Here is a 519,912-nt window from a genome sequence, read left to right as displayed (position 1 = left end):
GGAGCCTTCTCAGGGCTCCCTCTGTTTTGGAAACATGTAAGGGTCAAGGAGGCAACGGCGGCGACCTGGGCAGTAGGTTTCTCCTCTCTCCTCCTGTGGGGATCAGGCTCAAAGACCTGGTCTGGGGCGACGGCGGGTTCAGGTGTGGAGGGAATGCCCTCTCCATCCTCAAAGGGTCCCGTTGAAGGACAGTAAGTCCCGGGAAGGTGCTAGGGCTAGAAAGGAGATAAATCAGGCAGAACAGAACAGCTAATTAGAAGCCCTAGTCCACACCCTAACAACTTTTCCATTTCTTCTTTGGGAGTGTGTATGCTTAAAAAAAAAAGAGTTTATTTTTATAAAATTATGTTCCACACTCCCTGCCTCTGTATAGCTTTTCCAACTCAGTGCCAGTCAATTCATCTTACTTCACTGCTTATATACAGAGTTTGAACCGTTTACAATAGCTCTTATTCATACTTTTAAAGATTGCTTTTAATTTTTTTTCTTAAATGTTATTGTGATCCATCTTCTGGACTGGACTGGAAATTGCCTTAGTCAAGAGCAACTGTCTGCCCCATGGTTGGCACCATCCTCAGGGTGAGTGTTTTATGTTCTGTTTCCTCACAACCCCAGGAGTGTGTGAGCAGCGGGCACCCACACTGGGTGATGGCCTATGTAGAGTTTTATGAGTGTTCAGGTAGAGATTCTTGATAGTTTTTTTCTGTTTCTCTATCGAGATGAAGCATCTTAGGGAAACAGCTTGGTTTAAGAGCTCTCCTTCCAGAATAGAGAAAAAGAGGATGTAAATGCTTTGTCCTTTATGGTTCCCAAGAATTGGAGAATGAATATAAAAATGATACACATGAGATGCAAATTGCTTGTATAGTTAGATAACATAAGTGTGTAGATATTCAACTCGCCATTAATAGAAGGAGCCCAGATAACCACAAATCATCACTAAGCCATCACAACTCTAGTGAACTTTCCATTAGCCCAGATGGGGTGTGTGTGTGTTGTGTGTGTGTGTTTTGTGTGTGTGTGTGTGTGTGTGTGTGTGCTTAACCACAGTTACAATGCAGCAGGGACTCAAGGACTTGGAATGTGTTTACCCCTTTGGCAGCAGCTGGTTAGGGCTGATTGCCAGAAGGGGCCAAGTCTTGGGGACTGGGCCTCCTGTGGGGGACAGCCAAGATGTTTTAATCCAAGTCACAGAGGGCCCAGACGCCTGCTTTTTGGTCACTGTCAGGTTGCCCTCCTGAGCTTTATACCCATTGCCACATCTTTCCCCTTCCTCATATCAGAGTTCCATTAGCAGGGTAAGTTCTGCTCTGTAGTCGACATTGCAAATTGGCTTCCAAAAGCCTTCTTCCTTGCCTTCCTCAAGTGAAAAACTGCAAGTCTACAATATTTACCATCCCAGACTCCCTTGTAGCTGGGGATAGCTATAAAACCCAGTTCTGGCCAGACAAGGTTGTCAAGCAAAAGGCAGGAATCAGCTGCCACAAAACTCTTTAAGAAAAAGTCAGATTTAGATGGCATCCCCTTCAACACCTCAACACTCCTTATTCATTCTTCTTCCATTTCTTCTCTCTTAGAACATGGATATGATGCCTGGAGATTCAGCAGAGATCTTGCAGCCTTGAGAACAAAAGCCACTCACTTAAGGATGGTAGAACAGGAACGCAGAGAAAGCTGAGGTGATGCCCTGGCTGGTGTGGCTCAGTGGATGGAGCACCAGACTGTGAACCAAAGGGTCGTGGGTTTGATTCCCAGTCAGGGCACATGCCTGGGTTATGGGCCAGGTCCCCCAGTAGAGGGCATATACTGATGTTTCTCTCCCTCTCTTTCTCCTTCCCTTCCCCTCTCTCTAAAGATAAATAATCTTTTTATAAAAGAAAGTAAAAGCTGAGGTCCTAGGTGACATCTGTTAGTGGCTATACCTTCCTCTTCTTGTTAAGTGAGAAAAATAAACTCCTATGTGTTTAAGTTATTATAGTTGAGTCTTCTATTGTTTACAGCCAAATATAATCTTACTTGATACACTTCCATCAATTCACCAAAATATAAATTGGGATAATTCCTGAGCATTAGCTTATAGGTGTGTTGCAATGATATTTTATATGCCTTGCATGGGCATAATTCTTCATAGTTGTTGAAGATTATTCACATATGTCTTCTCTGAACCTCACAACTTTGGGAGAATTGCATATGCCAGATCTCATCAAGGTTCTGCTCCAGATCACAATCAGAGGACCCTAACCTAGTTCCTCTGATTCCAACCTTGTATATTTTCTTCAACATCTTTAATCACACAGCAAAAAAAAGGCCAATAAAGAACATTTATTCCCCTAAATTAGCGTGAATTCTACTTAACTAGCCAAGATGAAGCAGATTGCAAGTAAATTCTGGAAGTGCAAAGTGCCACAGTCTATTTGGAAACTAAGTTCAGTTCACTGTCTTCTTGAATCCCCCTCTCCTTGCAGCTCCCCCTTGACATCCTACCTTGAATCCCTGCACTTGCTCTTTCTAAGGTTACTGGTCCTTCAGATGAATCCCACCCAGTGGGTGGCAAGTATTAAATATATGGGATCTATTTTTAACTATTTTTGAAAAATAAAAGGATGCAGCAAGTTTTTTTAGCATAAGAGAGTTTTTATAACTGACTAATTTTTAGTACCAGGAGCTTTGGTGTGACTACCCTCCCTTGGAAATCACACCACAAGCCAACCTAATTGTCCCTGTCATAAGGAAATGAAGTGGAATTAAGAAAAGTCAGCAACAGCAGACCAAATAGAACTGAAGAGGCTGGTGTAATGAGAATATCCTCATTACCTCCTTATAATATCCTCATTAATTCATTCCAGGAAAAGTGAGAGAAAGGAAGGATTTAAAGTTGAGGCCAGATAGGGGTGAGACTTAGAGGTGGTGGGTGGGGAGCACGAGAAAGACAAGAACGGAAATGCAGCTGTACCACAGAATCATCTGGGGCTGGAGGAGGGGCGTCTCCACCCCTGTGCAGGTGAGCTCACTCAGTTTCTGTTGGAGAGAGGGATGGGCAAAGCTCATTAAATGTGTGGACCTCAGTGCTAAGAGACTGTTTTTGAAGCTGGTGAGCCCTAAAGGGTTCCTGAAGTGTGTGGACTTCTTCTAAGATCATCTGATTCACCTCCTTATGTCAACTCTATCACACACCAAACCCTAATGTAGGGGTAGGGGCATCTCCTATTCTACATCTTTCTTCACCTGTCAGTCGCCTGCATGTTCCAGGAATATTTCCTAGACATAGACTGTGTGCAGCACACTGCTCATCTGGAAAATTGAACCTGTGTACTGAGGGGTCCTCGACTACTTCACCAAGCTTGTCCTGGCTTCCAAAGCTAACCACATACATCCAAGGCATAGCCTATTCATGGAGAGAAGTAGCTTCACAAAGGTCCCTCCTTACTCACTTCCCAGGAGTGCAGCTCCCAGACATCACGGACCTTGGGAGCACTCAGTGAAGACCTTCTGAGGGGTAGATGAGAATCCCATGGTATGCCATCTAATCACTATGAGGGTCTCCATGAATAATGTATTTTCCCTGTTTTACTAACACAGGCCATAGAAGATGATAAAGAGAACTCATGTTAAATCCCCAGTTTTGTCCCTCACTGTGCAACCTCCACATGGGAGGTAACTTTCTGAAGCTTAGTGTTTGTGATGGTTAATTTGATGTATCAAGTTGGCTCATATGGTGCTCAGATATTTGGTCAAACATTTTTCTGGATGTTTCTGTGAGGGTGTTTTTTTGGATGAGATTAACATTTAAATTGGTGAGCCTCCATAATGTGGGTAGGCCTCACCCAATCAGTCAATGACCTTAATAGAACAAATGCTCCAGGATTCTGCCAGCAGATGGTCTTCAGACGTGACCTATAAGCCTTCTCAGTCACCAGCCTGCTCTCCTACCCCTTCAGGTTTTGGACTCAACCAAGCCTCCACAACTGCATGAGCCAATACTTTGAAACAAACCTCTATCTATCTACACACACGCACACACACCCTGCTGGCTCTGTTTCTTTGGCGAACCGTGACTAATACAGAGTTCCTCATCAATAACATGGGATGAAGATTGTTCCATCCTAAAAGATGGTTGAAAAGGTCAAGTGAGTCAACACAGATTGAAAGTCTCTGCCTCAGTGAGTTCCTCTGAGACTGGGGAGGAAGGGGAACATTCAGAATTGAGGTCTCTCATCTTACTACTTAGCCTGTCAGGATCAACATACATGCCCCAGGCTCTCCTTAAGGATGTTCTAAACTTTGTATCAAGCATTCTGTCAGTTTCTTGAAGGCAGAAGCAGCTTCTTGTGAGCTGAAGCCAGTTCAGTACAGACATCTCACCCAGGAGGTGTTTTGATCATGGGCCCGATCCTGCTTCTCTCACTTATAGTAACAGATGTGATCTCCATGGCTTAGAGCAGCCCTCCTCAACCTCTGTTGTCTGACAGTAACTTCCAAGGACACAGCTAAAGAGAGAAAAAAGTCCAGAGCTACCACAAATCCTTCCTGGGAGGGAACTATTAGTAGGATATGACATGCTCAAAAATGTCTCGGGTCCTTGCTGTGGTGTGGTGTAGTGGAGAGGCCTCAGAACACAGCCTCCAAAATGCCTGGTTTCTAATCTCAGCTTTGGTCTTACCACTGAGCAAGAGCATCATTTGACTTCTCTGAATAATGCAGATTAATAGGAGGATCCACCCCATGGTGCCAAAGTGAGAATTAAATTATAGAATGTTGGTACCTTACAGATGGCCGTTCTTCTCATATGCCTTTTCCGCTCTTTGCTCTTTCGAATGTCCACACAGCACCTCCGTTAACTAAGTTAATAGTAAGAATGAGCATCGCTTTCGTGTACAATTCACCAGGTTCCTGGCATCCAGTTCTCTAAATATCATTGCCTGGAGTTAAGAAACCTCCCCTGGCTCAGACATGACCACACCAAATAGGCAGCAATTGGAAAATTGCCCCCATGAAGGCCATCTCCTTCTGAGTCTCAGGACTTGTTTTTGAGAAGCCTTCTCAGGTTGTTTGCAGTGGCTTGGAGGGTCGGCTCTGCTGCCTCATCTACGTCAAAACCCTAAGTGTTTAACCACAAGACACACAATCCTGGGACATTGTGGCGGCAGCCCTCTACCCCCACAGCAAGTCAGGCCACGTGTGTGTCTAATCCGGTATGTCCCTCCCCCCAGGGGCGGGCAGTAAGACCTGCACCTGGCCAGATGTGGGATGGAATGTCACACAGTGTGAAGAGTGCTTGAGTGGGTGGGAAAGGGGGTGGAATTCCTTCCTGACCACCCGCCCCCCTACAATGTGTGATCAGAGCCTAAGGTCCCCAGGCTGAGGAAGAACGTGCCCGCTATTAGCCACAGCTGCTGATGTTATTTCTGGAGCCACAGTTCTTGCACAGTCATGACTGCATACAAACTCCCATTATAGTCCCATTTCCAGAAGCTCAAAACCCTTTGAAAAATAATGCTCAGGGGCAAGTGCCCCAGTCAGCTTCAGGGTGAAATTCTATTTTGAAATGTTTCACAGAAAGAAATCTTCCCAACTAATCTGCATTGAGGGTGAGGATGAGTAAATCACACACACACTTTTCTCCATTGAAAATAATTTGAGACTCCTTACAATCTTCAGGTGTGTGTGAGCCTGGGCTGGCATACATGTGTATGTGCGGCTGGGTAGGGACTTGTGGAAGACTAAGGTACGGGACTTCAGTAGAAGCATGACACATTTCATCATTTGGTGGTTTTGTCTTTTAAAGGAAAAATTCTTTAAAATAGTAAAGTGATGTTAGGAATCTGTTCTTAATTACCACTCAGTAACTTGACAATCTGTCTTTTCCCATTCATTTTTTTTTGGAAAGTTCTCAGCAACTCATCTCTTTAGCTATGTGCACACAATCACACACATCGACATAAAGAAAGAGAAAACCCACCCTTGTTGCTCTTGGAAAGAGCACAGGATATTTGCACACTTAATGAATCCTCCTGCAGATATTAATAAGCACAGGTTTCCATATACTGGGGAGTTTCATAAACACCCAACAGACTCATTTGATTGCTACATATATGTGATGTAAAAATTTTTGGGAGTTTTTTTGGGGGGAGTTATTTTTATTTAAAAAAAAAAGAAGCAGCAACAGCAAAGAAACTTTCCTCTAATACTATTTTTCATTCATTCCTACTAAGTCCTGGACACTGTAGTAAGCCCTAGAAATGCAAAGATGAATAAAATGGGATTACTATCAATAAGGAACTCAGTCCAGTGCAGGGACTATGCAATCAAGCGCTACTACATTCAGGTTAAAGAAGTAAAAGCACATGAAACTTTAAAAATTGCTGTGGTTAGGAGGAGGTGAAAGGCAGTAACATGTTGCCTACCTTAGGGGAGCACTCTGGATGAGGAGGAAAATACCTTCTCTTTCCATAGGTACTTTCTGGCCAATATTTCCAAAATGTGTTCTGTAGAATGCTAATCTCTTAAAAGGGCTTGTCAAAAAGGTAAGAAGAGTGTTCTTCATGGTCAAATGAGTTTGATAAAAGCTGTGTGTTCTACACACACACACACACACACACACACCCCTTGGACCTTCACAGTGCCTATTAATATTAGCATATTAAAGGTTCTGAGAAGGCTCACAGCAAAACAGATCTGCCTAACTTTGCTTAGCACATTTATTTCCTTATAGGACCCATTTTTCACATAACATCTATGAACATCCCGTAATTTTAAGAAACATTGTTTAGTCTAAAGGGGACCAGAGAAGTCTCTAAAAATAAACACAAGTGTAATGGGATGCTGAATTGGAATTTTTAATGAGGCAGCAAAGATACAATAGATAAGAAATTCTGAAATAATGTTTCAGAGTGAGAAGCAGATTTTCAAGAGGAAATATCTGGGAACTGGTTTCATGCTTCTAAAAAACCTCATTCTATAAAAAGAATTAGAAGTGTGGAAGTTGAGAAAGAATGTTACGAGGAGGATTTCTCTGAGAGACCTGCAGCAAAATTCCTTCTTCTCATGCATACAGTAAGAACAGCTTAAGGGTGTTGACTCAAGGACCTCACTAAATTCTCCCCAAAGCTGGGAGTGTGGACAGTGTCAGACTCCAGCCTAGAAATCAAGAGGGCAACAGACAGATGGTGAATTAATTTTGTGGTGGATCAAAGGAGAGTAGCTGCTTTATTGAGAAGGCTGGCACTCCCTGAGCTTGCTAGGACAGGGATTAATACATGTTTCCTGAGGACCATATGTGGGCCACATGGGAAAGAAAGTGAGCCAGCAGTGATTTTAGATTGTATCAAAGAGGACTACCTGGAAGAATCATGGGACCATGATACTGAAAAGAATTTGTGGGAGTTGGTGTGGAGTGGGCCACTGGAAAACCAAACTCAGTTGGGGAGAAGCAGCTGAAGGAAGAGAATGCACAGCCCACATCAGGGAAGTCGTGTGTGGAGGGGCCCAGCTGAACGTTCTCTGAAGAACTTATGAAAGGACTCAGAGAAGAGAGTCTGATGTATGCAAAGCCACTTTACAACTGAACTGGTCAAGCAAAAATTTCTCTGTGGAAGAAAGAACTTTCAACAATGGCTGAATAGGAAGATCTGTAAAACTTCTACCCCCAAAGCAATGAAGAATCTTGGTAAAACTGGAAAAAAAAAACCCCACTTCAGCATTCTGGAAAACAAACAAAGTCATATAACAATGTCAGAAGTATTTATACCTTTAAAAAAGTTGATGAATTTAAGGTAAGAATAGCAGGAATCTTTGGTGTTCCAACTTGAGGCTGTATGAAATCATTGACTGATCACTACACTATAAAAGCACAATGTTGAATTCAAAAAGAGCCAAGCTTATTAATAAAAGTAAGAATACTCAAAACAGAGCTGAGCTGAGACACCAGTGTCCCTATACTGCAGGCTTCACAGAGTTAGTCATGGTAAGTTACAAAACAAACAATGTGAACAACAACAACAACAATCTTGGGGGGTGGGCAGGGAATCAGAATCCAGTTGTTCAAAAGGATTATCCAGAATGTCCTGTTTTCACACACAAAAAATTATAAGGCAGACAACCTAACCATGAAGTGTAACTCATATGCAATATAAAAAGCAGTCAGTGGAAACTGTTTGAGTGTCTTCAAATACTAGAGTCAGCAAGCAAAGACTTAAAAGCAGCTACTATAAATACGTTTACCAATGTCAACCCAATATATTCAATAAAATGAATTTAAAAAGTTAATCTCACAAAACTAAAGGAATGTTTAAAGAACTGAAGAAATCAAGGCTTAAAGAATTAAAGAAAAGAGTGACATAAATGAATGAACAAATAGAGATTCTCAATTAGGACACAGAAATTATATTTTTTTAAAGAACCAAATAAAAACTCTGATGCTGAAAAATACAACTGAAATGAAAAGTTCACTAGAGGAACTCAGTATCAGATGCAGGATGGAAGAAGAATCAGTGAACCTAAGGATAAATCAATAGAAATTACCAATCTGAAGAAGAGAGAAGAAACAAAATGAAGATAAGTGAACAGCTCCTCGGAGACCTGCAGAACAACATCGACTGTGCCCGTATTCATCAAACGGGGGTCCCAGGGAAGAAGAGATAAAAGAACAGAAAATAACATTTGAAGATACAGTGGCATAACATTTCCAAAATCTGATAAAAGCCTTTAATCTACTCACCCAAGAGGCACAAAAAGTTCTAGGTGGAATACACGCAAAGAAATTCACACCTAGACATGAAGTCTAGCTAACTCTTAAAAACTAAAACAAAGAGAAATCTTGGAAGAAGGGGGAAAAGTGACTAGTTACACACAGGAAGTATCCATATGAAAACAGCTGGCTCCTTGTCTGAACCAGTGGAGGCCAGAAGACAGGAGAATGGCATATTCAAAGATCTGAAAGAAAAACATTGTTAACCAACAATTCTAAATCCAGCAAACTATTCTTCAAGAGTTTAGGCAAAAATAACCTTCAAACATGGTTAAAATAAACAAAACTGTACTTCTTAAAAATGTATTTAGCCCTGACCAGGTGGCTCCGTTGGCCTGAGCATCGAACCTTGTGCCAAAAGGTTGTAGGCTCCATTCCCACCCAGGGCACATGTGGGAAGCAACCAGTCAATGTTTCTCTCACATCGATGTCTGCCTGCCTGCCTGTCTGTCTGTCTCTCCCCACTCCTTCCTCTCTCTTTGAAATTAATGAATATATCCTCGGGTTAAAAAAAGTATTTGACACACAAAAAGCAGTTGAAGAAGAGCAGAAAACATTAAGAAAAAATAACAAAGTAGTAAATGCAAATTCAACCATAAAGTAAACACATTAAATGTAAATGGCCTAACAAACCAATCAAAAAGCAGAGATTATCAGACTGAATTTAAAAAGCCAGGAATCAACTATATGTTGTCTGCAAGAAAAATACTGTATCATTTAAAAACACAAACAGGGTAAAAGTAAAAGTTTGGAAAAAGTACAAGTAGTATAAATATTGTACAAACAGCATTTATAAGAGAACTGGAGTGGGTATGTTAACATCAGACAATATAGATTTCAAAACCAGAAATATTAGAGATGAAGAAAAATATTTCATAATAATAACATTGTCAATACATCAGGAAAATATAGCAAATAACAGAGCCTCAAAATTCATTAAAAAGTGACAGAATTGAATGGAAAAATACAAAATTTAATAAAAAGATTTGGAAATTTAACATCCTACTCTCAGCAATTTATTAAATCACTAGAGAGTAAATCAGAAGGACATAAGAGAGAATAACTCTATCAGCCAACATGACTTAACCAACATTGTGTGTGTGTGTGTGTGTGAGTGTGTACCAAAGTCTATTTTTTCTGATACTATAGTTTAACTCTTTCATAGCCAGATACCATACATGTATGATTTCAGTCTTTTGAAATTTACTAAGGTTTATTTTATGGCCTACTATATTGTCTTTCCTGAAGAATATTTCAAGTGTGCTTTAAAATCATATGTATTCTCCAGTGAATGGGTAGCCATTTTGTCATTAGGAAATATCTCCCTTGTCTCTAATACTACTTCTAATCTAGCAAGTGTGGAACATTCTCCTTAAAACACTATATGATATAAAATCATAAAACAAGTTTAAATAAACTGAAAAGAATTGAAGTCATACAAAGTAGGACAGCTGACTGCAAGGGACTTAAAACATTAAAATTATAAAACAACAACAACAAATCTATGAAATTCCCAAATATTTGGAAATTAAACAACCTCCTTTTAAATGTTCTTTGATTGGAAGACTTAATATGGTTAAGATGGCATTTGTTTGCTTGTTTGTTTTTTGCAAAGAAATAAATTGGTGAGCTTATATTAAAATTTACACAAAGGAACTAGAATAACAAAAAAAATGAAAATGAAGAACAAGGCTGGAGAATTCATACTACCCAATTTCAAAGTTGACTGTAAAGCTACAATAATCAAGACAGTGTGGTGTTGGCATAAGAATGGACATACAGAATCTACATATAAAATACACTACAGGCCAACTGGACAGAATTGAAAGTGCAGAAATAGAGCCTTTAATTTCTGTACAATTTATTTTCATCCACTCAATGCAGAAAGGATAGATTTTTCAACAAATGGTGTTAAACTATAAAATTTCTAGAATAAAAATAGATTAACTTGGGTCAATCCAAGAGTTCTTACTCATGACACTAACAACACAATTCATAAAAGAAAAAAGTGACAAATTGCCTTTGTCAAAATTTTAAAATTTTCCATCAAAAGACACTTTGGAAATGAAAAGAAAATAAAAAGACAAGCCATATATGGGGAAATACTTGCAAATTATATACTTGATAAAGGACTCATATTCAAAATTTAAAGAATTCTCACTAATGAATAAGAAAACAAACAATTCAATGAAAAGTGAGCAAAGGATTTTTTAAATTTTATTTTTCAATTACATTTTGCATTCAACACCTTTTTGTATTAGCTTCAGGTGTACAGCAGAGAGATTACATTCATATAGGTTACAAAGTGTCTCCTTTGATAACTCAAGTACCCACCTGGCACCACAGACAGTTACTACAATGTTATTTACTATATTCCCTGTGCTGTACTGCACATCCCATGACTGTTTTTGTAACTACCAACTAGTACTTCTTAACCCCTTCACCTTTTTTCACACCATCTACCAACACCCCTTCCCTCTGGCCTCCATCAGTTCCTTCTCTGTATCTATAATTTTGTTTCTACTTCGTTTGCTCATTTACTTTGTTCTTTAGAGTTCATGTATAAGTGATATCACATGGTATTTGTCTTTCTCTATCTGTCTTATTTTACTTAGCATAATGCCCTCTAGATCCATCTATGCTGTCACAAATAGTGAGATCTCATTCTTTTTATGGCCAAGTAATATTCCATTGCACAGGGTTTGGCAGAAGTAACACCTGCATGAGTGTGGTTAATAGGATCACATATAAGTGTAATAATTTATAGTTTTAATTTGAACATTTCACCTAAAATGGCATATGGTGTGCTTGAGTGTGATATTGCTATGTTACAGAATTACATGCTTGTCATTTTGTAATAACAGATTTTGTAATAAAAAGGGGGGCTTTATTTGTGCTGGACCCTGTATATACATACACCATTTTTATTCACTTGCCAATGAAAACTGGGTGAAAGATTTGAATACACATAAAGAAATACTCAATATCATCAGTCATTAGGGAAATAGGAATTAATGAAATAGATACCTCTACACATCTACTAGAGCAGATGGCCAGAATCAAAAAGACAGACAACAATTATTATTGGTGAGGATACATTGCTGATGGGAATGTAAAATGTGACAGCTCCTTTGGAAAACAGTTTGGGTGTTTCTTTAAAAATTAAACATAAGCACACCGTTAGCTGCAGAAATTCCTTTTCTAGGAATAAACCCAAGAGAAATAAAAATATATATCCACAGAAAGACATGTATGTGAATTTTTATAACAACATTGTTCATAATAACCAAACACTAGAAACAATCCAAACATTCATCAACTGGTGAATGGATAAATAAAACATTATATAGCCATATGATAGAATAGTATTTAGCAATAAAAAGGAACAGATTTCTGATTCATGCCACAATATGAACAAACAACAAAAACTTTGTGTTAAGTAAAAGAATCTAAACACAAAACAGCACATAGTATAGTGTTCCATTTATAGGAAATATCCAGAAAAGGCAAATTTATAAAGACAGAAAGCAGACTGGTGGTTGCCTTGCACTAGGGGAGGAATAGGACTAACTGCAAATGGGCTCAAGAGAACTTTTTGGGTTAATGGAAATGTTCTGAAAGAATTACATTTATGATGATTGCATGACCCTTTAAATCTATGAAAATTATTGAATTATACATTTCCAATTGGTGAATTTTGTGGACATAAATTATGATACGCAAAACTGTTTAGAAAAACAAAGTAACTTTCCTGCCTCTTTCCTTCCTCCCAACTTCAAATCTGGGGCAAGGATGAGAGCCAGGGAGAGTGAGGCCAGGAAGAGAGAAGGATGCTAACCACATCCTTTCCCCAAAGGCAGGCAGTTAGACTGCAGCCAGTTTAGCTGGAGTGGAGGATGAGGGCCAGAGAAGAAGGGAGCGTTACTCCAAATATAAATTGATGTGCTAATTAACATACAGGATTTAAACCTACTCTACGTTTTACAACCTAACATGCTTGTAGAACTTTGTATCGCCTACCAATGAACAGAAAAGTCACAGGGCCCGAGATTTTGTCTAGTAGCAGGGAAAAGGGTAGCAGGAGACAAAGGTCAAGTTGATTTCATAATCACCCCCCATGACAACTAATTTCTTAGTGTCTGGTGACACCAAGATAAGAAACAGAGCAACAAAGACAAATTGGGAAATATAACAAAGTGTAGAGTCAAAGTGTTTGGAGAGCAGAAGAATTTTGAACTCAGAATCATTTAGACTTGGCTTGGAGTCCTGTTTTGGCTATTTAATAGTTGGGTGATTTTGGGAATGTCCCTTAACCTATCTGATTTCAAATTAATCATCTTCAAAGTAACAATAGTAATATCTACCTCAAGGGGTTACTCTAAGAATTAAGTGGAGTAATGAACAAAAAAGAACTTTGAGAGAGGACATATCAGTTCAGATGTATCAGTCAGGGTTCACTCAGGGAAGATGAGCCACTATGAGCAATAGGAGTGATAGGAAATAAGGGATTTTTTAAGGGATGAGACCTAGCATTGAGGCTGGTGCTGCAATCTTTCTAAGACTGTCACTTCCGTATCTCATGTTGAACGCAAAGTCACCAGAGCTAGAAGTTGTGAAGGGAAGATGGATGGGAAGTGGGGAGACTGAGGTTTAGCTGGAACCTGGAACGGCAGACCAGACCGTGTCTCTCTCTCATCACCGCTGCTGCTGATGACCCTATGGCCTGCAGAATGAGCTGGTACCTTTGCCACACAACTTCATATATACCTGGTCCAAGATTCAGAGATGGAAGGATATCTGGTGGGAGCTGGTAGACTGTGTCCAGTGTCCATCTCTTATCAATAGCATGAATCAGCAGATCAGTTACAACATGCATGAGTTTCAACAGTGCCCGCTGTACAACACCCTTCAGAGCATAACAAAGTAACTATATAGCTTCACTTCTGCCTTTAAAATCTTATGAATATTTCTCTTGTGGCCATCCTTGACCTGAACAAGGCAGAAAAGAGAATTCTGGAAACAGTTTCAGCTTAGCTAAGTGGATAGAATATAGTGTACCACAGCCCATCCATGAAAACTTGACATCACAGACATTTCTTTCAGTCATATTTAACATCCAAAAAAAGACACAACAGCAAGATCACGCCTTGCCTCACATGATGCAACAATCTCATGTACCACCAAAAACAGTAATCTACTCAGTAAAAGAGAAAACAAAATTCTTTAGTCCATCTTTGGGCAATGTTCATTCCTCTTCCTACTGAGTCATACTCATCTGGTGATATCTTGTAGATTAACTGCTAAGATATAAAGTTCACTACTATAACACATCTTATTTTTGATGTTAAAGAAATGGCAAAGGAAAAGAAGAAAAATCAGTCAATATGGTCCTAGCAAAATAAGGAAGAAATAATCATAACTATTATAGTTCTCATTTCTGCAACTGGTCATATTGTTATGGTTTGTACTTATAACTACCTTCTTCTTCTATTCCCTTTGCCCTCGATACTCATCTTTAGGTGATTATGATTTCTTACCTAATGAAGATGATCCAACTTTTACCCCTCAATCGCTTGGACTGCTAGCAGGCCCGCCTGCTCTAGATTGCTGTAGTTTATCTTTGATTTTTATCACTGCACATTGGAGGACTAACAGATGGCTTCGGGAATCTCCTAAATTCCAGATATACTAGAATATTTCTCCTCACCTTCATTGTATAACAGCAAACAATTTTCCCTTGATAAAATCACCTACACTGATACAGTAGTCCTTCCTTCTTTGTCTATTTATTCCCTAGCACAAAGAACCCAGAGAGGTCAGGAAGAAGTTCCAACTTCTAGTTTAATGGAATCATTGCTGTGGTGGATGGATTTCTTCTTCGAAAACAATGCTCTTTAGACAAGAAGATCCCAAAATACAGGGACACTAGTGGAAATAGTGAGAGAAGGCACTCCCACTTCCACTCCTTGATTGGAGAGCCCATGAATCCTGACTGTGAAGGAAGGTGCACCATATCTTCATCACTGATTAAGAAAGAGCACATGCCTCATTCTGTAGGACATTGCCCCAGCTCTGCAAGGTATTACCACACAACTGGTATCATGACCATATCTCCTAAAGGCCATTCCACAGTTTTAGCAGGTCAGCTGCTTCAGAGTGATGAAAAACATGATAAGATCAGGAAAAATCCAAGAGCATGAGCTCATTACTATACTTCATTGGATGTAAAATGAGTTCTGTGGTCGGAAGCAACACTGTATTGAATACCATGAGGCTGAATAAGGCATTCTGTACATCCACATATAGTGGTTTTGACGGAAGCATTGTAAGCAGGCAAATCTATATTCAAAGAAAGTATCTGAAAGCAGCCTACTATAATCGACCTGACACCATGTGGCTGGCTGATTTCTCATTCTTCCCCCCAAATGGTGTACTATCAAGGGCTCTTCATTGGTCTCTATTAGTGACATATTGGGCACTCAGCAGTGGCTGTAGCCAGATCAGCCTCAGTGCGTGGAAGTCTATGTCCCTGAGCCCATGCATAACCTCCATTCCTGTCACTGTAGCCACTTTGTTCACAAGCCAGTTGGTCAAGGAAAGGTGGCTAGGAAGATAGGCTGTCTCATATCCAGAATGAGTCACCATGTCTACCAAATTATTAAGCCCTTCCTCTGCTGAGGTCACTCTTTGTTGATCAGAGATACAAATATCTTTATATTATGTGTCCATTCAGAGAAATCTGTTTTTATACCACTTCCCTAGAACTCCTTGTTACCAATTTTCCAAGTCCTTGACTACCCAGTCAAACCATTAGCTATTATGCATGAATCAGTGTAGATCCCAACATTTGGCTATCTCTTCTTCCTGGCAAGATGAACAATTCCATTCATTGGAAGGATGTCCATTCACCATTGTCTTTCACAGACACTGTGGAGTGAGGCTATGGTTTTATAGCCATTCATTTTTCAGGTTGTGTCAGTATCTCACAGATAATCATCTAAATCATGTCTGAATCTTTTTTTCTTAAGTCACCTGGTCATACAAAACTCACACGCAGTCACAGATGCAGTTTAAGCAATGTGGCAGAGACAGAACTGGATATATAATTTGTGGAGACCAGAGAAAAATGAAAATCAAGGGCCCCTTGCTCAAAAATTAAGGATTTCAAGACAGTGACAGCATAGGATTAAACCAAATGCATATCTCGTCTGAACATGGGCCATGGAAGGATGTCCATGAGTATGGGCCGTGACATTTGAACTAACTGTTCATGGAATTTACTTGTGCTTTAGGGCAGGAGTCCCCAACCTCAGGCCATAGGCCAGTACCAGTCCAGGCCTGTTAGGAACCAGGCCACACAGCAGAGGTGAACTTGAATGTAATGTGCCGTGATCATCCTGAAACCATCACCCACTCCCTGGCCCATGGAAAAATTATTTTTCACAAAACCAGTCTCTGGTGCCAGAAAGTTGGGACCACTGCTTTAAGGCTTGTTTGAGCCCAATTTTATGTACATCACTTTCACTTGATGATGGATGAGGCATGCATGCCTAGCTTTATATATTTTTAAAAGACTTTATTGATTTATTTTTAGAGAGAGGGGTAGGGAAGGAGAGAGGGAAAGAAACATCAATGTATGGTTGCCTCTCACACACCCCCTACTGGACACCTGGTCCTCAACCCAGGCATGTGCCCTGACTGGGAATCGATCCAGCAACCTTTTGGTTCACAGGCCAGCACTCCATCCACTGAGCCACACCAGCTAGGGCTAACTTTATATTTTAATGTTTCAGATACCTGACACCTAGTTCATAATGGGGCCGCTCAAGTCACATGGTAACTTGGTGGCCCATGGTCACAGGTATCTAGCTTCTACTAAGGCCTGGGAGCAAGTCAAAGCTGTTTCTCAAAGGAAAATAATTATTAATATAGGATGGCATATCTGCTCAAAATGTTGATGGTCTTTGCTGTGATTCACTGACTAGGGCCTGCAAAAGGCTTCACACAAACATCTCAGTCTGCCACAGACACTTCATGTACCACTGCATGTGCTGGGTCAGACAGCCCACATGGCAAGGCACTTTCCATAGCAGCTTGAATCTGTTGAGGAGCCCTCTCTCATTCTGGGTCCCATTCAAAACTGTGCAGGCAGGAGTTAAGAAATCATACAAGCTATAGTCATTCAACATGGGCCACAAATGTGTCCACAAAGTGGAACAGACCAGAATGTATGAATAGATCCATTGATTCCATCATTATTACAGAAAAATCGCTCCTGGGGCATGGTCTGTTGGGGTTTGGTGAGTAGCACTAGATTTCTTTTTTTTTTTAAAGATTTTATTTATTTATTTTTAGAGAGGGAAGGGAAGGAGATAGAGAGAGAGAGAGAGAGAAACATCAATGTGCGGTTGCTGGGGGTTATGGCCTGCAACCCAGGAATGTACCCTGGCTGGGAATCGAACCTGGGACACTTTGGTTCCCAGCCCACACTCAATCCACTGAGCTATGCCAGCCAGGGCTTAGCACTAGATTTCTTGAACAGAAACGTTAAGGTGTTAAAAACCTAGAAGTCCATCTAGTATGGTGGTTAAGACTGAGGGCTCTGGAGTTAGACAATCCCAATACCTGCAAGAACACCAAGACCCAAATCTAAGCCCCAATCACTTTCAATCTGTATGAGTTTGGGCAAGTCACTTACAAGGATCAAATGGGTTGCATGTGTGAAGCGCAGGGCCGAGGCACAGGCTGAGGACTCAACAAGTGGTTTGTTTTTCTTGCAAATGAACAGAATTAAGAAGTCACTGACTTAGGTAGTTAGAGATCATGGGTGGGGCTCATGGGAGAAATGCCAATTAAACATGGAGGTTGGATTGCCTGTGCCTCTGACTGGAGGTATAAGGGAGAGGAGTGAAGCTAGGATGTGTTCAAGTTAAAGCTCTGCCATGACAAGCTGTGAGGCCTTGGGCAAGTCCTTCCCCATCTCTGGGCCTGTTTCCTCAGATGTGAAACAGTAGAATGATCTCCATGATGCTCTGGTTTCTCTCATCTCTGACAGTCCCTGTGTGGTAATTCCTAACTGCCGTGAGATTTGTGTGCTGGTAGCTGTGAGAGCCAACCCATGACCCCAGCAGAGAGCGTCAGCTAGGTCCCTGCAGCTTTTTGCCCCAGAAGCGGGTCCAGCAAAGACCAACAAGAGGTTTTCAATATTTATTAAAGCTCTGGCAATGGCTCCCACCTATAAAACTGAACTATTTTAAGCTCCGGCTATTTTTTTTTCTTTTAAGAGTGGGTGGATTTAAGACAAACAGACTAATTAGGTATATGCTAGCCTTGCCACAAAAGCAAAAACAGTCAGATTTCCCAACACAACCCCAAACTGGGGCTTGGACTCTGGAGGGTTAGAAGGGAAGCCCAGTGGTCACTTCATTTCTCACACCCAGGGGTCTTGGCCTTCTAACCAACTGGTCTCTCACTAGGCCTAGTAAGGGGAGCTTCTGTGAGGGTCTCCCCTCTGGGGGAAGGCATGGGGAAGAATGAGATTCCCTCCTTCTACTCTCAGGCCCCCAAGTTAAAAACAAAGACACCACAAACACTTAAGCAATTAGAGAATAATTTAAAACACATGTGTACTCGAGTCCATACCGAGCAAAGTGGGCTTGGCTTAATGTGCATTGTGGCCGAGTCTTCCTAGTGCTGTATCTGTCACTGGGGTAAAGCGACTACTTTTTGTACCAACACATCCAGAATTCTGGTGAAACCTTCCCCCCACACAAGCCCATGCAGGCCTCCCATTACTTTGTTTGCTGTTCCAAAGCAACCTCTAGCCCAGTGGAGCTTCCCTTGAATGTAAATGCCCTGTATATCAATTAAATAAGATTTGGCTGCATATAGCAAAAAATTCAAAATAACAGTAGCATAAATGAAGTTATTCTTGTTCAGTAAAAGTAGCCTTGAGGTGGGGAGTCCAAGGCTGGGCTGTAAAAATAATGTGATGATGTACCCTAGGGTAGCCAAGAATGAAGCTGTGCTGGTGGACCTTCCAGGGACGTGACTCTGACCTTGAACTTTTCCCAGGCCAGCAAAGAGGGTATCTCACCCAACCTGCCTATTGTCTGAATCTTAGGGGTATATTATTTTGTATTCATTTATCCTACAAAGTATTTGCTGAACAGTTAGGTACTATCCTAGGTGTCAGGGCACAGTGTGACTAACCCAATTGTGTTCACACTCTTGTGAAGCTCACAATGAAGTGGGGAGGACAGATGAGACAAATCAAATGAAAGATGTGGCTAATGGTATGTAGAAAACAGCCAGGATACTGTTTGGAGAAGAGCAGAGAGAAGTACTTAATATAGGGTGGTTTGGGACATGGGTAGAATTCTACAAAACTGGTAAAGAAGAGACCTCCATGGAACAGGTCTTCAGGCCAGCCAGGATTCTCAAAGAACAGATAGATTCAAGAACAAATGGCGTATTTCATCCTTTCTTAAGGCTGAGTAGTATTCCATTGTATATATGTTCCACATCTTTATCCAATCATCTAGTGAAGTACACTCAGTTCTGTCCATACCTTGACCACCATAAATAGTGCTGTAATGAACATAGGGTGCATATGAGTATGTCTTTGTGAATAAACATTTTCAAATTTTTCGAGTAGAAACCCAGAAGAGGGATTGGTGAATCACATGGTGACTCTATTCTTAATTTTTTGAGGAGCCTCCATACTGTTTTCCATACTGGCTGTTCCAGTTTACATTCCCACCAGCAGCGAATGAAGGTTCCTTTTTCTCCACAGTCTCTCTAACATTTGTTATTACTTTTCTTGTTGATAAAAGCCATTCTAACAGCTGTGAGGTGGTATGTCATGGGTAGATCTTGAGAATAGCATGCTAAGCAAAATAAGTCAGACAGAAAAAGTCAAGAAACACATGATTTCACTCATATGTGGGATATAAAACTAAAAGCAACAAATAAATAAATAAGAAAAACAAACAAACAAACAAAAACTCATAGCCACAGACAACAGTATAGTGGTTACCAGAAGGAAGGGAGTAGGGTGGGGGGAGGGTAAAGGAGGTCAAATGGGTGGTGACACAAGGTGATTTGAATTTGGGTGGCGGGCACGCAGTGAAATATACAGATGATGCATCACAGAATTATACACTTGAAACATATTTAATTTTATTAACCAATGCCACCCCAGTAAATTTAATTTAGAAAAAAATAGATAGAAATGATGGCAGATCTTTTGAACACAGCGGCTGCTGAGTAAGCAATAGTAGCCAGCTACACCACACCGCGACCTGGGTAGAGCTGGGAGAACTCACACTGCACCCTGGCCTCACACAGGGCTGTGCCAGTGCTGCATCGTTCTGTTAAACCTGTTTGGTAGAAATGATGAGGCCCATTTAACACAACAGAGACTCACTCAGGGCAGCTGTAGTGACTGGCCTTACTTCAGATAAAGCAGTAAGAAAGAGGCAAAGCTGGAATTTGAACTCAGATCCTTAAGATTCAAGTCCAGGCCCTTTGTACACACAGCTATTCAACACCTAAGAAGAGACTGGTCTTTTGAAGCATCCATTTGGGTTAGGGAGAGCAGGATACTGCCCTGAAAAGCTCAGCATTGATTGGTGCCACGGAGAGCTGACACTCTGACAAGGGCCACAGCGACCAGCCAGCCTAAAGCATCATGTTACACTTTCCAGACCTAAGTGCTTTACAGACTAAACAGCACAATTTACAGTCAGCTCTGGGATAATGACATCTCCCCTTCCAGTTCTGCTCCATTCCAAGGGATTCCAGTATTTTCCTTAGAGACATTAGACAGAGGCCTTCAAGACTGAGGCTCTTTGGGCTCAAAGGAAACCATTGTGAAGGACCCTGAGAAGGGGCCTGTCGGGAGGAAGAGGGACTAAGTGCTATTGCAGGCTTCAGCACAACCGGAGGCTGCCCGAGATAAACCCAGAGCTCCTCTGGAGAGGACATGATGACACAGAGGTCATTCAAAATCCGACAAATTAACTGCCTTGTGCTCATTCAAGTTTTTAAGTAATTAAATAATTCAAACCCAGGTAGACAGTTTTAATCCTTAAAAATAGCTTGCTTCATAAATCACCCACAGTAAACTATTTCTATTTCCCACTAACTCTCCCTTTTTAGTAGAAAGAAGCTATTTTTAGATTTAAAATAAGTTCTTTCAGACAACTCAGATTATCTTTCCGTGTCATTGCTTTATAAAATAAAACCTGAAATTCACAAAATGTTCTTTAGTTTTTCTACAGTATCATCTTCATCCATTTCTAGGCCATGCCCTTTTGTTTATAACCAGAAGGCCAAATTTGACGAACACTGTGACCTTATGGGTAGAGACACCAGTGTGAGAATTCTTGTCATTCCTATGCATGTGTGCACTGAGAATGTGAGAGAAAACGTGCAAAGTCACTGTCAGCCAGCTTCCTAGTTCCCTTTATTCCTCTCATTTTCTTTCTAACTTCCCTTTGAAGCTAAGGAAAAATGCATATATATTGGATAAAATTGGGGGAGAATAAATAAGAATATGGGTTAAAGCTAAGCTAGTACCGTATTCATGGACTCATGGAGTTTTCATCAATTGCTCAGTACTCTATTAGTGTTAGACATGTAACTATCACCAGCCTAATAATCGGTCCAGATGACAGTCACTCAGGGGTGAGGGCCAGGCCTCTGTCCCCTTTATTGTTATTCTCGAGTGTCTCTCAGGCACCTTCCCATTGGTGTCGGAAGTGCTGAGTCCATAATTGTGCACCTTTGTTTTATCACGCTTCTAGGCATTTCCAAAGGTCTGCATTGGCAACCACCAGCAGACTGCAATATGAATGAGTAGAAGATGAACTTAGGGGGCTGTCAGACCTGCCTTCAAATATATTCGCCATGCCTTAGTAGCTGTGTGATTATCATCATCCAGTTACCTGACCTTTCTGTGCTTTGATTTTCTCCTTGGCAAATGGGAATGGCAAGAATGATGACAATGTAATGCATGTGAGGCACAGCGCATGGCACAAAAAATACTAACTACTACTGTTATTAGTATTGTCATTATAATTTATTGTTATTATCAATATTAACAGCCCTAGAATGGATAGCACTGATGTATGTTGTTTAAAGAAAATGGATTTCATTTTTAAAATTTTTCATTTATAATTGATGTTCGATATTATTTTGTATTGGTTTCAACTGCACAACATAGTGGTTAGGTAATCACATATTTTATAAAGTATCCCCCCTCAATATTTCTAGTACCTACCTGGCACCATACATAGTTATTACAATATTATTGACTATATTCCCTATGCTGTACTTTATATCCCTGTGACTATTTTGTAACTACCAATTTGTATTTCTTAATCCCTTCACCTTTTTCACCCAACTCCCATCCCCCTTTCCCCTGGCAACCACCAGTCTGCTCTTTGTATCTGTGATTCCGTTTCATTTTTGTTTGTTCATTTATTTTTTCTATTAGATTCCACATATAAGTAAAATGGTGTGGTATTTGTCTTTCTCTGTCTTATTTCACTGAGCATAATACCCTCCAGTTCCATCCATGCTGTCGTATAAGATTTCATTCTTTTCTATAGCCAAGTAATATTTAAAGATGAATTTCTCCACTTGACAAAATCACACACACATAAATCATGAATATATTTTGTACCACTCCATCTGATAAATCTAAACAATACATAAACTCATGCATATGGATGAGAAACCCTATAAACTGGACAATGAAAAGGAGCAGTGGTAAGAACAATCCTAAGTGGCAGATAGTACTCAATAACTCGGTATGTGCAAGACCCACTATGTGAACAGACCCAGGGCATTCCTTGCTGGTCTCTACAGCAGGATTAAGTGTGGCAGTGGTAATGGCAAGGCAATGACGAGGATGGGCTGGGCTCCACGCCAGCCTCTTACCCTCTGCCTCAGCAAGACTGGTCCTTATAGTACAGACATCAGCCCCTAACTGAGGAGGCAGAAATGTAGGATCTGCAAGTCAGAATCTGAGTGGACAGTTACAAACCAGAGAGACTGGGCCTGGTCATGCCAGAGAAGTCAAGCGGGAGAGAAGAACCTATGAAGGGACGCTGGAATTTAGCAATGTCATCAGTCCCAGATGCTTCCCTGGGATCCCTTTTTACCCTTTCTCTGCTCATCCCCTACTTTTGCAGGGTGGGGTTTCTATCTCCTACACCTGCAAGTCACCTTTGGTGGCTTGTTTTCAGGTACTGGAGTCACATTCCCCCCTCTGACAAAGAGCAAAGGAGCTGGGAGGCTCTCGAGAGGCCCCCTCTGCACTCCCAAAGGCCTTTAACCTGTGACTATGGTGTAGGAAGCATAACATCCAGGTCATTTGCCTGGGGCTGTGGCCATTCACAGGCAGAAGGTCCTGTCCAGAGGGCTCCGCAGAATTAGGCTGAATCCTTCCCCCAGTACATTTTTGTCCAAGTGTCCTTGTTTGTCTTCTTCCCATTCAACTGTCCAATGGGCATCCCCATGAGCAATTTCTTAATACATTACTTGTACAATATATAAAAGAACTTTGCTCCTGGGATTTGATCCCTTCCAGATGAACCAGGACTCCTTCTAAGTTTGCAGCTTTCTAATTTTGATCCTGATTCTATACCATCTTCAAACTCACAGTGACACATGATGTTTTGGGGCTGACAGAGCCCTCTCCCAAGGAGTCAGACAAGTCTCCTGATTGCAGGACAGGAGGTGGAGCCTTGGCAGGGTAAAGCAGTGGTTTCCAGCCTCACTAGCAAGTCCCCTTTTAGCGCTCTTTCTGTGATGAGTAGTTCAGTTTTGACTGTAATTCTACATCCAATAAATGGATATAATCTCTTGGGCACTGGGTGTCCTGAATGGCCCCATAGCTTGGTTTGTCATGTCACTCTGAACTCCTCAGCAAGGGGACTCAGTCTGAATCCAGGACCCCCACTGAAGCCCCTGGAGGACAAACCCCTGTTGAGTTCCCCACCAGCCCTCCCTGCTGATACGACATTTAGAGAAGACAGGTGAGGAGGCCAGGCAAGTTTTTATCCTTTACTCTCCCTGGTCTCTCATCCATGTGTAGGTTGATGAGCAGAGAACCCAAGCTTGGGAAAGATGACAGAAGCCACGAGCTCCGAATTCAGGGGCAAAGCAGATATTGTACCTCTCAGAAACATAAGCAAGGGTGAGGAATTGGGTAGAATGTGCACTGGGAGAGAAGAAACAGCATGTGGCCCCAACAAACAAATCTGATGCCTTTAAAAAGTCCCAGACAGTCCTAAGATGCCATCAGTAGCAGTTAATACTTATGAACAGGATGTAGTAGCATCATTACATTCTGAGTTAATATAATTCTAGCCATAGTCAAAGAAACCTGTTCATTAGCCAACATGTGCAGTCTTATTACTAAACGTATAAGCTAGCTTTTTTTGTTGTTTAGCTTCCTTGAAACACTGAAAAAAAACTCATCACTTTTGATGGACCCTTATAGCCTGGAAAGCCTAGGCAAGGAAACACGAGGGCAGTCCTTCCCAAGGTCATTGCCATCATTGATGATGTCCCGGATGGAGGGCTTAGGAGCAATTACAAATGGATAAGGTTGGCCACACTGATTTCTTGCCCAAATATGGGCTACCATGAGGGTGATGGGTATACCTAAAGTTGGTCTTTGGAGATCAGGGTCAGACAACCTTCTCTAGGTGGCTAAAGCCCCTGGTGGTTTTCCAACAGTTTGGAGGGGCAGAAGGTGGACTACACACCAGCATCTGAAATAATGCAGTCTCCCTTGTGACTCGGGGCTCACGCAGTGGGACTAGGGCACTCCGCAACTGGCCACCTACAGGTCTGCTTTGATGTTTTTCTCTGTAAAAAGGAGACAAATAAACATGGGCAAACCTGCTTTGTGCAAGCTAAGAAGCTTACTCCCCCTAACATTATAGCAGGCAAGTGTCCTCTCCTTGTGTGTCCCAACGTCCATACATGGCACTCCTATGGACATTGAGCTTTTAGCATCCTGGGTGTCTGCAGTCCCCAGACAGCAGACTGGAGCTGGATGATTTGTGGCAGGGATGTTCGGCTGCAACACAATGGCACCCCTCCATGGTTCAGTGTTTGTTCCTTTTCATCTTGCCCCTAACTTTATATGGGATTCTGCGTGTAAGGCCAAAGTTAGAGTGCCAGCCAGCACACAATGTATCCATGGGGAAATCATTATTTTTGTGTGTTTCAAGCACTTGAGTGAACAATCTTTAAATTATTTCTCTGGAAATTGGTCTGGCTTAAATGTGTTTATCCCTCTGCTTTTGTTAGTCCTTGTTGGCATTCACTGGGCATTAGTAACAGATGAGCACAGTCATAGTAAGGTATTTAGCTCTTTGAAGAGCCATAGTTGCTTCCACATTTGCAGCCTAGATAAAATCAACAAGAACTGGGGAAGGATGCCCAGTTTTACCAGAGGTAAAGAACTCACGAAGGAGAAGCTGAGGCTGTATCTCTTGTGTGTGTGTACACACACAGATACCTCCCCCCTTTCTTTCTGAAATGTGATAGATCTTACAGGCATCCTAAACCAGCAATGTAATAATAAGGGACTAAAAAGTGAAAAATTATATCCACAAACATACAACAAAAGTAGTGTGGAAATTCTGGGCTGGCCTTGTCTGATCTCCTGTGTGATTCTGACTAAGTCGCTTTTGTTCTCTAAACAGTAGAAAATTTGGACCAGAGCCAAGAGCCCTCCCAGTTTTATTTTCCAGGGTCCCAAAGTATAAGAGTTAATTGGGAAAAAAATTCCCAGACTAGTCAAACAGAGGGGCTCTTTCAGACTCGGAAGGCACATTGTGAGGACATGCGGCAGGAGCAGGTGATGTGCCATCACAGTTAATGGTGTGGGTTCCAGGGTTCCACAGCAGAGGTTCAAATCCAGACTCTGCTACTTTCTAGCTATGCAACCATGAGTCAGTTCTTAACTTATTTGTGCCTTTATTTCCTTATCTGTAAATTGAGGTTGATAATAATAATAGCTACCTCAGAGGGCCGGAGGGAGAAATAAATAATGTGTATAGGGTATTTAGAACTGTACCTGTGCACATGGTAAGTGCTCAGCAGATACTTTTTATATATCTCTCTCCATGCATTCCTGTGTGTATGTATACATTTATACATATATCACTCCAGAAGTCAGAAAGTCTGTCAATGAGGGTGGCAGAGACTGCCAGGTGCCTTTCATCCTTAGGAAAAAATAAAAACAAAACAAAACCCTTGCCCAAGATGCCAAGATCCTGAGATCAGCAAGCTGATTCCAGAGCCTACACTGGAGGGTAGATGTTCTATGAGGTCAGGAAAGTTGTAAGTTGAAGCACGAAGGACCAACTGGTTTGGTGTATGTGCTCCAGAAAGCACAGAAGTTTCTAGAGCCGTGGGGCAGAAATGTACCTGGATCCAGAGGGCTTAGGAAGGGCACTCCAGGGTAGGGTGGAAGGTGGATTCAAGCAGTGGGCCAAGGCTGCAATGGGGAGGCTGATGGTGAGTTGTACAATCTTCCATTGAGATGAGGGAGACGTGAGCTAAGTCTGAGATAGAAGATTTATGAATGAGGGTGGCATCTGGGCACCGAAGGATTCTGAATTCAGGATCCCAGGATCCTCATTCAGAAGATTCTGAATTCTCCCTCTTGGGAGTATTGGGAAGAGTCATGCCATTGACCAAGATGGTAAACAGTGGAAAAGCATTTCTGAAGAAGAGAAAATGGTAAGCTCAGTTTTGGGTATTAAATTTGTGGTGCCTGTGAGGCTCCCAGGGGTTCATATTCAGTGGTTGTTAAAATTGGAGTCTGTTGCTTAGGAAAGCATTCCAAGCTGGATGTAGAAATCAGGATGCAGGGAGGGCAATCTTGATTAAGGTGGAGATTGAAGCTTAGGGAGGGATGCCACAGCTGAGTGTGGCCTCACGAAGCAGGAACAGAGGCATGGTGAGGACCCAGCTGACGTAGGTTCCGCTCTTCTCCCAGCTCAGCCAACATGGCGCGTGACAACACAGGGGAGTAAATCAGCTCCCAGATCTTCACAGTGTCCTGGTACCCTCTGTGGTTTTCTCTGAACCAAGCCTGGGGCCTGCCATCTAGTGCCCTGGCTCTCTTTCAAAGCCTTGCTAGTCCTGGGCTGGAATACTATTACCAACCACTGACCACGCTGCCCGGCCCTCCCTCTGATCTCTGTCCACAGCGGGTAGCCTCCCTCAGCTGAGATCTCATTTCCAGAGGAAAGTAAGGCTCCTTCAGAAAGACCAGACTCTGGGGGGACACTTTGCTTTGATCTCCCAACCATACGAGAGGCTCCATTGAGCAGCTCATATACTTAGCCAGGTGTGCCCAATGGCATCTGAAATGCCAGGCCAGAGAGGCAGCCCCCTTACCTGCCTTGGCCTCTGAGCACCTGTCAGCTTGATATCTGCAAGGACACTTTTTAGCAAAGAAGCTTAATACAACTGATGTTTTTATATTCAACCCAATCCCCCTTATCTCCATTTCTGTCCCATTACCTATCATCTTATAACTCAAGAATGGTAGGGAATAAACAGGGTGGAGGGTGATGAGCAGAGGTATGGAAAGCACTGTTAAAAATACGGAAGATTTATTTCAAGTTGGACTTTTAGCTGGGAGAGGCCTGGAACTGTTAAAGCCTATACTGAGTTCCAACAGGCGAGACTGATTTTTCTCAGGCTACACAGTTGTCTGGTCTGAGAGGATGAGTTTTCCTCCTCCATGGGAGTACGGGAGCAGCGGAATTCTAGCAGCGACTTCACAATCCACAGAGGTCTGTAAAGAGGCTTTGTGTTCTGGAAATATTATTTATCAGACAGGGTTGAGATGTAGTTTTAATGGAAGGCAAAAGAAGGGTATTCTTCTAGCCCCAGCAATGCATACCCAACAAGAAAATGAAAGATCCCTAAATTCTGGGGGGAAATTCGTTGGTGTGGCAGCGTGGTGCAACATCTCATGCCTGGGCTTTGGTGCCAGAGGGACCTGCTTCATCCCAGCTTCAACACACGCCAACTGGGTGGCCCTGCTTGGGGAAAATAACCACACTAGCCCTGGTTTTCTCATCTATAAATTAGGGGTGATAAGGGTCATAGTGAATTTGCAGGGTTATTTTACCCACTAGAGAAATTATGTGTAAAGCAATCCACACAGAGTGGGCACTCAACTTTTTAAAAGTTGGGTTGGGTTTTCCTTTTAGTTCTGTTTTTCTGAGCACATAATAAAGCCCCAAAGCACTTAGCCCTGGTTTCTATTACAGTTGAAAATGCATTCAGATCAGACTGGGAATGAGTGCAGATTCTCAGGGGTAAAAACAAACTCCATTGTCTGCTTGTTTATAATTAGTGACATATTACCCATTATGGCTAGGACTGGCTGTGACTGGTGAGGAAAACAAAAGCCCTGTGAAGTGTCTAGTTTGTGCTCTGGTTTAAAGCTGCAGAGTTTTGATGGCACCAACATCCAAGGCTTATTGTAATGGAAGCACAGTCCAGGTCCCAGTGAAAATGCACAATACCCAAAGGACCCTGGGGAATATAAATGAGGGGGCATTTCACTTTAAAGTAAAATTAAAGTTAATCCTTTATCTTCTCATCAAGGCTCCAATCTTACGCAGTTTGCTTCTATAAAGCACAGCCTTAATTCCCTCTATTGGACCAGGAGCAGATTTTTAAAACTCTCTTGTATTGGGAGCCTCTCAAAACCAGGGCAAGGATGTCTCTGTGAACTCAGGGGAGCAAGGACACAGGGCAGTATTTCATGGTTAAGTGCATGTGGCAAATGAAAAAGACCCACTACCCACAGGCCTGTCCTGAGCAGCATGGATCCATTCACACACCCTCTTATCTGGACCAGCACCAGAACTCTGTGTGGGAGATGGCTTCCGGGACTGGGCATGTCCTTCATGAGCGGTAGGAATGACACTTTGCACACTGGACCCAGACATCCTGTTCTTCTACTTGGTGTCGTGACCTGCCTAGCTGATCTTGATACGTAGGTCTCTGAGCAGCTGAGTTCCTAGGAATGTTTTGAGGAGCTAGATGTCATATCTTTCTGATCTTTGTTCTCATCCTGTTTCAAAAGGACCTCAGATATCCTGGAGATAAGAGCAGCAACATTCTGTTATATTGTAGACCTCACACGTAAACTTTCCAGATGGTGTTAAAATTCCCCCATCAGTTAATGTCTGCTGGGCTATATGAGACACGTGGCTTATATACGCTGATGAAACCTATTACACTGTGTATTTCAAGAACATATTATGACCACTTAGCAAATATCTGGAGGAGTTTCATTAGGGCTTTCAAATAGAACAGGGTGTGTCACTCAGGGTGCCAGCAGGGAAGGCAGCTGCTCCAAGGGGTAACTGAGGAGACAACTGGTGTGGTGTGGTCAGAGTTCAGAGAGCAACAAGGAAAGGTACAGCACCCAAAGACGAGCAGCAAAGAAAAGTCATACCACCTGCATTCATTTCCCACTGCTGTCATAACAAATACCACAAATCTACTGGTTTAAAATGACATCAATTTATCATCTCACAGTTGTATAGGTCAGAAGTCTGGTGACAGTGTGATTTAGCTGGGTCCTCTACTTAGTCACAAGGCTGAGAAACTTGACTCCTAAGGTCAAGGTTCTTTTCAGAAGGCTCTGTGGATGAACTTCCTTCCATGCTCATGTGGGTCATTGGCACAACCCAGTTCATTGCTGTGGGACTGAGATTTGTTTCCTCACTGACAGTTAGCTGAAGGCTTCTAGAGCCTCTCTCTGGTCCCTACACCTCAAAACCAGCAGTAAATCTTTCTCACACTTGGAATCTCTCTGATTTATTCTACTGCAACATCTATCTTACTCCAGTCAGACAAATTTCTCTGCTTGTAAGGGTTCATGTGATTAGGTTGGGCCCACTTGGATAATCCAGGATAATCTCCCTATCTTAAGAGGACTACAACTGTAATCATGTGATGTAACCTATTCACAGGTTCCAGGGATTCGAGTGTGTCATCTTTGGGGGACCGTTCTGCCCACCATACCACACCGAGGACTGAAAGGACTAAAGGAGGCATTGTTGTCGGAATGCAGCAAAAGCTGTCAGTCACCCTGGTAGAAGGTGACCTGTAGGGGCTGTGGCCATAAGTAGAGAAAGCAGCTATTGCCAAGCTGCACTGGCAGGGAAGTGGTAGGGAGTAAACACTGGGACTTTCTCTGCTTCTTCTTCCAATAAGCCGGCCATGGCCTTCTACTGCCTGAGCCCAAGTGTCATTTTGAGGGTGAGGGAGCCCAGCTGATGGAGTCCATAGAGTTCAGTCACTCAGAGCACAGATGAGCAGATAAGGGCAGGAGTGGAGTCTCCAGGAGCATAAGAGGACTAGAGCATATGAGGGTTATCAAGTGAATCTAAGCTGTATTCCCCTTAGGACCCAGACATGTCTAGCAGACCTAGAAGAATAAATAACAGGGCAGTCCAACAGGACACTAACTGAATGGGAAACTTGACTCCTGAGAAAGAACACATCCCAAGGGAGAGATAAATAGAGGTAGGGAAGTTGACTTCAGTACAAGAGGCTAATAAACCAAAGGGGGCCTGATGTTAAGATTAGCACATTAACTATCACTCAGACTAAACTCTGACCCATTCCACTGGGCCCAAATCCAAGACTTTGGCCATGAGGACTCTGATAAAGAACAAGTAAAGATATAAAGCATCCTCTCCATGAACCAGTGAGAGTGAGGAGCAGAGCATGGCAGTGGTAGCCAGGATTGCTGGTGGGAGCTGGAGTTTGGAAGCCTTGTATTAACTACAAAGGTGCTTCAAGAGTCCATGTCAGGGACCTTGCCCAAACATTCTGCTGCATCTGAACTCAGGAAGCCATCAGGGCCAAAGCTGCCACTGCTGCCTTTTGAACTGCACAGGAGGGGAGGAAGGTAGTGCATGCAAAGGGTCAAATCAAGAGAATTTGCTGGGACACCAGGAAACTGAAATTTCTGCAGGGAGCTGGTTTGGGGAGTGGGGGCAGAGGGATGAGAGAAATACTCTTCTGTGTCTGTTATGATTATAGCCTGGGAAATGGGGCATTATATATAACAAGGAGTGGAGTAAGTCTGTGTGTTTGTCAAGGTTCCAGCAGGAGATAGGCCGTCACATTCAAACTGGATTAAGGAAGGCCAGTTTAATGAAGGGGCTACTTCCCAAGGCGCAAGTGGGAGAAAGAACCCACAAAAGCTTGTGCTGCATCCTGAGGCTGGCTGCAGCGGGGAGCTGTTACAATTACTAGGCCTGAAAGGATGGAGGGAGAGAATGGTCACCAGAAAGCAGAGGCAGAGTGAGTTGCAGACTTCGATAGAGGGAGGCAGCTACCAGGTACTGTAGGAACTGGGGTGGCGGGGAAGAATCTCCTGACTTCCCTTTCTTTGAGTCTCCCAATGCTGGTGCCCCCACATTGGGCAAATCCAAAGTCAGCTTCCCTGAGCACAGAGAATGATGGAAGGGGATAGGGAATGGATCGGGAAGAGGTATCCACAGCAGTCACTAGACAGAAACATACTCTACTATCAGCTGCCTGGCACTCTATAGCCTGCCTACCTAATGCATGAGATAAACTCAACAAGGTTTGGTCTATTAGAAATCTCACTCCACTGGTCTTGAGAAATGGGTCACAAAAATACACATTCACTCTGATATATTCAGCATTACCACCATGGAGTTTTCTTACATTTTGGTGACCTTCTTAGCATAACTCAATTTAAGTATCTGGTTGCCAGAATTCAAGGCAATTGAAAGTATTAAAAGGCAGTGTCAAGTCAATGCATTGAGTGCAAAGTGTCATGTAGTCCCTGAACTGTGCTTGAATTTGCCAGTGAAAGATCAGGTCTGATATTTCATGTGCAGTAGGAGGTTCACTCGACCCAAATCAGTGCAATGAAGTAAGAAGCCTCTAAATGGTTCCCTAGTGACCTGAGCTAATCAGATTTCACCAAATGCTTAACCAGGCTGTGGAAAAGAGTTTACATATGAGGGACTCTGGCTTATTGCATCTACATTTGATCTCCTTCTCCTTTGAACAACATATTTCCCACAGGGTGACTGTTTAAAACTCTGACCATTTAATTTGGGTGAACAACAAAACAGTTTTTTATAAAGGAAAAACTCAACTTTGTATGTTTTCCTCCAGATCCCCTGACTTTCTGAGATTATGTATTTTGCTGTTGGGGAGCTTTTTCCTCCTCAGTTATACAATAAACTCTTTGTTGTTCAGCATTCTATTAACCACAATCCTCTAGTAACCGGCACATCTGTAAATCTCCAGTACAATAATTGTTGTTCATAATCATGACCCTGGGGCTCTGCATGGTCTCAAATGCCTTCCAAGCCATCAAAGAGAATGCTCTAAAATGAGTTTGCATTCCCAGGACACCCATCAACTAACCACAAAGGGCAGGAGTCCAGATAAGTGCTAGGTAGAAGAAGAAATAAAGTCGGGATTTCAAAAATTTGTCACAGGTAATTCACTGTGTATGGATAATAAAAATCTACACTATGTCTGTTAGAGCTTCCCCCTCTCATGACCTTCTTCATGGTCAACATAGACACAACTCAAATATCTGTGCATGATTTTCAGAAGTTCATGGCTGCAAAAGCAGATGTCAATGTACCCAGTTAAATCACTTCTGTTTGTGCTGAATTTGTATTATTTACTGACAAATTAGAAGCAGTTAAAAAGCTTTTAAAATCTGAAAGTTCGGAGCTTAGGAGTGGGTGAGACAAACTCTCCCTTTGGCTGCTACTACATTTGATCCCTATCTGCTGACCACACAGCAGCAAGCTCCTAGGACATTTCCAGGCCTCAGGATGGATAACACCAAGCAGCACTTGGAACGTTCCCCTCCCTCCAAGAAAATCTCTTTATTAGTCACAGCCACATAAACAAGTAAAAGCTTAGAAAGAAACGAAGAAGACAAAACAAAAAAAATTAAAGTTGGGAGAGGCAATTTCCTGAGCAGACTGAACAGAACTTCCTCCTAAATGCAAGCTCTCTTTTTAAATGTAGCATTGCAGAGTATGTTTCTACAACACCAGGTGAGTTTCACGCTGGAGGATATGTCCGGTTCAACGACCATCAAAGACTGGATTTCACAGACAATGTATGACTGACTGACTGGCATGTGGGGAAACATCAGTTGGATTAAGGAAGAATAAAATGTGATTCTATATATAGTCAGCAGAAACATCTCTTCATGTCATGATTTCCACATGTGGAGATAAACCAGTCCCTGGAAGGAAGTTTTCAAATGGTACCAGTACAATATTATTTCTATTAAAAAAATTATGCCCTTTCTTGATTCTCCACTTAACATTACACAAAAGCTATGGTGAGAATATGCATGTTCCCAATGATGGCCTTTTTTAGTATATGATCTAAGGAGTATATTTTCTATAAGCATCATATTTCCTACAATTTAGCATCACACTTGACTCTGAACTTAGTAGAAGACTAGAGCCTATCTTGGGATCTCACAGTCCCCACATCTTCCAAAGTCCACATTTTCCACCCAAATACCCTACATCACCCAATTGTCTAGTGTTTCTAACTGGGATGCTGCTGACATGTGGAATGGAATAATTATCCCCAAGTGTGTTGGGCATTGGGATGTTTAGCATCTCTGGCCCCTGCCCACTGAATGCCAGGAGCACTCCCAGCACCACCAGCAGTCTTTAGCATGACCACATTTACAAGGACTCCCTGGGAGGGCATGTCTATCTCCCTGATGAAAACCACTGGCTACCCCATGTGAAGGTTCCAAAGCACTGACAACATTGATGGGGAAGCCACCTGCAACCAGGATAGCACCAGGTGGCTGACTGTGGTTTCATGGCCCCATCATCTTTGGACTACTTGTCCTCTGCTCTTTACCTAAAGCCATGAGCTTACTGAGTCATCGATGATACAAAGACGATATAAAAAGGCCTTGTTTTTCTATAGACATTTAACTTTTAAAATAAGCCCATGGGAAGTCTGATTCATGTTAGTATAGTTTCCCTAGTTCCCTTTTCTCCTATACCCTGAGATTACTCAGGATCAACATCTTATTTTACTATCTCTGAACTTCTACCTGAAATTTGGCACCAAACTGCTTCAGCTTTAACACACTTCCCACACTGGCTCTGCCTCCAGACAGGGTTCTCCCCTGCCTCACCGGAGTTTACACTCTTCCCCAGAGTCATCCCCTGGCAGCCCCACCTTCTCAGACTGTGGTAGAGACTCCCGAAAAAGGAATGCCACCAGTTCTTTTCCTCATTGTATACGCATGTTACTCCATCAAGATGAGGGATCTAGTTCTCTTCTCTCTTCCCTTTGAATCTCGGCTGGCCTTATGTGCTGCTTTAACCAATAAAATGTGACAAAAATGATGAGTAGTAATTTCTGAGACCTAGTGAAACCAGCTGCTACACTAGAAGTTGCAGCACCCTGAGACCACCATGCTGTTAGGAAGCCCAAGCTAACCTCACAGAAAGGGAATGAGGGGCAGCATCGAGTCAGCAGACCTGTGACACAGCCTTGCTAGAACTGCCAGTTCAGCCATCAGTTGAATGTTACTGAATATGCTCAGCTATTACCACATGGAGGAGGAAACTCCTCAAATGAGTCCAAAACTATGAAAAATAATAAAATTGTTGTTGTCTTAAGCTACTAAGTTTGGGAATACCTTGTTCTGTAGCAATAAATGAACAAAACACAGGTCTAAGCCTATGGCTAAAAATCTCTTTCTACTGGGCTGGATTTGGGCCTGTGTTTTAAATGTATTAATGTAGGCAGGACTCTCTTAAACAGCTTGCCACCTCCTCCTAGGGAAGGACAAGAGGCTTTGCCATGGCACTAACCCTCATCCATGGGTACTTCTTAACCCCTTTTTTGGGTAGGATTCCACTTACTGGCTACATTTTGTTAAAAAAAAAAGAAGGTTCTCCCTATCAACCTATGTATAGCCTCTTCTTTTTGTACAAAGGACATAAGAATCAGCTGTGGCAAAGCTTCCTAGGAACAGGGCATCCCACTGTTGTGGGTGTTACTCCATCCTGGTTTTAATCTAAAAGATGCAATTTTTCTTCAAGGGATGTCTTGGCAACCACATCCAGACTTCCATTCTATTTCTCTAGAAATCATTTTTCCCTGAAGGAAAGGACTCATGAGAAAATAAATCAATCATACAATTTGTATGATTTGTTTCACCTTTTTACATGAGTTGCTTATCTAGCAAATTTTTAGAATATCTTAGCATTTTCATTCTCAGTGCCAAAAAGTTTTTGTTACATCTCTATTTTTAGGTTTTATTAGCTTGCAGGAGTTCACCATCACACTTGAAATATGGCAAAAAGGTTGTGAACTGCTTGTTACTATCTTTGCATAATCCTGCCTTTCACCTCACGAGAGCTTTCAAGTACTGTCCAATCTATTTGGAGGAACTAACTTTCTCATTAAGTTTAGAAATCTGGAAGAAGTAAATTTTGATTTGTAATCTCTGTTACATAACCTTACCCCACAGCAAATCCTTTGTAAACCAGAATGGAAAGAACCATTCTAAATTAGGCACCATTTTGGCAACTACTTTAAGAACTGTTCTAATTTTGAAAAAATAAAATAAAATTTATACCAACTAGTTTATACATTCCTTTGAAATTTGGACACTTCAAAATCCCAAACATACTAGCCTGTTTAAAAAGATGATTTTACTAATGAGTGCTGTGTTGATGATGTTACTCACCACACTGTTCCAAAGTTCACTTCGGAAACTTGGAAAACACTTTGATGACATGTTTAAAGAGTCCATATGTGCTCAACATGAAGGCAGAGGGCAAGAATTCAAAATTATGTTGATGAAACCCAAGCTAGAGTTTGGGGAAAGACCTGGGGTCGTTGAGCAGAGATAGGTTTCTATCAGCGTTTTACACCTCTGAAGCCGCAATACCACTCCCAGACTATAGGGGTAAGCGACGACGCAATACATGAGTAAGGAGTGAAAAGTCCCACGCACCACCAAGACACCCAAAGTAAAGATGCAGTATTTGAGTTAGAGATTTGGCTGTTTGGGGAACCTTTTAGGTCTCGCAACTTACCCTCACAAGGATACAGCGGGACTTATCCAGGCTCTGTGGATGGGCTAGCTTAGTGAGCTAAAATAGCACCGGTAAAACAAGGTGGAACACGGGTTTCTTCAGCCCCTACCAGATGCCAGAGCATACACATACATCATCTCAGTTAAGCCTCACAATAGCCCAGAGAGCTAGTAAACATTCAGAAATGAAGAAAACAGAAGCTCAAAAGAGCTTAAATAATTTGATCAAGTTCATTCAGCCCTCTAATGAGATACCCTGGGATCTGAACCCTGATCTGATGACTCTTTTCTGTATACATCAGAGCCTCCCTGAAGCCAAGGTCAAAGGCTGTTACCTTGTCTCTACACCAACCACAGATCCAACTCCTGCTGCTGGCAGAGAGCTGCCAGATGCATGCCCTGGGTGGTGGAGATTAAACAGGAGAATGTGATGGGTAAGGAAAAACTTATCTAGCTATGTGCAGATGGTGGGTCTTGCCTACTTCTATGTCCTAACCCTACCCCTGCCAAACATGCTCTCTCCATCTGGACATGGCATACTACCTAGCTGTGCTCATGATCTTTGTTCAATTCTCTCACTAATAAGCATGGCGGTAATGACGATTATGATAGCAATAACAACAACAATAAAACAGAGTTAAAATAGAATGAGCAATTGGCTACATGACAGTGTTTTACACACTCTAAAACTGTGAACACTTTGGGTGCTCATAGCAGCCTTTGGGGGAAGCACTATTAATTATCTCATTTTACAGGTGAAAAAATTAAGGCACAGAAATGTTATGGAACTTGTCCAACATTATGCAGCCTACAAATGTCAGAATTGAAAATCAAACTGATTTTCAGGCTGGCTTTAGTACCTGTGTTCTTAAGCCCTCTATCAGAACTTCTCAAACACCATTAAGAACTGCTTGCAGCACTGTTAAACAAACTCTTTCCAGTGCCTTTCTCCATGGAGCAGGGGTGTCAAACTCATTTTCACTGGGGGCCACATCAGCCTCACGGTTGCCTTCAAAGGGCCAAAATAATTTTAGGACTGTATGAATGTAACTACTCCTTCACTGTTAAGGAGTTGAAATTACACTCAGCCCTTTGAAGGCAACCACGAGGCTGATGTGGCCCCCGCTGAAAATGAGTTTGCACCCCTGCCATAGAGTCTAGTCTAGAAAGTTTGTGTTGTGACCCAGATCCCTGTAACTTTTTACAGAGCCTTGCAATATTACTATTGTTACTTTTTGAGCTATAGTCTATTCTACACATGGAAACAGGCTTGGCTTCTTTTTCTTTTTCTTTTTAATCCTCACCCGAGGACACATTTATTGACTTTTTAGAGAGAAACATTAATTGGTTGCCTCCCTCAGGGGCTTAAACACAGAATTTTTTTTTCTTTTTTGGTGTATAGGGTGATGCTACAAACAATTGAGCAATTCTGCCAGGGTTCCACAATATTCTCATAATGATAAACCCTTCACTTACCTGTGCTGTCTCTCACTGCTGAAGAACACCCTGTAGCACCACATTTGAGCACTGTCAGAAGCATCATTTTGGCAAAAGGAAGAGTGAGTTTATTTATGGGCATAGGGAGAATAACTCCCCATGAAGGAAAAATAATTTTTTTGTTCTTTCTTTCTTCTATACCTACAACTCAAAAGGAGGTGGTGGGGGTGTAGATGGAGGTAAGACCTGAATTTCCCTCAGGGTTTCTGTTCTTTCTACTCATGCAAGGCTTCTTTGGCACATTGTTATGGCCTCTGTAATACTGCAGATTGATTTTCCTAATGCTACCTTGAGCAAAAAGGAGGAATCTTGGATGAGGCAAAGGAAGCCCTTGTTCTCTCCATAGTCATGATATTTGGAAATAGAAGGCACAGCTCACTGACAACTGAAGAGTCAGCAAGATTGAAGGGTCTAAATCAAGAATTCCCTAACTTGTTGTGACAGTCTAGGTCCTCTGAGAGGCAGATGCCAGACTAGGGTTATAGTGCAAGAGATTTATTGGGAAAAACACCCACAAGGAGAGTGGAAAGGGAAACAGGAGAAGGCTAGGAGAGCCTTCAGTTGTGATGTAGGTTTCACACTGGTGAAAGGAAAGAGGTTAAGGAGGAATATGGTTGGAAGCTTCAGGCCCCAGCAGAGTCCTGAGAAAGCCTTGGAAGGCTAATCAGGAGTTTCCAAACACAGGTTACCTGTTTAGAAGAGACTTGCACTGTGCAGGATGGCTCAGCCCTGGTCCTTCCACCATGCTCAGTCATTGTCCAGGGGCAGCTCAGAGTAAATGTGGCTGTCGTATGAGTGCTGAGGTGGACCAACAGCTGTGACAGCTAGTGGCTCTCAGTCAGCAATGCTCTCTGCAGTAGGTTCTTTGGGAGGAGACCTGAGGGGTACCCTTTCGTTGCTGTCCCATGTGCATGGCTAAGAAATTTGTGTTTAATCCTGAAAGTAAAAATCATTTTAGGACATGAGATGTAGAGATATAGAGACTAGTCAGTCGACTACTAAAAAAAATTCAGCCAAGAATGGAAAAGAACTGAATTAAGGAAGTGGCTGGAAGGGAAACATGAGCCAGAATCAAAAGAGCTAAGAAGCTGAAAATGTTAGCTCTTCAAAAGCCACTATTAAGCAAATGAAAAGGAAAGTCACAGACTAGGTGAAAATATTTGCAAAACATATAGCTGATAAAGGATTTGTATCTGAAAAATATAAAAAAAAACTTCTACAGCTCTGAATAAGAGTCAAACAACTCAATAAAAAAGAGCAAATGATATTAGTAGATATCTCACCAAAGAAGATAAGTAGATGGCAAAGATCATGAAAAGATGCTTAATGTTATTAGTCATTAAATAAATGCAAATTAAGTGATAATGACATGCCCTCCTGCTCTATTCTAATAAAATGGCTTCTATTAAAAGATAGACAGTATCGAGTGTTGATAAGGACGCAAAAAAGAAAAAAAAAATCCCAAAACTTAAATACCCTGCTGGTGGGAATGTAAAATAGAAACTAATTTGCAAAACACTTTGTCAGTTTCTTAAAAAGTTAAACATACATTTATCATATAAACGAGCAATTCCGGTTCTGGGCATCTGCCCCAAAGAAACAAAGACTTATACCCACACAAAGATTTACATGTATTAGTCATAATAGTCAATAGTAACCCAAATGTCCATAAATAAGCAAAATGTGGTATATCTGTGCGATGGAATGCTATGAACTATGCAAAGGAACAACCTATTGATACAGGCAGCAATGTGGGTAAATCTCAAAAACATCATGATAAATAAAAAAAGCCAGACTACAAAGACTTCATATTGTATGATTCCATTTATATGAAACTTCTAGAAAAGACAAAACTGTAGAACCAGATAAGTGGTTGCTTGGGGCCGGGTGGGAGTGCAAAGTGGCACAAGGGAACTTTTTGGTATAACAGAAAGGTTTTAAAAGCAGATTGTGATGTTGGTTTCACAACTATATACAACTGTTAAGACACATTGAGTAACAAATTTAAAGTGACTAAATTTTACAAAATGTGAATTAAATCGCAAAAAAGATGTTAAGAAATAAGAAGAACTAAGGAGGCAAATGGATGGGATATGGCAACTGACTATATCTCTGTAGAGTAGGGTTGAAGGAAATATTAAGAATGATGCCAAGAATTCTGGCAACAGTCCAGTAGGGGGGAAATGTTATAAAACAATATTTGGAATATGAGGAAGAACAGATATGGAGTTTGGCTTTAAACATGTTAATACTGAGCTGGCTGTTGAACACTCAAGTGGAGATTCCCACTCAGGAGTGGGAAAGGGTAGTCCAGATGTCATGAAAGGGATAGAAGTTGGAGAGTGACTTGAGAATCATGCGCTTTTAGGAGGTAGCTGAAACTGTAAGAATGGCTGAGATCAATGTGCACTGTGAGGGCTCCTAGTTCAGTTGAAATAAGTTTTTAAATTATTAGGAATTGGCCCATGAAGGTCATCTTTCCCGGAGAGTATTTCCTCATTTGTGTGGTGATAGGAGGGGATTTCCCTGTGTTTCATATATTTTTCCAATAGCTTAAGATCTTAGAAACACTATTTCTGAATATCAGACCTATTGTGTAGAAGTAATTTAATCAACTCTGTATTTTCAAACATTTATCTTTTGTCACATGACTGAAAGCTAAATTATAGCTAAATAATATCTGAGAATCTACCATATGAATAAAATGTGCTAAACACTCTTAGGATTACAAGGGAATTTAAACTCAGAAGCTGATTTCAAGGGAATTTAAACTCAGAAGTTTACAATCTGGTTCTATAGGGTCTATATTTTTTCAGCATATGAGTTCTGGGGTGGGTAGGGAATGGAAAAGCAACTAGGAATCAATCCATTGTCCTCTTAGGTTAAGGAAAAGTCTCCAAGGATCTGTTGGATTGTTTGTCTCTGTAATAAGCCCTTGACTAGAAATAGATTTGAAGAAGTTGTTCAGGCAAAAGGGCTTCCATTTTGTTTCAAAAAACCTAGTTCTTGTGGGCTTCTTTTTAAAGTTTGCATTGGTCACTTTATTTGAAGTGAATTTTATCCTGATTTTCCAAGAGGACGGGTAAGCATTATTTTTTGAAGCCATTAATTGTTGTGCAATTCCTTGTAAAGATGAGTATGTTCCAAACAATCAAGAAATGAGGCACACCCCTTGGCCATTAAGCTGGGGTTGGGGCTCATAAGTGCTTCAACCAACAGAATATGGTAGGAAAAATGCTAAGTGACTTCCCAGCTAGGCTGTAAGAGTTTCAGTCTATCTATCTATCTATATACACACATGCATACAGGCTTTATTAAATTACCTTTACATAAACACACACAAATTTGAATATATATATGCATATACATATATATATATATAAATATATAAAATTGTCTCTCTCTGAAAGTGTTACCTCTAGAGGAAGATAGCATTATAAACTGTGAGAAAGCTCATACTAGCCTATGGAGAACTGCCCGAGACTCTGAGCTAATGATCAGCATCAATAGTCAGACATGTACATGAAGAGTGAAGGAGCCTTTGGATAATCATGTGATTCCTATCCCCAGCTTCAAGTCTTCCAGCTGAGGCTCCAGACATTGTGAAGTGAGACCAGCTTGGCTCACTCTACCCTTTCTGAAATCCTGACCCATAGAATCCATGAGCAAAATAAATGATTGTTTTATGCCACTAAGTCTTGGATGATTTTTTACACATGCATAGTATCTAGAACACCTTTTTTTTTCATTTCCCATCTTTCTTCTCTTAGTCCTCTAGGAAAAGAGGTTAATATAGAATGGTGCTGAAGATGTCAAAGAGGATGTGATAAAATTAATGGTGTTATACTTTTTGATACTTTTGTTGTATATATTTTCCTGCTTCCTTCCCCCCGCTGCCCCCCGCATAAAGCAATAGTTACGAAAGTGTATCCTGGAGAAATACTGCTTGTGCTAGAATCCTAGCCTTACCCCTTACTGGTTGTGGGGTCATGGACACAAGTTATTTAACCCATTTGTGCCTCAACTTTCTCAACTATATAAAATAGGGATAATAATCATATTTATCAAAGAGTGTTGCTCAATAAGCAAATACATGTTAAGGTCTTAGAACAAGGCCTGGCACATAGTAAGTACTCATTAAAATATTAGCTATTACCATTTTAGGTCTAAGAAACTTCATTTTCCCTGGCTGGCATAGCTCAGTGGATTGAGCATGGGCTGCGAACCAAAGTGTGGTGGGTTTGATTCCCAGTCAGGGTACATGCATGGGTTGCAGACCATTACCCCCAGCAACTGCACATTGATATTTCTCTCTCTCTCTATCTCCATCTCCATCTCCCTCCCTTCCCTCTCTAAAAATAAATTTTAAAAATCTTAAAAAAAAAGAATCACCATGTTAATTAAAAAAAAGAAACTTCATTTTATCTTTTATGATTTATGTTTATTGCACAAACATACTCCAAAATAAATAACAGGATATTTAAACACACACAATTCCAATACCCTACATTTTAATTCATTTTTTATGTTTTGTTCAAAACCACATCTACACACATAATTTTTAAAGTTATAATCATTGTAAAGATACAGGAGAACAGAAATAAATATTTAGAGTCCAATCTTGAAAAGATTAATTATTGTAACCCAGGCAACTACCACAAAAGGTGGAACTATTCCCATCTTATAGCTGAAGAAACTACCATGCCTGCAGAATATTATACAGTTACTAAAATTATAAGGAGACTCAGTTAACATTATGTGTATAATATAATATAAAGGAAAAGAGTAGGATATAAGACTCTAGGCATTAGAATTATTAGAAATGGACCACAAAGTAATTATGTTTAATGTAGTCAATGACCTAAAAAGACAAACTGAAAATTACAGCATCGACTAGAAGCCAGAAAAAATGACTCAGCATATTTGAAAAAAATCAAATAAAAATTCTAGAATTAAAAATGTAATAACCAAATTAAGTGACTTAATAGCATAGGTTTAATAGCAACTGAAGAGAGACTTAGAGAATTAGAAGACTAGTCAAAAATATTAAAGATGAAGCATGGAGAACAAACAGCAAACAAGCAAAAACTGTAGAAAACACAGAATGAAGATACAGGGAATATGGTGTTTATAATGAGGAATTTTAGGATATTTAATTGGATTTTTAAAAGTGACAGAAAAATAATAAGAAGAAATATTTGAAGATTGAGGGGTGAAATTTTTCCAGAAGTGATGAACACCATCAATGGAAGTTGCATGCTCCAGTTTAAGAACCATAAAAAGTCAAAAACAAGATTAAAAAAAGGAAATTTATACCTGGGTGCATTAGAGGAAAGTGGCTAAAGGACACCTAAGATAGAAAATATCTTAAAAGCAGTCACAGAAAAAGAGATTACCTTTAAATGAATCAAAATTACACTGACAGCTGACTTCTCAGCAGCACAATGGGAGCTAGAAACCAGTGGATTGATGTCTTTGATGTGCTGAAAAAAATCTATAACTGATAACTGCTAACCTAGAATTCCTCACTGGAAAAAAAAAATTCTTCAGGAAGGACATTTTCTTTCAAACACTGAGATAGTTCAGTACTAATTGATCACAGTGAAAGACTTTCTAAAGGTTGTCTATAAGTAGAAAAAAATCTTAAATCTCAAAATAAATCATCTGGATGGTCAAGATAAATTGTAAGTATTTTTAAAAACTATCTGAACTTTGTGGTTTTTTTAAGAAAAGAAGAAAATAGAATTTTTACCATGTATCATTTTGGTACCTTTTTAATGTATTGCTGATTTAATAAACCTACATAGAATATATTTATCTTAGTATACTCTTAATATTAATAACTAGATTAAAAGACATTTACCTCAAAATTGTTGTGGTCAGAAAATAGAACAGGGAATAATAAGTTCCTTTCAGGAATTTCAAGGGAGGTACTAAATTAACATTATTTCATCCATAATGATAAACACATATTTATGTTTCTTGACAATGGAGATCAGGCTATGGAGAAAAAGCAAAACTAACCAGCAGAATGCAAGGAAATAAATGCTTGTTATCCTACATACTATCTTTTCATTTAGATTCCACTTAAGCCAGGACAGTTCAGTGTGGCCCATGTTGTCCTACACTGTACAAACACTCATACTGATTAACTATAAAGAATTAAGCAGTTAGAAGGTACTCAAAGATACAGGAATTATGTCTCTATTATGCCTGAGAAGCTTGAACATATCCACTGACATAGTGTTCACTGCTCTCTGTTCTATTACTTGACATTCCCAGTTGTTTGAAAGCTTTGTAACTGAGCCCAAATTTCCTCCCTATGACTTACTCTTATTTGTCTAGTTCCACTCTTTCCCTGGCAACACAGAACAGGCATGCTCCCTCTTCCTAATGGCAGACCACCAAATATTAAAAGACAACTGTAATGTCCCCCTTTCATGTTTGTTCTTGTAGGCTAAACATCTCTTATGCAATTAAGCCTTGTCAAATCTGCCTGTGTTTGACTAATCAGAAGAGAAACAATCTGATTCAGGGATAATGGAATGGTGTGATGAGAAGCAGAAAAAGTCAAGGCACACAAGGGGAGGTGAGCTTTGAGAAGGTGAGCTGAGCCAACACATGCTTTATGAGGTTAAGTATGGCTTTCATGGTGATTATTTTTTTTAAATGAAGGACTTTATATGATGCATTAAAAATAGGGTATTTGGCCTTATTTTAAAGAGACAAATCTGGGGCTTAAGGTGGCCTAGAAACTTTCTGTTGAGAAGATGATGTCATCTGATTCTGAGACATTCTTGGTAAAAGGAATATCAATTAATGTCCTTAGATTTTTAAAAACCACGCCATAATAAAAGGTTTCAAATAAAACTATCCAGCTCATCCTGAGTACAGGAAATACATTGTGAAGGTTGGCCAACCCTTATAACATAACTGCAAAATACATCCACATTTGTGGAGCAAGTAATGCCAGAAATTATGTTCTTTTGGGGATAAAAGTAAAACAAGGGACAGCTTGCTATTCCATGCTGATACTCACCGAGCATCGCAAAGGACACTTTAACAACAGCTAATGATCAGGGTCTGTTAATATCATTGGGAAAATGCTGAATTTTAGTGGCTCTTTCTATTGTCTAGAAATTTGGCTTCTATATCTTGGAACCTGTGCCATCACTCATTTATGAATCATAAAATCTTGATAGAGGCTTCAGTTGTTGGGATCTAGCACTTGTGAGGATAATTAAGACATGACAGCCTTTACATTCTATTATTTTATACAGACTGATGCTACTAAATCAATACACAGAAATACTGCTCGAAGCACATTCTTGAAGAATGGGCTAGGCTGCAAAAAAATCCATGAGATGATCATAGCTGCCTGATTCATGGCTGCAACTATGTACTTGTTCATCCTAGTGAATAACAGTTTGTGCTGGGCTTGGGGCTGATTTTATTGCCCGTGGGAAACATGACTGGAGATTGGTAAGCATGTTAGTCTGCTATGACGGTGATAATGCTATGCAGCAAAAACTCAGTGGCTTATGAACAACAAGCATTTTATATTTCTTACTCACTGTTCTGTGGACTGGTTCTCCTTCAGGCTGCACGTTGACTAGTTTAGGTTCAGGCTCCAGATCAGATTTGAGTCAACTCTATGTGTTTTATTCTGGGCCCAAACTGAAGGGATGGGAACTAGCTGAGCCATGCTCTTTTATGGTGATCACAGGAGTACAATAAGGCAAGCCAAGCCATGAAAGCATACGTAAAACTCTGCTCATGTCATTTTCACTACATTCCACTGGCCAGGCACATGTCAATAATGTGGACTCTGGGAAGAAGTAAACTCCTCCCACTGTCCCATTGTCCTGTGGGTGGGGTGGAGGGCAGTGAATGAAGAGTTCAAATGAATAATTCAGTCTTCCAGAGTAAGTATTCATGTGTGCGTGTGTGTGTTTGTAAAGGCTGACCTAAATAACTGCTATTTTTATTAAAAGATAGTATTTTAGGCTAAAGTATCACAGTGCTACATTAAATGAACCCATAAACACTAAATTGACAACAGTGAGAAAGTCACTAATTCTAAATCCAAGAAAGTAAAGATGCTTCCAACTCTGTGTGAAGGTGTCATAGTGATGGGGTGACAGGGATGCCTTGGGCCTCAAATGCAATGGACTTGGCAGAGAAGCCGCACTGCCATTCTTGCTGATTCAGGTCAGGACAAATACAATCCAGCTTCTTGACAGTGCCAGCAGGGTGAAAAGGGATGTGTTGGTTGCCAGCAAAAGTGCACTTAAAAAAATGGCCAAATGAAATATAAAAAAGTGAGAGTTGGGGTAAAGTGTCTAAGTGTGTTTATGGAAAGACCTATCCATTTCTAAGTGATGTAATGGAAAATCCATCTTCGGTCTACCCAAGTCAAGGACATTCTATAAACTGAATAATGTGACAGTTGTGACAAACTGTAAAGCCACTAACCAAAATCTCCTGCCTCTGGGAGAAGGGTAGCTGGAATTTCTGAGTAAGTAAAATTATGGCTTAAAGCTCTAGGGAGAGTCAATAACTCTGAAATATTTCAGAGCCTATAGGTGTTTGTGTGTGTGTGCATGCATGTATGTATATAAATGAATGGATCCATATATACAGATGGACACACATACTGTCTGTTGATTTTGCCAACCAGTACTTACTTGTCAGAGGAAGGATGACATATTTCAGTATCTGTGCTTTTTATTCTTTTTTAAAACTCTTTACAGTCAGCTTATCTGAAAAATTTAAGCCAATTCAATTCAAATTTGCCAAGCCTCAAAGATTCTCACTAGAATTATAACCTTGATGTAAGAAATTGGAGCATCTTTAGGTTTGCAGTGGTTGAAGTGAGGTGGGGAGCAATAAAGTAAAGGCAAATTGTCTTCCAAAGCCATGCAGTTCACTGCAGTATACCTCATACCTAATACAAAAACTGTTTTATAGTGTATGGTAATGTATCATAGGTCTGTATGTAAGATTATTAGTGTAAAGCTATAAAACCTTTAGGAAAAAACACAGGAGAAAAATATTCATGACCTTGGATTAGACCATGACATAGCATCAAAAGCATGAGCCATTAAAAATTGACAAATTAGACTTCATCAAAATTTTAAAAACTTTTGTTTTATAAAAGATGGTTCAGAGAATGAAAAGGTAAGCTGCAGACTTGGAGAAAACGTCTACAAATTATATATCACATATATGATAATAATAAATACTAGTTAAAAAGTGGACAAAAGGTTTTCCCTTCACCAAAGAAAATTCAGATTATAAATAAGCCCAGGAAGAGATGCACAACAGCATCTGTCTCTAAGAAAATGAAAATTATAACCACATGAAATACAAGTACTTATTAAATAGCCAAAAAGCTTTTCAGAACTGTCAGTGCCAAGTACTGATGAGGATACAGAGCAGGTAGAATTCTCAAATACTGGTGGTTGGATTGCAAAATGGTATAGTCCCTTCAGAAACTAGTTTTGTGGTTCTTATAAATGCTATCTAGCACTAACCATGTAGCCCAGCAATCTTACTACTAAGCGTTAACCCTAGAGAAATGAAGACGTAATGCCCTGCAGTGGGTGGACAAATGCACTGTGGTGATCCAATCCATAGAGGACTACTCAGCTATACCAAAGAACACACTACTGACATGTGCAACCGAGTCGATGGCTCCCCAGTGCAGTGCACAGAGAGGAAGCAGCCGGAACCAAAGGTTACACTTTGTATGATTCCATTTATGACATTTAGGCAAAGGCAGAACTATAGGGATGGAAAATATATCAGTTAGCTGTCAGGGGTGCAAAGTGAGGAGATTATCTGAAGACAAATGGGCAGCTTGAGGGAGTTTTGGGAGGGGGCATAGAATTGTTCTACGTCCCAATTATGGTGATGGTTATATAGTTCTATGCATTTGTCAAAATTCACAGCCCTGTACTTTTTAAAATGTAAATTTTACTGTACATTAGTTTAAAAATAAATTTTAGGAATTTAATTCAATGAACATTTAATGTTTGAGTATTATGTGCCAGGCACTCTGCTAAGGTAGAACAGGATATGAAAAGTCAAGTTCCGGCATTCGAGTGAACTTACAACATCTGATAGGAAGACTTTAGGCTAGGGTAGAGAATGTACATTTTCAATGAAAACTGTACTAGAGAGCTGTTTATATAAAGAGCTTTAAGTGAATATATACAGGGGCAACGGGTTCAAAGACAGGAGAGTGGAGATATCACTTTGTAAATGTGATGAGAAATGAAAGCGTGTGGAATTTAAGATGGACTTTAAAAGATGAGAACGATGTAGTAGCAGCCTTGGGGGATGGGAGGAAAGAGATGCCCAGTCAGGAGGAAGCACAAAGAGCACGGGTGCAGTGTGTGAGCACGTTGTGTGGGGCAAGAGGGAAGCTGAATTCGGTTTGGAGAAAAAGCAGAAAAGGGTAGGAGCTAATTTGTGGAGTGTCTCGGTAAGACGGTCTTCATTTAATAGACAATGAGAAGCCATCAAAACCATTTCAGTAGGGCTTGACTTTAGGACAGAATTTCCCGAACTTATTTGACCACGGGGCACTTAAAAAACTATATGACTGTATAGCTGGATACCAACATGTTACTCAGGAAAGGTAATGTTTGATTTAGCAACTGAGCCATAAAAATAAGTTGTATGGTACAGATGTTTAGTATATAAAAAATTGAATGTTATCAAAACTCACATTGACACTGTAAAACATGATGCAGACATAGACCAGGGATTATCAATCAAGTAGATGAGGTAAGGGGATGGTTGGTTGGTAAAGGTGGTCCAAGCAGCTATGCAAAGATTAGATGTCATTTGTTCCTATAGCAGATGAATTTCATATGGTTTCCTATGACTGTACAATCTCATATGGTTTCCTATGACTGTACAAGACTACATTATTATTCAGAGGTAGAGCTGTTGGTGGTGACAAAAATGGCACCAGGTGTTATACCAGTGGGATCAGACCGGACCTCTGTTCAGCAACCTTGGTACTTGAGTTCTGGCTAAGAAAGAATTCAGAGCCAAGACAAACTATAGGACAAAGTTTATTTAGAAAGTTAAAGAGGTAGAAAAATGAGCTGTAGAAGAAATGGACTCAGGAAACAAGTTACAGAGGCAAAAGAAGGACCCTTGGAGCTTAGGAGAGAGAGGGAGGCAAGGAAAAGGAGCCTCGGTGGGGAGGGGGAGAAAGGCGTGGGTTGTGCTCTGGAAGGGAGAGCTTGCTGTGTCCTTTGTCCTAACAGCTTCGAAGGGTGGAGATTTTAGGGGAGGTGGAGGGAATCTCAAAAGAATATTTGTCAGCTTTCCAGATGTGTCATTTCAGGGTAGTGGTCTCCACTGATTTGTCAGTGATGGTGATGGGACAGCGGGTGGTGGGGGCGAGCTCATTAGTCAATGCAGCTGGTCCTGAGGGCAGCCATAGCCTTGCTTGTCTGGTTTTGCTGCTTTTCTGGGCTTGGAGCTGAAACACAGCTAAGGACTAGATGTATTTGATGTAGGCCAGAACCTTACTGTCCTGGGGCTTAAGGCTTAAGGGCCATTCTCTAGCTCTCTTTCTTGTTCCTCCACTAAGGGTGTGTAACCCTTATTGTGAGGGACAGAACTTGCCAGGTGGAGAAAAGGTTGGGGGAGTGTCCAAGCCACCTGACCAGAGATATTCTAAGGGAGGGAAGGTTACCCTGGGGGCAAGGTCCTTGTTTCTCCAGTTTTGCTCATTGCTAGCTTCCCACCCCCACCCCACCCCCACAAGGCTTTCCAACCTTCTGCACCTGGCCCGTTGTCCTTGCTCTGCTCTTGTCTGTCTGACTGCCTACCACAGATCCTGTTACTTAGAGGTAGATAATTATGTAAGACTTAAAACTATACAAATGTGTTTGGTAAATTTGCTAATGCACATGTTTTTTTTTAAATAATATTTAAAAGAAAACCATTAATAGTGCTTACTGTAGAAGATGCTGGTGACCGTTTCACATGTCCCCAGTCCATTCCAGTTGTCACTGCAGCTCTAATGGGCATTCCTGTGCATGCCACCATGTTGTACCTCAGGCATCTGCGCTTCTCTCAAACCCATTGGCTCTCTCTGAAAGTCAGGGCACTGGCACACCAGGTAGGCTGGAAGTGCTAGGGAAAGGGATATTTACACCCCCAGGAATATCCCCCAAATATCGAGGACAGAGAGTTGTTGGATAAATACTCTTACCTTCCTCACCCCTCACCAGTCAGGAGGACAAGGCTGAGCTGTGTTATGTACTCTTTCAGAAGGTCCTTAGTGGGATTGTGCCTCAGTTTTTCACTATGATAACCCACCCATATAGCACCTGCCATTGTTTTTCTGTCCCTCTCCCTGTCCTGAGGTCACTTCCCAAATAAACTCCTTACCTGCAAATTCTTGTCTCGGTGTCTGTTTGGGAAGAAGGCAAGCTAAGACAACACTGACTTCTCTCACCCCATGGGCATCCTTTCACTCAACAAATATATTACCTTTCATTAAATCCGTGTTTATTAAGAAGTTACTACGTACATGGGCTGCGAATCTGATGGTTAGTAAGTAGAGTCTGTCATAAGTAATAATGACAAAGTGAAGTAAGTATACAATTGGGGTGTGCAGGGTGCTGAGGTCCTGAGTAGCTCAGGCTCTGTTTGTAGTTTGAGATGAGCAGGGGAGTTTTCTCAGAGAAAGTGATATTTTGCCTGGATCTGAACAATGAGCAAGAGCTGGGAAAAGAGAAAGTGCATCTGGCTATGTAGTAGAAAACATTTCTTTGGTGTTTGGGGGGGAATAAAAATCATAAGAAAAAAGGAAGAACCGTTGACTGAAGTGCCAAAGACACTTTGTCAGTCATCTGAACAAACCTGTTTTAACAGAAAACAAAAGAAGGTGGATAACCACTTAATTGGCCATTTGTAAATGGTGCATTCTTTTTAAATTAAAAACAAGTTCATTCCTAGATTTATTCAATGCTTCCCAGACGTCCTAGATGAAACTCCCTAATTTAACAATAGGCTGCTTTGCTTCTGCATTTATCACTGTTTCTGTTATCTTCCATTGACACAAATGTAAATGCGCTCTCTTTATCACCCTGGGAAATTTGTAACCATCTTTTTGTTGCTGAGGAAAGAGCATTCAGAAATTGAAACAGTGATGCTGTATTTGTTTCTAACTCATTTTCTCCTTCAGTATCTACTCAGTCTGTGAGTTATCTGTATTCTCTTGGGTGAGAGGAGAAAGTAATTTTCACTATCGAAATAAGAACCTCATATACAAATTTAAACTGTAAGAGTTTTATTTTATTGATATATATTTTTTGCAACGAGTTAGGGATCCACTCATTCATCAGGCATGTGAAAATCTGTGGTATGTGTCTAAAACTTTTTAGTCACTGGGAATACAGAGGAAACAGTCAAAGCCCTTAAATAATCCCTGGGCTTGAGGAGGGGACAGACACATACAGGTAACATTGACAGGACAATGTTACAAAGGGACATACAACATGTAGCTGCACAAAGGGCCATTCACTTTGCCTATCAGAGAGGGGGATGATGGTCTTCACAGTGCAGGTGACATTGGAGCTGGATCTTGAAAGGTGGGTTGAGTTTTCCTAATGTACAAGGTGGGAAGCAGCACTGGAAACAGAAGGAAAAGTGCAAAGGCCTGGAGACACAAATACACAGCAAGTTTGGGAGCTGCAGGAAATGAGTGCCTGGAGTACAGAGGCAGGGAAGGAGGGGCTGAGGATGTGATGAGGGCTATGAAATTGAAGTAAAAACAGTTTGGGACCAGGTTATGGAGGCTCTTTGGACTCTGTATCATTTGTAACAAGGAAGGATTCAAGGTTTTCAAACAAGGAGTGACGTGAATTTCCATTGATAATCTGGTAGCAGGTGTAGAAGATGGAATAAAGGGAAGGACAAGATTATAGGCAAGAAAAGCAGGCAGGAGATCCTTGCTAGGTCTGGCAAGAGACTTTGCTACGACTGTGCAAGGCCTGACAGATTCATGGTATTCGGGCAGATGGAGAATATTCATGGAGCTGTTGGGATGTCTGGCATGCTTTCATTCTCTGCTGGGCGAGCCACACATGCTGCAAGTTGCTTGTCTCTCTGCATGGCACACTGCATGTCACCTGTCCCCTTGCATGGCACCTCTCATGGCCCTTGCTCCCCAGCATGGCACCCAGCAAGGAGTCCCTACCCACTTAAGTACTAGAGGCAAACAAAGCTGGAAGGGTGCCAACAGATCTGCTACCGAGCTTCTCACTATGCATGCAACCCCACTTCACGTTACGGGAACAGTTTATTGGACCCAGTCTCAAAACTATGAGAACACTACTTATCAGGTCCATTCAAGGCTATGGGACCCTTGCTTCCCTTAGTTACCCAGACACCTGGGTGAGGAAGCCAGACTGCCTCCACTTACCCTACAGAGATTAAAAGCCACACTAAAGCAGTAAGTATTGAGACAGGACTTGATGGTAAAGAGACAACGTATATTTAGGAGGCAAGATGATCAAGACTTAGAAACTGCATAAAGCTACCTAAGAGAGGAAGAGCAAGGGTTACATTTGAAGTCAAGCCTGCGCAACTGGATTCATCAGCATTTTTTACCAAGTTGTGCAGACAAAAGGTATCTCTGTGGAGGTACCAAGTTCCAACAGGTTCTGTGGAGTGTGGGAGGCAATAGCCAGACTGTGGAGGTTGAGCAGTGAATGGGAGAGGAGGAAGTAGAGATCTAGATAGAAGAGGCTACTGAATAGTAGCCTAGCCTTCAGGCTGGGTAAGGTGTGGTTGGATTTTGTGGCAATAATAATGCATTAGATAAGGGAACTCTGCTTTGTGAGCCATTTTCTTTCATGTCTTAAGTTATACTCTCTGTTGGTAAGCAGTTTTTATAATTCTGAAATATGCGAAGAAATACATTAAAGTAAACACCCAGGGGAGATAGGGCAGGGTGGGTAATTTACTTAGAAGAGAGGCTATTTTTAACTCAGCCCATCCCTTGCTTCATTGGGATGTTGGTGAAATACTCAGGTTGTTTATGAGGAGCCTGTGTATAAATATACGAACAGTCATATTTTCCATTCAAAACTGGAGGCTTCACCAGCCTTTCCTCTGTGCCACGGCACTGTCATTTGGTTCGTGTGCTACACTCTGTAATCCTGAGACAGCCTGGGCTGTAATTCCATATGGCTGGCCACCAGTTTCCAGCCATGAATGACTTTGATGTTGCTGTCAGGGGAGCCCCAGGAGGGCTGCAGGAAGAGAGTCAGACAAAGCAGGAGGAAAGGGGCCTCTGCCTCTCAGCCAGAAAGGGGATGAACCCCAAAGAGAGCTCAGTATGATGTCCAAAGTCTGCAGCCACCATCTGATGAGAAAAGGGAGGGAGCACAAGTTTACCAAACCCAGCAATTCCCACTGAGATCCTATAAACCCAAGTGCTAGTAAAGTTTTATGAATTCCACTCCGCTGTGTGTGCAGAGATGGTTATGTTAATGAAATTATGCTTTAAATTAGCCGAACATATTCTCAAAGGAAAATTCTTCACTGAAATTATATATTACAGATTCCATGGTACCCTTGCTCTGCAATTTAACAGCATGTTGTTATTATTTAGCATTTAATGAGTACCAGAAAATGCTCTGTGTATTCTCCACTTGATTTAGAAACAATGAAATAAGTATAAGGGGTTCCCTCTGGTACTGACCATGCATAAGACTGATGGACGGAACCTCGGATGACAAGGGGATCTCCAGGAAAACATCCACCACAGCAAATATCTTCTTTCTTTGTCCTTTTAATTCCTTTCCATAAAGTCTTCAACTGGGGACACTAGGAAATTATGCCTGATGTCTTAGCCATGATCCCCAAACATTTCATGAGATCGTATTGTGAAAGAGAGTAGTTTTCATGAGAGTGCAGGGACAGTTCACACCAGCTGAATTTTGCTCTATTCATATTGCCATTTACCAACAAGCAGCAAAATTCTTGTTACTGGTCTTGTTTCTCCAAGTAAGGTATTAGTAGAAGACCCCAATCAAATGTTTTCTGTCCTGTTCATGAGGGCCTACCCTTCCCGTCTAAATACTCTGGCTCATCTGATCACTGGGAGGGAGGTATGTCATAACAAAAGATTTTAGAATGAATGATCACAAATCACCCACAACCCCGGATAAAGTGGGGGAAGGGGGAGTTTACTGAAATTAGTTAATTTTATGTACATATCTTGTAATATCAAAATTACCAGCCCATAAAATTTTAACTGGCCTCATTTCAGACTTACCCAAAAAATGATGCCTTTTATAGTTGTAGTACCAACAGCTACAGAGATAGTCGGAAACTAACACTAGAATTTCAATTTTTCTTGAAAAACATACAAACAGAAACCAGCTAACTTGCTTATAGACTAATTCATTTCAGGCACAGCTTAATTTCTTACAGATTTGAGGCCTCTAAGCCCTGACTAATTTGCCTGGTGCAATTATATGTTATTTTGGCAACTGCAGAACTCAAGAGTGTTTTTAAACAATTTAAAGGCATCTTAATTCCCATATTTAAGTAAGTAGATAAGGTGCAAATATTAATACTGAATATACTCATATATCCAGTTGTGGAAAAGACACTGTAACTTGGAGATTTACTCTCAAAATTTACTTATACCTATTAGGGCCATCTGTTTGAGATTTAGGTAAACCTGTCAGACATTGGGCCTGGGAATTCCTAAAGTTGGCTATACCAGGAACAGACACAGAGGTTGTAAACTGGGGGCCCACAAATGTGCTTTATTTAGACAATCTTGTGCTTTAACATTTTGAAGAGAATGTTTTCAATTAGGGGTACATGGTCTTCAGTTCAAAGTGACAGCTCTTCTATTGTCACATACCTGTCTGCTAGACCTATTTACACCATCAGTCTGGGCCCAGGAGATATTTGAGTTTGCAGTCCCCGGTATGTCTTATTCACATACATGTCATAGTTTCTGCTCCTTAGGTGATGTTTACAATCAAAAGAATCTAGTCCAGAGGTCAGAACCCTTTGTCTATGGAGCATTTTCTATTCACCAGACACCACAGTAAAGATCTTTTAAAAATTATTTATTTTAGAGAGAGAAATATGAATTTATTGTTTCACATACGTATGCATTCCTTGGTTGCTTTTTGTATGTGCCCTAACCAGGGATCAAATCTAAAACCTTGGTGTACTGGGGCAATGTCCTAACCAACTGAGCTACCCAGCCAGCACAGTAAATGTTTACATGCATGTGCCACATAACCTCCATGGCAACTCCATAAGGTGGCTGTTGTTGTCATCATCCATCCCATTTCTTGGATGAGACAACTGAGACTAAAAAACATAAATTATTGGCTTAGGGTTCTGCCCTTAGGTGTGATAGAAGAAAGATTTGAACCTACAAGTCCTGACTGGTGTGGCTCAGTTGGTTGGGCATGTTCCACAAGGCAAAAGGTCACCTATTCAATTCCTGGTCAGGGCACATGCCTGGGTTGTGGGTTCAGTCTCTGGTTAGGGTGCATTTGAGAGGCAACTAGTTGATGTTTCTCTCTCACATTGATGTTTCTCTCCTTTCTCCCTCCCTTCTCTTCTACCTAAAAATAAATAAATACAAGCTTTTTTAAAAATTTGAACCTTCAAATCTTTCTTATCAATGCATTTGATCACATGACTGGGAGCTCAAGATAGGATGTGTAGAGTTTGACATTTTAGGCCCATAGGTGTCCTTCCTTAGCTTCACAACACTCCTCCTCTCAAAGGCCACTGGCAAGCAGCCTGGACCTCATGGTTCAACACAGAAAGTGATCTTCTGTGAATACCCTTGGTTCCCTTGCCTCTTCCATTGCACCCTCTTGGTATAATACCAACTATCCATCTGGGGCAAACATATATTATCTTCTCTCTTTCCTGTACCTTCAACCTCCCCTTCTTTATTTGCTTTACCCCCTTAGATATGAACAAAAGACCCTTTCTTACCCTGTGTTCCTGAAGCTCTCACACTCTGCTTTGTTTCTTAACAAACTTTCACCACCCAGATTCTGGGAAAGTAGCCTGTCTTGGCTGCCTCTACTCCTTAACCTCCTATTGACTCCTCAGCCTCCTGAAATCTGACTTCTGATCCCATCACTCCACTGAAGCTGCTGTCTAGGTTGCCAATGACTTCCTAGTTGTTAAATTGGATGGACATTTTCAGCACATCCTCTTTAGTATCCACATGGTTGAAAACTTCTCAAAATCTTCTCTTCCCTCAACTTCCATGATACAACACCCCCTTTTCTCCCTCAGACTTCTCCAGGTGCTCCTTTGGGCCTCTTTGCAGCCCCTCTCCCATCTTCAAGCAGCAGTGCTAGGATCTCAGCCTCAGTCCTCCTGAGTGGCTACCACATCTGGGTTTTCAGACATAGCTGAAATGACTAGTTGAAGTACCACAGGTACCTGAAATTTAACACGCACCAAACTTTCCCTTATTTCCCCCTTTCCCATTCTAATCTATTTCACCTGTCCAGGTAAATACCTGCATCATACACTCAATAGCCCAATTTTATTTTTCCAGCTTTCTTGAGATACAATTGAAAAAATATATCTTGAGATACAATTGAAAAATGAATTGTGTATACTTAAAGTGTATAATGTGATGCTTTAATATACACATATTTTATAAAGTATTTACTAGAAGGAGGTTGATTAATACATCCTTCACATCATCATTTTTTATTTTTTTTATTTGTGGTGAAATACTTAAGATGTAGTTTCTTAGCAAATTTCAAGTATACATATAGTGTAATGAACTATAGCCAGAATGTCCTCAGAACTTATTCACTCACAACTGAAATTCTATACCCTTTCACCAACATCTCCCTATTTCCCCCACCCCCTAGGCCCTGGCAAATCACCATCTTACTCTGTTTTTACTGTATGTATTTAGATTGTACATATAAGTGATATCATACAGTATTTGTCTTTCTTTGTATGGCTTATTTTCACTTAGCATAATGCCCTCCAGTTTTATTGATTTTATTTTAAATTGCAGTGTTTTCCTTCTTATGGCTGAATCACATTCCATTGTGTGTATAGGAACACTGAGGTTGCCTCATTCCTGAAGGGAATGGGGTCAGTAGCAAAGAGATGCCAGGACTCCCATGGTCACTGCAGTAGTCACAACGGCCAAGATATGAAGACAGCCAAATTGTGCAATCTTGAGTCTTTTCTTCCTGACCACCAAGTAATGAAGCCTTTAAAGTCTATTTCATGAATGCCTGGTTCTCTCTTTTCCTCAATCCCCGTTACTCCATCCCTGTTCATACTCCATCCTCCATTTTTTCACCCTTTTTATAATAGCATGATGTACATGCATTGTAATTCAACCCTTTGAGTTTTGATGAATGTATAAAGTTTTGATGAATGTCATGTAACCATAATTACAATCAAAGTATGAAAGAGTTCCATTACTCCCTGCCCACCCCCGCAAAACCTCTCCCATGCCTATTTGTAGTCAACCCCTTTCACTACACCCAACTCCTGGCAACCACTGATCTGTTTTCTGTCACAATGGTTTTGCTTTATCTAGAATGTCATATAAGTGGAATTATAATATATGTAACTTTGAATTCAGCAACTTTCACTTAGTATAATAAATCTGAGATTCAATTACGTTGTTGCAGGTATCAACAGTCCATTTCTTTTAGTTGTGTGGATGTTCCAGATTGTTTATCCATTCACCAGCTGAAGAGCAGTTACTTTGCTTCCAGTTTTGGGTGATTGTGAAGAAAACCACAATAATCATTTGTGTGTTTACATTTCATTTCACTTGGGTAAACACCTAAAAGCGGAAATGCTGGGTCTAATGGTAAGTATATGTGTTGCTCTGTATATAAGAAACTATGGAACTGTTTTTAAAAGTGACTGGGCCATCTTGCATTCTCTCCAGCCAAGTCTGAGGGAGTTCCAGATGCTAGCTGTTGGTATTGCCAGTTTTATTTTCTTATTTTTAGCTATTCTAAGAAATGTGTTGTAGTATCTTATTGTGGTTTTAATTTGCATTTCATTAATGATTCATTATATTAAGTATCTTTTCATGTACTTTTTACCATCTATATAGTGGGAAGTGTGTGTTCAAATGCTTGCTCACCTTCATTTTTAGAAAACAAATTGGATAGTTTGCTTTCGTATCTCCTATTGAATTTTAAGAGTTTTCAGGTGTTCTGGATGCAAACCCTTTATCAAATAAGTGTTTTGCAAAAATGTCCTCCCAGTTCATGGCTAGTATTTTCATGCTCTAACAGTTTCTTTCTAAAAAAAACATTTTTATTTTGAGGTAATTGGAAATTCACGTGCAGTTTTAAGAAATAATACAGAGAGATCTTGCATGCCCTTCCTCTAGGTCCTCTAATCATACCATTGTGCATATAACTATGGTACAAGGTCACAATCAGGGAGTGGACACTGATACAATTCATCCATCTTATTCAATCTTACTCAGCTTTCACCAGTTTTATGTGCATTGTACATGTGTCCTTTGTTCTGTGTAGTTCTGTGACCACTACCATGGTCAAGATACAGAGCAGTCCATCACAAGGATCCTTTTATAGCCACAGCCACCTCACCCCCTCCCTGCCTCCCTAACCCCTGGCAACCACTAATCTGCTCTCCATCTCTATAATTTTGTCATTTCAAGAATGTTATAAAAATGGAATCATACAGCATTTGAGTTTGGCTTCTTTCACTCAGCATAATTCTCTGAAAATTCACCCAAGTTATTATATGTATCAGTAGTTTCCTCATTTTTATTGCTGAATAGTATTCCACAGTTTATTCATTCTTTGGTTGAAGGACATCTGTGTTCCTTCTAGTTTGGAGCTGTTATGAATAAGGCTGCTCTGAACACTTATGCACAGGTTTTGTGTGAACACAAGTTTTCATTTTTGTGAGATAAATGTCCATGAGCATAACTGCTGTATCTTACTATAATTGAATCTTCAGTTTTGTAAAAAATTGCAAAACTGTTTTTTAGAGTTGCTGTACTATTAGTTGTGACACATTTTACATTATGCATTCACACCCTTAATGTGTAAATGATTCAGGTTCTCTATATCTTTGTCAATATCTGGTTTTGTCACTATTTTTTACTTTTGTCATTCTGATAGGTGTGTAGTGATATCTCATTGTGGTTTTAATGTGTATTTCCCTGGTAGATAATGATGTTGAACATCTTTTCATGTTTAAACAGTGTCTTTTGAAGTGCTTGTCATTTTATATATTTTTTCCAGTTTTATTGAGCTATAATTGACATATAAGTTTAAGGTGTATAATGTGATAATTTGATACATGTATATATTGTGAAGTGATTATCACTATTAGGTTACTTAACACCTCCATCACACATACTTTTTCTGTGTGTGACAAAAATGTTTAAAGATTCAGTCTCTCAGCAACTTTCAAGTATGTAATACATCATCATCATGTTGTAAATTAGATCCTCAGAATTCATTCCTCTTAGAAACGAGAGTTTGTACCATTTGAGCCCTACCTTCCCATTTCTCCCACCCAGTCCCTGGCAACCACCATTCTACTTTCTGTTCTGACTTCCACTTTTTCAGATTCCACGTGTAAGTGAGATCACACAGTATTTGTCTTTACTTGTATAACTTATTTCACTTAGCTTAATGCCTTCTAGTTTCATCTATGTTATTGCAAATGGCAGGATCTCCTTTTTTATGGCAGAATTACATTCCATTTTAAATTAAATGCATTTAACATTTTCTAATGTCTATTGGATGTCACTTTAGTATGAGCTCGATGGTTTTTACACAAAGAGAAAAGGTACTTTCTGTCTTGCAAGAATATGAATATCAGTCCCATTTATATTTCACATGCAGTACAGGAACCATGTTGTCAGTAGACACACTCAGTGTCATCTGTTCTAGCTATATATGGTTAACTCCATTACATATACATATATAACTCCATTGCCAATGTAGAACATAAAATATATAATATATATCACATTTTCTTTACCCATTCATCCATCAGTGGACACTACATTGGTCTATATCTTAGCTAATGCTGCAATAAATATGCAAATATCTCCTAGGCATCCTGATTTCAGTTCTTTCAGATATAGATCCAGGAGTGGGATTACTGAATACTATGGCAGTTCTATATTTAACTCTTTGAGAAACTTCCATATAGTTTTCCACAGTGGCTGCATCAACTTACATTCCCAGCAACCATGTGCAAGGGAGCTCCTTCTTTCCTGATGTGACTATTGAATGGGAAACAGCCCAGCCTTTCTCCAGTCTTGCCTGTCCCAGTACAGAGGTAGATGAGGTACCCTTCACAGAAGCCCTTGCTTACCTCAACATAAAAACAACTTCTTTTAACCCTCACCTGAGGATATATTTATTGCTTTTAGAGAGAGGGAGAGACAGAGAAACACCGACGTGAAACAGAAAAACATCAATCTGTCGCCTCCTGTATGCATTCTGACGAGGGACAGAACACTTAACCCAGGTGTACGCCGCAACCAGGGATCGGGCCCTCAACATTTTGGCATACAGATGAGATTCCAACCAATTGAGCCACTTGATCAAGGGCAACCCGGACATAACTCTAATTTCCTATTGCAAATCTGTATGCTTCATCAGATCCTAATCTCCAAGCGGCCAGAGACAGTTTTACTCAGTTCAGGATCCCAAACCAGCCCATTACTGTCACAGATTAAGTGCCATTTCTTCAATGAATGAATACTAAAAAACAGAATGGCCTCAGTGCTATAAAGAGGTGCTGGCACAGAGGAACAATGGATTAAGGAACAGGGAAAGGTATGATGATTGTCACCCCATTAAGCACCCTCCCGGCCAGCTCTGGGGCTAAGACCGTGGCCTCAGACCAGTTCACACACAAGGCCTCTACCACGCGCATGCGCAGCACTCTGCACTCCGCTGGCCTCAACCCACTCCTCAGTCCCTCCTTCGGGGCCGCCCCAATCTATCAGCAACCAATTAGTGAGAGGAGGAGGTCCTGGTTGGCGCATTGCTCCTTGGGTAGAGTCCCTAGTTACTGTTGCTAAGGGTGCCGCTCGCTGGAGGTGGTGGGAGTCTGAAGTTTTGGGAACCTGGGCCTGAGAGGTGAAGGGTCAGTACAAAGCCTGGGAAGAGATGGTGAAGCAGACGATCCAGATTTTCGCCAGGGTGAAGCCCACTGTCCGGAAGCATCCACAAGGGGTACGGGTCGGAGCGGGGAGGGTGTAGGAGCCTCAGGGCCTCCCGGCTGGGGGACGGCGGCACGCGAGGGGCTGGGCATGGCTTAGGGGTTTGGGCTTCCGGCGCCTGAAGCCTCCCGGATCCAGCACTCTCTGTCGGAGGAACCCCCTACAGCTGCGCAAACACCAGCGTACTGGTGTGAGGACTCGGACAGACACTCGGGCACTTCCACTTAGCACAGCTCTGTGGGTACAGACATACCCTGAACCTGGGCACGCCTGTTCACGCAGGGGCAGATGCGCGTGCTCTCCAGTGTCTGTACACTCACATAAATTGTGCCTCAACTACGCGCCCCTATTGCCCCTTTCTGGGAAACGTTCACGCATCTCTGCACACACATACACTTAAACTTATGTTTCCCACACTGGGCAAAAAGTGCAAGCAAGAGATGCACCTTCATATATATTTGAGATATTACAGATAATAGATTCAAATACAGATAAACAGAGCATATGCACTGTGGCTGTGCACATAGTGGGCCCTTAGAATGTGTTGACTATATTTTCATTTTGCAACAGAAACATGAGCGTTGACATAATACTAATTGCGCATGTAACTAGGTATTTAGGCATCCTAAACAAAGAATTTGCATGTACTCTTTATTCAGAAAACAGTAGCTGAGAGCACTTACTAGGTTCTTTCTCTAGTATGCTAAACTCAGAAGTGTACAAAGATTAAGACATTGCCCTTGCTCTGAGCAGAGATAACCTTGAATGCTTCTTAAATGTTTTAAAACAGTTTTCAGCCTTTGGAAAGGGGTATAGTCAATCTTACCACTTATGTGCTTTGTCTACATCTTCCTGGTTCATGAGAACTCTGCAAGGTTAGTGTTATTTTCCTCATTTTATAGATGAGGAAACTGAGTCTCAGATAGGGGGAGTAATGTGGCCAAGCCATCCACCTTGTGAGTGACAGAACCCTGATTATAATGTAGGATTTTTTTATTCCAAAGCCCTTAGATCTTCAGACAAAAAATTTTGCCTCCCCAAGTGAGGATTTAGGCAAGAGCAATCTGAGTCATATTAATCAGTGCCTGGAATGGGTATATTATTAATATTTTATCTTTATCCCATATCTGTACTTCTATATTATATACATATATAAATGTAACATCATAGCATGTCATAGTTTAGCATTTGCCTCATACAATTTATGTATTTAAAACAAGGAGAACATAGCATCTTTGTCATCACTCTTTTTTACTCATGGAATGCATTGGGAAGATGCATGAGAAGACTCCAAAGAAAATATTGGCTCTTTTTTAAAAAATAAAGCAGTGTAGAAAGGAGCCATGGGTATAATCCCAATTTCTCTCCTCTTACATTTCCTTAGAAGAACGTTTTTAAAAGTGCATCATATGTAAAAAGTACATGTAATGTCTCCTCCCCTCCCCCTCAGATTCTTGGTAAAAATGCTAAATTTATTGACAGAGACTCAGCAGTCAGAAGCAGGTGCCTGGATATGGTAATGTGAGAGGACAAAGGCAGGACTGGGGGTGGGCTGATGGAGAGTCTGATTAAATATTGAACTGTCTCTTTTCTTAAAATGCAATGTTTTATATTTTAATATGCCTTCTTTTGCATTTCTTTGGAGGGATTCTGTGGAGTACATTGTTGGTGCTCTAGGAAGTATTTTTAGGTGTCATACTGTATCTTTATAATGTCAGATTTCTTACTGAGATGGAACATTATGACACACACACACACACACACACACACACACACACACGAGAATGCAGATGAACAAATTCCTGCTCTCCCTTAGAAATCCCACTTCCGGCACCCTATCTTTTTGCCCTCAAAGGATTGTCTGATTGTTTCTCAAGCTGGAAATGCAACTTGTAGCTTTAAGTGGTATGAAGTTTTCTTTTGTTTCTTCTTCATTTTATGGCTCCACTACTTCATTAATCTAATTTCTTAAGGCACTATAAGTTAAATTATAGTAACATAGAGATGATAAATCAGAAAATATGTAAGATGAACCTTTGATAATGGCAGGGTTTTTCATTTGTACAGTGCTTTGTATATTTCAAAATATTTTCATATTCATCTTTTCATTAGATGTAATTATCTTCTTTTATTTTTAAGTATTTTTATTGATTATGCTATTACAGTTTTCCCAATTTTCCCCCTTTATCGCCTCTCTACCCTGCCCCCGCCGAGCCTTCCACATTCCCCCCACACTTAGCTCATGTCCATGGGTTGTACATATAGGTTCTTTGAGTCCTGTGTTTCCTATACCATTTTTATCTCTCCCTGTCTATTTTATGCCTACTAATTATGCTTCTTCTCTGTACCTTTTCCCCCCTGTTCCTCCCCGCCCCCCACCCTGCCACTGAACTCCCTCTGTGTGATGTCCATTTCTCTGATTCTGTTCTGTTCTGGTTGTTTGCTTAGTTTTTGTTTTTGTTGTTTTTCTTTTTTTTAGATTCATTTGTTGATAGTTGTGAGTTTGTTGTCATTTTACTGTTCATATTTTTTATCTTCTTTTTCTTAGATAAGTCCCTTTAATGTTTCATATAATAATGGCTTGGTGATGATGAACTCCTTTAACTTAACCTTATCTGGGAAGCACTTTATCTGCCCTTCCCATTCTAAAGGAAAGCTTTTCTGGATAGAGTAATCTTGGGTGTAGGTCCTTGCCTTTCATGATTGCGAATACTTCTTTCCAGCCCCTTCTTGCCTGCAAGGTCTCTTTTGAGAAATCAGCTGATATTCTAATGGAAGCTACTTTGTAGGTAACTGTCTCCTTTTCTCTTGCTGCTTTTAGGATTTTCTCTTTGTGTTTAATCTTGGGTATATGCCTTAATGATGTGCCTTGGTGTGTTCCTCTTTGGGTCCAACTTTTTGGGGACTCTCTGGGCTTCCTGGACTTCCTAGAAATCTATTTCTTTTACCAGATCAGGGAAGTTTTCCTTCATTATTTGCTCAAATAAGTTTTCAATTTGTTCTGTGAGCATTTCGATTACCAGGGCTTTACATTCTCCATCAGATAGGTTGGCAATCTCCTCATCGCTTAGTTCTGAGGTTTTGCTCTGTTCTTTCATTTGTGCCATATTTATTTATCTCTGAGCACCTCATAAATTGTAAGGGGAGGGGCCTTAGGTATTCACCAGGGCAAGGCAACCCTTCTGTGGGGGAGGGGCGAGAGAGGGAACAACGCAGCTTGCCTGCTCCTCTCTAGTGCACTTTTCAACTCTTGTGTCAGACTGGGAGAAACTCCCACCAGGGTAACCTCAGTCTTAGCCCACAGTCCCTCTGAGTCTCAGTTTTCCCCTTTGGCCAGCTGCTCCCTTGTAGCCTGCTGACCTCAGCAGCTAGCCCTGCCCCTCAGCCCCCTCGCTTGGATTTTCTGAGTCTGCCTGTGGGGTCTGCCTGACCAGTCTGGTTGATTTTTTCTTTAATTCCTTGGGTGTTGGAGTTCCATGCAGTTAGATTTTCTGGTGCTTTTGGTTATTTATTGATTTGAGATTGGTCATTACCCTTGTTTTGGTTGTTCCAGGAAGTGAAGTGTTTCTACCTATGCCTCCATCTTGGCCAGAACTTCCTTGAAAATGTCTTCAAGTCTTAAAAAAACTACTGTATTTCAAATACTTTGTGACTAAGGTTACAAAGACAATCTATTAGAGTAAACAAGTTTTCTGGTTATAAGGGACTTTTCCTAATGCCTCAAAGAATGGCTTAATGATAGTGGTGGATGTTGCTATTTCACTCTAGTAGATAGTCCTTTTTGTCTTCTAAGCACTGAGTGTTATGGGCTTTTACTGCCGTTTTTTATTGTTGTTTTCATTGTGTGGCAACCCTCCTGTGTATTTCATGTCTAACCCCCCCCCCCCCCCCACCGCTTTACTCACCTGTCTGGGCATTAACCCTTTGTTTTTCAATGTAGTGCCCTACAGGATACAATTTTTTAACGTCTCTTGAGAAAACCTAGCTAGAAATCCTTGGACCTGATGCCATGACTTTCTACAAATAATTTTATTTCACACAGATTCTTTACATTTTAAATGAGAGTGTTCAATAAAAGTCTGCTTAGGAAAATTATTCAAATTTTCTGGAGATTTGGGTAGGCTATCGCTTGTTTAAGAATATGAACCCCCCCCCGCCCCCAGTGAAACATCTAATGGATCTTAAACAGTAAGTATTGCCTGTTAGAAATAATTTTATTTCCTGGTGAAAGACAAGAAGTCTTTCTTAAAAACCTTTAAATCTAATGACTAACATTTTTTATGGTGCATTACAAAATGCTTCCATTTCCATGACATCATTTGATCCCCACAGCATTCTTGTGAGGGAGGCAATTCTGTTTTCCTCATTTTATGTATAAGGGACTAAGATTCTGAATGTGGTGGCTGGTCACACATCTGGTAAATTAAGATCATCATTGGACCCAGATCTTTGGACTCAAAATCTTATTCTTTTCTTTATTCCACATGATCTCTTTATATAGGCTTGACTGTTGATTTTTCTGGCCAATAAATAAAGGAGTACATAACCAAGAAGATAGTCACAAAATATTACGGTTGTAAGGGAGTTGGTTAAGAGCCTTCATGTTCATATCAGCCTAGAGAGGTTAAGTGATTTTTCCCCAGGTCATTTGCTAATTAGTGGCTGAGCTGAGAGTAGAACCTTGAAGATGACAACAAAGACATGAAATACTTGTGTCTTTTGAAACCACATATCTTTTGTCAACTGCCTGACTATGTCTCATGAAAACCTGGGCTTCTTTGAACATAAGTTGAGTTAGAGCATACTCTTGAGTTCCTTCAGAAGTCTCAGATGTAGTCCTTTTATCTTCTTGTCTAGCATTTTGTAAATGCTCAGAAATGCTTGTTGTTTGTAGTAAAATGTTAATTTCTAGAATATAATTCCAAAGCAATATTTAGAAAATATATTGCTTTCAGGGTTATTAGTTTCTTAACGACAGAGATATTCAAATATTCAAATTGAATATTAAATGTTCAAAGATGATCTGATAGAGCAGGGGTGTCAAACTCATTTTAACCGGGGGCCACATCAGCCTCTTGGTTGCCTTCAAAGGGCCGAATGTAATTTTAGGACCATGTAAATGTAACTACTCCTTAACAGTTAAGCGAGAGCTCAGCGCTGCTGCCAGGTAGAAACAAGGTGCCAGGCTGGATAAAACAAGGTGGAGGGCCAGATTTGGCCTGTGGGCCTTGTGTTGGCCACCTGTGTGACAGAGCATTCATTTAGTTTTTTTTTTTTTTACCTCTTTTACAGTTCCAGGTATTTGTTTGAGTCTGCACACAGTTCAAAGAGGAAAATTACCCAAATTATACTATATTTTGACTTTTTATCTTAAAAGTTTACTTTTTTATAAAATTACAATGCACATCATAATATGGTCATACTTCAAGCCAGAAATTTAGCATTTTATACTCATTTGTTATTTTCATATTTGCAGATTTATTCCATAGATGAAAGTGAAAAATCATTACCAAGCTTGGAAATTATCGTACCTCATGATTTGGCAGATGGGTTTGTGAATAATAAGCGAGAAAGCTACAAATTTAAGTAAGTTTATCTTCCTCCTTCTTTATTTCTGTTTTACTGTTGAACTAACTCCTACTGCACTCATATATACTGCGAAGTCCTTAGCTCCATTTTTTGGGAAGAATGTAGCGCAGCTCTCCATTTCACCTGGCAGGTAGATAATTCAAGTTCCCTTTCACTGCTGTGCCCAAAGTTGCAAAGAGGGTATATTTCTGTATCCACTATGATATCCCAAGATCCCGGCTTTTCTTTTTTTTTTTAAATTGTTGTTCAAGTACAGCTGTCTCCATTTGTCACCCCACCACAGCCCCCTGTTCCATCCATCCCTGCCTCCCATCCTCACACCTACCCCCTTTGGCTTTGTCCATGTTGCTTTATACATGTTGCTTGATGGACCTTCCCCTATTTTCCCCTATTATCCTTCTCCCTCCTCCTCTCTGGTAACTGTCAGTCTGTTCTTTATTTCAATGTCTCCAGTTATATTTTGCTTGCTTGTTTGTTTTGTTGATTTGGTTCCACTTATACATCAGTGTTATTCTTTTCCTAATTGGCCCACTACAGTTTAGCAAGTTCAATGTGTGACCAAATTTTATTAAAAATAGGAACTTAAGGCACAGTCTGTATCCTGTATAGGCGAGCCTTCTTTATAACATAATTAGTGTAGAGACCTCAATGCACATATGAATACTCTATAACTGTACTCCAATGTAGCAACCACCAGCCACATGTAGCTCTTAAGCACTTGAAATGTAGCTAGTCCAAATTGAGAGGTTCTGTAAGTATAAAATATATCAAGGATTTATGAAAGCTTAGTATGAAAAAAATGTAAAATATCTCGAGAATATTTTCATATTCTACATTAAAATGATAAAATTTTTAATATATTATGTTAACACAATTAATTTCACCTGTTTCTTTTTACTTGTTTAAAAAATGTGGCTACTAGGAAGTTTTATTTAAATAACATATACACTCACGCTTCTGGATCGCATTACATTTCCTTTGGACAGTGCTGACCTGTGTGGTTCAGGAGCACAGCGCCCAGCGGCCACCCTGGACTCTCATCAGGCCTGCAGACCAGACACTCTGCCAGCAGCCAGGCCTTGACTTGTGCGATGATGGCTGTTTCATTCGGTCTTTGTTCTCCAGTTTCAGATTATGTGATTGCCTTTAATCCTTACTGTTGATTTTTGGAGAAGTTTGAGCCCAAGTTAAATCCATATTTGATCTGCGGCTCATACTTACGTGGTGATTTCTGGGTTCTGCTGAAGGAATCCCAACTGCTTTCTTGCATTTCTGTCTAGGCTGTGTGACGTAGTTCTTATTTTGAAACTATTTCTGCCCTTGCCCTTTGGATAAAACTGCCCTGGATATTTATTTTTTATGATTTTCTCTCTCTCTCTCATATTTATTTGCTCTTATTTGATTGTCTCATAAAGTTCTCTTTGGTCTTCAGAACTCTACCCTTTGTCTCTCCTCCCACCTCACCCCATCTTCTCGTGTCCCCTTTTACACTAAGTACAAGCCGGATTGGAGCACTTGCTCACACAGTGAGGTGGTCCTCACCTTGTCTTTTTGGCTCCCCATTGCCTTTTGTTTTGTCTTTTAAGGAGCAGCCTTATAATAAATGACTTAGCTTTTCTGAAGGGGGCATTCTCCCACTGATGTAAGTGTACTACAGACCTTAGTATCTGTACGACTTCATGACAGCTGGCCTGGAACATACTCTGTAAGCCACATTTTGCTAAAACATTTTCTTCAGCACAATTCTGTTTGATTATTAAGAAAAAAATTGACCTTGTCTGTGTGTATGGACCCTTTCCAAAGTATTCTGTATGTCACATAGATACAGAGTGCATTTAAGTATAAGCTTATTGGGAAAGTGCTGTTTGCTTATTTCTAAATTTCTTAATCATTCTTTCTAATCTCTGAATTAGAAACATTGGTTTGGTATTTTAAATAAGGAAATTAATAAAATATTTAACATACATACATATGTTAATATTTAAGCATTTTAAGGCTGTTTTCTCCCCCCAAAATTTGTGTAATCAATAAATATTTATTGACCATTCACCATGTGCCACTTTAATGGCTTGGAATACAGCAGGGGGTGCAGCAAAGCCCTGCTCTTACACTGCTTACATTTAGTGGGAGGAGATGCACAAGCAGGTCAATAAGTAAAATGTGTGTCAGAAAGTGTTAACTGCTGTGGAGCAAAATAAGGCAGGGAAGGGGACCAAGGTGTGCTGGGTGAAGGGCAGCAAAGGGGAGGGAAGCTGCAGTATTTCACAGGACAGGCAGGGAAGGTGTACAAGAGAGTGACATCTGAACAAAACTTGAAGGAGGTAAGGAAGCCAGACAAATATGTGAGGGATGGGAATTCCAGGCTGAGAATATAGCAAGAGCTAAGTGCCTGAGATGGGACAATGCCTGGCTTGTCTGGAGATAGGAGATCTGTGTGGCTTGAGGCGAGTAAGCAAGGGGGAGAGGGAAAGAAGGTTAAAGGGGCAGCAGAGTAGCTGGATCATATGGAGCTTTTTCCCAAAGTGCTCTGGAAGGCAATAGAGGATTTTTATCAGAAGAATGAAATAATCTCACTTATGTTTGAGCAGGATCACTCTTGCTAACATGTAGCAAATAGACTGTAAGGGAGTAAAAAAGACCAAACAAGATATTCTGATGGCTTGGGTTGGGGTAGTAGCGAGTGGAAATGTTGAAAAATAGTTGGATTCTGCATGTATTTTAAAGGTCAGAGATGACAGAGTTTGCTGATGGGTTGGATATAGTGTGTAATGGAAAGAGAGGAGTCAAGGATGCCCTAAGGGCTTTGGACTGAACTTTTAGAAGGATGGAGTTGTCATTTACTGGGATGAGAAAGACCGGGTTGAACAGTTTTGGGGTGGGAAGAGATCAGCCTATGTTGGATTTGAAATGGAGTTTAGAAAAAGCTTACACAACCTCCAGATAAATGAAAGGACCTTCTAGGAAACAGGAAACCTAAGTCATGTCTCAAGGTGCATTATTGGTTTGCTCCAGGGCCATAAGTAAATTGCTTTATCTTCCGGGAATAAAACAACTTTTTCCTCTGTAAAAGATTAGACCCAACTTGTGAAACCCTATGATTTTATATTTCTCTTCAAAGATGTTCAGAAAATAGCGGACCAAATGCCTTTAATGCCTTTCCAGATTACTATGCAACTATTACTATATAAAATTAAATATTTGGGGATAATGATATTTGATATCTAATGCTATTGTATGGTTTATTGAAACCCTTGTCAATACTTTGGTTTACATGGTGATAGATGTAATTCTTATTGCTTAAGGAAGTGGGGCTGAGAATGGCTATTGATTCACTCAGCCATCATCAACCTGGTAAAGAATCAAAGCAGCCTTATTGTCATCCTCAACAACACACTGGGTCTGCGTTCAGATATCACAGTAATCAGGGCTCTGAGGAGCACTTGAGCAGCCACGTCCCCTGTGTTATGTCCATGTTCATGTCTGAAGCTCCAGTGCACTTACAGGGTTTGGGGAATGTTTGGGTGAATGTTGTGAATGTTGTTGTCTAAGACACAGTCTTGGCTGCTAAACGACCAGGTAGCCAGAGTGCCTTACAATCTACCTTTATATACGGTTTCATTATTTGCTTCTTCAAAAGGGAGATTGATAAGCCAAAGGGATCTTTTGAAGTTAACTTTGATTAAAGGCAATGAATGCTAATCTATTGTATATTTCTAGCCCAGCTCCAGATATCCTTCCAAACATCTCAGTAGTGAAAACAGCCCTACATTTCGTGTAGTCCCTACATTAATCAGAGATGCACCCAATTCACTTGTGTTAGGCAGGCACATGAACCGAAAGTTCCCAAGTCACTCTGAAAGCTGCTCGTGTTCGTTTTAAATGTTTTGCTTTAAAGCATTCCCCTCCCTCTCCAAGTTTTTATTTTGAAGACTGTTCAGTATGCCATAAATGTGGAAAATAATGCAATCAACTCTCCTATACTCTATGTGGGAGATTCACCAATATTTAACATTTCACCCTAGATACTACATTCTCTCTCTCTCTCCCCTCCACTATTATGTTTTTTGAAGGAAATGCTTGTGAGTAGCAACTTACCACATTGTAAAAGAATAGGCCGTGTGTCCCCAAGCATTCCACTGTGCTTAAAGATCCTGCACTAAGCTAGTCAGAGTACCACTGCACGGAAGAATGAACTTGATACCATCCCACCTCCCCAGGCCCCTAGCCTTGCCAATCTGATAAAGAGTTCTCTTTGCAGGACAGATCTATTTTAATTTGCTTTTTGACTTTTGACTCATGATCAACAAAGCGAAATACACTTCTCTGAAAATTAAGTGTCTAATACTAGGATGTAGTACCTAATTAATGGAAAATAAACTTTAGTTCAGAATTTTAAAACCAAGTTCAATGATCATACATTTCACAGCTGCGTTCTTTTCTTACAGGTCAGACATCAGAAGTTCTTTGGCTGTTTACATCCTGTTCTTGGATTTCCATTTCATGCACTTATCTAGATTTGAATTTGATGCCAATTGCAGACACTGTCCCTCTTGAGAGCTAAAAAACACACAGTTTATTATTTGTTTCAAAGCTGCTGCAGTTTTTCAGAGGGATTTATTGTGCAGATCTTGTCAAAGCAATAGTGTTTGCCCACCATTTGTGTATAGGGGTACAAGAGCACAGTGTGGTTGGGACTACAGGACAAACATTGTGTTAGGTTAGGTAAGCCCAGTGATGTAAATATGGGGTGATTTACAAAGCTGTCAGGAAAAAATGTTAATCCAATAGTGTTTGAAGGCTCAGCTTTAAAATAATTACTGTTTCTACATTTGCAGTTTTCAAAGGATTTTTGATCAAGATGCAAACCAAGAGACCCTTTTTGAAAACATTGCCAAACCAGTTGCTGAGAGGTAGGATTTCCTATATTTTGTTTAGTGGGTTAGTGGTTTTTCTTCTTGTCTTCAGTTCTCAGATAATTATGGTGATGAGCATATCAATTATATACTCAGGATACAGGATGTGTAATGATGATCACAGTAATACCTTTTATTCATCTGGCTATTTGTTTTAGATTTAGATTCTGAGCCTTAAGACAAGCCAATGTGATAGACAGAATAGCTATTGTTACTCCTGTTTTGAAAGATACATAAATCTGTTCAGCTTTGATGGCTAGTGCTGGCAGAATCCCAGGTGGTTTTCTGGCTGTTAAGCCCGTGGTCATTCCTCAGTACAGTATTTCAAACATAGGGTTGGATGGATGTACAACTAGGTATGGGTGGCACCTGGGAGGCCTAATAACGGTTGATCCAGCTCCATCTCAATGTAATAACTATATTTCAAATCTTAGCCCTTAGCTCCTCAGACCCTTTTGTTTCTGTGTATCCAGAAAGTTTCGGTCTGATGACTATGAGAACTAAAGTCACATGATAATACTGAATAAAGCAGGACGCCATTTTATTCCTATGTATCAGCGGAGCCTCCTTGGGACTAGACTCAAGTCCTTTGATATGTACACTTTCCTCTCTCTTGTAGGGAACCTGCTACTTAATAAGATTGCTTTCCAATCCTGAAATCATTTGGGTGACTTCTGTGACCTAATAATCCCCAGATATAGCTATCTTGATGATTAAAATGAAAACTATACCTGCTAAATAAACTCACTTTTCAAGTCCATTAATCAGTAAACCCTTTCCCAGGAGCATTGTTGGAAGCACATTGCCACATTTTTGTCTCACAAATTCCTGTTTTATAAATCCTATTCATACCAAGCCCTTCTCTTTTGTTTCTGGCCTTATTATTGCGATATAATTGGCATATAACATTGTATAAGTTGAAGGTGTACAACATTTTGACTCGATATGTTTATAAATTGCAAAATGGTTATCACCATAATATTAGCTGCCACCTCCATCTCATCGTATCATTACCAGTTCTGTGGCAAGGACATTTAAGATCTGCTCTCTTGACAACGTTCAAGTCTGTGGTACAATAGTATTAGCTATAACCACCATGCTATACATTAGATCCCCAGACTTTTGAATTAAGCCCTTCTCCTTTAATGTGTCTTTCTTCACAGTGGGTAAAATGCAACCGAGTAGGTGTCCGCTGTCTTACATATAGTTGTAATCCAGTAACATTGGATTGTGACTAAAGACATAGAATTCTATTCAGTATAGATTTCTAGGTCTTTAGATTAAATTCATATCTCCTAGACTGTCATGCATTTCTAAAAATCTCCTTTTCTAAGTAATCTTTTGGGTGATGCCATTTTTCAGATGATTGATCTCGTGTTTATTTTGAAACTTCCTAAAATCATCTGAGAGGGAACTTTTGTTTCTGTTTCATGGATGTCTGGTCTTTCCTCCTGTTGCTGACTGCCTCTGCCGGCTTGAGCCACTTCACCCTCCAGCTCTTGCTGTGCCCTCTGTCTGTAGTTCTCTTCCTTCAGGGATCAGCATAGCTGCTTCCTCAGCTCCTGGAGGTCTTTGCTCACATCGCCTTCTCAGTAAGACCTCCCTTTGTCACCCATTGAAACTGCACCTCCTGTCACCCTTCCCGGGTTTTTTTCAGCACTTGCCCCTGTCTGACATACTGTAGAGTTTAATTACTTACTAGTTTTTTTGTCTGTCACCCTTCCACTAGAACAAAAGCTTCATAAAGGCTGGAGGTTTGTTTTGTTCACTGACTCACAAAGGCCCCCAACCCAGTGACGACAGGATTTTAGAAGTAGCAGGTGAGAACATCTTGTTCCAGGCTGCCCCATTTGGTCCCAGTGAATCATATCTTTCATCAGTAGGAAACATTCCTCTTTGTCCCTTTTGAAACTTTTCTCCTTGTCTTTCATTTTTCCTGAAACTATTGTTGCTTATTTTTGTTTTCTATTAGCCTTTATGTGGTTTATCTTTTTTGATTTCTTAATTCAACTACCCTGGGACATTTTGTTTCTAAGTGTAGGTGTGATAAATAAAATATAGCTGGCTCTTGCCTTTTTAAACAAACTCAGGGTGCCTGCTCTTTAATTGGTTACTGCCCCTGTTATTCATATTTATTGTGATTACTGTAATGGTGTTTGCAGGTACTCCTTCTGCCTTAACCTGTGTTTCCATGTGCCATACCCTGTTTTTTCCCTTCTCGCCATTTATTGGCTTGTGCTCTTTGTTGTCTGCTGGTGCTTTGCATCTTCTCCCAAGGTGGACACTGTACTTAAGTACATCTCTGTAGTATAAATTCAGATGTATAAACTTGTTTGTGTTTTTCTCAATATCTAAATTTTCTCTCTGTCTATTTCTCCTTGTCTCAGTGACCTAAGCACACTTTCACTTTGACCTTCCTACTCCCCTACCACTTCAGATGTTGAAATCAACTGATAGTTTCATTCTGGACTGCTGTCACTCATTTTTACTATCAGCATTTATTTAAATCTGTCTCTTTTCTCATCATTGTTTCTGATACACATGCCTATTTCTTGGATCCCTTTTTAGTTTTGTTGGTAACCATCCTCAAATAATTTGTTAGTGAGAATTTGAGTTTGGGGAGCTTTCTGAAGCCTTTCATTTTCCTTTATAGTCAAATGACATTTTGGGTATGGAATTCTAGGTTACAAGTTCCTTTCTCTGAAACCTGAAGATACTGCTCCATTTTCTCTTTGCATGCAGGGCTGCTGAGTAGACATCATTATCAGTCTGGATCTCCTTTCTTTTTAGGAAATACCTGTTTTTACTTTCTGTATGTTTTGAGGATTTTATTTTCTTTTTACTTGCTTTTATGAAATTTCATGTCAGTGAGTCTAGGTATGGTTATTTTCTCATGCATTTTATCATTCAGCCAATTCAACCTGAAAACTTTTCTTTTCAAGCTCCAGGGTTGTCACATTGATCATTATTTTGATAATTAAAAGATAATTTTTTCCCTTCAACATAACTATTCTTTGTTTCTGGAACTTTTAGTTCCAGAACTGCCAGTTCTGTCCTTCAAATATAACTGCCCGCTCACAGCTTCAATCTCTCTGTTTTCAGGTTCTGAGTTCCAGAAGAATTTATTGGCTCAGCCTTTGAACACGATAATTTGCTTCTTAGCCATGTCCATGTGCATTCCCTTATGCCTACCTCCTAAATTTTTAATTCTTACAATTTTACTTTTTTATTTGTAAGAAATGAAGAGCAGTCTGTTCTTGTTATGAATGTGACACCCTCTCTTTTCCCTCTAAGGCAGGGGTGTCAAAGTCATTTTCACCAGGGGCCACATCAGCCTCATGGTTGCCTTCAAAGGGCTGAAATAATTTTAGGACTGTATAAATGTAACTACTCCTTAACAGTTAAGGAGTTGAAATTACATTTGGCCCTTTGAAGGCAACCACAAAGCTGATGTAGCCCCCAGTGAAAATGAGTTTGACACTCCTGCTCTAAGGACAAGTGTGATCTCCGTTTCAAATATTGGCTCATTTTCCTATATACTTTTTCTTTATGTGTGTGTTCTACTGTTGAGTTTGGTGCTTTGCTCTCTTGGTGCAGATTTTCCTCAGAGAGTTGGCGATTCTCGATGGTGGCGCTTTCTGTCATTTGAGAGGGCCATTGTCTGTTTGAGAACACGGTTTCTGTTCACTGTGGTTCACCCTAGTGCCTGTGGGGAAGGAATGGCACGGGCTGTCTGGAAGGGTATACCCCGAGCTTATGTGCTGGGTGTGAGAGCCCTCTTTCCTCCTGAGTGTTGCTCACCACCAAGGTCTCTGGTCACTGTCACTAATCCAGGCTTCTGCTCTGCAGAAAGGTGTGCTGCAGCAGTGGGTATTCAGATGAGGCAGAGTCTTGTTTTCCTTCCATTCAGCTCTGAAGGAGAGGGTTGTTGAGCAGATTAATTTGCTAAATTAAGGACCTGGGGTGGGGGGAATCACTATCTTCATTGACTTTAAATATGTTATCTACAGAATGTTCATACTTTATGCAAACTTGAATTGTGTGACTTCGAAGTGGTAGGCTTAAGACACCGATAAAATCTCATTTATACACAATATTTAAAGAAAGATTTATCCTATAACTGTGTACTCATGCTTCTACCAAGTCTGTTTAAAAAATTTTAGCGCCAAGTGGAATAAACTAATTCTGGCCCCAGCCCTGTCACTGACTATGTGATTTTGCATCAGACCTGTCATTGCTGAATCAATTGTTGCTTCTGAGGAAGGGGATGCTAGGAATACCAAGTTTGTAAGTTTCATCTGAGGATGAAAATAAACAATGCATCTGAAGGTACTTTGTGAACTTCAATGCCCTATTCAATGTAAGGAATGAAAAACTAGAAATCTTCATTCCTTTTGCCACTTTAAAATATGCTCATTGACTTCTGGCTGCAGCCTAAGCTGAAGTAGATATGCTTTCCTCTGTTCCTCTCATTAAGTATAGCTAAAAATATTGTATATATAATACAATATTATATATAAAACATAAAAAGGCTCTGAAAGGTGGAGACAATAAGGTAGACTAGCCAGGGAACTTGGGACCTGAGGAACAGTATGGAACATGGCAGAGAGTTCCCGTTTTTTAGTTTTTGTTTTTCTTACATACTTCAGGATGGATGCTGGAGAAACTGACAGCCCAGAAAAACCAATAGGCTGAGACGCAAGTGCCAGGAAAGTCTGCCCTCTACAGCCAGAGGGCTAGGAAGGGGCAGCCTAGCAAAACAGAAACTTTTTATTTTATTTAAAAAAATTAATGGATTTTATTTTTTAGAGCAGTTAAAGGTTTACAGAAAAAATTGAGTACAGAGAGTTCCCATATCCTCGCTCCCTGCTTCTGTTTCCCCTATTAGTATCATGCATTAGTATGGTACATGTGTTGAAATTGATAAACCAACATTGATACACTATTATTTTCTGAAGTCCATAGTTACATAAGGGTTCACTCTTTGGGTTGTATAATTCTATGAGTTTTTCTTTTTTTTATGGTTAACTTTATGTCTCTTTAAAAAAAATTTAATTGTTGTTCAAGTACAGTTGTCTCCATTTTTCCCCCACTGCTCCCCCCACCCCCCTACAGCCATTCCTGCTCCCTACACTTGATCCTACCCCTCTTTGGCTTTGTCCATGTGTCCTTTCCTGAAAACCTTTCCCTCTTTCCCCCGCATTATCCCCTCTCACCTCCCCTCTGGTTACTGTCAATTTGCTCTTTATTTCAATGTCTCTGGTTATAATTTGCTTGCTTGTTTGTTATGATTAGGTTCTACTTACAGGTGAGATCATTTAGTATTTGTTTTTCACTGCCTGGCTTATTTTGCTTAGCATAATGCTCTCCAGATCCATCCATGCTCTCGCAAAGGGTAGGAGCTCCTTTCTTTCTGCTGTGTAGTATTCCATTGTGTAAATATACCATAGTTTTTTGATCCACTCATTTACTAATGAGCACTTAGGTTGCTTTCAGCACTTGGCTATTGTAAATTGTGCTGCTATGAACATTGGGGTGCATAGGATCTTTTGAATTAGAGTTTTAGGGTTCTCTGGGTATAATCCCGACAGTGGAATTGCTGAGTCAAAAGGCAGTTCCATTTTTAGTTTTCTGAGGAAATTCCATACTGTTTTCCACAGTGACTATACCAGTCTGCATTCCTACCAACAGTGCACTAGGGATCCCTTTTCTCCATATCCTCTCCAGCACTTGTTGTTTGTTGAGTTGTTCATGATGGCCATTCTCACCAGTATGAAATGGTATCTCATTGTGTTTTTTTAGATACCAGTTGTGCTGCTTCATGCAAATGCTATGGAGAGACCCACAGCCCCACCCTCACCCCCAAACCCGTCAGCCAAGGCCAGGCTGTACCCAACCCCCTACTACCAGGGTGGTATCAGAGAAGGTAAAAACTCCCTCCCCTGCCCCCAAGTTGTCAGTACTAGGCACAGGGGGATCCTGAAGTCACCACCATCCTGTGGTGGTGTCAGTGAAGAGCAACACCATATCATTCCCTCTCCTTTCTAGGGAGATGTGAGTTGAGCCCTAAAAGGGAAGCTGAACTCTCAGCTTCATCTGTAGCAATGAGGCCCCTCCACTGGTGTTGAGAAAGGCTGATGGGGAGCCTGGATCTTCACCTTACCTGGCAGGAGTGAGGTGGCACTGCTGTTCCCACACTACTGTAGTATCAGAGGAGGCCTGCTAAAACAGAAGAATTAAGCATGATTTAGAACCTTCTACTACCTAAACTATCCAGGAGACAAATAAAAACCATGCATCATATGTGAAATATCAAGAACCAGGAAAATGTCCACTTGCATAGGAAGAAACAATCCACAGATGCCATTACATAGAAGCACAGGCCTTAGAATGATCTGACAAGGATTTTAAAGTAGCCATTATAAGTATGCTTCAGTAAGCAATTATAAACATAATTGAAACAAATGAAAAGATATAAAGTCTCAGCAAACAAACAAAAAAACATATAAAGAAATACCAAATGGGAATTTCAGAACTGAAAACTACAATAACTGAAAAAAAAAATTGGTGGGATGCGGAGGTCAGAGGAAAGAATCAACAAATTTGAAGATGTAATGATAGAAATTGCCCAGTATGGACAACAGAAAGAAAACAGTCTGAAAAAGAAAAAAAAGGATCAGACCCTCAGGGACCAGTGAGAACTATAGTAAAAGGTCTAACGTTCATGTCATCAGAGTCCCAGAGGAGAGGAGAGGAAAGGAGAGGAGAGAGAGTAGGTTTGAAAAGTTTTTAAAAAAAATAATTGTTGAAGATTGCCTAAATTTGGCTAAAGGCATATAAGCAGTGCTTTAAGAAGCAGAATAAGCTCAAAAGAAATCCACTCCAAGACAAATCATAGTCAAATTATAGAAAACTAAAGCAAAGAAATAATCTGAGAGCAGTGAGGGAGAAATGATACCTATTGAGAAAAGTGATTTGAATTACAGTGGCTTTCTTATCAGAAATCATGGAGTCTAGAAGAAAGTAACAGAATAATCTCAGGTGCTGAAAGAAAAGGCCTGTCAGCCCAGAATCCTGTACTCAATGTAATTATCCTTCAGAATAAAGGGAAAGTAAAGACAGTTGCAGACAAAGGGGAACTAAAAGAATTAATCACCAACATACCTCCTCTAAAAGAAGGTATAAAGAAAGTTCTTGAAGAGAAATGAAGAAAGAATGAAGCTTGAGACATGAGAAAAGGAGAAAGAACAATAGAATGGGCAAAATATGCATTAATAAAATAAATTTTCCTTTTCTTGAGTTAAAAAAATTGTGTTTGACAATCAAAGCAAAAATTAAAGCTTTGTCTGAGGACAATTATATATGGGGGAGGGGAAAAGGTCTTAAAGGGAAGCAAGGTTTCTATTCTTCATTCAAACTGGTCAGATGTCGACATCATTAGATCTCTGTGGTGACAATGCGATGAAGGTTACTCAGATTTACACTTGTGACAACATGACATAGAGCTCTACACACATGCTCTACTGATGTCAGTTCCCTGGTTTGGGTGACATGCCAACCTTGTGTAAGATGTAGCCATGGGAGAAACCGGTGCAGGCTGCACAGAACCACTCTGTTCTGTCTTCGTAACTTCCTGTACGTGTATAATTATTTCCAAATAAAACAGTAATATTCCCAGATGTGAGGCTTTAGTATCATTTGTTCTGTGATGTTCTTCCAGTCAGCAAATTATATAATCTAAATCATTAGACTAGAACTTCTCCCCCATGAGACTCAATAAAGTATTCCCATTTGACATTCACCAAAACATGCCTGGCAGTAAATGCTTTATTTTTCTCAAAGTTGGCTTTCAAGCAGAAAACACTGGTCACAACCGAATCATACAAAAACCCATTGACTCCCACCAACCTGTTCGGCTTCCGGCTACAACTTCGTTTCATCAGATGCACTGTTTATAAACACACACCAGTACTCAGCTCTACTTCCTGCTACACTGAATTTCCTGATAATGTTACACTTATGGCTTTTGTGATTTTACTAACTTGTAAGTTTAACACGTTTTAAATTACATTTTCAACTGAAAAACACGAGTTTGTGGTTAAAAACATGAAAAACTATCAGCTTCAAACCATGAAATTACACAAGATGATGACCCTGAGGTGCTCTACCAATGTCTTAAAAAAGAAGAGGATAATTTGGCCTCTCTACCTTCAGCTAGTGAGTTTGGAGACAGCAATGGCAGTCCATCTAATAAGCATAGATGGTACTAACAATGCACATTTAAAATACGGATCTTATTATTGCTAGTAAACAAATGAGTGTAGTTCTAGATGTGTCTTCTTAAGAATGACCAATCAAGAAATTGTGGTGGTGACAACTACAAGTTAAAAGCTATTTGCAATTTATTTGATGAAATACCTCAAAAAAATGGCTCGAGAGTTGTGTGAAGCAATTTGTGGAGACTGAGTTCTCTGACAGAGTGTATACACGTGGTGAAAATCTCTGGGTCAATGGTAAGATAAAAAGCATTGCTTGAATTGGAAAGATCAGAGATGCTCTCACACAGTGATGTGACTCTTTAGCTGTAAGGTACTTGTCTTCGTCTGGCGCCCCTTCAAGCAGACTCCAAAGCTAGGATTCTAGTGAAAGTAATTTATTTGTTAGGTGAGCCCAGGAAGTGCTAGTAGCGGAGTAAGGATGTGCAACAGGGGAGATACTATCAGGTACATTAAAGAACAGGTGACCACTGTGGGCGCTCAATCCCACCGGTATTCTCTGGAGGACTGAGAGGAACATGCCTCAGAGCTGTCCTACCAACGGGGCAAAGAAGCTCCTTTGTATTTAACCAACCCTGTTCCTTATGGGTCCAAGGGTGCTTCCAGGGTGCTTCCCTGTTCCAGGATGTTAACCTCGTGGCATGTCCACCCTCACTGGTGTATGAGTTAAACAAGAACTTGTAGGTGGGTTAAGTGTGAGGGCAGAGAGCCACAGACCCTTGCAGTAAGATGCCATCAGTGTGAACAGGCACAGGGAATCTCAAGTAGATGGTGCAGGAGCAAACTAACTTCTGCTATAACACCTCCACCTTTCTCCCAGTTGTAGTTTTGAAACTTCTGGGCTTCTCTCATCAGCAATTACCCTGATGACAAAGCAGATTAAAACAAAATCCGAAAGAAAAACAAAAGCCAATAATGTTGAATCTACATATTTATGAAAGGTTGGGTTCTCAGAACACTGTGGTACTGGAATAAAGAAGAGAAATTATGTGCACATTGAGTATGATGAGAGCTCTCCCCATTTCCCCCCAATACTCTGAAATTCACATACTCAGTATCATTTTGCCCATTAATTCTGAAGGACAATAGAAAACTTCCCTCATTCATACATAATTAAAAAACATTATTTTTTATATTGCCATTTCTCAAACACATCACGTGTGTTCCTAACTCAGGGCCTTTGCACTTGGTGTTCCCTCTGCCTAGAACCCTCTTCTCCCAGGTTTGCCCATGGCGTCCGTTTTTCTTTATAGCATGTATCACCAAATAATATCCTGTACACAGTATTTGCTTGTTAAATTTGTTCATTGTCTGCCTCTGTACACTCAAGTGTAAACTCCATGAAGACAAGGACTCTATTTTTGTTTGCTACTGTATCTCCAGCTCCTAGAGCAGTGTTGAGTGTATACTGGATACTCAGAGCATTAGGGTACAAAATAAAGGATTAATTTTTAGGAGCTGTAGCCTTCTCATTCTTGCTGAAGGCATTAGTGATGGGCTTTATTGCATGAACTATTTTTTGGACAGGGGTCTTTTCACTGAATCTAAAACAACACAATAGATAGCTGCCTTTTTGTCTAGTCTAGTGGTTCTCAAAGTGTGGTCCCTGGACCAGCACCATCGACATCACCTGGGAACTTGGTAGAAATGCAGATTCACAGGCCTCACCCAGACCTGCTGAATCAGAGCAACCTGTGCTTAACAAGCCCTGCGGTTGATTCTGATGCACACTGAAGGCTGAGATTCATGGAGCCAGGTGTAACACTCACACAGGTACTCATTGTGGCCTCTGTCTTTAATGATATCTTTCTCAGAGATCTGAGATGCACTTTAAACAACTTTATAATTTTGAAATTGATGTTTGTTTATAATTTACACTCCACTCCTGTCTAAAATCAGTTGAGGCACCTTATTATAATTTCAGGGGAGTCTTCCTGGGCATGAGGCCTGTGCAGTAGCACAGGGCTGCATGTTCAGAAGGGCACCCCTCTTATCTTCATACTTTATTGTTGACATGGACAAAATGATTCAAAAGAACTGCTTATTTCTGATGCATGCTTCAGCTCCCAACTTTAGTACTTAATAGCTGTGTGGCTTTGGACAAATTACTTAATCTGTGTTTCAGTTTTTTACCTGTAAATTAAGAAAATGATACTTTATAGCTACTTCATTTGCCACGATGATCAAATGAACTGCACATGAAAAAACACAAGTCCCGGTACATAGTATGTGCTCAGTAAGTATCAGCTATCATCTGTTTGGGGTCCCCACCAACATTTTTTATAGAAAAAGATTTTTCAGTCCAATTCAAGGTTTTACCAAGGTATGAATGTTTTTCTTTACGGATTTTTCCCTCTTCACTCGTTTTAGATTTGGTTTCTCCTGAGGCACAAGTTTGCAATTTTATCATACATCTTTATTTCAGGACTTGAGATGCATTCACAGATAATCTAAAATATTTATAGTTATTATCATTCACCTTAATATTCTCCAAAAGAATGAATCTATAAGACAGAAAATAAAATGCAAAGACTTCTGTAAAATCCTTCCTACACAAATGTGTAATGACTGAGTACAACTAGCACAATTTTTACTGTAATTATTTGAATTACAATTGAATGTGGTAAAAAGCAGAACCATGCATAGAATGTTGTTTACATTGTTGGGGAAATATAGCAGTAAATGTATCTAGTGCTTTATCACTCGCAGGCCTGCATATTTTCCTCATTTGAAAGTCGCTTTACTTGGAGTAGAGCTCTTTTAGTAGAATTTCTGAAATTGTCAGTGAACTGGCCTTTCCTTTTATGCTCGGCCAAATGTTTTTGGTCACATTTTTAGTGTACTTTTTGCTAAGTAACCCAAGCAAATTTACTTATCGTTATTTGATAACACTAAGAATATACTTCATTTTATGTAGAGCTTTGTCAATCTCATTGAACTTTCACATGTATTGTCTCAATTTTTATAACAACCCTATGGGAAGGTAGGTATTATCATTCCCATTTTAGATGAGGAGGCAGGGCTCCGAGCATTTAATTGACTTCTTCAGGGCACGCCGGAATTAGGTTGCAGAGCTGAGACTGGAATAGATCTTCCTTTCATAGGCCTTTGATCCTTAAACTGCCATATCACACGACTGCATTTACATATTTTATTTCATTTTATTGTAGTCGCCCTTTGCTAAGTTCACCAATGATGTCATGTCACTGAATCAGTGGGCATTTTTCTGTCCTCATCCTATCTGACCTTTCAGCAGCATTCTGTGGTGTGAACCCTTTCTTCCTGGCCATCACAGATAGGCCAGCGTGGGAGGCTGTTTCGTCTCACCCAGTGTTGGGGGCTGCGGCATGAAGGTGAGAGGCAACCGCCCTTTTACTTCCTACCTTCTGGATTTTTTTTCTCCAGATGTTCATGATTTCCGTATGGTACTTAGCTGCCACACCCTCTTCCCAGTGTTCTGTCAAATTTTCATGTGCTCTAAATGACATTTCTTCTTTTAGTCCATAAAATGTCTTCATACAATGTAACTTTTCTCAGAGGAAAGCAGTTAAGTTGAACTTTATTCATCACTCATTCAGCTAACATTTATTGAGTGCTAGCTATATGTCAGGCACTACAAGTAAGTCTTAATTTTCTTAGATGGAGTTTTGTTATAAAAAAGATCCTTTGTTACCAAAATTAGGCCAAGATGGAATTCAGGCGCTGAACTTCTTACACTGAAATGGAAGAAACTAAGCTGTGTGTTAGAAGACATTTTGCGGAAGGGTTCAGTTATGCCATTTCCAGGCCTGCCTTCCTCACAGATTCTGATAAAGGCAAACTGTCTTGCCTACAGTTTCCAGTGCGAGTGGGAGTGACCCCAGGGAACTCTGTTGTTACCCTGTGGCATTGTGTCCTACAGCCACAGCTAAGATGATCAGAAGAAGGGATCTGAATCAAGGGTAGTAATGCAAAGGCTGCCCATGACCTAGGAGGTAGATCTTGGGCTAACAGTGTTGCCCAGGTAGGAATGAGGTGGGACCACTAGAGTCTCACTCTTGGCAGTGTGAACCCGGAAACTTGGACCAAAGCTGGCAGCTGGCAGTGGGAGCAGAAACTGAAAGACTGTCAGATGGGGAAGGAGAGCTGGAGAGATCACTGCAGACAACAAGGGACCATAGTTATGAATCAGCAGAGGTGATGACTTCGACAAGGATAGACGAGCAGGAGGTCCTGCAAGCCCAGGCCTGGTGGGAACCCTGTTTCCACGTGCTCTCATGTGCTTACAGTTACCTTCCATCCCTCTGTCTTTGTTCATTACAGCCAAATGCATCAAATAAATCAGGGGCACTGTATACATAAGTAGACTCGGTCTACTTTGTTAATGTTGTTCTGAATAAAGATTTAGAAATTAGTTTTTTCCCTGCAGTTTTATGGAGATGTTATTGGCAAATAAAAAGGGTATACAGTTAGGTTGTACAGAGTGATTTTATTTAGAAATTACTTTTGAGTGAATAGAATGTCCAAAAAGCAGAATGACTCTTGTGTAAATCAAGTTTGATGTTCAAATCAGGGGAATTTATTGGGTCTAGTTCTCTAGTGTGAAATATAAAGCCTATAATCTTCACTGGTGATTGCAAGTGAAGCATATCATGTCACTTCCCTGCTCCGACCCCTTCAGTGGCTCCCTATTTCATTCGGAGGAGCCCAGCTATTTATGATAGCCTAGAAGCACCTCCAGCTTCACAGACCTGTGCTGGGCCCTACTCAGGGCCCTGCACTGAAACAGGGCCCACGCTTGCTTTAATTCTCTGCTGTTGCTGTCTTCATATTGATAATTTTATCTTTGAGCTTGTATTTTGTAAGTGAAATTTACTGACTCCAAGGAGCATATTCCTGAGGAGAGGAGATCCCTGCAGCAGCAGCGTGCACGAGTGGCTGGGGTCCAGCGGCAGTTTGCAGACACGCGGCTCAGGCAGAGAAGGCAGCGACCGCGCAACAGGGTTTGGTCAACAGGGTTTGGTCAGCTGCGTGCTGCACACCTGGGGACAGTCCAGGGCACCTGGGAACCCCAAGGGGCAGGCACATGGGTACCCAGTTAGGTGGTGGTGACCAGGGCAGCATCAGCAGAAGGGCAGCATGCCCATGAGAGAGAGCAGGAGCTTCCTAAGGGGACAGCACCAGGACGTCATGTGAGCCGGGCTGTCCCATGGGTTCCCAGAAGTGGTCCCAGAGTGGCTTCTGTTAACTTCAGCCTGAGCACCTGAACAGGAACTGCTGGCGCTTGGGCAGCAAACTACCAGTAAATAATCACATAATAATAGCAGACATATGGACATGGCAATAAAGTATAGCAGACAGTTGTTGGAATTCTTAAAAGAGCTTAGAGTTTTCAATAGCTCTTATTTATAGCAAGTTTTGAAAATTGCTGCAACATCGAAAGCAAATTATCCACAAGCTTAGGAATAGAAATTAAATTTAAAGATCGCATTCAACAGAAAAGGACACTATTTTCATAGAAAGCTTTAGGAGTTTCCCATTAATGTGGAAGACAATTTTAAAATTAATTTTTTCTTGTAATCATAGAGTGTCAGAATGCATAAACAGGTGTTTTGAATTGCATACAAATCATGAAGCTACTTTCATTTTCTTGTTCAACCTCCACAAGTTACCAGAGATGTCAGAGGAAATGTTAAAATGCATTGTATATATTTGCATATAAAATTAAATGCAAACCCACAAGAAGCTGATTCGCGCAAAGTTATATCTTTTTCGAGAAATTGTTTTGCAAGATTTGTCAGCTTATACATACTACAATTTACATCTTGAAATAATTCACCAGCGACTTCTCTCAGTGTGGTCATAGACTATGAAATAGTTTTAGCAGCTCCCACAACAGTGGTGTCAGCAGAAAGACCTTTCTCAAAATTAGAGATTATCAAAAAATTTTTGTGATCTTGTATTTGCCAAGAGCCTTCAATTATATTGGTTAAAAATGAAGCTGCTAAATATATACATTTTGGTGATCTCATAAATGAATATGTAGAAAAGCAAGTGAGAAAAATGGTATGATCAACCAAGATAACGTACTAATAAAATACTTCGTGTTATATAAAATGGTAACACCAACATATTTTTTGCTATTTGAAAAGTTTTCATTACTTGTGTAATACTGTTAATTCTCTAATTATATATAATATATATATTATTATATTATATATATTATATATATATTATATATTATAAGTAATCCCTGTATTATAAATACTAAAATAATTCAAAGGGAAAAAAACTTTTATATTTTAGTACCTTTGACAGCACTTTTCCTCTATTTGGACAAGGGGACCTGAAAATAATGTGACTACTCCCATCATAAAGGCCCTCCATGCTGTGCCTCCCCCTTGTGAACAAAGCAGCCCTGCCCTTGTAGGTTTTGTGGGTCCCCCCGCAATATTCTTCCCTTTGCTCACTCTGCTTCGGCTTCAACACTTGGAACTCTTCAGCCTCAGGGCTTTTATCTTGGCTGTTTTTTTCCTGCCTGGCATGCTCTCTCCCATGTACCCACATAGCTCACACTGCCATCTCTCCAGAGTCTTTGCTGAAAGACTTTGTCACGTTAATGAGCTCCCTGATCACCCAGTTAAACCTGCAGTAGGTCCCTCTTCCTGCTACTGACCCTATAACCTTCCTCTGAATTTTCTATTTACTCTCACAGTACTTATCACCTTTTGGCTGCAATTTTTAAAATATATTTTATTGATTATGCTATTACAGTTGTCCCATTTCTTTTCTCTGCTTTATTTCTCTCTGCCCAGCACCCCCACTATAGCATGCCCCCGCCCTTAGTTCATGTCCATGGGTCATACATGTTTTTTGGCTCCTCCATTTTCTATGCTATTCTTAACCCCCCATGTCTATTTTGTACCTACCACTTATGCTTCTTATTTCCTGTACCTTTTCTCCTATTCTCCCCCCTCCGCCTCCCTGCTGATAACCCTCCATGTGATCTCCATTTCAGTGATTCTGTTCCTGTTCTAGTTGTTTGCTTGGTTTGTTTTTGTTTTTAGGTTCAGTTGTTGGTAGTTGTGAGTTTTTTTTTTGTCATTTTATGTTAATATTTTTGATCATCTTCTTTTTCTTAGATAACTCCCTTTAATATTTCATATAATAAGGGCTTAGTGATGATGAACTTCTTTAACCTTACCTTATCTGGGAAGCACTTTATCTGCCCTTCCATTCTAAATGATAACTTTGCTGGGTAGAGTAATCTTGGATGGAGGTCCTTGCCTTTCATGACCTTGAATACTTCTTTCCAGCCCCTTCTTTGCTTTTAAGGTTTCTTTTGAGAAATTAGCTGCTAGTCTTATGGGGAACTCCTTTGTAGGTAACTGTCTCCTTTTCTCTTGCTGTTTTTCAGATTCCTTATCTTTAATATTGGATAATGTAATTATGATGTGCCTTAGTATGTGCTTCCTTGGTCCAACTTTTTTTTTTTAATGTACCACATCTGTTGTACATGATCTGTCTCCTCTGCTAAAACATCAGCCTCATGGGGACAAGAACCTGTTCTGTTCACTGATGATTCCCAAGCACCTGTAATGGTGCTGGCACATAGTAGATGCCCAGTGAATATTTGTGGAGTGAATGAAGTCTGAAACTACTAGATAAACATGCAGTTGCTATGTGCAAGCCACAGTTATTCACATAACTGCAGTGTCTTATTCTCTGTTGTGTAGTAAGCAAATTAGATTCTTGACTCCTCAAATTGTTTATAGCTAATGCTTTTGTATTTCCATCTACTTTAATTAATGAAATTCCCATTACAGAGCCATACACTCAATGCATTCTAATGAAATCATGTTTACCTATAATTGTTGCATATTTAGAGCCTGAAAAGACTTTCAGAACACTAAAAACTTTGTTATAAAAGCCCAAACAGCTGAAATAAAAGAAAGCCCCAGTGACTGAATTCTTTCTTTACTTGTTAAGGATATTTATTTCCTATGAGACCCTGTTTTGTCTCAATCTAAATGATAAGATAATGGTAAGTGCACTATGTTTTCACTTAGGAGTGTCTGTATTTTCATTCTGGATTTAGGTACACGGCCAATTGTGTTAGGAGTTATTTATATTCATAGACAAAATATTCTTCATCCATAGCTCTGTAGAGATTCAAATGTATATTTACTGGCTAGGATCTTTGAAAATCAATATTCCTTTTACTTCTGATTTAATTTTGATCATTTTATCATGATAACACCAAATTTTCATCTTACTACATTTCTACAATTTCTACAAATTAGGATGTTTCTACATTTTCTACAATTAGGATGTTTCCTTTTTTAAAGAAATGTTGACTTGTGCTGCATGCTACTTTAAACAAATGAAACTGCTTCTTTAATGGGAGAAATTGTTTCTGAAAGTTGCTGTGTTATCTCTGTTTCTGGTAGAGTGTTTATATCAAGACAATAAAATTTGGATTCCAGGGAAGCCACCAGAATAATGAAACACTTAAGTAACACTCTGTTTTCTAAGTGTTGATATTACATAAAATGTGATTACCTTCTTTAAATGTAATTAAAGGATGAAAATCATGGCAACAGTCTCATATGAGATGAAGGCATGGTCCCAAAATTTTTTCAGTTTTCATGTGATATTAATATTACATGACTAAAATTATAAGAGTGATATGAATCAAAATTTTAGGGTACTAAGAAGATACTAAGACAAATACTAAAAAGTTGTTACTGCTGTAGTTTCCCAATTTACAATATTTTATTTTACCATGTTAACCAACCTAACTAGTCACATGGAAAAATGACCAGTCAAATATTAGTCTCCAGGATTTTCTCAATGACAAGAGGTAGCAACCTCTTGAGGTGTCAGTTCAAAGAAAAATGAATTTACTGGCTTATGTTACTAGGAAGTCTAGCAATGTGTGGATTTCTGTCTCAGTTTCCTCCATGTGCCTGGCACCTCCAAGTTCACAAGCTTGCAGAACCAGGACCGTATCTTCCCTATGAGCTTAAGTAGAATATCCATGTGAGGACTGTGGAGTCACATGCCCATCCCCAAACTAATCACTATTTCTAGAGGTTGGAGTATGCTCTTTACCTAGGTACTCGCAACCTGTTTGATAGCCCCACCTGTATTACCTGGAGATGGGGAGAGGTTCTGCCAAAGGACAAGATGTTGGTGATACCAGAAAAAGAGGGGTAAGAAAGCAAACTGGACAGATAAACCTCTGCCTAGAGTTACTAGGCAAAGTAAACAAAGCAAAATCAATTTGAAGATAATGATATAAATATATCTTTGGGGTGGAGATATATCTATATACAACCCTGGTGTGTATGTGGGGGTGTGTGTGTATCCACCATATATATCTATATATGTAGATATATCTCCCCCCCAAAGATACAACCTTGTGTGTGTGTATAGATATAGATGATATAGATATAGATAGATCTCCACCCCGAATATATATTTTTCATTGCTTTTACAGAGGGAGGGAGGGAGAGAAAAACATCTGTGTGAGAGAGAAACATCAATAGGTTGCCTCCCTTATGTGCCTGGACCAGGGGTTGAACCCACAACCTAGGTATGTGCCCTGACCAGGAATCAAACCCAGAACCTGTCAGTTACATGATGACACTCTAACCAACTGAGCCACACTGGCCAGGGTCCGATGAGATATGTAAGAGTTGAAAACTTTCAGGGGTCACTACAGAAATTAAAGGATAAGAATGGGGCTTGTTCCCATTTTGACTGTGTCCTTCTGTGGTATCCAATAATTAACCCATCTGTTTAACAATGGGAAGTTTACAGATGTCACTATATTTGAGGTTGTTTGTAGTAATATATTAAATAAAGAAGAACTAATATATATTAGTTTTCTACTATGTGTTAGGCCATAGACACTGAGATATTTTACATACGTACATTAGTTGTGTCAATGAGGCGTTAAAGATAACAAGCATTTATTATCTCACATAAAAGAAACCTGGAAGTAGGCAATCCAAGGCCGCATTGGTAGCTCCGTGGCCACTGGGGACCCAGGTTCCTTTGCTCTCGTTGTTCCATTCTTCCCACATCATGTTGTGGTACAACACAGCTGCTTGAATTTCAGCCCAAAGATGCTCTTCCTAGGCAGCAGGAGAGAGTAGGAGTGGGTTGCAGCTATTCCTTTTTAGAGAATTACTGACAGTCTCACACAAAATTTCCATCTAGATCTCAGTAACATGGCCACACTGAGCCATAAGTGAGGCAGGGATGTGTACAGGACACCCTGTTTTATTGCACTTTGCTGTGTTGCATGTCAGATATTGTGGGGAGTTTTGTTTGTTGCATAATGAAGGCAGGACTCTCCACCACAGAAGGATTATAATTCACTTCATTACGATACTGTCTTCATAGCCATGGTCTGGAATCAGACTCACAATATCTTTGAGGTATGCCTGCTATTCTTTTAGTTGGGTGCCCAAATAAAATTTGGGGTTTGGTTATTAAGTAAGAGGGTGAGAATGACTAGAGACAACCAGGAGTGTCTACCTATAATTTATCTCCTAAGACATACAACAAACATTGTTCACTGAGCTTGAATATCATGCTTCTCAAGTTAGGAAAGTCTTACTATCTCTGGATTTGTGCTAGTGTTGCCCTTGAGCACTCCCTTCCTACTCTTGCCTGAGTCCTCAGATATGCTGTAAGGTGTTTCCTGGGGCATCTTCTCAGAGTCCTGGCACGTACTGACTTCTGCAGGGCACATGCGTGCATTGATCTGGGCAGTAAGTCTCTGCACTAATTCTACATGTGGCCACTGCTTCTCACACCATTCCTGTTACTCCCGCCCTTCTTCCCTAAATGAAGAGATGAGAGTTGTTTATGATGGATGAAAGGCTGCTTCATTTCTGCCCTAACAGCTGGTATCTTGTGTGTCACTTCTAAAAGTAAGGCTTGGATATATTAAATACTGTATTATTTTCTCTCATCAAAAAAATATTGAGTATTGCCTTGGCCGGCGTGGCTCAGTTGGTTAGGCATCATTTCACTGGGTGAAAGGTCACTGTTGGACTACCCGGTCGGGGCACATGCCTGGGCTGCGGGTTCAGTCTTTGGTCCGGGCATACAAGTAGCAGCCAATCGATGTTTTTCTCCCTCACTTTCTCCCCTTCTTCGCCCTTCTCTAAAAATAAATAAATAAAATCTTTAAAAAGTATTGAGTATAACTTCTGTTTCACCTCACACATTGCAAATCCTGTAAGGAGCAATAAGAGAACAACAGGGTTGTATATTAAGTAGCTTCAAGTAAATTTATTAAAGTGTGGGTCTGGTAAAAATAGTTCTCCTTAGAGGTTACTTGGCAAAATAAGTAATGAGCAGCAGTTCAGAAATATCTCAGTGATAAAACCATCATTCTTCTTTGTTAGACATATAAAAATACAGAATATATTTTATTTGAAATGTAAACATGTTCAACTATGTTTAAGGCCTCACTGTGATGAGTCATATATCAAAATTTTAGCATACTGAAAAAGTTGTTTGGCAGTTTACCTCATGTTTTCAACCTCTCCAAGATTAGAAGTGTGGACAAAAATGTGAGTGTGAAACTTCCTCAATAAAATTCTTCGTGAGCATAATTCTGAGTGATTTATTACAGTCACCTTAAACCAAACCATAGGGCAGTGTGTCTCTGTATGGCCATCATGTTTGAAAAGAATGGCAATGGTTACTTTGGGGAAGTTAGTGGTTTTAAAAAATTGAGCATAGAAAGACTTCTTTTCTTTAGTTTTAAGTTTGGGTTTCCCTTGACTAAAATCCACCACTCAGACTTTTATCTCCAGCTCAGCCTACCTCTCACAGAAGTTCATCTCCTGTTTCATTTCCAGCGAGGGTGGTCAGATTTAGCAAATGAAAACACAGGACAACAGGTAAATTTGGATTTCCGGTCAACAACGAATACATTTTTACTATAAATATGTCCCAAATGTTGCATAAGTCATGCTTATCCTAGAAAGTATTCATTATTTAGCTGAAATTCAAATTTAACTGTATTTTATCTGGCAAGCTTCCTTGCTGCCCAGCCCTCCTTGCTATTGTCTTGCCTGTTTACAGGGTGGGGCAAAAGTAGGTTTACAGTTGTGAGTACATGAAACATTGAGTTTACTCTTGTATTATTATTTATTAGTTATTGTATTGTTTTCCATATGAACAACTGTAAACCTACTTTTGCCGCCCCCCTCTATATTTTCTTCATTTAGGTTCACATCTGCGTCAGCTGATTTCTTCTGTCCCTGCGATTCCCTCTGCCTGTGGCCCTTTCCCTCTGGATGGTGTTCCCTTCTCACGTTATTGGTTTATCAGCTAAAGGCATTTCACTCCTGATCTGTTTGCAGCCCGGCAATGTTTATGCTTGAAACTTGGAAGTTGTTTGAGCCATCTTTTACCTGTATTCCCTGTATTTTGTCCTGCCCATTCTTCCTTCACAGTATGTTTTTCCCTGCCTTCTTCCTCCTCTTTCCTTCCCTCTCACTGTCTCTTTCCTGAGTGACCCTGTCTGTCCGTTCCCCCACACTAGCCTCAGTTTAGGTCTGTGCCCCTAGGGGCTTCCTGCTGACCTGCCCTCCTGCCTTTCTAGCTGGCCTCCTGCTCTAGGCTCTTGCTACTGCAGACGTTTTTATACTCCTGGTTAGTCATTTTAAACTATTGCACCAAATTTTGTTCCTTCCCAGCTGAAAACTTTCAACGTTTTACCATCATTTGCAGAATGAAGTATAAGCCCCTTATTCGAGGCCTCACGTGCAAAGCTTTCCAGAATTGGCCTCTGCCTAGTTCTCTAGTCTCAGTTACCTTATATCAGTGATTTTCAACTGGTGTGCCACAAGAATTTTTAAAACAGGCAGTACCTTACTGTTTAGTCAGGGGCACTGGCCTCTTTCTTCCTTAGACTGTCAAAAAATAACAACAGCCAACACAACAATAGCCATTGGCTGTGTATGAATCAAACTTATACCTATTTTTTGTCAGATTGGAAAAAAATTATAATTTTCAGTGTGCCACAGAATTTTAGTAATTAGTTGATGTGTGCCATGAGATGAAAAATGTTGGAAAGCACTGCCTTCTATCAGGTGTATTACTCTTTCGGACTCACTCACCTTTTCAGTAGTACACTCTGGGGTGTACTATTGAAAACCCCCTTAGAGATGTTTTAAATTATGTAATCATTCGCCATGTAGATTAAAAGGAAGTATTATCTTAGTTCATATCACTGTAGTAGTAAATATTACATTATAAAGTTTATCCTAATAAATATGTATATAAATACAAAGAAATGTTTAATTTTTCCCATTTACCAAATGGCACACACTTTCTTGTACTTTGAATTAATTAGGTAATAAAAACATGATTTGTTAACAAAATTTAAAAAGGTATCATGTTGTATTTGGCTTGGTGACCAGATGCACAGGGCATGTTTGTTACTGTCGGACTGTGTAACAGCAGCGTTCCATGACCTGATGTTTGTTAATTCTTGCATTTTGTGCTTTAAAATCCACTTTCTCATAATTCTAAACATTTTTATACCTTTTACAGCATATTTCTAAATGATGAGATAAGACAGTAGGTTTCATATTATTGTTTCCACATATTTTCTACAGTGATTATATTTCAGAATTAGATAGTCTTTATTCACAATAAATAAAAATCCAGATTATTTACAGCCCTGCACTTCTTCCTCATGACTCTCGGTGTGTCTGTTGTAGGAGGCCAAGGCTCTGGAGGGTGTCCCAGGTGTGTCCCCTACCACACTGCTCTTTTTGGGCTTGGCTAGGTCACAAAATACTGTAGCAGCTTTTTGAGGGGCTGAGAAAGACTACGGCTGGTAGTCTTGTGACTCTTTTCTGTGATGCCTCTTTTCTCCTGGGTCATAATAAATTTAATAAATAATAAGTTTCCTGGTCCCCAGTCTATACTTATCAAGATGAAAATAGGGCCTATTAATGTTGCATTGCAGTCTTCTGAGTTAATCATCACAATTGGTACCGATCGGATGACATAATTTGTAGGCGAAACTTAAAATTGTCAGATGATTTCAGTACATCATTTCCTGTCTTTCCTTTTCTACCTATTCTTTGCCCTGGCAGGTTGACCTATGAGCTCATCAGTCTGCTTCCTGCCCTCTGGCTTCTGAGTAGGTTCAGCCAACAGAAAGCCCCAGTAGGAGATCAGAAAGGAAGGGAAAATGAGGTCAGATTATTCCCCCCCCCAACCAGCTTTCTTCCTGCAAGGTCACCTTGGATTGGCAGTTTTCTTCATTCTGAAGATCAATTATTTCTCAAGGCAGCCTAATCTTTATAATAATGCTATCCCCTTCTGAACTCCAGTAGCCTTTCTTTCACGCTGTACTTTCAGGCCAAGAGGTGGTAACAGATCCGCTAAGACTATTCTTGTGGCTCCCCTATGTGTCCCACCTTTTTGTAAAAATTTCCCCAATGAATGGAGTGTCCCATCTATTTCCTGTTTGGATCCTCACTGACGCAGTGCTTTCCATGGAGTGAGTACTTTAATCCCTTCAACAATGCTATGAAGTAAGTACAAATAGTATCCTCATTCGAAGGAAAAGGTAAGGAAAGCACAGAAACACTACGTGACCGGCAAAGATCGCAGGGCTAACATGTGATAGAGCCAGGACTCGCCTGCCTCCAGGCTACATGACCTTAAGTGTCTGCTATTCCCAAGTATGCTGATATGAATGATAATAGTGTTCCACCATTGTTTTCGGAATGTTTGCAGAACAAAATATATTAAACTTAATTACGTTGACAGATAAGGTTGATCAAATTATTACCAGTGCCCTCTCCCCTGTAGCATTTTCATCTTAATACTTCAAAAGATAGCAGTCTTTTTACTTTACCCGGGAAAGATTGAAAGAATGATATTCTTTTGTGCTAAGGAATAAGAAACTCAAAATTTACTTATTATCCTCCGCTCTGTTAAAAAACTTTGCCAACCATTAAGTATTTGCTTAAAAATATGAACTCTTCAAAGGTTTGAATTTAGCTTCTTTCTGTTCTTAAGAGCCTGACATTAGCTGTTGGTATTCATTTCTCACAATGACCTAGTTTTTGCATCATTTTGGTCCTGTCAGTTTGTTCCCAGAACTGATGTAGTCATCATTTTGTTGTCTTCTCTGTGTTGGGAGACGTCCTCTGCCCTGCCCCCTGTATCCACCACTCATTCTTCATTGTTCATTGTTCTCCGTATTCTTCTGGGGTGTGACCTGTCACATTTTCCATCCCCTTGGCCTTGTGTTGTGCGCTGCCTTTGACTGCAGCTGCAGTATGTTGATTCTGGACTGTGGGTGCCCCTGGTTGCTATAATATGCTGCTTCTGGATGACTTATTTGGCAGTTACATTTTTTTCCAACATAGCAGCTTCCCAATGTGTAGCTTCTTTTATTCATGCTAAAATACTGAAAATAAAGAAACAGCCCTGTTACAGTTCCTATGGGATCCTTGGATCATTAAAACTTCATGGAGTGATAGTCTGTAATTATTCTGGTCTCAGGTATACACAAATCTTAAAAATGCACTTGCTTTTTAGGAACTCAAAGAAGAAAAAACATACATTTATGATTCAGGTGTTCTTGTTGTTAAAAATAGTACATTTGAATGAGTGGCTGTTTATACTTTGGGTTTTGGGTGGTTGTTCTGTAGTGAAGGTATTGTTCTTGACAAATTTGCTTCCCAGTCATTTTTTCTAACGTGGGCAGTCAGGTCATGGGAGAGGGCCAGAGCTTCTTGGCAGTTCCCTCTTCTTGTTGCCAGGAACCCCGCACGATATTACCGTGGGCTTAAACAGCCAAACTAGGGAATTTGACCAGAAATTCAAATCTGTGAGCACAAGCAATCATTTATATTTTCTCAAACTACTTACCTTAGTGTTTTATTCTAGATTTATTCTGAAGTAAACTGTAGCTTTAAAATTATAAGAAAGCTGCTTACTAAAATGTTTTAATTTTATCATGTGATTGGTGAAAATAGCATCTTTTTGGTCAAATGTTTTTGCATGAAGAGAGAATATTTTAAGTGCATTTTCAAAGATCTGCTCAAATAACTAGGAAAATCTGGTTGCACCTACTTTTTAGGACAGATTTCCAAAAAGAGTAATATGGTGGTATTTTTTTTACCAGAAACTTCCATTTTATGTACATTTGAGATCTAGACAGATTAAATCAAATATGAGTTATTCCATTTTCCTGGCAAAGAATTAAGGAGATGACACGTGGAGTTATTTTGTTTATGTTCATCAAAAGGCTCTTTCATCTGCCATCCAAATAAGGGATATTTAAGTACAGCAATGTTTTAAAAATCTACCCCTCATTAAGAAAAAGAAAATCTCAAAGAATTGTCATTGATCAACTAAAACAAAAATAAACTTAAATAGCAGGTTTATGCATTATATTCTTTGTTTTAATGTCTGTGAGTTTAATTTGCAACAGAGGAAGAATAAGTACAGAGATTGCCCAAACTGAGAAGGAAAACAGAAGTAAAAGTTTTTCTAGGGGTTTGAAATGTTGAAGGAACTCCAGCCATTCAACCACTGCAACCACCTTCAGTATTATCTGTTCACAACTGCGGTGGTCCACTTGGGGTTGGATCCGGCACGAGAAATACTCTGTATCTTTCCACTTCCTCCCGTGTCATGTCATACACTTAACAAAACCCCTTGTCTCGTTAAACCTAATCACCCTGCTACTCCATACTTACACTCAGTCCACTGAATATTGCTAGAGAAAAACATTAATTGTGTTGATTGATCTCACTATAAACTCATGCCCACTTATCTCAAATGGGCACTCATTATAGCTTTAGTCCTAATACACTTTCTTGGTATGTTTGCTTTCTCATTCTCAGAGATGACTGTTTCTCAATTTAATTCTCAAATGAACTGCATTCCTTTCTATTTCTCTTACTCTCAGCTGTTTCATATTTCACTGAATAAATTGACCCAATCAGACAAGTACTGCCCCATTCTCTCACCATCAAACCTGCCAGCCTGCATCTGTTCCTAACTCTGTGGCTGGCGTCCTGTTACGATGCTCAGAGCTCCACTGTCCCTGCCAAAGGCCAGCCCTCCACTTGTTTACTGAGGCCTTCTTCTCTTGCTTTCTCAAGTATATTGCACTTGGAATTTTCTTCTTTCTGCACCTTCATTGATTTTTAGAATCTATGGGGTCTTTCTCATCAGTGCATTTTAGTATCTTCTACTTTAAAACAAAACTGATGCCTATGATTTACCCTTCCAGCTATTTCCCATTTCTGTCCTTCCTTTTCCCAGGAAAACTACCTGAAGACAGTTGTCTGTCCTCTTTTCTGTACTTTCATGTCCTACTAATCCCTTGACCCTCTGCAGTTGGACTTCTGTTTGCTCTACCCACCCTGAGACTGCTCTTGTTAAGGTCATTAGTGACCTCCATTTTGTCAAAAACTATGGCCACATGCCCATACTTGTGTTGCTTGATATTTGAAAGGCATTTGGCGGGGCTAACTTTATCTTCTTCTTTGAAACATTGTTTTAGTACTGATTTTCATAATGTCACACTGTGGTGCCTTTGCAGGTGTCCCACCTAGTTCTCCCTTCATGTGATTTGGCTACAGAGTGAGAGCCTTCATCTACCATACTCTTAGATCCAACACAGTGGACACAGCCCAGGTTTTCTCACAGTATTAATCGACATTGACTTAGAGTGACGGGGGTACTAGAACTGGGACATTCTTTCACTACATGGGATTTTTCTAATAGACACATTGGATCAGAAAGTGCCCATTGGCCAACCAGGGTCTCTCTAGAACCAAGCTGTGGCTTGAAGCTCTTCCCATCCAATCCTTCCATCCCTCTTTTTTTCCCCACAGATGTCAGACATGTATAATGTCTGACACTCTCTTTATCTATACCTGCTCCCTCCTCTTTTTATATCTCTTGTATATCTAATCCCATTTTGGTGTCATCTTCCCAGAGGACCCAGATGGGCTCCCACACTTTCCTATTCCCTTACTCATTTGGCAGTTCTTGTCTCCAATGCCTCCTCTTCTCCATAAACTCTTAACACTCATAGCTTCTTCATCCTTGGACCAATTCTTCTTGATGCCTTTGGGTTGTCATTCAGTCCCATGGCCCTAAATACAATCTTTGTGTCATTGACTAGCAAATCTGTACCTCCAGCTCTAATTTCTCCCCAGAATTCCAAAGTTCTATATCTAATCATGTTCTTGACATCTCCACTTGGTTATTTAATGGTCATATAAAAGATAACATATTTCAGGGAACTATTGGTCCTCATCCAAATCTGGCCTCCTTCAGTTGGCTCCTTATCTCAGTAAATGGCTGTAGTCATCCTTGATGGCTCTCTTCCTCATCTCCCATTAGCAGGTATTACAGATTAAACTCTAAAGTATGCAACAGATTGATTCACTTTTCTTCTTCACTATTACCACCCTAATCAGTGTTGTAGCAACCCTCCGATCCATTGTTCTGTTGCCCACTCATAGTCCATTCTCCACTCAGTAGCCAAAGTGAACTTTTAAAAATGTAAATCAGATCCAGTCATTCCCTTGTTTACAGTACTCCACAATGTTTTTGTTGAACTGAATAAAACCCAGATTCCCTTATGTTGTCTGTAAAACTCTATCAGAGGTGTCCAGCCTGGGGTCCACAGGCTGCATGAGACCCAGGATGGCTATGAATGCTGCCCAACACAAAATTGTAAATTTACTTAAAACATTATCAGAGTTTTTTTGTGTTTACATGTTGAAATGTATTTAATATGTGCCCCAAGACAACTCTTCTTCTTCCAATGTAGCCTAGAGATGCCAAAAGGTTGGACACCCCTGCACACGATTGGTCTCTCCTGGACCCTCAGACCTACCTTTTCCTTCCCCTTGCCCCCACCACAGTAGCCTTCTTTCTCTTCCTAGGACAAGCCAAGGTTGTTCTTGCCTTTGGGCCCAATTATCTAGGTGTTGTTCCTCCTTGTCACTCAGATCTTAGCTTAAATATTACCTCTTCAGGGAGGCCTTCTCTGACCTCCCAGTCTAAATAATGTATATAGTTACTTTCTAGCTCATCACCCTATTTTCATTTTCTTCATAGCACTTACAATTTCTGATCTTTTTCTTTTTTTACTTACTGTCTGTTTCCCTCACCTAGAATATAAGCTCCACGAGAACAGGATCCTTTTGGTCTTGTTCACTGCTGCATTCCCCGCACTTCAGTGAGGGCCTGGTATGTAGTAAGCTTTCATAAGTATCTGTGGAATGAGTGAATTGACAGAACTTCATTTTTTCACCTCCACAAACATATTTGGTTCTCTGAAAGAAAAAGTAGTGAATTTTTCTAACGCTATACTTCTGAACTTAGAACTTTCATTATATTCATCATTTCCCCAAAATGTAATTTTCCTTGAATAAATATAATGCCAATAGTGTTAAAATCTCATTATCGTGGGTTCCATAGGGCCTGCCATTGGCTCTGTTACAGTGGAATTTCTCACAAAGTCAGAGATTGAATTTCCAGTCTCCAAAACGTGGGGATAAATCAGCCGATTTCTCTGTTTCTCTCTGGAATTGTGAAGAGAAAAACTCTGACTCTGAAATGGCAAGTGAGTGAGATCTAGGTAAGCTGCCCGCCTTGTGCAGATGGAATGTTCACTTTGGGTTCTGTGCTTGTTTCTTACTGAATGATTTGAGTATTGGAGGAAGAAGTAGTTGAGGAAGAGAGAAAAATGTAGAGGCAATTACTATTTGGTGACTAGAAAAGTTCCTAGATTAAACAGTGTTCTCTCCTACTTTCTGTAACATGAAAGGGTCATGATCAGGTGCTATTTTTACACATGAGAATATACATGAACAAGGGCCAGAAGATGAAATAAGATAAAACAGAACACAGTTCCCGTTATGAAGTATTTGGTGCTGACAACTTGTTGTAAACAGAACAGTGGAAGTTTTTTGTTTTTGTTTTTAATTGTATATTCTGAAATGTGGAAACAGCTTTGTTATATTAGAAGTTCTTTCTTTCATTGTAATGGTAATTGTGTTCAAATCAGACCATCAAATTTATGTTTTAATGGCTCAAATGTTATGAGCCATATAAATGCTATGTTATATAAAAATGTCTTGAGTTTTTAAAGTCATTTATTAAGAACTTTTTCTGGCTCTCTCAGACAGAAATATTTATGCCCTCTCCTTTGTACCCGTAATACTCAACACATGGCCCTTATCATTTTGTAATGGTATTTGTCTGTCTATATCCTGTACATACTAAGCACAAGGACTGCATTTCATTCATCTTTGCATTTCCTACTGTGCTGCCCATTAAACTCCCCACCTTACCTAATATAATGGTGCTTGGAAAAAGGGGGCTTATGGGATGGTAGTGTCTATTTCTACAGCTACTTTCTTACCTATGTCATCCACTACATCTTATTCTGCTCTTTTTAGCCAAGCTCCTTGCTTAATGGCCAGTTGTTTCTCAGCTTTGTCAAGCTATCAAAGTAGAGTAGGATATTGCCTTCTCCCCAGTCTGTTACATTGCCTTCTCCTGTAGTTCATAGATTGTTTTCATTGATAAGCCCATCTTATTTTCCTCCACAATGAGTATAATCTGCCCATTAAAAAATCACCTGACCTACTTCCTTTCTACAGTTTTATGTATGTCTCAGTGGATTCTGCATTGGTGGTGTCTTATTTATCTTTCTGAACTGTAGGTTGTTGGAAGGCCAGTCTAAACCACTCAGTGCATACTCATTGAAAGCACCAGGACAAGTACAGTGGGAGATACTGACAAATAGTAGGGAACTGATAGTTTGCTTGGGGAATTAGAACTCATTCTGTTTGCTTTATTTGAGATGCCAGAACTTGTAAGGTATAATATTGAGTCGTTAATAGCTTTCATGCATGAAAAGAATGCATGCCATGTGATATCTATGCGCTGATGTAAAACATCTTAGGTTCAGTAACAGGCAGTCTGGATGATATTCCAGGCAGATGGAATGACATATTCAAAAGCCTAAGAGAATTTAAGAAAAAGCCAAAGGATCTAGAAGCTTGTAGGACAGACGACTCTTCTGTTAGTTTTTCTCCCATCCTCCTTGTCCTCTCCCCACCATTACCCTTCCCAGACACCCCTGCTATAAGGTAAACATCAGTGAAGACAATACCTCCCTACTGCTTCCCTTAAAATGATGTAAGGTAAATAAATTAATTGAGCTCTCTAAAGAGGGATGGTGAGATATCATAAATTTGTAAATGTAAATTCATGCATAGTACACACAGCACAACTGGGCACTGTATAGACCAATTAAATGATGGCTCCCTTTTGTCCTGATTGTTTTTATAACAGTAGAACTATAATTGTATATACAGACCAATGTTTTGGCCAAGTCTGTCTTTACAAAGATGTTAATTGTAAATTTAGCCCATTATATTGTTTCAGCATGTGCTTTGTTATTTATTTTTTCCTTCTAGAATACTGTTTTCATTTGTTTGTTGAATTCCCCTCCCCTCCCCATCATGGTGACTGTTGGAGGAAAACATTGCTCCCTGGCAGAGGGTGCTGGGCCTCACATGATTTCTTTCTTCTAAATTTATTCCATTGTAAAGACTCCAAAATGTTGCATTGAAAAACTCTAAAATGTTAGAGAAACTTAAATAGTTTTAGTTCTTTAAAAATTTAGCCCTTTGCTCATCTTTCAAACAGAACAGTGCTCTGACATGTCTGAGGTTTAGAAAAATTTGGCTCCAGTTGATGAGGGGGGTCTAATATAGGTCTTTGTTGCTGAGCGAAATTCAGTGGTTTTGGCTCATGAGAATTTGTGCAAAATTGTTGGTTCGTTTGATTTGGTTCCCTTTGGACTACACCCATGAAGTTTTCTTTGGGTTTAGCTTGGTGATCCCCACCCCACACCAGACTCAAAGTGGAACACAGTGGGAACATTGAGGTTTATACCTCAAGCTATAACTCATCCTAGAGCTACCCAGTTTTGAAAGAAAAAGGAAGGAGCCTCAGTTTAAAATCTTTGAATGAAATATTTATTGAAACTAAACCATCTTGAAGTTAGTTTCCATCTTAGAGGTCATTTGACCAAACTCTCCACCTGATGTGTGATCCGAAGGATCAATTTCAGAATGTTTAAATTCTTTCAATAACTAATTAACTTCCATGCAGGATTCCATATTTGTCCTTTGGTTCAAGCTTGTTGACTTTGTGGTCCAAGTGTGCTATATTTGTATGATTCATTTTTCTTTTTGATCTATCAGGAACCAAGGGAGGTGTATAAAAACTTCCAGATGTGTATATTTTTACTTGTAATTCTGTCGATTTTTGCCTTGTATATTTGGAGGTGATAGTATTTGATCAGAATTGCTTCATATTTCTGAGAATCTTTCCTTTTCTGATATACAGTGACTGACTTTATCTGTAACAGTTCTTTATATCCTAAAGTTCATAAAAAAACCTTATCTAAGCCCATGTTGGAAGCCCACAACACACATAGAGAATATTACCACAGGGTCTGAGCCAGAACACAGTAATCAAACACTGATATAACCCACAGCAAAAAGTGTGAATGTATACACTAAGTGACATGTATTTTCCACCTTTTTACTTTCAAACTTTCCATGTTCTTATGGCTTAGTTGTATCTCTTTGTAATGAAATATTAATTACTTTCACTTTTTTATTCAAGTTTTAGTCAGTTTAGTGGTTACTGATATTTGCAGTTATCTCTGTCATATTTACATTCTATTTATTCTTTTTTTTTCTGTCTTTTTTTCTCTCCCCTCCCCTTTTACTACATTCTATTTTGCTAACCAACTTTTAAAAATTTATACTGCTTAGCCCTGGCTGGCATAGCTCAGTGGATTGAGCGCGGGCTGCGAACCAAAGTATCGCAGGTTTGATTCCCAGTCAGGGTACATGCCTGGGTTGCAGGCCATGACCCCCAGCAACCGCACATTGATGTTTCTCTCTCTCTCTTTCTCCCTCCCTTCCCTCTCTAAAAAATAAATAAATAAAATCTTTTGAAAAAAATTTATACTGCTTATCTGGAAGTTTTACATTCTCTTTTCTTTTAGTGGTTATCATTAATAATGTATAAGCATACTTGAATTCATAGAGTCTAAAATTAATTAATATTTCTAATCTCCTGATTTATATGATTAATTTTAATAACATTTCTCCCATTTTATCTTATTATTGTTAAATGTTTTAACTATACCTTGTTTTAATATGATATAAATTATCATTATTATTGTTATTTTATTTTAAAAAAATCAGTGAATTCCCTGACTGGTGTGGCTCAGTTGGTTGGATGTTGTCTCACAAAGCAAAAGGTTGCCAGTTTGATTCCCGGTCAGGGTGTTATAGAACAGAACCAAGGGTGGGGGTGGGGTATGATATACTATTACCAAAAGGAACCCCCACTAGGTTCTGTATGCCTGCCACCAGAGGAAAGACGTCCCTCAATGCCAGAGATTTGTGAAAAGGAAAGGAAATGTTTATTTAAATGTTTAAATGTTTATTTAAAGCTATATAGACTTAAAGTAGTGACCCAATATCTTCATTAAAATAGTAAAGTCTTTTAGGATACCCACAGATGCACACAGTCCTTTCTTCTCCCTTTGTCCTAATCTGGGGTACCGTACTGCAGGAAAAGAAGTAGAAGTCCGTGATTCAGGCTCCCGGCACCATCAGCTGTGTTGCCACCAAGATCTCCAGTTAATCCAAAGCCATGTGGTACCTTCTCATGGCCCACCTGCAAGAGTCCTTTCACCCCTTTTCTTCCAGGCAAAGTCTCTCCTGCTTCCTAAGCCATGTGGCAAAAGGGAAGCACCCCAAAGCCACGTGGTCCCCACTCTGCGAAAGCTGCATGGTTCTCCCTCGCCAAAGCTGTGGGGGTCCCCACTCTGCCAAAGCCGCATGGTTCTCCCTCGAATGGCTGCTGAGTCTGGGTTTAAACCCCTGCGTCAGTCTTCCTCTGCAGCCCCATTTCCGACTCCTCCTACAGTCAGTTACACCTGCCAGCATTCCTGTATCCTTCCATCTTTACTGGGCTGCCATAGTTAGTCTGGGCAGGCATGGCCCATGGCATGGAGCCAATCATCTCCAAGCTCTCACGCAGGCACTATAACCAGGGGGAGCTACTCCCCAGTTACATCTTGGGTGGAAGTCGCTTCCATCTCCCTGGCTCAAAGCATGGCCACAGCTATTTAACATATCCATGCAACCAGTTAAAGGTTATGGATATGTTAAATGACCATGCCAGAGGTTAGTTGCAAAGCTGTTGCTATGCAAAACAGCTTTCAATGGCCCTGTTCCATGGGTCTCTTCCCCCAACTCAAACCTGTTGGGGGGAGGGGGGAGGACATCCTATATATTTTTCTAATGGTTCCTGGACACCTTGAGTTTTGGGGCCCCATTCCAAATCCCTATTTGCCCCCTGCCTTGGCTGCACCCTGTTACAAGGGCACATGCTTAGGTTGCAACTTCAGGATATGTGACAGAGGTATCTGATCAATATTTCTCTCTCACAATGATTTTTCTCTCCCCCTTTCCCTCTCCCTTCCCCATTCTCTCTAAACAAATAAATAAATAAATCAGTGAATGTGTGAATTGTCCCATATTTTTTTCAGTTTCTTTGCTCAATGTCCTTTTTCACTTCTTTCTGGTTTTAATTTTCCTCTTCCTGAAGTATATCCTTTGGTAGCTCTTTCAGAGAGTGTCCTTCAAATGTTAACTATCCGTATTTATTTCATTTGATTTATATATTTGTTGAATTTTGAATTCCTGGTTGACAGTTATGTTTTCTCAATATTTTGAAGCTATCATCCTATCATCTTTTAATTCTTGCTTTTGAGAAATCTGCTTTAGTCTAATTGGTGCCCCCCCCCCCCCGCCAATTTCTCGTACTCTTTTCAAGAGTTTTACTTTGCGTATTATGTCTTGTGGTTTCACAATGATATGTTTCCATGTGGATTTATTTGTATTTCTCCTTCTTAGGACTCATTGTGCTTCCTAAATCTGAGGACTCACATCTGTCTTCAGTTCTGGAAAATTCTCTGCTATTTTTTCATTGAAGAATTTTTCTTTTTCATTCTCTTTAATGCCTTGCTTTTTTTTAATCTTCACCTAAGGATACATGTAATGAATTTAGAGAGAGATGAAGGGAGAGAGCAAGAGTGAGAGATAGAGGAACATCAATCAGTTGCCTCCTGTATGTGCCCTGACCAGGGATCAAACTCACAACCTAGGCACATGCCCTGACCAGGAATTGAACCAGCAGCCTTTTAGTGTATGAGATGATGTGCCTACCTACAGAGCCACCTGGCCGGGCTTTAATGCCTCCTTTTATAACTCGTATTAAGCATACATTTTCCTTTTTGTTCTGTGCTATTTTTTAGGCTTATAAAATATATATTTTAATCTTTATATTGCTCTTTATTGCATCTTGGGTAATATTCTCAGATATATTATCTAATTTACTAGTCACTTCTTCCCTTATGGCTAACCTGTTTAGCTCTTACATGGACTTTTTAAAATTTTAATAATTGTATCTTCATTTTCATAATTTTATTTGGTCATTTTTCTATCTGTTCTTGCTTTTCATAGTGTCTTGCTATTTATTACTTATTTTAAGTATTTAGTAATTTTAAACACATGTGCTGTACGATCTTTATGTCAAAAGTTCTTGTGGGTCTAGACCTGTTGTTTGTTACACTTGCTGACTCTTGGTGGATTGTATCCTTGTGGGTTTCATTGGTTTGGATTGTGAGGTTATTTCAGTGGGGTTTTGGTTGTTGCAGTCTTATACTAAAGTGTTAAGGGCATGCCACTATAGACTAGGTTTATTTTTGCTTCTGCCTGCTGTCCCAGAGCTATCATCAGCTTCAAAATACTTTTTATATTAATTTCAGTGATTGAGAAATGCAGACCAGTTGGGTAGTGTAAATTTATACCTTAGTTATGCACATGGGTAGATCAATGGTTACTAATGCTGAAGGAAAACCTTTTCTTTTTCCACCCATTGTTCAGGCAAAAACAGGTGGACTTCATTGTCACTTCCCATGCCAATAGGTATATATGAAATTTGTTTTATTTGGTTTTTGGTCCCAGGTTTATATAGGGATCTTTATTTCCAACTACCTATTATATATTGGTCTAAACCCCAGTTATTGATACTAGAATTCTTTTCCTACCCCCAATACTCCCAGGTGGTTGCCCCAGCATTAGCTCATGCATTTTTTATTTTTTATTTTTTTCATTTTTTTGGATCTCTAGGTATTTTTTCTAACATTTTTTTGTTTTGTTTTGCAGATTTAGCTAGGTACTTAAAGGGTATACATTATATTCTGTCCAGAGTCTTTAAGTAAATTTTAGAAGAAGAGATTTCAAGTTTTGTGGCCAGCCAAAAGTGGAAGAATTAGAAGTCTCAGTCATTATATATTTCCCTGTTCTGTACTGACGCAACTGGTTTGTCTGCTGTTACTATTGAGGTGCAGGACCATTTATTGACTTCTGTTACATTTTTGTTACTCCTGCCCTTAAATTTGGTGCTCATTCTAGCTTTTGTTTTTCCCTGACTCAGTTATCTAGTAGGTTCGTTTTATCTCTCAAAGCTGAGTCATTCATTAATTTGATGTACATATGATCTTAATTTTTCACAAGTGTTTGGTAACAATATTAAAACAAAGCAATCCATTTCAACTTTTAAAACACTAATTTGAAAGAATATATGCACCTCTATGTTCATTGCAACATTGTTTACATTAGCCAGTATGTGGAAGAAACCCCAGTGCCCATCAATAGATGAGTAGATAACACTCTGTTACACATATACGATGGAATATTACTTGGCCATAAAAAAGAATGAAATCTTACCATTTGCAAGAGCATGGATGGACCTAGAGTGTTATGCTAAATGAAAAGAGTCAGACAGGGAAAGACAAATGCAATGTGATTTCACATATATATGGGGGTATCTAAAGAACAAAATAAATGGGCAAACAAAACAGAAACAGGCTCATAGATGCAGAGAACAAACTGATGTTTGCCAGAAGGGAGGGGTTTGGTGGGACGGGGTGAAAAAGGTGAAGAGGTTAAGAGTACAAATTGGCAGTTATAAAGTAGTTGCAGGGATATAAAGTATAGCATAGGGAATATAGTCAGTAATATTGTGATAACTATGTATGATGCCAGGTGGGTACTGGGACTATTTGGGGAAATACTTTGTAAAGTATATGATTGTCTAACCACTATGCTATTTACCTAAAACCAATAAAAAAGAATATTGAATGTAAGTTACAATTGAAAATTAAATTTTTTTTATTGTTGTTCAAGTACAGTTGCCTCCATTTTCCCCTCACCATTCCCCCCCACCACACCCACCTCCGCCTCCCACCCTTGATTCTACCCACTTTGGCTTTGTCCATGTGTCCTTTATACGTGTTCCTTGATGGACCTTCCCCTATTGTCCCCCATTATCCCTCTCCCCACTCTGGTTACTGTCAGTTAGTTCTTTATTTCAGTGTGTCTGTTTATATTTTGCTTGCTTGTTTGTTTTGTTGATTAAGAAGTCACAGTCACATCGCCCAGGGATAAGCCAATAAAAGTCTCTCTGTTGGTGGACGTTGATCAGAACTCTTTGAAATTACCTACAAATGTACCCCACTCTGTTATTTATTTCAGCTTACCTTTCAACATTTTCCCACTCAGTCCAATTTATTTCCACCACTGTTTCTTAAAGTACCTACTATGTGCTGTTGTGTGTAGCGTGTGCACCAGAGACTGAAATAACAATAGGCCACAGTGCTTTCTCTCAGAATGCTCATAGCCTGGCAGGTAAGCAAATAAACCAGTCATATGATTATTTCTCCCTGCATTTTGCTCAGGATCAGCTTCTATCTGACTGATCTGTTTCATGGCATTCACCCTCTTTCCTTCATTTGCTATGCCATAGAGATATCAGTTAAATTTATACAGTCCATTTCTGGGAAAGCTTCACAAGGCTAATTTCTATTTCTCTTCTCTCTCTAGTCTTTTTTGAATAAATTCATTTAGGTATTTTATATTCCTAAATTTGCAAAGTATCTTTATATCGGTAAAGAATGCTAAAAATATTGAATATTCAATATTACTACGTTACTTTCAGATATTCTTTTCCTTTTTTTGTTTATCTATGCTATTTATCCCCTTAGTTGGAAATCTTTTTCAAAATTTTCTCTTCTCCAAACTTTCCCAGAAATGCAGTACATTATAGATACCTGACATCAATTTGATCTTTTTTTGACACAGCCCCTTGTGTTGACTTGTTTACCCAGGGTGTCTTACTTGGTCCAAGACTTTAGTTCTTTTTTTTTTTTTTGCTGGTGTTTGAAAATTTTTTAGGCAAGCTAATGATTCAACCACATTTACAGTGAAGGAGCTTACTTTAGTTAAGAAATAAGTTTTTATCTGGACTAGAAATTTTGTATTTTATCTTTATGCTTTTCTCCCCATAATTCCAACTAATATTCATTAATCAGGAAGTCCTGTCAGTATTTCATCTTCAAAGTATTTCATATCTGCCCCCAATGTTTTATTTCCCCAGTTAGTGCCCTAGTCCACACCCTTATCCTTTTAAAAAAAAAGATTTTATTTATTTATTTTTAGATAGAGGGGAAGGTGGGGAGAAAGAGAGGGAGAGAAATACAAATGTGTGGTTGCCTCTCACTTGGCCCCCTACTGGGGACCTGGCCTGCAACCCAGGCATGTGCCCTGACTGGGAATTGATCCAGCAACCCTTTGGTTCACAGCCTGTGCTGAACCACACCCATAATCCACCGAGCCACACCAGCCAGGGCGCACACCCTTATCCTTTCTCAGCTAGTAATTGGATAACTTCCTAAATATTTTCCATTTTTGCTGACTTTAATCTTAGTCTTAGGCTTTTCATATTGTGATTTATGATCTAGTATGTAAAAAATCAATTTACTTGTTAATAGACATTTTTAATAATATAAAGTAGAAGAGATTGACATTATTAGAGTTTATGGCTGTAAGAAGGGTGTATTTTTCATAGAATTTCTGTTTTTAAAAAATATATACATATATACTTATCATCTGTAACAGAAGATAGTAATTGTAGGGGTATTTGTCCTTCGGAGAGGTGTCTGTCTAGCATTTGAATGCTTTTCCTATGTTAGAGAACTCTGTATCACATTAATCTTGGTAGGAAGCCTGTCTTGCACTAAAGAAGCTAAGAGAAAGCCCAAATTTTGCTTTCCCGGCATCCTGTGCAGCTAGGTTTCTGGCTTGTGACCTAGGCTTGCTTAATCAGATTCCTGGGATGTTGAACTGAGACTGACAGAGGCAGGGCAAGTGAGTACCTGGGCTGGTGGTGGAGGCAATGCCCATGACACCAGCAGTTGGATTTTGAGGCGGCAGAGACTGACAGCCTCGGCATTGGCATACAGTGGTAGCAATGGGATCCTCATTTGAATGGTTCTGGGCATGGTTGGGGCATGGTTCTGGCTGCCCAGCTTCTTTTTTCTCTTGCCAATTTTCTGTCTCTGGTACTCTAAACTTGAAGATTTTGTGAGCTACTCCTTTTCCATTCAATCAATTTCTTTTCTAGTTGCTATGGCCTGAATTGTATCTCCTCCAAATTCATATGTTGAAACTCCAACACCCACCCACCTCCAAATAGGACTGTATATGGACCTAGGGTTGTTAGGAGGTAATTAAGGTTAAATGAGGTCATAAGAGTGGGGCAGTAATCCAACAGGGCTATAGTCTTATTTAAAAAAAAAAAGGAAAAAGAGATCGTTCTCTCAGCCATGTGAGGACAGAGGGAGAAGGCAGCTGTCTGAAAGCCAGAAAGAGTTCTCACCAGAAACTGAACCCTGCCAGACCTTGATCTTGGACTTTCCAGCCTCCAGAACCATAAGAAATAAATTTCTGTTGTCTTATCCACCCAGTCTATGGTACTTTATAATGGCAGCCTAAACTAACAAATGCAGATATTGGTACCAAGAAGTGGGGGATGGCAAAATGCTTTCATGGAGAGAGTGAGGCAGAGCCCCATGGCCTTCTCAGTGTCACTGTGGAGCGGGGACTTTGTCACCTCGCTGAGCCTGGGGCAGCTTTTTCTACCAAAGGACCCTTTCCAAGTGACTTCCAGGAGAGCGGGCTATCTGCTTTTCACTTACTTCTGCCTGGGCTACTTAAAAAGGCAATTTTAAAGGAAGAGAAGCAAGCAGCATGTAATTTGCTGTCACTGGCCACATTTCCACAAGTCCGAGTGTGCTGGAGTCCAGACCCCAGCCAGCACCTGTCACCTCTGTGCTGGTCCAGCCTCCAGCTGGACTACAGGCTCCATGCTGTGATGTCAAAGGTGCCAGCACACCCTCAAACATGTCTATTCTATTCCTGGAAAATGTACCTCTGAACATCTTATTTGAGGTACAAAGCCTAGTGCCCTGCATGACAGAGATCAGTCAAGCAGCAGGGAAAAATGATAGTTTATTATTACAATTAAAGTTTAAGTAGCTGATTGTAAATGAGTAGTAACATTTTTGAAAGAAAATAAACTGAGAATGGACCTGTGTGAAATGTGGAAAATATTTTAAAGCAAAGGAAATGATTCACCGCCTCAAAGATGTGGCACTTACATGAATTATGCAGGTCAGTTTTTAAGTTCTGTGGCCAGCCTCTATGTCTTGGATAAGTCCTTATGTGCGTGCTTTGCATCATGCTCACAGATTATTTAATATTAGTATTCAGAGACAAAGGAACCCCTTGGAATGCTTTTAGCCATTCTCTCTAAGAATCAGAGTGGTGGTGGGGGAATAGTATGACTTGTGGAGTAGAGTTTTGTTTACATAATGAATGCTTTGTAAAGTAATTAAAAAGTGACCTTTGAAATGTTTGACTTGGTTTGTTTTATTAGATTTTCTCATTTATTTTTTTTTCCTTTGGTCTGTTTTTGCAGCTTCTCATAACATCTAAGTCAATGCTTGAAGAGAATATATTTCATCCTTTATTTCATAAATCAAATGTATAGGTGTTAAGTAAAAATAAATAAATTATTTTTAAGAATAAATTTATTCAAATTATTTTCTAGCAATTAACTAAAATAAGGGTTTTATGGCGTAAAGTTGCTCAATATTTAATCTTAGGAATAAATGCTTCAATGCTTTTTATAATTTTAGATATTTTTCCAGATAAATATCATTTTAAGTAGATGCCATTTAAGTACTAAAAGGGAACTTAAATATGTATTCACAAGGTTGTATTGTAACATTGAAATTAATGATAAATATTTCTTAAAATTACAATGGAGGGGGTTTTGAGTTGCATTTGCAGTTCTTATTTGAGGAATTTATAGAATAATTAATGAAATTTTGAGGACCTGATGAGGCAGAGCAGAAGCATTCAGGGAGGGTTACCATGAGGTGCCCTGGAGTTCTGAGTACAAAAATGCTGTGCAACAATTCAACTTGAGGAGAAGGGAAATGATAGTTTCATGAGGAAATGAGCTTCTTATCACAGGAAGTATTCAAGCAAAGGCTGAATGACCTATTATATCAGGGGTTTTGATAGGTCCTGGGTTTCTGGGTCTGGTGTTCCTAGGGAGATACTTCCTAGGGAGAGACTTCCGCAGGCTCCTTGGGCTCTAGGACAAAAAGTTCTAACTAGTTCAGTTTGTCATGATTGTGTACCTTTCGTTAGATGAGTCAGTGTTTGGACTCATCCTGTGATCACTCTTCTTTTGAAAACAACCAGTAAATAAATTGCTCTGCTTTTCTGATTCCCTAAGCCAAAAGTAAGTCACACAGGGGAGAAAGAATTAATTCATTTTGAAAGGCATACGCAAAGGTTTCTCTAACTTGCTACTTACACTTTAACTCAGGCTAGAGAAGGGGAAACGTAAACAGGTTGTTGCTGTTTCTTTCCTCTAGGTCTCCCGTGCTTGTAATTGAACCTTGCTCATAGGCAGCTCATGTTCCTTCTTCACCTACTGAATTCATCACCAAAGAAGTTTCATATGCTTTTGTGTAGTCAGCTATCATGAAAAACACTATATTTTGGGTCCACAGGACCCTGATTTATTTAGAAATACCATGAGAAGATCTGTAATGACAGTTGCTTATACATGCAACCATCTGCCAGTGAGAAGGGAAGGGTAGGTAAAGAGTTTAAGACTTTTTAGTCTCAGAATCAAGGCTGCCATCATGTGGGGAAATTAGAGGTAATTGTCATGCCATTGTCTAAGGCTGGGTAATATTTCCAGAGATGGTGATTCTCAGGATAACCAACTTTCTATTTCTTCTTTCCCAGCCTTCTGTCTCCTAGCCCCAAAATGCCAAAATTGAACTCTCTGATCTGCTCCTCCTCATCCTGACAATCCTCTAAAGTCCTTCCATTCTCTGTCTCCTTCCCCTGCTTTATTATTTTTCTTTATAGCAGCTATTACCACATGATATTATATTATATACATTTATTTTACATTTTAAATCGGTGTTAATTCAGATTACAATTCTTTCCACTAGAGTGTAAGCCTTGTGTGGATGGGGACCTGCCTGTACTGGTCACCACGGTGTCCTAGCACATATTAGGTGCTAGGAACAAGTTTTTCAACATTTTTATTGGCTCATTTATGTGCTTTAGTGTCAAACAGTGTCCATAGAATTAACTTCGAATGTTTGCTTAAATCTGCACTTTCTCACCTATGGGAGTGTTTGTGTTTCCCCTCATCCACTCTCTTGCTGTCGTTGTAAAAGATTCTTCTCAGTCTATACCTTTAGGAGAAGCCAAACCTCAGAACTTAAAAATAAATAAATAAAAGGCAACTACTTCCTCAGACTTGCCTGTTTTTTTACTTACTACTCCTTATAATCACTTCCCTTCCCAGCTCATGTCTGAGAAGGGACTGTCTACTCTGCTACCTGGGCCCCATTTCCTCCAAAATGCTCTGCACTTTTATTGGTGCTGTATTCAAGTTTCATAAATTCCTCTAATCAGCACACTTTTTCCCTAAAGCTTTTCAGTTAACTCTAAAAGTGCCTACATGTGCTCATCCTGACCTTTTTTGAGAGTCCAACACCTTGCGACTGGCCTGGCTTCTGCTTTGGCTATAGTAACATATAGGAGATCTTCCTGTGGGAGCCTGAGGCTGGCTAGCGTGCTGCCTGACTCTGGAGTGCACCACCCCCCTCCCTGCTTCTTCTCTTCCTGTAATCCACCTCCAGTCACCAGCCAAGGAACAAACCCTGACAGACCCACACTTAAACAGGGCTTGTTGTCCACGGTATCCCTTGGCATTCCTATTCCAAAAGTTAAATTTCTTGAAATCTGCCCATACACTACAACAAAGGTTTTTCATTGGTGTTGATAGGACTGTCGCACTGATTTGATCTTCAGAATGATACCAGGTCGAAGTTGAAGAAATTGCTCCAGTGGATTCCAGCCCAAAGCCATGCAAGCCAGTATTCATTTTTGACTGCCTGCTGTGTGCAGACATAGTTTCAGGCTCTAAAGACACCAGGGTAAACATAGCAGAGAAAGTCCCTGCTTTCAGGTTGAGTATTTTATTGTCCAAGGGGAATTTTTACAAGCACTTCCTCCATTTAATTGGGTTTTAAATTAATATTTAATATATTAAGGCTATGCATTCAGAAACCTGTTTCAATCTACAAATCTTATGATTCTATTTTTAAATCTAGTCACTATTACATAAAAGTAAGAATAGTCTCTTTCATTTATTATTTTATTAACATTTGGTTAATTAAAGTTTAAGAGTTAAAATTTCTCTAAAAAAATTAATTCTGATTCCAATTTAGGTAATTCAGTTTGAAACCTCATTTACATATTTAATGTATCTGATTTCTCAAACACCTCAACTGCCCCGTTGGGGCATACTTGGAAACCTGACAAGAAAATCATTCTAAGCACTTAAGAAAATAGTAACTAAACATATACATGTAGTAAGCAACTTAAAAAAATAAGCAACTTAATAATAATAATCAAACATATGTGTAGTATTTCCAAATTTAAATCAAATATGCTTTTAAAAAATGTATTGTTCAGTTACAGTTGTTTTGCCTTTTTCTCCATTGCTCAGCCCTACCCTGCACCCACCACACAGTCCCCCTCATTGTCCATGCCCATGAGTTCAGAGTTCTCTGTCCATGTTCCTTTGCTTACCCCTTCCCCTTCTTGCCCCCATTATTCCCTCCCCCCTCCCCTCTAGTTCAACTGAGCTACCTGGCCAGGGCAATCAGAGAAATTTTACAAAGGAATAAAAATAAATTCAAATCAAGGGGGCTAGTGTGGCAATGGAATCAGAAAAGTCTTTATGAAGATGGTAGAAGTGAATCTCGATGAAGAATTGAGCCTACCCATTTAAAAAATTATTATTGGATCTTCTGTCAATACACAATTGCAGTGAGAATAGCTTTTGAAATAGCAGCCTTTGATGTGTCTTTTCAGACTGATTGTGAATGATAGTCACTGTGTGCGGGTTCCTGTGTACACCAGCCTTTCGGTGTGATTGATTCCATAGTGCAGTAATTGAAGTGCGAGTAAAACCAATCTGGATTTCGCAGCTCTCACCTAGAGCAGCAGAGCAATGAATATGTAAGCGCCAGCTTTTTGTGTGAAGCACTGCAAAGTGCTTTCATAGGATTTACAGGGAATGGAAAGGAAACTATTACTTTCTTTAGAAAAACCTGATGTGTAATTATGGAATCACGCATAATGGCTTTGTTGACCAGAATAACTTTATTTTAACTTTTCACTTATTTGGAAAGAAAATGGGAGCTTCTGGATCATATTAATATATTCAGACAATGTTATTATCTCAAGTTAACTTTTACTATTTTGGAGTTGCTGTAAAGTTCTTTGACTAGGGGCACAGTGCTGAGTATGTTTAGACTGATGACATTCATATCACCCAATAGAATAAACTGAATACTGGGGCTCTGTAGCTTAAAAGTATTTGGCTCTTTAACACCTGTTTTAGATGACCTGGAAAAAAAGTGCAAGATTTGTGCTGCTGAAGCAAAGTGTCATTGACAAAATTGTGTGAGCAATTTATACATCTGAAATTAGCACTTTGCACTGCAAAGCCTACATGGAGACATTGACAACACAGCCGGATGACTTTCATCCAATGTCCTTAACCTGATTTGATGATACCCTCAGTGATTGGGCAACACCTTTTGTCTTGGACTTCTCATCCTAGTATAGACTGAGTTGTATACTCCATGTGTTCTGGCGTAGCCCATGAATTGTACTTATTTATATTATATTGTATCTAGAACAGTGCTGTAGAAGAGGGGGAATCATCAATGTTGGAATAAATGCATGAAGGAATGGATAAATGAAGGGATAAATAATTGCCCTTCAACAAATTCTTGATTGGCTATTTCAGTGAAACATTTTACACTGCATAGAATGGATAAATTCAGTATGGCTAGGTAGGCCCGTTTTTCACATGACTTAATTTAATCCATTTCTCTAAGGCTAAGTAAATCATACAAAACATAATGTTCCCAACTAAGATCATTGCATGGTTGAACTGATCGATCCTGACTTGATCAGCCATGAATATGGTGAAAAAACCAGTCTGATTACTCACTGACCAGTGAAGTGCATGTGTAGAGAACTGGTCTTCTTTTGTGATCTGCTGCTTTGCTAGTCTTCAACCTGTAGTCACATTTAACAAAAGAAACTCAGATTAATGAGATGATACTCCAAAGACTGTAACAAAATAGGACATGAATTTTCTGTGTGTAGCATTTTCTTGGCCCAGATATTCTTAAGTAACTGTTGGAAAATTGCTGTAAAATACATAGAGAATCAGTCCTATTGTGTGAGCTTTACGCTGCAGTATTACCTCCAGGTTAGGGGACCACATGTTAAAGTCACACTGGGGCCAGTTTTCCGGTTTAAATTTCAGCACAAAGGATTTACTGGAGATATTGGGAAGATTTCTTGACAGAGCGATTTAATACTAGAATGAGTTATTAGGAGCAATTGTGGATTCTCTTGGCAGGCTCTAAATACAGTCTAATTTCTCTTCTGTCCAGGATAGTTCGGGTGGGCCTACCTGAGAGCAGAAGGACAAGCCAGGCAGCTCTTTCTAGCCCAGAGTTTTTGTATTTTGTTATAACTCAAAATTAAGCCCCAGTGCTTAAACGATTTGGTAGTTCTTTCTCGTGTATTCAAATAAGAGCCACACACCATGTTGGAGTTTTATGCTGTAGCTTGGCTGACTGCCCCCTGTGTGAAGACCCTCATTATTGAGTTTTGTTTTCATTCACTCTAAACTTTTCCCCTTGGGTGGAAATATGTGTGCTTGGCCTCAGCTCATAGGGAAATTATTTAATGTATAACTCTGAACTTAATATTGCTGAGTTAAGTAGTAGTAGAACAAAATAAGCTTTTTTCCCCTCATTTGTGAAACAAATTATGCTTTTCAAGAGAGGTGGGTGCTTATTTCCAAGTTGACAGAATTCTTTCTAAAATTTCTGCATAAAAAGAGTTTTAGGAGAAAATAAAATAATAAATAGAATTGAAAAGATGTATGACTGTTAAGTATACCTTTTTTTTATTCTCCCAACCACTTACAGAATTTTCAAGATACTTAGTGAGATCATGTACTTCTTTTCTTTTGGAAATAAGTACTTTCTATATTTTTTCAATTTTTATTAAAAATATACTGAAAATTCATAGTAATTTTTAATGCAGCATGAAGTTGTTCTTTTTTTTTAAAGATTTTATTTATTTATTTATTTATTTATTTATTTATTAGAGAGGGAAGGGAGGGAGAAAGAGAGAGAGAAACATCAATGTGTGGTTGCTGGGGGCCATGGCCTGCAACCCAGGCATGTGCCCTGACTGGGAATCAAACCTGCGATGCTTTGGTTCACAGCCTGCACTCAATCCACTGAGCTATGCCAGCCAGGGCATGAAGTTGTTCTTAATACAGTATGAATATTTAACTTTAAACCACCTGAATGTTTAAATAAAATAGCCTCCCTTCCAACTCCCTTCTACATGTATCTATTATGTGTATGGAAAACATCAAATTAGTGTTAGTTCTTTGAAAATAAAGGTAGACATTGTAAGCAAGGTGAGAATGTGGACTGTTTATATATGTGTCTTTTCTGTGTTCTAGCTCAATGTTTAACATTTTAGTACCTTAACCTAACACATGTAGAAAATATAAAGTGGGTACATTAAAGTTGTTACGAGGGCTATAACTTCTTAGTTTCCTGTATGTTTAAACTTGAAACCTTCATGTTGCATTAATGGAATTTTGTGTTTTATATGTACACATACAAGTCTGCTCAACAGATGCTAAAAATGCCATAGTGAAACTAAAAAAACTAAAAATGATCTATAAATGTGATTATAGGGTTTAGGCATCTTGTTAAGCTAATTGTTTTTTTGGGTTTTTTTTTTTTGACGAAGCTGGTATAGCTGATTGGCCTTTAATATGTGAGCAGAATGTTTTTATGTGCCAAAGAGCATCCTTAAGTCTTATTTAAGCACAGGTTGTCTTAACTTTATAGACTGCTGAATAACTATGCAAAGAAAATATTTGTATACTTATCACTTATTACCATAAAATTTATTTATTATTTTCAAATAGAATTAAAAATATATCAGCTACAAGACAAAAAAACCCTTAAAATCCTTAACGTTAAATGTAGAGAAAACTTGCCTGTGGCATTGCACAACCCTTATAAGTTTGTGAGACAAACAATTCTGTAGTTGTGTCCACACCATTTGTTAAAATGCAGGACAAAGAGAATTCTACTCTGTCCTTGGGGATTCAGTTCAGCCATGCCGATTATGCTATTATTTTTAGATAATGAGCAGAATTCTGTAGAATTCTCCTACAAGTAGAAGCAATAATTGATTCATTCAACCATCCTTCCTTTCCCTCTCTCCAAACTCCTCTTCCTTTACTCCATATGTTTCATCAAATGTCTATAGACTGCTAATTACACTGCTCGAGGTTTAGGAGACACTGAATTAAGACAGAATTTCTGTCTGTAAGGGGAACACAGTTGTATGGGTCAAATAGACAGAAAATGAGTCCCTCATCCACCTACCACCTCATTGATGCAGTGGTAGGTGGATGAGTGCGAGAGGGACACAGAAGAAGAGCCTTGGTCCTTTCTTGCCATAGCAGTGGGAAGGTGAGAGTGATCTGGGAGGGCAGGGGGAGTCAGAAAAAACTGTAAAGAGTAGGTAGTAATGGAGCTGAGTCTGAGACTTGGAGCACAGGTGTTATACAAGCAACTACATATGAGGGAAGAACAAATTTGGTTGGGCAGATGGTTGGAGAGTGAGGTCTGTGAGTGGTGGAGTGACTTGGCCTTCCACATAGAACTTAAATTCAAGTATAGATGACTGTGTGGGAAACCTATTGAGAATGACAGACAGGACAAATAGCTAGAGAATGGGTAATGTGGAGATAATTGGAAATGACACAGGAAAAGTATTCCAGGTTCTGAAAAGCCTCATATGGCCTACAGAGAAAACTGGATCGTACCCTAAAAGGAATCAGAAGTTGCCAAGTAATTTAAATCAAAGTGGCAGCCCAGTTATTCGTGTTAAAGAAAAATCATCCTGGTGGCAATGTAGAGGGAGGATGAATTGGAGGGACATGAGACTCTTTAGGATGGCATCACTGTAATGTGAGGTCCTCAGAGGCAAAGGCTGTCTAGGGTCTAGGCAAATAGCACAAATAAGCGAAATGGGCCCCAAGTTCAGAAATTTGAGAACTTGGACTTAAGGCCCATGTAAATAAAAGGAGCAGTCACCACTTGGCCCCAGCCAGTTGTTGCTATTTGGGAAAGCAAAGACAACCTTCCCCACCGCCCCCCACACACAGACATGCACCCTGTTGCACAGTCATTATTTACTTTCGGCTTGCAGGTGGGTGTCAGATGTTTTTAAAAACATGAACAGGTCAACATGAGACCGACCAAACAAAATAAATCTTCGGGCCAGATACAACCTAAGCCAATGTACCACTGGAGTGTGTTCTTTTGAACACTGATCTTTGAAAAATGAGTTCTGTGGTCAAATAAATTAGAAGAATTGGAACTTGAAAAAACTGATTTTAAAATTCACAAAGAAAAGAAATGTGCAAGCATAGCCAGGACAATTTTGTAGAAGAACAAAGATGTGAAGTATTGCCCTGTCAGATATGAAACCATATTGTGAATCAATGATAATTAAAATAGTGTGGTATTGGTACAGGAATAGGAAGATAAATTAATAGGATAGAATGGATATTTCAGAAAAAGTCTTATTTACAGGGAGGGGCAAAAGTAGGTTTATTGTTGTGAGTATCTGAAACACAGAGTTTATTCTTTTATTAGTATTTATGAATTATTATATTATTTTCCACATGAACAACTGTAAACCTAGTTTTGCCCTACCCTGTGTAAATGAAAATTTAGTTTATGATAAAGGTATTATTTTAAATGAGTTGAGGAATGATGGGTCATTTAATAAGTGGTGCTGGGAAAATCAGCTGTCAACTTAGCAAAAGCAAAGCTAGATTCTAACCCATGCCATTAACAAAAAATAAACATATGATGAATTAAATAACTAATTATTTTAAAAAGCCATAAATAGAGGGAAAGGGAAAACATGTTTATGATTGTTGGAAATAGAAGGCCCTCTTAATCACACAAAATGCAAAACAACAAATGTGACTTGATCGAAAAAGTTTGGACAACAAAAGCTATCATAAATACCATTAAAACATGAGCTACTATGTGGAAGAAAATATTCAACCTGTGACAGGATTAATATTTATAAAAGGGAAATAACTCCTACCAATTAATAAGAAAAAGACAAACAATCTGTTACAAAATTAGTCAAAGGACATGAACAGACTGTTCCTTGAAGAGAAAATATAATTAATGAATAAACATATAAAATTATGTTTAATATGGCTATGAAATATTAATATGAAAGTATACTTAATCACATTGTGATCAGATAAATGAAAGTTAGAAATATGAGAGGCATCTTTCCCTTATTAAATTGGAAAAATAAAATTTTGGTAACATTAAGTAAGAGTCTAGTAAAGCAGGAACGCTTCCATTATAAGTATGAATAAGCTACTGTGAAATACTATTCAGACTTAGAGTATAAAAGGATGAAATGGATCTCCGTATGTGATAAGATATATTGTTGAATGGACAGAACAAATTGCCCAACAGTACACAGAGCATTAAACCAGTTATTTAAAAAGAGTAGAAGACATACAGCAAGGCTATGTGTAAAAAAGCCTGCAAGTATTCACGGAAAAGGGATAACAGTGATTAACTGTGGTGAAAGTTTGAGGATGGGGGAGGGGAATTATATTCAAGGGGGACTTTCGTGTAATTAATTGACATGAAATTTTTTAAAATTTAACAAGAGCATATTCTTGCATTTATGAATTACTCGTATAATCAAAAATAAATAAAAATGTTTACAACAATAGGAGAAAGTTGAGCCTGCACCTACTTATTTTCTAAGGAGGAACTGATGAATAGAAAGAAAGGGTTAAAAATAAAAGGGAGGGGTTATTGGTGGGGAAGGTTCCTAGGGAGGTAGGAGAGAATACAATCTACAATTTAGGTAGACAAGATTGCTTTGGATAGGAGAAGGACCAATCTTCTAGTACCAGAGAAGAGGAGGAAGTGATGAGGCAGAGGAAATGGATTTATACATGTGGGAATGGAGTTTGGGAGTAGAGAGAAGAGATGAGGAGTTTCTTGTATGATAACTTCTATTTTCGTTTTTAAGTAACAGCTTGTCCCCCACCCCACCCTCGAGTGCTGTTATCCTCACTGTAGGTATCAGTGAATGTGACTGACGTGACCTGTTCACCTCAAGCACATTTAATATTATTAATCTCCTTACAAGTGGGCTCCTACCTCTTATTAATGCCGCATATGCTCCCACAAGTCTTGCAGTGCTACCCTGAAAACAACAAGGTCATAATAATGGGCCACACCAATGAACCAGTTCCTATTGTTTGAAAGAAGATGCTTTCAAATAGCTGGTTTTCATTCTAGTGTATCCCATTTTGTACTCCAGAGCTTTTCTGTTTCCTGTGCACTCAGGGGACCAAGTTGTAACTTTCTTCGCAAGAAGTCTATGAAACCAACCCCCTCCCACCCCCGCCCCCATACTGGCATTCTCTGGAATTTCTTCTTTTGAAGCCTCAGTCCTCTGTTGTTACTTTAACAGTCAGCAAACTGTGAAGTTGGAGCAGTGATTCTGCCCTTCCCTCTCCTTCAGATTTTAGGAGCCTTCCAGCAGCCCGAATTTACCTGTGGTGTCAAATGTGTTTAGTCACTCATTACACGTTGCACTCCCCCTGTGATCCTTGGATTCCAGATGTGGAATTAAGGAGAGTTTTTAGATAGGAGGCACCAGAGGAAATTTAAGCAAGTATCTGAGTCCTTTATTTCGCTGCTCTACGTCTGCCTTTCCTAGAGACAGTACCAAGCCCCTGGTACTTCCCCCTTTTGATGGCTGTCCTAAGGAGGAAAACTCTAAAAAATATTAGCTATTTTTTTCTGTTTTCTGTGTTATTAACCTTATAACTAACATGCTGATGTTAAAGACACCTCTTTTGCTTCTCTCTCAATGGATGATAGATATGTTTTTTGTTGTTAATTTTCTCTCCTAGCTTTAACCATCCCAGTTAGTAGTAAGTTGTTATTCTCCAGTGCTTAGCAGGACTTTAGTATATAATTAATGAGAATCAAGATACCCCAGATGAAAGGACTATAAATGTGCACTGCATTTACCCCTGTAAGATGCTCACTACACACAGTGTGAGCAATAAAGCTATGGTTTTAAGAGAAAACAAATGAAAAGTATTGGAGCAGGTAACTTAATTGTATATAGCTTAGTGTGTTGTATTAATCTTAACCTTTTTATTCTGATTAGCCTCACTTTTTAAAGTATATTTTATTGATTATGCTATTACAGTTGTCCCATTTTTTTCTCCCCTTTATTCCCCCTCTATGCTGTACCTCCCCTCCCACCAGCATTCTCCTCCCCTAGTTCTTTGGCTTTTCCATTTCCCATACTATTCTCAATGTATCCTCTCTATTTTGTACTTAACCATTTATGCTCCTTATTCCTTGTACCTTTTCCCCCATTCTCCCCCCACTCCCTCCCCACTGATAACCCCCCATGTGATCTCCATTTCTGTGATTCTGTTCCTGTTATATTGTTTGCTTAGTTTGTTTTTGCTTTTGTTTTAGGTTGAGTTGTTGGTAGTTGTGAGTTTGTTGTTATTTTACTGTTCATATTTTTTAACATCTTTTTCTTAGATAAGCCCATTTAACATTTCATATAATAAGGGCTTGGTGATGATGAACTCCTTTAACTTGACCTTATCTGGGAAGCACTTTATCTGCCCTTCCATTCTAAATGAAAGCTTTGCTGGATAGAGTAATCTTGGATGTAGGTCCTTGCCTTTCATGATTGTGAATACTTCTTTCCAGCCCCTTCTTGCCTGCAAGGTTTCTTTTGAGAAATCAGCTGCTAGTTTTATGGGAACTCCTTTGTAGGTAACTGTCTCCTTTTCTCTTGCTGCTTTTAAAATTCTGTCCTTATCTTTTATTTTGGGTAATGTAATTATGATGTGTCTCAATTGATGTGTCATAAATAAATATTTAAATAAATATTTAACAGTATATCATTCTAATGAACACAGTGGATTATTAACTTTTAAAAAAGATCGTCAGGTTCATTTTATAACTTAATTAGGTAGTAGAAAAATGTATTTGGAACCAGATAAACCTGGACTCTAGTCTTATCACTTAATAAATGTGACCTTGATTTAGCTAACTTTTGTAAAGCTTAGTTTTTTTATCTGAAGAAATTCTTTAGAGGATGAAGGAGGAGGAATAACTTGAGAGGAAAAATAATAGAATCAGTTTTGATGAAAATGAGATTGAGGTGCATCAGAAAAATGTAGATATGCAAATTTGGATTGACTGCTTTAAGACCAGAGTCATTTAGTTTATCAAGACCATATTGTAAGGAGCACTTTGTAAAGATGGTATTTCATCTATACTATCTATGAACTAATAGTAGGATAGTTTTCTCAAAAAGTTTTGTGAACACTGTTTCCCCCTGCTCTCCTCATTAACTCTCCATAGAGTGCCCTGCTTGCGTGCCCTTCTGGTGACAACTAGTCACTGCTTGGCCACCACCCTCTGTATAAGCCCTTCAGCGATTCCCCATGGCCTGCGGGATAACCTTAACATTATTCAGCTCAACAGTCAGCTGAATAATGATATGACTCATACATTTTCTTCTCCTTTCTCCTCATTCCTTTATGAGCGATGCGAATCAAGTCACATCTTTCTGCTTCAGACTCTCAGCTCTTGAATCTCATTAAACCACTGTGTATCCATGATACAACTAAAGCCAAAGTGAAGAATGATTAGTAACTTCATGAGATGTATTTATAACTTACCTTTCTGTTCCAAAGGGCAATTCCCCTCCTTGGTTATTGTCCATTGAAATCAAAGTGTGATTGATTCTCAAGAATGTGAAAAATGTTTTCCATTTCATACAAAATTAAAATTGTTAGAAGGTCTTATTTTGCAAATATACTTGAGACTGGAAGTATAAAGAGAAAGGCTTGTAACTCAAATATAAACTAGAGCTCCATGTGGTCTAGTCTGTGTACATTGTCACTTTTGAAGGTACACAAAGGTCAGGGTGTATTCAGGCTCTCAGTGAAATGCAAGGGGTAGAGGAGTGCATTTTTAATGTGTTGCAAACATCTTTCCTTGCTGCTTCTCTCAGCATCCTCCACACCATGGCAACTCCCTGCTGCTCTCCCTGCCACCCTGGAGTTCTCTATTCCCCTCTCTCAAACCTTTCACAAAATTCCTTCCCACAGGGTAAGCCCTTTAGTCCCCACTTCTTAGCCTGGATTCCTGGATTTCTGCTTCCACCTACTCAGCTGGCTGGAGGGCCCAGAGCTCCATTCTGCCTTGCAAGGGAAAGGATCAAAGCCCCAGGGAAATACAGTTTTCTCACTTTGCCTTTTTCTAATGAGAACTCCTTGGAGAGGACTTTGTATAAATTCTCTCTCTCTCCACAAGAAACATTTATAACTCTGCTTTTTTTTTATAATAGATTAACATACAAATTAGAAAAATATATAGGCATAATATATATGTACATCCTCATACACTTAAAATATTTATCTTGCTAATTATTTTGTTTTACCTTGCAATGCTGGGCTTCTAATGTAATGCAACTGATGCTTTAAGGATGTGGTTGATCAGTATACTGATGGAGAACTCAGTGTTACAATGTTAGGGAAAATCATTTTCTGTTTTCTTTTGTTTCCCTAGAAAAGAAACACAAAGTAATAAGTTCAACTTTTATGCAAGATTGTGCCCAAGTAAATTTCTATAGATGATGAATTTTTCCATACTAGTGTATAAAATATTTGTTGTTTCATTTTAGTTGCCACCTTAGATGGTCATCTGAAAATGATTATGTATTTAATGAATCTAACTGTTTATTCTCAAAGGTCACAGAAAAATGTCTGTCAGAAATGCTATAGTAAATGCATCTTTCACAATGTAAATAATATAAAAATGTAGGCTTCATATTGTAATATAGTATACTGGACTTCAAACTGAAACATATTTCAGAACTGGATTGTGTTCAGAAGAGGTCATTTTCTTCTATTGAAGTTTCATACATTTCTGTTTTGTTTCCAGATTTAAGCTGCTTATTATTAATACTAAGACAAAATGTTTTCTTCAGGAATTTGGGAAATAATAAACAGCCTCATTCAGAGAGTCTGTGGCCTGGATTTGGTCCATGAGTTTATGGATATGAAGCTGTTTAGTGTGCGTAAGATCTCGAGGATCCTTCTGAGAGAGTGTTTGAATTGTGTGCCCTGCGATGTGTTTGCCTCGTGCAAAGTTTGCTTGGAAGTAGTTGAGACAACACTGGGAACAATCCCTGAGAATTTCAGAGCAGCAAAGAACCCCACAAGGTCCTTCTTCTCAGCCCCCACATCCAAGGAGGAGAATTTACACACCATTCAAGACAGGCGGTTGCTGATCTGGTTTTTGTGACACATCCAAGCGTGGGAGTCCTGATTGTGCCCAAGTGACTATTTGAGAAGAAAGCTCAACATTCTTGTTTTCTATCATATTTTAAAACATAAGAAATGTGAGCAATGATTGGGAGAGAGAGTCTGTTTCTTGGGTGGTTGTTGGTGTGAGGATGTTGCCTATGACATTTCAAAATCTGAAAGATTTCTCTATGTCTATACTTAGTTTACCTTTTAAAATCATAGTGTTATTCTTTTAGCATTTATCTGAGTTACTTTGTACCAGGGGTTTCAAAACTCAAAAGTGCATGGAGGGCAGGCAGCTAAACTGAAGTGAGCCAACGAGGGCAGTAGGGACTGGTGGTATCTGTGCCTGAACCGGGGAACACGGGTCCCAGGAGCCGAGAGCAATCAGATTAAACTGAGAACAAGAGAGAAAGAAAAGACACTGCTGGCCAAACAAAATGTTCTGCTGGCTGTGCTTGGCCTGTGGGCCTTTTGTTTGTGATCTGTGTCCAATAACCAGTGTGCTCACAGGTGCTTACAAAAGCTTTTAGTGATGATCCCAAATGTATCAATTACCACTTAATCCACATTTGCAGTTTAATTTTTCTGACACAAGCCTCTTTTAGATGTGTAGGTTGTTTTTAATCTTAGATATTCTGGCCTTGGGCATTTCTTTCCAAAAAATAGCTAACGATTTCATTTAGGTCAACTAAGGTTAGCTTTGTAACCTACTTTATTTCTCTATCAGGACTTACAGCTAGATCAGTTGGAATACAAGTGAAGCTGCAAAAGATCTTAGAATGACTTTGCCAGAACATGCTTTTAGAGGGGATGGTATCTAAACCAGGGGAACTAAACTCAAATGGTTTTAAACAGGAATGCCATGTCACACACCTCCAGGGGCCATGACTCACTGTAGCCTGCATGAATGGCAGAGGGCTGTGTGGCTCTGGGGGAATGGTGGCATTTACATGGACTATACCACAACTGCCACTCCATCACTGTACGGTGATGCAGCCATGCCTTCAAGGCAGTTTACATACCTTTGGGAAGCAACAACATCTAAGACAATAGGGAGTGCTGGAGATTGTGGCAGACTGAAGAACAGATGTCCACACAAAGGCATTCACATTTAGATAAGTTTAAACATCCCTGTAGGCAAATTCATTGCCAGCTCGTGACCTCTGGTCTATACCAAGGTATAAAAGATGTTTTTCAGATTACTGTAAAAACTTTACATTAGTTAGGACTCTTTTGGTTACATACAACAGAATCCTAACTTAAAGAAAGGAAAGGATTTCTTGCCTCACGGAACTGGGTTAGTTCAGAGAATTGAAGGCAGTGCAGTAAAAAATCAGAGTCTTTGTTAGTTGAACTAGGAACCTGTCATAACCAATATTCCTTCTCCGCCCATCTGATCCCTGCTTGGCCCTACTTCCTTGTTCCAAAGGGCAGCGGCATGGCCCCTGGTGGCCACAGCTCATGAATCCCAGCAAAAAAGAGCTTTTTCCTTCTCAAAAGCTATACAATAAGGAAAAGCTTTTTCCTTATTTGTTCTACTTGAGGCATGTCACCAGTCTCTTGGAATAGTAGTTGTTCTAGATGGGGCATAGATTGGAGGGTCCATGGTGGAATGAGGTTTGTGATTGGTCAGGCCTGAGTCACGTGTCCATATACCTGCCTATTCCTCACAACCTTGAAGAATGGTGGGAGTGGGGGTGAGGCAAGGGCTGGTTTCACCATAAGAACAAGAACTAAGAAAGTTGCTGGGCAAATATATTATTGGAGAATATCTTCCTCTATTTAGTAGGTTGTCTTTTTTTGTTGTTGTTGATGGTAAAAAAACATTTTAGTTTAATGAAGTCCCATTTGTTTATTTTTCTGTTGTTTCTCTTGCCTTAAGAGATAGATTTAAAGATACTGTTTAGAGAGTTTACTTTCTGTATTTTTTCTAGGAATTTTATTTGAGTGTAACATTTAAGTCTTAATTCATTTTAAGTTTATTCTTTAATGTGGTATTAAGAAAGTGGTTGTTTCATTTTTTTTGCATGTATCTTATCTGTCCAATTTACCTGACACCATTTATTGAATAGACTGTCTTTACCCCATTGTATATTTTTTCTCCTTTGTCAAATATTAGTTGACCGTATAATAATGGGTTTATTTCTGTGTTCTTTATTCAGTTCCAACAATTTATGTATCTGTTTTTATACCAGTACCAGGCTGTTCAGTACTATAGCCTTGTAGTAGAGTTTGATTCCAGGTAGTTTGATATCTCCTACTTGATCTCTTAAAAGTTATGTATGTACGTATGTATGTATTTATCTTATAGTACAGCTGTCTCCATTTTCCCACCACCACTTTCCCCCGCACTCCTACCCTCACCTCCCACCCTCAATCCTGCCTCCCTTTGGTTAATGTCAAAAATTTATAAAGTTCTCATAAAACTCAACATCAAAAAAACCAAACAATCTGATTGAAAATGAACAGAGGACCTGAATAGACTCCAAAGAAGACCTAAATATCTTCTCCAAAGAAGATATACAAATAGCTAATAGACATATCAAATAATACTCAGCATCACTAATCATCAGAGAGATGTAAATTAAAACAACAATGAGATATCACCTCACACCTGTCAGAATGGCTATCATTAATCCACAAACAACAAGTGTTGGTGAGGATGTGGAGAAATGGAATCCCTCAAGCACTATTGGCAAGAATGCAGTTGCTATGAAAAAATATATGGAGGTCTCTCAAAAAATTAAAAATGGAACTGTCTTATGACCCAGTGATTCCACTTTTGGATATTTATCTGAAGAAATCCAAAGCACTAATTTGAAAGAATATACACACTCCAATACTCATTGCTACATAATTTTCAATAGTCAAGATTTGAAGCAACCCAAGTATCCATCAATAGACAAGTGCATAAAAAATGGTACATATGTACAATGGAATATTACTCCATCATAAAAAAAGAATGAAATCTCACCATTTGTGACAGCATAGATGTATCTAGAGGGTATTATGCTAAGTGAAACAAATCAGACAGAGAAAGACAAATACCACATGATTTCACTTATATGTGAAATGTAAACAAATAAAATAGAAACAAACTCATAAAAATTAGACTGATGGTTGCCAGAGGGGAGAGAGGTTGAGGGGCTAGGTGAAAAAGGTACAAATTTGTAGTCACAAAATAGTCACAGGAATGAAAAGGTACAGTACAGTATAGATAATATAGTCAATACTATCATAATAACTACATACAGTGCCAGGTAGGTAGTAGAAGTATAGGGGGGACCACTTTGTAAATTATATGATTTTCTAACCTCTACACTGTACATCTGAAACTAATACAAAATGTTGAATGTAAACTGTAATTAAAAAATAAGAAATTGGATGAGAGGAGAAAAAAAAAGAAAGTTGCTAGATAGAAAAACATACCTCTCTAACTCTAGTGCGCTCTCAAGTTCCCCAAAAGGATGGGTCCCCTCATGTTTTTTCTCCTTCCTTCTTTATAGCAGAAGGGAATGCTCCATAACCAAAATTTGCTTAAAATTTTATAAATTGCATACTCATTTGGCTTAACAGATTGGAAAGTTAATTTTATATGTGTCAAAACTGAGTTATGTTGTATTAATGATGACTTACTATTGTTCTGGGTCCAAATTTCTCTTAAAAATTTAGGCTGCTGAATTATGCATTCAGAAATATTCTGAAAGTGAAACAATTAGGAGTCTACTTACCATATTCTCTATCAAAGATGATGGGCAATATCAAAGAGCTGCTTGAGACTGCATCTGAGGGACTTTATTCTAGGGAAAGGAATGCAGTGGACAGAAATGAACTGTTATGAGAATCAAAAACAGGCCAAAAAGTGAACTTCAGCTACTCAAGCTCTTAGAACTGTGTGAAAGTCAAGCTGGAGAAACAGAGTAACCATATATTTAAAATACAGGCCTTAATTTTGATAATTCTGTTCCAGGTTAGTTTTGTTGACATGAAGCAAAGATTTTTAGTGAAGTTAAACATAAAATCATTTATTTTATTTTTTATTTTTTTTGTTTATTGATTTTAGAGAGAGAAAGAGGGAAAGGAAGGGGGAGAGAGAGATTGATTTGTTCCACTTATTTATGTCTTCATTCATTAATTCTTATATTGCCCTGACCAGAGATTGAACCTGCAACCTTCACATGTTAGGATAACTCTCTAACCAACTGAGTTATCTGGCCAGGGCTATAATATAATTTCTATCAGCTTAAAAATTCTGGTTTTAGTATTAATTATTTGCTTTATTTGTGTTTTCTGAGTGAACTAATTTCTTTTTTTTTTTCAGTGCACAGTTTTCAAAAAATATAAACATGTATTTTCCTGAAATTCTTAATTTTTCTAAGACTAAACTACATGGTCTTTCAAGATGCCACCTCACCTGCCCCTGTTTTCTCAAAAATGAAGGCAGCCCCACGGGGGTTCTCTGACTCTAGGGATCAAATAGCCATTGGGGCATCCTGCGGATTTCTGTTTCCCAGAAATACCTGAGAAGGGATCCTTCTGTTGGACAAAAACTAGTTAGAAGATCTCTAATTATACCAATTTTAAAATCCATGATCTTACTACTTTGTTGTTTTTTTCAACTATGTTGTGTCTTCATATTTGAGGGGCTATAATATCATTTGTTTGGTTCAGTGAACTAAATTACCATCACAATAATAATTTTTGTTGGTTACTTTCATGTATAATTGTATAAAAAGATTCTTAAAACCTTCTTATCTAGGTAGATAAAATGAAGTCTCATTTTATACAGATACTTCCCAACTGCCTTCTACTTGGGACCTAGTTAAACAAGTAAACATTCATAACAGTTAAGAACTAAATGGTTTTTATTTTTTCTAACATGTAAATGTGATGTGTGTGAAGTAATACTTCAGTTTATAATCTCCAAGAGGGTAGAAGCTTTATTTTTGTTTTATTCATGAGAATATTAAAAGATAAGAAATGACAAAATATCTTAGCTTTATAATTTAAATTTATAAAGAAAACGCATTTTGCAAAAGGAAGATTTCTGCACTGCAGATGTCATCTGATCAAACTTTGGATTTATAAAGCATTGATTTATTTACATATCAGAACTGTCTCTGCCTGTGATTAGTTAGGCAGCCACCTGAATTTTTGATTTTAGGAAACTTGGAAATATTTCTCACCTAAAATGTCTATCCTGTTGTTTATTGCTGAAGTTTATCATTATTTTTCATTCCTTGTTTTTTTAAATTTAAATTATTTTATTGTTCAATTACAGTTATCCGTATTTTCTCCCCACCTCCTCCACACCCACCTCCCTCCCTTTTTTCCACCCTCCCCCTTGGTTTTGTCCATGTGTCCTTTATAGTAGTTTCTGAAAACCTTCTCCTCACTGTCCTCTTCCCCCTCGCCTCTAGCTATTATTAGATTTTTCTTAATTTCAATGACTCTGGTTATGTTTTGTTTGCTTTTTTCTTTTGACTATGTTCCAGTTAAAGGTGAGATCATATGGTATTTGTCCCTCACTGCCTGGCTTATTTCAGTTAGCATAATGCTCTCCAGTTCCATCCATGCTGTCGAAAAGGGTATAAGCTCCTTTCTCTCTGCTCGTAGAATTCCACTGTGTAAATGTGCCATAGTTTTTTGATCCACTCATTTGCTGATGGGCATCTTGGTTGCTTCCAGCACTTGGCTATTGTAAATTGTGCTGCTATGAACACTGAAGTGCATAGGTTCTTTTGGATTGGTGTTTCAGGGCTCTTTGGGTATAATCCCAGCAGTGGAATTGCCAGGTCAAAAGGCAGTTCCATTTTTAGTTTTCTGAGGAAATTCCACACTGCTTTCCACAGTGGTTGCACCAGTCTGCATTCCCACCAGCAGTGCACTACTGTTCCCTGTTGTCTGCATCCTCTCCAACACTTGTTGTTGATTTGTTTATATTGGCCATTCTCACCAGTGTGAGGTGGTATCTCATTGTGGTTTTAATTTGCATCTCTCTAATGGCTAGTGATGCTGAGGATCTTTTCATGTGTCTCTAGGCCTTCTGTGTGTCCTCTTTGGAGAAGTGTCTGTTAAAGTCTTTTGCCCATTTTTTTTATTGTTTTTTTGGTCTTCCTGGAGTGAGTTGTGTGAGTTTTTTTATATATTTTGAAGATCAAACCCTTGTCCGAGGTATCATTGGCAAATATGTTTTCCCATACTGTTGGCTCTCTTCATTGTAATGCTATTTTCTTTGGTCATGCAGAAGCCTTTTAATTTGATGAGGTCCCATTTGTTTATTCTTTCCTTTATGTCTCTTGCTTTAGGGGACATATCCATGAAGATGTTGCTCTGTGGAATGTCTGAGATTTTCCTGCCAATGTTTTCCTCTAGGACTTTTATGGTGTTACGACTTATATTTAAGTCTTATCCACCTTGAATTTATATTTTTGTATGGTGTAAGTTGGTGATCAAGTTTCATTTTTTTTGCATGCAGCTGTCCAGATATCCCAACACCATTTGTTGAAGAGGCTATTTTTGCTCCATTTTATGCTTCTTCCCTCTTTGTCAAATATTAATTGACTATAGAGACTTGGGTTTATTTCTGGGCTCTCTGTTCTATTCCATTGGCCTATGTGTCTGTTTTTATGCCAATACCAGACTGTTTTGATTACACTGGCCTTGTAAAACAGTTTAATATCAAGTATGGTGATCCCTCCTGCTTTGTTCTTCTTTCTCAAAATTGCTTCAGCTATCCAGGGTCTTTTTAGTTCCATGTAAATTTTTGCAATGTTCTATGTCTGTGAAATATGTCTTGAGTACTTTAATAGGGATTGCATTGAATCTATAAATTGCTTTGGGTAGTATGGACATTTTGATGATGTTAATTCTTCCAATCCATGAACATGGTACATGCTTCCATTTGTTTGTGTTTCCCTTGATTCCTTTCTTCAGTGTTGTATAGTTTTCTGAGTACAGATCTTTTACCTCCTTGGTTAGGTTTATTCCTAGGTACTTTATTTTTCTTGTTGCTATGTCAAGTGGGATTTTTTTCCAGATTTCTGTTTCTGATGCTTAATTGTTGGTGTATAAAAATGCCTTTGATTTCTGAGTATTGACTTTGTAACTGCCTGTTTTTGCCAAATTTATTTATTACGTCGAATAGTTTTTTGGTGGAGTCCGTAGGATTTTCTATGTATACTATCATGTCATCTGTAAACAGTAAACATTCCTTTCCAATTTGGATGACTTTTATTTCTTTTTCTTGTCTGACTGCTGTGGCTAGTACTTCCAGTACTATGTGAATAGGAGTGGTGAAAGTGAGCATCCTTGTCTTGTTCCTGATCTTAGTGGTGAAATTCTAAGTTTTTGTCCATTGAGTATGATGTTGGCTGTAGGTCTCTCATATATGGCCTTTATTATGTTGAGCTATGCTCCCTCTATTCCTACTTTGCTGAGTGTTTTTCATCATAAATGGGTGCTCTACCTTACCAAATGCTTTTTTTCTGCATCTATTGATATGATCATGTGATTTTTGTCTTTCATTTTGTTTGTGTGGTGTATTATGTTTATTGATTTGCGAATATTGTACCATCCTTGCATCCCTGGGATGAATCCCACTTGGTCATGGTGTATGATCTTATTAATGTATTGCTGGATGAGGTTTGCCAATATTTTGTTGAGGATTTTAGCATCTATGTTCATCAGCAATATTGGCCTGAAGTATTCTTTCTTTGTTATGTCTCTATCTGGTTTGGGGATTAGGATGATGTTAGCTTCATAAAAAAAGATTGGTAGTCTTCCATCTTCTTGAATTTTTTGAAATAATCTGTGGAGGATGGGGGTTAGCTCTCCCTTAAATGCTTTGTAAAATTCTCCTGTGAAACTGTCTGGTCAAGGGCTTTTGTGTGTAGAAACTTTTCAATTACTGTTTCAATTTCATCAGGTGTTATTGGTCTGTTCAGGCTTTCTGCTTCTTCTTCATTGAGCTTTGGTAGATTATATTTTTCTAGAAATTTTTCCATTTCACCTAGGTTTTCAAATTTCTTGCCATATAGTTCTTGGTAGTAATTTCTTACAATCCTTTGTGTTTCTGCAGTATCAGTTGTAATCTCTCCTCTTTCATTTCTGACTGTGTTTATTTGGGTCCTCTCTCTTTTTTCCTTGATGATTCTGCTTAAAGGCTTGTCTATTTTGTTTATCTTTTCAAAGAACCTGCTCCTGGATTCATTGATCCTTAGAATTGTGCTTTTAGTCTCTGTCATTTAATTCTGCTCTAATCGTGGTTATTTCCTTCCTTCTGCTTGCTCTGGGCTGTCTTTCTTGTTGTTCCTCAAGTTCTTGTAGATGTAGGGTTAGGTTGTTTGTTTGAAATGTTTCTGTCTTTTTTAGGTAAGCCTATATTGCTATGAACTTCCCTCTCAGGACTGCCTTCTCTGTATACCATAAGTTTTGGATTGTTCTGAGTTCATTTTCGTTCATTTCCAGAAACTTTTTGATTTCTTCACTAATCTCATTCTTCTAACAGCTTCACTAGATATTATTTACATATCAAAAATTTTACTTTGAAATATACAATTTAATAATTTTTAGTATAAATGTGCAACCATCAATCCACATTATCTAATTTTAGAATATTTCATCACCCTGTTCCACATCCATTACCAGTACTCCCCATTTCTCCTTATTCTCAGCCTCTGGTACCACTAATCTACTTTCTGATTTTATGAATTTGCTTGTAGTAGAATATACCGTGACCTTTTGTGACTGTCTTCTTTTCCTTAACCTAATGTTTTCAAGGTTTATCTATATTGGTAACATGTATCAATACTTTCTTCCTTTTTATGGCCAAATAGTATCTCATGGTATGGTCATATTTTGTTTATCCATTCATCAGTTGGTGGACATTTGGGTTGTTTTCAGTTTTTGGTCATTATGATTAATGCTACTTTGAACATTCATTATAAATTTTTGTATGGACATATGTTTTCTACTTTGAACATTCATTATAAATTTTTGTATGGACATATGTTTTCTATTTTGCTGGATGTATACCTAGAAGTTAAATTTCTAGGTCATATGGTAACTCTATGTTTACATTTTGAGAAATCACAAAACTGTCAAAGCATCTACACCATTTTATATTACCTCCAGCAATGTATAAGGGTTCTAATTTCTCTACGTCCTCATCAACACTGGGTATGTTGAAGTTTACTGATTTTTTTCCTAGTGAAAAGTTTTTCCTTTACCAACTTAAATTTGCTCTTGTGGTGAATTTTTTATTTTGATTATTTTACTTCTCAACTCCAGAATGTGTGGTTCTTTGAAATAAGTTGCATTTTTATTAATATTTTTCCCTGTAAGATATCATTCTCATACTTTCTTTTGGTACTTTGAATATGCATTGCTTTTGTCCTCTGAATAGATTAGATTTATAATAGCTAATTTAAACCCTTCATATAATAAGCCAAAATTTGGACTTCCTTAAGGACTGTTTCTGTTAAACACTTTATTTCCTATGTATGGCAAATTCTTTCCTGTTTCTTTCTGCCTCATTTTTTTGGTGTTGGAAAACTGGGCATTTTAAGTAACATAGTATGACAGCTTTGGAAATCAGATTCCCATCCTTTCCAGAGTTTGTTTTTGTTATTGTTCTTGCTGTTTGTTTGTTAAGTGAATTTTCTGGACTCATTTTATGAAGTCTGTATTCTTCATTGTGTACAGCCTCTGAAATCCTTGCTCAGGTAGCATAGTGCTCAGCTAATGATTAGACAGGAATTTCCTTAAATGCCTTGAGCAAATCAGTCTCTAGCTCTTTGATGAAGGGCTTTCTGTGTGCACTGGGAGCTTATAACTCTGCCTTAGCATTCACTTCCTGCTTGTGTAGAGCCTCAAGGTCAGCCAGAGGTGAGATATAATGACTTTCTCAGGTGTTTCTTGGGCATGCAAAACACCTGCACATGTATGTGCCTTTCTAGAGTCCTAGGAATATTTATTAACTTTTCAAACCCTGTTATACACGTTGTTTCACAGATTTTTATTGTTAGATTTATTCACCTTTTTGTTTGCCTTGCTGATATTTCAGCCTAAAGCAACTGTGACATTAAACAATCATTATGATTTTTTTTTTCAAAAAACACAGTAAGGACAGGACTTTTTGTACTATTTGTAGTGAATTCTGAGTCAGGACAAACAAAGACAAGTACTGTGAGTGAGGCTTTTCCTGGCAGCTGCCAGACAGATTAGAGAAGTACAATTCTTTGTGCTTTTGGGGAACCTCCAAGCATGTAATGCCCCATCCAGTAATTGCTAGTCTCTTTGGTTACAAAGATGTTGTTTTTCAAGGCTACCACAGGGCTATGGAGAAAGCAATGGAAATGGTGAAGGTAAAATGCCATAAATCTCACTGTTCTTACTGAGATTCAGCCATTTTTTCTGAGTACTCTTTGGATTCCTGTTACCCTTTGGATAATTCCAGGGTTCTTAACAATTTGATTTTACAGTTTTTCCTTTGTGGTTATTCTTATGGAGGAGAGAATTTTCAGAGGTCCTTAATCCACCATTTTTTTCCCTATTTTTAGTTAGTATCTTCCCTTAGGACAGATGATACTAGAAGCATATGAAATTGCCCACTTCCCAATGGAGAGGGTGCAGAAGATTAAGATGGAATAAGGGGCTCTAGAAAAAAGGAACTGGAGACAAATTTGGCCCATTTACATTAATTACTTGTTATATTACAGTAACAAATAGCCATAGAGTATACACAGGTGTTCTATAGATCCTTCTTATTTTACACAGCACTCTGTGAAGTTTTACCATCTGGGTTTCTATCCCACAGCAGATGCAGGCAAAAAGAGCACACCTTAGAGGCAGGATGCAGGCCATGAGAAAGAAGATTTAATTTTAAAATGTAGACATAACAATCAGCAGGTAACAGTATAGCACACAATAGTATTCACTTTTCATAGGCTTAGCTAGCTCAAGATGAAAGGCTAACTTGTGCTCTGAATTCTTTGCTTTTTAAGACACAGAATGCTTAAATATTTTAGGAAGTTTTCTATTAAAAATGTTTAAAGTTTAACACTTGAAGGTATGGGCTTCATTTACCTAGAGATGTTATGGCCAAGAAATACCATATATCCAAATTTTATTGCTAATGGGACACTGTTATATCATTGTGGCAAATTCCATTGAGCAGATTCTTAATTATTCATCTAAATATACCATAGTAGTTCCAACACCGAATATCTTCACACAGAGAACAATTATTAAGCCTCTCAATGTGGAAAGTTGAACCACATAGGAGTAATACCTTTTTGGTCACTCCCTATACTAAGTCCTTTAAATTTTTCTGAAAAGAGTTCTTCATGTTGAAACAAAAGGATAATAACTAGTAACAAAAGATATATGAAAAATATAAAAATACCAGTAAACGTAAGTATATAGTCAAATTCCAAATACTCTAATGCTATGATATGGTGATGTGTTAATCACTTAACTCTAGTATAAAGGTTTAAGGACAAAGGTATTAAACATAACTCTAGTTACAATTATTTATTAATAAATATACAATATAAAGAGAGATTAAACTGTGATATCAAAAATATAAAACATGGGATGAAGGGTAAATGGTACAGTTTTTGCATGTGATCAAAGTTGTTATCATCTTAAAATACACTGTTCTACCTATAGGACACTTTATATAAGCCTTGTGGTAAACACAAAACAAAACCAATATTAGATACACAAAAGATAAAGAGAAGGAATCAAAGAATACTGCAGGGGAAAAGCATCAGTTCACAAAGAAAGACAGCAAAAGAGGACAAAGGAACACATAAACTATAAAATAGCCAGAAAACAATGAAATAAGAAGGCATTAGTAAGTCCTTACCTATCAATAGTTGCTTTAAATGTAAATGGGTTAAATTCTCTAATCACAAGGCAAAGAGTGACTGAATGAATTAGAAGACAAGAGCCAAGTATAGGCTGCCTATAAGAAACTCACTTCAGCTTCAAGGACACACATAGACTGAAAGTGAAGGGATAGGAAAAAGCATTTCATGCAAAAACAAACCAAAAGAAAGCAAGAGTAGCTATACTTATATCAGACAAAATAGACTTTAAGCCAAAAACTGTAACAGACAAAGAAGGTTATTGGATAATGATAAAAAGTCAATTCATCATGTGGGTGTAACAATTGTAAATATATATGCATCCAACATAGGGAGCACTTAAATATAGTAAGCAGATACTAACAGTTCTAAAGAGAGAAAGGGATGAAAATATAACAATAGTAGTGGAATTCAATATTCCACTTTCAACATTGGATAGATCATCCACACAGAAAATCAATGAGGAAACATTAGATGTGAACTGTGCCTTAGAATAAATTTATTTAACAGATACAGAACATTCCACCCATCAGCAGCAGCATATACATTCTTCTCAAGCAGAAATGGAACATTCTCCAGTATAAATCATATGTTAGATTACAAAACAAACTTGAGCAAATTTAGTAACATTAAGCCAAACCAAATATTTTTTAATAGCCACAATGGTATGAAACTAGAAATCAGTAACAGGAGGAAAACCAAAAAAAATCACAAATATATTGAAATTAAACAGCACATTCTTTAAAAAACCAACGGACCAAGAAAGAAGTCAAAAAGGAAATAAAAATATACCTTGAAACAAATAAAAGTGGAAATACAACATACCAAAACTTATGAAATTCAACAAAAGCAGTTCTAGGATGGAAGTATATAGCTATAAATGCCTACATTAAGAAAAACAAAGCTCACAAATAATCTAAATCTATACCTTGCAAAACTAGAAAAACAGACTAAACCCAAAGTTAGATGAACAAATGAAATGACAAAGATCAGAGTAGAAATAAACAAAATAGTGACCAGAAAAACTATAAAAAGATCAATGAAATTCAGCTGTTTATTTTGAAACAAAAATAAACAAAATTGACAAAGCTGTAGCTCAACTAAGAGACAAGACTCAAATAAATGAAGTTATAACTGAAAGAAGAGACATTACAATTGACACACAGAAATACAAAGGGTTATAAGAGACTATGAACATTATATGCCAAAAAGTTGGATAACCCATAGAAATGGATAAATTCCTAGAAACATGGAACTTACCAAGTTGAATTGTGAACACTGAAGACTGAATTATGAAGAAACAGAAAATTTGAACGGAACAATAACAAATAAGGAGATTGAATCTGTAATAAAAAACCTCCCAATCAAGAAAAGTCCAAGACCAGGTGGTTTCACTGGTGAATTCTACCAAACATTTAAAAACTAATGCTATTCTTTCTCAAAGTCTTCTAAAAAAAATGAAGATGAGGGAACACTCCCAAACTCATTTTATGAGGTCATTATTACCATGATACCAAAGCCAAGTCCGGACACTACAAGAAGAAGGAGGATGGGGAAGGGGGAGGGGAAAACTACAGACTTATGTCTCTGCATATAGATGTAAGAATACTCAACAAAACATTGAATACTAGCAAACTGAACTCAACAGCACATTAAAAGTACCATATACTGTGATCAAGTGGGATTTATCCATAGAATGTAAGGATGATTCAACATATACATATCGATAAATGTGATACACTACATTAATTAAATGGAAAATAAAAACCATGTGATATTTCAATAGGTGCAGAAAAAGAATTTGACAAAATTAAACATGTTTTGTAATAAAAATACTCAACAAACTGAGTATAGAAGGAACATACCTCATTATAACAAAGGCCATATATGACAAACCTATAGCTAGCATTATATTCAATGGTGAAATGTTAAAGATTTTTCCTGCTAAGATCAGGAACAAGGCAAGGGTAACCTCTCACCACTCCTGTTTATATAGTACTGGAAGTCATAGCCAGAGCAGTTAGGCAAGAAATAGAAATAAAAGGCTTCCAATTAGAGGCCAAGAAGTAAAATTGTCTGTTTGCAGATGATTCAGTCTTAAATGGAGAAAATCCTAAAGACTCCACCCAAAACTGTTAGAACTAATCAATAAATTCAGCAAAGGTTTCAAGATACAAAATCAGCATACAAAAATCAGTTGTGTTTCTATACACTAATAATAAAATACCTGAAGAAGAAAATTGTTATTTTTCACTTACAACAGCATCAAAAACAATAAAATACTTAGGAATAAATTTAACCAAGGTGGTGAAATATCTGTACATTAAAAATTATAAAACATGAAAGGAATTGAAGGAGACAAATAAATTGAAAATTATTCCATGTTTGTGGATTGGAAGAGATTATATTGTTAAAATATCCATACTACCTAAAGATGGCATCTGTAGATTCAATGCATTCACTATCAAAATTCCAAAGGCATTTTTCATAGATATAGAAAAAATTCTAAAATTCATATGGAACCACAAAAGACCCTAAACAACCAAAACAATCCTGAGAAAGAAGAACAAAGCTGGAGGCATTTCTGGCTTCAAACTATGTTACAAATCTATGGTAACCAAAATGATATGGTGCTGATATAAAAACAGACACAGGGACTAATGGAACAGAATCAAGAGCCCAGAAGTAAACACATGCACACACAACAAATATTTGACATGTTAGCCAAGAATGCTTAAAGGAGAAAGGTTTATTCTCTTCAGTAAATGGTTCTGGGAAATCTGGATATTCGCATGCAAAAAAAAAAATAAAATTGGACTCCTATCTTTTTTTTTTTAAGATTTTATTTATTTATTTTTAGAGAGGGAAGGGAGGGAGAAAGAGAGAGAGAGAGAGAAACATCAATGTGCAGTTGCTGTGGCCTGCAACCCAGGATTGTGGCCTGACTGGGAATCGAACCTGGGACACTTTGGTTCACAGCCCGCGCTCAATCCAATGAGCTACGCCAGCCAGGCTGGACTTCTATCTTATACCATTCACTGAAATTAACTCAAAATAGATTAAAGACTTAATGTAAGACCCAAGACTAAAATTTCTAGAAAATCACAGGGAAAAAGCTTCTTGACATTGATCTTTTTAAAAAAAAGTTATATATTGATTTCAGATGTACAGCTCAGTGGTTAGACAATCATATACTTTACATATCATCCCCCTTGATATTTCCAGACCCCAATTTGCACCACACATAGTTATCACAATATTATGGATGATATTTCCTATGTTTTACTTACTCCCCGATGACTGTTTTGTAACTAGCAATTTGTGCTTGTTAGTTCCTCAACCTCTTTCACCCCAAACTCCCTCCCCTCTGGCAACCACCAGTAGTCTCTGTATCTATGAATCTGTTTCTTTTTATTAAATTATATTTTATTGATTATGCTATTATAGTTGTCCTGATTCCCCCTACCCCTTTGCTCCACTCCACCCAGAAACCCCACTTTCTCAAATAATACCCTCATCATTGTTCATGTCCATAAGACATGTGTATAAGTTCTTTGGCTACTCCATTTCCTGTACTGTATGGTTATTCTGAAATTACTTATTTGTAGTTCTTAATCCCCTCACCTCTTCACCCATTCATCTCCACCCCCTCTCATCTGGAAACCATCAAAACACTCTCTGTATCCATGATTCTGTCTTTTTTCCTCTTGTTTGCTCAGTTTGTGTTTTGGATTCCATTGTTGATAGATTTGTATTTTTTGCCATTTTATTGTTCATAGTTTTGATCTTCTTTTTCTTAAATAAATCCCTGTAACATTTCATGTAATAATGGTTTGGTGTTGATGCACTCCTTTAGTTTTTTCTTGTCTGGGAAGCTCTTTATCTGCCCTTGGATTCTAAATTATATCTTTGGTGGGTGGAGCAATCTTGGCTATAGGTCACTGCTTTCCATGACTTTGCATATTTCTTGTCAATCCCTTCTAGCCTGCAAAGTTTCTTTTGGGAAATCAACTGACATTCCTATGGGAACTCCTGTAGGTAACTAACTTCTATTCTCTTGCTGCTTTTAATATTCTCATCTTTAATCTTTGGCATTTTAATTATGATGTATCTTGGAGTGGACTTCTTTGCATCCACATTGTATGGGACTCTCTGTGCTTCCTGGACTTGCATGCCTTTTTGAAGTTGTCCCAGAGGCCACTTATACTATCCTCATTTTGTTGGATACTTTTTCTTCTTGTTGTTATGATTGGTTGTTGTTGTTGTTGTTTTTGCTTCTTTATGTCTCATGTATTTGATTTGAATCTTGGCCTCATCCACTCTACTCTTGTTTCCCTGTAAATTGTTCTTTATTTCAATTAGTGTATCCTCCATTTCTGCCTGGATCGTTTTTACCTGTTGAGGTCCTCGCTAAGTTCCTTGAGCATCCTTATAACTAGTGTCCTGAATTTGCATCTGATACATTGTTTATCTCCATTTCAGTGAGCTCTTTTTCTGGAGTTTTGATTTGTTTTTTCATTTGGGCCATGTTTCTTTGTCTACCTATTCTGACAGCCTCCCTGTGTTTGTTTCTATGTGTTAGGCAAAGCTGCTTTGACTCTGTGTCTTGGTAGTGTAGCCTAATGTAGTAGGCGTCCTGTAGGATCCAGAGGCACAGCCTCCTTATCACCCAAGCTGGGTAGTTGAGGTGTGCCCTTCATGTGGGTTTATTACACCCTCCTCTTGTAGTTGAGCCTTGGTTGCTGTTGACAGATCAATAGGGGGGAATTACCCAGGCCAGTCAGCTGCAAGGACTGGCTATAGCCACCGACCACTAACCTCTACCCTCTGTGGAGTATCAGCTGTGCAGGAGCAGGGTTGTGGTGCTCTGATGTAATCTGTAGCTGTCCATTGGGTGTACCTACCCTGGGGTTTCCTGGCTTATTCAGACCAAGGTCAGCCCCCACCTGTGTTTTGGTCCCGGGTGACCTGTCTCAGCTATAAAGCATTCTGAGGTGGCAGCTACTTGTGCTGGTCTTGGAGATTCCCGGGTGAAGCCAAACTGTGAATCTAACTAAGATGGTTGCTGCTAGGGCTAGGCCTGGGACTCACTGAAGCCAGCTGTTGCTTGTTTGGTAAGATTTAGGAAGTTATGAAGCCTGAGCCAAGACCAGCCATTCATATGGAAAAGCAGCTTGGGTTGTCTCATAAGTTTGGTGGGGCTGAGCCTCTGGGGATCTCAAGGCCGGTCAGACAGTGTTAGTCAGGTTGTTGGAGTCTCAGATATGGCACCAGCCTACTGGCTCTGTGGGAGTAGTATTTAGCAAAGGCGGAGATGGCCTCTGCTTGCCTTGATACCAGACACTTCAGCTTCTCCCTGTATAGCACTGGTGACTTTCAGGCTGCTACCCCTGTGCTGGAGCTCAGAGGGAGTGAGTATGAGTAGGTGAGTCCATGTGTGGGTTCTTTAAGAGGAACTGCTTGGGGCTCCAGCAGTTTCTGCCACTGATACAATCCTTACTGGCTTTCACAGCCAGAAGTAGTGGGGATTTATCTTCCTAGCATTGGAATTCTGGGCTGGGGTGCCTGGTGTGGGGCTGGGACTCCTTACTCTTGAGAAATCCCTCCTGAAATTTTATTCACCACACGTGGGTGTGGGACCAGCCCATAACATGTCTGTGCCCCTCCTACCAGTCTGGATAGATATGATTTCTTTAATTCCTTAGTTGTCAGACTTCCACTGAACCTGATTTCTGTCAGTTCTGAGTGATGATTGCTCTATATTTTAGTTGTAATTTTGATGTGGTTGTGTGAAGAGGTGAGCCATGTTTGCCTATGCTACCATCTTGACCTGGAAGTTTGTGAATCTGTTTCAGTTTTGTTTGTTCATTTATTTTGTTCTTTAGAGTCCACATGTAAGTGAAATCATATGGTATTTATTTTTTTCTGACTGACTTATTTGTATAAGTGGAATCATATGGTATTTATTTTTTTCTGACTGACTTATTTTGCTGAGCATAATACCCTCTAGGTCCTTCCATGCTATAGCAATGGTAAGGTTTCATTCTTTTTTATGACCTGGTAATATTCCATTATATATATCTACCACAGCTTTTTATTCATTTGTCTATTGCTAGGCACTTTGGTTGCTTTTATAGCTTGATTATTGTAAATAACATTGTAAATGAGCATAGGAATATATCTTCTTGGGCATGGGAAACAAAAGGAAAACAAATTGGATTGCATCAAACTAAAAAGGTTTTACACAGCAAAGGAAACCATAAAAAAAAACCCTGAAGGTACAACCTACTAAATGGGAGAAGATATTCATCAATGATAATCTAATAAGAGCTTAATATCTAAAATTTATAAAGAAGTCATGCTACTTAACAGCAAAAAGCCAAACAATCCAATATAAGAATGGGCAGAAGATCTGAATGGACACTTCTCTGGAGAGGACATACAGAAGGTCAATAGACATAGAAAGATACTCAACATCACTAAATGCCACAGACAGGCAAATTAAAACCACAATGAGATATTAGAATGATTATCATCAATAAATCTACAAATGACAAGTGTTGGCTAGAATATGGAAAAAAGGGAACCCCTTAGTGCACTGTTGGTGGGAATGCTGATTGGTGCAGCCACTATGGAAAACAGTATGGAGTTTCCTCAAAAGATTAAAAATAGACCTGCTTTATGACCCAATGATTCCACTTCTGGTGATTTATCCAAAGAAACACAAACCACTAATTCAACATCAGTCTTGATAACAACTTTTTTGGATCTGAAACCAAAAGCTCATGTAACCAATGCAAAAATCAACAAATAGGACTGCATCGAATTCTACTGATAGCAAAAAAAGCAATCAACAAAATGAAAAGCAACTTATTTTCAAGCTATCAGTAAGAAGTTAATATCTAAAATATATCAAAACTCAATATTGTTAATATAGCAAAAATTTTTAAAAGCAAAACAATTTTAAATGGGCAGAAGACTTAAATAGGAATTTTTCCAAAGATGATGACAAATGGGCAAGGTACATGAAAAGGTGTTCAACATCTTTAATCATCAGGGAAATGCAATTCAAAACCTCAATGAGGTATCTCCTTATACCTGTTAGGATAGCTGATATCAAAAAGACAAGAGATTACAAGTGCTGTAGAGGTTGTGAAGTGAAGGGAATCTCTGTGCACTGTGGGTGGGAGTATACATTGCTGCATCTACTATGGAAAACAGTATGGGGTTTGCTTAAAAAGTTAAAAATAAAACAACTATATGATTCAGTAATGTCATTGCTGAGTATATATATCTGACGGAAGTGAAATCACTCCCTCAAGGAGATATTGGCACTCCCATGTTCATTGCAGCGTGATTCACAATAGCCAAAACATGGGAAAACCTAGGTATCCATTGATGGATGAATGGATAAAGAAGATTGATGTAGATCCCAGCTCCTGGGGTCCGAGGTGTTATAGATGAGATACACGACAAATTCACATGGACTACCGAGTCCTGTGGAGGAAAAGGGATGTCATGACTTCTCTCTCAAGAGGAGAAAAAGCCTCAGAGCGCCTTGGCCACCCTCTCAAGAGGAGAGTGCCCCACCCTTGCCTTGCCAAACTTTTATTGGGTTCAATTTGCACAGGAATAAACTTCATCAGTCATTGTCAGGCAGAAATGATTGAACAAAAGATAGCATTCAAAGAACTCTTAGGGCTTATTCTGAGTCAGGGTCAGATAGTTAAAGGGCCCTAAAACTTTAGGGAACAAACTCACTTCCTGCTTGGTCCCTTATTATTTAAATTGAGGGTATTAGCAAAGTAGGTTTCACAGAATTTTATGCATTTTTTCTTAAGCCTGATCACCCTAGGCAACCCGCCCTTTCCAGCACAGGGCGGCACCCACCTCCAGCATTGTTTCAGGCTTAAGTCATTGTTTCAGGCTTAAGTCAGGCAGGGGAACTAAGGCAGTCAAGAGATTAGGAGACTTGCAGACAGAATGAGGACTCAGGCTATGTCAAAGTCGAGGGGCAAGGGTCCATCACCCCCTTTTTCTATAGCCCCCCAAGTTTTTCCCTGGGGCCCCCCTATGCCTGTGTCTGTGTTAGGTCGTCCCTCCCTTGAGGAATCATTGGCTAACTGATCGAGCATTAGGGGCCAGGCAGGGTGAAGTAAAAGGAAAAGAGGCAGCACCCTGCCAGGGAGATAAGCTTTGTCTCCTTAGTGGCTTATGGTCTGAAGGTCACTCACTCAGCCTTAGCCATGGAGGGGCTACAGCTTCTGAAACGAGGCAGGGTGGTTCCCAACAGAAGATGTGTACACACACACACACCCAAGACTATAATGCAGCCATGAAAAAGGAGGAAATCCTGCCTTTTGCGACAACTTGGATGTCCTTGAGAGCTTGATGCTAAGTGAACTAAGCCAGACAGAGAAAGACAAATACCATATGTTTTTGTATGTGCAATCTAAAAAACCTAACTCATGAAAATAAAAACTAAAATGGCTTTTGCCAGGGACTGTGGGTAGGGAATATTGGGAGGTATTGGCCAAAGGGTCCAAACTTCCAGTTATAAGATGAGTACATTCTGGGGATCTAATGGACAGCATGGTTACTATAGTTAACAATAGTGTATTATACAGGGTCCAGCACAAATAAAGCCCCCTTTTTATTGCAAAAGCTTTTATCATAAAACCATAAACATGTAATTCTGTAACAGAACAACATCCCATTCAAACACCATATGACATTTTAGGTGAAATGTTCAAATTAAAACTATAAATTATTACTCCCATAGTATTACCCTACCAACCACACTCTAGCAGGTGTTACTTCTGCCGGACCCTGTATGTACATAAGTTGTTAAGGGAATATACCTTAAATGTTATTACCACAAAAGAAATAGTACTGCATTTTTCAGATTATAAGATGTACCCCTCCACCCCCCAATTTGGGAGGAACAATGGTTGTGTTTTTTTTGTTCTTTGTACACAAATATTCATAGCAGTTTTATTCACAGTAGTCAAAATCTGAAAACAGCCCAGGTGTTCATCACTTGGTAAATGGATAAAGTGTGGTATATCCATGCATAGGGGATACTTCTCAGTAATATAAAGGAATGAATTACTGATAATGAACATGGGCAAATCTCAAAATACTGAGGGAAGGAAGCATACACAAAAGAGTACGTACTCTATGATTTCATCTTTATGACGTTTTAGAGCAATGAAACTGATCTATATGGAGGGAGAAGCAGTCATAATAGTGTTTGTCTCTGGGAAAATGATGTGGAGGATTGACTGGAATGTGGCTTGAGGAAATTTTTTGGAGGGATGTTCATGTTGTACAACTTGACAAGGGTTCGGATTGCTTAGGTGTATACATATGTCCACATTTAGTCAAGGGTCCACTAAATATTTCTACATTGTATTGTATGGGAATAATGATCGTTAATGCTGCTGTTGAGTTCTGTTTACATTTACATTGGTGAAATATTATGTTATTTATGTTAATAAATACATTACCACATTTTTTGCTTCAAAAATTTGTTTTCTATTTTTCTCCTCTAAAACCTAGGTGCATCTTATGGTCTGAAAAATATGGTAATTATGTGAGGCAATAGACATGCTAATGAATGTTATTGTGGCATCATTTTACAACATATACATGTATCAAATTATCACATGGTACATTTTAAACTTGCATATGTTGTATGTCAGTTATATCTTAGTAAAGCTGAAAAGAAGAAGGCATTATATAAAAACCAAGGACACTTTAACAAAGTCTGTAATAATGTGCCAATATCAGCTCATTAGTTGTGACAAATGTACAATAGGGGAAAATAGGGAACTCTGGGTGTGGTGTACATATGCTCTTTGTACTATCTTTGCAAAGTTCTGTAAATATAAAACTACTCTAAAATTTAAAAATCTAATTATTTGAAAGGAAAAATTTAAGGTGTCTGGTCCCCATTTTTTTGCAGGTGCTTTCTTAGAGAAAAAGACCAATGAATGTGCTGATGTTCCTGGATAAAAAGTAAATCTGGCTAGATACTCACATAGAGAAAATTTTCTATAGATATCTTTTCATTAGTAGTGAGTCACGTTGCTATTTTAATATAAGCCATTTAATACAAATGCAATGATCTGTTTGGATGTTAAAAGTGTGCCATTTCTCTGTGTAGCATCCTGGCAGGCTACAATGGCACCGTCTTTGCATATGGGCAGACGGGCAGCGGTAAGACATTCACCATCACGGGTGGGGCAGAGCGCTACAGGGACAGAGGCATCATCCCAAGGACACTGTCGTACATTTTTGAGCAACTGCAAAAGGTATGGAAGTACAAGTTCACTTTTTATTTGATGTATTCAGCAGAAATTTACTGTGAGCAAAAAATTTATGGTGTCATTATATTGTATCTAAATGGAAAAGGATTATTGTGCAGTAATTCTGGCCTTCACATTTAAGGGAAGTTTGGGATTTTGCTGAAGAAGTAGAAATTAAGAAGGTACTTCTCATTAAGGGGATGCTGTTTCAGCAAAGGCTCAAAGGGAGTTCCTTCTGAATACACATGGAGGTTAAAAGAACAGACAACACATTTTCCATATCTTACATTCTCCATTAAGAAACTAAAGAATGCCCTCTTGCCAAAACAGACATTTATTTTACCTGCTAAAGCACTGAAAAGGATAATGTGATTGTTCCTTCATCACACTTTAAAAAGAAACCCACAGGAATTTACCAGAGTAAAAATCCTATTGCAGTTAATATTACTATAAGGACAAATTCCCTATCTATATTTTATGCATCATAAAACAATAGGCATTATGGCTCCAAGTGTCTATTGTTTCATCAGTATTTAATACAACATATAATACAACTAACATTGTAGGGATCCTTACTTCCATTTTATATTTGGGGAACTAAGTCGCAGATTAATATCTTTTTCTGGGTTCTTGTAAGTAGCTGATCTGGAGGTCCATTCCAGGTAGGTGTGACACCAAACTCTGTGCTTTTCATCACTCTGTACACTTCCCCATATCCCAGGCTGAATTTGTTTTGTTGGTTGTATTTAACAGATTCTCTACAATGAGCCATTTCTCTGGGTTTCCATTCTCTCCTCTGTGAAAGTGGAGATTGAATCGTAGGACTAGAGGATCTCTAGCATCCCTAGTAGTTCCAACAATTGCTTAGTTGCACAAATTCTATATGACAAACGTCCTAACTAGGTCAGTGTAACAGTCATTCCAAAATTTCTCAACTGTATGCTGTTTGCATTTTAAGTTGCAACAATAAGAAGAAATTGCTGAGATCTGCATAATTCTAATTTCCATCCATAAAGTAGCAATTACCCATTAGTTCAGCTCATCTCTCACTAACTCAAACATTCCAACTCTGCATGCCAGAAAATTTGGAACAGAGAGTTGAGTATAGTACATATGTTGGATTCAAATTCCTTCTTTTCATTTACTCATTTATTTCTGACATTAGCTGTTTTGTTTATTCCCCTCAGATTTCACAAACTGGGGACGCATTTGTAATGGCTTTCATTGTTGTGGCCTAATGTGCAAGTGCGTTGTCTTGGAAAGGTCACTGAAGGTGGTTTATGCCAACCTGCTTCTGCTCACAGCATGGGGACTTGGGACAGTTTCTTAAAGGTTCAGGCTTGTAGAGTTGCTCTGAGAGCTGAGTGTACAGTATTTAAGGATGTCCAGTTCTTGGCACATAGTAGATGCTCAATACATGAAAGTTATTACTACAGCTGTGTATAGCAGGTCCTTGAATAACATACTTTCATCCCAAGTCTTGTTAAAATGTTGATGAGATGCTGTAGGAACTTAACTCTTGTTTATATCAATTAGCTTATGGTAAAATATACATTGTTTCTCTTAAAGCCACTGACCACATTGGGAATGTTAAGTAAGGACTTACTGTACTGTTTGTGCACATGGAGAAAAGATCCATGACCAATTTCAAAGAACCCTTTGAAACTCAGAACAAAGCCAATCCCCTTGATAAAGTTAAACAGAATAAACAAATCCTTTCCTAACAGAAAATATATTTGTCTTTTAAAAAATTTTTGTCTCTATTTACCAAAACATGAGTACACTGCTAAAAATCTACACGTCTCCCAAGTACCTACCATGTGTTGGATTCATTGTTTTCTGTGTTTGTCATTGACATTACTCTAAACCCCATTTTATCCTGAACGATCCTGAGTTTGGAGAGAGGCCATCAGACTGATTTACAGCCAGGACAACTCTTTGTAAATAGACAGTTTCCATGATAGGGAACAAGACATTCATTGTGATCAAACTGAACTATGGCAAAACAAGGCAGAGGCAACTTGAAGTGCGTCATAAAGTTTGTCCACAGTGTAGAGCCAAAAAAATGCAGACAGGTACTCAGCTGTCCCCAGCTGATTGCTTTAGAGAGCTACATGGTGCTCTGTGGAATTCTTAAATAAAATATTTGACTTATGCAAAGTATTTATTTCAAGATAAACAAGAGCCAGTACATATTGGGTCCTAAAATGCCTGTGAGTATGATAGGAGCACATTTTCAGTGATGTTAAAAGAAGAAAATTGAGTGCATTTATTTTAGAAATCACTGCCCATTATTTTTGAGTATTATGAGGTTCAAACTTGTTTTGGGGCAGAAGAAAAGACTGTCTACAGAGAACATGTGTGTTACATTACAGTCTGGCAGTCCTAAACACTAAAAAAAGAGTAATAAGGAAAGGTAGCTTGCCACATAGCTCAGCGAATTTCCTTCCAATGAAAGCCTAGAAAATGCAGAAGTGGAGGAGCCAAAGGCATTATCCTTATCATCTTGGGGCCAGGGCCTGACATTTCTGTTTTTGTGACTTCTTCTAACTTCTGGAAGAAGAGGGTTTCTCCACTGCAAGTGGACATACAAGTTGACTGTTCATTTTCCTTTCTTTTTATATTCACACACAGAATTCTTCATTTAAAGGCTTTTAAACATATAAAAATAGTAACAACAGGAATAATTATAACAGCAGTAACAATTTATTGGTGACTATTACGGACCACACATTTTTGGTAGGATTTTAAATACAAGTTCTATCTCTCTGTCACAACAGATCCACAAGATAAAGGTTATTCTCCCTCATTTTCATGGTTAAAAGACTGAGGATAGGAGTGCAGGATCACTCAGTGACAGATGGCAGATCCAGAATTTAAATCCAGTTTTTTGTCTGATGCTAAGATGAGCTCAGAAGTATATGCTAAAACTGCAAAACCTCAAACCACAATCTATGGAATATTTCAGATATGCTCAGATAAGTTTTAGGAATACGTTGTTTTAAACAGGATCTCGGGATGTTGCTGTGGCTTTTAATGTGCTCTGTGGATCTTCCAGAGAGGAACAGTACATACAGGGCCGGGCAAAAGTAGGTTTACAGTTGTTCACATGAAAATAATTCAATAATTAATAAATAATAGCACAGGAATAAAACTGTTTTGCATACTCACGACTGTAAACCTACTTTTGCTTCACTTGTATGTGTTCACCATGGGTCAGTTTTTCCAAGAATATTTCATGGAGTATTTTAGGAAGCACTGCACTAGCCTGAAGGCCACACAAAGTCTGTCTAGTACGTATGGTCTCTGATACCTGCACTGAGCCAAACTTCAACCCAAAGAATTATGTTGAAATGGTGCCTTTACTAAACTGGGATACTAATTTAACTAGCTGATAGATCATTTGCAGGATAAGCAGCCAGAGACAACCACATTGATAGAATTTCCAGCAGTTAGTTGGAAGAAATATGTTTAGTAGAGATTCAGTCCACAGTAGAACACTAGAACATGAAATTTTAGAGCTATAGCTTGAGCATTTTACTATAGTCATGTGCTGGCTGAGAGTTGCTTGAATTTTTCATGTATTATTTTAATTTAATGAAATGCTAGTATCTTTATTTGAATAGTTTGAGCCATTTCAGGATGAGAGAACTATATTAATTTTAACCTGAAGAATGTGTAGGAATTCATTGTCCAGCTTCCTTAATTTAATGGATATGGAAACTGAGTCCTGACATAGCAGGGGCTCATAGCTAGTTGGGCTAGGATTCCACCTTTGGGTTTGCATCCTCCCCACCTCTGTGGTTTGGTTCTCTCTCTCCTTGAATGACACCTGTTAAATGGAGTGTCTTAGATATGGATGTGATTTAACAGGAAATTGATCTTAAGCAAATCCACTCTGTAAGTATTCACTCTGATAACCTGCTGACCAATTCTTGCCACAAGACACAAATATATTCTCCTCTTAGGAAAAACAAGATAATATCTGCTTAATATTTGGGGAGGAATAAGAAGGGAGTAGTACTGTGTGATATTTTCTATTAAAAACAGAACTTGGGATTTCCTCAAGAGCTGAAAAAATTCCGTTTTATTCCACTCCAGGGAGAATGTTGTTTTTTTGTTTGTTTGTTTTTTTTTGCTTTTTTTTTCCGTTGACAGAACTAAGACCAGAACCGTAGAACCAGTTCCCATTGACATTTTATCCTAAATTTACTGACACCTATGTCATTGCACTTCAGCAGTGACTCACAGAAAATACTTGTCTAATCAATAGCTGAATACCCCTGGTTTGCCACTTGGGCCAGAAAAATTAACCAGGTAAGGTATAGGCAGTGACCTGGTGATGTCGGAGCTTACGAATACTCGATCAGCTATATAGCTACACCATTTCTGTCCCTTGGAGTTCACTTTACATTATCTAATTATTGTCCATTACCTATTTATGTCATTAGAAAATTTAAATATTAGAAAAGTTTAAAAATGTGATTAAAGATGGAAACTTTTTTGCTACTGAAATTTTTAAACCAAAGAAATAATTCTTTGTTCTTTTATGAATAGACTTTTCACAGAATATAAGTTTATTTTGTCTTAGTAAACTATTTTTTTGGTCTAGGAAGTAAAAAAAAATGGTGTTATACATTTTTGCAACCAAGTCAGCTCATTGTAAGTATATTGACTTTTTACATATAATGTGGAACCAATACAAAGTAACACACTGAAGTTGCTTATAATGATGGGTATTGGCCATTAAGAAAGAAAGAAGGAGGAAGGAAGGAAGGAAGGAAGGAAGGAAGGAAGGAAGGAAAGAAGGGAGGGAAGGAGGGAAGGAAGGGAGGGAAGAAGGGAGGAAGGAAAAGCATTGGGCATATGGTAGCTGGCCACTTAAAAGTGTTACAAGTCAAAAATGTAAGCCATACAAAGTGAGAGAGGAAAAGAGAGAAACTGAGGAAACTAAAATGATAAATGTGTTCATCTTCTTCTGAGCTGAATTGTTATTTATAGCTATTAAATAATGTCTCTCCCTTTTCCAAATCAGGACAGCAGCAAGATATATACAACACACATTTCTTATTTGGAAATCTACAATGAATGTGGTTATGATCTATTGGATCCAAGACACGAAGCCTCCAGTTTGGAAGACTTGCCGTGAGTAGCAGAACAACAGAGGCGGGGGTAGGGGGCGGATTACTTTCAGATGTTTCCTTCAATCGTTTTCTCTGAAACTTCGCATGTTTCTAGTCTCAATTATAATGAACAAATCCTGGGTAACAAAATCATTTAGTAATATAACGGATACTTTTTCACTAGTGATAGGAACTAAAATTGCTTAAAACTAAATTCTTGGGAGAGTCTCTTTTGGAGTTGGCTCAGGAGAGAGCAGCGGCTGTCCTCGGAGTGTGGGCGCAGAGAGGACCGGTGGGATGGGACAGTGCTACTGTACTCTGGCCACATGAAGCCATTTTACTCCTCTAATTGGGGCCTTTCTCTGAAGAAGGTACTCAAATTAGGGTTCAAGCAGCAATAAGAGAATCTGAAAGAGAGAAAATAAAACTTTATGTTTTCCCCAAATCCTTCTCTGCTATTATTGGGATTAACAGTGACAATCATTTGGTCACAATTGGCACTGATTGTTTCAAGACCAAACTATAAATAGAATCTTCAGAGCTTATCTAATAATGGAATTAGTTAGCCTGCCAACATTTGTGTAACATTACTCACTGCTGGTTTGACTATCTGCCTAAATTAGACACATGTTAATTGGTAACAATGCATGTACACATACTTTGTCCAGACATCTTCATATATCAGAAGACACCAGAACCATGAAAACACATTTCAATATTCTTTTTATTAAATACTCTAAAACAATTAAAATATATATTAACCTTCTACCAAAAAGATCAACAACCATGTTTCATTTGTAAAGAAAATAAGAAATAATAAAGAAAATAAGTTATACTTTTTATACCATCTTTATATGTATTCTTCTATTAATGTTAATCGAATTTTTAAAATTTATTTATTTATTTATTGAGAGAGAGGAAGAAAGGGAGAAAGAGAGGGAGAAAAACACTGATGTGAGTGAGAAACATCACATAAATCAGTTGCCTCTTGTACACACCTCACTAGGGACCAAACATACAACCCAAGCATGTGCCCTGACCAGGAATCGAACTGGCAATGATTCACTTTGCAGAATGACATCCAACCAACTAAGCCATACCAGTCAGGGCTGATTGAATGTTTTTACATGTTATCTCTTTTATGCTTACAGTATTCATTGGAAAAAGTTTAAAAAGAAGACGATTGTTGGTACTCTAAATAACTTGTATAATAATTAAGAGAAAGGAAAAGTTACTTACTGTATGGAAGAAACTGTCCTTAAAAAAACTGGAGAATTATGTTTACAAAAAGGTAAACATTTGCAATCACTACTAAAAGAAAACCCCACTATATTACAAAAAAATTCTGTAATCCAGTGTTTGTTAATTATACTTGAGACTAGAAAGCGTGGTTTCACACACTGAATAAGCCTAATAGAATGCCTGTAGGTGAAGGTGGATCTCTGGGAGCTTTGAGACTTTAGCTGATCCTCCCTTGGACCTGGTAAAAGCCAGTCTTGGTGCACAGCTTGGTTATTTCTGAACACATCCAGACCCAGCAGAGGAAGCCACAGACTGTAGATCACTGGAATTTCCAAACAGGTTTCCCAGAGCCAGTCACAGGCAATGTTTGACATTGTACTACACCAGAGTCCCTCCCAAGAGGCCCAGAGCCAACACTCTCAGTGGCCAGCTTCAGACAACATCAGAGCAGGATCCAAGGAGCTTCACAAGCAGCATTTCCAAAGGGAGATGTCAGCAGGCACCAAACCCTGCTGAAGTGAATTTTTCATGCGATCAACACCTGCATAGTGGCTTGCACATCATGGTCAATGTTGAGCCTCACAGTCAATGAGCCTGAGAGTTGATCCCATGCATGAGTGGCCCAATAGCAATCAAGAGTCAATTACAACAGGATGGCTCACATAACCTATACAAAGAACATTCCTCAAGCGCCCAGCTCAGATGATTAAAGAGACTGCACCACTGAACTTCACAGGGCACCTACTGTATAAGGCCACCCCACAAGGACTGGAAACCATAGCAGATCTATCTACTGCATAGAAAGAAACACAAAGATACAGCTAAAATGGGGAGACAAAGAAACAGGTCCCTAATGAAAGAACAGAAGAACTCTCCAGAAACAGAATTAAATGAAGTGGGGACAAGCAATTTATCAGATATAGAGTTCAAAATAATAGTTAAAAGGATGCTCAACAGCATGAAAAATGACATAGAAACTATAAGAAAGAACCAGTCAGAAGTGAAGAATACCATATCTGAAATGAAGAATAAATACGGTGGAAGGAATAAACAGTAGTTTGAATGAAGCAAAGGATTCAGTCAGCAATTTTAAAGACAAGGTAGCAAAAAAGCATCCAATCAGAGCAGCAAAAAAGAATTTTAAAAAATTTTAACAGTTTAAGGGCCTTTCGGGACAACATGAATGATAACAACATCCGCATCATAGGCATGCCAGAAGGACAAGGGAGAGAGCAAGGGAATGAGAGCCTATTTGAAGAAATAATGATGAAAAACTTCCCTCACCTGGTGAAGAAAAAAGACACATCATAATTAAAATGCCAAGGTTAAAGACAAAGAAAAAATATAAAATCCTCAAGAGAAGGTTAGTTATCTATAAGGGAGCTCCCATAACACAAAGCTGATTTCTCAACAGAAATATTTCAGCCCAGAAGGCATTGGCATGAAATATCCAAAGTGAAAAAATACAAGGAACTTTTTGATGCATTGCTGTATTTGGTTTGGTAATATTTTGTTGACGATTTTAGCATCTATGTTTATCAGGGATATTGACCTATAATTTTCTTTTTTTGTAGTGTCTTTATCTGGTTTTGGAATTAGGATAATGCTGGCCTCATGAAAAATGAGCTTTGGAGCCTTCCCTCCTCTTGAATTTTTTGGAAACTTTGAGAAGGAGAGGTGTTATTTCTTCCCAGAATGTTTGGTAAAATTCATCTGTGAAGCTATCCAGTCTAGGGTTTTTGTTTGTTGTGGGGGGTGTGGGGGGCACATGGGTGTGTGTGGGGTTTGATCACTGCTTCAGTTTCACTAGGTGTAATCTGTCTATTCAGATTCTCTGATTCTTCCTGATTTAGTTTTTGAAGAGTGTATGTTTCTATGAATTTATGTATTTTATCCAGGTTGTCCAGTTTGTTGGCATATACTTGTTCATAATATTTTCTTAACACTCCTTGTATTTCTTTGGTGTCAGCTGTTATTTCTACTTTTCATTTCTGATTTTATTTATTTAGGTCTTCTCTTTTTCTTGATGAGTCTGCTTAAAGGTTTGTCAATCTTGTTAACCAGCTCCTGTACTCATTGATCTTTTGTATTGTTTTTTAGGCTCTTTTTTGTTTATTTCTGCTCTGATCTGTATTATTTCCTCCCTTCTACTCATTTTGGGCTTTTTTGTTGTAAATTTTCAAGTTCCTTTAAGCGTAAAGTTATATTTGACTTTTCTTGTTTTGTCTTGTGGAGGAAAACAAGTCCTGTGGAGGAAAAGGGACAGCATGGCTTTTCTCTCAAGGGCAGCAAAAGTCGCAGCCCTTGTCATGACCTTTGCCTTTATTGGGTTTCTCGGCATATTACAGGACACTAAATGGTAATGGAAAAAATACAATAAAAAATTAAAGAACCTGGAGGGAAAAAAAAAAAAGAAGGAAAAAAAGCAAGAACCTACAACTGAAAATAGTTTACCCAGCAAGGCTATCATTTAGAATTGAAGGAGAAATAAAGAACTTCCCAGACAAGGAAAGGCTAAAGGAGTTCATCACCACCGAACCAGTATTACAAGCCCATTCCTCTCACCCCCACCTCTGGCAACCACTAATCTGTACTCTGTATCTATGAGAATTTATAATGCAAAGAGGGAACCTTAATGTAATCTATGAACCTTTACTTAATAAAACAATAATAACAAAGAAATAAATTATTGATACATTTAACAACTTAGATGAATCTTCAGGGAATTATGCTGAATGAAATATTATTTATGTAATATTTTTAAAAGGAAAAATTATAGAAATAGATAAAAGGTTAGTGGTGGAAAGAATTAAGGAGGGAAGTGGGAATGGCTGTACCAGTGAGGGATCCTTGTGGTGATGGACTGTTGTAAATCTTGACTGTGGCTGTGGGTACACAAAACTGTGACAGAAACACAGGTACACACACACAAGTACAAGCAAAACTGAAACATCTTAATAAATCAGTGGATTGTATTGATGCCATTGTCCTGGGTATGATTTTTTAATATAGTTTTACCAGGAGTTACCATTGAGAGAAACTGGGGTACATGGGATCTCTCTACATTTTATATCTTACAGCTGCACATGAATGTACAATTATCATAAAATAAACAGTTTAATTAAAGGTAATAATCAATATATTTATATAGAACATATATGTACATACACACTTATTTGTATTAAGCCTATTCTGTATTTAGTAATTTAAGTGAAAATAGTACTTCTATTTTGAAAGCCCTTTATATCATATGCTATAAAAAGAATATAGTTGGAATCTAAGTATGCCTCATGAAGTAAAACAGTATAACTGCTGGTCTCAACTGTAGGCAAAATAGTTACTTTGGTTTAATTTTAGTATTCCTAAATAGGGACACATATTCCATTTACATTTCCAAAGTTGGTCATGGTTATTATTGTTTAAAAAAAAGTCAGTAAACGTCAGTATCTAGTATTGAAATCTTGGCTGTTTTGTGTTTTTAAAATATCTGTCATCAAAGGAAAAAATGTTGAAATATTTAAAATTTAACTCACTATCTGTATAAAATGCTGCAAAAGTGCTGCTGGAGTTACCAAAAAATTAATGCATAGCCTTTGCCCTCATGGTTGTAGTGTGGTCATATGGAAACATTCGTTTACTCAGTAAACCTTTGTTGAGATCCAACGTGTGCCCCTCACATAGTGCTAGGCACTGAGTTTGCTAACATAGTCTTCACTTTCCTAGAACCCACTGAGTGGGTAAAATTCATACAAAACAGATAAGGTGAAATATGAAAAACATCAAAAGAGAGGCACCAAGATTGAGAAGTGCTTAAAGGAGAAAGAAATCACATCAGGTCATGTGATCAGGAAAAGAATCATAGAGAAGATGATATGAAGTAGCTCTTGCAGGGAAGCATGGGACTTGGGGCACCGGGGTGTGGCATTCACATGGAAACACTAGCAGGGATGTTGAAGAGCATGCAGCCTCATCTGTGACAGTTAATAGGCCTATTTGATTGGAAGGGAGTAGGTGAGAACAGTAAGACTGAAAAAATGAGTGCGAGGTTTTGACAGTCAAGGTGTAGACCTTGGGGATTCTTATTCAACAGCATAGCATAATTGGAACTGCTTTTAGGAATAAAAATCAGTCAGTGGTGTGTAGGACTGGAGTAAATGGGAGTGAGAGAGACCCCAGCACATTGTGGGAAGTTGGCAGGGTCATTTAGGTGGCAATGGGAGGGAGGGAGTAAAAAGGAGGGGCAAAATTAATAATCCAGTTAATTGAAATTTAACTTTGTATAAGAATCTCCTGGAATGGTTGTTAAAATGTAGATTCCTGGCCTTCACTTGCAGAAAATTCAAATATGAAATATGTTTGAATAAGGTTCGCAAGTGATTCTATCACTGGTGGTTTGCCTTAATCCCTTCCCTCATCCACCCAGGGAAAGTTTTTCTTGAAGATACTAGGAAAATCTCTCAAAGAGGGAAATGGGCGCCCATCATATGCTAGTCTTTTTGCTAGGGACCTTACATACATTACCTCATTTAAGGAAGTAGGTATCATAATCCATGTTTTATATGTGATTAAAATAAGGTTCTTGTTGATTGTGTGATATTCCCCCAGGAGTCCATGTCTGCCTAAATATAGACCATGATATCAACCTCAGTCTATCAAACATCAGAGCTGGGGATGGTGGTGCTCTTGCCAGAAAGACCCATGTTGTGTCCTGGCATTCCATTTGAGCTCTGAGCAGACTGTTGTTTCCTGGGCTTCTTCAGTCCTCTGGAGCCTCTTCTTTGGGCCAAAGCTTTGAGTCCATTTCAGCTCTCTGTTGCATGTCAGCCACTCTGCAAGGCTCTGGGAGTACCCATTCCTGCCCTCACAGGGCTCTAATCTAGTAGAATGGACTGATAAACTGATCATTTCAATCTTACACAATAAGCAGTAAGATGCCCTGGATCCCCTAAAGGAAGAATAAGGGAGGACATTAATTTCAACCTGGGAGTTCAGAGACAGCTGGAGAAAAACTCTATATTATGGTCTCCATTGTCAGCTGGGACCGTAGCCTGCTAAGCAAGGCCTTTGTGTGTCCAATCCCTTTTCTCCATTCCTCACAATAATTATATCAAATGTCTGACTCTTTAGTCAGGTACCACCTGCCCTAATATTCTTTGAAACCAATTATATCCTTAGCTCAGAGAGAATGTGGAAACAGTGAAACATGAATTTCTTCACCTTCCTGCCTCACATCCTATTCCCCCTCACCCGCTTTCCTCTAATCTCAGGAACAGGGATATCCAACCTTTTGGCCTCTCTTGGCCACACTGGTGAAAAGAAGAGTTGTCTTGGGTCACACATTAAATACACAAACACAAACAAAGATAAAAAATCTCATGTTGTAAGTAAATTTACTATTTTATGTGGAGCCACATTCATAGCCACCCTGGGCCACATGCAACCCGTGGGCTGCAAATTGTACACCCCTGCAAGCCCACCCTTCTACTTATGCTCTGGACCCTTCTTGCATCAGTCCTAAACTTTCTTTGTTTGGCCTAGACATTTTCTGATTAAAATTTTTGAAGTTAGTTTCTTTAGACTCTAAAGTTTAGATGAAGGATGCATCCTTTACTTCTTATTCCTACTTATTGCATTACACTTTATATTTGTGTTATTTTTCTGGCCCCACTGGGCATTTGAAGAGATTTCCTGGCCTATCGATCTCAAAGTTACAACTAACTCCAGTCTTTTCTTCAACTGAGTAAGTTACTAACATAACTAAGATGTAACCTCTTTAGAAGCTAGGGTGCAGGATTATTTGAACAAGTGACTGGTGACAAGTGATGGTAAGTTGCATACCATGTCCATCATGGATTGGCTGGAGACTTATTCCTAGAAAAATGGAATGTTGCCAATGACCATGGCAGAGGAAATACAGTACCTTCATCCTGAAAACAATACAGTTCTACCCCAAACCTATCCCACTAGAATAATTAACAAGGCAGAAGCTAGCATCCCCTTCTCTGAATGGACAATTAAAATAAATCTTTCTCAGTATCAGAAGTGTCTTAGATAGGAGGTTTACTCGGCTACCATAACAACATGCCATAGACTGGGTGGGTAAACAACAGACACTTATTTCTCACAGTTCTGGAGACTGGGAACTCCATACTCAAGCTGCTGGCAGACTTGGCTCTTGGAGGCAGCTCCTTCCCTAATTTGCAGATGGCTGACTTTTTGCTGTGTCCTCACATGGCTGAGAGAAAAGAGCTCTGATCACCCTCTGTTTTTCTGAGGACGCTAATCCAGTTATGAGAGCCCCACCCTCATGTCCTTATCAAAACCTAAACACCTCCCAAAGGTCCTGCCTCCAAATACCAACACATTGGGGATTAGGGCTTCAGCATATGAATTTTGGGGGCACAAACATTCTGCGCATAGCATGGGTGTTAGTTTTCACCAACAATTGCCTAATATGTGATGTGTATAAACATCACATATTAACACATGTGTATGTGTTATTCTGGTACTACATCTTTTTTTTTTTTTTTTTTGCAATCTGCTCCAAATTTTGAGTATATAAAGGAAAACTATGGGATTATATAAAGAGTTTTGAATAATTTAGGCTTGTGGTATCCTTAAAAGAATACACAGTTTGGGTCCTGGCTAATGTGGCTCACTGGATTGAGCACAGGCCTGTGAAGCAAGGGGTTGCTGCTTTGATTCCCAGTCAGGGCACATGCCTGGGTTGCAGGCCAGGTCATTGGTGGGGGATGTGCAAGAGGCAACCACACATTGCTGTTTCTCTCCTTCTCTTTCTCTCTCCCTTCCCCTCTAAAAATAAATAAATGAAATCTTTAAGAGAAAAAAAAGAATACATAGTTTAGAAACACATCTAACTATTGTAGCTCAACTATAGAGAAAGAATTTATTACAACCTTTAAGAAGTGTCAACATCATATATACCAAGCATTTATGATATTGCAAGGATCTCAGCTCTTTTAAGGGCATTATAAAGAATTCAGACCGTATTCCATCTTTAATCAACTTATCCTTCAGTTTTAAAATATAACATACTTGCAGAACACCTCAAGAGACTTCTGCAAAACTCAACTGCTTTCAACTAACAATGTGTGTACATGCAAAAAAGACTTACAAATGCTTTAAGTCTTGTGAGCAGAGCTCACATTAACCAATTTTTTTCTGTCATAGTCCAGCCCAGTCCTCTCACACCAGTGTTTCTGCTCCCATGACCCTAAGTGGTTTCCTGATTTTACTGGTGTATGCCAAGACCAGAATTCTGACTGAGCTAACAGCAGTGCTGAGCCAGCCTAGAGTGAGGATGTATATATATAGGGAAGAGACCTCAGAATGAAATCTAGGTGACGAAAGGGAAAGGTCACATCAGATAGGGAGAGGGATCTTCTGGACCAGGAGATGAGGATCACAAGTAGAACATAAATATCCCCTGGTCTGAAACTTGCACAGCAGTTAGTCTATGTATCACAGCAGTTAGTCTATTTAGCCAATTATAATTGACCTTGTGTTTTCAGATTGAGTTCTAGGATAGTCAGAAACATTTGACAAAATCCAGGCAGAGATCTGACTGATACTATGCAGGCTGGCTGACTACCCATTATCTTTCAGTACATATCTAACTCAGTTTAAGAAGCAAGACCTAGGAATAGGCCAGTTAGAAGAAATAATGGCAAAGTAGATGTCACTTACAGTAGCAAAAGAAAGTAAAGTACTCAGGAAACATTCAGGGACTTTGTGAAGACAATAATACATTTTTTGGTAAAAGATAAAAGATTTGAAGATCTTGTTCTAAATGAGAGATGTGAATACCTTGAAGAGGTCAGTTCTTCCCTTATTAATGTTGAGGTTCAGTGAAATTACGAGTGAAGTCTTTAAGATTTTTTAAAACATTGATATGTTTCTTATTTGTTTTATTGATTAGGTTCCACTTATAGGTGAAATCATATGGTATTTGTCTTTCACCAGAGACAATGAAATAAAGAACGAGTTGACAGTAATCAGAGGGCAGTGGGGAGGGGGTAACAGGGAAAGAAAGGGAAAAAGTCATCAGAGAATGTGTATAAAGAGCCCATAGACAAAGCCAAAGCGGGGAAGGGTTGAGGGTGGGAGGTGGGGGTGAGTGGGCTGGAGGAAAGTGATGGTGGGAAATGGAGACAACTGTACTTGAGCAATTAAAAGATTGTTACATAGAAAAATAAATAAATAAAACTTAATGGTGGGGAAAAAATCATTGATATGATTCCAGAGTTTATCTGAGAGGATAAACAACCAAGAAGAGGAATGAAATGTCTGAAAATAGAAAAATGAGGGAGGATTTGTGGCACCATATATTCAAATTAGGTTAAAAACTCTAATAACAAAATCATGTTATACCATTTCAATATTAGACAATGAAGAAGAAAGAATAAATAAACCAGAATGAGATCCTATGCCATATCATTTTTCAATATAGAGGAAAATGTTTTTAGTCAATGTTATTGAACATTTTTTGTTAGTAAATTAACTAATAGTTGCTTGAAAAGCTGTCCAACTTACAGCAACTTAACCAACTAGTCTGTCCTTCTCCCTCCCCCACTTCCACATACAGTAAAGATTCTCGAGTTTGGAGCCAGGGCTGGGCCTGCTGCACACCCTGCAGGATGATTTCAGGGCTCTACTGTTCTGCTCAACCCTTCTTACCAGATGGCTTTAGTCTTTATGCAGAATAGTTATCCTGTCTTCACTATTCCATCCATATTTCTGGAAGAAAAAAGGAGGAAGGATAAAAGCATGTGTTGTCTGTGACCTAACACTGACAAGAATTAGCACATGGCCAGCCCTAGTAGCAAGGGAGTCTGGGGATGTCTATTATCTTAAAGTAATTCCCTGAGCAAAATCCCATGCAAGTCCAGGAAGCACAGAGAGTCCCAAGCAAGATGGATGCAAAAAGGACCGCACCAAGACACACCACAATTAAAATCCAAAAGGTTAAAAACAGAGAGGGAATCTTAAAAGCAGCAAGAGAGAAGCAGATAATTACCTACAAAGAGTTCCCAAAGACTGTCAGTTTATTTCTCCAAACTTTGCAGGCTAGTAGGGACTGGTGAGAAGTATTCAAAGTGATGAAAAGCAACCTAGATTACTCTATCTAGCAAAGCTATCATTTAGAATGGAAGGGCAGATAAAGTGCTTCCCAGGCAATGTAAAGCTAAAGGAGTTCACCATCACCAAGCTTTTATATGAAATGTTAAAAGGACTTACTTAAGAAAAAGAAGATCAAGACTATGAACATTAAAATGGCAATAAATACATATCTATGAAGAATTGAATCTCAAAAACAAATTAAGCAACCAAGCAGAACAGAGACAGAATCCTAGATGTGGAGAACATTGGGAAGATGGCAAGTGGGGAGGGGACCTCAGGGAATGGGGGAAAAGGTGAAGGGGTTAAGTATAAACTGGTAGTTACAGAACAGGCAGGGGGATGTTAAGAACAAATATAAGAAATGGAGTTGCCAAAGAATTTATATGCATGGCCCTTGGACATGAACAAGAGAGAGTGGATCAAAGGAGGGAGTAGGGGGTGCTGGGTGGAGGCAGGCGAAGGGGGAAAAATTGGGACAACTGTAATAGCATAATCAATACAATAAAATATAAAATACACACAGATTTTAAAGGTTTGGTTAAAAATAAAAGCAAACTCTCAATAATTTTTATATTGTCTATATGTGAAATAATATTTCTATTATATTGGAATAAATATAATATATAATTAAAATTTTAAAAATCAGGGCCTAATATTTAGGGAGTAAGGAAGGGCAGATGCCATATAGTCAATCTGCACTGTAAACCACACAGTTATTTAGGGGAAAACTCCATGTAGGTACCACATTTCCTTTCCTGTACCGGTACCCTGAATAATAGAAGAAAATATATTCTCTTTAATTATATATATAGTTAATGTATATAACTATACATTATATATAATATAATGATATATTTTATCATCACATATTAATGATAATATAATAACAAGTACATTTATATTTTTACCACCAATCTGCACAAAATGTTTAAGAAAATTACTTTAAGGAATACATTGATGTATCATCATATTCTTTGTGGTGGGACTGTTTATTATTTTTAATTCTTTCAATGTTTAAAAATTTTTCAAATTTTTCACAAGAAGCATATATTATTTTTGTAGTTGGAAAAATAAACACTATATCAAATGAAAATAAATAAAAGTAAATAAACAGAACTTGTAAAATGCAGTAGTGTAAACTTAGAGGTATATAAAGCTCTCTACCTGGCAAAGGAAATGCTAAGGCTTTCCAAAATTTTAAACCCATTTCCTCTAGATCTATTTATACAATTTCCCCAAATGTGGGAAACTTGAGTATATAATTTGTGATACTACAATAATAAAATGTGAATAAGAATGAAAATATCAGTGAAAATAGGGGAAAATAATTTTTTTGTTACAAATGTTGGTAGCTCTGAAGAAGATAAATTCCAGTATATGGGTCTATAGTCACTATATGAAATTAGGCCAAACAAGATATTTTATTAAATGATGGATTATGTGTGATCCTAGAGCAGCGGAAGGATTTTGATATGGCTAACTGTAATTGGAATTAGCAAAGAGTGCTAATATAAGAGGAAAATAACAGGCGCAGGTTTTAAAATCTACAGTATTCACTTTTGGGAAATCATGCAAATGGTAATTGTGTGTAGGCAGTAGTTAAGTGTCTGATAAGCCAGTCACAGGAATTTGCAAGCCTTTGTATGTTTGTGACTGCAAAGTCATTTTGTTTGGGAACGGGGAAATTTTGGTTAGTTTAGTATAATGCAGGAAAGTGAACTTAACAAGTTATTGACAATTCAAAAATTGTGAGAGTATTTGGTCCTGACCACTGTGGCTTGGTTGAGCATTGTCCCATAAAGAAAATAGTTGCCAGTTTGATTCCCAGTTAGAGCACATGCCTGGGTTGTGGGCTTGTCCTAGTCTGGGGCCCTTGTAAGAGGCAACCAAATAATGTTTCTCTCCCCCCTCAATGTTTCTCTTCCTCTCTTTTCCTCTCTCTAAAAATAAATAAATAAAATATTGTAAAAAATATATTTGGATATAATTCTGTTAAAAAATAGCATGAGTATTTCACATATATGCTAAATCTCAATGAAATAATTAAGCAACAGTAACCAATGCATAAGTAAATACAACTATTTGTGAGAAAAGTGTTGGTTTCCTACACATTAACTGTACCTAGTATGGCTCTGTCTCTGCCTACTATAGATAATTCTTGTTTTGGTTTTGCATATCCATGGTAGTGGCCAAAAGCTTCTAGTTCTCTGTCTTGAGTGTTTTTGGAGATGTCTGTTTTCCTAACGCATGAAAGTATAAGCACAGTTAGAAGCAGAAGCTTCTGGAAAGTATGAAGATGTTTCCACCTCAACACCAGGCACCGTTGAGTTTTGTAGGATACAATACAGTAAATGAATTAATCCCATGCTCATTTCAAATTTTCTCCTTTTCAGACATGGAATAAACCACATACAAATAATTTTTTTAGAGTAGTTTTAGTTTCACAACAAAATTATTGGAAGGTACAGAGATTTTCCCCAAACCACCTGCCCTCCCGTGTGCAGAGCCTTACCCATTATCAACATTACTCACCAGAGTGATACATTTGTTCCCTAGAATGAGCCTTCATTAAGGTATCAAAATCTCCTCAAGTCCATAGTTCACCTTCAGTTTTACTCTTGGTGTACACATTCTTTGGGTTTGGACAAACGTGTAGTGACATATATCCATCATGATAATATCATACAGAGTATTTTTACTGCCCTAGAAGTCCTCTTTGCTCTGCCTAGTTATCTATCGCCTTACCTCAACTGTCTTCATAGTTTTGCCTTTCCCAGAAGGTCATGTAGTTAGAATCATACAGTATGTAGCCTTTTCAGTTTGGCTTCATTCACTTAATAGTATCTGTGTTTTTTTCATGGCTTAATAGTTTATTTCTTTTTAATGTTGAATAATATTCTATTGTCTGGATGTACCAAATTTAGTTATTCATTTACCTACTGAGGGACATCTTGGTTCTTCCAAGTTTTTAAAATTATGAATAAAGCTACTATAAACATCAATGTGCAGATTTTGTGTGAACATAATTTTCAACCCTTTTAGGTAAATACCAAGCAGCACAGTGCTGGGTCACATGGTAAGCAGTATGTTAGTTTTGTGAATAGTAGCCAAGCTGTCTTCCAAAGTGGCTGTGCCATCTTGTGTTCTCACCAGCAACGTATGAGAGTTCCTGCCGTTTCACATCCTCACTAGTTTGATGTTGGTGTTTCAGAGTTTGCCTGCTTCAATAGGTATGCAGTGGTATCTCGCTGTTATTTTAATGACATGTGATTCAGAGCATTTTTTATATGCTTATTTGTCATCTGTATATCTTCTTTGGTGAGGTGTCTCTTCACATCTTTTCCTTATTTCTTAATTGGGTTATTTGTTTTTGTATTGTTGAATTTTAAGGGTTCTTTGTATATTTGAGATAACAGTCCTTTATCAGGTGTGTCTTTTACAAATGTTTTGTCCCACTCTGTGGCTTATCTCCTAATTTCATATTGTATTTTGCAGAACCAAAGTTTTTAATTTTAATGAAAGTTAGTTTATCAATTATTTCTTTCAAGGATCATGTCTTTGGTGTTGTACCTAAAGAGGTATCACCATACCCAAGGTCATCTAGGTTTTTCTCTGTTATCTTGTAGGATTTTGATAGTTTTGCACTTTACATTTACAAATGGGATCCATTTTGGTTCATTTTTATAAAAAGTATAATATAGATTCATCTATTGGCTTGTGGATGTCCAGTTGTTCCAGCATCATTTGTTGAAAAGACTGTCTTAGCTTCATCATATTGCCTTTGCCCCATTGTAAAAGATCAGCTGACAGTATTTATGTGGGTCCATTTCTGGGCTCTCTATGCTGTGCCATTGATCTATGTGCGTCTTCTTTTCCCCCTGTTCCTTCTAGTTTTTTTCTTTTTATAAAAAATTATGTTTTATTGATTGTGCTATTGCAGTTCTCCCATTTTTCCCCTTTCTCCCCCTCTATCATGCATCCACCCTCCCTCCAGTACTCCCGTGCACCTTAGTTTGTATCCATGGGTCCTACATACAAGTTCTTTGGCTTGTCATTGTCCTATACTATTCTTAATGCCCCCTGTGTGTTTTGTACCTACCAATTATGCTTCTTATTCCCTGTATCTTTTCTCCCATTCTCCCCACTCCCACTCCCTGCTGATAACCCTCCATGTGATCTCCATTTCTGTGATTCTGTTCCTGTTCTAGTTATTTGCTTAGTTTGTTTTTGTTTTTTAAGTTCAGTTGTTGATAGTTGTGAGTTTGCTGTCATTTTACTGTTCATATTTTTAATCATTTTTTTTCTTAGATCAGTCCCTTTAACATTTCATATAATTAGGGCTTGGTGATGATGAACTCCTTTAACTTGACCTTATCTGGGAGGCACTTTATCTGCCTTCCCATTCTAAATGGTAGCATTGCTGGATAAAGTAATCTTGGATGTAGATCCTTGCCTTTCATGACTTGGAATACTTCTTTCCAGCCGCTTCTTGCTTGCAAGACTTCTTTTGAGAAATCAGCTGCTAGTCTGATGGGAACTCCTTTGTAGGTAACTGTCTCCTTTTCTCTTGCTGAGTTTAAAATTCTCTCTTTATCTTTAACCTTGGGTAATTTAATTATGATGTGCCTTGGCGTGTGCTTCCTTGGGTCCAACATCTTTGGGACTCTCTGAGCTTCCTGGACTTCCAGGAAGTCTATTTCCTTTGCCATTTTGGGCAAGTTCTACTTCATTATGTTATCAAATAAGTTTTCAATTTCTTGCTCTTGCTCTTCTTCTGGCACCCCTATCATTTGGATGTTGGAACATTTAAAGTTGTCCTGGAGGTTTCTAAGCCTCTCCTAATTTTTTTTTGAATTGTTGTTTCTTTATTCTGTTCCAGTGAATGTTTATTTCTTTCTTCTGTTTCAAATTGTTGATTTGAGTCCCAGTTTCCTTACCTTCACTATGGTTCCCTGTATATTTTCTTTATTTCATAGCCTTCACTTCTTCCTGTATTTTGTATCTGTACTGAATCATTTCTGTGAGCATCCTTATTATCAGTGCTCTGAACTCTGCATCTGAGAGGTTGTCTCTCTTCTTATCACTTAGTTCTTTTTCTGGAGTTTTGATCTGTTCTTTCATTTGGGCCATTTTTCTTTGTCTTGGCACATTTGTTACATTGTAAGGGGCAGAGCCTTAGGTTTGCCAGGGCAGGGCAACCCACTTTACTGAGTTGTGGGAGAGGGGTCAAAGAGGGAACAATAATACTTGCTTGGCTCTAGGCCAGCTTTCAGTCACTTCTTCTGCTACCCACAAGTGAATGGGGCTTTTCTGGTGCTGATTCCTGGGTGGTAGGTTTGTGTACATTCTAGGACTCTGTGGGTCTTTCCAACAGACTTGCCCATGAGACTGGGAGTTTCTCTCACTGCCACAACCCCTACAGATTTTTATAGCCAGAGGTTTTGAGGCTTTCCTTGCTGGTGCTGAACCCTTGGTTGTGTAGTCTGTCTCACTTCCCAGTTATTCCTTCTGGTTTATCCACATGCAAATGTGAGCCTGCCCAGTCCACTAGCTGCTACCTTGCTGCATGTCCTCTCTGCCCTGGCTGCCCATCTCCACCCCTCCTACCAGTATGGATGAATGTTTCTCCTTTAACTTCTTGGTTGTCAGACTTCCATACAATCTGACAGTTCTTGATTTTTTGGGGCAGTTCTGATTGTTTTTTTGTTTTTAAATTGGTTGTTGTCCTTCTTTTTTTTTGTATGAGGAAGCAAAGATCATCTACCTATGCTTCCATCATGGCTGGAAGTCCCCTGATATATGTAAGTCTTAAAGTTGGTAGTGTCAGTCCTCCAGTTTTTTTCTCCTTCGATGTTTATTTGCTATTCTGCATCTTTTGTCTCTCCATATACACTCTAGAACTATTTTGTCAATATCCACAAAATAACTTACTTGGATTTTGATTGGGATTGCATTGAATCTATATATCAAGTTAAGAAGAAGTTGCATATGGACAATATTGAGTTTTCCTATCCATAAACATGGAATATCTCTTCATTTATTTAGTTCTTCTTTGATTTCTTTGATCAGAGTTTTGTAGTTTTCTTTATATAGATCTTGTGCTTATTTTGTTAGATGTATACCTAATTATTTCATTTTGTTGAGTGCTAATGTAAGTGGTATTTTGTTTTTCAATTTTAGTTACCACCTGGTCATTGCTAGTATATAGGAGAACAATTGTCTTTTGTATTTTAATCTTGTATTCCATAATACTGCCCTAATCACTAGTTCAGGAGCTTTTGTTAAAAAAATCTTCTGGATTTTCTTTATAAATGATTATGTCATCTGTCAACAAAGACAGTTTTATTTCTTGGGCCATTTTTCTTTGTCTTGGCACTTTGTCTTGGCACAAAAAAGTTATTTCCTTTTTTGCATCATTGCATCAGTAAAACCTTCCAGTTGAAAAGCAGTGTTGAGAAAGGACATCCCAGCCTTACATCTGATTTTAGTAGGAATGCTTTGAGCGCCTCTCAATTTGGTGTGATGTTAGCTGTAGGTTCTTATAGTAATCTTATCAAGTTGAGAATGTTCCTCTCTATTCCTAGTTCACTGAAAGTTTTTATCATAAATGGGCATCAAATTTTGTCAAATGAGTATTCTGCATTAATTGATATGGCCATGTAAGTTTTCTCTTTTAGTATCTTGATATGATTGATTATATAATTGATTTTTGAATGTTAAACTAGCTTTGTATACCTAGAATAAATTCCATTTGGTAATGGTGTATAATTCTTTTTATATATTATTGAATTGGATTTGCTAATACTTTGTTAAGGATTTTTGCATCTATGTTCATGAGAAATATTGGTCTATAATTTTCTTGTAACGTCTTTGTCTATTTTGGTATTAAGATAATGCTAGCTTTATAGAATGGGTTAGAAAATGTTACTTTTGCTTCTATCCTCTAAAAGAGATTGTAGAGAATTAGTATATTTTTTTCTTGAATTTTTGCTAGAGAGCCTGGCATTTTTAGTAGGTTAAATTAAGCAACTTAATTTCTAAAATGTCTTGTGCGATTATATTCTTCATTATCCATAAAAGGATATAATGCTAGATAAAATTATAAAGAAAAATATGACTTCAAGCTACTAGAAGGAGTTTTCAAAATATTTCAATAGTGGTTAAGTAGCAAAAATATCCATTACTGTTAGCTTGTTCTGTCTAGGTTAAGACCATTACAAAAATGTATTGTAAGTTCATAAAACTTTCTCAAATGATGTGATTCAAGTCTTTGTAATTTATAACAAAGGAAATCTTTTAGATTTTTAAAGTCAATATAAAGAAAATCTGCCTTTGAAATTGTTTAAATGCAGGAAGGAGGCTGCCCATACATATTTCTCCTAAAAATGTACATCTCTTTTTCCAAATCTTCACTATCAAGAACTTCTGAGAATGTATGTTGGGCTGAAACATAAAAAGAGGTTGAAAACCACTGAACTAGAGAATATTCTCTTTATTGAAATATAGTGAAACTGTGTTTACAACACATGAAACACATCTAGTTACTTAGAAGAGCCTGGTGGCTCCCCTCACATTTTCATGAGGCCTGCCTGCTGTTGCTGTCGCTCTGAGTCAAGGTACCTAGACAGGGCCACCTCTAGTCTGTATGGCAGCTTCATATGAATTCTTAAAAGGTACCCCTGCCATTTGTTGGAAATCTGTTGTAATATGCTGGTATTGTTAGGAGACACTTTATTCTGACAGATATTTGTGATAATAAATATACAAACTCATGTTAATTGCACCCTCTTGGACATGGTACCACTGTGTGCAGTACATTGCCTGCACAATCACATGGGGCATTTGCAAGTAGGAAAAAAAAAGAAATCACCATGGCAACATTTGTCTCTAACATGAAAATGAGAAAGCAGATTCATTGCAGTAACTCCTGGAAAGTTCCCGTTCAGCAAATTGGTGGTGCTGGAGTGTTGCGGAGGTGGAGCGTGGGGTGGGGAGGGCTTCCATTATTGAGAATAAGAGCTTGGCAATTGCTTTTTATATGTCTTCCAGTCAGTTAGAAAGAGCCTGCAAATTCCAAATACTTAGCTAAATGGAAAAGATTCTCTGTTTACAGAGAAAACACAAAGCTTGCTTCTTCCCCATCATTAAGCAGACCGAGTATACTTAGCAGAACTTTTCCACTTAGATGTCCAAGTTAAGGCTATCAGTGACTTTTGCTTGAAATCTAAACATTTTAGAAACATTTTGTAGGAAAAATGATTCACAGGAGCTTTCAAAAAATCAAACAAATAGTTTGGGGGTTTCCATCTTGGAATTAGGATGTTTATTTAAGAAAGCCTAATAAAGCCCTCTTTCAAGCCCTTGAAAATTATAGTCAGAATCAAGTGGCAACTAAGGATTCAGGAAATAGCTATCGATTTGTGAGAGAGAGAAGGAAAGAAAGGGTGGGGAACAGAAGCAACTTGAGGAGAAATTTTTGCTAATCATTCCTGTTTCCTCCAACTTTGAAAGAGCATTCCACCAGCAGCGGTTTAAAGCATTCTCGCTCCCAGATTAGCCCACCTAGGCAAAAGGTAGTCCCCAGGGCATGACTCAGGCTGAGCTTTTCTGAGCAAAGGCACCAGAGTGGGTGGGGCTGACACACTGGCTGCAAGCCTTAGTGAAAAGGGATTTTTCTCTCTTTTTTTTCTTTTTCTTTTTTAATCATTGTTCAAGTACAGTTTTCTCTTGAAAAGGGATTTTTCAATGAGGGTAGGCAGGGCAATAAGGGAAAGTTCAAAGCCTCCTGCCCAAGTGATTGGGCAGAAATCAGGAAATAATCTAAGAAGAGCTGGTGAGGGAGATCCTGACTAGAGAGAGAAATCTGTGCTGCAGAAGAATCCATATGGATGCCAGCAATGCAGCCTTTTAGAGTGTGCCCAGAGATGAGCCCTAAGGAGGGAGATGGCCACGAAAGAAACTAAACTAATTTGGACACCAACCTGCCTTTATATATACTTTCAAAACCTCCATGGTCAAGAAATCAGAAAACAGTGAGAGAAAGGTAGTATCAGAAGAGCCAGAGAAATGCGTAGTGATGTGTTATGAGAGATAACTGGGGGCATGTGCTGATTTATTTTGATCACAGTGACAAAGCTGGACAAGCACCTGGAAGTGAATATGGAAGTATAATAGTTCTGAAGTAGCCACATGAGAGATCAAAGACTCTGAACAATTTAGAAGAAAAAAGTAACTTAGCCAAATGCCACTGATGACATTTCACAGACACTTTCTACCTTATGCTCCTAATTATTCTATATAAATATAATCCTAAATCCTTTTAGGTTGTCTAATAAGCAAACACTCTTAAAATTCCATAGTTGCTTGTTTTCTATTTCAGTGAAATAATGGTAAGAGATATACCTATGATGTGTCCTTACTATCACTTAGATAGACTCAGCAATGATATAAACCACATGGAAGTTTAGGCAGACCCATAATCCGCAGTTGAACTTTAGTTATTGTTGTAGTTAATGGGTGGCTTAGTTAGTCCATCAGCTGCATGATCAGGGAGGTAGGAAAGGAACTTCCCACGAAGGACAGGCAATTAAAATGTGACCTTGCTTGTTGGATGTGACTCAAGAGTGACTTCACCGACAACCCAGAAGATAAGTAACTTTACTCTTTGGGCATGAGGTGGAGCTGGGTAGAAAGTATAGATGAAGAAACCAGAAACCTCCCCATATGTGTACCTTGAGGAGTTATGAAAGATGAAGCCAGTGGCTCTCAACCTTGGCTGCACGTGAGGGTCACCTGGAGCTTTTTACAAATTCTAATACCCATACCACACCTCAGGCCAATCGAAGGAGAATTGCTTAGGTTGGGACCTGGCACCAGTGTGTCTTGTTTTATTTAAGTTCCTCAGGTTGTTCCTCTGTGTAGCCAAGATGAGAACACCTGGATTAAATGAGACACTTGGAGGTGTCTGGCATGTGCCCAATGAGTGTGACTATCCTCTTTAATCGTTTCCTGCTACCTACCTCTCCCTTTTCTGAACTTACACAGGGTAGTATTGTATCGGTTTTGGTTTTACCACATGTGTCAGAGGTGACTTTGCCTCAGAGATGGGAAATTCTGTTTGTCTTCATGTTGAAAAAGACAGAACTCTCTTCGCACTTTAGGTGTACTGTCTCATCACTGATTTCATACCTCTCTCCTTCCTTCCAATATTACTTATCCTCTGCACCTTCAGGCCCCAGAAACTGGATTTAGGAAGATTTCTAACTTCTGTGTCCCTAGAAGTTGAATTTAGCCACATCTTCTTGAGCACTTCAGAAGGATCAGGGTGAAAATAAAGTTTAATGAATAAAGGAGGTTCCTAAAAATAGAACACAATTCATCCATTTCAGTTAAAAATGCCATCATGTTTTCTAAGCATTTTTGAACTCTTTAGCATTTTTAATAAGCTTACTTATGAGTCTTGTTGAAAAATAAATAAAATACACTTGTTTTCATTAAGGAAAGAGATCTTTTTCCATCTTAGTTGGTATTGTTGAAGGAGACAAAAAGGAGTCTAAAACTTGGCAAAGGAATACATTATTAGTGACATATTGGTCACAGATGTGCTGGTAGAGCTACATTTTCTTCCTGTGATTTGTATTTTAAGCATCCTCAAATTACATATGAAAGTCCAGATAACTTCCTTACAAAAGGGAAGAGAAAAATTATGGTATTTGCAAAATTTTAATTTTTAAGGTATTCTAGGTGTGTTCTTATTAATAGGTGACAAATGTTTATTTGCAAACTATACTCTAGAGACATAGTTCTAGATGATGACAATCTGTATTATTATCATCAATTATTATCATTAATTTTGAGTGTGTTAAGCAAGTGCAGATACCTGGAAATATTTTTGTTTGTTTGTTTTATATTTAAATTACTTTATTGTTGTTCAATTACAGTTATCCGTATTTTCTCCCCAACCCTCCCCTCCACCCTCTCCAAACCCACCTCCCTCCCTTGCTTCCACGCTCCCCCTTGGTTTTGTCCATTTGTCCTTTATAGTAGTTCCGAAAAACCCTTCTCCCCACTGTCCCCTCCCCCACCCCCTCTCACTATTGTTAGATTGTTCTTAATTTCAATGACTCTGGTTATATTTTGTTTGCTTTTTTTCTTTTGTTGATTATGTTCCAGTTAAAGGTGATATTTTAGCAATACTTTTAAATTACAAGATTTACTTCTAACAATTCTTAAGAAAGTCAGGAAGTCAAAAACTCAAGAAGCAAACAGGAATTCTCTCTAAAAACTTTATTGCCTGAGTCTGTAGGCCTTTGAAGCACGGTATGAGGAGTTTGGCCAAGCTGTGTTCAATTGCAAAAAGTGCTAAAAGGACTTTAAGGAGAGTATGGACAACCCAGCTCTGGGAACAGGGTTAGGATTCACCTGGGAGGAAATGGCGTTGGCACCAGGATACCGTTAAGGCAGTTGTAATAGATGAACATAATTCTAGCTCCAAGGCCCTAATTGTAAGGATGTGATGGAAGGAAAAGGGATATTATAAAAGAAAAAGGATCAAGAAACATATATGATGGACATAAAAATAATAATGACAACTAAAACTTTTATAAGACTTCTTGAGAACTTTTTTACTCATGTTGATAAGAAAACTAGACAAGTAATGACTCCTAGTGGGGTGGAGGAGTCTTTGATTTTCATAATGTTTAAATTGATAAGTTAACCAATTTCAAATGTCATGTTAAATTGAAATTGATATGAAATCGAATAAAAGTGGGAAAGTAGGCAAAAAAAAATTAGTGCACTACCCATGCAAGAAATTGAATTATGACACAGAAAAGACAATATGGCCAAGTAGGTAGAAGGTTATCTATTTGCACTTTTAACTAGGTAATAATATGCATTTTAAGATGATTTAGTGATCTGATGATTGCAAAGGCAGATGGCTTTAAATCAGGAGTTTGTGATGCTCTTCGCAGCCCCAAGGCTCTCTGATGCACTGTCAAGGTGATGTCAGTGTGTGATGCTAGTGGAGCACTGTCTGCTCTCTTGTGTGTTACCTGATTTTATAAGTTCAAGACATCATACTATACAGTTTTTTAAAAAATAAGCTTATAAAAAAGACAAGTTATTTTCATTCTCAAAGTACCCTGTTTTTGTTTTTTCCCATTTCCTCAGGAAAGTGACAATATTGGAGGACCCTGATCAGAACATTCACTTGAAAAACCTGTCTCTTCATCAGGCAACCACGGAGGAAGAAGCTCTGAATCTGCTTTTCTTAGGAGACACCAACAGAATGATTGCAGAGGTAGTCAACTTTTCTCTGCAAGCTGTTTTCATGTATTAGAAGGTACAATAGAATTTGGGGGACAGCAACAACCTTAGAAATGATCTTGCCTGAATCTCATGTTCCATATTAGAAATCTAGATGCAGAGGAGTAAGGAGACTTTCCCAAGGTCAGCCAGCTAGTTAATGAGCAGGAACTAAAATCTAGACTCTAAAATATGGAAAAAAAATCTATTTTTCAATTTCACACAAATTGGTTTGCAGTTAATGAATGAGAACTCATTAAGGGTCTTAATTATAGGAATTTCTGCATAAGTTTTGAAATTTAAAAATACAGAATCATTTTTCCTAATCTCAGATTATCCATGTATGGCATTTGTTTACATACCCATATAATTTCATGTATTCAGTGCATTATTAATTAGAAGGCATGTGGAACACTGCACAGAATACAGGAAGTGCTTGCTCTGTGCATTGGCCACTGTTGCTGGCAGATCTGGGAACACTGCCACAGTGTGTAATATGAGTATGTTTCAGTGCAGTATTTGGGACATACTTGTACTATTTGTTGTCAATCTGCCATTCAAAGCAAGGCACCTGTATTTCATCTGGGAATCCAAGGCAGGAGCCAGGATTAACCCCACTTGTTCAGGGGACCCTAACCTCAACCCATTACTGACTAGAGATGGAGGGTCAGGAAGCTCTCATCCAGTGACACAGCGGTGATGGGAACAGAGGGGTGAGGGTGGCTGCAGGGGCATGGGAATAGTTCCCCAAACATGCCACTCCCTGTTAGCCCTGGCAGCTTCCTTTGTAAACCGTGCTCCCAGATTGTCTGTGTCTGATAGCAAGTGGTAGGTGAGGATAATAAGCTGGGAGGATGAGCATTCTGAGAAAGTCTATCAACTGACCTTTTTTCCTGTCCCATCTCCACTCACTGGGACACAGCACCTCAGATACAAGATAAACAAATGGAAACCAAATTCAGATACTGAAAATACAGTGTTGATACCTGTTTTTGTGTTGGGCCCTTACTTTTGTTGGTGGTGGGGGTGTTGTTTTTTTACAGTACTGCATCAGTATAAACTGAGCTTATGTGCCACGTATAATATGGACTTATGGACTCAAATTATTATTTTCATTTCAGAAGAGTTTTACATAGTTTTTAATTTCAGAATATCTTGTCTAGCTTTACAAAAAATTGCATTTGTGTTTTGCTTCAACATTTTGCCCACGTGGCCATTTGTGATACTCTTATTTGTCACAATAATTAAAGACTAAGGAATAAAGGCAGTTTAAGAATTAAGGCATATAATGATGAAAGATTTAGCATGCCCCATTAAAAATCCTGATTCTGTCTTGACCGGTGTGGCTTAGTTTGTGGGGCATCACCTTGCAAAGCAAAAGGTCACCGGTTTGATTCCTGGTTGGGGTACATGGCTGGGTTGTGGATTTGGTCCCAGATCAGGTCACAGAGGCAACCAATTGATGTTTCCCTCCTTTCCTTTCTCCCTCCCTTTCCCTCTCTCTAGAAATAAATAAAATATTTTTTAAAAATCCATACACAGTTTAACAAACAGCAAACCATGAGATACAGAACATAAATGGATCCTGCCCACCAGTGAAATATGAAAAAGAGAATAAATGCTATTGGAAAAGAAAAAGGAGAAGCATGTTCCTACCTCAGTGCTAACCTTTCTCCAGAAGCGACTCATCCTAAGATAAATCTAGGCCTTGTCCTCACAATTACATTCCCTCATCCGTAGTGAGTTACTGAGGGCTCTTGGCCCTTATTTACCATGACCTCCATTAGCTCAGAAGCTTGGCCAGTTGCTATCTAGTTTGTTAACTTTAGCTGACTACATCTTTTCAACCTATTGTAAAGTTTTGAGGACCTCAAATTTTCTTGTTCAAGCTTATCTGTCATGTTCTACCACCTTACAAAATCCCAACTATTCTCCCTGTTACTTACTGATGAGTACCTAATGATATTATTCTAAATAACCTAAAACCTGAAGAACTACAATTCAAATAGTGCCGGTGTGCATTTTTTTAATTAACTCATTTTTCCAGTGTAAAGCCTAATTTTTAAAAACCAAATCTAATAGGTTTTGGATGTTTGTACACTTGCTTTTATATCTTCTTTGGTAATAATAGCTATTGTGTTGTTCTGAGAACCTTTTCAATAGACTTGATGCTGTGGTAGACACTATATATGAATATATTATTTCTGATTCTTATTTTATAGGGGAAACTGAGGCTCAAAGTGTTGGAATACTTGTCCAACACCCCACAACTAGCAGGTGGCGGAGCCAGGATTCAGCTCCAAGTCTGGCTGATTCAGAAACTCATGTTCTTTCCTTATGCCACATTTCACAAGTACAGCAATCAAACTGACATATGTCCAGTTTTTCAAGTGAGGATATATTTTTGAATCATTTAAAAAGTACAGTGAATATTTAGCACTTTGGTTTATCTCTTGAATTCATTGAAAGCAAATACATAAAAATACAAATGAAAAATAACTGTCAATCTCTGGATATGCTTTATTATTCAGAGTCCCTAAAAAATAGCATGTTTTAGATTACAGCCTAGCTGTCAGAATGTAATTTGTCAGTGCAGAGCGAGCTTACCAGGAGAAAAAGAATACAGTATACATTTTTTTTTCAAAATTCACACAGAGAAATCCAGAAGTTGTCATAGTAACCAGAAAACACTTGCAAAACAAAGCCTGAATATGTGGGACAGGAGAGGAGAGCTCTTTCCTTTCATGTCCCCTCAAAGCCAGCATTTTAAGGAACAGTTATCAAGTTCAGCTTCATCTTCTTGCTTATTCAGAACTCTTGAATAATTTCTGTAATCCTACCAATGTTTTCAATAAAAACTGATTATATCTTTAGGGTAATTTTTTTTGAAGTTGAATTGCTGTGCCAAAGAGAATAAATATGTTAAAAGGTGACCCCCGTGTGACCCAGTGTCAAAATCTCCCAGTAGCAACTATTACTTGATACTTTTTAAAAAAGATTTTATTTATTTATTTTTAGAGAGGGAAGGGAGGAAGATAGAGAGAAAGAAAGAGAAAGATCAATGTGCAGTTGCTGGGGGCCATGGCCTGCAACCCAGGCATGTACCCTGACTGGGAATCGAACCTGGGACACTTTGGTTCATAGCCCATGCTCAATCCACTGAGCTATGCTAGCCAGGGCTGATACTTTTTGTCTTATAGTTAAATGTTTCTGTGAATTAGTTGAGTCTAACTGAGCAAAACATTCTTCATTTGCTTGTCAGGCCCTGCAGAGTTCCATAGCTGGGACCATTTGCTCCATCCTGCCTATAATCTAAGCAATCTGTCCCCAAGTATGGCCAGAGGGTAACTTGCAACTGAGTGCCCTGTTGTAGTCAAAAGACACAGTTTGGGGGATACAATTTCTGAACTCTGGATTCAGAATCTCTGCAGTTGAGCCCAGGAATAGACATTTTAGCATCTAAATGTGCTCAGGCTAAAGTTGGGGGCAATTTAGATTTTTTCCCTTGAGAAGCTGGTTGAAACCCACTCCCAGAAAAGTATGTGAGCAGGTCTGTATTCTGTACCCTTGCCAACACCACTGTATTGGAAAATTCTGCCAATTTGGTAGGAAAAAATATATATACACACACACACACACACATATATATAGTTTTAGTTTGTGTTTTTGATGACCATATTCTTTTATATCTTTATTTACCATTTGTATTTGTGGTTTTGTTTACGTCTTCTATTTGTTTTTCACTGGGAGTGTTAGAGTAGGTCTGGTCGTGTTGTTGACTCCATGTAGGCACCCCTGGATCACTGCTCCCACAAAAGGAGCCTGATGCTTGCTAGGGACTCGGTAAATAATTGTTGAATGCATGAACATTAAAGACAATAACTTTGGTCTTTGTCATATGTTTAGGAAATACTTTTCTCATAATATAATTTTTTAGTTTTCTTTTTTTAATATAGTCAAATCAGTCTGTTTTATGGTTTCTGCTTTGGATAGCATGCTTAGAAATGCAATAGTTCACTGTTGAATGATTCCACTTATTAGAAAGTGTTTTATTATTTTGAATTGAAATTTGATGCTCGGTTGCAACCACCCATTGTTCCCATTTTGGCCTGCGACATGGGAAGGGATGGTCCTCTTCAGGTTGGAGTAAATCTTACCAGAAATTTCTGGAGCATGGAGACTTTTCCTGAACCTTGAAGTAAAATAAAACTGTTCTAAATGAACAAAATCAAGGTTAATTTTGAATCTTCCCTCTAGAAGTAGCCTCCATTGATAAAAGTGCCATTTAAATACCCATTTTAAGGAGTAATAATGTTCAAAGTGAATCATGAGACTAACAGGAGCCTCTTATATAAGCTGATGTGGGGAAGAGAATAGTGTCCTGGGTCCTTTCCACCAAAACTTCACAGTAGTGTCTGTTAAGGGCTAAACTGTGTCTTCTCTTCCCTTCCCCCAGTTCATATGTTGAAGTCCTAACTCCTGTGCTTCAGAATATGACCTTATTGAGAGGTGGGGTCTTACAGAGGTAATCGAGTTAAAATGAGGTCATTAGGGTGAGCTCTAAACAACACGGCTTGTGTCCTTATGAAGTGGGGAAGTTTAGAGATAGACACACACACAGGGAGAATGCCATGTGAACATGAAGAGATCATCTCTGCGGACAGAGGCCTGGAACAGAAAGTTTTCTCACAGTCCTCAGAAGGAAGAACCAATCCTGCCAGCACCTCCGTTTTGTACCTCTAGTCTTCAGAACTGTGAGATAATAAGTTTTAGTTGTTTAAGCCACCTAGTTTGTTGTATTTGGTTATGGCACCCCTACCAAATTAACACGGTGTCCAAATAACCTAGGATATAATTCCTTATATAAAAGGTACCTGGTAGAGGTCTTGACCCTGATTAATTCAGGAGCAATAATATGCTGTATCTAATAGTATGCAATATTTGCTATTAAAATGCTTGGAGGAGAACTTTGATGAGAAAAGAATATTCTGTGCCAATATTGGGAAAGCCCAGGGTCCCTTGGTAGTTGTCTTGCTTTTTTCCCACATGGCTTCCTTCCCCACTTGAGCCATCCGGTGAGTTCCTCCAGGCAGTTCCATGTCCACTCTGTGCCTTCCTCACCATCACCACACATCCCTGTCAGGTCGTGGTGAAGAGCACAAGCTTCCAACAGACTTTCCGTTCTACTGCTGCTCCTCCCCTTCCAGGTGTATGTCCTTGGGTATGTGACCTAACTGGTCTAAACTAACCTAACTGCTCTAAACTGCACTTTCTAACCTATAAAATGGGCATAATAACAACTACCTTCTAGGATTATAATAAGAATTAAATTAAATAACATTTGCAAAGACTCTATAGTTCTTAGCTAGCAACTCTTTAAGGACAAGACTTTTAACTGGTTCATCTCTACTCTCTTTGTACCCGGAAGTGATGTGGCCAGTCATTAATTAATTGTTTTATTGAATTGATAGAAGAGGAAGACCTGATGATTTCAGGTGATAAGACCTGATATTTCAGTACCAGAATCAAAAGTGTGTGATTACAGAGCACATGACAGGTGACTTTGACTTTTAAAAACATTGTGAGACTCCAGACCTTTTGGAAAAGTTTATTCTCCAAATAATCAACCTACCAATAGTGTTTATGGGATTTAGAAATTATATTTCCAGGAACTATTTCAGGCCTTTTTACATAATTCTTTTCTTGAAATAAAAAACATACTAGATATATTTGAGTTGTGTTGATGTGCAGTATAAGCTCTCAGACTTTGCTCATTGTCAAACTTTTGGAGTGAGTTGTCTGACCTTGCAGACATGTAAAGACAGTTGGGAGACAGAATGTGAGTGGAGTTAGTAGGTTTATGCCAGCCACAGGAATAGCTGCCATTGGATGTGTTGTCCAAAGGCATAAGGGTAATACAGGAAGGAAAGAATATCTTCACTATTAGGTTGTGTTTGTTAACAACACTAAGCCACAATCTTCTTGTGTGGTGTGTGTGTGAAACAAGAGGCTTTAGGTTGTAATTAATGTTCCTGAATCATACTCCACTATACCATTAGAGGGACATTGACTAACACATACTGACAGATTTTTGTTTGAAAGATACATTAGTTGTAAATAAATTAGCAAGTTTATTTCAAGATTTATAAGCCTGGGAAGAGCAAAATGAAAATATTTTTGGCCCCTCTCTTGTTATATATAATACAAATATCATCTCATTATTAGGTCCCAATATGGTGTGAGAAACCTTAGCAAATGACATGTTAACAATTATAACTTCTTCATCTTATCTACTGCATATCCTTACCAGAAGGAAAAGAACTTAAATTTTGAGCACATACTATAGTCCAGGCATTTCTTTTTCTTATATATTAAAAATGAGAAATATACATTTTAAAATAGTGATTCTGTGTTATGACATACTTTTCAGTCTGCTCTCATATAGTCCAATTTGCAGTGCTGTGTGAACCATGAGTTCTGAGATCTAAAACATTTATGAAAATAAGTGAAGTGGCGTGGTGCAGTCATTGGAAGGTTAAAATGCACCTACCCTATATACATGATTAGAGAAACATAATCTTGGCTGTAAAAATTTAGCTCTAGAGTTTCTTTTGATCTTTAAAATTTTCATTTGTAATTAAACATAGCAGAAGAAAGTAAGCTTCACTCTGTATTATTGAAATTCACCAACAACAGCAACAGAATGTGAAAAATAGAGGGGCAATAAAAGCTATCTTCAGTGAAACAAGAAAATAGCCATAACCTCAAACCATCAGAAAACCTGGCAAATACTATGAGATTTGAATTGTGGTGAGGAGGGTGCTAAGAGCCAACATACATATTCTTCAACCTCAGGCAGGATACAGTTTCCCCTTTAAGAAAGGGTCACAATTCTCAAGTGCAAATCTGATGATCTTATGGTTAAAGTGATGATATCTAAGAACATAGGCAAGTATGGGAGAGCAGCATTATACAGATATTTATTCTACACTATAAAAGGTGCCTGCAAAGAAGAAATGTTAAAGACAGGCCCTTTTTGTGGTCAGTGGTCTAGACTCATTGCTAAGAAAAGATGGCCTATGTGAGTAGGGTTCAGTGAGTCTGTGACTTAAGAGGTTTTACCATCCCATACCTCTTAGTGCAAAAATTGAGGAAAGCTTATGCTGTAAAGGCTAAGGACATAGCAGATAGGAAACATATTCTGGACACAGAGAACTATAATTGAACAACAATAAAAAATACACTCAATACCATCAAAAATTTTTTAAAAATAAATGTATTCTGGACATAAACTTAATTTGAATATTTTCTAACCCATCTGCAGACTACTCTTTAAAAAACTGAAAAGGCTCAAATTCAAGATAAAATTTATTGAACTTATTAGATTTCAAAGCTGAAGAAAGAGTCTCACAGAGATCAAGTCAGAAAATGTAAGCCAACTATGAGTGAAGATGAAAGAAATTGTTCCCAGACTTTTCCACAGTAACATTCAGTGACAGAAGACAATGAAACCAATTCTGAAGCAAGAATATTGTATCCCTACAATTTTTTACACAGCAGAATTATCAATTTGTCCTAAAAATGCAAAAACATAAAATATTCTTAAGCATGTATAAATTCAGAGAGAAAATGAACACAGGGATTCTTTTAAAAAATTGCTTGACAATGCAGTCTAACCAACAGAAAGGCAAACCAAAATAAAGAGCTCAAGAACTGAAAAACATTACAGAAGGATTGGTAAGATAGATTGGTGGGATTTGTGAGAAACATAGAATTTTAGAATTTATTTTAATGTAGACATAAAAATGAACAATTGTGTAATGTAAATATTATAAACTTTAAAAATGTAAAAGTAAATAATAAACCTAACAAAAATTTAGAGTTAGAAAGGAGAGGATGAAGTAGTATTATAAGTAAGCTAATTTTCTTATATTTCAAAGCAAGAAATGGATACTGTATAACTATTATATGTCAACATAATGACCCAAGTCCCTTAATGTTTTCTATGAGAATTTCTTTCTATAAAAAAATACTTAGTATTTTTTATTTTATTCTTTTAATTGAATTCCTTGGGGGAGACACCAATTAACAAAAGTATACAGGTTTCAGGTGCACAATTCTATAACATATCATCTGTACACTGCATTGTGTCTTCACCATCTCAACTCAAGCCTCCGTCCATTGCCATTTATTCCCCCATATCCTCCTCCACCTCTCTCCGTGGCAGTCACCACACTGTTGTTGGTGTCCATGTATGAGTATTTCCTAATTCTAAAGAGATACTTTTAGAAAAAAGATATATATATATATATCTTTTTAAATCATTTTTTATTGTTATTCTATTACAGTTGTCCCAATTTTCCCCCCTTACCCTCCTCTGCTCATCCCTGCCCCCACTCCCACAGTCAATTCCCATACTATTACCCATGTCCATGGCCATTCATACATGTTCTTTGTCTAGTTTAACCATGAGGGACAAAGACATTTATTTAAAGCTCACTAATTTCCTCTATTTCATTTGTGTTTTTTCTGTTAAATTCAAATAAAATTTCATTTAATAATTTCAAAATGTACAATGTGCTTTTGTTTTGGTAATAAAAGTACTTCTGATTTTCTATTTTTATGTATGTATAAAGAAATGTCTAAACAATTTTTTATCAAACTTTACCATTGTTATTTTGATTGGGAGATCTCTACTTTCATTTTTGCTCCTTTTTGTGTTGTTTGGATTTTTAAAATAATGAGTGTGGGAAAGATTACCAGTGCACATGTTTCCTTGAAGAGAGTTCATGTGACATGCTCTAGCCAATGAAGTGTGACTGAATATGAGATGTTATTTTGTTTTGAGGCTTTTTTTCATTGTTGTTCAAGTACAGTTGTCTCCATTTCCTGCCACCACTTTTCCCCGCCCCACCCACCTGCACCTCCCACTCTCAATCCTACCCCCTTTTGGCTTTGTCCATGAGTCCTTTATAAATGTCTTTGATGTCCCTTTCCCTTCTTTCCCTCATTATCCCCTTCCCTCAACCCTTCCCCTCTGGTTATAGTTACTTTGTTCTTTATTTCAATGTCTCTGCTTATATTTTGCTTGCTTGTTTGTTTTGTTGATTGGGTTCCACTTATAGGTGAGATTATATGGTATTTCTTTTTGAAATAAGCCACCTGGCTTATTTCACGTAACATAATGCTCTCCAATTCCATCCATGCTGTTGCAAAGGGTAGGAGATCCTTCTTTCTGCTGCATAGTATTCCATTGTGTAAATGTACCACTGTTTTTTGATCCACTCATTTACTGATGGGTACTAAGGCTACTTCCAGCACTTGACCATTGTAAATTGTGCTGCTATGAACATTGGGGTGCATAGGTTCTTTTAAATTGGTGTTTTAGGATTCTTACATTATAATCCAAGCAGTGGGACTGCCAGGTCAAAAGGCAGTTCCGTTTTTTGTTTTCTGAGGAAATTTCATACTGTTTTCCATAGAGGCTGCACCAGTCTGCATTCCCGCCAATAGTGCACTAGGGTTCCATCCTCGTTAGCATTTGTTGTTTGTCAATTTGGTTATGATGGCCATTCTGACCAGTGAGAAGTGGTATCTCATTATGGTTTTAATCCGCATCTCTCTGATGGCTAGTGATGCTGAGCATCCTTTCATAAGTATCGCTGGGCCCTCTGTATGTCCTCCTTAGAGAAATGTCTGTTCAGGTCCTTTTTCCATTTTTTAATTGGATCATTTGTCTTCTTGGAGTGGAGTCATGTGAGTTCTTTATATATTTTGGAGATCTGAGGTTCTATTCTTGATCTCTTTCCCTTTTGTGCCAAAACCTGAAGCTTTATTTTGAGACGGTAGCCTCACAAGTTGGCAGCTCCTCCCCGAGCCTTGCTAATTTAATGTCAAGTAGATGGAGCAGAACTTCCATTAAACTATATTGGACAAGTAATGCGAGCAAGATAGAAACCTTTGATTTTAAGCCTCCGAGATTCTAGTGCTATTTGTTAATTTGCTACCAAAGTGTAATTTGGTCTGTGTTAATTAATATAATGTGCATGTATCATTTACAATAATGCATTATTCCTCATAAAATTCAAATGTAGCATGGCCTTTTAGTAAGAAAACAATGTTTATGTTAATGTTACATATTCATCTGTTTTTCAAATGGGTTTGGAGCAATTTACAATATTAAAACACATAAATCTGGACCTTGAGAACTTGTTTGGAGGTTCTAGCAGGAGAGCGCAGCTACTCATATACCCTTGACCACAGACTGGTCCTCTCCTCTTGTTGGGCAGGTCATCCTTCTTGACTGAGCATGCAGCTTGAGGAGGAACACACATGAATCAGTGAGGAAGAAAGGGTCACCTGCCTAGCCAGCCAGATCAGCCAAATCAACCCTGGCAATCAATGGGGTGACATGTCATAGCCAGATTATCCTCACATCCTAAAACATAAATCTGGACGAAATGTTAAAGATAACAAATTCTTAAAAAGGTAAGCGTGATTTAAAATAAGGTAAGATATAATAGACAATTGGAATGAGTTAATTTTTGCCATTAAGGACAAATTTTAGCTCTGATTCTTTGGGAAGGCAAGTAAAAACAAGGGAAACATTTAGGCATTTTGAGTTATGTAATTTAAAGCAACTTACAGGTGTTGAACTGCAGGAAAAAGATATACTAGCATCTTGTGAGACTAAATGGATAGTGTCTTATCTGTGACTTTAAATAAATATAAAAGCAAGACTTCCAGCCAAGATGGAAGCATAGATAGATATGTTTTCCTTCCTCACATAACCAAAAGAAAGACAACAACAAACTTAAAAACCAAAAACTGCCAGAAAATTGAACTGTATGGAAGTGTGACAACCAAAGAGCTAAAGAAGAAACATTCATCCAGACCAGTAGGAAGGGTGGACATGGGCAGCTGGGGCAGAGAGGATGTTCAGCAAAGCAGCCACTGCAGGACTGGGTGGGTGAGGCAGCAGCTTGGCAAATCAGGCATTTCTACATTTGTGTTTGGTAAATGGGGAGGAACAATTGGGGAGCAAGATAGACAACACAAGTCAGGGTTCTAGTGCAGGAAACTAAAGCCTCAAAACCTCTGGGTGTGAAAAACCTGTGGGGGTTATGGCAGTGGGGGAAACTCCCAGCATCACAGGAAAGTTCATTGGAGAGACTCATGGGGTCCTAGAATGCACACAAACCCACTCATCTGGGAATCAGCACCAGAAGGGCCCAATTTGCTTGTGGGTAGCAGGGGAAGTGACTGAAAACTGAGCAAGAGCCAAGCAAATGGCAATGTTCCCTCTCTGATCCCTCACTCACTTACAGCAACACAGCCCAGTGACGTGGGTTACCCCTCCCTGGTGAATACCTAAAACCCTGCCCCTTACAATATAATAGGTGCATCAAGACAAAGAAATATGGCCCAAGTGAAAGAACAGATCAAAACTCCAAAAACAGAGCTAAGGGACAAGGAGATAGCCAGCCTATCAGATGCAGAGTTCAAAACACTGGAAATTAGGATGCTCACAGAAATGGTTAAGTATGGTTGCAAAATAGAGGAAGAAGTGAAGGCTATGCATAGTAAAATAAAGCAAAACATACAGTGAACCAACAGTGAAGGGAAGGAAACCGGGACTCAAATCAACAATTTGGAACAAAAGGAAGAAATAAATATTCACCTGGAACAGAATGAAGAAACAAGAATTCAATAAAAAGGAGGAGAGGCTTAGGAAATTACAGGACAACTTTAAATGTTTCAACATCTGAATTATAGGGGTACCAGAAGGAGAAGAGGAAGAGCAACAAGTGTAAAATTTATTTCAACAAATAATAAAGGAGAACTTTATTATGAATCTGGCAAAGGAAATAGATTTCTGGGAAGTCCAGGAAGCTCACAGAGTCCCAAAGAAGATGGACCCAAGGAGGAACACACCAAGGCACATCATAATTACATTACCCAAGACTAAAGATAAGGAGAGAATCCTAGAAGCAGCAAGAGAAAAGGAGACAGTTAACTACAAAGAAGTTCCCATAAGACTAGCAGCTGATTTCTCAAAAGAGACCTTGCAGGTAAGAAGAGACTGGAAGGAAGTATTTTCAGTCATGAAAGGCAAGGACCTACATCCAAGGTGACTCTATCCAGCAAAGCTTTCATTTAGAATGGAAGGGCAGATAAAGTGCTTCCCAGAAAAGATCAAGTTAAAGGAGTTCATCATCACCAAGCCCTTATTATATGAAATGTTAAAGGGACTGATCTAAGTAAAAGAATAAGATCAAAACTATGAACAGTAGAATGACAACAAACTCACAACTATCAACAACTCAACCTAAAAAAAAACAACAACATACAAACAAAAAAAGTAAGTGAACAACTAGAACAGGAATAGAATCACAGAAATAGAGATCACATGGAGGGTTATCAGCAGAGAGGTTGGAGGGGGTATAATGGGGTAAAAGTCACAGGGAATAAGAAGCATAAATGGCAGGTACAAAATATACAGGGAGAGGTTAAGAATAGTATGGGAAATGGAGAAGTCAAAGAACTTATATGCATGACCCATGGACACGAGCTAATGGCAGGGGGGCATGCTGGTGGGAGGGGGTGTGCAAGGCAGAGGGGAATGAAGGGGAGAAAAGGAATAGGACAACTAATAGCATAATCAATAATATGTATTTTAAAAATTTTAAAATTACCAAAGCTTTATACTTCTGTCAGTCTTGTATAATATCTGTAAGCATATATTAGATATAGTATATTTAATTGAGTGTATTAGTCATGATCCAACCAGGAAAGTAAGTCACTGTGTTTAAAACACAAAAATTAACACAGATTGTTTTGTCTCATGGGTGTTGGAAAAATCTGAGAAGTCAAGTGGGATGCTGATACAACTTAGAGGTTATCAACAACAGGAAGCCACTGCATCAGGCTGGTCTCAACCAGCAGGAGGGGAAGGGAAAAGCAGAGTATTTCTCCCCCTCCCTATCTTCCCAGTTGGGTGCCAGCTAAAAGCAATCTTAGAGAAATGCTGCCTTTGGACTCAGCATCACTGGGGTGTAGAGAAAAGGGAAGGAATGGATCAGACAACAAAGGCCTCAGACAGGCCCCTGAGTAAATCAATTCATTAAGAAACTGAGAACTCAGATCAATTGCTTTTGGCCTATCTTACAAATCAGGAATACACATGGGGGAAACTGGCAGGAAATTGATTTTGGCTATAGTTTTAAGCACAGAAGCTATTTTTCTAGTATTTCTTGCTGATAGATATTTTCATTTCTTGGCAGGCTGACTTTTGTATCTATTCCTTGTATTGGTTTCATGCTAGGAGAGAGGAGACAGGGGTCTTATTAGCCACCAAAAACATTCAACAAGTAATTTGATCATGTTTCGAGTATACCATTGCCATCTTGCCAGTTCTAACAACAAGGGATCTTTGTGGTCATAGATAGAACTGTGAATCTTCAAAATGTGGAGAAAATACTACTGGGCTATAAAACAGAGTGAAATATTATACCTAATACCAGACATCTATGCTTCTAGAGTTCTTCCTTCAGCATCTTTGAGGGACATCGTCCTCAAATCCATGCCTGTTGCTGATCTTAATGTCCAAACTCAAAGATTGCATTGAGAACTATTACAATCACTGTAACAGAATGAACTTCCTTCATGAGAATAATTTTTTTGAAAATGTATACTTAAGGAAGTCACGGTAGCCGAGTGGTTAAGGCGTTGGACTCGAAAATGTATACTTGAGCCTTGGCTGTCTGGCTCAGTTGGTTGGATCATTATCCTGTACCCCAAAAGGTTGCAAGTTTGATTACCAGTCAGGGCACATCATAACTAGGTTGTGGGTTTGATCCCTGGTCAGGCACCTATGGAAGGCAACCAATCAGTGTTTCTTTCTCACATTGATATTTTTCTCTCTCTCTCTCTCTCAAATCAATAAATATATCCTTCTCTAGTGAGGATTGTTTTTTTAAAGTATACCTGATCTCTGCTTGGTGTGTTACCACTATCCATTCCTTATTGTCTATACACAGGATAGTAGAGGGTATTTTCAGTTTACCTGTTATCTGAACGTAATTAGTATGTATAAAAAAGGGGGGAGGTGGTTCCTTAAAGAAAGTTTAAGTAAACTGCTATAAATTCTTGAGAAGATTATTAGAATTTTTTTGCCCCATAATAGTGTTGTTCCAGTTATGTGGATAATTAGACTTGGAAATTGTCAAGCCAGACTTAAGAAAGAAAAAAAAAGTTAAACTCAATTTAAGAAAGGACAAATAGATATGCTAGATGAATGAGTTATTTACTCCCATTGGGGACTAAATTTAGCTATGACTGTTCTGTACTCAAGTAAAAATAGAGGGGAGAATATTTGGGGTTATAGAGTTTCTGCTGTTCAGAGACCAAATCTTCACCCTGATGATATGATGACATCTGGTTTAAAGATGACAAACAGGGATGATAATTGAACATAACTCTGATTAAATATATGGATAAAATTCCTTTTCAATTTGCTATATGTGCCAATTTTAGCATACTTAGATTTTTTTAATATAAATGCATTTGACTTTGATTTGCCAAATCCTACAGGAATGACCCATAGGGAAGCAATGTTCTGAATTCTGACACCAACAGAAGAAGAGCCATCACTAATTCTGACATTGAGTTTTCCTAAAATTATTGTCAGGACATAAAAATCAAAAATCTATCAAATTGTCTCCAGACTTGTTGGGAGGGATATAGTATAATAAAACATAGTGGTATTTTCTTACTTAAAAAGTGAATCATAATTGCTAGAACATTCTTATGATACATTTCACATTGCTCCAAAGCATACTTTTAAAATTTTAAACACTATTAGTGTACCTAGTCTATTTTTTTTCTTTTACAAAACTACTTTGACAATATGCTGGACCTAGAAATCCTGCAACTAGGGAAAATGATTTTGATTGCTTTGAGAAAAATCAGAAAGGAAAATGAGCAGTTCAAAATCATTAATTTCAACAGAGGTTTATCTAATTGGGGATATTTTGCTGCTAGACAGAATGTTCTGAAACAATTTCAAAAAAAGATCAAAGCAGGTGTTTATAGGGTAACAGGCTAAACCACCAGGTTTGGTCAGGCCTCACTGTTCCAGGCTGAGTCAGAGAACATTAAGAGCATGTTGAGGGGTGGGGGGCAACTCCTTAGCCAGTCCATTTACTGTGGGAAGAACTAGATTTGGAATTATTTATCCAGTGGAGAGAGGGTTAGGTAATCCTTAGTTCAGGGTGAGTTTTAGCCTGAAAGGGTAGGATATTAGCCTAGAAAAGTCATGGAGGTTAGTATTTTCAGTCTTTGATTCACACAGAGCAAAGGAGCAGAAGAACATATCAGTTAGGATATCTAGGTTAGAGAGTGTTATTAAAAAGGAGAATTGTAGTGGAAGGCTGAATTCTGGATGCTCTGGCTGCTGCTGCTGGTCTTAGTAGGTTTGCTTTAAAGAGTCTCAAGCATATACATTATATATTCCTGTCAGTCTAAGATTTTCTTAACCTAACCTATTCTAGATTAGTAGAAATTCCTGTGGAGATATTTTACTCCAAAATAGCAGAGTGATTTAATAAAAAAAAAGACTTTGGTGCATAAGAATAGAGTTTAAGGTAAAGATATGGTAAGAATAAATGTTTAAAGAATTCTATATATGACATATATATATAAAGAGATTATTTAATCACTGAAGGTTGTATTAAGTATAATCATTTTTTAAGTACTTTGTAGTGGGTTTTTTTTTAAGATTTTATTTATTTATTTTTAGAGAGGGGAAGGGAGGGAGAAAGAGAGAGAGAGAATCAGTGTGTGGTTGCCTCTCACATGGCCCCCACTGGGGATCTGGCCTGCAACCCAGGCATGTACCCTGACTGGGAATCGAACCTGCGGTGCTTTGGTTTGCAGCCCGCACTCAATCCATTTAGCTACACCAGCCAGGGCTAGTATAATCATTTTTGAAGTTATTTAAAATATGTGAGATTAAAATAGAAAAAATTAATGCTATAAAAATATGAGTAAACTATATAAACACAAAAACCATATTTTAGTTATCAATTCTTGCCTCTAAAATCAAAATTTTCAGTCTTGAAGATGACCACAACACATACAAACACCATCATGAACACCATACAACCATCATGAAATATTTTAAAAAGTGAAAATTTTAATTTTCAGGGAATTCTTGTTGATTTGCAGATAGGAATATGCATAACAAAATCATAAACATGAGGATTGGTTGTTGTACATTTGCAGAACCCAAAAGTGAAGAAAAACAAACAGCCTTTAGCAAATGTTTATCAGTTATACCCCAATTCTTATTGTTACATTGTTTCTTTTCAAAATTCAAATTTCTACTGAGCCTAGGAGTATTTTCTGCTCAGTAGAAAATGATTTTTCTCCAATGAAATCTCAGATTTTTTACCATAGAAATAGCTTCTGAGAGGGGTAGCCCAGCCAGTGCATCAGTGCCTTGAAGGGCTGTGGGAGAAGGGGCTTTAGCCCTCAATACAGGCATGTGGTGTTTCCTCAGTTTAATGCTATATTATGTAAAGTGCTTTGCAAGGGTGGCTTCAAGGACCACTCTACAAGCACATTGCTGCTCCAAGCCTCTTCTATATAGACAGTTTGAAGCTTCCATTGTCTGAGAGGGTCATTATTGCGTCACCTCTTATAATCTGCACCACTCTTTATGTTGCACAAAATGGGCTTGTTTGTAGTACAATGGATCAAATCATCATACCTCACTACCAACTGTAACAAATTGTCTGTTACAATGTCATTTTAAAAAAATGATGGACATTTAACTGCTGGCCAAGATGGAGGTATAGGTAGACATACTTTTCTTCCTCACACAACCAAAAGAAGGACAACAACAAATTAAAAAACAAAAAAACAGAACTGCCAGAAAAATCAAACTATATGGAAGTCTGACAACCAAGGAGTTAAAGAAGAAACATTCATCCAGACTGGTAGGAGGGGTGGACACAGGAAACCAGGGAGGAGACGATGTGTACCAAGGCAGCAGACTCGGGACAGCAGACTAGGCCAGGCGAGGCAGTGGCTGGCAGACCAGGCTGTCCCATGTGGATATGGGACATGTGGATATGGATAAGCCAGGAGGAACAATGGGGGAGCAAGACAGACAACACAACCCAGGATTCCAGTGCAGGAAACTAAAGCCTCAAAACCTCTAGGTGTAAAAACCTGTGGGCGTTACAGCAGCAAGAGAAACTCCCAGCCTCACAGGAGGGTTTCTTGGAAAGACCCATAGGGTCATTGAATGCACACAAGCCCACCCACCTGGAAATCAGCACCAGAAGGGTCTAATTTGCTTGTGGGTAGTGGAGGAAGTTACTGAAAGCAGGGCAAGAGCTGAGTAAGTGGCATTGTTCCCTTTCTGACTCCTCCCCCAGTTATAGCTCCACAAAGCAGCAACATGGGTTGCTCCACTATGGGGAATACCTAAGGCTCTCCCCTTACAACATAATAGGTGTGGTGAGACAAAGAAATATGGCCCAAGTGAAAGAACAGATCAAAACTCCAAAAATAGAACTGAGCAACGAAGAGATAGCCAACCTATCAGGTGCAGAGTTCAAAACATTGGAAATTAGGATGCTCACAGAAATGATTGAGTATGGACACAAAATAGAGGAAGAAGTGAAGGCTATGCAAAGTGAAATAAAGCAAAACATACAGTGAACCAACAGTGAAGGGAAGGAAACCGGGACTCAAATCAACAATTTGGAACAAAAGGAAGAAATAAATATTCACCTGGAACAGAATGAAGAACAAGATTTCAATAAAAAGGAGGAGAGGCTTAGGAAATTACAGGACAACTTGAAGTGTTCTGAATCATGGGAGTGCCAGAAGGAGAAGAGGAAAAGCCAGAAATTGAAAACTTATTTGGAAAAGTAATGAAGGAGAACTTCCCCAATCTGTCAAAGGAAATAGCCTCCCAGGAAGTCCAGGAAGCTCACAGAGTCCCAAAGAAATTGGACCCAAGGAAGCACACACCAAGGCACATCATAATTAAGTTACCCAAGATTAAAGATAAGGAGAGAATCCTAGAAGCAGCAAGAGAAAAGGAGACAGTTAACTACAAAGAAGTTCCCATAAGACTAGCAGCTGATTTCTCAAAAGAAGTCTTGCAAGCAAGAAGGGGCTGGAAAGAAGTATTTGCAGTCATGAAAGGCAAGCCTACATCCAAGATTGCTCTATCCAGCAAAGCTATTATTTAGAATGGAAGGGCAGATAAGTACTTCCCAAAAAAGGTCAAGTTAAAGGAGTTCACCATCACCAAGCCCTTACTATATGAAATGTTAAAGGGACTGATCTAAGTAAAAGAATAAGATCAAAATTATGAACAGTAAAATGACAACAAACTCACAACTCTCAGCAACTCAACCTAAAACAAACAAACAAAAAAACCTAAGCAAACAAGTAAAAGAGGTACAGAATCATAGAAATGGAAATCACATGGAGGGTTATCAGTGAAGGAGGGAGAATGGGATAAAAGTTACAGGGAATAAGAAGCATAAATAGTAGGTACAAAATAGACAGGGGTAGTTAAGAATAGGAAATGGAGAAGCCAAAGAACTTGTATGTATGACACATGGATTGAACTAAGGAGAGGGCAATGCTGGTGGGAGGGGTGGTGCGGCGGGGGGAAAGCTGATGAAGGGAGAAAAAAATAGGATAACTGTAATAGTGTAATTAATAAAATACACTTTTAAAAATGATGGACATTTAAAATCTATTTGGAACAATCCATTCTTTGGATTTTTTTCCAGATTTTGGATATCAAATGGCCTTTTTTTTTTTTAATTTACTATTCTGTTTTTAAATATTTTTATTTTTTATTGCTTTCAGGTACAGTTGTCTCCCATTTCTCCCCCACTGGTCTCCCCCACCTCACCATCTCCTATCTCCCACCCTCAATCCTACCCCCTTTGGTTTATTCATAGGTCTTTTATACATGTTCCTTGACGACCCTTCAGCTGAAGGGTCAGATGGCCTTTTTGAACACAGTGTCAACATCAATGAGAATAATCCAAGGGAATTTGTGAAAATAAATAAATTTCGAGTAGGATTATTTTCAGAGGAGAAAAAGGGCATACTTTTCCAATAAGAAATACTAGGCACTATTTGGCCAGAAAGAGGACATTTTATGCAAAAGAATAGAGGACAGTAGTTAGAAAGGTCTGGGGTTAGGAACAAAGGAGAATTGTAGCTCAAGATAAATGGAGAGACTTGACTCAATCTGGCTGTTTCAAAAAATTCTAATTTTTAGACTCCATTGTATTACATTCTATACACTTAGAGAGTCTACAGATGTAATCTCCAAATTACTTGGAGATTTTTAGAAATTATGAGACATGTCATGGAGAGTCCAAAAAACTAGAAATGAGTGACAGTCAACAATTTAATAAATATTTTTGAAAATGTTATGTTGTGTTATGGTTACAGTGATGAGTAAGACACAGTTTCTGCTCTCAAGGAGTTCAGAGCCTGGGTGGAAGGAAGAAAGTGGAGGACCTGTGAAGAGGAGGTAACCTCCAGGTGGACCTTCAGTGAGATATACAACTTTGTGTACTGGACATGAGGAAGAGGAAAAACTAACTTTCATTGACCACAGACTGCAGATATGATAAATCTGTAAGAAACCCAATGAGCCTGGAGATGTTTAGAATTCTACTCCCAAGTAAAAGTCATCTATTCTCAACTTTCCAAAAGAGAAAACATATTTGGAAAAGAATAAGTTAATATTTTTGATACCAAGCCCTAAGAAAAAGATCTGAAAAAAGATTATTAAGTTATGTCCAATAAATAATTAGGAAAGAGTCAGCATTGATTCATCTTAAACTAATTTCATTTACTTTTTTGATAGGGTTATAAAAATTCATAGATTAAATGAATTCATTTTATTTCATAAAGTCTTCTAAAATATCCTCCAGGATATGAAGACAAATTGAAGGTCTATGAAAGTACTTGGATTAAAGACAATTTGAAAATACTCATAACTGTTAACTGACAGAGTAGAGAGTTGTGGCATCTTCAGGGAATGTTGTTCTGCCCTACTTGATGTCTTCCACATCATTTGGGTGAGGATATACAAGATATTTTCATCCGCAGATAGCACAAAATTGAATGAAAAATCAAGATCTGGAATGATCTCAACAGACTGTAATGTTGGGGTACAAATCTAATAAATAGAAGTCATCAGATAAATGTGTGTATGTTTTCCATAGAAATACCATAGCTTGGGTAAAAGGCTGGAGGAAATATGGTAGAACACTTTATGTGCTATTTATTTCTGCTGGTGACATGCAGATTCCAGTGTTTTCTGCTGTGGTTATGATCCCATTGAAAGAATACATTCAATTCAGAGTATGAAAGGGCCACATTTAAAAAAGAGTGTGATAAACAGTTACGTAAAACACAGTTGAAGAAAGTAGAGATATTTAGTCTTAGGGAGCATGTCAGTTTATTTCAAGGATATAGATAGGGTTGACATAATCAAATACGTCTTTTAAAAGCAGTAATCTGTCTGCAAGGTGGAGAGCAATTGAAGGAGACAAGAGTAAAGATGGGAATACTAGTAAGAGATTGTAGTAATCCAGGTGAGAGGTAAAGGAATAGGAATAGTACAGATTTTATATCCATTTGTGGGATAGAGATTGTGGAGTGCAATGAGGTTGCTTTGGGAAAATACTAGGTTCAAGATGTCGGTAAGGCAAGATATTAAGGCATTTTCATGACCGTTATCTGTCAGGTGCTTAGACATTCTTATCTGGCGTATAGAAAAATTGTATTTGGGAATAAGGATACAGGAGGTATCTAAATAGAGTAAGTATCAACAGTGATGGACATCTGACCTTTTCAGATCATGGACCACTTCAACACTAAGTAACTCAATTGCTATTTTGTACAATTTTTTTGCAGCAAAGCAAGTATCATTATGGCATTACAAAGATATGAAAACCAACATTACTTTGTGTAAATTTGCTTAAAATTTCAACACTAGTAAGTGATGGAACTAGACTTAAAATTATAGCTGGCATACAATATTGTATTTATTTCAGGTGTACAGCATAGTGATTCAACATTTATATACTTTACAAAGTGATCACTATAAGTCTAGTAACCATCAATCACCATTGATATAATTGACTATGTTCCTTAGGCTGTACATTACATACCTGTGGCTTATTTTACAACTGAAAATTTGTACTACTTAATCCTCTTCTCTTTTGGGGCCCATCCTCCCTCCCCTCTGGCAATCTATCGGTTTGTTCCTCTTTTATTTTATTCATTTGTTTTGTGTTTTAGATTACACATATAAGTAAAATCATAGAGTATTTGTTTTTCTTTGTCTTATTTCAGTTAACATAATACACTCCAGTTTCATCCATGTTGTCCCAAATGACAAAATTTTATTTTTCATGTCTGAATAGTATTTCAATTTTTATATATAATTAGATAAAGAAAATGTGGTTATATATACCACATTTTCAGATGGTAGATAGATGATAGGTCGATGATAGATAGATAGATAGATAGATAAAGGATATACCACACTTTCTTTATCCGTTTGTCTGTTGATGAACACTTAGGTTACCTTTGTATCTTGGCTATTGTAAACAGTAAAAATCAAAACCACAATGAGGTATCTCTTCACACTTGTCAGAATGGCTATTATCAACCATACAATGAAAAACAAGTGTTGGTGAGGATGTAAAGAAGACCAAATCCTCATACTCTGTTGGATTATAAACTAGGACAATCACTATGGAAAATAGTATTGAGATTCCTCAAAAAAATTAAGTAGAACTAGCATATAACCCAGCAATTCCACTTCTGGGTATTTATCTGAAGAAGCCAAAAACACTAATTCAAAAAGATACATGCACCTCCATGTTCACTGCACATTCTAAGATTTTTAGTGTGTGATTTTTAACTATACTAGAGTGCATATCTGATGAGAATTAGAGCAATGGAAGGAAGAGTTCCACCAGGGAAAGAAATATGATGACCATAGCTTGCAACATTTCTAATTTAGGGACTGGAGAGGAAAGGGTACAGTAAAGGAAAAGGAGACAGGAAAAGTACCAGGAGGGTTGGACTCTGGAAACCAGGGAGCAGTCAGGGAGTGGAGAGCTTCCAGAATGAGGGAATAGCTAGCATTCTTAAGTTTTACCAGGAGGATCTGTATGCTCAGTGCTGAGAACAGATCACTTTCTTTACAACTCATTTGCCTTTTTCTCATCATTTACTCTAATTTTGCATGTTTTGTCTTCAGCTCCTAAGCTAGATTTTAAATTCCTTGAGGGCAAGGCCCATGTCTTATTTTCCTTCTACTCTCTGTACTGCCTGACACAGAGCTGTATACATAGACTGATATGAAATGTGAAAGTTCTCTGCATGGGGATGATTAATCATCACTAGAAATTTTCCAAAGGCACAGTCTCTAGTGCCAAGAGCACATTTGTTTAAAATGTGCACTTAAATTTGAATGAATCTGCCTAAATGGTGCCATCTGTTCTTAGGCAGTTTCAGAAATGTTTTAATACAATTTTACCTTTAAAAGGACAAACATAGGGGCATGCCTATGAGACATAAAGATGTCCTTAAATAAACACAGAGCAGACACCCGCACATTCAATCACACTTAAACAGCTACACTTAAAGAATGTTTTCTGAGGTTTAAGAAAATTCTAGCTAAGAGGACACCAACTACTACTTCATGCAGAAAATATTTATGAGAAGTTACAAAATTGTAGGCATGGACTCCTATAGCATATTATGGCATTTTAATTACAGACTCCAGAAATATAATTTAATTGATGTAAATCTCTCATTCCTTTGAAATGGGTACACTTTTCCAATATTCACTAATGACCTATAGTTTACTGTGATTTCAGGATATCAGTTTAGAAGCTGAAGACAGCTGTTGGGGATAGTCTCTATGGTTTTCATTTATGTCGATTGTCAACTTGACTTTTATTACAGTACTGTAGGATTTATTGTTGTGTGAAAGTAACAGTGAAATGAAACCCATGTTTAAGTTCTGCAAATAACTTACAGTCACGTCCAAAACACCTCAACTTAGGTTCTAAATTTGAGTTTGCGGTTTTACATGCACAGTTATTTTCTGATCCACTTTAGCATGCAAAATCACACACTGGCTAGGTTGGATATAGTTATAGCGGCAACAAGTAATGGATCACATTTTCAGCTTATTTAACTCACTAGCTACATCATCATTACCAAAACTATGCCAGTATTTTGACATCTGTATATTTTGCTCATTGGTGTAAGTCAATAATGGTTAATATCAATAATTTCTAGGATTTCTGGTTGAAATAGCATCCAAGTATGTTAACCTATCTGTGTATGTGTGCACCCATATGGAGAGTCTTTGGTTAAGTTCCATTTCACAAAAGGGGAACTCTGAATACATTTAGTCATATAAACATTCATTTGAAATATTTTATATAATTTTTATTTTTAGATGTTTTTGGATATCAGAATTTACTTCCAATAATTTTTAAATAAAAGAAATAGGGAGTTGAAGTCTCCTTGTTGGCTTTTCACTTCCATTCCACAAAGAGGCAACCACTGTCATTAACTTGCCATATACTTCCAGGCCATATTTTTATTATTAACAGCCTAAGTTATATCACTATGAATAAATATTTTTAGATCATATATTACATTTTTAACTATGTAAGTTCTATTATAGTGTTTATTTCATTTTTTAGCTTGTTATTTTTCCTCAGCCTTGTATTTTAGAAATCAGTCTAGGTTAATCTGTCCAGAAGTTGCTTCATTTTAATGCCTCTATAGTTTGATTTATCCCAGTTTATTTATCTTTTGCACAAGAGATGTCCATTCAGGTTGTAAACCTTACACCAATTTCTTGCTATCCCAAACAATGTTTCAGTGAACGATCTCTCTCTCTCTCTCTCCCTCTCTCTGACTACCTCTCCCCCTTCTCCTCCCCGTCTCTCTCTCCTGATGTACCTGTCTGAGATTTCTCTCTAGGAAATATACCTAGTAATCTATTACTGGGTTGTACATTATAGGCATTTGCAATTTTATCAAATATTATCCAATTGTTTCAGAAAAAGGTTTTTAATTTATGTCCCCACCTGCAGCATGTAAAAGTTCCTATTTCTTTATATTCTTACAGACACTTTTGTTAAACTTTATTTTTAAACTTTTTTTTCCAGTACAATGGATATGAATAAAAGAGTTTATTGTTATGGCTCTAATAATCTGGCCTCATTGTTTGTGAGTTTAAACATTTTTTTCTAAGTACTTATTGACTGTTTTCAGTTTTACTCTTGATTGGTTGCCTGTTCATATTTTTTGCTCATTTTTTTTCTGAGTTATTTGTCTTTTTCTTATTGATTTGTGAGTGTTCTTTATTTTAAGTACTAATCTTTTGTCAGCCATATGTATTGTAAATATCTTCTCCTAATCTTTAAACTTGGTGGTAGATTTTTTTAAATATATGTTATTGATTATGCTGTTACAGTTGTCCCATTTCCTCCTTTCACTCCCTTCCACCCCGTATACCCTCTTCCATCCACATTCCCCCTTTTAGTTCATGTCCATGGGTCATACATGTAAGTTCTTTGGCTTCTACATTTCCCATGCTATTCTTACTCTCCCCCTGTCTATTTTCTACCTACCATCTATGCTACTTATTCTCTGTACCTTTCCCTCCTCTCTCCTCCTTCCACTCCCCTGTTGCTAACCCTCCATGTGACCTCTATTTCTGTGGTTCTGTTCCTGTTCTAGTTGTTTGTTTAGTTTGTTTTTGTTTTTGTTTTAGGTGTGGTTAATAATTGTGAGTTTGCTGTCATTTTACTGTACATGTTTTTTTATCTTCTTTTTCTTAGATAAGTCCCTTTAACATTTCATATAATAAGGGCTTGGTAATGATGAACTCCTTGAACTTGACCTTATCTGAGAAGCACCTTGTCTGCCCTTCTATTCTAAATGAAAGCTTTGCTGGATAGAGCAATCTTGGATGTAGGTCCTTGCCTTTCATGACTTGGAGTACTTCTTTCCAGCCCCTTCTTGCCTGCAAGGTCTCTTTTGAGATATCAGACTGTCTTTTGAGAAAGACAGTCTGATGGTAACTCCTTTGTAGGTAACTGTCTCCTTATCCCTTGCTGCTTCTGGGATTCTCTCCTTCAATTTAATCTTGGCTAAGATAATTATGATGTGCCTTGGTGTGTTCCTCCTTGGGTCCATCTTCATTGGGATTCTCTGAGCTTCCTGGACTTCCTGGAAGTCTATTTCCTTTGCCAGATTGGTGAAGTTCTCCTTTATTATTTGTTCAAATAAGTTTTCCACTTGTTGCTCTTCCTCTTCCCCTTCTGGTACCCCTATAATTTGGATGTTGGGACATTTAAAGATTTCCTGGAGGTTCCTAAGCCTCTCCTCATTTTTTTTGAATTCTTGTTTCTTCCTTCTTTTCTGATTGGATGTTTCTTTCTTCCTTCTGGTCCAGTCCATTGTTTTGAATCCCAGCTTTCTTCCTATCACTATTGATTCCCTATGCATTTTCCTTTATTTTACTTCATGTAGCCTTCATTTTTTCATATAATTTGCAACCAAATTCAACCAATTCTGTGGACATCCTGATCACCAGTGTTTTGAACTGTGCATCTGATAGGTTGGCTACCTCTTCGTTGCTTAGCTGTATCTTTTCTGGAGCTTTTATCTGGTCTTTTGTTTGGGTCATTTTTTTTTTGTCTTGTCACACCTGTTATATAGTGAGGGGCAGAGCCTTAGGTGTTCACCAGGGTGGGGCAACCCACGTTGCTGGGTTGTCATGCTGCTTGTGGGAGAGGGGTCCAAGAGGGAACTGGCGCTTGCTCAGCTCTCTTCCAGATTTCAGTCCATTCTGCCACTTTCCCCAAGCAAATTGGGCCCTTCTGGTGCTGATTTCTATGTAGGTGGGCTTGTGTACATTCTAGGACCCCATGGGTCTCTCCTACAAACTCTCCTGTGAGGCTGGGAGTCTTTTCCAGCACCTCAAAACCCACAGGTGTTTTCAGGCTTTATTTCCCCGAGCTGGAGCCCTGGGTTGTGCCATCTGTCTCACTCCCCAGTGTCGCCTGGTTTATCTGTGCATGAATGTGGGACCTCCTGGTCTGCCAGCCACCTTGCACACTGAGCCCCTCCACAATCTACCACCTCGCTGGGTTCGCCCACTGCCACCCCATGCCTGGGATCTTCCAGCTACCACCTGTGCACCCAGGGTTTGGCAGTCACTGCTTTTTATTGCCACAACCCCTCTCCACCCAATGGTCCGACCCTACCCCTCCTACTGGTCTGGATGAATGTGTCTATTTTAACTCCTTGGTTGTCAGACTTCCATACAGTTCAATTTTCTGTCAGTTCTGGTTGTTTTTTTTGTTTGTTTGTTTCTAATTTGTTGTTGTCCTTATTTTGGTTGTGCAAGGAGGCACAGTGTGTCTGCCTATGCCTCCATCTTGGCAAGAAGTCTGTGGTAGATTTTTATCATACAAAAGTTCTTTAATTTTGGATTGTTAGGTCAAATATTTTAAATCAATTTATTTTTGTATCTTATGTCTTATCACAAAACATCCATTACTACTTTGGGTTGATTACAGTATGCTACCGTGTTTACTAATATAAATGTTAAAGTTGTATTATTTTATCCCTAAGCCTTTAACATGTTTTTGAATTTATTTGTATGTACAGCGTGAGGAAGCTATCTAAATTTATACTTTGCTAGATGGATAGCCAGTTATTCCAGCACCATTTATTGATTAGCTATTTTTTCTCCACTGTGGTATGATGTTACCTGTATCCTACAGAATTCCTAAATGACCTCCTTACCTGTTCCTGCACCAGTACCACTCTGTTTTAACTATGATGACATCATGATACACTTTGATATGTAGCAGGGCAAGTCCCCTTCCCTAATTCTTCTTTCATATAATTGGTTGTTTTTATTTCTCAATATTTGCTCTTCTGTCTGATTTTTAGAATCAATTTATTTCTTCTGTTCCAGAAACAAAACCTGTGGTCCTTTTATTTCAACTGCATTGAATATGTAGGTTAATATAGAGACATTAACATGTATATTAGTTTTATTTCTCACCCATGAAATAGTATTTTAATCCCTAGCATGCTATTTATTCAGGTTTTCTTTTTGTATCTTTAATGCAATTTTATCTTTTTCCTTACAAATTACACATTTTGATAGGATCATTTCCTTATTATCTCATCATCTTTGCTGCCATTATGGTAATGTTTACTGATTAATTGTTGCTGGATTATTACCAGCAACTTGATTGATTTCATGTTTTGATCTTGCATCCAGCAACCCTGCTATACTTTTTAGTTTTTAACAGTTTGTATATGCTTTTGCATTTTCTATGTATACCACCATATTTTCTGCTTATAATGACACTTTATCTCTTTTTTCCCTATCACTGTGTTTTGTATTTATTTTTCTTGTTTGTTACTTTGGTGGGGACCACTGGTTCAGTGTCAGGTAATAGCAGTGATGCTGGGCATTCTTGTCTATGGGTTGTGATTACAATTGTGTAATGAATTCTTTCAATGTGTCTGTTCTCACTGCTTTCCCATAATAGCCAGATTAAGCATCTCAACATAGCAAGCCAAGGTTTAAGTATGAATTGTGGTCATATAATGAAATAAAATTATCATACTGGTAAGAGGACCCAAACTTTGCCTCATTCAGACTCTTTTCTTACTTTCTAAATTAACCCATTCACATCTGTTACCAAGCATTCAAGATGTGATATAGTAAAACAATTCATTTAAAGGATCTCAGCTATAAGTATTTGGGTATTGTGGTGGTTGTTGTTTCTCCATGGACAAGGTTGGCTTCATGGGAAATGTCTTATCAGAAATATAAATTTATATCTGTTGATATTTTCCAAAATATCTTTTTTGTAGACTCCCATGAACCAAGCTTCAACTCGTTCCCATTGCATTTTCACTATTCATTTATCAAGCAAAGAACCAGGATCTGCAACTGTCCGACATGCCAAACTTCATTTGGTGGACCTGGCTGGTTCAGAGCGAGTTGCAAAAACTGGAGTAGGGGGCCAGCTTCTCACAGAGGCCAAGTACATCAACTTGTCACTGCATTACTTAGAACAGGTAAAATGGGCACAATGGGATGTAACAATACCTACCGTTTGTTGACCTTGTATTTTGTATCTGGCATTCTCCTAGCATTTTTGTTCTGTTTTGCTCCTTTTCTTCTTTCATTATGGTAAAATAACATAAACTTTACCATTTTAATAATTTTAAATGTACAATTCAGTGGCATAAAGTACATTGAAAATGTTGTGCAATCATTACCACCATTTATTTCCAGAACTTTTTTCTTTTTAATCATTTTATATTAACGTTTGAATACAGTTGTCTCCATTTTCCCATCACCGCTTTTCCCCATCCCACCATCCCCCAACTCCCACCCTCAATCCTACCCGCCTTTGGCTATTTCCAGAACTTTTTCATCATCCCAAACAGAGACTCTGTCTCCATCAAACAGTAACTCCCTATTTCTTTGTACTCCTGTCCCTTGGTAACTTTTATTCTACTTTCTGCCTCTTTGAATTAGCCTATCCTAGAAATTCATGTAAGGGGAATCACATATATAATATGTCATTTGTGTTTGATTTATTTCACCTAGCATGTTTTCAAGGTTTATCTGTCTTGTAGTGTGTATCTGAATTTTATTCTGTTTTAAAGCTGAACACCACTCCACTGTACATATATACCACATTTTGTTTATCCATTCATCTATCAATGGACACTTACTTGGGGTGTTTCCACCTTTTGATTAATGCTGCTATGCATATTGGTATAGCTGCTAGCATGTTGTATGTGCCATTTTATTTAAACCTCACAAGAGTCCTACACTGTAGGTGTGAGTTATTATCCCCATCTTATAGACTTGAAAACTCGGGTCTTCCCAAAACCTTCCCAAGTTACACAACTAGTGGTGAGATGAGGACTTGAACCTAGAATTGCTTGGCTTTAAAGCCTGTGCTTTATTTCACGAGGCATCATCGTTGTTGTAGTAAGATTAGTAGTGGATGTGAATGTAGGTTTAAATGGCCTCCCATGGCTTATTTCTTCATGCTCGTAGGTTAGCTATGGGAAAAAAATTTAGAGATGAGCATTACCTTTTCCATTTCTGGTGACTTCACCTAGGTGGTAATTTTGACTCTGCAATGGTTCCCTTTGCCTTAACTCCCCTCCAGGCTCCTGCCCAAGCATGCTCCAGTCCACCCCCATGTGTGCTCGCTTTTTAATTTATGAATTTGACTTTGAGGGCAGAGAAAGTTTATCTGAATTTAGCAAAATAAATCTTCCAGAAAAAAAATTCTCATTTCTAAAATGAGTGAATTGAGTGAGATGGTTTCTCACATTCCTTTCAGCTCAAGTCTCAAGTGCTGAGACTTGAATATTAAAGATAGAAATACTTCCAAATTCTAAAAAGAAGAGAACCAGGATCAAAAACTGGAGTGGAGAAATACAGAGTAGGTTGGCAAGGCAGAGGACCTGTTAATGAATGTTGGAGGCTAAAAGATTTGAGAAAAATAAAAACACCTTTTTAAAAACTGCCTAATAACCTTTTGAGACTGTTGTTGTTTTGGTGTTAAATCCTTTGTAATCGTCAAGTTGGCTGAAAAAGAAGATGAGAGAAAAGCTAAGGGAGCTTTGTCTGAACAAGTTGTACATAGTCAGACTGTGACCCAATGAATCCCAGTAATGCAGTGCCCAGAGAAGGTCTGCATGGCATTCAAATCATTTTAGTGACTCTAACAAGAGTCAGCATTCCTGAGCTCTTTCTTGCTCAAATAATTCATACTACTTATACTTAACAGAGCTTTTTACTCAATAGGACACTTACAAAACATTGATATGAAAACATAATGGACTGACTATATTCAAAATGCTTTATTTCAAAGAAATGTACCTACTTGTTTCAGATGGTAGCACTGTTTTAATTCATATTATGTCCATCTGTTCATACAAAATAACATCCATCAGTTGAATCAGAATTTCCATCCATTGTAATTACTCAAGAGAAATGTGCTGCCCCTAACCCTTTCTTTTCCTTTATTTTGCATGATCTTTGCAAGCTGCTACTTGTCATTAAAACTCCTTCTCTCCTCACATATCTTCTCTACAAAATCCTTATAACATCAGCCTCATGGGGGAAGTGGCATTTGATTTTCTGTATAACTGATTCATTTATTTAACAAATATTTGTAAGGAGCGATAATGTGCTGCTATTCATGCTTGCCCTAGAGCATAGTGGTGAGCAAACAGTTGCAGTTCTTGCCCCAAAGGCCTCATGGTCCAGTGGAGGGACACATACATTGAATAGGTAAAATGAAGTAATCACTTGTAATCCAGGGAGAGCTATGCATAGAAAGTACAAGGAGTAAAGATGCCTTGTAATGGGGGACTTAGACTGAGGAAGGGTGGTCATGGAGGTCTTCACAGGGCTGACAGTAGGCAGACACCTGAAGAATGAGTAGGAGTGAGCCAGGCAAGGATGGGGTTACAGCATGTCAGACACTGGGAACTGGGAGCCTGTCAGCCCTTAGCTCCAGTCCAGGGGGATGGATTCACCCAAGGTCACACTGATATTTACATATCATTGACCTTTGGGTGTCTGACTGTAATTTATCTATTTCATATTCACTCACTGCATCACTCTAGTTGTTAACTACTTACACTGATATATAAGAGTCTTCACAGAGGTCATAGCACAAAATAATGGAGGGAGGAGGAGGAGATTAGCAGGAGAGGAAAGAAGAACATAAATATAGAAAACTATAGTATGTGGACGTGGACACATGGGGTTGAGTACATCAAGGAGCAGCTGCCAGGGGGAAAGTAGGTGGATAGTAGAGAATTTTTTTTATTTCACACCAAAAGAGATAAGAGAGAGAGACCAAAGAGTCCATAGGAATGAGAATAATAAAAAGAGTAGGCAGATACTGTTAATGAAATAACAATTTGAAGACTTTCATAATCAAATTTTCTTTGTGTGCCTAATAAAACTGGAAGTGTAACACAAATTAGTTTAACTATGTTCATTCAAACAAGAGAAAAGAGCCTTAGGTTTTTCAGGGAGTTCTGGCCAAGATGGAGGCATAGATAGAAACCCCTCACTTCCTCACACAACCAAAAGGAGGATAACAACCAATTTAAAATCAGTAAAGAACCAGCCCTGGCTGGCATAGCTCAGTGGATTGAGCGCAGGCTGTGAACCAAAGTGTCGCAGGTTCGATTCCCAGTCAGGGTACATGCCTGGGTTGCAGGCCATGACCCCCAGCAACTGCACATTGATGTCTGTCTGTCTGTCTGTCTGTCTCTCCCCTGCCCTTCCCTCTCTGAAAATATATAAATAAAAATTCTAATTAAAAAATAATTAAAATCAGTAAAGAACCAGAAGTGCCAGAAAATCAAACAGCATGGAACTCCAACAACCAAAGAATTAAGGAAACGGTCAACCAGAACAACCAGACCCATAAAGTGATGAATGGAGAGAACCCGCAGCAAGGTTGTGGACTGTGTGGGTGAGGCTGATCGAATGAGAAACAGACTCAAAACTGACTGTGGACTATAGCAGGGTTAGCTCGGTGGGAGAAACTCTCAGCCTTACACGAGAGTTCATTGGAAAGTCGGGTAGAGCTGAGCAGGCAAGCTGCATTGTTCTCCCTCTGGCCCCTCCCCAACAGGCAGCACCACAGTGCAGCAAAGAGGGTTGTCCTGCCCTGGTGAATACTTAAGGCCTCACCCCCCTTACAACTTAATAGGTACCCCAAGACAAAGAATAGGGTCCAAATGAAAGAACAGAGCAAAACTTCAGAAAGAGAGCTAAGTGATAAGGAAATAGCCAGCCTGTCTGATGGAGAATTTAAAGCCCTGGTAATCAAAATGCTCCACAGAACTGATTGAGCTTGGTTGGAAAATGAAAGAACAAATGAAAGATACCCAAAATGAAATAAAGCAAAATATTCAGGGAACCAACAGTGACAGGAAGGAAACCAGGACTCACATCAACAATTTGGAACAAAAGGAAGAAATAAACATCCAACGAGAACAGAATGAAGAAACGAGAACTCAAAAAAATGAAGAGAGACTTAGGAACTTCTGGGACAACTTGAAATGTTCCAATATCTGAATTATGGGGGTTCCAGAAGGAGAAGAACAACAGCAAGAAATTGAAAACTTATTTAAACAAATAATGAAGGAAAACTTCCCCAATCTGGCAAAAGAAATAGACTTCCAGGAAGTCCAGGAAGCCGAGAGAGTCCAAGAGAAGTTGGACGCAAAGAATACACCAAGGCACATCATTACCTTGTGGCACAATTACATTACCTAAGGTAGAATTACATTACCTTAGATTAAAAATAAAGAGAATCTTAAAAGCAGCAAGAGGAGAGGAGACAGTTACCTACAAAGGAGTTCCCATAAGGCTATCAGCTGATTTCTCAAAAGAAATCTTGAAGGCAAGAAGGGGCTGGAAAGAAGTATTTGCAGTCATGAAAGGCAAGGGCCTACATCCAAGATTGCTCTATTCAGGAAAGCTATCATTTAGAATGGAAGAGCACATAAAGTGCTTCCCAGAAAAGGCCAGGTTAAAGGAGTTCATCATCACCAAGCCCTTATTATATGAAATGTTAATGGTACTTATCTAAGAAAAAGAACAAGATCCAAATTATGAACAGTAAAATGACAGCAAACTCACAACTATCAACAAATGAACCTAAAAAAGAGAAAACAATGAAAACAAGAACTAAGCAAATGACTAGAAGAAGAACAGAATCACAGAAATGGACATCACATGGAGGGTTATCAGTGGTGAGGGGAAGGGAGGAATGGGGGAAAAAGGTACAGGGAAGAAGCATAATTGGCAGTCGTAAAATAGATGGGGAGAGGTCAAAAACAGTACAGGAAACAGAGAACTCAAAGAACTTATATATACAGCCCATGGATATGAACTATGGTGGGAGGAATGCTAGAGGGTTGGGGGATGCAGGGTAGAGGGAGGATAAAGGGGGTAAAATTGGGAAAACTGTAACAGCATAATCAATAAAATATACTTTAAAAAACTATCTTCATTCATTTGACAAATTGTGATTGAGTATCCACTGGGTGCTACGAGTGGTTAGGCAATGGAGATAAATATATGATTGAGAAATAGTCTGTGCTGTCATATTGTCTAGTGAAAGAACAAATCATATAAGCAGATTCTCACAATACAGGAAGATAAATGCCATAATAACAATTCATGTGTCAGTAAATTATTACATTCTCTCTGTCTCAGTTTCACTATGTAAGATAGAGATGGATTAGGCAATAAACATTTTGGCAACCTTTATTACATTAATTAGCTCACATTGGTGATAGAAATTCTGTGCAGAATTGCAACTGCCCTTCTGGCCATAGTTGCAGGACTTTTCACCTGCTTGCAGGGCACAGACTTTCTGAGATGAATGCACCTTGCTGTGCTCTTAAGTAAATAACGTTCTGTTTGCCAGGGTATTGTTGGTTTTGGAATTCTCTTTGTGTACACAGTACTTTTTTTCCAAAAAGTCTCCTCAAAAACATTTTAAGCCACAATAACAGGGTACACCTCAGTCCAGAAATCAAGTCCATGCAGGGAAAAGGATCCATGCATGCTTATTCTAACCATGAGCTTCCCGAGTGCTCCTGGTGTGACCACCGTCTCCACCAGCCCAAACATGCAGTGAGAAACCACTGCGAACAGGGAGTGTTTTCTGCCTCTACAGACACCTGAATCGGGGTCACTTCAGCCAGCTATCCAACATGAGTGGGCTTCCAGAGTTTCAGTTTCCACTTGGCTTCCACTGAATGTTTTGTGCTCAGAATTAAAAGTGATAGTGCTAGTACTTGCTGTGACCCCTCCAAATCTTTTCAGTTTTCAGAGGATAATTGTCCATGTACTTCTGATCTCTTTAAAGTAAATCTCTTTAATTCATTCAATAGTAAACCAAATTATTGATTTTTGGTCATGGTTTCTAGGTTCTTGGAGATATTATTAAGTATAATGTGCAGTTTCACTTCTTGTCACTTCAGAAAGAATGCCTTCAGGAACATACTGTTACATTTACACATGAAATGCAAAATGGAAGTAAACTTTAAAAAAAAATCCAGATTGTATGACCACCTCCTTACCCTGTGCCATTCAGATCCACTGGTTCCTGCTCAATTTAGAGAGCCCATAGCAGCCCCTCCCTCTGCCTCTTCCCAGACACCGGCCATTTCTGGGTGCTTCTGAGGATCTGTATATGGGCTGACTATGGCACTCCCAAGCTCTTCAGCATTGGGAAGGTACCTGCTCCGAGTCCTCTTCTGAAGAAGTGGCCTAGGCCTGGGTGTCTATGGCTAAAACAAGTCTCCAAAAGGATCACAAAGTCCATAGCCTTCAGACCCTACCACAGCTCAGTGCTTCTGTTTTACTAAGAACAATGCCACAAATGCTCTCTGTTGATCTCTAAAACATTTCTGTGAGGTAGGCAGGCTTCTTCACCCTGCCTTTACAGGTGGGGATTTTACAGGTGAGGAAACTGAGGCAGATACATGTAAAAGATTCATATAAGTTCACACAAGTGGGGAAGCTGGATTCTGACTGTAAATCTTGAGTTCTTTCTCTTCTTCTGAACTGGCTTCATTTCCTCCATTTTTCTAATTCATAATCCCACTGCAAGTTTTAATTCTTTCCTTTAACAATTTTAGAATCCTTTCTGGGAAGGACAGTGGGGTTGCCTCCATACCACTCATTCCAGGGAGTAGTGGCCAGGAGCCCATCCCAGCCCCAGGAACCACCCTGATGAGGCTAAGCCACTTGGAGCCTGACTTTGTCCTGGTTGGTTCATGGATGGGCCCATGACCCAAATTGGTCTCTAGAGAAGCTCGGAGTTTTGTTTAATGGTTAGAAAAGAAAGGCCCCTTCCCACCTCAGTTATGAATAAGGAAGCCTGTAGCATGAGGGCATTTGGCAGCAATCCTATGGACGTGAGGAGAGGCAGACTTCTACCACCTGAAAGACAGAGGAGAGATATGGGCCTAAATTAACTCTTTGGTGATAGTACTGAGCCAATAAATTTTTCTTATGATTAAAGAAAACTTGGGTTATATTTTCTGTTACTGCAACCAAAGACAAGTTAACTAACACACCATTCCGTGTCAACAGGAAGTTCAATAAGTGTATTCTCCTTTATATTATCTTAGTTGTCAATAAAGCTGTTGAATAGAAGAGATATCAATATCATTTCTTAGAGCAGAGAAAAACAGTAACATTTGTTTTATGAAACAACTTCAAAGTACTTAGAACATTGTTAGAGATTTAACTGATGATTCATAAACAGGAATGCCAACCTCTCTGCACATGTCAGACCTGCCTTGCCTCTTTCCGATACTTCATTGTCCTCTTGGCTCTGAGGGTCTGAAGCACTTAACACCCCATGCTGCAACCGTGCCACTCAGGCTCCAGTCTGTTACATTCCCCACTTCTTTTCCAATTACACCGAATCAGTACTCTCAAGTCTCATTCCATACTAATGACCCTCGTACTGTCTTCCCAGGTGAAGCTAATTAATCTACTCATTTATCTATTCAGATTCATTTAACCAAATCTGTTGAGCACATGTTGTGTTAGTCAGATTTCTTAGTTGCAAACTGGAAAATCCGCTCTAACTAATTTAAGCAGCATAGAGTTTATTAAATATAAAGAACCTCAAGAAAAGTTAGGAAACTGAGCTTGGATACTGCCCATCTGGGAGCAGAGCAACCAGCAGACACGTCTGACCACACCATGGAAGTGCTCTGCAGAGACTGCAGTTATCCCCACTTGGCACTTAGACATTAAATCCTAGATTCCAGAAACTTCCCTGCAGCTGCCTCAGGAAAACCAGATGCCTTTGTTACCACACTGTCTATAAATCTGGTCTTCTCATGGCAATCACCTCTCTTCACTCACCTCCAAATCCCACACAGGGGTGTCTGCTTGATGGAGCTATGTCTCATGCAAAACCTGAGTTATAAGAGAAACTAGGAAATGTAGTTCTATAGGAAGTAGTTTTATACAAGTAAAACTGGAATGGGGGATGTAATGAGAGCTGAGTGAGATGATTTGGTTTCTGCCACATGTGCTAGGTGCTGGGCACTGTTCTAGGCAGTGGGGATAGAGCAGTGAAAAAGAAAAATGAAGTCCCTGGTCTTGTGGAGAAAAAAGTCCAGTGGGGAGGCAGATACTAACAAGATAATAAATAAAATTTCAGATAATGATAAGAACTGGAAGAAAAATTGAATGGAGTGACAGCTTGGAGTTAAGGGGTGTTGCTTTTCATAGGGGGCCCAAGGGGAATGCTTGTAAAGAGACAGAGTTTGAGCAAAGATTCAAATGATGAGGAGCAGGAGGCCCTATGAAAATCACTCGAGGTAAAAGGAACAATGAGTTTCAAGGCTGTGGTGTGGGGTGAGCCTGGCACAGCTAGAGTGCTGTGAGCAATGAAAGTGACAGGAGATGAGGTCAGGTAGGAGGATGGATCAGATCACACAGGAGTTGGGTCATGATATTGAGTGTATTGAGAAGGTTGTAAGCAAGGTAGTCATTTGATGTAACTTCCATTTTATAAAGATCTCTCTGGTTGCTGTGTGGAAAGTAGACCGTGGGAGGGCAAAAGAGGGAGCCAGGAGGTGGATTCAAAGACTTATGCAGCTCCCCAAGGAAAGGATGATGGAGGTTTGAATGGGAATGATGGCAGAAAGGTGGGCAAAAGTGGTCCAGTTCTGGGTATGATTTGTAGTTAACCTAATAGAAAATTGCTCTGGATTGGAATTTGGAGATGAGGGGAAATAAGGAATGGTGCCTAAAATTTTGGACTGAGCCAGTAGATGGGTCAAGTCTGGGAAAGAATAAGGCTTAGGGGTAGAGGGGAGAGAAAGTCAAGAATAGACATCCAAGCTGTAGAGTTGCCACAGGGATAAACTCAGGGAAGAGGTTGAGGCTGATGGCATAAACTGGGGAGATATCAGGATACAGATGTATCTAAAGCCAGGGGATTGGGTAAGTTTGCACATGGAGAGAGAGCAGATAACAAAGAGCAGAGGACAGAGCCCTGCACACTGCAATATTTACAGTTTGGGAAGAAGAAAAGAAAGCATTCATTAACTAGTTTTTTCTTTTTATTCTTTTTAAAATATATTTTATTGATTATGCTATCATGGTTTTTCTAATTTTTTTCTCCCCTTTATTCCCCTCCACCCTACACCCCCCTCCCACCAGCATTCCCCCACCTTATTTCATGTCCATGGGTTGTACATATAAGTTCTTTGTCTTCTCCATTTCCCATACTGTTCTTACCCTCCCCCATTTATTTTATACCTACCATTTATGCTTCTTATTCCCTGTACCTTTTCCCCCATTCTTCCCACTCGCACTCTCTGCTGATAATCCTCCATGTGATCTCCATTTCTGTGATTCTGTTCCTGTTCTAGTTTGTTTGCATAGTTTGTTTTTGTTTTTTAGGTTCATTTGATGGTTGTGAGTTTGTTGTCATTTTACTGTTAATATTTTTGATCATCTTCTTTTTCTTAGATAAGTCCTTTTAATATTTCATATAATTAGGGTTTGGTGATGATGAACTCCTTTAACTTGACCTTATCTGGGAAGCACTTTATCTGCCCTCCCATTCCAAATGATAGCTTAACTAGTTTTTGAAGAAAGATGAAAACCACAGAGGTGTGGTGTCCTGATTACTAAGTGAATACTGTTTCTAAAGGAGGCAGTGAGTACCTGTGTTAAATGCTTTCTCGATGCAGAAGTCTAGTAAGATGGCAGTCACTGCTTTTGGTTCAATGGGGATTGCTGATGACCTTGCAGAGAGCCACCTGGGCTTAGTGCTATTGTGGGCATGCAAGATGGGAATGATCCAGGGGATGGAGAAAAACTGATTAGAGGAGAGAGAGATTCATTGTAGGAGCAAAATAGGTGAGAGAAGAAGAGGATGGAGGGCTGGCCTTAGACAGGAGAACGGTAGTAACTGGAGGAAGGGTAGAATGTGGATTTAGTGGCAGGGCGTGAGCTAGTTCTGGTCAGGCTGCTTATATTGAGTAAGAAGGGTGTGTGGCCATCAGCTCAGACCGAAGGCACAGATAGGAGTCTGGATAGAGGTTTGAAGCCCAAGGGTATGGTATGATTGCCTCATTTATGAGAGTGGAAACATGATTCTTGAGAGAAATACCACAGGATTTCTGGTTTGTAGTGAAATCTGTGGTCATGAATTTCAAGCAAGACCAGGGTGTAAATTGTATACTACTCAAAAGAGCCCTCAAAAATAATACTCCCATCTGGTTTTGTAAACAAAAGGAGTAGAAGTTCTGATAATGGGAATTACACACCTGGAAGAAGGAAAAAGTAGAATAACGGCAGGTTTTGACAGTATTTTCAAGAGCTGGGATGTTGTGGTACCCTGAAGTCACATCTGTGGATGACTTATTCCTGATGCTTTGCAATGGGCATCCTAGCACTTCCCAGGGAAACCATGAATCTCTGGTGGGTCTTTCTGGGGACAATGCATACCAGACTTTCATTCATCTACCATCCATCCATCTAGTACATTCTTAGGTATCTGAGACACTCAGGAGTAAGATGAGCAAGGCTTAGTGAAACCAACACAAATTAGCCCTATTGCTTAAATGATAGCAAACGTGTACACTGCACTTATTACGGGCTAGGCACTACTCAGAGTAATTTGAAAATTTTAACTCTTTTAATCTTCCCCACTACCTTTGAGGTAGGTATATTTTTCCCCTATACTACAGATGAGGAGAGAGAAGCAGAGATATTGAATGAAACTACCCTAGTGAGACTAGAACTTGGACCTGGACAGTCTGGCACCAGAATCTGGGGTCTCCACCACTAACCCCTACTGCCTTCTTTTTTCCAATGAATCTATAAGTTTTATTTTGTAAAAATTACTCAGAAACATGTATACACTCCAGTAAGATATTAGTACTATATTGAATATTACATTTTGATCACCAATTAGAGAATTCTCTTTCATGAATAGTTGCATTTTATAAAACCGAGATTTTTATAATTCTAGAGGCAAGTGTAATTTCTTTATCAAGTATCTGACTATTTCAAGTATCAAGGGCTTTAAGCACAGATCTGCTAGAAATGTAGTAATTGAAAGTAAATGACCAATGAAGAGAGACAGCTTCTAATAACTCGATATGTAGTTTTGTTGTTAAACTGATTTAATTTTAATTTGCTTACAGGTTTAAGTGAATTGGTTGGAGGAGAATTTTATTAGTTTAAAATTATAATTTCTAAGTCTTAAAAAATACCCTTTTGTTAATTTAAAATTTTTACTTCTCTGGTTAAGGCTACTTGAGATATAAAAGGTATCAAAATAACACCGATCTGCTTCTTTTACCTTGAAGATGAGACTGAGTTTGGTAGGATTTTTCAAATCTGGCATGATTTCCTCTCAAGTCTTTATATGAATTTTCCAATGGCTACAAACAGAATACTAATGTATCCCATTTTGTACAAGTTACATCATCTGTCCAGAAATTGCAGGGATCATCTTGGTATATATTTCCTACATTTACTTCATTCCATTTTCACCATTACTGCACTGAATATTGTTAAGATATTTATTCCCTTCAGTATTTCTATTGTAGTTGCCCCTCAGTTGTTGGACATACATTTTCTGCAAAGCTGATAACATTATTTTTCTGCCTCACCTCAGGTTATCATTGCCCTTTCAGAAAAACACCGTTCCCACATTCCATACAGGAACTCCATGATGACCAGTATCCTAAGAGACAGTCTGGGCGGGAACTGCATGACAACCATGATTGCAACACTCTCTCTAGAGAAAAGGAATATTGACGTACGTTGGTTCTTCTTTCTGGAGCTCTCAGTCTGAGTTTTAACATTAGTCTGTGTAATAGAGTTGAGGGTCCTGGGTGGGTTTCCATCTTTTCAGCTGGGTTAGAGTATGCCTTCAGGTTAGAATATACCCTCCAGAATTCACACCTTTGGGTCATTCATCAGCATTGTAACTACCCATCTGAGAACTGATTTCACATATACAGGATGGTTTAAAGAAGCCCCATACACAAATTTCAGAGCACCTCCTAATCTGGTTACCTTGAGCCAGAGACATGAGAGAAAAGACCCATCAGCGTCTCCTGCTCTATTTTTCTCTGGCTTACTAAAATACCTTGGAGACATTTCCAAGGTGTGTTCCTCAACATGTCTCTGGGCACAATACTGAGGATGCTTTGGCAGGGTCTGGCTACTGAATGAGTTGACCCTGAGTTGCTTTATGATGTTTCATGCATTTCAGTTTAATATTTGAGATCTAGATTTTCTCTGAAAGAGGAAATGGCAGGGGACCTCTCCAAACAAGGTCAAGCTCCAGGTGCACTGTATTGTGCCTTGAAAGCCTCTCTTTTTGGTCTGTCACACATATTTCATTTGTAGTCTTTCATGTTTATGGATTAGGTTATCTGCTCTGATTATGATTTGCATATACAGTTCTGCTTTAACAATCAATAGTTGAGAAACACACACCAGTTGCCATTTAGGATCTCAGGGTCTCCTGTACCTTTGGCACTGATCATTTTACTAAACCCAAGCCACATTTTAATAAAAATAATGTTCCAGAGCAAAACTCCCTAATCTAGAAGCACGTTTCCTCATTGTGTTTTATACATGTCACTCTTTGGATATGCATCTTTTTCCTGTGAACAAAAATTTTTTGTCTCTCTGTGCTGTAACGTTTTAAGGCATTATTTGTTTTCTTAGGAGTCTATATCTACCTGCAGATTTGCACAGCGGGTGGCACTCATAAAGAATGAAGCTGTTCTTAATGAAGAAATTGACCCCAGATTGGTAAGTAAACTTTAACTGACTGTGTTAAAAATCAGAGTACTATAGTAAAGATTAGCTAAACTCTGGAAGCACTTGCTTCCCCTAATCAGGCAATGTTCTAAGTCCTGGGGACATATTAACTCATTTAATTCTCACAGTAGCCTCATGAGCAGATGCCATCTCTATCTCCATTTTACAGATGAGAAAACTGAGGCACAGAAATATTAAATAATTTATTCAGAGTCCCAGTGCTACTAAGTAGCAGAGCCAGGGTGCAGACACAGTTTGACTCAGGGTTCGTGCCCTTACCTGCAACCCCCCCATTACTCCACTAGCAAGGTGTATGGTGAGTCCTGAGGATGTATATGGTGGGATCACACACAGTTACATCTGTGTGCAGGTCATAGCCTTTCAAAGCACTTAACTTTCTGGAGACAATAATAACAGACCATCTTTTGGAAAGCTGTAGAAAAAAAGAAGTCCTAGTGTTTATTAAATAGAACCATATTTTAGATAACTGTTCTGTTATTTTTCTAGAGATTTTTAAAAATTAACAGTGGTTTGATCCATGAAAAACTGGTCAAGCTTCTAGTTTCATGAAAATGAACTGTGCTTTATCAAAGTGCTTTTTTAAGCAAAAATGTTTGCAAGTTACATGATTCAGCTACTCATTATAAATGCAGATATTTTCCTTATTCTCTATTTTGTTAGTCTTACATAAATGAAATGCAAAGTGGAATCAACTCATGCCAACACAAAAAAGGCTGAAATAAAATTTTCAATTTTGTAAAACTCCAAAATTAAGATTATATTACTTTGCAAGTCACTCAGCTTTCCTTTTTTCCTTTAATTTTTCTAGAAAACAAGCTGGTGGAAGCTCAGTAGAATGCATTGTAAAAAATGATGAGAAATCTTATCAAGAGTGTTTTATTTACAAAGTTCTCAAGTTCCAAAAGAAAAATCTCAAATTCACTGTTACCCATATTAACTACTTCCTCTTGATTGTTTGCCCTTCTTCCCCTGAAATCATTCTATTGAAGGGTAGAGGAGAAGGAGGAAAAAGAAATAATGGAGCTATGTTTTGTCCTGCTCTCCTCGGGGAGCTGGAGCTCCCCTGATGGAATTCTCTTCAGAAGAAACCAATGAGTGAGGCAGGATATGTTTCCAGTACAGGCCCTGGTCAGATACAGCATCACACCGGCCCCCACTGGAAAAAGGAAACAAAATTCAAAGGAATTGTGTCAAGTGGAATTGAATTCCTAGGATGAATTCTTCTGCTGTCCCAACCCTGCCAACTGCCCTGTAACTTTACTGTGCAGAAGGAGAAAGACATTAATGGGGGTATTATGAGCTGGAAGCCAGAAATTAGTTTATAATTAAAGGAAAATAAATATTAGACATTGGGACTTTTTTCTTTAAATTTGTCTTGAGAGACTTTTCTTTGAAGAAACGTGAGGAATTTGAAGAAAGGTAAACATTATCATGTGTTTGATGCAGGTCAGTCAGATATTTAAAGAAAAAAAAAGAAAGTGGGAGTCAAAAGCTAATAGCTTATAATTGAACAAATGCTGAGGTCTTCCTGGTGCAGAACAAACTGGTAATTGACACGTGTGGTTTCCTGGTCCCTTTTATAATCGCTTCAAAAACTGACATTGCTGTTCATTATTCTATGTACAGAGCATTTCTGAAGAACAAGTGACAACTGAAAATTTGTTCTCAAAACCACCCAAAGTACAACTTGAGTGGGATTTCCTATGTCTTACTCTCAAAATTTAATGGCAAATATGAACCAGCCCTGTAAGATTGGACTTGCTTCCTTTATAAGTATTAGTGCCTCAGAGAGACAAGATGATAAAATAACTGTGAACAAATATGAAGGACCCATGGATGTGGACAACAGGATGGGGTTTGACTATGGAAGTGGGGCGTGGGCTGGCTGGAGGGAGTTGATGGGGGAAATAATTGGAACAACTGTAATGCATAAACAATACAACATAAAAAATAAAATAATAAAGATACATATAGGTAGCATCCACAAAACAAAACAAAAAGTCTGTGTACAGGCCAGATTCTGTGGTCACTGGGCATGTGCCAACATCTCCTCAGGATGGCTCTCATTCCAAAATTCCTGCAGTAATTTGAGGGAAAGTGTGACTGGGATAATTTCAAAATCATGAAAAGTTAGCTTAGTTGTAAGATTTCTCTTCAGTAAAACAGAAGGTAATTTGTTTGTTGGATTTGACATTAGAAGTGTCAGTAGAAGCAGAAAACATGGCATTGAGATTAATTTAGTAGAGGGAGGGTAAAAATGAATGATTCACATAGTTCTGTCCAAGCATTTTCACTCTGCATAGCTTGATGATTCTAAGAATATTTTTGAAAAGAAGCAACAACCAAAACCAACTCAATTCTGCACATTTAAATGAAATTCTACAAGTACTGACATGCTCAAAATATTTATATTACCTTCTTTGGAAATTCTGGCCCTGTTTATATGGTACAGATAATATGAGACTCACCTGTATAAAATTTAACGAGCATCTTTTGAAATGTATGTCTGAGGCTAGAGGAAGTAAGAGAATTTCCCAGAGCCAGGAAGCAAAGCTGAGGCTGCAGTTGTCATGGAAAGGAAGGATGAAGAGGGTTTTAATAAAGGCGTAGAAGTCAAAGCCCTTGGAAGGTGTTTGATGAACCTAAGACATCTCTTCTCTCCCCAGTAAAACCAGTGAAAAGTTGCACCTGAAAGGAAGAAATCTGTTTCCTGGCTTAGGGAGATGCTAAGGAAATGTTTCAGCCTTAGCCTAGACTCAAGGTAGAATAAAACATTGTTTCTCTGAAAATTTGAAATCCTAAAGCTCTGCCTCACATGAGTTTGAAGTTCAAATTTGCATGATTTTCTTAGTCAGGGAACCCCAAGCCAAGAATTTGGAAAATGAATATTTAAGTAAATAAAAAAAATAGAAATACAGCAACTAAAAAGCATAAAAAAGTAAAAACAGAAAGCCAAAGCAAAGATAGAGTTGAGAGAAACAAGAAAACCTGAAGTTTATTTTTTAAAGATTAATAAAATGAACAAACTTCTGGAAAATCTAATGAAAAAAATCCATAAAGAAGGCACAAATTGATATAACAAATATTTGAAATACTGAGGGATTTAACTATAGGTACATTAAATATATTAAAATAATAAAGTATTTTGAATGACTTTATGGTATAAATTTGAAAACTTAAACAAAATGAGCAACATCCTAGAAAAACATAACACTGAAACTAAATCAAGAAAAATTTAAAAATATTAATAGATCTACAACTAATAAATAAATTGACTCAATAGTAACAAGCTACTGGAAAGAGGGAAAGGGAGAAGAAGAGAGGGAGGGAAGGAACAGACTCAGTGGTTTTTTTTTATGTTTACTGAATATTGAAGAAAAAATAAAAATTGGATTTCATCTACTAATTTTATTTTAGGAACTTTGAATTATGGTTGATCATATGATCATTAATATAATATGTGGTATCCTTAGAAAAGAAATGAATGTATAGTAAAAGAAAAATAACCATGAGAAAAATACCAACTAAAAACACCAAATTTAGGGAATTTTAAAGGAAAATTCATTTAGGGAAAGCTACACAGGGGCAAGGGCTTTAAAAAAGTCTATAATGTTTTATTTCTTTTCTTTTCAGTCATAATTTATTACTTTTATTTTTTTTATTGTTATTCAAGTACAGTTGTCTCCATTTTCACACTGCCATGCCCCCATGCCACACTCATCCCCTCCTCCCACCTTGAACTTGCCCCCTTGGCTTTGTCCATGTGTCCTTTATATGTTCATCCATGGCCCTTCCCCTATATTCCCCCATTATTCTTCTCCCCCCTTCTCTCTGGTTACTGTCAGTTATTCTTTTATTTCAATGTCTCTGTTTATTTCTTAAGCTAAGTAATGGGTACATCAGTGTTCACTTAAGAGATTTCAGTTATGTCAGTTGGTGTGCAAGGTGTTCTTATACCATTTTGTATCTCTGAAGTAGTTCATACTAACAAAACAACATACTTACAAAACTTAAGGTGATTCATCACATTTAGAGTTTAAAAGATAAAAATTATGTGATCACATCAGATGCAGAAAAAAATATTTAATAACTTTAAACATTCATACATAGTTTGGAAGACTCATCAAACTTTGAATATTGAACATTCTTTTTTTGTAATTTTTAAAAATTATTTTATTGTTGTTCAGTTACAGTTGTCTACATTTTCTCCCCACCACTCCCCACCATCCTAGCCAATCCCACCTCCCTCATCTGCTTCCATCCCCGCCCTGCTTGGTTTTGTCCATGTGTCCTTTATACTTGTTCCTGAAAACCCTTCTCCCCATTATCTCCCCTCTCACTTCCTCTCTGGTTACTGACAGATTGTTCTGAATTTCAATATCTCTTTGCTTGCTTTTTTCTTTTGTTGATTACGTTTCAGTTAAAGGTGAGATCATAATGGTATTTGTCCCTCACCGCCTGGCTTACTTTATTTAAGCATAATGCTCTCCAGTTCCATCCATGCTGTTGCAAAGGGTAGGAACTCCTTCTTTCTCTCTGCTGCATAGTATTCCATTGTGTAAATGTATCATAGATTTTCAATCCACTTACTTGCTTATGGGCACTTAGCTTGCTTCCAGCACTTGGCTATTATAAATTGTGCTGCTATGAACATTGGGGTGCATAGGTTCTTTTGGATTGCTGTTTCAGGGCTCTTAGGATATAATCCCAGCAGTGGAATTGCTGGGTCAAAAGGCAGTTCCATTTTTAGTTTTCTGAGGAAATTCCATATTGTTTTCCACAGTGGCTACATCAATCTGCATTCCCACCAACAATGCACTAGGGTTGCCTTTTCTCCACATCCTCTCCATCACTTGTTTGTTGATTTGTTTATGACAGCCATTTTCACCAGTGTGAAGTGGTATCACATTGTGGTTTTAATTTGCATCTCTCTGATGGCTAGTGATGCCAAGCATCCTTTCATATGTGTCTGGGCCCTCTGTATGTCCTCCTTGGAGAAGTGTCTGTTCAAATCCTTTGCCAATTTTTTAACTGAGTTTTTAATCTTCCTGGAGTACCTCACATGAGTTCTTTATATGTTTTGGAGATCAAATCCTTGTCCGAGGTGTCACTGGCAAATATGTTTTCCCATATAGTTGGTTCTCTTTTCATTTGAATGCTGTTTTCTTTAGCCATGCAGATGCTTTTTAATTTGATGAGGTCCCATTTGTTTATTCTTTTCTTTATGTCCCTTGCTTTAGGAGACATATCAGTGAAGATATTGCTGCCTGGAATATCTGAGATTTTCTTCCCTATGTTCTCCTCTAGAGCTTTTATGGTGTCGTGACTTATACCTAAATCTTTTATCCACCTTGAATTTATTTTTGTGTATGGTGTAAGTTGGTTGTCAAGTTTCATTTTTCTGCATGTAGCTGTCCAGATCTCCCAACACCATTTGTTGGACTATTTTTACTCCACTTTATGCTTCTGCCCCCTTGTAGAATATTAACTGACTATAGAGACTTGGGTTGATTTCTGGGCTTTCTGTTCTGTTCCATTCATCTATATGTCTATTCTTCTGCCTGTACCAGACTGTTTTCATTACCGTGGCTTTGTAATATAGTTTCATATCAGGTATTGTGACCCCTCCTGCTTTGTTCTTCTTTCTCAAAACTGCTGCAGCTACTCAGGGTCATTTATGGTTCCACATAAATTTTTGAAATGTTTGTTCTATATCTGTGAAATATGTCATTGGTACTTTAATAGGGATTGCATTGAATCTATAAATTGCTGTGGGTAGTATGGACATTTTGATGTTGTTAATTCTTCCAATCTATGAGCATGGTACATGCTTCCATTTGTTTATGTCTTCCTTCATTTCTTTCTTCAGTGTTGAGTAGTTTTCTGAGTACAGGTCTTTTACCTGCTTGGTTAGGTTTATTCCTAGGTACTTTATTTTTCTTGTTGCTATATCAAATGGGATTTTTTTCCTGACTTCTGCTTCTGATATTTCACTGTTGGTATACAAAAAAGGCCTTTGGTTTCTGAATACTGACTTTGTATCCTGCTATTTTGCCAAATTCACTTACTAGTTTGAGCAGTTTTTTTGGTGGAGTCTATAGGATTTTCTATGTACACTATCATATCATCTGCAAACAATGACAGTTTTGCTTCCTCCTGTCCAATTTGGATGCCTTTTATTTCTTTTTCTAGTCTGAGTGCTGTGGCTAGAACTTCCAATACTATGTTGAATAGGAGTGGTGAAAGTGGGCATCCTTGTCTTGTTCTTGATCTTAGTGGTAAAGCTCTAAGATTTTGCCCATTGAGAATGATGTTGGCTGTAGGTCTCTCATATATGGACTTTATTATGTTGAGCTATGCTCCTTCTATTCCTACTTTGCTGAGTGTTTTTATCATAAATGGGTGCTGTACCTTATCAAATGCTTTTTCCACATCTATTGCTATGATCATGTGATTTTTGTCTCTCCTTTTGTTTAAGTGATGTATTATGTTTATTGATTTGTGAATTATTGTACCATCCTTGCATCCCTGGGATGAATCCCACCTGATCATGGTGTATGATCTGTTTAACATATTGTTGGATGAGGTTTGCCAATATCTTATTGAGGATTTTAGCATCTATGTTCATCAGCAATATTGGCCTGAAGTTTTCTTTCTTTGTTATGTCTTTATCTGGTTTGGGGATTAGGATGATGCTGGCTTTATAAAAAGAGATTGGGAGTCTTCCATCTTCTTGGATTTTTTGGAATAATCTGTGAAGAATAGATATTAGCTCATCCTTAAATGCTTAAAATTCTCCTGTGAAACTGCCTGGTCCAGGGTTTTTGTGCGTTGGGAGCTTTTTGATTATTGTTTTAATTTCATCAGGTGTTATTGGTCTGTTCAGGCTTTCTGCTCCTTCTTTATTGAGTTTTGGAAGATTATATTTTTCTAGAAATTTGTCCATTTCATCTAGGTTTTCAAATTTCTTGGCAAATAGTTCTTCATAGTAATTTCTTACAGTACTTTGTATTTCTATAGTATCAGTTGTAATCTCTCCTCTTTCGATTCTGATTTCATTTATTTGGTTCTGCTCTCCTTTTTTCTTGATGAGTCTGCTTAAAGACTTGTTGATTTCATTTATCTTTTCAAAGAACCAACTCCTGGATTTATTGATCCTTAGAATTGTGCTTTTACTCTCTATGTCATTTAACTCTGCTCTGATCTTGGTTATTTCCTTCCTTATAACTGCCTTGGGCTGTCTTGATTATTGTTCCTCAAGTTCTTATAAATGTAGGGTCCAATCATTTATTTGAAATATTTCAGTCTTTTTTAGATAGGCCTGTATCACTATGAACTTCTCTCTCAGGACTGCTGAATAGTGAACTTTCTTAAAGTGATTAAGGGTATCAATCAAATATTACAGCAACCATATTAAAAGTGGCTTGTTAGAGGGAATAAGACAAGCGTTCCTTTTTTTTCTTTCTTTTACGTATTTACTCATCTGGACATAAAATTTAAATAGAAAGATCTAACCCTGGCTGGCGTAGCTCAGTGGATTGAGCGTGGGCTGTAAACCAAAGCATTGCAGGTTCAATTCCCAGTCAGGGCACATGCCTGGGTTGCAGGCCACGGCCCCCAGCAACCACACATTGATGTTTTTGTTTTGTTTTTTTAAGATTTTATTTATTTATTTTTAGAGAGGGAAGGGAGGGAGATAGAGAGAGAAAGAGAGAAAAACATCAATGTGCGGTTGCTGGGGGTTATAACCTGCAACCCAGGCATGTACCCTGGCTGGGAATCAAACCTGCGACACTTTGGTTCACAGCCTGTGCTCAATCCACTGAGCTATGCCAGCCAGAGCTACATTGATGTTTCTCTCTCTCTTTCTCCCTCCCTTCCCTCTGTAAAAATAAATAAATAAAATCTTAAAAAAAGAAACTGAGTCCTTAAAAAAAAAAGAAAGATCTAAATTTCAAGAGTTACATGAAATAAAATGAAACAAAATATTATAAACCAAGCACTATTTATTCTTTATTTTTCATATCATTCTGAAACACTTGGAAGTCTTAGCTAGGACAGAGGCAATTTTTAAGAAATGAATGAGTATTTGAAAAAGAACAAGCTCTGTCATTACTTGCACACAATTTGGTTGCTGATATAGAACATTCAAGAGAGCATTTAATGATAAACAGACCAAAATAATGTTCAGAAAATTATTTGGTGCATAACCCATATATAAAATGAATCATTTTCCTATAAATTAAAATCCAACAATTAGAAAATGCAATTTTACAATAATTGCATTTATAATAGCAAGGCTTAAAAAAATTCTAGGAAAAAATGTAATTAAAGACAAGATATTTATAGAGAAAACTATAAATCTTTATGAAAAGAATCAGTGGAAAACCATACCATGTCTATGGGTATGATGATTCAGCATCATAAATTTGATGCCTTACTACATTTATTTTATTTATTTTAATCAAATTTATTTTTCTGTTAAAATGTGAGGAGAGCCTTTGGCAGAATTTTATAAGCTGGGTCTAAAATTTATATGAAAGAGGAAATGACCAAGAATAGCCAAGTCTGTTATGGAAAAGAACAAGATGGAAGTGTCTTGTTCTATCTAGATGCCAAAATGCTTTAAGCTGATTAAAACAGAGTGGCAAGCTATACATATAATCAAGTAGAGAAATGTTTTTAGCCAATAGCCCAGAAAAAGATGCATTTATATGTGAAAACACGTTATATAACAGCAAAACTATCATGGTTAGCTGTATAAAAATTAATTAAATTAGATCCAGATCTCATACTTTATACAAGATAAAATCAACCTAAAAGTGAAAGCAAAGCTTTAAAACTTTTATAGGAACATATATGAAAATGTTCCTATGGTTTTAGGTAAAATAGATTTTCTTTAAGGAGACATAGGAATACAACTCATAAGGGAAGAAGTTGATAATAAAATTATGTTGAAATTTAAAACTTTCATTTACCACAAAGAACACTACAAAATGAAAAATATGACATAGATTGGGAGAAAGTGTGTGAATTGAACAAAAGTAATACACTGTTCACATCTAGACTATGTAAAGAAGCCTGCAAATGAATAAAGAGAAGCAGAAACAACCCAATTGAATCTGAGCAAGAATGTAAATAAATAATTCACAGAAGAGCAGACCAAAACAGCCCACGTATATAAAGACAATCAACTTCTCTAATAATCATGAAAATGCAGATTAGACCCAATTGAGATACCATTTTACACCTACCTGATTGACAGAATTAAAGTATCTGTCTGTGCTATATACATAGTGACAAAAATGTGGAAAAAGTGAACATGTATACACAGCTGATGAGAATGGAAATTTTTACAATTCTGAAGAAAAATTTAACAACATATTGTGTAGGACTTCCAGCCAAGATGGAGTCCTAGGTAAACACACTTTGCCTCCTCACACACCAAAAGAAGGACAACATATAAAAAAAAAATCCAGCACTGCCAGAAAATTTAACTGTATGGAAGTCTGACAACCAAGGAATTGAAGAAACATTCATCCAGACCAGTAGGATGGGTGGAGATGGGCAGCTGATTTGGAGAGGACTCTTGGAAAGGGGGTGACTGGCAGAGTTGTCCAAGTGGTGGCTGGTGGAGTGGGTGGTTTTGCAGGCAGATAAACTGGGAGGAACAACTGGGGAGCAAGACAGACCAAGCAACCCAGGGTTCCAGTGTGGGGAAATAAAGTCTCAAAAGCTCTGACTATAACACCTGTAGGGATTGTGGTGGTGGGAGAAACTCCCAGAATCACAGGAGAGTCCATTGGAGAGACTCACAGGGTCCTAGAATGTACACAAAACCACCCACCCTGGAACCAGCACCAGATGGGCCCAATTTGCTTGTGGGTAGTGGAGGGAGTGACTGAAAGCTGGCAGAGAGCTGAGCAAGCAGCATTTTTCCATCTCAGAGCCCTCCCTCACATACAGCAACACAACACCGCAACATGGGTTACCCTGCCTTGGTAAATACCTAAGGCTTCACCCCTTACTATGTAACAGGCATGCTGAGACAAAAATATATGGCCCAAATGAAAGAACAGATCAAAGCTCCAAAAATAAAACTAATTGATGAAGAGATAGCCAACCTCTCAGATGCACAGTTCAAAACACTGGTAATCAGGATGCTTACAAAATTGGTTGAGTATGGTCACAAAATAGAGGAAAATGTGAAGGCTATGCAAAGTGAAATAAAGGAAAATGCACAGGGAACCACTAGTGACAGGAAGGAAACCAGGACTTGGATTAATGGTTTGGACCAGAAGGAAGAAATAAACATTCAACCAGAACAGAATGAAGAATTCAAAAAAAGAGGACAGGCTTAGAAACCTCCAGGACAACTTTAAACATTTCAACATCTGAATCATAGGGGTACCAGAAGGAGAAGAGCAAGAGCAAGAAATTGAAAACTTATTTGATAACATAATGAAGCAGAACTTCCCCAATCTGGCAAAGGAAATAGACTTCCAGGAAGTCCAGGAAGCTCACAGAATCCCAAAGATGTTGGACTCAAGGAAGCACACACCAAAGCATGTCATAATTAAATTACCTAAGGTTAAAGATAAAGAGAATTTTAAACTCAGCAAGAGAAAAGGAGACAGTTACCTACAAAGGAGTTCCCATCAGACTAGTAGCTGATTTCTCAAAAGAAGGGGCTGGAAAGAAGTATTTGCAGTCATGAAAGGCAAGGACCTACATCCAAGACTGCTCTATCCAGCAAAGCTATCATTTAGAATGGAAGGGCAGATAAAGTGCTTCCCAAATAAGGTCAAGTTAAAGGAGTTCATCACTACCAAGCCCTTATAAGAAATATTAAAGGGACTTATCTGAGAAAAAGAAGATCAAAAATACAAACAGTAAAATGACAATAAACTCACAACTACGAACCAAACCTAAAACAAAAACAAAAGCAAAAACAAACTAAGCAAACAATTAGAACATGAACAGAAATCATAGAACTGGAGATCACATAGCGGGTTATCAGTAGGGAAGGGCAGGGGGAGGGGGAGAAATAGGTACAGGGAATCAGAATCATAACTGGTAGGTACAAAATAGATAGGGGGAAGTTAAGAATAGTATAGGAAATAGAGAATCCAAAGAACTTATATGTATGACCCAAGGACATGAACTAAGGGCAGGGTGCATGCTGTAGGGAGCTGGAGTACAGGGCAGAGGGGAATAAAGGGGAGAAAAAATGGGAGAACTGCAATAGCATTATCAAAAAATATTAAAAAAAAACAATATATTGTGTAATAAAGGGAAGATATGATACTCTACTATCACACAATTCTTGGTGTGCACTATGGGGGTCACATATGTGCCCAGAGACTGTAGCAGCAATGGTAAAAATCCTAAATGTCCATCAACAGGAAACATGGATAACTAAACTGCGATCTATTTCCTTACTTAAGTAATATATATATAATCTCTCTCAAAATTAATGAACTAGAGTGACATTAAGCAGTATAAATCAATATAAAGAAACCTGGGCCTGGATTGAGTGCAGGCCTGCAAAGCAAAGGGTCACTGGTTTGACTCCCAGTCAGGGCACATGCCTGGGCTGCAGGGCAAGTCCCCAGTTGGGGGCACATGAGAGGCAACCACACTTTGGGGAAAAAAAGCTGCAATTACATGTTCTTATAAAAGGCAGTGTTGGTGCAGTGATAACATTTCCATAACATTTAAGACATAGAAAATGATACCATACATTATTTACAGTATATCCATACATATGGAGTAATATCTGAAAACATGGGGAAATGCTCCCCAGCATACTCAGTTTAGTGATCACCTCAGGAAGGACAGAAGGAGAATAGGAATAAGGAGTTCCAGTTTTGTCAGTAATGTTTTATTTGTTAGAAAGAATTCTAAAACTATTTTAACAAAATGTTAAGATTTAACAGTGCTTGGTAGTGGGTATGAAAGTGCCTTTTACATCATTCTCTGTAGATTTCTGCATCCTCAAAATAGTTCATAATTTGACGATATATGACCCTGGTCAGATGTCTCACCAAAAGGTATCAGGTTCAATTCCCTGTCAGGGCACATCCCTAGATTGCAGGTTCGATCTCCGTTCAGTTACCTAAGGGTATATGTGAGGCAATTGATCAATGTCTCTCTCTCTCCCTGCTATCTCTGTCTCCCTTCCTCCATCCCTCCTTCTCTCTCTAAAATCTATAAACATATCCTTGGATGAGGATTTTTTTAAAAAACGAAAGAAAAATTTGTGTTCTCTGTCACCAAGTTCCCTTTAATGAGGAGCTGACATTTACTCTCTGCCTCACCATTTTTAGATGATTATACGCCTACAAAAGGAAATCCAGGAGCTGAAGGATGAACTGGCCATTGTCACTGGGGAGAAGAAGACAGAGGCACTCACAGAAGCAGAGCTGCTTCAGTAAGCATGCAGACTTTTTTTTTCTTTTTCTTTAACAGTATAAGGTTGTGTTAACTTCTTTGTTGGCCCTAATGTTATGAATTCACCTCAAAGCACGAAGGTCTCCCGGGACAGTCTGAAATTGCATGGAGGCGCCAGTTAAGAGTGGCAGCTTTCCATGAAAAGCTGGATAAGGCTGGTAGTGTTTTTGTCAACCAAGCTTTGAGGAAGTAGGGAACAGAGCATTGAGGATGGGAATGCCCTTCTTGTGCCAACTAAAGAAAAGGGGTTGTGTAATAGTCATGCAGTTTTAAAACACAGCTACCAAACACTCTCATGCTGTGGACCTCAGATCTGAAAGGAAGTCAAGAATCTCTTTTTGTATTAAACAACATCTTGCTGCAAGCACCAATATATCCCCTGCCAAAGTAAGCTCTTTCCTTTAATAAATAGGTGGCCAATATATTACAGTTCAAACACTTGAAATGGGAATGAAACCAGGTATTCAGGGCTTTATATGAGGGCAGATCATTCAGAGCCTTCAGATGTGTGGCCATATGGCACATCAGTGGCATGATATGGCTCCCATTTTCTCTCTAATCATGGGGGTCTTTCTTGTTGTTTCTGTGCTGCTTAGGAAGAGTTGGTGGAGTGATAACAATGGATGAGGCTTGGAAGGCAGTGGTAGTTTCTATTTCCAAATAAGAACTACAGCTACACAAGATCTTTCTAAATGTCTATTGCCATTTCACCTAACCCTCTCTCAGCATAGAAAATGGTAAATAACAGAGATAATAAAAATATTTTCTTTGAACTATTTCATGGCTGCCCCTGGAGGTAAGTCTAAAGGAAGTTTTCTGTTATACACTAAGCTTCTACTCCTCTAGATAGCATTTCCTAATTTTAGAAGAGTGTGTTTAATAATATGATAGACCCTTAAGGCTTTCCTCACAAAACTGCTTTGTGGCTATATGCAACTATAAGCTGAACTATAGTGCCAAAATTGATATTTTTAAAATTTCATGTTACTTCTTGAAATAAGTTGAGGTACCTTACTTACTGAGAATTTTTTCACTATGGTCCTCCTGTCACTTCAAAGAAAGGAATTACCAATTATTATCTTTGAAGGTGTCACCTTAGAAATTTGATTTTCATGTCGTGGTCCTGCCAGGAAGATAAAATCATTCTAAACCTTTCCAAAAAAAGGAATTTAATTTACTGCACTGCAGTATACAGCGATCAGGAGAGGCAGTAGCTGCCATGGCCCAGGAACAGGGGATGAGGTGCAAGGTTGTGAGAGCAAAGCCTGAGTGGAGCTGATATGCAGGAGCTGGACCACAATGAATGTTGTCACCAGTGAAAGCAGGGCCACTGAGGAGCCCCAGGTGCTGGGAAAGGCATCATCCTAGTGGGAAGCCCTACCTTCTCCCTCTTCTCCCCCTCCAGCCCCTTCCCCAGTGCCTCCCATGGGCTGAACTACCCAGAAGCCAGCTGTTAAAGAGGTCAGGGAATGGAGTTTCCAAGGACAAAAAGGGAAATGACCAACATATCAAATAAGTACCAGTGCTTTCCTTAATTCCTGTGTGTCCTGCATGTGACTCAGGAGGCTCAGTTCAAGGGTAAAATTCTGAAGTCAAATTAAGTAAATATGCACTGCAGGTTGCCTCAGCTCCACCAAATATGGAGAATTATAGAGCTGATATAAAAAAGCATCCAGTGCTCACTTTGGCAGCACATACACTAAAATTAGAATGACACAGAGAAGATTCACATGGCCCCCGTGAAAGAATGACACGCAAATTTGTGAAGTGTTCCATATTTTTGACCAATCTGGAATTACAACTAAATTGTGGAGAAATCACCCAGAACAAACAACTGTACAGTAGCGAGAGAGGAGCCTTATAACCTTGGATAGGCAGAAGAATTATCTTTAGCACTAACTGACTGGTGGAGAGTGTGGTGGAGACTTGAGAAGGCTGGATGGGCCCCCACAGGTGGCAACACCAGAGGGATAATTAAGCAACTGGTTGGATCCCCCTGAGAAGTGTGAGGTCTAAACCCTTAGCTTGGATTCCCAGCCTAGAGCACCAGAGCCCAAAAACTACACAGATAACAACTGACGGTGAAAAGCAGCAGGGTTGCTCTCTGCCAGAGATGGAGAGCTGGAGACATAAAAAGCTGTTTAAGAGCCAATGCACAAATTTTTATTTGCAGCCACTTACCCAGGGCTCCAGCAAAGGTGAGGGCAGGGTGTGCTGGAGATGCCTGAGGAGAAACTAGGGACAAGAGCTTTGGGTAGAAAGCTGAGAGAGTAGACACCAGGATCCCAATGTTGAGTCATCCCCCATACTACAGCAGCCATCCTGCTCAGGCAGATCACTCCCCTCCGAGCAGCAGCAGGCTGAAGAGAAACAATAGCCCCAATACCAGGAGAGAGTCTTTCCTGCCCTATGGGGCTTAAGCCTGACTGCTAGATGTTGAGTGACTAGATTAACAACTGAAGGAGAAAGCCACAGACAGTAGGTCCCTGGCAGTCTTGGAGCAGGCTACCTAAGGTCAGACTGGTCAACATCTGACTTCACCAGAGATGGATACAGAAAGAAAAAAGCAGTGGCAAATACTAGAGGCTACCAAGACAAAATCCACTGTGATCTTCTCCATGATTAGCAATATTTTCTTTCCTGCAGAGCTTTTTAACATTCATTTCTTTTCCATCAAGATTGTGCATATTGTTACTAGATTTTATATTATAGTTTATTTCTCCCCTTTCTTATAATAGTTTAATGTTTTTACCATGTTATTAATACTGTTCATTTGCTGTTAATAGTGGTATTGTGGTACTTTTTTGTGGATGTGGGGTGGTATTTTTGTGGATGTGGGTTTGTTCCCTAGGCTTTGTGATTTTGTTCTGGCAGCACTTGCACAACAGCATGCAAGACATGGTGGGCAGAATGACCCTCAGTCAACCAGCTGGAGGGATTGTTGTTGGGTCATTATGTTTATGTCAAAGAATGACCCAACAAAAATCAAAACCCAGTTACATCCGGAGAGCCAACATAAATGGCATAAAGGGAATCCCAAGTGCATCAAGTTCAGGAGATCAAGTACATTGCATGACGGAATCTCACAAGTCTCCTACCTTAGAAGTTCACACCACAAACTCAGGGAGTCAAAACAGATCAACTTAAGAAACAGAGGCAACCAAGAAGAGTCTCACAAATAATGGGAAGACGAAGAAACAACCCTCAATTGAAAGGGAAGGAAGAATCCTCAGAAAGAGTGCTAAGTGAAATACAGGCAAGTCAGGTACTGAGATACTGAGTATCTCAGATACTGAGATCAAAACAATGGTTATAAGGAAGCTCAATGAGCTCAATGAGAATTACCAAAAACTACAGGGAAGCTACAAGGAACTTACTGCAAATTATACCTACATGAAAAAGTACATGGAAATAATCAACAAGAGCCAAGAGGAAATAAAGGATACAATTTCTGAACTGAAGAGCACAGTAGAAGGAATCAAAAGCAACCTAGATGAAGCAGAAGACCAGATCAGTGAGCTGGAGGACAAGGTAGAAAAAAACTCCCAGAAAGAGCAATAAAAGGAAAAAAAGACTCAGAAAGAACAAAGAGGTGTTAAGGGAACTGCAGGACAACATGAAACAAAATAATATCCATATAATAGGGATACCAGAAGAAGAGGAACAGGGATAGAAAACCTGTTTGAAAAGGTAATGATAGAAAACTTCCCTAATTTTATGAGAGAAAAAGTCACACAAATCCAAGAAGCAGAGAGGGTCCCAATCAAGAGGAACCCAAAGAGGCCCACTCCAAGACACATCATAATTAAAATGGCAAAATTCAAAGATAAAGAGAGACTCTTAAAGGCAACAAGGGAGAAACGGGAAGTAACATACAAGGGAGCACCAATTAGGCTAGCAGCTGGCTTCTTAACAGAAACACTACAAGCCAGAAGGAAATGGCAAGAAATATTCCAAGTAATGAAAAGCAAAGGACTACAACCAAGTCCCCTCTATTCAGCAAGGCTCTCAATTAAAATGGAAGGTGAAATAAGGAATTTCTCAGACAAAAGAAGACTGAAAGATACATCTCTACCAAAATAGCACTGCAAAATATGCTAAAGGAACTGCTTTAAGAAAAGGAAGAAAAAGAATGATAGAGACAGAGAGGAATACAGGTGCAAAGGGAGTAAAATGGCAAGGAATAAGTACCTGTCAATAACCACCTTAAATGTAAATGGATTAAGTGCTCCACCTAAAAGACACAGCTGAATGGATATGAAAACATGACCCCCACATATGCTGCCTACAAGAGACCCACCTCAGAACAAAAGACCTAAACACACTGAAAGAGAAGGGTTGGAAAAAAATATTCCAAGCAAATGAACAGGGAAAAAAAGCTGGGGTAGCAATACTTATATTAAAAAAATATAGACCTCAAAACATGGCCATAAAAAGAGACAGAGAAGGACATTTTGTAATAATACTTAAGAGAAGAATTCATCAAAAATACATAAACCTTATAAACATATATGCACTCAACATAGGAGCACCCAAATATCTAAGGAAAATCTTGGAGGACTTCAAGAAAGATATAAACAGCAACACACTTATACTAGGGGATTTTACCACCCCACTGTCAAAAATGGATAGATCTTCCAAACAGTATATCAACAAAGATATTGTGTCATTGAACAATGCCCTAGATCAAATGGACTTAACTGATATATAGAGAGAACCCTTCATCCCAAATAAGCAAAATACACATTTTTTTCAAATGTACATGGAACATTTTCAAAGATAGACCACATGATAGGACATGAAACAAGCCTCAATAAATTCGAGAAAATTGAAATCATATCAAGCATTTTCTCAGACCAGAAGGGCCTGAAACAAGAAACCAACCTCAAGGAAAAAAAATTTAAAAACACTAAAATTTGTGGAGTTTGAATACCATGCTATTAAACAATGAATGGGTTAAGAATGAGATCAAAGAAGAAATAAAAAAATTTCTGGAAACAAATGAAAATGAACTCATAACAGTACAAAACTTATGAGACACAACAAAGGCAGTCCTGAGAAGGAAGTTCAGAGCAATACAGGCCTACCTATAAAGGATAGAAACATTTCAAATAAACAACCTAATTGTACATCTACAAGAACTGGAGGAACAACCACAAACAAAGCCCAGAGCGAGCAGAAGGAAGAAAATAACCTAGATCAGAGCACAATTTAATGACATACAGACTAAAAGAACAATGTTAAGGATCAATAAATCCAGAAGCTCGTTCTTTGAAAATATAAACAAAATGAACAAGCCTTTAAGCAGAATCATAAAGAAAAAAAAGAAAAGAAAAAAAGAGAGAGGACCCAAATAAACAAAATCAGAAATGAAAGAGGAGAGATTACAACTGATACTATAGAAATACAAAGAATTGTAAGAAATTACTATGAATGACTATATGCCAAGAAATTTGAAAGCCTGGGTGAAATAGACACATTTCTAGAATCACATGATCATACCAAAAGATATAAAAAAAGCATTTGATAAGGTATAGCACCCATTTATGATAAAAACACTCAGCAAAGTGGGAGTAGAAGGAGCATATCTTAATATAATAAAGGTCATATACAAGAAACCTAGAGCCAACATCATACTCAATGGTTAAAAACTAAAAGCTTTCCCACTAAGATCAGGAACAAGACAAGAATCTCCACTTTCACTAATTTTATTCAAGAGAGTATTGAAAGTCCTAGACACCACAATCAAACAAGAAAAAGAACTAAAAGGCACCCAAATTGGAAAAGAGGAAGCAAAACTGTCATTGTTTGCAGATGACATAGAAAGTCCACATAGAAAGTGACATAGAAAGTGACATTGATTGTGTACATAGATAATCCTATAGACTCCACCAAAAAAACTGCTCAAACTAGTAAGTGAATTTGGCAAAACAGCAGGATACAAAGTCAGTATTCAGAAACCAAAGGCCTTTTTTGTATACCAACAGTGAAATATCAGAAACAGAAATCAAGAAAAAAAATCCCATTTGATATAGCAACAAGAAAAATAAAAATCCCATTTGATATAGCAACAAGATATAGGTACCTAGTAATAAACCTAACTAAGCAGGTAAAAGACCTGTACTCAGAAAACTACTCAACACTGAAGAAAGAAATGAAGGAAGACATAAACAAATGGAAGCATGTACCATGCTCATAGATTGGAAGAATTAACAACATCAAAATGTCCATACTACCCACAGCAATTTATAGATTCAATGCAATCCCTATTAAAGTACCAATGACATATTTCACAGATATAGAACAAACATTTCAAAAATTTATGTGGAACCATAAATGACCCTGAGTAGCTGCAGCAGTTTTGAAAAAGAAGAACAAAGCAGGAGAGATCACAATACTGGATATGAAACTATATTACAAAACCATGGTAATGAAAATGGTCTGGTACTGGCAGAAGAATAGACATATAGATGAATGGAACAGAACAGAAAGCCCAGAAATCAACCCAAGTCTCTATGGTCACGTAATATTCTACAAAGAGGGCAGAAGCATAAAATGGAGTAAAAATAGTCTCTTCAACAAATGGTATTGGGCAATCTGGACAGCTACATGCAAAGAAAGGAAACTTGACCACCAACTTACACCATATACAAAAGTAAACTTAAGATGGATAAAACACTTAAATATAAGTCGTGACACAGTAAAAGCTCTAGAGGAGAATATAGGGAAGAAAATCTCAGGTATTCCAAGCAGCAATATTTTCACTGATATGTCCCCTAGAGCAAGGGACATAAAAGAAAGAATAAACAAATGGGACTTCATCAAAATAAAAAGCATCTGTAAGGCTAAAGAAAATATCAGCAAAATGAAAAGATAACCAACTATATGGGAAAACATATTTGCCAATGATACCTCGGACAAAGGTTTGATCTCCAAAATATGTAAAGAACTCACATGAGTCCCCACCAGGAAGACAAACAATCCAATTAAAAAATGGGCAAAGGACCTGAACAGACACTTCTCCAAGGACATACAGAGGTCCCAGAGATATATGAAAGAATGTTCAGCATCACTTGCCATCAGAGAGATGCAAATTAAAATCATAATGAAATACCACTTCACATGGTTGAGAATGGCCATCATAAACAAATCAACAAACAACAAGTGCTGGCAAGGTTGTAGAGAAAAGGGAACCCTAGTGCACTGTTGGTGGGAATGCAGACTGGAGCAGCCACTGTGGAAAACAGTATGGAATTTCCTCAGAAAACAAAAAATGGAACTGCCTTTTGATCCAGCAATTCCACTGCTAAGATTATACCCTAAGAATCGTGAAACACCAACTCGAAAGAACTTATGCACTCCGGTGTTCACAGCAGCACAATTTACAATAGCTCAATGCTGGAAGCAACATAAGTGCCCATCAGTAAATGAATGGATCAAAAAATATGGTATATTTAGACACTGGGATACTACACAACAGAAAAAAAGAAGGAGCTCCTACCTTTTGAGATAGCATGGATGAAACTGGAGAGCATTATGCTAAGTGAAAGAAGCCAGTTGGTGAAAGACAAATACCATTATGATCTCACCTATAAGTGGAACCTAATCAACAAACCAAACAAACAAACAAGCAAAATATAAGCAGAGACATTGAAATAAAGAATAAACTGAGAGTGCCCAGAGGGGAGAGGGGAGGGAGATAATGTGAGAAAGAAGGGGAGGGGTTGTCAAGGAACTTGTATAAAGGATGCATGGTCAAAGCCAAAGGTGGGTAGTATCAAGGGTGGGAGGTGAGGTTGGGCGGGGAGAGGGGAGTGGTAGGGGGAAAATGGAGACAACTGTACCTGAACAGCTACAAAAAAAAAACCTCTCACAGACTATACTTTCATACATAAAAAATTATATAAGAAACAATAATGAGCAAATTTTATTATATTTTCTTAATATACTTAATATTGTATTATATTTACATTATATCTTTTACTAACCTGTTATTTATACATAAACATATTTTCATTTAAAAATTATTGAGAACAATCACATGCCATTCAAGGGAGTTTGGGGGTAGAATTAGCAGAGAAAATTGTGGCAACAGATTTAGAATACTGAAGAACTCTTAGATTATATATTGCTTTCCTTTGATCCACAGGTAACACATATACAAACAGAGTCTACATACAATCTATGGGGCTGCCATTAGTTTTGAGGGACAATTTCATTCATTCATTCATTCATTCATTCAACATTTGCTGTTCACATAGTATTCACAAAAATCTACTCTAGGCCCTGAAAGGAACACAAGGATGAACAAAACCTGGACCCCAGTCACAATTTAATGGCAGTGACTGCCACAAGCACAAGTAATTATGATGCAGTGTATAGTGTTATGAAATTCAGATATAAATAAAACATGAGATTGCAGAGATAGTAATGATTAATTTCAAGCTCAGAAACCATGTAAAATTAGTTCTTGTGCTAGTAAGTAAACTTCAACAATTCCCCATGAAATGACTTTTCTCCTGTCAAGACAACTATATAGCGTTACATTTATTAATGATTTCTAGTCAGCAGTTAGGGAAATGGCACACACTACATCCACCCCTCCTCGGCAAAGCACAGGCCTTTCCAGCAATCAGTAACTTTGGTGCTTGTTCAAACTGGCAGTGAGCATTATTCAGATAATGTGGTTTTTTTTGTTACGGTGTTTGTTATATTGTTGCAGTTATGTTTTGCCATAATTACCAAGACTGAATGTTGGTGCAACTTAAAATTCATCAAATTTATCATCTAGAAGTAAAAGAGATAAATTAAAATCTGCCCCTAATGTGGCAGTGCTATTTCATATCATTAGACTGTGCTTCTCTGTCGTCCAGGGCTGCAGCACATGCACTCAGGAATGTGAATCGGCTTCAGTCCTCGCGTCGCATCCAGACCTGCCCTGGGTTAGGGTGGGAGGAGGTTAGTGGTGTTGAAGAGAGGAAGGGTCTATGGCATGGCAGGACATAGGGCAGAGACGTTTGATCTCTGGTCTCCTTCTCTGTCCTCTTGATTCCCGAGCTTATGCTGACTGGCATGGCATGAGAACATTCCTGTCAGGCACTCTGTGAAGGATGTCAGAAAGCAAATATTTAAGGTATAATGTATTCTGTTCTGTATGCACTGGACAGTTTAGAGCTGTTGGTTAATACCTAGCCCTATCAAATATTTTCTAACCATTTCCCAACATTTCAGTTCTTAATGTAAATATATGTTCAATTGATTTGGATGCTTCATTTGAAGATTTCAGATGTCAGCCTCCAGTTATTATAATACTTTTAGTTTACATCTCTTTTTATTTGGCTGTGTAAATTTGAAAAGAGACAGCTGGATGAAGGCTGCATAGCTAAGTTAATACTTATGTAGAATTTCTTGGGTGAATATTTGATTCTGATTGATTCTCTAAACACATAACCTCTTTCTTCCTCTAATAAAAAAAAAGAAAAATCCTTTAGATTAGGGGTGTCAAGCTTATTTTCACCTGGGGCCACATCAGCCTAGAGGTTGCCTTCAAAGGGCTGAGTATAACTTTAGGACTGTATAAATATAACTACCCTTAACAGTTAAACAAGAGCTTGGTGCTGCTTCTGGGTATAAACAAGGTGCTGGGCTGGATAAAGCAAGGTGGAGGGCCAGAATCAGCCCAAGGGACTTGTGTTTGCCACCTGTGCTTTAGATGTCTGACTAGGATGGAAGCAGTATATCCTGGCCCAAGTCTAAATGAGTAGAATATTTGCAATGTAACAACAGTATATTTCTGAGGTGGAATCTAATTTGATTTCCTGGACTGAAATTCACCCAAACTGAACTTCCAAACTTCTGCATCCTTTTCTTTTTTCCCACCAGCTTTATTGCAAAGGGGACCCCTGAAAAAATGAAATTGCCTTCTGGAGGGCGGGCCCCTTGTAGTACAGCCTTCCCCTGCTAGGTGAGTGTTCTAGGTACCCATCTGTATCAGTGTGCCATCAGGCATTGTTGTAAGAGACTGCATTTGGCTCTAGTGAATTTTTTTTTTGAAGACTCTTTCAATGGATTTGCCCATTTCATGATGGGTGATTTACCAGTACACCTGCCACACCATGCTGAATGTTCAGCAGTTTTTGACCAAAAACAGCATGACCCCTATGCCCCACCCTCCCTATTTACCTGATCTCACCCAAGAGACTTTTTTTCTTTCCCCTATGAAAAAAGTCCTCAAAGGGAAACATTTTGTCAATGTGAAAGAAGTAAAACAACAAATGGCGGAAGCACTAAAAGGCATCTAACTCTACGAGTTCAAAAACTGTTTTGAGCAGTAGAAAAAAGTCTCAATAGGTATATTACATCAAATGGAGAGTACGTTGAAGATGATTAAAGTTTAAACATGTAAGAATAAATATATAATTTTTTAAGATTTTATTTATTTTTAGAGAGGGAAGGGAGGGAGAAACAGAGAGAGAGAGAGAGAGAGAGAGAGACATCAATGTGCGGTTGCTGGGGGCCGTGGCCTGCAACCCAGGCATGTGCCCTGACTGGGAATCGAACCTGCGATACTTTGGTTCACAGGCTGTGCTCAATCCACTGAGCTATACCATCCAGGGCAGAATAAATATATAATTTTTATAAATAAATTCTGTTTTTCTGGGTCCCCACTTATATAATTGACATAAAACATTGTGTTAATTTTAAGGTATACAATGTGATTATTTAATAGTATAGATATACAGTGGATTGATTACCACAATAAACTTAGTTAACACATTCATCACTTCACATAGTTGCTTTTGTCCGTGTGTCTGTGTGTTGTGAGAACACTTAAGATCTACTCTCTTAGCATCTGCAAGTATATAATACAGGACTATTAATTATAGACAGCAGGCTGTGCATTAGATCCCTAGAAAGTACTCACCTTGTAACTGGGAGTTTGGACCCTTTTGCTTACATCTTCCTATTTCCTTCAACACCTAGCCTCTTACAACCATCAATCCAATCTCTGTTTCTGAGTTCAACTTTCTTATTTTACACATGTAAGTGGGGTCAAGCAGTATTTGCCACTCTTTGCCTTATTTCTCTTAAATTTTGCAAACAAATTAATCCTTCAGCCTGAATTTTTTGAGCACCTACTAGATGCTAATTATTTTAATAGGTGCTTTAGGGGATTCAGAAATATAAGATACATGAAGTTGCATTTTTGTTCCAAAAAGTTACAATTTTATTGGTAAGTAATATATATACACAACACACACATTTACACCCACATATATATGTATATATAACACAAAGAATAAGAGAATATATTAGTGGAAAGAAAAAATGGACAGTGAGAATTATAACACCTTACTTAGAGTTCTAATTCTACTCATATTAGTTTTTAATGGCTCTGCAGACTTGTTTCCTTATATGTGTAAACTAAGAGAATTATACTAAATACTATCTGTACACTCTTTGCACTCTGTGTTTTTAAATGGAATATCAAGGCCCTGACTAGGTTGCTCAGTTGGTTGGAGCATCATCTCAATACACCAGGGTTGCAGGTCTGATCCCCAGTCAGGACGCACACAAGAATCAACCAATGAATGCATAAATAAGTGGAACAGCAGATTGCTGTCTCTCTTTCTCTCTCAAATTAATAAATAATTTAAAAAATAAAGTCTAATATCAGTTTGTTATACACAGTTCAATACATTGTTTACTCATTATCTATATATAATACTGAAAAACTAAATCATGATGTAGAAACTCAGATGGGGGAAGTCATGGCAGATACCACCCACTGAGCAAGCTAAAAGCCTTAAAGGATATCAAAAAGGAGAAGGTAGCATTATAAGATGAAGGGGACCACGGAAACAGTGGTGCTGAGAGGGAATGAGCACAGTGTGAGGAAGTGAGGGGTGGGGGGCCAATAGCAAGAAACCAGTGTGGGGCTTGCACAGAAGAGGCACTAACTATCAAGGATCTGGACTGAAATTAGCCTCTGGCAGGAGTCTGGGGTTCTTTTGGGAGTATTGAAGAATAGGATTAGATAGATAAATGGTGACTTTATGATGGATTCTGGACTTCACAGATAGAGGAGCTACTACTTTATTTACTGTAACTGGGAAGCACTGTCATTTAAGAGCATTGCAATTCATTCATTCATTCAGTAATGTTTACTGTGCTCTTTATGCTAGGCACTATTCTCAGTGCTAGAATATAGGAATGAACACAACAAAGTCCTTGCCCTCATGGAACTGTATTCTAGTGGGGAGGAGATAATACACAAGATCAATAACTAAAATACAGAGCATTTCAGAGAGCAGGAAGTACAAAGAGAAACTTAAACTAGGAGTTTCAATTTTAATGGGGTGACTGTGAAAGACTTTACATGATAAAGATTTATATGGCTGTTACAATGAATAGAATCAACAGGACTGAGAAGTCAGAAATGAATTACAATGGGGTTCAGAGTGATGATGAAGGAAAAGACAGTAAACAATGAGTGGAAGAGGCAAATGTCAGAGAATTTGTTGAGGAAGAATCAATAGAAGTGATGGCCACAAATATAAAAGATATATAGGAAGGAGAATAGTAAAAGCTCAAGACTTAAAACATGTTATCAGGGAATGAAAAACTTGGGAAAAGAAGTTGATTGAAAATAAGAAATGTTCAATTCTTAATGTAATAAAGGAGTATATGATGTACAGGTTGAATTCTCAAACTTTTAATGGAAGGTTGAGACTGAAGATTTAAATTTTGAAGCAATATATTGAGTTGATATAATACTGAGGTGAAAACCAAAAGTCAGCTCAGAAATTCTGTGATCTGATTTGAAGTAGGTAGTAATCCGGATCCACAGAAACACATCTCCCTTATTCATACTTGCTGCAGAAGCCTGCTGACTGAATTTATACTTAGCCACATCATCCCAATTCCCTCCCTTTGTGTCTACTTATATATGCATAATCAAATATTCAATTTATTGAATATTTTCCAACAGGGCAAAAAATCTTTTAAAAGGATAACAAGGGAATATTATGAATGACTTATGACAATATATGTGGTAACTTAGATAAATTTGACAGATTTTTAGAAGACACAAACTACTAAAATTCTCAAGGGAAATAAAGAATCTGAATAGTCCTATATCTACATATGTAAATGAATTTGTAGTAAAAGTCCTCCAACAAAGAAAACTCAGGCCATAACATCACAGAAACCCTGCCAAACATTTAAGGCATAAACAACACCAATTCAATACAAACTTTTTCAGAAAACAGAGAAGGAGGGAACAATTCCCAGCTCATTTTACAAGGCCAGTATTGTCCTGGTATCAAAAGCAAACACATACAAGAAAAGAAAACTACAGACTAACATCACCTATAAATAAAAATATTTAACAAAATACTTGCAAATAAAGTCCAACAAATATAAAAAAGATAATAAATAATGGGAATTATCCCAGGAATGCAAGACAAGTTTACCATTCAAAAATAAATCAGGGTAATTCACCATATCAATAAGCTAAACAGCAACAACAATAAAAATCCATTTGATTATCTCTGTAGATTTAGACAAAATATGTAGCAAAATTCAACTTATACTCGTGGTCAAAAGTCTCAGTGAAACAGGAATGGAAGGGAACTTATACAACCTAATGAAGTACCGTATGTCCTCATTATATATATAAAATAAACAGTGAAAGAAAGAATTCTTTTTCCCTAAAATTGGAAACAAGTGTGTTCTTTTTTATCACTTCTATTCATTACCACACTAAGGGATCCAGTCAATGCAATAATGAATATAATTAATTAACTAATGAATTAAAATAAATAAAAGATATGAAGAATCAGAAAGGAACTAATAAAACTATCTTTATTCACAGACAACATGATTGTCTATGTAGAAAACACCAAAGAATCTAGTTTAAAAAGGCTAATGGAACTAATAAAAGAGCTTAACAAAGTTGTAGGATACAAAGTCAATATATAAGCTCAACTGTGCTTCTATATATACTAACACTGAACAATTAGAAATAGAAATAAAATGCCAGCATCATTACAATAGCATCAAAAAACATAAAACACTTATAGATAACTCTAACAAAATATATGCAAGATTTGTATGCTGAAAAAATGTAAAACATTGATGAAAAATCAAAGAACACTTAAATAGTGATATAGCATGTTTATGGATTGGGCTATTCAAAACTAAAATATAAGTTCTCCCAAGATTGATCTATAGATTAAATGTAGTCCCAATCAAAATTCCAGCAGGCGTGTGTGTGTGTGTGTGTGTGTTTGGAAATTGACAAGCAGCTCTTGAAATTCACAGAAATAGGAAGGACCTAGAATAGGTAAAACAACTTGGACAAGAATAAGAACCCATACCTTATACCGCATACATTTATTTAAAATGAATCTCAGACCTAAATGTATAACCTAAAGTGTAAAACTTCAAAAGAAAAGACAGGAGAAAACCTTTGTGACTTTGAATTAGACAAAAATTCTCTAGGACATAAAAAGCACAAACCATAAAAGAAAAAAATTTAAACTGGACTTCATCAAAATTTAAAGTATCTGCACTCTGAAAAATACTGTTAAGAATATATATGTCCCCAAGCTGGGTAAGGCTGCACCTGGTTTGCTGATGCTGGTCTCATATCAGCCAGGAACAAGGTAACTCCTTGTGTATCCCAGCTTAGCTTTGGTCTGTGCGCATGCCTGATTCATGCCCTAGCTAGACACATGGCAAAAAGAAAAGGAAAGGAAAGAATGTATAAATAATGCAGACTTAAAAACCATTTTCAAAATATATATCTGACAAAGATTTATATCCAGAATATTGTTTAAATGATCACAATTTAATAAGAAGACAAACAGTACTATGGACCAAATATTATGCTCGACATTATATCAGAAGATATTCAGAGAGCAAGGGAGGACATGAAAGCTCAATGTCATTAGTCACTAGAGAAATCAAATTACAACCTTAATGAGATAATATATACAATTATTAGTGTAGCTTTTTAAAACTAACAATAGCAAGTGTTGGTGAGGTTGAAAAACTGAAACTCTGATACATTGCTGGTAGGGATGTGACATGGCATATCCCTTGGGGAAAGCTATTTGGCAGTTTCTGATAGCATTAAATGTAACACCATAAACCCAGCAATCCCATTACTGCGTACCTATGTATGAGAAATGAAGACATGCCCACACAAAGACTTCTACACAAATATTTACAACAGCTTCACTCATAGTCTCCCATAACTGGGAACAGCCTAAACCAGTGAGTGTCTAAGTGAATTTTGGTTTAGCTAAACAATGTAATCTTACTTAGCTATAAAAATCGAGTGAACTATTGATACATTTGACAACTTTGAATGAATCTCAGAAGCATTATGATAAGTAACAGAAGCCAGCAGACACAGGAGGCTATGTAGTATGATTCCTCTAGTGTGGCATTGTGTAGAAGGCATAACTATAGGACTAGAAATCAGATTAGTGGTTGCCTAGGGGCTGGTGGGGGAGGGAATTGATTACGATGGAGCAAGAGGGAATTGTTTAGGGTGATTGAAATATTCTGTATGTTGATTTTAGTAGCAGTTATAAAACCACACATTTTGTCAAGACTCATAGTAATACACATCTAGAAAGGGTGAATTGAAAATTTTACTCTGTAAATTTAACCTCAACTAACCTAAATTTTAAAAACTATATTATAAAAGATAATATAAAGTTAAAAGACCAGTAAATAAACAAAGCCAAATAAATCAAAACTGTACAGTGAAGAATTTTCATTTTGCTGTATTTAGTTTAAAATAGCAACTTATCTTTGACTACAAGCCCTTCAGTGCACACAAACACATCTTTTTATAATGAATTACTACATGCACAAGTTAGAACTTGCTGATTCCTGCTCTGCCACCAAACTTACATACCAACCTGCATCTGTACCCACCCTCTCCTTCCTTCCCTGCACAGTGGAGAGGGTGTCCTGTCTCCTGTTTAGAGCTGATCTCACCAGCTGTACTCTCAATCCCAGTCCCTTCTGCCATCTCAGGAACCTCAGCTATCCTTCTGTTCAATTTCTCCCTCTTTACTGGACTCTTAATAGTATTTGAATGAGCTCATTTTTCCCCATATTTAAAACCAAAATATTCCCTCTTGACCCAATCTCCCCTACTAGCGACTGCTCACTTTCCTCTCCTTTAAGCCCAACTACTCCAAGAAGCTGCTTTCACTCACTCCTCAGCGCACTCCAGTCTGGCTTTGCTGCGTCACACTGAAGTGTTGTTACAGTTACCAATGACCTCCATGTTGATAAATGTAATGGGCTTATTTCAGTCCTCATCTTTCTTGACTTTTCAGCAGCATTCAGAGTTATTAACCACCCCTGTTCATTGAAATATTCTCCTCTCTTTTCTTCCCATCTCATACTGCTGCTTGGCCCCCTGGGCCAGATCCCCCTCCTTTGTGTTGGCATGTCTCAAGGCACTGTCCTAGCACCTCCTCTTCTTTTACTCTCTACTTTTCCCTGCGATCTCATCAACCCTTCATTTCAGTTGCCCTCCAAATGCTGATTACACATACCCACTTTCTAATCCATATTTTTTCTCTGAATGCCATATTCATTGATCACATCACCTACCTCACAGCTGACACCAAACTCAAAATTCCCCAAATTAGAGTCTTCTCTACCTTTCTCCAGACTTGGTCTCTGCCTCTGAATGCCCATCAGTCAATGTTTCTACAAGTCCTATAGTTGCCTGGGCTAGAAACTTTGAAGTTACCTCTGTTTCTATCTTTTTTCTTATGCCCTAGATCCAATCCACTTAGAAGTTCTGTTTACTCTGTTTTCAAAACATGTCCTGAACCGAGCTACTTCACCATGCCTCTGCTGTTGTTACCCTCATCCAAACTTCAGTCATTTTCTTCCCACCACTAAAATGGTGGAATAATAGGTTTCCCGGAACCCACTTTGCTCCCCTCTGAGCCATTTTCTGTGCAGCCAGAGTATTTCTTTTTTTAAGTGTAAATTTTATCATTTCACTGTTTCCTTGAAACTCTTCAGAAACTTCTAACTTCCCATTATTTTAGTGAAAAAACCAGAATCCTTTATATGGCCTATAAGTGTCTGCCTGATTGGGTCCTTTTCTGTGTTTTCAGCCATATTTTGCATTCTTTTCCCCTTTGCCCCTTCAACAAGACTGGCCTTTCAGTGCCTTAAATGATTTATGCTGTCTCATCGTGGGGCCTTTGCACATGCAATTGCTTCTAGTTTCTGAGTAGGATAACTTGTGTGTGCACAGGGGCACACACACACACCTTGTTTTGTTCTACACATCCTTCAAACCTCAGTTTAAATTGTTTTTCCTCAAAGACATCTTCTCCAATCTGCAGCCTTAACTATATCATGACTACACTACACATTATTATGTTTTCTGTACTTTTTCTTCAAAGCACTTAGCTCTGTTTATAATCATGTCCCTGTGGTATTGTTTGTTATCTGTGTCCCCCACTATGCTAAAAGGCCTGTGTCTACTTAAGTGAATGTCACAGCACCTTTATTTGCATCATTTTCTGGCACATAATCAAAGAAGAGCAGCGAATATTAACACAGAAAAAGATTATACGTGTTACATGAGAACCCCACAGTGAAAGACTTGAGAGCTATTCGACTGGCTCATGAGTGTGTAATCACACAATTTAAGATACTAAGCTATAGAAATCCATCTAAGCAGGCAGGTGGTACCTTAAGCAAATGATGCCCTAGTGTGTTGCCCATTTTACTGAATGGGAAAAGGTTCCTGTAGCCACTGGGGGCACCAGCCAAGGCAGCCTTCACTCATGCTCTTTAGGGTCCTCAAGTCACCGTTTTTTCCACTCAAGGCTCCTGTTGGGGAATAACACCCTCCTTCCAGGTTGAAACAGCTGGGAAAGGTGGGGGCTGTGCTAGATTTGACCCTCAGGCCCTTAATCCATTTTCAAAACAGAAGGTAGGACTTCACTTTCCATCCTTGGGGCTTTGCTTTATATTGGGACTTCTTTGGATATTATTACCTAATGAGATTTCTTTTTTTTATTTATAAAGTTAAATATTCAAGACAAAATATAGTTGTAATATAAAACCAAACATTATTTTTTATTATATTTTATTTATTATTATATTACAGTTGTCCCAATTTTCCTCCTTTGTCCCCCTCCACCCAGCACTCCCCTACTCCTTTAGACAATTCCCTCACCTTTGTTCATGTCCATGGGTCATACATATTAGTTCTTTGGCTACTCCATTTCCTACATTGTACTCTACACCCCCATGCCTGTTCTGTAACTACCTATTTGTGCTTCTTAATCCCCTCACCTCTTCACCCATTTCCCCAATCCCCCTCCCATCTGGCAACTATGAAATCTCTCTCCATGTCTATGATTCTGCCTCTGTTCTTCTTGTTACCTTAGTTTGTTTTTTTTATTCAATTGTTAATAGATATGTATTTATTGCCATTTTATTGTTCATAGTATTGATCTCTTTTTTTCTTAAATAAGTCCCTTTAATATTTCATATAATAATGGTTTGATGATGATGAACTCCTTTAGTTTTTCCTTGTCTGAGAAGCTCTTTATCTGCTCTTGGATTCTAAATGATGCTTTTGCTGGGTAGAGCAGTCTTGGCTATAGGTCACTGACTTTTATGTCCTTGAGCATTTTTGCCAAGCCCTTCCAGCCTGCAAACTTTCTTCTGAGAAATCAGCAGAGTATTATGGGAACTCCCCTGTAGGTAACTAACTGCTTTTCTCTTGAAGCTTTTAAGATTCTCTCTTTATCTTTAAACTTTAGCATTTAATTATGATGTGTCTAGGAGTAGGCCTCTTTGTATCCATCTTGTTTGGGACTCTGTGCTTCCTGGACTTGCATGTCCTTCACCAAATTAGGGAAGTTTCCTTTTCCTATTTTTCAGATCGATTTCCAGTTTCTTGCTCTTTCTCTTCTTCTGTCATCCCTATTATGCAAATGCTAGACCTCTTGAAGTTCTTCTGGAGGCCGCTTATACTATCTTCTCTTTTTGGGGGGACTCTTTTTTCTTCCTTTTGTTCTGCAGAGTTGTTTTATGCTTCCTTGTGTTCCAAATCTGATTTGACTCTCCACTTCATCGACTCTACTGTTGTTATCCTGTATATTGTTCCTTATTTCAATTAGTGTATCCTCCATTTCTGAGTAGATCTTTTTTTATGCCATTGAGGTCCTTATTAAGTTCCTTGAGCATCCTTACAACCAGTGTTTTGAACTCTGCATCTGTTTAATTGCTTATCTCCATTTTGTTTATTTCTTTTTCTGGAGTTTTGATCTGTTCTTTCATTTGGGCCATGTTCCTTTGCCTACTTATTTTGGCAGCCTCCCTGTGTTTGTTTCCATGTACTAAGTAGAGCTTCTATGACTCCCTGTCTTGGTAGCATGGCCTAATGTAATAGGTGTCCTGTAGAGTTCAGTGGCACAGCCTCCCCTATCACCCAAGCTGCTTACTTGAGGTGTATCCTCATGTAAGTTGAGTACACCCTCCTCTTATTTGAGCTTTTATTGCTGTTGGCAGGTCAATGGGAGGGATTTACCCAGGCCGGTCAGCTGCAAGAACTGGCTGTGACCACTGATCACCAACCTCTGCCCTCTGTGGAGGATCAGCTGTGCAGGAGCAGGACAGTGGTGCTCCAGTGTGGTCTGTAGCTGTCCACTGGGTTCACAGACTTTGAGGTTTCCCAGGTGATGTTGACCAAGGTCAGCCCCCACCTCTGTTCTACCTGGGGTCACCTTGCATAAGCTACAAAGCAATCTGCAGATGGCTACTACTTATCTGGGCATGGAGATTTCCAGGCAAAGCCAAGCTGTGAATCTAGGCCAGCTGCTGCTAGTGCTGAGCCTGGGGCCACTTAGCAAGAGGTACAAGGGCTAGGGGCTCACTAAAGCTGGCTGTTGTTTGTTTGAGACAATTTACTAAGTTGTGAAGCATGAGCCAAAACAAACCATTCATTTGGAAAAGCCACTGTTGACAGCTTGGGTGGGATGAAGACTCAGGGCATCCCCAGGGTGAGGCCAATGCTGTTAGCCAGGTTGATGTAGTGTCAGATATGGCACCTACTTGCCGGCTCTGTGGGGAGAGGGTTCAGAAAAAGAACAATGGCCTCTGTCCACCTTTCTGTCTGGGAGAAAGCTGTCCCCCAACTCTCACCTTGATGCCAGATACTTCCAGTCCTTCCTATATGCCACTGTTGCCTTTCAAACTACCACCTCAGTGCTGGAGCTAAGATGGAGTGAGTGTGGGTTCTTTAAGTGGAAATGCTTGAGACTCCAGAAGGTTTTTTTCACCAACTCAATCCCCAGTGGTTTGTGCAGCCAGAAATTGTGGGGACTTATCTTCCTGGCACTGGAACCCTGGGCTGAGGGCACCTGGAATAGGGCTGGGACTTCTTGCTCTCAAGGTAACCCTCCTGAATTTTCATCCACCACATGTGGGTGTGGGACCAGCTTGTTCCATGTCTCTGCCCCTTCTCCCAATCCAGATGGATGTGGTTTCTTTAATTCCATAGTTCATGGACGTCCATCAACTTGATTTTTGACAGTTCTGAGTGATGGTTGTTCAGTTGTAATTTTGATGTGTTTGTCTGAGGAGGTGAGCCATGTTTACCTATGCTGCCATCTTGACTGATAGTCCACATTGTGTTTTCAAACTAACAAATACAGAATTTATTTCGAAAGGCCATATATCTCTACTAATAAAAGTTTCATTGACTTTCAAACTTTTATTTAAATGCAAATAAATACACTAAAGGAAGAGTCATTTTTCTAACAAATAAGTCTCAGTTTGGGATAAAACTAATTTATTATAGGTTTATTAATTTTTGCTACTGAAAAGCTCTGATTGAATACTAATAATACTATGTCAGGTACTGAGTTGGGAGCCAGGGAGCCAGGGAGCCCAGAGACACACCAGAGGGCCCACAACAGCCTAGCAGTGGAGATGGCATAGCAGACAGCCAGATATGATGCTGTTTGTGCTCAGCTGCCATGATATGCATGGCTCAAGATGGGGAAGGGAGTATTTTGCAAAGGGCAGGGGCACAGGGAGGGAAGACTGTATAGAGGAAGTGACTTAAAGAAAATCATCAGGGTTTTCATCCTTTTAAAGTAAGCATTTTCGTCACATTTAACTTTCAGTTCAAATTTTTTTATTAGAGTACTCTAATAAAAGTTTAATTGAGTTCAGTTTCTCAATATGTTTGAACTGGATTAGAACCATGAAATAAATTTCAACTACCGGTATAGTGGCTCTCTTGGACCTAAAATTTGATAGCTTCTTCCCAAAAGTATGGGACAGAATAATTAAAATCAAGATTGTCACATATAATTTGAGATAGACCATCACCCTCAGTCTATTTTAGAAATGAAATTAAGCCAAAAAACAAATAAATAAGTACCCTACAATATTTGAGTGAATATTGTCTTAGTGAGAATTAGATGGCAAAACAGTGTTTTAGGGAGAGTTTCTTGTTAGTACTTAATTTTGGATCAATAATGCTTTATCCTTTTCATATTCAGTTTATCGCCACTGGCGTCCAAAGTGGTTTTATTTGTCAAACTATTATTAAAAACATGTTTCAAAATTATGCCTTACGATGTATAAGTTCTGTGACATGATGAATTCTGCTGATTGTTACCTGGGAGCATCTTGCACGGTGGACTCAAAGAAGAATAAATTTTAGGAAACCAGCCTCCACAAGGATGAAAGATAGGAGCAGATATAAAGATAGAGATAGAGACAGAGATAAGAGATATAGGTAGAGAGATGTAGGAGTGTAGAGCGAGAGACAGAGAGAGAGGAATATGGGGGGGGGGGAGAGAATGAATGGAAGAGAGACACACATGCAGGAGTCTGAACAACTTCTTGTTCACTCAACTGAAGTATGAGTGAACTCTGTCCTACACAGATTTCTTATTATAAAATGAAAAATTTCAAGAACGTTGGGCCTCACCCTGACCAGCATTGCTCAGTTGGTTGGGTGTCATCCTGCAAAGTGAAAAGTTTGGTTCAGTGGAACTTCAAAGTGGAACTGCTGGTTCAGTTCCTGGTCAGGGCGCAAGCCTGAGTTGCAGGCTTGGTCCCTCACTGGGGCACATAGGAGAGACAACTGATCAATGTTTCTCTTATGTTGATGTTTCTCTCCTTCTTTTTCTTCTCCCCTTCCTTTTTCTCTAAAAATAAATAAGTATAATCTTTAAAAACAAACAAAGAACATTAGGCCTAATTTCTTGTCATTATGGATGAAACTGTCCCAGAGACTATGATATTGACTATCTCCTCACTGTCCAGAACCTCTTCCATGACCTGCAAAGGCCCCAGGTGGCCCCTGGCAACCTCTGGGGGCTCATTCCATCCCACACTTAGCCTTCACTTCCCTGATTTCTTCCATCCCTCCCCCGAAAAGTCTTTATTACTCAAATGTTGCATTATCAGGAAGACCTCCGCAGGCCACCTTCTCTAAAATACACCTTCCCACATCACCCTTATGTCCTTTATGTTGAGTTAATTTTTTCATAGCAGCAACATTGTATTTAATTCCTTATATATCCTACTTTCTCTCTCTACTTCACAAAAGAGTTAAGGACTGGGAATTTATCTGTGATATTTTTCATTATGTCTCTGTCACCTAGAAAAGTGCCTGGCTCATGGTAGATCCTCATTGAATGAATCAGTGAACCCCCTGCCAGGGCCTCATTTTCCTCTCTGGCTTCTTTCATGAGCCATTTATTTTTCATCTCTAGGACCTTAACTCAGATCTGCCCCAGGGTTTTCAGTATCAACAAGATTCCTCAAAACCAGTCTGTTGATAGAAAGCACTTCCAGACATTTAGATTCAGTGCACACTAGTCTGCTATCCACTGTGTGCTATGCCTTACGGATTTCATCTATGAATGAGAATGACTGAGGAATTACCTGAAATATTAAGAATTTTGCCCACAAGTCCTTTCTGAACTACGTCCAGAGTCACTGAGATCAATCAAAGAAAATTTGAATGGACTGAGAGTCAAGAAACTCTAATCTTGACTCTCCTACTTTAAGAAGATGAATTATCTTTTTTAAAAATTTTATTTATTTATTCTTAGAGGGGAAGCAGGGAGAAAGAGAAAGAGAGAAACATTGACATGTGAGAGAAACATTAATCAGTTGCCTCTTTCACACAGTCCAATGGGGGACTGAATCTGCAACCCAGGTATGTGCCATGATGGGGAATTGAACCAGCAACCTTTCACTTCACAGGACAATACCCAACCAACTGAGACATACCAGTCAGGGTGGAGATGCATTATCTTTTTTTTTTTTAGTCCTTATTGTATTCTTTTTCCATTACCATTTAGTCCCATTATACTTGCCTCCCCCCAGTAATCACTACACCATTGTCCATGTCCGAGTCCTTTTTCCTTTTTGCTCAATCACTTTACCCAGTAAACACCCCCTAACAGTGGTTATCCTGCTTTTTATCTATGAGTCTGTCCCCATTTTCCTTGTTCAGTTTGTTGTTTAGATTCCACATATGAGTGAAATCATATATTTGTCTCTCTCTGACTGGTTTATTTCACTTAGCATAATGTTCCCAGGTCCAGCCACACTGTCCCAAAGGGCAAAATGTTCTTCTTTTTTACAGCTGGATAGTATTCCATCATGTAAATGTCCCACTGTTGTTTTATCCACTCATCTACTGATGGACACTTGAGCTATTTCCACATCTTGGCAATTGTAAATAATGCTGTAATGAATATAGGGATGCTTATACATTCTTTCAAATTAGTGTTTTGGGTTCCTTCAGATATATTCCCAGAAGTGGGACTGCTGGGTCAAAAGGCACATCCACTTTTAATTTTATGAGATATCTCCACACTGCTTTCCACAGTGACTGCACCAATCTGCACTCCCACCAACAGTGCAAAAGGCTTCCTTTTCTCCATGTCCTCACCAGCACTTGTTGTTTGTTGATTTATTGATGATGGTCATTCTGACAGGTGTGAGATGATATCTCATTGTGGCTTTAATTTGTATTTCTCTGATGATTATTGAAATTGAGCATCTTTTCATATGTCTATTGGCCCTCTGTATGTCCTTCTTGGAGAAGTGTCTGTTCAAATCCTTTGCCCATTTTTTAGTTGGATTGTTTGTCTTCCTCAAGTGGAGTCATGTGAGTTCTTTATATATTTTGAAGATCAAATCCTTGTCTGAGGTGTCATTGGCAAATATGTTTTCCCAGATAGGTGGTTCTCTTTTCATTTTAATGCTGTTTTCTTTAGCCATACAGGTGCTTTCTAATTTGATGAGGTTCCATTTGTTTATTCTTTCCTTAATGTCCCTTGCTCTAGGGGATATATCGGTGAAGATATTGCTGTGTGGAATGTCTGAGATGTTCCTGCTGATGTTTTCCTCTAGGACTTTTAAGGTGTCGCAACTTATATTTAAGTCTTTTACCCACCTTGAATTTATTTTTGTGTATGCTACAAGTTGGTGATTGAGTTTCATTGTTTTGCATGTAGCTCTCCAGATCTCCCAACACCATTTGTTGAAGAGGCTATTTTTACTCTATTTTATGCTTCTGCCCTCTTTGTCAAATATTAATTGACCATAGAAACTTGGGTTGATTTCTGGGCTCTCTGTTCTGTTCCATTGGTCCATGTGCCTGCTCTTATGCCAATACCAGGCTGTTTTCATTATAGTGGCCTTATAGTACAGTTTGATATCAGGTATTGTGATCCTTCCTGCTTTGCTCTTCTTTCTCAAAATTGCTGCAGCTATTCAGAGCCATTTATGGTTTCATATAAATTTCTGAAATGTCTGCTGTATATCTGTAAAATATGTCATTGGTACTTTAATAGGGATTGCATTGAATCTATAAATTGCTGTGGGTAGTATGGACATTTTGATAATGTTAATTCTTCTAATCCATGAACATGGTACATGCTTCCATTTGTTTGTGTCTTCCTTAATTTCTTTCTTCAGTATTGAGTAGTTTTCTGAGTATAGATCTTTTACCTCCTTAGTTAAGTTTATTTCTAGGTACTTTACTTTTCTTGTTTCTATATAAAATGGGATTTGTTTTTCTCATTTCTGTTTCTGATATTTCATTGTTGGTGTAAAAAAAATGCCTTTGATTCAGTCAGGGGTTTTGAGGCTTTATTTCCCTGCACTGGAACCCTGGGTTGCATGGTCTGTCTGGCCCCCTAGTTGTTCCTCCCTCTTTATCCGCACCCAAATATAGGACTGCTGGCTCCACCAGTCGCTGCTTTGCCTTGTCTGCCAGGCACTGCCTCATGATCCACCAGCTGAAGTACACCCCATTCTGCCAGCCACCTCCTTGCCCTGATTTCTCTCCACCCCAGCTGCCCGTCTCCACCCCTCCTACTGGTCTGGATGAATGTTTCTTCTTTAACTCCTTGGTTGTCAGATTTCTATACAGTTGGATTTTCTGGCAGTTCTGGTTGTTTTTTGGCTTTTAAATTTGTTGTTGTCCTTCTTATTGGCTGTGCGAGAAGGCACAGTGTATCTACCTATGCCTCTATCTTGGCTGGTAAGGGAGTGAATCGTGTTTTAATGTCTTGTTTTAGAATATACTCACAGTAACACACTCATGCACTAAGAGTACTGAAAGGCAAAGCCATGAAAATGTTATTGGAATCAGAAGTAGGTTTTTTTTGTTTTGGTGGGTTTTGTTTTGTTTTGTTTATTTTGTTCTTTTAGTTTTTTTGATCTAGTTGTATTTTCTAATATTTCTACAGAAAATGAAAGGTTATGTGTAAATGAAAGACAACCCATTGAATAGGAGAACATATTTGCCAAAGGCATAGCTGATAAGGGGTTAATATCCAAAATTTATAAAGAACTTATAAAACTCAACATTAAAAAAACAATTAAAAAATGGGCAAAGGACCTGAATAGACACTTCTCTAAAGATGACATACCAATGGTCAATAGACATATGAAAAAATGCTCAATGTCACTAATCATCAGAGTAATGCATATTAAAACCACAATTGGATATCACATCACACCTGTCAGAATGGCTACCATCAATAAATCAACAAACAAGTACTGGTGAGGATGTGGAGAAAGGGGAACCTTTTTGAACTGTTGGTGGGAATGCAGACCGATGCAGCCACTATGGGAAGCAATATGGAGTTTCCTCAGAAAAACTGAAGATGAAATGTCTTGTGAACCAGTAATTCTACTTCTGGGAATATATCCAAAGAAACTCAAAACACTTATTCAAGAGAATATGTGCACCCCTATGTTTATTGTAGCATTATTTATAATCACCAAGGTATGGAAATAGCCCAAGTGCCCATTAGTAGATGAATGAATAAAAAAGCTGTTGTATGTTTACATACCACAGTAGTATGGAATACTACTTAGCCATAAAAAAGAAGAAGATCTTACCTTTTGAGACAGCATTGATGGACCTGGAGAGTATTATGCTAACTAAAATAAGTCAGAGAAAGACAGGTACCATATGATTTCACTTATATGTAGAGTATAATGAACAAAATAAATTAACAAACAAAATAGAAACTGGTTCATAGATACAGAGGAGAGATTGACAGCTTTCAGAGGGGAGGAGGGTCATGGGGCCGAGTGGAAAAGGTGAAGGCAGTAAGCAAAGAAAAGAAAAACTCATAGACACAGACAACAGTATGATGATTACCAGAGGGAAAGAGGAATGGAGAGAGATAGGAGAGGGTAATAGGGAGATAAATGGTGATGGAGGGAGACTTGACTTGGGGTGGTGAACACAATACGATATACAGATAATGTATTATAGAATTGTACACCTAAATCCTACATAATTTAATTAACCAATGTGACTCCAATAAATTCAATAAAAACTTTTTCAAAGTTATATCTAAACAAATTAAAGTCACTTGCTGATTTTACACCTCAAAGTGGCAAAATAAAATTGTTTCACTTAATTAATGAACAACAGAAAAAATGCCCTTCTATTTTAACTCTATTTTTATAATAAATTTCATAGCTGAATTAAAAACAAACGTTCTCTCCTGGCATATAGCAAATTATTTTACAACACACATAGTTGGTTCTAAGATTTAACTGATCTGCCACTGGACTTTTAACTTTATTTTTATAGTTAATAGTTGTATTATTTTATATATATGGGCTCTAAGATTGTGTACTATTAATCAGCTGCTTCAGAGTGGTGTTTTTCTTATACAGTTGACATAAGACTGTATACCTAAATGGATAAATAAAACCAAAACTATAAATTTCCAGAATAGAATGTCCATGAAATGCTTCCAAATTGGAGTTGTTTGCTTTGCATCTTACTGTCTACTTCCTTAACCATAACAGACCTCCACATACTCCCTAAGTAAGAAAAATTTGCTGACACCTCCAAGATATTTGGAAATTCAAAGATAAAGTAGCAGCCTCAATCATTAAAGAGAACTGATACATAAAGTTTATATTTTATTCAAAATAAACTTATAAATTTAAACAAAATTTTTGTTAATATATGTATGTATGTTTACATCCCATAATAGACCCAAGTTATAAGTAATACATACTCGATGTGAAAATTCTAAAATACACAAACATAAAGGAGAAAACAATATGTATATGTGCATGTCCATATCTGAGTGCATGAGATATATACCAGAAGTAAAAGACACATTTTGCTTGAATGACATTGACGAAGCCTTTATCCCCTACATGACTTCACAAGAGGCTTACAGATGTTTATATCCATCATGAAGCTGTAGACTGCAAGCTCTTGTTCTCTTTTCCACCCGTTCTCCAGGATGCCTGCCTGGTGGGATTCTCTGCATCTCTCTGTGGAAGTTTGACATAGACATTCCATTTTAATACCTTAATACTTCTTTCAGGTACTTCCCAAGTTGTTTTTATTTTGAACTCTCCATTTTTTCTTTCAAATGCTTGACATGTCAACAAAACCTTCTGTTTTCCATTTGCTGAATTTATCATTTCAACATCTGTAAACAGTGTACTAAAAATACACAAACATAAGATTGTTAATGAACATCCTAAAATCTTAAAAATGGACAAGATCAATTGAGTTGAAATTTTTCATTATTACTGAAAAGGAGTTTGTTTGATTACTTGTTTTTTATGGGAGAGGAGGTAAGTTATTAAATGAACTTAGAAACTAGCCTTTGGGAAAACTTCTCATTTATCTTACTTGCTTACAAATCTGTGGGCTAAAGAGAGTTCAGAGAGACCAGTTTGTCTTAGCTTTATCCCCCGAGGCTTGGGAGTAGAGATGTTGAGATTTGTCCTTCTATGTCATTCCTTGCTGCAGCTGGGGACTGAAAAATCAGATCCGTCTTGGGGCTTTTATTCTCAGTCCTTGAATACCATCGAGCACTTCTTTTTTTTTTTAATTGTTGTTCAAGTACAGCTCTCTGCCTTTTACTTCCATCCCAGCCTACCCCCCAAGCCCTCCCATCTCTCTCCTGTTTCCACCCTGCCCCTTATATTTTTTCCATGTATCCTTTATACCTGTTCTGTAAACCTTTCCCCTTTTCCCCTGAACAAAGGCTCACCAAAATAAAATGCAAGATGCCTCAGGCAGGCACCCATTTCCTCCTCAGGCTGCCCTGGTGCACAGGAGCCCTTCCTGCCAGCATTCCCAAGCTCTCTGGGAGAAGCGCTGCTTTCCCGCCCACCTTTACATCCAGGCAGGAAGGCAGTCATCCCCAAGACAACCCTGCCCTGCTGCTAGCCTACAAACAGCCTGCCTTAGTGCAAGCCACCTGCCTCTGAGAAGCGGAGCTCCGTGATGACTCAGGACGGGATATTTTATACTCTCTATCTCAGAGTAATCTTCATTCTCCTAGCCCAATTTTCCTAGTGGCTTTCTCTCTGTTTATTATTAACTGAGCATACCAATGACGACTTTTGCCACAACCTCCAAAATTTGTCATCATTAATGTCAAGGTAGCTTCTGCCTGACATATAAATTCTTCAGCTTACTAGAAAAATCAGATTTCTCCTTGTTCATAAGCCCACCTCCTACTATCAGTGCTTTTCAACTGCTTTCCTCATCAATGTGCTTTCCAGATCAGTCGACTAGCAGGTGCTGGACAGAACACAGTGCAGAATTTTGACTTTTCTAGCTAATCTGAAACCCCTAATTAAAATTTACACACTTCCCCTTCTTCCTACATCTCCTTCTTTCTTGTTCTCTTTACATATAAATTTGGAGGAAGAGAACATCCATCAAAAAATGAAAATTGCTCATTATTGGACAGATGCAAATTAAAATGAGATGTGATTTTTTCCCAATCTTACTGATAAGAATGAGAAGGATGACGACAGCCTGTGCTGGTGAGCTCTTGTACTGCAGACAGAGTAGACAGGGCCAGTCAGGGGTAGTAGGCAGGGAAGCATGGTCTTGAGATCTGAGCAAATCCCATGTATAACTTTTAGCTTATACTCCTTGCTGACCAATTTTGAAAACCATACAAACTTCTTAAATGGCTTTGGTTTTTGGCTCAGGAATTTAACTTCTACAAATTTGTCCATAAGGACACAAAGATGTACATATGAAGATAGTTATCATACTACTTACAATACAGAACCAGATTATGATATATTCATTCAGTGGAATATAATGCAGCAAATGTCAATGTCAATGAAAACCTATATATATGATATTGACCTGGGAACATTTCCAAACTATATATTTTGTTACTTTTGTAACAAAAAAGCATTTATATGTATGCATATATGAACACATATGTATATATGCTTACAAACAAACCTAAAAGAATAAACATAAAAAATCCACAGTATTATCTTGGGTTTCCAGAATTGGAGTAACTTTTTTATTCTGTATTTTCTAAACTTTTTGCATGTATAATGCAACATTATATTATCAGACAAAATAAAAATATTTTAAAATCTGTTAAAGATGCAATAAGTTAACTCATATTTGATTATATACTGAGTTATAATCAAATCACTCAGCAAACATGTAGTAATAATTGTAATAAAAATAAATGCTATTTATTAAACATTTACCAATAGGCATTGCATTATATTTTTATATATGTAGTCTAGTAAAACATTCCACAGTAACTTCATGAGGCAAATAAGATTCAGCTAGCAAGATGAGATGCAGAGCCAGAATTTGAATTCTGTTTTGTCTGTCTTCAGAGCTACTCTTTTCTGGCCCTTGAGCCACAACGATGTGAGGTTTACAGTGATGACTTAACCTGAATCCTGCTTCTAAGGAGTTTGCAGGGCAAATGGAAGCAATGTTCTGCATTGGTTGATTTTTCTGTCTTTTTCATTATCCAAAACTAAGGTCTATATGGAACTCTGGATTTCCTTCACCATTGTTCATTCACTCTGACGATGATGCCGTATAGAAAGGGTCTTTGGAACGTCTGATAAGAGACAAGGAAAGGACTTGTGGGGAAATGTATTCCCCTTTCCAGCCTAAGGGACTAGCTTCTGAATAGGACAGGGAATAGGGCCGTAAAGTAAACATCCACCCACTGCCGCTGGCTCATTTTTGGTGTGTTCGAAATATATTAACCAGTGCTTGTTTCATATGAGACAGTTTATGTGGAAGTAACCACAGCTGATAAAACTCAAGAGTTCATGCCAATAATGAAATTCTTCATAGTTCAAGTAATCATGGGGCCACTAACCTATGAGGTAGAAAGAAACATAGGGACAGATCCTAATTATTCTTTTTTTAAAAAAGATTTTATTTATTTATTTTTAGAGAGGGAAGGGAGGGAGCAGGGGAGAGAGAGAGCGAGAGAGAGAAACATCAGTGTGCAGTTGCTGGGGGTTATGGCCTGCAACCCAGGAATGTATCCTGGCTGGGAATCGAACCTGGGACACTTTGGTTCCCAGCCCGTGCTCAACCCACTGAGCTACGGCAGCCAGAGCCTAATTATTCTTATTAGCCACCATTTGGGTCAAATAACTAACTTGTCTAAAGTTCATTCCTTCATCCTTCATTGTTATCAGCCAAAGAAGAGCAGAAATGTATAGGATTTTTTGTTTGTTTCAGTCACTATTGCTGGTTTCACAGAAACATGTTCTTACATGGCTTCTGTTGAATAGGTCACACAACTCTAAGCTCAGATGGCTGGGGATCACCTCATGCCAACCTCGTAATCACAGGAGAGTACTTACTCTTTGGGGACTCTTACGTGACCCCATCCTTCCCATGGCTTCCCCAGGGACCTGTCCAGGTGCTGAGCAGAACCTTCCTCTTGGCTGAGCTGGGCTTTGAACCTGCTGAGTATGTCTTCCTCACAGAGTTAGGAAGTTTGCACAGTGTTTGTTTCTAAAATATTGCTATTTGATATTTAGGTCCTTGAATTCTCAGTATTCTTTTACTTAAAAAATCACTCTATGGCTTAAACTCACTTTTGTAAATATTCCTTGCAAATGATATATAGGTTTATAATAACTTACTATGTAGATCTAGGTTTAGCTATGGATCCTCCCCTATGATTTCTTTGGATTCTGACTTAGGCCTTTTTTCTTTCATGATTCTGGTTCTGCCTTGTCTCCTGATTCCAGTGAGCTGCCCCTCTGCACCCACACTTGCCATGCTTTCTGATTTGAATGCTGATCCCTATTTTTGCTATAAAGGCAACTTATCTTCTCCATCCCTGAGTGCCCCCATCAAACTTTTAATATGCAGAAACTTCCCACTGCAGTTACACAACCTCAAGAATGTGTGTAGTAGTATTTTCATTGCTTCAGCTATTTCTATTCCTGTTTGCTACTGCTCAGATCTGTTCAAAGTCAGGAAATTTGAGAGGGTCTGACTTGAATCAGAAAATGCATAGGCAGTGACTTCTGCAAAATGCCCCTAAAACGGCTGCCTCCCTCAGTCACATAAAGCCTATGTCCTCGGCCCACAGCAGGGACATTAAACAAAATGAGGTGCTTGCTACTGGGATGGTGGGGTGGGGTTATAAAGATAAATTAGTGACATTTTGGCTTTAGTGAGTTTCAATCTTGTAAGAGAGACACATGCATGAATATTTATACCATAATGTTAATTCACACCACTTGAAGAGGAGAGGCCCATGTAATCGGACAATGTTTTTAAAAAATTGACAGATTATCTGCTAACCTTCTGAATTCACATCTCTTGGATCCTAGTTATACTTACCCCAGCTTCTAATAATGGCTGCTATAAAGCAGTAACCTAAGCATTGTGAATTAAATATCCCAGAGGCCATTAATGGCTAATGTTCTCTCTCTTATTTTATAAAAATCAGATCTCTGAAATCATTCATGAGATATAATTCACTACAGATGAGGTTTCTCCACTTCAGTACAAAGTGTTTTTGGTCCTGACACTACATTTTGAAGATATTAAAACTAAAACTAAAAGCATGGTCTACAGCTTGTGTTAATTATACTGGAGTAGTTTATGGAAGCATTTGAGTTCTTAAGACATAGTTATCTAATATGATTAAAAAAGCCTGTGTCCATATCGTGGCTGTCTCTGTACTTTAATGATTATTTTACTCTCCTAAAGTTTAAATGCTTTGGGTTCTAATGGGCAAAATGGATGAATATCTAAAGCAGACTAACAGAGATGAGGAATGAATGGCAATTCCATGAATTGGGGCATGGTTGATGCATTGGATTCTTTTGACCTCCACAGTGCTTCCATCAGAAGTCCAAGTACTCGATTCTCAGCTAGAGGCTTGAGTGTGAAAACGTACATATACTCTTTTATTCTTCCAGTTATTTAATGCTTTCTCAACGTTAATGCTTTTGGCTTTGTGGGGCAGGGACCAGCTCCAGGGAATTGTTTTACAAGAAGGAATGTGACCCTTTATCACAACCAGGAATATTCATATTTCTTGCTTTCCCCAATAACCGTTTCACAGGAAAAGTTTGCGTATACCTGGAGCTAGACATTTTTAAAGACTTCCTGAAACAAATGTTTGTTCTAATTACAATTTTATATGGTTAATGCCACATGAAAAAAACTCCCAGTGTGCAAATGTGCACTTATGGAAATAATAAATCACAGCAATGTCTAACACCAGGTTCCTGATAGCTTGCTCAGAGGATGGATAAACAAATGCAGCAATAGCCACTAACCACTGTAATCAGGACCATAAAATAAGTAATTAGATCATATCAACAAATCAAACCCGTCTGGAAGCAATGGAGTAACAGCTTTGCCTTTTAACTGGATTTTATTTCAAGGCCCTAATATCAAATGAGGTGCATCTTCTCCCAGAGATCTATTGTCAAGGAAAGTAACTTGAATGGTTATAATTAAGTTTTAGAGTTTTATCGATTTTTAACATGTAGACATGAGAGTTGTAAGATTTTCATAATATTTTATTTTACAAGCAATTCATGTTCATTGTGGAAAAGTGAAAGGATGGCTAAAGAAAAAAAATCACTTGTAATTCCAACACTCAGAGATAACATTATTTGACTGTACTCTTTCAAAGTTTTCAGTGAATACATATAAATATGTATTTTAAGAAAAATGACTCATACTGTACTTTCTGTTTTCTAACCTGCATTTTTTATTCAGATTTTCACATCTCATATCAATATATATGTACATCTCCAAACAGAGGCTCTGTGTTGTCCAGCATAGATTTGGGGGGATTTGGAGGCCATTCGCCCCTCAAAAGATATACACAATATTTGCGTTACATGTGTATATGCATTTTTTTTTTCAGGAAAAATGCACTGAGACTTTTATTGAATTTACTTTAACTTTTATTGATGAATTTAGGAAGAGACTACAGTCTGTATCTTTCTCAGAATAAGCCTCCCAGTGTATTCTTTTCCTCTTTGTTCCTGTTCTAAATTTGTACTTTTCTTTATATAGGTCCTGCATCATTGTTTTAATAATATAGTGGTCATTTTAAAAACATTTAATTTATTAAGGTTCCAATATTTCTTATTGTGATTTTATTGCATCTTAGGGTCTCTGTCTTCACCTTGTAAATCCATCTTTAATTTAATATAGAACTTGATGATATTGTATGATTAAATTTACATAAATTTGCTTTAGGTTTAATATTATACATACATGGTTCCAACACCTTTATATTACTTTTTGTAAGATAGAATAAAGTAAGTTATTTATGAAATGGGAACATACCCAGAAGGGTTTACTTTGTATTTTTATATACCAGATCTTTTGAAATCTCTCTTTTAAAACTGTTATAAGTTTTCTGTCTAATTAAATATATATATGTATACATTGAACTCAATATACGTGTGTGTATGTATATATTTTCCCACATTTTTGTATATAAACCAAGTTCCTTAGAATTTTTTGCTAATGGAATAAGCTGAGAAACGTTTATCTCTAAAGTTGAATGTTCCCTACAAATATAATCTCGTACAAGTCAAAATTACAGAAAAAGAATTCGGAGAGTGGGTGCAAAGGATGGGTAAAGGTTTTACTACTCCAAATTAATGAAGCAAAGTCTATAGTTGGGAAACTTTAACCATGGAGATGTATAACTGTGGTAGAGCCCATTCCATTTCTAACTGGCCCTATTTCTCCAAATTTCCCAATAAATTTTTTTTCCATAAGTATGCTCTGATTTTATCTACCTGTGGTCTACCTTCCTCTTCTCTCCTCTCACCACCTACCCCATCCCTCCTCCCCTTTTGCCTTCTTCTGCTCCCCAGACTTGATCTGATCCCTATCCTCAATGTTCTTCTTAGAGAGGTTCTCTTGGTAGTTTCTCCACATTCTAATCCAGTTCTTTCTTCCCACTCCTTTCTCTGGGAATCTGCCTCTCGTTTGCACTCTCCTGTAAGCTTCAATCCAGTCTAACTCCTCTCATAGCTCTTTTCTGTCTCTGCCATACTGACAGGAAGCCTTTTCTGTCTGCTGGACTATCTGTTTCTGTTGACTGTCATTGCTGCCTTCCTGAATGTGACTTGTCCATTAGATTTCCCTGCCACCACCTGTCCTGTTCACCAACAAGCTTCCCTGCCCTGTCCTACTATACCATCCTTGTCTTCCCTGTAAGTCAGTTTTTTCCTTATTATGGAATTAGGTCAATGAGTATTCATGTTTACATTAAACACAAATAACATAGTGTGACGAGCAAGGAGCTCAAAAGATACATGTAGAATTTAAAGAGGGAATTATTAATATTCATGGATTGATTAATTTATATGATTCTCATCTCTTATTTTCATTTGTTCTAAACCACTAAGACTTTCTGTGTCTAGTGAAGTTAAAATGTTCAATCATATCAAGATGTATACACCTTTAAGTAAATTGGATATATGACTATCTGGATTGACAAAATCAGGATTAATTTTTATAACTTTTTGCAAGTCTTCATCATTACATTATAAAAGAGCTTTTAAAAATATGCCCTTATAACTTTAAAGTTGCTTTAGTTTATTTAAAAATTATTTCAAAATAGGTTTTATATTTCCATAAACTGAAGTACATGGCCTCAAATGCATTCCCTCTAAGTAAGCAAATCTTCACCATTGAAGAGACAAACCTGTTTAGACTTGGATTTGGATTTTTCACATTTGCTATTTCAAAACACTGTATCAAGCAGTTGTGCAACTCTGCATTTGAGGTACCACATAACCATGCTTTGTGGGGGTAAAGGAAATATGCATTACTAAGATAAATCTTGAAGGGAAACTGTAGGAATTTCCTCTACATCACCAAAACCATAACTTTCTGGCCTCCTCCTGATATTAAAAAGAGCTCATTCCAACAAAGTGGCTGACATTGAACTCAATTCCTTGCACGTGAGGGACCATGTCTTTCACTTACTGGTTAGAGCTAGGGGAGCATATAATGTATATAATACTTGTCACAGACCAGAGATTTCTAAAAGAAAAAATCTTGAAGTAACTAACTACCTTTACACCAGTTGGGAATCATTCTTTCAGCAGAATCCAACAAAAAACAAACATGAAACTAATGACCCTGAAAAATATTTGTGTCATTTCCTTTGGTCGTAGTTCTGTTGGCACAATCTCAACCTTTGGTTTTTTGTGTCCCATGGATTATAGTTAATCATAAATTGTGAATTTATTGTTCTTATCTGAACTTTCCTTTTGTAAGTTACATGCTATCCCAACACTGTATGTTTTAAATGTTCATACCCTGTAAAAGAAGCCCATCGTGTTAGCAGTCAAAATAAGGCCTTCCTTTGCCCTTCCACCATTGGGTCTCAAGAATGCCCATTATTGTATCCTATTAATCTTTTCTTTGAGATTTCTTTTCTTTCATGTCTTTTCTTCAGACATGAAATTTATTTGTTGATCCTGTTGACCTTATTGTTTGTATCATTACTTGTTTATAAAAATGTGCAGGAAGGTTCTGAACTGAAAAATATAAATTTAGTGTATCAGGGATTATGACAAAGTGAGAGACATTTTTGGAATTGAGCGGCACTGTGTGGAGAGAGTGGGGCTTCCTGATCCAAAAGACCTGGTTTTAAATCTCTGTGTTTTAGTTCCCTAACTTTGTAATAATATGCAAATTACTTAACTTCTCTGAGGTTTCCTGTTGTCACCTATAGAGAGAAAATAATGTATAGGTTTATTGTGCAGATGAATAACAAAATACATGTGAGAGTGCCTAATGTGTAATGGATGTTCAATAAGAGTAATGATGAAATAATTGGGAGAAGGCAGTTATTGGAAACCTGACTGTGATGTTCTCTTTAATTATTTTTCCACTTAAATAAAAAAAAAAACAACATGTGAAATCATTAGCACAGTGGCCAAGACATAGCTGACTATCCAAGGATGTTAGTTACTCTTCATTTAACATTTAGAGTTACTTATTTGTTTGGTTTCCAGGACTGAAAAATACATATATGTTCTTGCATTCAACAATAGGTGGCCTTGTAATGCTTCTCAAAGATGAATCAGTGTGAACACAGATCACCAAGCACTGCTGTTTAAATGCAGATTCAGCAGGTCTGGGTGGGGCCTAAATTCTGGTCCAGTAGGTCAGAGAGGGAGCCTGCGATTTTGTTTCTAGGAGGCTCCCAGGTAAGGCCTATTAGGCACCCTGTTCACACATTAATGCCTTTGAATAGCAAGGCATTAATGGGCCAGGTAGTAAGTGCCTTCCCTTTGTTCCTTGTGTTATCTTATTTCATACAGCTTAAAGAGTTTAGAGATGATATTATTTTGCACATTTTGCAGATGAGAAATTTGTAACCTATATTGGGTGGTAAATTACTTAATAATTGAGATTATTCAACCTAATAATTCAGCCACCTGTCTTCTCTACCCTGATCAGTTTTTAAAATTTTGTATTTCTCATTCTTCCTATTTAATGATCATATTCCAGGACATTTAAGAATTATCAAGTTTTCTGTTACATCTTTATCTCTGTATATCTTTATCATGGTTATATCTTTATCCAGCTCTTTTTGAGAACTTGGCTCATGTTAATGTGTAATTATAGTTTGTTATTGTCCCCATTGTTTAACCCTGTCAAGGACAGCCCATCCTGGATGGAATCATATTTTATGGCTAAATGATTGGTAGATGTCAGGCAGATTTTGATACTTCTTGGTATAGTTGATAGCAGTTAAGTTCTTAAATCAGAACTCCTTCTTCACTCTTTGGAATGAGTTGCCTACTCCAGCCCCAGAACCATGAGAAGCCGGATACACTAAGGACCATCTACTCAGAGATACCAGGCACTTCCATGATTCTACCACAAAACAGCCCTGCCCCGCCAGCTGGGGTATTTTTTATCCAACTTACATTCTAGCTCCAGACCAGAGGACAAGGCCCCATTACTTTTCTCTGCCTAGCCTGTTTTTAGCAAATTCCCTGGGGTAATCCTGTACTATGGGACACATCTGTGATTCTGTCCCCTGGTTGCAAGGGCATGCTCCACCCTAACTCCCCAGGGCACACCTCCATATTTGTCCCAGTGGGTAGGAAGCAGCTTGGGCTTCCATGCCCCAGTTAAGGCACACTATTTCATACTGACATACTGTTCCCCTGTTTTCTAACTTTCCCACAATCAGTACCAGAGAGATATGGCTTCTAGCCCATTTTTAGAAGCTAATGCTGACAGGAACATGTTTTTAAAATATTTTTAGAAACAAAGATTATTTCAGAATAATGAAAACATAATCACATTCAATGTATAAACAGTGAAGTTAATTTAATAAACAGTTAAATGTAACATAATCACAAAAATATTATGAAAGAGCAAGTTCAGCTTGGATCACTAGTGTCTCTTTTCACAGGGAGATAATAAATGTTCTCCAGCCAAAGGCAACTGGGCAAAAGGCTCAGGATTGTTACTCTTCCTCCTTCCCTCCCTTCCTTCCTTCCTTCTCTCCTTCCTTTCTCCCTTCCTCCCTTCCTTCCTCCCTTCTTTATCTCTTCCTTTCTGTCATTTTGGGTGTTACACAGTACTTGCAGATTCACTGTAAAGGGATTCATTGTCAACCTATCATAATATAGTATAAGTATTTTTAATGTCAGTAAATATACATATACCTCTCTCTTCACCACCATTTTAAATAGTTACTTAACTCAGTACATAACTATGCCATAATTCATTTAACTAATTTCCTAATGTGGAACACTCTGATTCATTTCTAACATCTTTTACTGTTATAAATCATGCTGGTCAACGGCCTTGTTAAGATCCAAGCAACTGCTACTTAGTTATTTCCTGCTTTTCTAGTTACCTATTTACCTCCTCAAAAAATCCTAGTAGGTATGGAATACACTTTTATAAACACGATATGATATCTAAACAAATTTAATAACTTTGCTATAATATGATATAGTGCTTAAAAACTTGGATTTGAAAGCCAGTCTACCTGAGTTTGAATCCAGCTCTGCCATTTGCTAGCTATGTGAACTTCAGTGAGATATTTAACCTCTGTGTACTTCTGTTTCTTGACCCATGATACGAGGATAGTAATAGTAATTATCTCTTGTACTTGTGAGGATTAAAGAAATGATGTATTCAAAAGCACAGAACAGTATCTAGCATTTAGTGCTTGCTCAAATAATATTTAGCTAACATTAGTGATAATAAACTTGCTTTTCCTTTTTATTCACAGTGTTAAATGTAAATTCCATAAAAATATGGCTGCAGACAAAACTTCACTTTTGGGCAAAAAAATATTTGGAGCAGAAAAAAAAAGTACAGAGGTCTCAAGGGAGTAAAGCACATGTTCGGAAATATGGCCAATTCTTAAGATGTGGCCAGGTGTCAAATCTATAGTACAATGGAGCAGCTGAGCTGGGCTACACAGAGTCAGTGTGGTCGAGATAGGTGTAGTCACAAAACATGCCCCAGTCACACCCCATCAGCCACATTATGTGTTTAGTCATGTGTAGATTACCTGTGATCTTTCCTGTCCATATGAACTAGAACAGGGTGGTATACATTTGTTTTTACTTCTCTTGTAGGGCTCTTGTCTCTTCCTTCTTTTTTCTTAGTGAAAAGAGAGAAAAAGTCAAGTTTCTTGTTTACTTGGGCTTTTCCTACAGAACAGCCTTTATTGTACTCACTTGACCTCCTTGGATAGCCTGTTCTGCAAACAGTTCTTCTCCATCCCGCAGGGTTCTGGCAGCCAGAGACCCCTCGGTGGGAGCAGCAACGGGGTATGAGCTCAGAAGCTATTTCTGGAGATAGGAAAATACAGGGAATTTGGGGTCAATCGTTCACTCTTAACCACTAGAGAAGAGTATCGGAAATATCTAAATTAGGCAATTTTTTTTTACACTTTAATTATTAGATCAAGTATTGGTTGATAAGAAAATAAATTCAAGAATACATCCATGTACAAAGGAAAGACCAGGCATTTTTCTTGACTAAATAGGCCTGTGGTCTCAAGCACTGACAAAAAATTTCTTGTCAAAGGCCTGATTTTTATTCTTAGTTTTGTAGCAGACTCGTCAAATCCAAGAAATGGTAAAACAACACAGCTCTTTCATTAGGAAGAAGTTTTTCTTTGGACCATGTCCCTGGTCCTCCTTGTATCCTATATCATTACTTTGTGAGACAGGAGCCTGGATGGAATAGCCAGAGCCCAAGGCAGCTGAATGACCTGCCAGTCAGCAGACCTGTATCTATAGTGCTTTCTTGTGAACTAGGATTCCACTTGAGCCCTCCTTCATGGAATGTTTCCTAGAATATCTACTTTATGATCAAACTTTACAGAAGAAATTATTTTCTAAAGAAAAAGCAAGAAGGAAGAATTGATCAACTGCTGTTTCTAACCTAATATTGTCTGTGGGAAACTTTATGGACATTGGAAACCACAAAATACTTTTACTCCAAAAAATGGATATATCCTAGAACTAATGGTGATTTTCAAAGTTCTAGAATGTTTTCCAAGTGTTCAGGAAAAATGCAAGTCGATAAACATTTTTGAAACCTTGTTAAGAGGGAATTGTAGCTCCAGGCTTCCTCGTGGCTTACAGAGAAAAGTGTCAGCTACAAATATGTCACCTTGATATCCATCATAAGAGGATGAATAGACCAAACCATGGAATATTATGTAGCCATGAAAAATGAAATACCTCTATTGTGTATGTACTGACATGGAATAATTTGTTATAAATTGTTTAGAAAAGTAATGATGCAGAACACTACTCATAATGTGATTTAATTTTTGTAAAAACAAAAAAACAAAATCTATAAACATATGGATATTGACATCTGCTTCATTAAGAGCTAAAAAAACGTATTTCAACTGTTATCAGTACATTCTCCAAGGTATCAAGAGTGAATAAAGAAGATGGAATGCTCTGGCTGGTGTGACTCAGTGGATTAAGCGCGACCCTGCAAACTGAAAGGTCACTGGCTCATTTCCTAGTCCAGCACATGCCTGGGTTGCAGGCCAGGTCCCCAGCTAGGGGCATGCAAGAGGCAACCAATCAACATCTCTCACACTAGTGTTTCTCTCCCTCTCATTCTCCCTCCCTTCCCCTCTCTCTAAAAATAAGTAAATAAAATTTTTTAAAAGAAGATGGGAATGATGACAGGGGAGGGGGAAGAAAGAAATGTTAACTTTTTAATTTTTCCACATCTGTATTTGTATTTTTCATAAGCCATGTATTTTATAATATTTTACCTAAAACATATAAAAATCTTTGTATCAAAAAAAATCTCTATGTGTGTGGTGGTTTGAAGTTCTGTTCTATAAAGAAACACGCTGTCAATTGGCAAGTAGTACAGATGACAAGTACCCTTCTACCTGAAAAAAACTGCTTAAAATAACCATTTAAATTGCTGCACACTTGTAAACATTGGCTATTACATGTCATAGATTATAGGAAGGGGTAAAAGTAAAATCCAAAGCTGCTATAAGATGGAAATTATCATGTCTTGTTTGAATGGGCTGATAGTAACAGTGAAAGGGACGTGTATACAATTTAGAAAGATGCTGAAAGTATGTAAATATTTTCATAATAATGTGAGAAAGATATGCTGCTGCCCTGTTACGATATTTAGCATCTTAGATACTGATTGTCATCCTTACACCTTCCTTATGAAGAGTTTCATCTCAACAGAGAGGGAAATGATTTCCATGGACATGAATCCATTAACTAATTAACACATTTGTATTGAGAATCTAATGTGTACAGTGCTGTACATACTGGGTGGGGGAGAGGGAATACAAAATGGGTAGCTAATGGGGTAGCTGAGGTGGTACACAGACTGTAGAACACAGCGCGGATTGTAGTAAGCACACGCAAAGCTAAAATCTAAAGTAGGACTTCTGAATACAGTAGTTGGATGGTCCCTCCAAAGGGAGGTGTTTTGTTTTCTGTTTTGTTTTGTTTTAGAGTAGGAAAAACATGAACATCATTGTAAGTAAAGGGGAAAGAGTCAGTATGGAGAGGTGATAAGGAGGAAATTAATCAGGTAACCCTGGTAGAGGCCTGAAAAGGGCCCAAAGCGAGATGTTGGTCATGAAAAGGAGGATAGATATTATGCAAAATATGTGAAGAAGGAAGGGACCCTGAGTGGTGAGACACTCTGAAATGAAGGGAAAGGAAACCAAAGGAGCCCACTTCTGCCAGCTTTGACATTCTTATCTTAGTCTAGTGAGAAGTCACATTGTTGACAGGGAGTAAAGGGGTGGTGGGTAAGTTTGAGAGCTGCAGGAAGATTTGGAATAGCCACTGTGAAGAATATAAGTCAACCAGAAATAGTGGAAAGGGTTGTGCAGCATCATTGAGGTTATTGCTGCTGCTAAGTAGCATGAGTTTAATGAAACTAATAAACTTTTCCATTACTTTCTCTAGCAAGGTTGCATGCAGGTAGGCACAGGGGCATAGAAACTCAGCTTAGCCAGAATGCATGTTTTGTAGAAATCAAATAATTCTTATACTGAAAGCTGTATATGAAAATTCACTGGAAATTAATTGCATAATTTCAGATTTTGCTTTGTCGATTTGTTTCTTTCCCCTTAATATTTAGAGTCAAATCATTCAGATAACTGTATTTTCATAAAGAAGTAAGAATAATTTTCTGTACTTCAAATGTTAACCAAGCAAATAATGCTGTTAGAATTTAAGTTCCTAGCTCATAGTTGCTTCTCATATATTATGTATTTTTAGGCTGGAAAAACTAATAACATCCTTTTTGGAAGACCAGGATCCAGAGAGCAGACTAGAGGTTGGCGCCGATATGCGTAAAATTCATCACTGTTTCCATTATTTAAAGGTAAATGTGAGCATTTCCTCTAGTAGAAGCCATCATCTGCTATGTTCAAACTGCAATAAAGTGTTCCTAGTTGACGAACTCTTAAAAAGTTAGGACTCGTCTTCACACAGCCAGAACAGGATGATCTTCGAACCAAGGCTGTGATTGTCATCGAATTTCTTCAGAGCTTGTCTGTTACTTGCCAATGAATAAGCTCAGACCATAGACTTCCGATTCTTTTGCCAGGAATCTCTACCTTCTACACAGAATAATTCCATGTTCAAAAACCATTTATGTTCAAGCTAAATCAAGAGAATTTTTTCTTTTTTTTTCTAGTAGTTTTAATGTATCCATATAAATCTCAGTTTTTCTCCACCTTCCTTTTGTGATAACGTAGTGGGACTATCATTAACCTTTACTTCTGCCTCACTTATAATGTGGCACATTTCTTTAAGATAGTGCACATGTGTTGTGAGTCTGCTATGGGGCAGGCATAGGGAAGGCAAAGTTGAATAAGTAAGTCATGGAGAAGACATACGTAAGGAATAATCACACTACATGCTAAGTGTTATTTTAAAAAGTGGTTTGGGGTTATGGAGAGAGTGAAAGAAATTCAAGAGGAGATAATGTTTGAGCAGGCATTTCCCAGTTTGGAGAAGAAGAGGTCAGATAGTGGAGAGGAGAAGGAGGATGGAGAGGAAGATGTGCCAAGCAAAGGGACCTGCGTTGTGCAGACAAGGGAGGCAGGAAAGGACATGTATGTCTGACATGTGCGAGCCATTGTGAAAGGTGGAAAGAGTTGAGGAAACAAATTGGAATAGAAGCACGGACACTAGCTCTTATTCCATTTTCCAGAAACTACTGAATGACAAGAAGATTTATGGAAAGAGCACAGTGTCCTCCGAAATCAAAGATCAGGACTCCCAAGAACCATTACAAGAGGAAGAATATAAAAAGCTACGAGATATTCTACAGCAGAGAGATAATGAAATCAGTATCCTTTCTGAGGCAATAAAAAAAAAAATCTCCCTCTACCGGGGAGTGGGAACACTTAGATGTCTTCCCATGGCTACATCACCTCGCTCCCCACCCTGCTTCCAGTTCACATCGCTTCTTTCTGTTTAAAAGTGAAATGTCTCTTCAGGAAACAAAATGTAGCAGCTAGTGAAAAATGAAGTTGCTAAAAAAGGAGAAAATTTAGCCAGATATAGTTGCTATAATGTTTCAGATATATGTGTGTATATATGTGTGTGTGTGGAGAGAGAGAGACTAAAAATCACAGTCTATTGAAAAGTATGGGCCTTTTTACGCCATCTTTTAACATTAAATTTTTAAAAGTGTTCTTGGACTTCTCTGCAGTGCTCTGTTTTAGTCCTGAGACAGTAAGTTAACTGGTTATCTTTAGCGAGCTGACCGGACACCAGGCTGACCGCAGCCTCACCATGGCCCAGAATTTGTGGCTGTGTGTGGGTGAAACTCAAATGATGGCTGAAAAATGACAAATGGTATTTATCTTATGAAGTGCAGAGATTGATTTAAATGTAACTTTTTATTTAAAAGCCAGATCTACTGCTTTGGATTCCACTCACAAATGTTACCAAATTTGGAAGTGAGTACAGATGAGCATTCGTGATAGAACTCTCTCAGGCTCTAGGAGGTGGTGTATTTTGGGTGCTGAACGTGGTGGCCGCCCGTGGGAGTTGCCTGCAGTGACGGGCCAGGTGGTTAATTCTAAAGAGCCCTTGGTGGTTGAGTTAGACCTCTGGTCTCCCCCACATGTCTTCAGTATTGTTTCTTATTTTATCTTTCAAGCGTCTTATGAAAGATTTGACATTTTCATTACATTTGCAGATTTAAACATACACAAGAAATTATTTTGGTCTGTTCTTTATGAACACATATTTGGCTCATTTTTTTAATTACTAAAAGGCATTTTAGCTTTAGTTTTTGTGCAAAATGCATAAAAATAACCTACATGAAGGGAATCTGGTAACAAAAAGGTAAAAAAAAACAAAAACAAAAAACCAAATATGAGGTAGGCACACTGCCTGATTAACTTCAGTCTCTACTTTTAGTCAAGTATTAGTAGACCCTCTATGTCTGATTCCAATGAATTTTAGCTGCTTTACCATCCAGCAACAATAGGTTCAGCTGCGAAGGACACACCCATACAAGCCCTTGTTTAGGGGAGCTGCCACAGGTGTTGTAACCTTGCATTCCTTTTCCTCTCTCCTCCCCTCTCCATCCACAGGATGGTTCCAGCCTAGACCTCAATCCTGGCCCAGCCCCAGTCTGAGCTCTGTTGCTTTTCCTGAGCCTGATCCTAATTGAGGATCTTTTCCCCTAAATACTCCTACCAACTTCTTAATCCCCTTCTGGGCTTATGAATGTCTGTACATAGAGGAGGGATAAAGTGAGGTATGACAGGGAGAGAGAGACATACATCATTTCCTTCTTCACTGGCAAATCCAGGTACTGCTGTCCATGGGGGGCTACACTAGATTCTTTCCTGACTGAATAACTCGAGCAGGGCCCCGTCCTTCTGAGACTCATATTCAAAGTGATGGTGTGTAAGAGGTATGGGGCAAAGAACGCTGAACTTAAAGTTTGCACCCAGATTGACATCCTAGCTCCCTAGGCATTGCTTCACAATGATTCAATGAAGCAGTTGCCTCCTCTTCAGGAGGAGAAGCACAGACCTGCCCTGACAACCCCAGAGTGTCAAGCAAAGCCCCTGAGATCATCCCCTGGAAGTACTGTGAGCACTCTGCAGTACTACAGAATGCAGTATGTGACTGTAGACAACTGTAGACAATGGATAAGTCAGAGGAAGGAAAAACAGCAGCTAAGATTTATTCATCAATGAGTTTATACTTATCAAGGGCTAATAACCAAGAAATGTTCCTGAAATTGCATAGTTTTTCACAGTTGGGTTGGAGGATATTTTATATATATATATATATATATATATATATATATATATATATATATATTTTTTTTTTTTTTTGTAGAAGCAAGACTGGACTAAGTAGAGCCAAGAAGGCCAAGACTATGACAGGCAGAATAAGGAAGATATGATGTAACAGGGGAAAAGAAAGTGATAATACTGAAGTAAACAAAAGATTGTAATGCTACCAAAATGAAAGTGGACAACATTGAATATTTGTTCTGGAAAGAGAGTGAAAATGATGTCATTTTAGTGACTTTATCAGTTTGAGTGCAGTTCAGACACCCTCTTCTGAAAACATATAACAGAGTGTCACTTAGTACGCCCCTCAGAGCTTGACACAAAGGAAGCCCCAAGTTAAACAGAGTGGGACGGGGAAGAACACAAGGAAAGATGAGAAAAAGGAAGGAAGCAAAGAAGATAGATTTGTATTGTGATCTTTATAAAATATGAATCAGAACACGTAGTTTGTATGATTAAAATGTTCCAGTGGCTTCCCATTAAACTGAGAATACAATTCGGACTCTTCACTCCAAATTCTGAGGCCTTGCATAATCATACTGTTAAACATCCTACAACACAGGAAAGCTACCACAACAAAGAATTGTACAGCCCTAAATATCAGTGGTGCTGAAGCTGAAATTTCCTGTGTTAGAAGAACAACAAAACAGTCACTATGACCAAAGTCTATGGGACAGGGGTATGAGAGATGGAGTCAGAGTGGTAGGTGGGGGCATGATTACGCAAGGCCTCAGAATTTGGAGTGAGGAGTCCGAATTTCAGGGGACAATGGGAAGGGTTCATGGGAACAAATTTAAAAGACATATGGACAAAAACTAGGGGGAGGGTGGTAATGGGAGGGAAGTGAGGAGGGTTGGGAGGGTGGGCTGGACTGGGAGTAAAAGGGAGAAAACTGTACTTGAACAATGATTAAAATAAAATTTAAAAAGAAAAACAGTATCTGTGGCCTCTACCCACTACATTTCTGTAACAGCACCTACCCCCATTCCATATGTAATAACCAAAAATACCTCTAGACCTGGCCAAATGTCCCCTGGGGGGTAAAATGGCCTCTGCTTGGGAGGCACTGCCAAGCCCACTGCTTAGGGTTTTAGCCCTACCCATGTCCTCTGCTCAGGTACTCTTCTTCTGCCTGATTCCTTTTGTCATTTGGATATCAGCATAAATGTCACTCTTAAAAAGGATAGCACCCAGTGTACAGTAGCCATTCATTTGCTCTTGACATTTTAAAAATAAGCTATCTGGCACTTTCATGCTCTAACATTGGTGTGTGTGCACATGCATGCACATGTGTGTGACCTGATTTTCTCCTGTAGGAAACTTGCTTCATGAGATGCTGCCTTTTCACCTTTCTATTCCTGATTTGGAATACTGCCTAGCACACAGTACAAGCTCCAGGAGACATCACTGGGTAGGTAAATGAAAGCGTGTTGCCACCGCAGTGTATGAACCAATCAAAGTGAGTGATGTTGCTGTTGATAATCAGGTGACCGCGAAGAGGAGTGGAAGATGTGGGCAGATCCCTGTTCTTCTCTGTTGGGCCAATGCCTAGACTCCACAGATGGTTTGAACACCTTTGGTGGGTACAAGGTTTTTTTAAGGTAAAGGATAAAGGCCTCACTGGGATTGCAAAGTGAAAACTGATATTATTCCAGAAATTGAAAAGTTTGAGTCAAAGCTGAGGCGGAAGATGGAAGCCAAACGATTTCCATATTACTTGCCCAAGAATAAGTGTAACTGGTTGCTTCCTCTCTTTTCTGAGTATCAGTCTCCTCTCCTGTACTTTCCTCATATTTTCTCAAACTCCTACATGAACAAAGCCACTTCTAGGGATGGAAAGATCTTGAATGCATTATACTTCAAATGCAGTTAGAGTTCTAACATTCTCAAGGGGGATTATAGTTTTTTGTTGTAGTGACAGCAGAAATCCCTTAGAGTTCTAGGCATCCCAAACCCGAAAGAACGGTGAAGGAGAGTGGAATGGAATGATTTTATCACATATCATCAGTACCCATAGTATATCTAAATGGCTACAAAAGATGCATTTTAAAGTGATAATCTAACAAATAATTTACCTGTTTTGAATTCAGTTTTAGACCCAGAATTAGATATTGTAACCAAAGTCTCTTTGAAGGCTTTTGGAATGTGTTCTAACTAAGATGGGGTGCTCTGGCCACCTGGATTGGCTTGGCCCATCTGCCAGCTGGGCCGGTTCTGCTTCTCTCTCTCCACTCCTGAGCCTCCTGGATTAAACTCTTATTTACTCACTGATATATACATAGCTCCATTGCCTACTGCTACTCAGTGTTCATTTTATTTTTATAAACCTTTCATAAAAATTTTAAGGCTTAATTGGTTTAAATTCAGAACAGTTTAAAGACCTTTGGATTTGCTATCTTTTCCTATAAGGGCGCCATGTTGAAAGACCAATAGCCTCCTATCCTGTCCATGACTCTGTCTGTGACTCCAGGAAATGGGAGACTTTCTTTAATCGGTTTTTACCATGTGACAAATAGAAAATATTATTGGGAATATTCATCTTATTTGAAACACTCGTGTTTTGATCATTATAATCTAGCATGAGTCATGAAATCCTTAAGTCAAGTCTCAGATATTCTGGTCAATATGTTAAAGAAGGAAAAGAAGAAAGCTCAGGATGCTCTCCACTTATCTATCATGGATAGAAATGAGTGCAGACACGCACAGAGCTCACCCTTTCCTCCTGGGAACCTGGAAGGTCCAAGGCCGTTGCTGTCCTCAACTCCCACACAGGTCCAGGACTCCACCACTTTAGAGCACCGATCCAGCTTAGTCCAGAGAAAAACAGGTCAGTGATACTTTTTTATAAGTGTAGATTATATAACCTTAAGTAGAAAACATAGACTATCATAAATTATACATCAATATAAAAAATAAAAAATGTAAACAGTTATAATCTTATCATTGTATTATCATTTTTATTATTACTAATATTTCTTGAGGCCTTGTAGTTGAGGCAGCAGCTACAGAAGACCCCAAGTAAAGTTTATCCATCCTCAAAAAAAATTCTAGTATTCCTCATTCTCCATAATGGAATTTATCATAGCAGTTTTTAGTTTTAAATGTGCAAGAATGTAGGCTCTATCCATTTATTTTTAGAATTTTTACCATAAGTATCAAATAAATTAAATATCAGTTTTCAAAATTTAAGACTAAACTAAGAAAACAATGTCTGAATTGCCACAGTGTTCAGAGGCAGAAATGGATGGATCCAGGGCAACAGTATAAAAGTTAACTTTTGAGAAAGGAACAAAGACTTTCCTTTGACGTAGGAGGGAAAGAATAAGGACAGATGTTGCACGGCTGATGTGATGACACAGTGCTTATTTCTGAATTTGAATAAACTATCTGCAGCTACATAACTTAAAAATATTATCCCAGCCTGCTGAGAAGGGCAATAAACAAGCAAAACTTAGTCAGACAGTCTCAGAGGGCTGCACCCACTCACAGGCTCCTTCCCCATTTGTAGCTTTAGAGTGTGTCAGTAGCACAGCTACAGGCCCAGGCCAGAGGCCCAGGTGGATTTGTGTACTTTTCTTTTTCTAGCAGACCAGCCAGGCACAACATGCAGGGATGTGACTGATGCCTTTCTCTTAAAGACACGGAAGAATCTGAACCATGGGATGTACTAGGACAAAGGGGTGAAAAGCTTCTGATTTGGCAACATGGGTTGAAATTTTCTGTATAAACATTGATTGGGATGGGTGAGCTGACATGCATGATTTTCTAAAAGATAGCTTCAGAGTAATTAGAGAATTGCAGTCATTAAGAAAAGTATGTTTTAGTTAATACAGATGAGATTAAGAAGCTTGGATATAGAGTTTGTGATATTATATCCCTTTATCTCTTATAATTTTCAGGTATGCAGGATTAGAATTTGATATCTGTGTACTTTGCATGCTCCCCACCTGAAGTCTAGTTTCCTTCCATTACCATATATTTGACCCCTCTTTATCTTTTAATTCCAAATCTTCTTGCTGTTAATATTTTTTTAGTAACAGCATAGGATAAACTCAAAATCACAGGAAACCAAAAATGCTGTTTTTACCATTTATCATGGTGGCTGTAGACAGGGGAAAGTGATTATTCCTCTCTGTGATTGTGTTCTGTATGGCATTCTTGTAGTCTATTATGGGTAACAGCTGGTTGGAAAAGTAGGAGCCCCTCTGGATTGCTGGATTCATTAGTTATTAGTTTGTTCATTCAACATCTATTTATTGAGTACATACTTCTAGGTATCGTACTACTACTACTTATTATTATTATTTATTATTATTATTATAGCAGCTAAAGCTTACATAACCCTTATATAAGGTACTATTCAAAGTTCTCCACTTGAATTTACTAATCTAATCCTTACCCCATAAGTTCTTGTTTTATCCCATATTACAAATGAGGATGTACATGGAAAACACAATCTCTGACCTCAGAGCACATACAGACTGACAGAGAATAGAGCCTTGAACAGTTCATTACAAATTACACCTCTGTACTATGGAGGGAGCACATGCCAGGGAACCCTACCTCAAGTTAAGACCAGAAAGATGTAGAAAGGGGCATGGGGTGGGAGTGTGGCTGGAATGAATATTGCAAGCAGAACAATGACTTACATGGCTTTCTGGGCATCTGTGTTACAAAGAAGCATTTTAGGAAGCAAAAAGCCAGGTGTTTGGGGTTTGGGGCGTGAGAGGCTGAGAAGAATAGACTGGCAGAGGACACAAATTTTGCATATCTAGTTAGAGGCCATTATAGTATTGTAGTCCAGGTCAAATGGTGGGGATGTCAAGAGAGAGGTAGGGTATTAGAAGCCTTTAGGAGATAGAACAAACAGGACTTGGCTACTCAAGGCTGTGATAGGGGGTGGGGGATAAGAGTGAGGATTGGCCCCAGGCCTTTGGGCGGCTGGTGAGACTGTTCTTGGAGGTAAAGAACAGGGCCTCCCTGGCCCTGTGACAATTGGCATCATTGGCTATAGAGAACATAGCACTGGCATCTCTGCTAAAATGAAAGGTCACAATGAGTACCCACATTAGAACCCAGGCTCATGAGAGAACAAACTCAGTTTACTGGCCTTTTCCAAAGATGCACACCATGTGCCCAAGCAGAAATGGCCTTGGACATCACTGCCCATCCCCTTGCTGTGTGCCAGACCTTCTCTATTCCTATTTTCTCCTGCCCACATCATCTCTATTCTCATAATTATTTTTCCCCACAGCATCTCATAATCTCTCTGCTAACTCATAATTTTAGTCAACTTTTAGTAACTCTTTCCCTCCCTTGATATTGTTATCAAGAAAGAGTATAGTTTTGTTTAGAGAATGAATTAAGTTTACTTGAATAGAAAATCACTGAAAAAATAATGGAAATTGTTTGTAAAGTCCAAGTACATATGAAGTAAAAGAGTTTTGGAGAAAAGCCTTACAGTTGAAAGGATTTTTGAATTGTTTCAACTGTCATTAGATACAGTTCTAGCAATAACTTTTTAAATAGGTGCAGGCTCACAAATGGATTGATAGTGATCTAAGCATTTGGAGGAGGGATTGATGAGGGATTGATTTTATTTTTTTGGCAAAACTACAGATAGGATGAAAATTGCTGTGGAGGGATCAATGCTGCAAAGCAACAGGTAATAGGATAGCTTGTTACAACAGTTAAGATCCTAGGATCTGATTAGGCTTTTATTATTGCATTATTTTATATACAAGAAGCTTGTATACTCTAAACCAAATATAAAAAATTAAGAAACATGTTGTTTTGAATGTGTTTCTGCCTTATGTAGGGGTTGTCCTTTTCTATCCACCATCCCTGGGGCTCTCTTTAATGTAGAAAGCAAGTGTATTTGACTGTCTTCTACTCTGCGACTTGTGAAACTGTCTCCACTTTTAGCTGACCCCCCTTCTCCTCTTTAGTCCCCCTTTATGCTGAAAATGACTCCTTTCAAATTTCTCGTGTTGAAAGAACATGAAACCAAATTCATGGTTCACTAGAGAATCCCACAGAGTCATTGTGCAAGTAGCCCGCCAAAGCAGAGGAAGGTTAAAATAAAGGCTTTGGGGTTTTTGTTGTTGTCTTGGAGGTTAAATGTCTGTTTTGGTTTTATTGAAATAATAGGAGGGACTGTTAAGCTCCGCAGTTTGAAAAGAGTCATAATGTTCTCTTTAAAATAGCAGGAGTTTTATAGTTTGGGTTGTTTTTTGGGGGGGGGGTAGATTTTTTAGTTTGTTGTTGTTGTTTTGTTTTTTGTTTGTTTGGATTATTTTTTCTGTTCCAGTTCTCTGACTGTAAGTTCCAAGTAGGTACCTGGAGCCAGTCAGTGTTTCATATCCCCTGACAACCTACCACACCCATTAACTGCCGGGGATGCTCACAAAACCCACTCATCACAGGGGACATCATTGGCATTTTAAAAGGTGAACTGAAAGCCAGAGCCACAGCTCCAGGCTCCTTTCTCTCACTCCATGAGAATCTATTAAATCTCCATGATGTTCATAGAGGGTCCAAGGGTACGTGTTGTGGGGGGTGCCGAGGCAAACAGAGAAATGGCCTCTGACTCCGGGTGCTTAAATTTAAGTAAAGGAGGTTGGCTTTGTATCCAAAGAGCAGAAAATAAAATAATGAGTGCTATAGGCAGGAACTAGAAGAAATGCTATAAGAATTCAAATGAGAAGAGAAGAATTTTAAGAAGTAAATTTGGAAAAGCATTACTGAGCAAGTGACAAGGAAGTTAGGTCTCACAGGATTGGTTGAATTGGTTATTCAAAGATGGAGCAAAGAACATTCTAAACATTCCAGGTTTAAAGAATATTATGAACGAATATTATGAATAAGGCAAGGAAAAGCATATATAGTTGGCAAGGCTATTTGTTTAGCTGGGGCCTTGGAGAAATACAGGAAGTCAGAAGAAATGAGGCTACAAAAATGAGTGGAAATTGTCAGGATGGTTGCTTCAGGGAATGGGAGTTGAGGGATAGATGGGAACTTTCCCTTTTAACTTTCTATGCTTTCATATTGTTTTAATTTCTTACATTTCTTTATTGAATAAGTAGGGACACATTATGAAAACCCTTGAATACCAGGCCAGGGAATTTTCTTCATTTGGTTGCAAAGAAACCACCAAAGCAGAAAGGGCATGGTGAGAGTTGTGCTCTGTGGAGGTGTTTGTGGAAAAAATCTTTAGGGCATATTGGAGATGAGTAAATGGCTTAGGAAATATCATAATAGTACAAGTTGGGAATGATGGAAACAGAAAAGGCTAGAAGTGTGAAGAGCTGTGCTGGACGGAACCCGGAGCAGTCCTTCATGGCAAAAGGCCAACTCTGTTTCTATTCCTCGTTCCTGGCTATCTGAGCGCTTCCGGCACTGAGGGTGCAGCTGAGGCACAGGCAGGAGAACAGGAGCTGCTGCTTCTCTGGGACACTGCTTTAAACCTGGAGTCGATTCCTTATGTTTGCCTTGCTCTTGCTCCAAGGATTGCTCTCTAGAACAAAGCTACTATTACAAAGGCATAATATACCCAATCCTCCACAAAGTTGAAAAGAAAAGTTCAAAGAGCACTTGATGGGGGCAAAATTAACCCATAAAACAACCAGAGAAAAAGACGAGAAATTAGACTTTCTAACATCCTTTCCAGTTTGCTTTGTGTTAGGCTTCATCTCTCATGATCAGTCTTACCCTCTTTTTTTGGAACTGACCACACTCTTCATCTTTGCATTTTCCCATAAATGCAATTAAAGAAGTAGTCAGTAAATGGATCATTGCCTTCTCTCTGGCACCATGGCCAGTCCCACTTCTGAAGAGCACAGTACTGACCAGTTAATTATCGAAGGTTTGCTCTAAGTGTTCCCTCTTTACATCCCTTCTATTTAAAGTGTCTGCAAATTAGATGAAACAAATAAATGATGAGAGACAGACAGAGAATGAGAGGACAGGCCTCTGTTTTTAAAATCAAGGCTCGTACTCATTTCTAAATGTTTGTTTTATTTGCTAATCTTTGTGATTCCAACAAGGTCTTTAAACCTAAAAAGTAAGCAAACAAAAAGAAGTCAAAGTGTTTTCTAAGGGAAAGTGGCATGGCCTCAGATGGGACTCAACTTCTGACACTTAGATTCAGCAGACACCCATGAGCACCTATGTGCCCTACCTGTCTCACATAGAAGTCACCATCAATGAGCACCTCAGAAATTTTTAACGCAGTGAGGGAGATAAGTAAATTGATAAAGCCATCTTTCAGTATAACGAATGCTCAAGAAAAAGGGCCTGAATAGTTGAAGGTTCCTGAAAAACCATAGTCCAGTCAGCCATCCATTCTGTACTTTTGGAGAAAACAGTATGGTCAGGAAGGGGAACACAGATTCCAATTTGGGGAGGATTCAAAGAATTAAAGGTATCAAAGAGGCAGAAAGTACTTGGTGAAGTGGATATCTATTTCCTATGGACATTATAGTTGTGTATTGAAATTGGTGGTTTATATAGATAAAGGGAAACCATGAACCTGGAACTCAAGTGCTCAGTGAAATGACTTAGAAAAAAAGATCTGTTGATGACAGTGAAGAGGAAATGGAAGAGGAAGACTTAGCCAGATAGAATGAGCCTAGAAAGGTAAAAGGTTTGCATGTATGTGCTGTATGCTTGTGTGTTTATTTTCATCAACATGAACAAGTATTGTTCTAGAATCACAGAAGAAAACAGGTAAGATACAAGCCAACATCCCAGTTTCCCCGCCCTGTTGTAGGAGAATCATATTCTGGGATAATGCCATTTTTCTCACCTTATCCTGAAGTTTGGCATAAAAGGCTGTATTTTTATATAGTTGTATCCAAAAAGTATATTGGATATTGTCTGCTCAAGCAAATTCATGCTTCAAATAAGAGTGATACCCTCAAACCAGAAATTGCTGAGAGTAGGCACTCAGGTCTGGTAGAGCACCCTAACCAAACAATTGTGGAAGACCAACAGCCCAAAGCAACTTACTTGTATACAATAGAACAGAAAAGTTAATGATGGTCCTGGGAATGGGGTCCTATCTTTTGGCCCTGGGATAAAGGATCATCAATACAAACATTGTTGTCAGAACACAGGTAACTTTCATTTTAGTAAACACTGCATTCAAAAATTAATTCTTCAGTTGATTATTTTTAGGCTCAGGTTTTATTTTCACATGTAAAGATATTTTGGGTTCCCTAGGAAGCAGTCTGAGCTACATATATATGAGGAAGGACCCTTGGGACCAACGCCTGTGAAGTGAGAGCAGGAGCTGGCTGGCAGAGGGGAAGCTGAGCTGTGCTGCAGTCCTGTCAAGAGCTTCAGGGGCTCTGGAGCTGAGCGGGTTTTCAGAACCCTCCCTAGTGGAAGCAAGGGGACAGGCCGTTCTACCTTCATGATGTTCAGTCATTGGATATGGGCCTACCTCTGGCAGGAAGCATGGCTGTAAACGGGGGATATTTTTTTCAACTAAGAAAACCCTGAAATAGGAAAACCCTGAAGGCTATCTGTTAATGTACTTCCAACAACTGGAGGAATGTTTTTTCTTTTCTTCTTTTTTTTTACCTTAAATTTTATTTCTCTCACTCTCACCATGCACCTCTGTCAATCACCAGTCTGTTCTCTGTATCTATCAGCTTGTTTTTTTTTTTTTAGAATCCATGTATGAAAGATAGTATATGGTATTTGTCTTCTTCTGTCTGACTTATTTTACTTAGAATAATACCCTTAAGGTCCGTTCACATTGTTACAAATGGCAATATTCTATTCTTTTTATGGCTGAGTAATATTCCATTGTGTCTGTGTATATCATAATTTCTTTACCCATTCATTCATCAGTGGGCACTTAGGTTGTTTCCATGTTTTGGCCATTGTAATTTTATTGTAAATAATGCTGCAATGAACACAGGGGTGCAGATATCCTTCTGAGTTAGTGTTTTTGTTTTCTTTAGATAAATACCTGTAAGTGGAACTGCTAAATCATATGATAGTTCTATTTTCAACTTTTTTGGGGGAACATTTATACCATTTTCCACATTGGCTGCGGCATTTACATTTCTACCATCAGTGCACAAGAGTTCCTTTTTGTTTACATCCTCACTAACACTTCTTATTATCCTCACCAACACCAGAAGTGTTCTTTACATCCTCAGCAGAAGTGTTGATGAGGATGGAAAGAATAACAGCCATTCTGACAGAAGTGAGGCAATACCTCACTATGGATTTAATTTGTATTTGTCTGACGATTAGTGATGTTGAACATCTTTTCATATGTCTGTTATCCATGTGTATGTTTTCTTTGGAAAATGTCCATTCAGATCGTCTGCCCATTCTTAAATTGGTTTGTTTGTTTGTTTTTTTGTTATTGAGTTGTATGAGTTATTTATGTATTTTGGTTATAGTTCCTCAGATATATGATTTGAAAACATTTTCTTCCATTTAATAGGTTGCCTTTTCATTTCATTGATGGCTTTCTCTGCTGTGCAGAAGCTTTTTCATTTGATGTAGTCCCACTTGTTTATTTTTAATTTTATTGTCTTTGCTTTTGGTGTCAGATTCAACAAACCACTGCCAAGACCTATGTCTTGGAGATTACTGCTTATCTTTTCTTCTAGGAGTTTCTTGATTTCAGGTCATATGTTCAAGTGTTTAAATTCATTTTGAGTTAGTTTTTATGTATGGTATAAAACAGTAGTTGAGATTTATTTATTTTGATGTGACTGCCCAGTGTTTCCAACGCCATTTTATTGAAAGACCACCCTTTCCTGCATTGTATATTCTTGGCTCCTTTACTGTAAAGTAATTGACCATGTATGCATGGATTTATTTCTGGCCTCTCAGTTCTGTTCCATTCTATATTAGATCTATATATTTAATTTCAGTGCCAATGTCATACTTTTTTAAATATAGTTTTTTTAAACATGAGCATTGCTATTTTATTTTTTTAAGATTTTATTTCTTTATTTTTAGAGAGGGAAGGGAGGGAGAAAGAGAGAGAGAGAGAGAAACATCAATGTGTGGTTGCTGGGGGCCGTGGCCTGCAACCCAGGTATGTGGCCTGACTGGGAATTGAACCTGTGACACTTAAATATAGTTTGAAATCAAGAAATGGGATGCTTTCAGATTTGTCCCTTTTTCTCAAGATTTCTTTGACTATTTGGGTTTTTTCTTTTGATTCCATAAAAGTTTTAGGATTATTTTATTTCTTTGAAAAATGCTATTGGAATTTTGATAGGGATTACATTGAATCTAAGATCGCTTTGGGTAATATGGCAGTATAACAACATTGATTCTTCTAATACATGAAATATCTTTTCATTTATTGTGTCTTTTTCTTTTTTTAAAAGATTTATTTATTTATTTTTAGAGAGGGGAGGGAGGGGGAAAGAGACAGAGAAAGAGAAACATCAATGTGCAGTTGCTGGGGGCCGTGGCCTGCAGCCCAGGCATGTGCCCTGACTGGGAATCAAACCTGCGATACTTTGGTTCACAACCCAAGCTCAACCCACTGAGCTATGCCAGCCAGGTATTTGTGTCTTTTTCCATTTCTTTCATTAATGTAGAAATATATAGACTTTTACCTCCTTGGTTAAATTTATTCCTCCTTATGTTATTCTTGAAGTACTTGATTCTTGAAGGGGTATCTAGATGGCATATCCCCCACAACATCCAAAATACCAATGTAGTCCTAATTTAACTGAATTATTTAGCTTTATTGCCCATAATGTAATTCTATAGTAAAATGACTCATAAAGCTGAATAAATAAAGGAATTGTGTAGTCACTACTTTTAGCATTATTTTCATGACAAAATATATTCTGCATTCCTGCTTGAGATGCCAAAAACACATGCCCTCTCACTCTGGCAGCAGAGAAAGCAGAGAAACAGCAGGCCCTCTCTCTCTCTATCTCATACACACAAACACAGATACATGTGCATACATGGACACGTGCACATACACATGCAGAGTCTTCTCCAGACTTGGGCAATGAGATATTACTCTTTCACCAATTATATGTTTAACCTCTAGAACATGTGAAGCACTGTGCCATTCTAGATGAGATAGAGAATGTAAACATTCTATAACAGAGGCTCTGGGAAACATGAAGCTCTATCGTTAGCTACAAAAGCAGTGGCTACTATTAATTCATTTAATAAACATTGTGCTAAGTGTTGTAAATTAAAAGGTGGATGAGACCCAGTACCTGTAGAGGGTTTACAGTCTGGAAGAAGATCCATGATGAACATGCAGAGAGGATATCACAAGACATGGAAGAGGAATGGTCAACTTTCCCTGGGTAGGTTTAGGAAAACCTGGATGGAAGAGGTGGTACTTAAACAAAACCTTCAAAGCACAATCACATCTATGGTTGGCAGAATGAATAGAAGAGGGAAGAAAAGGACAGAGCACTGTGGCCTAGGAAACATCTCAAACAAAAGCATGGACTTGTAGAACACGTGGTGTTTGTGAGGTTTCACGCATTTGGTTTGGATGGATTGTAGGGCTTGTGTGGATACAATGGTGTTTAGCAAGAAATAAAGCTGAAGGGAGATCAGCTCGTGAAAAGCTTAAAAGCCATGCTTTCAAATTTAGAACTTTATTTTCTTGGCAGTGGGGAGCCATTATGGCTTTGTAATTGGAGAGTAACATGGTCAGATTTCTGTTAAAGTAAGATCACTGAGAGCAACATGCTGATAAATCGGAAACTGGAAGGAAGGTAAGCAGGCTTTTGTCATAGCACTCGAGGTAAGAAATTATCAGGGCCTGAATCAAACCAGCCACAGTAGGGATTGAGAAGAGAAGAAAAACTTAGGGTACACATAGGAAGGAGAACTGGTTTGCAGCTGATTAGAATGGAGGTGAGATGAACAATCTAGAATGATTCCCAGCTGTCTGAGTGGATATGGTGCCATTTACCATGGCAGTGAATATGTAAAGAGGAACAGGTTTGGAGGGAGAGTTTATTGGTTTAATTATAGATATGTTGAGAATGAGTATGAGAGGATAACATCTAAGCTAATAAATATATAGCTTTAGTGCTCAAGGCAAGAAGTTAATTAGATATAGGACATGGACTTATAGCCATGAGAGTGGATAAGGTGGCTGAAAGAGGTAGGTAACAAGGATAAAGACGGGAAAAAAGGGCCAATGGGTGAACACTTAGGATCCCCAGTATTAATGAGTAGCCTGAAGCAGAAGAACCAGTAAAGAATAGGACAGGCAATAGAGAAAGTTGAGAGAGGGTGACATCTCAGAAACCAGGCTAGAGATTGAGTTTCAAGGGGATGGGTGTGGTTAATAGTATTGAATGTTGCAAAAATAGTCAAGTTAGATGAGGACTACAAAGGCTATTGGATTTGGATGGTTAGCGATCACCAACCTTTACCCAAGCAACTTCAAAGAGTGTGGAGGCAGAGAGCTCACTGTACCAGATTGAAGAGTAGGAGTAAGGAAATGAGCCAGGAATGGTAACACAGATCATTGGAAGTTAAGGAATTTTGAGGGTAGGCTTGTTAAGTGGAGTTTCTCTGTGGATGTTGAAATCATTCAGGATATTGGCAGGAAATAGATTGGAAAAGAAAACTGTTAGCCAGGAAGGAGCCCAAGTCTACTGGCAATACCTGAGAAGTCGGGGGAGGTTGTTCGCTCATTGGACGAGCATATAACAAGTATCCTTAAATTTCAGCATCAGAGAGCATGGGTAGTGGGACTAAATAGCACAAATCTCAAAGGACAAAGATTTTTGGCCTTGACGTTAAAAAGTAGTGATTTTGAAATGGTACTGGTGAGTCAGAAGGCAACTGTTTCTGGCCCTTCTGGTGTTCACATTGTAGCAGAATGAACATCCTCCACTTGAGAGGGCTCCAGAAGAGGCAGTTTGTCCTTGAGGGGAAGTCAGATTTCTGTGAGAAGAAAGAGCTGCAGGGGGTGTTCCCTGGAAATCTTGAGCATGTGGCAGGGTTTAATAAGCAATGGAATGCAGGGTCCAGAGAGTAGAGCAGGACAGGTTCTGTGGGAGGCCAGCAGTGCTGGAGGAGTGGGTGGGATGAGACCAAGGTAAGGCAAGGAGGTCAAGAATAATATGCGAGGTGACAGTTGCCTGGTAAGAAAGATGACAAATAAAAGTCCTGGTGAGATTGATTATTCTGGGGCTGTGGCCTGGTAAGTGTAGCAGACTCCAGCTCTTACTGCTTTTTACATGGGATTCTTCTGAGGATTTTCTTTGAAGTGCACTCACCCTGGAATGTAGCTGGGGGAGAGCAGCCTCTGGAGTGCTGCTCTCCCAGTGAAATCACAGGGCATGTGATGTTAGGGTGAATGTATAGCATGGAAATGTTTGGAAAGGCTTTGGAGGATCTCTCTCAGTTAGCATTCTTCCCACATCATGTGAGGCATTGGTGTATGGCCCCACCTGCTCTGCTGTTGATGAGTCCTAGTGGATTCCAGCAGCAGCAGCAGCTGCTGCTGCTCCTTGAGGACTGGGGGCATCGATCTGGGGGCTGTTCTTGCATCAGTAGCAGTAATTTTGTGGCTTTGTAGAAATGAGTCATTCCTAAGCCTGATATTTATAAATTTAGTATTGTATTTCCTAAATTGCAAGCCCCTAAGTATGTCTTCACTGTTCGGTGGCCTCCTCAGAGCCCCCTCTGGAGGTAACACAGAGACACTAAAGCAGGAGAAATAGAATTGAATCACGTAGATGCTTTTTCTGGTCTGTTTTATTTGGGTCAAGCACGGAGCTGAGAATCCTTAAAGCTTCTATCTGACAATTTTAGCTGTTACTTCCCGCAGCCATAATATAATCAGACTTCACCCTGCAATGAGAGGCAATAATTGCAGTAGCTGCATCATTTGCCTTCACCCTGGAGTGTGAGAATTCCATCAGAACTGCCTTGTTCAAATATGATTTTCTGGGATTTATACCAACAAAGATGAAAATGGTTTCTGTCAGTGTGTTCAGTAGGAAATGTATTTTGGGAACATGATAGACGAACCCTGACTTTCATTGTAGCAGAAGACATGATCTTTGTAAAACATCTATCAACTGCTCTGACAACGCAAGCCAGAATTTCCCACTGTGTTCCCACTACAGTTAGGCTTAGCTGGTCTTCATGTTTATGATTATGTTCTTAATATTTACTGCAGTCAGTGCATATGTTGAGGGAGGAGACGCCAGTGTGACAAAAAAGGTCACCTTGGAAGCAATGCACCTTTCTCCACTGTACACAAGTGAGGCTGGATTTTTATTAGAACCTCAGTCATTGTTTGACAAGCCCTTTGTCTCCCATTGCTCTGCCTTGCAGCCTCCCCCAGCCAGAAGGCTTTGCTCAGAAATGTCACTTCCCCGGCTTCCTGCCTTTCAGGCTGATCTCTGTCTTCATCTCATTCCCTCATTTCTTGTTATGTTTCTGAGAATCTGTTAATTTGCTTTTGGTTATTCTGCTTCATTTTAGTGAACAGAGATTTCTTGGGAATCCTGCAGCACCCCATTTTCTGACATCTTGAACCTCATTAAGCTGTGATGTACTGAGCAATGTCCTGAAAATCAGAAAAGAAGGATGCCTTCTGGCTGCTACTACCAGACTTAGAAATAAAAACAGAGGATAGATACTAGGGTCAATTTTTTAAATTATATTTTATTGATTATACTATTACAGATGTCCCAATATTTCCCCCTTTTCCCCTCTCCACCCAGCACTCCCACTACCTCACCCAATCCCCACACCACTGGTCATGTCCATGGGTCATGCATATAAGTTCTTTGGCTTCTCCATTTCCTATACTGTAATTTATATCCCCGTAGCTATTCTGTAACTACCTATTTGTACTTCTCTCTTTATCTTTAACATTTGGCATTTTGATTATGATGTGTCTTGGAGTGGGCATCTTTGCATCCATCTTATTTAGGACTCTCTGTGCTTCCTGGACTCCCATGTCTATTTCCTTCACCACATTAGGGAATTTTTCTTTCACTATTTTTTCGAATAGATGTCCAATTTCTTGCTCTTTCTCTTCTTCTTCTGGTACCCCTATCATGGGAATATTGGACCTCTTAAACTTGTCCCAGAGGCTGTTTACATTAGCCTAGCTTTTTTGGATTCTTTTTTCTTCCTTTTGTTCCTCAAAGTTGTTTTATGCTTCCTTATTTTCCAAATCATTGATTTGATTCTCAGCTTCATCCACTCTACTGTTACTACTCTGTATATTATTCTTTATTTCAATTAGTGTATCCTCCATTTCTGACTGGATCTTTTTTATGCTGATGAGGTCCTCATTAAGTTCCTTGAGCATGCTTATAATCAGTGTTTTGGACTCTGCAACTATTTGATTGTTTATCTCCATTTTGTTCACTTCTTTTTCTGGAGTTTTGATCTGTTCTTTCATCTGGGTCATGTTCCTTTGCCTACTTATTTTGGCAGCCTCTCCTTTTTTGTTTCTATGTACTAAGTAGAGCTGCTATGACTTCTGTTCTTGATAGCATGGCCTAATGTAATAGGTGTCCTGTAGGGTTCAGTGGCACAGCCTCCTCTATCACCCAAGCTGAGTATTTGAAGTTCACCCTTTGGTGGGCTGAGTACACCCTCCCCTTGTAGTTGAGCCTTGATTGCTGTTGGCAAGTCAATGGGAGGGATTTACCCAGGCCAGTCAGCTGCAAGGACTGGCTGTGACCACTGACCACCAGCCTCTGCCCTCTGTGGAAAATCATCTGTGCAAGGGGTGCATGTTGTTCCAACGTGATCTGTAGCTGCCTGCTGGGTGTGTAGGCTCTGGGGTTTCCCAGGTGGTACAGGCCAAGGTCAGCCCCCACCTGTGTTCTGCCCAGGGCCACCCTCCATGAGCTATAAAGCAGTCTGAGGTGGCTGCTACTTATCTGGGCTTAGAGATTTCCAGGCGAAGCCAAGGTATAAATTTAGGCTGGTTGTTGCTAGTGGTGGGCCTGGGACTACTTAGCAAGAGGTTTGGGGGCCAGTGGCTTACTGAGGCTGGCTATTGCTTGTATGATAGGATTTAGGGAGTTGAGAAGCATGAGCCAAGACCAGCCATTCATATGGAAAAGTCATGGTTAACAGTTTGGATGGGCCCATAATTTGGGTGGAACAGAGTCTCAGAGGATCTCCAGGGAAGGGCAAACGTTAGCCAGGTTGATGGAGTCTCAGATATGGCACCCACCTGCTGGCTCTGTGGCTGTGATGGGGGAAGGGTCAGAAAAGGAAAAATGGCCTCTGTCCACCTTTCTGTTGGGGAGAAAGCTGTTCCCCAGCTCCTGTCTTGATGCCAGACACTTCAATTTCTCCCTGTATGCCACTGGTGCCTTTCAAGCTTCTACCCTTGTGCTAGAGCTCAGAGGGATTGAGTCTGAGTAAGTCCATGTGTGACTTCTTTAAGAAACTCCTGAAATTTCTTCCACTGACTCAATCCATGCTGGCTTTTACAGCCATAAGTTTTGGGAACTTATCTTCCTGGCACTGAAACCCTGGTCTGGGCGCCCTGGTATGGGGCTGGGACTCCTTGCTCCCACGATACCCCTCCTGAATTTTTATCCACCCTATGTGGATGTGAGACCAGCCCATTTCACATCTCTGCCCCTCCTACCAGTCTGGATGGATGTGGTTTCTTTAATTCACTAGTTGTCAAGCTTCCATTCAACTCAATTTCTGACAGTTCTGAGTGATTGTTGTTCTGTATTTTAGTTGTAATTTTGATGTGGTTGTGCAAGGAGGTGAGCCATATTTACCTATGCCACCATCTTAACTGGAAGTCCTCGGGTCAATTTGAATTGAAGATAAACAACAAATTTTATTTTTTTAGTATAACTAGATCCCATTCAATATTTGGTACATACTTACACCAAAACGTTATTCATTATTCATCTGAACTTCAAATTTAACTTGGAAGTCTTGTATCTTATCTGACAACACTCCCCCAGGCCCTTTTGTTTGCTGTGATGTTTCCTTGGTATGGGGATTTTACGTAGACTGTAAGGAACTTCTCCAGAAGAGGAATAAGCAGGCCTAGTATGGTTTTTGGTGTGCAGGACTGCTTCAGGGATCTCTTGTGGGGGTTTGGAGGTGCAGGAGGTGTTGGGGAGGAGTGAAGTAGGGAGGGAAGTGGAGTTGATCTTCATCTGAGCACAAAACACAGAAGCTTTCTATCCTTTGTCCTTCATCTATTTCTCCCTAGGCTAGTGGAATTCCAGGTTTCTGGTCCAGGGTGGGGGTGGAATGGACATTGTTATATGTCCAGGTTTCTGCTCCAGGGTGGGGCTGTTATAGTACATAGCATTTCTCAGACTTTTGTCTGAGGATGCCTGTCTACACCTTACAGGATGCTGTGTTGTGCAGAACACTGTTTGGGAAAACACCCTGTGCACTGTTCCTCATGAACATGTTTTTGCTGCACATAGAGTTCACCCGGTACCACTGAATTCAGCCATTTATTCCCCAGATTCATTATCAGTGCCCAGTACTGACTCCAGTCAAGGTACAATAAACTCCATATCTGTTGTGAGTGTGTTCCTAGAGCCCAGTCATTTGTATATGGTTGCTTATGGAAATAAGTTTTATTGCCAATACTTTTATTAATAATGTGGCTTATTTCTTTGGAAATTTTTCAGATGACCGGAAATACTGGGTACCTAGCTAGCATCCTCTCCTCCTGCTGACACACAAAAATAGAATTATTATATGCACTGCTTTCTTCCATTGAAGTGCTCTCCATTCTAACTTTACTAGTCACATAATCAGGAGGGCCTAGGGATGTTTATGAAGGCAGCCAGATGTAGAAGCTTCCAGAGCTCAGTTTTGTACATGTTTCCATATGCCTTAGTGAAGCTGACATATATAACAAGGATATTAACATTTAACATTGAGGTTTCTCCGTCTTCAATGTATTATGAAAATCAACTCAAGGCTACCCTGAATTTTTAGATGATGGGGTTACCTTCTCCAGTTGTGTGGTTGAGATGTGTTTGCATATCTCTTTTTAGGGGCTTTATTTCTCTAGAAACTCAACATTTACTATTTGGATGGTTTGATTGACATTTTGCAGTATATGTATGACCTTACCCACAAGAATTTAATAGGAGTCAGACAATGGTCCTTCCAAGAAGTGTCATGTAGCAGTTGGCACATCCTTCAAATCTTATTACAAACAGTGACCGAATTGAGGTGTAAGCACCATCTGGACTTTGAATGCATCCATGGTATCATTTCCTTAGAGCAGAAATTTATATTAGTGATACAAACTAATGCCTGACATATTCTTTTTATAAGACTATAGTATAGTACTTCATATTTCAAGTCCCAGGTTACTCAATCATTCTCCTATATTACAGTAAAATCTCAGTGAGATTTATCACCTTAGTATTTTGCAGTCCACTGATATAAGAAAGAGCAATGGAGACTTTTTTAACTATTAGTCTGCAGTGCTCATCTCTTAACTTAGATAATGAAGTGACTCTAACTCATTTCCATCAATCATAGCTATGCAAATATATGTGTATATACATATACTTTCATGCACATAGCATACTCACATGATATACAAGTGCACACAGCACACACACACACGACCCTTTCATTTTTTTCATGCTTTTGTAGTACATCCTGTCCTATTCTAGTCTTCTTAGTCTGTAATAAGTTAAACAAATATCCTGCCATACTTACTGTCCAGAACTATCTAGATGGTTAATTTACTGACTCATAAGTTAAATTTCAATTTTTCCCATTCCATTAAGTCTGGCAGTTGTTGGATTGCTATCCACTAGCATTTCTCTTGCCCTTTATGATCTCAATGAATTCTTTTGACCCAATTTATTCCTAAACACAAACAAGATCAGAACAGCATTTGGTATGTATGTGATAGTGGAAAAGTCATGCTCTGCCTAATGTGGGGATTTTTGTGAATTTTATCACCGAGCCTCAAGGCAGTTTATTGATAAGGGCTTACTGGGAGATACACAGGATTTACTAGTCCATTGCTCTCACCAAAATCATCAAGTTCTGTTAAACTGATTGTGTTAGCTTAGATATACAAGGGAAAGGCTCCTTAAGAAAATATTAAGCGGAAGTAAAAACGTAATAGGTTACTATATTCATTTCATACCTTCATTGCTCATTACCCCTTCTACTTTAATTACATACTCTGTGTAAAATAATCAATTCTTGCCATTACCAAACAGAACCCACAGGATCTTGTTATTCTCAGACTTATTGCTTTGATATTAAATTAACCATTTTCATGGAACAGTTTTGTTTGACAGAAGATTGACTCTGGGGTTTAAAACCCTGTCTTTCACCAAGTACAGGTTGCAGATGGTATCAGACATCCAGAAAGATGAACTCCCTTCCACCTGTGTTGTTCATTGTCACACACCAAATCTGCCAAAGTTAAGGTGCAAGGTGGTCAGCTGACCCCTGCTACAGCCTGGATTCTCAATATAACTCTTCCTCCTTTCCACTGGTTCCTGATCCCACAGTAAAGACCTCTGGTGGGGGCTAGGGATGCTCTACCCAAAACATCTGCCTTCTTCCCTAAGCTTGAAATTGCCTCAGTTTCAGTTTCATTTGGGTAAATGAAACTTAAAAAGCTTAAGCTCTAGAAATATACATCATTCTACCTCAGTGCATTTCACTTAATCAAGTCCTTTCTTAGCTAAAATTAAACAGAGGTAATTTGAGGCAAAGACACATGGGTGGGGTACTACACTGTCTGAAGCCTGTTTTCTAGAAGCCTGGAGAGCAGGCCCAATGCAGTGGGAGAGTGGGCACGTGAGGGAGAAATGAGAGGGACACTGGCTCCTCAGAATTGCTGCGGCTCTTACCTTTCTTCCCTCCAGTACTCACTCCACATCAGGGACAGTGTCATCTGACTGGGCATTAATTCTTGGAGTGACAGAGGTCAGGAAAGAGCAGGAAAGGGGTCAGGAAACCACCTAGAGTCAGCTGGCTTCCTAGTACCTGATGCAGAAATCAGGACAGTCTACTGTCAGGACAGACCTCAAATTAGCTGTGCACAGCATATGGAAGGAGTGTTTAAGATTATCTTGCATTGCATGTGGCCACACATCCACATAGCTTAGTAAGAATGATACCATAAAACTTTTAATTTTTAATTTTACAAGTAATACTTGCACATATTTTTGTTCTAAAAAACAAAAACCTCACAAATAACACCAAGTTTCCTTTGACAACCTACCCCAATTTTCCAATCCCACCTCCCCAGTTAGAACTGTGTATAGATTATTTGTTTTACTTTCCTTTTTATATACATATGTATATATGTGTTTATATACTTACATATTTGTATATGTGTATATATTTGCATATAAATAATATATAATTCAAAACATAAATATTTATTTTCTAATATATAATGTATTTTACATATTGCATAATGTAATATATAATGTATAATATAATTAAAATATATAGGTAATATAAATATATTTATTATATATAAATACATATTTTCTTTATATATATAGCAAATCCATAGAAAATATATAACATTATTTTACGTGACTATATTTGTATATTCAGCAAAGTTTAAGTGCCTGCTGTAGACTGGGTCTGTTCTAGGTGCTGGCAGTTGAATTCAGAATAAAACAAAGATCCTTGCCATTATGAAACTTACATTGTAGTAAATGTTACCATTCTGAAAATTTTTGCACTCAATAATATGTCTTGGAGGCTTATCCATTTTCATACATCTAGACCAACCTCAGTCACTTTAAATGATGCATAAACGTGGTTATATCACAGGCGATTTAGACATTCACATACTGATGGAATTATTGTCATGAAATTTTCACCAGCATCTAGTCTGCTGGATATCCTCCACAGTTTGCTGGCAGTGGAAGGGGTCCCCTTTCTTCCCCCTCTGTGTTGGGAGACATAAAGTAATAGTACCTCCTCCATCACTTTATGGTAATTTTGTCAGGTGTATTCTGTGTTGTCAGACCAGAAGTGCAATGTGAGAGATATATTTCAGAGTGTTGGTAAGAAAAGATTTCATTTTCGACTTAGGATAATACATCAGAGCTTTAACAATGAGAATCAAAATTAGAACAGGCAAGGCAGCAGCTGGAGGACTGGGTAGTCACACTGGGTTTGCATGCAGATAACAGGGGAAGAATAATGGGGAAGTGAGACAGACCACACAACCCAGGATTCTGGTGCAGGGAAATAAAGCCTCAAGACCTCTGGCTGTAAAAATCTGTGGGTGTTGCAGTAACTGGAAAAACTCCCAGCCTCACAGGAGAGTTTGCTGGGGAGAACCATAGTGTCATAAAACATACACAAACCCACTCACCCAGGAATGAGCACCAGAAGGGCCCAATTTGCTTGTGGGAAGTGGGGGAAGTGACTGAAAGCCGGCCAAGAGCTGAGCATTGTTCCCTTGCAGACCCCTCTCCCATACACAATGACACAATGTAGAGATGTGGGTTGCCCCACCCTGGTGAATACCTAAGGCTGTAACCCTTACAACATAACAACTGCACCCGGACAAAGAAATATGGCCCAAATGAAAGAACAGATCAAAGTTCCAAAAATAGAACTAAGTGATGAAGAGATAGCCAAACTATGAGATGCAGAGTTCAAAACACTGGTAACCAGGATGCTCACATAAATGGTTGAGTATGGTTACAAAATGGAGGAAGAAGTGAAGGCTATGCAAAGTAAAATGAAGAGAAATTTACAGGGAACCAACAGTAAAGGGAAGGAAACTGGGACTTCAATCAATGATTTGGAGCAGAAGGAAGAAATAAACATTCAACCAGAACAGAATGAAGAAATAAGAATTCAAAAAAAATGAGGAGAGGCTTAGGAACCTCCAGGACAACTTTAAACATTCCAACATCCAAATCATAGAGATGCCAGAAGGAGAAGAGGAAGAGCAAGAAATTGAAAACTTACCTGAAAACATAATGAAAAAGAACTTCCCCAATCTGGCAAAGGAAATAGACTTCCAGGAAGTCCAGGAAGCTCAGAGAGTCCCAAAGAAGTTGGATCCAAGACAGCACACACCAAGGCACGTCATAATTAAATTGCCCAAGATTGAAGATAAGAAGAGAATCTTAATAGCAGCAAGAGAAAAGGAGACAGTTACCTACAAAGGAGTTCTCATAAGACGAGCAGCTGATTTCTCCAAAGAAATCTTGCAGGCAAGAAGGGGCTGGAAAGAAGTATTCACAGTCATGAAAGGCAAGGACCTACATCCAGGATTACTCTATCCAGCAAAGCTATCATTTAGAATGGAGGGGCAGATAAAGTGCTTCCTAGAATAGGTCAAATTAAAGGAGTTCATCATCACCAAGTCTTTATTATATGAAATGTTAAAGGGACTTATCTAAGAAAAAGAAGATGATCAAAAATATGAACAGTAAAATGGCAACAAAATCACAACTATCAACAACTGAACCTAAAAATAACAAGAACTAAGCAAACAACTAGAACAGGAACAGAATCCTAGAAATGGAGATCACATGGAGGGTTATCAGCAGGGAGGGAGGTGGGGAGAGTAGAGTAAAGATACAGGGAATAAGAAGCATAAATGGTAGGTACAAAATAGAGGGAGGTTAAGAATAGTATAGGAAATAGAGAAGCCAAAGAATTTATATATACCTCCCATGGACATGAACTTGGGGGGGATGTGGGTGGGAGGGGGTACAGGGCAGAGGGGAATAAAGGGGAGAAAGTGGGATAACTGTAATAGCATAATCAATAAAATGTGTCATTTTTTAAAGAATCAAATTTAGAGTGGTGATCAGGAGAGTAGACATGGGAGAGAATCTCAGGAAACTTGTGAAGGGATAGCACATGCCCGGACCACAAGAGCAGATGAATGTGATCACAACAGAGAGGCCATGGGCCTGGTTTAGCTGAGTCCAGATCAATGACTGGGGGAAGGTATATTTTGGTGTTAAATTCCCTTTCTTCCTCTTCCAACATGGTTCCCATTCATGACATCACCTACTTCTCTTGTTAAATCTTCCTTCATTCCTGTCTCTAGGCATTCAGGTTTGATAAAGACATGAAAAAGCTCCTCTGTCCGAATAATCGGAATGAAACTTGTAAGAGCCTCCAGTATAGAATGAAACCCAGTCCTCATAATTGAAATATTTTCCTTACCTTATTCCGATCCACATGAATTTAACGTGTGTTATATATAAAAGTTTTTTCATGCAGCTAAAAAATTTAATAGGTTTCATAGTTCTCTCTTTCCAGTTGAGGTTTTAGAGCGTTTATTTCATTATAGATCTGTTTCATCACAACTTATAGAAACATTCTTTAAGCTTTTCTTTGGTTTGTTCACTTTAATCATCAGTGCAAACAGTGCTGACTTTTCTGTCATTAATCAAGTTTCAGTGTTCAAATTAGTACTGTGTTATTTTCCATTTTTCCATCCATTCATTTAACCCAAAAACCGAATAGTAAGGGAAACCATCAAGTCTTGAGTTTAGATAATTATTTGAGAAACTTCACTCAAGTAATTTCATAAGTAAGATAATCAGATGTGTTTCATTACATCTTTTTTTCTATGTAATATTTTATATAGTTTCTATATGTAGTTATTAGCAAGAAAAATATTGGTGGACTTAATTAAAGTTCTAATGATTTCATTTCTTGGTATTCCAGGATTATTCTAAGGAATGCAAAAATTAAATCTTATACACATTATGTTTGTGTACATATGTAATTAATAGGCACTCAGTAAACATATTTGCATTCCTTCCCCACTTTGTGCCCTTCATGAAGGTTTTTCTGACTCAGTCTCTCATGGCATTCTCTCTGCTTAAGTGCTAATGCTAGATGGAGGTGACATGGTTGGTCAGCAGCAAGAAGGAAAGGACAGGGATTTGCTCCTCATTTGAGCCATTTAATTTCCCAAGGAAAGAGAAAAACAACAACAAAATTTTTGAAAAAAAAAAGTGCCAACTTTTACATGGTGCACCCCTAGATCTAGACTAAAGAGCCCTTTTGTAAATGCCACTGATGGGGAGGACCCTGGTTTGTGTGGCCTGAAGCTTATATAGTTTGGGGAGTTCTCTTTAAGAAAAAGAACACAAAATTATTAATTCACAATTAGAAATAAATAAATATTTATGAAATAATGAGAAAAAACTTGATGGCACATTACAAATTTTAAAAAGCTAAAAAACAAAATCCATATAAATACAATATTTAATTAACATACTTCTATAACACATTTTCTCTACATTTTTCACTGCATAATCTTTGCTAACTGCTTTATAGAACCATTTTATAATATCATCTTCCATAGAGAGAATAGAAAGATTCAGTTCTCCTCCTGACTCAATTTTCCTTCTAAGCATGGTTAGCTGAAACTTGTTTATATTATTAGTAGTTTAGAAAAGATTCTTTCAGATTTACAACTCATCATTTTCACATCATGTAAATTGTTAGAATTGTAAAAAGTGGAAAAATTCCAGCATGTTCTTTTGTATATGAGCTGTCCGATTTGGAGGAATTTTCTGCCTCTACAGACCCACTTAAAACTTATTTCTATTCCAGTGCCAAAATCTTCCAACACTGGGTGACATGGGGCATGTTCATATCATAGTATAACCTCTAGACCTATATACCTCTATGCCGCAATGTTGGGTGAGATGGCACAGTGAGTGAAAAATGGGTTGCTGGAGACTATTGCCACACCAGGACCACTGGCAATAATTTAAGCATAAACAAAAGCAACCAAGGACCATGCAATTATATTACCCTAAAACCAGATTAAATGTTCTCCTTAGATCCCAAAATGCCAGTGGTCACTCCTGCATTTTCCTGCAAGTACTGCACTTCCTGCAGTACTTCCAACTGCAGGAAGATCCGGTGGTCTTAACCGATTGCAATAAAATATCTGACTTTTAAAATTTTTACAACATCTCATAGTCATGTGCCATGTCACTAAGATCCTCTCGGGGTCCATCCAGGTGAGCAGCCCTAAAGTCTGGGCTTCATTCATTTCATGGAAACAATGCCTGAAGATATTGTGGATCATGGAGAACAGGGATGGAGAGTATAAGTGATCAGCCTGCAAGTACCTGCTGTTTGTGTACCCTGGGCAGGTTCAGGCCCAGAGAGGAGAAGGGAGGGAAAAAGAGAGGGAGTGAAATGTCGATCAGCTCTCTCGTATGTGCCCCAACCTTACCCCTGCTGGCATTGATCCCACAACTCTAGGCATGCGTCCTGACTGGGAATCAAACTGGCCCCACCAACTGGGCCACACTGGTCAGGGCTTTTTTATTATTATTATTAATTTTAGAGAGAAGGGAAGGGAGAGGAGAAACATCGATTTGTGGGAATCTGGTAGGGAGGAAGAAGAGGAAGCCTGATGCAGATGCCACAGGCAATAGGGAAAACAAATCTAGCTGCAGGTTGACTAACACCCCCAAAAAGGCAGCCAGATTACTTGCTGTAAGATTGCAATGTTGTGGTAAACTCAGGAACACCAGCAGGAAGCCAGCTGTTGCAGTACGGAAGAAAGAACATGAGTTGTAGAGGCATAAATACCTTGACTACAATCTTCATGTATATGCTCTCAGTAGCTCTGTGACCCTGGGCACGTTACTTAACCTCTCTGAGCCCCACTTCCCTTATCTGTATAAAATTGGAAATGATACCTGCTTTTTTGGTTTGTTGAAAAAATTACTGGGAAACAAAAACATAGAAATATGCCTGGCACATAGTACCAAATTTTAGTGGACTTCCTTCCAGGAGGCAAGCAAAACTCAAAGTTAGGATGGATATATTCCTGCAGATCTTCAGAGTCAGTCAGTTTGCAAGAAGATCCTAGCCTGTGGTTACAGGTACAAGAAATAGAAGCTAGTCCTCTGGTTAAAAGGACCTGCAGGGTCCAAGATGGATGTCAAGGTCTCAGCCAAGGTCATTGAAGCTCAGGATGGGCCTGCATTCTGGCAGGGTAAGAAGAGAAGCCGGGGAAAAATGCTTTCACATAACCCCTTCTGCATGGAGTGAGGAAGGGGAAGACAGATACCAGACCTCCCAGGCTCACCGCCAGGAACATCAGAACACTGGCGTGATGTGGCAGATCTTGCCCCAGAGCTCAGCAGCTGAGACTGGTAACATGCAACTTGCCATGGCCAAGACAGACACAGGCTACAGGTGGGAGGCTGCAGAGAACCCAGATCCTACAGGGCTGAAAAAAAATGAACCAGCAAATTCCAGAAAATCTACAAAGCCCTCCCTTTTATATGGTTCAACAGCATCATAAGCAAATGATCAAAGGCTGGCAATTAAAACATATGCAAAATCCTATAGTAGAGGGTCAAAAAAGAATCATAGGGCTAAAGAAAAGAATACAATATTTAAAATAATATTGTTTCTAACCACCACCACATTTTTTATCTTTCTGTAGAGATGACAGATTCTTCTCTTTATTTCTGATTCTTTACACTAGCTACTTTTTTAGTGGTAGTAGCCTCTGGAACCCATCCATCCCGCTAATCCATTGGTTGCCTAGCTCTAATGCACATAGAAATCACTTGTAGGATTTTGCAAGTGGGTCCTGGCACACTGCATTGCTAACATTTAGCACATATCTTGTAAGACTCTGCTCCGGTTTTTGCTAGAACTCTCCCAATTCTTGCCTTTCTTCCAGAATTTTGTTTCTGATGGTCCCCAAGTCTAGGCTGCTGGGAACTAAGGTATTAAACAAATGGCCTTCTCATCCCTGACATACTAGAGTTCATACTTTGAGCACAGCACAGCCAAGAGCTGATCTCCCACATGCATCCCACTCTGCCTTTCCCCAACTAAAGCCACCCCAGATGTCATGCCCCATCCCCAGCACAAATCCGCTCGTCACCCCGCCTCTCCCTATGTGAAGTAATAACAATACTAGCCACTGGTCATCCTTCTCCCCATGCACCCACAGTATGTAGCAGTTCCTCCGTCCTTTGTTTTGAGAAGTAATTTACATATCTAGTTCCTGAAGTAAATCATAAGCTTTTACAGGAGAAATTGAAACCATTTTTTCTATATGCTGCTTATAAGCACCCTCCTTGAGGCTCTCTAAGGGATGTTGAAGAGGCTAGAAGTGAAGGTTCTTTTGAAAGAAAGTGACTTTCTTACTGCAGGCCTAAGAGGGAAAGGAAGAGGTGCTTACCCACCTTCTCAATTCATACTTTTTCATCCCAGCAGGAAACAGAGATGGCATGCTCTGCTGGAAAATTTAAAGAGATTTTTAAGAAAGGAACTATTTATAGAGGTGTGTGCAGGCATCAAGGGAACCAATAGGGGCTGTTGGAAAACTGTGTCCCACTTAGCAGTAAACCAGAAATGCCAGGCCCCAGCAGTGGGGACACAGCTCCTGGTGACCTGAGCCTTCTGCCTCCCCAGCCTTGAGCTTATCATTTTGCCATTTCTCATCTGCATGCTTTTGCTCATGATTTTGCCTCTTGTAATGATCTTTCTGGTTCTCTTTTATTTAAAAAAGAAAATCTGGCCAACTGATTTTCATCCTACAAGGTTCTAGTTGTGTCACCACCTCCAGGAAGTCTTCCTGTACCTCCAGGCTCAGTTAGGTTTAGGTCTCCATTACACTTAGGCACCCAATTCCAACCATCTGGCTAAGGGCCTCTCTCCCATGGTACTTCAGTCTCCCCCAGGGCAGGGTCTCAGCTCACAATGCCTAGCACACTTGGTTGAGTTCTTTTGTCTTCCAATCCTTTGTTCTTTCTGCATATTCTCCATATCACAGTCTCTCTAAGTGATTACTCATTATTTCCAGAGCTTTTATCAACTGTTTATTTTTTTGATTAACATTTCTTTTTACCATCTATACATTTCCTTTCCTGTGTGCTCACAGGAAAGGGCAGAGGGCTTGAATATGCCATGCCAGTCTTTCTTATCTGCAGGGAAGTCCACGTTCACAAGTGTGCTAGTTAATTTTCCCTTACCAAGTATTTTTAAATAATTGTTAAAATACAGTTAGAACCAACACCTTACCATCCCCTCTCCTTCTGTAATTTTGTTTAAAGGTACTTGTTGTAATATTGACTCTAGAATAGGCATCAGCAAACTATGGCCACAGCCCATGGCCCTCAGCCTCCCATTTTTCTGAATAAAGTTTGAGTGCAAGGCAGTCACCCTCATTGGTTTACAGGTTGTCCTTTCCCACGGCAACTGATGGTGTAGATGCCACAGAGACATGTGGCCCACAAAGGGAAAGATTTACTATCTAGCCCCTTACAAAAAAGCTTGCAGACCCTGCTCTAGAAGAAATTGTGAAGCAGTCACATTTATCTGTGGCAAGCCCTCATTGTCCTGTCCCTCTCTTTACTTTCTAAATGGCCAAGTCTCCCCACCCTCAACTCTGTGTCCCTCACAGGAGAATGTTCACCCCACTGGAATTATTGTATTAGCTGCTGTTCAGAGAGGCATTTTGGAGGAAGATGAGGGAACTGTGTGGGGCAGTGAGGTCTGTGGCTCAGTGGCATCAGAATCATCTAAGAAGCTTTTTGAAAACATAGACTGTGCGGGCAGAGCCCAGGAGCTGGAGGAGCTGGAGAGGGGAGGCCCTGGTCTCTGTTCAGGCCAGTGTTCCCCAACATGCCAAATCCTAAGCTCTATGAGGGCAGTGAGTGAGCGTGAACCCCACTGTGAGCAAACTGCATTTTCATAAGTTACGATTCTGACATGCCTTGAAGTTTGAAAACCACAGAATTGTCCTCTGTGTAAGACATCCTAGAGTTCTAGTTTATAGGATAGAAGCTTCCTTTAAATATGAACAACCAAGAATGAGTTTTCAATATGACTAATTTGACTCTCTAGTCCCCAACCATTTATGGTCTCTTAGAAGTTCACCTGCAGAATGTGGAGAGGAGAACAGGGTCTTGAGCTGCATAGTAAAGAGGACGGGCAGAAGGCATCTGTAAGATCATTATGGAAAAGTTAGGAAACATGAATTTGGCACAGGGTTGGGGGGATGACAGGACAATGAAGGGTTGTCAAAGGTGAGGTCAGCATGGCTTTTTCTGGAGGTCAGGCCTCATAAGGCCCCATGGAAGCAATACCTATGGTTAAAATCTCTCAGTTTTAATGCAAGGAACAAGTTTTGTTCTGAGTCTGTCTGAGACTGGTGGTCAGAAACCCTGAACACTGTGCTTTGTGCCAGAATTGACTGACTGGTAAACAGATCAAACAATCAGACCCTTCCTCTCCACCCAGACCCGTCTGCCGGGGCAGTTCAAAATGAGGTCTGGTGAGCCCAAGCAAGGGGTCTGTCAGAAGCCTGTGATTTTTAAGGTCTTCCTCAGACTTGGCTAAGACAATGGGCTTGAACGGCATTAGCCTCCCTATTTGACAACTATACCAATTTTCATGCTGACAGGTCTGTTTTTCTTGGATCTGGAAAGTCATCTTTGAGTAAGGAATGGCAGGTAGCAGCATAACTCTAGTTTAGCACATTAGCCCCACAATGCTGGGTGTTTACATTGGCCCAGATCCTGATGCTGATATTTTGGCAGCCTGGCTCCTGTCACTGAGGAACTTACCGAGATTGCAAAAGGGAGTCGATGTAGAATGAGCAGCTTTCCATTTTTAGTGTAGTCCAGCTGCTGCCCCAGGAGGAGCTGGGTGTGGCCACGTGACCTCTGCATTCAGCCTGCCTTGTTAAGCAGTTTGGAGAAAACTCCAGTTTGCAATCTTTGTGACCCTAGAAATTATTTTAACTTGGTGATGGGTTTGTAAATCTGGTACAAGAGTTAGCCTTTTTAAGTAATTTGATTAAATACTATAAATCAAAGTAGAATTCCTAAATTGGCCAATTTTCTGATGGCTCTTTATTAAGAATCTACCATTGTTAAGTGGCTTCTGTTGAGTTTAGACATTGAGCATAATAGGTAGTTTCTCTGTAAATAAGATTTTCACATAAAAATAGGTTAACTTACCCTATGACCATCTCAGATTTGAGAATGCAGGGCTCACTTTAATCTAAACTTCATTCCCTCAATTGTATTTGAGCAGGAAGAATGGTGTGGGGACCTGGACTCTGACATTTACAAGAAAGGAGGAAATTTATTAACCCTCAGACAGTTACTGTGAGTCTTAAATATGTCTACATATAGACACATTTATGTATATATATATTTATGTATGTATGCTTATAGACATATATATTTATATAGACATATATATAGTGCTTAAAATTACAGCTGAGCAGAGTAAGTACTCAAGGAATGTTAGGAGGACTATCACTATTACTTATTATGGGAGGCAGTTGAGCCATCTGAGTACACATGCTGAAATATGGAAGGCTCTGCCTTCCCTTTTGACTTCCATCAGCCCTGTGGTCATTTGGCAAATGAAGTGTGATGTGACAGCAAAATCTGAGAGACTTTTGGGTAGAACTCCTTCAGTAGATGGTAGATATTAAAGCCCAAAAATAATGGATTGCAGTTTGTATGGGATTTGAGGAAGTAGAGCAGACAGCTTAAGGGTTTTAAATTGACAGAAAGAAGAAAAATGGACTGGCATCTTGAGGGGAAGGGTGAATCACAGAAATAATTTGTGATTGAGAGATTTCTGCAGGTCTGACTCAAGTTTTCCCAGACCACTGCAGCTTGAGATGAAATAGCCCTCACATTTGGCTCTCACTCCTACCTCCTATTCTGGGGCCCTCGGCCCCCTGAGAGTATCCCCTTGCACTAATTTTAAGAGTCCGCAGACAGCACTTCACATTTGCTCACAACTGAGGTTTCTCAGCCCAGATCATGGCAGCTGTTTGCCTCCTCTCCTGCTGCGGCTTCCTCAGTGCTGTCTGCTGCCCCAGCCAGGCGAGGATGCCCCACCTTCATCCTCTGATGTCAGCATCCACAAGACCGGTGCCATTGCCGTGCCAGTGCTGTCCACACTGCTTCTTTTTTTTTTAATTGTATCCATCATTATTTTCCAGCTTACTTGAGGTGTATATAATTGACAAATAAAAATTATACATATTCAAGGTATACAACATGATTTTTTGACATATGTGCACATTGTCAAATGATTACCACAATCAAACTGATTAACATATCCATCACTTTACATACTTTTGTGTGTGTGTGGTGAGAACATTTACGATTTACTCTTAGCAAATTTCAAAAATTCAATACAGTATTATTAACTATAGGTACCATGCTATGCATAAGATCTCCAGAATTTATTCTGAAAAAGTTATAAAAATAAGGGTTGGTCAAAGAGTTCAAAATTCCAGTCACGCAGGATGAATCGGTTCTAAAGATCTAACATACAGCATGGGGACCATGGTTAATAACACTGTATTGCCCTGGCCCCTGGCAATCACTATTCTATTCTCTGCTTCTTTGAGTTTGACACTTTTAGATTCCTCATGTAAGTAAGATAATGATGTATTTGTCTTTCTGTGCCTGCACTATTTCATTTAACATAATGCCTTCTAGGTTCCTCAATGTGTAAATGACAGGGTTTACTTTTTAAAGGCCGAATAATATTTTATTGTATATGTACCACATTTTCTTTTTATTGAATTTATTGGGATGACACTGGTTAACAAAATTGTACAGGTCTCAGGTACACAATTCTACAACACATCATCTGTATACTGTATTGTATGTTCACCACCCCAAGTCAAGTCTTTGGCCATCACCATTTATCCCCTGTCTACCCTCTTTCTCCTCCCTCCACTCACCCCCTCGACAGCTGTCATCTGTTCATCCGTTGATGGACACTTGTGTTGTATCCAAATCTTAGCTATTGTAAATGATGCTGTAATGAATATGGAAGTGCAGACATCTCTTCAAAATACTACTGATTTCATTTCCTTTGGATATATACTCAAGAGAGAAGTTGCTGGATTATATATGGTTCTATTTTTTTTTTAAAGAAAACTCTTTTGGAACCTAATCAACAAAACAAAAAAAGAAAACAAAATATAACCAGAGACATTGACATCAAGGACAAACTGACAGTAACCAGAGGGGAGAGGGAGGCCAACAAAGGGGGAAAGAAGGGGAAGGGTCACCAAGGAACATGTATAAAAGGCCTGTTGACAAAGCCAAAGGAGGGAAGGATTGAGGGTTGGAGGTGGGGGTGCATGGAGTGAGGGAAGGTGGTGGTGGGAAAATGGAGACAACTATACTTGAACAACTAATAAAAAGAAAAAAGAGAGAGAAAACTCTTTTAGTAATGGTTGTGCCTCCATTGCTTCTTGAGGTTCTATCTTCATTGCTCTCTAGCCTCTGGTGTGGCCTCTTGGTTCTGTGAAAGGGCAAGTTCTGGGTATGACTGCCATCACTGTTGATATCTTGGGATCTTAGACATTTTAATGGCACCAATATTGTTTAACATTTACATCAATGAAAGATCCAGAACACTACTAGCTTACCAAAATTGCAGATTCATATCACATCTCAATTTTACAAACATTTATTGAATGCAAAACAGCAGATACTGTGAAAACTTCTGGCAATAAAAAGATGAATCATAAACAAAATGCATTAAAAGACTATCCAATTAAAAAGCATTCTATGGGTTAAGACAAACAAAATTAAGTGGGATAGAAGTAAATGTAAAGTTCTACTCTTAGTATTAAAAAGTCAACATCATAAAAGGCATTCAGACTGGAAGAGAAAAAGTAAAACACTGTCTTTATTCACAGATGACATGATCTGGTGTATAGATAATTCTAAGGAATCCACTAAAAAACTATTAGAACTAACAGAAGAGTTCATCAGTTTGTAAGGTACAAGATTAATACGTAAAAGTCTATTATATTTCTAAACATTTTGCTATAACAATTTGAAAATAAAAATATGAAAATTCCATTTATAACACTATCAAAAAATAAAATATTTAGGAATAAATTTAATAAAGAAAGTACAAAACTTATGATTTGAAAACTATAAAACATTATTGAAAGAAGTTAAAGAACATCTGAATAAATAGAAAGATAACCCATGTTCATGGATCAGAAGACTTAAAATTAATAAGATGTTGATGCTTCCCAAATTGATCTACAGAGGCAATGCTGTTGGCTTCTTTGTAGAAAGTACAAGCTTATCCTAAAACTTATATGAAAATTCAAAGGACCCCAATAGCCAAAATGTCCTTGGAAAAGGAAAAGTTAGAGGACTCACCACTTTCTAAATCCAAAGCAACAGTAATCAAGACAGTATAATAATGGTATAAAGACAGACATATAGACCAGTGGAACAGAATTGAAAGTCCAGAAATAAAGCTACACATCTGTGGTTGACTGGTTTTCAAAAAAGGTGCCAAGACCATTCGGTGGGGAAAGAATGGTCTTTTCAGCAGTGGCAGTATGAAAGCAGGATACCCACATTCAAAAGAATTAAGTTGAACCTCAGCCTCATACCATATGCAAAAAATAGCTCAAAATAGATTGATGAGCTAAACTTACAAATTCTAAGAAAAACACACAGGGGTAAATATCCATGGCATTGGATTTGGCAATGGTTTTGTGTATATGACACTTAAAACATAAGCAACAAAAAATAGATAAATTGAACTTCACCAACATTCAAAACTTTTGTACTTCAAAGAATACCACCAAGCAAGTGCAAAGACAACCTACAAAATGGGAGAAAAGTATTTGAAAATTAAAACATCTGATAAGGGTCTGGTATCCAGAATGTATAAAGAATACTTATAACTCAACAACAAAAAGTGAAATAGCCCCGTTTAAAAATGGGCAATGGATTTAAATAAAAATTTCTCCAAAGTTATACACAAATGACCAATAGGTATATGAAAAGATACTCAATCTCATTAGTCATCATGAAAAAGCAAATCAAAACCACAAGATACCACTTCACACTCACAGTGGTAGCTAGGTCAAAGAGTCAAGTGTTGGAGAGGATGTAGAGGAACTGGAACTCACGTACTGCTGGTAGGAAAGTAAAATGGTGCAGTCTCTTGGGAAACAGCCTGGCAGTTCCTCCAAAATTAAACATAGACTTAAGGCCCAGCAGCCCCACTCCTAGGTACAAATCCAAGAGAATTGAAAGCATATGTGTAGACAAAAACTTGTATATGAATATTCATGGCAGCATTCTGTACAATAGCTAAAAGGTAGAAACAGCTTAAATGTCCACCAGTTGATGAATGTATAAACAAGATGTGATATATCCATTTGATGGAGTATTATTTTTTAAAAGATGTTATTTATTTATTTTTACAGAGAGGGGAAGGGAGGGAGAAAGAGAGGGAGAGAACATCCATGCAAGAGGAACATCTATCTTTTGCCTCTTACTCTCCCCAAGCTGGGGACCTGGCCTGCAACCCAGGCATGTGCCATGACTGGGAATCAAACTGGTGACCTTTGGGTTCACAGGCCAATATTTAGTCCACTGAACCAGACCAGCCAGGGCATGATGGAATTTTATTCAGCCCCCAAATGGAATGAAGCACTGGCACATGCTATAACATGGATGAGCCTGGAAAACATAATGCTTAGTAAAAAATGCCCATCACACAAAAAATTTGATTCTATTTAAGTGACATGTCTAAATAGACAAGTCTATGGATACAGAAAGTATAGTAGTGGTCACTTAGGGCCTGAGATGGGGAGACTGGGAGGTAATAACTAAAGCATACAGGGTTTCTTTTTGGCACAGTGAAAATATTCCAAAATTGATTGTGGGGACAGTTGCACAACTTTGTGAATATACCAAAAACTTTTAAATTATATACTTCATGTAAATAAAATTTAAAATTTAGGCTATGTGAATTATCTCAATAAAGCTCTTTCAAACAAAAACAAAGAAAATGGCAAAAGTAGGGTAGTGGGAGAGGAAGCTCCCTGTGTAGAAGGGCCAGGGATCTCGATGACTGCTAGCTCTGGGTGAGTCAGCAGGAGCAGTGTTGGCTGCCAGCAAAGCCCATGGGATGCCAGGCAGATGGAGAGAGGCAGTGTCCAGAACACAGCAGTTGTGACAGTCTCACCTATTGGATTGCCTTGGCCATTTGGATGGCCTCTGAAATGACAGATTCAATTTGAACACCCCAGTCTTGAAGGTTGTTAATGAACATCCCCACAAGAGGGAGCTCAGGGGGACAAGTGGTGAACCTGCCTTCACAGGTCTTAACAGTGTGGAAGGCAGGCAGACTAAAAAGGAATGAATGATAGAAACTATGGTAATAATTACAGGAGAAGTATGTGTACAGAGAATATTTAACACAGGAAAGGAAAACCAGGGAGAAATATATTGGCACAAGTAAAAGGGTGAGACTTGCTCTATATCAATTCAGTTCAAAAAATGTGGAGCACTTCCCAAATGGAAGATGCCATCCATAAAATAGAGTCATGAAAAAAAAAAAATCCATGAACAAGGTGTTGTTTTCTGATCTGAAAGTTTAAGAGATGCTAAGTAATCCATCTTCCCCTTTAAGAGTCATATGGTGCATTGGTTTATTGATGGTCTAGGAAAACCCCCATACAACTGTTTGTTTTGTTTAACCTGTCATTTTTAAGGCTTGTTTTATCTCTGCACTGCTCCACTCTTTTACATATGTAAGACCTTTAACAGGGCAAAGATTCACTCACTGTTCCTTACAGCATACTGCAGGAAATGCTGATACAAGGCACCAAGGTGGCCACTGAGGAAACACATACAAAGTGTAAAAATGTTGGCCACTTTGCCTGCCCTCAGAAAACTTACATCCAGCTCCAGCTGGGAGAACAGGGAGCTGCTGAATAAGGGTTCACACTCCAGGAGCCCTCCTGCATCCTTGTTTATACCAAGTGCTTCCTCTTCCACTCAATATAGGGGCTGTTGCTCTCTTGCTGCCACAAATTACTAAGCTGTGTGTTCTCCCTGTTCTAGCTTCACTTTGGTATAGAGACATGCAGAGCAGAGCCCAGACCAAGTCCTCTCAGTTATCCCTTCATTCGTGTCTTCAAAGACCCAGGATCTGGAAACTGTTTTAATTACAGTGATTTGTCCCTTCCGTGGCTATTTGGGAATGCAGTTATCTCATCTACTGAAAATGTTGGTGACTAGTTGGAATTGGAGTGACCACCAACATGGGGTGTGGAGACACTGATGCAGATTTTTTTCCACCTTTATTTCCTTTCCCGAAATAACTTTGGCAGCTCTACAGCCTCTGATGTCCCCATCTCCACTTCCCCAAGAAACTCCCCTGCTGTGAAAAGTGTTTGCAAGTTAGTCAGAGATGACCCTGGCAATGACCCTGCCTGTTTAGAAAAGTTTCTGTGGATTCCCCAGTCCAAATAGTCTATCCTGTCATTTTTGTCTATAAAGTCATGAGGCATTCCTTGTAGGTTTTAGCTATTTGCCATTACTTATAATCATACACCTCACCATTCATTCATCTTGATTTTTTTTCTACAAAAAGGACCAAGGAATAAGAAAATATTGTAACACTTTTTATTTCCATAAATAAAATACCCCATTCTTTTACATCTGAATATTAGACTTTCTTTCAAAAATTTAGAATTCTAAAAACATTAATTTGTTATCAAATTTAACATATGCTTTTGCTCAAATGATGTAGTTCTGCATATTTCTTTTACAAAAATACTGTTTCAAGTGTCTTCCCCTTCTCTTGTGCTCCAAAATGTCTGTGATTATTTAACCTACAAAAAGCCATAATACTTTCTTATTTGATACTGTTAATTTCTTTTAATTTATCAGTTATTTCATTGTAAAGCTTTTATTTTAGAAACTTCTTAAGAAAGTGGCTCTATATACTTCTTAGTATGTAAACATCCAAGATGTAAAATGAACAATATTCCCAGGACTTAGTCAATTGAATCTTATACTCAAAGGGTAATATTATATTCTCACAAGTGCAGGATTATATACCAGGGACTGCCCAGCATCACTCACGAGATATCATCCTTACCTTCTACGTTATGTAACTATCAAGTCAATAATAAACACTAAACAAGAAAGCAGGAAGGAAGGGAGAATCTACATTCCCCACTGACAGCCCCTAATGGATTAAAGAGGAAGTGGTTTCTTTACTGAGATTTTTCCAAAGATATCAAGAAAGTTCTTAATGTTCTTGGAAACAGAGAATATTCCTCACGTAGGGAGTTGTGCAACACAGGTTTGGCGCCAGCAGTGGGGAAAATTTTGATTAAAGATGCCAGGATCTCACCAAGATGTGTTTAGAAAGAAACCAGAAGAAGATTCTGGGAGGAGCTCCAGGTTGAGCTCCATTTTGCTAAGCAGCAGTGATGGGTTTTGGGAAAGGCCAGGGAATATACCAAAGCAGCTGGTAAGAAAAGTTGCTGTAAAATTTTGAATTAATGCAGTTTGCACATTTAAAGTTGGCCAAATGAGAAAGAAGAATGTTCTGCTTAGAAAGTAGCCTGGCTGATGTAGCTCAGTGGATTGAGTGTGGGCTGCGAATCAAGGAGTCACTGGTTCGATCCCTAGTCAGGGCACATGCCTGGGTTGCAGGCCAGGTCCCCAGTGGGGGCCACGTGAGAGGCAACTACACGTTGATGTTTCTCTCCCTGTCTTTCTTCCTTCCTTCTCCTCTCTCTAAAAATAAATAAATAAAACTCTTTTTTAAAAAAGAAAGAAAATAGCCAATTTACTTAGTTTCTGGTTATCTATGGTAAGATGGTATACAAGCCATCTGGCATAAATAATCCAAAACCACAGACAACAGGATATCAAAGACATCTAACATCTCTGCTCATCAAACTTTTTCTAGAACTATATACTAAAAAAGAAGGTATTCAGTAGATTGGCTTGAATGCCTGTTTACTTCCTGATTCTGGTTAACATCATCTAGTCAGTATGAAAGGAATCCAGAGAAGGAAAGAATCTAAGACATGCCTTACAAATAGCAGGCTCTCAGAAAAGCTTGTCCAATGACATAATGGAATGACAGGAGAAATTTCTAGCCTTCGCTCTGTCATTAATTACATGACCTTGGGCAAGTCACTTAACCACTTTATGGTAAATCATGCCACTGACAAATAAAACCTCAAAGTTCTCATCTATAAAATGAAGGGGTTGAACTATTGGACTTCTGAGGGCCTTTCCAGCTCTAAAATTACAGAATATATAAGATTTATCTTCCATAAGTAGGTTCTGAGTCATTCACAAGAGAAAGTGATGGAACTACGACTTCTGCAGTGAGAGGTATATCCCCTAGGTTCTGGAAAAGGAGAAGGAGGGACACCAAGCTTTCATCACCTTTTTTTTCATCATCAGGAACATGAAAGCAGTCATCTTCATGATGGAAGTAAGACCTAAGTTAATGGCTTAGATGTCAAGGAGAAAAAGAAGTCAAGACACTAAACATGCCAGTTTCTGTGCTCTGAGGTATAATTTTTCCTATAAAAATCAAGAACCTGAAGAAAGCATTAGGCTCAAGGTCTAGGCTCTAAATCAGGTCCTGGTGTACTTCCTTGGGTAGTTCTCTGTGAGCACCGTATATCCCCAAGTCACCTGCCCCAACACAGATAACATACAATGGATATGTTAACTTAATATCAAACTCAGATAACTGTTAGATGATCCCACTCAGAAAAGGAGAGAATGGGAGGCACTTGGCAAGCACTGAGTTATAGCAATTATAAAATCTATCCAGGCACAAAGCTCCAGGTCCTTCATGGGAACCCAACCTACTTCCTGGCAGTTGTTTTCTATGGCTTTGCCTTTTCCCTTGGGTCCAGTCTCTGGAGTATCCATTTCTTTCCATGCAAAGTGGCCCACATTTGCAACTGAGTAACTTCTCAGCTTACTTCCTACTCACAAAAGGTTGAGGGTCCAATGGCTCTTTTGTATTGTGCACTATCTCTGTACCCTTCAGCCCAAACTGATACAATTTCCTTAAACACTTTATGGGCTGCCTGCATATCAATTTATAATCTACTCCATTAGACAAAACTCACACCCATGACTTTCTTTAAGGTAAGTCCTTCTCTACCTCTGTAAGCATCTGAGAGCCACACCCTTATGATTCTTAGATGTTCTTTTATCTGTCTGAAAGGATCAAAGAGTTCTTTATGGGGTCTTAACAAAGCATCTTAACACCCAACCTTGGATGTCATCTTTCCCAGGAAGCCATTTCTTAATTCAAGAACCCTTTGTTAGCTGAAAAGGGTTCAACCAGCAAAGGCTATAGCCTTTAAAATTTCTGTACTCTTAAAAATTTCTGCAAACTGAGAAGCTTGTTTCGTAATTCATCTTTCTCCTCTCATTTAATATGGGCAGGTAGGAGACACCAGGCAGCACATTAACACTCTTCCTGGAAATCTTCTTACCTAAATCATTGAGTTCTTTAGGAACAATTTATATTTTCTTTTTTTTTCTTTTTGTTTAAAGATTTTATTTATTTATTTTTAGAGAGGGAAGGGAGGGAGAAAGAGAGAGAGAGAGAAACATCAATGTGCGGTTGCTGGGGGTCATGGCCTGCAACCCAGGTGTGTACCCTGACTGGGAATCAAACCTGCAACACTTTGGTTTGCAGCCCACGCTCAATCCACTGAACTACGCCAGCCAGGGTAGGAATAATTTATATTTTCTACATTATTGCTGGTGATAAGTTTGCTAAACTTTTCTCTACTATATAACAAGAGTCTCCTTTACTTCACCTCAAATAATATTTCTTTCACTTTTCCTTAAGCCATCACCAATAGCCTCTGGAGCCTTCAGCTAACCCTCTCTTTAAAACTCTGTAGGCTTTCACTAACAGACTCCTCAAGTCCCTTCTAGCTTCCTACCACTGTCTAGTCCCAAGGCCAATACCACACGTTATAGGTTTTTGTTGATGAGATACCCCTATTCCAGGTACCAAAGTTATCAAAATCTACTGGTTAGCTATAGCCAAGTAACAGATCACTCCAAACTTAGTGGCTTAAAATAATAATCATTTTGCTATGGCTCACAATTTCTCTGGATCAGGAGTTTGGAAGGGGTTGGCTTGGTAGATCTGGTTTGGGGTCTCTCAAATGGTAGCTGGTGCTGCAGCATTGGGGAGAGGGATGCTGGAGAAGTTGGGAGCTATAAAGGCATCTCTTCTCATGTCTCAGGACCTGTCCATGTGGTCTCTGTCATAGCTTTCTCACAACATGCCAGACCCCAACATATAAGCAGCCAGATTGCTTATTTACCAACTACAGTCTTTAAGAACAAGTATTCTAGCTAAGAAACCAGAAGCTGCATTGTCTTTTATGATTTAGCCCCAGGAACCATCCAGAATTACTTCTGTCTATTCTCTTGGTTACAAATGAGTCATGAGTCCACCCAGATTCAAGGAGAAAGAAATTAGTCTTCCACCTCTTGATGGTGAAAGGACAAAATTCTAGATGCATGTGTGGGATGGGGTATATCATTGTGGCCAGCTTTGGAAAATACAATTTACCACACTTAGTGTGTAGACTGTCATGAGAGTCAGGGATGGTGAATGTAAGGTGCCCAGCATCCAGCCTGACATTCATGTAGTAGCTGCAAAATAAAGTATGTTATTATTACTCATGCTATCATTACTTGTATAGTACAGTGTGGTTTTTTCCTAAGGGTTGTCACAATCTTCTCAGATAAAGTACTATTTTAACTTCTGTTATTCCCCATTTATAATTTTATCATCACCTTTAATTGCTAGTAGAACATTTTTACAGATAATTTGGTATGTCATAAAATCACAGACTACTAGAGCTAAAGACATCTTATTTAGCCTGTCAACCAACCATTTTATTTTTAGTTACAAATCTGAAGCTTAGTACAGCAAGGTCATTTGCTGTGAACACAAAGTCAGGCAACTTATTGGTAACAGACAACAGGCTCAAAAAACACTTGTTTGGACTCCCAAATCTGTACTCCCCCCACCCCAATAGCATTCCCACTTCTTTCATCAAGGAAGATGTGATAACTCACTTTTCACCCTTTGATATAAAAGTGTATTCACATCATCCAGAGCCTTCTGCTGCAGGGGTCAGAGCGTTTCCTTGGAACAGATGATGTTCCTGTGGACACATTGCAGGGTTAGCGAGAGGCGTGGACACTGCAGAACACAGAGCTGGAGCCTCTCCAAAGGAGAAAACAATGAAGCACTTGCCCTCTCCCCCAGCATCTCTCATCTGAGACAAGAACCCTGATCGCCCAACAATCATTTTCACTTCTAGTGCTTTATTAATATCTTTGCAAAGATACAATGAGCCAAATTTGTCCTTTGAACATGCACATTTAACTTCCACCTGACTTAGCAAGAACTTTTCCATATATCCAAGGGTGAAACTGGGCCAGAGGATAAGAAGAACAACACTGTCACAGGTTGACTACATCACCAGTAGTTCACTTCTGAATGTGATTTTTGCCGTCTGCGCCATTCCCTGGACTCTGTGCACTGCTCTAAGACTTCATTTTCCTTTTTGAAATGACTGGCAGTATAAATTCATAGTGCCTCTGGGTTTGCATTATATCGTGTTGTAAGGCTTGGTTTGTTCATTGATGAGAGCTTTACCCTTCTATCCCCTTCTTCTGTGGCCTTCCCTGGCAGGTCTGTTTTCCTTTTGTTTTTATCAAGCCAGCCACAGGGGAAACACTTCACCCCGCAAAGGTGTTGCCGTTCCTGTCACAGTCCTCGACCCTCTCTGATCTTCAGATTTCCTGTTTGAGATTTTTGCCCAAGTGTGAGTACTCTTCATTTTCTATCCTGGCAACAAGTCAGAAATAAATAATCTAAGGTTCTTTTTAGTGGTAACAATTACGTGGCTCTGTGCAGACCTCACTTCCAGCTGAGATATCTCTCAAGTCCATTTTTAAACTAACGGATGTATTCAGTGAGCACCAATTTGTGTGATTTGGGACAAAAACAATTTGGAAAATTGTCAGTAGCCTTCCTTAGGAAAAGCTGATCCTCAAGAAGGAAAAAAAAAAAAAGAAATCCCACAAAAGGAATTCAAACAGTCAAAGGTAGTTTTGAAAACAAAGATTTTATATAAAATTTTAAAAAATGGAAGATACTTTAAAATCTATTTCTAAAGCTGTCTTCACTTTAATTCTGATAGAGATATGGAAGGTAAGCATTCAGTCACTTGGGCTTTCAAAGCCGGCAGCCAATGCTAAACTTGAGGGTTGTTCTATGTGTGTGTGTTTTCTGGAAAATGTACTCCTTTCTGTGTGTCACAGTCAAAATGTTCAAAGACCACTATTCTGGTTAACACAACATAACTGCCTAACAAACTGTCCCAAAACTCAGTGGTGAGAAGCAACAACTGTTTTATCATAGCTCATTCCTTTGTGAATCAGGAATTTAGGTAGGGGTCAGCTCCATGTGACATTAAATCTCCAATGACAGTCAGCTGGGCAGGGCTGACAGTTCAAGGTGACTCATCTACCTGGTGCCTGAGAAGGGACAGCTGGAAACCTGAACCCTGCTGACCCTGTCTCTCTCCATATAGTCTTGGGCCTCGTTACTTGGCCTTGCCCACAGTGTAGTCAGACTACTTCCTTAAAAGCTCAAGGCTACCAGAGGAAAGAAATGGAAATTGCTTGCCTGAAAAGCGAGGCCCAGACTGGTATATTGTTACTTCTGTCTTACCTTATTGCTGAAATTAGCTTCAGGCCAATCTAGGCTTAAGGGGAGAATACAGAGTCCACCCGCTGATGGCAGGAATGTTCAAGTGTTTGTGGTCATCTTGAATATGCCACAAGCAGTGTTCTGTAGTGCCTGGCATGGACTCCAGGCCAGAGTACCTGGATTCAAATCCCACTTCCTAACAGTACATTCCCAGGCAAGTTACTTAATTTCTCTGTGCCTGTTTTCTCATGTGCAAAAGAGGAATAATATATGCCATCTCCCTCATAGGATAGTTTTTAGGATTCAATGACTTACAAAATATAAAGCACTTAGACCTTCCTGGGCCCAGAATAAGTGCTATCTCTTTTCTTTACCATTCTTTGTGTTTTGGCATATTCTTTCTAAAAATGTGTTAATCCCCTTGTTCAGCCTAGATATCAGAGGCTTGCCCCTGGTGCTCCTCCGACAGACTTGAGGGGTCAACAATCCTTTTGCGACAGTGCTACTCTGCCCACTGATTACCAGTGAGAGAGAGGGTCAAAATCTCCCTCTAGGAAGTGGAATGTGGGTAGTGCTTTCTCAAGCCTTTCACTTGAGAATCACTAAAGGTTAGGTTGTATCAGTCCACCGCTATGGGCCAAACTCTGTTCAAAGTGCTTGGGATCAGAGTCTGGTTAAGACACAGGACCCCAGCCTTCAAGGGACTCGTATTGAATGGAATGGGACAGTAAACAGGTGAGCAAAGACATCATAAGTGTTATTTGATCTTGAGCCCTTATGTGCTGAGGAGGACTGAGTGAGGTGGATGACTTTAGACAAAGCTTCAGGAACGATCTCTTTGATGAGGAGATGTGAGCATTTTCACATTTCATCATATCTTGATTAAATTTCTAGAGCTTTCCTTTCATCCAGTCTGTCTATGAAATAGTTTTGCAGGTGGTTAATCTCATATACTATATGTAGACTGCATTAGTGTCCCTGTCAGAATGTCCCCAGGGTTCCAGTCCTGGGGGCACCACTGCAGGTCCCTTTGCACTAACTAGGCTTGCTGGTGTGACAATGGACAAGTTGCTTAATATCACTAAGGTTTAATTTCCCCACCTATAAAATGGAGAAATTTCCAGGACAAAGGCAGAGCCCTGGGGAGGGTGGTGACAGTTAATTTCCAGGCAGAGGGAAGCTGAGAAAGGGAGTGGTCAGAGTGGAGAGAAGATGCCAGTGAAGGGCCCAGAGGGCACATCCTGCAGACTTGGTAAGAGTGGCTGCCCTGGAGAGGCCGACACCAGGTGGAGGAGGGGCAGAGATGATGACAGTCACAAGCACAGGCTGACCACCTGAGGTGGCCTGGCCTGTGCATGAGGAAGTAGTAATACCTTTATATATAAAGGCCCAGTCCTTACCATAGGTGATGCAGCTTAGTGCAGAGAAAATTCACAACGAGATTCACAGAACAAGTGGCTCTCAGTAACTGCTTAACTTCAGTAATACTGACCAATTTGCACATATATGTGGGACTCCTGAAATCCATTAATTCTATCAGTCAATCAACATGGACCTTCTCTTGACCAGTCAAGAGACTGGTCCCAGGTTCCAGGTCCTCAATGTGGCATTGGCCTGTCTACGTTTTTCTCTTCTCCTGCTGCTGCATCTCCCACCAGTTTCTTTCCCTGGACTTCCTTTGCAGGAGTCCACTCCATACCCTCCTCCACCTCCTGCCTTGCTGTTTATTCAAGCAGACTATTCACTCCTGGCCCTGCCTTCCCACAGTGCTTTTGTGATCCTTTATCAGACCATGCCTTTCATTTTTACTGAACCACAATCTTGAATGTGAGAATTAATTTATTCAGCATAGGAAGCCTCTACTTTCAGTCTTACACCAGGTACCAGCTGCTCAATAAATATCTCTGGATCTAATTATTTATTACGCATCTGTGTAGACTAGACTCTATAAACAAAAGAAGTAAGTTGAAAATGTGGTCCTACAACATAGGAGGGGAGATGAGGTAGAAATGCACAGATGCACATGTAGAGTAGTGTGCAATGAGCATAAAATAAATGTTAGCAGCAGCAATTACTTTTAAATCACTTTTGAAAGTGTTCTCCGGGCTCCAACCCTCATCTTCATTACACTTGTCACACATTACTGAAGTCATCTGTTTACATGTGTGTAGGGCCCCCCACACACAGTGACTTGAAGAACACAGAGTATGACTGATTCATTTGTTTTTTATCCCTGGTTTCTGGCCCTCAGTTCACAATTCAATAAGTATTTTTTGGAATAAATAGAACAGGTAGTCACAGAGAAATGTCACTTTTCTTTAATAAAAATGAGTTTATTTTGTCTTATAATTAACAAAATAATTTTAAGCATATTTTATGATACACTATTACAGTTGTCCCATTTTGTTCTCCCCTTTATCCCTCTCAACCCTATTCTCCCCTTCCCTCCAGCATTCCTCCCTTAGTTCATGCCCATGGGTCATACATGCAAGTTCTTTGGCCTCTCCATTTCCTATGCTATTCTTAACCTACCCCTATTTTGTACCTACCAGTTATGCCTCTTATTCTCTGTACCTTTCCCCCATCTTCCACTCCTCCCCACTAATAATGCTCCACATGATCTCCATTTTTGTGATTCTGTTCCTGTTCTAGTTGTTTGCTTAGTTTGTTTTATTTTTATCTTTTTTAGGATCAGTTGTGAGTTTGTTGTCATTTTAGTGTTCATAGTTTTGATCTTCATTTTCTTAGGTAAGTCCCTTTAACATTTCAAGTAATAAGGGCTTAGTGGTGATGAACTCCTTTAACTCGACCTTATCTGGGAAGCACTTTATCTGCCCTTCCATTCTAAATGATAGTTTTGCTGGATAGAGTAATCTTGGTCCTTGCGTTTCATGTATTAGTATACTTCTTCCCAGCCCCTTCTTGCCTGCAAAGTTTCTTTTGAGAAATCAGCTGATAGTTTTATGAGAACTCCTTTGTAGGTAACTATTTCCTTTTCTCTTGCTGCTTTTAAGATTCTCTCCTTATCTTTAATCTTGGGTAATATAATTATGATGTGTCTTGGTGCATTCCTCTTTGGCTCCAACTTCTTTGGGATTCTCTGTGCTTCCTGGACTTGTATATATATTTCCTTCACCAGATTGGGGAAGTTTTCTTTCATTGTTTTTTTCAAGTAAGTGTTCAATTTCTTGCTCTTTCTCTTTTCCTTCTGTCATTCCTATGATTTGGATGTTGGAACGTTTAAAGTTGTCCCTGAGGTTCCTCAGTCTCTCCTCACTTTTTTGAATTCTTGTTTCTTCATTATTTTCTGGTTGAATATTTATTTCTTCCTTCTGTTTCAAGTCATTGACTTGAATCCCGGTTTCCTTCCCTTCACTGTTGGTTCCCTGTATATTTTTCTTTATTTCACTTTGTATAACCTTCACTTCTTCCTTTATTTTGCATCTGTAGTCAGCCATTTTTGTGAGCAACCTGATTACCAGTGTTTTGAACTCTTCATCTGATAGGTTGGCTATCTCCTCATTGTTTAGTTCTTTTTCTGGAGTTTCGATCTATTCTTTTGTTTGAGCCATATTTGTTTGTCTTGGTGTACCTTTTATGTTGTAAGGGGTAGAGCTTTAGGTATTCACCAGGGCAGGGCAACCTACTTCACTGAGTTTTGTGGCTGTATGTGGGGGAGGGGTTGGAGAGGGAACAATGCTGCTTGCTCAGCTCTTGCCTGCTTTCAGTCACTTCCCCTGTTACCCATAAGCAAATTGTACCCTCCTGGTGCTGATTCCTGCGTCGGAGGGTTTGTGTACGTTCTTGGACCTTGTGGGCCCCTCCAATAGACTCTTCTTTAGGACTGGCAGTTTCTTTTGGTGATGCAACCCCCACAGATTTTTACAGCCAGAGGTTTTGAAACTTTCTTTTTCTAGCCCTGGAACCCTAGGTTGCGTGGTCTCTTGCTCCCCAGTTGTTCCTCCCAGTTTATCAACACACAAATATAGGACCACCTAGTCTGCCAGGAGTTGCCTTGACAGATGTCCTCTCTGCCCCAACTGCCCATCTCTGTCCCTCCTACTTGTCTGGATGAATGTTTCTTCTTTAACTCCTTGGTTGTTGGATTTCCATACAGATGGATTTTCTGACAGTTCTGGTTGTTTTTTGTTTTTAAATCGGTTGTTATCCTTCTTTTGGTTGTGCGAGGAAGCAAAGTGTTTCTACCTACGCTGCCATCTTGGCCAGGAGCCTTAGCCCAAAATATCACTTTTAGATACTTTGTCTTCCATCAGAGCCTGTCTTGTTTCATTTATTGATTCTGAAATGCTATTAGAATTTTTCACTTTTTCCCTTTTTTCTTTGGGCTGACATCTTAGATATACAGTAACAGTCCTTGAGATTTTCCTCTGGGTCCTGGACAAAGGCCTCAAAGAGCAGCAAAACATTGAAGTACTCATGCCCTTATGTTAGGGTCCAAGCTTAGATCTCTTTCAGATGCTTCAGATGCACTAGTTTAAACCCTGTCCTGTATCTATGGATTTCAAATTGTTATTGTGAGTGAAAGATTGTCTTTTGAAGTGTGAGCAGAGAAAACTTGGCATGTCAGACAAAGGTGCACCCCAGTGTGATGACTCATAATGTGATGTGACAGGTGGGACATCTTTAAAAATCACTACTTCCTCATAAACCCAGCTTCGGGAATCAAATGTGGAACTGGGCAGGGGTTGTGTGTGGCAGAGATGGAGAAAGGAGCATCAGGAAAACAGCAGGTGGTGGGGGGATCCTGATGCAAACAAGAAAGGTCTTGGGCACTATTAATTCTGGGTTATTCACTCAGTTTGTGTGCTAGCCAAATATTTTCTGCTTGCTTCTCCTTCAGACTGCCTATGCTTTACCTGTTTGATCCCCTTTTCTTTCTTCCCCAGAAGGATAAACAGAAAGTCAGAGAGAAAGGAAAAAATATCTCAATTTGGTTGACTATTTTATGAGAAACGCAGTTTCTTTTGCAGAGGAGCATAGGGAAGGGCTGGAAGAAAAAGACTGTTATCTAAAAATCAAGGTTTTAGATCATTTGTTATTTTGATTAACCTTACGTTTTCATTTACCTAAAAAAAAAAGAAAGAAAGAAAAGAAAAGAAATTCAGAAAGCAATGGAGAAACCAAGGGAGGGAGAGAAGAGACCTAATTTGGTACAGAGACCCTGACCAAGCAACAAGCCATTTTTTTTCTCCAGGGGTCAGCTTCCTTAACTGTAATATAGGAGTGAGAGGACAAATCTACAAAAACTGTGCCCCCCACCCCCGCCACTGTGAGCCACAAGGGACTTCTATAATGGACTGTGATGCTCTCTTCCAATGAATCCAACCTGGCTTCAAAATCCATCTCAGCAGGACTCCAAGGAATCACTACTAGTAGATAGAAGGGAGTCAGCACTCAGGCTGAAACCTGCTGGTGGCTCCCAGCACTAGCTCTAAAGACTGGTTTGGAGCTGGTATGATTAAGTGGTTTTCATAGAACTATCTAGTAAATCAGGAGAGACAAAATAAGGCCCCAGTATGTGGCTTTGTCAGGCTCCTTTCAGCTTCATTTCTCCTCAGATTCCACCCAGAAATCAGCTCTGGTGTCTGTGCAGACTGTCATTAGCTGGAGTTTCAGGCCTGGGCTCCCTTGTTTTTCTGTTGTTTCTGTGTGTTCCCACATGAAAATAGCATAGCCCACAAACATAGCATGTTTGATTGCCTGCCTGTTAGTTGTATGAATTTTATGGAATTCCAGTCTCTGGCAGCATATTTGCCAGCTGTTTGCTTTATTCTGTCTTCAGTCAAAGAGAAGCCACTGTTAGATGAGCAAAGGGTGAGAGCAATTGTCAGTAAGACACTCCATGGTGCACTGGTACCTCAAAGGCCTTTCCTAACAGCTCTGCTCTAGCTAACCTGTGGCCCCAAAAGAAAAGCCTACCCCAAAAGGGGAAGCACAAAGTCCTCCACCTGCTCATGAAGTTCCCCCTTCCTCATGAGAGAATGAGAGCTGAGCCCAGCCCAGAACATAAGCTCCCATCTAGCCAGGGACTGGTCAGGAGCCGTGGCCCCACTGAGGAGCAGGGAGACAGAAAGCCTCCAGGAAAAGGAGGAGGCAGACCTGAAACTCAGGTTAGAACCCTGCTTCCATACCCTGTATGTTGTAAAACAATTTCATCAAATAGTGTCAGGGATCTAAGAAAATAATGTGAATGGGGACCCTCCTTGATATTTTTAATAGTTCTGTTGATGGAGATTACCGTATTTTTCAGACCGTAAGATGCACCTAGGTTTTAGAGGAGGAAAATAGGGGGAAAATTTTTGAAGCAGTAAAATATTTCATAACATAAATAACATAATATTTCACCAATGTAAATATAAACATAACTCAACAGCAGCATTAACAACCATTATTCCTCCCAAATTTGAGGGGAGAAAAGTACGTCTTATAGTCTGAAAAATATGGTAACTGCTTAAAATGAGAGCACTTGGAAAATTGGGTTACCTGCAAACTCTCCATCACTGGTTCTTTTCTGTTGTTACTTTGTGGGTGGAGGGATGTTTGTTTGAATGACAGGTCAAGAAGAAACAACTCTAACATATGTTCAGCATTTAACGGTCTAGTTCATTCACCTGTGTTCATTTTGTCACTTCCTCCCCAGAGCACATGTATATGTTATTTCCATATTCACTACCCACCCATTTCATAGGTGAGGAGGAGCCAGGAGAAGTTGAATGACTTGCCCAAAATCACACAATGCTTGAAAAGAGGCCAGAGCTTTGATCAATTCTTTGAATCCCAAACTGGTGCCCTTTCAGAGATTTGTTTCTTAACTCATTGCAAAATTAGTTTATAAATTATGGAATTCGGGCATTGAAAAGTGCAAGGGAAGAAATATTACTTCCACATTCATCAACAGAACCATTATAAAACTGTTTTGTGATCATGTGAAGTCACAGCAGTTGTCCTGGATCCAAACTTGGGGATAAATGAGCATCAGTACCTCTGGTGATTTCCCAGTGACTATGCCACCAGGCAATGGGTGCACTGTAAGGCAGCTCAACTGAAGTTAGGGTTGGAACCACTCTTTAAAATTTGCCACATACTCAGAGATAAGCTTGTCCTGTCAAAATTCACAAACCACATATAACAACACACAGCTCTAACCAAGCACTCACTTAGTCCCACCGCGTGCCCACAGTTCCCAGAGGAGCCGTGAGACCAAAAAAGAGGAGAAGCCAGCAGACCACAGCCCTTTCACGGGAAGAACTGACAGTCCAGCTCACATTGTTATGCTTCTGTGATCAGTTTTCACCCCCATGGAATAGGCAAGACTCTGGCTTTATAAAATATAAAGTTTGTAAGATGTACTTCATTATGCAAATAAAGAAGGGAAATTTTTCAGGTGCTTACTATGTGCCAGTTACCTTAGTTACTGGACAGCTGCAATCAAAGAGAATTCTTAACTATGAAAGAAATTTGCTTTAAGACTTTGTTAACCCCAAAATGGGTAATATCTTTATTAACTATTTTACCTACTTAGAATTACCTACTATACATTATGGCTTATATATAACCAAAGATTTTAAAATATTTCAAACTCTTAAAAATAACTGTCTTTAAACATTCTCATGTCAAAGATCCCCTCCTTCAGTTGTTACCTGTTTTCAGATATTAGCTTTTCTGTAGAGTCACACAGAAACACTATGAAACCTTTTAGGAAATATACATCTATTTTATTTCCAGGATTGGATTTTCCAAAGGCCAAATAAAGAACAGAAGTGGGTGATATTATCATGATTCCTGTATCAAAACTCAAATGAATTTTCCACCAAGAAAAACTGTTTATTGAAAAGGATGCGTCTTAAGTTTTCTATCATACTTGGGTTACCAAATTAATCAGTGAAGCTCTTGAGCAAAGGAAAAACTACAGCTACAAGTCAAGTTAGAGATAAATATATCTAGTGTTCTAACCCTGATTTCTATTATATCTTTGACCCATACATCAAGCAGAGTCATTTATCCTATACTACCAGGGAATGAAGATTTTTCAGAAAAGAAAATTTTGCAAAAAACTGAACTTTATCTCTTTTTTATTTTAAATAATTTTTATTAATATCATTCTAGAAATCAATTGTAAAGAGAATACAACATTATACAAAGTTTAGTCTCTTCCTGATATTTAGGGCCCTATGTCTTAAACTCAGTATCATCAAGTAAGCAGTGGTAGGTCTGGAGAACTCAAGGCAACTGAATGAACATGCAGCTGGTCTTCCTAGATTGTCTATTAAATTGGAGAATGTGTAAGGGAAGTGTGAACTTCAGGGATCTTTAAAGGTTTTGTCACACACACAACGAAATTATCAAAATCTTATTTTTCTACATGTCAATTTGTATCCTTTTCATTTTTTGTGAATGTTTAGAAAGTACCATTTTTATGCTCAGTAAGTGATTGGAAAATGTGCAACATACTTATTATTGGAGATTCTGGGGACATTGGCACTGCAGTTGCATGAAAACAAAAGCTGCCTGATGAGTTTATCAGAGACGGTGTGAATCACTGTGGCCTACTTGGCAAGGACTCACCTACAGAAGCAGAAAGCCTGGAATGTTCGATTTCTCAGCAAGGCCAAGAAAGCCCAGGCAGCTACTTTTTAAAGCTAGAGTGTCAGTTTAGAACATGTATGTGCATGTGTGTGCATGTTACTTGTTATTTTTGCTTTTCGCTTTGCATTATGAAAAAGCCCTACACAGCAGTTTGATTTCCTACTGCGTTTGAGACCAACCATAGATTTTGTTTATATCATGGGTCTATGTTTAGTGTCTCAATAATACAAAAGGCAAAAATACCAACAATTAATCTTTTGGGGTCATTTATCATTTACCATTTTTAGGGTAGCAATTTTTGAACTATATTGTTACCTAGGTCCTGAAAGTTTCTGGTTAGAGGGGGAAAAAACGCCTTCATTTAAAAAGAGAAGAAGCCCGTCATGAAAACTGAGCAGGGACAGACAGGGAGAGGGAGGACAGACAAACTGCAGGGTCCTGGGGACCAAGAGAACAGAATTCGGGATTAGTTGATAGTTTCAAATAAGGTTAAGGACTACAGAGAGACTACTGCAGGGTTTCTGGTCCCACAATTAAAACGTTTGCAAGTCACCACTCTGCCTGTCCTAACAATAGTAAAAAGATAAACAAACTGAAAAACACAACTCTTCTTAGATCCATGAAAGAAGTGAGGTCACAAGGCAAACCACTGCCTCCAAAATTAAAGAGACCAACAAGCAAATACAGAGAACCATAACTTAACTGAAGCAGAAACCCACAGGAACCAGTGGTAGGGAAACCCGAAGTGTGATTGATGAATTGCTTGAGGTTCAGTGCAGCCAACTCTGAGAGTTAAGAGCTCCAAGGAGTTTTTATGGGGGGGGCACACTTTTGTGAGTTTTATTTCCAAGTGCTCTACCATATTCTTACAGTAAATATCAGAGAAAAATCCCCTGATGTATCTGGCAATGGGAGGGGAAAAGGGATGTTTGGAAACATACCTGATCACTCTGTTCCTCTTAACAAGGTCTGTCCTCAGGAGAAACTGTATAACCAGAACCTAACCTGCTGGGGTTTCATCAGAGCCCCACTGCCCTGGGTGAAGGAAAATACCCAACCCAGCCCCTTCTAGCCTTCCATGTGGGAAAAGTGAAATACCCCACTCGAGTCCACTCTAGCCATCCTGTCCCCCATAAGGGATGGGCAGAGGCAGGAAATGAGAAGTATGTGTGAAGGTCACAGTCCAAAGGCAGAGGCTCACTAAAAAACTGAGATCTAATCACAGTAGTACAGAGTGTTTTCCCTCTCCCTACAACTTACCACCACATTACTAAAGGCCTAATTATAGCAGTTCTTTCTACCCAGTTCATTATGCCTAGCTATCAAGAAAAAAATTACAATACATACAAAAAAAAAAAAAGGTTTGAAGAGACAGACCAAAACTAGACACAGATATTGCAGGGATATTGGAATATCAAATCAGGAATTTGAAACAGCTATGATGAATACACTGAAGGCGCTCATAGATAAAGTAGACATCATTCAAGAAGAAATGGGCAATGTAAGCAGATAAATGGAAATTCTAAAACTGAAAAGTGAAAGAAATAGAACAGAATACCCAAGAAGAGTAAGACAGGTTACAAATGGTGTAACATATGTGTAACAGGAATACCAGAATGAGAAAAGAGAAAGGAACACAGAAATTATTTGAAACAGTAATGACTCAGAATCGCCCACAAAGTAGTGTCAGACACCAAACCACAGATCCTAGAAGCTCAGAAGAAAAAGAAACAAACAAGTAAAACCTAGAAATTAATAAGTTAAAACAATGTTGCAGGATGCAGAGTTAACATACAAAAAGTCAATATCTTTCCTATATGCCACACATAAACAAATACAATTTTAAATTAAAAACATAATACCACAATGAGGGAATTCTGGCCAAGATGGAGGCAAAGGTAGAAACCCTTTGCTTCCTAGCAGAACCAAAAGGAGGATAACAATCTGTCTAAAATCAATAAACAACCAGAAGCACCAGAAAAATCAAACTGCATGGAGCTGTGACAACCAAGGAATTAAAGAAAAAGTCAACCAGAGCAACCAGACTGGTAAGGTGGCAGACTGCACAGGCTTGCTCAGAAAAACCACAGTTAAGCAGCAGACTTTAGGGGTGGGGCTGGCTGCAGTGAGGCGGCGTAGGAGAAGCTGATTTAAGGGAAAACAGAGACTCAGAGTTGACTGTGGACTACGGCAGTTGCAGCAGTGGGAGAAACTCCCAGCCTCACATGATAGTCCATTGGAAAATGCACTAGAGACAAGCAGGCAAGCTGCATTGTTCCCTGTCTGGCCCCTCCCCCACAGTGCAGCAAAGAGGGTTGCCCTGCCCTGCTGAATACCTAAGACCATGCCCCCTTACAATTTCTGGCCCAAATGAAAGAACAGAGCAAAACCTCAGAAAGAGAATTAAGTGAGGAGGAGATAGCCAACCTATCTAATGGAGAATTTAAGCCCTGGTAATCAAAATGCTCACAGATCTGATTAAGCTTGGTCAAAAAAAATGAAAAAACAAATGAAAGATAGCCAAAATGAAATGAAGCAAAATATTCAGGGAACCAACAGTGACATGAAGGAAACCAGGACTCAAAGCAATGATTTGGAACAAAAGGAAAAAATAAACATCCAACTGGTACAGAATGAAGAAACAAGAATTCAAAAAAGTGAAGAGAGACTAACAAAACTCTGGGACAACCTGAAATGTTCCAATATCTGAATTATAGGGGTGCAAGAAGGAAAAGAGCAAGCACAAGAAATTGAAAACTTATTTGAACAAATAATGAAGGAAAACTTCCCCAATCTGGTGAAGAAAATAGACTTCCAGGAAGTTCAGGAAGCCCAGAGAGTCCCAAAGAAGTTGGACCCAAAGAAGAACACACCAAGGCACATCATCATTAAGTTACCCAACATTAAAGATAAAGAGAGAATCCTAAAAGAAGCAAGAGGAAAGGAGATAGTTATCTACAAAGGAGTGCCCATAAGACTATCAGCCAATTTCTCAAAAGAAACCTTGCAGGCAAGAAGGGGCTGGAAAGAAGTATTTGAAGTCATGAAAGGCAAGAACCTACATCTAAGATTACTCTATCCAGCAAAGCTATCATTTAGAATGGAAGGGCAGATAAAGTGCTTCCCAAATAAGGTCAAGTTAAAGGAGTTCATCACCACCAAGCCATTATTATATGAAATGTTAAAGCGAATTTTCTAAGAAAGAGAAGATCAAAAATATGAACAGTAAAATGAGAACAAACTCACAACTATCAACATATGAACCTAAAAGAAAAGAAAAACAACAAAAACTAAAACTAAAGAAACTAGAACAGGAACAGAATCAGAGAAATGGACATCACATGAAGGGATTGCAGTGGGGAGGGGGAAGGGAGGAATTGGGGGGAGGTACAGGGACATAATTAGTAGGCATAAAATAGGAGCGATAAAAAAATGGTATAGGAAGCAGAGAACTCAAAGAACTTATCCATACAACCCATGAACATGAACTAAGAGGGGGATGCTGGAGGGTTGGGGTAGCAGGGTAGAGGAGGGATAAAGGAGAAAAATTGTGAAAACTGTAACAGCGTAATCAATACAAATACTTAAAAAAATAAATTGGGGCCATTCAAAAAAATAAATAAATAAAAAATAAAAACACAATATCATTAGCATCCAAAACTATGATACACTTAAAAATCTAACAAAATATAAGATTTTTATGAGGAAGGCTACAAAACTCTCATGAAATAAATAGAACTAAAAAAATGAAAAGGTATTTCATGTACATGGATAGGAAGACTCAACATTGTACAGATGTCAGTACTTCCAAAATTGATCTACAGATTCAATGCAATACCTATCAAAATCCAAAAAACTTATTTTGTGTATGTAGTTAAACTAAAGTTTATATTGAGAGGCAAAAGACCAAGAATAGTCAACACAATATTGAAGAAGAACAAAGCTCAAAGACTGACACTACTCAACGTCAAGACTTACTTCAAGAGCTACAGTAATCAAGACAGTGTAGTATTGGTGAAAGAATAAACAAATAGATTAATGAAAAAGAATAGGAAACTCAGAAACAAACTTGTATAAATAGAGTCAATTGATGTTTGACAAAGGAGGAAAGACAATACAATGGGGAAAAGATAGTCTTTTCAACAAATGGTGCTAAAACAATTGGACATACATATGTGAGAAAATGATATCTAGACAGAAATCTTACACTCTTCACAAAAATTAACTCAAAATGGATCACAGACCTAAATGTAAAAGACAAAACTATAAAACTCCTAGAAGATAACATAGAAGAAAATCCAGTGACCTAGGGTTTGATGATGGCTTCTTAGGTACAACAGAGCTGATAAACTAGACTTCTAAAATTAAAAACTTCTGCCCTCTAAAATACACTGTCAAGAATATAAAAAGAGAAGCCACAGACTAGGAGAAAATATTTGTGACGACACACTTGATAAAAGACTGTTATTCAAAATATACAAAGAATTAAAACTTAACAATTAGGAAGCAAATAACCCAATTAAAAAATGGACCAAAAGCTTCCAGTCAAGATTGTGTTGTAGGTAAACATGCTATTCACATTCTCCCACAATTACGTCAAAATGACAGTGAAACCACAGAACAACCATTACTCAAAACTGCCTGAAATCTAGCTAGACAGAAGTCCTATGACTAAGGATAGAAAAAGGAAACCACATTGAGACTGGTAGGAGTGGAGATGTGGAATGGACTGGTCCCACACCTGTGTGTGGTGGATAAAAATTGGGAGAGTCACCCCTGAGCAGCAAGGGGTCCCAGCCCCACACCAGGCCCTCTCGCACAGGGTTCCAGTGCCACAAAGAGAAGTACCCATAACTTCTGGCTGTAAAAATCAGTGGTAGTTGTGTCTGAATGAGACAAAGGGTTCTAAAGTCCCAGGCATTCCTCTTAAAGGGCCCATGCATGGACTCACTTCCTCTGTGCTCCAGCACTGGGGCAGCAGCTCAAAAGACACCAAAGACATACAGCTTCAAGGTGAGGGCTATCAGCTTTCTCCCAGACAGAAGTGCTGGCAGAGGCCATTTTTCCTTTTCTGAGCCATCCCCCCCCACCAACCCAACAGAGCCATTAGGCAGGCACCATACCAACCTGGATAACAGTGTTCCCCTGCCCTGGTGATTCCCTGAGGTCCCCATTCAACCTGTTTCCAGCAATTATACATACAAATGGCCTGTCTTGGCTCAGGCTTCAGACTTTCTTAAAATCTCTCAAACAAGCAGCATCATTGTGCCCCATATCTCTCACTAACTGGCTCCAGGCCCAGAATTAATGGCAGCTGGTCATTAATGGGAAGCTGTTTCACAGCTCAGCCTTTCCTGGGAATCTCCAGGCCCAGTACAGGTGACAGCCATCTGTAGATTACTTTGGAGCTGATGCCAGGTGACCCTGGGCAGGACATAAGTAGTGACTAACCTTGTCCTGCACATCCTGGGTGGCCCAGAGCTGGCACAGTCAGTGGACAGCTTCATAACACATCGAAGTACCACCCAACCACCTCCACCAGCAACACAGTTAAGGGGTAGACTCAGTGGGCATCAGAGCCCCACTGAAGTCCTGCTCCATGGGACTGGCTCCTGCACAGCTGATCCTCCACAATGGTTGCAGCCAGTCCTTTCAGCCAATCAGCCTGGGGGTAAATCCCTCCCGTTGGTTTGTCAATAGCAATTAAGCTTCAACTATAACAAGAGGGTGCACACAGCCCACATGGGGTGCTGGAGTAGGAGATTACCTGGAATTCCAAGCTTGGGGATTGTGGAGGCTGTGCCACTGAGCCCTACAGGGCATCTACTATATTAGACCACACTACCAAGCTCAGGACACATAGTAGCTCTACCTAATATATAGCAACAAACACAGAGAGGCTGCCAAAATGAGGGGACAAAGAAACATGTTCCAAATGAAAGAACAGAACAAAGCTCAGAAGAAGAACTCAATAAAATGGAGACAAGCAATGTACTGGATGCAAAGTTCAAAATGCTGGTTATTTCTCAAAATGTTTGAGAAATTGTCCCAAGAAGGCTTTGGGACAATTTCAGGTATGCCAACATTTGCAACATGGGGGTGCCAGAAAGAGAAGAGAGAGCAAGGAATTAGAAAGCTATGTGGAAAATGATGGAGAAATAATTTCCCTAATCTGGTGAAGGAAATAGATATCAAGTTCAAGAAGCACAAAGAATCCCAAACAAGATGAATCCAAAGAGGTCTGCACTAAGGCACATCATAATTAAAATGCCAAAAATTAAAGACAATAAGAAACCTTAAAAGCAGAAAGAAAAAAGCAGCTAGTTACCTACAAGGGAGCTCCCATAAAACTGTCAGATGTTTTCTCAACACAAACTTCGCAGGGCAGATGGGATTGGCAAAAAAAATATTCAAAGCGTTAATAGGAAAGAACCCACAAGCAAGATTATTTTAACCCAGCAAAGCTATCATTTAGAATCAAAAGACATAAAAAGAGCTTCCCAGATGAGAAAAAGCTAAAGAAATTTATCCTAACCAAAACAGTGTTACATGAAATGTCAAGGGGTGAAGAAGAAGAAAGGAAGAAGACAAAGGAGGAGAAGGAAAGGAAGAGGTAAAAGAGGAGGAGGAAGAAGAGGAGGAAGGAGGAGGAGAAGAGGAAGAGGAGGAAGAAGAATAAGGAGGAGGAGAAGGGGAGGAGGAGGAGGAAGAAGAAGAGGAAGAAGGAGAAGGAGGAGAAGAAGAACACCACAATGGCAATGAATAGATATCTATTAACAATTAAATCTAAAAAAAAAAAAACAAAGTAAGCAAACAACCAAACAGAAACAGACTCACAGATACAAAGAGCATTTTGATTGTTGCCAGATGGGAGGAGGATTGGGGGATAAGTGAAAAAGATAAAGGGACTAAGAAGTACAAATTGGTAGATACAGAATAGTCATCAGGATGTAAAGTACAGCATAGGGAATATAGTCAGTAATATTGTAATAACTATATATGTGTCAAATGGGTACTGGGTTTATTGGGATGATCACTTTGTAAGTTATATAACTATCACTGGGTTGTACACCTGAAACTAAGATAATATTGTGTGTCAACTGTAATTAAAAATAAAATGGGCTAAAGACCTTAATAGACATCTCACCAAAGAATATATGCAGGTGGCAAATAAATATCTAAAAAGATGTGTCATATCACATGTCATCAGGGAAACAAAAGTTAAAAAAGTGAGATAACTACACATCTTGAATGGCCAAACTTCAGAACACTGACAGCACTGAATGCTGGGAAGGATTTGGAACAACAGAAACTCTTTTTCATTGCTGGTGGAAATGCAAAATGGAACAGCGACTTTAGAAAACAGTTTGACAGTTTCTTGCAAAACTAAACATACTCTTACCATAGGATCTAGCAATTACACACCTTGATTTTTAGCCAAAAGACTTAACAAACTATGTGTACAAAACACCTGCATAGAGATGTTTGTAGCAGCTTTATTTATAATTTCCAAAACTTTGAAGCAACTAAGATGTCCTTCAGAAAGTGAATGGATAAATAAACAGTGGTACATCCAGACAATGGAATATTAATCAGGGCTAAAAAGAAATGAACTATTAAGTCATGCAAATACACGAAATAACTTTAAACACATATTATTAATTAAAAGAAGCCAGTCTTAAAATGTTATATACTATATAATTCTAACCATATAACATTCTGGAAATGGCAAAACTATAGTAACAGTAAAAAGCTGAGTGGTTACCAGGGGTTGTGTGAAGGGAAAAAAAAATCAGGCAGAAGACCAGAGGATTTTTTACAGTAGTGAAATTACTCTGCAGGATACCATAATGGTAGATACACATCATTATACATTTGTCCAAACTCATAGAATGTACAACACCAAGAGTGAACCCTAATGTAAATTATGGACTTTGGGTGATAATGATGTGTCAATGTAGATCCAGCAATTGTAATAAATGTGTCACTTTGGTGGGGGATGTTGATAATGAAGAAGGTTATGCATGTGTGGGGGTAGGGAGCATATGGGAAATCTCAGTACCTTCTGCTCAGTTTTTCTGTAAGCCCAAAACTGCTCTAAAAATAAAGTCTATTTAAAAAGAGAAAGAGAGAGAGAGACTGTTGGGTGTGGCAATAAGGAAGTGGTGGGTGACCTCAGAGGAGCAATTTCAATGAGGTGCTGAGTATAGAAACCAGACTGCAGTGGAATGAGGTGTGAAGAGTAGTTGAGGAAAGGGAGCCAGGGAACACTGACAGCATTTCCAGGAGTTTGCTTGTGAAGGAGAAGAAGGTGCAAGTTAATAGTGCATTGGAAGTGTTGGGTCCAGGGAGGGATTTGTCGCTACTTGCATTAGCATACAGTGCTCTCAGACATCAAGTCTAAGTGCTTCATGTGCTAGGTTTTCTTGGCTTCAGGATACAGTTGGAATTCCTGTGTGTGTCAGAAATATCAGTGGCTTCACTTAAAAATGGGGAAAGAAGAAGTCCATGTAGTTGTAATTACTCCACTCTATGATGTCCTGATGTTTGTTCATTCCTCAGAAAGCCTACACGTATATCCTCTCAATTTAGATGTTCAGCAAGTAGCTCTATTGAGACCAAGGTAAATATATAGGGAAAACTCCCTTTCCTAGAGTCAAAGTAGTTCCACTGGGAGGAATACAAGGACTTGAATTATTTAGACATATTCTGCCTTAAGCTGGGTCTCAGATGTGTTGGGAGAGGATGTTTCCTACTCTCTTACTATATCCTGATAGCATTCAGGGTCAGGGCACCTGAGAGTCTCTGGATAGCCTGCAGCCATCACACGTATGCATTTACTGAACACATGTGGCTTCATTAATTGAGGATCTATACAGTGGTAAGGAGAACCCAAGACATGGAGTTCCCAGCTCTGGCCATGTGGCCAGTGTCCTTGCCCAGTAAGAGTACAGTAAATCCATGTGCATAGCTGGCACAGAGAACAGACAGAGCTCAATGTCACAACCAGACAAAAAAGTCTTGAGGAGTCTAGGTGTAGGCCACAGAAGCATAATGGAAAGAAAGGTCAGGGAGTCCACGAAGAGGAAGCAAAAATAGATGGTCATCAAACACAGCTACTCTGTTCACAGCAGAGCCTTCCCTAGCAAGAGGTGGGTCTGTGTGCTGGACAGACTGTCTCAAGGAGGAAACATGGAGACCATAAAGATGCCAAGGGAAAAGACAAATGGGAGAAAAGGAAATGAAAACAGAAGAGAGAGTGTCACATTTCTTTTGGCATTTAAAACACTTCCAGATTGCATCCTGAAATCTCTCTGGACCAAGAAATGCAGACTTCTGGCAAACTCGAGGCCTTACCTTTGGCATCCCTGGTGTTGTAATATCAAATCACAGTTCGATGTTAAGTTTTATTATTCAACAGGAATTAAAAGGTCAAAGAGGAAAAGAGCTCTGTGGTGTTCCATTAAAGGAAAAATCTGATCATCTTAAAGCAATATGATCTAGAAGGAGCCAGTGTGAAAAAGGAGAGTACATAAAGAAATACAGGTAGTTAGTGCCTGTTACTCCCTTGGAAGTACATGTGCCTGCTGGGAAGGGTCTTCATGGGTGAAGTTCACACTTCTCTCCAAATGTTTCACTTAAGGGGAATAGTGGGAACATCTGTTAGTAGATGATTACCCACAAAGGTAAAGAAAAAAACCCAAAATATTATTTCTTTTTCCTTCCCCCAAAGCTGTTGCTTTCCAAACCTGACCCTGTAAATGCATATCTTCCACATGACCTGGGGAGCATGCAAAGGGATCACTCCTAACCATACCCCTGGGTGTCACAGGTGTCATCTTTAGATCATCTCCAGGACAGTCATCTGGGGGACTCCAGACTGAAGTACCTGGGGACAAGTTGACTAGGATACACTATTGGATGATCTGCTATGACCAATCTAGATGCTCCTCTAGAGAAGTCTGTGCCCTCCTGTATCACTGGCAGGAAGTGCCAGGCAGGCTTTGGGAGGTACTCAGTGACATCATACCTCTTGTACAGCTCAGCCACCTGTCAGAGTGCGAGTTTCTGTTACTGTCTTGGCCCTTTTTCTATATAAAATTGCTGTTAGATCTCTGAATTTTGAACCTCACACCCTAAAGTTCCCTCCTCTGCCTCCTTAGCTGCCCCTCCCTTATCCTTGATACCCCAGCTCCTGGCCCTTCCCTACTCTCTGCTCTATAATTCCCCTTGGCTTTTTCTACCACCAGTCTATTCAGGGAACATACTTGGTATGATTTTAATCCTTGAATTTATGGAGGCTTATTTTATGGTGTAAAATATAGTCTGTCCTGAAGAATGTTACACTTGAGAAGAATGTGTATTTTGGTTTAGATAGAGTATAATTATTCTATAGATGTCTGTTAGGTCCAGTTGATATATAGTGTAGTTCAAGTCTTCTGTGTCCTTGTTCATCTTCTCCTTATTTGTTCTATCCATTTTTGAATGTGACATATTAAAATCTTCAAATATTATTGTTGAGTTGTCTGTTTCTCTCTTCAGTTCTGTCAGAATTTGTTTCACCTTGCCTGGAGCTCTGTTTTTAGTTGTGTACATGTAATTGTTATAGCTTCCTGAAGGATTAATCCTTCTATCATTATAAAATGAACCCCTTTATCTCTACTAACATTTATTGTTTTAAATGTTAAGTCTATTTTGTCTCATATTAGTATAGCCACTTTCACTTCCTTTTTTAATTTTTACTTGTTCTTTATTATTATTTTTTATTGTTGTTCTAGTACAATTGTCTCCATTTTCCCCCCACCACTCCCACACACCTCAGCCATCCCCGCCTCCTGCCCTTAATACTACCCTCCTTTGGTTTTGTCCATGTGTCCCTTATACATGTCCCTTGATGACCCTTCTCCCTTTTCCCACTATTATCCCATCCCACCTCCCCTCTGGTTACTGTCAGTTTGTTCTTAATTTATATGTCTCTGCTTATATTTTGCTTGCTTGCTTGTTTGGCTGATTAGGTTCCACTTATGGGTGAGACCATATGTTATTTCTCTTTCACTGCCTGGCTTATTTCACTTAGCATAATGCTCTCCAGATCCAGCCATGCTGTCGCAAAGAGTAGGAGCTCCTTCTTTCTTTCTGCTGCAGAGTATTCCATTGTGTAAATGTACTGTGGGGTTTTTTATTTACTTTTATTTTTATTTTTATTTTATTTTAATCGATGTTCAAGTATAGTTTTCTGTCCTTTACTCCCATCCCAGCCCACCCACCCATCCCTCCCCACCTCCCTCCCATTTCCACCCCCCCTAGTTTTTGTCCATATGTGCTTTATACTTGTTCCTGCAAACCCTTCCCCTTTTCCCCTGAAATTCCCTCCCCTCTCCCCTCTGGGCACTGTACTGTAGTTTTTTGATCCACTCATTTACTGATGGGCTCTTAGGTTGCTTCCAGCACTTGGCTATTGTAAATTGTGCTGCTATGAACATTGGGGTGCATAGGTTCTTTTGAACTGGTGTTTCAGGGTTCTTAGGGTATATTCCCAACAGTGGAATCACGGGGTCAAAAGTCAGTTTCATTTTGAATTTTTGAGGAAATTCCACACTGTTTTCCACAATGGCTGCACTAGTCTGCATTACCACCAACAGCCCTTTTCTCCACAACTTCACCAACACTTGTTGTTTGTTGATTTGTTTATGATGGCCATTCTCACCAGTGGTCTTAATTTGCATCTTTCTGATGGCTGGTGATGCTGAACATCCTTTCAGATGTCTCTGTTTCGTCTGTCCTCTTTAAAGAAGTGTCTGTTCAGGTCCTTTGCCCATTTTTAATTGGGTTGTTTGTCTTCCTGGAGTGGAGTCATGTGAGTTCTTGATATATTTTGGAGATCAAACTCTTGTCTGAGGTGTCATTGGCAAATATATTTTCCCATATGGTTGGTCCCCTTTTCATTTTGCTGATATTTTCTTGAGCTGTGCAGCATTTTATTTTGAAGTCCCATTTGTTTATTCTCTCCTTCATGTCCCTTGCTCTAGGGGACATATCAGTGAAAATATTGCTGCTTAGAATATCTGAGATTTTCCTCCCTAAGTTCTCTTCTAGGACTCTTATGGTATTACAACTTATATTTCCATCTTTTATACATCTTGAATTTATTTTTGTATGGTGTACATTGGTGGTTTAGTTTCTTTTCTTTTTTTTTTTTTAATGCATGTAGCTGTCCATATCTCCCAACACAATTTGTGGAAGAGGCTATTTTTACTCCATTTTATGCTTCTTCCCTCTTTGTTGAATATTAATTGACTATAGAGACTCAGGTTTATTTCTGGGCTCTCTATTCTGTCCCACTGATATCTGTGCCTGTTCTTATTGCCAGTACCAGACTATTTTGATTACTGTGGCCTTGTAATGTAGTTTGATGTCAGGTACTGTTATCCCTCCTACTTTGTTCTTCTTTTTCAAAATTACTATGGCCATTTGGGATCATTTATGGTTCCATATAAATTTTTGAAATGTTTGTTCTATATCTGTGAAATATATCATTGGTATTTTACTAGGGATTGCATTGAATCTATAAATTGCTTTGGGTAGTATGGACATTTTGATAATGTTAATTCTTCCAATCCATGAACACGGTATTTGCTTCCATTTATTTGTGTCTTCCTTAATTTCTTTCTTCGGTGTTGTGTAGTTTTCTGAGTATAGGTCTTTTACATACATATCAGTTATACATCATATGTAAAATAAATATATATATATCAGTTAATTCCATTTAATCTAGGGCATTGTAAAATGCCTCAATATCCTCATTGATATCTTGTTGGAAGATCTATCCATTGTTAACAGTGGGGGGTTAGTATAAGTGTTTTGCTGTCTATATCTTCTTGAAGTCCTCCAAGATTTTCCTTATATATTTGGGTGCTCCTATGTTGAGTGCATATATGTTTATAATGTTTATGTCTTCTTTATGGCTTCTTCCCTTGAGTATTATGAACTTTCCTTCTTTGTGTCTTTTTATGGACTTTGTTTTGAAGTCTATTTTGTTTGATATAAGTATTGCTACCTCGGCTTTTTTCCCTGTCCATTTGCTTAGAATATTTTTTTCCAACCCTTCACTTTCAGTCTGTGTAAGTCTTTTGTTCTAAGGTGGGTATCTTGTAGGCAGCAAATGTGCAAGTCGTGTTTTCTTATCCATTCAGCTACCCTATGTCTTTTAAGTGGAGCATTTAATCCATTTACATTTAAGGTTGTTATTCCTTGCCATTTAACTCCCTTCATACCTGTATTTCTCTCTATCTCTCCCACTCTTTTCCTTCCTTTTCTTAAAGCAGTCCCTTTAGCATATCTTGTAGTGTGGGTTTGGAGGAGGTGTATTCTTTGAGCCTTCTTTTCTTTGGGAAACTCCTTACTTTGCCTTCCATTTTAATTGAGAGCCTTGCTGGGTATAGTAGTCTCAGTTGCAGGCCTTTGCTTTTCATTAATTAGAATATTACTTGCCATTCCCTTCTGGCATGGAGCATTTTAATTGAGAAGTCAGCTGCTAGCCTTATTAGGGCTCCCTTGTATGTTACTTCCTGTTTCTCCCTTTCCTGCCTTTAAGACTCTCTCTTTGTCTTGGAATTTTGACATTTTAATGTATCTTGGAGTGGGCCTCTGTGGATTCCTCTTGTTTGGGACCCTCTCTACTTCTTGGATTTGTGCAACTTTTTCTCTCATCAAATTAGGGATGTTTTTCATCATTACTTTTTCAAACAGGTTTTCTATCCCTTGTTCCTCCTTTCTCCTTCTGGTATCCCTATTATATGGATATTATTCTGTTTCATGTTGTCCTGCAGTTCCCTTAATACCTCTTTGTTCTTTCTAAGTCTTTTTTTCCTTTTATTGCTCTTTCTGGGAGTTTTTTTCTACCTTGTCCTCTAGCTCACTGATCTGATCCTCTGCTTCATCTAGGTTGATTTTGATTCCTTCTACTGTGCTCTTCAGTTCAGAAATTGTATTCTTTATTTCCTCTTGGCTCTTGTTGACTGTTTCTAAGTCCTTTTTCATGTGGTTGTAATTCACAGTAAGTTCCTTGTAGCTTCCCTGTAGCTTTTGGTAATTCTCACTGAGCTTATTGAGCTTCCTTATAACCATTGTTTTGAACTCAGTATCTGATAGCTGACTTACCTATATTTCATTTGGCACTCTTTCTGAGGATTTTTCCTTCCCTTTCAATTGAGGGTTGTTTCTTCGTCTTCCTATTATTTGTGAGACTCTTCTTGTTTGCCTGTGTTTCTTAAGTTGATCTGTTTTGATTCCCTGAGTTTGTGGTGTGAACTTCTAAGGTAGGATACTTGTGAGATTCTGTCATGCAGTGTTCTTGATCTCCTGAACTTGATGCTCTTGGGATTCCTTTATGCCATTTATGTTGGCTCTCTGGATGTAACTGGGTTTTGATTGTTGTTAGGTCATTATTCCATGGGTCCTTCCCTCCAGTTGGTTGACTGAGGGTCCCTTGGCCCACCACATCTTGTGTTCTTTTGTGCAGATCCTGCCATGACAAAACCACAAAGCCCAGGGAAAAACCCACATCCACAAAAATATCTTTCCCCCTTCCCACAATCCTACTATCAACAGCAAATGAACCAGTAGTAATAAGGGTGTAAAGAGATTAAGACTATTATAAGAAAGAAGAGAAACAAACTATAATATAAAATCTAGTAACATATATGCACAAGTTTGATGGAAAAGAAATGAGTGTTTAAAAGCTCTGCAGGAAGAAAATACTGCAAATCATGGAGGAGACCACAGTGGATTTCTTCTTGGTAGCCTCTAGTATTTACCACTGTTTTTCCTTTCTAGATCTGCCTCTGGTGATGTCAGATGTTGACCCCATGTGACCTTAGGCTAGCTGCTCAAGGACTGCCAGGGATGTACTGTCTGTGGCTGTCTCCTTCTGTTGTTAATCTAGTCACTCTGCACCCCATAGGGCAGGTTTAAGCCCCATAGGGCAGGGCAGAATCACTCCTGGGGGTTGGAGCTATTGTTTCCCTTCAGGCTGCTACTCAGAGGGGAATAGTCTACCTGAGCAAGATGGTTGCTGCCATAGGTTGATGACTCAGCACCAGGATCCCTGAGACTACTCTCATCATTCTCCCCAAAGCTTCCATCCTCAGTCTCTTCTCAGGCATCTCCAGCCCACTGTGCCCCCACCTTTGCTGGAGCCCTGGGTAAGTGGCTACAAATGAAAATTTTTGTGTTGACCCTTTAAACAGGTCTTTGCATCTCCAACCATCTCTCTCTGGCAGAGAGCAACCCTGCCACTTTTTGCCACTGGTTGTTATTTGTGTACTTTTGGGGCTCTGAAGCTCTAGTCTGGGGGGGGCAGCTAAGGGTTTAGACCCCACACTTCTCAGGGTGAGCCAACCAGCCACTTAATTATCCCTCCAGTGCTGCCACCTGTGGGAGCCCAGTCAGCCCTCTGGAGTCTTCACTGCACTCCTTACCAGGCAGTTACTGCTGAAGCTGATTCTTCTGTCTGTCCAAGGTCATAAGGCTTCTGTCTTGATATTGTTCAGCTGTTTATTCTCAGTGCTTTCTCCACAATTTAGTTGTAATTCCAGATGGGTCTTGAGAGAAGGTTAGTGTGGCTTCCATTCACTCCTCCACCATTTTGCCTCTGCAATTCAAGCAATCTAACATCCCCTTTAGCTTTCTTATGGTTTCTGTTCACATAATGTAACTTTTATATCCTTTTACGTTCAACCTGTTTGTATATAAACCTCTATATTCAACCTTTGAATATAAAGTGTGCCCCCAATAGCTATACTCAGTTCTTGTTCTTTTTATCCCATTTGATAACATCTGCTTTTTGTTTAGATTCATTAATCCACTCACATTTAATGTTATTATTGCTTTAGTTGAATTTATATCTGCCATGTTACTTTTTGTTTACTAAGTATCATGTGTTTTTCCTTCCTCTCTTCTTCTTTAACTGCTTTATTTTGAATAAAGTGAATATTTTGTAGTCTAGCATTTCAATTCATTTAATGATTATTCATTCATTCATTCATTCACTCATTTTATAGAGAGAGGAGAAGGTAGGGAGAAAAGGAGGGAGAGAATATCAATTGGTTGTCTATCCTATGCACCCCAGTGAGAGGTCGAACTTGCAACCAGGCATGTGCCCTGGCCAGAAATCAAACCACTGACCTTTCACTTTGTGGAATGATGCCCAACCAACTGAGCCACATCAGTCAGTACTCTTTAATGAATGTTTTTTACTATTTATTTGTGAGTCATTTTCTTATTGGTTATTTGGGCTTAAAATATGCATTTTAACTTCATCAGAATCTACTTCAGATATAGATTAATTAATCCCAGTGAGATGTAAAAATGTTAATTCTATATAGTTCTATTTATCTTTCCTTTTGTACTATTATTGATATACATATTACATCTTTATATGTTACAAACCCAACAAGACACTGTTATAATTACTCCTTTATATAATTTTATCTATTAAAGGAACTGAGAGACGAAAGGCAAGGAACAGTGCCTTTATAGAGTTTATTATATTTATGATTTATCATTTCTGGTTCTCTTCACTTATTCCTTGAATTCAAGTTACTATCTGGTATAAGTTTTTAATTTCCTTACTTCAATATAGCTTTGCCCCCACCCACCTTCTTTGTGGTGTTATTGTAAACTATATTAAATTTCCACATGTTGGAAGCCACACAATACAATTATATACACATTGTTTTATACAAATGCCTTCAAAATCAGTTCAAAGAAAAAATATATGATATAATGTCTATAATTACCTTCATCATTGCATTTACTGGTAGTCTTTGTTTTCTCATATGGATTTGAATATCTGGAGTCACTTGTGTTTGGCCTAAAGAAATTTCTTCAGTATTTCTTGTAAGGTAGATCTAGCAATGAATTCTCTCCACTTTTGTTTCAGGATGTCTTTATTTTACCTTAATTTTTGAAAAATTGTTTTGCTGGATATAAGTTCTTTATTGATAGCTGTTTTTTTCTTTCAGGACTGACTATATAATCCCACTGCCTTCCGGACTCCACAATTTCTGAGGAGAAGTCAGCTTTTAATCTAACTGGGATTCCCTTGTACATGACAAGTCATTCTTCTCTTCCGGGTTTCAATGTTTTCTGTCTTCAGCTTTCATTTTGATTATGATGTAGCTGGGTGTGGTTCTCACTTTTTGGATGTCTAGGTTAATGTTTTAATGTTTTTCATCAAATTTGGTGAGTTTAAGGAATTATTTCCTTAAACATTTTTAATGCTCTTCTCTCTCTCTTCTCTTATCTAGTACTTCCAGTCCTTGTAAGTTGGTGTGGTTAATGGTATCCACATTTCTCTGGCACTCTATTCATTTTTTTCTCTTTTTAATTATATTTTATTGATTATGCTATTACAGTTGTCCTGATTTTTCCTCCTTTGACTCCCTTCCACCCAGCGCCCCTGCCTCCCTCAGGCAGTTCCCCCCATCATTGCTCATGTCCATGGGTCATGCATACAAATTCTTTGACTACCCCATTTCCTATATTGTACTTTACATCCCTGTGGCTATTCTGTAACTACCTATTTGTGCTTCTTAATCCCCTCACCTTTTCACCCATTGCCTCACATCCCCTCTTACCTGGCACCATCAAAACACTCTCTGTACCCATGTTTCTGTCACTGTTCTTTTTGTTTGCTTCATTTGTTATTTAGATTCAATTGTTGATAGATTTGTGTTTTTTTAACATTTTATTATTCATAGTTTTGATCCGCTTCTTTTTCTTAAATAAATCCCTTTAACATTTCATATAATAATAATTTGGTGATGATGAACTCCTTTAGGTTTTTCCTGTCTAGGAAGCTCTTTATCTGCCCTTTGATTCTAAATGATATCTTTGCTGGGTAGACCAATCTTGGCTGTAAGTCCCTGAGTTTCATGACTTTGAATATTTCTTGCAAATTCCTTCTAGCCTGCAAAGTTTCTTTTGAGAAGTCAGCTGACAGTCTTATGGGAAATCCCCTGTAGGTAACTAACTTCCTTTCTCTTGCTGTTTTTTAAGATCCTCTCTTTATTTTTAACTTTTGGCATTTTAATTATGATGTTTCTTGCAGTGGGCCTCTTGGCATCCATCTTGTTTGGGACTCTCTGTGCTTCCTGGACTTGCATGTCTATTTACTTCACCAAATGAGGAAGTTTTCTTTCATTATTTTTTCAGATAGATTTCCACTTTCTTGCTCTTTCTCTTCTCCTTCTGGCATCCCTATGATGCAAATGTTGGACCTCTTAAAGTTGTCCCAGAGGCTGTTTATACTATCCTCATTTGGGGGGACTCTTTTTTCTTCTTGTTGTTCTGATTGGTTGTTTTTTGCTTCCTTATGTTCCATATGATTGATTTGATTCTTGTCTTCATCCACTCTGCTGTTTTTTCCCTGTAAATTGTTTTTTATTTCATTTTGTTATCCTTTGTGTCTGACTGGATCTTTTTTATGCTGCTGAGGTCCTTTCTAAGTTCCTTGAGCATCCTTATAACCAGTGTTTTGAACTCTGCATCTGATAGGTTGCTTACCTCCATTTTACTTAGGTCTTTTCTGGAGTTTCGATCTGTTCTTTCATTCAGACCATGTTTCTTTGTCTCCTCATTTTGGCAACCTCCCTGTGTTTTTTCCATGTATTAGGTAGAGCTGCTTCGACTCTGTCTTGGTAGTGTGGCCTAATGTAGTACGTGTCCCTTAGGGTCCAGTGGCACAGCCTCTGTTATTACCCTAGCTGGGTATTCAAGGTGTGCCCTTTGTGTGGGCTGAGTACACCCTCCTCTTGTAGTTGAGCCTTGGTTGCTGTTGGTAGATCAATGGGAGGAAATTATCCAGGCCAGTCAGCTGCAAGGATTGGCTGTGACCACTTACCATCAACCTCCTTCCTCCATGGAGGATCAGCTGTGCAGGTACATGGTGGTGTTGCTCCCACGTGGTATGTAGCTCTCCATTGGGTGTTCCTGCCCTGGGGTTTCCCATGTGAAGCAGGCCAAGGTCAGCCCCCACCTGTGTTTTTTCCAGGACCACCTTGACTAAGCTATTAAGCAATCTGAGATGGCTGCTATTTGTGCTGAGCTTAGAAATTCCCAGGCAAAGCTAAGCTGTGAGTCTAGGCTGGCTGCTGCTAGTACTAGGCGTGGGGCTTACTGAGGCCAGCTGTTGCTTATTTGATAGCATTCAGGAAATTGTGAAGTACTAGCCAAGACCAACCATTCATATGGAAAAGCAGCTTAGGTGAGCCTATAAGTTGGGGGGGGTGGAGTTTTTGGGAATTCCAAGACAGGTCAAACAGTGTTAGTCAGGTTGATGGAGTCTCAGATATGGCACCAGCCTTGCTGGGTCTGTGGGAGGCACCACTTGCTGGGTCTGTGGGAGGAAGGTTTAGAAAAGGAACATTGGCCTCTGGTTGCCTTGATACCAGACACTTCAGTTCCTCCCTGTATGCCACTAAGTGCCTCTCAAGCTCCTACCTGGTGCTGGAGCTCAGAGGGAGAGATTCTGAGTAGATGAGTCCATGTGTGGGTTCTTTAAGAGGAACTGCTTGGAGCTCCAGAAGTTTTTTTCACCAATGCAATCCTTGCTGGTTTTTGCAGCCAGAAGTTGTGAGGACTTATCTTCCTGGCACTGGAATCCCTGGCTGTGGGCCTGGTGTGGGTCTGGGACTCCTTGCTCCAGAGATATCACTTCCTAATCACAACCATGTATGATTGAGGGAAGAGCCTGTTCCACATCCACACCCATCCTACCAGTCTGGATGGATGTGGTTTCTTTAATTCCATAGTTGTCAGACTTCCATTCAACCTGATTTCTGTCAGTTCCAAGTGATGGTTGTTCTATATTTTAGTTGTAATTTTGATGTGGTTGTGCAAAGAGGCAAGCCATGTCTGTGTATGACACCATCTTTACCAGAAGTCCTCATTTTATTCTTCATCCTTATTTCTCTATGTTCTTCAGACTGATAGTCTCTAATGATCTACTAATTCTTTCTTCTGTCAGTTCAGATTGGCTGTTGAGATCCTCTAGTGAATCTTTTTGTTTTGGTCCTTGTGCTTTCCCTTCCTTTAATACTTAAAGCATGGATTCCTTTGGCTCTCTGAACATATTTATAATAGCTGGTTTGAAATCTTTGTTTCCTAAGCTGACATTTATACCTTCTAATAGGCAGTTTCTATTTACTTTTTTTCTGTGTATGGATCACACTTCCATGTTTATTGCATTTCGTGTAATTCTTTGTTTAAAATTGGACATGTAGGTAACATATTGCAGCAACTGTGGAGACTGATCCCTGTCACCCACCCCCAGGGTCTGTTGTTATTTGTTTGTTTATTTGGTTATTAACTTGGCTGGACTATCTCAGAGAAGTCTATTTCCCTGCAGTGTGCAGCCTCTGATGATACTCTCCAGAAGGCACAATCCTGGCTATGGGCAGTTACCCTGGAATGACAGTGGTTTTAGCAGGCCTTTCTTTCACTGTTTTCCTGATCTCTCTGTTAAGCTTTCTGCCTCTGTTAGCATCACATCTAGCTGTTAGCCTCCACTTATTGACAGCTGACTGCTCTATTGTTTGTAACATTGCTGAGCATAAAGTGCTCCGTAGTTTGGTGCAGTTAAATTCAGCCCTATTGCAGGTGTCCTCTTTGAGGCCAGTCTTCGAGACTGTTCAAACCTCAGGAAGGCTCTTATTAGCTGTCTCTTTGTTAAACTTCTAACTGGCTTATTAAACTTAAGCTAGTTTAGTTGTTGCCTTCATGGAGCTACCAGTCTCCTCAGAATTGCTTTCTACCCAAATCTCCATTGCTTCAGTAGCACCCTTAGATGTGAACTTCTCCATGGTTTCTGTTCAAAATAAAGTCTATTCCCTGGAGGAAAACTATGAAGCTCTCTTTGTTATGCCTTCCTTGTCTGAGCCAAACCTCTGAGGTGCTCTGGAACTGAGGATGGGGACCATGGTCTTCTTGAAGTGATGCTCTAGCTTAATGAGCAAGGTTCTAGCCAGGAGCAGTAACCTTTTCCCTTTTTTTCCTGGCCTCTCCCAGCATGGAGCCATCACTTTATGAGCACACTGGAGCAAAGGCAATTAGGATAAAGACAGTTAGGCTTGGGCTGCAACACTTGGGGTAGAGCCTCTGCTTTAAAAGTAGAGATTGAGTGGAGCAAGGGAGCCCCGATCTCTCATTTGCAACACAGAGCTGGGGATCCTAAGAAATGCCAGCAGCCTACCATGCCTAGGAAGACACCATAACCCCTGACTGAAAGCTATGGGAAAAGGGAGCCTTGTATTCTAATCTGCATTCAACCAAAGTATAGCTACTATCACTAATTTGTTGGGAGATGAGGTGTGAATGAGTCCTGGCTCAAATGCTGAAAACTCTAACTATTCTTACAAAGATTTGGCAGAATTTTTTGAATAAATATTTTCTCATTTTCTCTGTGCCCATAGGGTAATTTCCAGAGATTTTAATTTTAAAAAAAATTCACTAGCTATGGTTGTTTTGCTGGTGAGAGGGCCCTCGAGCTCCTCACACCACCATTTTGGAAATACCAACTCCTTTATCTTTGATTTTTAGCTTAGGGACCCTTGCTCTATGTTCTTCCGGAAGATCCAGAAGAGTTTGGATACCCAGGGATTTTTTGGAAGGAAGACAGGGAGGGTGGCAGGCTGATCTAATTGTCACACCAAACAGTTTATTAGAAAAACTTCCTCTACCAGCATATTTATGTATTCAGCAAACGTGAATGAGCACCATGCATATATGAGGGTCTGTGCTAGTCCTGGAGTACAAAGTCCTGAGGTCAGGAGCTCACAGAGAAGTCAGAAATCAGAAGTCAGAGATCAAAGTAAAGGAGCCCTTCCCATGTAATGTAGCAGGGTATGAGAAAGGCATGTGGGGAGGGCTGTGCCACAGACAAGAGGGAGTGACATTCTTCCTAGAGGAATTAAGGAGGCTTCAGGGGCAGCAACATCTCAGCTGCCTCTTGAAATAAATTTGTCCTACAGAGGTGATAGAGAAGAACATTTGAGGAATGGATACTAGTGTGGTCAGAGAAAACAGAAGCATGCAAATGCACAATATGTATGAATTGCTTAGAGGACTTTGGGTGTTTGAGTGACATTACAACACAAGATGCACTGTATGGTGGGGAACAGCAGAAGAAAAGAGTTAGGTTGGGACCCCATTGTTAAACTCATAAAGTTTGGAAAGGATACTGTGAACGTAAACACGAGGGAAACTCAAAGTGTTTAAGCCTCAGAGAAAAACAATCAGATTTATTTTAGAAAGCTACTCCTGACAAGCATAAAGAGAGACTTGCAATTGAGTCAGAGAGACACGTTAAGAAGGTATAAGGTGCATGTGTTTAGGCATGACATGATGAGGGTTTGAACCAAGGAAGGCAGTGATGATGGGGATGAAGAAAAGGAGAGTAGGAGAGCTCCACATGAGACAAAATCAAAAGGTCTTTGTGACCAATAAAATACCAGTGATTGGGAAGGAGTTACAGATGATTTAGAGGTTTCACATTTGGCAACTTCTTCAGTTACTACTGTTGTCTCTTGATGATAACATCATTGTTTTGATTTTTGCAGACAAGAATACTTGTGCAAAATTCTTCATTTACCAAAGCTGTGTCTGTGTCTCACCCTGTGGTAACATCTGACCTTCCTCCTTGTCCTCCCTTGATGACTTCATGGCCTATTATGCTGGCACCCATAGAACACAGCTGACTCCTCCAGGGCGCCTGCATACCTAGGGCATGACATCCCTGCCCACCTAGAGAAGAAGCAAGGCCAGTCCATGGCCTGTTCTGGAAAATGAGAACTACACCACCATCTGGTGATACTAGAAATATTTAGAAAAGTGAGCTACTAAGAAAGCAATCCTGACCAGTTAGAGTTCACAAATACATCGTAAAGTTGCTAATTGCCATCCAAATTTTTGCTCAAGTGTCTTAACAAGCACAGAACCTGGTTTTCACATGGCTTTCTTTTGCCATAAACTTGGACAGTCATGCAGTCAGGACCAAAGTTTGTTGTCTAACAAGAGTAAAATGATCGATTTAGAAAAGCAGTTTTTGAGAGGCCTTTAATCCATCCTAAGTGTACCACTGTGATGAAATCAAGAAGCTGTAACATCTCCCTCAAGCAGAAGACCAGACTTGTGAGCCCAAGCCCAGCTCCAGTGATTGGTGCTGTAAACAGCCCACCAGGTCTGGCTGAGCCCCTCAGCCCATCGGCATCCAACCTGGGTCAAAGCAAGCTGCTAAGTGATGGCCTGACTGGGCTGAGGAGGAGACTAGTGGCTGTTCTGTATTCCAGACTCTGCTTTTAACCAAGTGCTTACAATTTTCAATTATAAAAGAATAGCTGTGTGAGATAAAGGAACATTAGATGCAAAAGGAGGAATGCTTCACTGAGTTAGTGCACAAGTTTATACTTAACACACCAGCTAATCGAAAGCAAATATTGGATTTCATTGAGATCATTTTTTCCAAAAGGAATGTAAGCCTCCCATATATACAGAGGTTCCCTCATCCTCTAGATACTCAGCAACCAAAATAAATGTTTTCAGTTAGCCTGGAAATGCAGGTGGTATCCAAATGCCTGATAGTCTATCTTGTTAATCAAAGCTGGCCAACATGAACTACTCCCTGCTGTTCATTCCTGAGAACAAGAGCAGTCCTACCTCATACCCTCTGCCTTCCCAAGATAACCATACCTCATAAAGCGCAATGGAGGTTCCAGAAGTGGCCTGCAGCCCACTAGCTTCACTCTTCCTTCTTCTGGCCAACTGCAGGCCCCTGCCACTCTGTCAGACTCTACACACATGGTAGAAACCTAAATATGACCAGCTTACAAACTGTTGAAGTCATAAACATGCACACCAGATAAACTGTGATATATGAAATACAAAGAAAGGGACAGTGGAAGACTATTGGGATGACAACCAAGGTAAATTTTAAGGAGCCCAGTGGTTTGACAGAGATGTAAGAGGAAGGAAATGAATGTTGGCTCAGTGGGAGAGAGGCAAGTTTTACATGGGAAGGAATGAACCAATCCATTGGGCTACATGTGAAATACCAGAAGCAGCTGTGGAACAGCAGCACCTAACAGGGCCCAGGAGTTGGAATTTGTATTTAACACAAAAGACAATTGGCATCCACTGTGGGGAATCAGAAAAAGAGAAGTGATGAAATAAAAATATGGCTAAGTAAGTTAAATGGCCATCTGATGGGATTCATGAAGTTGTTTTTAAAATACTTTTGAAGAATTTTTAATTACACAGGAAATGTTTCATGATGTGATGAGAAGTGAAAAAGATTAATGCAAGTTTGTTTATAATACAATTTCAATCATGGTATGTAGATCTAAACATGCATTGAAAGTCTAGAAAATACACTAAAATACAGTTATTATCTCTTGGTAGTCAGATTAGAGTTTATTTTTTCTTTAAAATTTGTTCCAAATATTCTACAAAGAATATATTTGTTTAAGTATGTGTACTGATTTTAGAAAGAGAAGAAGGAAGGAAGAGAGAGAATAGTACAAAAGAGAAACATCGATTGGCTGCCTCTCATTCACACCCTGACAGACTAGGAATTAAACCCACAACCTAAGCAAGTGTCCTGACTAGGAATCAAACCCCCAACATTTTGGTGTATGGGACAACACTTCAACCAACCAAGCCACACTGGCCAGGGCAAGAATATATCATTTTAAAATCTGAAATAATATTGAATGTGACTTTAAAAACAGTATCAGAGGAATTTGATTGTACTGTAGGTTAGGGTTGATGAGGCTGGAAGCTGTTTGCCAAGTATTTTAGCTGTAAGTCAGAGGCCTGTTCTCATACTGTAGGCATGAGAAAAAGGAGAGAAAATAGGAAGCTTGGTTCAGAGGAATAAGAGAAAGGATACCATGAGGTTAGGTGTTATATGTTCAAAGAGATTAAAATAGAAGCCAAATGTCAGAAGAAGGGTAAAGGTGCTACCTAGTAATTAAGTGGAAAGTAGAGAGGGTTCGGCAAAATTCAATTCAATACGGTCCTTTTTGTTTTAGGTGTTTATGGTATTAAAAGTTAGGCCAAAGACTGTCTGGTTGACATAATACAGGAACCCTTAATAGATTTTCTCACTGAGGACTTTAGTTTACTGGATTTTCTGTAATGTTAAACATTTGACCTAGGCTGAAGAGCCAGTCTTGATGCCTCCAGCTCTAAATCTAATTATTTAGCTTAATGAATATTTACTGAACACTTTCTCTGTAAAAGTGCCCTTATAATCTAGTAACAAAAAATGACAGATACAAATTATTATAGAAAGGACAGAATGTGATACGGTTCATAAGACAGGGACAGCTGTATTACTCTGGGCTTCTCTATTGAGATATCTAGTAGATCTTCTATTTTCTGACTACCCCATCTTTGAAAACTTATTTTTCAACCTATACTTCTACCCTACTCAGGCTGCCTATTTGTCTCTTTTCCCAATGTGTCATCCTCATTGTATCAATTGGGAATGTTTTCAGCTGCAAGAATTATATGTCAATTAATAACTTAAATTATAAGAACAAACATTGTAGTTCAAAGGTAGGCAATCTCAGAGTTAGTTCATCAGCTCAGTGATTGTCATAAGGATCTCAGGTTATTGCTTCATCATTCATAGTGTATTGCTTTTTCATCCTTATGTGAGTTGCCTCATGGTGACAGGATGACTGTTCTAACTCCAAGTATCACGTAACATTCACATTTCAAAGCAAGAAAAAGGAGGAGTTCCTTTCTTGTGTGTGTTTGTTTCTTTATCAGGAAAGCAAAAGACTTTTGAGAAGATTCCTCTAAACTCTGTTATACATTTCTTTGGCCAAAATGTATCATACAGACACCCTAAGATACAAGGAATGCTGGGAACATGGATATGTGGCTTTGCTAGCCTCTAGAGCTGCACTGTACAATGTGATAGCCACTAGCTACATGTGACTATTGAGTACTTGAAATGTGGTTAGTGTGACTGAGGCTCTGGATTTCCAATTTTATGTAATTTTAATTAATTTAATTTAAATATAACCATAGAAGCAGTAAAAATATTTTTCCATTAGATACACTTTATTGCTTTGGTAAGACTGTTTCATTTTAATCATTGCATGGCACAAGAATTATGATATTGTAGTACACATGTGAACAGCTACATGCATGCTTTCGATTATTACACATAAATATTTAATTGACTAGGGGTTTTTTTTAAACATTTTATTTCTTTTTAGAGAGGGGAAGAGAGGGAGAAAGAGGGAGAGAAACATTAATGTGTAATTGCCTCTCAAGTTTCCCCTGCTGGGGACCTGGCCTGAAACCCAGGCATGTGCCCTGACTGGGAATTGAACCAGTGACCCTTTGCTTCTCATTCCAACACTCAACCCACTGAGCCATGCCACCCAGGGCTTAATTGCCCAGTTTTGTCAATTTGGATGCAAATATTAAGGATAAGACTTTTTAACACACACTCTGGTTATTGGAAAGCCTTTAAGAATGTTTGGAAAAACTGTAAATTTTATGAAACATAAAGATCATGTTTGTCATGTCAATTCAGTGTCTAGAAGGAGGTGTGCTATAAGTATGTAAGATGCAAAGGGGTTCAATGATTTATTATAAAAGGCAAATGTAAAATATCTTGATTTTATAAATATTGATTCCATATAGAAGTTACAGTATTTTGGTTATACTGAGTTAAATAAAATATTAAAATCAATTTCACCTTTTCTTTTTACATTTTTAGTGGGTCTACTAGAAAACTTAAAATTATATTTACATTGTATGACTGTGACATACAGTGACTTACATTGTATTTTTATTGAACAGTCTTTGTCTATAGAAAGGTGAGCAAAGGAAAGCAAAGGTGAAGAGGATTGGGGAAGATTTTTAGAAGTTAGCCCGTCGACAGGTTTAGCCTCACTCATATTTCCTGTGCAGTCGGCTTATGAGGAACTTTTTCTCCTCTCACCTACAAAGCAGTACTCAATAAATCTTTTTTTTTAATATATTTTATTGATTATGCTATTACATTTGTCCCATTTCCCCCCTTCTCTCCCCTCCACCCGGTACCCCCCTCCCACCCACATTTCCCCCTTTAGTTCATGTCCATGTGTCATACTTATGAGTTCTTTAGTTTCTACATTTCCCGTACTATTCTTGCCCTCCCCCTATCTATTTTCAACCTACATTCTATGCTACTTATTCTCTATACCTTTTCTCCCTCTCTCCTCCTCCCACCCCACTGCTGCTAACCCTCCACGTGCCCTCCATTTCTGTGGTTCTGTTCCTGTTCTAATTGTTTACTTAGTTTCTTTTGGTTTTGCTTTAGGTGTGGTCGTTAATATTTGTGAGTTTGCTGTCCTTTTACTATACATGTCTTTTCTTTATCTTCTTTTCTTAGATAAGTCCCTTTAGCATTTCATAAAATAAGGGCTTGGTGATGATGAACTCCTTTAACTTGACCTTATCTGAGAAGCACTTTATCTGCCCTTCCATTCTAAATGAGAGCTTTGCTGGATAGAGCAATCTGGGATGTAGGTCCTTGTCTTTCATGACTTGGAATATTTCTTTCCAGCCCCTTCTTGCCTGTAAGGTCTCTTTGGAGAAATCAGCTGACAGTCTGATGGGAACTCCTTTGTAGGTGACTGTCTCCTTACCTCTTGCTGCTTCTAGGATTCTCTTCTTCGTTTTTACCTTGGCTAATGTAATTATGATGTGCCTTGGTGTGTTTCTTCTTGGGTCCAACTTCTTTGGGGCTCTCTGAGCTTCTTGGATTTCTTGGAAGACTGTTCCCTTTGCCAGATTGGGGAGGTTCTCCTTTATTATTTGTTCAAATACATGCTCAATCTGTTGCTTTTCCCCTTCCGATTCTGGTACCCCTATAATTCGGATATTGGAACGTTTAAAGGTGTCTTGGATGCTCTTAATCTTTTCCTCAATTTTTTGAATTCTTATTTCATCATGCTTTCCTGCTTGGTTGATTCTATCTTCCTTCTGGTCCACTGTATTGTTTTGAGACTCATATTCCTTCCTTTCACTATTGGCTCTCCTCCGCGTGTCTTCCTGCATCTGTTTTATGGTAATCTGCATTCTTTCATCTAAATTTCTTCCAAAATCAACCAGTTCCGTGAGCTTTCTGATCACCAGTGTTTTGAACTGCGCACCTGATAGACTGGCTAATTCTTGGTCGCTCAAAAGGATGAGTCCTGGGGGACTGATGTGCTCTGTTGAAAACATGGGTTTTTTTCCCCCTTGTCTCTCCTTTTTTTTCCGGTCTGGTTGCTCTTGTTACGGTGGGGGGCGGAGCCTTCACCGGTGCTGGGCACCCCAGTCGCTAGATTGTGACGTTATAAGTGGGGGCGGGGCAGGGCGGGAGAAAACAATGGCAGTAGTTCCGTTCCCCTGGGCTCAGACCCTTGTCTGGGCTTCTGGGCTGCGAGCTCTGCCCTGGTCCACAATCGCTACCCCTCTGGGTCTGCCAGCTGCAGCTTGCGTACTCAGGGATCACCGCTGCCTTCTGGCGCGCCTGATGGCTTTTGCGCCGATTTCGCGCCAAACCTTCCCCCAACCTCCGCGCGCCGCTGACCCGAGCCAGCCCCGTGCCTGCCCGGCTCCTCTTCTCCTACCAGTCCGGATGAACGCGTCTACTTCAACTTCTTGGCTGCCCGACTTCCATTCAGATAAATCCTCTGCCGGATCTGGGTGTTATTCTGATAGTAAATTATTGTTGTAAATTATTGGTTTTCTAATCTTGGTTGTGCGAGGAGGTACGGTGCATCCACCTATTCCTCCATCTTGCCGGAAGTGACTATCAGTACTCAATAAATCTTAACCATAATTTGCCGTTGAGGTTACTCCTATTGCCATTAAGTTGAGCCTCAAACAATACCTAGCTTGGCTTCACGTAAATTCTAGCTTAAGGGTAACCTCTTCTAAAAACTTTTCTTTGACAACCCAGTTTAGCAATTTTATTCATGAATATATGCTCCCTTTCACATGATAAAAGTTCATTGTATATTGAAATGGATGTGAATGATGTAAGAATAAATTAATAATTCTGCCGAGGAAAAATAAAAGGTTTCCCAGAAGAGGCAGCACTTGAACTGTATGTAATTAGAAGAGTGAGTTGGAGCCTGCCATGTGAGGAGGGGCATTCCAAACGGAGGAAGCAGCATAGTGTATGTGGATACTGGAGAAAAGGTTGCTTGGAATTGAGGCTAGAATTTGGACCTTCTGTAAGGGTGGAGTGGGGAGTAAGTGGGATACTTCTCTAAGCAGGGGAATGACATAAATAAATTCGTTCCTATTATATCCTTCCTTCTTGTAAGGGATTTATTCTAATGTGGTTTCTCTACCTTCTCAAGATATATGTTTATTTCATTAACTCACATTCTTCCATATTTTCTAATATAATCCTTAAACTGTTAAATTTCCAGTAATTACAGATTTAGCTGTAGTCCACTTTTGATATGAAAATATTAACCTTGTTATAAATAGCATCTACTTTTCTTTTCAGTCTTCCTTTCACCCATGAGTAATTTTGAGATGTTCTATACATGTTCAAACATACAAAGTTTTTAAGGACAACTTTTTGTTGATCTCTAATTATATTGCACTGTTATCAATGATATCTGTGACTAACTCTACATACTTGTTGAGACCTGTCAATATTCTATGTATGTTTTAAAAGAATATATATTTTACTCTTCTGGGGGTATAGGATTTTTGTGTGTTCTTTGTGTTAAGCTTATTGACAGTTATCTTAAGTTGTCAATGTTTTTACTCATTTTATCTCATTGATATTTCAATTATTATGATGAAATGTTAAAATGTTTCATTATGGTAATAGTTTGGCCGTTTTTTCTTGTATTTTGTTTACTTTGTTTTTATGTGTTTTGATGCTATACTTTAGTGTTTCTAATTTATGAATTATGACTTCTTTGTTATTTCTTCTTTTTATCAATATATGGTGAGCCTATTAGCCCCAACAATGTACTTTGCTTAAAATATATTTTGCCTGATAATAATTTGCTACTGGAATTTTCTTGCTACACTAGTTTTTGTTTTTGTTTTTTTTTTTTTTTTGGTTAGCATTTGCTTTGAGTATCTTTTTTCAATCCTATTACTTTCAACCTTTCCAAGTCCTTGTATTGTACATGTGTCTCTCATAAATGGAATATACTTAGATTTTTTAAATCCAATCTGACAATGTTTATTGTTGCGCTGGTGAATTTGATCTATTTCCATATATTGTGATTATTAGTATCTTGGAATTTATTGTTTCTGTTTAATGTATATTTTCTATTCACTGTAGTTTGTCTTTGTTTCTTTTTTTCTTTCCTACTTCTAGTAGATTTATTGAGAGGTTTTTTGTTCCAGTTTTTTATATTGGCTTGGACATTTTATGTGTTATATCTATTATTCTTACCTTTTATCAAGCAACTTTTACTTTATGAAATCTAGAACTAGTTAATAGTTCTACCGCCTTCCTAAACAACACAAGTGCCTTAGAACATTTTAATTAAAAGTTCTCTTCATCTTAAACATTATTGTTGTCCAAAATATAAGATCTATTTTTATTCTTTCTTTTCTCCAAGTTAATAAATAGTGTTAATATTGTTATATAAAGCACTTCTCATTTCAATTTTCCTATTTATTTATTTACCTATATTTTTATTTTGGATTCAGCAATCTTCTTCCTGAGGTAAAATAGAAGAATTAGTTGGAAACTGCATGTGGAGAGGGGCACTCCTTGCCAAGGAGGCAGTACTGCAAAAGCCCAGAGTTCAGGAGAGGACACAGTGTGTTTGGATGCTGGTGAAAATTTGCTTAAAATTGAGGCTAGAGTTTGAACTTTCTACCTGGGTAGAATGGAGAGTAAGCATTTTTGTCCCCCCACACTTGGATGGCAATTTAGCTGATTATAGAAACTTAATACATATTTTCTCTCAATTCTTTAATGATACTGCTGACTATTTGTATCCATTGTTATCATTGGGAAATATGCTGTCAATCTAATTGTTATTTCTTAGCAGCAATATGCCTTTTAAAACCCCTGGCTATTTTTAAGATCCCATGTCTTTGGTGCTCCCACTATCAATATTATGTCTAGGAAATAAGGGGGGGGGGTGGTTAACTTACTTTTCTGCCAAGGATTTATTGTGCTTCCTGAATACCAGGATTTACATATTTATTATTTCTAGAAAATGTAGAACCATATTCTCAACTCTCTACCATTCTCTTTATTCTTTATAAACTCCTATTAGACATCTGTTGGACCTTATTAATCTCTTTCCTATTTCAGTCTTTCATGTTTTCTACATCAGTAGATGTCTGATGTAGAAAATATTTCTACTAATGTAGAGGCTATTGCTATAGCTTTATTTTCAGTGACTTCCCTCAGGTCAATCTTTTCTCCTTTTTTTGAGTCTTTGTATCAAAGCATGCCTGAAGCCAGTGTTGTCTTTGCATTTTTCAATTACCTTTACTAACATAATCCATTTTTAAAGTCAGATTAAACTTCAGGTTTCTGTTACTTGCAACTTAAGAGCTCTAATATATATTCACACAGCTAGTTAGTCATCACGTTTTACTAGAAATGTCTAATGAACTTAACACTTCCTTTCCATCCCCACTCATGTCACTGTCAGTTATGCCACTGAGATGGGCAGGCAGGACGGCAGCCAGTGAAAGAGGATTACGCCGAACAGTCAGAGACCTCAAGGGAGAATAAGGGGGACACTCTTTGGAGATACCAGGGAAGAAAATTTTAATAATTAAGGAGCATTCAAATACTGGAGAGAGGCCTAGAGGTATGAAAATTGAAAAGGTGTACTGGAATTGTCAATTAGGAGATGATTGCTAACCATTATGTTCTGCCTTTACTTTTCATGGCTTTTACTGATTCTTTATCAATTATAATGATTAGCAGAAAGCATAGAAGATGGATATTCCAAAATATATTGAGTGATTAATTTATTTAAGTTGGGGGAATTGGGAACATATGAAAATAGCCATTTAGCAACTATGGTTTCTGTGGAAGGGGCAAGAAATCATGTAATTAAGAAACAAGAAAGGCAAGCTTAAATTGAAAGTAATTTGGGAAGCGTCTAAAATTTGTAAGTCAGACAATTTAACCCAGATCCAAGTTCCCCATGTAGCTTATGGAATGTACTATCATGGTATAGATGAGTAGGTGGCTATTTAAAGGGATTAATTAGAAATTTCAAACCATTCTTCAAAAAAACACATACTTGGACCAGTTCACTCTGGGCCCACTTCCCTTTATTGTGGTCCTGGGGAGTGTTAATCATTCCTAAGGCATCAGAGAAAAAATTGTCTTTGTCTTTTCAGGTCCATTACTACTCTGGCAACTGACAAAGGGATAATGATCATTTCAAGTGTTTCCTCAGCCAAAGACTGTTAACATAGCAGGTGTCCTCAGGAGAAGGCTCCATAGCAGAAGGCTCTGGAATTTTCCCTCCACCACAGACTCGTCACCAGATTACATTTATTTACTCTGATTACTGTGTCTACCAGTCCATCTGTCAAAGTAACCACCTTTGGGCAACTCAACTGCATCTATCATCACTGACTCTTAAACTATGTTGTGGGTTAAATCAACCCCCCAAAATATATTTCTTCTTTGACCTCAATTCCAGTAGGTCCAAGTGAGTTGGAATGAGGGCAGCAGAGAATGTCCAGGAATCATAGCATTATTGAAATTTTATGCTATTGGCTGCAAAAGTTGGTTTTGCATCTGTTCTGAAATGAATTTTCCTGATCGTTTGCTTTCTGTGCCATTTTTACTATTTATTTTGTTGCTTGGCTCACACTGGGCCTGAATTTGACTTTGGTCCATACGTCTGGAAAGCATAGTGCAGTTTATTCTTCTACACATCCCGCTCTTTTAATAAAACTGTTCCTTTTTTTTTAAACGAATGGCTGATCACAGCATTTGGTTACAGGGCAAAAACTGATAATTTGCTTAAAATGAGTCACTTTTGCACCAGACTGGGAGCCCTGTGACTCATAATTACAAGTTCAAAGACTAGCTGTGTGTAACAAGAGGAAGCCCATCCAGGGGGGCTTTCAGCCTGCTCACTCTTTGTATTCATTATATCCGGAGAGCAAATCACTGCTCGAGGCAACCCACAGCTCATTAGTGAGCCCAGTCATGTGAAAGGCAGCCTCTTGGGCTCGGGCAGAGAGGAGAATCTTTCTACCCAGCCACGTGCACCACAAACAGTTAACCAGGTCCTGGAGCCCTGGAGTGTGTGCCAGTGAACACTTTCTACCACTGACAAATGCCAATCTGAGAGCTTTTGCAAATTTAGAATCTTCTTCATCCTTCCTACCTAACTTTTAGCACCCTCTCCTTATTCCTCCTCTCTCTGCAATTGTAGCAGATGGCGGCAATCAGGACCCCAAGCCCTTGGCTTTGTTTTCCACAATCCAGTTCTGCTTCTGTCTTAAAGAAAAGACAGGATTTTGAAACACACACACACACACACACACACACACACACACACATGCACAAACCTAAGCAGTGAGGGAGGGAGTCAAACAAAAGCTATTACTGCAAGTACTGAGAGGAAAGCTACTCATGTGCCCCTGCCACGTGAGGAGATGCAGCAAAGAGAGAAGAAGCTAAATAAATACAAGGAGGAGCTTCAAGGCCAGAGCAGATGGAATAGATCCATGGTTTCCCCTGGATGCCTCAAAGAGTAAGGAGCCCTGGACATCACCGGAGTGTGGGAAAGAGAAGGGTAATACCGGTGGTCATGTCCAATGTGTGTCCTACTCCAGACAAATTTTCACTACCCAAGTAGTGTGTGCCCAGTCCCATGCACCTTAGAAAGACCTGTGCCTGAAGTCAGAGTGGTAGGGAGGCGGGTGTGGCAGAGCAGAGGGATTAGAGTAGGGCCTGTGGAGGCAGCCAGACCTAGATCTGCAGGAGAAGCTGCTGGAAAGACCCAAGAGGAGTCAGGGAATAGGATTTGAGCTGTGTTTTCCAAATCAGGTTAATCATTTGACGTGAGGAGAGGATTTAAGTCTGATGCTAAAATGCATGCCTTTGATAACTTTGCTTAATACCAGCCATCAAACAAGGCTTCCTTGGAGTTTTTGTCAACATTAATTATCTTACATGCAACAAAATATTTTCACTACTAAAGATCAGATAAATCAAAAGAGTACAGCCCCATCTGGGGTTTGGGGAAATACAAGTTACTTGGAGACCTCTCAACTCTTCATACTGCTGCCCCACCTCCTACCATCCCTGATCCTTTCCCACCTACTTATACAAGTTGAGGGAGAGAATCAGCATTTATCCAGGGATACCGTGAACAAGTCAGTGTTGTGCTCTTTCCGTATTTCAATCCCTTTTAACCTCCCACACAGCCCTATGAAGTCGGCATTACTAATCTCATTTTATGAATGAGGAAACTGAGGATACCACTAATTTGCAGGCTCGTGAATAAAGAGTCTTTCTTTGTAGCGTCTGATAAACAAATCATGAGCCATGCTGTACCGCTATGTGACCAGTCAACTAAGACCTTTCCTTCTCAGTCTTCCAGTGTCCATAAGCTCTTCTCAAGAGGTTGCCTTCTTCCTTTCATTCACTGTGCATTATTGACCACCTACTATGTGCAGAACACAGACACAGTCATTGTTCATGCTGCACACTCTATAATCATCTTCCAGCTAAGTTTTCACCAACTGGAATGCCCTGCTCACACTGGACAACCTAACGGTTCCCTCTTCACAGATGTGTGTGTGTTTGCTCCCTCATCCAGTCCTTCTGGGATGCAAGAACCATCTCCTCTCCCAGCCACCCCCATCCCACCACCTCCACCACACAGACACACCACACACACACACACACACACATACACACACACAAATGTACACGTACAAGTAGTATTATTGCCACTTCACAAAAGAAAACTAAGCAATAGAGGAATTAAGTAACTTAAGAGGAATTAAGTAACTTAGTCCAGATCATACCCTGGTAGGGTGCCCTTTTATAGCTGTTGTTCCTTCCAGGCACCGCTGATAACTGCTGGCAGGGAGCAATCTGGCTTCCTAGAAAGCAAGAACTTTTAACTCAGAAACTCCCCTGAGGAATCTAGCCTCCAGAAAACACCCAGTATGCCTTTGTGCAAATACAACTTCCTCTGAGGAAATTTCTTCTCATCTGTCTATGGGAAATAGCCTCCTCCCTTATTCATATATCACATATTCCTTACTTTCCATTATTTCTCTTCCTACAGCTAATTAACAGTACATGCTCGTTTGCTGCTTTAGTCTGTTACCTTCAGTAGAATGTTAGCTTTCTAAGGAAATAGGTCTTCGCTCACCAGCTCCAAGAACCGTAACAGGGATATAGTGGGTACTTAGTAAATATCTATGTTAATTTAATTACATGTGGAATAAAATTTATATACCAATATGCTCACTGCAGCATTATTTATATGTAAATATATATTCAATATTAGAGAATGGACTATAATGAAATATTATACAACCAAAGAAAGTAATATTCATAAAGAATGTAATAACTTAGAAACACATGAGATAATGTTAAGTGAAATCAATAGTCTATAAAATTATATATACAATACTATCTTAACTACATAGTAAAATAAAGCACAGAAAAAACTGAAAGGTAGAGGGATTATGAGTGACTTTTTTCGTGCTTCTTTACATTGTTAATTATTTCCCAAATTTTTTTTTGCAATGGACAAGTTACACCTTTTTTTTTTTACAGATTTAACTTATTTATTTTTAGAGAGGGAAGGGGGGAGAGAGAGAGAGAGAGAGAGAGAGAGAGAGAGAGAAACATCAATGTGCAGTTGCTGGGGTCATGGCCTGCAACCCAGGCATGTACCCTGACTAGGAATCAAACCTGCGACACTTTGGTTCGCAGCCTGTGCTCAACCCACTGAGCTATGCCAGCCAGGGCTGACAAGTTATACCTTGATAATTAGAAAAAGTAAAGGCCTCGGACCTGTTCTTACCTTATCAGGTAAAGATATGGGGATTTAAATCTTTAGGACTCACCTCCAGCATCAAGTATATTCCTTTGAATTCTTATGGGATAATGCATCTATGAAAGAAAAATCCCTCAGAAACCTTCCTGAATGGCTTAATACCAACAGGCTCTAATGGCAAGTTGCTTCTCTCTGCTGAGCATGCACAATTACCAGACACAGATGTTTACTTGGCTGGCCCTATAGCGTGCTGAAACAGTGATAGACAGCCCCAAAGCCTCTCATTCCTCTGTTTCAGAACTGGAAGTTCTAGCCAGGACAAGGAAAGACAACTGTTCTCACAAGCCCCCTCACCATTTATAGGTGGACTTTAGTGTGACTCCCTTTAGAAATAATTACTTATAGGTTTGGTGTTCATAAAATAAAAACAAACATAAACAAGCACAAAAGTGAAAACCAAGTTAGAAGGAAAGAGCAGACGTGTGAAGCAATGGGATTAACTGGGAGATGGGTTAGCAAGGGCCTGTGGAAAAAAAAGGGCGTTTTTCTAATTCTGGTTGTGGGTACAGAGAGGGGAGATTCCAACATGAGTGAGAGTCAGCATCTTCACAAGAGAGCAGTTTACCTTTGATTTGAAAGACAGGGGCAAGGGTGCAAATTTTGTACCTATTAGGGGATCCTATTTCTAATAAGATTGTGACCCTCTCTTCCTCCGTCCCTTCCTTCCTTCCCGGCACTAGAGAAGAGCAGTGAATGAGACAGGATGGTCTTTCCTTTGCAGAATTTTCATTCTCTACAATACATGCATACATGCAGTTTCAGCTGGTGGTGGAAGCTAGGAAGGATGTGAAACAGATTAATCAGGTGGAAACAATTGGGGTGGGGACCAAAAGTGGTGACTTGTGAGCTGAGAGGTGAATTGATAGTCAGAAAGAGTCAGGGAAAGAACATTCCAGACAGAAGGAGCAAACAGCGAGCATAAAGGCCCACAGGTGGGGATATGACTGACACATTTGAGGAGCTGAAAGAAGGTCAATGAGCCGAGAAGGCGTGAGCTAAGATCTGGGTGAGGTGTGAGGAGGAGAGATGACGTAAGGCCTGCCAGACTGAGGACCGGGGTTTGTTCAGGACCCGTGGGAAGTTTAAAGCAGAGGACTGGCATGATTGCATTATTAATAAATCACTCAGGTTGCTGTGTGGAGAATACATTGTAGGAGGGCAATATAGGAGCTGGCAAAGCAGGTAAGAGACATTCCAGGTGAGAGATGACAGTGACTTAGGTTGGGATTTTAAAAAAGACAGAAGCAAAGAGATGTAAGGCTTATTTTAAAGGGCTGCAGACAGGACCTGCCAGTGGAGCTGATGGGGGAATTGAAGAATCGTGGAAGAGTCCTGGAGTTTCTGCTTGAGTGAGTGATACCATTTACTGATATGGAAGCAATTAGGGGAAACAGCTTGGAGTAGAGTTTGGAATGGAGTTTGGAATGGATTAAGGGTTCTGTTTGGGGGCATGTTAAGCTTGAGATGCCAAGTAGACATTCAGGTTGAGATTTCAAGTGGGCTATTCAATATCCAAACCTGGCCCTCAGTGGAGAGATCAGAGCTAAATATATAAATTTTGGAGCCATTGGTTATAATACTCATTAAAGCTATGAGACTAAATGAAATCACCTATTGAAAGAGAAGAATGCCCAGGGCTGAGCCCCACTGCACTGTACCCCACTGAGCTGCAACATCTGGAGGCTGGGGAAAAGGAGCCAGGAAGGCAGGAGAAAAACCAGGAGGGAGTGATGAGGAAGGAAGTGCTCCTGGCAAAAGGGAAGTGGGTGTCAGCTGTGTCCAGCACTGCTGCACCGGGGTCAGGACAGACTAGGTCACTACACTCTGGTGATAAATTAACAGTGAACCTCAGTAGCTTATCATGACAAGTTATTCCTTGTTCACACTGCATGCACAATGTGTGCCAGAAGGGTCAGATCTCTGGTTCGTAGTCACCAGGGCAAGGCTGACATAGACTCTGTCTGGGATGTCACCAGTCACTAGAGTGAAAGAAGAGGGAGCACAGTGGCACTTCAGTTCTTTAGCTGAGAAGTCCCCTCACTGCCGCTCACAGCCGGGAACCCAGGCTATCTGTTCACTGCAGGGGACCTAGGGCCTCGATGATGGCACATGGCATAGTTGGTGACTTCACTGCTCTGCCATTTACTGAGAGGTTAACTAAAATGAGACCAGAAAACTGGCTGCTGGTGTTGGCGATGCTGAGATCACTGGGGATGTTCAGTGGAGTTGAGGAGATGAAACTCCATTGGACTGCATCAAGGAGAGAATGGGAGGTGAGGGATAGAGAGGGTGAATATAGACGACTCTGCTCAGGCTTTGTCTATGAAAAGGGACCTTTGACAAGATGGTGACCAGAGGGAAGCCTGGACTGCAGGTAAGGCCACCAGGAGACATGGTGTTGGGAAGAGGAGGAAGCCTCTGCCTTGTTGCATCTATTTCCTCATGAGGTGAGGTTGTTCCTGTGGCACGAGCCCGGCTGGTGTGGCTGGGAAGCAGAGAACACAGAAGATGCAGCCCTCCTGACAGTTGAAGCCACTCTCACCCTACCCGGCTAACCCATAATTTACAACCACCTTAAGAGTTTGCCTACTGTGTTAAAGTAGTTCTTGCTCTCTAAACAGCTTGCTGAGTGTAGGTTTTTAGATGATTTATTATTACGTATGATGAAAATAACTCATATTTATACTTCCACTTTTTATACTGTATTCCACATTTATTCATTCATTCTGTCAGAGACTTTTAAATCAATAAGTCATAGATGCCATATTCTGCTTTCTTTATTTTTATTATAGAACATACACACAGAAAACTGCATTGGATATATGTACAGTTAACAGTGCTTTTAAGAAAAACAAGTTAACTAGAGATACTTCATCCTTGCTTATTCATTCCATCTACAAACCTCGTCTGGAGTATCTACTATGTTTCAGGCACTGGGCTTGGGGCTACAAACACAGAAGGCAAATTCACATGCAGTCTGGAGTTCATGGCCAGAGAGGTGGAGATGGTGGGCAGGGGAGATAGTCACAGAAATGCATCATTGCAGAGGTATTCAGTAGCTCCAAACAGGAAATCGACACAAAGTGCCACCTCCTCTTATTGACCCTTCACAGTAACACTAAGAGACGGGAGTTCTTTTTTTTTTAACACATGCACCCTCCAAACTTTATTTGTAATAGCCTATGCAAAATCATAAGGTACGACACAATAAAAGAGTAGATGAGAAAAATGCCAATGGGGAATTAACTCATAATGAATCCGTAAGCCAGTATAAGCCATAAGGTCTTGCACATTTCCTGCAGGTAGAATGCAGAATCTCAGAAGCAAAAAGCAATTATAGCTAACCTTATTATAGAAGCTACATTTGCTCTTTCCTTTTTACATGGATTAATTCATACAATGTTCAAAATAATCTTGTAAAATGGGAGTTTTTAGCTTCATTGTATAGATGCGGAGCCTAAGATTAGAACAATTTAAATGGCAGACCAGGTCCTACAGCTAATAAGTGAAACCAGCATTCATACTCCTGTCTTCTGACTACAAATTCTATTTCTGTTGCCCAGCCACTAGACAAGAATACCAGAAGAATAGCCTGAGGTTACACTGCAAAGCAAACATTCTTCTTTGGTTGTTTGAGGAAAGGAGAACTGCCTGACAAGCCTGTAGAAAACTTCAGTGGCCCTCTGCCTGGGACCACCCTGGGCAAGCAGGGAACTAGTTAAGGGAGTGGTGTCAGGACCAAGAGGTCACTTGGGAAGAAATCCGCCTACACCAAAGGAAACCCCAAGGTCCCTCCAATTAATCTCTGTGCCTGATGTTCCACACAGTGGGCTCCTCCCTGCACCTACGACTTTGCCTTTCTGTTCCTTATGCAGGCAGCAGCATCGACCTCTTTCCCTCCAGCTTCTGCCCCTCAGTTCCTCTAAAACCTTCCTTAGGAGGAATTTTCCTTGAAAAATCTCCCTGCAATCTGATTATGTCCCTTTGTTTGCTCCCTCACAACCATCTGCACTGTGTTGTATCACCACCAATGCATTGTCTATAGTGGGTTTTTTATGCTTTATACTGTCAGCTTTGACCTTCCCATAACCCATTATAAGTTCAAGGACAGCATTTCTTTTATTTATCTGTAACTACCTATATGAGAGGGTTGTCAGTGGATTATATGCTCAGTACTTGTTGACAGATGGTCTGCTTCACCAATGGACTCACTGCCTGAGTGAATAAACAAATGTTACATTTAAATAGTGAAATGCTTTCCAGAGAAGAAGCAGTTAGGACACAGAGAATTCAAAAGGAAAATGAAGGCCTCCTAGGTCCTTTTCACCTCTTCTGCCAAAGACCACACTCTTCAGACTTGGACCCTCCCCCTTCTCTTCTCTGCAGTAACCCCTCCCCACTCCCACTCCAGTCCAACAGAACCATTTTAAGTGCATAAACTATTTTACTGTGGCGACTCTTGTGAGTGCAAGCTCCATGTAGATTAGGGAAAGATAATCATTCAACCAGACCTGAGATAACTGGCTACCTAATAAAGTTGTAATGGCAGAGACTCAAGTCAGCCAACCTTCCCCTTGCGTGTGAGCCCCATTCCCCGCTGCCTGGGTTCCCAGGTGAAGCAGGGCCACCTGGGACTTTCCCCGGCTTCCTGTTTACAGAGATAGATCTTCCCATTCACAGAGACAAATCTCTACCTCTTCTGAGCTGTCTGCTGTTTACATTTATGGTTCTCGGTCCACGTCCAGTCACAATCCTCCAAAACTGCCTTTTGCTCTTTACTACCTCTGACCTCCTGACCCTGTAGGTCTGACCCTATCTGACCTCAGTGGTTTGCCAATATTTATGACATTATTTCTACTTGGCAAATTTTCACTTGCAACACAATATGCAAAAGAAAAGGTTTGGAGTCAGATAAAACTGTTATGAATTTATTTTACTAACTGTTGTCCTGTGGTTACTTTTAACCTTTTCAACTTCAACTACCTTACCTCTAGAATGCACCCAATCCTACCTAGTTGACAGGATCACTGTGACAATTAAATGAGACAACATATTTAATTTCTCTAGCACATAACAAAGTTCTTAATCAGTATTAGCTCCTCCACTCACCACCAGTACAGTTGCAGTGAATACTGAGTTAGTATTTGTGAGTTAATGCTTGTGAAATACAGAATAGTGTCTGTCACTTAGAAGGCAAGTAAAAAATAAGTTCCCCTTTCATTTTTTTCCCCAAAGAATGAACTTGAGCATACCCAAGTTCCATATTGCCTTGTGCTTATTTCCAAGCCAGGGCATCAGAATTTTATGTAAATCCACTTGTGTTTCAGGAAAAGGGACGCTTTTGCTGCTAAGCCAGATTGTAATTCTTTAATTTTCTTTTAAAGATCTATATAAATATGCTAAAATGGAATTCATCCCTAATTTAGGCATAGATAGAAAACTGGCCTCATTTTTCAGACAACAGGACATGTGGACACTGCTTTAGCCACTGCCCTCGAAGCATAGGCCAGTACGAGAACTAAACTCATCAGGAGGAAGCTGGTCGGTGGAATCTTACTAACCATGGCCTTTAGAAGTGGCCAAGTCATCTCAAACTCAGGGAGTCCTGTGCTGGTCAGATCCAAAGAATATGGGGCCTCTTTCTAAGCTGAAGAGGAATTTGACTTTCTGTTCAATTGGCCTCTCGGCCACTGCTCTTTAACCCACAAAGTGCTAGGACACATGTCCTTCTACCAAATTCCTAGGGTTGGTCCAGATACCAGACATGGAACTGGACACCAAGGCTCTTGCAGGGCTGCCACACCTATGGACCAAAACTGATGGAAAAGACTCCACACATCCAGGTTAGCCTGGCAGCATGCTGTCATATTTAATGGAAACATTGCTGGTCTCCAGATTCCTGAGTTAACTCCAAAACACAGAAATGCCAACATGACCGAGGCTGCTCTCTAAGCTCCATTCCTGCATCTGCCTATGGGTTTCGCTAAGCAACCCACATGGGCACTTTGTCCTGAGTGAGAACGCTCCACAGAGATGCCAGAGATCTCTGGCAAGAGCCCCTGCCAGAGATGCAGGGTTAGGAAACAAGTTTCTCTGAAGATGACCTTGGGGACCATTGTTTAAAGGTTTAATGTCACTGCTGGGAATGGGCAACTACCCTCAAGCAGCTGCCATTCTCACAGAGGCCCTAGGCCTGCCCACTTGGTTGGCGCACCTGGCCTTTCTTCACCTGCTGAGGCTAATGCCCAGGACACTTGTGCCAGGAGGGTGAAGGAGACACAGTTGCCAAGACAAGAGGGAAACACAAGCTGCCTTGAGTACCACACCTTAATTCCACCCAGCCCACGTGGTCTGCACTGCTGGGCCTGGTCAAGTTGCTGGTGGGATGTGTGATTTCTGGCACCAGGAATCAGGAACCCGTTTGATTTATTTAGACATGGTGCCACCATTGGGTGGGTCTCCTAAGGTTTCTGTGGCTTTCCACTTCAGATTTTTCCTACACTCCACTCCCTAGAGCCCCTGCCAAACCTGCCATGCTTCAGCCTGGTCCAACCCAGCCCGAAGAATCTACTAATTAAAGGTTCTCCTTTGACATCTTTCATGTGGCAATTTAGGAAACTCCAAGGCAAGTCCTAATCTGAGGATTTCAGCCCAGGTGGTATCATCTGGTTTGAACATAGGCCTTTAACCCCAAGGCCATGGTGCACTAATCCATTCCAGAAGTTGTCAATCAAAAGCAGGAAGTAGGTTGGACAAGTGTCCTTGGTCACCCCCAAATTCTACTTTTTAGTCTTCACATCTGCAGTCACTTTGGCCGTGGCTAAGTGGTTTTGTCTTCCCCTCATCCTCAGATTTCATACTCTGCTGTCCCCACCCAACAACCCCTCAAATTGTAGCTGAGCTTCTCCTGGCCCTTAAAGCAAACAGGCCCATGGCACATGGCACCACTTCCTGTGGTGGCCTCCATCACCCTGTCCCTGCAGAAGCAGGGACAGGGGCCTCCTCAGCACCTACTCCCAGACTGCTACGGCCATTCTTGGTGATTTAGGCACTCTAGCACATGCCACTCACTGCTCCCTGGGGAACGTCACCGGCACATCATCTCCTAAGGTGATGGAACCAGGCAGCTATTTGATCCTGAAAGCACAGAAATGACGAAGTAACAGCAGATGTCTTCTACTGGGTAGTAATCTGGGAGCCATCTAATAAAGGGAGTGCTTCCAGGCCAGGGACTGCTGACTGGGAGAGGCTGCCTGAAGAACTGTGCGAAACTCTGGTGCTATCATTTGTTTCCCTAGCAAAGGATGCTGTGATCAATTAGCAATATCTTCCATCAGTGTGAGGAAGGAAAGTGGGAACATGGGCTATGCATGTGCCATTCCTTCATGTAACTTCTAAAACCTCCTCCTTCCTAGATGACAGCATCCTCCCCACCATGGGGGGAAGACGGTAAAGGCAATGTCTCAGATGTGCTTTCTGATTTTTCTGGGAGATAGTCCATTTCTCTTTATAAGATCCTAAAGCACTTCCCCGCCTCACAAATTTATTCAGTTCAGCATCAACAGACCCTTTGCTCTCCATGCTAGAAGCTGCTGACTCATCCTTTATCCCAGAGTGTCTGTTGTAGCCAACACTTCCCCTGGGACATCCTTGTTCCCAGCCTTATTCCCAAGGGTGCTGGACCACTGACCTTTCCTTTGGTTCTCATAGCCCTCCTGACCTTTATGTTTTGTACTGCCTGGATAGATTATCCCCCTCTCTCATCTAAATTCTTCATTCCTCTCCATCCCATTGGACCATACATTCTAACCTCTCCACACACTAAAGGATGGACTTCTCTTCTAACTATATCTGAGGATATTTTTGTATATTTCATGAAGATGACATTTACTGAGAACTCTCAGTGCCTATAAAACCTTATATGATGTAGCATACAGAAAAACACTCCACCCCTGCCTGCTGCTTCCCGTGATGTAGTACACTCTATGTACTACATACTGTATATACTTATCACATCACTCTATCATTCGCTTACCTTCAGTTTGAAAGCTTCTGCTACCAAGCCACAGATACTATAATCACCTCCCCACATCTAGCTTCTCTCCAGAGTCAGCCCTAAGTGTCCCCAGCCACTTCCGAGCCTTCTCATGCATTTAGCCTCAAACAATATGCACCAAAGCCCCTCTGCCTTGGGAATCCACCCCACCTCTCACTTTCCCTCATTCCCCCTTGGTCTTCTCTTCTCCCCTTCCTTGTTTGGTCAGAGGCACCAACGTGAATAAATGTCTTTCCCAAGGAAAATATTTTTTGGCCCTAAGAAATCATTTTTTCAGCATGAATAACATAACTCTCCATTATTTTACTTTTGTGAACTTTTAAGCAGTAACTCGGCAGCAGTAGGTTGTTTGGGAGCAGCCAGGAAAATGAGCTCGGGCCCATGTGCCCTTGACTAAAGGAAATCAGACAGCCGGCCCAGAGGCAGCAGCATTAACTCTCTACGTCCGATGTTTTTCCTTTCCGCTTGGTTTCCATGGGACCCTGCGTTGGGAGTGGGGACTGCTTACAAAAGTACTGATTCTTTAGCAAAAGAAGAAACCAAATTTCAGCCTAGCAAAAAAGGGAAAGCATTAAGAAATGCACAGGCACCAGGGCCTAGAACTTTGGCTGCCTAACATTTTCAGAAATCCAACTCAAGGCTAGCATGGAGAGTACCTATTGACCAACATTTCTATCTGAGTGCTCCTTAATAGGTATCAGAATCAAGAAGGGGGCACCTTTAGGACTTGGAAGTGTTTTCCATTCAGTTCACAGCCCAGAATCGCAATGTCGTGTTTTGGGGACTTAGACTGAGAAACTCCTCTCCTTTCAGGGTCTTTGGGTGTGTTTGGGCCTTTTTTTGTTTGTTTTGCTTTATTTTGTTTGAAATTTTATACCATCCTATGATGGTATTTGCTCTCCTTTAGGTTTTAAACAGTCCTGTGACTCAGCAAGCCAGCAGGCCTCTTTGAGTAATCTATATTTTCTGGGACTTGACACTGGGTCCTGTGATTGAAATTCACTAAAAGAAAACAGCTAAGAGCTAAAAATGGGAATGGGAAGTCTCTTCCCATTCCCAGTCTCTTCTGGGCCCACACTTTAGTGAGCAGCTGAATCCATCAGACTAAACAAAGTTGGCAAGAAGGTACAATTTATCTTCCCTTTCAAGCTCAGATCCCTTTGATTCTGGCACCAGCCTGAGACACCATCTTATGTCTCCCATCTCTGCAGGAGTGTTAGCTAACTGGCAACAAATCAGGGGGTTTTCCTTGTTCGCCCTAAAATAGTGATGTTTTCAAAAATATTTGCATTTTTATGAATGCAAATATTTGGCATTCATTTCTAATGGTGGGCTCTGAAGCATGGTGACATGTAGTGCAGAGAAAACGGTGTTACATTTGTAAAATCACACTAGATGAGGGGTGAACCTGCCTAGGAGTATGGTGGCAGAGGGAGGGAGAGCAATAGAGACATGCTTCACGTCCCCTATAAAGTCATAATATGCTGTATCGAAAAGAAAAACAATAAGCCTTTAAAATATCCATTCTTCCAAGAGATATTTGACTGAGTTCTTCCTCTGTGCCAGGTACTATCCACATGCTAGAATCCTTGCAGCAGACAAAACTCAACAAAAATTTCTGCCCTCGTGGAGCTTATAAATTCCAGAAACAGTTTTAGAACATATGAATAAATGAAGTAAACTGTGCAAATGGTATACAAAACTCATGGTTCTTTTTTCCTGTGACACTATAAAGAAAACTCAAAGATTTGGACAAGATAGACATTCACAAGAGCACAATTTCAAGGTTAAATCTACTACTCCCATGTCATTTTGTTGTCTGCAACCTGCCCCCCCCAATCATGCATGCTTTCCCTGGAAAAACTGATATAAGAGCAGAACTGGGAAATTTTTACCCCTATAATCGTTTCTTAATTGAGTCTCAGCTTCCTCATCTGTAAAATGAAATTATGACCAGGGATCATGGAGAAGTTTAAGTAAGTTAATTCAGGAGATACTGCAGATAATGGCAATAAAGTGAATATCACAAAAAGGCAAGTCACACAAATATTTTTGGTTTCTCAGTGCATGTAAAAGTTTTGCTTATAATAGCATTATGTCTAAAAAATAATGTACATACTTTATTTTAAAAATACTTCATTGCTAAAAAATGCTGATCATCTGAGTCTTCAGTGAGTCATAAGCTTGTTGCTGGTAGAGGATCTTGCCTCAGAGTTGATGGCTTCTGGTTATCCGGGCAGTGTTTGATGAGGTTAGGGGTGGCTATGGAAATTTCTTAAATTCTTAAAATGAGACAATAATGACATTTGCCCATGGATTGATTCTTCCTTTCATGAACAATTTCTCTGTAGCATGTGATGCTCTTTGATAGCATTTTACCCACAGTAGATAGAACTTTTTCAAAATTTGAGCCAATCATCTCAAACCCTACCACTGCTTTTTCAACTAAGTTTTGTAATATGCTAAATATTTTATCATCATTTCAACAATCTTCACAGCCATTTCACCAAGAGTAGATTCTATCTCAAGAAACTCCTTTCTTTGCTCATTCATAAAAAGCAACTCCCCATCCATTACAGCTTTATCACACAATTGCAGCAATTAAGTTGCATCTTCAGGCTCTACTTGTAATTCTAGTTCTCTGCTGTTTCCACCACATCTGCAATTACTTCCCCCAATGAAGTGTTAGATCCCTCAAAGTGATCCATGAGGGTTGACATCAGTATCTTCAAAACTCTTGTTAGTGTTAATATTTTGACCTCTTCCCATGAATCATAAATGTTTGTATTGGCACCTGGAATAATGCATTCTTTCTAGAAGGTTTTCCATTTACTTTTCTCAGATCCATCAGAGGAATTACTATCTATGGCAACTACAGCTTTATGAAATGTACTTATTAAATAAGGACTTGAAGGTCAAAATTACTCCCTGGTCTATGGGCTATAGAATGGAAGTTGTGTTAGCAGACATAAAAACAACATTAATCTTGTTGTACATCTCCATCAGAGATCTGGGGTAACTAAATGTATTGTCGATTAGCAGTAATATTTTTTCATTTATTTTTAGAGAGAGGGGAGGGGAGGAAGAAAGAGAGGAAGAGAAATATCAATGTGTGAGAGAAACATCAATTGGTTGCCTCTTGCATGCACCCCATCTAGGGACAAGCCCTCAACCCAAGCATGTGCCCTGACAAGGAATCAAACCAGTGCCCTTTTCATTTTGTGGAATGATGCCCAACCAACTGAGCCACACATATCAGGGCATGAGCGGTAATATTTTGAAAAGAATCTTATTTTCTGAGTACTAGGTCTCAACAGTGGGCTTAATTTTCAGTAAATCATCTTGTAAACAGATGTTCTGTCATCCAGGCTTTGTTATTCCATTTATAGAGCACAGGCAGAGTAGATTTAACATAATTTTAAGAGCCCTAGAATTATCAGAATGGTAAATGGTCACCTGCTTAAACTTAAACTCACCAGCTGCATTAGCCTCTAACAGGCAAGCCTGCCTGTCCTTTGAAGTTTTGAGGCCAGGTATTGACTTCTCCTCTCCAGCTGTGAAAGCCATAGATGGCATCTTTTTCCAATAAAAGACTGTTTTGTCTGCATTGAAAATCTGTCGTTTAATGTAGCCACTTTCATTAATTATCTTAGCTAGATCTTCTAGATAATTCTGCTACAGCTTCTACATCAGCACTTACTATTTGTCCTTGTACTTTTACTTCATAGTGATGGATTCTTCTCTTAAATCAACCTCTGCTAGCTTCACACTTTTCTTCTGCAGCTTCCTCACCTCTCTCAGCCTTCATAGAATTAAAGAAATTTAGGGACTTGCTCTGGATTAGGCTTTGGCTTAAGGGGATGTTGTGGCTGGTTTGATCTTATCCAGACCACTAAAACTTTCTCCATATCAGCAGTAAGGCTGTTGCACTTTCTTACCATTGGTGTGTTTACTAGAGTAGCACTTTAATTTCCTTCAAGAACTTTTCTTCTGCATTCACAACTTGGTTAATTGTTTGGCACAAAAGGCCTAGATTTTGGCCTATCTTGGCTTTCAACATGTTTTTCTCAGTAAGCTTAATCACTGCTAGCTTTTGATTTAAAGTGAGATACAGGCTCATTATCTCATTAGCAAGGTGAACTGTCAGTCAGTCCTGTGCTCCACTGCCCTGCTCTTTCTACCGCATACCATGTGTGCCAGAGCTTGGCATGTGAGAAAGAGCTGTTTTCTAAATCCTGAGAGGGAAAATGAGGTGGAGACAGCTCTTCAGTAAATAAAAAGGGGTTCATTACCTTCATGGGTGACCCCAAACTGGAGTGGAACCTGATCTGTTAGTACAACCCAAAAGGAGGTAGATGTGGGCTCTAAACAAGCAGAAAGGGGATGGACAAGAGTAGGTTTGAGGTGGGGCCTGGGGCCTCACCTTTCAGCTGCCCTGTCTGAGGACTCTCAGTCTCCTCCTCCACAAGGCAGCTGCAAAGTCTCTCTAGGCTTTCAGGAATTACTTTACCTCTTTGCTCTCAAGACTATGGGCATCAGCAGCCATCTCACCTTGGCCTTCCTGAGGAGACACTTAGGATGCTTATTGCCAGGATGATGGCCATCACATTGTTTATCCACCTGAGGTCACCACCATCAAAGAACTACAATCCCAGAATATGTATCCATGGTAACAGGAGGAAAACCAATACCGTGTTGCTGATGATAAGCCAATAGCACTGCAGGACCCCAGTGCTTTTTAAATCACCAAAAGTATTAAACACTTCCAGTGTAACTTCCCCATAATGTGCACTTCTCTATATTTCAAGTCTTTGGAAATTGGTGACTTATGTATGATGTCACACTGCCACCAAATTTCTTAGCAAGACCTTCCAGATTCTCTGCAAAATGATCCCAACCTACCTTCCTGGGATTGTCTCTTCTGTGCACCCCATGCCATTTCTGCTCCCACTGTCCAGGTCTCCCGCTACCTTAGGGAAGGTCCAGTGGAGTTTTCAGCTGACTGTAAGTTCATCCAGGACCTACTCCTATTACAGTGTTGTGGGCACTGACAAACCTCTACATGTCTTTCCCACACAGCTGTCCGTTCTGACTATCAGCTCTACAAGAAAGCAGAGCCTGGGAGAGGAAAGGCCATGAACCCTCTCCTTCACTGCAGCTTTTAGAGCAACCTTCCATCCCATCCTCCCACCCTTGCCACCACTGGTTGGTGGGAGCCTTCTCATCTCCTCTGTGGGAGGCAATCTGGGGATTCCACAGGCAGACTCCAATGTGGTCTCTATGCAGTTTCTCTCTTCCCCAACTCTACTCCAAGAGACTCGTTCACTCTACCTTCTGTTATTCTGTTATGCAGTGAAAGTCATATCGTACATGTTAAAATGCACACAGACCAGGGGCAGGGAGAGGTATGGAGCACATCCCTCAGCCCCTGGTTAATGTCTCTTGTGCATCAGGGCTCATCTGTCCAAGCCTCTCACAGACCAGTTCCAGGCCCCCCTGCCCCAGTTCTGCAGTGTGCAGGGCAGATGTGGAGACAGAACTGAGCTGTGCCCATTTGCTTCTGATGGAAAAGGGTGGGGTGTCTTTGTGTGTCTCACCATTCAGACATTTTTTATGGTGCTATTTTTATCAACAGTAATCACTAAATTGATGTCAGATGGGCTGGTCCAGTTCCTCTCCCTGAGGCTAGGTTATGGGATTCCGTGGGTTTTTTCCAGGCAAGAGACATGTTATGTGGCCCATATGAATGCATCTCTGGTCCCCTAGGCCTCAGGATAAACCCCTGTAGCCGTGGACTATGTTCCTATGGCAATAAGAGAGAAACTCATCATTGCCCCAGTTCATTCTGGACCTGACTCATTTAATAGACATATGTTGAGCACATTCTAAATACCAATCATAAAACAAGATACCAAGGATTCACCAAAAAAATGTACTCTCTACCCCCAGAGAAACTTGTGTTTCACCAGAAAGAATTGTCATGTAAAGTGACAATGTCTATGGGCTGTGCATGTTACAGAAGCATCGATAGGTACCTAGTGGAGGGAGGATTTATTCTGTCTTGGCCTCAAGAAAAGCTTCGGGGAGGTGGTAATACTTAGCCAGGTCTGGAAAGGTAAGTAGAGTTAAATGAACAAAGAGCACATGGACGAAGAAACTAAGGGCAGAGGCATAAAGATGACTTTGGATCATCCAAAATCCAGCTGTGAATTCAGCTCTCACCTAGAGAGTCCTAAGCACACACCTACATTGACCCTCACCAAAGGAGGCGTAAGGAAGAGAGCCTCGGTGCAGGAATGCCAGCTGCATTCTCCAAAGGCCTTGGCCCTTCTGACTCTGGGTTTCAGAAGTTGGCCCCTGAGTAGAGCCCAGCAGTGAAGGTTAGTCTGTAGTGGCAATAGTGATACAGGATGTTGAAGTTAGACATGAACTAGGGACCTCCACCTCTGTCCGCTTGTGGGTCTTGCAACTGAGAAGCTAAGTCCTGAGTAAGACCGGAGGTCCCTCATTTAGCCCCAGGAAACAAGGATAAGTTGTTCTATGGAGACAAATAGCAGAATTGCCTAGATTCTAAATCTTTCAGTCTGAATTATACTTTTTTAAACTAAATGCCTGGAAATTCAGGGTGAAATTTAACAGAAAACCAAAATGGGGAATAACAGGAAAACAGGGAGAAATATGGCACTAAATGATGGCAGAAAGTGCATTTGCAGATGTTCCTGGCAATTGAGGGCTTGGCACTCTGGTTTTCATTTCCTTTGACCAGACATTCCAAACCCCACCCCCCACAAGTCACATGGATGTGCAGGCACAGCCCCACAGGGTGCAGCGGGCGTGACTGTCGCTGGAACAACCTCCTCCCGGTTGGCAGCCAGCTGGAAGAGCCTGGGGCCACCTGTCTGGTCGGACCCTCTCTGCTGTGAGCCTCCTGGAGCCATGGCTGGTTTGTGGTCTGAGTAAAGTGACAGTGCAATTAATGGGATCCTGATGCTGTGACTGAGGCCTTTTCCCTGTGTCTCCAACAGGGATGAGAGAAGAGATGTCATTAGGGCGCCAGGAGGCTTTTGAAATCTTCAAGAGGGACCACGCTGACAGCGTTACCATCGAAGACAACAAGCAGATTCTGAAACAGAGGTAAGGCAGGTTAGGGACTCACTGGTCCTCCAAGGCTTAGCCAGGCCAGCAAGAGGAGTCTTGCTTCTGTCCTCTCTAAATTGCTCAACCTAACTCCTGAAAGGAAGACATGACCTGTACTCAGTTTCACAGTGAATTACATCCAGCCTGGTACCATTCTCTTTCAGGTGTGTAAGCATCATCATCCTCGTACTGCTGGGTAAGTAATGTCAGGGGCTCTGACTGGCAGCACTAACTTTCTACACAAGACTCACATTGTACATTTATTCTCATTAGCTTGAGACTGTATCAATATCCACTATTCCAAAGGCAGGGAAAAAAGATGTCTTAGAGGGTGGTCCTACGCAATGTCACAGAAAGTGCATATATGCACGTCTTGTTACCCACAAGCCTTGGGGGTGTTCTCCAGGCCAGAAGCAGAGCAGGCAGCATTGTTTCCTGACAGTGTGGAGCCAGGCTGTGTTATGAGTCCTTTAGACTAAACTTACACTTTGTTTCAGGTAACCCGTGAATTAGATATGTACCTCAAACCATTGCAAACAGAATGACTCCCACGTGTATAGGTTTCGGAAGAGAGTTCTAGGCTGTGAACTCTTTTATGTCACATGTGACTCTGGATCTTAACATACAGTATATTTTAAAAAACTATTTGTTGAATTAAAATGAGATCCAGGATTGAGAGTCATGCTTGTAAATGACAATTCAAGAATGCATGGGAAGTGGATTAGCTCTCTCAGGAAAACAACAAGGGAAAGCTCTGAAGGACAGGGAGAGGGAGAGGAGGCCATAGCAGGGCCTGAGAAGAAGCAGAGAGAAAAGAAGAGGGAGAACCAGGAGAAAATACTGTCCTGACAGCTGAGAGGGGATACTGCTCCAAGAAGCCACATGTTGTCAGTGGTGGCAGATGCTACGAAGAGATCAGCAGGTGGAGCTGGAAGCTCACATGGCCTTGGCACCTAGAAGAACCAGGATTGGAGTGTCAAGAATGACAAAGCAAGTCAGAAGAAACTGAGCAAACACTATGTTCAAAAAGTTTAAAAACTTTTCGTTTTATAGGTAAAAACATTTCTACAAGAAAAAGGGAGGTAGCTTAAGGAGAAGGGAAGTCTGTTTCCGAGACTCAGCTGAGACTGTAGGCCACAGAAGCAAACCAGGGACAAGCAAGAGATCGAGAGAGAAGCAAGGGAAAGACTGCCACAGCAAGGCTCTGGGAGTCGGGAGGCAGTCAGAGGGAATCACAGTGAGGGCCGCCAGGCCTGGGAGGAGGCCTGAGTAGAACAGCAAAGCAAGATGTGGCTGACACCAATGCGTTTACAAGCAGAAGGAGAAAATTAAAGGTGACCTGTATTTTCTCTGTGCAGATGGTAATGGAGGTTCAGCACAGCTGCCACGGGGAGTGGGAAAGAAGGCGGACTGGGAAAACAGAAAGGAACAGCGATCAGCTTTGAGGGCCCAGTTTCCACCTTAACCAACAGCTTTTATACTCGGTGGGAAGGTTGGTGGGACCTTACATCAATACGAATGCAGTGAGCGTGACAGGAGTGTAACCAGGAGCAGCCGTCTGGAGCACAGTGGAGCCCTCCTTAGTCCAAAGAAGTATATGCACCCCAGTGACCCGGCAACTCCCCTCCCAGGTTTATCTCCCAAGAATTTCTCATGGTTCAGAAGGAGACACATATGAAGATGCCTGCCGCAGCTCTGTGGGTGGCCAAAGGGATTTGGACACCTTCTGGGTGCCCATCCCTGGGGACGTGGACAGGTGAAACACTGGGAGAGCTTCCGTGGGGTCAGACGCAGCCTGTGGGAGCAATGGATTAACGTGCTACCAAAGATTGTCCTGAGAACACACACTTTATGTAAATTATAAATATATTCACACACACAAACAAAAATAGTCCAACAAAAAAGATACACTTTAGCATACTTTAACCATAAGAATGGTTACCTCTGTGGGGGAACATAACAGGACCAAGACTCAGAGATATGAGTGAGTAAGTAAATAAACAAAGAAAACAAAGGATGGGAGTGGAAAATGAAGTGAAGCTGGTGAAGGCTGAGAGCCCCCTCCCTAGAAAGATGGACACATGCATATCCACACACATTTTGGTATATAAATCAGGGGTTCACAAACCGCCCATGGCTTCTCCATGCTGTAGGCCATGTATTTTTAGTAGAGTCAGTGGGACATGTTGAAGCAGGATACTTTGTTTGTCTGCAGGTAAGCATGTCAAGCTAGACTACAGCTGCTTTATCCAGTAACAACTTCCAAAGAGCCCTTAGCTGTGTCCCTGTCTGAGGTGTCATTGCTCACACCAGTGCCTATAACCTGGCTTCCTGGAGCTTGTAAAAGCTGCCAATATCTTAGCCTGCCTCCCCAGACAATCTGACTCTATTAGATAAAGCCTGAGCATCCATTTGTTTAAAGACTCTAACATGCGACCAGGTTTAAAAACCTCTCCCTAGGCAGCGTCCAGAGACCTTGAGATCCAGAAGCTCTGAGATAGGATCTCAAAACCTCCACAGGTTAAACCAGTTACCAGGTGATTCTCTTGCACACTCAAGCTTAAGAACCATTGGCCTAAAAAGACATACTACTTCATCTCTCTTATTCTAAAACTAGCATGCATGTTTCCCAGTCCTGGTTTGTACCCTCGGGTCTAATTAGGTCTGTTTCCAGCAGGGGGTGGGGGTGGGGTGGGTTGGGGGACAGACAGAGATGAAGATGTTGTCTTTTGAAGCCTCCTACTACAGAGCTCACTAAACTGTAGTAGAGTTCTGACAACCCATGTGACAAATGTGCTTTTAGGTTTAAATACATGTAAATCATGCAGGATGGGCTGGTAGTACTGGTGGTCCCATCTTCCCCGAGGCCATTGAGCAAAGGAATTAATGAAACTCACACAAAGCTTTCCTCTGGAAAGAGCTTTTCCCAGCAGTAAATCAGTCTTTTTAAGTCAAATGAAAAGTTGGGAGACCTGCCCACATTTTAAAAAAATGTCACATCTGTTTGAAGTTACTGTAATAAATGATCATTAAAGGAATATTTGGTACTGGGGAGTTTAACATACGACCTACCGCTTTCTCAGGGAGGGAGCTTTTATTTGCATTCATGAAATGTATTCAATTATTATATATGACATGCTCATGACTGCTTAAAGAAGAGGACTAAAGAAAATGTTTTTCTATGAAAACAGATAACTGTGAACCAGTGTTCCTACAGAAGGCATCAAGATGAGGTCCCACACATGCTTATAGGGATGACCTCCATGCCGCCCTTACTTTAGGAACTGGTCCACCATAACCCTGATTCCCTCCACATGTTTGCTCCCATTCCCTCCCATGCCCTCCAGAGATCAGGAGCATCATACGGACCATCTCTGGGAAGACTAGCTGTCTTAGGAATAGATATACACCAGTGGAGTTTCCTCAGGATGGCATTAAACTATTTCCTAACTCTACTGACTACCTAGTCTACCTTTGTAATAGTCCCCAACAACTAGGACATAGTGACCTGGCTTGCCATTTTATCCCTACTTCCATATCAAATAACTCTTGTCATTGGTTCTAGTGTCATGATGTCATGTTGGCAGAGTCCATGAAAGAGGGACTCGGAATTAATTGCCTCCACACCTGAGCCTTGGGCCAGCTCAGCCTCTCTAACCCACGGTAATCAAGTTCTAGAACAAATATAGGGATCCCTTCTGATTCCCCCAGCTCCCCAAGGGTGTAAGAGTTGATTTAGAGTTTTAGGAGGGGATGATCAGTGGCTTACATGTCTGTGTTACTTAATAGAAGGGGTTTCTTCCCCTTCTTACCTGCACACTTTGCTGCCCTCACAGGCAGTTTCTAGTTTCTCCCAGCTCTGGCTTCCAGTTGGGGAAAGCCTGCCTGTTACAACAAAGATGTTGGCACCTTAATAGGATGTTTGCCCTTCACTGAATTAGAGCCAATTTTTCAGTACAAGACAACTGTGATTGAAAATCGCTGCATTTTCAGGCATGACTCATCCTCATGGGATATAATAGTGTGAAGAGAGTCTGGAAACCCCATGTGCCCAGCACCACACAGCTAACTCTTTTGTGCCAGATCTTTCATACAAACTGAATCTGTCACTCAAAGAGTGCCATTAAATAACAAAGGAAGAAAAAACAGGGAGATTAACTGCAGTTGGAAAGAAGTCCTTGATAACATGAATTAAACCAAGAAAAGCTTCCCTTTACTCAGCTGGATCCTTCAGACATAGACTCTAAACCCAACAAATCTCATAGCACCATCTGGAAATGATGTACGTGACAAATAGGAGTTCTCTGATTCCTATTAGACTTCAATTTTAACCTTTATTATTTTTTCATTTGTTTTTTGCATTTACACCTGTCTCCTGAACTAGAATTATAAGCTCTGAGAGTAGAGATTAGATTAGAATCTTCAGTCACCCTACAGTTATTAAGACAGTGCTGGCCTCAGAAATTATACTCAAAAACACTGTTTTGCTTCAGAATGACAATTTGAAATTGACTTTGGGAAATCTTAGCAGTCAAGAAAACTGATCATGATATATCTTTCTAGAAGTAGGACAATGGAGCAACAGACTTCTTGAGAGTCAGGGAAGGAACTTCTCAACAGGTAACAAGACAACAGCCATCTTGAGGCAGAAGTGAGATAAAATAGAACAGTAATATCCTATTTCTAAAAGTGTAAGGGAAATGAAAGGTGCATTTTAATTGCAATATAGCAGAGGCACCAAGGTACCATGTCAGGCACAGGTCTACAGAAAAGGCAGTGGCATAGATACAGGCCCAGTCTTCTCTCTTCCTCTCTGACAGGGGAAAGAGTTATATATTCACTCTACAAATAACATATTAAGTTCATCACTCTAGACAAAAATACTAGGAAAGATGTTGTAGGAGCCCCCTTGCCTTCCAATGATGTGTTTGCTCTACTGGCCTAAAGGAACTGTCCAAGCTGACAGGACAAAGAAGATGACTGCAGGGGCCCTTGGGGAGCCCTTGAACACTAGCTCCTCTGTGGCCCTGGGTTAAAGCAGCCACTGCACAGGGCCCCCAGTAAACTGTCTATGGTTCTTCATCAGGCCCCCTCAGCTGTTCCCTCAGTGATGACATCTGTCTCTGCCAGATACACACTAAGGCAGGATGGGATTCTGCCAGGGGCTGGCCCTGGAAGTTGCATGAATTTCTAACTCAATCCCTCTATCCTTTGTATTCCCTTTGAAGATGAAAAACTTTGAAACTGTGTTGGGTGTCCTTGACCATTGACTTGCAAGGATCCCATCATTGGTTTGCTGCCAAGATGATGCTCATCTACTTTTGTCTGTGATTACTTCATCCAACAGGCAACCCCACCCCTGGGGTTCCCACAGGGCCAGGTAGTGGTCATGATTCACAATCCCAAAGCACACTTGCACATGAACTTTTCACATCATCCTAGCCCTGAGAGGTGTCTCATTCTCATCCAGAAATGAGGACTCTGAGATCCAGCTGCTAAGAGAGAGAATGGTTGTTGGAACCCAATGTCTGGCTCCCAGTCCTGCGCCCCCCACACCACAAATGTTGCTTGCTCACGTGCCCCTCCTTTTACTCTGTAGAATTTATGGAATTCTTACTAAGTATGAGCCCCTGTTCTAAGCTCCTGGGATATAAGAGTGAATTAAACAGATGTGGTCACTATCCTCACGACATTTAGGATATCAAAAGGGAAACAAACAAGTAAACAAGCAATCCCAATACAGTGCACTATCTGCCTGTGGTGCCAGAACTTTGGAGTGCTGCAGAGCACATAGGTGACACCTACTGCAGACTTACATGGTCCTGGAACACTGTCCACAGGAAGAGGCATCTCAGCTGAAACTGAAGTGTCAGTAGAAATTAGCCAGATCAAGAAAAGAGGGTCCTAGAAAAGGGAATAGCAAGAAAACGTGAACTCTGAACTGAAAACAATTCAGGCCTCCTGGATGGACAGAGGTGTGTATGCCAGGGAAGATCTGGGGAAATCGGCAGGAGCCAGAGGTGGAGGAGTCTGCCTTGCCATGTTAAGGAATCTGAGCTATGTCCTGATGTCACTGGGGAGTGCTTGAAGAGTTTTAAGCAAGAGAATAACAGGATCAAGTTTGCTTTTAAGATAGGGGCTCACTCAGGCTAAAATGTGGAAAGACAAGTAATATGAATGCAGGGAGCCAAACAAGCAGTCGTTAGAGTAATCTGGGAAAGAGATGATAGCTTCTTCTATAAGGCCAAGTAGAACAAAGCTAACTGGAACGTTATGATAGATACTGAGTATGGAGAATAGATGAGACTCCAGGATTGAGTGGAGGGGCTAATGGAGACAGGAGCAAAGGATGGTGTGCAGGTTATTGGCATGAGCACATGGGTGCATGTTGGTGCCCTGCAATGAAATGAGAAAAGATGGGATGGAGGGGGAAATCTTTGGAGAAGGCAATCAGTTCTACTCTGGAAACAATGAATTTTAATTATTTGTAGGGCATCCAATAAGCAGCTGGATGAGGGTCAGGAAATAAAGCAGAGCTGAGTTAGAGATTACAGATGAGGCACTAGCATGAGGACAGGGTTAGGATGAAACCTACAGAAGAAGACCCAGAAAAGCAGAGACAGAGCAGTCAGGAAGAGCCCAGTGATGTGACACAGAAGCCAATGGAAGAGAATTGCACTCTAGGGACCGTGGCGAGTGCGGTGCCAGGCACAAAATGAATGCAATTGGATCTGTGAAGGCTGGATGTCATGGGAAGCCAGGTGTGAAAGAACAGCCAAATGCTGCATTCCTTCTCCCTTCCAAACCCAGGCCTCACCACAAGGTAGAGATGTTTCTGTTTGGTGAGTAGGACAGCCTGCCAGCCCCACACTGGACCTGTCCCCAGCAGTGCTGCACTCTCCAATGTAAGCACACAGCCTGGGGCTCCCTGATGGGAACACTTTGGCCCCAGCAGTGAGACCCAAGGCACTCGCAGGAGGTTCTGGCTGAGTCCCAGAGCCTTCTACCTGGCCCTCCTCAAGGGCCTCCTCAACAGTGAGCAGCAGCTTAGGGCATTTATTGGGGGAGGTAGGGGGAGGGAGGCCTGTGCACTAGGGAAAATCATCACAGGTTCCCCACCTAGGCCACAGGTTGGCTCCCTGAGCCACACCAATAATGGGAATGTGCATCTTTTAGAAGGTCAGGAGTCGAAGACTCCTCCTGGCACAGTCTGGATGAGCAGAACTCAGCCTGGGATCCTTATGGGGCAGTGTGGGCAAGGAAGAATGAGGGCATGGCAGCCTGGGGTCACCCTCTTTCTCAGCTCTTTGGTAGCTTCCTTTCCCTTTTCATCTCCCTCAGGACTGGGATTTCTTAAGGAAAAGTTTGTCTTGACAACTAGGGATCAGGAACACATGTGGGTGGGTGGCCTGCAGTGGTGACGACTATGGAGTAAAGGGAAAATGGTCTCATGGAGACAGGATAGCCCTCAGCCACACCTCTTCAGTGGGTAAGCCCTTTTTAGCTTGGCACTGGGCTGCAGAGAAGAAGCTGGAACAGCTCACAGGGTCCCCCACCATGTCTGCCAGACCTGGGCAGCTCTGTGGAGAGAATGGACCGCAGCACCAAGCAGTTTTCTCTGCCATGCCTCCGGCACTGCTGTGGTGGTGGTGTGGTCACCTGGGGCCTCGTCCCAGGCCTGTCAGGGCTACTCTGAGCAGTGCTGCTATGGAGGCTGCCTATTCTGCTAAAGTACCTTGCTCTTCTAGCTCCACTCAGCTGTCTACCAGTGGTAACATGAATTTCAGCAGCTTTGCAGCCTTGCTCTTGCATTTTCATAATTTTAGTTTCCATACTCTACAGATCTCGCAGGAAGAGGAATCATTCATTCAGCAATGAAGGACTGTCAAATCCTATGAAATCCTAGGTACTGGTGATGGACAGGGTGGCCATCAAACAGTCCTAGTTCCCCCACTTGGCAGAAACAAAGCATGAAGAGTCCTTGTCTTCTGAGCAACCTGGACAGAACCTCAGATGATGGCTGCCCAGCAGACAAAGCCAGTGCAAGCCCACAGAGCCCAACACAGTGACCTACATGTCATAGGGATGTAGACCGAGCCAAATTCAATCTGCATGGCATCAAAAGAAACTGCACTCCTCTCCAGGAGGTGATAGGCTCTAACTGAAGAGAGAACATGCATAATCTTTGATGAGCCTGAATACCCTTAATGAGAGAGCCAGGGGTGGAGTTCCAAGAAACCTAACGTTGAAGGAAAATTTAGTCCCCTTCACTGGAAACTTCCCCTGTCTGTAGTCACAGGCCAAGGAGACAGATTTGGAAAATAGCAGTGACATAATTCACACTTCTTTCCATCAAGCACAGAGCAGCTGTGGCACCCTGGCCTTTGCTCATATTGTTCCCCTGCCTGAAATGCCCTCCTCTCTCTCCTTCCTCTAACAAAAACCTATGCAACTAAAGCAGTTATGGGTAAATAAAACATCTGGGTTTTACTGGGTTCCAGAAAGATTTGAGAGGTGGAGAGAGGATGGGGAGAGAGGAGACAACTAAAATCCAACTGGCTAAGTGTTGGCAATTAATAACATATGATGATGGGTATGTGAGGGTTCATTCTGTTTTTCTATTTTGTGTCTATTTGGAAATTTCCATAATAAAAGTTTTCTAAAAAGTTCTATGCACCATAAAATCCAGGTCAGTCCTACGTTGTACATGAGCTTTCCTGACTCATGGATAGGCCCCTCCCCAGCACTGTAATGGCACAGCCAGTGTCGCCCCAGTAGCACAATGATATACTGTAGCCATATGTTATATATTTGTTTCGTAGATTTTCAGTGACCTCTTCAGTTTCATGGCAGAAAAGAGAAGATGGGAAAGCAATTAATTTTTCATAAGGTCCTGGACTGCATGTTTCTCATGTAGGCCTTAACCTACACCACTTCTGTAGCTCTCCACAGTGTCTCGTCAATATTTGTGGGAAAATATAGAGGAATCTTTAAGTAAATATCAACACAACCATCTGGTGCATTAGTAAACAGCCACCAAGTAGACAGCCATCAGAGATAATGGAGAAGTTTTTAAAGACATGGGGAGGCGAGGCACCCAGACTTGGCCTCGGAGGGGTTGCAGGCAGAGGGGTGGGGCGGGGGCGGGGTCAGTTCTGTCAGTTCTCTGGAATAATGAGCCCGCCTCATCTCCCCCAGCCACTGGGTTCCTCTCACCTGAAGTGCTGCTGGGGACAGTTTATCCAGGAGGAGAGAGGGGCTACTGTCTCCAGTGAATTCACTTGCTGAGGAATTTGGGAGAAGACAAGCTGAAGTTCCCATTTTATGGATACCTTGGGTGCAGCTTCCTAGCTTGTAGTTGTGGATACACTACCAAACTGGGGTGACTCTTGTGAAGATGAATTAAGTGGTCCTGATACTGCAACTGAAACAGACACTATTAGATCAACTTTTCTATATAGAAAGAATATCAATGGAAAAGTGGTTCTTTGTTTCCTCAGGAAAGATGTGGCATTACTGAACTATACGGCCATTGTGAACACCAGCAATGAAAATCCTAGATAAGAATCTTGTGTCAGAAAGTATCTTCAGCCCTGGCTGGTGTGGCTCAGTGGATTGAGCACCGGCCCAAGAACCAAAGGATCGCCGGTTTGATTCCCAGTCAGGGCACATGCCTGGGCTATGGGCCAGGTCCCCAGTAGGGGGTATAAAAAAAAAAAGACAGTATATTCATGTTTGCAGGGTCTGATTTGAAGGAGGAACTCAAGAAACTTAAATGTTGCCAGATGGGTAAAGCCAAATTGACAAAAAAATTTCATTTAGCCGCCCTGTTCATCATTCACACAGTGGGGCCAATGTACAAGGGCTGCTACCACACAGCAGCCGCAAGTTCCCTGTACAGCTGCTACAGAAATGTACTTCAGCTGGTAAAAGAGCAGTCAATCTCTTCTGTTGGATTCTGTGTCAACAATTCTGTGAAACAAGGTTATCCTATAGAGGATGCAACACATACAGCACTTCACACTGTAAGGAGATTCTTTGAGATTCATGGGGGAGACCATTGAAAAAGTAGTATTTGCTGTCTCTGAACTGAAAGAGGCTACTTATCAAAAGCTGCTACCTCTGGACTTCCCAAGGTCACTGAAGGAGGAGAGGTTACCACTGCTGTACCTACCTGCAGATATTGGAACTGTCGAAGAGGAGCCTTGGTACCTGAACCTGAACAGCAGATTCGAATAAGTAAGAAACCCAGTGAGGATGACCAAGAAGAGGAAGATGAAGGCTTGGAAGTTGATCCTCTGTTTCATTGGCTCTCATGCTTTTGCTCGAATGAAGGAGATATTGATGAGCAGAGAAGACTGATCTCTCAGGGACTGTTCTCAGAGGCAGCCCTGCAGAAGCAGCATCAGAGAAGTGAAGGACACTGACTGCCCACCCCATCAGGGGCCTCCGCCCTGATTCCTACGAAGGCACCAGCAGTTTCACCCAGCAGTTGCTGCACCATCAGTGCAGACGTCCACATGGTGGAAAATGCATAGGATGTTTTAGTATTATTATGAAAATAATTTTCACCTCGCAAACCCCTGGAAAAAGGCTCAGGACCTCAGACCCACTTTAAGAACACGGGGGTGCGATCTCTCTCCAGTACTTCAGAGCTGAAAGGAATTCTGTTACAATCACTGGTTATGTCAAGCAAGATCTGAAGATCTCTCTGATATTGCTTCTCTAAAAGCCTTACACCAAACAGGTATTGACAACTATGGTCACAAAGTGATGGTGGTCGTTGGAAGAAACAGTCCTATAATATCAGTAGATATGAACAAGGCTCTCTTATATTTTATCCGTGTAATGGATCACATTGTTGTGAAGGACTATGTAGTTAGCATATTTTCACACACTGACCGGCGAACACAGTCACCTGGACTCTGACTTCCTGAAGAAACTCGACAATGTCGTTGATGTCAAGTACAAGAGGAATTGGAAGGCTGCTCATTTTGTTCATCCAACATTTCGTTCAAAGGTATCAACATGGTTTTTTTAGCACCTTCTCTGTCTCAGGACTGAAGGACAAAACCCACCGTGTGGGCAGCCTCCACCAGCTGTTTTCTGCCATCTCACCTGAACAGATTGACTTTCCTCCTTTTACCCTTGAGTGTGATGCTGGGGAAAGTGGGCCTAACTGTACATCTCATCCCCCACCACCAGATTTGCAACCTGCCACCTTTCAGTGCTACTGGTTTCCAAGGATACCACTTTCTCCACGAATCATTACCTGTTGAGGTGATACTCATGTTTGCTGTACAGATCCAGAGAGTCTTTTGTCTCCACCTTTCTGGTATTTTTTTATTGACTGTATATTTTCTGGCACATAGGCAATCTGAAAATGGTAGACCATTCTGAATTACACACTTATTTTCAATGGGTATGTTTGTATCAAATTAAAATGTTCATTTTTAGAGGGTGGTTAATAGAAATTGGGGAGCAGCTTTCGAGTATCTTCGGTTTCCTGAAAGGACACTGGGTGCTCCATCAGATGAGCTACCACTATTGTTCACATCATCTCTTTAACATTGCGTGCTTCCTTCGTATGCTTAAGTTTTTCTCAGATTGTATAGAACCAGTGGGGAGAAAATAAAGACACGGGGAAATACATTATAATGCTAAGTGAAAAAAAAATCAAAGCACAAAACCATATATATGGCATGATCTTAACTGTAAAAAAAACTGGCTAGAAAAAAGACTGGAAACATTTCAAAATGTGCTTCTTTCTGGGTGAGGGATTATTAGAGATATTTTTTCTTGTTTCTATATTTTCAAAATGTGGTTAACGTCAGCTATCATAGGAGTCAGCAAACGTTTTTGGTAAAGGGTCAAATAGTAAACATTTTCAGCTTTGCCGGCCACGCAGCCTGTGTCCAGTCTGCTCAGCTCTGCCGTCCTAGCAGGCGAGCACCCACAGACAGTGTGTGAGTTGGACGCGGCTGGGCCCCAACACCGGCCCTTCGCAGTAGCTCGTGGTGAGCTGGATTTGTCTCCTGACCACCCACAGGTTGCTGCCTTCTGATACAGGATTTTGTAATAAGAGAAAAAAAGTTACTTAATTTACACTAAGTACGTGGTCTTTGACTATAACTATAAGATCCTGACGCCGTGGAGCACACGTAGCACAGAAAGCATGCAGCCATGCTTTATTCTAGAATTTGAAAGTCATAAGTTAGTGAATGTGAGAATGCAAATTCTATGCTGGGTGGAGGAGTAAAAATTCACAATACCAGTGATTAATACAAAATTTATCTTTATTTTAAACCTAGTATATTTCATTTATTTGGATTTTATTTTATGCCTTTTAATAAAGTTTTATAATAATTTAGAGACCTCTTAGAAATCTATCATTTTTAAAACATAATTTAGGTTGAAGAGAAAAAATAAACTTCATTTCTTTTTTTCTTTTCTCCAGATTTTCTGAAGCAAAGGCCCTGGGAGAAAATATAAATGAAGCAAGAAGTAAAATTGGTGAGCAAATGATCATCTGTGAGTCTCTCTCACAGACCATTTTCCTGGTGAAAATCAGGCCAGGATGTGCTTCCCAAAAGCCATGCACCTTGGCTCCGGAGGGCCCTGCCAGGGAAGTGCTTTGAGAATGCCTTTCCTTGGAAGTTTGTCATCCCTCCCTTCCACCATCAGGAAAAGCAGTTTCTTTTGTCTAGAACTTGAACTTTCATCCCCATGCAGGCCTGAGCTCTAGTATCCCAATGAGAAAACTTTCCCCAGGTGTCTTTCAGCAATAGCTCAGCTTATCATCACCACAGGATTACAGTGACAATTCATTTTTCCAAGTGCTATGAAACACTCTTACACCTCCCAAGGCTTATATTAGCATTTTGGCACAGGTGCATATTTTTTGGTACCATTCAGTAAGCCAATGGGAGGAAGCAAAAATGAGCCAGTGTGTCTACCCAGGATGCAGGCTGCTCAGCAGGGCTCCCCCACTGAAGTGAGCATCCTGAGAAAGGTGAGAGTAAAACCAGAGGCAGACTCAACAGAAGTATGCCACAGATCTCTGTTAAAGCAAGAGGAAAGTGTGTCTTTCATTTCAAGCTAGAAGACACATGGAGATCATCTCCCAGCCTGGGGCAGCCTCGCAGAGGGGATGCCTTGAGCCTTGGCCACTGTGGCGGGGAAGGCAGAATTTACCAGCCTGCTCACAGCTGAGTCTCTGAGTCCTCCTTGTCCCACTCTTCCTCCCTTCACAAAAAAGGATGGGACAAAAGCCACTCTGAATGTTGCTTTTGGTGTTTTCTACAGATATTGAAAATCGTGATAACCTCTGGATGTTTTATTTGAGCAAATGGGAGCTCTATATTCTCCTCATTGGCCTGAATCAGAAGGGCTATACCCAGCACCAGGCCAAGAACCTCTAGAGTCTTAGAGGTTCGTAACCTAAAGTCCAGGGTCTGGGATGGGGGGAAATGCACCTCCATGTGCACTGACCTCTGACTGCAGTTTAGCACTGCTTTAGTGATGAGTGTAGGCAGCAGACCACAGCAGAACTAGCAGCACCTGTCACCAGTGGAAATCACAGATATTTTCATTTCACAGCACAGTTGGCAGACATCCTAAAATATCTTTTATAGTCATCAGTACTTCAAAATTACAGTAGTTATTAGACTCATCATTAGATCTGATTGTTTAATGCTTTTCTATAAAAACACATAGATATTTCTGTACCAAAAAAGTTTTAAATTTTTAATAACTTCTTTAATATAATTGGTTTCTTAAAACCCTATATAAAGCTCTTTTCTTGGCCTGGGCCCCAAACTCCTGAAGCTGCATGAAAAAAATTAGGGGTTAAGAGTGTGTGCATTTTTCTGGAGATAGTATTCATAGCTTATCTGATTCAGGATCAGTGACCCAAAGCAATAAGGAAGTTGATTGGGGCAGGAAAGCAGATACCCCACAGCAGGTCAGTGCTGACCTCCCTTCCTGGCTGGCGGCCAGGAGGGAGACAGGGAAGCAGGCTTCAATGGATCAGCCAACCTGTGAGCATTATCTGACTCAAAAGACCCAATGGTCTGTTTTTATTCCTGGGGAGATAAGAGGGAAAGAACTTTTATAAATTGCTTCTCAAATAAATAAATAAGTAGCTTCTACACACACACACACACACACATACATACACACACACAAGCAGTATAAGGTTTTGCTCTTTAAAAATATCTAACACTTTATACCAAAATAAAACTGTTCCATCACAAATGAAACTGATGGAACAACACTGATGGAAGGCACCAACGACCTATGCTAATATACTTAGCTTTTCAGTCTGAGACCTTGAGTTGTTGTCGCAAACAATCCTAGATTCTCCACAATTTTGGTGCAGTAATGTGTGTTGATGGATCCAGTTTGCCATATTCTTGAGATTAGGTGAGTCGGAGGCTGCCCTGCAGCTGCACGGCAGGGGCCGAGGCTGTGAGGCTGTAATTGAGCTACCACAGGGGATGTCTGTAATTGCAGATATGCTAGGAGAAGCCCTGGGCAAGTAGACCTGTGTTTTTTTCTGGAGACTAACAATGTCAAGATTCCTACATTCACTGCTAACAAGAAAGCAGCTAGTTCAGTGGTACTAATAAAGCCAATGTCACTCTTCATTTTGTGCAAATAGCAGACTAACACTGGTGTTCCAGTCACTCGTCTTTCAAATGTGCTCTTGATCCAAGGGGGCCCAGGTAAGTGGGTCACTGAGACTCAACCCCATTACTGAGCAAACCCACCATCACTGCATCTCAGACACAAGGTTAAGAGTAAGGAGGTATAAGGTAGAATTGATATACATATTTAAAATTTCCAAGGTAACCTTGAAGGAACTGTTTTCAGGATATTTATGACTTTACTAGGAGAACTAGCAGAACTAGCTAGTACTTCCCAGAGAGAAATTAAATCAAGTGACATTTTCAGTTCCCAGTGAGTCCTTTCGTGAATCTAAAGGTCAGGAGGTGAGAGCATGGTGGGGATGTATCGTTACCTGCATGGGATGATGACTCAGCTTCACTCCCAAATTGTGCCACCTGCTGTCTCTGGCCCCTGGGCAGAAGTGAGATGCAGTGGAGCGTGAGAGTAATTGGCCTGCAGAAAGGAAATGAAAAAGGTGTGTGGGAACTACAGATCAACCAGCCCACGTGTTTAAAGTTTAGGTCGTCTCTGTCCTCTCAGGTAATTTGGCTTTTCTCTGGCATTGTGACCTAGAGCTGCCACTTGAGTTTCATTCTGAAGGCTATCAACTTGACAGTGACCACATGAAATCTATATTTACATGGCATCGTCAGTAAATCTGAAACTTCCATATTATTTGTTTTTCTTATAACAAGCCACCCCAAACTAGGTAGATGAACTCTTGCCACAAACTTCTTTTTGTTCTTCTATGTTCATTATTTATTTAGATCAAACCTGATGTTGAAACAAGTTTAGATCAGAGATAGAAGAATAAAAAAATAGAATATTTGTTTCCATAGAAGAGTCATTTTCATTGTGTTTACCTGTTCTACACACAAGAGCTTTTCATCATGTCAGTGGTGTTTTGAACATGTTCATATACACCCTGATTCCATTTATCTGTCTTTGGAAATGCTATTGAGCCCAAACTGTGGGAAAAGAAATAGAATGCTTTGGAGGTAGTGCAAAAACAGGACATTTTTCACTCATTAGAATTCTTGCATCAGTGTTTCTACATCAGAGCTCTTTCTACCACTGGCAGCATTGTCTTTGGCAACAGAGAACAATGAATGGCTGTTTTCTGGCATAAGTCCCACTCCTAGACCAGTCCAGGAACCAGCTGCTTTGGAGGCAGGTGAAAGGGTTTGACTGACACCTCTTGGCACGTCTTCATCCCTCACAGACCCGTCCAGGCCTAAATGAGAGCTAACGTCACAGGGTGCTACACAGAAGGGTTTTCACGAGTGAGCCAATCAAGTCAATGCTCATTTTGAAAATCACAGGAAATGTCATAGATGTTACTGTGAGTGGGAGATGAAGGAAAAAGACAAACACTAAAAGAGCTGACAAAACTTTCTGAAAGTTTCCTTTCTCCTACCCCAAATCCAGAGAAGGATCCCAACCCACCATCTGAACAACACTCTCTTTAAAAATGTTGCTCTTGTACATTTGGGATTTGGGGAAATCAGATTGGGTCTCCATCAGCAGAATAAATAGGACTATTTTTCAGTTTTGTACATTTTCTGTACTTTAATTTTCCTCTGAGATTTACTTCTAGACCTACTTGTGCATGTTGGTTTCTGGTGTCTCATCCTGGAGTAGGGGAAAAACAACAGCCAGGTAATTTTGCTAAATTATGAAGACCTGAGTCAAGTATATTCTTTTGTTACTATTAGTCACCAGCTTCAACAACTGCCTCCATTTATTGAACACTGACTCTGAGCCATGGCAAGAACTTGACATATGTTATTTCATTTAATCCTCACAGAGAAGAGCCATTAGCTATAAGGGAGTATTACCATGTGTCATATATTCTAAGATACACAATTTTTATAGTCTTAACACTTTAAATCAGGATACAGTTAATCATCCCACCTGGCTACTTTTACATAATCTGATTTTAAATTTTTTATATTTTAAAAACCACTGTAATGATGATTATATCTTACAGTTGATACAGTCTAGAGTCTATGAAATGTGGTATTATCATTATTTTGCAGATTTTTAATGGAGTTTCAGTGAGGTGACCTACTAAGCAGCCAAGCTGGAATTAAAATCAATTTCTATCCAACTTAAAAACTTTTAAATACAGTATACTACCTCCATAAATTCAGGTATATTTAACTGTGACATTTTCTTCTAACTAAAATTTTACTAGGCTGCTACTAAGTTTTCCTGAGTATTTGACCTTCATCCTACATGATATGCGCCCAACAACTAGACCCTAGGCTCAAACTAGACCCTAGCCCATGCACACATAGCCCAAGAAGATTAAAGGGTCTTCATACATGACTAATGGGCTCAGTTGTGGCAGTGAGAGGGGTCTGAAACCCAGCCTGCCCTTGCTCCCTGCTCCATGTGCACAAGATCAGGGTCACATCTTCCCTTAGGGCATCTTAGAGCACCTTTTTCTAGTTTGCAGAAAGATGTGCTATGGGTTTGCAGGTATCCTGGTAGGATTCCATGACCCACATAGGTTTTGACTATCACATTCAATGGTTTGGAAAATGGGAGGGTTGTGTTTTCAGGCTGTATGCAGTTACAACAGAGCGAGTTTAGTGAAAATGCTTCAGAAAACATGAGAGAATTCAAAACATAAACCTAGGTTTAAAAGGAGAAGGTGTAATGAAGTACTTATGCTTAAGTACCAAAACTAGCACAGACAGGACTAGAGAAAGCCTGATTAAGGGCAGGCATGGAAGTCATCAGGGACACAAAACAAAATTGTTACCATAAAGGGAAAAATACTATATCTGCAAAATAAGAAATGGGGAAGTTAAGACACCACCCTTTCACTCTGCCCAGCCTCTCCTCGCCCACGTTACATATCCTCAGTAACTCTCCACAGAAGAGAGATGGTTCAGAGAAAAGCAGCTAAAGTGATGATTAAAAAGTTACAAAGTAGAGTTTTGCTTTATGGAGTGATTCACCACATGTTTGTTTTAAGCTCTGGTTGTGCATTAGAGTATTTAGTTTGATTTTTAAATTAAAGCTATCAAAAATTCAATTAATTTGGGCTTAATTTGTGTTGGTCAGGATGTTTGGCTGTAAGCATAAAAAGGAATTTATTGTCTCTGTAACCAGAAAGTCCAGGGAATATAGTTGGCTTCAAATGCACACTTCTTCTTCCTCCTCTAGACCTCCCATCCCCTCCCTCCCCCTCCTCTTTCTCCTCTCCTTCTTCAATCTTGCAATCCTACTTGCCTAGGTTCTCTAATAACCTCTCTGCATTTAGTGGGAGAGTGCCTCTGAAAGCTCTAAGCCTGCATGGTCTATAGAATTCATAATCCTAATATAAGGGATTTTTCCCAACAATTTTGACAGAAGTCCCTATAAGGAGGAATGACTGTCCTGGCTTCAATCACGGGCTCTCTCTGAGGCGATCCCTGTGTCCAGGGCAATGAAATGCCCTGTCTAACTGGGCAGAAAAACCATCATGTTCACGACAGACCTCTCAGAAATATAGCTGCTGCCTGAAACGAGAACTCTGTAAAGGAGATTTTAGTTATAAATAGTTGTGTTATTTGTTCTGGGAAAAAAGAAAGCTGTAAATTAGTAACTCAAAAACTGGTTTTAAGTACAGTTGCTCCTGCTATAATGCAATGAATACAAGATTACATGCTAAAAATAACAAGGATTATAGGAAAATTAAGATTAGGAAGATGTCTCAAAATCCATGCAACTTTATAACTAGAACTCCAACAAACCAATTACAATTCTAATAAAAATCATAATATAAATTTTAAAACATGTTAAATTCTTAATGCATAAATAAATGCTATATGAAACAGAAGATTTGTTCTTCCAAACTGAGGCTATCGTGATAGAAGAGGGCATGAGGAGGGTCGAGGCACTGAGTAACAGAGACATGAACAGTGCACAGAGATGAAAAGAGCCACCCAGCAGGAGAGATTCTCTCTTCAAAGAAAGGACACTGGCCACACTGGACCAAGGGCTGGGATGTAGAGAGACCACTCCCAATAACATCATTTCCACTGATCACACATGAGCTGATTCCTGTTAAAGAAACAGCTGTAAGAGAACCCACTATTGGTTACCTGATATCATGCAGGTAGGCCAATGACATAATTCATCTTTAAGGAGACTCAGAAAGCAAGAAATAATTTTCAATTGTATTGCAAAAAAAAGTTGCTCATTTAAAAAGGCATTTTGCCCCAAAAAGGGTAATTAAATGGGTAGAAATCCTAGGAACCTTTACATACAGGATAAACAGGCATCTTTCGGAGAGGGCTCATGGAGTTAGAGAGAACAAAGCTGATTTCTTAAAATCCCTTCTGTAACAATTCAGTAGGTTGAAATTCCAAGACATGGAGTTATCTGAATGACAGTCCATAATCAGTACAGCTGATATCTTCATGGAATTGATTGAATGCACTGCTGTCATTTTGGGGATAAAACAAATAAACAAAACATAAGATTTGAGCAAGGTGGAGGGCTGTAGAGTATAGTAACTGACAATGGGTAACACCAATAATTGTCATGCATAAAAAAAGGAACATCAGCAGAAAAAGATGGATGGCTACTTCCCAAGAGTCCTGACAGGGTGGTCTGAACTTAGTGAATGTATCAGGATCCGGGATCTGACCTTGGCTATCTGGATTGAGAAAGAATGACACATGTCAATCAATTCACTATAAACCAAAGAGGCAATTTTTAAATATACCATGGAAGATGTTCTTTTTAGACAGGAACTCTTAAACTTGCCTCCTTCTAAGGCATCTTTTCCTAGGGAACAAAATGGATTAGTTATTAGAAGGTTAGTAAATAGGTATTACCAAGCACAAAAGGAATCAAAACAAAGAGAAGTGAAGTGTTTTGAGAGCTAGATTCTCAAGGTCACAGTGAAGCCTCACCCAATGTCCACTGCCCACAGCAGCAAATATCCTACAGCAATTACAGTCAGCTTCAAGACAGACCTGCCCCCTCTGGTACACAGTACCCCTTTCTCCAGAAAAGATAAAATACCTCTTATATTAGGCTTCTACTTACTAAACTACAATTATATCCCACTCCTGCCTCTCAGGATGAACCTCTAGTCATGTTGATAGTGTTCTGAGTCATAGAAACAATTACTTTTTAAAAAATATATTTTATTGATTATGCTATTACAGTTGTCCTATTTCCCCCTTCACTCACCTCAACCCTGCACACCCTCTCCCATACACATTTCCCCCTTTACTTCATGTCCATGTGTCATAAGTTCTTTAGTTTCTACATTTCCCATAGTGTTCTTACCCTCCCCCTGTCTATTTTCTACCTACCATCTATGCTACTTATTCTCTGTACCTTTTCCCCCCTCTCTCCTCCTCCCACTCACACACTGATAACCCTCCCTGTGGTCTCCATTTCTCTGGTTCTCTTCCTGGTCTACTTGTTTGCTTAGTTTGCTTTTGTTTTAGATGTGGTTGTTAATAACTGTGAGTTTGCTGTCATTTTACTGTACATGTTTTTATCTTCTTTTTCTTAGATAAGTCCCTTTAACATTTCATATAATAAGGGCTTAATGATGATGAATGCTTTAACTTGACCTTATCTGACAAGCACTTTTATCTGCCCTTCCATTCTAAATGAAAGCTTTGCTGGATAGAGCAATCTTGGATGTAGGTCCTTGCCTTTCATGACTTGGAGTACTTCTTTCCAGCCCCTTCTTGCCTGCAAGGTCTCTTTTGAGAAACCAGCTGACAGTCTGACGGGAACTCCTTTGTAGGTGACTGTCTTCTTATCTCTTGCTGCTTCTAGAATTCTCTCCTTCATTTTAATCTTGGGTAATGTAATTATGATGTGCCTTGGTGTGTTCCTCCTTGGGGGTTCAACTTCTTTGGGATTCTCTGAGCTTCCTGGACTTCCTGCAAGTCTATTTCCTTTGCCAGATTGGGGAAGCTCTCCTTTATTATTTGTTCACATAAGTTTTCCACTTGTTGCTCTTCCTCTTCTCCTTCTGGTACCCCTATAATTTGGATGTTGGAATGTTTCAAGATGTCCTGGAGGTTCCTAAGCCTCTCCTCATTTTTTTTTGAATTCTTGCTTCTTCATTCTTTTCTGATTGGATGTTTTTTTCTTCCTTCTGGTCCACTCCATTGATTGGAGACACAGTTTTCTTTCCATCACTATTGGTTCCCTGTGCATTTTCCTTCATTTCACTTAGTGTAGCCTTCATTTTTTCATCCAACTTGCAACTAAAATCAATCAATTCTGTGAGCATCCTGATCACCAGTGCTTTGAACGGTGCATCTGATAGGTTGGCTATCTCTTGGTCGCTTAAAAGTATTGGCTCTGATGCTTTGATCTGTTCTTCTGTTTGAGCCATGTTTTTTTTTTTTTTTTTTTGCGTGGGGGAGGGGTCTCATTCCACCTGTTCTGTAGTGAGGGGCGGAACCTTAGGTGTTGACCAGGGTGGGGCACCCAGTTGCTGGGTTGTGATGCTGTATGTGGGGGCAGAATCAGAAAGGGAACAATGATGCTTGTTCAGCTCTCTGTTGAATTTCAGTCCCCTCTGCCACTTCCCACAAGCAAATTGGGCCCTTCTGGTGCTGTTTCCCAGGTGGGTGGGCTTGTGTATGTTCTAGGACCCTGTTCTAGGTCTCCTGTGAGGCTGGGAATCTCTCCCAGCACCTCAACCTCCACAAGTGTTTTCAATCAGTGCTTTTAGGCTTTATTTCCTGGTGCTGGGGCCCTGGGTTACATGGTCTATCTTGCTGCCCATTTTCACCTGGTTTATCTACGTGCGGATGTGTGACTGCTGACAGCCAGCTGCCTTGCACACCTCACTGGGTCTGCTCGTTGCCTCCCCTCATCCATGCCAGGGTCTGCAACCGGAGTCTGCTAGCTGCCACCTATGCCCTGTGCGCCTGGGTCGCCAGTCATCGCTTTTTCCTGCTGCAGTTCCTCTTCACCAGCCACCAACTCTGCCCCTCTTACCAGTCTGGATGAATGGTTGTTGGGACTTCCGTACAGTTCAATTTTCTGTCTGTTCTGGTTGTTTTTTTGTTTCTAAATTTTTGTTGTCCTTCTTTTGGTTGTGTGAGGAGGCACAGTGTGTCCACCTGTGCTTCCATCTTGGCCAGAAGTCCTAGAAACAATTACTTTTAATTTGATCATCTCTTGGTTATCAGAAACAGAGACCCAGTAAACTATAGCTCTTAGGGTATGTGTGTGTGGAGATGACAAGAATCTTATCACAATACAGTAATGAGATCTAGGACCGCTCCAAACTGGAATGGGAGCCAAAGCCACCACCTGAAGGCCCTCAGGAGCCAAGGGGGCTCCAGGACCCAGAACTCATCCCTGCCTCCCTCAGGGTCTCTGCTACACATGTGTGTGTCTGCTTTGCAACCTACTGGCTATCCAGACCACAGGCCCCACTTGCTCATAGTCTACTCTGACCCCAGATGTAACCTGAAAGCACCTTCAAACATTCTGTCCCCAAGGCTAACAAGCTAATTATTTGCTTATTTCTTAACTCAGTGTTATGAGAAAGAGAGCCTGGCTGGCCCAATTTATGACTCTGGGCTTCAAAGAGAGCAGCTGCTTGAGAATGTATTATCTTTGGGTCAGAAACCCACCTCTGGGCCAGACAGCGGTGGCCAGGAGGAAGCAAGATCTTGTGTTTCAGAAAGTGACCACCAAGGCAGCAGAGAGAGTGGCAGGGGGTTTCCCTTAAAGCAGATAGGTAGGGCAGACGCAATGACTGACATCTTATATCCTCTTGGCTTTATCTCACAGAAATCTGGGTGAAGATTTTTGTTGGATCAAGTCTTGTAAAGTGACATCAACTTCTTTATTTCCAGGTTCTCCAGGAAGCACCTGGCCATTTCTGCTTTCTTTTACCAACAATGAGAGTGACTAGTCTTTGTAAAGTGCACTATAATATGCAGGGTTTTGTTTTATTATTTTTATATCATCAAATCCATTGATATTTTCTTTTATGACTTCTCCCATTGCTTTTGTACTTATTGTTATAACAATGATAATGATGGGTTGTTCATTGCTTGCTATCTATTTAATGATTTCCTAAGTTTCCTTATAGTCTATTTTATTATTCTATTATTCACACTCAACTTATTTAGGATTTATTGTGAAATATGGCCTAAGCTGAGGCTCTAAGCTGAATCTCTTTCAAAGAACCAATTTTTCCAACACCTATTTCATTTAATAAAATGCCTTAAAATAAAATTTCTTCCTCTCACAGGAGAGTCATTTCAGACCTTCAGAAGACAGCTGATGTATTCTAATCGCATCATAAGAGTAATGTACATCCTTGACATGATAAGTTTCATGCAAGTATTGCAAAAATAACTTGCCAGAGATAGTGTTATCTTGGTGTCAGAATAACCCTGCAGAAAGTGCCAACTCTTCTGGGAAGCAGGAAGCTCCTGGCTGGGGAGAGGCAGCACGAGTCTGTGGGTGGGTGGTCCCTCCTGGCTGAGGGCTCCCTCAACACCCAAAGGAGGGAGACTGTCTTTAAATACAGAAGCATGAGCTGGACTCACCTCACTCATCTTCCAAGGGAAGAGAGTTCATATCATGTTATTTCTCTTCTAAGGAGAACAGTGTGTTTCATCATTTTATGTTAATTAAAAAGAGGAATGAGTAACTGTAGCTGAGTAGGGGCTCTGTTGTTGATGCTGGACAGGGGAGAGCTGAAAATTGCATAGGCTTTGCTGTGTCTACTGTTGACCACCATGAAAACATGGATGCATCCCATGCTAAAAACCACCAATAGCTTTCAAAAACAGAACACACTGGTGTGGGACTATCTCTCCTAGACAGTAGCCATCCTGCTCGGGGTGGAGATGACTTCGGTTTGGTGTTGGTTTCATGTAGTAACATGACCCTGTGGACCAGCCCCACTCTCTAACACACAGCCTGTACCACAACTTCCTTTCTCAAGCCTAAAAGTATACATGTGTAACCCCATGGCCAAACAAGCTCAGGAAAGCACAGACTTTCAGAGGAGAGGATGAAGTAGGATGCAGAAACCTTTGTCCCACCTCAGGAGTTCTCCTGCAGGTGTCTGTCTACTGTTGGACAACATTTAAAAGACAGGGATGCTCCCTAGCACACCCAGGCTGCACCATTAATCAGGCATCTCATGAACAAAAGCCAAGCCCAGGCAGTTTGGTGGGAAAAATAATAATAGCAGGACCCTGGGCAGCTTTATGAGCAAAGCTGAAAGGATAGCGAGGGGCGGGAATGCCACAGAGACCCCGAAGTCTGGTGTCAGTGTTTGGGCCAAGCTGGGGTTGCCTGAAAGGACTGGGGATAAACAGAGAAGCTTGAGGTCAGCCGTCACGTGTCTAAGCCCAGACTTTGGGCCTGCAAATGTCAAAGAGGTTGAGTCCCCACCCTAATGACAATAATGGCTACCTTTGGTAGAGGCACTGTATTATCCTCTCATACATAAAGAAACTGAAGCCTATAGGAGTTAATGAATATGCCGAATAAGACACAGCTCATAAGGGGCACAACTGGAACCCAGTTTCTGTTGGGCTCCAAGGTCAATGCTTTTGGGTGGCAGGAAAATTCACAGCCCAACTAAGAAGCAGATGTTGGGCCCCTGTTGTATAGGTACCCAGGACACTCACATGTTCTCTCCGAGTTCAAGTTGGCAATAAAAAGAAGAAATGGGAGTCAGTGAAAGAAGCCTTTCCCCCATCTTTACTCCCAGGAAGAGAATAAAGGAAGGAGGCAGAGAGCTTGCTGGGAGTGGTCAAGGGCTAAGTCAGTCAAGGAAAGGCAAGTCTGTCTTCCTAAGGCCTCCCCCTTAATCTGGAGTTTAGAAAATTATGGAGCCATTGGAGGGTTAGATTTTGTCTCTCTCTCTTTTTAATATATATCATTGATTATGCTATTACAGTTGTCCCATTTCCCCCCTTCACTCCCCTCCACCCTGAACACCCCCTCACACCCACATTCCCCACCTTTAGTTCATGTCCATGGGTCATACTTATAAGTTCTTTAGCTTCTACATTTCCCATACTGTTCTTACCCTCCCCCTGTCTATTTTCTACCTACCATCTATGCTACTTATTCTCTGTACCTTTTCCCCCCTCTCTCCTCCTCCCATTCACACACTGATAACCCTCCCTGTGGTCTCCATTTCTCTTGTTCTCTTCCTGGTCTACTTGTTTGCTTAGTTTGCTTTTGTTTTAGGTGTGGTTGTTAATAATTGTGAGTTTGCTGTCATTTTACTGTACATGTTTTTATCTTCTTTTTCTTAGATAAGTCCCTTTAACATTTCATATAATAAGGGCTTAATGATGATGAACTGCTTTAACTTGACCTTATCTGACAAGCACTTTTATCTGCCCTTCCATTCTAAATGAAAGCTTTGCTGGATAGAGCAATCTTGGATGTAGGTCCTTGCCTTTCATGACTTGGAATACTTCTTTCCAGCCCCTTCTTGCCTGCAAGGTCTCTTTTGAGAAATCAGCTGACAGTCTGACGGGAACTCCTTTGTAGGTGACTGTCTTCTTATCTCTTGCTGCTTCTAGAATTCTCTCCTTCATTTTAATCTTGGGTAATGTAATTATGATGTGCCTTGGTGTGTTCCTCCTTGGGGGTTCAACTTCTTTGGGATTCTCTGAGCTTCCTGGACTTCCTGCAAGTCTATTTCCTTTGCCAGATTGGGGAAGCTCTCCTTTATTATTTGTTCAAATAAGTTTTCCACTTGTTGCTCTTCCTCTTCTCCTTCTGGTACCCCTATAATTTGGATGTTGGAATGTTTCAAGATGTCCTGGAGGTTCCTAAGCCTCTCCTCATTTTTTTTTGAATTCTTGCTTCTTCATTCTTTTCTGATTGGATGTTTCTTTCTTCCTTCTGGTCCACTCCATTGATTTGAGTCCCAGTTTCCTTCCCATCACTGTTGGTTCCCTGTACATTTTCCTTTATTGCACTTAGTGTAGCCTCCATTTTTTTAATCTAATTTGTGACCAAATTCAACAAATTCTGTGGACATCCTGATCACCAGTGCTTTGAACTGTGCATCTGATAGGTTGGCTACCTCTTCATCGCTTAGTTGTATCCTTTCTGGAGCTTTGATCTGTTCTTTCATTTGGGCCATTTTTTTTTGTCTTGACGCACTTGTTATGTAGTGATGGGCAGAGCCTTAGGTGTTTACTAGGATGGAACAACCCATGTCTCTGTGTTATGATGCTGTATGTGGGGAGGGGTCTGAGAGGGAACAATGGCACTTGCTCCACTCTCGGTCAGATTTCAGTCACTTCTCCCACTTCCCCCAAGCAAATTGAGCCCTTCTGTTGCTGATTCCTATGTGGGTGGGTTTGTGTACAGTCTAGGACCCTGTGGATCTCTCTAACGAACTCTCCTGTGAGGCTGGGAGTTCCTCCAGGCATCTCAACCCCCACAGGTGTTTTCAATTGGTGTTTTGAGGTTTTATTTCCCCTTGCTGGGACCCTCGGTTGCAAGGTCTGTCTAACTTCCCAGTTTCACCTGGTTTATCTGCTCACGAAAGTAGGACTGCTTGGTCTGTTAGCTGCCTTGTGCACCGTGTCCCTCCACAATCTGCCACCTCACTGTGTCCACCAGCTGCTGCCTTGCGCACCAAGGGTCCACCAACCACGTCCACCAGCCACTGCTTTGCCAAGACCCCTCTCTGCCCAGCCACCTGACTCCACCCCTCCTACCAGTCTGGATAAATGTGTCTACTTTACTCCTTGGTTGTCGGACTTCCACACAGTTCAATTTTATGTCAGTACTTGTTGTTTTTAATTTCTAAATTGTTGTTGTCCTTATTTTAGTTGTGCAGGGAGGCACAGTGTGTCTACCTACACCTCCATCTTGGCTGTAAGTCCCAGATTTTGTCTCTTTTTAATTGCTTGAGTGATTCATGGTATATTTTGCTGTGGAATGTTCAAACACTGCATTAATATACATATCAAATGTAAGTGCTTTTCCCCCAGTACAAACTACAGCCCCTCTCCAGAGGGGAATAATCACTTTCAACAATTCATTGTCCTTCCATCCCCTTCTGCATTTGTAGATGTATAGATAGATGATTGATTGATAGATGATAGGTACGTGGATGGATGACAGAGAGGCAACAGACATACAATAATGCCTTGTTTTGTCACACAAATGAGACCATAATGAACATGTTATTCTGAATTTTGTATTTCTCACTAAAGAGTGAGTGTGGGTCTATTGCTCACCATTTCTAGTGCAGTTATTTTTAAGTATGGATAACCCATTTCATTTTTCCCCAATTTTTCTCTACCACAAACAAGGCCAGAATTTTTATGTACAAATGAGTATTTCTTTGAGATAGAAGACTAGAAGTATAACTGGGGAGAATAACAGTGAATGTATATTTTTAATTTTCACAAGTACTCCCCAGTTCTCTTCCCAAAATTCTTTATTAGTTTGCAGTCCCATCAGTATGTGACAGTACCTATTGCCTGCATCCTTGCTCACACATAATAATACCAGTCATTTTAGGTTTTGCCAGCTGGAGAGCGAAAAATGGTGTTTCATTATTGTCCTAATTTGCATTTCTCTGACAGCTGGTGGAATTGAATGTCTCACATCCTTTGCCCATTGGTTGGCTGAATTCCTCTTTATGATTTGCAGGAGCTCCTTGTGTTCTCTGGATATTGGGCCTTTGCCTTGGAATATGTAGCAGATGTTGTCTTCCAGTCTCTCACTTGTTTTAATCTTCTCTTAAGTTTTTGGAAGAACCCTAGGAAAATTGTTTTTCTCTAATTTGTAAAAACTTCCTTGCAAAAGATTATATTGTCTGCTCTTCTTTTATTGAAATTGTTAGTTAGGAGTTATCATGGCTGCCTCACCATCACACCTGTCCAAGGTAACCTTGGTCACACTGCAAAGATCTTGGTAAAACATCTGTGGGCCAAAACTGGACATGGTTATTCCCAATCAGTTGTCTTGTAGCCATTGCATGAATAAATGACTCCTGCATACAGATGATTAAATCTTTAACCAGATCACAAGTCTAATGATTTCACTGCTGAAAATGTAAGCTTTATAATGATGTAAATGTCAATTTTATTAACTTAATCTTTTTTGAAGACATCTTTAATGATGCTTGAGTATTTTTAAAATTTAATTGTTTTGCAAGACACCTTATGGACACATGTTGAGAGGATGTTGAAGTCTAGAAAACCTGCTAATAAATAATTAGAATGTAACAGTACCTAGCGACTCAATAGCAAACACTAGGGTCCTTTGAGGTACTCCCTTTTGTTGGAAGATAAAAGTAAATAATTAAGGAATAATTACAGAAATGGGTAATGTACCAAGTAAATTTAATAGACAAGGAACCTCAAAGATATAAAGTTTACTTAATTGCCTGCACCAATAATCTAAAGCAAGACCAGGTAGCTATTTGAAGATCATGAAACCATGTATTCCTACAGAAGTAAATGCTACAGTCTTGTTTAAAAATGTGTGATGAAGAGGAGTCATGAGAATTTAACTTCAGTGAGGTACCTGAAACAAAACCTTTATTAACCCCCAAAACAGAGATGACATTACATGCAAAAATGGACCCAACACTTGGGAGGCCAGATACCATCTCCTCAAGTGGTAGGGCTGAACTAGGGAAGACTTTGCCCTAACAGCCACTAACTAGGATAAAAGGGCTACTCCCTAGGTGGTCTCAGGAAGACAGTATTGGCAACACCTTTCTGCCTGTGTCCCTTGAGGGAGAGGATGGATTGCAGAAGAAAAAGTTCAGAGCCAGCTTTGACTCAAAGTACTGCCAAAGCCACAAGGCTGTTCAAATGCTAAAGAAGAATCCAAACATGAGAAATCCATTGAACAGAAGGGTTGGTGGTGAGGGAAATAGCATATTTGGCAGTAGTCTGCCAATAGGAAGTTAGCCACCTTTAAATTAGAATTCTGTGTAATCAGTAGTAAGGATTGTATTATAAAGATTAATGTCCCCAAGCCACAGCTCCAGTTGACCTCTCTCCTCCACACTCCCACTCAGAAACCTCTGAGGTCTACTCATTGCCACTCAAAAGTGTTCATGCCCCTTAGTCTAACATTCAAAATTCTTTCTCCTTGTCGATATAATTAACATTCACATACTTATATGGAAGATTGAGTTGTAGCTTTTAAAAAAGAGAGAAAAAGAGATAAAAATAATCATGTTATATATATTTCTCTGCATCCTGCTTTTCACTGCATCCAGAACTTCATATACATTCTTCCAAATCAACTGGTATATTTCATTTTTTTAATTGGTTGCATAATATTCTACAAAATGGTTTTATCACAATATTTTTCATTATCTTCCAGTTAACAGGTATTTGCTTTATTTCCATTTTTCTGCCATATAAAACATGCTGCACCAACACCCATGCATATATATTTTTATATACTGGTGCTTTTACTTCTATGGAAACTTTTTTTGTAAAGGACCGGAGAGTAAATATCAATATTTTAGGTTTTGTGGGCTTTATGTGGTCTTTGTTGCATATTCCTCTTCTTTTTTTAACCAGCTCTATAAAAATGTAAAAACCATTCTTAGCTCACAGTCCAAAGCCATACAAACACAGACCGCAGGACAGAATGGCCTGCCAGCCCCGACTTGCCAGTCCTTGGAATAGAGTCCTAGGAGTAAGATTTCTTCCTACGTGCATTATAATTTTTTCTGTTTTTGTGAATGGAATATTTTTCTATTTCCTGAGACAGAAAAAAATCTATATTTAAAAAATATTTCCTTTGTACCCATTTATCTTATCAAATTCTCTTTTTAATTTTAGAGGTCTTTCTCTTGCTATACTTTCTTGAGTTTTCTAGAAATGCAATTGTATTCATCACAAAAGAAAAAATCTTTTTCTAATATTTACTTAGCATTTTTTTCTTATTGCATTTATTAGAGTGTCTGAATTACTATTAGCTAATAGTGGTAATGACCTCTCCTTTTTGTTCCTGGATTTAATGAAAATGGCTTAAGATTATACAATTAGAATGACAGAAGACATATGGCCATGATAAGTATTGCCGTACGTCACCCTAGTCCAGGCTATTAGAATTTCTGTAATGTGACTTTGATGTGAGGCAGATCTACAATGCTCTAGAGGCAGGGGAGGTGAGGAGGGGCTCTGAGAACTGGTGTTGTTGATAGTATCACATGGGCACAAATGTCTGAGGTTTGATAAGGTATTAAGTACAGTACAAATACAGTCACTTAATGAGCTGAGTGAATGAGAGATTGTGTCTGCCTGCACAATGAGAAAAGAAAATTAAGCAGATATTATGGATATAACTTTTCAGCCTTAACTGTACAAATGGCCAGTGAAATGGACATATTCTTATTAAAAATTTAAAGAAAACAAACAAACTATGAGGTTCCACTTCTGGGCAAAGTGGAATAGTCACATTCTATCCTTTCTCTCCTACTGAAAACAACTATAAACACATGGAGCAGCTATCTGAGAACCCAAAAAACAATTGGTAGCAGGCAGCTTTGGGGAGACGACCAGAATTCCAAGTACCATGAAGTTGACACCCTGGAAGGTCTTTTGATGGTAGAGACAAGCAGCAGCAGCCAAACAGGAGTGTAGAACTCTGGTGGAGGAGATCCCTCCATTCTAACCAGAGGAGCTGTGGTACCAAAAATGTGGGAAGACCCTCCATTGCTTCTTCCTCTCTCTGTCCTTCCACCACTTGGTCCCAGTCATATAGATGCAGACATAGTCATGGAAATTGCACAGCAGAATTTAGAGGTTCAGAAGTGGGGCCTTAGGAGTCATAATATGTCAGACAGATCACAGGGGGGAAAGAAATCAAGACAATGACTCCAGAAGGTTGTTTACGTAAACTCCTGTGCTTACTTTCAAACTGACCATCCATGAATCTAAAAAGCATACCAAAGGCTGTAACTGTCCTGCTATAAGGTAGACTACCACTCAGGTCCCATACTGGCCACTGGGTAGCACGCACATGGGATGAATTCGAATAGCACTGCAAAGCCTTTGAAAACAGAGCTGACATTGGGACCACAGGCCAAAGAAGGCTTATTGGAATTTTCTACCTGAGCCTAACCAGATTGATTGTCTGCTGAAACAAACAAATGAAAATCAGTAGTCTTAGAATTTAAACAAGACCCTGAAAATGTTCCGGATGTGATCCAAAATTACCTGGCATAGAAAGAATGAAGAAAATCTCAACTCATCAGGGAAAAGACAATCAATAAATTCCAACCCCTACGTGACACAGTGGTAGAATTATCAGACAAAGACAAAGCAGCTCCTAAAACTGTGCTTCAAGAATTAAGGAAGACGCTCTTGAAATAAACTGAAAAGAAGAAAGTATCAATCAAAATATCAAAAATATGAAGAAGAACCAAATGGAAAATTAAAACTGAAAAATAAAATAGCAAATGAACTCAAGAGAAGAATGGAGATGACAGAGGGAAGTTAGTGAACTTAAAGAAAGAATAAAATAAATTATCAAATCTGAACAACACAAAGGAAAATGTATTTTTCAAAAAATTAACATGTCAATTGATTATGATGTGAGAGTAGATTGTGAGGGGCTCTGTGGTGGGTGCTGAAGCCAGAAGTAATATGTTGCAGGTTGTGTAGGATTTTAAGAAACATAGAAGATAGTTTAGGGATTTAACATTAAGGGAAAGAAGAAAAATGGACTGACATCTTGAGGGGAAGAATAAAGCAAATAAATATTTGTGGTAGACTTTTGCAGATCTACCTCAAGTTTTCCCAGACCACTTCAGCCTGAGATGAAATAGCCCTCACATTTGGTTCTTACTCCTACCTAATATTCTGGGGTCCTCAGCCCCCTGAGAGTATCCCCTTGCATTAATTTTAAGAGTCCACAGACAGCACTTCACATTTGCATAGAACCGAGGTTGCTCTGCCCAGATCATGGCAGCTGTTTGCCTCCTCTCCTGCTGCGGCTTCCTCGGTGCTGTCTGCAGCCCCAGCCAGGCGAGGATGCCCCACCTTCATCCTCTGATGTCAGCATCCACAAGACCAGTGCTATTGTCATGCCAGTGCTGTCCACACTGCTTCTTGAGGTTGCTGTTTCCTACTCCCCATGTGGCCTCTTGGTTCTGTGAAAGGACAGATTCTGGGTGCTGCTGCCACCACTCTTGATATCCTGGAACCCTAGACATCTTAATGGCACCAATATTGTTTAACATTTACATCAATGAAAGACACAGAGAAAACATTCTTATCAAAATTACAAAGTCATACCACTATCTTAATTTGGCAAGCATTTATTAAAGGCAAAACTTTATACTATATCTTTATAAAGATATCCAGATTGGAAAGGAAGGAGTAAACTATCTGTATTCATAGATGAAATGATCTTGTATATAGAAAATTCTAAGGCAGTTAATAAAAGAAAACCTATTAGAACTAATAGAGTTCAGCATGGTTGCAGGGTAGAAGATCGTATGCAAAAATCAATTGTATTTCTTTGCAGTGAGCAATATGAAAAAAAATTAAGAAAACCACTTATTGTTGTGATTATATTGCAATATATTCAAATAGCAAATCATTATGTTATACACCTGAAACTAATACAATGGTATGTGTCAATTATACCTCAATTATTTTAAAAAGACAATGGATTTGAATAAACATTTCTCCAAAATTATACACAAATGACCAATAGGTATATGAAAAGATACTCAAGCTCATTAGTCACCAGGGAAAAGCAAATCAAAACCTCCAAGACATACCACTTCACACCCACAGTGGTAGCTAAGTCAAAGAGTCAAGTGTTGGGGAGGATGTAGAGGAATTGGAACTCACACACTGCTGATAGGAAAGTAAAATGGTGCAGTCACTTTGGAAAACAGTCTGTCAGTTCCTCAAAAATTTAAATGCAGAGTTACCATATGACCCAGCAACTCCACTCCTAGGAATATACTCAAGAGAATTGAAAACTTATGTTCACAAAAAATCTTATACAGGCATGTTTATAGCAGCATTCTTCAGAATAGCTGCAGAATGGAAATAACCCAAATGTCTACCAATCAATGAATGTATAAACACAATGTAGCATATTCATGTAATGGAGTATCATTCAGCTTCAAAAAGGAATGAAGCACTGGCACAGGCTGTAACATGGATGAGCCTGGAAAGCATTATGCTCAGTGAAAGATGTTAGACACAAAAGACTACGAATGATTCTAATATATAACATTTCTAAAATAGGCAAATCTGTGGGTTCAGAAAGTATATAAGTGCTTACCTACAGCTAAGGAGGGTCAATGAGGAATGGCTGTTAATGGGTATGGGGTTCCCATTGGAGATGATGAAAATGTTCAAAAAGCAGGACTTCTGGCCAAGATGGAGGTGCAGGTAGATACACTGTGCCTCCTCACACAATCAAAAGAAGGACAACAACAAATTAAAAATGAAAAACAACCAGAACTGATAGAAAATCTAACTGTATGGAGGTCTGAAAACCAAGAAATTAAAGTAGAAAATTCATCCAGACCAGTAGGAGGGGAGGAGATGGACTGCCAGGGTAGAGAGGACTGCCAGCATTGCAGAAGCTGGGTGGGCAAGGCAGCAGCTCACGGATCAGGTGAGGCAGCAGCTGGCAGAGCAGGCAGTCCCACATTTATGTATGGATAAACCAGGAGGAACAACTGGGGAGTGAGACAGACCACCCAACCCAGAGTTCCAGCACAGGGGAAATAAAGCCTCAAAACCTCTGACTAAGAAAACCTTTTGGGGGTGAGGCGGTGGGAGAAACTTCCAGCCTCACAGGAGAGTTCATTGGAGAGACGCACAGGGTCCTAGAAAGTACACAAGCCCACCCCCCTGGGAATCAGCACTAGAAGGGCCCAATTTGCTTGTGGGTAGCAAGGAAAGTGACTGAAATCTGGCAGAGACCTGAACAAATGCCATTGTTCCCATTCAGACCCCTCCCCCACATACAGCAATACAATGTAAAGACGTTGGTTGCCCCACCCAGACGAATACCTAAGGCTCTGCCCCTTACTACAGAACAGGTGAGCCAAGACAAAAAAAAAAAAAAAAAGGCCCAAATGAAAGAACGGATCAAAGCTCCAGAAAAAATACATATAAGCAACAAAGAGATAGCCAACCTATCAGATGCACAGTTCAAAACACTGGTAATCAGGATGCTCACAGAAATGGTTGAACATGGTCACAAAATAGAGGAAAAGGTGAAGGCTGTACAAAATGAAATAAAGGAAAATGCACAGGGAACCAACAGTGAACGGAAGGAAACTGGGACTCAAATCAATGGTTTGGACCAGAAGGAAGAAATAAACATTCAACCAGGACAGAATGAAGAAACAAGAATTCAAAAAAAAAGGAGAAAAGGCTTAGGAACAACTTTAAGCATTCCAACATCCAAATCATAGGGGGGCCAGAAGGAAAAGAGGAAGAATAAGAAGTTGAGAACTTATTTAAAAACAAGTAAAAGGGAACTTCCCCAATCTGACAAAAGAAATAGACTTCCAGGAAGTCCAGGAAGCTCAGAGAGTCCCAAAGAAGTTGGACCCAAGGAAGCACACACCAAGGCACATCATAATTACATTACCCAAGGTTAAAGAGAAGGAAAGAATCTTAAAAGCAGCAAGAGAAAACAAGACAGTTACCTACAAAGGTGTTCCCATAAGACTAGCAGCTGATTTCTTAAAAGAAACCTTACAGGCAAGAAAGGGCTGGAAAAAATATTCCAAGTCATGAAAGGCAAGGACCTACATCCAAGATTACTCTATCCAGCAAAGCTATAATATAGAATGGAAGGGAACATAAAGTGCTTCCAAGATAAAATGCAGTTAACGGAGTTCATCATCACCAAGCCCTTATTATATGAAATGTTAGAGGGACTTATCTAAGAAAAAGAAGAAGATCAAAACTAAGAACAGTAAAATGACAAGGAACTCACAAAAAGAATCACAGAAATGGAGATCACATGGAGGGTTATCAGAGAGGAGGGGGGAGAAGGAAATGGGAAAAGGTACAGGGAATAAGCAGTATAAATGGTAGCTAGAAAATAGGAGGAGGTTAAGAATAGTACAGGAAATGTAGAAACTAAAGAACCTATACATATGACCCATGGACATGAACTAAAGGGGTGTGAGGGAATGCAGGTGGAAGAGGGTGTGCAGGGCAGAGGGGAATGAAGGGGTGGGGGATGGGACAACTGTAATCTCATAATCAATAAGATATATTTTAAAAATTAAAATAAAAAATATATTGTGTTTATGGGTTATAACCCTGTGAATATGCTAAACACCTTTGATGTGCATAATATCAATGAGTGAATTATATATTTTTTAAACAAACAGAGCCACAGGGACTTGTAAGACAACAACGACAAAAATTTAGCCTTTGTTTTATCAGTCCCAGAAGGAAAAAAAGATGTGGTGCTGTAAAAAGTATTTGAATGAAGAAAGAATGAAAAGTTCCCAAATTGTTAAAACACATCAGGTTATTCAAAGAAATTCACATCCAAATATATCATAATAAAATTGTTAAAATTTTAAGACAAAGAAATTGAGAACGTTTCCAGCATAACAACTCTTCAGTTGATTGTGTATGTCACATCAGAAACCAGAAGGAAGTCAGTAATGTTTTTAAAGTTCTGAAAGTAAAGAACTATCAACCCAGAATTCTATATTGAGAAAAAATATCCATTATAAATGAAGATGAAATAAAGGCATTCTCTGAGGAAAGAAAATTAAGAAAATTTTTTGCTGTCTGCCAGCACCTGCTCTAAGAGAAATACTGAGGAAAATTGTTCAGAGAGATGGTAAGTGATATCAGAAGGAACCGAAATAATCAGAAATAAAGGAAGACCAATCAAAATGGTATATGCCTAAATAAGTTAATAGTCTGTCCTTCTCTTACATTAATTTAAAAATTTATGATTTTTGAAAGTAAAAATTACAACATTGTCTGATGGAATTATATATACATACACATTAAATCCCATCATAAGTCATACATGTGTTGTGTGATATGTCATATGACATATATATGTCATTATACATATACATATATATGACAACTACAACATAAAGTAGATGGTAAAAGGACCTCTGTTGCTACAGTTTCTAGTGGTAAATATTAATTCTAAGTATACTTTTAAATCTTAAGTATATATGATAATCCCTAAAGAAATCAGTTTAAACACTACAAAGAAATATAATCAAAAACTGAATCAGTAAATTAAAATAGAATTGTAAAAACACTCAAATAATTTAAAAGAAGGCAGGAAAGGAAAAACAGTAGGATGAAAACCAGAGAAAACAAATAGGAAACTGGTAGACCTAAATCTAAACATAACAATAATGACATTAAATACAAACAGTCTGAGCATATCAATTTAAAGGCAATGATTAGCAGAATGGATTCAAGAAAAACGACCAAACCCTATGTCGTAGACAAGAACCCTACTTTAAATATAATCGTATAGACAGATTAAAGTACAAGTATGGGAAAGTGTACACCATGAAAACACTAATCAAAGGAAATCAGACAATGTAGACTACAGAGAAAAAAACAACTAAGCATACAAAGGAACATGACATGTTGATAAAAGGGTCAATTCAGCAAGAAGTCCTAGCAATCCTAAATGCATATGCAGTTAATAACAAAACTCCAAAATACATGAAGCAAAAAATGATACAACTGAAAAGAGAATTGGAAAAATTCATAATTATAAGTACAGACTTCAATACTCTTCTCATAGTAATCAGTAGTGCAGTAGACATACATTAATAAGGATATAGAAAAACCAAATAGTACAATCAACCAACTTAATCTAATTAACATTTATTGAACCCACTCTACTCAAAAATAGCAGAATATACTTCATTTTCAGCTGCACTTGAAGCATTACCAACACAGACCATATTCTTGGTTATAAAAACAAACATTAACAATTTAAAATAATTGAGATAATTCAAAGTATGATTTCTAACTAATAGAATTAAACTAGAAATCAATAAGAGAAAGATAATAGAAATATTTGAAACACATTTCTAAATGTTCTATAGAAATTAGAATATTTTCAACTGAAGGAATATGAATATAAAACACATCAAAATGTGTGGGTTGCACTTGAAGCAGTACTTAGAAGGAAATTTATACTATTTAAACACTTATGTTAAAAAAAATAAAAGGCCTAAAATGAACAACCTTAGCATCCATCTTAAGAAACTAGAAAAAGAAAAATAATTTAAAAACAAACAGAAGAAAGGAAACAGTAAAGAGTCAAAAAATCAATGAAATTGAAGAAGGAAAAGCAGGAAGAAAATTAATGAAAGTCAATGAAACCGAAACTGGTTCTTTGAAAAGATCATTAACACTGATAAACATCTAGCCAGATTGACAAAAAAAAAGTAAAAGACACAAATAGCAAAAATGAAAGAGGTGTATCATTGCAGATATCAAAAGGATAAGAGATTATTGCAAACAATCCATAAATTAACAATTTAGAGCAAATGGACAAATTTTTTGAAAGCCACAAACTACCAAAACTCACTCAAATTACAAAAATGCTTCTATATCTATTAATCAAATTCATAGTTAAAAGTCCTTCACAAAACAAATTTGAAGGCCCAGATACTTTTATTTTTCAAGTGTACCAAACATTTAAACACATACACACACACACACACACACACCCCAATTCCACGCAATCTCTTCCAGACAATACAAGATGGAACACTTCCCACAGATTTTATGAGGCCAGTATTATCCTGATCTCAAACCAGACAACCATTATAAGAAAACTATAAACTAATATACTCCATAATCATACACTCTGAAATACTAGCATATTAAATCCAGCAATATATAAAAAGAATACTACACCACAATTCAGTGAGGCTTATCTCAGGAAAACAATTCTAGCTCAGGATTCAGACATCACTCAATACTTAATCCACCATATTAACAGACTGGGGAAGAAAAAATGCATGATCATGTTATTTGATGCAGAAAAATGTGATAAAATTTAACATTCACAATAAAAACTTTCACAAACTAGAAATATAAAGGAATTTCTTCAACCTGATGAAGGACATCTATTAAAAACTCACATTAACACCATACTTAATGGTGAATGACTTAATGCTTTTTCTCTATGATCAGCAACCAGACAAGATTGTCAACTCTCACCACTCCTATTTAACACCATACTGAAAGTTTTAGCCAGTGCAATTAAGCAAGAGAAACATATAAAAAGCATAGAATTTGAAAGGAATAAATAAAACTGTCCCTAGTCACACATGGAAGGTTGTATGAATACTTGTATATCTACTTAGATAATTCCAAGAATCTACAAAGAGCTCCTAGAAGCAATAAAGGAGTTTAGTAAGGTTTCAGGATACAATGTTCACACACAGAAATTAATTATACTTTTATATACTGGTAATGAACACTGACAACCAAAACTACATATTTCTTTTTATCCTCACCTGAGGACATGCACACTGATTTTAAATAGAGGGGAAGGTGGGGAGAGAGAAGGAGAGAAATGTCAATATGAAAGATAAACCTGGATTGGTTGGCCCTGATACGTGCCCTGACCAGGGAGGGACTAAGCCCACAAGCCAGGTATGTGCCCTGACTGGGAATCGAACCCACAACCTTTTGGTTATGAGGTGACACTCCCAATCAACTGAGCCACACTGACCAGGGCTAAATATTTATACATAAATATTTACATTAAAATGTATTATATAGTCATAGAACATATGTGTATGTATATATGTATGTATGTATATAGTATTAATTTATATTTTTAAAAGTTAAAATAAAGAAATAACCTAGGTATAAAACTAGTAAAAAACATGTGAAAGACTTCTATGCTAAAAACTAGAAAAATCTATGAAAGAAATTTTTAAATAGACATGAATAAATGATGATATACTATGTTCAATAATTAGAAAATTTTATATTTTGGATTTAATGCAATTCAAATAAAAATTATAGCAGAATTTTTGTAGCTATGAACATAATGATTCTAAAATTTATATGGAAAGGTAATAGAATTAGAACAATGAGAACAATTTTATAAAAGAATAATACTGGAGAACTCACTCTACCCAAGTTTAAGATTTACTATAGGCTGCTGTAATCAAGAGAGTATAGAATTGGCAAAAGGATAGATGGGTAGATCAATGGAACAGGTGAGAGAGTACAAAAGGTGGGGTTGGGGGGCAAAAGTGACTGGTGATCAGACATTTCACCAAAGAGGATAATTCTAGGCTGAGGGACCCAGGCTAAGGAAGAGGCATTGTTTGAATTGTTGTAAGATAAGTCCTTGAAATGGCTTGAGTCCCTCATGCCCCAGATGGTGTCTACCTCTGCCAGAATTCGTCCAAGTGGCATTTACCATCATAGCAACACATTGTCTCCTGTCCACTGCACCAAGCAAAAGCTGATCTTGATAAAAAGAGCTAAGGAGCTTCTGGTGTCAGAGCTTCATTTTAAAGGTATCACTCCTAGAAGTGTAACTGAAGTAGCAAGAGAGAGCAGCTCATCCCAGCATGTAGAATATGAGCCAAAGCTTGGGCAATATGGCTCCTATTAAAATATGGTCAGTAGAAAACTAGGAGCTACTAGAGTTATTCCCATATGCTGGGCCAATAAACCTGGCCCCCAAAATACCAGCCAGACCTATACAAAATCATGCAGTGGACTGGCAAGTATATTTCACTTCATCTGCCTGTCTTTGTGCTGACTTGGTTGCCAGAGAATTACCTGTGTTTCTAAGAGACTATATTAGCTGAGGAGGTAGTAATCTTTTCAAACAGGGAGGATGAAGAAAAAGAAATAAAGGTTAGAGCAGATGCTGTCAGAGCTCCACTTTCCTGGTACCTTGTGCACACACTAGCATGACTCCATCTGCAGCACCTTCACCTCTCCCTGAGAGCCTTCTCCAGCCACCCAAAGTTTGTGCGTGGAACAGGCCAGTGCTAGGGATTTAACTCCCCCCAGGAGCCCTCAACCAATGACTGTTGGAAGGCAGTGTACACATACCCACCTCCTTTACCCCTAGGAGGAACAACTCAGAGGGACACCTCTGTATGTGTCCTACACTGCCCCTGGCGGTCCCCAGCAGGATTGAGTTTCAGTTGCCCATAATGGGGGCTATGACCCCCCTTCTGGCTGCCTTCCGTCCCTGTCTCATTTCCCCACTTTCTTATCAGTATTTCCAAGGATCACTTCTCAAAGAAACTACTTATACCAGCATCTGTTGCTGGGAGAAACCACACTAAAGGTAGCCACACTAAAGGTGACCCACACTAAAGGATCATCGTAACTCTTCGTGGTGAAGAGCAACTGGGCCTGGACTATTCGGGCGGGATCTGAGAGAACTAAAGTGAATTGAGAACCCACAGGAAGGCCTCTGGCCCCTTGGACAGCTTCCTAGAAATCACTGTCCACATTGATAATATCACATTATTAGGAATTCAAGATGGTCTGTTTGCCATCCAGACAATTAGTTGTTCTTTTCTTGATGGTTATGCAAGATCTTAGCTCACCCGTCATTCATCCATTGTATTAGCATAGTTGGTGATTTCCTAAGATCCAGGTGAAAAACCACCAATTCCACTAAACGCCCTCTCATGGCTAAAATAACAACCCACAAAGGATCATTGGCATGAGTCTGCTGACACGTAATCTGTGGAAAACAGATTTCTGCAATTCTGTGGTACAGAAAATCATTACCTCAAGCAGACTGTCTCCAGCAGACAATATTCTAAGGCCCAGAGCAAAGTTCTCACCAGAAACTGCATGTCACACATCTTCACTCTTCACTGGTATTGACTCTGAAAAGATTATAAATATTCATCACCATGAAGCAGGAGTCCAATCTTTTCTCCCATGTCAGCATCAAAATCCTTTTAAATAACCCTGCATGGATTCATAAACTTTCCCCACAGCTCTGTCCTCCCTCCTGCCACACTCACACGAATCCTCCAAAGCCAGAGTTATTTCCAGTTGAGGCCTTTTGAAACAAGAAACGATCATTGGATTCCTCTGTTAATTCCTTGGCCGCTTCTTGGGCCCCCTGAAGAGACCGAATCTAGATCAGGTATGTTTATTTTGGACCCCATGAGGCCTGTCAGAGTGTCCAGCATAGAGCTGTCTGCAAAATATTAGCTTTTGAAATTTTCTGAGAAGGGTGAAAATGAACAAATTTAACCAGATTTTATTTCTTCAGCAGTTTGTGAGTTCAAATTGGCATCAGTTAGGAACATAACCATCCAGGCTGTGTTTGAAAGAATGTGGTCCTCTTCCAGTTTGCATGGCTCTCTCGCCCCCTGCCCTCCCATGTAAGCACTTGTTCTTGTTCCCGAGTAGGAGCTGCCCTGGAGGAAACTTTTCCTACTGAGTCTTAGACAGCCCTGGCATCACCGACCTATGACAGGCCAGAGGGGCGTGCCTCCTTTTATTCCCAAATTGTTAGAGCCAAAGTCCCTACTGGCTTTACTGCTAAAAATTAGTCCATTCAGTTTAAAACTGGTCCCCAGACTCTTCCTGAGATGGTCTCCGAGAACTCCCTTTTGAATGCTCTGTTGTATGCATCTACCTTGCTCATCTTCCTCTGTGCTGCGGTTGGCTGGGCCCATTGTCCTCTGCCGGTGGCATGCCAGTGGCCACTGCTCTAGTCTCAAGGGCCCTGTTTCCCTGGCTACCGCATCCAACTAGGCCAAGCTGACTTTTACAAGACTTTACCGAAGGCTTGGGGCTAATGGAAATGCTCCTGGGAAAGTAGCTAAAAACTACTGTGGAAGTGGGACTCTTTGAGGGTCTTGACCCAGTGGCTCTGAGGCCTCATTCTTGGTGGCCTCTTTGTCCCTTCAGCCAGGTGCTCCAAGCAGCCACCTACTTTGGCCCCCAGGCCCACCAGTCTCTTTACATATTCACTCTCTCCAGGCCATTGTCTGGACTCATAGCCCTACCCAATAGTTCATAACACTGTTCTTCCAAACTCTGGGCTACTTAATCTTAAATGACACAAGCAGGTCACTAATCCAAGTGGCTGCACTCAGTTACCAGCTCCTTGTCATATTGTTCATCAAATGTCATGTTTTCCAATGGCAATGCCATTGGCCTGTTGAGAGGGGCCATTCTTTATTGTGCAGGACCAGGACCACCCCACTAAATACCAGTAGTGCCTTTCCCCTGTTATTATAAGCATGATTAGTTATCTGAATGAGAACCTCCATTCACATGCAAGGTGAGGACAAGATTAAGGCCTGCACGTCCCTCTCACTGTGGTCTGTCCTCTGCTTCCAAAGTGCCAGAGAAAGTGCTTGGGCAATATTACAGACCCATACCCTTTGTCTTAGTCAGTGTTCTCCAGGGAAACAGAACCATAGAATATAGGTGATAGATAGATAGATACATAGATAGATAGATAGAAAGAATATATATATAAAATATAGGTAGAGAGAGAGAGAGACAGAGTGAAAGAGAAAGACATAGAAAGGAGAGACTGATTTATTCTGAGGGTTCCCTCTCATGATTGTGGAGGTTGGCAAGTTCAAATCCTGCATGGCAACGTCTGCAGCTGGAGACACCAGGGAAAAGGTGATGTGACATAGCTCTAGTCTCAAGGCAGTCTGGAGCTTCTTTCTGCTCAGGAGACCTCGTCTTTTTTCTGTTAGGTCTTCATCTGGGTTGGATTAGGCCTCCACATTATGGAGGGTAGCCTGCTTTACTGAAAATCTATTGATGGAAATGTTAATCACATCTCACAAAGCAACATCTAAATTGGTGTTTGGCCAAACATCTGTGATACTCTAACCTCAGCCCAAGTTAACCAGAAACTAACCATCACACCCAATTCAAACACAAACATTACTTTTTAAAAATATATTTTTATATATCTTATATATAATGATAGAACATTTATATAATTTATAAATATATCAGTATTTATATATAATATATACAACTTATTTATACCTATAGAATGATTAAATATATAAAATATATTTTAATCTTTAATATATAAAATATAATTATAGAAAATAGATAATTTAATATATATTTAGGTTAATTATACAATTAATATAAAATATTTATAATTATATATAAATATATCTATTTTTTAGTCTTAGAGGGAGGGAGGGAGAAAGAGAGGCAGAGAAGCATCAATGTGTGGTTGCCTCTTACATACCCCCTACTGGGGACCTGGCCCACAACCCAGACATATGCCCTGACTGGGAATTGAACCTGTGACCCTTTGGTTAACAGGCTGGCACTCACTCCACTGAGCCACACCAGCCAGGGCCAAGCACTTCTTTTTAGACATAGGACAATGTACATGCATATTTAGAGAAAAAAAATTCTCTAGCTATGTGGAAACATAGTTCTGCTAAAGAAACACCCAATCTGTGTTTCTGAACTCAGAACACCTAACTTGTAGCCTGAACCACCTGCATTTACATTATTTTCATTTTTAGAGCTTCCCAAAGAACGGTCAAACTTAACCTTCTATGTACAGACCTCAGATAGTCCATTAAATGATTATAATATCTCAAACAGATCTGCCTTTGCCTCAAAGATAATATCCAGACTCTCCCGTAGAAGGCAGAGGTTGCTCCTAATTCTGAAGTTTTTAATCTTTCCAGGCTCAAAGAATGTGAAGGTCTGCTGTCCTTCGGGCACCTGTTAGACCCCAGAGCAGCTGAGGACCAGTGTAGCCCATGAGCTGAAAGAGAAGCTGCTTCTGCTGAAAGGAGAGTTCTCAACAATTGCTGTGCCCTGGAATGTCACTGTCACTGTCTAATGCACAGAGTACAGTTGTCCATCCATCCCCAGCCACAAGAAATAGGAAAAACCATAATTCAGAATTAGGCCTTTATGTGAAAAATAAGATTGTATGCAAGTAAATCTATGAAAGACCCTACAAATATCTTTATAATCACCAAAACACTAGCGCCAGTACACTAAAGAACATATAACAACATCTAATTCATCTTCACTTTGTCATGAGGGGTTCCTTACACACTGAAAAATTTTCAGGATCTCTCTCCCCTAAAGTTTTAACATTAAGCTTGTAAATTGTTCTTATCTTTGCATATTATGGCAATTCTTTCCAGGCTTCTTGTGTTTCTTCTCACTGAGTGTTCACTGCCTTTCTTATGTTATTACTAGGATTTGTTGACTCAGAGATGCTGTACCTGAGCATGTGCCATCAGCCCTAGTTACACAAGTTCTGATCCCCCCACCCCACCCCTTCTGATAAGTGAAAAAGCACAGTTCCTCCTTCATCTTCCTTCACCTCTCCCAAAGCTTCATCGCAAACTCCTCCCTCTGGTTTTGCTATCTGCTCTGCATCCTAATTCTAGTCCTAACTCCCTGGGTTTCCTTACTCTCCACTTCTCCAAAGTGCCCAGGTGACAGCCATGTACACTAGCATTTCATGTAGGCAGAACTCAAGTTCAGGGAGGAGACACTGTTCCCTCTGAAGCACATCATTCCTGAAAATCATTCTTTGCCATGGTCAGCAAGCCTGTCTGTGCCTCTCTCTCTCCTGCTCCCCCTCTCCTCTGTGATGATGTTTTGCCATAATACAAACAAAAAGAGAAAGAGCTCTAGTGCTATTTTCTAGAAGAAAAAAGACTAAAGGACGATGGTAGGAATCATTCCAGGCTCTGAAAACAGGGCTATTACTACCAACATTTCAAGCAAGCTTATTAAAAAGTCATTTACTTCCAATTCCAGATATCAATCATATTTGACTATATAAACTTGGAAATGAAAGACCCTGTTGCTACTGAAAGTAATGGTGAATTTGAGGGTAAGTAGCTGATCGGAAAGCAGAGGTCTAGCAGGGGGTCCCACATCTGTAAAAAGCTGTAGTTGGAGTCACTGGCTCCGGAACACTGAAGCTTTGCTTTGTGAAGCCCTGAGTTGTGGCTACTGCAAGGACATGTGACTGTCCCCACTGGGGGATAGAGGCCCCTTCAGTTTAGTCCACGGGACCCAAGATAACTTATTAATTTAGGCTTAAAGATGCTTTTAGAAAAGAGAACGGGAAAATGCCAATGTTATATCATATTTGACCATAATCAAGGCCTTGGAAACAACTGCAGTGGCTTTACATTCTGTCCTCCACACAGCATTGTTACCCGTATTCGGAGTACCGCAACCTCCCTCCACTGTGGCAGTCACTGTCTCCACCACCACCATCGTTACTCCCATTTACTGTGTACCTAGCACATGCCAGGCGCTGTGCTGGGTGCTTTATGTACATTTTCTCTAGTTCTTGCAGCACCCTTGCCATGAAGATGTTATCTTCCTATTTAAATGAAGGCATGAAGCCCAAGGGGATTAAGTAGCCCAAGGTCCAAGGTAGTAAGTAGCACCTGTTCCCAAAGCCCATGTTCTTTCCACTGTCCCAGGCCCATGATTCCCTCTGCTATTTCTCCTGCCATTTTCCATTTCTCCTCCTCCCAAGTGAGCCTTCATCAGTGTTTGGTGGTCTCTGAAGACCAGACATCCTTCTCTGGCTTCCCACTTCCACTGTGATTCCCCAGGGTCTCCACTGGCCCCTTTCCTGGGACTCAGCACCCTGAGTCCACTAATATATCCCAGCCCCCTGCCCCCCACCACAGTAGGTGTCTGCAGAGACAGAGCACAGGAACCCATGTGGATTAGATGGAGAGCCTGGCCCACTGTACCCAGAAGAAGCAACAAGTACATGTAGCATGTAGGAAATGACCTTTGAACCTGAAAGCTGAAACTATTTCCATTTGATTTTGACTTTCATTTATAAACTCATTGATACATTTCTCCCCATCTCCAGCCTCTGCTGCTGGAGACCAGTTCCCACACCAAGAAGCACCATCGCTGTTATTTCACAGGCTGGCCGATGGCTTGACCAGCCTCGAGCCTTAACTGGGGCATGTTTCTTTCTACTAATTTAAATTAAGTGAGTGGAATCAAGCTTTCTCTTGCAGTATGAGAGTTTATTACTTATATCAAAGAGCTGTGTAGAACTCACTGTTTGCATGTTTTAATCCATCTAAGAACTATGTATACTGCCAAGTCAAACATCTTCATGCTTGGGGTCTATCTCACAGTTTTAAGTGAACCCTGCCCTCCGCCTCCACAGTCAAGAAGGGGCCCATACAAACCAGCCCATAAGAGGGACCATCAGGAAGCGGTGGGATGTGCCTGCCCCACCCTCACTGGAACAGAGGAGCACCCCTGGGCCGCCTCTGGGCTGCAGGAATGAAAGCCCAAGGCCATGCTCGAGCGGGCCCTCCCCTCACCCCGGGGAGTGTCCCTGGAGGCCAGAGCCACATCTCTAAAACAGAAGGAAGGACTGTGGTCTGCAGCTACTCCTCCAGGGCAGGCCTTGGAAGCTGGTTGTATCTCTCCCTGGCTGAGATAAGAACATCTGAACATCTAAAGTAACAACTTTTGGATGGATGCCAACTTAATTGTGAGCCCTTAGCTCCCTGAGGTGTTTAGTATTTAACAATTCATGCTGGTTGCCGAGCTGAAATTTTTCCTATGCTTACCTACTTGCACATTTGTTTGAGCTGTTAACAAATGAGCTCAGTTACCTAATTCTCTGAACATGTTTATGGAATATTATCACATACTGGAATAGCGATATTAATAAGCTCCTTAGCTTAATTAAGCATATACAGAGCCAAATGCCTGAGCTTCTGACAAAATGTGCTAATCTAGCATCATTAGGATGATTACTTGGGTAGCCAGAAGGAAAATCCCATAGGAAAAGAAATCAGGTCTCCCAGACATGGTATAATTTGGTCATTTTTTAAAAATGAGAGCACTCCCCAAAATGTGATAAGAGAAGGGCTGTCTTGAAAGCCCAGACTGCTGTCTGGTGTTTTCATCCTGAGTTGAGATGCTCATCAATTATGAGGCACATCCTCCTCTACAAGATTGGGGTCAAGGTGATGGGCACTCTTGAGAAAATCCGGGGTAGAGAGGAGGAGTGTGTGGGAGGAATCAAGTCAAGTTACAATGTTAATTTTGAAATTATTATTTTTGAGAATGAACTGTTTTTCCTCTCTCTGTGACTTAATAACATTACCAAATATGGTGTTAGGCATGCTAAATGGAAGAAGACTCTTGAATTCTGGACAATTGAAGTGTCATTTTGGTATGAGAAGGCTTAAAAATATTTGCCCAGCATTTAGACCATTCCTGGCTTTTCCTTCAATGCTTCGTCACTGAACTTTTCTCCTTGGAGAACCCAGGGAAGGACCTGTCTTCCTCCACTCCCCCAGAGGGTTGAGACTCCTTAGGGGCTGCCCAGCCCAGGCCAATGGGTTGCTGCTGCTGTTCTGGGCTACCTGAGTCTCCATCCTCCTCCTCCTTCACCAGCAGGCTCCTGGGCAATGACAGAGCTCTGACAAATGAGCAGAAACTCTCCTCATTGCTCCAGCCCCATCACCGAGACTCGGGTTGTGAATATTTGTCAGCACACATGACAGATGGTATCACACGTGTGGTGGATGCCCAAGCACAGTGTTCAGCATGCTGTATAACATCACATTTCCCTCTCAAGGAAGCACGTTGCAGTGGGACTTTAATTTTTCACTTCTTTTTATTAACATATACAAATATACTTTCATATAAACCATAAATCAGACACACTTATTAAAGTGTGATTTTTTTCTCGTCTTACTTGGCTCTACATCTTCTACCCAGTTCATCTCCCACCCTCAGGTGACCCATCGCAACAGCTCTGTGGACGTCCATTCCTGTTACCTCCCCAGTCATGTGACCATATATCTGTGTGCACGTCTGCACACACACACGTGCAAATACACATGTAAGGCTCTGGCCATTGTTCGTTTGACCAAAAACAGGATGGCTTACACCTTTTCCCCATTGTCTCTTTTGTTTCCTTTTTCACTTTTCCTGCTCTGTTGGATTGTTAAAATTTTGTCGTTCTCTCCCTACAACCATCCCCCATCTTTTTTCTTGATCCTCTATCTATTTGGCCTTTATAAGATATATTTTTTTTCTTAAGTTAAAAATAACTGTCATAATGTCTGTAGTCATTCCAAATGCATCCTCCCTCTACCCACATCCCGAGCGGTAGCCCATGTTAACTCCTGTTGGATGCCCCCTTACTTTATCTCCATCTGGTGTTATTGCATAAAGGGTCAGTTCTCACACGCACACAGAGCTTTTATGGTCAGTACTTACATATTTTTATTTAAATATTTTGTTTTCATGCTCATCATTGTTTCTTTTACCCTACTATTTGTGTTTATTTTTCTTCTTACTGATCACAACAATAACTTTTTACACTAACACAGCTTATTATGCCAGGCACTCTTCTAAGCACTTGACATGTGACCTAATGCAATCCTCACAGCAGATACTATTATTATCCCTGCTATTAACTTGCCAAACCATCAGCAGAATCAGGGACTCAGCTGATATGCAAACCAGGGATCCTGGCTCCAGAGTCCATGCACTTATACTTCACATCTGGTTGCCTCTCAGTTGAGTTCTCTTTGGGGCAGGGGGTTCTGTGGGTGGCATGTGCTCTTAGACCCCTCGTCACAGGAATGTCTATATTGTGCCCTCACCTATGAATGGCAATCTGACTGTCTGTAAAACTCAAGTGAACATTATTTCCCTCGTCAACTCCTGGCACCTATTGTCACTGAGGTGGGGGCCACCGCACCTTAGACAATGGTTTAAGTGGTTCCAGGGCAGGTCGCCTGGAAGCTGGTGACAGTAGCTCTGCTTCCCTGCGGCTGTGCAGCTTCACTGTGACACGTCCAGGGGCAGGTTTACTGATATATACCCTGCCCAGTGCTCAGAGAACGTGCTTAACCAGGAGGCTCATGTCTTTCTTCAATTCTGGAAAATCCCAGCTGCTACCTCTTCAAATATTGCTTCTTCCTCATTGCCCATTCTTTTCTTCTAGAACTCATATTAGACAGATGATGGAGGTTCCCAATCTCTTGTCTATGACTTTTAACTGCCTTTTCCCATTTTTATCTTTTCTGCTTTCTGTACTATGTTTGGATGGGTTTTTCTATATTATCTTCTAATTTGCTGATTTCTCTTTAAAGTATGTCAAGTCTGTGGTTTATTCTTTTATTTCTTTTATTGCTTTTTGTTTCAATCACTCTAATTTTTACTTCAACATTTCTTTCCTATTCCCTTATTATTTTATTTATACCCATTTGTTGCATGATTTCTTATTTCTTTAAAAAAAACTTACATCCCTATTAATCTCTGGGTATTCGCAGCACACCTATTTTAACATCTGTGTCGGAAGTGTAGGCTGGCACAGTCGTTACACAGGGCCGCACCTCCTACCAAGTGCACAGCATGGCTGAGACGGCAGAGGAACTTTCCTCACAGACGGATTGGACTGCACGTTCCAGGACGGCCATCTCAGCACGATTCGTACCCGTGGGAGTAGGAGGCAATCCAGTCGTTCAAGCCTCAGGGAAAGGAAATAAAATTTGGGGGTACACACTGTGGGGTGCATCTAGCACTTAGAAACTGAGATACACATACAGCAAAGCGAGTAGATGTCAAAAACAGTACTGATAAGAAGCAGAAAGAGAGCTGTCACATATTACCTTCATACCTTAAAAACTTTAAGGCAAACTGTAAGAATACATACAATGAACGTATATGTATGTGGAACCCCACTGGAGGAAAGGGAGAGTGGGGGTGGGGTGGGGCCTGTGCGCGGGGATGAAAACGCACGCGCACGTACGTGCAGACGGTGCAGACAGATGAGGACGGCGGCCACGGACTGGAGAGCAAGACTAATTCACCCTCTGTGCTGCCGCATCAATAAATGTCTTGATCCGCCTGTCCGGGAAATTACTTTCATCTGTAATGAATTCATGTTCCAACTATTGATTTTCCTATCTTTCTTCAGCATTAGATTTCTTCATATATTTTGGCATTTTGGTGGGCAGGCCTATTTTAATAAAACACATTTTATTTCTTTCTCTTTCTCTCTGTCCCTTTGTGCTCATCCCTCTCTGCCTGCCAGACCCTCCAGGCCCCCAGGCCAGAAGCCGCGGTAATAACAACAGTTTGGAGTGACGCGGCAGTATTGGGCTGTGGTTGACTTGGTTGTAGCGTCAGGAGACAGCTTGGCTTACGAACCGGAGAGAGGCTGACTTTGTACCTTTCTTCCTCCTTGGACTTGCTGGGGGGTGTGAACCACAAACCCAAGCAACATCTGGCAGCACTTTTATTCCTCAGTCCCCTCCTACTCACACGTGGAGTGATGGGAGTCTCACCCCAACCTGAAGCTTCAGACCCTGAGCCAGGCTCCCGCACCCTGTCTGGCACAGTGCACTTTGTGTCGCCCTCCAGCTCCGGGACCCAGAGCCCTGCTCGCTGAGGCTGAGGCTCCATGAGCCACTCTGCATTTCTGTCCCACTTCTGGTCTTCAGAACTGTCTTGTCATCTAATCCAGCAATGTTTTCTTGATATTCTCTCTCTTTTTTAAAATTTTATCCAGCACTGCTATGGTGGGAAGAGGTGGTTCCTGCCTCAATAGATATTCAATTATAGAAGCAAGTTTGGATAAAACCTGATGCAATATAATTAACAAGGAGGAAGGGAAAATGACTGACTTGAAGGCTTCAAAGCATTTACACACTCCTATTTGTTAGAAATTCATCTAAAGATTACACATTTAATTTATGCTAATCCCATTATTTTTACAAATAGCCTGACAAACAGCCTTTAGAGAATATAACCTTTTAGTAATTGCCATCTTCTGTTCATACAAAGAAACTGGCTTCTCACATCACAGCGGATATAAACACCCTAATTTGGGACCACTAACCACAACTTCCCTTTCAAAGAGGCCCTCAGACAGCAGGTGTATTCTGTGTATTCTCCCCTTCCCCAGTTCTGCTACTGATGTTCTCGTCCTATGTTGATTTTACTGGAATACTGCAGTAGGATAGCTGAACAGAACAGACTTTTTCTCTTTTTTGTTTTGTTTTTCAGTTTTGTTTTGTTTTGGTTTTTCTAACCCTCACCCTAAGAGAAAAACAGATTTGACCAGAGGTTTTAGTGATCACCTAGGACCCAGCCTCTAGTACAAATAGCACTCGGTCCCGCCCCCCCCCCACCCCCCAGTCCTAGTCCTTCAGTCCAGCCCTCCCTTCTAACTCCTGCCCCAAACCAGTGTATACCTGGCCTTCTCCACCCTATTGCCCAATAGTCTTCTTTGGCTTGGAATGACTTTCCCAACCCCGCCTTAACACCTCTGCTCTTTTGAGGATCTACTCAAGTCTCACATTTAGTTATTATGGCTTTCTTAATGCCACTAACCCACCTTTCCCTCCTCTAAACTTATCTCTACCATTGACATGACATTTAGCCGCCTGGCCTGCAGGACCTGTCATCTTATGTGTATAGTATTCTTCCGATGTCTGAAAGGGCCTTGGTACCTAAAACTCGTGAGGCATATGGTCTGTGCTGGAATGTTATCTCTTAATTCTCCCAAGAATATTGAGGTACAATAAGGCAGATATTATCACAGTTATATTACTGTTCTCAGTTTTCAAATGATAACATTTGGGCTTAGAGATGTTAAGTAACCTACCCAAATAGGAAGTAGCAGAATTGGGATTTGAGCTGAACTTTTTCTATCAACAAATTTGTAATTACTTTCTACTATAACCAAAATGGCAAAGAGGTTTGATTCACCTCAAGTCCAATTCCAAGTGATTGGTTGTAAATGCCCACAAGTGCTGTGTTGAAAAGACAAACAGGCTCAGCAGGAGAGGGAGCCATCCACGATGAAGGAGCAAGGTCAGCCACGGGTCCAGCTTTAAAAGGAAGAGCACACAACCACCTGTTTACTGTCCCCTGTATCATGCAAACTTTCTTGAGCTAGGATAGAATCTACTACCAGTCTGTATATTCCACAGCACTTCGAACTTAGTGCTTAACACAGCGGATGAGCGTAAATATTACTACTTATAGCTACGTCGACACGCTCAGGAAGGCGCCACAGCAGAGAAGCTGCTCCGGCGGCCTGCAACAGCCCGGCGTGGGCGTTGTAAGTGAATAGCTTTGCTCCGCACCAGCTGAGCAGCTTTGCTTGGTGAATGATTCCAAACTAACATGCATGCAGAATAAAGCGTGAAGCTGAGGAAAATTGTTTGATCCAGAGGAGTGAATATTGATGTAAAAAATAAGTGCTGCTTCTGCTTGGTGATATTACTTCTCATGTGCGCTACTTGGTACAGAGTAGCACACATACCGTGCAGTGCACTCACCTGCACATGGCTACTCCTAAGTCCTGTGTCTCCTCTGGAGCTTCCCCCACATCACATGTGATAATATCAGCTTTACTACATCTCAAGACTCTGGGGAGGATCAAGGGGTAACGAACTAGCATAGATGATACACCACCCCACTACCTGCTGCTGCCACCCCCACCCTGTCAATTAATGAATCAGAAAGGGAGAGATGTTTCTGGCATGTGCTGTCATAATTTACTGCAGACAAAATTACTATTACTCTTCTCTTACAAGCCAGCTCTCCTCCCCACCCCGGCTTCTCTCCCAGACCACCTCCTGCCTCTGGCCTGGAGTTCTGTGTCCATTGCATCTCTTTACCATACCTTGGGGTGGGGATGTGTCCAGGAACAAGGCCAAAACCAGCAAAATGTATCTCCATGCTGATGACAGCACGCTGCATGCTGAGCGACTTCTGCTGTCCCCTCAACTCCTTCCTTTGCCAGAGCCTGTGGAGCTGGAAGATCCAGCAGATTGCAGGGACTTATCTTCACATGAAGAATGGCTCTGTTGGAAAATGCAGTTAGGTATCAGCCATAAGGCTATTTTTAGAAGCTTGTTTAGGAAGATCTCAGAAACAAAAATTGCCCTGTGGTGAGAGATGTTAGCCAATTTGCCAAAAGAGAGCATCATTAAACACATTTTAAACTTACCTTTAACTATATGGGACGTTATAAAGACAGACCTTTTGTCTCCTAGAACTAGCTCATTGTTCTGAGAGTAGGTGGTATATCTGAGGATTTTGTAGAACTTTCAGTCCTGGTAGCAAAATCCCATCTGTATTTTCATTCCCAGGCTGGAGGCCATGAGAACCCTTAACCCTGTCATTCCAAAAGAGCTTCCCCAGGGTTTGGCAGAGGGAGCCTGGTCATTCCAACAGAGGCGGGCAGGTCACGACCTGCAAGGCTGAGCACCTACTGGGGGCGATGTGTGAGCTGGGGAGACCTGTGTCAGGGAGGCTGTGGTCTAGAAGGCAGGTTGTCAAGGCGGCTCCACAGCAGCAGGTCAGTGTCAGTGTCATGGGGAAGGAGGAACCCAGGCACACAGGAGGCTCCCGCTGTAAGGCACCTGGGCCAGATCCCCAGGAAATGGGCCAGGTCCCTTGTGGCATTGGCTCTCCAGACTGTGGGCATGAGAAAGGCCTCAGTGGCCTACTCTAAATAAAGGGACATATCTAAGTGGTGTGTTGCCTTTGTCACATCACTGTATCTTTTTATTTGAAGAACATGTGTGCTGTGCTTTTTTAAAATTCAAGTCAGTGATATTTAATGCAGACAGAAGTCTCAGCCCAGCAGCACCCCTACCCCCAGCCTCTTCACTCTGCAGATGAAGACAATAATGGCCATGTTGCTCAGAGCAGGGAGCAGATCCCACCTGGGGCTGGGGCCAGCCTGTGCTTCAGGTCATGTTCCTGTTGGCTCCAGACCCTCCCAGCACTCATCCTTGGGCCAGGTGACCACATCCCCAAGTCCCTCTCAACACATCCCCTGAGTCCCACCCTCCCTCCTTGGAATTAGGATGCAGTCTCTGCTCCCACCCAGTCCTTGGCTTCCTCTCTGTGCACAGTCCTCTCCAGTGGGGGACACAGGAAGACAAGGCACAGTGACACACCTGGAAACAGCCGCCTCCGAGGGGGAGCTGAAGGAACTGATGATGTTAACCCAGAAAGGACAGGTCTAAGTGGAGAATTCGTAGCATCCTGAGGCATATGAAGGGCTCTCACTGCCAATGAGAGGGTCCTTCTTTTGTTCTCTTCCAGAGAACAGACCAGACCCAAATTGGAAAGTGACAAGGAAGCAGGTGCCGACATATCAGTAATTGCTTATATGCAATTTAATCGGTGGGGCAGGCAGGACACATGAAATGACCATTTCATTCTGTAGAAGAGATTCCTAAATTGGGTGGGAAGCTAAACTGACTGACCTCTGCCACCGCCACCATCCCCCAATCATGACATTCCAGAAGTGCCCTAGAACTTTGAGTGAGCAACAGGGTCTCCCGTGACTGCCTTATTGTCTACTCATTTCAGCTGTAGACAACTTTTGAAATCTCAGTTCAGCTGTAGCCCCTGAGGTGTAGAACGCACTTTGTGTGGAGAAAGAAATACAGGATCTGGCAGAAGTGATGCCATTGAGCGTGGTCGGTAGGGTGCTTGAATGTCTTACACAAGATGGACAGCAATGTGAACATTTCACCTAGAATGTCATATGGTGTGTTTGTGATATTGTTGTTACAGAATTACATGCTTATGATTTTGTAATGAAAGATTTTTATGTAATAAAAAGGGGTGTTATTTGCGCCAGACCCTGTATATTAGACAAGAGAGCAGTGAAGTTCCCAGGCTTTCTTGGAATCCCCAGGGGCCTGATCACATCTCCCAAATGTAATGTGGACAGAACTGACACTTTAGCAAGCATGCTGAGCCCTTGGAGATAAACAACCCCCAGGGCTGCTGTTTCACCCATTCTCAAGCATGAAATCCTAGAGTTTCAGAGATGGAGGAAACTTGGGGGCCATTTTGTCCCAACTCTTCCCCAGGGCAGGAATTCTCACTCTAACAACCCAACACATGGTCACCCAGCTTTTCCCTGAGCACCTTCAGGACAGGGCTCACTGCTTTGCCAGGAAATTGATCAATTTTGAGACAACGTAATCCATGTTGAGACAGTCCTCATTATGAGCTGTTTCTTCCTCATACTGAGCCCCAAGTCTGCCTTCATTCATTTGGCCTTTGCCCTCAGCAGTAGGACAAAAATAAATGTTTCCTCAGTCATATGACAATGTTTAGATTTTCTAAGACAGCCATTATCTTCATACCCCCTCTCCCTCCACATGTTTTCTTCCCCACCTAAATGTCTCAGGTTACCTCAGATATTTCTCATATGGCATAGTTTCAGACTCCTCACCATTCCAGTTACCATCTTCTAAATATTTTTTATATTACTAATATTCCTTATAAAAAGTAGCTTCTAAAACAAATACCAACTGTGGTCTGATCACTGCAGAGTGCAATGGAGTTATCACCTCCTTTGATATACACACTATACCTTTATTAATACAACCTAAAATAATATGTGTTTCATACCAAATGGTCAAACGTTGTGTTTATCTTAAGATTGTGACAAATCAAAACCATCTTTCTTATCTGACACAGTTTCATATAGCTTAAAATAATGAGTGAATTTAAAAGTGGCACTATGCATTATAAAGCATCAAACCCTCCATCCATATTTAAGAGATCAGAGCCCTAACAAAAATTATCAGTAACAGACTAAGATAACTGTCTGATAGACTCCAAATGATAGACTCCAAAGGTGAAATGTATTGGCAATGATGTGCCAAGGCCCCAGCCTTTGCAGCCTCTTCTTTCCACAAAATTCAGAGCATAGAAGGGCTCTTCTTGGAGACTGTGCCTGCTTGTCTCTCATACTTCCCCTATATTTTCTTTTAGCTTGCCACATGTTTCTGAAGCCAGCTCTTCTTCCAGACCACTGCAAACTCACTAGTGTTTTCCTTTGTGTCTTTGACAGGTCACCTGAAGGAAGAAATCACCCAGCGGCATCTGCAGCAAGTAGCTCTAGGTGGGTACAAAGTGGGTCCTATAGGAGGAAGGTGAAGGTAATACAAGCTAGCCTGTCCTGAAAACCCACATTCAGCTAAAACATAACCCATCCAAAGCTTGGGAAAGGTGAAGAAAGGAAGGTCTGCTGTGAGGTGCAGCCATCTGCGGATGCCCCTCCCCTCTGGGACCAGTTTCCCCCACCTGTGTGCTTGCTCACGGCTGTCACACCTGGCACCCACCCTCCCAGCTGCTGCCTCATCCTCTTGACCTTGTCCACCCCACACCCCAGACTAAATTCACCCCCTATGACCCAGCCCCTCAGGGTCCCACTCTGAGCTTTCTATAGCCACTACTAACTAATCTAGAGCCCCTCCTAACAGTAACAACTGGTGGGGAAAACAGCTTCCGTTTGCTGAGCCACCTCTGTGCGCACTTTATGTGCCCTGTCTTCTTTCATCCTCACCACTGTTCTGAAAGGTAAGTACATTTTCCATGTGAGAACGATTCACTGGCTTGCAGGTCACATGGCTACTAAGTGTGAAACTAGGATTCGAACCCAGTTCTCTGAGTCTATGCCACTGGTCACACAGTCTGTGGTTACACAGCACTGGTGGACACACTTCAGTACACTAATAATGCAAACGCTAAACAAACATGGTGATATTATAAAAGGCTCTTGGCATCTTTTAACACATTGTATGTGGGAAACGTATTTATATGTTTTACATTGACTGGTAGTAGAGCACGTGATAAAAACTACCCACAAACAATATGTTAAGCAGGGACATCTGCAGAAAATGCCCGCTTTTGATTTGTAACCCCAGGAAGAGAGCTGAGAGGAGCAAACAGCTCCCAGGGAGGCTGATGGAGCAGGTATCTAAGGCAGGACCAGCTTGCTTCTCTCCAGTGAGCCTGGGACCAAGGATGCAAACAGCTTTGACTAAATAAGCAATTTGTGTATTCAAACAAAGAGCTCCTCTAGAGATGGCCTGGTCCTTGAGTGACCTGTATTTGGAGAAGCCAGCACTCAGGACTTCTAGGGGAGAAATGCAGGACAGCCTCAATGTCATGAGGATGACCCACTTGACCCTAGTACCTGGATAATAAGGAAGGTTTGTTGTTTAGTTTCAGTAATAATACAAATCCTATCAATACCTACTGATTGTATCAGAAATAAAGAAGCAAAGCCCAAGGCTGCTGACCTGAGCTTGAGCTTCCCCCTGTTGGCCTCAGGACTGAGGGCTCAGGTCAGCGTGCCAGGCCTGCCCTCCCATGGCCAGAGACTGGAGCTCAGAGCCAAGATTCTGCCAAGTGCCTTCCTCAACAAGGAGCTAGGGATTCACTGGGACCCTAACTTGTAGGGCTAGACTTAGGAAGAGCACAATGACCTCTGCTGGGGAGCTGTGTCAAGGTGACCTTTGGGTCTACTGGGTAGGTTGCTGAATGGGAAGTCATCCCTAAGAGCTGCCACTGGGCCCTTCATTTAAAGGCTGCCATCTGGTGTCTTCTCCAATCTTTATGACCCTGGCTGAGTAGAAACAATGAGGTGGAAGGTACCACTCATATAACTCCAGGGGTAATTTTTATCCAGGGCCTAGGGAGCCTTTTCTGTGGCCTTCAGGGCAAGAGGTGCTCCATCCTCCCTGCCCCGCCCCAGCGTCTGGCCCTCCTGGGTGCCCGGGAAACTGCCGTCTGTCTTCAACCATCCCCCTCTCGGTAATTCCTCCACTCATTCCTGGGAGCCTTCTTCCAAATTGCAGCAGGTGTCAGGGCCAGAGGACCCAGCTCTGCCCGAAGTAACCAGCCCACTTCAGACAGAGAGCACTTGGGCTGGAAGTCTACTTAAGTGCATGTGAAATACCTATTTATTTTTAAAGCATACTATTCCAATTTAGAGAAGATTTGTTAATGTTGCCCAGCTGCCATTTTGGGAACGAACACCATGTTGCTGACCAAACTGCTTAGGAGCTATGTGATGGAGACTTGGAGCTGCCAGTGTTCACGGTCCCAGGTGACCACAACTCAGAGAAGAGTTCTTCTCAATGAGAGAAATCTCTCAGCGCAGCGGACTGTTCACGAGCCGTCCCGGCCTGCGCCTCACCCTTCAGCCCCACTCTGGGCGGGGCTAGACCCCACCCGACGTTCTGGGGCAGGGCGGGGCTTCTCCTGCCCTCCCGCTGGTTGGCTCTGTGCGTGTCCTGTGTTCCCTTCTCCTCTCTGTTGTTGCGTCTTCTCCTCCTCTCTTCTCCCTCATTCTCCATTTTAAGTATTCCCGTTGGTATTGTTTCTTCTTTGCCACCATGTTCCTAAGTTCCCATGAAAGCGTAGATGACCCTTGGCTGTCTGGGGTGGGAGGTAACCAGCAAGTCTGAGCAGATGTTTTCTCACCTATTTTGCACAAGAATAGAGCTCTGTGTGGGTGAGGAGACAAACACCCGAGGAAACGCGGGTACGGCAGTCTCGCGTCTCACAGGAGCACAGCTCAGGGAACCGAGAGGCGCCGTGTTGGTGGGGTGCACACTGGTGCGGGGGGGCGGGCCCAGCAATGCTCCAGAGGTGCTCCGTCGTGCAGGAAGAGCAACCGTTACCATTTCAGGAGTTTGGGAGCCGTGGTTAAACCCAGTGTTGTTAAAATTATTTGCAGTTAAATAAAGTACATTAAAAACAAAGGTGACAGATACTCAAGGTTCATCACTTCCTAATTAATTTACTGCATTTTACTATTATCTCTGCTCTGGAGATCCTTGACACGAGCTGCGTCTGTGTCACGGAAACACGATCCGACGTGGCTCCTGTGCACATCTTGTTGACCTGCTTGCAGGACATCACGCGGGCAGCTGGGAGTCACGGGGTGGGAATGTGTACACCAGGGAACTGGCAAATGTTGTAAATCGAGGCCCTTTTCCCTAAGGAGCCCCTTGTTAAGCATTTAGCATCATGCCACTGGCACACAGAAAGCTCCTTTGAGAGGTCAGTTTGTGCACACGTGTCTGTGCTCTGAAAATGACTCCTACTCCCTTCCTGGCTGGAAATCCATGTGACAGCTCTCCTGCACGGACCGACTACCCATGAACCCTGGTCCTTTCCAAAGCTAGTGGGCAGAAGTGGCGCAGGTGAAGCACTGGGTCCCGGAAGCCCCCTGGATGTAGCAGCTGGAGTTGGAGGGCATTCTTTAAGAGACACATAAATGACCAGCTCTAAGAATATAATTAACCACCAAAAGTCACTAGTGGACTTAGAGCAGGGCCTGCTCCCACATGGTATTTCAGAAAACAATAAAATAATGTTTTTTGTTGTTGTTGTTTATCCTAACCCAAGGACAGGCTTATTGATTTTAAAGAGAGAGGGAAAGAAAGAGATAGCAAAAGAGGGAGAGAAACATTGATGTGAGAGAGACACATTGATTGGTTGCCTCATATGCACCCCTACCCAGGGACCAAACCTGCAATCTAGGTGCGTGCCCTGACCAGGAATCGAACCTGCAAACTTTCAGTTTATGGGACAACACTCCAACCAACTGAGCCAGGCTGACCCGGGCAACAATGTTATTTTTAAATTAAGCATCATTTGGGAGTGATACTACTTGAGCTAGATTCAGCTAGCTGAGTTGAATTCAGTGTGTTTTTCCCACTTTGTTGCCCTGGTTACCCTCAGCGGTATAGTATTGTCAATAACGCAATCAGCAAAAGTTTTCTGAGTACTCTACCACACGCAAGGCATGATTCTAAGCTCTTCATTTATATATTTTCTTTTGTAACATTCCTAAAATCCCCATGAGTAGATATTACTATTATCCTCAGTTTACATTAAAGCCCAAAGGGGTTACGTGAATCTGCCTCGAGTTGTTCAGTTAAGAATGCAAATACAGGCGGCTTGGCTCCAGACCCCGAACTCCAACCCACAGCCCCACCCTCAGCCCTGCGTCAGGTGGGCAAAGCAGGGTCCACAAAGGCACAGAGATTTGATGCCTGCCCTCCAAGGGTTTCCACTCTAGCCAGCGTGAGGTGTTGCGTGCATAAAAAGACACCTCTAATTTCAGGCTTAGATGCATACATATTGTGCCATGTAGTGTCCTCTTCCCACTGCTGTCCCAAAACCAGTTCAGCCTTGACCTTCTCCATGACTCCTCCCCTGGGCCCTTGTCCCTAAGTCTGCCTTGTTCTCCAGCCCCACGCACCTCTGTTAGAGCACCAGCCAGCTATTCTCCATGCTGAAATGTGAGCTTCTAGAAGGCTGGGTGCAGTGGAATGAATTTTGTACCCCTAGCAGCCAGCCCAGGCAATAAATAGGCCCAATCAGTGCTTCTCCAGATGACTTCCAGACTCACACATCTTGCAAAGGTATAATGAAACATTCGAACATAAAATAAAATAAGTCCATTAAAAGAAGTAGTACTAAGTGCTTTTGGACCCCATAACTGAGCAGATTATAACACACAGGTGATAAATTTGACTCCTTATCTAGCCACTAAGCGGAAAGTGAAGCACCTGAGTTACAGTTTTCTTTTCTGGCAACAGGAAGCATGCTAACCAATTTATCTGCAAAAAAATGGAATTTCTTCCTGGAACCAAACCCAAACCGGAATTTATCATGTGGATCTTTGTATAAAGGACACTGAGTGGCATCGTGAACGATGTCTTCAACTGCAGTTTTACAAAATAAACCAAAATGTTGTGCAACCAGATGAGTCTTATACCGACCCTCTATAAAAGTGAGAGGCCTGACATTAAATCACAACTCATTGAAGTGTTTATGTGAGCGGCCGAGATAATACGCTCCAGGTATCCTGCTTTCTGAAGGCTGCCGAGAACAGGAATAAAACCGGGGGGAGCCAGCCCCACGAGCGTGGGCTGCATTCCTCAAGAGTCTCTTCTGAGCAATATTTGATCAGGGGCTGGCAGAATTCTACCAACTGCCTGTGATTCAAATTCAAAAGACATATGGCACTACCAAGCAGCATGTGACACGTGTCAGGTGAGAGGAACTGGCCCTCAGAGCCTCAGGAACTCACCAGAGGGGATGGCCCAGCATGTCACTGGGACCACGGCCTGGGCTGAGCCCTACAGAATGGGCAGGATTCGTGACCTAAGTGGAGAGTGTGGGGAGGAGGGGCTGTTGTGTGTAGTGTGTATGTTTGTGTGGTGTGCATAAGTGATACGTGGGTGTTGTATGTTTGGCATGTGTGACATGCATGTTTGTGGTGTGTCAGGTGTGAGGGGGCTGTGTCTGTGGCATGCCAATGGTGTATGAGTGGTATGATGTGTGTGTAGTGTATGTAGTGTGTGTGGCATGTGCATGGTATGTTTTTGTGTGTGCAGGGGTAGAGGGAGGAGTACCCCGTTAGGGAGTGAATTTGAAGCAGTTGAGAAAAAGGCTAAAAGGGTGACTTGGGCCAGTCCATTGAGAACCATGGATCTGAGCCTTTACCTTATAGGCAGTGGAGCCAGTGAGCATTTGTGAGCAAGGAAGTCTTGGTCAAAAAGGCCTTTTAGAAAAAGAAAGCCCCAGGCAGTCACCTAGCTCCCCAGCATTCGCTAGCTGACTGACTAATCTGTCCCACCCACACTGCCCCCACCCCAGCCTTCACCCCTCCCCTGCCCCTGGCTGTCCCTCTGGGTACATACACTCCCAGCCCAAGCCAGAAAGGGCCTCAAGGACGCCTGGCTGTCTCTGAATAAAGCACCAATCACACGCCACCTTACCTGGCCTTGCCCCTGAGGGTAGCTGACCAGCCAATTATTTTGTTCCGTGGTAGATGGAAGTAGGGGATCTCTGCCCTTGAGAAGCTCACTCCACATTGGATGACACCACACCTTTCTCCACATTTATTCCTTGACCCAAATTCTGCAAACACATAACTGATTGGAACGTTCCATTGCCTCTACTTTTAGGCATGTTACTCATATGCTACTATAGAAGATAGCAATAATAATAATGATTAACAAATGACAAGAAAATTCCACAAGCATGGCAATGGCAGTTTCCAAGTGAGATATAAGATGCCCCCACAAACACTAGCCTCCTGAATAGCCCTCCTCTCCCCTCCCCAACCTCCCATCACCCCAGGAGCAAAGCAGCCCCCAAGAACAGTCCACTGTGGCTGCAGTGCCACCAGTGTTGTGCTCCTCCTGACCCTGGAAACAGGGCAGTGACAGCTGCAGTCCCCAGCAGGGGCCTTAAGGATGGTGGGGAGGCACCAAACTGAGGGCTCCGTATTTTACTTTATTGCTCCAGCATCCTCCAAGCAGCTCTTTTCTCCCAAACGGAATTCCTGCAGTGACCTCTTGTGGCATCCCTGCCGGTCTCCAAGAAGACACCTCTTCTGTCACCATTTCCTCCCATTTGGTGTAAAATTGCTTAAGACTGAGTCTTGAAATGCTCTTTGTAATTCTACATGTGCAGACAACAAATTTGAGAGAAAGCAAAAGGCCAGACACTCATCCATTGATTCACCAGGTTCACTGAGCACCTGGCACGACCCAGACAGTGTGTGAAACCAGGGACTCCCGGGTGTGCAGAGGAACCGCTGAGTGAGGCAGAACTGGAGGGGACCTCTGGCGTCGTCTACTGTGTGGTTTTCAAAATGGGCTCTGTGGGACCCAGAGGTGAGGGTGAGGGAAGTCACTCTAGGTGGCAGGACCTCGGCATTTCCACCCACCCTGATTCAACCAAAGCAAGTTCTATTCCTCTTTTTGCCACTAAGCTTCTGTTTGAAGAGAGTGTTCTGCAGCTTTTAACACGTCTTCCTCCCTTCTGACCTCGGGGCTTGGTTTAAGACATTTCCATAGGCAGATAGTCCAGGCTTCCCTTCCCAGGGCTGTCTTTCCTCTGGGCTCATGCAGAACTCCACACATACCTCTGATGGAGCTTAGCACACTGTGTGGTAACTGCAGGTCTCTTATGTGTCTCCCCCGCTGCATGGAGTAACTTCCCCAACACCGAGCACAATGATTAACATGCAGTAGGTCCTCTGTAAATGTTTTTTGAATAAATCAGTGACATCTCAGGGATCCAATTTTTTCCTAAAAAATGCACCAGGCACCAGCTAAGGGGCTCTGTGCCCAGGCTGCAGCATCTGTGAAACGGGAGACTGGGCCAAACGGTGCCCTGTGCCCACCACGGGCTGAGACTTGGCCGGCTTGTGCTGACGGCGTTGAGTGAACAAACGAATCTAACAGCCCCCAGCCCTCAAGGGCTGCAACTTCACTTCTTTGTGAATGCAGATTTCCTTAAGACATGGCAGGAAACACACGCAGTCTTAGTGAGGAGACATGGAGGGCTTGGATAGGTTAGCAATGCCTGCATCTTCTCAGAAGTAAGTGGTCAAAATGCCGACCCCCCTCAGCAAGGCAAATTGTAAAGGAAGCAGCTGCCCCCAAGGCCAAGAGGGCATTTCAGTTGGTTGCAGAATGACTCAGGTAGCTCAGTATGGCCAGTGATAAAAGCTCACCACCTGAATCTATTCTAATCCATGGTTCCTTGTGAAAATAGGACCAGCTTCAGCGACACAAGTCCTTGACCAAGTTTCTAGGCTCAAGATGGAAGCTAGGAGTGAGAAGGAGTCCCCACACCATTCCCTGGCCCATCTCCCAATCTCTGAGGCTCCAGACCCTTTGGATAGTTCCAGACTCCCTCTCCAGCCAACCTGGAGAACAGAAGGAGGCTGTGGGCCTCAGTGCTGGTGCCAGTCTTGAACAGCAACTGTGGTTTAGTAAAAAGAGCCCTCACCGTGGACTCAGGAGATCCCTGCTTGAATTGTTCCTCTACCATTTGCTAGCCCTGTGACCTTGGTCCATCAGTCTTCCTGGATTTCTGTTTCCTTGTCCACACCAGAATATCTGCTCCAATGGGCTGGTCTGAGTGTCAAGCATAGTGTCCATGTGATGGGGCTGAGGACTGAGTAGAAGGCTCAGTGGAATGTCATGGTATCGCACTCTTGATGCCAGGAACTAAAGAAACCAAATGTCACAGCCCCAGGGTACAGAGCCTACCATGGCTCTGGGCCACCAGCAACAATTGACATAACTGGTAGAGGTCACCCCAGTCCCATAGTCCCCTCATCTGTCTGCCCATATTTGCTCACAGGCACTATTAATCACACTTCTGTGCCCAAAGGTAGTCAAGCTCCAGAAAGAGCTGTCTACTGCTTTGAGCACTTGACTGCTGAAGATCCTGCTAGCAGTTGCCAAAGCCTTTCCTTTCATCTTCCAAATGTGCAGAAAGCATGTCCGCTACTTTGACTGAATTAGGCATTTGACCAATGTCTTAATCAGTTAGGGCTGCCTATAACAAATTGCCATAGCCTAGGTGGTTGATAAGCAGAAATTCATTTCCCACAGTTCCAGAGGCTGGAAGCCTGAGATCAAGGTGCCACCATAGCCAGGTTCTGCTGAGAGCCCTCTTCTGGGTTGCAGACTGCTGGCTTCTCATGGTGTCTTTACATGGCAGAAAGGAGTGAGGTAGCTCTCTGGCCTCTTCTTGTACGGGCACCAATCCCACCCTCTAGACCTAGTTACTTCCTGAAGGCCCCACCTCCAAATACCGTCACACTGGGGATTAAATTTCAACATATGGATTTGGGGGTGGGGCACACACTCAGCCCATAACAAACATAGAAGACAAAATTCTAGTAGAATTTAGTCTAGTAGTAGAGATCACCAGTTGTGCTCAGCAAATCTCAGCCCAGGACAGGTCCCCGTGTTCCCTAGGACTGATCCTGTCGTGCATGTAATGAGCTGGGTAAGACCTTTTCATTTCTTCAAAGAAGCTGATGAGCTTGGGTGATCCTCCAATAAGAAACCAGGGTCATATGTGCTCAGACACAAACAATAGGTGCCATCTTCCAAACAACCAACAAAAAGGTTTATTTCAATATACTAGTGTCTCTTCAGGAGACCACAGGGGGATATGTGAAGGAGCCAGGGGCCCATGGGAGATAGATACGACTAGTCCTTCCTGGCAGAGCTGCGAGCAGGTGACACCCAGAGAGCACAGCAGAGAAGTTTCCATTCAGAAAAAAAAAGAAAGAAAAGGGAAAAGGGAAGCAGAGCAAAGTGGACTGTACAACTCAGATCTATGAACAACCATATAGGGGTGAAGATGGGCAAACCCCACAGGCCTGAAAGCTCATGCCAGGAACATACACCAAGGAGGGGCCACACACGTGCCTGAGACACTCACTGCAGTCTTGTTCTCAGCACACCAAACAGTCAAACAAACACAAACGGGAGACAAGCCAAAGATCCCCCAGCAGGAAGGTAGATAGATGAGCTATAGTTATAATATAGTCATACAATGGAACACTGTAGAGAATTTAAAATTAACAAACTGGATCTACGTGTAGCAATGTGAATAAATCTCAAAAAAAAAACCACAATGGTGATTGAAAGAAAGAAAATTGTTGAATAGATACGTAATAATACCATTTATGTAAATCCCTAAATGTTCAATACTATTGGGTTGGTCAAAAAGTCCATTTAGTTTTTCTGTAAAATAAAAGACACGTTTTTTATTTTCATCAATAACAGTATTGAATTGGATATTTTGAGTATGTTGGTCATCTCCTTCATGGTATAACTGATCGTTCTCAACTAATGTCTCGATTTGATCCCTATCCACTCCAACTGGTCTACCCAACAATGCAGCATCATCCAGAAAGAAGCACAAAACTTCGCAAACCACTTTTGACACATCCGATCAGTCACAGCACCCTCTCCACACACTGCACAAATCTGGTTTTGCATTTCAGTTGCATTTTGCCTTTCTTGAAATAATAAGCATAATATGCCAAAAATGTTGCATATTTCCTTCCATATTCAATATTAAAATGGCTACACAAAAATTCACCAGTTTTTGATGCTTTTTTAAATGCACGCTGATATGACAGCTGTCACAATACAATCTAACAAAATTGTTTTGAGTGAAGTTGAAGACAACTAAACTCTACTAGAGCCATCTTATTGGGGATGGGGAATGAACTTTTTGGCCAGCCCAGTATTTATTGGGAAGAAAGGAGTGGGGGCTTTGTACATTTTGTTGTGAAAGATAACATAAATACAGGAAGATACACAAAATATATATGTGCAGGTACTCAGTCCAACAAATACTTACAAAGAGAACACCTAGGCCACCCCCTCAAGACAAGAACTAGCTAAGTCGTGTTTGAGGGAATCAAACATATGGGATGAGAATATGGGGGTGGGTTGTCTCAGGAGCTGGGGAGGGCACTAAGGAGCTTTCTGCCAACTCCGCAATGTTCAAGGTCAAAAGCAAAAACTGAAGCAACTGTAGCTAACTGTTTTCATTTTTCAAAATACAGAGGTGGTACATGCATGTTATTTATATAATTCTCTGAACTTTTTTGTCTTTGAAATGGTCAATAATTATTTCCAGAACTCTAAAAAGGATTCAATTCCAACAGCTCAGAAATCAAATAAAATTACTGTGTCAGTGGAATCGTTGTGATAATAGAAGCAGTAAAAAGCAAACCCCAATTTGATTCTGATTAATATTTACTTTTGAACTTGTGTGAGTGGAGGTCCACACAGGAAGTAGGTGGCAGTACTCAAAGTAAGTGTTAGGAAGACAGTTGGATAAAGGCCCGTGGACAAAGGTGTGAGCAGTGCAGGGACATTGGAAGGGAGACCACGGCAGCCCGCACGTAGTAACAGCAGCAAGGCAGGAAGCATTGCTGCCCCTAGGCCTCCAGGGAGCCAGAGAAGTGAGCAGGTGCCAGGACTGGAACATAGAAAGACTCTAACCATCTGACAGGAGCTGTGATCTTCAGTCAAGCAACGCATCCAGCTCATGGTACCTGTAGAGATGTCCGGAGAAAGAACTACCTCAGCCTCTTTCTCCTCCCAGCCTCCAGTCACTTGCCCATGTTCCCCATTGGCTGAGCCCAGCCACAGGCAAAGGGTAAGGAAGTGCAGTGTTCTACCAGCCAGCCTCCTGGGGCAAGTAGCAGAAGAGTGGAAGAGGGTGGAGGGTGGATCTGGAGAAGCAAATGGAATGGGTCCAATGCACAGCTCCCAGGCCCCTGTGGTCCGCTGCCACGCTTTTTTCTACTAAGGTCTCACTGCCCCTCTAGGTGGCCTTGTTAAAAAGGATCTGATTCTTAAGTTATGTGCTAGAGAGTCTAAGTGAGTGGTAGCCAGCTCATACTGGCTCATGAGAACTGTGTGTATCTCTTCCCAGGTCCAAATTCAGGAACATCGTGTTGGTAGCTCAGAATGGGTCAGGATGCCCTGACTGATGTGGCTCAGTTGGTTGGGTGGCATCCCACAAAGTGAAAGGTCACTGGCTTGATCCCCAGTCAGGGCACAGGCCTGGGTTGCAGGTTTGGTCCCTGGCTGAGGCACACACAAGAAGCAACCAATCTATGTTTCTCTCTCACATCAGTGCTTCCTCTCCATCTCTTTCTCCTTCCCTTCCCCTCTCTCTAAAAATTAATAAAATCTTTAAAAAATAAATTAATTAATTAAAATAAAACTGGCCATGATGGGAGTATACACACCACAAAATTGGCCACCACTACACATCAGGGTATTCATTTGTGTGTTTTCAGAGAGCTGGTTGTTGCACAGTTCCCAGCTCACTAAGGAGACCATACCCTCTCTTCCTGGCCTGTAGCCTCCAGCCCACGCCGGGGCCACAGGAGCACAGCAGCAGCTCTCTGCTCTGCTCTTAGCATGCCTCTGTCCATACTCTGCCCTCTAGGGTTCCTGAATGGGAATCAGACATCAGTCCGCTGAGCACACGTGCATGTACACAAACACACACACACTCCCAAGGACTCTCTCTCTCTCTCTCTCTCTCTCTCTCTCTCTATTTGACTATGAGAATCAATTTATTAAAGCTGTTGACAGTAAGACAAGGAAGGGCTCAGCATAGAAGAAGCAACAGAAGAGCCCTGGCTGGGCTGCCTTGGCTCCCTGGAAATCACAGCAAAGGGGGCTTTGGGGCCAGGGCTTAGGAGATTAACCTGGGCCAGCTGCCCGCTGCCCATTGCCTTTCCCCACTCGTGCCTGTGGGAAAAGAAGGGGGAGAAGAAGAAGGGAATGGTAAGGACTGCTCCCTGGAGAGTGCAAGCCCTGGGTCCTTTGTCTTAAGGCCTTTATCACTCTTGGGGGAGGTCTCGGGGGAGGGTTTCAGCAGAACATTCATCAGTTCTCCAGGTGTGCCCTTTCAGGCGTGCTCTTTCAGTGTCATGGTCTCCACTGATTGGTCAGTGAGGGCAGGGGGTCTTTGGTCATTACAGTTGGTTCTGGCATCACCGTCTGGTTTTACTGCGTTTCTGGGCCTGGAGCTGAAACACAACGGAGGCCTAGATGTTGTCTCCAGGGAGGAAAGGCCAGGGGAGGAGAGGTTACCCTGGAGTGAGGTCCTTGTTTTTCCCAGTTTTGCCCCCTGCCATCTGCCCCTGGCTGTAAACTGCTCAGGCCACTGCGTTCAGCCGTCTCAGTTTCCCTATTCCACTTGCCCGGGAACTTCCTTAGCTTCTCACTGTCCTGTCTGAAAACTCTTACCAAGCTTTCCAAGTGGTCTCCTTCAAGCCAGCCCAGAGCCCTGTGACTACTTTTGAGAGAGGGAGAAGATACACACATCGCCCCAGTGAAGAGGATAAGGCAGGCTTAAGGCAAGTGCTAGCTCTCGCTAATGAAATCCTCATCAAAAATTTTTTCAGTCCTTTCCAACGTTGTTGTGGGTATTTTGGTTATCCAACTCCCTCTTGCCATCTTACTTTGAAAATGTACCAATTCTACTGTGAGGTCTGTCTCAGAACTTTTGACTGTGTATAATACATTTTTGCCAAATGAACATATTAACTTATAAGTTGCCTAGTAGATACATTTTCCAAAAGTGGAAGGAGGCCGTTTTGTGAAGAGTCCTCAACTCAGCCCCCGATAGTCTTGAAATTTCCCTTATAAGCCAGTCAAGACAATCACCCAACCCCACTGACCACCATCCTCAGAAGCGTTTCTCGGAGGAATGGCCCGGCTCACCCTTCCAGGCGAGAAAGAAACTGTCTTCCCCAGAAGGTCCTGTGTGCCCTGAGAACACTCCCGACTGTCTGGGTCCTGTGTGACAAAGATGTGACTGGGTTTTAGGGATGCCACAGTTCCTGCTAATGAACCTTGGGAAAAGCCACTGGGGCCAGGGCATGTGGTCACATGGGCCAGTGCGGCTGAAGTGAGAGAGGGTAGAATTGCCAAGAGACTTGAACTCTGAGGTCAGATGTGAACACGCTTCCGACGGAGGCGTGAGGAAGTCACGGTGGCTGGAGAGCAGGCAGGGGCAGCCTCAGGACAGGCCTGCCCCTGGAGGGCTGACGTGTGCGGGAGAAGCACTACGAGCTTCGGTAAGAGTGTCGCCAAGCCAGGCTCTGAGTGGATGCCACCAGAGAAATGCTGACCAGAAGCCAAAAGGTAGGTCTTGGGCTAAAGCAGAAAGGACTGTGAAGAGATAGGAGAGTGAGAACAGAGGTGGCCATGAAAGGGAACCTGTGTGAACTAAAGCAAGTAACAAGACTAGAAATGGCTTTCCTGGGAATGCCGTACGCCCCAGGTCTCCTTTATTGCCTGCAAGTTCACTGACCCTGGTGCCCGCTGACCCTCTGTGGCCCACATCCTCCCCAGGGAACGCGACGGGGAAGGGGAGGCAGGGATAGCCGAAGGAGGGAGGCCGCCATCCCAGGGGCATGATCTCGGGCAGCGAGGCCCAGAGTAACAGCAGGGGAGGTAACAGGTGACTCAGGCGGGAAAGATGGCAGACAGCCTTCTTTTAGGGGGTGTCTGGGTCTGTCTTTGCTCTGAGCTGGCATGCCCAACAATTGTGATTGCTCTGAAGCTGGGCCGTGTCCCCTCTAGAGAGTGCCCTGCTCTCCCCGAGGGGACGGCTGAGGCAGTGAGTATGGGGCCTGTGGCCGTGGCTGTGAGTGTGTGGTTATCAGTCACAGCCACGTGCCTGCGGGGTGCTGTTCATCACACCCTTCAGTCTGAGCAGGCCACGGGCAGCGCTGCTGTTTTGGAGAATCAACACTAAGACGGATGGACGGTGGCACTGAGCCCCTGTTAGCATGTGATCACTTCAGCTGACAATAAATTTGAGCCATTAAACAGGAAATGGCCTGATTGGGAAGCCAGCCTCTTTGCCTCTGAGCTGCCGACCATCATGGTCATTGAGCCACTGACACCATTAATCTCCACTAGAATGGACACTTTGACTTCTCAAACAAGGTGAGGCTGAGTGATCTACAGTTCTGTGAGACAGCTTAGCCCCAAGGAGGCCCAGAGAGGGTGTTCAGCAAATGAATCATGTGCTGGAGAGCTGCGGCGACCAGCTGGAGGGCTGCCCTGGCTCTGATGTCTGCCTGCCACAGAAGAGCCACATAACTCATGGCCTCCTCCCACACAGCAGTGGCCGGAGGACCGCCATGTTGGAAACATGGCGCCCTTTGCTCTGTGGAAACCCACATTCAGCTCGGGTGCTGTCAGTGTTGCCATTCTGGTTGAATGTCAGTGTTGCCTTCCTTCAGACTCCTTGCACACCGTCAAAGAGGTGGATGCGGCAGGCTGGCTCTGGGCATTCCGGGGTCTGAACTTGGAGAGGGGCGGGCTCCAACAGGCGAGCTGCAAATGCCAGGTGGAGTGAGGGTGCAGGCCATGGTTTTGGTAGTAAAGGGCAGCCTTCTCAGGCCAGCACTCGGGAAGAAACTGAAGCTTTCTCTCAGCCCAAGCCCCAGATCTGAAAGGCATCCAAGGAAAAGAGCATCACCTTCATATACCAAGGACAAGTCAAGACCAACTTCAATGATCTGCCCTGTGGCTTCCTTCATTATTGGATTCACTTACGGAGGAAAAAGCACAGGCTTTGAAGTCAGATAAAGCCCGCTCCTGACTTCAGCTCTGCCCAGCAGTGAAGCGATCCTGGGCTGATTACTTCTCCTGTCAGAACTCATCTGTGGCAGGGGCTGTGGTAATTATATAAGATAAGACACATGAAGTCCCTGATGCATGGAGCAGCCGCACGGTGGATATCGCTATTCAGATTCCACCCACCACCCACAAGGGCCAGCGCAGGCAGACCCAGCCCCACAGAGTGCGCGTTCCCTGCTGCAAACTCTGAGGCCCTTTTTCTCCACAGTGGCTCCCAAAGATCCGGCAGGTGGGCCGGGCACAAAGGGACACGCTAGCTAGTACCCCACCCCACCCAACCTCTGGCAGCTCTGCATTCCTGCTGTGTCCTGCGTGAAGCACTTGCTTTGAAGCAGGGCTCGGAGCCTTCAGCGGTGTCTCTTAACAAGGGTGAGCATCAGAATTCCCCAGGGAAATAATGTAACACGAGATTAATTAACCATTGTGTTATTTCATACTTATTAATAACCTTCTTTGTTGCTTACACTTTATCAATTAGTTTTTCCTTTCAGAATCATGTAATCTGATCATTCGATCCCAATATAGTTCATCTTGATTTTTTAAATTATGGAGTCTTTCACACAGCAGTTTATTTTAGGTTTTTATTGACTAGGTGAGAGCACATGTTGTCATTGAAGGAGATTTCCACTGATGGCACTTAAATCAACCTTATCAATAATATCATTATGTTCCAGAATGTATTATTGATTATTTAATTTAAATTATGTGACAAAGACCAAACGCTAATTTGTTTGTCAATTCTTCCTTGCTTGTCTTGGGTTTTGCTTATTTAGTTGCTATAGCGTTTACCAGATAAATGCTTATGGCTATAAATATTTTGATTTTTTAAAAAAAGGATTCACGAGGGAATGTACAGGCAAATTCTAACTCAGTAGGTCTGGGATGGGGCTCAGCTGCCTGTGTTTTGCAAACTCTGTAACTGATTCTCATGTGCAGCCCCAGCTGACAGACCCTGACCAAAGGAAGGAGATTCTGCACAGTTCAGACATTCAATAACTGCACAGGAGAGTCTGAGGGTGTGCGGGGTGTGTGTGTGTGTGTGTGTGTGTGAAGAGGAGTTACAGTGATCTCTCTAGTGCCTCCAAAAGCACGCCAGGCGGGAGGGGCACACGGGAGGCTGGCCTTCCTGGCAAGGGCCCTGTCCCCCGCACTGCGAGCTCCTGAAGACCTGACACAGCAGAGGCAGGGCCAGCCTGGGACCACGTGTGCCCTGTTTGAAGTTTCAGTTACTATTTCACAGCTCTGGGCCTCCTCCGAGTGTGACATTCAGATCCACAGATGCTGGCATAATGCCCTTCCTCCTTGCTTTTGTGTTGCTTTGGCGCCGACTGCCTATACAGATTCACAATGTGACCTCAGAGGCCACTCAGGGCAGTGACCTCCTGCGCCCCCGTCCCAGCCAGAATCCCAGGCTTGAAAGGAGGGCTCTGTGTGCTCCTGTCAGGTGACTGGAGGCTCTGTCTCTGGCGGCAGTCCCAGCAGGCACAGAGACCCACAAAGCCCGGACACTCTTCAGTAACTCCCTCCTCCTCTGTTCTGCTCAGTGCTTTTATTCGCTTCCCTTTGAGTTCCCAGCCCCTATTTCTCTTCAGAAAGGCCAAGCAGCTGAAAGCATCAGATGCCGCCAGGGGCTGTCTCCTGGTGGGGTTACAGTGCCTTTCACTAAGCAAACAGCAACTTTGGCAAGAGCCCCTTTTGGTTGTCATGACAAGGCAGATCGCTTGTGTCTTGGGGGTATGCTCTGCCCTCACTCTAGCTGCCCGAGGTTCCATGGCCCAGCTTTCTCTCCTAGATCGTTTGACAGGTCTGCAGCATGCCGGCGCCACCTCACATTAACTATTCTTCAGTTTGAAGTAGCTTTGTCTTGCTCAGCAGAAAAACCTGCCTGGCTTAGCTACCAAAGGAATAGATCAAGCTATTCCTCTACTCAGAACCCTCCAGCCTCTGGTCTCTCTCACAGCCAAAGTCCTTCCCATGACTACAAGGTCCTGTGTGATCTGGGCTCAGTTTCCTCACTGGCCTCAGCTCCCACCGCTCTCCCTCGCCCTGTGTGTGTGAGGGGGGTGTGGGTGGGAGGTCAGGAAGAATGGAGAAGTAGGAAGAGGAGTCTTAGTGATCTCTCTCACACCCCAAAATCATGCCAGGTAGAAGGGGCCACACTCTGACACACTGGCCTTCCCACTGTTCTCCAGATGCACCAGCAGACACGCCTCAGGCCCTTTGCACTTGCTGCTCTACTCTCACCCCTGAATTCTGCACGCTGTTCTCTCTCTTCATTCAGGGCTCTGCTCAAATGTCCCCTCCTCAGAGAGGCCCCTGATTTCATGTCTAACATGGCTGCTCTCCAACCTGTACCCAGCTTTCTCTTTCCTCACAGAAGATTTCAACCCCTATATTCTATCATAGACTCAGTTTTCAGATAGTTTAATGTCTGCCCTCCACAGTAGGCTGCCCCTGGCACAGGAGTGGGCCCACGTCAACACTCACAAACATTTGTTACATAGGTGAACAGATGGCTAGTCCTGGACTCAAAGGCTGGCTCTGCTATTTGGTAGCTTTATGGCATTGAGCAAGCCACCTGGTCACCCCGAGCCTTGGCCTCCTTGTCTGGAAAACGGAGGTGATGATATCTGCTGGCTAGAGTGACAAGAATGAATCACAGCATGATGTTAGCCTCACCCACAGGAGCCGACATCATCTTTCATTCTTTTTCATCTGCCTTCAGAATGCTCTCCTTGCCTGAGGCTCCTGGGCACCCTCAGGTTTCCAGGACACCCACAACTCACTGTTGCTAGGGACACCTGCAAGAAGCTCCAGGAAAAGACAGCCAGCTGCAGGGTGGGGCAAGAGCCCCTCTCCTGCACAGGGCTCAGCGCTCCAGCTAGAGCAGCCAGCCCATCTCGGCCTCTGTCCTGCCCTCTGCTGTGCCCGAGGCCCCCTGAGACTGCCTGGGGGTGGGGGCGGGGGGACGTTGGATGAGACTCCCCCAGGCAGCCCCAGGAGCCCAGCCCCCAGTGTCCGGTCGTGCAGTGTGTGTCTGCAGGACGCCCAGCCAGTCACCACAGAGCAGGGACTTCACTGAATTTCTCAGAGGTTGTCTTGGTGTGGTGCTCAGAAGTATTAACAAAAGGAAGGAGATTCACAGCTTTTGTTTTTGAGAGGCTGGAAGATACATTTGCCCATCTCTGAAACTGTTCAAAGAGGAAATAGTCTGTCCATTTCAAGTCCTGCCATTACTGGTTCGATGCTAAGACAATGTCTTCAGTTTCTCACGCCTGACGTTCTTCAGAGGACCAGGGCCAGCGAGCACAGAGCGCACTGAGGGCGCCTGCCCGCGAACAAAGTCAGGGAGATACGAAGAGCAGAAGGGCCGTGCCTTGACCTCCCTGCCTTGGGGGGCTGTGCTTGGGGCACATGGCTACATGGACAGGCAGTCTGGCTCCTTGGGGCCAATAAAATGCACCCACACGGGTGACGGTGTGGTCTTCTGTGGGGAAGTTTAAGAAACATCTCCTGTGTTTCAACGATGGAGTCAGACGCTTGCTCAGTCACTTTACAATGACAGCTGTCACTTGACACAGGGATAGAAAGCAACAGGGACCTGGAAGATAGAGGACAGAATCCTAATCTGTGGGACACACTTAACAATGAATCAGGTAATGGCAGAAATGGCAGTCAGGGGGAAAATAAGCACCAGACAGAGTAAGGACCACTGCACAGGCTGAACCCCAGTAAATGGGCACGCTGCATTTGGGGTCAAAACAACAACCACACTGAAACGGGATGTGTTTCGACAACCACTCCTAAAAATATGAGCAGTGTTTCCACTGACCTCAAGCTTAAGAATGGCCAGTGACAAACTGGCACGGCCCAGACAATGACAAGGCTGCTGGGAACCAGTGCTGGGAAGGCTGCCCGGTGTCAACGTTCAGCTCTTTGGAACCAGCTCCGCCACTTACTAGCTGTGTGTCCTTGGGTTCGTCACAGCCCTGTCTGCGCCTCCAAGTCTAACTGGAGTGAGACAGTAACACCTCCCTGCTTGGCTGTGTGAGAACGAGCAGTAAGATGTATAGAGCACTTGGCAGAACCTGGCAGACGGAAGGCACTCGATAAATGGTCATTGTTAGTAATTCGCCTGCTGTGGAAATAAAGAGCATAAACTTTTAACGGCGAGGAGAGCCCCTCTCTGCCTTGTCCCTCTCAGACACATTGGAGTGTTGTGTCCAGGTTTAGACTCTGGACTTAAGATCAGTTAGAAAGTTAACTGTCACTGAGCCCTTCAATGAGGGCAGAGTCATCCTGAGAATATCGCTCCAGATACATGCAGTATTTTGTTGTTGTTGTTGTTGTTGTTAAGATATTTAAAGAACCATCGTATTAGAAGGAGGACACGCTATACTGTTCCAAAGATCCAAAGTAGAGGTGAAAAGAAGTTAGTATGGCAGGTCTCGGCTCACAGAGGAAACTGAGCTGCCCACAATGAAATGTGCTATCGTAGGAAGTGGTGAGCTCCCCACCACTGGAAGTAATCATTTAGGCAGAAACCAAATGGCCATACAGCAGAAATGTCATAGAAGGAATTTCTGAATCCAAGACCCTTGCAATCAAACAAACCCATGAGGCCTTGCACAAGTTAACCTCTCTGACCCTCAAAGCCCTTCTCTGTAAAGTGGGAACAACAGCGCCTCAGATGGGTACTAGAAGGATTAAGTCTGGTCATGTCCAGGGAAATCACCCAGCCCATAGTGGATTCTGCCCTGCATGGAGTTAAAAGCAGGGCCTCCTCTGAGGCTGAAAATGCAGTGCAGCCCCACAGAGACTCCTGGGAGGGTAAGCAGACCTTACCACCCAGCCAGGAAAGAACAGGTTCCAGACAACCACACTAGCCAGAGCGGGCAGCCCGGCAACCAGCTGTGGGGGTCATCACACATGGCGACACGGCCCTCCCCAAGGCCTCCCCACAGTCCTGTCACCCTGTCTTAGGGGCAGCGCATGGGAGTGTGGGCCTCGGCTCTTGTCGCAGTGCCTGGGTCAATCAGGCTTGGGAACCACTGCTTTAGAGGGAAGTCAAAACCAGGAGCCTACAGAACTCAGCCCCTCAGCTGGTGCAAAGAAAGACGTGAGCTGGTTTAATGATGTCTTCTTGGTTTGCAAAGGGCTCTGTACCAGAGGATGGGGAAATGCTATTTCGCATCTTCCCTGGGGACTCCAGAGGAAATGAGAGAACTCAATAGCAAAAGGATTAGTAGCGATGTAAGGAAGAATCCTCTTCCTGTGACAGATGCTGGGCGTGAGGACAGCTGACCAGCAGAGTCACGGGAGCCTCGTGGGGGCTTCCATCAGAGCAGGGGCCGCCATCCAGAGGAGGGGGCTGAAGTGGGCTCCCATCCTGAGGCCCCGGAAGGAACTCACAGGGTTGCCTTTCATCCATTTGGCTCCATCGTCTACCTAAATATCACACTTTTCCCTTTGCCTTTCTCCCCCATTGAAGTAAACCATGAGCACTGATCTCCCTTCTCCAGGTATCTCTGAAAACATGGCCGTGCCCTCAGGGCCAGACCGGCTGGAAGAGAAGCTGCGGTCACAACTGGAGGAAGAAAAGAGAAGGTGCCTTTTCTCTTCTCCTTGCCCACCCTGCCCCCAGCCTCAGAGGGTTCCCAGGGAGACTGGAGCTGCCTAGGGTCCAAAGAGTGGCTATGCCCTGATCAAGCCTGGAGCTTCCCTGGGAAGTGGGCCTAGCAGCAGTGTCCTAAAACAGCTGGAGACTTTGCTGCCTTTGAGCGGGAACCCTGGGCGGGTGAGGTTGGACTGGGAACAGAAGTATCAGGCAGGGAGAGCCCTTTGCTGTCAGCCCCCTCCCCGGCTCAAGATCCCAGGCTGACGCTGAGGAAGCAACCAGCCTTGTCTACTGCTGCCATCTAGGGGACGCAAGAAGTATGACCAGAGAGGTCTGCCTCCCGCCTGCGGCTTCACCCACCTCCCTCCTTGGTCTCTTAATCTGTAAGGGGTCCTGAGAACATTGTATCCCCTTGTAGCCATTTCAGGTCTCCAGGTGATTTCAGTTACAGAGTGAGGAACCTCAAGCCTAAAAAGACATGTGGCCATTACTGATACACAGTATGGTCACAGAATCTTGCTTAACACTCCAGCCAAGCTTTTTAGTTCATTCATTTGTGTGTGCATTCAGCAAATGTTTGCTCTTCCTTCCACTCCATGGAGAGATTTGGGGAGACCAAACAAGTCACCTCCTTGCCCTCAAGGTGCCAATGGTTTCATTGCGACACAGGCTGCCCTAGGCTGGCTAGGCACCCACCCTGAGCAAACCCCTCCACCCTTGTCCCCCCCCCCACACACACACACACCCCTGCCATCCAGAGACTTGAGGACAGGTCCCGTGCAGCTGGCGGGCAGGTTGCTCCTGATAACTGTGCGCTGTGGTTCCTCCTGCCAGCACCCTCCTTCTGGAAAGCTGGCCCTGCCCTCCTGCACAGCTGCTCCCTGGGTTCACTCCCCAGGTGTCCACTGTCCCCCTCACTCCATTCACTTTTCTCAGTTCCTTTCCAATCCATCCCTCTGTGTCTTCACTGTGCCCCATCCTGATCCCTTGGACCTCAGGGTCAGCTCAACGCTTCCCTCTGGACAGCTTCTGACTCACCGCAGTGTGCCCCACGCCCACACATGCATGACCCATGCCGACAGGTGCACTGACAAGTGCATTGCCGCCTCTGGTCCTCAGCACGGGGGTGAACCAGCGGACTGGGAGGCAGTGAAGACTGTGCTTCCAGAGCCAGACGGCCTGGGTCCCCACCCTGGCTCCTCTCATTGTTAGCTCTGTGCCGTGAAACAAGTTATAATACTTACCCTCCCATGCCCAAGGTTCCAACGCTGTGCAGCAGAGAGGACACATAACAGTGTCTCCTTCGTAATCCTGTGGAGAGGATTGAATGAGCTTGTGTATGTCCAGTGCCCAGAGCAGCGTCTGCCCCTTTGCAAATGCTCCATAACAGTAGCTGTCACTCTGTGAGACGGTTGTTCATCTCTCACACAGAGGCCTGTGGGCCCACTGGACAAAAACGCCCGGCTCTGCTTCTCTGTGGTGGGAGGACATGCTGGCCTCGGTGGGCAACTTTAGAGTCCCTCTTACCTACACAGTACTGAGGCACAGACGGGCAGCCGATGGTCCTTGGGCAGCCCTCCCTCCCACTAGTGACTTTCAAGACTCCTCTCTGATACCACTGCAGGTATAAAACCATGTTCACACGCCTGAAGGCCCTGAAGGTGGAGATAGAGCACTTGCAGCTGCTCATGGACAAAGCCAAGGTGAAGCTGCAGAGGGAATTTGAAGCCTGGTGGACCAAGGAGGCCAGCAGACTGCAGGTATGGGTGCCTGGCCGGGCCCCTTGCTGCCCTAGCACCTGTCTTCCTCCGGGGGCCCGGGGACAGTCAGGGCAGCTGGGGAGAGGCAGACGCAGCCCCCACAGGGCTGCCAGAGGAAGAGTGTGGGGGCTTCAACTTCCGAGCCCATGTGCCCTCAGCCCCAGCTCAGGAAGCAAGCCCTCGTTTTAGTAACAAGGAACGCAAAGGTGTCAGCTCCGTGGGTCTGCTGTCCCACAGGATGTCACTGACCTAAAGGGGACCAGGTGACTGCAACAGGGAGGATGGGGCACCCTGCTCCTGAGGTGCCACAGCTGTGCTGCCACTGAGCAGTTTTACAGCCTGTGGATGCACCCCGAGTGGGGCTGCACCCTGGGTGGGGTGAGCTGGAATGCAGTAAGCCTCATCAGAACATGGGAGGTGATACGGAGGGTGTCCCCTGACAGCATCCCGGGGGGACAGGGAAGCAAGTGGGAAATGAACCCCCACGCTCTCGGGCTCTGGGCGTTCTGCCAAGACCCAGGGAAGCTGCAGGGAAGCCTTGTCCGTGAGCCCTGCGTGGAGACACACAGGCCCCAGGGTGTGCGGTGGGGCTGCTCCCCGCAGGAAGGGGGCATCTCTCTGGAGCAGGGGAAGCAGAACCAGACAGGACTTCTGGAGAATTGTTGGATCACATTTTAAACATGTGTTCCTAACTGCAGGAAGTAATACATGCTCAATTTGGAAAACTTAGCCCAGAAAAGCACAAAGAATAAATCGCACATTACCTATCACCCTGCCACCCAAAGGCAGTGTCTTGGGGCCGGTCATCACACTCGTCACTGCACGTCTATGTCTCCCTGTCCCCACCTGTGCCACACACGCCAGCCCACAGCTAGTTTTCCCTGGGGGCTGAATGAAGGGCATTTCCCCGGTCATCAGACTCAGGCGAACACTGTGAACGAAACTCCTTCTTGGGCCAACAGGTGAACCCTGCAGCAGGGAACCCACTCGGCCACACGCAGCCTCTCCCCCAGGTGCCTGAATCTCAGCAGGAAAGGCCCCAGCTTCCCCCCAGCAACAGGTAGGAAGACAGTTCTGCTGACAAGGGGGGGGGGGGCGGAAATGCCCCTTCCTGCCCTCAGCCTGCTCCTGCTGCTCTAAAGGGTTATAGGCTGTGGGGTCTGGGAGGATCATTCACTTTCACTGCTAAATCGTGTGTAAATACGCAGGCTGGTGCCTTTCAGGCCTGTTTGAGCACAACCCCTCAGGCCTCCCCTTGCTCTGACAGCCACAGACCCGCTGCCATGGCAACAGGAGAAGCAGCTGACCCACAAGCCCTGGTTCTGCCCTGAGTAGAAAGAAGGGGTGGGCAGCAGGTGGGGGTGGAGAGTAGCGTGGGAGGGGGCGGGGGAGAGGGAGGGGTGGGTGTCGGTGGGAGGGCAGAGGGGAGTAGGCCCGCCAGGATCCGGGGACGCTCTGGTAAAGACTGTCCAGCACAGAGTGAGGACAGAGGCGGGCAGCCCCGGTGAGGACCGTGGCCGGCCCGGAGCTGGTTTCCCCGAATGATGGCACGACCCGGCAGGGGCGCCACCTCCCCGCTCACCACCTTTTGAAGGCAGGTCCCTTCTGGTGCCATCCACGCCCTTATCTCTTTCCAACCACACTACTCAGGCGGCAGAGTGAGTGACGTATGCCTCCGCCGTCACCAGCCCCCAGACGGACAGCCGTGACAGAGGCCAGGGCCGGGGAGCGGCCTCGGCCTCCGCCACCAGGAGCGGTCGGTCCTCTGACCGGGTTTGGATGGGGCTGAGCTCTCGCACTGGGAAGGCGGGGACGGGGCAGGTGTCAGACAGTCTGCGGGGTTTGGTGTGATGGGAGTGGCTCTCTGCCTCTGCGGTCTTCTCCTCAAAACCCATAACCCCGTCAGGTCATGGGGAAGACAGCCGGCAAGTCCCAGTGCAGGGACGATCTACAAAATAACCCGGCCAGTTCTCCTCAGAGCTGTCGAAGTCAGCAGACACGGGAAAAGTCTGAGAAACTGTCGCAAGCACGAAGAGCCGATGGAGATCCCCAAAGGAGCTGGGGATCCTGTCCGCCCAAGAACTCGCACGTGGGTGTTCACAGGTTCACAGCAGCTTCATTCATAATTGCCCCAAGACATCCTTCAAAGGGTGCACGGGTAAACAGACTGTGGAGCATCCAGATGCTGGAATACTGCTCAGTGATAAAGAGGCAAATTATCAAGCCAGAAAGACCCAGAGGAAGTTAAATGCATGTTGCTGAGTGAAAGAAGCCCGTCTGAAAAGGTTACACACTGTGTGACTCCAACTGTGACGTTCTGGAAAAGGCAAAACTATGGAGACAGTAAAAGATCAGTGATACCCAGGGGCTGGGTGGAGGGTAGAAATGATGAAGAGGGAAATGCAAAGGAATTTTTTAAAAAGATTTTATTTATTTACTTCTAGAGAGGCGGGAAAGGAGGGGGAAAGAGGGAGAGAAACGTCAATCCATTGCCTCTCACAAGCCCCTAACTGGGAACTGGAAACTCGCAACCCAGGCATGTGCCCTGGCTGGGAATTGAACTGGCGACCCTTCCCTTTGCAGGACAGTTGTCAATCAACTGAGTGGCCCCAGCCAGGGCCACAGGGGATTTTTAAGTCGATGAAACTATGCTGTGGGACACTGCAATGGTGGACATGTGATATGCATTTCTCAAAACCCATAGAACACACGACAGAAAGAGCGAGCCTGTGTATTAGCTATCACTTAATAATAATGTATTGATATTAGCCCATCAGATATAACAAATATACCACACCAATGCAAAGATGGTAATGATAGGGGGAAACCATAAGGAGAGAGGAGGGGTTACATGGGAACTCTCTGTACTATCTGCTCGATTTTCTATAAAACTTCCCTGAAAATAGGCCATTAATGAAGAGGAAAAGGCCATGTAAGTAGACAGCAGCGCTGCTCTGGGTCCCTGACAGCCTCCGGGACACTTGAGTTTGCAGCCCTGCACACCTGCCTCTTCCCCACAGAGGCCCCCTCCCAGAAACCCCAGGACTCCACAGAGCATGCTTGAAAAACACACAGCCAGCCAGCCAAGCGGCCAGAGCTCCCCCCAGTCATTGCTCTGGCTCCACTCTGAGCCCCTCCTGTGTCCTCCACAGGGGAATAAGCCCCCCAGCTAATTGTGAGGCTCAGAACCACTGGGTGTTCCCCAGGCTCAGTCTGATCTCTGGTGTAGCTCCTGCTGGTGGAACTATCCTGCCCAAAAAATAGAAGTCCCATCTCTAACTTTTCTCTTGTTCCAAAGACAATGAATGAAGAGAGAGAGTGTGTCTGCGATGACTGGGGATGTCAGGAAAGGCCCAGTGAGCACACCCCGGGGCTAGGAGGCAGACAGAGACTGCGCCTGCAAAGTGATGTTCAGAACCCTGAATTTCAAATGTGCATGCCAGGCCGCCATGGGAGCTGTTCCGACCCGCTCCTGGAGTGCCACACAAGCCCTTTGAGGGATGCTGAAGGACAGTCCCTGGGGGGGTGGCTCTCAGGTGGGCCCTGGGCCCCATCATCTGAGGTGGCAGCCATGCTCTGGTCCAATCACTAGCCCTCATCAGAATAACCAATTGTCCTGAACAGTGTTTGTTAAGATGCCTGGACTGCATGTGGTCAGCACCCCCAAATTCCCTCCCACAGCAGGAGTTCAACACCAAAAACAACAGGTGGAGAGGTTATAAACAGGCAGGTGAGAGCTTGAAAAGGGAGAAGCCTAGGGCTCCCCTCTGACAAACAAATCACCTGCCACCTGCTTTATCAGGCTGACTGGGAAGAGCTCACCGAGCTCTGCCCGGCCACTGTGGCATCTTGAGCATTGTCTGTGAACATCCAAGTGGAGGGCTAGTTGTTGATGCCCTTAAATTCCCCAAGGAGACAGTATTGACTTTCTTCTCTTACAGTAATAATATCCCCTGCCATTCACCAAGGGCTCCCTGGGCCAGGCACTGAACAAATGTGCAAAGTATGTACTCTCGTTGTCCCCACCTTACAGGTGAGAACACTGGGCTCCGAGAGATTGATTAGCTTGCTCAGGGTCACCCAGCTAATAGGTGCTGAAACAGGGTTGGAACCCAGTCCAGCCAGCATCTGGCCACCCCCACCCCACTCCTCGAGTCGATTTCCATTAACATCAGTGACTGCGCTTCAGGAGCACGGGCACATTCTGTTGTTTAGTGGGAGGTGGCGTTTTCCTGCTTGTCTTCTGTACTGTTTCATACAAACGTGCTTTCTTTATATTCTGCCTGTCCTGCGTGGAACCTCTCCTCTCTCAATGTGCCCACATTCTGATTTTCCTAAGGGGCCAGGGCTTGCAAAGAGCAAATCTGTGCTCCCCTCGAAGGCCAGCCTCTGGCCTGGAAACCGGACATCCCTGCTGTCAGCCCCACCATTTTGGTCGAGAAACCCGACAGTGAATCCCCTCGTTTCACTAGTGAGAAAACTGAGGCCCAGGAAGGGGGTGTGATGCTTTAGACTCTGGTTAGTAATGTGAAGAGCTACAGCTTACTCCAGACTTTCAGACTCTGTGTTGAGTGGCATTTCTTCTTTCCTTCCCGCTCCCTGCTCCCCACTCCCTGCCTCCGCTCCTTTCCCAGCTTCACTCTGTCACTGCCTTCACCTTCCCATCTCTCTTTCACTCTCTCACTCTACCCGTCTGCATGCCCATCCTGCATTCCCTTCCTCCCTTTTTTTCTTTTCTCATCCTCTCTATGCTTCTTTGCCCTTCTCCCATCTCCTTATCAGCAAAGGCTGCCACTCTTTATTGCTTGTGCACGTGTCCTTTACCAGGCCTTTACCTGCCGGCTCCCTGAGAGAGTGCCCGCTGCGGACTAGGTCTAAGAACTAGCCCTGGATGTGGTGTCCTTCCGAAACCAGCCATTAGGATTGTGCTCCTGCTCCAGCACCCACCTTGTCTGAGAAGTAGGACCCATGCTGGCTTGGCCTTCCTGGGTATTCCAATTCAGGATGATCCCTGGATGTGCTTGCTAAGAGATCTTTAACCTTAACGTTCAGGACCTTGGATTTCACAGGTGCCCATCAGATCACCAGTGGTCGCCTCCAAGAGTCCCCCTTTACACTTTCACAAAGAGTGTATTAAACAAATCCTCATCAGAGCTCTTTCAAGCAGCGGGCCCTTGGGCAAGCCAGCTTCCCTCTTTGGAATTCCCTCCATCTTCTGTAAGATGCATCAGGGTCCCTCTGACACTGTTATTCTATGAGCAGATAAATGTGCCAGTGCCACTGAGGAGTTGCTGGAGCGAGAGAGTGAGTCCAGCCGGCTGCCTGCACCTGAGCTCCAGCGCGGCTGCTGCCGACAGACTTGGTGCCGGACAGGGGCTGCTCCTCCGCTCCTCGGGTCTGAAAGAAACCCGGCGTCCTCACTTCCCCAAGGATGCACAGGGCCTGCAGGTCGGTCACTAAGTTCACAACACTCCGATTGGTAACCCAGGAGGTCTAATTACAATTAATATTGTTTATTAATTTTTATTAAGAAGGATAATTAATTCTGATGGCTGGTATGTTCTCTCCAGAACAAATGTCAGCATGAGAAATGAATTCAGTGTCAAAGGCAGGTTGGACGAGAGAGAGGATAGAAGCAATTTGCAGCATGAGGGTTCAGAAACCAAGCTGTGGCATCCCGTGACACTGGAGCAGCTTAGGAACAGAGGAGTTATTTCCCTCAGGAGCCCCATGCCTTTGCACTGTGCCATGCTCCTGCAGGGGCCAGTGGAAGCACCAGGCTGGGCATCTGGGCCTGCAGGGGGCCTGCCATGGTGTGGTCACAACGCCCTTCTGCCCTGCCATGTCCATCTCTGACCTTTCCCGTCTACTCCCAGCTGGCCCCTGTGAACACTCCCTGGAATCTTAGGAAAGGCTCCACTGGGAAACCATCGAGTTAATGAAGCATTTGTGTGCTAATCACTTGATCTTACAAGATTTGCTATGGCTTCCAAACGGACCTGGACTGCGGAATGGATAGCCCATTCTCCTTCCCTTCTCTTGACCTGCAGGGAGAACTCGCCAATTAGAGACCTGAGAATTGACCCCTGTCCTTAAAGAAAAGTGTGCATAGCCTGCCACCTAGTGGCTATCTCTGGTCCTGCAGCAGCCCTCATCAAACAACAGATCTTCGACTGGCCCCCTCAGTGAAGAGTCTCTGGGGTGCTGGGAATTAAGCATCAGGGGGAAGAAGTCCCAGGTCTGATTTACTCTCCTTTTGTTTGAACCACAGTCCTGAACCTGTGAAGGGCAGGCCCAGGGTAAGAAGGCCTGATGCTGGAAGAGACAGGAGAGGGCAGAGGCTGGAGCTGGGAAGGGGCTGTAATCAGGGGTAAGTCAGCATCATGTCAGGCCTGGGGGGTTCCTTGGACTCTTGATGCAGACTTAGCAAATGTGGTGCACCTGCCTCTAACCATGGGTCTGAGAGTTCCCATTTGTAAAAGGAGGGTTCTGACGAGGTGACTTTTTAGACCTCTTCCTGCTTCGATGTGCTGTCTAGGTAAGACTAGATCCAAAGCAAGGAGGAAGATCCCACCCCATCACTGGAGTCTGGGACAGCTCTGGCCTTTATCTCCCAAGGGGTGCTTCTGGGTGTTGCTATACCCAGCGAAGAATCCAAGGTGAGGCTCTTGCACCAGGCAGCCTAGTAAAACAGGCAAAAATGCATCTGTGTGAGCTGCTGGTTCTGACTCCTCACTCAGGAAACACAGCTGGCCTCCTAAGGGCAGCTGGTGTGGCCAGGGATAAGCCATGCACCCAGCGTGCTCCCGCAGAGCACCAGAGTTGGGTCCAGTTAATATCGCATCGAGACTCAGAGCAGGGGTCCTGAAGCCTGACTGAGTTGTTAGACCCAGATTCTACCACTACCAGCCGGGTAACTTTCAAAATTCCTTTAACCTCTTTCAAAATTTATTTTTGAAAACCTCAGTTTTCTCATGTACACAGTAGGGATAATGAGGCTGTCGAGAGGATTAAATGGCATGATGTTTGCAGAGTGCTTCCCCAGAACCTGGTGTGTAGACGGTGTCTGTAAATGACAACTGTGATTTTTGTTGTTTTTGTTCAATTTGCATAGCCAATGCGTGCAATGCTGCAATGTGAAAATTAATGTGTGAACCATCTGTTCTCGACTGAATGTCTGTGTCCTCCCACCCCACTAAAATTCATATGTTGAAACTCTAACTTCATTGTGATAGTATTTGGAGATGGGGTTTTTGGGAAAGGAGTAGATCGTGAGAGGAAGCTCACTCTCTTTCTGTGTAAGGACACAATGAGAAGTGAGCAGTCTGAAACCCAGAAGAGGGCTCTCAGCAGAATACAGCCGTGCTACACCCTGATCTCAGACTTCCGGCCTTCAGAACTGGTACTGTATTAGAGCAGCCTGACCGTACTCAAACAGAAATTGGTACCAGAAGTCAGGTGCTGCTATAACAAACACCAAAAAATGTAGAATCAGCTTTGGAGCCAGGTGATTGGTAGAAGCTAGAAAGTTTTGAACTATGTAACTAGAAGTAGCCAAAAATATCATAAAGGGACTTTTTCCCCCTTCACCTGAGGAATATATTTATTGACTCTTTAAACAGAGAGGAAGGGAGAGAGAGAGACAGAGATGGATACAGAGACAGAAACATCAATGTGAAAGAAACATCTATCAGTTGCCTCCCTACACTCCCTGACCGGATACCAAACCTGCAACCTTTGAGCACACGGGATGATGCTCCCACCAACTGAGCCTCCTGGCCAGGGAATAAAGGGACCTTTACAGGAATTCTAAGGAGAACTCAGAATGGAAAGAGAAGAGCTGTCTAGCAGGCTTCCATCATCTTAGAGAAGACAAATAACCATGTTCAGAATGTTGATAGAAATAGGGATGGATAGTAAAGGTCATTCTCATGAGGTCTCAGACAGAAATGAGGAACGTGGTATTAGACAGTGAAGTAAAGACAATCCTTGTAATAAGGTGGCAAAGAACTTGGCTGAGTCGTGTTCAAGTTCTAGTATTCTGTGGAAGGTAGAACTTACACATGATGAAACTGGATATTAGCTAAGGAAATTTCTAAGCCAAGTGTTGAGGGACTGGCTTGGCTTCTCCTGATTGCTTATAGTAAAATATAAGAAGCAAGTAATCACGTGAAGTTGAAATTATTAAGCAAAAAAGAACTAGAATGTAAAGACTTGGAAAATCTCAGCCTATCGTTATTGCAAAAAATAAGGAACTGTCTTCAGAAGAGAGCACCAAGGGTGTTCCCAAGCGACCATAAGGAGATGAGTGTGGGTGTGAACCAGGGACTCAGTAGCCACCCCAACAGGAACCCTGACGGTGTGAACTGGAGAGGGGGAGCTGGGGAGGAACGAAGGCACGCTGTTGGACTTCTTGAATTTCACAGGATGGGACCATAGAGCTATTCTGCTGTGAACATGCATATTCTTTAAGGCAAGAGAAGAACAACCCCAAAGGGGATTCAGAGACCTTCAGAGCTGCACCTCCATTTCAAAAGGAAGGCCCACTGACTTGCTTTCAACAGGTCAAACAGCATCTGCCCAAAGCTGGAGTAAAGCAGGCACCCAGCAGAACCATGAGGGCATGACCCCTGGCCAGCAGAGCCTGGATGACCTCTACCCCAGTGGGTCCAGAAGGCGGGACCTTAACCCTAGTGAGTCTAAAGTGCAGATCATCGAGCCAGTGAAGATTATTCTCAGGCCTTCGGAACCCTGGAGAGTTTGCCTTACTAGGATTTAGACTCCCTTGGCACCCATCACCTGTCCCTATTTTCTCTTTACCCTGTTGGAAAGGGAATGTCTGTCATGGCCTGTCCCATCACTGTGTTTTAGAAGCACGTAGCTTGTCTGGATTCACAGGTTCACAGCTGGAGGGCAATTTAGCCTCTGGACGAACCAAGAATACCTTGATTCTCACCTATACCTGATTAAATGAATTTAGATGAGACGTTGAACTTCAGATTTAGAGTTGATGCTGAAACAAGTTAAGATCTGGGGGGCTGGTAGGATGGAATGAATGTATTTTACATGTGTCAAGGACCTGAGTTCTGGAGGGCCAGGGGTGGAATATTATGGACTGAATGTGTCCTCCAAAAATGTGTGTGTTGAAACCTAATCCCTAATCTATGGTGTTTGGAGGCGGGGTCTTCGGGAGGTGACTAGGTCCTGAGAGGGGAGGCCTCCTGAATGGGACTCGTGCCCTCTTGGGGGCCACTCTTGTCCACCACGTGGACACGGGTGAGTCGGCCACCGGCTCTCCTGACGAGGGCTCTCACAGAAACCCAGCCACGCTGGCACCCCGAGCTCGGACTTCCAGCCTCCAGAGGTTCCTGTTGTTTAAACCACCCAGCCTGTGGTCTTCTGTTACAGCAGCCTGTGCTGACTGAGACATCTTTCACAGCGGGGGAGTCTTGGCCCCCTGTCTGAGTCAGCTCAGGCTACCATAACAGAACCCCACTGGCAAGTTTAAACTACAGGAGTTTATTTGTGTCTCACAGTCCTGAAGGATGAAGAAACCCATATCAAGGTCAAGAGGGAGTCTGGTGAGAACCCTATTCCTGGCTTGCAGGTGGCTGCCTTCTTGCCAGGTCTTCACGTGATAGAGACAGCACTGGTCTCTCTTCGTCTTCTTATAAGGACACCAGTCCCACCGTGGGGACCCACCCTCATACCTTCATCTAAACCTAATCACCTCGCAAAGACCCCACCTCCAGACATCATCAAAGTTGGGACGGCAATAGATGGATTTTGAGGGGACACAAATATTCAGTCCATACAGTCCCTAAATATAGACACTGAATTTCTCTTTGTAAGCCTCCTCCCATACCTTCTCCTTTGTAGGTTTGGTTTCTACAGTGATGTGAGCGCCAGGAAAGTCCTGCCCTCACCTGGCCCCATCCTGTGCAGCCCGGAGCCGACCAACACTCAAGCCTCCCTGGATGACAGGTCTGTGGTCTTCTCCTCCTTCTGCGCCTGTGACAGCCCCTGCTGTGGGCAGATTGCATCGAAGTCGTCAGTCTGTTTCCCCCCACAACCTGAGGAGCCCCTTGAGCAGGGGCCGCACAGACAGAGCCAGGGCTAGTCTCCACTCTGCTACCTGGAATCCCCTGGAATCTCTCCCAATGTCACTGGGGCCCTGTGTGGGCAGAGATGCATCATGTCTCTTGTGAATAGATGTACATGGGGTCATTAAAGGAAAGAAGAGCCAGCCCAGGACAGTCCCAATCTAGGCCATTAACTCCACCACGGAGTCCTCGAGCAGGGAAGGAGACAGAGTTTGCAAGCCAGGCCTCAGCCCTGTGGGCCGTTCATTCCAGGGCGAACAAAGTGAATCAAGCCTCTCCCCAGCGCCTGCCCTTTGTGCCTGGCAGACCCTACTCTTCTCCCAAAGTGCCCAGGGGTGAGTTCCTCCAGGCCTTCCCCCCTCCCTAGAGAGAACAGAGAAGGGATAGCCCCAGCCCAGCTCCCTGCCTCCCGCTGTGATTCTGCTTTAGCACCTCTGGCTGAGTTGCAGCTAGAATGAGGATACGAAATATTACTTGTGATAATGAATATTTGATTGCATATAATCCTCACTGCCTTCCAAGGGAGTGGAGACTGTCACCTGCTGTGTGGAGGGATGGTTGTGAGGATGGAAGCTTGGTAAAGCCAGGAAAGTACATTGTTCTGAATTTTCTTGAGGGGGATTTTATATGAAGGAGTTGGATGGAGAAAGAAGAGGGAGAAAGACAGGTACATCCCTCCCTTCCTAAGGGGATTTCTGTACTTCTTACGAGTCTCATTGGCCAGAGCCTGGCCACCTGGCCACACTTATTTGCAAAGGAACCTGGGAAATGTAGTTTTTAGCTATAGCAGCTTCTTTAGCTAAATATTGTGGTTCTGTTTTTAAGGAGAGAAGGGAGAATAGTTATCTCTGCCTCAGGAGCAACTAGCTAAGCCATGGAGGGGATGGGGACACACTGGGGAGGCATCCTAGGGCATATGACATCTAAATTGGGTGCTGAAGAAGATAGGTCCCAGGTCAAATGCGCTTGCTTTGGGTAAGTTGGAGGGCAAGAGAAGGGGCGTAATAGTGAGGGGATGGAGAGGTGGTGAGAACATGACACATCTGCATGTAAAGTTTTGCTGTGGCTACTGCACAGATAAGGGGGAGGGAGTGAGAAGGAGGCAAATTCATTCTCACAGTGTCCTGGGTGACATTGGGTCACTGAAAATGAAAAAGCGCTTTGGAAAGGTAAGCACTGAGCCCAAACACGGGGTGTAGTAAAGTGTGACATGTGGCTGTCCCCAGCATCCCTGAGAAGCCAGTGTCGTCCATCCCTCTCACCGGAGACAGCCAGACGGATTCCGACATCCTGGCATTCATCAAGGCCAGACAGAACATTCTGCAGAAGAAATGTAAGTGCACCTTCCTCCAGGGCCACAGGTGACCACACTCTGCTCACCAGCCCTGGGACAGGTGAGGGGGGAGGCTGGAGAAGGCAGTGAGGTAAGAAGGAAGGAGAAAGCTTCCTGAATGTTCCTGAAGCCACAGGACTGGCCTTGTGGTCACTTCCATGTGCCTGGATTCTGCGTCCTCCTGGAGAAAGCCCCAAGGACAGTAACAGAAACCCCAAGACAGGTGAAGAGCGCAAGCAGACCAGCCACGCCTGCCCTGTTTGGCAAAGCATCTCTTCCTCTTCTAGGTCATCGGCTCTCTTTATTCGCTGTCCCCAGAGCCACCTCTCTTTGGCTCAGGCCTCACCAAACAGGAGGGGGCTGGGAGGTTTGGTAACTTGTGGAATCCCTGGCTAGAAACATCAGTCTCCTGCTGGAGCATGGATCTTGCCAATGAGTTGTAGTTGTAAACACTGCTGGAAGGCCCAGGCCTGAAGACACCATAACAATTACAGAAACCATATGTGTGGGGTGTCAGACAACAGGAAGGGAAAGAGAAGGCCCTTCCTGGCCTTCATCACTGCCTGCCCCCCTCCCCTTGGCAGGTTCCTACCTGCTGTGGACAGGTCACCTCTTCTCCTGCCCTCCCTCCCCCCAGAGACACATGGGTGACCCTCAGGGCCCTTACCCCAGCCTGCTTCTACTCATAGCCTCGAACTGATAATCGAAGACTACTGGACAGGCTTAGCATTGCTTTCACAGGTCAACAGGCTCCTTGGTGGATGAAATGGCAGACCTGGATCCTACAATGACTGACACCTGCCCTGAGGTCCCTACACTTGGCTTCATGGCCAACTCTCTGCCGTTTAGACTAGGAGGTTTGCACATGAATGGAGCACCCCCAGTAGAGGGTGGCCTTTGCCATGTTGTCCTCATCAGTGGCAAGCAGGCTTCCTCACCAGGATGCTTATTGTCCTACTTATCGTCCTCTCCTCCCCACTAGGATCAGCACCATCAACACCATCGTCAAGTCTAGTCTGAGACCTGAGACAGTGAGAACCAGAGAAGGCAGTGAGGCTCTTCCAACAATCTCTCCTGACACCTTGGTCACATAACCTGCTTTCTCTCATCCTCAGTTTCCTTGTCTAAAAAAGAAAATGAAAAAAAAGGAATTTTGATTCAGTGATTTCCAAGGCCCCATCTATGGCCAAAAAACTCTAATGACATGTATCAGACACTGAATAGTTCTATAGAGCCAGTCAGGGAAGGGACACTATTTATTGGGCATCTTGCGTATGCCAGGTGCTGTGCCAGTGCAGTGAGTTGTACCGTGGCAGTGAACAAGACAGAGTGCCCTTGACATTCCAGGAGGAGGGAGGAGACATGATGACCATATCAACTGATACCTCAGATCATTTGAAGTGCTCATGAGTGCTATGAAACAGCTGAAGTATGTAATGCAGAGTGCAACAAGGAAGTCCGCTTGTAGCTGGAGGGGTGGGGGAGGCCTCTCTGGAGAAGAGAACTTTAACCCGATAGCTGAGCAGTGAGAACGAAGCATCTGTGCAGTGTTCTGTGGGCAGGCAGTGCAAGCAGAGAAATCAGAATGGGCAGGCCTGAAGGGAAGGGGCTTTGCTTGGTCACAGGATGGGAATGAGGCCAGGGGTGGCTGGGGGGCCGAGCAAGGCAGCAGGGTCACACAAGTCTTGTGTGAGGGGTTTGGCTTCTATTCTAGGTGCAGTGGGAATTCACTAAAGAATTCAAACTGTGGCAGGTTGAGCTGTGACTGCTGCCTTGGGAAACTCACTCTGGCTGTTGTATGAACAGTGGGCTGTAGAGGACCAGGAGGAGCACAACGATCAGGCTCCGGGGAAGGTCCAGGCCAGCGATGGGGGCAGCCTGGACTTTCCAGCAGATTGGACATGAGTTGTGAGGGAAACAGGGAGCCAGGAGGGCTCCTAGGCTTCTGATCAGAGCAGCTGATGATAGGACGGTGGTGTCATTTTTTGAAATGAGACAGACAGGGAGGAGCAGATAGAGAGGGAAGGACCTGGAGTTGCAGAAGCCGTGTAAGAGCCCAGAGGAGATGAGTAGGCAGCTGGACTTGAGTCAGGAGCTCAGCAGGGAGGTCTGGGTGGTGTGGAAAGCTGTGGCATTGTGTAAAATCCCTAGTTGCCATGACATTTAGAGGTAGAGTGGGAAATGCAGCCAAGTCCCTGAGAAGGTGCAGCCAGTGCAAGAGATGGGCCAGCGGGTGAGTAAGTGTGATGACCTCAGGCAAGTCAGCGAGAGACCATGTTGCAGGGCAGACAGGCCGGGAGAGTACAGTGCTGCTGAGAGGCTGAGTCAGCAAGGGCAGAACGTGGACCCCTGGCCACGTGCATGACGCATGATCCTGGACACGAGTCCTCTCGGGCCAGGAACTGCGAGGATAACAGCCCCCGCGGCTGCAGGCCTGGAGGGAAGAAGGGGAGAAGAGGAAGCAGAGATGCCTCTCTCTGTGAGTTTAGATACCTCTAAACTCACAGTTTAGTGAGTGGAGATGCCTTTTCAGAGGAGTTTACCTGTGAAGAGAGGAGAGGAGGCTACAGCTAAAGGAAGCCGGCACAGAGCAGGAAGGATTTTGTTTTTGTTTTAAATGGTTTTGAAGACATTTATATACTGAAAAGAATGGTCAGTAGAACAAAGGAAATTGGTGATGTGGAAAACAGGACCAGAACTGCAGGAGAAAATCTTTTGAGAAAAGTACAAGATATAATTTCTAGGCCATGTGGAGAAAGAGGTTGGCTTTGGGGGCAGGGAGGCCCCCTTCCCAGAACAACTCATGAAAATCAACTGTCACTTCTCCCATCAAGAAGTCCACAAGTGAGCAATATTTTTAAGTTACGTTTACTCACCTTTTCTACACGTCATGGAGACTTTTTCATCTAGCCCTCTGAGAAGAGAAGAAACATGGACCCAAGGCCTGTGTCGGGATGGTGTTTCCCTGCCCCACTCTGCCCCGACCATGTGGAAAGCTGGGCTGAGGGGTGGGACTCTTACTAAAATGTGTACAGCACATTACCAGTCATACATCTTTTATTTATATTATTCCATCTGATGCTTTCAACACTCCTGTAAGGTATATGGAGCCAAGAGCATGACCTCCCTTTCGACAGGTGAGGAAACAGAAGCACACAGAGGTTGAATAACTTGCCGGGCAAACAAACGGCAGGGCCAGGAGAGCCCAGGACTTCTGCACACTCTCCGCTGGGCCCCGCGGTCTTAGAGCCACTCTGCTGTCCCTGTCGGTCTCTTGGCCTCCACCCTCCCTGCAGCTGGGGAGCTTTGTTCTCCAAACAAACAGCAGCCTGGAAGTCATTCATCAAAACAAACAAGTTCAAGGGTTCAATTTTTATTCTTAAGGGAAGAAAAATAACCCCGGGTTCTTAGTGACCATGGGGCTGCAAAGGAAGCTGAAGACAGGATGATAAAGGGTCCCTCTCCTGCCAGGTCAGGGCTGAGAGGCCAGCAGGTGCAGCCTCTCTGGACGTGTGGCAGATGGCCCCGGTCCCACTGCACAGCACTTTCTACGCAGCCCACTTATCAAGCCTGCCTGTCAGGCAAACACGCAGGCTGGGGCCCAGGCACCTTCCCCAGCCAAAGCAAACACTCCCCTCTCCCCTGGGCTCCCTCTGCTCTTAATTTAGGGGCCTGTCTGTCTGGGCTTCTTCAGCAGTGCTCATTATGGGGAATTTGTGACTATCAGTCTGGGAACAGGAGCCCAGAGAGGGTGATTTAACATAAGCCTCCCACCGGCTCTTAGACCTCACCAAGGCCCATGTGAATCTACTTGATTTAGGGTTCAAGGGAAAGCTGTGGAAAGTTTAAACCCCTGCCAGGGGCACCTGCGGACAGGTATATATCTCCCATAAGAGGCATTAGTCATCCATGGTGCCAAATCTGCTGTTTCTAACTACCAAGGATGGCTTTAAAATCTGAGAAAATGAGGTTAAATCCTTTCTAGAATGGTTTTTTTTTTAATCCCCCTTATTTCCTGAGTTTGGAAGTATTTCCATCTGGACGGGAGCCTCAGTGTGACTTCCGTGACCACAATGCCCGTTTCTCCAGCTGGTACCAGGAAGAGGCTCTGACCAAGTGCCTCTACGTCCCCACTGCCCCCACCCCATCCTCTCCACTCTAAGGAGCCTCCAGCTTTCTCTCCTTTGTTCTGTGTCCTTCCCTGTGTGATGGAAAGAACATGGAACTGGGAGGGAAGAGGCTTAAATGCTGGGGCTGTCTCTGCCTTGTGCCACCTTGGCAGCCTCCCTCTCATCTGTCAAGTTCAGATTCCACCTTTGCCCAGTGGTCGGCCTCTCCCAAATAATGACCACAAATGCCAAGTGCCAGGGTGCTATGGGTGGGGAAGTTGGCCTCTGTGGTGAGGTCTGACCACATGGTGAGGTGTGATTTTTTTTTAATGGTTTATCTGTAGCAGCAGATAAACCTCCACTCTGGGAATCTACAGTCACAAAATCTGAATATAGACTGATAGCCCCATCACTTAACTGGGGCTCATAAAGTAAAATATGAAGCAAAAGCAGTGCCTTTTAAAAAAATATTTTTATTTATTTATTTTTAGAGATGGGAAGGGAAAGAGAAAGAGAGGAAGAGAAACATCAGTGTGTGGTTACCTCTCACATGACCCCTACTGGGGACCTGGCCCACAATCCAGGTGTGTGACCTGATGGGGAATCAAACCCATGACTCTTTGGTCCACAGGCCCACGCTCAGTCCACTGAGCTACACCAGCCAGAGTAAAATGGCACCTTTTATTTGGGGTTGAGAACCATGTCTTGGAGTGCTATGCCCTCTCAGCCCAAGTCGGTGGTGTTTCTTCTCCACCCCATCCCCACCCCAGTCACTCCTGCACGCAAGTGTCTGTGGGAGCCAGTGAGAGCCCTGGGGTGGGAGCTGGCTCTGACTCTGCCCTGCTGGCCCAGGCTGCTTGGTCAGTGGTGCAGAGGAAACATAAGACCAGAGACTTGGTCAGCAGCCACATGGCTGGTGGTGCCCTATACCTGCCCTCGCCAATCCTTGGAACCAGAGACAGGAAAGCAGTGGGTCTCAGCTCCAGCTGTCCATCAGAATCTCCTGAGCCCACCCAGAGATTTTGATTTAATCAGCCACAAGAGTGGCCTGGGTATCAGCATTTCTGCAGGCCCCGCAGAGGTTTCTAACCAGCAGCAGGGCTGTGAACCAGAGGTCCAGAGTGACTGGGACACATCACCGTCATGTGCTCTGGTGTGCCTGCTGGTCTGGTGTGCCTTCCTTCCTGTCCTAGGGTTGCTTCAGTGAGGACAGCTAGGAATGGTTTAAAAATAAAGATCAGCTCTGTGAACAGTGAAGCCAGCCCGGGGAGCTGCACACAGAATTAGATCTGAAGGACCAAGGGCTCATAGCCTTGAATTTTCTTCAACCTCATCCTCCCAGCTACCTCCCACATTCAATGCGTCACAGAGAATTACCAATTCTCCTTCAGCAACACCAAGCCAACCTCACCCACCCTCCCCGCCCACTGCCGGGTCCCCGTGGCTACATACCGGATGGCTGCAACTGCCTCACCCCTCTAGCTCTCCACCTTCTGCAGGTGTTTTTAAATAGTGTGTTCATTACTCTGCCCAAAAATCTTCAGAAATTCCCTTTCGCTCTTATTGTGAGAGCGAAACTTTAAACAGATTAACTGCATGTCACTCACACCAGTTCTCCTCACACTTTAACATGTCACTGAGACTAGAGGTTTTGTTAAACAGCAGATTCTGGTCCAGTGAGTCTGGGTGGCAGGGGGCCCAAGATTTTGCATTTCTTAACAAGCTCCCCAGCGATGCCCATGCTGCCGGTCCATGGGCCACTGGGAGAAGCCAGGAGCCATGCTGGCCACTTTGCTTTTTCCAGGTATTAGGAAGTGAGGAAAGCAAGGCCCGGAAAACTAACATAATTTTTCCAAAGTTATGAGTGTCACAGGTGGGGGACCATCCTGGCTGCAACTCAGGAGCTCTGGTTCTTAATCCAGAGAGCCCATCTCTGTGCCCAGCCATGGGAGGTAACCGGCATGGAGGGAATGCGATCAGGAGGAGCCAGGCTGGACTGTAACAAATATCTGGAGCGAAAAGCAAGGAGAGAATATGTTGGAGAATGAAGTAGGTGTGTCAGTGAAAACCGTGGGGTGGAAAATGAGTGTTAGTTCTGGCTCAGAGAGATGAAACTTCGGCAAAGGGCAAAGAAAACTTCTTCCTTCAGAGCTTGGGGAGTAAATGAAGCCCCTGGCAGTCAGGGCACTGAGAAGTCCCTGGCGGGATACCCAGGGGGTGTGGCCTGCATGTCCCGCCCCTCGCCCTTCAATCCAGGTGAAGTCAGAGGCCCTTGCACAGCCTAACCAAGAGCATCCTGTCTCCTTTCAGGTTTCCAGTAAGTGTCCAGCATGAACGGAAGACAGATGAAGGCACCTCTTCTCGCTCACCCTGGCCTCAGAAGTGATCTGGGGGCTGCTGGGAGCAACTAGTGACTTTAGTTTCAATGGAGGAGACTGTGTTTCTTTAGGGGTGGTGTCCTGGAGGCTGCCTATGAGGCTGGGGCCATCTTTGCTGTGGGTGCTGGAGCTGTAGGCTGGGTCAGACAGTGTTAGGGTACTGGGGTCAGGACAAGGGATTCAGCTCACTCATGCAGCAGTGTTTCTCATAAACAATGGAGACCCTTTTAGATTATAAAGTAGTACTATTATAATATAGTGCAGGGACACTCAGGGACACCAGTGGTGGAACAGAGGGAAATAATAGTCATTTTTAGCTATTCACCAGCCCATTCCCTGCCCTGCCCTTGGTGTAGAAGCCCAGGAACAGCCAGGGCAAGCCAGGTAGTGGGGCAGAGTCAACACCAGGGCGGTGAGAGGCAGGGCATCTTGGTGGCCAGTTCCAATCTCTCAGACCAAACCCTGCACCATCACCCCAATGCCCTGATGGCCCCTAGGCAGTGCCCAAGTGATCTGTGTCTCCAGGGAGCCCCCCACCCTGTAGAGTCAAAGGACACCATGGCACCCACAGAGCAGTAGATAGCTCCCAGGAGCTCTACAGTGTGGGCACCTTGGGGTGCTACAGAATTTGGGACAAAACTCCCACTCCCACTGGAGAAACAGCTGCCAGGAGTCTTGTCTCAGGGAGCCTCCCCACACTCCAGGCCCTGGCTCCTGGTGCAGATCCAACGGAGGGTGTCCAACCCCTAGGAGGCATTGGGTGGTGGCTACAAAGGCGGGGGGAGGACTGGCACCTGGAAATGAAGGTCACAGAATAAAAGTGCTTGCCCACTGGCCCTGTTCTCTCTGTTCTATAGACACAGGACCTCACCCCCCTGGAGAGAGAGCAGAGAGAGAATACACTACAACTAGCATATTCCCTCCTTCTCAGGACAGGGTGGAGGAATCATGCAGGAAAAGACAGATCCTTGCATTTGAAAGCTGGACAGGCCCATAGAGCTCCCCTAATCCACACTCTCATTGACATGATTAGGAAGCTGAAGCAAAGGGAAGCCCTGGCTTGCAATTATGTAGCTAGTTAGTGGCAAAAGCACCCTCCTTGGGAGGCTTCCCCTGACCACCCCGACTAGAAGTACCCCCTAGTTACTCTCTAACCCATGACTCTGATTTACCTTCTTTATCGCTAGCTAACATATCATCTTTATTGGCTTATTTTTTATGGCCTGCACCCCCCAACCCTTAGACTAAAATCTCCATGACACAGGGATCTGTCTGTCTTGCTCTCACTGTGGCCCCAGCATGAGTCAGTACTCAATAAATACTCCTTCAGTTGATGAGGGGGAGAGTCAGAGCCCAGCTCTCCTGCTGCTGAGGCTGGCTCTGTGACAGAGGCCCCTGGGGCAGGGCCCAGTCCTTCTGGAGCATAATAACAACTGAAAACTAGACCATATATATATATATATATATATATATATATATATATATATATATATAAATTTATATATATATTTAGAATATATATATATAGAATATATATATATTCTAAATAATATAAATATATACAAAACAATGGTTTTCAGATATTGGATAAAAGGCAGTGGAGGACATTGATACCCAAAAGAGAAACAAATGAGGTGGCCTTATGATTGCCACAACTTACTACCTGCAGTGTTCAGGCTGCAGTTCAGGAAGGGGGCACCAGGGAGCGTCTCCTAGTGGTTTCCTTGAATTTAGGAAATGGAGGGGACAGTCTGGGGAGGCCGAGGTGGCTTAAATTTGCAAGGCAGAGTACCAGAGATGAGTCAGCTGCAGAGAGAAAGAGATAGAGATGGAGATGGTGAGGTGAGGTGGAGGGCTGTCTCTGGAGATCTGCAGAGGGTACTCCTGAGTCTTCAGCTAACTGCTGACCAATGAATAAGTGTGAGAAAATCACCCAAGACTGGAGAAAGAACTAGCAAAAAGAAGGAAATAGATAACACAGGGCTGGGAACAGTTGGAGTTTCCAGCAGCCAAGCAGAGAAATCTCCTCACAAAAGGGTCGTTGAATACCAAGTTCAGAAGGGTGTTGCCTCAGAAATGGGTCCACGTGAGCCCCAGATGAAAGGCTGCTCTGGCCCTGCCTAACAAAGTTTGAAAAGCAAGCCTCAGAAGAGTCACACTGTTTCCAGTAAGTTTCCAAGTAACTCCACTGAGTCTCAGAACAAAATTTGAAAATATTTAAAAGAATACAAAATATCCGGCACCCAACAGTGCAGAATTCACAATATCTGACATCCAATTTAAAAATTACCAGGCATGCAAAAAGTAGGAAAGTAGGCCCATAATGAGGAGAGAAACCAAGCGATACAAATAGAAACAGACCTGTGAATGACAGAGATGACAGATAAAGTAGACAGGGACATTTTTTAAAATGCGGTGCATGTGTATTTAAAATATAGGCAGAAAGATGTCTGTTGTAATTCCTTCACTGTCAACATGAGCCATTGATCTAGACATTCTTTCAACAGGATATGCCTCCCACTGTCCCGAGTTCTAAGGAGTTGGAGGTAACCAAGACAGAGAAAGCACCAGCTCTCCTGGAACTTAGATTCTAATTAGGGACATAGACAATAAAGAAATAAACAAGAGAATCTGAGCTAAGGAGTGGGGTGGGATAGGATGGGCCTAGGCTCACTGGCAAAGTGGGCAAGGGTGTGAGAGCCAGGCAGGTGTGGAGAGGAAGGCAAAAGAGAAAAAGTCTTGGGACTAGGATAGCAGGTTGGGGGGCCTGAGAGGAGGTCAGGCTGAGCAGTTGAACGGGAACATGGAGCGTGGCAAAGAGGGGATCTATGGGGGATTTGAGTCATCTAAGAATATGGGGGAGGAAAGTCTTCCATGACGTGTTTCCAGGGGCTGCCTGGGCTTTAAGACAGAGGAGGTATAGGAAAGTCAGTTGTGTGTTGAAGTTGAAAATATATGTGTAAAACGTGGGAGGAGGAATAGCGTTTCCTTTAATACAGGCTCTCTCTCCTGTGTGAAAAGTGGCCTCTGAATATGGCCCTGGGTGCTTCTCTCACAGCAAAGGAAGAGGCAGCACCCCTCTTTAGGGATCTCCATGGCCACGTGCCAGCCAGCAGGGCTGAGCCAGTTTTGTGCACACTGAGGGAGAACTCAGAGCCAAGAGCAGGCAGAGAGCTAGTTAGGTCCACCCTCTCTGTCCACTGAACTCCTTGTCTCAAAAAGGCAGCTCTTCCCCAGACCAGCTTCATTCCCCCTCTGGTCCCAGGTGTGAGATACTGTTATCATCTTCTCTTCAAGTAACCATCTTTTGGGTTTGCTTTTTCATTAATGTCCTTAAAGCCAGGCAAGGAGATCCCCTCAACCATGCCTCAGAGGGCCATGAACTTTGAAGTGCCTTACTAGAAAGTTTCCGAGTCTCCCTCTGATGCCATCATGGCCAGGAATGCCAGCCCTGTGGGCCACCCCCAGCCCAGACAAGGCCCCTTGTGGGCCTCAGTTTTCTTTTCGCCCTGCAGTGTACTCTTTGGCTCCTGCATGGGGTTGACCAGATGCTCCGAGGTGCTCCAGGGTTCATGTCTATGGAGTTGTCCTGGAGTTCCTTTGTCAGTCCCTGGTTCCGGGAGGACAGCCCTATGAGCCAATCACTCCTGCTGACTGATCGTTCCTTTCATGGCGTTGCTCAAGACTGGGCCACCAGGATGGTGCCAGTGTGCCACTCTGAGTGACCCTCACAGACATAGGACAAAGAACCTTTACATGTTTGTGATTAGGCAACAAACAAATCCATGAGTATCACTCTCCTACCATATATTCTGAATGTTCACCAACAAATCACTATACCTCACATGGACACATGAATTTGGTACATTTTTTAATCAAATTGCTTATATAGACAAAAAATATGTACCAGGACTCCACACACCCAGGAGCAGCCATGGCCTTTTCTCTGCGCTCAGTCCCCTGTTCATTCTCTCTCTCAGGCCCTGGGGGAGGCTCTGCTCTTCCCTGAGGCTGAGATGAAGTCTGTCTTGGTCAACACTCCTCATCCACATCCTGGTCCATGTCTTCTTGGGCTTATTGCTGCTTTAGCTCCAGACTCTCTTGTTTCTGGGTTTTTTCCATAGTTTGTAGAGGGAAGGAGACTTAAGGGGGCTGCTTTAATATGGAGTGTCCAGTGAATTCCTGAACAATCCCTTTGCCTTCCTCAAATGTAGTGGCCACCAAGGGAAGGAGGCATGGTCCCCTCATTCTTGTTGTGCTCCAAGCTGGTCAACTCTTCACTAGGTTGCACAGCTGAGCTATTTCCCTGTGGGAGTTACAAACCACAACAACTGGGGAAAAGTAGTAGCCAACTAAGAGCCTGTGACAGACATTGGCAGTGCCCTGCCCATGTCCCCCAGCCCACTTGGAGTTCTTGTGCAGCTTTTGTGGATAGTCTCATTCGTACCAACGGCTTCCTGTCCCAAGCACCTGTGTGTCTCTTCCTGAAGATTCTCTTGGCCACAGGAGCACCCTGGGCAGCCCATGTGCAGGGCAGCTGGTGGTTCAACAGGTAACCTCCCCTGGAGCAGTCCTCACCTAATGAGGGACAGGAATGGCCAGATCCTTGCCGCCCTGAGGGACAGCCTCAGAGTCTCCCAGAGGTCCTCAGTGGGAGCTGAGCCCCAGGTGCCTGCAGCCATCACCTGCTCCATTACACACTGTGCACTGGCCCCTGTCTCTCTTCCCCATTCTCTCAGAGGCATCATTTCCTGGGATCTCTTCCCAGATGAACTACTCCCATCCAAACTTTGCCTCGGGGTCTGCTCTGAGGTAAGTCCAGTTTAGGAAAGGACATTTATTTCAGAACCATGTGGGGCTCTTGTAATCAAGCTCTCTGGGCTGGTGAAAACAAGAGCCCTCCCACCTTCAACCAGGGCCCTGCCCTTGTGCTGCACACTGGGGCTCCGGGGAAGGTCTCACGTGAGAGAGGAGTCTTGCTGCTAAAAAAAATTTCTGAGCAAAATAAATAAAGCTTTGTCTGTTTGTTTGTCTCTCTGTCTGTTTGTCTTGAGCCTTTCCCTCCAATCACCCCTCAGCTTTCCCCATCCTCTCTGCTGGTCGCACAGTGAGGCCAGACCTCCCCTGACATCACACCCTCTGGCCACGAGGGCAGACAAAGGCCCGCACAAACCTGCACCTGCACCGCTGCCCCCACACAGGACACGCTCCATACCCTGTGCTGTGGGGAGATCTCCCCAGCCCAGACAACCACAGGCAGCCCGTGTCACTGTCAGCCCATGGACAACCACAGGCAGCCCATCTGTTAGCTTGGCCCTGCCGGGGCAGCAGCATCTTGAACCAGGGCTCCTTTTCTCCCCTTGGGCTTTTCCCTGCAGGGGACACACTGGGGCAGGTGGGCCTTATCTTCTCCCCTGGGTTCCGGTTTGGAACGTGCCCTTTTTCATTTGTGCGGATATGTGCATATTGAGTGGCTCCATAAGTGAATGCCGATGTTGGATGGTGGGGAGGCAGCCTGTCCTTTCCTTATCTCAGGGCTCACCCAGATGGAAAGAGTCCGGGCCCAGCTGCTCTGTTTACTCTGCATTCTCTGCCCATTGTACATGAAATTGATCTGGGGGGTTTGTTTTTCTTCTTTTTCCTCCAATCTCCTTATTAGTTCAGCCTCAGAAAGTTCCTTATCGCGGCCGGATGTCAGGCCACACTCTGCCATCAGGCCTGGCCATGGTACTGTCCATTAATTGATTTTGCCCTCCCCTCCTTGGGAAGCACAAATTGGCTTTGCCCATTAGCGGCAATAATTCCCCGAAAAGGATTATAAATCATGACCTATGTAGGTCGGCTGCTCACAGTGGAGTGGGGCCCCTGTGGGGAGGTGTCGGGCAAGGAGCTGGAACGTTTGCAGGGTAGAGGAGGCCCCAGCAGTCTTGCAGCCTTGCTCCTAAACCTGAGCACGTGAGGCCACAGCCAACCAGAAGCTGAGGCAGGTCCCAGCACACACAAGGCCTCGATCAGCGGGCCTCACTAAATGAGTAAAGGGAGGGAGACAGGGAAAGGGGGCTCCCTCTATGCGGGCAGAGTGCTTTGAGAACCTCTCATGTTGAACCCCACCCACCAAACCCACCATGGTGTTGCCATCCTTTGGCACTGTGGCCTTGGGTTTTCAGAAATTCCCCACTGAGCAGGAAGTGCTCCTGGGGAAGACTCTATCCTTAGCTCCAGCCCTGCTGGTCTGTGGGTGTCTGCAAGAACCTGAGTGTGAGAGGAGGAAGGGAGGGGTGCACCCAGAGAGAGCAGAGAGATGAAAAGCAGCTGGGAAAGGTGGGAGGAAGCCACAGTCTGGCTGATTTTACCAGCACGTAGTAGGTTCTCAACAGGGACTGTAGTTCCCCCTTATCTGACAGGGATAGGTTCTAAGACCCTCAGTGGATGCCTGAAACCACGATAGTACTGAAATGTGTGTGTGTGTGTGTGTGTGTGTGTGTGTGTGTTACCCTGTACATACTCACCTTTTCACTCAAAGGAAGCACTTTATGGCTTCTCTTTGAAACATCCAAATTGCCAGCATCACTACTCTCGTGCTTTGGGGCCATCATGAAGTGAAATAAGGGTGACTTGAACACAAGCACTGCAACACTGTGACAGCCAGTCCGGTAACCAACAGCCTACTAAGTGAGGAATGGTGGGAGCATGTGCAGCGTGGAGCCGCTGGACAAAGGGATGGCTCATGTCCTGGATGGGATGGAGCAGGAGGCATAAGATTTCATCACACTACTCAGAATGGCATGCAATTTAAGAGTTATGATTTGTTTACTTCTGGAATTTTCCATTAATATTTTAAGACCGCAGCTGACCATAGATAACCAAAACCATGGAAAGTGAAACTGCAGATGAGGGGGCACTATTGCCATCCATAAATGCATGGAGTGCTGTGCTGTGCCCACAGCCAGCCTGGTACCACTCCCCGCCCAGGGCCTGAGTGAGGGAGGGCTTCGGTGACGGCTGATCCAGCCTTCCCTCCACCCTGACGCCACACGGAGGCGTCACCACGTGGTGGGTCCCTCCGGCCCACCACGTTCTCCCATGCAAAGAGTGCATTCTCTCGCCCTGTACTTCCTTCCACCTGGGAACAACCACCATCACCTGTGAACGGTGTCCAGCCCTGTTGAGGATACTCAGGCTACAGAGGTTGCTAAGACCTTCCTGAAATCCCCAGACTTCAACCAATAAGCTTCCTAAATGGCACACAAGAGAATTCTTCACGTACTGAACTCCTCCAGTGCAATAAAATAGGATTTGATTATCACACAGCCTTGCAGTTCTAACTACAACTTTTGCTTAAAACCAGAAATTAATGAGTCTGTAGTGACAAGATGACAGCCAGCACTCTGTTGTCCCATTTCTCCAAAACACAAGGAAACACTAGTCCAGGGTGAGGTTTACAGCTCCGTGGCTTTCATCTGCCTCCAAGAATAGGCCACATCCCAGCTCAGTGCTGTCTGGGAAAGCTGTGGGTGTGTGGAGGGCTTTGTGCAGGGTGGCTGCAGATTCCAGGGGACCTCACGGAATCCAGAATTGGCAGGATTGCAAAGAAGGCAGCTGCCACCCCAGACAGGACCCCACCGAACTACAGAATGGGTGAGGTGTTGTGAAGGACCCCACTTGTTACTGCCTCGGGATAGTCCTTATGTACAGCCTCCATGGCCAGCCTGTATTTGTGGTCATTCTGGTTTTGGCTTTGGAGCAGAAGAACCCTCTGTCACTATCACTGTCTTGGTCATCCCTGTACCTGAAAAGAGCAAAAATCCCCCCTTGTTTTTATTTTCTGTAAGGTACACCTGCTTCCCTCTCCCTCTCTTTCCCTCCCCACCCCCTTCCTCCTCCCTGCTCCCATTCCAGAACCATAGTTACTTGTCCCCGACGTGCTTGCCACAGTGTGTGACTCCCCATAGTTCCTTCCAAGTGGCACCTGTATGTGGGGTGTCAGCTGGCTGGGGCCAATCGGCTGAGGGTGGGGACTGACCCAAGGACAGCCCATCCTCAGCCTGATGTGGCCCCTGTGAAAGGGGGCTCTCAGACACACTGCCTCCTAGAGCATTTGAGCCAAGAAATGCTGAGAGAAGAAGCCCCTGGGAGCTGGTGCTGACCAGAAACTCACCCTCTGGGATGAGGGGAAGGGGCTCCCCTGAGGGGAGGAGGCAGGCACATTCCCAGTGGAGAGTGAGGAGTGAGGGGGCAGACCTGGTTCTTCCAGAACCCTGGCTGCTCCTGGCTTCCCACCACAAATTACTTCAATTACTTGAGATATCTCAAGAGTGGTCCTATTTCTTCCAACTCAAATAAGCCTTGAACAATTCAAAAAACAAAACCTCGTGTAACCATTGGAAAGTAATAGAATACCTAACAGTGGCTTAAACAAATAGGCTTTATGTTTCTAACATGAATAGAGAGCTAGAGACAGGTGTGTGCATAAATCAGCTGAGCATCTTTGCATCATTCTTGACCTTTCCCTTGAGGACACAAGTTCACTCAGCAGGTGCAGTCATCTGCGCATTCAGAAAAGACAGGAAGAGGGCCGCTGAGGCTGAACCCTTTGTCAGGAGAGAACCTCCTTGGCCTACTCTGCCCAGATCTAATTGGTCAGAATTGGGTCACATGGCCACCCCAGCAGCAAGGGAGCTTGGAAAGTAGGTGTCGATCCTTTAATCCCCTCCCCATTTCTGAGCCCCTCTCCTCCACTTGAAGGTGTTCTTGCTTCCAATGGCCTGGCCTGCACTGGGGCTCTTCAGTGGACTGTCCACAAGCTACTGGGGACATATTGCCTGCAAATGCACAGAGCCAGAAATGCCAGATGGCCAGTGTGGGAATATGAGAGCCCAGCTCCCCCGCCTCCACCTGGGTCTAACTGGGTGTGCTGGACCCACCCGGGCTCCTCAGGAACCAGGTGAAGGTGGGATGGCACGATGGTGCCTCCTCGGCCCCACTTGCCCCACTCCCTTATTGGTCTTGACTCACACACTGCTCACACACAAACCTTCTCCCAGGGCTGCTCCTGGGGACAGCAGGGAGCAGGATTATTGTGATGGGTGAGACCAATCATGTTCCATTGCCTGACACGTACAAAGTGACATGTTTGCCAGGGAGGAAAGAAAGGATATTGGGCAGGCTACTTAGTGTCTTCTGCCAGAGCTCATTACAGAAAACATCAGAAAACACAGCAGAGCTCCTGGAACCCTCACACACTGCTGGTGGGAATGTAAAGTGGTACAGCCACTTTGGAAAATGGTCTGGTGGGTCCTCAGAACATTTAACATAGAGTAACTGTGTGACCCAGCAATTCCATTCCTAGGCACATATCCAAAGGATTTGAAAACATGTGTGTGCACGACAACTTGCACACAAAAAGTAGAAACAACCCAAACATCTATCGACTGAAATGGATAAATAAAATGTTGGCATATTCATACAATGAAACACATTCCGCCATAAAGAAGAATCAAGTACTGACATGCTACAGTATGGATGAGCCCTAAAAACGTTAAGCTAACAGAAGAAGCCAGACACTAAAGGCCACATACTGAACAGTCACATTTGTATGAAATGTCCAGAACAGACAAGCCCAGGGCGGCAGGCGCAGACCAACGGCTGCCAGAGGCTGGCAGGACAGGCTGTGGGGAGGGGAGCTGATAGCTAAGGAGTCCAGGGTTTCCCCTCGAGGTGATAAAACCATTCTCAAACTGATTGTAGGGATGGTTGCACAACTCTAAAAATGTGCTAAAAACCATTCAATTGTATACTCTAAATGTATGGGGTGGCATGTAAATCATATCTCAATAAAATTATTACAAATACATACATACATAAGCAAAATAGAGAAAGAGAAGAAGAAAATCTTCAATCACATGCACTCAGAGTCAGCATATGCTTTTAACCTCTTTTCTATTCACACATATGTCTCACCAACACAGTATCCTCTGAAGAGAACCAGCTAAAGGATTTCAAGCAAGGAAAACTGTCAGCAGAAGCTCTGAAGCAAATGCATCCAATTTGTTAGGAACTCCAACCCTTAAACTCTTCCTCATTGAGAGTGTCATTTGTCTATTTGCTTTGCCCTGATTTGTCACCCAGTTTACTCATCCTCAATTCCCCCAATAGGCAGGTCAATTGTCCTGTCCCATTTTGTAGCCAAGGCAACTGAGGACAAGGTCTATTCACACCCAGTCTGATTTCTTCCCAGCTCCTAAGCTTGGGGGCTTGGAGCCATCATGGGTAAGAAGCTGAGTGCTGCCGAGGGGGCCATTCAGGCCTGGGCGGCGTGAGAGCATCAGGTTTGGCCCAGAAACATCCATCCAGCTTGGAGGCAGAGGGTGACGAGACACAATGACCTCAGGAGGAACCAGTAGGTCTGTCTGAGGGGTCCATTCCATTTGCTGCTCTGTATGGAAAATAAAGGCTGGGTGGGGGGTGGCAGCCTGTTTGCACTCACGGCACTTAGTGCATCCAAGCTGAGCTGCACTGTTCAAACAGACTCCCAGCCACCTGTGCAGAGGACGGCAAGGCAGGCAGGAGGCTGCTGCAGGTCCCCACGCACTTCCCGCTTCTCCTCCCAAAGCCAGCCCCACAGACCTGGCAGAGTCCTGGCCACGCCATGCCCCACCCTAGGCTCTGCCACTGCTGGGGCAGCCAGGTGCTGCCCCTGCTGCTAGCCTACATCTGCTACCTGCTGCTCGGAGCCACGGTCTTCCAGCTGCTGGAGAAGCAGGCGGAGGCTCAGTCCCGAGATCAGTTTCAGCTTGAGAAGCTGCGCTTCCTGGAGAACTACACCTGCCTGGACCAGCAGGCCCTGGAGCAGTTTGTGCAGGTGAAGGGGAATGCGCTGCTGTGGGATGGTGGGGGGTTTGGGTGGCAGGTCCAGAGCCACAACCCAGGACCAATGCCCTGTTTGGAAACAGAGGGTGTGGGAACAGAACCAAGGGAGACTTAGGGCCAGGTCTAAAACTGGAATGGGGTGACATTGGCCCCAAATTTCCTCATTGAGAAGGTGGAGAGAATAATCATATCTGTGCTACTGACATTCAACAGCAGATTAAAAGCACTTTCTAACTGGCCACTTGCTGCGTAAATGTGAACTGAGCTTCAGCATTTCCATGCTGTGCGAATTTCCTTCCCCCACACCTCTGCACTTCCCCACCCCCTACCCCAGGCCCCCCCCCCCCCGTTCCTTCCACCCTCTCCCCAGCTCACATCCCTGTGCTGACCACACTCGGGCATGGCTGTGGGTAGCAGACACAGAGAAAGGCCGAGAGGAGCCACCACATTGGCCGTCCCCATCCTGGTTCCACCTGGAGCTGGGCTTGGTGAGCACAGCCAGAGCGACTGAGCTCCGCCAGCCCTACGCCCATGGGAAACTCCCTTTGATAGCAGGGCGGGTCACCCGTTGCCTGGACCCCTTCTGCTTCCCTGCACAAACTTTGGGGCCCCAGAAGGCTCTCTCCAAGAAATAAGGCAAAACCTGGGTGTTGTCAGGGAAGGTAAATGCATTCAAGACGAGGGGGTGGAGTGAATGATAACACCCACTTCAAAAAAACAAGCCAGGTGCAGGGTCATCACAATGATCACTGGTATTTGTTGAGCATTTACAATGGGCCTTAAACAGTGGAGAACAGGGTCACCATGATGGGTCTACACCGGTCATGATCCATCACCTGAAGCCCAGTGTTTTAGGGGTTTTCTCATAATCACCTACATTATCACCATCTCGAGTTTGTAGGTGGGAACTGAGGCACAGAGGGTGGCGTGTGCTGGCCAAGGCTGCACTGTCCGTGGCCGAGAGAACTCACACCCAGGCTGCTGCTCTTCACCACACAAATGTGCCGGGCAGCACGCAGCCCAGAGCAGCAGTTCTCAGAGTGTGGCCCCCGGGACCAGCTGCTTCAGCACCAACCACCTGGGAGCTCGTCAGAAATGCCAGACCCACTGAGTCAGGAATGCTGATGCCCACTCGAGATGGAAAACAGCTGGCCCAGAGGATGGGTTGGCTGTGAGAGACCTGCCCCGGCCCTTTCTTCCAGAAAATAAGGCCCCCAGCCTCAGGGTTCACTCGCCTGCCCCCCAGCAATACAGGGCTGGGGCCACAGCACCCGTATCAGGACTGAGAAGGATTTAGAAGATGCTCAGGGCTCTGGGAGGTATGGGGTGTGGATAAGGGAAAGGCCCTGGAAGCCTTGGCCCTCCTTCTCTCTCAGCCCCAGGTCAGAGGCAAAACCCAAAGGGTGTGGGAGGGCTGCTGGCTGGGTGGGAAGCTCTGCAGAAGGAGGCTTGACTGCGGCCCTGAGGGAGGTGCCACTGACTAGCCCCACCCACCCGGGGCCTCCCCAGGGCAGCCAGGACATCCCTAGGTCCTCAGCCCCTTAGGAGGGACCTTACCTGCCCAGGGACGTCTAGCTGAAAAGCAGAACTCTGGGGGGAGATTCCAGAACACACATCACTGTTCAAATCACAAGGGAAAAAGCCATAAACAATACTGCAGGCAGTATGAAGGGCTGACGCCATCAGGAAATGAGGCCGAGGTTCACAGGACCGGAGTCTGGCTTTCCCCACCATGGGTTCTTAGAGAAGGGCGGAGGGTCCACGAGGGGCGCCCCAATCAGCACGCTCAGTGACATCGAGGCCCCTCCTCAGCGGGATGGAGAACATCAAGGGTGGGGAACAGTAGGGGTCCAGGCAAAATGTGGCTCCCAAGGGGGAGGGTCTCTAGGGAGAGGGTGTGTTCCAGAATGTTCCATCCTGGTCTGTCTGGGTGTGTGGGAAAGAGAGGAAGGCCAAAGTCCACATGTGAAGAGGCCAATTCTGCCCAAGTGAGAAGAAGCAGACAGCCCGTGTCAGGGCCCCTAACCGGCCTGGCCCAAGGGGACTACCCGACCCTGGCCAGAGCTCAGTGGAGAAATGGTTCCCACAGGAACTTGAGGCTGGAGCTGCCCCCTTCCCCACTGACTCTTGCCTGCCTTTGGATCAGGGAGCAGATGGGGAAGGAGCCCTACCCATGTCCAAGAGGGCTGAGCCCAGGAGCAGAGGGACTTGGTTTGAGTCTACAGGGATGGGTTCAGGTTCTGTAAACACACACTCAACACACATACACACAAAGCATCACACATTCAACATGCATATAAAGCATGCATTCACCTGCAACACAGCAACACATGCACAGGAGACCTCTGCCCTGGTCTCTGATGGAATTTCTCTTGTAGGCCTGGGCTGATGCTCACTAGGGGGCAGCAAAGAGCCAGGCTACCAGCTCACTGGAAGCACAGGGAACCTTCGGCCCCATGGGAAGGCAGCCCCTTGCTTTCCCAATGGACTCTAAACCCTGTGTTCCCAAGTTAAACCCTTCCAGGAACATCCCACCTGAAATCTTCCCATTGCCATAACAACCCATTTGCACCTCACCCTATCGGCCACAGGAAGCCTCTCCCACCTGGTCCATTCCTTAAGCATCTTCTGCCTCCTTAGGCCCATTCCCACCCACCAGCTCATGCGTGCAGCCCACGCTGCAGTCAGTCGTGGACAGAGGACAGACAGTGCATTTGGAATCCAGTGACCTTGGGCAAGGAGCCACCGTGAGCCTTAGTTTCCTTCCCCATGAAGGGGAAATGAGGCTAAGAATATCACTAAGTGAGGTGACAACGGAAGCACCTGCTGAGAACTTGGCCAACAGCTGGTGCAGTCAGCACCCTCTTCCTGCCATCCCGTAGGTCATCATGGAAGCCTGGGTGAAGGGGGTGAACCCCAAAGGCAACTCCACCAACCCCAGCAACTGGGACTTCGGCAGCAGTTTCTTCTTTGCGGGCACAGTCGTCACCACCATAGGTAACGGGCAGGGTGGAGGAGGGCTTTCCCTCTCTAGGTCTGGGTTACCCAGAAGCAGGTGCTGAAACAAGGATGTGGTTTTTCTAGGAGGCAGTTCCATGAAGCACCGGTAGAGAAAGTGGGAAAGTGAAACAGGGAGAAAAGGCAATAAAGTTTGCATCAGTGAGCAGGTCACTGGGCAGGGCACCTCAGCTCCTGCCCACTGAGGACCCTCGGAGAGGCTAGGTAGAGCACATGCTCTGAACGGTCCCTGTGAGGGGTGAAAAAGAAGGGGTATTTATCTCCTAACTCCTGCCCTGGCTGGTTGAGAGCTAATCCTGGATGTATTAACTCTCTAACATTTTGGACCTGCCCACAGACCTAGTGAACTCCTGCAGCAGAAAAATCTGTCAGGTACAGAGAGATGCAGGGACCTGGGGTAGGAAGTCATCTGTGTGTGCAGGAACCGTGCACAGAGCTGTGGGTGATATCCCAGGGGTTCCAAGGGGACAGGGCACTGAGAGCATCTGCTACACCCCTCAGCCAGAAAACCCACTCCGCCTCCCTCAAGGAAACCCCCATCCATTTAATCAAGGCCAGTTAAGTCCAACGCTTTCTTTGAGCCCTGGTGACACAGGAGGCAGAGGAAGGAGTAGGGGTGGGAGGACACATACAAGCTTGGATCAGACCCAGACTCAGCCCTCAAGGAGCTTCCAATCCCACGAAGAGGAATAAGATAAACACACCAAAAACAATAGTACATGCCCGGCCAGGTGGCCCAAGCTACTGGAGAATCATCCCATTCACCAGGGGGTTGTAGGTTTGATCCCAATCAGGGCATAGGCCTGGGTTACAGGTTTAATTCTCAGCTGGGGTGTGTTCGGGAGGCAGCTGGTGGAGGTTTCTCTCTCTTCTTTCCTCTCTCTTAGAATCAGTGAACATATCCTCTGGTAAGGATTAAAAAAAAACAGTACAAGGCAAAGTAGATAATTAGATAGGAATGACACAAAGCACTGTGGGGAATCACACCTAGTAGGGAAGAAAAGGGTGGCAGTCAGGAGGGCTTCCTAGAGGCAATGTCATTTCAGAGAAGCCTTGAAAGAAAAGCAGGAGTCTTATAAATAGAGATCATTCTAGCAGAGAATGGGAAGAGTGTTCATGAGATCAGAGGAACTTCCCCTCCTCCCTGCAGAGATGTTAGAAGACCACCACCCTCTGCTAGAGTCTGTGGGGGAGGCAGTTCTGAACTCTCTCTTCCCCACATTTACACTCTCCCCCTCCCCTGCAGGATATGGGAATCTGGCACCCAGCACAGAGGCAGGCCAGGTCTTCTGTGTCTTCTACGCCCTGGTGGGAATCCCACTCAACGTGATCTTCCTCAACCACCTGGGCACAGGGCTCCGTGGCCACCTGACCACACTCGAGAGGTGGGAGGACCAGCCCAGACGCTTCCAGGTAGGATCCCTCCCTCCCTGAGGCCTTGCTGTGACAGAAGCTGTTGCAGGTTGATCCTTCAGAGGTTGACACTGAGATGGGGTGTGGCAAGCAGGCACTAGGTAGGCACCGGTGGAAGAAAAGGAGAGGGCAAAGGGAGAGTTTGAATGCGATGCGGGCTGAGCAAAGACTTGGCCAGCCCTTGAGGAGCTCTGCAACATGTGCCAGCATCCGAGTTGTCCTGCAGCAGGCTGAAAGACCAGAACTTCCGGGGAAGGCATGCCCCTGAGCCAGGCAGTTCTCTGTAGCTGCCATACATCCTGAAGGAGCTGACAGCTGGGTGCCTCCTGCTGACAGCAGGTCAACATGGAGCATCTCTATGGTCATTGCAGAGCTTCAGATCCTTTCCTGTGGTTGAAAACAAACACCAGGCCCAGACCACCCAGTGTGCCCCCAGTGCCCACCCCATTGGCCAGGCACACTAGGAGGACAAGGGTGCAGAAGAATCTGGGACACCTCAGTACAAGTGGATCTCCCAGCCCAAAGGAATCTCCGAATTCTAACTTGACCCACTAATGCAGTCCCCCTGACCAAATCTTTCCCTAAGCTGAGCAAGATCGTACACACAGGGATCTAAGCCCCACCCCATAGGTCTGCAGGGCAGGAAAGGGACCTAGCTATGACCCAGCCCCACTGCTAAATTTGCTCCAGACTCCCCCACCCCATACAGTCCCAGGGCCTTCCAAGTGGACTCAGAGACAGACGCCCTTCCTCCCTCCAGCTACTGCAGATCCTGGGCCTGGCTCTGTTCCTGACCCTGGGGACTCTGGTCATTCTCGTCTTCCCGCCCATGGTCTTCAGCCACGTGGAGGGCTGGAGTTTCAGCGAGGGTTTCTACTTTGCCTTCATCACTCTCAGCACCATCGGCTTCGGGGACTATGTTGTTGGTAAGAACGAGACAGTCGTGTATCTCAGGGTCAAAGACACCGGGACTGGGGGGATAGGGAGATGTCAGTGGGGGTTCCTACTGAGGCTCAGGCAGCCCCTGGATTTTGGAAGAGATGAGTGATGTCTGAGGCTGCTGTGGATTTTCACAACATCCTGCAAAGCTGCTGGTGTGGAACCTGTCACCTTTCCCCAGAAGCCTCTGTTGCTGATCCTTGTTATGAGGAGGCTAGCAGGACCCCCCTGGATCTGGGGGGTAGAGGGTAACTGTGCCCACAGACCTCTGGCAAATATCATGTCCCCCTTCCCTGCCAGGCACGGACCCCAGCAAGCATTACATCTCGGTGTACCGGAGCTTGGCAGCCATCTGGATCCTCCTGGGCCTGTCATGGCTGGCTCTGGTCCTCCCATTAGGTCCCCTGCTTCTGCACAGGTGCTCCAGGCTCTGGCTGCTCAGCAGGGACCTCGGCCTCAAGGAAGAGGGAGTCCCTGAGACCAACGGGCTCTCCAGATCTCAGAAGATTGCAATCCCTACATGAGGCCCCCCAGTGGCTTCTGGAGCCCCTCCCAGCTTCCCCAGCCCAACCTATACCCCCTCTGGACTTCCCACCCCACCTCTTCCTCTCCCAATCCACTCATTTCCCAGCTGGGACTGGTTGCTGGAGCTCACTGGAAAAAGAAAGGAGGCAGGCATGTCTAAGAAAGTAACAGAAAGGAAATGTCAAGACAGCATCAATGGCAGATGTGTGTGAAGCAAGATGTATGCCATTGTCTCAGAGCCCCTGCCCTTTTCTCCTCCAAAGTGACCAGGCATGGATCACTGTGCTAAATCTCCATTGTCTTACTCACACCCCCTCCCAGGAGACCTCATACAGGATGCAAACAAAGGGTGACTTTACTTTTGCCTCATTGGACACGTGCACTGGTCTGGGCCCCACTATGTGCCGGGCACTGTGTCAGGCTCTGGGGTACAAGAAAGAAAGTTCCTGCCCTCCATGTGCATTTAGTTGAGTGGAAGGACTGGCCAAATAGAGAGGCAACCCCACCCAACCCAGTACTCAAACTGCTATGACAAGGGCAGACCAGGCTATGAGAGAGCCCATGGGAATGGCTGGCAGGGAGGGTGAAGGAAAGGGGCAGGGACTTTGGCACATCTTAGTGCAAAAAAGATCTCTGCCCTCAGGAAGTTACACTGAGGGGCAGGCAAGCTGCCTGTCAAAGCCTACCAGGGCCCCTTGCCTAGAAGTCTAGAGCTGTCAGTGAACAAGGCTTACGGGGTCTTGAGTGTCCCTCCCACGTTCCTGGTCACGGTCTCCCTTGACTCCCCCCACAGGGCACCCCTTGACATCATCACCCTCTCTGGGACCTGTCTTCTTAAGAGCCTTTTCAAACACATGTTTCCCTGGGAAAATGGAGAGTCCACAGATCCCAGAAGACTTTCAGGAAATGAGCTCCACAGAGGCACAGCCTCCCCTTGGGAACAAGTTCTGCTGCATGGCCTTTCTCCTGCCAGATTGCGACACTTCTGGCCAGAAGGAGAGAACAGAGTTAGACCAGTCTGTCCCAAGGCCCAACCTCACCAAGGACTGCAAACCTGGTCCCCTACCTTTCCCAGGCCGTTGCCAGCACAGCAGGCCCACAAGTGGCCAGGGACCTCTGGACGGGCCTGAGGCAAGGGCTGTGAAGCAGAGGGGGCTCCAAGTGGGACGCCCAGGGAAGGAGCTACAGCAGCAAGAGAGACCTGGGTCACATCCCAGGACTTTCTGATTTGAAGCTGAGGATCCCTGGGGACAACCTGCCCAGGACCTTTCCTCCATTCTGGGTAGAGGAAGGAGTTCGGGGTCTCTTCAGAACTAGGGAATGGACAATCCCACTGGTTAAGGCTCCTCTGCCTTCCAAGTTCATGGACAAGTGGTGATCAGCTGGGGTCCTCATCTTTGGGTACAGAAAGGAAAGGATGATGGTGTGAGAGATCCAGGGAGGACTTGAAAGGCAGCAAATCCTGGAGATAGTCCCAGGGTCCAAGGGCTCAGGCAGGGGCCCTAAGACAATAAACTTGGCTTCTACTTTCTCTTCCCTCTGAGTGTGGTCTCCAGGAGTCCCTCCCACTGTTTGCTCCAGGGCAGCTGAGGTCTCTGGACCACTTCCTTCTTAGCACCGGCAGTCACCCAGAAGCCCTCCCCTCCCCCCAGGGGGGGGCCTTGGGAGGGAGCACTCCGCACACATTTGAGGCGGGGCCAGATGCCACAGCTCAGGGCCTCTTTTTGCCCCTGGGATTGGATCCCGGTGCAGGGTGGGGCAGGGCTGTCCAGCACGCGCCTCTTTTGCTGAGAAAACTGGGCACAGGCAGCCATTAGCCAGAGAAGAGACTGCAGAACTCCCATTTCCACCTCCGTCCATGACTCCTGGTTCCAGCCTCCTTGTCTGTCCTACTATGTGCAAGCAGAGAGCCCGGGCAGCACCTGAGGGCAAGGCCAAGGGCTGCGTGGTGCCGGGCATCGTGCTCTTGCTACTCACCTATTTGGCGTACCTGGCACTGGGCACTGGCGTGTTCTGGATGCTGGAGGGCCCCGCGGCGAAGGATTCCAGCGCGAAATTCCAGCGCGAAAAGTGGGAGCTGCTGCGGAACTACACGTGTCTCGACAGCTCGGCGCTGGACTCGCTGATCCGGGTCAGGGACGCGGCCCCGGCGCGGCGGGGGAAATCCGGGACAAGGGAGCACGGGGTGGCGGGCAGAGGGCAACAGGGCACGCCCTGGCTCAGGACAGGAAAACGCCGGGAGCTCTTCTCCAAAAGAAAGGTGGAGGGGCTAGACACAGGGACGGCGAAGGCCGCGTGTGTCGCGGTCGGGGGGAGAGGGTTGGGCTGGGCAGCCAGGGAAAGTTCCAGCGAGAAGAACGGGCCGCATTAGGCGGCTCTGCGAACCCTGTAGGGACGAGAGGGCAGGACCCGCCCAGTGGAGAGTTTCTTGGTGCAAACTCCGAATTTGGGAATGAGGACGACTGGGGGCGCTCTTACCCGGGTCACGAGCTTCCAGAGCCGAGACGGTCGAATCAGAACAGGGGCAGGGCCCTCTTGGCTGGCTTGGAAGGTGGAAGGGAGGGAGTCTAACTGGGACCCGGGGGCGCTGTGTCGGGGTCAGGACCGCAGGCGAAGAACGAAGGGGCGCACCTGGCCCCTTCGGCAGACTCCGGATGCAAATATGCAAATTAGGAGCGAGGGCGACAGCAGGGGCTGCGCGGTGCCCAAGAATGAGCAAAAACAGGGGCATGACCCTCTGCGTCTTGGGGGAAGGAGACTCAGAGCACGCCTGTTCGGATGGTAGTGGAATGGGGCCCAGGCGCGCGTTCCAGGGTCCTGGGGCTCCAAGTGTGCAGACCGGAGTCAGAGAGAAGGAGGGGAAGATGCAGGGGCGCTCTTTAGCTGACCCCACGTTTTGGGACACTGGGCCGGACGTGAAGACTTGGAAGGGCAGAAGGGAGAGGTGGGCCGGAGGATGCAGGGGTTCCTGAGGACGAAGACTGTTGAGGGGATGGGGACCCAGCCGGGAGTTCGGAGGAAGGAGAGCCAGGGAAGGCTCTTGGGGCTGGGCGTGGAGGATGGCTGAAGGTGTCCTCCAACTGAGCATAGGGGATGCTGGACTGGGAGCTGCTTCCATTTGGAGGATGCATTGGCATCCCAGACCCTGGCTTTGTCCCGGAGCCCAGACAGCTGCCCTCTAGCCAGAAATCCCCTCCCAGAGGGCAGGGCCTGCAACCTGGGCACCTGGGCTGGGGTGGAGTCCTGAGCCCTTGGACTGAGGCTCAGCAGGGCTTGGAGCTGGGGAGGGCAAGGACCACCTCCACTAAAGACCTAATGTAGCACCTCCATTACCCACCTCTGAACTTCTGCAGTCCTCTGCCTGGTGGTCCTGGAGGCTCTGTGCCACTCCCCTTGCAAAGGAGATCAACTTCCCTGGGCCCAGGGAAAATGACAATGATGGGATGATAACAATACTAAATGCTTCTGTGTAGCATTTACTGTGTGTCAAACACTGTCTCTAGCATATTAACTTGCTTCATCCTCACCTACCTAACTGATATGTACCATTGTTACCACCCCAGTTTTAGAGGTGAAGAAACAGAGGCTCACAGAGGTTGAATACAAATATATAGCTACACGGCCAAGAAGCTGGGGCTGTGAACCACCATGAGTGCTGCCTCAGTGTGCACCTGTGGATGTGGGCGTTTCCAGCAAGGCTCTCCTCTCTGTACACTTCCCCCTCCAACCCCCTTCTGCTTCATGCCATTCACACCGTCCTCTGGTTTCATCCCCAGGAACAAGGATATGGTGTCTCCAACCCAGGTCTCCCTCCCTGAGTCCAGACATGTGCATGCAAACTCCTAGCAGACATATAGTTCCCCCAAGGTCAAGACCAGGCAGCCCTCCTCCTCCACCGGCCTGACATCCACACATTCTTCCCTCACTACCCACACCAAATAGGGCCAGAGGGCTGGGCTTCTGAATATCTCTTCTCTGTCCTTCCTGGGCCATTCTGTGCCAGGATGCAGGCCAGGCCCTCTCCATCACTCACCCCTGCAGGTGTCTTTCCCCTTCCAGTCTGCCAACATCTTCTACACTGCCAGCTGCCATAGAGCACACACCCTGAGCTTGCCTCTCCTTTGCTCAGTGGCCTCGGAAAAGGCCTGTCACCCTACCCCTGGCGTGGCAGAGCCAAGCACGGCCTGGCTCCCAAAGACCTTTCAGTCTCCCTATTTGAGATCCAAGGTGCAGTCTTGCCCACCATCTACCTAAATGTCCTTCCACTGGGAGAATCCTATCTGACCCTCAAGGAAGGCCCAGCTAAGACCTCATCCCCTCCATGGAGCCTCTTTCCCTACCCCCTTCAGAATGAACACCTTTCTTCTCTGTATTCCTCCAGCATTATATTTGTAATAATAATGACAACCACCAGTAACATTTACCCTGTCCAGACATTGTTCTAAGTCTTTATATCTAGTACCTCATTTTAGCCCTCACAGCTCTATGATGTAGGTGCTGTTAGTGTTCCCATCTTGCAGATAGGAAAACTGAGGCACAGGGAGGCTGAGTGTCTCACCTCTTATCACGCAGTTGCACTGCTTTAGAGTTGCACTGACTGCACCACATTAGAGTTAAGTTTGTCTCTGTCCCACTGAGGGCTGAGGTCATGTCTCTTGCATCTTTGTGTCCCCTAAAACACCACATGTCATGCCTGGCCAGTGCTTGTTGCAAGAACAGGAGTGAGCAGAGAAGAAAATGGTGTTCTTCTAGCCAGTGAGATGTCCTGGCTGACCTGGGCTTTGGGGGAAAGAGAAGAGAGGGAGCTGCCTCCATGTTTCCTGCCCCAGGGGGGTCCCAGGTTGGAGGGGAAGTGCCTCCTGGCCCAGGCCAGTCTGGCCTCAGTGGTTGTGAGGATCAGCCATAAGTTTGTGTGTGTCTGTGTGCGCGTGTGCACATGCATGTGGGTTTGGGTGCAGGAGCCCAGTCACACCGCAGAGCCCGGTGGTCACTGCAGCCTCTTCCCCCAGGGCATCGTCCAAGCATACCAAAGTGGGGACATTGTCCTAGGCAACACCACCAGCATGGGACGCTGGGAGCTCATGGGCTCTTTCTTCTTTTCCGTGTCCACCATCACCACCATTGGTAAGAGCAGGGTAGGGTCAGGTGGGTGGGGCTGGGGAGGGTGGCCTCCCCCTCAGGGACAGGGGACCAGTGCCTTTTGCGGCGGGAGGTTATGAGGTTACCAGGGCCTCAGGACTCTGAGGGTAGGTGGTCCCTGCAGTGCAGGCACCACCTGGGAGCAGAATCTCAGGCTCACAGCAGATCTACTGTATCAGGTTCTGCATTTCACCAGGGTCCTCTGGAGTTTCTGTGCAAGGTCCAGTTAAGAAGCATGGACAGCTCCCTGGGATTCTGCCTCCCATAAACCTCTCGGGAAGTAGAGGGTCTCCCCGTGCAGGAGTAAAGTTGCTCTGGGTGCTGTATGTGCCCTGGTCTCCTTGGCCAAACTCACCCAACACTGAGCCCAGGAGTCATTGGGGGTGGGACATGGGTGAGGATGGGGAGGCGAGGAAGAGGGGAGAGAAATCCAAAAACAGCCTTTCAACCTGACCTGTTCTTAGCCTTTGGGGAGAAGTGGCCATTCCTGGAGACCACTCTTCAGCTCACCAAGGCACCATCTCACCCCATCACCATCCTCTCCAAGCCCCTTTCCTCCCTCACACCCAGGACACCTGGGCCAGGTCTCCCCACCCTGCCACCCCCATTTCTCTAGCACTTCCCTCAGGAGAGCAGGGGTGGAACTTGTCTTGGGAGGGCACCTGAGGGCTTTTGTGAGGGGAATGTGAAGAGCAGCCTTAGATACCCCAGCTCTAGACCCAGGAAATAAGTCAAATGGCTGCATCCCCCTGCCCTGGCCCTGCATGACACAAGAACTACCGCCAGGTGGCAGGCTGACACCGCCTGTGTCTGAGGTTACCTCCACCAGCTCTGCCCAGCCAGGGTCCTCTCCCCAGGAAAGCAGCACCCCAGGCACTGTCCTTCCAGAGAGCAGCCAGGCAGGAGCACCCAGGGGACTCTTCATCTAGTTTTAAGTCAGCCAAACTTTTGATCTAGTTTGAAATCAGCTTCTTGGAAGCAGGTCTCAGGGCTGCACAGGAGCTTGGACAGTGCTCCAACTTGAGGCAAGCATTCCTGGAAGGCCCCTCACGCTCCATGGACCCTGTGCCCTGGAAGGACCGGCCAGGATGATATTTATGCATCTCTCTACCCGCAGGATCTAGTACAAGGCCCAGCATTCAATGGGACTCAACAAAGGCTGACACACTAATGAATTACAAAAATACCTATTCTGACAGCATGTATTGAGTTCTGGGGTGACAGGATGTTGATGCACGATCACATATGTAGGGGTCTTAGGTCTCTGAACCCCACACTGACTACACCATCTGCCGCAGGCCTATGACTTTGGCCCCCTGAATTCAGAATTCCACAGGATGTCTCTTCCCAACTCTATAGGTCTATTTCCCTGTCTCTTCCTCTCTGCCTTGTTCTGCTGTCTGAGGGGAAGGAGGGCAGATAAAGGGGGACTTTGCCACACCCCACATTTTGTCCATAGGTTCTAAACTCCAAGGGCAGGGTTTTTTATTTTAGTGCCACAGATGAGGAAACTGAGGCACCGAGAAGTGGCACGCTTCCCCAAGATCACATAGCCAGAAAGCAGCAGAGTTAGGACTTGAAACCCAGCTAAGGGGCTGTGTTGCTGTTTCCAATACCTTAGGACCAGCACCTTGTAAAGGCTGTGCTTTGGAAGCCCTGGAATGAAATAGGGTCTGACAGGCATACGACACTCCTGGGCCAGCAGGACGGGCCTGAGCCCTAAAAGTGTTCGCCATCTGCAAGTCCACCCACAGCTTGCTCATCTGCTCACTCATCTATCCACCCATTCATTTAATGAAAAGACTGAGTACCTAGCATGGGCCAGATAGTTCTGGGTGCCAGGAATACAATGGCGAGCAAACTGGCAAGTCCCTGCCCTTGGTGGAATGACATTCTACCATGTAGGAGCACAGAACAAACTAACAGATACATAGACAATATTTGGGTTGTAAGAGGTGCTTAGAGAGAAATAAAGCCAGGGAAGGGAGTTTGACAGTGATGGAAGGTGGGGGCTGCTGTGGATGGCTGGCCATTGACATAGTAACATTGAAGCAGAAACATAAACAAAATAAGGGAACAAACCAAGCGGATAAGTGGGGAAAGCACCCTCCACCAGCAGGAGCAAAGGCCTGAAGCACAGCGTGGCTGGCATGTTTGGGGGGCAATAAGGAGGACCAGATGGCTGGAGAGGGTTGGAACTGAGTGTTGATTTGGGGAAGGTACAGGGGAGCCCAACCACAGAGGACCTTGTGGGGCAAGGTGTTTTAGGACTGGACTAGCAAAGCAAAAGAGGTGACAGGTGAGAGGTACACTGAAATGAGAGGGGGATTAGGTGGGAACCCGGAGAACACAGCCAGGTGGAGAGGCCCAGGGCAGCCCATGGCCACTGAGCATTCAACAGACTGAATCGATGTCCACCCGTTCTGCCCACCTGAGGGCTGACTGAGAAGGATGGGAAGGAGAAAAACCCATCTTTGCCAGCCTTTGGAAGGCAAAGGCATCTGTGGAGGCCTCCCAGATTCAGAATCTGCATGCTGTTGTTCCTCTGGTTAGAAGGAGAAGACCTCAGGGGATGGAGGACTGGACCCCTGGGGACCCACAGCTGGAGGAGGAGGAGGTGGTAAGAAGGCAGGCAGACAGGTTTACCAAGACATTTACCTCTTCCTGAAGCCAACGGCAAAGAGACTTCCCTCCTTTCAAGGAGGGACCCGTGAAGGAAAAACAGAGGGGGCTCTGGACGAGGCCTCTGATGCCCTCAGACCAGAGCTGATTCAGTGGAGTTCGGTCATTCATCCATTCATTCCCACAACAAACCACTGTTTAGCACTTTCTGTGTAATAGATGCTCGAGGGCTCACATTCTCATCTACAGGACGCCTCCACAGCCTCTTCTCATTCCCGTACCACACTGTGAGGTCCCCATTTTACAGATGAGGAAACAGAAGCTCAGAAAGTTCAAGCCCCTTGCCCCAGGTCCCACAGCCTGCAAGGGGCAGAGCTGGGATTCAAACCCCAGAACGGAAGTAGCTCTCACTCCCAGACCCATCCTCTACACTAGTACATGCTTTGGCCTCTCTTGGGACCATATCCTCTGAGAACTCTTAGTAAGGCAGACGAGTAAACCACCAGTTTCAACACAGTGCAAGTTAAGTGTGGAGTCAGGGGTGGGGACTTTAAGCAGCACTGTGGGGCAGGGTGCAAGGGATCCTCCCCAAACCCCTCAGGAGTTCTATTTGTCTATTTAATATTTGTACATTCATTCCTGCATTTTTCATTCGTTCATCCATTTTTGTACTCATTCAACACATGTATGGCGAGCTCCTATGGAGTGTCAGTCCTGTGCTGGTTGTTGAGAATATAAAGATGATTAAGGCCCAGCCCCCGTTCTTAAGGGGCTCGCAGCCCTCAGGAGTGGCAGGCATGGAAACGAATCATTCTCATACAAGGAGTAGGTTACCCTCAAAGTCAAGCAGGGTGTTGGCAGAGCCACTCCTCCACCAGGGGGCCAGGACTTGACCTGCTGGGCCATTTATAGGTGGGCAAAGGGGGAAAGGAAGCATGCTTTTGGTAGGGGGAGGGTCATGTTCAAAGGCATGGAGCCATGAGGGCATCTGGGGGTTCAGCAGGGCAGGAGTGTAGCCAGAACTGGACCAGTGATGGGCTGGGTGAAAGTTTGGATTTTCCATAGCAGACATGATGGGCCATAAAGGATAATAACTTGGGGGATGATATAATCAGTTTCACATTTTAGAAAGACAAGACAATGGTGACCAAGAAGTGGGGAGACAGGGGTGGAGGGATATGGAAGAGGAAGTAATGTCCGGACTGATAGACTCCTCCCCCCACTCCTTTATCTTCATGACAGAAGCCCAACCTCCACCTCCCCCAGGTTACCTGATGGTCCATCCTCTGACCCTCACTCCCGAGGGGTTTGGGAAGGATCCCAGGTGTGTTAGAACCCTCTGGAAATCAGATTATCAAGACCGAATCAGGTGTGTAAGAGATGTGTGTGGAGGGAGCGCCTTTGAAGCACAGAGTAGGAGCAGGAGAGATGGCGAGAGCCTCGGCTGCAAAGCAGGTCTGATACCTGTGACTGGAGAGAGGGGAGGCAGGGGCCTGGATGGCGACGAGCCGCAGACGGCAGTGAGGCTCTGAGAAAGGCCAAGGCCTCCCTTGATGGGAGGCCCCCAGCAAGACGACTGGCTAGAGGAGTCCATCGGGCAGGAGCAGCTTGCCTTTGGTGCTGGGAGCCACCTGGGCACAGCAGCTTGAATCCCAGAGGGGCAGGGGCAGCGGGCTCCAAAGTCTCCCGTGCCCCTGTCCCACATTCCTCCGCCCACCAGAGAGGCAGGAAGTGAAGAGAGGAAAGACAGGACTCTCACACTTCGAGGGTTGGAGCTCACACACACTGCTGAGCCTCCTAGAGCACATTTTCCAATCGGTAAAACATGGGGCATCAACCCCATCTGGGAGGAGGGAAGGGACGTACTGGCCCCCTGCACAGTGCCTGCACAGGACAGGAAGACTTCTGCCACGTCAGAAGTGGGTTAGGAATGGGGACCCCAGTGAAGAAAGATCCTCCGGAGTGCCCTTATCTCCCCTCAGGCTACGGCAACCTGAGCCCCCACACGATGGCCGCCCGCCTCTTCTGCATCTTCTTTGCTCTGGTGGGAATCCCGCTCAACCTCGTGGTGCTCAATCACCTGGGGCACCTCATGGAGCAGGGGGTGCACCGCTGTGCCCGCAGGCTGGGTGGCACCTGGCAGGTGAGGGGCAAGGGTCGGGAGGGAAGGGGCACTTGTGGAATGAGGGGGCACTGCTGGGAGTCATGGCCGCTGATGGTGAGGGCAGCCACTGTGCCCCCGGGAGAGTGTCTGGTGGGGAGAGACAGCTGTGGTGGGAGTCGGGGCCCGCGGGCCAATGCAGGGACAGGAGGTCTGTTTCTAGGAATCAGAGTTACTGGTGTGGACCTGGTGGGATTGTGGGGCGTGGGGGGGTGGTGTCACTGCCCAGAAGGGGGTTTTTAGTAATAAAAGAGCATCACTGGAGGAGACGTGGTGGGATCTGGTAGTTAGGGAGGGCACAGGGCACCAAGGCCTTGGCTGGGAACCCGGAGAACACAGCCAGGTGGAGAGGCCCCGGGCAGCCCAGGACCCCCAGGCTGCCCGCTCCCTGCCCCTGCACTGACGGAGGCCACAGTGGGGCTGAGCGCTGTGTGCACCCCCAGGACCCAGCGAAGGCCCGCTGGCTGGCAGGCTCCGGCGCCCTCCTCTCGGGCCTCCTGCTCTTCCTGCTGCTGCCCCCGCTGCTCTTCTCCCACATGGAGGGCTGGAGCTACGTGGAGGGCTTCTACTTCGCCTTCATCACCCTCAGCACCGTGGGCTTCGGAGACTACGTGATTGGTGAGAGCCCTCAGCAGCGGCGAGCAGGAGGGGTGGCTGGGGACTCAGCGGCCTGGCCCTCCACTCGTCTGCCCCTTGGCCACGTCCTCGGGGCACCTGCTTCATTCCAGGCCCAGTGGGGGCCTGATGCCCAAAGACCAGGAGACAGGGTCAGCCCACCTTTGTCATGTGATCAGGCTAAGGTTGCCCAGCAAAAATGACAACTGGAGTTTGAAGCAGAGCTTCAGGCTGTAAGTCGAACTCCTGGCCATCTTGACAAACACTGGGAGGGCCTCACATGTCCACAGGTCAACTTTCATTCTTGGAGCTCACCAGATAAGGGGAGTCCCTGACCCCCTCCCCGGTCTGTCCTTGTCCCAGGGTCTCTCCTCCCCACTTCACCCTGCCCCATTAGATACCAAGCTTCCCACTGCCCCTGGGCTGGGCCCACGAGGATCAGGCTGGAGAGCCCTGGAGACTAAGGAAACCACCCTCCAGCCCTACTGGAAAGCAATTGGCAACTGCACTCTGAGTGCCAGGACGAATGGGCTGCATGACCCTGAGGGCCAAAGGTGGGGTTTAATCTGTGATTTAACCCAAAGTGGGCAAAATTAGGGCCTTAGAAATCCTTGCATAATAAAGCTGAGGCACATGCCCAGCAGGTGGCAGTAGAGGACATTCTGTGGAGGTGGGAGGGAGGGCTGGCTGGACCCACCAGCTCAGCCTCAGCGCCTCAAGGTCCACTGTATGAGCAGTGGCCACTGGCACCACCACCACAGTGGGCTCAGGGAGCCCTGTGCCTTTGTTTGGACCCCTGGCCTTAAACTAGGGAGGCAGCCCTGCCCATCTTCACTCCTTTGGAGACAGAGCCAGCCTGGAATATGGGTATGTGGTTTTACCAAAGTAACACAGAGCTAGCTCATCAGGAAACCTAGAGTCATAGGTGTCACCCCATTTTACTAAGGAGGAAGCTGAAGCTCAGAGAGGCCAAGCTATTTGCTGGAGATCGCACAGCTAGTGAGATATTAACTCTCCCCTCTTTGATTCCAAAACTCATACTGTCTCCAGACCAACTCACAAACGCTCTCTCCGGGCCTCACTCAGTGGTCCTGTCTGTAATCTGAGGGGCCTGGGCCAGGCGACGGCTAGGATATCCTCAGTGCCTTCTAGCCTGTGTGCAAGGTCCCCTTCTCTGAACCTCTCCTTCTCCAGGAAGAAGGGTCTGGTGTCAGGTGCCTTATGCTACCCCTTCCTGACATCTTCCTTCCTGGGAGGGAGGCTCGCTCTGGAAGGAAATCCTGGGGAAGTCTTCCTCCAACTGGGTCATGTTTCCCCTGCTCCCCTCAGGGTGGAGAGGCGTGTCTTAGGAGAGCTGAGGCCAGCAGCGCCAAGGGCTCCGTCTGCCCCTCGCAGCTCACAGAATGATTCTGGGGTCTGAACTCTCCCCCCTGTTCCCCCTGCAATTTCCCTAGTTCAGGTGGGGCAGCTGCCTCTGGCTGGCTGTGTCACATTGACACAGAGGACAATGAGGATGGCACCGTGGGTGGGTACGGGCTCTCTCTTGTCCCCCCTTGGCTCTTACAACCTCTGAAAATGACAAGTGCTATCCAGTCACCTGCCCAGCTCCTCTGAGAATCTTCCGTTTTCCCCAGAGTCTTAGGACGGAGTACAAAATCCATGACAAGGCCTGTGGGAATTTCTGTGTGACCAGGTCCTGCCTCCCTGTCCACTCTGAGCCTCCTTCCTCCCACGACGCACTTGGGCCTTCCTGAAATACTCTTCTGACCTGCAGTGGGTCCTGCAGCACCCTTCACCCCCATCCCCACCCCAGGGTTCAGAGCACAAAACTCAGCATTTGTCTCCAGTGATCGTCCTAAACCCAGAAGGCCTGGTTCTCTGAGAGAGCCCAGTGCAGGGGGAGGGCAAAAACGTGGAAACAGGACCCCAGCTAGGAGCTCTCGGTGCCACGACCACCGGGGCTCACAGGGAAAACCTAGGTGGAGTTGAGGGGAATCTCTGTGAGGGTGTGTGAGGCCCCACAGCCCCTGGGGCAGGGCAGGGGAGGAGGGGTGGCCCTCTACAGACATGGGCACCCTGGGGCACCATGGGAGGAAAGGCCTCTGCTGCCGTGGAGGGAGGGCAGGGCTGAACGGGGCCTCTGCTACCCTGTGAGCCACGCTTGGGGGGTGGCCAGGCAGGGGTATGGGGCACAGACCTCCCAGAGCCCCCTTCCACCAAACACCATGACGCAGGCAGCCTGGCCCAAACCCACAAGGGCCCTTTAAAAGTCCAGAGGGGCAGCAGGCAGAGCTGCCCGCTCTGCTACCTCTTCAGAGGTTTGCTGCTCACTCTGATTCCTCCTGCAGCCATTTCAGTGGCGAGTGACCACACTAAGAGCCCTTGCCTGTCTCATGTACAAGGAGATAATGAGGCCCTGAGAGGGGGGAAAGTTCATTAAGGTCACAGAGCAGACAAGCCTAGGGCAGGTTTAGGAGAGACCCCTAAGTTGGGGCTCCTCCTATGCATGTGTTCCAGAGTCCTCCACAGCTGGGAGGGGACAAACCCCAGTCTCCATGTCTCTCAGCCTTCCCTGTCCTCCAGGGACAGGGTCAAACCCCTTTCTTGGGCGGTAATGCCAAGGTCCACCACTGGACTGTGGGTGTCCATCGTCCCTGAGTCAGCAGCCCAGGGGTGGTGTCCCAACAGACAGCTGCTCCTCTTTGCCCAAAGGCAGTGGCAGGACCAGTCCCCAGGTCCCAGCCGCCCGCTCCTCCCTGGACCCATCGCCCCCACAATTGCATTTGCAACTCAATTGAGCGCTTTGCCAGCTGCCAAGTCTCCTGCCACCTGTGATTTCAGCTAAAAAAATAAAATGAACGTGGAGAGGAACACCTTCTCCCCTCCGTTGCCAGGAGCAAGCTGAGCTAGCGGGTGGCGGGGCAGTGAGCTGACGCAGTGCTGATCGCATTTGGGACTGCCAGCGGAATCGTGGCCCCGTAACCCAATCAGCCTAATCCAATGCCGGCTCCTGCGGGCAGCGAGATCAGTCCCGGGCTGCGGGCTCCTCCCTGAGCTGGGAGCCAGGCGAGGGGCCTGGCCATGGGAGGACAGGACAGCGAGGTTGTCTTGGGGCCAGTGGGAGAGGGGGAGTGGCCGACAGAGGGCTGGTACAGGGAGCGAAGAGAGAAAAGGATGCCGAGGAAGTAGGAGGACAGATCTTCCTCTGAACGACCCTGGGCTAACAAGGGCAGCCAGACGGCCCCGGGGAAACAGACAGGGAGAACTCAGTTAGGAGCAGCTCCTCAGCATGATTATCTGAGCCTCACAGCACCCCCTTCATTCCCTCCCTCAGCTGTTACTCAGCCAGTCCTGACTGTGTTGGGGGCACCAGTGTGGGGACCAATGGTGAGTGCAACAATCGCCCACCTACAACAGACAGCACACCACGCTGTATTACAGGCACCAAGCTGAGCACTTCGGATGGTGAACCCTAGGATAGTCACAACAGTCTTAGAAGGAGGACACCCTCATTACCTCCATCTTACAGATGAGGAAGCTGAGGCCCACTCACCCAGCAAAAGCGCATGCACTGTGAGAGCTTTTAACAGAGGGTCCCAGTCTAGTCTCTGGGGAGTGACGTCTGAACTGACATCTGAAGGATGAGAGGGAGATAGCAGGCCAAGAGGAACTAGAAATGAAGAGCATCCTGAGCTTAGGGGACAGCAAGTGCAAAGGCCCTGGGGTAGGAAAGATGTTAAATGAAGCAAAGGGAAAAGACCAGAGTAACTGGAGCCCAACATGCAAAGGGAGAAGTGTGTAAGTTGAGGCTGGAGAAGTAAATCGGAGCCCTGGGATAAGAATTTAGGGCTTAATCATAAAAACCAAGGATAAGAAATTATTTTCTCCTTTCCTGACTGTGAGGGACAGTCAGACAGATGAAGGGCACGCAGACAGTGAGAACTGAGGCAGGTACAAACTGCAGCAGCGCCGTCTGCTCTGTTCTTCCCGAGGCTCCTAGCACACTGCCTCCCTTCAGACATGAGGGAAACCACACGCAGAGGGAGGCAAAAAGGAGAGCAGGCGTCAGAACAGCCTGCTGGCCCCACACCCAGGGTTTCTGATGCAGTGGGTCTGGAGTGAGGCCCAATCATGTGCATTTCTAACAAACTCTGGGGTGGTGCTGACGCTGCTGGTCCTGGAACCCCACTTCAGAACACAGAGTACCTTAAACAAAGAGGAAATGTCGCTTCCAAACCCAAGGTGCCAATCCAGGGAGGCTTCTTGGAGTCTTACGGACCTGACCACCAGGCCAGCAGTCTCAGACCAGCGTGGACTTCCTGTATTCTGCTCATAGTGTCACGCCACGTCTGTCCGTTTCTGTTTTGGAACCACGGCCCTGACTTTCCCAGGACTTCATCCTCTGACCTTGCCTCCCCCCTAGGGATGGACCCCTCCCGGAGGTACCCACTGTGGTACAAGAACACAGTGTCCCTGTGGATCCTCTTCGGGATGGCGTGGCTGGCCTTGATCATCAAACTGATCCTCTCCCTGATGGAGACCCCAGGAAGGTCGTGTTCCTGCTATCACCACAGCTGCAAGGGGGACTTCAGGCCCCGAGGCTGCAGGCAGGGCCCCGATGAAGAGGCAGAGCCCCACTCCCCACGACCAGGCTGCTATCCGGAGAGGCCTGTGGAAACCACGCAGCGTCCAGAACCCTCTACTCAGGTCTCGTGCTGCGGAAAGGACAGCTAGTTCCACTCCAGTATTTGTTCCACCTTCTTTCTCAGTAACAAGACTCCTTATTTTAATCTTGCACATGACCACCCAGACTAAAGACTACATTTTTTTGTCTTCTCTTGAGGCTAAGGGCAGCTATATGATTAAATTCTGCCCAAAAGGATACATAAAGAAGTATCCTGTGTGACATATGGATGTGTTTTTCAGTTCGGGGCAGTGTGTGCTTTTCTTCCCCATTCCCTTTATTTTGAGCTGACTCCAATGCTGTTATGGTGGCTGGAGCTCCAGCAGCCATACTGCACCATGAGGTAGAGGTCATATTTGTTATGGGTGGCACAATAAAATAGGAAGAGCTCGGATTCCTAATGGTTACAGAGACACCATAACAAACCTGGACTAAATACTGCCAGACGTCACTTATGTGAGAGAAAAATAAATGTCAATCTTATTTAAAACACTATTATTTGGGTTTTTCTGACACAACTAAAACTAATTCTAATTGACGTACACATATCTGGAGACAAAGGCACACACAGAGAAACCACTTCCTCCCCAGGTGAGTTTTCCCAGGACAGGTGGAGGGAACGGATTGAAGGCTGGAGTGTGCCCCCCACCCACGCCATCAGAGACCCTCAGGTAAACCCACTAAAGCCTTGTAAGAACTTGCACTGCCACTACAGCCAGCAGGCCGTTGGTCGCAGTTTGGACGCTGATTCCGTGCTCTGTCGTTCACTCACACCACAGAAAAGCCAGGGGCGGGCCGGTGGGTTCCTCCTGCCTCCTCCTGCCCCACTGCATATGGAAGCTCCAGCCACAGTTTGCAAAGCCAGGTAGGGTTTGCAGAACATCTCACCCTGAGCATTTCTAGCTCTCGCTCAGGGTTGCTACATACCCAGGGAAGGTCCCCACCATACCTGGGTACCCAAGCCCAGCCAGGAGCCCCTGATAGTATCAGCCAACACCTGAGGGTCACCTGGGGCAGCTAGATTCTTGGCACCAGTGGATATCTGTGTCTCTGCTCACTTCCACCGTCCTACAGACAGCATCACAGGGACCCTGGGGACTCATGCGGCACCTCCTTGTGGACAAAACCCTTAGCATCAGGGCCCTCCTAGAACTGGGCCAGGAGCAGCCTTTTGGCCAAAGAAAAAGGAAGAGCTGTTACGTCATCCAGCTTGCGCCATCTGGCCTTGGCCTAAGTGGGACCAAGGCCAGACCCAGGGGCAAACACCAGTGAGTAAACAAGGCCCATGCCCACTTCCCAAGGCCCACAGCCCGAGCAGAGGTAAACGGAGGTGAAGAAGAGATTGCTGGAGGTATGGACGTGGCATCCTTTGTACTTACACTCCAGAATGAGGACCTAGCAATTCAAAACTGAGAGAGAGGTCAGAGCACTGAGTTGGCCTTTGGGGTCTCAACTCACCTTGAACCCTTTCTCATGCCTGGCCTCTCTAGAGAGAGTCCTTGTCCCCCATCGAACCCTCCACCCCATGCATACCCTCACTCATGTTCAGAGGTAAGCAAACTGTGGTGCTGGGGGTGGAACAGAGGAAAGCTTCTGATTGGCCAGTTCTTTACAGATGTCAGCTCCACAGCCAATGAGAAGAGTCACAGGAACTGCCTTACAAATACTGAAGAGTGAGGGGTTGTAGAGAGAGGTGTAAGAAACCATGTTTGGAGTCACATGGAGAGGTCTGAGCCTGGGAAAGGCACCAGAAAAAAGAATCAGGCCACTGGACAGAAATCATAGAATAAAATGAGCAGTGTGAGCTTTTCCTCATAGGCAAGAGGAAGAGGGAGGGGAGGTGATGATGACCTGATAAGGGTAGTCTGAAAAGGCAGTCCTCCAGAGTGCTGGCAAGCAACAAAGTCATTCATTCATTCCCACAGCCTTGGTCAGGCCACCAAGCCTTAGGAGGAAGAAAAGGGGTCTCCTTGGAACAGTAGAGTATGGCTGTGAAGGGTGTGAAGTTGGCAGCCAGCCTGCCTGGTTCACCATCTCTGTGACCTGCACAAATCACTTAAGGTCTCCGCATCAGTTTTCTCCTCTCCAAAAGGGAGATAAGAGCAGGGCTGCTCTCTCAGGACTGAATGGACCAGCATGGAAAGTACCAGAGAAGCGTGCACCAGCCCAGAAAAAGCATAGTGCGCATTTTGGCAACTCACAGCAGACCCAAGGGGCAAGGCAAGAGGCAGACGATGTGATGTGGCAGGCGGTGTGTCAGCTGACCCCTCTTGGGGCTCGGGCCGGCCAGGCGGACTGGGCTGAGCAAGCAGTGACGCAGGACAGGATGGAGGCTCTGGACACGCACAAGTCACAGGGGAACCTCCTGGCAGAGACTAGGAAGTGCAGGCTGAGTTTGCAGACGCCGGGCCACCGCTGCTCCCGTGCCACCGAGACACAGGCAGGCCCACACGCCAGCGGCCTTCCCTGCGGGACAGGCTGCCCAGCTCCGTGGCTTCAACACAGCCAGGGCAAAATCAGACTCATGTCCTTTTTTGGTCCCCCTTAAAACAGTGGCATCTTTTATCATCATCATTATCATCGTTTTCTAACATTTATTGGGTGCTTATTGTGTGTCAAGCACTGTTCTAAGCTCTTTATTAGGTCATTTACTTCTCCCACCATCTCTGTGAGAAAGGAGCTATTATTTTTATGCTGTTTTAAGACAAGGAAAATTAGATTTTTGGCGGATGTTAAGACCAAAGGTAGTCAGTCGCCTGTCCCTGAGCGTCATCACGAGGGTTGCTGCCAGCCCTCTGGCGGGAAGACCAGTGCCCAGCCTGGGGCAGGGAGACCCTCCCTTTAAGCCTGTGTGGTGTTGACCAGCCACCTCCCTTTCTGTGCCTCATCACCTGTGAAAGAAGAGGCTGACTTCAGGGAGTCTGAATTTTACTACTACTCCCTCAGCTGTTGTCTGGATTGCTCTAATTGACCACATTTCAGGGAGGGCAGTTCCCAGCCCCACCCATCTCCTGGGGCCGCCTGAAGCATTTGGACGGACACACACACACACACACACACACACACACACACAGTTCCCCAGGCCCCTCCCTCACAGTTCCTCCAATCCTGAAGGCCTGGCTGGGGGTGGCGTGACCCCTTACATTAGGAGCCAGGCCAGAGGACTCCTCAGTCTGGGGTAACGACTATGCTAAGACTCCCCCATCCCCAATTCTCCTGGGCCCTTACCTCACCATGTCCCCACCCCGGCCTGGGCCCAGGCCCAGGCCCAGAGAGCACTGCCCTGAAGCCACACCCCTCCCTCTGCCCTCCCCAAACCACCCTCACTGCTGGTCCCTGGGCCTCCCACCCCCACCCCCATTAACACACAGTACTAGTCCTGGCCCTGTACCCCAGTGACCTCTCTCTCTTCCCCCCAAGAACACAGTGCTGGAGCCTCTATCTCTTAGCCTTCTTTGCTGGCCAAAATTCATCTCCAGTTAAAATTATTTCTTGGGGCCAAGACGATAGCAGTCTTCCTCCTCCAAGGGCTTCTCAGCCCCTCTCTAGGGTCTTTGCTCAAGATTCTCAGGCCCTCTCCACTCGGATCACAAAGCCTCTCCCCAGCCCTCAAGGACCCATGGGAGACCAAGGCCTGGAGGCAGAAACAGCAACCCGGTGACCGAGCTGGGTGTCCCCCACCCCACTTATGGCCCTGTGGGGAGCCAGGGACGCTCTCTACCCCACCAGCTCTTTCTCCCAAAGTGCAAAAGCAAAACTCCTCCTCCAGCCATGCAGACTCCTCCCACCAGCCTCTGGCCGAGCTCCCTGCCCCTGCCTGGCCCTGAGGTTGGGCTGCTGTTCAGCCTTTGCCCACATTCCAGCTTTTCCACATCTTTTCAAACCAACTTTTACCTCATTTATTTTTTCCTGGACTTAGGCAGATGTGAATCTATAACTGACTATTGCTGGCTTGCTGTGCAACACTTGAGAAGCCACAAAACCTCTCTGAGCCTCATGTCTCCATCCCAAAATTGGAAATCCTGATGTCAATCTCAGGAATATTTGGATGAATCTGGGGAAGTGAGTAATGGATGAAAAAGCAGCCGTGCTGCAAAAAGGGTACAAAATAGGGCTCTGAAATATTTGTTCCCCCCTCTTTCCCTTCTTCTTGGACTGAAGCTCTCCCCCCACCCCCATCCTCTTTCATTGGGCAGTTCCTGGAGCCTTTGTGCACCTCTGCCTCTGAGAAGACCTCCTGGGCATGCCTGCTTTTTGGCCTCCAATGGACCTGGGAGGGGCAGGAAATGAGGTGGGGATGGAAGGAATAAACTTGCCAGTGCTCTGGGAGGCCAGGAGACGGCCTGTAGAGTGAGAGGGGTAGTGTGTGTCTTGGAGGAGCAATTTTCCACTCACCCACTGGCAGGGCCTCTGGGGCCACGTCACTGCCCTGGGGGGAGGGGACAGAGGGTGGGTGTGAGCCTTCAGCCTTACTCTGGTTATTAATCTCTCTCTGCTCCCTCTCCCCATCCACTCTCTGAACCCCCGAACTCTTCGAGTGGGGGCAGGGGCTGACCCCCACCAACTGAGTCCCCCAGGCTCTTTCAGTCTTTCATTTCTAATGTGACTGGGCCTGAGAGGGGAGGTGGTAGGACCACAGGCTTGGAGAGAAGCCAGGGTATTTGTCCCTTCCCTGCTGGCCCTGGCTCAGGCAGTGGCCTCCTTCCTTGCCGAGGGCACAGAACCTATCCTTGTGGTCCCCTTCCCTGGGTATCAGCATTGGCTGGGTTGTAGCAAGAGCCCTCCCTTATCCTCAGGCAAGGGGCGGCAATGACTCCCCACTGTTGCTAGTCTCCAGCAGTCACTTCATGGCTTAGACTTGCCCACACTCTGTGTCTGGGCCCTTTGTTATAGTCTCTGCAGTGAACCCCTGGAAAGTGCCATCTGCTCCCTGCAAGGACCCAGTCCCTCAGTCTTCTACCCTCTCCCTGACAATGCAGCCTGACTGGGGTGGGGGCTCAAAGCGCAGAATTAAAGCTGTGGGGCCAATCCAGCCACCTGATCTGGGAGAGGTTCCAGCTCTTGCTCTGAGTGACATCAAGAGTGGAGACCCAGACCAGGTGCCAGGCAGACCCTGTCACTCTCGCTTGCCTTTGCCTCTGCCTGGCTGGTGACAGCAGATTAAAAGAAGGGAAAAAGTCTCCCCTAAACCTTGTTCTGAGCCCTGCAGAGGGGTCAGGGAGGAAGGGCAGACCTGTCCCCAACAGGAAACTCCTTCACCAGACTCTGTGCTCTGTGACGGGAAAAATCATGTCTCCCCCATCTGACTCATGGCTCCCTGAGTGCAGGGCTGCGTCTCACTTGTTTCCTTCTCATCCCCAACATCTGGCTCAGTTATCAGCAAACATCTCCTCAAAATGTAGAGACACAGAAATGTGCAAAACGTGACCCCTGCCATCTGGCGGGGAAGCACATGGCTGGTGCTAGGCAGGTGGCCCAGAGCACATGCAGTCTCATCACCCCACTCACTCCTATTGACCTCGGGCAAGTCACTTTACCTTTGGGGGACCAACCGGCCCCAGTTTTCAGGACACTGACCGGGAAAGTCCCACATCCAAGGAAACCCCTCAGTCCCCAGAGCAGTGGGACAGTTGTCCACTCTATTTAAACACCCTGTGCCTCAGTTTCCTCATACGTGAATAGTTATGCTATTTGCATCTCTGCCTCATGAGGGAGGCTGTTGTGTCGATGAAATGAGCTTGTGAAAATCCAGAACTCTGAAAGTACCTGCCATGGACTAAGTTCTATATGATTTGCCTTCTTTGTTTGATTTCCCCAGAAGCAGATCATGGGACAGGACTTGACTGCAAGTAGTTTATTGTGGAAGTAGCTCCAAGATGCACCAGTAAGGAAGTAAAATAAGCAAAGAAAGAAAACCGTTTCGGAGAGGGGTAATGAGCAGGTAGCTGCTCTGAGCAATCGGGGCTCCATCTCACTACAGAACTTTGGAAGCCTGGTGTGGGGGGATCATGTCTCCCAGTTACCCTGCTGAGGGACAAGGAAGCTGGGAAATATAATCCCCGAATCCCTTTCCTCACTGCCTGGGGACTGCTCCCTGAGGAGGGAGGTGCTAACTCCCCAGCACGTGGGACACAGAAGCCTGCTGAGTACATAGGAATGGTGAGTACAGAGCGGATGTACAGATGGATGCAGGGCACTGCCAGCATCCATCACGTATGTGTTAGCCACACTTCCCATTTGCAGGGGTCAGGGGAGCACATAGGACACCTGCCCAGCTGTGGGAAAAGTCATCACAGCAGCAGGAGATATTGTCTGGGTGAGCTTTGAAGCATGAGTAGGAGTTGTCCAGACAATGGAGGAGGCAGGTCTTGCACCTGGAGGATGCACAGTACATGTTTAAATGAATGGCAGGTAACTTGAGAATGATCCAAATGCTTGAGCTAGTGGGGCTGGCTAGATGGTGAAGAGCAGTGGGCAGTTGAAGGGTGCAGTCAGACCTGTGAGCCTCAGGAAAGGCAGGACTAAGGCCTAAGGACCTGAGTTGGTCCCTGGTGGACAGGTAAGGGGGAGGGAGGGTAGACTAGGTAGAAGAACCTCAAGAGCAAAGGCAGGGGCAGGAATGGGCAGGGTAGAAAGGCATGTAAAAGAAAGAAAAGGAAGGAGAAGAAAAAGGAAAGGAAAGAGAAACAATTGAAAGGAAGGAAGACAGGAAGGGGAGAATTGAACTTAGAAAAGGAGGAAGAGACAGGAAGTTCAATCATAGGAATGGAAGGAGAACCACAGAGTCCTGCAACACTGAGGTCAAAGGGAGAGAAGGGCAACGAGGTAGCATTGAGGTCTCGAGCTGAGTCCTGCCCAGAGTGGAGGCATGAGCCCTCAGGAAGCCTTCCCAGAAGAGGCAAGCCCTGAGCCAGCCAGAAACAGCTGTGAGTCCAAGAACACGAGCTTCGTGGACAGAAGGCTGTGGGGCCCTGTGAGTGAGAGTGAGCTGGGGGCAAGGCGCCGCCAGCAAGCCAGAGGGAGGGCGGGTTCCAGCGATTATTACCAGAGCTGTGCAAATATTGTTGTTTTGACTGGTAGTGAGGATTGGTTTATTTTTCCCCAGGAACCACAAGCGTGATGTGCAGGTTCGTTTTAGAACATGACACCACGAGAAGAGCAACGATCCCTGGCCTCGCCTTTCCCACTTCTCCTGGGGAGACACACACATTCACACACACAAGCTCAGTTATAAAAATAACCTAAACCACAACTGTTTAGTCCACCAATGCCAAGGGGCAGCTGGAAATATCTCACTTGTTGCAATCATAAGAACATCCACATTTTTAAAGGTAGAGCACTTTCAACAGTGCCTGGAATCTGAAAAGCCCCATCACCACCTTCATTATTTTTTGGAGGCTGAACAGCTCAGCAGCCAAGAGCATGGACACGACAGGAACACCATCTGGGTTCAGAGCTCAGCTCTACTGCTTACTGGTTGTTGGACAGTGGGCAAGGGCCTTACCCGCTCTGTGCCTCAGTTTCTCCATTTAATACAGGATAATAATAATACCTCCCTCACTAGGTTGTGAAAATTAAGTGATTAATGCATATAAAGACCTTAGAATATGGACTGGCTCTGAGTAAAGGTTATAGACACGGTGGTCATCATCATTATCATCATCACCCCCTGCCCATGGAGGGAACCAGAAATGACCAAACTCCCCAAAGCCTGTGCCAGAAACCCCCATTTCCCCAACTCCCCTTTAAAAAGAACCTTGCCTTGGACAGTCATGTCCTGAGACTATGGGGGGTGGGACACAAGGAGAGAGTGAGAGAGATCCCATGCATTCTACACAAAATGTCAGGCGACCAAAAGACTTGATTCCAAGATAATGTGAACCTCCGCTTCTCACCCCAAACTACATCCAGGGTTTGAGGCCACAGCTACACCCCTCTCTGCCCAACCCCCCTTATGAGTTTCCTGGGGAAAACTGAGTGGGCAGAGCCATCTCCCTACCCGGAGGAGACCCTGCCTGCACCAGTGGAGCTAAGTTCAAGGGTGGGGCTGGCAAGTGAACCGAAGCTTGGGGCTGGTCAGGGTTAAATCCCTCTCCATGGCTGCATTTGCCTAGGAGAGGGAAGGGGAGGGCCAGCAGGCACAATTTTCAGGTTTGGCTTGGAACAGTCACTCTCAAACTTGAGCGTGCATTTTGTATGCCCTAGAGTTCTTGTCCTAACACAGTTTGCCGGCCCCACCCACAGAGTGTGTGATTTTAGGGGAAATGACTTTTCTAAGGTGTTCTTATGCTGAAGCTGCTGGTCTGGGAAGCGCACTCCAAGAACTGCTGGTTTAGGAACTTAGCCCCAAACAAACCTTGTCTGAATTCCAGTTGTACTCCTAGGAGCTCCTTGACCTTGGTCAGGTCATGTAACCTCTTGAGGCCTCAGTCTTCCTGCTTCTAAATACCTGTCCTCAGGTTTATCAGGATCCAATACCTGTCCTCAGGACGGCTGTGAGGATTCCAAGAGGACATGGAGGGAAAGGGGGTGCACAGAGGCTGCTTCCTCACCTGGCCACACCCCTCACACCCTCCATTGTGGAATCTGACCCCAAAGTGTCCCTTCGTGTTGTTAAGTCCAGGTGTCTTAGTCAGCTTGGGATGCCATAACCAAATACCATTAACTAGGTGACTTGTAAACAACAGAAGTTCGGTCCTCATGGTCTAAAGGCTGGGAAGTCTGGTGACTCCCCTTACCTCCATGTCCAGGCTCGCAGATAGCCTCCTTCCCAGTGTGTCCTCAGTGGTGGAAGGGGAGACAGAGGTTTCTAGGGCCTCTTTCATAAGGGGAATGACTTCCATTCATGCAGGCTCTACCCTCATGGTCTAAGGAACTCCCAAAGCCCTCGCTTCCTAACACCATCGCCTTGGGGGTAGGACTTCAATGTGTGGATTTTGAGGGAACACACACCTTCAGGCCACAGCACCAGCCACTTTCCAGCCTCGTCTCTCAAGAGCCTGGCCATCCTGGGGGCTGCCTCTCCTGGACTTCTTACCTACCTCGCCACACTTTGAGGTGTAGCAGGACCATTTGTCTGTCTTAAAATTTTTTCCTTCTTTCCCTTCTTTCCTTCCTTCCTCCCTTCTTGCTTCTTTCTTTTCTTCCTTCCTTTCTGAAATGGAGGACAACTGACCTTCTTTGTCAGGTAAAGTGTTGCTTCCAAGGAACAACTTAGCTACTCAAATGCAGGACAACTGGGGAGGGGGCAGATCAATTTGCATAAATTCTTAGGGATGTTCAGGGAGAGGAATGTGCTGCACCAGTCTACAATAGTGACCTGTGGCCATGAGGTCTGTGGGACTAAAAGGCTCCACTCTTCTCAGCCCATTCTTGGCCTCAGGAGTTAGCCCTTAGGGACTGATTACACCCCTGGAGGGTCCTGTTGTTTGCAGATAAGGGAATTCCAGAGGAAGATATTGGAGCTCTTCTAACTGGGCCAGTGGAGACTGACAGCTTTAACTGGAGTTGCATCCCAGATACTCGGCCAACTCAATTTCTATAAATGTTGTTTTTTCCCAAGGTTTCTCCTTAGGCCATCTTCTTTTCTCATTCCACATTTCCCCTAGGCTATCATGTGCCTGCCAAGATTTCAACAACCAACTACATACAGCTTGACCTATCTCAAATTTTTATCTCCAAACCATATTTCCCCGTGGAGCTTCTGAAGCTGAGTAGTTTATGATCATCATCTCCAGCCATCTCATGGTGCCAGATGGCCTCGTGAATTCCAGGAGACGACTCAGGTCGTCCACATTCAGGTGGAGAGAATAAAAGGAGAAGAGGAATAGAAGGAACTCCACACTCCTCACGTCTTTTTTTTAATCCTCACCCAGAGATATGTTTATTGATTTTAGAAAGGGTGGAAGGGAGAGAGAGAATGAGAAGCCTCTATGTGAAAGATGAACATCAATCAGTTTCCTCCCATACACTCCCCGACCAGGATGGAACCTGCAATCTTTTTGGTATACAGGACAATGCTAAAACCAACTGAGCCACCCAGCCAGAGCTCCTCACTCTATTTAAAGAGATGTTTTTAAAGATCAGGCAACACATTTGCTTACATTTATTTGGCTAGAAGTTAGTCACATAACCACATCTCACTGCAAGGGGAGCTGGGGAATGGACTCTTTTGGCTAGCTGACAAAGTGCCCAGACCCACTGGTCTGGCTTCTGCTTACTTCATTAGCCTTGTCATCTCCACCACTGTCACACGCTGCCTTCCTCTGTTACAACAGTCACATTGCCCTATCTTGTTTCCTCAGACAAACCCGGTTCTCTGTCACTTGGAGCCTTTTGCATAAACCGTATCCTCTGCCGAGAACACCATGCAGGCTGTCCCCTCACTCTCCCCATACCCTCCACCCCTTCTTACCTGTCGGTGCTCAGCTCAAGTGCCATCTCCTCACAGGCCTCACCAGAAGGAAGGCATGACCCTCTTCAAATGCTCTACATCTCCCTGAAATTTTTTACATGGCACTTACCATACAAGTTTGTAATTATTATAGATATAAGAACATCCAAATCTGTAGAGAATTTTTACAGGTTTATCTGAGCCAGAAAGCAAGGTCTCAAATACCCTGGAGAATGATGGTTTCAGTTATTTTCATACATTTGGAATAAGATTACATGCTCCTAAGGGTGGTTATGCCTCTGAGGGCTCTGGAAAAGAGGACCACTTCTGACCCTTCAAAGGTGTGCCAACCTAGATGCACAAGGTCAATATGAACAGGGCTGGCTTAAGGTAAAGATAAATCTTTTAAAGGCAGGGGGTGTGACTACCTACCGTGGCCTGCTCAGTTAGGAATTTATGATCAGATAACCCTGTGAGTTTACTTGCAGTCACTAAACTTGTCAGATTTATTACCTTGCCTCTTTCTTGTTTATATATTTATTTGGGTGTTTCAATTCATTTCTGTGCAATTCATTTTCAGTGCAAACATTTATGGAGTACCTACTATGTAATAGATACTCTTCCACAGCATCTTCTCTTGGTCCCCATCACCAACTCACAAGAGCTCCCTTTCTGATGGTCTCTCTGAATATTCCATTTTCCCTTAAGGGGCCAGGACCAGCCCAGCCAGTAAACTCAGGAGCAGATCACAATTGGGAGGGTGAAGACTCTCCAAATTGATCCTTTCCAGGGTCTGACTGGCCTAGTGGTGGTCAGGGCCAGTGAGTGGGTGGGCAGAGCATAGGTGGGCACCTGAAGACTGAGTTTTGGATCATCTCTGCCACCCACTAGACACAAGGCCTTGGGCCAGTCACTGCCCTAGTCTGGACTCCAGTGTCTTCATCTGTAAAGACAAGTCTCTGAGTAAGTCTCTCAGCCTGACTTTACATGAATAATCTCTGAATATATGACCAAGACCTTTATGAAAAACCCATAATGAGCTTTGGGTTTCACTCACTCATCATTCATTCATTGACTCATTGATACATATCTGTTGAGTGTCTTCTCCATAACAGGATGGTCTTGGGTCTGATGAGTCACAGGGGACCCAGACAATAACAGACATGGGGTCAAGGACACAAACATGTCAACAGGCAATCCCAGTTCTGTGTGGACAGAGAGGTTTCCGCCTACAATCTTGTATCAGCAAGAATTGCAATGTTCTTTATTTCTTTATAGCTCAATCTCTATTTTAAATGTCTCTTTGAGTGAGGTGATAAGAGAATGTATTCATTATCCTTTGCTCTCAACCTCTCTATTTCTATCCCCTTCTTCCAATCTCTCCTCCTTTCTTCTAGCCCAAAGTATTTTTCAAATCAAGGAAGGGATAAGGGCTGGGGAGTATAATTGTTATGGTTGTATAACAAAATATTCCAAAAAACTTAGTGGCTTAAAATTACCACATTTATTTTGCTCACAAAGCTACAATTCAGGTGGGGCTCAGTGGGGACAACTCTGATCCTCCCAGCAGCAGCTGGGGCTTGAAAACAGGGTGGGTCATTTGCAGTCACTCACTCATGTCTGGTATTTGAGGTTTGTTGTTGGCTGAGACCTAGCACTCCTACACGTAGCCTAGGCTTTTTCCCAACATGGTGGCTGCTTGTCAAAGGAGAGCACAGAGAGAGGAGAGAAGCTGTAGTGCTCCATACAATCCAGCCTGGGGAGCACACAATTCTCCCAGACACTCACAAAGCCCCAGCCAGCTCCAATAGGATGAGGAAATAAACTCCATCTCTTGAAGGAAATAGACTTCACCTCTTCTGGAAGAGCATATGGGAAAGAAATATGATTGTGACCATTTTTTGGAAATACAATCTATCATGGAAGTGGAGAAGGGTCCTGTTTCCTTTTTTTTTTTCACCTTTTTTTAATTGTGGTAAAATACACACAACAGAACATTTATCATCTCAACCATTGTGAGTGTAGAGCTCAGTGGTATTAAATATATTCACATTGTTGTGCAACCTTCACCACCATCCATCCCCATAACTCTTTTCATCTGGAAAATCTAAAACTCTATACCCATTAAACAATAACCCCTATTCTGCTCCTCTCCTCCAGCCCCTGGCAACCACCATTCCACTTTCTGTCTCTATAATTTGACTACTCTAAGTGCTTCATATGAGTAGAATCATGCAGTATTTATCTTTTTGTGACTGGCTTATTTCATTTAGTGTAACATCTGAAGGTTCATCTTTGTTGTAGCATGTTGCAACACTTCCTCCTTTTTTAAGGCTGAATAATATTGCATTGAGAGTATACACCAGTTTGCTTATCCATCAAGGGACACTTGGGTTGCTTCCATGTTTTAGCTGTTATGAATAATGCTACTATGAACACAGGTGTACCAATATCTTTTTGAGACCCTGCTTTCAATTCTTTTGGATAAATACCCAGAAGTGGAATTGCTAGATGTTATGGTAATACTACTTTCAATTTTTATAGAAACTGTCACACTGTGTTCCACAGCAACTGCACCACTGACATTCCTACTAACAGTGTACAAGGGTGCCAATTTCTCCTCATTCTGACAAACATGTCTTTTTTAATAGCAGTCATCTTAATGTGTATGAAGTGGTATCTCACTGTAGTCTTAATTTGCTTTGCCCTAATGACTAGTGATGCTCAGTATTTTTTCATGTGCTTACTTTTTTATTAATGTTTCTCCCATTCTTTAATGCCTTCATCCTTGCCGTTCCCCTAGGAGCTTGCGGAGTAGAACACAAAAGCCAGAGACTTCTCTGCTTTCCAATTTGTCATGGCCCATCCCTGAGAAAATAGGGCACCAGTCAACCTCTCAAAAGTATCTCCCAGCTGCTGTGAGGAAAAGTGCTGGGAGGAAGGGAAACCTCATCCAGGCCTAGAGCATGAGGAGGCCCAGTAGAGGCAGCAAAAAACGTGTAGGGGGAGGAGTGTGGTGCATGGAGTTGGGGGTGGGGTTGGATAATTGTTCTACAAGAGAGACAACAGCACCTGCAAAGCCTCTGAAGGAAGAGAAAAGAAAGATGTCAGACTTGAGAGAGGGAAGAGATGGGAATGGAGAGACAGGCAGACCAGTCACCAGTCAGATTTTATCCAGAATCTAGTGAGACGTCTATGGAGGGTTTTAAGCAACAGAATGCAATAAGATTTTGAAATAAGGTTCAAAGCTTACTTTGAAAAATATGTCAACAAAATAAAAATAGAAAAAGATATTTGCAAACCCTATATCTGATAAGGGATTACTATCCAAAATATACTTTTAAAAAACTCTTATAACTCAATAGCAAAAAAACAAACAGTCCAATTTTAAAAATGACCCTGGCTGCTGAGGCTCAGTGGATTGAGAGCCAGCCTGTGAATCCAAAAATTGCCAGTTTGATTTTTGGTCTGGGCACGTGCCTGGGTTGCTTGGCACATGCCTGGGTTGTGGGCCAAGCCCCCAGTTGGGGGTGTGCAAGAGGCAGCTGACTGATGTTTTTCTCAAACACATGTGTTTCTCAACCCCACTTTCTCTCTAAAAAATAAATGAAATCTTTTTAAAAATTGTTTTTAAAATGGGCAAAGGATCTGAACAGATGTTTTTCCAAAGACATATGAATGGCCAACAAGTACATGAAAAGTTGCTAAATATTACTGATTAATAGGGAAATGCAAATCAATACAACAATGAGATATCACCTTATACCCATTAGAATGGCTATGGTGAAGAAGACAAGTGATAAATGCTAGTGAGGATGCAGAGAAAAGGGAACCCTTGTGCACTGTTGGTAGGACTGTAAATTGGTGCAGCCACTGTGGAAAACAGTTTGGAGGGTCCTCCAAACAAAAAAAATCTAACTAACATATGATCCAGCAAACTTACTTCTGGGAATATATCCAAAGGAAACAGAAACGCTGTGTTGAAGAGATAACCTCACCCCCATTTCCTAGCAGCATTACTGACAATAGCTAAGACATGGAAACAACCTAAGTGTCCACTGATGGGTGAAATGGATAAAGAAATGTGGTGTTAATAATGAAATATTATCCAGCCATAAAAAAGAAGTGAACACCATTAGTGGCAACATAAATGAAACTGGAGGATGTTATCGTAAGTGAAATAAGTCAGACAGAAGCACAAAGACTATATGACATCACTTACATGTAAAATCTTAAAAACAAAAACAAAAACACCAGAACTCATAGAAAAGGAGATCAGATTTGTGATTACCAGAGGTAGGAGGAAGGGGAATTGGATAAAAGTGGTCCAAAGGTACAAACTTCCAGTTCTAAGACAAGTGAGTCCTGGAGATATAATGCATGTGATAACTAGAGCCAACACTGCTCTAGGGTATATTTGAAAGCTGTTAAGATAATAGATCCTAACCATTCTCATCACAAGGAAAAAAACTTTTTTCTTTTCTTTTT

The 519,912-nt window shown here is 41.5% G+C and overlaps 3 protein-coding genes, 2 long non-coding RNA genes, 2 other non-coding genes and 2 pseudogenes across 9 annotated transcripts; 7 read left to right on the top strand and 2 right to left on the bottom strand.

Moving 5' to 3' along the window:
- Nucleotides 1-60,518: 60,518 nt before the first annotated feature.
- Nucleotides 60,519-473,880, top strand: KIF6 (kinesin family member 6). 3 transcript variants are annotated; one of them, XM_036024066.1, is made up of 22 exons: nt 60,519-60,679; nt 66,143-66,252; nt 71,091-71,165; nt 146,651-146,798; nt 151,828-151,937; nt 174,470-174,599; nt 202,607-202,813; nt 214,471-214,614; nt 215,535-215,621; nt 227,981-228,084; nt 270,738-270,843; nt 271,678-271,816; nt 276,402-276,617; nt 377,134-377,242; nt 389,703-389,758; nt 432,779-432,829; nt 453,269-453,353; nt 454,988-455,123; nt 456,086-456,183; nt 465,003-465,107; nt 466,453-466,559; nt 472,979-473,880. In XM_036024066.1, the coding sequence occupies exons 1-22, from the start codon at nt 60,614-60,616 to the stop codon at nt 472,987-472,989; spliced, it is 2,400 nt and encodes a 799-aa protein (XP_035879959.1). In that variant the 5' UTR covers nt 60,519-60,613; the 3' UTR covers nt 472,990-473,880. The 3 variants fall into 3 exon arrangements, with proteins under 3 accessions (XP_035879959.1, XP_035879960.1, XP_035879961.1); XM_036024067.1 differs by lacking the exon at nt 71,091-71,165; XM_036024068.1 differs by lacking the exon at nt 202,607-202,813.
- LOC114495769 lies at nt 229,780-229,886 on the top strand. Its single transcript, XR_003684446.1, has one exon. It is a non-coding gene; the product is annotated as a U6 spliceosomal RNA (small nuclear RNA).
- On the top strand, nt 242,708-242,846 carry LOC114495883. The gene has a single exon (XR_003684545.1). It is a non-coding gene; the product is annotated as a small nucleolar RNA SNORA48 (small nucleolar RNA).
- LOC118500191 lies at nt 332,379-350,502 on the top strand. The gene is made up of 4 exons (XR_004902741.1): nt 332,379-332,509; nt 336,375-336,386; nt 349,393-349,395; nt 350,492-350,502. It is a non-coding gene; the product is annotated as an uncharacterized LOC118500191 (long non-coding RNA).
- On the bottom strand, nt 364,127-375,293 carry LOC118500396 (annotated as a pseudogene).
- On the top strand, nt 386,570-388,731 carry LOC118500190 (annotated as a pseudogene).
- Nucleotides 473,881-483,454: 9,574 nt separating the features above from the next.
- On the top strand, nt 483,455-490,026 carry KCNK16 (potassium two pore domain channel subfamily K member 16). The gene is made up of 5 exons (XM_028510186.2): nt 483,455-483,907; nt 486,798-486,912; nt 488,180-488,346; nt 489,107-489,272; nt 489,586-490,026. The coding sequence occupies exons 1-5, from the start codon at nt 483,695-483,697 to the stop codon at nt 489,807-489,809; spliced, it is 885 nt and encodes a 294-aa protein (XP_028365987.1). The 5' UTR covers nt 483,455-483,694; the 3' UTR covers nt 489,810-490,026.
- LOC118500189 lies at nt 487,858-489,596 on the bottom strand. The gene is made up of 2 exons (XR_004902740.1): nt 489,142-489,596; nt 487,858-488,733 (listed from the first exon to the last, which is right to left on the bottom strand). It is a non-coding gene; the product is annotated as an uncharacterized LOC118500189 (long non-coding RNA).
- Nucleotides 490,027-491,496: 1,470 nt separating the features above from the next.
- Nucleotides 491,497-505,521, top strand: KCNK17 (potassium two pore domain channel subfamily K member 17). Its single transcript, XM_028510377.2, has 5 exons — nt 491,497-491,941; nt 494,820-494,934; nt 499,554-499,714; nt 500,176-500,350; nt 504,771-505,521. The coding sequence occupies exons 1-5, from the start codon at nt 491,669-491,671 to the stop codon at nt 505,079-505,081; spliced, it is 1,035 nt and encodes a 344-aa protein (XP_028366178.1). The 5' UTR covers nt 491,497-491,668; the 3' UTR covers nt 505,082-505,521.
- The last annotated feature ends 14,391 nt before the right edge of the window (nt 505,522-519,912 follow it).

Source organism: Phyllostomus discolor, chromosome 4, assembly GCF_004126475.2.
Source record: "Phyllostomus discolor isolate MPI-MPIP mPhyDis1 chromosome 4, mPhyDis1.pri.v3, whole genome shotgun sequence".
Classification (NCBI taxonomy): domain Eukaryota; kingdom Metazoa; phylum Chordata; class Mammalia; order Chiroptera; family Phyllostomidae; genus Phyllostomus; species Phyllostomus discolor.
The sequence above is the reverse complement of the archived record's forward strand: the minus strand, read 5'-3'. Positions and strand labels throughout refer to the sequence as shown.

Bases quoted from the DNA above. Each gene is read 5' to 3' on its own strand.
- KIF6 (XM_036024066.1), top strand. From the start codon at position 60,614: ATGGTGAAGCAGACGATCCAGATTTTCGCCAGGGTGAAGCCCACTGTC. The intron at 66,253-71,090 runs GTAAGTTTATCT...CTACATTTGCAG, and splicing joins CGAGAAAGCTACAAATTTAA to TTTTCAAAGGATTTTTGATC. The intron at 71,166-146,650 runs GTAGGATTTCCT...TTCTCTGTGTAG, and splicing joins GCCAAACCAGTTGCTGAGAG to CATCCTGGCAGGCTACAATG.
- KCNK16 (XM_028510186.2), top strand. From the start codon at position 483,695: ATGCCCCACCCTAGGCTCTGCCACTGCTGGGGCAGCCAGGTGCTGCCC. The intron at 486,913-488,179 runs GTAACGGGCAGG...CCTCCCCTGCAG, and splicing joins CACAGTCGTCACCACCATAG to GATATGGGAATCTGGCACCC. The intron at 489,273-489,585 runs GTAAGAACGAGA...CTTCCCTGCCAG, and splicing joins CTTCGGGGACTATGTTGTTG to GCACGGACCCCAGCAAGCAT.
- KCNK17 (XM_028510377.2), top strand. From the start codon at position 491,669: ATGACTCCTGGTTCCAGCCTCCTTGTCTGTCCTACTATGTGCAAGCAG. The intron at 499,715-500,175 runs GTGAGGGGCAAG...GTGCACCCCCAG, and splicing joins GGCTGGGTGGCACCTGGCAG to GACCCAGCGAAGGCCCGCTG. The intron at 500,351-504,770 runs GTGAGAGCCCTC...CCTCCCCCCTAG, and splicing joins CTTCGGAGACTACGTGATTG to GGATGGACCCCTCCCGGAGG.